The sequence below is a fragment of the Balaenoptera physalus genome (assembly GCF_965194825.1).
Source record: "Balaenoptera physalus genome assembly, chromosome: 12".
Lineage (NCBI taxonomy): Eukaryota > Metazoa > Chordata > Mammalia > Artiodactyla > Balaenopteridae > Balaenoptera > Balaenoptera physalus.
Window position 1 is genome coordinate 18,061,230 of NC_138897.1, and position 576,716 is coordinate 18,637,945.

General features: G+C 38.8%; 2 protein-coding genes and 1 long non-coding RNA gene across 13 annotated transcripts; 2 read left to right on the forward strand and 1 right to left on the reverse strand.

Moving 5' to 3' along the window:
* Positions 1–84,601: 84,601 nt before the first annotated feature.
* On the reverse strand, positions 84,602–451,580 carry WDR7 (WD repeat domain 7). 6 transcript variants are annotated; one of them, XM_082416401.1, is made up of 29 exons: positions 451,318–451,580; positions 435,483–435,562; positions 431,997–432,168; positions 427,225–427,331; positions 425,576–425,654; positions 421,929–422,103; positions 414,660–414,736; positions 413,692–413,811; positions 410,010–410,155; positions 409,552–409,654; positions 406,965–407,106; positions 406,477–406,725; positions 405,337–405,557; positions 386,918–387,113; positions 378,874–379,088; positions 333,852–334,621; positions 332,450–332,538; positions 320,784–320,882; positions 318,486–318,604; positions 316,650–316,773; positions 290,512–290,625; positions 236,219–236,440; positions 196,706–196,892; positions 184,680–184,797; positions 182,200–182,349; positions 181,522–181,604; positions 158,627–158,726; positions 93,265–93,369; positions 84,602–87,537 (listed from the first exon to the last, which is right to left on the reverse strand). In XM_082416401.1, exons 3-29 carry the CDS (start codon positions 432,153–432,155, stop codon positions 87,334–87,336), a joined length of 4,473 nt encoding a protein of 1,490 aa, XP_082272527.1. In that variant the 5' UTR covers positions 432,156–432,168; positions 435,483–435,562; positions 451,318–451,580; the 3' UTR covers positions 84,602–87,333. The 6 variants fall into 6 exon arrangements, with proteins under 6 accessions (XP_082272527.1, XP_082272526.1, XP_082272528.1 ...); XM_082416400.1 differs by lacking the exon at positions 435,483–435,562; XM_082416402.1 differs by lacking the exon at positions 435,483–435,562 and having other exon boundaries at positions 406,974–407,106; positions 451,318–451,579.
* Positions 93,376–123,445, forward strand: LOC309639345. Its single transcript, XR_014251611.1, has 2 exons — positions 93,376–98,085; positions 98,187–123,445. It is a non-coding gene; the product is annotated as an uncharacterized lncRNA (long non-coding RNA).
* A 20,441-nt stretch (positions 451,581–472,021) lies between the features above and the next one.
* TXNL1 (thioredoxin like 1) lies at positions 472,022–511,981 on the forward strand. 6 transcript variants are annotated; one of them, XM_082416410.1, is made up of 9 exons: positions 472,026–472,388; positions 481,959–482,170; positions 482,705–482,801; positions 484,722–484,895; positions 493,779–493,901; positions 495,587–495,656; positions 497,914–498,086; positions 500,176–500,280; positions 511,832–511,963. In XM_082416410.1, exons 3-9 carry the CDS (start codon positions 482,745–482,747, stop codon positions 511,904–511,906), a joined length of 777 nt encoding a protein of 258 aa, XP_082272536.1. In that variant the 5' UTR covers positions 472,026–472,388; positions 481,959–482,170; positions 482,705–482,744; the 3' UTR covers positions 511,907–511,963. The 6 variants fall into 6 exon arrangements, with proteins under 6 accessions (XP_082272537.1, XP_082272534.1, XP_082272536.1 ...); XM_082416407.1 differs by lacking the exons at positions 481,959–482,170; positions 511,832–511,963 and adding exons at positions 504,931–504,973; positions 506,365–506,599 and having other exon boundaries at positions 472,028–472,388; XM_082416408.1 differs by lacking the exons at positions 481,959–482,170; positions 511,832–511,963 and adding an exon at positions 506,365–506,599 and having other exon boundaries at positions 472,023–472,388.
* Positions 511,982–576,716: the final 64,735 nt, after the last annotated feature.

The following is a 576,716-nucleotide window of genomic DNA, read 5'->3' on the forward strand; positions in this document are numbered from 1 at the left end:
AACAAGACTTGGTCTCTGGCTTGGCTTTCCTCCCAAGCTGCATCCCTCTACAAGGACTCCCCCCAGATTCCCAAGCTTACGTTACCCATATAGTTAACAACCTCCACGGACAAAGGAGCTGCTGGTCCTGAGAAAGAGACGGTCCAACAAAAGCCCCAGGATTCTGTCTCTTGCTGTAACCTGAGTCAATCCCCATCCTCGAACCAATCACTTTAACCTGGTGCTTGGAACACAAAAATTCAGAAATGTCCTCCTTTTCTCGAGCTCCTGATCCCTAATACCCGATAGGAGACCCAGCCTATGGCCAGTCACGGTTCCTGATGGCTGTCTAGGGGTGAAAGCCCGAAGGTTGGCCTGGGGACACCAGTGACCGTTTAGAGGAACCGGCGAGCCTGTGGCTTCCGGTCCCTTGGCAAGAAATCAAAACCACCTTAAATGAACAATGCATGTAACACCCTTATCAGAATACCTGGCACCTGGGAGAAGTTCTCAACACTTACAGTTATCACAGGTATACAGGTATCATATCACAGGTATGACCCTACTCCTTATGTTTTTACCCGGTTGCCCCACGCCCAGAAGAGAGAAATGTTGGAATAAACGCTCCCAGTTTCCCTCACGTGCGGCTCCAGCCAGAGGAGCAGTGAGTTCTCTGCCCGGGGACATCATGGAGAACCAAGCAAATCCAGTGGGTCACATCTGCCAGGAGCCGGCTCGCTGAGTGGACGTGGACATGTTTTGCTTGTTCTCACTTAGACCTGCCAGGCTTCATCTGAGCATGGCAGTCGCTGAGCACGTAAGTTCAGACTGGAGAGCCGTTATCCAATTTTACGAGGGAGCCCTAGGTTTCAGGTGACTCTTTGATCCTATTTACCTCTTCAGTAGGTTAGAACCAAGAGGGGGAGAAAGTGTGATTAACACCTCCCCCATGTTAAGCACAAAATAGCAACTATTATTATTATTATTACATAGGCCATCTCCCCAAACCCTGAAACAGTAAGGGAGCCAGACCCAGCCATAGCTGTGGCCTCTGCTTTTCCTCCCAAGAAGAATCATCAGCCCTGAACGTCCCTCTCCTGGGAACTGAGTCTTGTCCTCGGCAGAAAACACAAAAATAATTGGAAAGCCCTGTTTCTGCCCTACAGAAGCCCTCCAGTTCCTTGGCGCTCGGGCACCAAATCATACCACAAGCCCACATATCTGCCCAGGGAAGAAAGAAAGCAATTGAAACCCAGTATTTAAAGGCAGTCTCAGATCTATCCCTGCTCTCGACAGCCTACAAAATGTTGGAGAATAGGCCCTGCCTTTCTCTGGACGATAAAACAGGATCCACTATCCAGGAATTGGCCCTGAGAAAGTTTATCACTCATCCTCATGCGATCTTCCTGAGAACCCAGAACTGCCAGCCAAAACTCTTTGTTTTAACAGTTTTATCCTTCCACTCACTTGTGAAGTGAGTATTGTCTTTCCAGCATCCCAAGATGCTTTATTTTTGTGCATTTTAATGGAGAAGACTCTTACCGCCAGCTTTGTTTACCCAGTGCCCATCCTTCTCTACTGGACCCCCATCCTAATATGCTCCCAGAAAGGAATTTTAAGACCAAATAGTCTGGCTTGTTCCCATTCAGAAATCTTCCCTGTTGTTTGGACATTAATGAACTAAAATCCAAGTCCTCAGCCAATTTCCTCACCCCCTAACCTGACTTTGGAAGTTTGCTGGTTCCATGTTGAGCTGGTTACCGACAACAGGCCAATCAGTCATCACGTCTTGTCTGTGGGCGGGGAGCCCAACCGCCCTGCAAGGCCAGACAGGATTGCATCACACATGGCTATCAGTCCAGAGAACCCTGGGCAGCCCCGGGAGCCGATAACCCCATCCCTGCGCTGGCCATGGAAGCTCATGTTATTGTTGACAATTAACCTAATCCAAGAAACCCACATAAATCAATCACTACAGCCAAAAAAATAAATAAAGTTCTTGCTCTCCCATAGTAAATGTGTGGACAAGGTGACAAGGTCAGTGGCCTGGGTTTACAATGTTGCCAGTAGAATCGGAGACATTTCTGAGAATATATAATTTCCAGAGACCCATGCTGGGCGATCGGTGTTTCATTGGCCCTCAGACCTGTTTCCTTAGCTCGGTATCTGATGCCTCCTTTGGGCTCCTTCTCGATGCCTCCCTTCAACACTGTCAGTCCCAAAGCTTCCCTCTGGCTGCCCATTGGACCCGCGGTCCCTCCACCTCCCTCCCCTCCCCTCCCCACGGGGCACCAGCCCAGACAATCCTTGGTGCAGGCACTTTCTTGGACCCCTCAGTCTGCTCCAGGGGATCCCACCACCCCAAATGTTCCCCAACAGGACCTGTATTTAAGTTTCCTAGGGCTGCATGGCTGGGTGACTTAAACAACAGAAATGTATTGTCTCCCAGTTCTGGGAAGGGTTAATTACTTCTAAGGTGGTTCCCGGCCTCTCCCCTTGGCTTGTAGATGGCCATCTTCTCCCTGTCTTCACATCCTCTTCCCTCTGTGAGTGTCTCTGTGTCCAAATGTCCCCTTCTTATAAGGACACAGTCGTATTGGATTAGATCTTACCTAACGACCTCACTTGACCTTGATTACCTCTGGAAAGACTATTTCCAAATGAGGTCACGTTCTGACTTATAGGAGGTTAGGACTTTGACACATGAATTTGGAGGGGACGTAATTCAACCCATAAGAGGGCCCTTATCCTAAGAAGGTAACTGGCCCCATTCCTCTTCTGCCCACCTCACTGAGGGCAGGGACTGTGTCCAGTGTCTGCCATCGGGTGGGCACTGAATTCACATGCCTCTCCCCACACCTCCTTCATGTTGTACTGGCCCTTGCTAGTGACAGCGCAGCCCGATGGCCACAGGGATTCCTGACCTGCCCAGAACTGGGGTGGGGAGGAGGGGCGCCCGGAGCCAGCCCGCTGTCGGCAGCGCTGCCTGAATGACCTAGACATGTCCTCGCCATCGACTGCAGGCTCAAGGGAGCAGCCGCTGCTGGGGACGCAGGTCCCTCCCTGGAAGAGCCTGCATCAAGCTCGTTCTCTGGCTCCATTTCTTAATCTCACCAGTGGTTCCAGGAATCCAGCCCCACATGCTAATGGGCCCCTGTCATTAGAGGCTTGGCAAACGCTCCCACGCCAGGGCTCCCCAAAGCCGCGGAGAGCTGGCCAAGGGCTGAGAGGCACCAAGGCCATTTTCAAAAGCAAAAGGATCATAGTCTGACATTTTTTAAAAACCTGCATTTATTTAGTAAATAATGTATGTTAATGCAACATATGTTATATTATGCAATAATTATGGAAATGACCCGCGCCTGCCATCCCAGGCCTCGCTTGGTCTTGTGGGGCTGCTGGTCAGGGATCCTGCAGCCCCTCCAGCAGAGCCTTCTCCTTGGGTCCGTGAGAGGCTGCAAACGTGGGAGCTCAGCCCCACCCCATCCCCTCTGCCCCCCCATGCCACCCACGCCCCCATCCCTCCCCCCTGTCACCTGCTGGGCTGCCTGCCTCTCCCTGTACCTCCCTTCTCACACCAGACCACCCACATCCCACCATCTTCCACAGACCCTCCTCGGACCCACAAGACCTCCCTGACCGGATCGGCCTAAAGTCACCTCCAGACTTGTAAAAGTCACCTCATCCCGTTGTCATTCTGGCCCTAATTGACACAGGAGGGGCAGTTGCACCTCAGCTGTTTCCCAGGTCTGTCTCTAAGCAGACCCTGGAGTTACAGAGGCCTGCCCTCTTGAAGCCAGTTTGGACCGGTATAATTATTATCAATGTATCCTTATGTATATTGACATTATATTCCAGGGCTCCAGGGCGGTTCTAGGCACTGAGTCAGATTCTTCCAACTTCAGTTGACTAAAACCTGAACTTCAAGTCAGCTCCATGTTTGTTTGGGGGCGGCTATGTGGGATGGGGGGTAATTAGCTGCAAAGGCACGTGACGGAACTTTCTGGGGTGATAGAAAGGTTCTAATTCTAGACTGAAGTGGTGGTTATGTGGATGGATACATTTTTCTATACCCACAAAACCGCACAATTAAAATCTGCCTTTTGTTGTATGTAACTTATCCTTCAATAAGGCTGACTTAAGAAAAAAACTAATGTCATCATAACAACACAGAGAGCCAGGTTTCCCTCATGCTTTGACAACTTTGATGTTCTAGCCCCTTCCTCTGGAGAGATCTGTCCTAACAATCAATTATTGTGACATCTTGTCATTCAGCAAAATAAAACAACCAAATTTTTCCTTTGGGATGTTTTCCTCAACTAACTGGAAGACTACGGGTGATTGGTACTAATAGATGGCTTCCATAATTTCATTTTCACCTACTGGATGTAGGTACATTTTTTTTCCTTTACCTAATGTAAAAAGTTAGCTTGCATTACATTAATTTAGCTATACAATGAGAAACACATGCTGTTACTGCAACAACTGTCTGTCTGTCTGTCTTGGGCTGTAAGTCCCTGGCTACAAGGATGAGAATACCTGAGCAGAAGCTCTCATTTTACCTGAGGGTGGTTCTAATGGAAAAGGTAACAATCAAGCCCAGAGCAGCATTTAGCCCATCCATCAGCTTCCATCCAGTTCTTCGAGAGTCAATGAAACGTCTGTGATCCTCCCACAAGAAGGAAATATCTTGGCGAATAATCACTTCATATAATAGCTGAATGTTTGCTTGCTATGATAGGCTTTTGCTAGATCACGAGAGAAATTTTGAGCTACTCTCTGGAAGAAGAGGATATATGGTATAAAACAAGATGTTTAAAGACTTACTAAATAACGTTAGTAACACCAATATGATGCTTGGTCTGAATTTTCTTGAAAAAGAAAAAGGCTGAGTCGTGAATAGATAAATATGATCACCAACTGCCAAGCTGAATAAGGGAGACTACATTTCCCTGAGGCTTGAAACAAGGATAATAAAATATGGCTTTTGCAGAGCCCCTTTCTTGGAAGAAGAGCTCATAAAACTTTATCATACATATATTTGCTGTACTAATCATTTAATCTCCCTCCTGCTTTTCTGAAGGCATCTTTACTACCGTGTGGCAGGGACCGCAGACTAATTGTGTTTACAGAGAATGTCAAACCAGTCTCTGGAAAGGCCTGATATTCTGAGGGAACTCAACAGGGAAAAACACCACATGATTCTCCCCTTTATCAAAAAGCATTCTGAGCGTTTAAGAAAATTGTAACCAGTGTCCCTATGAAGCAATGAGCTTGTTGTGTTGATTAACCTTATCTGTAGTCTTCTCATTCATTCTCTTGGTCACACAGGCTGTGTGGGAGAGTAAATACTGCCCCAGACCTTACCTTTTCACCTCTTCCTAATCTTCCTTCAGGGGTTCCTAGCAACTGTCCTGCCCCGAGAACCCAGGTAAAACATGGAAGGGTGGAAACTCAGGCAAAGCAAGTGGTCTTTCGACCGATCTCCACCCAGAAGAGGGAAGCTGAGAGGCTGCATTTTGGGGTCTTCCTCGAGGAAGTTAAGCTCACTCTTAGGAGTGCGTCTGCGCCTCCCACCCACGCCCCTTTGTTCTTCCATTCTGCCCAGAGAAATAAAAAGCCAAGCGCTCTTATCTTCAAGCAGAGTGCTGGGGATGGCCAAAGGGGAAGAGACAGTGTAGGCGAGACGTCTCACAGGTGAGGGGTGAGGGCTGCTGGTCCTCCAAACACAGAGGCCAGCGTTGGGGTGTTCACTCCCAGCCCAGGCTGACTTCCTCCCAAGAGATGCTTCTCCGTTGGTATTGAGCTTTTATCCTTTTCACAGTTAATGAAAAGACAGAAAAGACAAAATTACCAGCGGTTTCGGGGCCAAGAGAGCATTTCCAAAGCCAGTGCTCAAATGTCTCTAGTCATTGCGGTCCTGTTCTCTCTCCTGATAAAACTGGTTTCTAACTCTTGATCTAACTGGAATTCCACATCCACGCCTTAACCCCTCTGCTCTCGATGGAAGCCCAGAGGGCTCCATATATGGTTGTTTGAATGAATGAACGAATACTTTTTTACATGCACTATATTGTTCCATCCTTAGAACCACCTGGTGAGATAGGAAAGTCAGGCATTCCTCCCCTTTCTAACAGATGTGCAAACTGAGGTGCCAAGGGACCCAATGACATCCTAAGGTTACATGGAAAATGAGCTGCAGGGCATTAGAACTCCCATTGCTCTTTCCACCCTGGAAGGAAAGACGAAAAGCAGTCAGTGACTAATCCACAGACTGTGTCTCTGCTGTGTAAGTTTTTAGCTGAGTCATTTATTAATAAGCAATCAGCCTGCTCCCTTCGCTTGGTGTGGCTCCCTTCCCCTCCCCCTTCTGTCCTTTCCACACATTCCCTGCGCCCCCAGGACTTCACAGTCCAACAGAAACACTATTTCTGGTCTTCCTTGGTGGTGCAGTTGTTGAGAATCCGCCTGCCAATGCAGGGGACACGGGTTCGAGCCCTGGTCTGGAAAGATCCCACATGCCGCGGAGCAACTGGGCCCGTGAGCCACAACTACTGAGCCTGCGCGTCTGGAGCCTGTGCTCCGCAACAAGAGAGGCCGCGACAGTGAGAGGCCCGCACACCGCGATGAAGAGTGGCCCCCGCTTGCCACAACTGGAGAAAGCCCTCGCACAGAAACGAAGACCCAACGCAGACAAAAATAAATAAATTAATTAATTAATTAAAAAAAAAAACAAAAACACTCTTTCTTCCATGGCACCTTCCTGAGGCCCAGCCATGGAAGTTGACCTTTCCCCACCCCTCAGGCGTCTCCCTGATGCTGGTCATGCTTTCCTATCCTGCCTTATCTCCTCAACTAGAATGTCAGCTCCATGCCTGGGTCCTCTTAGCAGCATTCATGGCCCCAGGCTTGCCTGTCTGAACACTCCCACCATCCCTGGGAAAAGTCTAGTTAGAGGAGGTTTTTCCATAAATTATTTTGGAGCAAAAGCTATTTTGGAGCAAAAGCTAGCTAGGGTTGCTCCTCTTCCTAGGGATAAATGGGGGCAACCAGGAATCAGGTAAGGTGGAGAAATGCATGGGGTGTGATCCACCTTGGGTCTTATTATTTCTGGACACAATGTTATTACTTCTTTGGTCCTCTCCTTCCTTCGTCCTGTTCCCTCAGGCACAGAGTAACCGTATAGCAATGGGATTGATTTTTTTTTCCCATTCATTTAAATGAAAAGGCTTTCCTTTAAAGTACTTTCTTATTCTAATGACATCCCCATTGTTCAAAATGTATTGCTATCTCTCCTGGCATTTCTTTCATTGCTGTTGAATATTCTTTTGGGTAATTCTCAAGAGTGGCAATTTTTCATCCCTGAGGCTGGGTTTGGCCATGGCTATTTAGCCAGATAATAATAACTACTGTGAATGTATGGAACATTCTACAGGTTCAGAGAACTAAGGCATCCTTCATGTTGACAGAGTCAGAATTAAGACTTACAACTAAGGTGGTAAGTATCGTTTGAGTAGAAACTTTGACATGATAACGAAGAAAAGGGACAGGTTTTCTTGGGTGGTTCAAGGGCAGCCCCCAAAGCAAGGCCAAAGGCCAAGTTCTGGACCAGCTATGAGCGGCGGCAGCCTCACTGGACAGCTATTGCCACTGTTGGAGGGTAGAACGGATTCGGGTGCATTCATTCCCCTGTGCCACTTATTAACAATCACAGCCACTGTGCTAGGGGCTTCCAACAAGCATTCACAGAGTTCCTACAAAGTGCTCAATGCCGGAGTAATAAAAACAGGTACAGGGCTCCAACGTCTGGATTTGCGGTCTCATAGGGGCAAATGTAATAGTGTGACACGTGTAGGAACGGCAGTCTGTAGGAGCAAATGGCACAAAGGAAGGAGTTGTCACATCTCTTGGAGCTAATGGGACAGAGGGGGCTGACGACCAGGCATAGGGTGTCAGAAGAAGACTCCACAGGGTTTGCACCAACCTTCACAACCACCCCTAAGGTGAGTACCAATATTCCCATCGTGTGGGCCAGAGAAGTTGCAAAGCTGGCCAAGGTCACTCAGCTCGGAAGTGTGAGAACCAGGGATATTCTCTCTCTGGTGGGCTCATTGCTGGATCTCCATATAGTGACACTCAAGGAAAATACAAGGATCTGAATCTGGGTCTATCTGAGGCCCAACACAATTCTCTTTCCACTACCAAAATCTGTCTCTGCCTTCTTTTTCTTGAAAGATCAGGTTTAAAAAAAATTTTTTTATAGGAATTTTTCAACTAAAGCAGAGCATCTAGAATAGTCTCTGGCACAGCAACCAGGGAGACCTCGGCAGAGGCTCTGCCTGTTAGTCCCTGGGAAGCCTTGGGAAGTCACTTTACCTTCTAGGCTCCTGTTTCCTCAGACAGAAAAAGAGGAGGTTGGGACTTCCCTGGTGGCACAGTGGTTGAGAATCTGCCTGCCAATGCAGGGGACACGGGTTCGAGGCCTGGTCCGGGAAGATCCCACCGGCCGCGGAGCAACTAAGCCCGTGAGCCACAACTACTGAGCCTGCACTCTAGAGCCCATGAGCCACAACTACTGAGCCCGTGCACCACAACTACTGAAGCCTGCGCGCCCCAGAGCCCACGCACCGCAACGAAGAGTAGCCCCACTCACCACAACTAGAGAAAGCCTGCGCGCAGCAACGAAGACCCAACGCAGCCAAAAATAAATAAGTAAATAAATAAATTAATTAATTTTTATAAAAAAGAAAAGAAAAAGAGGAGGTGGCTAAATTCAGGTGGGGGCACAAACCCAGATGCTGTCAACATCTGGATGCACCGTGAGCTGCGACCTCCAGAAGTGTAAGAAGGTGGCCACCCGTCAGCTGTCCCCATGTAGGATTGGGGCCTGGAGTTGTCAGCCAGAGCTTCCAGTATTTCCAGAAAATGTCACAAACTTTATTTTTATTTGAAATCTCCAGATTTTTAAATATTGACAACAAACTCCACTTCAAACAAAGAAACAAGGAAACAAACCAAAACAACTACTCAGGTCAAAAAAGACGTGTCCATCGTGGAGACCTGCCTGGCCATCAGTTTTCAACGTCAGATTACATGACATGTGAAGTCAGTTCTAGCTCTGGAATTTGGCAATTAAGTGGAGGTTGCCTGTTTCTCCTCCTGTGAAGTGACACATACAATAAGAAGAATAAAACCTAGGTGCCTTCTGTCTTTGAGGCAACACTGCTGAAGGCTGGGCCTGATCGCAGGTGACAGACGTTCTCAAGCTGATGGCGTTTTCTCTAACCTTGGCTGCCAGCCTGGAACTTCACTCCTCCTTTCACGGTTAACATGGCTTCCCTACGCCCCGCTCCCACCCGGCTGGAGGCTACCATGTCAGCTGGTGACCCTCGTCATCCCCCAGTGCCTTCAGGTATGTAAGTGTGGTGCTTTTCTTTCCAAAATGGACAGAGAAGATGTACTGTCACAAAGCAGATATGTGCCTTAAAGTCGCAGCTCTAGAGAAAGGTAAGGTTCAGGAAATATTCTGTTGACAAAAATGTGTAAGTATGAGAAGGGTCATCAGATAGTATCAGCTTTTACAGATTGGGGCTGCTTAGAAGGGAGTCTATAAAACACTCTTCCCCAAGACTCAAAGGAGTATTGATTTTTTAGGAGCAGAGGGGGTCAAAATTACATCCCTTGCACAACAGCTGCCATTGCTCCTCCACTCTGGACCTTTTTAACAAAGAACAAGTCAGGAAAAGGCAGAAAGATAGAGCTGGAGAGAAGGATAAAGAGGAACGCATCGTCTGGTCCCTGAAAAGCTTCCCCGGGGCCGCAGTGCTGAGGAAGGGTGAATCTCTTCAGGGAAACCAGAACCTGGTTTCGTGTTCTGGCTGCTGCAGTTGACGGCCGCCCCTGGGGACACGCGCTTTGTGTCTGCAGGAAGGCAGCGGGAAAGTTCACGCAGGGCGGCCAGTGGCCCGATGACACTGGCAGCCAAAAATTTCTCAGGTTGATTCACCTGTTCCTGCAAGTGCATGAAATGCCCAGAAGACACCAGACACTTTCATACTCCAGCAGGAGCGGGATGAAAGTGGCCTTCAGGATCCTGAGGGTACGCTGCTCATGACCGGAATATGTGTGCTTGCTGATGCTTTTTGGTCTGGAAGGACAGGCACGTTGAAGGGAGAAAAGGGTCACTCTTGTGCTGTTGCAAAAGGTGACCCAGTATTAATGTCCACCGTGTGGGCCTGGGAGAGGTCCCTGGCCTGAAGAGGGAGGAGAAGGCATCTTTAGGAGAGAAGTAGGATTCATAAATCAGAGGAAGACCATTTTCCTTGTTGCTGCAGCCAGGAAGATATCAGAATGAGGAGTTAAACAAAGAAAGCTCAGGGATTAGCAACAGAGCAGACAAGCGATCCACGGCACCTTAATTCCTGCTACTTACTAGAAGTGAGGAGACCTTATTCTCCACACTTCCTCCTCTCCAAGGCCAACCAGTTGATAACCAGTTTCAATTTACCTAGAAAGGATCAAAGTCTTAGCCCATTTACCCAAAGCGGAAGGCTCCGAGAGGCTGGTGTGGAGAGCACTGCAGTGTGTCCTACTTGCCTCCCAAGTTGGAAGCGACAGTCCCAGGCCTGGGCCGAGTCACTGGGAAGTAGAAGAGGAAAAGCTCACTCCACCTGGGGTGGGGCGTCGGGGGCAGGTTTAGGGAGGCCGAGAAAAAATGGGCCATGTTGACTGCATTTCAGTGGCATGAGCCTGTCCTGGAAAGCTGGCCGTGTAGATACAGGCCCCCATCACACAGCCCTGAGGACGGGGAGATGAGACCGAAGAGTTCACTCTAAATGGCTCCACCACATGCAAACGTGAGGGAGCGGGAGATAAATGTTCCCCCATCTCTCACATGCACGTTACAGAGCAGGGCTGGGCCCTCCAACAGGTCCAAGCCAATGTGAGGGAACCAAGCTATAAAGTTAGACACCAGCTAAAATAGAGCGGGGCCAGCAGACCAGTCACCCATGCCACCTACTGATGAGTAAAGTCAACCAACAGGGTGACACGGCCAAGCAAGGGAGCCATGAGAACTGGGGTCTCAGGAGCTAGAAAAGAACCAAGGAGAGGAAAGCTGCAAATGATGGGCAGAAGGGGTAGCTATGGGAGCACAAAGAATCTTCAGCCCCGGCCGACTCTTCTTTTGAAAGCCCATAGCTTGACCCCTTAGAACTGCCTTGGTGGTTCTTTTTCCAAAAGATTCAGTCTCCAAACCAGGCATCTGGACATGGGCCAGATACACATATGGGGAGCCCAGAATGGAAGGCCAGCCTGAGGCGGCCAATGGCCCAGAATCTGTAAGCATAGAAGGACACAGGCAACAAGGAGAGAGGTGGGAAGGTGTATTGGGATCACAGACTCTGTGAAGAATGGGGCAGGATCAGGTGAGAAAGCTCTAGAAGTGAGAAAAGTCGAGCTCCAGTTAGTGCTAAAGGGGAAAAATCTGACCGACTTCTCACACACTGAACTTCCAAGTATGTGCTAAGAGATAGACTAGACACCAAGTAAGGTCTTCAGGGCTTGATTTGGACAAGATCTGACCAAGATGGCGGCCATCCTGCCTGCTGCCTGCAGGTGCTGAGCGCCAGGGGCCTTGAGGCAGAAGGAGACCTCAATTTAAGGTGTCACAGAGTTGCTTCCCCGTTCTAGAATTTTGTGAGTGTGGAGATTCACCTTAGTCTGAAGTTTTAGGAACACTGGGACACGTCCATGATGACAAATGGGCTCAAGCCTGGATAAGATTCCAGTGAAAGGTGGGACCTTTCCTGAGTGAAGTAAAAAGCTTCCACCCAACAGCAAATCCTATTCATTCACGTTTCTCAACTTCATACAATCTCATTCAGTCAAATCTTGCTAAGACCTTGTCTCCTTCTCTGTGTACACACTTCCCACCCCTCCGCTAATAATCCCTTAAGGCTCAAGCCTGAACTTGAACAAAAATATTTATAAAGAAAAGCTATAAGCAAAGGTCATCATTTAAGGTTATGTTGACACTTCCGTTACCAACCAACAATAGTCTTTCATTAACCAAGATCTCCTTGTTTGGTCGCTAGAGATTGATGCCTATCAGTGAAAGACTGAGGGCCTCTGGCCCGTGGACTTGCTCCAGGTTGCTGATTTCGTGACTGGCACCCACGGTCGGGTCAGTGTTTTCTGAGCAACCCGACTCTCGGGAAAGCTCAGGGCTTACTTCAGGTAATAAATGATTATCTGTCACACAAACACCACAAACTGAACCCTAGGAAAAGATTTCGCCAATGGCCCTGCTGGCTTATAGGGATTAGTCTAATCTTTCCCACCAGCAATTGTCTCTCCTCTCTCTACCTGGGGCTCCCTGGTTGGCCCACCCTTCTGAGGAAACACTGGCCACAGGAAGGAAAGACTGTTTGGAAATTGGACATAGTGAAGACATGTTTATCCTACAAAGGGTCCCCTGGGGAAAAAAAAAAATGGGAAATGGGGCTTTACCCTTCTTTGGAGCCCCAAAGCCTCTCCCTGGACTCGTCAACTCAACAACGGAATGAGGCCGTACAAGAGAATAGGACTTCCCACTGTCACCCAGCAGGGACAAGAGTCCAGACTGGACTCCTCAGCTCTTTGGGGCTGTTTTCACTGTACCGCATGTGCCTGCAAAATGGAAGCTGGCAATGGAGTGTGCCAGCCCTTAGAAAGTAATAGAACCTGAAACCAACACCTCACCTAGCTCAGCAAAGAGAAGTCTGGGAGTGGAGGGGAAATCTACACTGACTCTCAGGATGGTAAATACTGTAAAAAGATGCATGGGTTCAAGGACATTTCTCCCTCAGCCTTGAATGACCCAGTGACCCATTCTACTAACGAAGAAACTAAGTTTCAAAGGAGTTAAAAGACTTGCCCAAGGTCACCAGTTGATTATCCGCAATAAAGCACCCCCAGGCCTGTGCTCCCTGCTGCACTGTTTTCCCACATCCCATGAGTTCATTTAATAGCATGAACTTCTGCTTCTTGCCATCTTTAGAAAAGATGTATGTGGATTTTTTCTTTTAATTCCACTTCTAGGAAGTTATCCTGCTGATATATGCTCACATCTGTGAAACGTGTGTATAAGATTATACACTGCAGCATTTTTTAATGATCGGAAACAACCTAAGTCTCCATCAATAGGGGCTTATTCATATAAATTATGGTATATCCATGTGGTGAAATACCATGAAGTTATTAAAAAGAATGAAGCCGCTATACTGAAGCATATGCACTGATGCGAAATGACCTGTAAGATACAACGTTACGTGAAAACGCAAGGTACACAACAGTACATTTTACAAAATGTTTGTGTGTGTGTTTGCCTGTATAGAATAAGTTGAGAGAATGTCTATGAAATTGGAAACAGTGGTTGCCTCCTGGGTGCTGATGTTTGGCACATAGTAGGTATTCAATGAATTTCTGTTATTGGAAGGACAAAGTCCACCCTGGCCAATATTTGCTTTTTACAGAGCATGAAATAGAAGTTTACGTACCCAATATTCTTATTCCCCCCAAAATTGACACCAGGGTCAAAGCCAGGATTCCCTAGCTTTATAGAGTGATTACCCATCTGTAGCAAACATCTCTGCAGCATGTTCCATCCAAGTGTCTTTCAGCAAGGCATAGACTTAAGTCCAGCCTGAGCACTTACTTTATAGTGTCAGAAAGAGAAACTCATCAGACACTTAGTGTCCCACGGGAATACTTAAAAATGTTTCCTAGACGAGTCTACTGGGAAGTGATAATCTCTTCAGTAAAAAATAAATGCAAAAGTGGCCCAGACAAAAACTCCAGTAAAAAGACACACTCCTTCCTCGAAATCATAGGAAAGAGCCAACATCGGAAATGGCTTCTTTTCTTTGTTAATTTCTAAATTTTTATCAAAGAAATATAGGCCCTCATGCTGGCAAGATCACTCCCTTCTGGAGCCACACCTGGACAAACCATCCTCCTGGACCACCCATCCCCTTCAAAGTTTAGCCTCTCACACTCCAGTTCCTAGGGTTCCTCATCTCCCTTCTCCAAAATGACAACTAGGTGAGAACTGAATAAACTAAACATACTAGTGGTAGATACATAGTAGTAACCCTATGGGATATATTTTCCAAGAGTTGAATCCTTTATTAGTAGCAGACTAACAGTAAAGACCCTAAACCTAAATAAATAACAGCTAGTACCTATATGGCGCTTACCAGGTTCCAGACACCCGTCTGAGCACCTTACCAACGCTAACTTATTTAATCTTCCTAACGACCCAAGGAGGTCAGTATTATGAGTGTCCCATTGTACAGATGAGGAAACTGAGGCTAGTTATCTTTCCCCAGGTCCACATTTAATAAGTGATGGAGCCAGAATCCAGAGAGTCCAACTCTAGAATCGTGCTCTTAACCACAATGCAGGAGGCCAGGGGAGGATTTAAGGCACTGAGACAAGCCAATAAAAAGATGGTTTAAAATCCTGGGAGCACAGCAATCAGAGCTGTTGTGGATTCCCTCCTGTTCCAAACACACAGAGGTCCTGGATAAAATAACCAAAATATGTTTTAAATTTTGAGCCAAGTTGCAAAGAAGGAAAGAAAACTCCCCTGGTGCAGGAGGCAAAAAAGGACTATAAAATGGAACCGACGAGGGCTGGAGAGCCCGGCGGATATATGTCCTGGACACGGGTCCCTGTGGCACGCACGTTGGGGGACCCAGTTCGCATCACACAGGGAGCAGCCTTGAGACCCGCCTCTAAGCGGGCCCTTGGAAGAACTGCCTCCTCTATGAGAAAAGACTGGGGGGAAATCTCTCCTAATGGCTCCGAGAAATGACAAAGAGGTGTCATCTGCCTGGGGCTCCAGAGGGAAAAATGTCTCCCTTGTGAAACTGAAATCCCAAGACTGAGGTTCCCACAGAGGGGAGTCTGAATGTAAACTACTTTTGGGGTGCCAGACCCCCAAGCTGTAGAATTCATAGGAAACCATTCACAGATTGCAGAAGCAAACGGCAGGACCCCTTTCTTTGCCCTTCCATGACTCAGGGCAATGGGACTCCTGTAGAAAAAAACTAACCACCACTGAAAAGGAGTCTAAGCTTAAGACAATATGAGGACAGGACCCACCCCAGGAGGTCAGCCGACAGCACCCCAGGATGCACCCCTTCCCTGCTTTATTTTTCTTCAGCATACTCATAGGTGTTGGAGTTTTTTAATCTTCTTTTTTTAAATTGAAGTATAGTTGCTGTACAATACTATATAAGTTACTATATAGGTGTACAATATAGTGATTCACAACTTTTAAAGGTTATACTCTATTTATAGTTACTGTAAAATAGTGGCTATATTCCCCACGTTGTACAATACATCCTTGTAGCTTATTTTATACTTAATAGTTTGTACCTCCTATCTCCCTACCCCTATATTGTCCTTCCCTGCTTCCCTCTCCCCACTGGTAACCACTAGTTTGTTCTCTATATCTGTGAGTCTGCTTCTTTTTTGTTATATTCACTAATTTGTTGTATTTTTTAGATTCCACATGTAAGTGATATCATACAGTATTTGTCTTTCTCTGACTTATTTCACTTAGCATAATGCCCTCCAAGTCCATCCATGTTGCTGCATGTAGCCCCAGCTCTCACATAACTCCAGTCCTTCTCTCCCTCTTTACTTTGCATGATTTCTTCAGAGCACTTACAGGAAACTAAGTTATTTATTTTGCATTTATTTGTCTATTGTAATGGCAACGTTTCATTCTTTTTTATGGCTGAGTAGTGTTCCACTGTCAGGTGTGTTGGTTTTTAATTTGCCTCCCTCACTAGAATTTAAGCTCGAGTGTTGAGATTTTTTTTCATTACTCCATCCTCAGTACCTAGAACAGTGGCTAGTGCATACTAGACATTCAGTAAATATCTATCTATCTATTTATTTATTACATTGTTAAAAGCAGTAATACATTTGCTTATGGCCATGTACATAGATGATACATAAACCTAGGTAGGGAAGAACTCCAGTAATATCAGGAGACAGGTTCCCTCTGGAAAGAGAAAAGGCAGAGGATGGGGACAGGTGATACTGCTGCTGTCCAGCTCCATCTATGACAGGCTATTTCTTTAAAAAATGATCTGAAGCTTTAAGGCAAAATATTAACATCTTTTACATCTGGGCAGTGGACACATGAGAATCTTGCAGTATTCTCTGTGCTTTTCTGTGTGTCTGGAATATTTCCTGATTTAAAATAAAAATAAGTAAAGGAAGGTATTTGGGGAATGAAGGGATGAGTTTGCGTTCTCCAAGCACCCCATGGTGCCTGGAGGCTGCCCTCATCCCACATCTGAATTCGGAACACAGCCCTGATGAAGTCCAAGAGCCCCAAGGGCAGAAGGTGCCCCGTTTGCTTACAGAACTTTTTGGTTGCCGAGTTCGGCAGTAGAGGGAACCAGTCTCCGAAAAATGACTTTCCCAGGTAAATCCGTCTGAGATGAAGCCTGGGTGAGCGTGGGCCTGGGAAGGAAGGAGGTCGTTTCCACTCCCTCTTTGGGATTGATAAAAATGACCACTCACAGACCTCTCTGCCAAAATGCAGGAATTCACTTAAACACCAGCTACCAATGCATTTTGCAAGGTTAAGGATTTCTGTTGGGGTCTGAGAGGGAGCTGGCTCCACGATCCGCTCCACGGAGTGGAGCCGGGACCTGGATCCCTCGTCCAGTTTTAGATCTACAGAAAAACTGAGCAATAATAAAGATTTCCCATATATCTGCACCACCACCTCCTCCGCCCAACTTGTTGCCCCATTAGTGACATACTGCATTAGTGTGGGACATTTGTTACAATTGATGAGCCAATACTGATACATTATTATTATTATTATTATTATTATTATTAACTAAAACCCATAGTTTACATTAGGGATCACTCTTTGTGTTGTACAGAAAACACAACACAAGGGTTTTGACAAATGTCTAAATGACAAGTATCTCCTTTACTATATCATACAGAATAGTTTCACTGCCCTAAAGATCCCCTGTGCTCACCTATTCGCCCCTTTCTCCCTTTCCCCCCATCTAACTCCTGACATCTGCTGATCTTTCAATGTCCTCGGGGTTTTGCTTCTTCCAGAATGTTACATGATTGAAATCATACAGTATGTAGCTTTTTCAGATTCTTTCACTAAGTGGTTTCTTTCACTTAGTGATACACATTTAAGGTTCCTCCATGTCTTTTTTTATGGCTTGATAGCTCATTGCATTTTAGCACTGAATAATATTCCATTGTCTAGATGGACCCGAGTTTCTTTCTAGCCATTCACCCATTGAAGGACATCTTGGCTGTGAAATTAATTTTAATAATATATTTTATTTAACTCAGTATATCCAAAACATTAATTCAGCATGTAATCAATATTTTAAAATTATTAATGAGACATTTTGTATTCTTTTTTCATACCACATCTTCAAAATTCAGTGTACGTTTTATATTTATAGCACAGCTCAATTTGGCCAGCACTACCTTTCAAGTATTCAACAGGCGGCTGAATATTCAAGTAGTCACAGGCGGCTAGTGGCTGCTGTACTGGACTACACAGATCTCAGAAATGAGAAAATACAGCCCCAACCTTGGAAACTTTATAATTTCATCAGAAGAGATCGAACATCCCCTCTTTTCACCCTCAGTGGCTTGAGAATTGTATACATCCCTTTCACACAGACACAAATATGTTCAAAATTTTGCTAATTTATTGCCTGAACTTTATTTCACCTTTTTCCATGGGAAAAAAAAATTATAATTGTTTTATTATAGGCACCAGGTCCCCCTCATCCCCCCAAATTTGAACCATAATATGTCTAAAGTAGCTATTTAAATTATACAGGAACTATCCAACAAGTGCAAATAATACCTCCCCTCCCACTGGAAGCTTCCACATTCCTCTTATAGATTTTTCACATGAAAATTTGTTTTATTCAACAGGTACTAACTGAATACCCAGGGAAGCAGTTTTCTTTCTTTTTCTATTAATTTTTATTGGAGTATAGTTGATTTACAACGTTGTGATAGTTTCTGCTGTACAGCAAATTGAATCAGTTATACACATACATGTATCCACTCTTTTAGATTCTTTTCCCATATAGGTCATTACAGAGTATTGAGTAGACTTCCCTGTGCTGTACAGTAGGTCCTTATTAGTTACCTATTTTATATACAGTAGTGTGTATGCGTCAATCCCAATCTTCCAATTTATCCCTCCCGCCCCCGACCTTTCCCCCCTGGTAACCATAAGCTTTGTTTTCTATCTATGACTCTATTTCTGTTTTGTAAATTGGTTCATTTGTACCATTTTTCTTTGAGTCCACATATACGTGATATCATATGATATTTGTCTTTCTCTGTCTGACTTACTTCGTTCAGTATGACAATCTCTAGGGAGGGAAGCCGTTTTCAAAGTACGATCTGGGGCTCCCGGGAGTCCCTGAGATGCTTTCAGGGGTCCATAGGGGCAAAATTATTTTTTCATGTTAATGCTAGAGTTTATTTGCCTTTCTCCTTCTCATTGTCTTTTGAGTATACAGTGGAGTTTTTCAGAGACTACATGTTGAGGGTTGACACAAGACCAAATATGGAATCTAGCTAGTTACTACTGGGCAACATACTGAAGGGATCTGCAAAAATATAAATCAACGCCAATACAAATTTTAAATCTTTCTTAGTTTTAATTCCTAATGTATTAAATATGTCAGATATAATTTGCATAAACAAAGCCCTTTGGAGTCCTCAGCAACTTTTAAGAATGTAAAATAGTTCTGAGACCCAAAAGTTTGAGAATCACTACTCCAGTGTGTTCCAGGCTCTGTGCTAAGCTCTGAGGAAACCAAGATAAATGAGCTTGTCACGCAGTGAGGCAAGCTACCTGAGACACCCACCTCCTATGTCTCTCTCCCCCTCTTGCCATGACTTCCTATGGAGATCATCACATTTAGGAAATATCAATGAAGGTGTCCTTCCCCCAAGCCCGATAATTGAGAGACCAGGTAATTGAGTATCCACAATGAGATATTTTATTTGAGTCAAAAGGAACACACAATTCATGATTATGATGTCACAATCATACTGTGACGGTCATGGGCAAACCAGGACATGTAATTACCCTAGAGAAAAGTTCTGTCTTCTTGAAAATAATGAGATACACGTTGGGAAAGTCCCCATGGGAGAAAGAAATTTGGCTGCTGTGTGTATGTGGGTGATGATTCTGAGCACATCTGGAGTGGGAGGGAGGCTATAGGGATGGGTAGCTGGGAGGAGGGCCTGAGAGAGGAGTTCCAAACAGAGAACTTGAGTAGATGCCAGAAAGAAGTAGGACATCCCCTTAGCTGGGCTTCGCATCCTGGGCGTCGGTCTCGCCTAAGTCCCGGGAGAGTCACGCTCTTTCCAGGTGATTGTCATTTACTACAAACTGAAATAAGAACAAACAGAAATGCTTCTGGGTTGTGGGAGGATAATGGATAGAGGGGGTTCATTCTAGAAGATTTTTTGTAGGTATCAGGACAACAGAAAAGGACTCCGTTTATGTGGACTTGATGCCCTCATCACCCTCCAAGAGGAAGAGGGTAAGTCTACCCCCATTGAGTATGGCCATCATTCTATTTCATTTATTTGCAAGTTTCTAAGTGAATTTCTAAGATGCCTGATGAGTGGCGTTTTAGAAATGTCATATATTTTTATTATCTTAAAATGAGCAGGAGGAAGTAGGTGTTGAGAGGAGAAGCAAGAAGCACCATTTCCAGATTTGTCCTGAAAAGTTGATGGCTTTTGACAAAGGATACAGATGATATCACATCCCGTAAGCTGAGTCTCATCAGATCAGCATCAGTATCGTGGCAACCAGGCAGCGAAATGAGCTCAAAGCCCGGCTGTGTGCAGCTGACTGAATGCACTGACCCGGCCCCAGAGGTGTAATGCCTCCAGGAACCCAGGGACGGTTACACATCCCATCCTAAATCCTGGCCAGCTCTGAACTGCGGGTCAGGAGACCTGGGATCCAGGACCAGCTTAATCACTGGCTAGCTGGGGGCTTTGCCTTTTATGTCTATGTTTTGCATCAGACAATTGGAGGTAATAAATTCTTCCTAGGATGTTGTGAGGATCACAGGTGAGTTAGTCCAGGGGCTTGGAAGCAATCAGTAATGTAAGGCAGCTTTGTGTGTATGATATGCAAAATCAACCCTACTGCAGAGATATCCTAAAAGCCAGCCAAAGGTCTTCCTTTAATAAAATAATGATTTGGTCACCACTTAGAAAATGACCACCATTCTTTTAACTGCTGAACGGGATAAAAAAAAGAGAGAGAGAGAGAGAGAGCGGAGGAAGGGCAGGCAAGAGGAAGACAGTGAAGATAAAATTAGACAGACAAGATTGGTTCCCTTAACTCGGAATTCAATCCTGTCATCTCCTTGACAACTGGCCCTGCCGAGGGACAGGGTGCAGAGGTCAGGTCCCAGAGGGTCACCTGCCTCAGCAGAAATCCAGGCCTGGGGCCTGCATGGTTGGCAAACTGGAAAACCTGAAGTGGGAAGTTCCTGGCCAGCCCGCCTGCGCCTGCCCGTGATTATGGGAGAAGGGGCAGCAAATGCACTGGGTGCTGCCTCGGGGTTGGGGGTTGGCGTGGAATGCGGGGAACATCCACAGGGGAGCCAGACTGAGTGAAGGTCCCAGCAGTGTAGGGACAGACCCCGGCTAGGAATAACCAGGAAGTCCTGTCCTGGGCTCAGAGTCTAGAGAAGCTTCCAGAGCATCCCGGCGCCCCCCAACCCCTTCCCAACCATCAGAGAAACAATGCCACACCGCCTCTGCAGCACCGGTGTGACCAGCAGCAGCTTTGGTGACCTCCCCACGCTGGGCCTGACTCAAATCCCAAATTCAGACCAGGTCTCAGGTGCGCAGGGCCGGCCGCATGGCCAGTGTCCGGGCCAGGTGCCTTCCACCTCCCTGAGCAGTGTTCATGTTCAGGCCACGGATTCATAAGAAACCACAGGCTTGGGCAGATTTGACATCGGTACTGATCATTCTAAGGCAGAAGGAACAGACGTGGAAACGTCTTTCAAAAGGCCCATCTGACTGTTCTCTCAGCCCCAACTCTTTGTCTACCCTACCTCCTTACCTGCTGGAGCCTTCCTCCGGCCTCTGCTCCCACCAACTCCCCTCCTCCATTTAAAGACACATGTCACCCTGCAGATTGGCGGTATTTACTCTGCAGTGGATCCTAAACCTGGCCTCAAGTCAGAATTGCTTAGGGACACTTCCTAAAACCCAAATCCCCAGGTTCCAGCCCAGAAACATAGGTCAAAGTTTCAAGCATGGGGTCTGGGTAGTTGGATGGTTTTAAGTTTTCCCAGTGATTCTGATGCAGGAGGTTTGGAAAACAGTGTTAGGAACCACTAGATCGACGGGTAATCATCACTCTTCTTTCTGCAGCATCTAATGTTTATTTTTTCTAAACAAGTCATTCAGACGATGCTTATGTTACAGAGTAGGTTTCAAAATTGGTATGCACTTTTAAGGAAAAAAACTCGAAGAAATTTCACACTTGCTAGGCTGTATGACTCAATCTGCACACCCACCCAGAATATACACACTCACTCCCCTCTGCCATTAGAGGGCTTTGTGGGAAAATGGGAAAAGGGTGGATCTGATATGTTACCTCTCCCATGAATACTTGCCTTTTAAGAGGACCTCAGGGAGTAGAGCACATAAGCTGCTCTGGAATGAAATTAGACATAAATAAATAAAAATGATAGTGGGACTATAGACGTGGTAGATCAGGCAACACTTGGGAGCAGCAGGAATTCACCGCCCTTCCACTCATGCCGGGCAGCAAAGAATAATGAAATAGCGGCTCCCATTTATGAAGCACCTGCTAAGTGGATACAGCATCTGTGCAGGCTAAGCACCGCCGTCCCCGTCTTATCAATGATGCTCAGAGCTGTTAAGCCTCCAACCGCCCACCTGGCAGCTTCGCATCCAAGTTGCCAGGGCGCTGTTCTCCCGTCCTGTGATGGGGCCCCTCTGTAGGAAGCGAGCACCGGCTGTAGGCAGAAGACTCACCCTGAAAAAGCAGTGACAAGACAAAGTAGCCTCTGTTCCCAAGAGCCTCCCAGGTGAGAAATGGCCCTTTTGAGCCAGGAACTCCAGGGCAAATCAGGAAGGTCGGGCGTCTGAAAGCCCACAGGAAGCTAATCCCCACCAAGGGTGGGGTCTGGGCTGGCATCCTTAAGTGAATTCTCCTGCTTTTGTGGCTTCCCAGTAACCTGCTTACTGTCATCGGAGCGGCTGCTCCTATTTGTTAAGGCCCGTAGATGGACCATTATTAGGTTTCCGGCCAGTCATAATATTATACCTGGATCATATTTGGGTTAATCGCCTGAAGCTGGGCTAATGTCCTTCCTGTGTGACAGGCCTCACCCCCTCTGAAGGCTGAACCCCTCTTTCTGAGGGACTTGGCCTGGGTGAGTTGTGAGGGGCAGTGGGGTTTTTGTCAGGCATCTGGTTCGTGACACCGGAGGGAACAAAGGGTGATAATTGGAAGAGGAGCCCAGCGATTGCCTCTCTCTAATAAAACCACCTGGACAACTAGCTTTTTGGAAAAATAAATGGCAGGGAGACTAAAGAGAGTGATGTCTTGGCACCCGGCTGCCCAGAGTGAAAGCCCCAGAGACCCACTTGCCTGACTCATCCAGGCTTGATGTACTGTCCCACCCTGCACCTCTGCCAGGAACCAGCTACAAACCTTCCAAATCTCTCCCGAGTCTCATTACTATGCAGACCAATTTTTCATTCATCTGGAATCCACTGTAGCATTTTAATGTGGAAAGCCTGCTACTCCATTTCTCTCCCCGGAAGAAAAATGGCTTAATTTCTCCAGCTGATAGATTTTTTTTTCTGATCCTTCAGACAGTAGAAAAAGACCCTGGAAAATCAGCCATTGGACTGTCCACAGACATTTTATGATGGCCATAAACAGGGCTGTGGAGGGGTGACACACCAGGCAGCATCCTGATTGGTGGCCTCAACATTATTATCAACCTGCAGAAATGATGGCTAGATAGATACACAGATAGATAGGTGATAGATAGATGACAGATAGAGATAGATGATAGATAGATAGATGATAGATAGATAGATAGATAGATAGATAGATAGATAGATGATAGATGAATAGATGTGGGATGGATGAATGGATGGATGGATGGATGGATGGATGGATGGATGGATGGATGGATGGATGAATGGATGGATGGATAAACCATGAAAGAAGCTGTAGTTTCCCACCATGTTTGAAGCATAAAATCCCTCCCCATATTTTTCCTGGCGGATATGTGAGACCTTCTGATACCAAATCAGTCCAGACTCTCCTACCTACCCGCCCACCCCCAAACTGAGACAGATATCATCAGCAGAGGAAAAATCTATTTAGGAAGGAAATTAGAGACAAAATTGGGGTTAATCTTTTTAACTGTGTTTTCGATTGTTCGTTCAGCCTGCAAGGCTCATATGGATGAAATCAGCCCATCCTTTCTGGGGTTCTTCCTAGGAGGCTGAAGATAGCCTGGTCTGGCCTGGGGCAGAAGGGACCAAGGGCAGAGAAATGCCAGACCCACTTCTGGATGAAAAGACTGGAATTTCATTAGAAGAGTGTGATAGTTTAAGGCATAGACCCTGGCACCAAACTTGGGTTCAAACCCCAGACCTGCCATGCGCTAACTTTGTGACTTTGGCACGTTCCTTAACCTTTCCATGCTTCAGTTTCCTCATTGATAAAATGGGCAGAGTGATAGGATAGACCTCAGACAGTTGTGGGGATTTTGTGAGTTAATTTGCCTAAAGTGCTTAAAACAGAGGCTGGCACGTAGTAAGCACTACAGGGGGTGAGTCAAACCTCTCCTCTAGACTGCAGCTCCCCCCCAAATTAAGCAAGTTCACTATACAAAGATGAGACTTTAACCCCAACAAGAAGATAATCAGATTTAATGAACTCAGCCTTAGGTTCAAGGCCAAAGGTTGCACTTAAGTATCATCTTCTTCCCTTACACTGTTTATTGATCCTCCCTAGGAGCCAAAGCAACACTCATTCAAAGCAGTAGCCCAATCTGGGCCTGGACTCAGAACTCAGAGGAAGTGAATTCTCAGACCCAAGGGCTTGAACGTCCAGGGCTGAATTCTCTACTTTCAGCCGCTACAGCCTTGGAGGAACCACTGGGCAGCTCGGTGTCCCTCAGAAACCCTGGAAGAGTCAGCAGACCTTACCCTGCAGCTGCTCGATGTAAAAGGCCTATATTCTTAGGGATGACTTAGAAGTCACCCAAGGCCTACGTTAATGTCAGTTGCCCCTTTGTTAAATGTCCTGACTGACGTGTGGCCTCTCTTGGTGTCTGGGACCTCAGAGGAGCTGAAGTCTTAAAAGTAGAAGACAGGAGAGTGTTAACATTGAACTTCACCGTACAAAAATGTGCACTATTGCAAAACAGAAATAGACCCACAGACATAGAAAACAAACTTATGGCTATCAAAGGGGAAAGGCAGGGGGAGGGATAAACTAGGAGTTTGAGATGAACAGATACACACTACTATATATAAAACAGACAACCAACAAGGACCTACTGTGTAACACAGGGAACTATACTCAGTATTTTGTAATAACTTATAAGGGAAAAGAATCTGGAAAAGAATATATATATATATCTGAATCACTTTGGGGTACACCTGAAACTAACACAACATTGTAAGTCAACTATACTTCAATTAAAAAAAAAATTCAGTGCTGATTGTCTTGCTCAGGTGAGACATGCTATCTCCAAAAACAAAACCAAAATGTATTCCACTGTCTCTCAGTGCCCCTCATCTGCATACATCACAGTGACCGGTTAGAGATTCAGTTCCAAAACTGAAACACCAGTTACTGATAAGCTTTGACCCACTGCCCAATGCTCTCTGCTCCTCCCGCAACGGGAACCAGCCAGAGCCCTCCCTGCTGGCCTGGCGTCACGACAACCACTCTGCATAAAGCCAGGACATTTTCTTGGGAGAACAGGAAGTAAAACTAGAGCATGTCAACATGATGGAGTACTATGTTGCCATAAAAAATGATAGGCATGTGGATGGAGTCAATATATGGAAATGAGTACGTGAAATAATGTTAAATGGAAACAAGAAGAACACCCAATAGTTTGCACGCACTGACTACAACTCCATCAATAAATATGTCTACATACTCATAAGCAAGGACTGAAAGCAAATTTAGAGTAGTGTAAAGAGAGGATTATTTACTGGATTCTTTTTTTCTCCCATAATATCTTATATATTTTTTATTTTTTCATGAGAAAAATAGGAAGTTTGGCCTTAGACCAACAAGAGTAGAATTTAGCTGCTCATACAATTGCTCAGACAGGAAGGGGCATTTGCTGTGGTTGAAAATATGCATTGAGGGAAGTTATCAGCCTGAAAACACAGAGTTTTATGAGCTGTGCCGACCCTGCCCCTGCCAGGCTAGCTGCAGCTCCAGGCTGAGTGGGGACTCCAGGACCACTGGACAGAGAACAATGCCCAGGGATGGAGAATACAGAGGAGGTTTCAAATGGATACAGTCTTGCTCTCTACTAAGTTTACATTTTGCTTTAAAGGAGGGTGACCATATTGTCCTGGTTTGTCAAGGCACAGCCCTAGCTGTGCCCATGGTCCTAGTATAAATATGAATAACATCCCTTTTATCACAAATGTATCCCTATTATGATGATAAAGAACACAGTCACCCTACTAAAAGAGTCCACGAGGGCCCCAGCCTGCTGCCTAAGATGTAAAGAATACCTGTACAAAACACTTGGGTACACAGCTGCTCTCCTTCTCACCTCACAATGACCAGGGTATCGGGATGGTGTCTCTGTCCCCTCTTCATGAGGACGCCCAGCCGTGGCTAAGTGTTGGGATTGCTGGCAGTGCTGAGTTGGAGCCGACTGGCTCATCTTTCCAACACCATGTTCAATGACGTCATGTTAGCAGCCTGAGATCAGCACAGATGGGAGTATTTACACGGTGGAAATCAGGAAATGCCACTGACCTGGGCTTTTCTTTTTACCCCCGCCCCTCCCCGGGAGCTGGTTGTAAAATATTTAGCAGCATACCATGGATTGCTGGAGTCAGTGAAGCCAGAATGGAAACCATCTTATGGGGTTATGTGATCACACAGGTCCACACTTAGCCCCAGCCAAAGTTTACAGCCACATTTTACACGAAGTACCAAAGAGTAACCAGAAAACTGTGGGATGTGGTGGTCCCTTGCAGAGGGAGAAAGGGACAAGCATCTCTTTTTATTTTCCACACATATGGAATAAAACAAAATGAGAACGTAAACACAAATCAATTCAACTGTCTCACAATATGACAGCTTGACTCACGTCTGCTACCTGACAAGGTTATTTGCATCCTATTAAAGCAGGTGACTGGTGTGCCATTGATACAGCACTGAGTCTTCCCACAGTGACAGCTTTTGAATCACGACCCTTTCTTCATCATACAATTCACTGAAAAGTCCTGCCCAAGGTGACACCATGACGTGGGTGTCACTATAAAAAGTGGCTTATTCCTTGGCACCAACAATACCTAGTTAATGTTTCCGTCACTGCATCACCTTCCTCCTGCAGCTCCTCAGTAGAGCCCTTTGTGAAAGTCAACATTTCATGGTATGGGCAATTCATTACTTCCTGTCACACGCTATTTATTATCAGCTCCTTTGGAACCATGGCAAACATACGATGAACTCCTCAAAAGTTTTAAGAGGTTTTTAAAGTAACTTACTGGCACCTGCACTTCAGCACTTGGTTAGTAAGTCAGCTAAATCCAAAAGGGTCAATGAAAGAATTGAAGGTGAAGGAAATCCTGGTCTGATCATGGAACTCAAGGTACTGAAGAATAAAGAGTGGGAGGGATGATCACCAGCACTGATTTCATAATAACCATGCTTGTTCGGTTGTGTAGGCTTTGAGGATGAAAGGAGAGCTATGCTTGCATTGACCAAGCATCTCCTGGGTGCAGAGTACTCAGCTTAGGGGCACAGGATAATTCAGAAAATTTAGGATACATGCTCTTTGCCTTTATAAACTTGCAAAAGAGACCAGATGGAGGCAGAGGATATGTTGAGGTGGTAGTGAATGGGAGAGAGAAGACAAACCAAAATCGCAATCCTTGACTTAGCATAGTGATGGAGGGAGGCTAAATTAATTTTGTGTTTGTGGCTGGATTGGATTAATCAGGGCTATCTTCTGGAGGAGGCTTTTGATCAGGGCCCTTGAATGTATTCCACTGACAGCTATGGGGGGTTGTAATTTCATGAGCTGAAAATGAACCAGAAAGCATGAAATTCTAAAAAATGAGAAAAGACCTTAACACATTTTTCTTTAGTTCAACTCTAGTTATTCCACAATGCTCTCTGGCAACGTTTAAATTTTTTTCTCAATGACAATTCCACTACCCCCAAGTTTCCCCCAAATTTCAATGTGTCTAGGACCTATGAGGAAGAATTAGAGTAGGTGATGGTATAACTCCTAGAGTGACAGCTATGCTCACCGGGCTTTATATACTTGTTTGCATGTCAGTCCCTCCTACCAGCCTGTGAGTTTGCTAAGAGTGGGCATCATGCCAGGCTCTGCAGGTACTGTGTGCCCAGTGCCTAGTACAGAAAGGGAAAAGCAGCCTCAGCCTTGGTTGAAGGCTTGGATGATGGTCATACTTGACCCTGGGATCACTGGGATTAGCAATATGTTATTTTTACAATGTGCAAATCCTTGCACCTCCCTCAAGCAAACTCAGTTCGCCCAAGAGAAATTTATCTACTCATGTCACCACCTTACCATCAACCAGAACACATATTCTCTCTAGGTTCCTTCATTCCCTAAGAATTTAAAGTTTTGTGGTGATTTAAATTTCAAATTATGTAGGGCAAAAACAAAAATCTTTGAAACAGGAACATTTCTTATTAGTGATTATACAGAGTTGGGTCCAATATAATCTCATGATGCTGAGTTGATACAGCCTTTAAAAGAGGGGAGAATGAAGAATGGATGATTCCAGTTATGGGCAATGACAATGATTTCCATGTTACACCTGGATTTCTGCATGCCCAAGGCAGTCAGCTTTAAATTATATAAGCATTTGAAGAAAAATGTTCATATAAGATTGTATTTCTATAAGCCCATAGTTCACAAAAAGGGGACTGGGGTGATATTCTCCAGATGTGTGTCCCTCTCCTTTGGCACAGTTGGGCTCATTTATCAGGGCCTGGAATAGTTCTTTCCATGGATGGCTGTACTGTAAGTGGTGTCTTCAGTGCCTTCACTGAAGCTCCTTAAATATCTGCTTGTGTTTCAGAACAGCGTTTAGATCATATATCAATGCATGACCTTCTCATAACAGATCACCTGCCCCTGTATTCCAGATTTGACAAAATGTGGTATTTGATTCTAGCCTATCACTCATAGGCAGGGTGACAACACTTAAAAGAAGGAGTTGAATCCTATATAGTTCCTTTCTTGTCTAAAAGATTCTTAATGAACATCAATAATATAAACTCAGGTGAAGTTTTCTGAAATTCAGTTTCATTTTTTCAGTAATTCTGATAAATAATTGACCAATTTTCTTGACCCACAGCTCACTAATCTCTATCGTTGGCTCTGAGGATATTTCTCTGTAGACATAGTTTCTGAAATTCTCACTAGGGTGTGTGTGTTGTATTTAAGAATTCCCTTTATTCCATTGTGTATCTGGGTTAGCCTTATACTTTAATATTGGCACTTAAAACTAGAAATGAAAAAGAAGAAGTAACAACTGACACTGCAGAAATACAAAGAATCATGAGAGATTACTACAAGCAACTATATGCCAATAAAATGGACAAATCTGGAAGAAATGGACAAATTCTTAGAAAAGCACAACCTTCTGAGACTGAACAGGAAGAAATAGAAAATATAAAGAGACCGATCACAAGCACTGTAATTGAAACTGTGATGAAAAATCTTCTAACAAAAGCACAGGACCAGATGGCTCCACAGGTGAATTCTATCAAACATTTAGAGAAGAGCTAACACCTATCCTTCTCAAACTCTTCCAAAATATAGCAGAGGGAGGAACACTCCCAAACTCATTCTACGAGGCCACCATCACCCTGATACCAAAACCAGACAAAGATGTCACAAGAAAAGAAAACTACAGGCCAATATCACTGACGAGCATAGATGCAAAAATCCTCAATAAAATACTAGCAAACAGAATCCAACAGCACATTAAACAGATCATACACCATGATCAAGTGGGGTTTAACCCACTTGATTAGAGGATTCTTCAATATACACAAATCAATCAAGTGATAAACCATATTAACAAATTGAAGGAGAAAAGCCATATGATAATCTCAATAGACACAAAAAAAGCTTTCAACAAAATTCAACACCCATTTATGATAAAAACCCTCCAGAAAGTAGGCATAGAGGGAACTTACCTCAACATAATAAAGCCCATATATGACAAACCTACAGCCAACATCATTCTCAATGGTGAAAAACTGAAACCATTTCCTCTAAGATCAGGAACAAGACAAGGTTGCTCACTCTCACCACTATTATTCAACATAGTTTTGGAAGTTTTAGCCCCAGCAATCAGAGCAGAAAAAGAAAGAAAAGGAATCCAAATCGGAAAAGAAGACAGAAAACTGTCACTGTTTGCAGATGACATGATACTATACATAGAGAATCCTAAAGATGCTACCAGGAAACTACTAGAGCTAATCAATGACTTTGGCAGAGTGGCAGGATACAAAATTAATGCACAGAAATCTCTTGCATTCCTATACACTAATGATGAAAAATCTGGAAGAGAAATTAAGGAAACACACCCATTTACCATTGCAACAAGAAGAATAAAACACCTAGGAATAAACCTACCTAGGGAGACAAAAGACCTGTATGCAGAAAACTATAAGACACTGATGAAAGAAATTAAAGATGATACAAACAGATGGAGAGATGTACCATGTTCTTGGATTGGAAGAATCAACACTGTGAAAATGACTATACTACCCAAAGCAATCTACAGATTCAATGTAATCCCTATCAAACTACCAATGGCATTTTTCACAGAAGTAGAAGAAAAAATTTCACAATTTCTATAGAAATATAAAAGGCCCCAAATAGCCAAAGCAATCTTGAGAAAGAAAAACGGAGCTGGAGGAATCAGGCTCCTTGACTTCAGACTACACTACAAAGCTACAGCAATCAAAGCAGTATGGTACTGGCACAGAAACAGAAATATAGATCAATGGAACAGGAGAGAAAGCCCAGAGATAAACCCACACACATATGGTCACCTTATTTTTGATAAAGGAGGCAAGAATATACAATGGAGAAAAGACAGCCTCTTCAGTAAGTGGTGCTGGGAAAACTGGATAGCTACATGTAAAAGAATGAAATTAGAATACTCCCTAACACCATACACAAAAATAAACGCAAAATGGATTAAAGACCTAAGTATAAGGCCAGACACTATAAAACTCTTAGAGGAAAACATAGGCAGAACACTCTATGACGTAAATTACAGCAAGATCCTTTTGGACCCACCTCCTAGAGAAATGGAAATAAAAACAAAAATAAATAAATGGCACCTAATGAAACTTAAAACTTTTGCACAGCAAAGGAAACCATAAACAAGATGAAAAGACAACCCTCAGAATGGGAGAAAATATTTGCAAATGAAGCAACTGACAAAGGATTAATCTCCAAAATATACAAGCACCTCATGCAGTTCAATATCAAAAAAACAAACAACCAATCCAAAAATGGGCAGAAGACCTAAATAGACATTTCTCCAAGAAGATATACAGATTGCCAACAAACACATGAAAGGATGCTCAACATCACTAATCATTAGAGAAATGCAAATCAAAACTACAATGAGGTATCACCTCTCACCAGCCAGAATGGCCATCATCAAAAAATCTACAAACAATAAGTGCTGGAGAGGGTGTGGAGAAAAGGGAACCCTCTTGCACTGTTGGTGGGAATGTAAATTGATACAGCCACTATGGAGAACAGTATGGAGGTTCCTTAAAAACTAAAAATAGAACTACTGTATGACCCAACAATCCCACTACTGGGTATATACCCTGAGAAGACCATAATTCAAAAAGAGTTATGTACCACAATGTTCACTGCAGCCCTATTTACAATAGCCAGGACATGGAAGCAACCTACATGTCCATCGACAGATGAATGGATAAAGAAGATGTGGCACATATATACAATGAAATATTACTCAGCCATAAAAAGAAACGAAATTGAGTTATTTGTAGTGAGGTGGATGGACCTAGAGTCTGTCATACAGAGTGAAGTAAGTCAGAAAGAGAAAATCAAATACCGTATGTTAACACATATATATGGAATCTTTAAAAAAAAAAAAAGGTTCTGAAGAACCTAAGGGCAGGACAGGAATAAAGACGCAGTTGTAGACAATGGACTTGAGGACACAGGGAAGGGGAAGGGGAAGTTGGGACGAAGTGTATATATATACACTACCAAATGTAAAATAGATAGCTAGTGGGAAGCAGCCGCATAGCACAGGGAGATCAGCTCGGTGCTTTGTGACCACCTAGAGTGGTGGGATAAGGAGGGTGGGAGGGAGACGCAAGAGAGAGGGGATATGGGGATATATGTATACGTATAGCTGACTCACTTTGTTATACAGCAGAAAGTAACACACAATTGTAAAGCAATTATACTCCAATAAAGATGTTAAAAATATATATATATATTGGCACTTAAGTGATGCTTGCTCTCAAATAACTGTAAAGGTAGAGCTGATTTCTGGATGGTAACAATGCATTAAGGAGTAGAGAGTAAAATCACAGTGTGTTTCAGCTTTAATTCATTTGATGAATAGTCAGTTGGGGATAGCCATCGGTTAGGTTCTGAGTCTCTGTGGGATGGTGGTATTTTTTTCTTTCTCTCCCCAAAAGCCTACTCCAATTTATTGTCTCAATGAAATGTGAAATCCCGAATCTCAATGGACTTCATTTTAAGTTTTACTCCAGTCGAAGGATTCCACTTAATGGGTTGTACTCCAGTTCCTAAGAGGGCATGTAAGAAATTTCCTGGCTTAGACAAAATCCTCCACAAAGTCATAGAGCTAGTGGAAACTTCAGAGATCATATAGTTCAGTGTCTTCATTTCACAGACGAGAAAACCAGAGTTTAGAGAGGTCAAGAGATCTGACCAAGGTCACTTAGCACATTAGTAGCAGAGCCAGGGCAAGACCCATCCAGTGCTCTGTTCATCACAACATACTCTCTGCCTAGTATATAGACCACCTTGCTGCTACCTTCTCCTTTTTATTATACTTTCTCTTCCTCATCCTCCTACTTCCCATGAGTCAGCTCTTTCCTGGCCATGCATTTTACATTTTGCCCTCCTATTGTACTATGGAACATTAATTTTTACTTGAGTTCTTACTAATTGCTTTCATGAATTATTGTATAAAGTTGGTGCTCTCATTTTTGCTTATATCCATGGTTTCTAGTCTCTGCTTTGACCCTGATGCTTGAATCCTGGGAGCATCACCTAGTAAAGGACCTGGATATTAGTAAATATTCATTTACTTCTTCCTTGATCCTAGATTCCTCACTGTCTTCTACTTTTCAACCCACTGCCAAGTCCAGACCCTTAACTTTGAGGTATTTTTGGTTCTAATCTTCCCCACTTTATGGATTTGCTGTCTCTGTCCGTGGTGCTGATATTAGCAACAGCAGTGACTGTATAGCCTGAGTGGGAAATGCAGTTAAGAAATATTCATAACACATTTGATTATTCTGGTGGACCATTTGGCCAAACAAAATTAAGTAAAATGATAATTAGAAATTATAATTCTTCATGTATACTTAAAATAGACATATCAAAATAAGTTCCCCTTTTCAATGACTCTCCAGAGAAGGGCTGTCAAATCAAGTGAGTGGTAGATAGTGATGTGCTGGTAGATGTGTAACAAATTTTAAACATTTTTCTCCAGGGGAAAAAAAAAACCATGATTTGTAATGTTTTCTAATTTCCATGATGTAAATAGTACTCTCACAATGGCTGACTTCAAGCTACCCAAAGACGTCACTGAATATGAAGGTGGGAGGAGATACATACAATCAGCTCTTGTGAGCTAGTGTAAACTGGCTCCATCACACCACTGGCCATAGCCCAATATTGCATCTTAAGTTATCCAGGATGTGACTTACCTAAGGTGGTCCAGAGCAAAAATATCTGGAAGGAAATATCTCTGAACTAAAGCCCTTTAGTGAGATCCTAGTGTAAAGCTAGAGAACAATATACATCTCAAGTGCAACAAGGCAGACAGAGTTTCCCAAAAAAGAAATATGATAGATATTATCAAGAGTATTTTAAAAGCAGGAATGAATTAGGATAAACATAATCTTGATATTATAAAAAAAAAAAAAAAAAGTTGGAGTCCTGTCCTCATGATCTGTGGATGGGTGGTGTGGGAGCACATCACATTGATTTAATGGTACATGGCCAAGGCAAACTCCCTCAGTGTCTACTGTGACAGGATTTTCTCAGCTGTAGATAGGAAGAGTGATATCCAAGTTCTAGGAGGTGTGTTGAGGTTCATTTTGCAATCACAGATAAAATTTCATTTTTGTAAATACTGTTTTTATTTCTAGTGTTTTTTAATTAAAAAGCTATTTTAATATTTTTGCAATGATAATAAGACAATATTTTGGTTACAAATAACAGAAACCAACTCAACCTAGAAAAATGAGGCATTAATTGGGAGAAAATTGGGGGCACTTCACAGAACAACCAAGGCCCCAGAGGGCAAGGATTCATCTGGGATTCAGAAGCAGTTGGTACCAAGAATATGACAATATCAGGACTGCTGCCTCTTATCTCTGCTGCATGATCAGCTTCATTCTTCCCTCCTCCTACAGAATCCATTTCTCCATACAACCGAGAACAGAGCTTCTTTCAAACTTTGAAACTTATAGTCACAGGGAAAAGAAATACTGACCCTTTTTAGTTCCAAATCCAAGAATCTTAAAGAAGAGATTTATCATCCCAATGAAGTAACATCTTTCTCCTTGGACTAACCAACTGTGGTCAGGGTGGTAGGATAACATGAGAACCATGTAGGGGGTGGGGAAGTTCCTAGGCAAGAGAAGTTGTTGGGCAGGAAATCCCTTAGGCATCTACCCTGCTTCCTATTTCTACATGTCATAGGATTGGTCCACAGTACTAAGGCTCTCCTGATGTGACTCTTAACAAATTATACTCGGTGATGAATAAAGACTATCATAAGACCAAATACTTGTAGTACTCCACCGATTTTTTAAAGTACTGCTACTGAGTACTGAACCAGTTTCTTCGAAACCCGTTTGGGCATAATGCACAAGGCTTTAAAAAATGTTCAAATTCTCAAGCCAACTCCATTTCTATTTAATTAAAATATTTTAATGTGGGCCCAGAAATGTGCTTTAAAACTCCCCAGCTGTTTCTGGTGCGGCCAATCTGATGGTTGTCCATTGACCAACATTTGGAAATCCACACTCTGGGCTCTAAGTGTATGTGAATCAGGATCTCAGGGAAAATGAGAGTAAAAAAAACCATAAAAACAAAAAAACCTGGCCAGACTTGCCTTCTCTTCCCCCAGCCCTTTTCCGGAGGGTATTTGAGAGCAAGACGGAGCCCACCTCCCCCATCTCCCCGTGTGGAACATCTGCCTTCTCTCTTTCTCTCCCTTCCTCTTTCCCTCACTCCCTCTCTCTTTGCCCTCCCTCCCCCTCGCCACCACCCCTCCCTCTTCCATGGCTGATTACACCCTGGAGCAGCTGTGTTTTATTTTGCCCTCTCCAATTTTCTCATTATCAACATTTAGCCGCATCTCCTCCCCATGCAAGTGGTTGTACCCCCTGACCCAGGTATAAAAGGGGCACAAGAAGCCCTTCTTTCCTGGGGACAACCGCTGTGGCACCTCTCTGCAAAAGGCTACTTCAGATGATGCCTGTTAGCAATTCACAGTGTGTGTGTAGTGGGGGAAGAGGGGCTGCTGGTTTGAATATTGTTGCTGGTTTGCTCCAGGGAAGTCTTGGTTTTCCTTTCCCTTCTCCTCCCTGGCCCTGCTCTACATGGGAATATTCCTTTCCTGGGACACCTTTACTCTCCACCCCACTCCCCTGCTCCCCCTGCCCCCCACCCCAGCACTGCGGGATTGTAAAGCATGAAGGAAAGCTTCAAGGTTGAAGGATGAGAGTACTTTCACTGTTTTTGTCCCAGTATCTCTGCTGACATCTGTGTAGTCAACCATTCCGCTCTCCTTGAATTGCCTTTGCAAAATGCAAACTCGTGAGCCAGGAATGTCACTCAAACCTTTCAGTACTTACCTTTATGAAGTTGTTAGCTTCAGCCCCCATCAAGGTCCTGAAGACCTGGGACTTAAGCTTCAAGTACCGGCTGGTACCAGGAGATCCTTAGGAGCACCTGCTTAATACTGAAGGTGAAGCCGGAGAGAAAATGGTAAAGAAACAATAGCACACATTATCACGATGCCTATTACCACCGGCCCAGCCCTGGCATCTCCCCTAAGACATGGACATTTCTGTATCTGCGACCATTCGCTTTCAAAATGAATCATTGCTTCCTTGGCTGGTAATGCCACAGAGCACTTTCCTCCTTCTGCTGTGCACCAGGGGCAACTGTTTATAACTCCATCTCCCAAGAGGTTCAAATCGCTCCACTGCCCAGCGAGAAGAAATATCGTTCTGAAGTAGGATGAGCTTGGGTTTGGGAATGAGACAGACTTGGCATCTAATGTCAACTTTGCCCACTGGAGTAACCAAGACACCATTTTCTCACATGGAAAATGAGAAGCATGACACCTACTCCCCAAGCTGCTGGGAAGAAGACAGATTTTAAAAAAATAAAGAACCCCCATCTGCGTCTTGAGGTTCCTCTTCTCCGTAAGTCTAGCGTGTTATAGGTGCACAAAAGTATCACATCAACTACTAAGAATGTAGTAGGGTTTCAGAAAATAAAAATAGAAATTTTAACATAGGAAACACAATCCATTCATCCCAGTGTTTTTGTTAAACTCTGTACAAATGATGCTGGGAAGCAGCCATGGGGGGTCTGATCCTCGGTGGAGGGTCAGAGCAGAAGATTCTCACCAAGTGCTCTTCCTCCATTGGTTTTGCAATTGCCTCCCAGCATCCAGGCCCAGCCCCATCACGGTGTAGCAACCTTGATGTTCAGCCAGGTGCCCCTCCCCTTACCATGGTGACTGATTTAGCTAATGAAGTTTCATCCACCCAGTGTCTGACATTACCTTGCCCACAGGGGTTGGTTCAGGGTGGTCCATCAACCCAAACCTCATGCTTCCTGTTCCGCAGTTGTGGACAACCAGTTGCTAGATCTGAACAAAGACACAGCTGGCCCCAGCTGCTGCTGGCTACCAGGCGGGAAGCCAGCCTTTAGATGGCATCGATTCCCAGTGGCAGAGAAAGAGAACAAAGAACCTGGGTCCCTGGGAGAACAGGGACCTGGATCCATCTGAGCTGCTGGATCAACCTTTCCTGAAGCCGCCCACCTCTGGAACTCTCAGCTACGGGAGCCTACACAGTCACTTATCGTTTACACCAATTCAATTGAGAGTTTCTTTTATTTGCAACCAAAAACATCCTGTCACATGTGATTCCGATACTGATGTTTCCCCTACACTTTAGGCTCAGATATCAGAGTCTCTTAACTGGGTCAGGCAACCTACCTCCCATCTGTGTGTCTTGCCCCACCGCCTGTTTGCTGAGCTCTTTCACCCAGAACTAGGTCTCAGGTTCTGAATTCCAACTTGATAAATCAACTACACACCTTCCTCATTCATTCACTCAAAGAATCTTTCTGAAATCTTCATTGTGGGCCAGGCCCTATAGTGGGCACTAGGAATAGGAAAGCAAGCAACAACTTCCCCCCTAAATGGCATCTTGACACCGTTTGCAACTTACTCATGTCAGGTGTGTTTCATCTGTGAACTCCTCCATGGGAATGTTTCTTTGTGTTTGCAAAAGAGCGTTGCTGTAGAGTTTTTGCCTGAAGTTCTCAAGAACTCCATGAGAGTCGAGAACTTTAGCTGGTGGCAAACAGACTGGAGCCCACCTCCCCTTCTTGAGGAAGCTCATGTGAGTTGGGAAGGCACTAGTGAGCCAGGGGCATCACAGAGGGCAGGCAAAGCTGTGCGGATCAAGCTGTAAATTCCACCCAGTTACACACCAACCTGTGTGGTGAGCCCTGAGGTCTAGGAAGGGAGTGAAGAAGCCTCCAGTCTTCAGATGGGCTTCTCAGCAAATCTCCCTTTTCACATAAGACTGCCTTCAGCAATTGCTGAAGCCCAAATAGGACTATAAAACACCCACTCTGGACTCATGTCTATTAGGAGTAGGTTTCAAAGATGGGAGGTCTAGGCAAAGTTCCAGAAACCTAATATCCCCGGGTTTGCGGTTTTACAATTTGGTCAGCATTCAATTTTTCTGGCTCCCTCCGCTTTGCTCTCAGAGCTGCCTGCATCTCTGCGTCAGCACGCGTCCCAGCCTGTCAGGCGGGACTGTGGCTTGTAGGCCTGTCTGCCTGGCCAAACTGTACTGTCCTTGAGAGGAGGAAGGGCTGACACAGACGTGACACCAGCAAACACTGAGCTGGTGCTTACTTTGCACCAGGCAATGTTGTAGGCACTCTACCCATATTTAATCCCCACCACGGTCTTATAAGATTATTATATTATCTCCATTTTACAGTTGAGAAAACGGAGGCACCTAAAGTTTAAATACAGGAACTTGGCTGTGACCTTCACATGGCTAAGAAGGGGCAGAGATAGGATTCAAACAGGCAGTTGGATTTGGGGGTTCTTGCTCTTAACCCCGGTGCTACCATACCTATTTGTAGACAATGCAAGGGTGTGGGATTAAATTAAGGTTAACAGAGGAGATGTTTATAACAGATATTGACAGCAAAAGTTCATGATTTTCTGATGTCCCCTGGCCTCTCACCGTTCAGGAGATTTTGAACACCAGAAGGAGAGGCAGCTCAGGAACAAGAAACTGGAAGTAAGGTTCTTAGAAAAGAGCAGTCTCTTTAAACGAACGTTTCTCTTGGACCCTTTCAATGCCGATCATGGAAGCCAGGGCACTCCAAGTACATCAAGTCTAATATTCTTATACTCACTGCAAAACTCTGATCTTGGGCACTTAACCTGACCTCCTTGGACATCTATTTTCTGTAATACAGTGTGGCGGTTTTAAATCATGGTCACAGAGTCTTGGACATCCGTCCGTGGAGGGATGGGATCTAGGTCCTCACTCTTGAATCTGTGGTTGGGGAAGGTGGCTTGTGACTGCTCCGACCAAAGCACTGGGACGGAAATGACACTAGGTGACTTTGAGACTAGATATTAAGTACATACAGCTTCCGCCTTGGTTGCCTGGAGCACTCATTCTTGGGGCCCTCAACCTCTATGCCAGAAGTGTGACGGCCCTGAGACCACCATGCTGGGGGCGCCACATGTCAGCACTCTGGTTGACAGTCCCAACTAAGACTGCCCTTCAGCCAGGCCGGTGGTCAACTTGTAAGTGGATCCTCCAGCCCCGGCTCTCCCAGCCCACCTGTTTGAGTCATTTCCAGCCCTCTGAGTCTACCTAGCTGAGAGCCCAACATCGTGGTGTAGCGAAGAAACAACCTCACAGCTTCCTGTCCCACAGAATCTACGAGCGTCATAAACGGTGGTTGTTTATGACACCAAGTTTGGAGATAGATAACTAGGACACATGGGAACAATATTACGTATGTGTGAAGAGTAGGGGAAACAACATGGGAATGCACCTGATGTAAGGACTAACTGTAATGTAGTTTTTTTAAATACTGTCTTGACCCAGTTTTGAGGTCCTGACTAGAGGCTGGTCAGTTTCCCTTCTTGAGCAGCCAGTTAAATCCACACGCCCAGCCACCTTCCTCATCGGGGCCTTAGACTTCAGGCCACTATACACCTGCTTTAATCACCCCAGGGCCAGCCCCTGTGCCCCAGAGCCTGCTGGAAGGATGCAAACTAGCCAACTCTAAACCTGTTTACCCTGCCTCGCCCATTCCTTCCCCTGGAAACGGAAACGACAATAAAGCTCCTCCCCACAGCTGCCCTCCCTCTGTCTGCCTTGCAACAGACCCCAGGGCTTTCCCTGAGGGTTTCCATGTGGTGGGCTCCACACCCCACCCCCAGGGAGCTGGGAGTAACCAAACCATAAAACTCTTGCCGGTTTCTCTCTCTTTGATCTGCATCTGGCCTCACCATACCTGACCCAAGGTAACACGGCTAAAACAGTGATAGACTAAGCCATTGATCTGGGTTACTTTCTCTTCCTTTGCCCCTTCCTACCATTTTTAAATTTTTATCATTAACAAATGACTACATTTCTGGGAAAGTAAATATAATCAACTTGATGGGAAGACAAAATAGGAGACAAGAAGGTGATGCAGTAGAAGGCTGGGGAACAAAGATTGAACCGACTCCACGGGCAGTGGGCTGGCTGGGGGCTTTGGGAACCTCAGTGATGGGATGGGGGCAGGCGAGGTGGTCACAGGCAGATGATCTGGGGGTCCCTAATGGACTAGGGACTCTGTCGTGTGTGCTGTGTGAGGGATAAACTGTCTGGAAGACTTCGTTTCCTTCACATTGGGAATGTCACCTAGCCCTGGGGTCATCCACCGCCTACGCAAGTGCTTCTTAAACTCTCACGTGCATGTGGATCCCCTGTGGAACCCCCTAAAACGCAGCTTCTCTGCATCAGGTCCAGAGTGGGGTCTGATGAGGTTCCGCATTGCTGTCAAGCTCCCAGGGGAGGACGAGGCTGTGGGTTGAAGACCACACTTTGAGCAGCCAGGACGTGCGAACCTTTGGCATCGGAGCCAAAGGGCCTGGGAGGATCCTTTGGGTCTGTTTTCTCTGAAGCAGGGTGTTTTCAGCTCTGAGGAAACCTTCCATTGCCCCTAGATCACCCCACAGCCATGTGAACATGGAGGAAGGTCTGACTGCCACCTCCTTCCCCTGTCCCCCCCCTCCCCCAGCGGCGGAGGGTAAAGGAGACCTTGGGGGTTTGGCTGTTTCTCTCTGACCCGGCAGTGGGGACACAGGGCCCCAGGTTCTTCCCATGTGCCCGTCTAAGGATGCCCTTCCAGCCCCCACCTCTCTTCCCAGGGCTGGCTTTCCAGGTGAGGATGGAGTGACAAGGACTCCAAATCCTCCCCAAAATCATTCCGAATTTCTTTAATTGCCTGACTGCTAGAAGTCATTTTCCATTTTTTACTGGGCTTAGAGTTAACTAATATTGAGCAAACGTGAGATTCCAGTTCTGCCTCTACCCTCCTGCCCCTGTGGCTTTGTGCATTTGGAGACAGGGATAAAGAAAAGAATGTGTCCAGATGCCTAGGGAAGAAGGAGGTTTGGTTGTCAGGTGACAGTTAGGGCTTACTGGCAGAGGTCCCCAACTATACCCGTAGAATCAAGGGATTAGTTCCAACAAGTATGAAATTTTACTGGCTCAATGAGAAAAGGTGTGGCTAAGGAGGTTTGGAGAAGCCATTTAGAGAAGGAGTCTTCAGAGAAATCTATTGAAAGCATTCTGCCCCCTGTTCAATGAGCACTTCTACAAGCTTTCCTATTCTCCCTCCAGGAGATGGTCGATGCCATGGGTGGCAACTGGATTTGCTCTTGCGTTTCTGTACAGCCCCTGCTGCAGTGGTTCTCAAACTTAGCCATGAGGCAGAGCTCCTGGTGATGCAGGAAAAGCCCAAGAAATAATTTTTTTAGTGTAAATAAAACTAATATTATTCATAATTTTATTTAACTAATTCAGATATCTTACCCACCTCATCTCAAACGGCCACCCTGTCATATTCTCATTGCCCTGTTTTAACTATCCACCAAGAGCTAAACTAGCAGATATTTCTCTTGTTTATGTGTTTGTGCGTTTCTTGTCTGTCTCTCTAGCACACGGGTTTTTAACCTTTATTTGCATAACTCAGTCTTCTCTCCCTTGTCTTTGCTGCACGCGATGCTCACCCCCTCTTCTCCAGCCTGCCCTCCAGGTGGAGCTGGTGGGACCACGTGTTGCTTTGCCTCTAGTTACCCTAGTTACCCTTTACTTCATTTGCATGTGGGTTTCCTCACGGGATCATTATCTTCAGGTTAGAACCTCATTGCCAATTGGCAATGTGGGTGCTACATGGGTAGTTTAGCCTTCACCCAAAGTTACCTCTACTTGATCAAACGCTACTAGTGTCCTCAGTTCCCCTTAATCCTTCACTTGGGATAATGCAAAACATTTCACACGTCAACCTTTCCCACCTCTACCGGCATCAGCTGACATCGACCCCACATTCCTTCCTAAACTGACTGCCTTGACTCATTTCATTTTTACTAAATCAACATGATATTTCCTTCCTCCAATACAATAGATTCCAATTCTGAAGAATACTGCCCATTCAACAACCAGGAAGCTCAACCAGGGTCTGGTACACTGTTGCCATCTGACACACAAGCGTGGGTAGCAAATTAGAAAAGGATAAAAGAGGCCCAAGGAATAATAGAGAAGTTGCAAGAATTAGCACTGGGCAGAGAGGATCTCGGTGAATTGAGCACTGAAGCTGGAGTTGGAGACAGAAGAAAAAAACCCAGGGAGAGAGTGAAATAGAAAACTAGACTAAGGATTAGTTCCCTATTCCCACGCTCAGACTATGATTTCTCTTAGTTAAGGTCTTTTAGTTGTGATAGGAAACAACTCAAATAAGCTTAAGCATGGGGGATGGGTAATTACAAGGATACAGGGTATCTCTCAGAACCCAAGGATGGACAGACATGTCCCTTCCCTGAGGGACCAGAATCAGAATATTCCACTCCTGGGTATATATCTGAAAAGAACAAACACACTAATTCTAAAAGATACATGCACCCCAATGTTCATTGCAGCATTATTTACAATTGCTAAGATATGGAAACCACCTAAGTGTCCATCAACAGATAAATGAATAAAGAAGATGTGAGAGATATATATATCTCCAAAGGAATACTACTCAGCCATAAAAAAGAACAAAACTTTGCCATTTGCAACAACATGGATGGACTTGGAGGGCATTATGCTAAGTGAAATAGGTCAGACAGAGAGAGACAAATACTGTGTGATATCACTTATATGTGGAATCTAAAAAATAAAACAAACTAGTGAATATAATGAAAAGCAGCAGATTCACTGATGTAGAGAACAAACTAGTGGTTATCAGTGGGAGGGAGGGGCTTTATAGGGGTGGAGGAGTGGAAGGTACAAACTATTAGGTGTAAGATAGGTTACAAAGATGTACAACATGGGAATATAAGCAAGATTTTGTAATAACTGTAAATGGAGTGTAACCTTTAAAAATTGTATAAAAATAAAACAATTTTTAAATAAAAATTAAAAAAATAAAGATGATATGCAGAATGAAAAAAAAAAAAAAAAGAGCCCAGGCAGGAATCCTCCAGCACTCACGCTTTCTCCCCTCTGCCTCTTGCCTCACATCTGCCTCATTCCTCTCCCTCCCTCCCTTCCTCCCTCTCTCTCTCTCTTTCCCCCTTTCCCAGTTGTCTCTGCTTTCCTGCCTGGATCGGGCAGATGAGGAACTTCACAGCTCTTGGCATCACATGTGTGCACAGTCCCGGGGCTAACCAACACTTCTGAGCCCCAATTCTACATTTCTCGACTGTCCTAGTTTCTACCAGCCATGACTAGGCAAGACATCTCAGGGAGATAGAGTGAGCCTGGCCAGGTCACCAAAGGGGTATTCACCCCTCCTTCAGAACAAGGGGCTCAGATGGCTGTTCCTCAGTTTTCCTTTTTCTCACATCTCTGTCACAACCACTTCCTTCCCCATCTTTCATTTTCTGTTTATTGTCTTCAGGCTCTTGTTCCTGTCCTTCTTTTCAGAACATAGGGCCCAGGGTTACCTAGAAAATGTCGCTCTCATTCAAGGCAGCCATCACGCTTATGTCAGTCCACATCTGAGTGCATATCCCCTGTATTTACTGTTTCATTTGCAAAAAGAAAAAAAAAAAGCCAGTCTACCAGGAAGCCACACTTTCCCTCTTTCCCTCCTTCCTTGTTCCTGCTCTAGCCTGTGCAACTCATATTAATACCCTTTAATGAAAGCAGCCACTGAAAAGTTCTCCTGGTGTAGTTAAGACAGGTTAATAATTGTCCTGCCACAATGTGAGGGCATCTATGATGAACGTGGGGCGGATGAAAATGTAAAACAATCAATGTTTTCCATTTTCTAGTTCATTCATTCATTCTATATCTCAATCTTCCAGCTGAACAGTCAATTCACCGACTTCTGTGTTTTCATCTTCTTGCTGTCTTGTTCACCTTGTATAATGAAGGAACGAGAGACGGCAAAGGACAATTAGTATAATGAACCACTGGTGTATAAAATGGGAGGGAAGAGCAGGGAAAGGTTATGTGGCAGGAACATGTGAGAAACCAGAATGTTAGGTGAGGTCTGAGAAAATCAGAAACCTGGGGGTGAGAAGCATGAGGCCAGAAGAACGTGGAAATTATGTTTACTAGTAAAAACAGGAGCTAGTCAGTGAATTTAAAAATGATTCTGTGAAGGTCCTGTATCGATTACTGATCACCGTCATATGCCAGTAACAAACCACCCAAGGCTTCAGTCGCATACAGCAGTAACACTTGCTCACGTTCAAGTGTCTGCAGTCAGCTGAGGGCCAACTCTGGGGCTCTGAGTTGCTGATTAGCTGAGTTGCTATTGCCTCACATGTCGGGGTTGGCTGGTCATCAGCTGATCTTAGCCGGGCTCCTCCAGGCAGTTCAGCTGGCTTGCTCCTGTGTTTGTTGACATCCCACTGGCCAAAGCAAGTTACATGGCTGAGCCCAGTGCTAAAGGGTGGGGCAGGTCAGGGAAGGGACTCAAATTCACGCGTGGCAAAGGGTATGAAGAACTGAGGTCATTGTTACAATCAAGCACAATTACCATACTTAGCAAAAGTTCAAGGGCAGCTGCTTCATCAGCAACTCTCACTTCTCTGAGTCTCTAATCTTTGGGTTCTGAGCTGGGCTTGAGAACATGGTCATTAAATGCACCCCTCATGGGCATAGACATCCTGTGCAGCTGGAGGAGCTGGACGTCGGCGAGCCAGCAGTGTGCCAGCAGCGTGCTAATGGCCGGAAGAGCAGCATCTGTGTGGAGACTGTGGACTTGCCTTCACTTTGTAGCTTCAGGTTTATGGCTTCAGAGACCCCAAAGACCTTTCCCTTTTACATGAGGGTATGCTTCTCCTGGGGGCTGGTGGAGTTATATTGTGCTCAACCCCATGGTCCCAAGAACATTAATGACTAGTCTTGAAACAAATGTATATTTCCATTTTCCTCTCCAAATAAATAAACACATGAAACATATTTATAAAACCTGGTATTCAAAAAACTTTGTGGTTCCTTCTTACATAACCTTACCCCTGATTTTTATCAACAACTGACCCAAATGCTTTTAAAAAATTTACCATAGTTCCCTTCTGGAGGGTATAATCCTTTCAGGTCAGCCCACACCTGGAAGACTTCAGGTTAGTATTAAAATATCTGTGTTTCTTTTCTTCACCTATTATGATTCCTTTCCTCCTAAGTCACATATTTAGGTTTTTGAACTAATTTTCAAATTGCCTTTTGTCTATACAATGGAATATTATTTGTGATTTAAAAAAATTAAAATACTGATCCCTACTACACCATGGATGAGCCCCGAGAACAGTGTGCGAAATGAAGGAAATCAGTCACAAAGGACTGCAATTCTGCTTATATGAAATGCCCAGAATAGCTAAACCTATAACAACAGAAAGTAGATTTGTGGCTTCCTAGGGCTGGGGGAGATGGGGAGGTTGGGGAGCGATGGCCAAGAAATATGGGGCTTCTTTTTGGGATAATGAAAATATTCTAAAATTGATTGTTGTGGTGATGGAAGCACAACTCTGTGAATATACTAAAAGCCACTGAACTGTACACTTTAAATGGATGAATTGTTCCGTAAAAAGTCTCAATACAACTGTTTTGGTTTTTTAAAAATTATCCTTTCTAAGATTCCAGATCAACTGACGCATCCACGGCAATTCTGTGTGCCCTGTTGGTACCTCTTCTGTCATGTAGCTGAAGAAAAAAGGAGGGAAAGTGCCACATTGAACATTTATACAATAAGAAAGCAAAATCTGCCATGAATATTTTTGTGTTGGGAAGGAGTAATGTTCCATTTAAAAATTTTAAACCATTTATTGCCTGCTTGACACGGTGACTCTGGCACAAATGTCCAGAAATCTAACATCACCTATGAAGCTTCCTCCTGGCTGCATTTTGAAATGCTAAGTGGGTCAAGGCCACCAGAACTCTTATGAGGAAACCGACTCCATAGAGGTTTTTGTATCGCTGACAACTTAGAAAAAACATTTGCCAAGAAGACACATTTGCCTTGATTCCATTGCACATCCTTTTCTTTCCATCTGCTCTTTTCTCACTTCACTCATTAAAAGGTTGATTTGAAAGAGGGTTGACATATCCAAAGCCTTCTGTGGCCCGCAGCCATTTCTTTTTCTCTCTCTCTCTTTTCTCTTTTTTGTTTCCTTCTCCCCACTCTACACTCTTTTTTTTTTCTGATTCAAAAGAGCAATTCCAATCTTTTTGGTTATAATATTTACAGTTTCCTGATAATGGACCCTGAGCTTTAGATTAAATAAACGTTTATTCAGGAATTACCTGAGACTTGAACATTATTTCAAATAACATGATTACCTCCAGAATAACATGATTGAGAAACACTGCCAAGAGTGAGGGGGGACGCAAGGGTAGAAGAGTTTGAAAGTTTGAAGGGAATGGCAAAGTCCTGAATGAGTAATTTTGAAGAGTGAAAGAGTGAGAGATGGTTGGAGAAACACCATAGGATTGCTGGGTGGGTTTGAGGGCTCATTTGAGATTGGAGTTTGTAAATTTACAGTGATAACAATCTGCCCTATTGGGAGACTTCCCCCAATGGTCCTCAGCTACATGAATGCCAGCAGACAACTGGGTTCACCCAAGATTGGCATGCATTAAAAAGACGGAAGAGCTAAGACATGGAAACAAATAAGTGTCTATCAACGGATGAATGGATAAAGAAGATGTGATGTATATACACAATGGAATATGACTCAGCCATGAGAAAGAAGGAGGTCCTGCCATTTGCATCAACATGGATGGACCTTAAAGTAAAATAAATCAAACAGAGAAAGACAAATACTGTATGATATCACTTATATGTGGAATCTAAAAAAAGCCAAACTCATAGAAACAGAGAACAAATTGGTGGTTGCCAGAGACGGTTGGCGGGGGGCAGTGTTGGGCAAATGGGGTGAAAGGGGTCAAAAGGTACAAATTTCCAGTTATAAGTCCTAGGGTCCTAGGTATGTAATGTTACAGCGTGGTGACTATAGTTAACAATAGTATATTGTATATTTGAAAGTTGCTAAGAGAGTAGATCTTTATATATATATATATTTGCAATTCATTTTATTTATTTTTATTTTTTTATTGGAGTATAATTGCTTTACAATGTTGTGTTAGTTTCTGCTGTATAACAAAGTGAATCAGCTATAAGTATACATGTATCCCCTCCCTCTTGGACCTCTCTCCCACACCCTCCCCCCCATCCCACCCATCTAGGTCATCACAGAGCACTTGAGCTGAGCTCCCTGTGCTATACAGCAGGTTCCCACCAGCTATTTTACACATGGTAGTGTATTTATGTCAAACCTAACCTCCCAATTCATTCCATCCTCCCCTTCCCCCAAACACTGTGGTACATGTGTCTTTTTGAATTATGGTTTTCTCCAGGTATATGCCAAGGAGTGGGATTGCTAGGTCATACAGTAGTCCTATTTTTAGTTTCTTAAGGAACCTCCATACTGTTCTCCATAGTGGCTGTATCAATTTACATTCCCACCAACAGTGCAAGAGAGTTGCCTTTCTCCACACCCTCTCCAGCATTTATTGTTTGTAGATTTTTTTGATGATGGGCATTCTGACCTGTGTGAGGTGATACCTCATTGTAGTTTTGATTTGCATTTCTCTAATAATTAGTGATGCTGAGCATCTTTTCATGTGCCTCTTGGCCATCTGTATGTCTTCTTTGGAGAAATGTCTATTTAGGTCTTCCACCCATTTTTTGATTGAGTTGGTTTTTTTTTTTTTGATATTGAGCTGCATGAGCTGTTTTTATATTTTGGAGATTAATCCTTTGCTCTTTGCTTCATTTGCAAATATTTTCTCCCATTCTGGGGGTTGTCTTTTTGTCTTGTTTACGGTTTCCTTTGCTGTGCAAAAGCTTTTAAGTCTAATTAGGTCCCATTTGTTTGTTTTTGCTTTTATTTTCATTACTCTAGGAGGTGGATCAAAAAAGATCAAAGAGTGTTTTTCCTATGTTTTCCTCTAAAAGTTTTATAGTGTCCAGTCTTACATTTAGGTCTTTAATCCATTTTGAGTTAGGTATGGTATTAAGTAGTGTTCTAATTTCATTCTTTTACATGTAGCTGTCCAGTTTTCCCAGCACCACTTATTGAAGAGACTGTCTTTTCTCCATTGTATGTTCTTGCTTCCTTTGTCATAGATTAGGTGACCATAGGTGCATGGGTTTATCTCTGGGCTTTCTATCTTGTACCACTGATTTATAATTCTGTTTCTGTGCCAATAGCATACTGAAACAATCCCATTTACCATCGCAACAAAAAGAATAAAATACCTAGGAATAAACCTACCTAAGGAGGCAAAAGACCTGTATTCATAAAACTATAAAACACTGAGGAAAGAAATCAAAGATGACACAAACAGATGGAGAGATATACCATGTTCTTAGATGGGAAGAATCAATATTGTGAAAATGACTATACTACCCAAAGCAATCTACAGATTCAATGCAATCCTTATTAAATTACTAAGGGCATTCTTCACAGAATTAGAACAAAAGATTTTACAATTTGTATGGAAACACAAAAGACCCCGAATAGCCAAAGCAATCTTGAGAAAGAAAAACGGAGCTGGAGGAATCAGGCTCTCCAACTTCAGACTATACTGCAAAGAGAGTAGATCTTAAACGTTCTCATCATAAAAAAGAATTGTATCTGTGTGAGGTGATGTATGTTGACTAAACTTATTGTGGGGATCATTTTGCAATATATATCAAATCATGTTGTACACCTTAAACTAATGCAATATTTTATGTCAATTATAGCTCAACAAAACTGGGAAAAAAAGATAGAAGGACCAGAGAGTTTGATGTATCGATACAGGTCTTATTGAAATGTACCATGCCAGCCATCTCTTCTTTAACAAAGAGAAAAAGAGGCAAAGCCCCAAAACCAAGTCTGACACTTGGAAGGCACCCTCTGCCTTCTCTGTGGCCTGAGCTTCGGAAGCCAGATCCCTGACAGTACAATCAGAATCAGCTCTTTGCGGCCCGGGTGCTGCGGAAGTTGGCACGAGGTCTGCAGCCCGGGCCTCCTGCCCTCCCCTTCACTCAACAGGGCAGCAGCACCCTTTAGCTGGGCTCTGGGCTGAAGGTGAGTGGACAGGGGACCAGCGCAGGGGGTGCGTGAAAGGATCTGTGGAGCAAATCCATCCAACATGAAAAATCCAGATGCAGTCCTATGGCCCTGTGGCTGCTCTCTGTGGCTCTCAGGCAGCTGCAAAGAGCCAGGGCTGCATTCAGAGCAGGTGGGTGTCGAGGGGCTCAGGCAGCATCTGAGCCGTTAGCTGGGACCCCCCAGCAGTTCTGGCCTAATGACAGAGACAGGGACGCCCGAGGTCTTCACGCAGGAGCAGTGTTGGCAGCGGTCAGGTGCACCTGCTCTTCCAGAAGGAGGCTTCTCCCCTGTGGGAGTCATTAGTGTTACCACCTAGTATGTCCGCTCCCCGTCCCTGCCCCCGCTCCCAGCACATAGGAGGATGGCTCTTCTTGCTCCACTGAAGTTCAGTGTGGCTGTGAGACTTTTCAGGCCAATGAAGAGTGAGTGGGAGTATAGGTGTCACTTCCAGGCAGGAGATTTAAGAGAATGTCTGTCTGTGCTGTGCTCTCTGTCTACAGCGGGGGATGTTAAAGATGGCGCCTCTTCTACCAGCATCGTAGAGCAAAGAGAAGTGGAACAAAGCCCCCAGCCACGGGCCACGTATAGCATGAAAAAGAAATAAATCTTCATTGCGGCAGCATATTGTAGAAATGACCCTTTTTTGTTACTGCAGCATGACCTAGCTCATCCTGTCTGTTACATCATTTGATTGACAAAAGCCCCAGACTGTGTGGTGAAAAAATGAAAAGAAAGGAAAGGGAGGAAACTAACATTTGTCGATACCTACTTTGTGTTCCTCCATCTTCTCAGAGCTGTTTATCTCTGCCTGATCAACCATGGGTGGATTTCATAGCTTAATCCTGAAAGGTCTGACCTGGTCACCTTGTTTCCATTTTCCTGGCATGAGAGGTGGCTCATGCCGTCGCACAGAAAGCCCATCCTGACGTTTAGGGAACTTTCAGCTCAGCATCAGTTGTGTGCAAGTGTTCTGAGCTGGGCCACTTGCTGAAGGATGGGGCTGTGCAGGGAGTAGGGTCTCTTTACTAAATGTGTGGGCTTGGGCCTAGAAGAAAAGAGAGAAGGCAAAGGTGAGAACAGGCAGGGAATGGTCATGCTCCCAGAGCAGGAGGATGAGGCTGGGCTGAGCGGGGGAAGCATGAACTGCACAGCAGCTAAGCAGGGGGTTCCTGGCAGGCTCAGGTCAGCCAACGGGAAGGGGGACCCCGTCCCTCTCGGAGATGGAGACAGAAGCGCTGGGTTAAACTGAGGAAAAGTCTCACACCTCCGAGATATTCATTTATTCAACAAATACTTATTATTCACCTACTCCATCCCAGGCAACTTTTCAGTTGCTGAGGGGGAAAAAATACTGAACAGGAGAGACCATAATCCCTGTCCTCTTGGAGCTTACGTCCTAGTAGTGAGATAGGTGTTAGAGCAGCAAATAAGTAAAATACACAGCAGGTCCGATTGGGAGCAACGGCCAGCAGCGGGTAGGGGATGCGGGGTGGAGGCAGCAGCAGCATGAAATGGTGTGGACAGAAGAGCTGAGTGACTCATGAAGGTGGCAGAGGTCCCGGCACGCTTGCAGGCCCTGAAGGGTCAGCACACCCACCTGTGGACCAGTCAGGACCCCCAGGGTGGCCTCTGTCCGTCCGTCACCCCCACCAGTAGCAAGGCTATTGAATCTAGTGCATGTGCTTGATTGGGATACGGCCCCCTTTGCATCAGAGGAGGCATATTGAAGCTTGGGCCTGGGTCTAGCTTGGCATCAGAGGCGGGGACAGGGCCCTCTGTTTCTCCCGATGACGATGGCCGCTTGTGGATCACAGTTCTGGCCCAGCCCACGGGGCCCGAATCCCTCCTCCAAGCCTTCCTCATGCCGGCACCTTCCTCCGGCCTCAGCTGGGCACACGGGCTGGGCCTCCGGCAGGTCATCCGCAGGTCCTTTTCTCACGCCTGCATCTGTTTCCCTGCCTCTGACTGGCGGGAAGGGAAGGACGGCTAAGCGAGGGCTGCACGGTCAGGAGCGGCTGTAGTAGGACGGCCTCAGCCCAGCGCCCGGAGGATGGATGGGCTGGGCAGACCAACTGTCCATTAGTAGCTCCAGATCCATTTTCCCGGTTTACATTCTCAATTCATAAAGGTTTAAAAACTATGGATTTTCATTTTGCTTGTTGCACCTGTAACCTCCCCAGGCATCCTCAGGGGTGCGGGCAGTCAATGGCTAGCAGCCAGGCCTGCAAGGTAATGTAGCACCTCTGCCGCCGAGATGGGCGCTCGGGGAGAAGGGACATTAAACAGATCAGCAGCTGCAAATCAATCAGGCCTTGCCCGGGGACACGGGCGGTCTGTTCTGGTCTGCCCTGTCACGTGCTAGAGCGCGGGCGAGTGTGTGTGTGTGTACAGGGGGGTGAGGGGCGGGGGTGGAAAATTCTGGAAAGTGCCAGAGTTTCTAGCCCTCGCGAGGGCCGAGGAACCAGGCTGAAACTCTCACTGTGGAAGAACTGAGTCCACCCAAGGGTCCGTACTTCCGCCCGCCCTGCCCACCTCACAGCCCATAAGCCAGACTCGCCCTCAACACACCAGCGCGCCCTCAGACCCTTGCCTGGGGCTGCCGCAGTGCAGGTGACAGGAGGGGGAGCGGGACATGCGGGGACACCCCTGCCCCCTCCCCCTCCCTCCTCAGGCTACGTGTGCACAGAAACACACACGTCACTAAATATTTCAGGAGATGCATGATTTTGGAGGGGGTGGGGAGAAGGCCAGGATAACGATTTATCGGATCTTAGAAAAACTTGATTCCTTAAGTCTGCTTCACAGCAGGACTGTCACACACACAAAGGCAGAGGCTCAGGATTGATTCTTCAGGAAGAAGAAAGGGAAACCTAAGAGCCCTTCACGCGCCATTTCTAGGGCACTTAGCGGACTGACCGCTCTGGACGCCCCCAAACCCCACCCCGCCTGGGTCCTGGTCCCTCTCTCTGTGCTCCACCCTTGACCACTCTGGCCGGCGACAGCGGGTCTGCTCCCTCCATGGAGAGCTTAATTACCCCCGGGGGCCTCTGTGCCCAATCCCAGCAGCTCAGTTCTGCCCCAGCCGCTCGGGGCTTTCCAATCGGCTTCCTGACTCGATGGGAGCTGGCCCTTGACCCGAGGAGTCCTGCCCAGAATGGCCACTTCCAGGCCTGGCTCCTCAGCCCCCAAGCCCAGCTGGAGCCGTGCAGGGATCAGGCAGGACCAGCCATTGGAAGACCCGGCCCTCTGCCCTGCAAGCCTGCCCTGGTCCCCGCAGTCACCGCCCGCTCACCTGTGCTCCAGGGTGGAGAAGACAGAGAGAGACAGCTGTGCAGCCACGAGCCCCAGACTGAATCTCAGCTCTGCTAGCACGTTCACAAGGAACCTCTGTCTTCTCATCCGCAAAATGGCATCACAGTATCAGGCAGGACCTCCGGGAGCGGCCGGTGAGCATCAGCGCGGATGGCCCTGCTTGATTGCATCTTCGCTGTGCTTATCAAAGGTAGGGTAGGGGTAGCAGAGGAATTTCCAAAGACTCAGGGTACAGATCTCTCCGTACCTTGCTGTGGGGAAGTAGTCACTCGGCTCTCACCAAGCACCCACCGCGAGGCCAGAACACTCATGGGGCTGTTTCTGGGTCTGAAAGTGAGACCAAGTCACCCTCGGATCAGCCCAGAGCATGTAAAGGAAGTGATCCCTTGGCTGCTTCCTCTCTCCCCAAGCTCCAAATAGACCGAAGCCTGCCAGGGAGGCGTCGATCTAGGGTCCCTGCCCTGGGCTGCCCAGTCCCTCCAGGGGGACAGCCCTCCACGTGAGCGGGGATTCAGGAGAGGACTGTGGGCACAGCGGCTGGCAAAGGCCCCCCTCAGGCCAGACCATGCGACCACTTGGCCATCAGGCTGGTCTGACTCAGGCCCGGTGCTGCCCGAAAGGATCTGCCAGGGAGAACGAGGGGCGGAACCTGAACGGCCGCCACCCAGAACAGTCATCGAAGGCTTTCATGTTTGGGGACCAATTAATTATCCAAACCTCCCGATTTGAAAAGGAAGATGTTTAATCTCCTGTTTTCCCCAGGGTCTCAGTCCTTTGACCCTGCTTCTTGACCCCTGCCCTTCCACCTAGCCTGTTCCCCAGAGGCCCTGACACTGCGGCAGCTTTGTTTAGTAAACAAGGCTCCCGAGTGGGGGAGGTTAAGTGCACCTTTTGACGAAGCCACGCTTTTCACAGGGAGTCTTGATGAGGCAGAAGAAAGGAGCTGGGCCTGGGGGTGGGGAGGGTCCGGGCCAGCCAGAAACCCCAGGGAGGCTCTCAGTACAACACTGGAGAGAGTGGGCAGTTCCCTGTCTGGATGCCACTAGGCAGGGCCGTTCCATTTTTTTTTCTTTTTTCTGAGCATTGTCATGCAATGAGGTTGGCCGGCCGCTCCTCTGGCAGCGGGACAGCTGCAGCAGATGCAATAAAAGGATCCCCCAGGGAGCTAGCAGGGTCCACGTGTAGAAACAGAGGTCCGAGAGTCACGGCTTTCTCCAGGGTCTTAAACAATCCAGTGTGGAAACAGAAAGTGCCAAGTCGGCCTGGGTTCAAATCCCAGTTTTGCTCCTAATTAGCTTTTTTGACCTTGAGTAAATTATTTAACTTCCCTTTGCCTCAGTTTCCTCATTCAAAAAAGGAAAAGAATGAGAGTACCAATTGCATAGGTTCATTGTAAAAATTAAATTAGATAATCTAAGGAAAGTGTTGAGTTGCCGTGAGGTTTACAGAACGATTGGCCAGTTTTATTTCTTTCTGGGGAGAGCTTCTTCCTCCCAGCAGGTGACTCTGATCCAGCTTCATCGTCCTCCCCAATCTCCATACACCTTGGAGTCCCTAAGGAGACCTAAATTCTAAGTCCTACACCAGGGCTTGTAGCAAGTCTGGGTCTGTTTGAGTCCCTGTTTACCCTGAGCCAGCGGTTCTCACCCAGAGGTGATTTTGCCCTCTGGGGACATTCGGCACTATCTAGAGACAGTTTTGGGCGGAGGGGTGCTACTGGCATCTAGTGTGCAGGGCCCGGGGATGCTGCTATACACCCTAGGAGGCACAGGGCAGCCCCAGACAAAGAAGTATCTGGTCCCACATGTCAGTACTGCAGAGGTTGAGAAAGCCTGCCCTGAGCATGGGGCCAGGGTGAGAGAGAAGCCTGGGTGGGGCTCCTGCCTGTTCCGCCCCCCGCCAGGGAAATCTGGTTGTCTCCCACAACTAATCAGACTCATCAGGAAAGGGGAGAGTGCCCCTCCTGTGATATTTTCATTCTCCCGTAGTCCCTAAAGAGTTCCATGAAACAAAAGCAATAACACAAATTATGTATGCTGAGAAGCCAGTTACAATATGCATTCATGTAAATCAATGAACAAAAACCAATTTCTGTGGCACCAATTGCTAAACAAAGCCTCGGAACTAATGCCTGTAATTGGAAGTATTCAGGAGAGTGATAAAAATCTATCCACAGTGCCAGGTCCTCTTCTGTCTCCCAGTGACACTGCCAGCCCTTCAGCTGTCACTCAGCCCCAGCAGCTCCGGGAAGGGAGCTTCTGCATCCCTGGTCACCAGGGTCCCCTCTGAGTTAAACCCTTGCTGGGCGTCGGTCTTCTCATTGGAGACAAGAACCAGGAGGGCCCTGGTTACCTTGGTTACGGTCAGGGACAAACCAATCAACCTAATTAAAGGGGGCAGGGATGGGGGTAGATCGGAGGAAGGTGTAGAAGAGGTTGTTCTGGAAATTCTAACACTTCCGTAATCCTGTCCTCAAAATGGAGTCTGGGTAAAACTCCCCAATTTACTGGAGACCAACTAACCTCTCTCTTCTGCTCTCTCTATGGATATTTCTCTTTAGGTAACCAGATGCTATTATTCCTGAAGACATTGCCACCAACAACTCACCCAATATCAAACCAAGGGCTCACATGCTGTAACTGGGGGAAATGCTAAATAAACAAGAGTACAGTGCATGGTACTGTCTGTGTCTTTCCGACTGATCGTCATGATACCTGTAAGTTGACCATCTTTGACCAAGAACAGATTTCATCACCAGAGAAGAAAGGAATTTGATCATCACCTTGAAATTGTGTGCAAGGCATACAATAGGCAATTAAAATCTTAGTTCACTTTTTAAATTTCTAAAATGGCAAAAAAATAATTACTTCAAAAGCCATTTGTCTTTCTTGGGGGTGGAGAGGAAAGATTTCCCCAGATCACATGACTCCAGTCATTGAGCATTCTGTTTTGTGTGTTATGGCACAGACTTAATTACAGCTTCTCTGGTCACATGCCTACAAGCCTTGGCAAGAGGCTGCCAACCCTTCATGAAACAGGGTTATGCACTAGAAATGAATGGGTCCAATCACCCAACCTTGGCTTCTATAAATGGGTGCTGGAACGTACTTTGTCAACATTAACCTTGAAATAGCCAGTGCTCTTCACAATAAATAAATAAATGCTATACAGTCAGCGGAAAGCAAAGAAACAAACACAGCTTGGGTTGCTGAATTTGTTATACCCTGACCAGCAGAATTGACATCCGCGTGTAAATTCTGGCATCGCGCACTGTGTGTCCTGGGGCAAGTCATGCCACTTCTCTGTGCTTTAGTGCCCTCATATGTACTTGCTTCATGATGCTATTCTGAGAATTAAAACAGATGGAGAGTGGGAGTTCCCTGGAGGTCCAGTGGTTAGGACTCCGCGCTTTCACTGCCGTGGCCTGGGTTCAATCCCTGGTCGGGGAACTGAGCTCCCACAAGCTGCACAGTGCAGCCAAAATATTAATCAATCAATCAATTAATAATTAATTAAAATCAAGTTTGCAAACTTCTAAAAAATAAACTCAAATAGATGGAGAGTGAAGAGCCCTCCACAAAGCACCTGGAGTTTAGTTATGGCCAGCAAAGGGAACTGTTGTGTAATCCCTGTAATAAGGTAGGACCCAAGCCTCTCCCATCCCTGTGATGGATTGAAAGAGGTTCCCAAGGCCCTTTTGCTGAGCTTCCCAGCACCTGTGAATGACCCCCTCCCCATCTGATAGAAGTGAAGTCCTAAAGGTAGATAGCTCAAACTTCCGCTGGGCCTGTCAGCAACTTGAGCACAGAGCTCATGCCTTTGAGGAGAAGTGGAGTGGTCTCGCTGCTCAACGTCACAGAGCGGAATCCAGGACACCGGAGACACCTGACATGAGTCAGTTGAACTCCCAGAGCCTCTGTTTCCTCGCCCACAAGGTAAGAAGGCAGGCAAGGGGTCCCAGAACCCCGTCTAACTCTGAAGTTCTGTGACTGCAGGACCTGATAGAAATTGATGACTCGCACACACATTTTGTAACCCTGGGGCAGGGAGGGTATTGTTTGCTTCTGTGACTCCCTCCCAGTGCCCAGCACCGTGCTGTCTGACGCTCAGTGGATATCTGCTGGTCGATCTATCGGTCCCATCCCCGGGCTCATGGCTCACAGCTCCATGCTCTTTTAATTTCAAAAAAGGTCAATCAGTCAATCAATCAATGTACTTTCTACAATGCTGCAGCACAGGATGGAGTCGGCACCAGCCAAACGGCATTCCCACCTCAATGTGGCAGGCAGATAAAGACCTTCACAGGCACACACAGGCATATGTGCGCACACACACTCGGGAGGATAGGGTGACCAGCACCCTCATTCCTAGGCCACCGTGTGAGCACACGCCCTTTGGTGGACTCACAGGGAGTAAGCTGAATGAGGTGCAGATCCCTCCGCAGACTTGACTGTGCCCTGAGTGTGCCAGGATGCGGGGGAGGGGGGCGGGCCCATGGCTGGAAAGAGGTGACCTCTCAGAAAGATAAGCAACAGAGAACACAACCCCTAAATAAGTAATGGCGGTGGTGTGGGTGGGTGAAATCCGGCCTCCTCATCCTCTGCTTCTTCCCCAGAGAGCACATCCATCTGACCCCGAATTTTCCCCATTTTCCAAGTCACTGCCCTCGATGGGGCCCATCAGGTGCCCTGACCCCATCCCCTGTCATTGCTTCAACAGGGAACTGGTGTCAATTTAGAGCGGTTGGAATTCATTTCTTTAGATTCACCTCCGATCTTATCAAAGGGGCTGCCGTTTTGTTCCTTGGGCTTCTGCCCTCCCTCCCCCGTGAGGCTCTCTCCCCTCCCCGGGGCCCCCGAGCCTCAACAGAGATCCCCTCCTCTCTGAAGTTAATGGCTGTAAGAAGATTTCATTTTATTATATCTCCAACAGCCCTGATATTTTAAATTTGCCTTTGACAAACTCGGAGCCCTGGAATCATCATTTAGGAAACAAAGCTTAACCGGGAGCTTTTAAGGAGAGTCTTTTTTTCCTTTCAATTTTAGCAGGCTAGTAAAAATCAATAACATCGTGTTCCCATCTGTAGCCCACCTGACATCTCATGAATGGTCAATGGAGCCTGCTTCTAGCTGCTGAAGCTACTGCAAACGGCAGTGGCCAGGCCGGCTGGGGATGACGTTTCTTTTCTGCCAATTTAAAGTCCTCTCTCTCCCGTCCCTAAGATGCTCCTGGGTGACTTCCTTGGGGAAAAGCTTGGGTCTTTCTGGAAAGAGTTTAGAGTGACCAAATTGAGGACAGGAAAATTGTGGGGTGGGAGGGGAGGTATTATCTGAGCACAGAGATGATCAAACTCTTTGTCCCTCAAAGGATTCGTTAAATAGGACAAGCCTAGGATAAGGATTTGGAGGGTATTATTCCAGTGCAATTAGCCATAAGCTCCAGGATTCAAGAAGCTGTAAATTGGTCCTGGCTGGTGCCAAAAGATTTGGGACCCAAAGCCCTGTTTGGATGCTCAGCAAACCCTCCGTGGGCTGAACTAGAGGCCCCAGCAAAACACAGCCCCGGCCTCGCTGGGTATCCTGAGGATGTGGGTCTGTCCAGCTGCCCCGAGCATCTCAATGTGCCCTCGAAGGATGGCCCAGGACAGCCAGCCTGGCCTTTCCGGGAGAAGAGGAGACTGGGCAGACACGACTCCCAGACAATGGAGTCGAAATTCAGGAGCTGCTATGGCCACAGGACACGTGAAAAACAGGGCTCCGTGAACAAGAGCCAAAGCGAGGCCGGGGGCACATGAAACAGCCTCTGCCCCTCACCCCACCCCGAGGCCTTTTCAAAGCCACAGACTGAACCATATTGTCGCTCCCAAGCCAAGTTTAACTTCTAAAGAAATCTTTTCAAGATGTTCAAAGCACCCGAGAGCAGTTCAGCGCTAAGCGCTACCATCTGCCGCTGCAGGCAGGCCCGTCCCGTCATAATCCCTCACTCGTTCCTTGCTCGCTGGCAGAGGCCCTTGTGGCAGGGTCCCCGCTGTGCCCACTGGAGAATGCACATTGGGTAGCGGATGACAAAGGGCCGCTGGGCACTTGGCTCCTGGGCAGTGGTGCGCGGAGCGCGGAGGGTCTGGGGACAGTTCAGGGTGGACCACATCTGCGCCAACCCCCAGCTCGGCCTGGGCCTGAGCCAGCTCTGGGGAGGGGTCCCCGAACCCGAGGCCCCCCGCAGCTCCATGAGCACGATAGGAGAGCTCAGTGTCCGCCAGCGAAGCCTGGAATTCCTTTGACTCCAGAATTTCAAGTGCAAATAAATGGGGACCTAGCTGATTCCAAATGGAAACTCTCCTGACGTTGGCTTTTGTTTCTCTTCTCTTTTTTTCTGCTTATCTTTTTTCCTATTCTAGAGTATGAACACTCTCGTGAGTTGGCATGAAATTAAATAGCTGCTCATTGTAATAAGAGAACCAATACTGGGTTTTTTTTAGCTATGTCAACCATCTCATCTCTGACCTTGTACCTCCAGTGCCCAGGAAATTCCAGGCCAGGAGGTCTGTTATTCCAGGGCCAGGAGCACAGAGCTGGAGTATCAGGGAAGCTCCAAGCCCAGAAGATGAAGAGGAGCAGGGCCCCCTAGGTAGAGGATGAAGGGCCCAGGGGCGAGATGAGGGATGAGGTAGAGCAGGAGGCTGAAAGGACCAGAGCGGAGCAGGTGAAGGAGTCAGCCTGGGGACCAAGGTGATGTTGAAGAATCAGACCGCTCTGGCCTCCTCCCTGTGACGGAGACTCAGTCTGGCTTGAGCGGGGGAGAGAGAATCAGGGATCTAGCAGCAGTGCCTGCCCGGCCAGGGTGTAGGGAGACGCAGCATGGAAGCCGCCTCCTGAAAGGAGGCTCAACTTGAAGAGGGCTGCGATCGTCGATCCTGGGCTGCCGACGCCCTGTTGGGTGTCCCCTGCTCTGTGTGGCAGGGGAGCTGGTGGCCAGGCAGGAGCGGAGTTCTGGGGCTGTGTGTTGCTCTGAATTGCAGCCGAGGGGCCCAGGGGCAATGGTGAGAAACATATGCCCAGGAGACACTTACTGGATGGCATGAGCCTGGATCAATCACTTAAACTTATCATGCCTTAGATCTCCCATCTGTAAAATGGGGGTAGCTGATAATGAGCGCACACATCTCACAGGGTTGCTGCCAGGGTTAACATACATAAAATGCTGAGAACAGTATCCGGGACATAGGAGGTGCCAGCTGAGGCTTGGCCATTGTCATTATTATTGTTTTATTTATCCCAGGAGTGAGTGAGAGGCTGACAGTCTCAGATGTCATCTCGGCTGGTAGAGAAAACGGAAGGCAGCTTTGGCCCCAGGATACAGCTGGGCTCCGCTCCACCCAAGAAGCGCTCTCGAGTTAGCTGTGGGGATTCCAGCTTCCCCTCCACCCCTTGTCCCCAGTGGCCTGGGCGCCCCATGCCTGGGGGCTTGGCAGATCTGAGACCACCTGCCAGGAGGCTGGGGGCTAGATTTCCCGGTGCAGATGTCTGTCAGAAGCTCTGCGGGGAGAAACCGCCCCCTCAGGATCTGCGCGGCCACAATCACCAGACGTTTCTGGCAGCGGCTGTGTTTCAAAGGCGCCCTGGAAACAGAGATTCAGATGGGGTCCAACTGGCACACCAGGGGCTCCGTGGGGCCGGTGACACCCAGCTGGCTTTTGGCCACAAAGAGCAATGCCTGAGCTGTAAGAAGACAGACACAGAAGTTTGGTTTGCTTTTGGGTTTGGGTTTCTCTCTTTCAAAAAATTTTTTTTCTGGTACCCCGCCAGAATCTGGGCGACAGCAGTTAAAACTCCTGAAAATCTTCAGCAACGACTTCGGCCAATGGGCCAGCCTGCTTTGCTATATAGAAGTGTATTGAAATGGATTTCACGCAGTAGGTCCAAACTCTTCTTCCTTCATCCATCCCTTTACTACACAGCCCCTCCCATCACACCCCACCCCATCCCTGATCCTGCCCGCCCTTAGTAAACCTGGAGCTCAAAGCGGTGACCTATCAGGCTGTGTGTCTGTGAAGAGAACAGGTCCATGGAGAACAGGGCTTACTGCTCCCACGCGGGAGGGAGGTGGCATTTGCGGGAGAGCTTTGATTGGCACGTGAAGAGTGGGAGACACGACTGGCGGTGAGTTGTTGAGGCTGGGGCTGCTGGAGCTAAGAGTATGGCCTCAGTTTCCTCATCAATAATCGTCCCTATTTCCTAAGGTTGCTGTGCACGTTCAGGGAATTAATCTGGACAAAGCCCCTAGCACAATGCCTGGATCTTATAAACATCAGCTGTCATTTCCCTGTAATCTACCTAACCACACATACTTGTCCTGTGTTCTACATAACTTTCAAGTGTTCCACCAAACATTGACATTGTCTGAGCCTGAAACATAACTCTTTAAAAAAAAAAAAAAAAAAAAAAAAGAACACGAACACAGAGCGATTTTTTTTAAGGTTTTAGGATTCACCGACCCTGCCAGGAATGCAATCACGCTACTGTATCAGACGCGGCTTATTTACCTCCTCAGATTCTCTGGGCTGCACCCACCTCCCGGGCCCTCAGCGTTCTGGTCCACCTGACTCTCTGCAGGACATTGTGTGCCACACCTGAGGCCAACCAGCCCTGTGCCCACGTGCCCAGAGTCTCGGGATATTTCTGGTGCTTCTGGAGTCAGACCAAAGGCCACACTCAAGAGGGTACAGTTGCCTTGAGGGCCAGCTGATGTAACCCAGAGGGGCGGGAGGGTTAACTCCTCATGGAGCCAACTTCGGCCAAGAGGCATGAGGATTCTCGCTCCTCTCCTTTTCCTGATGGACTGTTCTGAAGTGTGGTTTCTCCATCTGGTCCATCTGGAAACTTCCTATGGGGCTGAGCATACTCATTCAGCCTGCAGTGTGTCTGAAGAAGTGGCTTACCCAGGAACACATCATCCTGTATGGCTTTCCATCTTTCACTCTTCCTGCCCTGGGATTGCACCTCCTAAAGAAAGCATCTACCCTTTATCCCTGCCTCATACTGTTTTCTAGGGAACTTGGGCTAAAATTCCCCTAAAAAGGGGAGATTCAACTTCACCGAGAGTTGTTTACCATTTCAGAAAATCACATAATCAATAACAACACTAAAAGTATTTGTCACCAGTACAATATATTTCTTTTTTTTTTTAAATTAATTTATTTATTTTAATTTTTTTTGGCTGTGTTGGGTCTTCGTTTCTGTGCGAGGGCTTTCTCTAGTTGCGGCAAGCAGGGGCCACTCATCGCGGTGCGCGGGCCTCTCACTATCGCGGCCTCTCTTGTTGCGGAGCACAGGCTCCAGACGCACAGGCTCAGCAGTTGTGGCTCACTTGCCCAGTTGCTCCGCGGCATGTGGGATCCTCCTAGACCAAGGCTCGAACCCGTGTCCCCTGCACTGGCAGGCAGATTCTCAACCACTGCCCCACCAGGGAAGCCCAGCACAATATATTTCTATCAGTCTACATTTGTAGCCGTGGCATTCATGGTGATGGGCTTCGAGTGTAGTTGTGCCTGTGTATCTATTTATTGAACTACTTCTTTGTGAATTACTTCCCTTTTATTTCTCCCTTATATTACATGTAGGGTGTTATATTGATTTTTTATTATGTATATAGGGAAGTTATATTCTCTATAAACTTAATATCAAGATAGGTAAGAGGTCATTACAAGATATTTGTCATGTAAAGTGGGCACCGGGGTTGGTAGAGCTGAGGAACGGTGATGGAGGAGAAAGAGGCCTGAGGCTACTAGTCAGCTGTGTTGTGATGGATAAGACATTGGTCCCCATGTGCCTTGGTTTCTGACGTTGAGTGAGATGATCCCTAGAGGTCTTTACAGCCGTGCCACCTGAGGTTTAATTTTGGAGATGTCACCTGCTTTAGTTTTTCTGGGTTTCCACTGAGGTGCTTCGTCTGTTGTTAGAAGCTAAATTCAGCCCCGCTCTCAAAGGCACAAGTGGGGCGCCATTCCCATCTGAGATGGGCAGGAAGTGGGTGCATGCCCACCTAAGTCAGCTTTCACTCCAAAGTCATATTCACACCACAGGGCCCAGATGTCTGCCATCCCAGCCCAACTGGGCCACCTGCCCCACCTGGGGACATCGAACTGTGCTTTATAAGTTGGCTCACCTGTAAAAATTCAGTGTCAGTCCCCACCTGGGTCTCTGTGTGCTTCCCAACGCTGGCCCTGCTTGCTGGGTCTCATCTCCAGGGCTGACAGCTGCCTCTGGACCTTGCTCCATCCCTGTCTGTGTCCCTCCAGCTAACACCCCCTGATCCTACTCCCAGGTCCAACCGCAGAGCCAGGGCCAAGTCCATGGCATGGAGTTAGAAGTCTTCACCTGCAGGGCAGGAGGTTTGAGATCCAGACCGCCGCCCTTTCCCTTTTCTAGGTGGACACAGAGCGGGGACTGAGTGTGGCTCAGGAGCAGGAAGAACTTTCTTACTGAAACCCCAGGCACTCCCACCCGGGTCCCCCAGTTTCAGGACCAAACCCACATTGTTAACCCCTTCCGTTTTGCCACGGAGACGACAGGAACCAGAGAGTGACGGGGCAGCTGCCCACCCCAGCCAAGAATCCTCTTTTCTACCCTCTGTATTTTGTGAAGCTTCAGGAACGCGTGGAAATGCTGACGAGCAAAGAACATGATAAAGTAGAAAGGACAAAAAGAAGAGGTTCCTCTCTGTAAAAGGAGCAGTTTCATGCAGAAAAGGGTGTTGGAGGAAAGCCCAGTTAGGGATCCTTGGTGCCTGGAAAACAGTCTGAAGCCTGTACCTCCACCCTCCCATGGCGCATCTCCCCAGAGCCCCGAGGCAGCTTGGAAGTCCCGGGTCAAGGTGCAGAGGGGTTTGCCCCCACGGGGCGCCAGAGCCAGCTGTTCCAAGCCCTGGATAAGTCTTGTGGCAAAACAGTAACCAAGGAAGCTATTAAGAACCCTGATTAGCTTAACTAAGGCTTTTGAATAGCAAAAAAAAAGTAGGGTTCTTAAATTGAGGTTATCATGCTGTGTTTTCATGGAGCTTGTAGGTTTCTGCTTAAGAAGCAGAACTAAGGAGGCTCGGGAGAGCTTCGGGAACTTTCTGAGTCTCGGGAGTGCTTTAGAATCTGTCAGAGGTGGCTTCCAGGCAGGTTTAAAGCTGCAGTGAGGATTTGCATACAACTGGGGCCTTGGGGGAAGCTTAGATATTGCTTACAAATTTCCAGAATTCTGCTTTATTTAAAACAGAATTTATTGAGGACCTACTACACCCAAGGAAAGCCTGCCTTGCGAAGATGAGCAGGGCAGGAACAACAGAGGCTGCGCAGGGCCATGAGGTCCCGGTTTATGTCTGAGGGTCTCAGACTCAAGCCCCTCTCTTTGTGTCCTCCAAAAGCAGAGCCCACACTCCTGAACCCCGGGGCCTCCTCTGGCTTTTCTTCAAAACCAAGACAATAAAATGAAGCAAATCAGAAAGCAAATCCTGGGCACAGAAAAGCCCCCCAGAGGCCATGGATGGCGCTGGGCCCTGGGTGCAGAGTCGGGGTGCCCTGCCTCCTGGGGGAGGGGCTGGGGGTCTCCACACTGGTGCCCATCAGCCCTTGGGAGAGGTGGGGGGCTGAGCCTGCTGGGAGGTCTGCTCAGCCACGGGGGTGCCTGATCCCGGCCCGTGCAGATACCCCGGGGGCATCGTCCAGCAGCCCTGCAGCCACAGACAGAGGGCAGAGCCAGAAAGCTGCTCACCGTCCTAATAGGGGCTCCACGGGCTGAGGACCTCTGCTCTAGGGCTAGGGAAACCACTGCTCCCCGGGACGTGGTGACAAGGCAGGTGGCAACGCGGCCGAGTCTGCTTGTGAAGGGAACCCTGTCCAAACGCAGGTTCCTGGGACCCTTGGCCCACCGCCTGGTGCTCTCCATGCCGACAAGCCCCCAGCAGATTCGTGCACACTCCAGTTTGAGACAAACCTCCCAGTGACAGCCCTGCTGCAGGGGTCAAAGGGTCACGATGAATCAATGTTATCGACTTCCACTGCTGCAAGGAGCCGCGGGGCGCAGCTCAGCTCACGGGACCCCGGCAGCACACGGAATATTCGCTCCCTCAGGCAGGGCCCATTTCCTAAGCTCCTCGTGTGACAGTGAACGAGCCAGACAAAATCCCTGACCTCTGGGGTCCCCATTCCAACGGTGACAATGCCTTACCTTCAAATAACACTTGACTTATAAATACTGTTACATTGAGATCAGCCCGTGATTCTAGGAGACTTGTGGCGGGTATGTTATTTCCCCTTTGTACAGACGAAGGAACAGGAGCACAGAGACCAGAGGGCTTGTCCAAGGCCCCCAGCCTGTAGGAGAGAGTGACTGTTGAGGGCAGTGCCCTCTGCCCCCTGGTCCACCCTGTGGAGAATTGCGGGGCGTCATCTCTGCAGGGCTCTGGTTCTCAACCGGGCAATTATGTCCCCCAGTGGACACCTGGCAGTGTCTGGACACAGTTTGGTCGTCACGACTCGGGAGGGCTACTGGCATCCAGCGAGTAGAGGCCAGGGCTGCTGCTAAACACCCCACACCGCACAAGACAGTCCCGCACAGCAAAGGATTATCCACCCAAGTTGTCAGTAGTGAAAAGCCCTGCAACAGGCAGGGCAAGGCGGGTATTTAGCACGTCAGCGTGGCTGTTTCTCACAAGCATCACGGAGATAATATTATACTGCCCATTGTACAGATAGGAACATTGAGGGCAGCCGCGGTAACTAATGCCCCAGATCACAATGACTAGAAAGGGTAGAGCTGGGATTTGAACGAGGGTCCACATTTGAAGCAGTCCAGCTCCAAGGATCTATGGTTTTGCTCCTAAGCCCCTGGTCACCTCAGAGTCGGAGAACAGGACCGCGGAGAGCCGGGAGGTGGCCTGTGCGGTCAGCAGGGCTGGGCCCTGGGGTGGAGCGGCTCGGAGAAGTGCAGCACGCACCACCCCCAACAGGTTCTGGGGCCTTTGCTTACTGCGCCCTCAGGTCCCTGCCCAGTGCCAGGTGGCCCGGGCTCCCTGCTACCAATTCGCCTTATTTCTCAGTCATGAAATTCCCTCGAAACTCTGTTTTGATTTTATTTCGTTATTTATACTTTTGGTTTCGCTTTTTGTTCTGTTCTGTTTGCAGGAGCGGATCCCCGGTAGCCTGTCTTCAGCCTGGCATTAGATCAAGGGCTTAAACCGAGAGCACTTCTCACCAGTCCGGGGTGCATCCCCGGCATCCCACGGCCACCCCGGTGCTCACCCAGCAGCCGCCACCGTGTCCCCGCCCGCTGGGAGCACCGAGCCCCCCAGGGACCCAGCCTCAACCTCTCCAGCCACAGGGCTCCCCAGGCCCCATCCCCCCACACCCGGGGGAGGGCCCTCCACTCTCTGAGGGGAGTGGCCTGGGGCTGGAGGAAGGGGCAACGGGGCCACCAGGGAATTTGTTTTCCCTCCAATCCAGAAATAATGGCTCCTACAGAAAACTCGTTTCCAGGGACCAAAGGGTAGCGTATGCGACCTACTGGGACCTACTGGGGTGCATTTCTGAGAGCCAGTGCAGCTGATTCCCACGGGGATGCAGATCTAGATAAGGCTGGACCCCCCCCTGCCTCTCCCCCCGCCCCCAATCAGGGGACAGAGAGGAGGGAGGAGAGGAAAGGAGCTTGTTAGCAAAAGCCCTCACAGGAAACTGCAGGCTATCCTGGCTTCACCTCAGAGGTCTGGGGGTCCCCCTCCTCACCCCACTTGGGTCCTTTCCTTTTTCCCCCCCTTGACACCCCCGTGGGTTCTGAGTCAGAAAAGGGTGCGGCTCTCAAGACTCTCACTGTTCTGCTCCCCAGGGAGAGCTTCAGAAGGAGCAGCATTCCAGAACTGAACCATTCCTGCTCGGGGAGTGAGGGAACGGGGTGGCAGGGGAGGTGTTACAATGGTCCAGCCGGCAGGCGGGGTGCTCAGAGCCGGGGCCCATCGGTCCAGGCCTGCACACGCCTGGCGTGGGTGGGACCTCCCCGGACCCCAGACCAGAGGCCCAGGAAGCCGTCAAGGCTGATGCGTCTGAAACGTAAGTGCGACGGCCGCGGTCACTTCCTGGAACAAAGGCCTTGTGACTGTGTCAGTGTCTTCCCTTTATGATATGTTTTTGGGTCAGGGCTCAGTCAAAGAATTGGAACCACTAGGCACGATGGAAAGACTCCTGTGATTTGACCTCACAGCACTGCAGGGGGTGGTCAGGCTCTTCTGTGTTGGGTCCCGTGCCTTTGAAGTCCCAGGACGCGCGGGCTGGACTACACGATGAGAGAGAGGCTGATGACGATGACCCACGAAGAACAGGTGGGAACTGTGTCGTCCTCTCCCTCTGCAGCCTCCGTCCTCGCTGGCCGCCGCGCGGGGGAAGAGGCCATGCACCTGGAGCTGTGCCCCGGGCCCTGGGGAGGCTGCGGTCCTGCCTGCCGGGGCTGTGAGCCTGCATCAACCCGCCAGGGCGCACGCGGCCGCTGCTCCCCTTGCGCCCGCCGACCTCGCCCAGGTTCCACCCTAACCGGGCAGGAAAGGGAGTGATGGGAAATGGTGCTCAGCTAGCCCAGTTGCCACATGGCAAATTCACCAGACGTGTTTTTTATCCCAGATAGGTTTTGTTTGCTTGTTTTTTCACCTTTCAAGCTCCTGATCGAGCATTTTGGTAGATCTCTGTGTGCATTCGTGTGGACTCCCCGTGAACGAAACAACCTCTGCTTTTTCTCAACTGAATTCTTCTGAAGATCCCTTTAACTTTTGACAGGAAATGAGCACCATGCCAGGAACTCTGCTGGGAAAAAAGGCGGCGAGTGTGTATCTGTGTTTGTGGTTGTGCATATGTGTGTGTGTTTGCGGGGTGTGTGCGCGTTTGGCATGTGTGTGTCTCTGTGTGTGCCCTGTTTCCACACACCCTTCGGTGGGGAGGGGAGAAGGGAGGGTCGGAGACAATAACAGAGAACCAAGCTGCACATTTGGGCTGTGAGGCCCTGTCCTTTCTCCATGAACCAGATGCAGATTTCAATCAATTCAATCAATGGGCAATGTTTGCTGACCGTAAAAATAGCCCAGAGGTTGCTGGTCAGCGGCTCTAAGATGGATGACCGGTGGCCTGGGACGTCCCAAAGGTCAAAGATGACTATCACCTTAAAATGTAATCTGTGCTGGCTCCCACCCCAGGCCTGGCCATCTGCAGCCTCCCACCAAACCGGGCTTGCTCTTGGCCCTGCTGCTCGCTCAGCCAGCAGCCTGGCAGGTGGCCTTCGGGCATCACGGGCAGTGCCATCGGGCTGTCCCTACTCCCAAGCCCCAGTGGTGCTACTGTCCTCCCAGGCGGAGCCCACACACTCTCTACCCACGGCTGCCCCCACGACATCCCACAGGAGGCTGCAGAAGAGCAGGGTTTTGCTTTCAACCCCTTTTCACTAAGCAAACCCTCGCCTCCTTCGGCTCTGAGCGCCGCTCCAGCTTCTTAGGTACGAGGAGTAAAAGGTCACTGTCGTTCACTTGCGATCGTGAGAAAGGATGAAGCAGCAGCGAGTGGTGAGTGAGGGATGTTGCTATTTCCCTTCTTCCCCTCCATGCCTAAAGACCCCCGCTTCTTTGGCCCCTTCCCTCCCTCTCCGTCTAGAACTACCTCCCGTTTCTTCACCCAGGCATTCCTCCCTGTGCCTTCCTGCTCCAGGGCGGACACCGCAGCGGCACGTGCTGCATCTAGAGTCTCACGAGCTCCTCTTCAAATAGCTCTTTCTTCCTCCCCCTGCTCATTGCCTGATGGATGCCAGATTTTCTCTCCCCATCTTTGGTGCACCAGTTTCCTTAATTTTTCCCATCTGCTGTGTTGCATTCGGGAAGTGTGTAAGGATGAGAAATGCCTGATGAACATTTTGGCCAGTTGCATTGTCTCCTAAAAAGGGCTGCCCCCTTCCTTTCCATTGTTGCCGGTTGCGCACAGGTGCCGCCGACCCGGGAGCAGGGTCTGTGTGCTGTGTATCAACCTCCTTCCATAAATCAGTGCAGTTCGGCTATTTAATGGTCGACGTGTCACCCGAAGATGCAGTATTTCCCAAAAGTCAGGAAGCAAATAAATTATTACAGTTTAAAAATGAATCTATTTATCGATCTCCTTCTTTTACGCTATTAATGCTAATTGTTTTTCATGGTGCATGCATTTGGGATTCATCAAAATGAATTCTTAACGAATTTCCAAACACAAAAATTATAGGCGGATAACAGATAGAACCAAATCATCCTACCATCTCTCAAAGGCCTTCCGCTTAAAGGGCCCCATCACGTGTGTCTGTCTGTCTCTAAGAGCTGAGATATAGCTGGTAACAGCCCACGGCCATAGAGGAGTGTGTGGATATTGCAATTAACTATGTCATTTGAGCACCTACTGTGTGCCAGGCCTTGGGCTAGGACGTTTCACTGAATCCTCATGGCAGCCCCAAGGTCAGTTTTATTATTCCCACTTGATTTATTAAAAACTGAGACCCAAAGAAGTTTACGCGTCTGTGGAGTAGAAGAGACCAAGTACAAGTCCAGTTTTATTTGTCTCTAAACTGCACATGCTTTCCACTCTCCATGCTGAGCTTGTATCAATATGGCTGCAGCAGGTTCATTCCAGGGAATTTCATCACTGTTTCCAACTGTCTGTCCGACTCAGCGTTAACCTTGAGCCTTTCTGCCAAAGTCACAGCATGCACCTCCCACCCCCTGTCTTGGTCTGTCCTCTCTTGGCCATCAAATCAGCCAAAAGGCATCACTGTGCCCTCTTGTCTCTCTTGGCTACAAGACTACTACTTGTTTCCCCTTATTCCTCAGTAATATCATTTTAGCTAGCCACCTGACTCCAGCTAAAGAGTTTCCCAGAGTTCCTTGCAGCTGGGCACAGCCTGGGGACTGCCAGGATATGAATGAACTTGATGTGTGCCAAATATGAGTTTTGCCTTTAAAGGAAGAAAAAGTGCTTCTTCCCATCTTCTTTCCATTTTCCTGCTGTCTGGAATTCAGACATGATGGTAGGAGTTGAAGCAGCCATCTCTGACCATGAGACAGGAGCTGTGTGGTGAGGACAACAGACCAACAAGATAGAAGGAGCCTGGGTCCCTGATGCTACAGAGGTGCCATCCCAGCCCTGAACTGCATGTCTGGACTTGTCTGTGAGAGAGAATTCAATAGCTCTCTTGTGTTTAAGCCGCTTTTGTTTTCATCCTCTGTTATAGTAGCAAACATTTATCCTAACAAATGTAGCTGCCCAAGATAGTACTGATGGATGTGGTAGGCTGAATAATGAACTCCCAAAGATGTCCAAATCCTAATCTCTGAAACCTATGAATACGTTACCTTACATGGTAGAAGGGATTTTGCAGGTGTGATTAATTTAAGGATCTTGAGATGGCAAGTTTATCTTGGGTTATCCCAGCAGACTGAATGCAATCCCAAGAGTCCTTATAACAGGGAGGCAGGATGGTCATATATATAGCAAGAAAGTGATGTGACAACAGAAGCAGAGGAAAGCAGAGTCAGAGAGAAAAGATGCTACATCACCAGCTTAGAAGATGGAAGAAGGGGCCATGAGCCAAGGAAGGCGGGCAGCCTCTAGAAGCTGGAAAAGGAAAGAAAGAGATCCTCCCCTAGAGCCTCCAGAAGAAACACAGGATGTCTGCATAACCTCAAAGCATCTCCCCACAAGAGCCTTATTAATTAAAAGGAGAAAATACTAGTTCCATAGTTTACAGCATAGAAACCTGGCAGACACCACCTCAACCAGGGGATCAAAGTCGATGTCACCAGGAATGCACATCCTGATGCCATGCCCTGAGAAGGACATAACAGCACTGTCATGGTATTCTTGCAAAAATGTGTAATCAAATCTAATCACGGGGAAACATCAGACAAACCCAAATTTGAGACAGTCTACAAACTAACAAGCCTGTACTCTTCAAAAGTGCCCAGGTCATGAAGTGATTGAAGAGTCTTACTCCTTGCCAATCTCACGTGTCAGCCAATGGTCTCTTTAGACCATAAATCGCACCCTCCTCCTGCTAAACGCCCCCTCCACAGCAACCCTTGCTAGCCCAGGAGGCCCTGTGTGACCTGACCCCTCTTGCAATCTGACTCCCAGCCTCATCTTCCCCTCCTCCCTCCCTCCCACCTCCCACACTCCGTCCTCAGCCACACTGGCTCTGGTGGTGGTTTCTCAAATGAGCCAGGCTCCCTCCTGACACAAAGGCTTGGCACTTGCTTAGAGCCTGGAATGTTCATCCATCTTTTCCCTTTTTGCTTATAACTCTTCCCTTCATATTTGTCTCTCCCACTGGAATGTAAGCCCCATGAGGGCAGGAATTGCATTTGATGTGTTTCAAAGTTGCATCCCTGGTGCCTCATAAATGCCGGGCACCAAGAAGGTGATTAAGATAAGCTGAACTAGTGACTGTGCTATTGTTCCAGCATTCTGATTGGATGGAGTTGGGCAGAAAGCCGTCAAGCCAGCCGGGGCCCCATGAAACAGGGTGCCCTTAAATCCGATTCCTCAGCACTTTCTCCTATTATGCGAAGAAATACCTAACTAGAAAGAATAACAGAATATGGTCTATGTAAAATGAAACATCATGAGTCCAACATCTCAACACACTGGCCTCCCCTTGAAGCTGCTTTAGCTCTTGTCCTATATTTTCCATCACCTACCATGTTTGTGGCACTAATCAGCCTGTCAAACCATCCCGAACAAAAACAAAAGAAACAGACAAACGAAAAACAAGGCGTATGATAAAACCATACTGGATTTCCGATGTCAGCTCTTCAAACCCCTTCATTATGCAGGTGGGAAAACTGAGGCCCCAGAGAGGGTACAAGATCGCATTTTAGGCTCAGGGCCTGGGCTCCAGGCCTCCTGCCTGCCGGGCTTTTGATGCCCAGCGCTGGGGCATTTCCTGGAGGAACAGCACACCCAGTGCGAGAGGCCTGGCCTCCACTCTGGGACCCACAGTGGCTGGCGGTGCCCATTCCCAGCCTCCACCCCTATCCCGAGGCTTTAACCCAATGAAACTCTCCACAGCTCCTGTGAGATTCCTATGTGGACTCCAGCGCAGCGTTTCTCAGATATGATGTGCACACGCATCGAATCGCTCAGGGAACTTGTCAAAATGTGGGTTCTGCCCCCGGAGGTCTGGGTGGGGCCTGAGTCTCTATCTAACATGCCCTGGGGTGTGCGGAGGCTGCGGAGGCTGCTGCTGCCTGGACCCACTCGGAGCGGGATGGATCTAGCTCGGGGATCAGCCACCTTTCCCTGTGAAGGATCAGACTGTAAACAGCTGAGGCTTTGTGGGCCAACAGGCAAAATGGAGGATTTTGTCCTTATATAACAAGAGAAAACAAGTTTTCAGACATGTTTTTAATTGATGAAATTCAAAATATAATGACAATAATTAAATACCCTTTTTTGGTAATACAGGTCTACTAATGAAAAGGCTGGAATCCTTTTTTGCGGAGGGCCACATTTCATTGAACTGGGCTTCAGCATGCCCTGTCATCAAGTCGATTGCAAACGTTGGTCTGTAAAAACCATTCTTAGCTCGAGTGCTGTACAAAAAGCACAGGGCAGCTGGATTTTGCCACAGGCTGTAGTTTGCCCACCTCTGGTGTAGCTCAGTGGTTAACCTAAATTTATCAAAACCATCCAGGGAGATGTTTCCCCCTATTCTCATCCTGGGTGAGGGATGGAAATTCAGGGCCCACTCCTTCTCCTGCCTCAGTTTACCTACGGAGGCTCTGGGCAAGGTCACACACCTGAAACAAACATCCTGCCTTTTGCTTCTGAATGAATTTTTGCTTTGAAGCCTCAGTCCACAGGAACACACATCCCATGCAGCACCCTTGAATGGTGCAGGCTCATAGAAGGGTCTGTGGTCTGCTTTATTCCTTTTACACCCAATCAACTGTGAGTTTTCAGATCGGAGTCCGCATGGGTTAGCCTGGGAGTCTGGTGTTCAGAGTTCACGGCCAGGGCAGTAGGGGTCGCTGGGGGTCAAGGCTCAGGCTCTCCAGAAGCATCTTTTGCCCTCCTGTGCCCCATCAGTGGTAATTTTTCCGGTCATTTCCAGCATCACCAGAGAAGCTAAGTGTCCCTTTAGTCTCTGCTCTCCTCCCTCATGTGGGTCGAGGATGGGTAGAGGGCACCTCCTCTGGTCCAGCTTCTATAAAGCAGTGAGTTAGGGGAGATCCCATCCTCCTGCCTCACAGCCAACCAAGTCATCCAGGTGAAAACACCTGGGCCAGGTGCACTCCCGGTTCTGCCATGAACGAGCTGTCCACTCCTTCTTTTGTTTCTCTTTTCCATCACTCAACGGAGCTCACTGAGAACCTAGCATGACACCGGATACTGGGGACGAGTGACAACCAGCCGGAGCCCCTCTCTCCATCATCAAGCAGGGACGCTTCAGCTTAATTTGAGATGCCCCAAATGAAATAACATTTATGAAAGCTGTTATCAAGCAGGAAAATCATTCTAAGCAGGTTTTCAGTGTGAAGAAAGTAGATGCTCCCCTTTCATACCTGCCCCCCTTTCTTATCAAGTTCTGTAATTTACAAAAAGCAAGAAATATAAGTGCTGGGAAGGGAAACACAACAAGCATTGTTTTAAGTGCATTTCTGAGCCGACAATGAAGCTTAGCCTTTGTCTTCAAGAAACAGATCCAATGTGAAACTGCAGCTTTATATTCTTTGGACAAGTTTTTAATCGATATACGGGAAGCAATTCCACCTAACACTCCCCCCCCCCACCGTGGGTTGCAGTAGGGGTGGCAGGGTTTGGAGGGTCACCTGAACGCAGTTTGTATAGGTGGTTCTCACTCCTGGGGGTTATGTTCCTGATCGAGGTACTGCAAGTCCAAATGGTGTAAACTGAATCTTATTTCCCCATAGCAGCAATGCTACATGTAGGATTATGTGAACAGGAATTTACTCCCATGGGAGAGAGAACGTAGGAATAAAGGCACTGAGGTGTGAACGTGGATGGTATTTTCCAGGAATGGTGAATGGTCTGGGCTGGCAGGCAGTTAGCTCCCCGTCGCTCCCACTGGGGAAACGTGACATTTAAGCTTATTAAATCCCCTAGGCTCAGCCTCGACAAGGTCCCTCCGCTCTTCCTTTTGGTGTCCACTGCACTCTCTGTAGGTGCAGTTCTCACGATCTCTTGACTACAGCTGCAGCCGTCTCCTACCTGGTCTTCCTGCCACAACTCTCTCCATTTTCTAATCTATTCTTCACCCAGGATCAACCAAGAAACAGAATTGTTCTCTCCCTTAAATCATTGAGATCTCACCAAACCGCACAGGAGAAAGCCAAACCTTACAGCACTGGCTACAAACACCTTCCCGCTGGCCTCAGCTCCTGAGCCTGGCACTGTTTCCTGCCAGGTCACTGGACAACATACAGGCTGTTTTTGAGCTTTGGCTGCGAGTGTCTTAACCAATGGGAAGTTGATTATATCATCTAACGAGAAGTTGGAGGTGGGCAACTGCAGGGCTGGCTACTCTAGAAGCCCAGGGGTGTCACCAAAGACACCAATGTTCTCCATCTTTCTGCTCTGCAATTTCCAGTGGGTTGGCTTGGGCCTTAGGTCAGTTCCAGTGTGGGCCCAAGACGGCTTGTGTGGCCCTTGGTGTCACATACTCACCCACCTATGTCCACAGATAGAAATTTCTACTTGAACGTCTCTTTTTATCAGGGAGGGAAACCTTTCCCCAAAGGACTCCCCTTGCAAACTGCCCTCTCATATCTCATTGACCAGAATGCCATTAATGACATTTCCTGAGCACTACCAGGAATTAAATTAGCATTATTGGCTTAAATTAATCAAGCTTCAATCCCCAAGACTGATGAGAGATTCCACCCTGAGCGCATGGCCATGTGGTGTGAAGAATAGGACCAGATCCAGGCTTATAGTCAGGGAAGAAGGGAGAAATGGCTCTTGGATAAGCAGTTGGCTCTATGGAAAAACCACCTGCTTTCATACCTCTATGCCTTCACTCATGGTCTCCCCTTTGCCTGAAATGTTCTTCTACTCTAGACAACTCCTATTCATCCTTCAAGACCCAGCTATAGGGCCACCATCTGTGGGATGTGGTTGTGTTGGGAAACCCCACATGGCAAAGGACTGTGGGAAGCCTGTGGGAGCTGAGGGTGGGCGCCAACAAACAGGCAGCAAGAAAGTGAGGTTCTCAGTCCTACAACCAGCAGGAATTGAGTCCTGCCAACAACTACATGAGCTTAGAAGTGAATTCTTTCCTATACGAGGCTTAGGTGAGAGCACAACCCAGCCAATGTCTTGGTCACAACCTGTGAGAGACCTGAGGTAGGGGCTTCCAACTAGGCTGTGTCTGGACTCCTGGTCCACAGGAACTGTGAGATCATAAATGTGTGTTGTTTATGCCACTAAGTTAATGGTGATATTGTTACACAAAGTAGATAATATTCCCTGTTTTCATTTTGCCCCTCCCCCAACCCACCCCCAGTCCATTCTCCAGGTGGCAGCTGTTTTCCAGTTAAATATCACACCTCAAGGCATCCTTGACTATGGTCTATGTGGTCGTACACGATCCGGACTCCCTGCTCCTGTGACAAAAGCCTGGGTCACCACCTGCAGCCCTGCTCCTTCCTGCCTCGGGGATGTCACATGTGCTGCTGCCTCACCTTGAAGGTCTTCCCCCTCTTGACTGCTCTTCTCTCCCTTCAGAGACCTGCTGTCGACTTTGCCACCCCATCCCCGGGTTGTCAGGTCTTAGCCCTCTCCTTCCGCTCTGCATTGATCATGTTACAAGTCGAGGTTGGTTGATCCTCTCATCGCCACGGCCCCGTCCCACCCACACTAGAACGTAAGCCCTACGAGGGCAGGTATGACGATTGTTTCACTCACCCCTGTAGTCCCAACACCTAGTTCACTGCCTGGCACATGGGAGATGTTCAATAAATATTTCCCAAATGAATGAATGAGTTTACTTTTCAGGTGAATCTACCAGAGTGTGTATATTCAAAGGAATGTTTGTCTGAACGGTCTGTCAGCCTCCTTCCTCTACGCTCAGAGGACCCGTTCTTGGGGCCAGATACTGGTTTCCTTCCTCACTCCTTCCTTCTCTGTGCTGTATCATTGTATCCAGGGAATGAGGCTCTGGAGACAGGACTGGAAGAAGAGAAGAAAAGAATGAAGAATGAAGTCAGGGACCAGTGGGGCTCGGGCAGGTGCGATCCAGGGAAGCATAGCCTGAAGCACTTAAGAAAGCAGAGGCCTGGTCGCCCAGGGGGGCCACCCAGAACCAGTGCCTGTGTCCACCATGGAGGACCCTAGCTGAACACAAGCACTGAGAATTGCTCTAAGAGCGTCAGAAGGAAGGGGCTGTGTGTGCGTGTGTGTGTGTGCGTGCGTGTGTGTGAGCAATATGTATAATGGACTTCACAAAATATACTACATTAGCTAGATAGCTTTTGAAATGCATGAGCAATGTGAGTGCCTGGGCTGTATTAATTTGCCTTCTCTAGAAATGCCTGGAAAATAATAGGCATTCAATGAGTCATTGTGGAATAAATAAATGAAGATTGAATTTTGAGGTCCTTGGTTTTTCACTGAGGTCAATATGAGAACGGAGCATGTCTCTTCAGCTACTATAAAACTGGCCTTGAAGAAACCGTCCACTGATGGAGAGGAGAGAGCCCTTTGGATTTGAATCTTAGCCCCACCTCTAACTAGCAGTGTGACCTTAGGCCGGTTACTTAAACCTGTCAGTATATCAGTTTTCTAACCTATAGAAGAATGTAGACTAACTCACGGGATTTTTGAGAGGCTTAAATGAAATCATATATACCGAACACCTAACACGGTCTCAGTACATGTTACTTTTTCCTTCAGATTTTTTAATGTAAGGATGCAGGCAATACACTCCACTCAGAATGTAGGAAGAATAAGAAGTTGGTCTTTCCTTACGCCCAGTATGGGCCCTCCCTGTATCAGACAGAACTACCTGACTCACCTCTGCTCCAGCTGCTAAGAAATTTAGAGCCAAACTGAACGGTAAATTGCTTTCTGGAAAACTCATCCACCCCCTTCCTCTAAAAGGTTTGGAAGCAACAAGCAGAACGCGGAGCGTGAACGGGTGGGAAGTGGGTGATGCAGGAGATGTTCTGGCAACAAAGGGACAGGCAAAGCACAACAGAACCCTCCCAGAGGGGCCTGGGACTCCTTAGGAAAGAGACGTAAGATTTGTGTCTCATGAGTCAGGGCCTGGCACAGGCTCTAGTGACAAATCTGAGGCTAAAGGATGTGAGCATGGTGGTGTGTTCTGGTTTGCTCTAGAAAATTCTGATATATTCCAGTATTTCCTGGAATGAGGTCATCAGAGACAAGAAAGCCTAGGCTATGAAGACCCAATGTGTGACAGTAGAGACTAGAGGGGCCTCTGTCCCGGCAGGGGCTCCTCTTTGGAGTAAGTTTTGTGCTACTTCTGTCTAGATGGGAGATCAAGTCACCTGCGAGGTGCGCCCTGAACATTTGATTTTTGATTCCATTAAAAAATTTTTAAGTTTCAGAAGTGTATTTTATATATCCTAAGGAAGAAGGGATGCCAGCAAAAGCAACAGGGAGAAGAGGTCAGAGAGATGTGGCCCTGGGAAGGTGAGGAGACAGAGCTAGGGGGACCGGCCAGCAGCACCAAAGGCTACTAAGTCATCAGTGAAAATGAGGGCCCATTTCTGTAAATGAAATTCCATTTTTCCCGAGATATCCATTTCATAAGGGAGCAAAACTGGTTCCTGAGTTACAACAAAATCACTCTGTGGAACGTAGCACATTAAAACTCATGCATTTTAACTCAAACATTTCATGGTAAAATAGTCATATTATTCAACACTGAGAAGGAATCTCTTGTCCTTTTAAAATCTGGCACAATGGCCATAAACCCAAAGGAAAAAAATAATGGCTTTTTTTTTTTTGGCTGTGTTAGGTCTTTGTTGCTGCGTGAGGGCTTTCTCTAGTTGCGGTGCATGGGCTTCTCACTGTGGTGGCTTCTCTTGTTGCGGAACACAGGCTCTAGGGCGCACGGGCTTCAGTAGTTGTGGCACGAAGTCTCATTAGTTGTGGCACGTGAGCTCAGTAGTGTGGCTCATGGGCTCTAGAGCGCAGCCTCAGTAGCTGTGGTCCACGGGCTTAGTTACTCCGTAGCATGTGGACTCTTCCCAGACCAGGGCTCGAACCCATGTCCCCTGCATTGGCAGGTGGATTCTTAACCACTGCGCCACCAGGGAAGTCCCAAAATAATGGCTTAAACGAACGAACATTCTTTTCTGTTCTACCACACTTCCTTCTGCTTCTAAAAGAGGATGGCTGGCCAGGTCCCCTGATGGCTGGCTTCCCCGACTCCTGTCACAAGAGGGAACTTGGAAGAACAGAGAAGGCTGGGTCTTGGCAACAGAGGCTGGGATTCGAATAGTAGATATGGCTTTTATTAGCTGTGTGATCTTGGTCATTTATCTTATGTGACCTGCAATTTTTTCATCTGTGAAAGGGAGATAATAATTCATGGCTTTTTGGATTAAGAATTAAGCAGAATAACGAATGCAGCTAATATAGTGTCTGGCACAAAATAAGTACTCAGAAATGTCAGTACCCCTCCACCTTTCCCCATCACTTTTTAAAAGTCAGTACTCTGATCTGGGTTGAAGAAAGAAATAAAACAGAGGGGAAATAATTGACGGAAAAGTATACTTTTATGTAACACAGAAACAGAAAATGAAGTAGAAAACCTGAAAAATTTCATAATTATAGCTTAAGATAATAACAGTCAGCACAGTTAGCATTTATTGAATATACCATGTGCCTGACACTGTTCTAAGTGCTCTCTATATATTAACTCTTTTTTAAGCCTTATAACAAGACCGTGAGGTAGGGATGATCTTATTCCCGTTTTGCAGATGAGGAAACTGGGGTGCAAGGAAATTCAAGTAACTGAGGCACATGGAGCGTTATTTAGCTAATAAGTGGCAGAACCAGATTTGAACCTGGGCAGGTTCATTTTCTGGGAAGGAGACCCCAAGACTAAGATTTGCTGGAAGGACGTGTATCAAGACATGTTTCCGGGATCAACACCTAAGTGAGGCAAGCAAAAATGGGCAGAGGGAGAAGTTGGGCTGTGATTCAGTTGCAACAGAGGTTTCAGCCAAACCCTCTGAGAGCTTTGAAGCTGGGTTGGCCCCTTGGAGCTGTCCCAAACCGAGGCCAGTAGGGTGGAGTCTTTGCCCTCCCATGACCACTCATTGGATGCAGCTGCACCTTGGGAAGGTGGGTAGGGTCTTCAGGAAAGCGGCTCTCTTCAGCCCAGGCAATTCCTGGAGAACTGTCAACCGAGCGATGTCAACTGCCAATGATTCAGCACCTGGTTCACCAGCCTCCGCTACAGTTACTCTTTGCCCCACTTGCTTTAAATAAATTCTGGGAGCATCTCTTCCAGGATTCTGGAGGGAACTTATAAGAGAAATATGAGTGGGACGAACTACAACCCTTGATGCTGCAGCTGGTCCTGAGGCCACCACTGATACACACTGTCTCTTCCACTATCCCTTCTAAGTCCCCCTCCCCCTTGGCAAGAACCTCTGCTAATCTTGGGTGCTTACTATCTTGCTAACCCAGAACCTCACCCATGAGGGTCTGAACTCCTGATAACCATACCCTTCAGGTCTACAAACCAAGTAAAGAATTTTGATTCCGGGGGTGGGAAGTGGCTGTCTTCAGCCTCCTGTTAACCATTCTTGATTTCTTCGGGGTGGAGAGGTTGAACCCTTGTTGGCTGCCCGAGGGATGACATATTTTATTAATCATTTCCAAAGACCTCTGCAGGGCAGGTCCTTTGGCTACCACTCCAACCTTGCTGCTCATGACGACAGCACCCACTGGGTCTCTATGACTTCAGGAGCCTATCATCTGCATCGTTTTCAGGGCCCAGTTCTGTAGCAGCATCTTCTACCCTCAGCCTGGTGATGCTCGGGCCCTTCTCACCAGCATGTCCCTTATTGGTTGGTAAACAGAATGTCTTCTGGCCTTTCTCGCAGAGCAGTCATCTGGTGAGTTGCTAGCCTTACACACCTTATCTCCTCCAGCAGTCCCACCACTCAGAGCTTTTTGGTTCTTTCCTCCATCATCTGCCATGGCTATTCTGGCATTTCTTCTTGACCTCGTATCAGCCATCATTTTCTCCAAGCTGAGCAGCAGGTCTGTACCTTGTCATTTCTCCTTGGTCTCACTTCTTATTCTCTCTCCCCTTGCCCAGCACACCCAGAATCCAGCCCCATTATTCTCCCAGTTCCTCGAGGGTCCTGTTGGCTCGGTCCTACAGCTCCTTTGAAATCTAGTTCTTTTCCTCTCTTAGCAGGCCCAGAACCTTGACAGCCAGATGCCATTCTAACTGAACCCGCGCTAGCTGGTCTGGTGGCTGGGAGAGGAGGTTGAGGGCATGTACTGTTCTGCAGGGGATAGGCCTCCACACAGCCTCAAGCAAAGGAGCAGGCCACTCAGGCAGGCCAGGGAGGGTTCGCTGGAATCTGGGGTTTCAAGATTGCTCAAGTGCATCAACCTAGAGAGCCCCATCCATCTCATTCAGGGCTCTGACCTTGGGATTGCAGACCTTCGGAGGCTAAGACTTCAGCCCTCTCTGGAGCTCTGCTTCACAAAAACAAGTCCTGAGCCTCATTCTCAGCTTGTCATCGGCTGCAGGAAGTGAGGCTCTCCTGAGATGTTGCCAAGGAGTGTCTCTGCTTTCACATTTAGCCTTTAATTGATGACACCCTCAGCTTTTCATTATCTTTTTCTCAGTGTGCTGAACCATCCAAATCCATCGTCCTTATGTCTTTCCCCTTACTTTTCAAACACCTGCCACGTTGCACCCTCCAGCGCGTCCCCTTCCATCAGTATGCCATCCTGATTAAGTTTTCACAGTCGCATGGCCCCAGCATGCCAGAGGCTACCGATGATCACCTGCGGCCAGGGATGGGATCCGCACTGCCAGTGACCCAGCTCCCAAATCGTGTTTTAGATCCTGTTTTCTTGGGCCACCCCTGGTACCAACTGTCATAAATGGGGTTCTCTGGGATGCAGACTATGAGATAGAGATTTGCACATAGGAAGCTTACGGAGCAGTGTTCTCGAGATCAGCACTGCAGGGGAGTGAAGGAAGCAGGGCTAGGCAGAGGGAACGCTGAACCATGATGCAGTTCAGTGAAAGCTTCAGCCTATCCCAAGGGGAGTCCTGGAGCTGGGACGGCCGTTCAACGTTGTTCTGAAACAGCTAGAGGCTGGGCCTTTCTACCTTCTCCCTGACCCATCACTGGATGTGGTTGTCCCCCGGAGAAGGAGCATGATCTTGGGTCAGACAGCTCTCTGGCTGTGAAGCAATCTCCAGGGAAGGACTCAGCAGAGAGCTATTAGATGCCAACACTCCCAGTAGCTGGGGGAATAAATGCTTCAGTCCTGGAGTGACTGTTGAGGGAGGTGGGAATCTGGGCAGTGTACATGGCAGGCACCCAACACACCATGCTTTCTACATACTAGAAGACAGGATAAGGAGAATGCATAACTTATTTTTAAAGAATAATTTGAAACGATATATGCACCCCAATGTTCTCTGCGGCACTATTTACAATAGTCAGGACACGGAAGCAACCTAAATGTCCACCGACAGAGGAGTGGATAAAGAAGAGGTGGTACATATATACAGAGGAATATTACTCAGCCATAAAAAAGAATGAAATAATGTCATTTGCAGCAACATGGATGGACCTAGAGACTGTCAGACTGAGTGAAGTCAGTCAGACAGAGAAAAACAAACATCGTATGATATTGCTTATATGTGGAATCTAAAAAAATGGTACAAATGAACTTATTTACAAAACAGAAATAGAGTCACAGACGTAGAAAACAAGCTTATGGTTAGCAGGGGGGAAAGCGGGGGGAGGAGCGGATAAATTGGGAGATTGGGATTGACATATACACATTACTATATATAAAATAGATAACTAATAAGGACCTACTGTATAGCACAGGGAACTCTTCTCAATACTCTGTAATGACCTATATGGGAAAAGAGTGGATATATGTATATGTATAACTGATACACTTTGCTGTACAGCAGAAACTAACACAACATTGTAAATCAACTATACTCTAATAAAAATTTAAAAATATATATATATTCTGAATTTTCAAAAAAGCAAAAGAGCTTTTTTTTTTTAAAAAAAGAAATCTGGAAAACTAGTAAAAGTCAGAGAAATCTTTCATTAGGGTTTTTGCTCTAATTATTATCATTATTTTTAGGGTTTTAATCTTTCAGATGTCAGGTGTTCTTTAGCCCAGCAGTCTTGTTTGCTGTAGTTGTATTAACTGCAACGGGAGAGCCGCCCGGATTATCAGTACTGCCCACCAATGCCCCTCAGGTTGTAGGTGTGAAGTAGTTTACATACACTCAAATCACATAATAACTTGGACTCCCATAAATTCCTATCTTATAACATACCCTCCATCTTCCTAATTAATTTCCATTTATTCTTCAAGGCCCAGCCCGAATGCTTCCTCTCTCAGAAGCCTAACTTGACACTACCCTACCAGAATTAGTCACCTCTGTGTTCTCATAGCCCTTTGCCCATCTCTGTTCTTCATACTTATTCCATAGTGTTTATGGTCCTTTGCTAGATTGTGAGCTTACCAGTGAGAGGAAAATAGAACATATGCTTGGCATATATTAAGATTCAGTAAATGCTCGTAGACTGAATAATGTTTCATGTGGTATCTTTATTCATAAATTTTCACTACAACTTCAAGTGTCACTGGGTGGCTCACGTTTTAGATAATACACTTAACATTTGGGTAAATGAAGTGCTAAGTCATTTTGAAGCTGGTCAAAGCAAGAAGATATTGGCAACAGAACTTACACATTGTTTCCTTTGCTTTGGTGATTTTGTGAAACCTAACCTATAATACTCTGTCCAGAGTCTTGCCCAATTTTGATGGATGTATATTTCAAAGCTACTCATATAAGTAACCCAAAGTCACCCCTGATGCTAAGATGGCAAACTACTTCCTTTTTCAGGAATCAGTCATAACTTCAACAGCCATAATCAACCAGCCCCATCCGCTGGTATATATTTTGGCATCTCCTCGGTGTCTACAAGTTTTGGTGAGCAGCAAGATGGCAACACACAGCAACATGACGGAGATCCTGGTGAATACATTTGGAACCACAGAGACTCCTCTTCGGGTAAGAGGTTCAGACCTATTATTGGAGTCTACATAGGGATAAAATACAATACAAAACCCCAACAGTGTTTTCCAAAGAACACGTGTAATTTACAGTCTTATTTATCCATGCTCAGTAAGGACTTCTAAATGTCTACTAAAAATAGTAGCTCACATTTCTTGAGTGCTTACTATGTGCCGCTCTTGTAAGCACTTTACAGGCATACTCTCATGGATGTAACAAATGCAATACATATTTGATACTCACTACAAATCAGGCATGAGCTGGATTCTTGGTCTTCTCTGGGAAATCTCAGAATACTGAGGAGTCGTGGCTGGCTGTGCTCTCCTTTTGAAACAAATAAAACAAAAAATCTCCAACCAGATCTACTCAGAATAGAGATTTTTTTTTTTTTTAATGAGAAAGAATGTATATAAATTAAGGGTATATTTTCACCATTATTTTAATCATGATGTTGGTTGTCCTTGAGGAAACAGAGTGTTACTTTAGATACTTCAAGTATTCAGGATTCCTTTGTCTTTCTGCGTTTGGCTGGAAGGTATGGGCACCATTCGACTTCTTCCTTTTCTTATCTGTAGGAAAGAAACAAATCTATATCCATTTGATGGAGGTATCTGTCCACAGAACAAATGGATCTAATCTTGCTGGTTAAGAGTGGAGTGAATTGCTTACCTACTTCCTAGAGATGCGTAAGCCTCACTTAGAAGAGCACTAATTAGAATACTTGTATAAATCATTTGCTTAAAGGGATTTGGAAAACTAGAAACAATTCATGTTCCAAAGGCACTCTTTTCTCATGTTAATGATTGAACCGAATGTGAAGGAGGAGCTAAGATTTACATGGCATCAGGGCAGCAGCAACAGGAATCAAAAAGCAAGATTCTGAGATGTTACCACAAGACGATGTAACCACTCCAAAAACAATCCACGTCCAAGAAAAAATGTACAAAACCCAGAAATCTTAACAACTTTTTAGGCATTCACTATTTCACACTGCTGCCTCTATAAAATTTAAGGTTTGCTTAACGGAGAACTCTAAGCTTAAAGCACACAATGGTGAGCGCTGTTCATTTAAACGGTTCCAAGCACGAACCTCTCTGTAGTCTTTTTCAGTTTGTAAACAGCAGAAAGAACTGAACATCTAATTTCTGAAATTCTTCTGGCTTTTCTTTTTGACCTTTGGTATTTGTATGTATTGACGATCTCTAAACCATTGTACAAAAACACCTTGAAGTGTCAAGCTTTAAAAATGAGTCTTCTTTTCTCTTTCTCCTGTGCAGCTTGGATTATCTTGGCCTTGTCAAAATACATTCTCTAGTTAGAGGTTGGAAATATTTCCCTCCTGGCTCCAGAGTATTGATTTTCTTCAACACTCAGCTCTGTCAGTCAGCCGAAGGGGTGAAAGGTGAAAGTTCACCCAGCACTGCTTGGCTTTACCTTCCTATTAATGTCATGCCCTTTCCACATTTGATCAGTTTATGTGATCACCAATCATAAAGAACTGTTACTGCCCCTGTTTTCCCTATAAGGATACATTCAAGACATCGGGAGATGTTAAAACACTTCCTGGGATGGACAGTAGGCCTTTGAATAGGGCCAGTGATGTAGTCAACTCCTTTAATGCTTGTCTGTTTCTTAAAGGAAACTGTATTGTTACATGATGATTCACTCAGTTCAATTCTTATCTGAAAATTAAAGAAAACTACATTCACCACTTACATGACTAACCCTCTGTGAGCGATGATGACCTATTTTGTTACTCTTGCTTTTTCTGAAAACCAATTATACCCTTTTCCTCAGGGATTCAAATTCAACTCCAAACAGAGTATTAAATGAAATGAATTTAATGATCTCAGCCCAGCCCCCCACCCCAGGGCAGCCAAGCCGTGTCATCAAATCTGACAAGATAAAATTTGGTACGATTAACAGTCTATTTAGGAGCAATTTAAGGTGGAGCTAAAGCAACAGGCACGCAATTCCCTTGCCCAAACCACAGAGGGTGCTGTTGAGTCTTGGTAGGAGTGTGGTTCTCACTTCCACAGCTGGGAGAGAGACTCCCTTACTGCTCTGCTCTCCTTTGTGGACAAGTTTGCCTTTCCTGAAGCTAGCTCTCCAGGGAAATGAATAATCATCAGACAGAAATAGAAGGCTTAATTTGGTACCAAAATTGGGAGAAAGCATATGGATCTCAACTGAGAACGTTTAAGAGTGAACAACGTTTTTAATGAGAAAAACAATCTTCAGTACAATTCAGTTTTATTTAACACACGTAAGTACACAGGGACATTCAGCACATATAGAATCTGTTAAGTGGAGTCATCAAGAAATGCCTTGAGAGGCAGACATCTTACGTCACGTGCTGTACACAGTGAGTTCAATCATTACATTTTCATACAGGTATCACAGCATCTTTCGCTTGTAAATTACCAATGAAGCCACATATGTCTCTACGTTTACAAGGACAGGTCCAAATACAGTGCCAACAAGATCAATAAGACACCAAAAGCGTACACTTGGGATGACAAGGTAAAGTTTACCTCAGTGCTGAGAAAATCTGAGCTGTGATGAAGTTTGCAACTGTGGTTGTCAAAACAGCCAAGGAGAGTTTGGTGTGAACAAGAATGCAGATGTTGGTTTAGCAGTTAGAGGTGTCTGTCTCGCCGTCAGATACCATCCACCCCAGAGTTTGACAATTGTAATGTTCTAGGGGCCAAAAGTTTTGGCCGTCTGTGCAGCCAGGCTGTGTGGCCAGCTGGCCGAGGCCCACTGCCCAGGTATTTGGCTCCTAGGGCCCTCACAGCTTTGTTCTAACCCTCCATGGGGTGTGCCATCCATGCTTTGGGGTGGCCTGCCCACAGTCTCACACCTTCCTCCTGATGCCCTGAACATTCTGTTTAAAAAAAAAATCTCTAAGGTATACTTTTACACTTCATCATTCCAAAGCAGCTTTGTAGTCTAGAATAAATTAATCCCCATTTCAGTTCGTAAAGTGAACACGTGCTAGGTACTCGCACTGAAGACTCGGGAAACCACTGGAAAAACCGAGAGCACCTCTTGTTTTCCTCAGGTTTCTCTATCTATATCGGGCACAACAGCATGTTCACCAAACAAAGCAAGTCTACGCTGTATAGTTGTGAGTTTCTTCCTGGGAAGCTACATATATAATCTTTATAAATACAATGTACATGCATTATGGCATAAATTCACTTTTTAAGAATACGTAAAGTCTAAAACCAAGGTATAGGATGGGTTTGCCATCACTAGAAATGACAAACTTCATATCGATATGAAAGAGATGTTCTAGTGGTCTTAATTTCCTAACATGTTCTTTAGAAATCTGTTTCAATAAAATAACAGATGTATTTGTTCCTGGGCTGTGACCCTACTTTTTTTGTATATTATATAAACTCTGACAAGCTATGCTTTTTAAATTAGACACTCCCGTTATCATTTTGGTTGCTTTGTAAACTTCACGTATTTTTTCTGAATTTAATAAATCATTTTCTATTTTTGTATTTAATAAACCATTTTGCCCAATTAACCAACCAATCAACAACCAACCAACCAACCAAATCCCCAACTATATACAGAGCAAGGTTTATTAGGAGCAAGTCATCCAAAATATTATTTTACAGAATTTTTTTTTTTCCATTACTATGAGCAAGAACCAGCATAATCTGACATAAGGAGAGGAAAGTGACCTAGTTAAAGCTTACTTGGAAGTGTGATGAACACCCTACTGCAATATTCGGATAGATTCGGAAAGATTGAGAGCCTCCACATTTGTATACACAGTCAGCCCTCCGTGTACTCTGCCATTTTATATCAGGGACTTGAGTATATGTGAATTTTGGTACCCTCAGGGGTCCCGGAACCAATCCTCCGCAGATACCGAGGATGACTGCATGCTCCTGAACGCTTGTGCCATAGTTAATAATTTTCTAGGATACTTGTTTAAGAGAAATGCTGTCTTAGCTTTCCTTTAACTGATCAGTAGTAGTTTGAAGGCTGAATTGTAACTATTACATGATAGCTGACTTACGGGAACTGCAGGTCTGTGAAGTTTCTGGAAGGAAGGGGTAAGCTCTTTCTTAAAAAGATCTGTAGCCAAAGGATCTTCTTTTCAGGTATACGCTATGCTTTCAAACTTGTTTCTTTATTACAAAAGTCCATTTAAGAGATTATAGTGACTGGATAATTATATTAACTAGATCATAAGTAGTGATCATTTTGATTTTGAGCTATTAAACAGTATCACTTAAGCGGGATATGAGCATTTTAGAAGGCTAGGTGTCTGGGAAACTGTAGTCTCCACAAGGAAAATTTGTGTGTGTGTGTGTGTGTGTATTTTCTCATTAATCTCCAATCAGTTAGGTGTTAATAAAGAAGGTAGTGGCTAAACCCTAGGAAATTGGATTGAGTAATTGCCTAGCAGTCTCCCGGAGAAAAAAACCCCACGTAAACACAGAATCTTTCTGGTAAACAATAGCACGTTTTAGGAAATCCAAAGGAAAATAGTGTCAATAATTAGGACTGCCACATGACCTCAAAACCCAATGTCAGAACAACCAGCTTCCAACAGCATTCAGAGGTGGGGTTCAGCATGAGGAAACTGCTGATCTGGGCTGGCAGTGCAATCACAGTGGTTATTGATTTCCGGGCTTCTGGTGCACCGAGCAACGGGACCGCTGGCTGCCCCGCCCGCTGCGGCGGTGAGAAGCGACCTGGGGATGGGACGGCCACTTCCTGCGGAGCGATGTGTGCATGCCTCAGTCAATAGGTGGCACGAGCAGGAGTCTGCCCCCGGGGACCATGCGGAGGGACACAGACCCGGCTGTGCCCCCCATGACCCCGGCGGGGGTGGGCACTGAGGAAGGGCGGGACTCTGGGCTTGGAGACCTGGGGGAACGGGGACGGGACGCAGACACGAGCCCTAGACCATGAAGCGGTGCTCCCTGCCGTCGTGGGCCATGAGGATGACGTTGCGATTGGAGGTCCAGATGAGCCGGGCCAGCCTGAGGGCATTGTGGGAGCCGGGGGACGCCGGCTGCACGGGGGGCACCTGGTAGGTCTTAACACAGCGCAGCTGGGGTGCCGAGTTCAGCATGCCGATGCTCCCCAACAGGGAGGTGTTCATCTGGAGGGACACGGGGACAGGAGGGCACACGCGTCACTGCAGGAACCGCTTCCCTTTCCCCGCCACAGAGAGGGGTTCGAGGGACACACCCTGGCGGTCACTTTCTCCTCCATCATGAGGCTTCACGGTCATCTAAGAGTCTATTGTTAACCTCTAAAGGGCTCCTTTCAGTGTATTTGAAATTGTTCTGATGCTGTTACAGCAAATGCGTAAACCCAGAGAAATTTTACCTGGTGGGTAGAACTGGACAGCAGGAAAGCCCAGCCGTCTTTAAGAAGGCAGCTAAATGATACATTTTAAGAAAATGGTTCAATCAGACAATATTTGGAAACAGTGGGTATTTCAAATGGCAGACTTTTCTGTTCTTCAGTAATAATGCTCACTGCATCCCCTGAAGAGTGAGCCCCCAAAGACAAGTTTGGAGACTTAGAATTCGTTTGAGAAAATGACGCAAAGTTAAGCAGTAGACAGGGTAATAATAGGTGACCAGATCAAAGCTCAAAACTTACCCCGCTTCTCATCGCTACCTACCACACCTTCCCTCCTCACCTGCTTTTTAAAAAATCCAATCTCTGGAAAGCTCTAGTTTCTTTTGAAGGAAAAAACAAGAATCAACCACCTCTCAACACTGCATGTGTGGCCCACTGTTTTGCTGCCACGCTAAAGAAAGCACACTCTAACGCTTTATTGGCAGGATGTTTTTATCAGTTGGTGATTTCTGCTTTTTGGGCAGCTTTTCTGGCTTTGACTTGAGTTTTAAGTTCTCTTAATTCGTTCACGTAAATGGAAAATAACATGGAAATTATGGCTCATGAACAACTATGCGTTCATGTCAAAGTGCTAAATGCTGAATGGCCGTTATCTAAGTGAACTGTCATCTGAGCGACTGAGTCTGAAGAATCCTTTAGATTCTAAATATTACTTAACATTTTTTCAATATTCATCTTTTGTGCTATTACAAATCACGTGGCAAGCACACTGACCATCAGGAAAGAGGGCTTGGGAATAATATTTTTCTTTGCACTAATTTTCATGTCCAGTTCTTCTCTCCAGCAGTACCTCCACCTGAATGTACGTGATTCTAGGGACTTGCGTGAAGCATGCAGATTATGCTCCAATGTGTGCACACGGTTGACACAGGAAACCTTGGCGTGTCCTAGGACATTTAAGGTGTGATATTGCTGATATCATGCTCTGCATTTGGATCAGTGCAAAATATAAGCCATTCCTTTCCCGGCCCTTCTCAGAAGCAGGCTGGTGTCAGGGGGTGTAAATCATGGCATCTCTGGCGGAACGCGTGCAGGTTCCACTGACATTTTCACAATTTAAATCATCTTGAGTAATAACCCTTTTAAGATGACTAATGTTACTGATTTTCCTGCATTAATAATAGTGCCGAACACAACACAGAGGTGAAAAAAAATCACTAGTGTACGAGGTCACATTTTAAAACCAAATGTATGATTATCATTAACTCTTTCTGTTAAAGTGCAGTTAACATTTAAAGCCAGGCAGTACCTTACCGTCATCCTCTAAGAACCTCTTTCCTTGCGTCCTTCCCTCCTTTTTCCAAAAACTCCATAAAAGATAAAAATCAGGGCCTTATTGCTTTGTGGAGGTTCCCAAATAGCTTAAATATAAATAATGACGGTGAGCTTGATTTGCTAGTTCTCACTTGTACAAAGAGTAACAGTACATCATTATTTAGTCCTCTTACAGAGCAGATCCAAATGATCCAGAAAATTGCCAGTTAAAATTAACTGGCACCAACAGGCATACTGTGCTTTTAAAAAATCTAATTTCTCAGTTGATAAATAACTACAAAGTATTTTTCATTCTTTATGGATTTTCTATGAAAACGTGTATGAAGCTTGATTTCTGCTGGTGGCTCAAAAAGCTAGGGGCATCCGATAGGCTCAGACACATCCTTGTTTTTAATTCCTTCCTTCAAATTTAGCCACGTACAAGAAGTGGGTTGAAGGCTAAAGTGGGCAGGGAGAGAACATCTTACTGGAATGTGACAGGTGGAAAGATTTCCCAAAAAAGTCCATTATTATATCTGGGTTCTCCTTACAAGCTGAATCATCCTTCAAATGATTGATAAGTGCTTTGTTAGGGTCAAACAGCCTTCCTGCCTCAGAACAGGGCTATGTGAAATTCTACACAGTACGTAATGATTATGGTAGAAAACAGATGGAAAGACAAAGACTCTCATGTTAACTATAATTTGTTGTTTCTCAGACCATCCTTTTCCTATGATCTCTTCAAATAAGAGATGAATCTGAAGTAGTAAGGGTGGGTATTGATTTTTCCAGTAAGCTCCATCGAAGAACTCTCACCAAAACAACTAGCCATTTTGTTATTCAATATTAATATTTGGTCAGAGACTGGCTACAAATTATGCTAAAGTAAAGGCACTCTGAGCCCTGCATGAATGAAAACTACATGGAATTATAATATTTGGTCACATTAGCTTTTTTCTTCACTACCAAGATAATAAATACTCATCGTGGAAAATTCAAACAATAAAGAGAAGTATAAAAAAGAAAGCAAAAATCCCCTGAAATATCATTTCCCAGAGACAATCACTAACCTTTTGGTCAACCACTTTCCAGATCTCCAAGCCTATATCCACATAAGGAGAAGCAGGTTTAAGGAGTTTTACATAAACAGGCTCATATTAAAAGGCAGTTGCACAATCTGCTTTTTTCATTCAACAAAATATTGAGGGCAATCTTTTTATGTTAATGACTATAGATTTACATCATCCTTTTAAAATGGCTGAATAGTATTCTATTGTATGATGGAATAAAGAAAACTAAATGAAACCAATATCCATCTGATTTATTATTAGCATTCCTGGAAGAGGGTACTTAATTGTCAGAGGATGGTGGTAAAATTCAGGTGAGAGAATGATGGTTGTATTTCATTACTAAACTCTCCTGGCTCAAATACCAATGGATACACTGAAGTGAAATATTCAAATAGTAGGAATACGTTGTTGGAGAATCAAAGGGCTTGAAAGATTGCCAAATGACATCATTTAGCGGCTGAGTATGTAAACGAACTAACGGCAACCATGGCTTTTTCCTTCCCTTTAAAAATGATGCTTCACAAGACCAGTTCTGAGAAGATTATTTTCTGAACACACAGACATACATACAGAAGTAATTCATCAAAACAGGAAGTGTTTTAATGCTATTCTCAGTGTAAGTAATGTTGCACCCAAACCTTCTACTAAGTCTCACTTGAGTAATTATCCAACCAGTAATTCTCATTAACACTCATTTCTCAGCAAAGATTTTAATAGCTGATGGCTTTTGTAAGGCTCTATATTAATAAGGCTTCATTAAGTTTTCAAAATATATTGCAGTACATTTACTGGAATCATATAAAAGTATTATCATACATCATTAGACCTAAACAATATGTATACAAATAAATCAGCCAAGCCCATTGGGGGAGAGCCACGGTAGATCTAACACTGCTTTTTGGACTCTCTTTAATTCAAAAAAAACCCCCACTATACTTCTGGAAGAGGTTTTATTGTATTTTCTTGAGAAAGTTGAAATGATATTTCTGTGTCTTCCACTTAAATTTTAAGACCAAGCTGGGTATAATTTAAGCAGGGAAGAAATGGGCCACATTTTAAATTCTGACATTGGGTTTAGAGGCAAGAAAGACCTGGGTGTTGCCTGAGTTGCTTGGGTACTCTGTCCACTGAACACACACCCCTGCAAGTAACACAAGGTGCCCCTGGAGAAGAGCGTGCAGACAAGGAAAGGAGCTGGGCAGAGCCGCGTGGACAGACGCGCGGGGTTAAGTGCACTTGGTGAAGCCCAGAGGCAACGGCAGGAGCCTGAACTGGAGGACAGAAAGAGGTGTTTCAAAAAGACAGCATCTAAGGAACGATCTTGATCTCCAGGGTGAGGAAGATGCTAACGATAATTCCATCAATGAGCCGGGCAGCAACTCTGATAAACATAGAAAAAGATTCAAGGAAGGGATGAACATATCCAAATACGACTGTGAAGACCTAGATAAGGGGTAAAAGGTTTACCCCTTAGACATTCAGGAAAATACTGGGGAAAGTTTCACATCTGGCCAACTTAGGAGGTATCCCTTTATATAAGGAAGTGTATTTTCTTAGCAGGAAGAAAAATTGAACAACAAAAAAGAAGAGATCTGGTTTTGTTTATTCCCAAGAATAAAGCATGGGGCGAACACAAGCTCCTGGAAAGCAGGGACCCGAGACTGCTTGGTTCCATGTCCCTAAAGCTAGGCTGGCACCCAGCGCTTCCACACCGGATACATGCCAAATGAAGGGAGTTTCACATGGACACTCCTCTGGGATTTCAAGAGAACAGGAAATTCAGGAAAATGTGTATCAAAGTACAGTTGGTGTCACAGACACCACTGCGTTAACAGAAAAGAACAGTTGGTAGAGACACTGTCTACAGGACCAGTGTTGCAAGAGTTGTTTATGGACTTGTTGTGGGATTTCAGTAGAATAAAATACGAGTCCTGGGGTTACCCACTAGGAAAAATGAAGACTCGGTGACATCTCTAAGGAAAAGTTTAATATGAGCCACTTAAGATGCTGGAGATATATTCTGGAAGAAAGGATAATAAGAAAACAGACTGGAAAACTAAATTAGATGAAAAGTAGAAAAAGCTAGGACAGATCTGGAAGTTGTCATGCTTCAATAGCATGTGGTTAATTAAGCAATTTATTGTATCTGTTTTACATTACATTAGCTATTGAGTTTTTAAAAATCATCGTCACGTTGTGAAGTCTTGTTTAAACTTTTATTTGCTTTTTTAGCTTTCAGAGCAATAAACTGAATCTCATAAAACATACTTGCATCCTAGGATAGGTGACAGAATTTTCCATTAACTTGCGGGCGGGGGGGTTGGTAACGTTTAACTTTTTTGTAGTTATCAGGAGTAAGGTAATTAAAAAGAAGATGGGATGGAGATTAATCACTGAGGATGAAACAAGTTCTATTATAAAACTCAGTTGCTCAAATTAATATTCACTGTAATCATAATCAAACAGAGCTGTTCTCATGTACTGCCAGTCAGTGATACTCAGATTTTTGAAAGTGTTTTAATAGCTTGGAAATGAAGAGCATTATGTGGAAATTCAGAAAGCAAACGAAAATGAGATAATACAAATGAGGCATGAAGTTAATAGGCGGCTGCCCTTTCCCCTGTGCCCTGTTGGCGTTGTCTGGATGCCCTGTGTAAATTAACAGCCTGAGCAGTGCTCCTTGCCCCAGCTCCTTCCAGGCCAGGCCCTCACTTACATCTGAATGATGCCTACCTCTCTCCAAACACCCACCCCTCCCTACCCTGAACGCCTGGCCCTTCCTTGACGTCGTCACCGTGTCTCAGCTCAGGTGTTGCTGCCTCTGTGAAGCCGGCCCACAACCTTACTCCCAGGTTCCCCCTGTATCGTAATTACTTGCTTACTTACTTGTGTCTCCCTCAGACTGAAAGCTTGGTGAGAGCAGACCCCCTCTTTCTAGGTTGCTAATTGTATTCTCAGTAGCCCCTGCATGCTGGCAGCTGGCACATAATCAGCAAGCAATAAATACTTGATATCTGTTGAAAGAAGGGAGGGAGGGCCCAAGGGAGGGTTGGGGGGGTAGGTCACCAGGGAGCCTTTCCCAGCAAAAGCGGGTCATGCACCACACATCAAGACCCTGCAGCATGTGCACTTACCTGCCAGAAAGAAATGTGGCTGTCTGTGTTTGAGTAGGTGGCAAGATATCGTCCATCAGGGGCAAAGGCCACGGCAGTGATTGGTCCCTTGTGACCGTGGATTGTCTGAAATAAAATTCAGAGTCATTCATCGCATGCATTGCACAGACCTGCTACGCATACAGAGGCAAATACATTCGATGCTGAAAAAGTTACGTCATGGATATTAGAGACCATTATGTTCTTTACTTAAAAATTTAGGTTAGAAAAAGAGGAAAAGCAACCAAAGTTCTCTCATTGATACAGCCAGGGGCTTTGATCTTGTTCTGAGGAGTCCACCCGTCTCCTACTGGGTAGGACAGCATGAGTCTGAAGGAAAAGCATATATTAATGGGCAAACCAATGTGTTAACTCATTTATGTCCATTAGAGGGAAGAATTTTACAATTAATTAGGAAGGTGAAAAACTGATCACCAAATCTATCCAGGAACTTCATCTGAAATGAAAAACAATCAAAGCTGTATCATAACATCCCCGTTCTGGAAGGAGTCAAAAACTATAATTTCAACCCCTTAATAATTATACATCTTTCACATTTTATGCTTCATTTCCCACCAATAACACTGTGTTTAAATGCATATGGCCACAATTAGTACACATACATACACGCATGAATTGGAGGTTTGAGCACACATATAAATCAAATGTTATTAAAAACAAGCTAACAGGGATAATTCTGAGCCTTTGCCAAATAGCTATCATTATTTAACCATGAATAAAAAAAAAGGATGTTGTATTTTAGACGCGGTCTTTGATGAAAGGTCTTTACTAAGAAAAAATTACACTCACGTTTAATGATATTAATAGTTACCGAAAAGACTGGGATACTTAGCAAATTAGCATAATACTGTATTGTTTCTACACAAACTATTAAAGACCGGATCTCTACCACACGAAGCAATATTCAGTCTGCTTACAACGAGAGGTTGGTCTCCCCTCTTGGTTTAGGAAGGAATGGGGAAATGTGTTCCCTTAAACTAAGGCAATGCTAGGAAGGGTTGTTTCCATCTGCTGTTTCTTGATGACGAGCTGTGAGCCTTGAGTCTTGGTGGGAGCATCAAGCTCACTGCGTGATTCAGGGCTCTTCCACCTCCGCCCTGCCACACCCATACTGTAAATTTCAGTGAGACACTTCTCACAATTCATATCTGAGTGATTACAATGAGGAAGGGAGACAGGGATGGGGGTGTGAGAACGTTCCTCAGTGCTTTTTGCGTTTTGTTCTTTCCTGTCATTAGACAACGCGCTGTGGGATCCAAAATAATGCCTGTTTTTCAACACTCAGAGAAAAAAAATGTTATACTGTTAGTACTGGGCTTTGGGCTGGCAGAGGACACTGCTGAGTCAGACTGCCTGCCTTGTCTTTGGGCTCCACTGCTTACTGCGGAAGCTGGGGCAAGTTATTTACATTCCTTAACCTCAAGGGCACCCGTGTCTAGGAAGCAGAGATGACGATGATGATGTCGATAACGATACTGAGAATGACACTGATAATTCCTGCCTCAAAGAGCTTTGTGAAGATTAAATGAGTTAGTACATATGTAGCCCTCTGCACAATGCATGGCACATAATAAGAATTCAATGAATATTATTAATATTTGTGTTACTCCTCCTTATTTAAAGATGATCAGATGAATATACTTGAAAGTTGCTAAGACAGTAGATCTTAAATGTTCTTACTACGAAAAAGAAATGGTAGTCACATGATGGTATGGAGGTGTTAGATAACGCCAGGGTGGGTGATCATTTTGCAATACATAAGTGTATCAAATCATCACGTTGTACACCTTAAACTTACACGTTATATGTCAATTATATCTCAATAAAGCTGAAAAAAAACATGACCAGACAAATGTAAACAATCACATAAATCAATTACTTGAGTATGCCATTTAATCAACCCCCCCAAAAATGCCCTAATCATATACGAAACCAGATTATACATATTGGGTTTGACCTGCAAAATGATTTTTAAAAACAGTTTCTGAGTCTATATTTGAATTCATTAAACATCATTTAAAATCAAGATTTCTAGCCTCTCCTGGAAAAGCCCCGGATTGCTTCCACTCTGGCAATCCTGGGCCTTTGCACGTGGCAATATGGGCCAGGCTGAGTGGAGGTGCCCTGTGGGCCTGGGCGTTTGCTCTCATGTCCCAGCCCTGACTCAAGCGGGTCTGTGTACCTAACACCCACTGCCCGACTCCCTTATTTCCTGTCTGGTCCTTCATGGCATTTAATGCAACCCTTCCATTAAAAATATTTCATTCAAAATAGTTTCTTCCATGCTCTGGGGTACTGGTATGCATCAAAAGCGTGAGCACACTAAAAGCTCCTCTAAAAGCTTGCCCTTCTTGCAAGCCCCCCTCCACCAAAGCCCAGCTCCACGTAGAGGTGGATTCAACCCTCCTGCTGGAGTTTGGGCCCCTAAATCTCAAAGCAGAATGCTAAGCCTACCTCCTTCAGATTAGTATCCCTCCTTAATCAGCAACCAGAATGTGCTTCAGATAAGAAGAGAGTGCAACAGTGAGTAGGCTGTAAACCAGAAGGTCCAGAAGGATGTACCAACCCAATGGGCTCCTTAACATACCTCTCTGTGAGGTTGGCTAAGATGGCCCTGTAGTAAAGGCAGAAAGCCAGGCACACAGGCTCCTAATATTTCATATTATATCTTCATCCTTTATAGTGTTTGAAACGTCCACTTGAATACTTCCGGGTCAGCTGAAGACACTCTTCATTATGTTATCTCGTGTCTCTAATAGAAGATCCTGTGAATTAAGTTCATCTTGGAATTTTCTGCCAGGAAAATGTTTATCTTTCCAGATAAATTTTGTTGGTTTCTTTTATCATGAAAAGATAATTACACCATCTCACACGAGCTTGCTTTCCTGCCAGGAAACTCAGAACTATATTTATGCTCATTCTAGGTGTCTAGTAATAAATACTTCCTCCTCATTTCACTAATCACGGTCCTGTTTTCCTTCATTGTTTTCATTGTCAAGGTTAGATACTGAGTTTAATGTGTAAGTTTCTTTAAAGTCTGTTTTGAACAAAGGGGAACTATACTTTAGCTCAGAACACATCAACACACACACACACACACACACACACACACACACACACACAGTGTGACACTGCGAGGTGCCCCACAGGCTGTCATTCAAAGCAACACAGAGAAAAACCACAGAGTACTGACTGCTGTGTCAGCTGATAGACCTGTTGTCTTATAAGAAAGCAAGTACCACTCATGGTAGCTCAGGGAAGCTCACTATTTTAAATGGTTTGGTACATCTGGTGAGTTCATTACAATCTCAGCCTGAGAGGTGCTTCAGTCCCCAGTGTAATGGAAATGTTGCCATTGTCTTTTGTTCAGAATCTCTGAATTTCTCTCAGATCTGCGCAGGCACCACCTGAACTGACTTTAACCCTCTATTCTGGCATTAGATGCAGCTGTGCGCAGATCACAGTGAACTTGGAAGTGCTTTGTGATGGGGCAAACCCAATGGTTTAGGATCTTAAATGCTCAACCAGAAAGAACATTTTCCAAAACAACGGGTTTCAAAGTAAAAGGAGGCTTGGTTTACTTTTTATACGTGGATGAGTATCATATGCCTTGTTATATTTTTAGTCAAAGAAATTGCTGTCTTCAAAAGACAGAAATGGAATATAAAGAAATTAATCTAATTCAAGAAGTGCTATGAACAATAAAAGAAATCAAGCAATTATCCCTAGCAGGAGACAGAGTGCTGAATTGTTAAACACTCTCTCCCCCTTTTTCTTATGAAAGAAAAGGAACTGAGAGGCCTCATTAATAAGGAGCAACGCTTGCACTTACCCAACAGTTTTTAACAGGCACATTCAATGTGCTCGGCAAAGAAGTATAATTAACCCTGTTGTACAGAGGAGGAGAGACACGGATTTCCAAAATGATTTGGTCAGCATCAATACAAGTTATGACTGTCTAGAATATTCTCTAAAACTGCTGTCTCTTCCTGGAGTTCTTGCTAATTCGGCTTCCAAACGTCAAATTTGAGAATTGAAACCAAAATGGAGGACTCTACTGCACCCACTCTACAGACTGAACGAGATCAAAGAGAACATCTATTAATTTCCAGGTCTCATCACTTCTTTAAAGGGGAGGAAAAAAACCCAGCCAAACAAAATTTCCTACTTGTAACATAAATTCTGAAGAAAAGATTTCCAAATGTAGGTACAATTTTGCTATCAAAAACACCATCACAAGGGAAAGACTTATAAAGGACTGACCCATGTATTTTGTCTAACAGTTATTAAACTAAAAAATAAAAAGGACTTTGATCGAACTTTCACAGCCCCAGGGCCTGTAGGGCCTGCGAGGGAAGGGGCCACCCTGGTCGCAGGCCTTCTCGGGGAGCAGCGTGGCTGGCTCAGGGGTAAAACAGGCAGTGACAACGTGAGGGGTGATTGAAAGGTCTGCTGAGCTGCAGGTGCGTCCCCAGTTGGCTGCGCATGGTCTCTGAAATTTCTACAAATACAATTATGCTTTCAGTTGAGGCATTTTCCCTAGCGTGTGCTCTGGCAGACAGCAAACAGGACAAACCTGCTTTCATGAGATACAAGCATGGCAGATGCCTTGAGTTTAGGGTGAGACTGAATGAAGTGTCCACCTGTGTACACACGCAGGAAATAGCTGGAGACAGGCCAGATATCCAGGGAAGTGAGTGCTTAGGAAGTGAGCATGAGCCCCGAAAAGGAAAGGAGAGGTAACAGCAAAGACCTACAAATACCTACATTTTCCTAGGGCTGGTCCCTTACTGATAACAAACAACGCTAAGTGAGGTTCAGGACACGCTCTCCTCTGTACCTGAAGCACCAACCAAACATTTGGCATCTCTTCCCAACGGCAGCCAAAGTCAGGAAAAGGCGGAAGAGGAAGGTGGACCAGGGTCTGATTTGCATGCCTTTCTGACATCCCAGTACAGGCTGCTGATTTCCCGGCTGACTGGTAGGGAGGTAACGGCTCAAGGCGGAGGGGAGACAAAGACATTGCTCTGACAGCTTTGTTTGTTAGGCAAGGGGAAGACTCATCAAAAAAGAGCCATTTCAAAAGAGTTGAAAAGTTAAGAATTAATTATGTTCAAGAAAAAATTACCCCTTTCCTTTCTCCGAAGCAACCGATTTGTGAAAATTGTATTATATATTTAAGGTTCACCTGCTCAAGGAAACAAATGATTTAGGCAGATGATGACACATTAAAAAAAAAAGTCTCATCTATGGCCGATTAGAAGGCCAGAGTCAAATTTAATTCCCACTATGAACTAAGCCTTCTGCAGCCTTTTTGTGTGTGGAATCTTAAGGCCATATGACGTGGCCAAGAGCATTGAAAGGCCACCCATTTTCTTCCGTATGTGCACAGGGCTGCCTTAAAGCAGGCCAGATGAAAATCCATTCTGTTTTCGAATCTCTCTAGAGAAGATGCCAAACCCCCCCCTGAGGACCCCCTTTCTGTGTTTAACACTGTGCTGTCAGGAAGTTTTTCCTTTTTCAAATCTAAATCCAAAATGCTACAGTGTAAGTAGCCTGCTTCCTCTGTTCTAGCCTCAGTAGAGATGGAGAACAGCTGGTCACCAATCTTAGTATGATAACCTTTTATAGACTTGAAGGCTGTTACTGCAACTTGCTCCTTTTTTACTTATTTATTTTTTATTTTCAGGATTTAAAAAAAATTTCAGTGACTATCACGTAACCTTTCCTTTCAGGTCTCATTTTCCAACTCTTAAAATAATTTCTGTATCTTTTCCTTAAACTTTCTCCAAGCTTTCAAATCATGACATCTTAGAGTTGGATGGTATCTTAAAGGTCAACCACGTCTCAAAATGTGGCATTTCAAAACGGACTGAGTGCTGGAACAGGCAACTGGCTGTCGTTATAGTTTCTCATAACACCACGCAGGAGGCCAGGACTATGCTTATTTTATCACAAACCTGCAACCGTGGCTGGAAAAGCTGGTAAAGTTGTTGGCCTGCAGATGGCTGACACCCCGCAGTCCTCATACTTGTGGGGAGAGGCAGGGTCCCTGAGCCCACTGCTATCATGGTAGATGAAGGAAAACTCTTTTCCTTGACCTTAAACAGAGGTTTAAAGATTAGAAGCTGCCTCACCCCTCTTCACGGGTGGGGAAGGAGGTGGATGGTGGCCCCATTGCTCTCATCAGCAGTCTCTCTTCCTGGGGCCCTGAAGGTTTTCACATTCCCATGAGCTCGCCTGTGCCCCCATAGAGGCAATACCTACCTACAGGTACCATAAATAGGCACTTCTTGAGGAAAGAATCATAAAACTAGGGACCCAGCTCTTTGTCACTTGGGACACAAAGTATGGAAACTAAAAGTATTGACCAAAATGGAAGTAGATGGAAAATGCATTCCAAACATTCTCTAGCATTGAAAGGAGCCCAGCTTCTCTTACTGGCTGTACTATCCGTGACTGTGTAAGCATATCCGCCTCGATGCTGCCCTTTGGTGGTTCTACAATGATTCTGAACAGAGATCTGAGCGTTGAAAATGGGTTGTTCAACTCAATAATTTCTTTTCTTGATGGAGGGCCAAGCCAATATTTTTTATTCACATTATGCCAACTCTATATTATAGAGTCAACCCATTGTGGCATTTGCCAATCCAAGGGGTATCGGAACGATTCAATGAATTGAGTTATTTTCTATCACTATCTAACTGAAAAGAATATATATTCAGGGCAAAGGACAAGTAGATATGATATCATTTTAACATCTTAATGGAAAACAGATTTAAGGATAAATATAATAAAGTTCCCTATCTTAAGCTTTATTATAAGATATAATGCCTCCAGTAAACAGACTTTATTCCCTAAAAATAGCTGCAGCATTTACTGTACGTTTTCAGTTACTGAAAGTTACTTAAATGTCATTTGGGAATAAACTGACTGACACTGATGAATTAAAGGAGATTTTTTTTTTTTGATATCTACATATTGGTAATCCTTAAGACACAGGCAATAGTTTTTGAAATTTCTTTGTGGAGGATTATAACCAGCATGTGTGTGCACAACACACTTATCCAGGAATAGTAAGAATCAAAAGATGCTCAAGGGGCTTCCCTGGTGGCTCAGTGGTTGAGAATCCGCCTGCCAATGCAGGGGACACGGGTTCGAGCCCTGGTCTGGGAAGATCCCACATGCCGCGGAGCAACTAGGCCCATGCGCCACAACTACTGAGCCTGCGCATCTGGAGCCTGTGCTCCGCAACAAGAGAGGCCGTGATAGTGAGAGGCTCGCGCACCGCGATGAAGAGTGGCTCCCGCTCGCCGCAACTAGAGAAAGCCCTCGCACAGAAATGAAGACCCAACACAGCCAAAAATAAATAAATAAATAAATAAATAAAAATTTAAAAAAACAAAAAACAAAAGAACAAAGCAATGAGCAAGCATCCTTGAGTATATGTATTTATTTATAAATGATATATACCTGTGATCTTTAAAAAAAAAATGCTCAAGATTGCTTCACTATTGTAATTTAGGCATAAGAATTTCAGATTTTTAGGATACTGAGGCTTATATTTTCACTAATATCAATTATACATTATCAAAATTAAATTTTAAAAGGAAGATCTACAAATGAACAAGTAGAGAGTAACCATTTAATAGTTGATTTCCAATCTTAAAATACTGTAGCCATCATAACAGCAACCTCTATGAAAAAAATATGTACTGGTCTTAGGCATTGACTCCCTTCTATTCGATTGAGGAACTTTTTCAGATTCAAATAAATTTTCCATAAGTCTCACCACTTAAAGTCTTTCTTCCTCTTTTTCTTGCTACAGATAATCAGGAGCTGACCACACATGTGTACCTGTACACACACACACCCGTCTTCTGCTTTACTACAGCAAATATTTTCAGGATGAAGTAACTAAAAATTACCCACTTAAATTATAATAACTGATGTAGTATGTTTGTATTGTATGTGAGACTCTTTTAAGCTAAATAATGATAACAGAAGAAAAAAATCTAGTTTGAGACATAATTCCAACCATAACATTTTTCATATACGTTAACATTTTAAAATAGAGTCATATTTAAAGATTATTCATGGAGACTCAAATACTGAATGCCTATATGATTTAGATAAATGTGCTTCAGTTTCCAATAAAAAGGATAGAGAATAAATTAATTGTTATCAACTATTCACATTGCTGGTATGAAATAACTGTAAGACATTTATTAAAGTATAACTTTCTGTAGCTTTTAAGAATATGCAAATGTTTTCTATAAATCTCAGACCCAAAGCTAAGTATTTTTTTTATCATATTTCTGATATAAATCTATTCAAACACATGCTAGAAGTCTTAAAATGAACAAAGTTTTGCTTTTGTATTCTCAGACTATGAAGATCCTGATAAAAAAAATTCTGTTGTTAAATATTCAAAGGATTCCTGAGAAATTGGACCAACATAAAATGGTTATATAATTTTTCAAAGAAGACAGGAGAAAATATTCTTAAAGATAATACTGTGCCGCAAAAGTAAAGCCCAATTGCTTCCACTTGGAGTTCCTTAGGACATGAACTGTCGTATTTCTGCGCCCTCTCAAAAGACTGCAGGCCCTTCCATAGCAGCCTTCAACAGACATGCGTCCACATGAACCAGCAGGGACAGCAATCACATTCCTGCGGAATCGTCCATCCAGATGGACCTCAGCATTTTCGTGGGTTCTGATTTGGGTGAAGGCGAACACAGAAGATGGTTTTGGCTAGAGCCTTAGGACAGGGCCTTCACGCATGTGCTCTCCCACCTCTCTTTGGCCTGGTACAGTGCCTGGTGACACAAAACTGTCTTATCCAGATTGTACTAATATGGAATTTATAGTTTTCAAAAATCACATTTCAAAAGGATCTAATGTTTTCCTCATTCCAAAAAGAGAAGTGACTTGAAAGTGTTAACGAAACCTAAAGCATTACATAAATTTCTAAAATTCATACGTGTATTAACCGATATATTACTATATCTTCTGGCTCATATTTATTTTGGAGGATGACAGAGTACATACACTAATAGACAATACAGATTCAAGAATTTTATACTTTTATGTGTGGTTTATTAGGCTCCTTTAACTTATTAAAACAGAAAATCAGATTAGTCTGGAAAGTAACCTAATTAATACTGACCTATATTACAAGGTCTATTTCTTTTGTTAAGTCAAGACATGCCAAATTAGAAAACTGTAAAATCATCCTCCTATCTTTGAAGTATCATTCCATATTTTTAATATTAAAATAGTAATAAAACAATAAAATACGTAAATTTTTTTCCAAATAGCAACTGAATTTTAAAATATTCCCTGGCAATTACTATGGCAAAATAACACTGATACTACTTGTCAGCCCTGACTTATTCTTAGACTACCCCATCTTTATCTAGGGGATTAAAATTTGACCTTGTTGCTCTTTTGAATGGGCAAAATTTTCCGAGACACAATTTGCTTATTTGTAAAATAAGGATAATATCTTTCTTGCCTACCTCATGGGATTCAATATTTTTTGGAGAAATGTACTTTAAAATGTTTATCAAGAGCTTATTATGTTATAAGCCCCAAGTTAGATATCAGTAGAAAGATGAGACATGGCCCCTTCCAGTGAATCTAGGAGGAGACTGGGACGGGTTGACAGTATGCAACTAGTGTGTGATATATGAAATGGCATAACAGAAATGTGTGTTGGGTGCCATGGAAACACAGATGAATAAGCAGCAATTTCTGTTCAGGGGTAGATGTCAAAACAAGGTACAGAAAGAAGGTGGTAGTGGAGTTGAGCTTTAAAGGAGAAGTTGGCCTGAAGGGCAAGACTTGAAAGGCCCAGATCCCAGCAGATAGGTGAGGCAGACCTGTGAGAGTGAAGATGTGGGAGAGGTCCAGGAATTGTCCCTCTGCCACTGGGAGTGTTAGGGGGCAGAGGACGATGAGGAGGGACAGGTTTGGGGATGAGGGAAAAAGCTAGCTATGGCCAGGCTATAAACTGCCTTTTTCTTTTGCTAAGAAATTTGGACTTAGTTCATAGTCCCAAACTCCATAGGGAGTTTCCCAAAGTTTTTGAATAAGAGAATGGTCAGATCAGACCAGTTTTAGGAAAATTCTGGCAGAGAGAGGAGAGAAATTAGAGAAAAAGGAATGGTTGGTAGGCAAATATAGTAGGTAAATTAAGAGTTGAATGAAGAACTGCATGCAGGCAGGAAAGAGAGGTCCAACTGGGCGGGTGGTGATGTTGTTTCCTGGACAGGGAAGCGTAAGAAAAAGAAAGTGCTTTTAGTGGGGATGCGAGGGGTTGGTGGGACATCATCAGGGGGAAATAACGAGCTTAGTTTGGAACATGTAGATATTAAGGTGGAGGGCTTGAGCAGGTAGTTGGAAATATGTCAGAAAATGAGAAAGAAAAATTTGGAGCTCAGGAAAAGATTTATGGAAGGAGAGACAGATTTGGGAGTTATTAGCACACAGACAGCCGCTGAAGGCGTAGATCCTGCACTCGGCAGTGTTCCTGGCACACAGCAGTCTCTCCATGACTATCTGTTAAATAACTGAGTGTAAGGGGCTGAGATAACCCATGAACAGCAGAAAGAGTGAAAGGAGCAAAAGGATGCGGTTAAAACGACAGAGGACACTACCAGTGTAAGGCGTGGGCAGAAAAGAAAGAGCTGGTCTATTTTACAATTTGTAGACTTGAAATCTCAGTTTTTAACTAATATTTTTAAGTGACAGATTTAAAAGTTGTCCCCAGCGTACAAGTCACTTTTCAGGTAGAGAATTTTGCGATGAATCACTGCAGTTAATACCCAACAAAATTGCTTTGAAGTTTGATAACAATTTTATATTTTAAATAATAATTCTATATCAAGCAATAATTATTTAACTCAGATAAGTAAATAGTTTATTAAAAAGGCAGATTGCTAGGATCGAAAGCATATATTTGAACTTCTAATTCCAAACAGCCAATACTAATCAACTGAGAAAACTGACAGTCCAATTTCTCTAATTTTAACTTTGCTTAAATTTCATCAGTTATCCACAAATTTTGATGTTTCAGAAAGGTCATTATACAATAGGGTTAAGACTTCCCTGAGTATAACTATAAAAAGACAAAAAAGATATACTATTAAAAGGAAAGACAAAAAGGATTTAAAATGGAACTTGTATGTCTGTGTATGTGTGTATGCATGTATACACACACATATGTATTTGGTTGCTCACTTTGATATACAGATCCTTTTCAAAAATGAAAGGAGAAATATTTTAACCAAATTAATGATTTATAAAGACTCATATTAATGATCACAATCACCAACTTTGTTCTGATAGAAATTTCACTGATTTACTAGATTCATAAACTAGAATCAATGCAAGATATACTGGATAATTTACTACTAATTATAGTCATACAATGCATATTTAAGCAAGCACTCCCTATAGTTTGGTCAAAGAGAAGTCATTTACACATAAAGGAAAATGAATTAAATATCCTCTTGCTGAGAATAAGCTCTACAGGAATATCTATTTGATACCCCTAGAGTGGGAGATATACTGGCTGAAACCTTTTTATCTTTAATGCAATCACATTGTCTAATGATAAGCCAAACTAAAAGGCCAATTCATTATAAAATTCAATATCAGGACCATCAAACTCTTTAGCACTTAATAAGCAATTAATATTTGTCAATGAAAAAATGTTTTGGTAACACAAGGTGAAAATCAATAACCCTAGACCACTTGTTGCACTCTGTAGCACTGACAAGCTGTCCAAATAACTACAATTCTTAAGGGAAACAACTGCTTTGATGTTTTAATTTATGTTCTTCCCAAGGAAACATGAATCCTTTGAAGCTTTTTGTTTATAACTCAGAATGCACTTTGTTAGTAATCTGCTTATAATTGCCATCATGTATGTAACCCACAGATGTGTGCCTTAAAATAACACACTATGACTTATGACAAATACTATTAAAAGCATACTTAATAGTATGCACACTAATTTTATTCACTTTTGAGCAAAAGCATGTAAAACTCAAGCAACAGCCCTCCATTTAATATAATATTTTCCTTTTAGCAGTAAGTATATAAAGAAGGCAGCATGGACACATTTCCGAAGGCTTAATAGATTATACATATGAACTCCGCATTAGCAAAAAGGATTTTTAATAGAAGTATGATTTTTATTTTGGAGTTTTTCTTTAAGAGAATAACGCAAAAAAAGGAAACTAAGTATTACCTATAACGCCACCACTTTTTTTTTGAAGTTCCTGTAATAAAACTGGAAACCCTACCCAACTATTCTTACTAATTAGATCCCAGGCCTCAGAAGAACCACCATGAGCCACTTGGCATACATCCTTCTAGACTTTCTATTAGCTTGTCTTTGAAATCATAAAGTTTAGCAGTTTTTTTCTAGTATGAACAATTTGGTATTCCTCTACACTATTTTATTTTTTTTAATAAAAATATTTGTTCAGAGATGAGACTTGTAGTTGTCAAATCATTTTAAATGTTAAAATTAAAATTGTGCACCATGTGGTGAGTGTATGCTCCTCCCCACCCCCCAAATCTGCTTCTGCTTTAAAAAACAACAACAAAAAAAGAGAAACATTATTTAACACATTTAATTGCTTGTATAGCTTGGAAAAGGTAGAGACTCACTAACTATTTTTGTAAAACAATAAAAGGAATAAAAGGCAGGTGTGCTCTTTTAAAGGGGAGGGTTCTTGAGAACCTTCAAGATGGCGGAGGAGTAAGACGTGGAGATCACCTTCCTCCCCAAAAATACGTCAGAGATACATCTACATGTGGAACAACTCCTACAGAACACCACCTGAACGCTGGCAGAAGGCCTCAGACTTCCCAAAAGGCAAGAAACTCCCCACGTACCTGGCCGTGTGGCTGACAGGGTCTTGGTGCTCCGGCCAGGTGTCAGGTCTGAGCCTCTGAGGTGTGAGAGCCGAGTTCAGGACATTGGTCCACCAGAGACTTCCTGGTCCCTCGTAATATCAATTGGCGAGAGCTCTCCCAGATATCTCCGTCTCAACACTAAGACCCAGCTCCACTCAACGACCAGCAAGTTCCAGTGCTAGACACCCCATGCCAAACAACTAGCAAGACAGGAACACAACCCCACCCATTAGCAGAGAGGCTGCCTAAAATCATAATAAGTTAACAGACACCGCAAAACACACCACCGGATGCGGTCTCACCCACTAGAAAGACAAGATCCAGCCTCATCCACCAGAACACAGGCACCAGTATCCTCCACTAGAAGCCTGCACAACCCACTGAACCAACCTTACCCACTGGGGGCAGACATCAAAAACAAAGGGGACTAAAAACCTGCAGCCTGTGAAAAGGAGACCCCAAACACAGTAAGTTAAGCGATATGAGAAGACAGAGAAATATGCAGCAGATGAAGGAGCAAGGTAAAAACCCAAAAGACCAAACAAATGAAGAGGAAATAGGCAGTCTACTTGAAAAAGAATTCAGAGTAATGATGGTAAAGATGACCCAAAATCTTGGAAATAGAATGGACAAAATACAAGAAACGTTTAACAAGGATCTAGAAGAACTAAACAGCAAACAAACAATGATGAACAACACAATAAATGAAATGAAAAATTCTCTAGAAGGAATCAATAACAGAATAACTGAGGCAGAAGAACGGATAAGTGGCCTGGAAGATAAAATAGTGGAAATAACTACTGCAGAACAGAATAAAGAAAAAAGAATGAAAAGAACTGAGGACAGTCTCAGAGACCTCTGGGACAACATTAAACACACCAACATTTGAATTATAGGGGTCCCAGAAGAAGAAGAGAAAAAGAAAGGGACTGAGAAAATATTTGAAGAGATTATAGCTGAAAACTTCCCTAATATGGGAAAGGAAATAGTCAATCAACTCCAGGAAGCACAGAGAGTCCCATACAGGATAAATCCAAGGAGAAACATGCCAAGACACATATTAATCAAACTATCAAAAATTAAATACAAAGAACAAATATTAAAAGCAGCAAGGGAAAAGCAACAAATAACATACAAGGGAATCCCCATAAGGTTAACAGCTGATTTCTCAGCAGAAACTCTGCAAGCCAGAAGGATGTGGCAGGACATATTTAAAGTGATGAAAGGCAAAAACCTACAACCAAGATTACTCTACCCAGCAAGATTCTCATTCAGATTTGACGGAGAAATTAAAACCTTTACAGAGAAGCAAAAGCTAAGAGAATTCAGCACCACCAAACCAGCTTTACAACAAATGCTAAAGGAACTTCTCTAGGCAGGAAACACAAGAGAAGGAAAAGACCTACAATAATAAACACCCAAAATTAAGAAAATGGTAATAGGAACATGCATATCAATAATTACCTTAAATGTAAATGGATTAAATGCTCCAACCAAAAGACGTAGACTGGCTGAATGGATACAAAAACAAGACCTGTATATATGCTGTCTACAAGAGACGCACTTCAGACCTGGGGACACATACAGACTGAAAGTGAGGGGATGGAAAAAGATATTCCATGCAAATGGAAATCAAAAGAAAGCTGGAGTAGCAATTCTCATATCAGACAAAATAGACTTTAAAATAAAGATTATTACAAGAGACAAAGAAGGACACAACATAATGATTAAGAGATCCATCCAAGAAGAATATATAACAATTGTAAATATTTATGCACCCAATATAGGAGCACCTCAATACATAAGGCAAATGCTAACAGCCATAAAAGGGGAAATCGACAGTAACACAATCATAGTAGGGGACTTTAACACCCCACTTTCACCAATGGACAGATCATCCAAAATGAAAATAAATAAGGAAACACAAGTTTTAAATGATACATTAAGCAAGATGGACTTAATTGATATTTATAGGACATTCCATCTAAAAACAACAGAATACACTTTCTTCTCAAGTGCTCAGGGAACATTCTCCAGGATAGATCATATCTTGGGTCACAAATCAAGCCTTGGTAAATTTAAGAAAATTGAAATTGTATCAGGTATCTTTTCTGACCACAACGCTATGAGACTAGATATCAATTACAGGAAAAAAACTGTAAAAAATACAAACACATGGAGGCTAAACAATAAGCTACTAAATAACCAAGAGCTCACTGAAGAAATCAAAGAGGAAATCAAAAAATACCTAGAAACAAATGACAATGAAAACACGATGACCCAAAACCTATGGGATGCAGCAAAAGCAGTTCTAAGAGGAAGTTTATAGCAATACAATCCTACCTCAAGAAACAAGAGATATCTCAAATAAACAACCTAACCTTACACCTAAAGCAATTAGAAAAAGAAGAACAAAAAAACTCCCCAAAGTTAGCAGCAGGAAAGAAATCATAAAGATCAGATCAGAAATAAATGAAAAAGAAATGAAGGAAATGATAGCAAAGATCAGTAAAACTAAAAGCTGGTTCTTTGAGAAGATAAACAAAATTGATAAACCATTAGCCAGACTCATCAAGATAAAAAGGGAGAAGACTCAAATCAATAGAATTAGAAATGAAAAAGGAAAAGTAACAACTGACACTGCAGAAATACAAAGGATCATGAGAGATTACACAAACAAGTCTATGCCAATAAAATGGACAACCTGGAAGAAACGGACAAATTCTTAGAAAAGCACAACATTCCGTGACTGAACCAGGAAGAAATAGAAAATATAAACAGACCAATCACAAGCACTGAAATTGAGACTGCGATTAAAAATCTTCCAACAAACAAAAGCCCAGGACCAGATGGCTTCACAGGCGAATTCTATCAAACATTTAGAGAAGAGCTAACACCTATCCGTCTCAAACTCTTCCAAAATATTGCAGAGGGAGGAACACTCCCAAACTCATTCTACGAGGCCACCATCACCCTGATACCAAAAGCAGACAAAAAAGTCACAAGAAAAGAAAACTACAGGCCAATATCACTGATGAACATAGATGCAAAAATCCTCAACAAAGTACTAGCAAACAGAATTCAACAGCACATTAAAAGGATCATACACCATGATCAAGTGGGGTTTATCCCAGGAATGCAAGGATTCTTCAATATACGCAAATCAATCAATGTGATACACCATATTAACAACTGAAGGAGAAAAACCATATCGTCATCTCAACAGATGCAAAAAAAGCTTTTGACAAAATTCAACACCTATTTATGATAAAAACCCTCCAGAAAGTAGGCACAGAGGGAACTTACCTCAACATAATGAAGGCCATATATGACAAACCCACAGCTAACATCGTTCTCAATGGTGAAAAACTGAAACCATTTCCACTAAGATCAGGAACAAGACAAGGTTGCCAACTCTCACCACTATTATTCAACATAGTTTCGGAAGTTTTAGCCACAGCAGTCAGAGAAGAAAAAGAAAGAAAAGGAATCCATATCGGAAAAGAAGAAGTAAAACTGTCACTGTTTGCAGATGACATGATATTATACATAGAGAATCCTAAAGATGCTACCAGAAAACTACTAGAGCTAATCAATGAATTTGGTAAAGTAGCAGGATACAAAATTAATGCACAGAAATCTCTTGCATTCCTATACATGAATGATGAAAACTCTGAAAGAGAAATTAAGGAAACACTCCTATTTACCATTGCAACAAAAATAATAAAATACCTAGGAATAAACCTACCTAAGGAGACAAAAGACCTGTATGAGGGTAACTATAAGACACAGATGAAAGAAATTAAAGATGATACAAACCAATGGAGAGATATACCATGTTCTTGGATTGGAAGAATCAACACTGTGAAAATGACTATACTACAAAAAGCAATGTACAGATTCAATGCAATCCCTGTCAAACTACCAATGGAATTTTTCACAGAACTAGAACACAAAATTTCACAATTTGTATGGAAACACAAAAGACACCGAACAGCCAAAGCAATCTTGAGAAACAAAAACAGAGCTGGAGGAATCAGGCTCTTGGACTTCAGACTATACTACAAAGCTACAGTAATCAAGACAGTGTGGTACTGGCAGAAAAACAGAAATATAGCTCAATGGAACAGGATAGAAAGCCCAGAGATAAACCCATGCACATATGGTCACCTTATCTTTGATAAAGGAGGCAAGAATATACAATGGAGAAAAGACAGCCTCTTCAATAAGTGGTGCTGGGAAAACTGGACAGGTACATGTCAAAGAATGAAATTAGAACACTCCCAACACCATGCAGAAAAATAAACTCAAAATGGATTAAGGACCTAAATGTAAGGCCAGACACTATAAAACTCTTAGAGGAAACCATAGGCTGAACACTCTATGACATAAATCACAGCAAGATCCTTTTTGACCCACCCCCCCTAGAGAAATGGAAATAAAAACAAAAATAAACAAATGGAACCTAATGAAAATTAAAAGCTTTTGCACAGCAAAGGAAACCGTAAACAAGACAGAAAGATAACCCTCAGAATGGGAGAAAATGTTTGCAAATGAAGCAACTGACAAAGGATTAATCTCCAAAATATACAAGCAGCTCATGCAGCTCAATATCAAAAAAACAAACAACCCAATTCAAAAATGGGCAGAAGACCAAAACAGACATTTCTCCAAAGAAGATATACAGATTGCCAGCAAACACGTGAAAGGATGCTCAACATCACTAATCATTAGAGAAATGCAAATCAAAACTACAATGAGGTATCACCTCACACTGGTCAGAAAGGCCATCATCAACAAGTCTACAAACAATAAATGCTGGAGAGGGTGTGGAGAAAAGGGAACCCTCTTGCACTGTTGGTGGGAATGTAAATCGATACAGCCACTATGGAGAACAGTATGGAGGTTCCTTAAAAAACTAAAAATAGAACTACCATACGACCCAGTAGTCCCACTACTGGGCATATATCTGGAGAAAACCATAATTCAAAAAGAGTCATGTACCACAATGTTCATTGCAGCACTATTTACAATAGTCAGGACATGGAAGCAACCGAAGTGTCCACTGACAGATGAATGGATAAAGAAGATGTGGCACATATATACAATGGAATATTACTCAGCCATAAAAATAAACGAAATTGAGTTATTTGTAGTGAGGTGGATGGACCTAGAGTCTGTCATACAGAGTGAAGTAAGTCAGAAAGAGAAAAAGAAATACCGTATGCTAACGCATATATACGGAATCTAAAAAAAAAAAAAAAAGGTTCTGAAGAACCTAGGGGCAGGACAGGAATAAAGACGCAGACGTAGAGAATGGAGTTGAGGACATGGGGAGGGGGAAGGGGAAGCTAGGACGAAGTGAGAGTGTGGCATGGACATATATACACTACCAAATGTAAAATAGATAGCTAGTGGGAAGCAGCCGCATAGCACAGGGAGATCAGCTCGGTGCTCTGTGACCACCTAGAGGAGTGGGATAGGGAGGATGGGAGGGAGACGCAAGAGGGAGGGCATATGGGGATATATGTATACGTATAGCTGATTCACTTTGTTATACAGCAGAAACTAACACACCATTGTAAAGCAATTATACTCCAATAAAGATGTTAAAAAATAAATAAAAGGAGGGTTCTTTAAAAAGGAAATAATATCGCTGAAGAAACTTTTTTTTATATAATATGATAATAATTTTATGGTGAGTGTGTTCGTTTAACAGTCGATTGAGATTAATATGTAGATATGGCGTTGTAGTTTAAGACTGCACTATAAGCCATAGATTTTAAATTTCTGATTATTCAGGAGTCAGGGTTGATGACTGCCTAAACGCAGTACTTAAACTACAGAGCACACAACCAGTCAACCTAAGAGCACTCCTTAAAACCACTGCACACCTTCACAGTCAAGGCTTGAGTTAATACAGAACAGAAAAGCCCATTTCTGGATCTTTGGAAAGTTTAAAACTTAATAAGAATTCTGATTCATACTTCCTGTTTCACATATTGAAAGGTCAGAGCCCAAAGTTAGAGCTCACAGAAAGGTAAATGGTGCACGGGAGGTGAAAAAAAGATTGATACTATGAGAACTTTTTTGCTTCTTAAATTCCTGATATTAATTTTGTATTAAAATATAAGAAATAATAAATCATTCTGTTTGTAGTTCTGTACATTCGAGACAGGCTGTGTCACTCACTCCATGTTATTCCATATGCAATCTGGTAATTTTTTTAATGATCACACACCAGAGATACTTTCACATGCAGGCTGCTGCAGCATTTCCATTAAGGCAGTCATCAAATAAGAGGTTTGGAATTCGGTTGTTTGCAACTCTGAACACAATTATCTATAGAAACAATGCCATGAATAACAGTTAGATTTCTAGGCCAGCTTCCAAAAGCCTATAGAAATCTTAATGTTTCAGAATTTATAGTGCCAGTTCAATCTCCTAAGCACTATTTATAACAGTTTCTCTGGGTAAAAGCATGTCAAGGTGCAAGTCAGCCATTAGGAACCTAATTACCTATTGTAGACACCAGGCTCTTTTAAGTTCTAACATCTTTAGATATATGGGGGGCATATATATGTGTTACTAAGCCAGCAGGAGTATATGTGGAATGTCAGAGAAAAGTATGAGATTACCTGTCTTGAACCTCTAGACATTGGACTCACCCAAAGTTTACACTCATTTACCTGCCCCTCTACATACACCTTCCAGTAGAACTTAAGTTACGAGATTACAGTAAGAAATCTTGGAGATCTTCTGGGCAATAATCACAGGTGATTATGAGGTGTGGTGGTGACTGATGGTGGTGGTGGTGATGGTGATGGTGTGTGTGTGTGTGTGTGTTTATGCATGTGTATGCTGTGGGGAAATGGGGGATAGCAAGACTAAAAGAGTGTTCCGTGCAGAGGGTGTAATATCATCACAGGCCTAGAAGAAAGGGAGAGTATACCTTGTCAGAAAAACTAAAACACCTTCAAATGATTAGGACTTATGGTACAAGGGATGAAGTGGAGAGAGAGAAAAGTGGATGGAGAATTAGGCTGAAGGCAGACCATGAAGAGCCTTGGGATTTTCAAGGAATATATACTAACTGTGAACACATACTGTGAGAGGGACTTTTAAAACCAGCAATAATATTTTAAAAAATATTTACTGGAAGACGTTGTAAGATCCAAACCATCACTTTTTACATATAATTTAATTTTTAAAATACAGTTATTTAGTATTAGATTCATATCTAAACCTTTAGATATTAGATTCATATCTAAACTTAATTCATATCTAAACTTAGATTCATATGATACTAGATTCCTATCTAAAATGACCATGGTTTTGGTCATTTTATATTTAGATAACTACGGTTCAGTTTGAATAAAAAATGGTGAATAACTCGATCATTTTCTCATGGAATAATAACAGAGTACTTACTGAAGTGTAACTAACATGTTCAAAAAGTTAGTGAAAACATTTTCTTGGGGTTTAGGCAGATCTGAAAGCAAAATGTGCTTTTCAGTATTTTTAACATAAAATCTATTTCAAACAAATAGTAGAAGTCTTAAAATGAAAACAGTTGTGTTTTTGGACTTCTTAGATTATAAATTCTTTAAATTAAAAAAAAAACTGCAGAACCATAAAACAAAGAACATTTAATGACTGAGATTTGTCCACATTCAAGTTTGGCTTCTGTGAACACTATAATAAATCTATACAAATATACCTTTCCGTCTCATGAATTTATATTTTCCTTGATCTCTTTGATTTCAATTTTCAACAAAAGTAAGATAAAACCACTGTAAAAATGTAAAGATGTTTAATTTATCTAAATGCTCTATAAAATTAATGACTGATTTTTTTTTAAGTAAGGTGTCTTTGCATTGATTACTAGAACTGCTTAGAATGTGAACTGCATGATTTTTGATGGCTGCACACTCAAGGACAACAGTGAATGACCTTGAACAGCAGTGTATAAAAATAAATTTATCACTGAAATGGCATGCTGGCTGCCAGTCAATATATGCCTCTCATTTGTTAGGAGGTTCTCCTGCTGTGATTCCCTCATTACAATTTGCTTTTACTTCCTGGGTAAATGACAACTAGAAAATGAGGCAGCTTCTTTCTTGACCAAACTTAATCCAGAAAAAATGAGATGACAGCTGCAGCCACTCAAGTGTTACAGGACATTTTACACATGTTTGTAAAAGGCCCAATTATATATTCTAAATATTACACCACTGAGTGTGACAGCCAGCAAGTTATCTCACTTTCCTAGTCTCTTTCATTTGTGGAAGGAAGGGTTTCAGAAACAGGATACTTTGTGCTTATAAAATAACTTCTTATATCCCCTCCAATCTGTTTTTCTAATCAAATAATTTGAGGTGTAGGATGCAGATAAACACTCAATTTAGAGATGAGCTGGAGAAAAAGAAGAATCCAGCTAAAGTTCTTAGTTAGCTAAAGGGAGTAAGTAACTCCTGTCTTATGTTTTTATAATTAGTCAGTCTCAATGCACAGCCTACATTTTTCTAGGAAGCAGAAAGAGATACAGTCACATAGATAATTTACTTGTACTAGAAAATATACTCATATGTGTAAAGAAAATTATACAACAGTCACATATAGGTTTCAGTTATGTTTAATTTATTTTTTCATATAAGGATTTTCTGACCCACTGATTTCTAGTCATGATTTGAGACACCTCAGGGCACAGTACCTTATTACAAGAGATGTGGAATTATCACAAAATGCTGAAAACAAAAATAATTTTTCCTTTTAATTAAAAAATACAGATACCAGAAAGCACCTTACGAGGGGGAAGACAAAGGAAATAAAAATCTCAACGACTAGTAATAAGGTATAAAAACGAAACTGAAAAAAAAAAGTTTCAATAATTGTTTGGTTTCAGTTTTCCTTTATTTAATGTGGCTAAACAATTTCTCTTCCGGTGTAGATGGGCCCAGTTTTCTAGTTAGAGTTTGTATCTGGGACTTTGTATTGAGAAGTTTAAAATTAGTGATTAGTAAGGAAACAGACTGAAAATACAGGGAGGTGGATGAGTAAGAACATGATGCTAAGTGAAATCAGCTAAATACAAAAACCGCATACTGAATGACTCCACTTGTATGAAATTCTCAATGAGGCAAAACTACAGTGACAGGAAGAATCAGTGATTCCCAGGGGGCAAGAACTAACTGTAAAGGGGTAGAAGGAAACTTTTGAGGGTGACGGATATGTTCTGATCATGGTCGTAGTGGTGGTGACAAGGCTGTACACATTTGCTATCACTCATCAAATTGTGCACTGAGGGCCTTCCCTGGTGGCGCAGTGGTTGACAGTCTGCCGGCCAATGCAGGGGACACGGGTTCGAGCCCTGGGCTGGGAAGATCCCACATGCCACGGAGCAACCAGGCCCGTGAGCCACAATTACTGAGCCTGCGCGTCTGGAGCCTGTGCTCCGCAACAAGAGAGGCCGCGATAGTGAGAGGCCCGCGCACCGCGATGAAGAGTGGCCCCCGCTTGCCGCAACTAGAGAAAGCCCTCGCACAGAAACGAAGACCCAGCACAGCCATAAATAAAATAAATAAAATTAAAAAAAAATTGTGCACTGACAATGGGTGAATTTATTACGTGTAAATTCCACCTTGTTAAATCAGTTACAAATATGGACATAGAGAAAAACAGATGTATTAAGAAAGAGGGGGCTGTGTGATAACTGATGCTTTTGTCACTATTGCCTGGAAGCGTTGAGAAACAGACATGCAGAAGGCTAATTACGTAGCGCGCGAGGCTCTGGCTGCTCCCCGGAACGCATCCCCCAGCTCCTCCACAGCCTCAATGGACAGAGCGCCCACGATTTCCCCTGGGGAAACTCAACTACTACCTACCATTTCTCAGTAAGGACACCTTTCCTGTAAATCTGCTGCGAGTGTTCTGTTCCTTGAACTCTTGTTCATCACCCTCTGGTAGCTTTCTGTATGCCACCAGTGACATTTCTTCCTTTTTAATATAAGCCGTCCATTTTAGCTCAATTTATAATACTGGCTATTGATTCAGGATTGCTGGTCCAAACCATTCTTAACTTCATTGTTTTAAAGTCCTAAACCTAAATTAATATCTGTTACTGTCCATAAATATCATATTCAATTCAAAAGGCATAGGATTTAGAAAAGTATTTTTTCAAATTCTAGAATCTGCAAATACAAAATTCCACATATTAAAGATTCTATACCAGAAATGTATTAAGATTTATATTTAATAGATGGCATTAGTACTGAAACTGACAATCCAGCTTTTACAAGAGGGAGACTTTTGAACGTTTTCCAGAAGAACAATCAAGCTATAAGAAAATAATAAGCCACACACTTCACACGCACGTGTGTCTAAAAGGCCTTTCCATTTCCCTGCAGCCTTGTGAGAGTGATACAGTTAAGGAGCTGCTGTTCGAGCTAATCGATTTTCGACATACTAATTCTCTTCTAAAAAGGAAAAAGGAAGATTATAAAAACACTGAAAACCAAAATGATTAGGGCCTATTAGAAAAACTGAATCTGTCTACAGAATATGGTACTTATAATTAAAATAATACCCAACAAAGGGGCATGGAAAATGAAAATAACATTCAGTGAAGGAAGAAAAACATAAATAATTTAGGATCATCCTTAATACACACCTTCTCTATTAAGAAAAGCAAGAAATTAAATAATACAGGATCAGTGAAATTACAATGGAGTACTATTCATTAAGACTTCTCCTTGGCCACTGAATAAATTCTGGTTTATGACAGGCCTTTAAAAATACGAATGTAATTCTAGTTAATTAAATACAAATACTAATAAATCTCTCTAAAACGACTTTATAAAATAAAAGATTAGACTATCAGGACTTTAGCTTGCTGATATTCTCCCTAAACGTTTCCATACTGTATCTCCTAATAGAGGATTCTATAAATATTTTGATACTCCCAATTCTTCATGTCAAGACTGTTCCCAAGGAACAGTGGTCTGCCAGCCAGCGGACGAGCTATTCCAGGTCCAGAGGGCAGAAATGTGCCACAGCAAATTGTGCCCCAAATGAACTGCAGGAGACGGAATTTTGCCAATGGGAGAGAAGCCCATAGTGGCCAGAGGACAGAGACCCCTCTTCTGTTCAGGGAGATGTCTTGGCAGGGCCGCGGAATGGTTCATGCTCTTGGAAGGGTTTCTGGAGTCCTACTTCTGCCCTACTCAGGTAGTTATTTGCAGTTTTCTATTTTTCTTTCCATCTTCCATTCTATCTCTCTGTATTGTTGACCTTATTATATAAGAAGATCGTGCAAAAGCATTAAATTCTCATTAGTCTTGGTTATTTTTCATTGACTGTTTTCTCTACCATAATGTATCTGTATCTCTTCTTGGCTGTCAACACAAAGAAAACCTTTATTGTTGAGGTTTTTTTTTCCTGGCCTACATTTTTTGGAACACTTTTTCTTTTTCTGAACCCTTTTTCTAGATATTTTTCAAGGACTTAGATGCCCCAGACTAACATAGGGGCTGACCTCATGGAGAAAGGTTGAAAAGAATTCTTACTTTCCTTTCCCATTATTTTAGTCATCTCAGAGCAAGTGGTTTAAAAGAGTTCTTTCGTCAACTCCTTCTACCCAACTGAGGTTTAATGTATAATCCATTATCACCATTTCATATATATTATTTCCTAATATGTATTTATTCCTAAAATATTTATCTCTATTATCTCCACCTAGCCCATGAATTTAACTTTTTTATATTTCTGTATTAAAAACTTTTTTCCAATCCTAAATTCTTTATGAGGTTTTTTCTAACACACTCAATATAAAGACGGGTGTTGTAGAATATGGAGAGATTCTGAACTCTATTATTGGCTGTGAAGTCTCACATCAGACTAAAGGGTTGTACTGTCAGGATTTTATTTCACTGACATTCTCTGTAAAGTTTATCATACTGTATTTTCTAATATAAGACTCCATAAATATTCTCATAACTGTGACTTCTTCATGCAGAAGCTATTCCCAGACATTTTGAAATCATGGGATAAATTATTATACGTTCTATATGACACATTATTCATACTGGTACTAGGTTGGGATATTGCTGCTAAAAGCTTATTTTCCTCAGCTATTAAGTGCTATAATGTACTGTCAAGAACTTGGAACAATCAAGAATAAGACCTGTGGTTTCTCGAATATTCCATACTTCTAAATTTTAAAAAGATATTTTCTCATTTTATAAGTATTTTCTCATTTTATATTTTTATGCTCATTTATCATTTATTTTTTGTATGTAAACAGTCATTTAAATCACATTCAAGTCCACAAATATACTATTCTTTGGATAAAAAGATGATTTTCTATATGTACAACTTAGTAAATTTTATTTTTTAGTGACTTGCTTTTGATGACATTTTACAAAGATTTGTCACAGTTATTGTATCATTTGATGATTAATTCACTGAAATGGACATCCCAGCTTCAACTCATCATTCCTTAATAGAATTCTATACAGGAGGGGTTACAAAAGCAAACTGCATGGTAAAGGATGAAGTTAAATGATTAATCCAAAGCCACTAAAGGTCACATTGGCTTCAAGTATGCTGACAGAATTCAACTCTTTCCCTGTAGACTGTTTTGTCCCACATGAAGTATGTCCCACCTCCATGTTTTAAGAGACTCTACTGAAACCTGATTTTATTAAATAGAACCCATAAAAACCTCGAGCTATGCCTACAATTGCAGTGTCAAATATACATGTCAAGAGATGGCAGCACTTGACCTTTGCCCCCTAAGGCCCAGTGAAAGAGTTCTGGGAACATGCATGGCTCCCGAGAGACCTGCAGTTTAAACCCAATCTCTCGTAGGTCCACAGGGCAGGCAAGCACACAAAATGCCAGGATACTTGGGTCTTTACTGCTTAAATACTGGGGCTTTGGATATCAAACTGTTCTTTTCAGAAGTGCCCTGTGACCTTGGTGCTCTCCTGCCCAGGTTTTAGAAGACTCACCCTGCCCAGTGTATACCTGCTCTGTCTTTAGTCCTTTGTTTTTGTTACTCACAGAGCGTAAGGAAAGCAATACAACAATAAGAAGGGTTAACTTTCTCCTCTGCCCTTCATCCTTCCTATAAAGATTATCGGGAAAAATGGCTTCTTTAAAGGTAGAATCAGGAGGAGAGTAAGTTTTAAAACACAGACCATACACACATTCACTATTTCATTTGAGGGCACCTGACTGAATAAAAGGACAACTGAAAATGAGGAAGGTTGTTTGGCTCTTGCTATAAACACTGCACATCCTGCTGGCGTCAGCAGCCCCGTCCTTGTCTGCTTATGATCTAAGTAATGTATTCATCTTTCTTCTGAAAAAGTTGGAATCTAGAGATCAGCCCAAGTGTCAAAAAATATCCCAAGATGGATTAAGTAAGAAATATTTTTTTCAAGAAGTGGAATGATTTTCAAAGGCTTGATTATGTTTGTTTGTTTGCTTGTTTTTCAGAAGCCACAAATAAGCTCCCCTTGGTTGCCAAGATCTGTGTTAGCTGTCCACATGGAAATGAAACACCCTGTGGACAGTTCAGTACAACTTACTTCATTCTGCCAGGAAACACAGAGCTATTAATAATAAAACTGCATTTTTAGATTAACTTCTGGTTCCAGTCATTAAGACCCAACCTTACAGATCCAATAGTAAATGCCACCCCCCTCAACCCTGCCCCAACCCGTGGGGAAATTCAAGAATGGATGTTGTCTTTTCAACCAATACTTTAGCTTTGCCTCAGATGTTTACAAGTGTGATAAACATTTATTCTTTTCTACATCTGCCACTACTGTGAGGTTATTGATCAAATCATACTTGAAAACATTCCGCTAGAGACCATGGAGAAGGATATATGTTGTTTCTGAAACGTAATTGCAAGAAGTCATAGAAGTGCTTAGATTATGGTTTTGTCTGACTACATAAATAATATATGCTCATTAAAAACATACAAATATTTAATTATGTATAAGCCAAAAGTCCCCCATAATCCTAACTCCCATAATAGTCATAGCTATGTACGTTTGTGTGTTATTTTAATATTCACTTTTAAATATTTAATAAATGGATTTTACCTAAAAAAAAAAAAAAAGACAGAAAAGAAAAGTAATTGCTTCCTTTCCTCTGAACAATTCATTGTTTAATCCAGGTTTGTTTTAAATCTGATCTTTGTTAAGGTCTCATGCAAGTCACGATTTCTTATAAAACACTCAAGCAATTACGGATTTACATACAGTAACTTTCACTAATATTAAACTCATATGACACTGTTTCTGGTTAAGAAATGTGATTCTTTCTATTTCAGGTATAGAAAAGTTCCATTTAAAAAATGGAACTTTTAAGGCTCTTTACAGGTAATTTTTATTGAATATCACATGCTTTTTTCTACCTCTCAAGTGAAATATTAAAGAAGCTTTAAAAAATAAATTTAAATGCTTACTTGACATGGTAGGCTAAAAAGAATAAAGGATATTATATCTACAGAACATCCTGCTGCTTGCTGAAGCCTCAGATTTTAAGCCCCATTTTGTACTGGCTGACAAAACAGAAGGGAGAAATAAGGTAGTTTTCTCTGTCCCCTTCTGAATAGTTCTTGGCATTTCTAACTTCCTTGGAAGTTCTCTTCCCTATTGAACCAACTGCCTGAAAGCTGAAGGGAAAATAAAATTTTTATCAGGCAATATCTAATTCTACATGATTTCCCAACCTACCAAGCAGCCTACATGTATTTATATCCCAGCTTATATTTTCTTGGTGGTCATCTGTTTGTCAAAACAGCTATACATTTCCGAATTAAGGAATTTAATCTCTCTGGTAAATTTGGTCATAATAGCATTTTAATGTTCTTTGAAATTTTAATTTTTAAATATTTTCAGTAACTTGTGAACTATTAAAAAAGTCTCTTTCAAAGCCCAAGAATCCAAGAGGAGAAGCCCAATTTCTTCCCTAAGTTTATACACAAGAGGAATCTAATCCTTCTTTTATTTAGGTTCACCTTAAAAAAATAAATAAAGAGTAGTGACCAGCCCTCATGCAGAGTATAGATGCTTGGCTACCAGCTCTGTAACAGCAGAAACAGAGTCTCAATCAACCTGCATTACAAAAAAAAAAAAAAAAAAGAAGAAGAAGAAGAAGAATGCACAGATGAATGAATGAGGGGGAAGGGAATCACAGTCAGCTTCTTATTAAAGACTTCTAGACTCACTTTAAATAGTGGGGCACACTGATACTCCAATCCCTCTGGCAGTCCTCTCAATTCACTGCTCTATTCTTTGATTTGAAATCATTAAGCCTCAAAAGCAGCAAGCGGCCCAGCTACCAAGTGTGCATTAATTCCAATTGCCTGCCTTGTGGATCCGAGTCTCTCTATGTATGGCTTATTGAACAAAATGTCCTTTAACTGTCGGACTAGGTTCTATCTCCATGATAATGCCCTTGGGAAAAAAGTCCACAGAAATGAATAGATATTACACAGGCTCAGGCAGCTGATGCTGTGACTGAATGTGGGGATTCTGTATAGACAGGAGGTACGGCTGGGGGACATCAGAAATCGGAGGCATCCAAATGGGTTCTAGTAATTCTCATAAACTCCCAAGCGAAAGAACTCTGTAATGCTTTCTGGCATAAAAGACTCCATTTTAGGAGTCTGAAGTGAATTACTGCAGGTGGGGGATGAAAGAAGAGTAAATCTCTGAGTTCAGGACGAACTAGGTGTGGTTCAGAATAGACAATCATGGGCATGATTTAGAAGGAAGCTGTAATTTCATTTAATCCCAGTGGTATCTACTGTAGACAGAACGAGTTATGCTTGGAACATTCTTTGAGTGTATGGTGCATCTAGTTCCAGTAGGTTTCAGTTTTGGTTATCAGTCAGATTTTTTTCCCCAAAGAAATAAACACTACATATTCTGTAATCATTTATTCCATGCTTAAAAGAAAAAGTCACCAATTTTATACCCTTCAACTTGTTTTTGCCAGGGAATAATCATTTTGAAAAGGAACTCAAAACACTTGAACTCTGAGTTCACGTAAAATGTGTGTTTCTGAGGAAACTGGCAGGACTTTACCAAAGGCAGCTTTCTCAAGGTCCTCTTCTATCTTCATTTATCCTATAGCTAGAGCTATAGGCAGATACTAGGCACACGAGTCACTGCCTTCAGAATTTAGTATCCTTAGCATTATACCAGGCTCTGAAAATCCAGAAGTCTGAATTTCAAAAGGAAGTTGCTTTTATCCCTCATACTCTAGCTTAAATTATTACAACAGAATATTTGATGAATAGCTAAAAAAAAAAAACCCAAAAAACCCTAAATCACTTGAGTGATTTAAATTCTAATACTTTGAGAATTTAATTCATCTGAGTAATGTGCCACTGCTTCCTGACACATTTGTTGAGTGAATTAATAAATTACTAGCTATCGCCTAGACATTTAACACTGTCTAGCATACGGTCAGTTTAGTAAAATCCTCTCTTACAATCCTGAAGCCTAGAACTTTGTGGATGGTAGAATGAAGACAGGCTACGCTACTATGAGATATGAAAGATTTAATCTGTGCTAGAATAGCTTGCAATTGGATTTTATTTTTTAATGATGGTCACTATGGGGTAGATCCATGGATAGTCTACCAACACAGGACGCTGAAAACCTTGCTAAACTTTATTTTAAAACCACAGAATCTATTAACTAATGTGCTTGCAAATGTAAACATACTCAGCCAGTGTCATGAGAATTTACAATTAAATTATTCAGGGAAAACCTTAGGAAGGAACACACAAAAACCAAAAAATTCCCGGGACATTATTCCTATTCTTAAGAAAATGAGCAATCATATTTAGTAGTCAAAAATTAACAGAATAGTTGAAAAATAAGGAACTGAGAAATGCTATAAGCATAGCAAAAGTCATGAGTTTCCAAGGATCTCCACTTACTTCAACAGAGCCTACAGACACATGTAGAGTGTAGCAAAAATGCCCTTTAAATAGTAACAGATGAGGGACTTCCCTGGCCGTCCAGTGGTTAAGACTTCGCCTTCCAATGCAGGGGGTGCGGGTTCGATCCCTGGTCTCGATCCCTGGTCAGGGAGTTAAGATCCCACATGCCTCTCGGCCAAAAAAAAAAAAAAAAAAAAAAAAACCAAAAAAACCAAAAACAAAACACAAAACAAAAGCAATATTGTAACAAATTCCATAAAGACTTAAAAAAAGTAGTAATGGATGAGCAGTCATACTGGTTCCATTTTAATCAACAAAAATGTAAAACAAGCGACACACTAGCAAGGAAGACTCTGTCACCCCACGCAACTGCCATGCAACTGACTGACAGCGATTTACTTGCCCGATCACTGCCGATATGTATCCAGTAACCTGAGGATCATTCTGGGAGATGACTGATGACTTTACAGGAAAAGACCATTCCTGCGAAAGGGTTTCTTATAAATCAGGGTGAAAAGGAAAAATACACAGCCCCCTAACCCCACCGTCTTCCCTAGACAGAAGCCCCTTTTGACAGCCTGAACGAAAGTGCTTTGCTAACACACTTAAAATGGAGCATTTACACAGCTAAAAGCTGAAAAGGCCTATCCAGGGAGACAGAGATAATAAAAGCTGAAAAGGCCTATCCAGGGAGACAGAAGTGAATTAGATACATTTCTGCATTTCTTTTGATACAAATTCAATTTTTTAGGAGCCTTTACCCGAGACACGACGTCACACTTGTAGGATAATAAAAATTTAAAATCACAGTATGTGGCTTCACAGAGTGGTCAGCAAGTTTACTCTTTTTCCAGGCAGCCCCATCTCATTATAGCATATGGCATCATTCCAAAAGAAAATAAAAGAAAAAAATTAAATTGATTACTATGTCAACCTGGGCATCCATAAGCCAAATTGTTCTTTGATAAGAGCTAAGTATTGGGTAGAAACTAGAGAAAAACTGTTCTCCTTTCTGAATTCCAAATTCTTGCTCTCAGATATAATTTCTTAAGCTCACAGATATATATCTAAATGATCTGAGTATTACCCAAATGACTGAAGAGGCTTTCCTACTTTCCTTCTTAGGATGTCAATTTATTAGCCTACTAAGTGCCTCCTTTTTCCTCCCAAATGACTCTATTTCATTCAACCTATTTGTCACATACGTAAAAACAGACAGAATACGTGGTTACTACAATACAGATTTGAGTTTGGGAGGCATATAATTTTATGAAATACTAGGATATTACAATGGTGAGTTAGCTTGCAGTGTGGACCAGCTAGAAGAGCACGTGAATCATAGCCATCGTAACACCAGCTTATGTTGTAACCACTTCTCTCATTCAAGATCCAAATGAAAGGCAAATAACTACCCAGAGTTGGGACATGCCTCTTAAGGAAAATTTACATAAATGCATGCTACAGGTTTCCTCAACCATAATTTACATGCTACAGGTTTCCAGCAAATTTACATGCTACAGGTTTCCTCGACCGTTCTATCCCTGAACTCCTGGTTTAGTGGAATATTTGGGGATAGGTTGGATTAGCCTTCAGAAGTCACAGGGCCGGGCTGGGGAAGATGGTGCAAACAGGAAAAGTCTGATCCACTAGGCCTTCATCTGACTATGTTTGCATTAATTACATTGTTTTTCAAAATAATTACTACCTATTACTTGAAATATTTCTCCATTAGCATCTTATGTTCTATATGGGCCTAACCATAAAACTCTTAATTTACACTCCTAATTAACTAAGATCTTTAGAGAGCTAACTATTAATTAGTATGCTCAATATTGTTAGAAATGTATTATTTTCTACTTTTGGACAAAATTCAGGCTTTAATTTAAATTTTAAAGTTAGCATAAGAAAATTCACTCCTTTGGGAATAATCTCTGTGAATAAAGGCCCCACAAAATCCCATATTTGTCTTGACACTGGTTCTATCATTTTTGAGATACCTTAGTTTGTTAAGAAATATTCCACATAGACAACTTCATCTTTATAAAGATATGATACAGTTTCTTCCCATAGACAGACTAACTTACAAAATGCTGAGTTGCTGTGTACTGTTGCTAATTCCACAAAGAAGACAGGCACCCCGTCTTCCCAGCTCTAAAGCATTCACATTAATGCATTTTGCTACTGACACATGTCTAGCTTGGGATGGATTCTTATGCTACAGGAGTGATTCGGAAGACTGGCCACCTTAATCAAGACAGGTAAGGAAAAAGGAAGTTGTTATTTGATTAGCTGAATTATTCTTTTTCATTATGAGTGCTTTATAAAATTAAACATCATGGGCTTGAGGTTACTTTACACTGAGCAGGCCTCATGTCTTCAATTTTAATTGATTAATATGATTAATTAGAAGAAGAAATGGGGAACGTTAAAAATCTGGCAAAATATATTTATACCATAAATAATAATATATTTTGAAAGGCATGAATTGTCTGAACATTTTATTAAATTATACATGAACTCACAATGAGAAACTGAACTGAAAGATGTAGACCTTCTCTTTCCACTAATATTTTGTTCCCTTAGAGCAGTGGTCCCCAACCTTTTTGGCACCAGGGACTGGTTTTGTGGAAGACAATTTTTCCACGGTGGGGGGGGGCAATGGTTCAGGCGGTAATGTGAGTGATGGGGAGCGGCAGATGAAGCTTCACTCGCTCACCCGCCACTCACCTCCTGCTGTGCGGCCCGGTTCCTAACAGGCCACAGACTGGTACCGGTCTGCGGCCGGGCGTTGGGGACCTCTGCCTTAGAGCTCTCTGGGATCACATTTTAAAACAGGGTATTGGTATTCACATTTTCAATAACATCTTGAGCTGCTGCTAATAAACTACATTTAAAATAGAGGTATAAGATACTGAGAGTTCAACAGAAACAGATTCCTTTTTCTTTCTCAGCCTAAAACAACTCATGTCTCTATCCACGTCTATAGACTGTCCACAGGCTCAGTGTGGTCCACAAACTGGTTTTGTTTGGTCCATATGATGTCTAAAGATTTTAGAGTTCTCCTCCCCCTTCCCCCAGTGAGGCAGGCCCTCTCCACTTTACCATGGTCTCTCACTTCCCTGGAGATTAATTCAAATCTCATTTGACAAGTCTCTCTCCCACTATTTATAAAACATGATTTTCATGTGTTGTATCCAAAGCTAAGAAAGGCATGCGCCGTGATTTTAATCTCAGGAGAACAGGAGGTGAGCAACTGGATCTCTGGATGGGTACTGAACTGAATGAGAATCACCTAGTCCCTAACAATACAGTTTGATGTACTGGTGAGGTAGTGAGTGATTGTTGGAATTAGGAACAAGTGAGGATAGTAGTTAATTAATTGAAGGAAGGAGATGGTATATGTGGTGTGGAAAAAAAGAGAAGTCCTAAATGAGGAAATAGCAGGTGCAAAGGTCCTGGGGTATGAGGGGGAAAAGACCTAAGCACAGAGAATGCAGGGGAGCCTGATGAGAGATGAGGCTGGAGCATCAGTAGGAGTTTAAAGTAGAGTAACTATAATATAAGTTAATTTTATGTCATAAGTATTATTAGTAATGATATTAATATTTATATTAACCAAGTAGTTATATTTATTTGCATTTAAAAAGTATGGAAAATTTCAACACGTACGAAAACAGATAGACTAGTACAATGAACCTCTATGTACTCCTCAGCCAGCTTTAACAATTACCAATTCATGGTTACTTTTGCTCCATCCAGACCCATCTTCTTTTCCTCTTTTCATACAGTTTTGAAGAAAACCCTAGAAATCACATGATTTCATCTATAGGATATTTTATTTTAAAATAACTCCTGGCTACTGTTTTTTAAAAAAGGCACTTGTGTAAAATTAAATGTTAAGGTGTTGGAGTATAGTGGTTCTGACCAGGGAGCTAGGAGAGCAAAAGGATTTCTAAATGAGCTTTTGGTCCACAGATCAGCCCCTTTTGCCACAAGGGCCATGAAAGTGATGAAGGCTGGACTCACCAACACAACATTCAAAGTTTAAATAATATTCTAGAACTTTTCAAAATAAGAAACTCTATCTACAAGAATAAAGGCAAGCTCAGGCACTACACTTATTAAGAAAAACTTATTTTCTCTCTATGGGATAAATAAAACTACATGTTACGATCAAGTATTGTAAATCATTTAATAAGCTGGCAAAAAAAAGACCCAGCATTTTTGGTTGATAGAAATTCTTCCTAAAAAGAATGTGTCACTTTATCAGGAAAGCTATTACTTTAATTTTATAAGCAGATTAATAGTTTTGACATACATCAAATACCTAACTACTGGACAGGACCTTCTGAAAAATTGAATACGAATTAAAGAGAGAAGTTCTACTAAGAAAAACTTTAGATCTTTATAAAACTAACAGACTTTTTCAGTTGTTATTTAAACATTAAAATTTTAAAAAGACCATTACAGACTAATTACTTGGAAAATATCATTTTTTAAGCTACAAAGTCATTCATTTCTTAGTAATGTTAGGAGGAGCTTAAGAAAAATTAACTTTGGGGGAACTTCTTTTTTTTTCTTTAGAACTATGCTATCCAATATATTAGCCATTAGCCAAATGAAGCTATTTTAAATTTAATTAATTAAAATAAAATAAAATTAAAACTTCAGTTTCTCAGTCTCATCAGCCATACGTGGTTAGTGGCTACCATATTGGACAACATAATGTTATTACAGAACATTTTTTTCATCACAGAAAGTTCTAGTGAATAGTTTTGTGTTATAAGACATGATTAACTTAAATTCATACTGAAAATATTCAAAAGTTAGCCATGGTATTTTCTTTTTCTTTTTCTCTACATAACCACAGGGTTTAATTGAATTTGTAGAAATATCGATACACGTTTATATACTTGTACATAATGTATGTACATTTGAAAATGTATTTTCATTATTTCCCTTTTTTTTAAAAAAAAATACACACATGTGCACGCACGCACACGCGTGCACATTACACACTACTTTTGAGAAGATTTATCATCTAAAAGGTGGCCCCTTTTTCTCTTTAACAATCAGGTCAAAACTACTGTAGATAATCTCATTTTCCTTTTAAATACCAAATTAAAGCCTATATTAAAAACACTATTCTTCCCTTAAATATTATCTGACAAGAAATCTGAATTAAAATATAGTTATAAAACTAATATTTTCTCCTCCTCCACAATGGTCTATTTTTAACTGTGATAATTATTTGTGATAAGCTAAAAGGAATTTTCTGAACCAAAAATCCAATGAATATTCCCTATATTACTTTCAACTATTTAATAACTTCATTTGCATGAAAGTTCATGCAGGCTTCTTCTGAGTTTACAAGAATGCCTCATCGTTTACCATTCATTGGAGTGGTGTCCACTAACTGCCGCAAAATTATAACAACAAAAGATACATTTGCTTTCCACGAGACCCTTCTTCTGAGGAAACTTTACCTTTAAAAAAAAGTATATCTATATTTTGTTCAAAGATGTACTTGGCAAGTCAACTGATGCTATTGAAACAATAAAATAGAAGCTTATGGGTTCAAACTTCGGTTTATAAGTCTGAGATCTGAAGCAATAATTTTATAAAATCAACAATTTGGAGGGCTGAGAAGGTGGGTGAGGACAAGTCCATCTCCCCCCAACTCCACAGTGTGTGTGTGTGTGTGTGTGTGTGTGTGTGTGCGTGCAACACTGTTATCAATGAGCGGCAACCTGGCATGTTTATCGTGAGATAATCACACCCCTAGAGGTTTAGAAGCACTCAGCTGAACCTTGTGCCGCTCAACACACTTGGGGTGTCATTATCTCATGATAACCATACTCCCTGTCAAGCCTTATTGCTTAATTAGGGGTTATGAAGGTGATAAGACTAAAAGAAATTGGATGAACATTACCTAAGATGAATGATACCTTAATCAACTGAAACCCGGTGGCTGAAGGAAGCATGATGAATGAACAAACACAAACAGTGAGCTACACGTTATTTTTAGAGAAATTTGTTAATAATAAATGAGGAGAAACGCAACCTGCGTCCACAGATTATTTGGACTGCATTTGCCAAGAGACAGGATATTTATGATCAATAATTTAAATTGTGTTTTCATGCAGTATGTAAAATGTTCAAGAAATGAATGATAACATGAAATTTAACTTTGACATAAGATACCCAGTTTATGCACAACAGTGATTCACCATAATCCAAATACAGAATTCAGGTATGAAGTCTGCAAGGGTGCTGATCGATAACACCCGTGCCATGTAAGATTTTAACAAACTAACCTGAAACCAAAGAGGAAAAATAATGTGATATGCCCCTTTCTATTTTTTTTTTCCCACTAGAGCTTAAAATAATCAGACATGAAAAAAAAAAATCATAGCACCAAACGCTCTAAAAAGCCATGTCCAAATATTTAACTTTAGTTCTTTTGTTCTATTTTTGTGAACAACTGCCATATTCGTGGATAGAATATAGCTCCAAATACAGTGCACTTGAAGCTGCTTTCCAATTCACTGAGAAACATCAATTATCTTTATCAAATAACAGTATCTCATCTCAGTCCATTATCAAGATGGAGTCTTATTTTAGCTGGACTGAAGCCCTATCTGTATATCAGGGCTGGCTGCAGTGGCAGAGTGTGAGTGAAAGGCTGTGAAATAATCAATAATAATCATCAAATTGTGGTCGAAAGGTTGTGAGGATGGAAGTTTTTGATGAAACCTCACCTTTTTTTTGGGGGGGGGTGCTGATGATAAGGCTTAACCTTTGCAATACCTGATGACTATGAGTCAGTTAGAGAAAGCCTTACGCACATTTTAAAGTGGTTCTGAATGTCCAAAGACACACTGAAATACTTAAGCTTAATTGGAACACAAACCTTGTGCTATGGAAAACCATCAGGTGGGAGGGCTCAAAACCATGGAGACCGGAGTTTATTGTAAACTGGATACTAGCCTCTTACACAGAGAATTCAAACCCGACAGACTGTGGGGTGTGAAATCCACGTAAGTAAAAGTCGGCTCTGAAAGAACAATGCTTGCATAACAACACGTCAAACGTACCCTGTTATTTACCCTAGAAGTGATTGAAATGTTGCCCAAGCCTGTGTACCTAGATTTGAAACGGTTTTATGGCGTCTGTTAGTATCATGTGCCCTAGAAGTTCATGAGGTGGAGGTGTGGTGTGCAGAATCACGGAAAATTCATTTTTTAATTTGAAAGAAAAATATTAATTTGATGGAAGGAGAAGTGAAATGCCTTTCCTGTGATTTTTCTGTCATTGGGTTCAATTTATACCAACTAGACATAAATCAGAAGTAAATTAGCTGAGAACAACTGGATTCCAACTAGAGACAACTTTGTTGCTTGGGGTTTTGTGCAGATCAGTCATCTAGAGACAGTCCACCAAGGTTACACGATATACCCCCAGCCACCAAAAGCAACACCTACCAAAAATTTTAATTACAAAATTCTTGTTTTATGACTGATATTTTTAAAAGCATACATTTAGCAAACTACGTATTCCTAAAACATAAAACCTACCTACTAAAATTTGATAAAACGAAAAAACCAAGAAAACGAAATCCATCAACCAACACAAATGAATAATTCCAAAATGTTTAAAAAAATTAAATGGCAAAGCTCACTGATACATTTTCCAGTGGTAAACTACTAATAATTTGAACATAGCCTTATTGGTGTTATATCAGACATTTTTGAAACAGATCCTAGAGATCAGGGAATTCATGAAGTTGGACACATACTAACAAAGAGAAATTAGCTTTAATATAATTGCGAAAATCTGAATTTATTGAAATAGGTTTAAGAAATTTGTTTGTTCTGACTAATGATAACACTCTTCAGTTAAACAACTTCAAGAAAAAATAACCATCAATATTAACCTAACCTGCAACTCTTCCTTTGACTCACCTTTTCTAGAAAAATGTCTAGATACTTCTGGCAAGAATAGAGTACCTGCTCTCCTTTGAGCTATATCACCGTTTATACCAGTAATAGTGCTTACAGAGGTTAAAATATTTAAAGTATCTTTAAGAAACATGTGCATTTTATTCTCTCTGTACCAATAGATTCAAAGCATATTTCTCAGGATCTCTGAGCTCTTTTTGAAACACCACACTACCAATCAACAGAGAGTACAAAGGAAATATTAATGTTAATTGTGGACTAAGAAATACATGGGAAATAAAAATGAAAATAACCTGATATTAAAATACATGAAGCCTCCAATATAAAACAATACATGCTCAAACAAAATCAATTACAGCTTAAATAGAAAAAAGTCTTCCAAGATAAATAAGAAGAAAGATTTTACCTGACTTCTTATAACTTGAGACCCTATCAGAAGTTAAAATGTACAATGGGGGACATTTTGACAATAGCAAATTAGAAATATGTAAATTAAATACAATCAGAAACTTCAAAAAACCATCATGCACTGTAGTAATAAATCATAGCATAATCCTTGTGACATATTTCAAAATTTACTTTTGAAACTGAATATTATAGCAACATGTCAAGCCTAGTAATGCAAAATTTCATGCTAACAATATATGAAGAACTAGTATTGGCTTTAAGACAATAAAAATATAATAGTGTAGAATCTTGCTGTAGAGGTAGCTATTAAAGCTACACGAGACAGAATCCTAAAATTGCTACAACACTTTACCCCACATAAATGTTCTTCAGAAACACTGTGGTGTTCTTGGGCTGAATCAGTTGGCTCTCAGAGCTGAGGAGCAATAAGATAGTATGTTTTATTATGAGTGTCATGGAGACGGTGTGAAAAATCAAGAGCCACAGGCAGGCAGCAGCAATGGGTCAATGGCGCTCCCAGAGACACTATGCAGATAATCAACAACAAGGCCCGAGGTTCTCTGGGCACCGCACACAGCTGAAGGGCAAATCAATACAGCCAGGGGAGGACACTGCCCTGCTCCACTTCCCACAATACACTGTGGCTACTCTAGGAAAAACACCCCCAAGTGGAAATAAAGCAAACTTGCTGGGCAACTAACAATCAACTAACCTTTCATGTAATCACAAATTCACCCTTCCAATAGGTTTCCAAAAAATCCAAACCTCAAAGTCTGCCTAAAAATGAAACCAGAGCAAGGAAAGAAAATGCTACCTCAATGGGGGCCAGGATGGAATCACTTAAATATAAAAAGGGCAAACCTCATCTTCAGTTTATAATCCTAAAATGAAAGTTTAACCAGAATTTTAATGAGTAAAGAATTCTATATCAGGAGGCTTTGTTCCTTAACTTTGGGGTCTAATATTGATAATGCTCAAGCAGCGTTATCAATTAGAAGAGTAAACAAGAAATAAAACTATACTAAATTTAGGAAATTGTAAATTATATTTGAATTACTTTGTTTCCAAAACTGGAACATAACATTTTAATTCATCTTACTGGTTATGAGGGCAAGATTCTGTCGACAGTTTTTGTATCTGACACCTTGTTAAATATATGATGCTAATATTTCATGTTTTTCAGTAAAAATTTATGGGTAGGAATATGTTGATTTATTATTTCTCAAGAAAAAGGTGATTCATCACATCCATCATTCTGTTAATCATTAGGTGTTATTTCTAAGTTACTATGTAAAGCCATCTTTCTTGAAACGTGAAGAAAATGTGCTGGAAGAAAAAGAATAGTGGAAAACATTTTAAGGTTTAGTTCTTATTTTTCACAATTAAAGTTTCTTTTTTTTCCCCAAGCAGATAAAATAACATCTTTAAGCATTAAAATGTGTACTAGCTCAAGCGTAAAATACTGTAAACACCCCTTCAACATAATATTATAGGATCGCAATACGTTCCTATCGTTACAATTTCAGAAGAATATTAAAAGAACATTAAAAAGGAAAAAAAAACCTACGATTGTGTAAAATGGCTTGTGAGTAAATTTAGGAAACAAAGCACTGATCCTTACAGAATTTTAAAAGAATGTTCAGTCTACTGATAAGAGACTTCCTTGTTTCTTTTTTCTTTTATTCACTGACAATTATTTGCAGGTATTGAGGAAAACAGTACTATATTGTTTAGCAAGGTGCTACCATAAGAATGTTCCAAAATTAATATTCTGGCAACACAAGTTTTTTAACTAGAAAGAATATGAATTCAAAACCCACAATTCCTTTGTTGGTGCTTACTATGTTGTACAATCAGGAGACTGACAGGGAGTTTGTGTGTGTGTGTGTAATTACTGAAATCTGATGTCTGTAAATTTAGACTTCAGCTATGGGAGAAACTGAGCAGAAACTGCCTACTCTGAACTCTGCATTTATGACTAGTAGGTTGGTACAACATGGTTAAAAGCAGGTTTCCATTTTTGAAAAGTTACATTATCTAGTCACCATGACAACAAAATTGAAGTACCAGAGCAAGCCTCAGAATAATATTTGCCTTTAAAAAAGAAAAGTTGGCTTCTTAAAATAGTTAGAATCTTTATAAATACTTATTTCATTAAAACATTAACCTTACAGAAATAATCTAAAGAGTAATTAGTGAAAAACAGAAACTGTTTCTCATCATCAAATAAGATGGTTCAGACTTAGATGCCACTGATGATGGGAGATCTGAAAAAAAAGGCAATAATATCAGCCGTCTTTAAAAAGCAGTTTTCCTATGGGATCCCTCATTGTCCCTTCACATCTACCTATTATTACAGAACTTGTGTTGACCTATTTAATTTTAGACCTTCCACCTCTTTGTCAAATCTGGTTGAGATCAGTCCTGCTGTTGTCCAGTGACTGCGGAGCGTGTGACATGACAGCTGGCTGATTTGCATATTTCTCTCTTATTGGCTGAGGCAACTGCCGAGGCAGTGAAACACTCAGAGATGGACAAAGATTTTAGATGCTCCCTCATTTTGAAAACTAGGAACATTTCTTATGTGCTTAGAGAGCATCTACACAACCCCAGATGCTATACGTTAGGATAGTGTTTTTTTCACCAAACACGAGCAGAAGTTGAGGATAATTTAAAATGTACTCCTATGGACACAATGCTAGCAGATTAAAAACCCCTCGATTCTAATTGTGTTTAGAGGCTTTGGTGTTTGGTGGGATTTTTTAACGTCCCATAACCACATGATCAATCCAGGTGATTTAAAATCAATGCCAAAGCCAGACAAAAGCTGTTGTAAACAGCTCTCTATTTGCTTTATGGAAAAGGTGAAAAACCAGAGTGAAGTTTTCTTCAGTGAAATGGCTAAACCATAGGAAAACAGCTCAAGCCATGAGGCCACTTGTATTTCCTTGATGGAAATTCAGAAATGTAAACTGAACCGACACCTCTCTTGTCCAGAGAAAATTAAGAGAAAGCCTCTAAAGACTGTGCTCATTAAAACTGATACCTCCTTCTTGGTAATATGAAAAGAATGCTTTGGCCATGATATATTTGTACCAAATATAAATATATTTGATAAATCAAATGTATATGATACACAGATAGCCAAATAATGCTCCATCCTTGGAAAAAAAGATTTGCCCTTTAATCCTAGAAGTAGAGGATTATTGAGTAATTTCATTTAATAATACTCAGAAGCTGAGTGCTTCTGAAATCCAACAAAATTTCAAGTAATACATGTTTTTGAAATCCCTGGACAAAGGACTCTTCTTAAAGTCAGGTATGAAGACATTGTTCTTAGTCTTAGGCTGTGATTTCAAAGGTCTATCTTAATGACCCTTTCATTACTCTAATTAGCATAGACCTAATGCCACTTGAATTCTCTGAGTTGGCATTGAATTGATATTAAAATGGCTCAGAATAATAGTGTTACAATATATCAGTATACAGACAACATGTAGGAGTCTTTTCTTCAGGGCCAATCCAAAACAGTATCTTTCATATCTGTTTTAAACCCTTTCCTACTGCTAAATGTTCTGCTTTGGTAAACTGTGAGTCAGGTGTTCACCTTCTGGGGTCAAATATCCTATAGCTTATTTTAAAATATGTGTCTTAAAAAGCGAGTCTCTTGATGCCACATTTACTCCTAGCCACGTCTCTTCTCTCCCATTTTTCCAGAACTTTCTTGAAGGAGTGGTATACACAAGTCTGCCTGCTCTGCTGCTGCCAGGCTTCCACCCCCACCACTGCTTCTTTAGAGACACCCAGGACCTTCTGTTGCCAAATCTGATGGCCTCCTCTTAATTTTTAACTTACTTGACCTTTCAGCAGCATTTTTTCCATGAGACATTCTCCTCTTTTGTACCACAGTCTTCTGATTTTCTTCATGCCCCCAAACCATACATTCTCGCGTTTCTGCGGATGCGTCTCTTCCATCTCATCCCTAAATGTGGAACTTTCTCAGGGCTTTGCCCCAGCCCGCTTCTCTTCTTACTGTATACTAATCCACTGTTACGGCTCTGAATATATTTACACACCAATGACGTCTAAATGATCATCTCCAGAGCCAAGCTTGTAGCTACATATTTGACAGCACCACATGAATGTTTACAGGCATCTCAAAGCTAACATCAAAAGCTGAGTGATTAATTTTCCACCACACTTATTCCACAAATCTGCTCCTCTTCCAGTATTTCCCATCTATTCAGTTGCTCACACCAAAAACCTGAGAATCATCCTTAGCACCTCATTCTTTCAATAACCACACTGGATTCATCACAAGTTCAATTTTATCTTCAAATTCATCTCAAATTGGTCAATTTGAGACTATATATCCACTGTCCCTACACCCTAGGCTATTGTCATCTCTAGCCTGGAATACTTCTGGAACAGCCTTGTTACTAACTGGTCTTCCCATTTCCACTTTTGTCTTCTTTCAATCCATTCCCCACATAACAGTTCAATCAGATCAAGTCACTTGTTTGGAACCCTTAATAGTTTCCCACTGCATTTAGGATAACACTCATCATGACTCAAGGGCCTCTGTGACCTAGCTCCGGCCCGTCTCTCCAGTCTTGTCTCTTGTTGCTCTGCTATAAAATCTCTTTGGTGTTTAATTTCTTTTAGTATATTATTAAGGACATATTGACAAACTAAATGCTTAGAATTTTCCTTAAATATGGAAGTGTCTCACACCCTGGGAATTTCACTGGATTCACAACTTGGAAAACAAAGGCAGCTAGATGAGTCTGGCTAAGGTTTATCAATTTTGCTTATCTTCTCAGAGAACCAGCTTTTAGTTTTATTGATCTTGGCTATTGTTTTCTTCATTTCTATTTCATTTATTTCTGCTCTGATCTTTATGATTTCTTTCCTTCTACTGACTTTGGGTTTTCGTTGTTCTTCATTCTTTAGCTGCTTTAGGTGTAGGGTTAGATTGTTTATTTGAGATTTTTCTTGTCTCTTGAGGTGAGATTGAATTGCTATAAACTTCCCTCTTAGAACTGCTCTTGTGGCATCCCATAGGTTTTGGGTCATCGTGTTTTCATTGTCATTTGTTTCAGTGTATTTCTTAATTTCTTCTTTGATTTCTTCAGTGATCTCTCGGTTATTTAGTAGCTCACTGTTTAGCCTCCATGTATTTGTGTTTTTTACAGTTTTTTTCCTTTAATTGATTTCCAATCTCATAGCGTTGTGGTCAGAAAAGATGCTTGATACGATTTCAGTTTTCTTAAATTTTCTGAGGCTTGATTTGTGACCCAAGATGTAATCTATCCTGGAGAATGTTCCATGTGCACTTGAGAAGAAAGTGTATTCTGCTTCTTTCGGGTGGAATGTTCTATAAATATCAACTTAGTCTATCTGGTCTATTGTGTCATTTAAAGCTTGTGTTTCCTTATTTATTTTCTGTTTGGATGATCTGTCCATTGGTGTAAGTAGGGTGTTTAAGTCCCCTACTATTATTGTGTTACTGTCAATTTCCCCTTTCATGGTTGTTAGCATTTGCCTTATGTATTAAGGTGCTCCTACATTGTGTGCATAAACATAATTGTTATATCTTCTTCTTGGATTGATCCTTTGATCATTATGTAGTGTCCTTCTTTGTCTCTTGTAATAACCTTTACTTTAAAGTCTATTTTGTCTGATATGAGAATTACTACTCCAGCTTTCCTTTGATTTTCATTAGCATGGAATATCTTCTTCCATCCCTTCACTTTCAGTCTGTATGTGTCCCTAGGTCTGAAGTGGGTCTCTTGTAGACAGCATATATATGGGTCTTGTTTATCACACAAAAAAAGAAAATTATAGACCAATATCACTGATGAACATAGATGCAAAAATCCTCAACAAAATACTAGCAAACAGAATCCAACAACATTTTAAAAAGATCATATACCATGATCAAGTGGGCTTTATCCCAGGGATGCAAGGATTCTTCAATATAAACAAATCAACCAGTGTGATAAACCATATTAATGAATTAAGGAATAAAAAACATATGAACATCTCAATAGATGCAGAAAAAGCTTTTGATAAAATTCAACACCCATTTATGATAAAAACTCTCCAGAAAATGGGCATAGAGGGAACCTACCTCAACATAATAAAGGCCATATATGACAAACCCACAGCAAACATCATACTAAATGGTGAAAAACTGAAAGCATTTCCACTAAGATCAGGAACAAGACAAGGATGTCCACTCTCGCCACTCTTATTCAACATAGTTTTGGAAGTCCTAGCCATGGCAATCACAGAAGAAAAAGAAATAAAAGGAATACAAATTGGAAAAGAAGAAGTAAAACTGTCACTGTTTGCAGATGACATAATACTATATATAGAAAATCCTAAATATGCCACCAGAAAACTACTAGAACTAATCGATGAATTTGGTAAGGTTGCAGGATACAAAATTAATGCACAGAAATCTCTGGCATTCCTATACATTAACAATGAAAGATCAGAAAGAGAAATTAAGGAAACAATCCCATTTACCATCACAACAAAAAGAATAAAATACCTAGGAATAAACCTACCTAAGGAGGCAAAAGACCTGTATTCATAAAACTATAAAACACTGAGGAAAGAAATCAAAGATGACACAAACAGATGGAGAGATATACCATGTTCTTAGATGGGAAGAATCAATATTGTGAAAATGACTATACTACCCAAAGCAATCTACAGATTCAATGCAATCCCTATCAAACTACCAATGGCATTCTTCACAGAATTAGAACAAAAAATTTCACTGTTTGTAGGGAAACACAAAAGACCTCAAAGAGCTGAAGCAATCTTGAGAAAGAAAAATGGAGCTGGAGGAATCAGGCTCCCTGACTTCAAACTATACTACAAAGCTACAGTAATCAAGACAGTATGGCACTGGCACAAAAACAGAAATATAGATCAATGGTACAGGATAGAAAGCCCAGATATAAACCCACACACCTATGGTCACCAATTCTATGACAAAGGAGGCAAGAACATACAATGGAGAAAAGACAGCCTCTACAATAAGTGGTGCTGGAAAAACTGGACAGCTACATGGAAAAGAATGAAATTAGAACACTACCTAACACCATTCACAAAAATAAACTCCAAATGGATTAAAGACCTAAATGTAAGTCCAAACACGATAAAACTCTTAGAGGAAAACATAGGAAGAACACTCTTTGACATAAACCACAGCAAGATCTTTTTTGACCCACCTCCTAGAGTAATGAAAATAAAAACAAAAATAAACAAAACAAATAAGTTTAAACTAATTAAACTTAAAAGCTTTTGCACAGCAAAGGAAACCATAAAGAAGACAAAAAGACAACCCTCAGAATGGGAGAAAATATTTGCAAATGAATCAACAGACAAAGGAATTATCTCCAAAATATACAAGCAGCTCATGCAGCTCAATATCAAAAAAACAAACAACCCAATTAAAAAATGGGCAGAAGACCTAAATAGACATTTCACCAAAGAAGACATACAGATGGCCAAGAGGCACATGAAAAGATGCTCAACATCACCAATTATTAGAGAAATGCAAATCAAAACTACAATGAGGTATCACCTCACACTGGTCAGAATGGCCATTATCAAAAAATCTAGAAACAACACATGCTGGAGAGTGTGTGGAGAAAAGGGAACCCTCTTGCACTGTTGGTGGGAATGTAAATTGATACAGCCACTATGGAGAACAGTATGGAGGTTCCTTAAAAAACTAAAAATAGAACTACCATATGACCCAGCAATCCCACTACTGGGCACATACCCTGAGAAAACCATAATTCAGAAAGAGACATGTACCACAATGTTCATTGCAGCTCTATCTACAATAGCTAGGACATGGAAACAACCTAAGTGTCCATCGACAGATGAATTGATAAAGAAGATGTGGCACATATATACTATGGAATATTACTCGGTCATAAAAAGAAACAAAACTGAGTTATTTGTAGTGAGGTGGATGGACCTAGACTCTGTCATACAGAGTGAAGTAAGTCAGAAAGAGAAAAACAAATACTGTATGCTAACACATATATATGGAATCTAAAAATAAACAGTGGTTCTGATGAACCTAGTGACAGGGCAGGAATAAAGACGTAGACAAAGAGAATGGACTTGAGGACACAGGGTGGGAGTGGGAAGCTGGGGCGAAGTGAGAATAGCATCGACACATATATACACTACCAAATGTAAAATAGATAGCTAGTGGGAAGGAGCAGCATAGCACAGGGAGATCAGCTCCGTGCTTTGCGACGACCTACAGGGGTGGGATAGGGAGGGTGGGAGGGAGGCTCAAGAAGGACGGGATATGGGGACATATGTATGCAAATGGCTGATTCACTTTGTTGTACAATAGAAACTAATACAGCACTGTGAAGCAATTATATTTCAATAAAGATGTATTACAAAAAAAAAAAAGAAAGGCAGCTAAAAATGTTCTTCTATTGATAGTATGTCTCTGTAGGAAGCATTAGTTTCCTCATAATCATTAAATAGAAATACGTTATTTCAGTAGTGAGTAGCACTAACATAGTAGCTGGTACACAGCAAATACTTAATATTTATTAAATTAACAAATGATTTGAACAGATGCTGTAGCAAGAGAAAAGACCCTACCATATTGTGAGAGAGATCCAGAGAGAGAGAAATCTTGCATTGTGTGTTGTAGCTGAGTAGTTGGAGGAAACTCTCCATTAGGGACAAAGCTGTAAGCGGTTAACAAGATACTGGTGACTTCTGTAAGCAAGTTTTCTGTTAGTGACTTTTATCTGGTAGAAACTCCCACGGCTGTAATTTGAAGAACAGAAAAGTCATCAGAAAGGGTTCTGTGGAGAGAAAAGGAGGCTGTATGTGTACCCAACAGTAGTTGCTTAAAGCTCTGTCAGGGTGGGTTGGTATAACATACTAGGGTAATTCTCAAATGCAATATGAAAATCTAGGTATAGAAAGGAGTAACTAAAACCTCATAAACGAAAATTTTTTGGTTTTATGTAATATTTCAAAGCAAATCTAGGGATGTATGGATTATGATTACAAATACAAATAGTTATACATGTGAATAAGTAGTATATAAATGTAAGATCTTTGCAGGGGGGTGCGGATTATGATGGGCTTTCCCCTCTAAACCTTTCCTTCATGTTGCTGCATTGCTTTCTCAATGGTAATACCCCTCCCCTCAATCAAGTTCCACTCATCCTAAGGCTCCATTTCAGTCTATGTGATTCTAGATCTAATGCAAGCTCTTTTTCCTGATATTAAAATTATTTGATTTTCTAAACCGTGGGGACTTAAAATGTTAGTTTACAATAATTCAAACATTGTTTGCTCCTCACATAACCTGTTATTTTGTTTGGTAAACCCAGAGTTTCTCCACCCCAGTCTGCCTTCAAATTACCTAGGAGCACCTAATAAAAATGTAGACATCTGGGTCCCTGCCTCAGAGATTCTATTCTAATTCAGAAGGTGTGAGGTAGGAGGAATCTATTTTGAAATTTCCTACGTGATTCTGATGTGTCACCTGGTTTGGATAGAACAATGCTAAATGACAATGCCCAGTGAATTTATATAAAAGGAACTCCTAGAGAGATGAAAACATCCATGGAGAACTAAACACATATACATCATCCTACAAAGGATACTAGCTTAGCATTACAATTAATAATTACTTCCTCTTGTATGAAGTTTGCAGTTTTCAAAAGCCCTTTCCTATCCTCCGTAAAGCGCGTCATCTTTCTGGACCCACTTTGCTTTTTTGCAAAAATAAGGATGCTGGACTAAATTATTTCTTTCAGCTTAAAAAAATAATGTGTGCCTGATATATAGCAGGCACTCAATAAATGTTTATTGACTAAATGAATGAATGAAAATCACAAAAAACATGTGAAGTGTATTGGGGTAGAATAACAGGTTTTTGAAAAACAGTCTTATACCTAGTAAACTTAGGCTCAGAGGATTTAAGTAACAAATTTAGTAATTGCGTCTAAGACTAAATTTTCTGACTCCTCATTTGGTGATCTTTTGTTCAGCATTTTTGCAGAAATTTGCCAATTAGACTTCGTTGGGTGAAAGATGGTCCACCTGCTGTATTTGGTATTCATACCACCACCGATGAATGACAAACTGCTGTAAATGTATAATGGCATGTAAGTTGTTACCTTCTTCTTTAACCTCTGTCTACAGTAGAGGCTGTAATTCCAGAGGCCTGATATACATGTCTACAGGTAATAAATCTGTGTGAGTTACAGCTGTATCCTTGTAGATTTACAATGATAAGTTTTAATTCATCTCTGGCAACATATTTATATAAATTACAGCAACAGAGTCACAATGCCATATGCTGGGATATTCACCCAGAGAAATTCAACAGGCTTATGGCAGCTGGCTTTCTTATGGCTACAAAGGCCCACTCTCCGTATATATGAGAAAAAGCATTTAAGTTGGTGTGGTGGGCATTATACAGATGTCTTCTCACTCTTGACATCTGCTTGACAGTGCACTATGTTTTCAATGCCTTTCACTGCATTAATAAATAGTCTAGATTAAGAAATAACTTTAGGGAACAGCAGAATTACTTAAATAGTTAAACAGTCAAGGAATAAATGCAAATTATTTCTAAGCATTTACTCTGTCTTCAAGTGTGTCTGCTTAACTGCTCACTCTGAAGCTGGAGCACAAGATCAATTAGGCTGGGAGGGCACAGGGACAGTGTGAAGTAACCGAGGGCAATCCTCTCCCTCTAGTGTGATGAAGGGAAGGGGCCCTTGGCCTTGGACGGAACATGAGAAGGGAATACAGCCAGGTCTCTTGAGCCTTATCATGTACTTTACCATTCTACCTCACTGTTTCTGTTCCAATAAAAGGGAAAGCTGGGCTTCCCTGGTGGCGCAGTGGTTGAGAATCTGCCTGCCAATGCAGGGGACACGGCTTCGAACCCTGGTCTGGGAGGATCCCACATACCGCGGAGCAACTGGGCCCGTGAGCCACAACTACTGAGCCTGCGCGTCTGGAGCCTGTGCTCCGCAACAAGAGAGGCCGCGACAGTGAGAGGCCCGCGCACCGCGATGAAGAGTGGCCCCCGCTTGCCGCAACTAGAGAAAGCCCTCGCACAGAAAAGAAGACCCAACACAGCCAAAAATAAATAAAATAAATTAAAAAAAAACAAAAACAAAAAAAAACAACCTGCTTTGAATCTTGACTGCTATTCTTATTACTGTTAAAAAAAAAAAAAGGGAAAGCTGATTCTTTTAAAGTCATGTTACTATTAGTCTACTTTGTTTTAACATATTTCCCATTAAGAGCTCTATTCTTACACCAAAAGTCTCTTTCAAATTCAGAAACTCAAAACTGGATTTTAAAGATGACTATTAATCAACCCACTACTACCATTTACTGAGCACTGAGACTGTCATAATCATGAAGCTAAATATCTTATATATGTTAGTTCAATTAATCTTTAAGAGGGCCTAAAATTATGCCCATTTTTTTTACAGGAGAGGAAAGAGGGCTAGTAACTTGTTCAAAGTCTCAAAGATAGCAGGTGGAAGGGCAGGTCCGCAAATCCAGATCTGTTCCGAAGCCTCTACCATCAACCTACTTTCCTGTTTATCACATCTTACAACACTCCAAGGGCCATGTTACCAAATTCCCTTGGGGAGGCAATGTTGGTTGCCTTCGTCAGGCCAACCCCCTGTGTTCTGGAAAGGTGACAGCCTTCTATCTCAGGAGTAAACTTCAATTAGTCAGTCATGATAATTCCATTCTCTTTTCTAGCAACAGGTTTAAAAATGAGTATGCGATACAATTTTGGTGGACCGAGACATAAGAACAGGCTTTCTCAGATGGTCTATTTGCTTTAAAAACTTCTTTCTGCCTCCGGATGGTATCCTCTGCATAGGTTGCTGGCTCTGTGGCAGCATCCTGTATCCTGAGGTCGTCCAGCCTAAGAGACCAATGCACTGAATACAGCGAGAAAGGGAGGCAGAAACTGGGGTCCTTCACGATACCATTGAGCTGCTCACTTCAACAGCCGCCTCTGGATGTTCTGTTATATGAAATCATAAATTCTTTAATTGAAAGCCTCTTTTGTGGCTTCTAGTACTTTGTAAATAAAATATCCTAAGTATTACATCTTTCCAACAACTCCGTAGTTCTTTTATTTTTAAAACTCCCCTCTCTATGCCTAAACTACACCTTTCCTTTTACATGACCATCTTCCCTACCAGTTCATACCTAGCCCATCCTTTTCTTTTCTTATTTTTTCTCCAGAAAGTGTTGCTTTTACTGTTTCATTATGGTATCAATTTATCTTTTAATTTAGTGTATGGATATAAAATGCTGCATTTTAAGGCTTATCATAATCTCCTTGCTGTATGTTATGCTTCCTGCTCATTTTCTTCACTCGGCCACTCACCTCGCCATTCAAGCCCGGATCAACTGCTGCCTGGATCGTTACCCAAACCTCAAAGAGCAAACCTTCTACTCACCTTCTGGACTCCTGTTCTTCCCAAATGGAATACGTGAGCCTGTTTCTCCCCTGCTCGAAACTCTTCAAATTGGTTTCTCTGCATACACTACTATGCATTCAGTGTAGTAGTGATTTGTATACTCTAAAAACTTGTAAAACCAGTCACTAGCATTTAAAACTCGGGATGTTTTTAAATAAAAACCCAGATTTTCAGCTTATCTTGAAAAATCAGATCAGGCCCACAATTCCACATGGCACCAACTGAGAGGACCTGAGACACGGCTGATCTCTTCACGTGGAAGCACCTGCTCTCCAGTCTGACACGGTCCCCGCCCTTCCCAATTCTGTCCCTAACACTCAAGTACAGTTATCAGTTGGCATTTTACTAAAGGCTTACACTGTTGTTTTACTGAGAGTAGTGTTATAAAGAAAGACAAATATTCCTTGGATGGTGCTATCAAAATGGGTAAAGAAAAGATTAACCAAGAAAGCTGACCTTTATTTTATTAATTTATGCTACCTGCTTGGTCTCTGTGGGCATGTGAGTTTGTTACTCCTGACCTACAAGACTCCACTCCATGAGGCCATCTATCCAGGCAAGGCTTACCGTGATCTCCCCCCTCCTAACCACTAGACTTTCTCTCTCTCCTCCTCTGTCACACTGCTATACTCCTTTGCAACCTTGGTTCCCAGCATAGCAAACACTTCACAGTCCCCGGAATGCACTCTAAGCTAAATAATGTCCCTGTGCTTCTGTTTATCCTCTTTATCCTCTCTCTGAAAAGGTTTCTTCCTCCTTGTGTGCCTACGGAACACCTACTCAAGACTCAGCTCACAAATGGACTTATTTACAAAACAGAGATAGTCACAGACATCTCTGTGTGTGTGGCGGGGATAAATTAGGAGTTTGGGATTGACATATACACACTACTATATATAAAATAGGTAAACAAGGATCTACGGTAGAGCACAGGGAACTCTACTCAACATCTTGTAATAATGGAATATAATGGAAAAGAATCTGAAAAAGAATGTATACACACACACACACACACACACACACACAAATATGTATAACTGAATCGCTTTGCTGTGCACTTGAAACTAACACAACATTGTAAATTAACTATACTTCAATAGAAAAAAGAAAATTATTCTCCCCCCACGCCACACACAAAGCCTCAGCTCAAACATGACCTTCTTTGTGGATCTTTTCCTGTCCTTGTCTCCTACCTCCCCAGGATTCAGCCTTTCTTTCGTTGTGGCATGCCACATCATTCTACTGTAGCACTGAAACACTTGATTGCACTTATTTGTTTCATCTTTGTCATCCCTGCGCTTTTGTAAATACCTTGCCCACACGAGTACTCATTCCCTTCTGCATTTCATAGTGCCATGGAAATACTTCCAGGCACCACGCATTGAAGGTATTAGGAGCTCTCTAACTGACTTCTAGTTTTGCCGACTCTTGGGGTTAAGCGATACACGGTACTCCCTCTGTGAGACATCCTGACTGACGCCCACCACGTGAGGAATGCCAGCTGTTAACAGGCCCACTTGCTACTGCTCTCACCAGGTGAGCTCTGGGACCCAGAGTCAACGAAAGCTATGCTAATTCTGCTTGTCAGTGTAAACAGGTAGTTGAATTAAACACCATATAAAATTATAAGAAGGGGGAGACTGCTTTAGAAAGACATAGACATACACACACTCATGAAATTAGGTGAAAGTGAGACAACCGTAAAAGAATGGGAAAAGCATAAACATCTAGGATTATACTCTGAGACTGCTTTCTGAGTATCTTTAATTTCTCAATCTACTTAAAGAAACCAAAGCTGGTGTGATTTAGGAAGAAAAATGTTCTAGAACTATAATCAGTGGACCAATTATAGAAAGAAAAGGCCTTGGTCTCATGTTAAAAGAGATGGAAAATAAAATTATCTTTATGGAACTTAAAATGATGTGTTTAAGATATATATCATTTTATATGATTCCACACTTAAGCAAGAGCTTTGACTACCTGAGCAACTTCTGAGGCTGACCTGTGCCAGATACGAGGGCTTTTGTGTTACCTGTGTATCCTCCCCGACTAGACGTAAGCTCCATCACGAGCTCTGTTTGAGATAGGAGCTATCAAATTTTGACAAGCTCCTTTGAATCATTATCAACATTTCTTTAGAACCTATCATGAACTACAGACTCATGTCCCTATTATATATGTTTTAGAGTACTTATGATTCATATTTATTCAATGACTATTATATGCCAGACTTTAAGTACTTTATATATCAAGAGTGGATATAAAGAATACAAGGCACCAAATCCAGAATGAATTCAATGTACTGTGATTCTCCTACCTAGTATTTTTTAATTTTCTGGACTAAATATATGTAGAATCTATCTATCTATCTGTCTGTCTGTCTGTCTGTCTATCTATCTATCTATCTATCAGTAGACACTTGTATTTTCATTTTTTATGTGTTGATAGGAAAAAGAATGGCTAGGAAGGAAATTGAATGGCGTTGAGAAGTGTAGATAAAACGTGAATTTTGAGAACCAAAATTCATTTCAGTCTACTTAATGCTTTTGCAAGGATGTTGAAATGCTTGTAATAACTGCTGGGTTTGGAAACAGTTGAACTCTCTACCTCATGTATTTCCAATTATAGATATTACCAAGAATTAATTTTTTTTCTTGGTGTAAAAATCTTAAATACTGCCATTCAAAGTATAACAGGGATATAAGAAATACTCAGTGAGTGATGGGGCAGACAGACAACAGAAAAATATACCTCTACTCAGTCCATTAAAATAATTCTTTAAAAACTGTTAAACTTTCAGGATAAACGATGATCTAATTTCAAGCATTGTCCCAGATATCTGTTTCTCTTCTGAGAGGTTCTTCTCTAAATTGCATTTTACTTTTAAAACGGGAAGCTTGTTAGGTAATTCTTCAACACAGCGTCAGGAAACCATTGTCTTCTCCAACCATTCATCTTATTATCACCCCTGATGCCATATTTCTGGTTGTTGCTCCCGAATGTCATAGGAAGCACCTGCCATAAAACCAGTTGCTGAAAAGAACAGGAAGAAAATGCCTAAAATGTTGGCCTAAGTACTGCAGTCAATTCTCACTGCAATTTTTGCAATCATCACATAAGTACCCTTGATGTATAAGCGTTATGGACTTCTGCTCAGTGAAAACTGTGCCTGAAGCTTCAAAACTCTGCCTTAAAGAGACATCAATCTTACTGTCCACCAGATCCCTAAGGCCCATTGCTCCTCTTAAGTAGAAGTAAAATCTTTGTTATTTTTAGAGAGAAGACATTTTTCTCCAAACCTCTATTCATATAGGTGTGTTTGCTGACACTGCTGTTGAACCTGAATGTTAGCTTTCTTCCCATATGTCGCAGCCTTAGAGTGCTTGCCAGAATTAAATGTGTTAGAGAAAATTAACCTGGTTTATTTTCATCAGAATGATTTGAATCCCATGCTGAAAACATTTTCATATCTTGCCAAGCCCATTTTTCCTAAAAATATTATTTATGGAAAATGCCAGCATTCAGTTCTTGCTTTACATTTTGCTAACACCATGTAAACTTTATTTACAAAATCTATGTTACTGAGTTAGCATTCAATAAGTCACAGAGGGAATTCCCTGGTGGTGCAGTGGTTAGGACTCCACACGTCCACTGCAGGGGGCACGGGTTCCATCCCTGGTGGGGGAACTAAGATCCCACAAGCTGCGTGGCCCCCCCAAAAAAAAGTCACAGAGAAGAGGTGTCTCTACTTACCTATTGGAATGACTGCTTTTCACCTAAGATTTGTACATTTCTCAGGGTAATGCCAATTTGAAGATTGCTGTAACGTGAATCACTCACATATAATGGGGAAAACACCTCTCAGGTTCAGGTTTTGATAAGCATGCTTCCACTACATCGCTTCTTCTTCTGGGCTTTGCAGGTGTTGCGTCTTCTGCCTGGAACCATGGCCCTGCCCTTGCCCTTCCTGCTTAACTCCTACAGTGAATGGCTCAGTTCTGACGTCCTCTCCTTTAGAAAGCCCTTTCAGACCATCCTCCCTAGACTCCTAAACAAACCCGTGCTCGTGTTCCTCCTGTGTTCTCCCATGGCACTCTAGACAGCCCTGCTGGAAAGGACAATCACAGTATTCAACTCCGGGTTTATGTCTGTCTTCCAGATCAGAGTATAAATTCCTTGAGGGATTCTATAAGAAACAGTTCATATTTATTTATTTTTACCCCTTGCACATAATACAGTGTCTGATACAGAGAAGAGTTATCATAAAATTATTTTTATTTTCCTTTTTTATAAATAAAATAAGTGATAACTCATGAATAAATGAATAAACAGTCCATGGTCCAAGATGAAAAATACAGAAGGCAAAACAGACCAACTGTGGAGTTTCATTTTTTTTTTAATGAGAATAATTGCAGTTCAAGAGTCATTCTGTTATTCATAGGAATATTAGGGAAAGTATGAAAAAATGAATGCGCATGAACCGTGGGAAAGTAGTTTCAAAGAATTCTGATAATCAAATGCACAAATTTTGGGGCCTAGCACTGTGAATCCAGGAATTTACCCTAAGAAAATCAGAGAGGCATAGAAAGTTATATAAATAAGGCTATTCAATGGAGCACTGTTTATAATGGTGAGAAACTGGGGGGAGGGGACTTAAATGTTAATCGATAGAGGATTGGCTAATGAATTCTACACCTGTGTACTAGAATATTATGTAGTCATTCGAATAGATTAAGATAGCCCTTCAAATTTAATATGTCCAGAACCTAAGTCCTGACCTTCATCCCACACCTCGCCTGCTTTTCTCTCAGTCGTTAATGGCACCATAATCCATTTAGGTGCTCAAGACTCTAATCTATGAGTCACCCTTGAACTCTTCCTTTCTCTCACCACTGCCTTTCCCTGAACTTTCCACACCCTGCACCCTACATTTGAACCATCATCAAGACATGTTGGCTCTACTTACAAAACATATCCTTTATGTGTCACATTTCTCCACCACTACTGTAACAACCCTAGTCCCAGCTCAGCAGCTATTAATCTTTTAAAATAAAAACAGATCAAACCAGTTCCTGTTTTTAGGATCTATCCTACAGAGAGAAAAGCACCAGTATATAAAGATGCTCACTGCAGCTTTGTATGTATGAACACAGAGCTGGACTTAATGTGAATAGTTCATCAACAGAATAATAGTTTTATAAAGTATTTTATATTTTGTAAAGAACATGTTAGATCAATGGTGTTTGACCTGGAAGTTTAGCTATGATGTACTATTAAGATTTTTTTTAGGCTGCAGAGTACTATGTCTCTTGTGATTCCAAAGTTGTGAAATAAAGAACAAAAGCCTTTCAAAAGCAAAGCAAGCAAAAAAAAAATTGTTAAAAACATCATATATTTCCAATCATGACGTATGAAACTAGAAATCAACTATGAAACTGCAAAAAAAAAAAAAAATCATATAACATCATATAATTTCCTCACTTGAAATTCTCTAATGGCAACCCATCACACTGAAATAAAATCTGAGATCCCCACCCTAGCCTTCATGATCAGATCCTGCCTTCTTACCACACTCCCTCTCAAATCTATCTTCCACTTGCTCACAAATTGAATGCCCTTTGCGGTTGCCTGTTTTCTGTTCCGCAAACTTTCCAATGTTATTCCCAGCTTAGTCGTTGTACTAACTGCTCCTTGTCCTTATAATGCTCTTCTTCTAGATGGTCACATAGTCTCGGGTGAAATGAAACCCCCTCAATGCACTCACCCCTGAGCCCCTAAAGTAGGTAGCCGTCATCCCTTTGTATTATCATCCCGCTCCCTGATATTTTCTTGTCTCCTCTCACTGAATAGAAGCTCCCTGAGGGCAGGATCCACACCTGCTTTATTTGCAACTAATAGTAGGCACTACTTGCTATCATTGAATGAGCTATATGGACTCACAGGGAGAAATGATACATTGTTAGGTAAAAATAAAACAGGTTGCAGAAAACTATTATATTATTGGGGAGGAGGGAGGGAATAGTATTATTTGTATATCAGAGAAATAAGACTCAAAGTATTTACAATAAATAGCTAAACAAGAATTAACTCTAAGGGACAGGTTTCAGTGGACTTTAACTCTCCACTTTAAATATTTTTTTATTGCTTGAGGCTATTTTTTAATAAGCATGAATTACATTTATAATCTGAAGAAGCAATTAATAAATTTCATTCATTTTCCAGAGAAAAAGAGAGGTTGACTTGCTCCTTCACCAGCCGCTATGTATCTTCCTCTTCCCTTGCTCTCATGTAAATGCTAATCATTCAAGCATTATATCTGGACTTCTCATGAGGGGGCATGGAAATTACAGAAATTACTCAATTTCGACTGACCTGGTATCAGTAGGTCATTACTGCCAATGAAAGCAAAATAATTCCTGTAAGAAATTAATTGTTACAGGAAGCTTCAAAGCTTCATGTTGAGAAAGAAAGAGAAAGAGAAAGAAAGAAAGAAAGAAAGAAAGAAAGAAAGAAAGAAAGAAAGAAAGAAAGAAAGAAAGAAAGAAAGAAGGAAGGAAGGAAGGAAGGAAGGAAGGAAGGAAGGAAGGAAGGAAGGAAGGAAGGAAGGAAGGAAGGAAGAAAGAAAGGAAGAAAGAAAGAAACAATTGGGAATTGGCCACAGCTTGTCAGACCCAGAGATGAAGCAGAATGAAAAAATTTTCAACCAACTCCAAATAAGGTAACAACAATCCTTAAGATCCTAACTACCGTTTTCCTTTGAGTTATAAAGGCAACCATCTAAGCAGCATAAAAAGGCTTGTAATTTATACAAAGAGGTAAATTTATAAATAAACTAGACTGAATTTCAACAGAGATAAGTAATGAAAGGATAAAGAATAAATGATATGCAAATAAGAGAGAATGAGAACATTCACAGCTATGCCTGTTGAAAGCAAGAGAAACTACAAAAAAAATTATGCTGCCTAACAAATGAGAAATTGAAAATAATAAAATGGCTGACTCACTGACCTAATCTTTCCTATCTTAAAAAGGACGCTGAAGAAAACAGATGTGGAAAATTACACAGTAATAAAATCCTTGAAGAAAACCCAGTGGTGGTTATTTAATATAAGACTTTAAATATATACAAACAGATGGGCCAAAAACTGGAATATGCTGGCAGTTGAGAATACCATATTTAAAAATCAGCTTCACTTAGAAAGATTCTAATATAGTAGTAACATGAAAAGTAATATTTGTAATGATTTCAAAAAATTACTAAAAAATATATCAGTAGAACAATAGATTAATGCTATAGAAAAATCAGGATACACAAAAGAATAATTATTAAACTTGGATGGTTGAGGACAGAACAGTAAGTATAATCTTAACTTTGCTAATTACTTGGTTTGATATTCTACTCATTCTACTTTTAAGATTTATCAAATTGTTCTGGAATAAAAAGCGGCAAAAAAAAAAAATCCAAAAAAGGAAATTGTAATGGATCTAGCTGGTATGAAGTCATGTATACCTGAGCAGGAGGAAACAGTTCAAGGCTGACTGATTTTGTCTTATTTAACCAATGACTAAATAATAATTATAATGGCTAACATTTTTTAAGCACTTATTATTGGCTGATGTTTGCTTTATATATAAATATATTCTTTTAACCTTTACAACATGATGCTAAGACGGTTTTATAGATGAAAAAACTAAAGCACAGAGAATTTAAGTACAATGTTCTCAGCCTCAAAGCTAATAAGGGCTGAGCAACGATTTGAACCCAAGGCAGTCTGGCTCCAGGATCTGCTCTAAGACTGCCTTCCCTAGTAAATAAAAGGAAATAAAATAACTTGCTAATAGAATTTAATATTAAATTTGGTATATTACAAATACCAGCAAAGAAACTGCATTTATCTGAGTCAGAAATATGGATACAAGAATTTGAGACGGCCACATAACTTACAAGGGGTATAAGGAATTCAGAGGATGGTCAGAAATAAATTTCAATAGAACCATGAATAAAAAAGGAGCCAATATTCACTATTTTAATGTGACTTATTCTCAGCATTTTTGTTTACCAGGAGTGCTTCACCTATGAGTACACAGTAACTTTATATATTCAGTGAGGTCTGACATTTCAATATAATCTAAAACCCAAGGTAATGGGAAAGGGGCATTTCTTGAAACCTTCATTGTGTTTGCAACAAATCATCCAACAGCCCAGGCTGTAGACCTGATTTGTCTCACCCGCTCAGAGGAAATGGGGTCAATTATAATGTATGAATTCCTAGCCAAAGTCAGGAAAAAGAACAGGTAAGTGAAGAAATCTGTACTCTGGGCAGTGGAGTGGTAAGAATTAACATTAGGGTACCCCAAGAAATTAAGAAATCTAGCTAAGGACATACTAAAAGGAAAATCAAGTCAGGTGGCGGTGCTGTGGAAGTGAAGGTAGAATTTGAGAGAGAGGGAAACCAGTTCTACTAAACTATACTAAGGGGGCAGGGGGTCCGTTGCTAGTGGTGTGGCGAGACAACCCTAGTGTGTTGGAGTGTATGATTTCAGTCGCTCTGTCAAGGTGGAAACTAGAAGGTGTGGGGCAGAGGGGGCGTCACAGACCAGAGAAGTACAAAGATAGGTACAGTAAGGGTTATGAAATGCATTTTTTTAAAGGCGCCAGAAAGGTGGATTTACCATGTAGCTAAGCTAATGAAATATATATATATATCTTTATAGTTTGTTTTTGTTTCATTTTATGCAGGCCTCTGATTTTTTTTTTTTCTCTTAAATATTGGGTTGGCCAAGAAGTTCGTTCGGGTTTTGCTGTAACATCTTATGAAAAACCTGAATAAATTTTTTGGCCAACCCAATAGAAGTCTCCGAAACTATACATGCTGTAGACCCCATGCCCTGGAGCCTTAATGAATGAAATAGATTCTCCTCACAATGTAATAAGCCTAGTTCTCACAGTTACTTTGCAGTTGAGGACGAATGGGAACAAGGGAAGAGGCGGCTGACAGGAAAGCAACGAGGCAGTCGTCCTCTTATTCCATAATCGCTTTAAGGTAACTGTGGTTTTTCTGATTTTCTCACTAGTTTAGTTAGATGCTCGGCAGATGCCTGTATATAACAGCATGACTGGACCAGTCGGTGAGGTCTTGCTGGTTGAAGAGTGAAGGTAAGCCGTGCTGAACAATGATGGGATAAATTAAGGTTTAAAGACCAGTGAAAATGGATCTGAACAGAGCTTAGGGTTGCTTTCAATACCATGGAATTAGCAAAGAGGCAGGGCAGAGGACATTCAGGAGATAAGGGTAAAGTAAGTGGACGAAATAACCTGTAGCCTCCTTCTTTCCACGTGGAGTAAGGAATCTGTAAGGCCAGAGAGCTCAGCCTGCAGGCTCATTGCTTTTTACAGCATTAGGCTGTGTGATGGGGCACATGTTAGCATTCCAGAATCCACCTCCTGCTCTATCTATAACGGGTTATAGTGAGACCTCAGTTACTACCATTCTATAACAATCAATCTTCACTTCTGTGTTTTCCTTCATTATCTGGCCCATAGCAGGCCTGGTCATGGTCCACTACTGAAATATAGGTATATTTTCATGACTCACAAGAAAGAGGTTCTCTATGCTATTTCTGAAAAGACATTCTATTATCCTTTATACAGAAACAACAAGTTGATGAGGGGTTACTGACATACTAAAATGTAACTATATCCAAATTACAAATATATTTTTGATAGAATTGAGGCACACTTTGTTTTCATTTACCATGTCATATTATATTTCTTACTATATTTTTTACTCCAAAGACTCAGGGTGTTTTGTTTGATCAACATGAATGAAATTTTTTTTTTAATTAATTAATTTATTTATTTATTTTTGGCTGTGTTGGGTCTTCGTTTCTGTGCGAGGGCTTTCTCTGGTTGCGACAAGCGGGGGCCACTCTTCATCGCGGTGCGCGGGCCTCTCACTATCGCGGCCTCTCTTGTTGCGGGGCACAGGCTCCAGATGCGCAGGCTCAGTAGTTGTGGCTCACGGGCCTAGTTGCTCCGCGGCATGTGGGATCTTCCCAGACCAGGGCTCGAACCCGTGTCCCCTGCATTGGCAGGCAGATTCTCAACCACTGTGCCACCAGGGAAGCCCAACATGAATGAATTTTATTGTGCAACTACTATGTAGCAGGCAGTAGAAAACGTGGGGTTTCAAAAATGAGTTCTTTATGGAATTTACTTAAAATTTTCAATAATAAAATTCTTTTACTAATTTAAGATTTAGATAAGACTTTGGCCACACTTTCTTCCTCTCATACATCACTGCCTTTTTGGTAGCGTTATGTCAAAGTAAGAAAATAAGTGCCCAGATTTACCAAAGTGGATCAGATACCACCAAGTAACACAACCCAAACTTCATAAGAAAAACTAGCTAACATGAACCTAAGAGAATCTTGCACAGAGCCAGCAGTTATTATTACAAAGAACGCGTCCAAAAAGGATTGGAAAATCAGAGACAGATAATATCAAGTCTGCCAAACCAAAGGCAAATATTGTTAGAGGGAAGATTTGCATTGCTGATTTAACCAAACACATACTTGTAGCTCTAAGGATTCATGGAACCTAATTAACCTGCTTATCAAGAATGCTGCTTTCCCAATGCAATTTAAAGCACTTCATCAGGAGTTACTTTTTTTTTTTTTTACATTAAGCAGAATTCAAGTCAGGTATACTCCTAAATTGCTAGCAGTTGCCAAGTAAAAACACAGTTAGCGGCACAGCAGGATTTTAACTATTGAACTGCCTCAGAGTTTCTGATTTCCATAATCAGTGGAGGTTCAGCCCAACACCACAGGCAAGAGCTGCCTTTAGAGAGGAAATCTACACATGGCCTACGGCAGTGCTGCCCGACGTTTCCACCAAAGCTCTCCTAACTAAGGGGTGGGAAGTCCTAGCCCTGACGGTCTACAAACATTCTGAGGTCTCAAGGTTTATCTTTAAAATCTCCACAATTCATGTAATTTCATTGCGATGTAATGTATTTCCAAGTTTATTTTAATATAACCAACACTTACTGAATACTACTTGCTAAGAATTTTACATAAATTACCTTACTTCTCACAATAATAGGCCCTATTTCTATCACTATTTTGTAGTGAGGAAACTTCACGTCAGAAAAGTGAAGAAATATTCTTAAGCTTATGAAATGGAGATGGGATTTAAGCCACACAAGTTTCTATTTGTTCTTCTCCAGTATATTACACTACACTGTTTTAAATCACTTTTCAGTTAAATGAGTTAACTCTTCCTCCTCTAGTTGCTTAAGTCAGAGGTCAGCAAACCTTTTCTGTAAAGGGCCACGCAATACATTTGTTAGGCTTTGTGGACCATATATGGTCTTTGCTGGCTACTACAGCTCAGTTCTGCCACTGTAGTGTCACAGCAGCCATACATGATCCTTAAACGAACGACGTGGCTCTATTCCAGTAAAATTATATTTACTGAAACGGGGGGGCAGGCAGATTTGGGCGATAGCTTGTAAACTCTTAATATAAGTAAAATTCCTGTTCCAGACTGAATGCATATTTATCTTGTGGTTTTGTATAATTGCCTGTACTAGTTTGAGAACAGGTCATAAGAAAACTGATTTAAAAAAAAAAAAAGAAGCCAATGCCAAAAGGTAAGGGAAAGAGATTTGACTTTTCTATCTATCCTTTACCAACTAATTTAATGACGACGACAGGGAACCTGTATGTTCCTCCCCCTATTCCCTCAGCCATGGGTCCTCTGCTTCCACTGGGCCCAGGGACATTTCCTTAGCCTCTGGCATCCTGGACAGGCCACAGTGGGTCTTCCCATCACTTGTGACTCTCATCATGTAGGTGGTTGCCCCTTATCTTTCCACCTAATTGCAATCTACCCCTGCAGTCCAGTGAATTTACTAATTATCCCTTCCACATCTTTTATGTCACATCTCTATGTCTTTGCTCATGTTAGGAAAATTGTCCCACTCTCTCTGTTCACTGATTCCAATAGCTAATTCAAAAAATACTTTACTACATTCCTAGTTCAAAATTCCTAGTCCTTTGATTCACCTCTAGAATATCATTTTTTGCACATGCCAACTATACTTGTGTATTCTGTTTCAACTGTCGACTCACGTATTTCAAACACTACAACACTAATACCATAAAAGAATTAAGAGAATCCCTTACGAGCTCATTGTCACTGGATAAAACTGGTAACTGGCAAAAGTAGTTAAGATTGATTTTAGAGATTTAGCTTTGTTTTTATGCTCTGAGTGATGAGAGTAAAGGGTAACCTTCTCTTTCACACAGAACTGGAAGGTAAAGGTTATTCCATCGTTCGACACTAATGACAGTTTGGGGTATCAAAATAAAGAAGCTGAGGTAGAAAAATATCATGGGGAGACTGAAATGTCGAAGCGTAGTAAAATAATGTACAGAAAATAAAATGAAATATGAATGACATTACAAATTCCTGTTAAGAAAGACTGTCATTGATTGGTAAGTGTTTCTTAAATAATTTAGTTAAAAAGAATAAGATATTCAAATTTTTCATGTTTCTCGCATGTTACCAAGATCTTCCCTGAGACTAGGCAGGAGGAAAAAACTGTCAGGAAATGTATGCTCAGGACAGTCTGGTGCTTTCTCATTAGTTCTTCATTGCTGTTCTTCTTTCACTCCTCTTTGGGTTTCATCACCGTGCTCACACTGTCTCACTCTTCTCTCTGTTGGTGGCAATAGTGTCCTCTCTATGATTTCCTCACTTCAATTTTAAAGAAAGTTGAAAAGGTCCCCTTATTCAATTTTTTTTTTTTTGTCTTTACCTTGTTGCTGTTTGTGGCTTATTTCTCTCAAGTTGGCTAATAATAATATACAGTTGATCCTTGAACGACACTGGCTTGAACTGCGAGGGTCCACTCATACTCAGATTTCAATAGTAAATACCATAGCTCTACACCATCCAGGGTTGGTTGAATCCCCAGATGCAGAACCAGGGATACGGAGGAACCAGGGATAAGGAGGGTCAACTATAAGTTACACGTGGGTCTGCACCTCTAACCCTGGCAGTGTTCAGGGTCAACTGCATTCCAATTTTTAAAAATTGATTTACCAAAAGAGATTCTGAAATGCTGTTTGAAGAACCTGTCTCTCTTAGGAGAGAATGTTATAGACAACATGTAACTTCATTTCCAAGCAAGCATTCAGAGTGGTTTCATTGCTCAAAGTGAGAGTTCAGAGTAAAGAAATACAGTCACCAATGAGGAGTTAATGTCTTTTAAAGAAAAAAAATCACGCAAAGGATATTCAATAGTTGCATCAGTGTGGCAAATGATGCATATTCCACGCACTTCCAGGAAACTCACAACGCACACTCACACATCAGAGCCTCTGAGAAGGCCTGCATACAGAAACGTGTTAAATTCGAACGGTACCCCCAAACTTGTCTGACCCCTGAAACTTTTACCCCCAATACCTGTTACCATCTCTTAGAACTATTTCATGGAAAGCCGCCAGAGAATCTTTTGGAGAACTAATTAATAGTTTATTAAATTTAAGAGGCAATTTAAAATTTAGCTACATCCTGATGTATTTCTTCATATTCCTTCTGGAAATTCCTAATACAGTTGAATATATCAATCTAATACTACGGTTGAATACAATGCCTAATTCCTGATTGAATATATCAGCATTGATAGATGCTATAGTGAAAAATAAGAAGTTATGACTTGGAACTATTTATCAATGACCACAATAAATTCACAATGATCAGGGTGAAGCCTAGCCCTGCTTTTGCCATTAACTAACAGTGTGACTCTGGGATAGAGATTTAAAGTCTGGGAGCTTCGATTCACTTATATGTAAAGTGTGGCTAGACTTGCTCCATCTACCCAACTGGTACATTTGGAGAACGAAGTGCTCAAGATCAAGACTGAGAAGAATTTCTCATAAACAATGAAATTTTATAAAAGCAGAGAAAGTTATAAACGTATAAAAAAGGAATATATTTCAAATAGAGCCTCAGTTTCCTTACAGATCCACACTAAATGCCATTATGATTTCTGCCTTTCTTGAACTCTGAGTAGAACACTGTCTTATAATCGCTAAAGATCTCATTTTACATAGTCAGAAAACCAATTTTTGTTTAGCCACTAATCATAATAATGTATCACCAATTTTTTTTCAGAAAACACGTGGTAAAAATAAGAAATTCAGAAAACTTTGTTTAAAAGAAGAAAAGATTTATTGCAAAGTGGTTTGTGAGTAGTACGTACCACCTTACTCAAGGCTCTATTACGAACCCATCTGTGGCAACTCTTCATTCCCAGTGAATAAAGACAGTAGGGGTCTATATTCTCTGAGTCCTTCATTAAACTATTGATCCCTTTAGCATTATCCATAATGTTCCAGCAGCTCAGCACATCAACTGGTGAAGTGCTGGTCTCTCACTCCTTTCAATAACTTGCGCACTTTATGGAGAGGAAGTCACAATGATTTATTTACCTGACACTTTCCAGTCCGGATGTCGTACAGGGCCACTGAACCATGGCGAGCTCCAACTGCTATTCTGTGATTCCGCTCATAATAGCTGACCATGTAGAACCTGGATTGAACATTTTAACAACAAAAAAACCGAAAAAACAGGTGAGATGACCTGCACATCAAAGTGGACAGCAGCACATTTCAAAGATTAAAGCCAGCTCTGATATATATTTTTAAATAACTATATGTATATCTGTAATTAATATATTGAGATTTTTCAAAAATGTTTCATTGTAGTAATTCTTAAAATCAACTGAAAGAAAAATGATGCAGAATACCGCTTAGGCCTGTTAATGATTATTTTCAATAGAAAACAACTTCTTAATTACAAACACCCTTGAATTTTGAAACAAGAGATAAGGGTCACATACAAAAAAGATTAAATATGAAAACTCAGTTTTGCTACAGTGACTATTCTGCAAATATTTCTATTTGAACAGAAATAGAAAAGATGAAAAGGCTTACATATTCAATCTAATTATGTTCTCATGGTTTATTACAGTGTTAAGGAATGCAAAATACTTTCCAGCAGAACAATCATAAAAAAGCTACATAAATATTAAGCTTAAACGTTCATATCCATAATTTAGAATGAAATTAGAAAGTTATCCACCAAAAAGTTATCTGGCAAATTCTCTAGAGTTTCTATATTTATGAGTTTATCTAAATGATAACTGTGACTATTGGTAGTATAAATAAGCATATTTGGTGATTTGGCATCGCATGAAAATAGGATTTAGGGAGGAGGCCTTGAAGGTCATAAAAGGTTGATTTATTTTTATTTGTTTACTTTTCTAGATTAATTTTCATGACGATCGAGTATTCAAATTCCTGATCTATGCTTTGTTATGATTTAATGGCCATATGGCTAGAGCCTGGGAAGGTAAGAATAAAAATTATTAGAAGTGTAAATAAGGTATGATTTTATGTCCCCAAAGAGTTTTGAATATGCCTTCCCATTATCTAGTCCTATAGTCTCAGTGAGCGTTACCCAGATAAATAAGTGGCCTACCCTCAATATTTCTGAGGCTATTACATCAATTCTACTACACATTCCTTGCCTTTTTTCTCTTTGATTCCCTGCTACTAATCTAAATTTTCTGCTATTATTTTTTTAAAAGACAGGATGGGGAGGCAAAACAAATGACAGAAAAGAAATATCATTTCTCTAATGCTTTCTTGAGATTGATATAGAGTAAACAAACTAGTAGGGCATAGGACTCCATTTCTGAAATTCTGGTAAGAGAGGCAGAGAGAGAGAGGGCGAGAGGGAGAGAAGGTATTTGTGAGCATTTCGAAACCAGGGACAGTCTGACAAAGCCATTTCGGCATTAACAGACATTATGACATTCATACATATTTTATAAACCTGGAAAACAAGCTATTAAGTGTTTAAACTTTTTGTTTGATACTTATTACCAAGTAATGGATTCAACAATACTTCTGTCCTATCCCTAAGCCTCACCCAATGAGGCAACTTTTTTCCTCTTCAGTGGAAGATGAATGCTTCATTTCTAGTTGCATGAAAGGTACTACTTTAGGATGTCCCGCTGGTTTTTGCTGTGCTCAGGTATGGGACGTTCTGTTTGCACACAGGTTTGAGGGAAGGAAGGGGAGTGGAGGCTCCTGACACATATGAAGCTTCCCCACTATTAAGTCGTTAGTAAAAAGTTTCTTAAAAGCTTCTCTTGTCTAAAGCATCCTATTACTGCCCTTGGTAGAGAAGGCAGGAATCAGCAATCAGCATTCAAAATTTAATGTTTCCATACTCAAAAATAAAAGAGGTTTAGAAGAGTTTAAAAATGTTCACTATTTTGTTATTCAATAATGACAGTGGTCTAAGTATTGGGCATCACTATATATCTATATGTATGCCTATGTCTACATCTACATCTAAACACACATAAGCCCACACAATTTAAATCCTATTAGAGTAACATGGAATATAATAGCTAACAAATGTTTTAACAAATATCTATACTGCGCAGGTTAATAGCCACAGGAAAATAACATTTCCAGAGGTATTTTGTTGTCCACTATTAAACTTTGCACAGACATAACAGTTGTACTGCCCAAATCCTTCTGCAAAACATGAATATAATTACCCCTCAAAATAATCCTCTTCAAAACAAACCGTTGGTAAAATACATTTATGTTGACAAAATTTTACTTAGTTAAACTCGAATCTAAAAGTTTTGTTACACTGACCATTTTCTATGCTCTGGATATCAACCTTCTATATCATCCTTCTATATCATCTACAGACACCATTATTTATGGGAGAAAAAAAGATCAAATCTATTCTTGGTATCAAATCTTTAGTCTGCCTGAAAGGACCATATATTACAGGTCTGCATCTTTCATTCTTTGCAATTTACTACTAGACTAATACTCCTAAAATATCTTAAAGAATTCTGGACAGTGAAGGTCTCATGGCATATTTTTAATCTTTGGATTTCTTGTGAAGCTGTTTATTTCTTTAATAGTCTCTCTTTTAACAGAGGAAATCCAAGGTATGTATGCAGTCACTTCCCAAGTATCCACTCTGGGGACTGGCTGCAGTGAGCCTAACGCTTCTGAAGGTTTCCAGAGCCCACCATGCGCCCAGACTACTCTTCTCCTGAAACCAGTTCTCCACTGGGGGGCTGTCAAGATTTAAGGATGGTGGGATACACATCACTTGACCCTACCCCAAAAAGTATATCAATGGATTGCAGAGCACGATCCATCCTAGTTTTTAAGACTATTCTAGTCTTGACCTGATCCCACATGGGAGTCTTGAATTCCTCCAAAATTTGGGGGGAGGGCTCTCAGAGTAAGGGTTCATCTGTGCTGAGCCTTCTGGAAATGGTATCTCAGTCTCCCGTTCACTGCATTGATAACATGCACTTGGGCAGTATTCCTTGGGCAACAACCTGCCACGAATCTTTGTTATACTCAAGTTACAACAATGGTTCTCCTCTATTCGGCCCACAACAAGGAAACTGTTAAGTCAGAGGAAACATTACCACTCAGGTATATGAAAGACGCATAAAGTGGAATTGAATAACGTTGCAAAATGTATTTCTTGCTGGGGCTGCGGTGGCCATCGTCCAAAAATTTTAAAGTCACTGATCTCCTTGCTTTCATTACTGTCCATGTGCAGCCAGAGTGACCCTTTTCAGCCATAAATCAAATCACCTCTCCTGTGTGTTCACAACCGTCCTTCAAGACCCTACGTGATCTGGCCCTAACACCTCTCGGACTTCCTCTTCCCTTTGCTTGCTCCGCTCTGGTCATACTGATCTCCTTATGCTTTCGTGAATATTCCAAGAGGGTACCCACTTCGGAGCTTAACGCTTGCTATTCCCTCTGCTTGAAAATCTCATCTGCCTGGTATCTCCAGGGCTTGCACCCTTGCTTCATTTAGGTCTCTGTCCCGAGGTTATCTTGATAAGGAAGGCCTTTATGGGCCATCCTATTTAATACAGCAGCCTTTCCTCCACTACTCGAGTCCAATATCCTATTTTTTCTTTATTGTACTTATCATCTCTTTGATATTAAACAATAATTTTTTGTTTATTGCTTGTTTCCCTCCATCAGAGACTTTATTTTTTGTTGAATGTATGAACACATAAACAGGGTCCAATCAAGCAGCATACAGCAGTACAAAGTTTAATGCTGTAAGAAGTCCAAGTCACTATGCTTATCCTTCAGTGACTACTTTATAAACTAGGCTAAACATATCAATTTTTAAGACCACTGAATATTTCATAAGGTCTAAAATAATAATTGGTATAAACAGCAAAGGAAATAAAAACTGTCTAAAAAAGTTAGGCAGAAATCAAGAAACAGAAAGCAGTCCCATGACCCTTCTAAAAAATGTATTTTCAATTGAGGCAAACAATTGCAGATTTACAAAAAGATATCTGTAAAGGTCCTTGAAGTCTGAGTACATTAGCATGAGACTGACAGTTGCATAATGGAAATTATTTAATTATGTCTTAGGGAACTAGAAAAGATTATTTGGTCTGAAACTCAAGAAGGCAAATATAGTCTAAATAATGATACATACAATAAAGTATGTATTTTTGGTATAAATGTTCTGGGAATAAAATTATTCTAAGAATTTGCCAGGTATTTATATAGGCACACATAAATTTCACTGAACATGGTATCACACAAAACATAATTAAAAGAAATAATCACTTATCGATCATTACTAAATACTAGAATAGGTTATTATATTTCTCCAAAGCATATTTGTGACATCAACTCCTCAGAAGTAACACACAACAGGGTGCCCACCCATAACGGGGTGGTTTGGGACGTGAAACACAAATGTGTATTGGGTCCACTCCGGGGCAGGATCCTGGAGCAAATCATGTTGCTTAAGAGTTTGCCAAGCACCCAATACCTAAGTCTAAACAACTTTGGTATTCTCTACTTATAGTGTCCCTTGAATTAATGACCTTTTTTATTTTTATTAAAAATGGCCCTCAAATAAGAGAAATTTGTGTGAAACTTAAAAGTCAATTTGGAAAAATATAGGAAGAGGAAACATGCAACTTTCAGCAGATATATGATTTAGGAGAAAGACAGAAACCTGTAAAATCACTTTCTCAACTATGACTTTGATAAAATGCAATGATTTCAGGATGTTAATACTGTATATAGTGTCCTTGAGCATTAAAATACAACAAGGAACACTCTTCAACTAATCCAAAATTCATCTCCAGCTAAAATGAACCCATCTAAAATCTAAGGATGTAAGGAAAAGAATGTATGGGCTATAAGTACGATTTATAACTAGTTACAAGTCACCAACTACTACTGAGGACAAACTGTGTATCAGGCACTGGCCTGAGAACTGGTATATGCATTTCCAGGAGTAGTTGAGGTATTAGGAGCAACTCTTATCTAGTTGCTTTTACAAATTCTTGATGTTGATGTAAAATGGTTCAAAAACTTTGGACTCTTTGTTTAAAAGGTATTAAGGCAATATGCACTTGTAAAAAACCACCACTAATATGTATGTAGTAAAAAGTAAGTCTTTCCTCCCATACTCCCTCCTTCACCAAGGATTAATTACTGTTAACAATTTGGTGGATCTTCTCAGCTTTTTCTAATGTTTATTACAAAAATAGTATCAGATTACATCTATTATTCTACAACTTCTTTTTCTTCCCTCAATAGTTCGTGGAACATCCTCCCACATCAGTATACATGAATCCACGTCATCCTTTCTCACACCTGCATTGTACCCCTGTGCATTTAAACTCCATTATTTAATTCTTCCCCTTCTGACATTTAAGTTATATTATACATAGATCCTTGTATACGTAGGTGAGTATTTTTGTAGGATAGATTCCCCAAAGCAACATTCTGGATTAAAGCATACACACATTTTATTTTACTTATTTATTTTTAAAATTTTATTTATTTATTTATTTATCTATTGGCTGTGGTGGGTTTTCATTGCTGGGTGTGGGCTTCCTCTAGTTGCGGCAAGCAGGGGCTACTCTTTGTTGTGGTGTGCGGGCTTCTTACTATGGTGGCTTGTCTTGTTGTGGAGCCAGGCTCTAGGCGCGGGGGCTTCAGTAGTTGTGGCACACGGGCTCAGTAGTTGTGGCTCATGGGCTCTAGAGTGCAGGCTCAGTAGTTGTAGCGCATGGGCTTAGTTGCTCCGTGGCATGTGGGATCTTCCTGGACCAGGGCTTGAACCCGTGTCCCCTGCATAGGCAGGCGGATTCTTAACCACTGCGCCACCAGGGAAGTCCAAGCATACACACATTTTAAATTTTGATTACCTTCAATTCCCCGTAAAAGAGTGACCCCACTTGATACTATCAAATTTTCTACTTTTTTCGCCAATACAAGGAAAAATTGCTATCACATTTTTGTTTTAATTTGCATGAAATAACTTTTTAGATTGGTTCATTTGATTGCACTCTGCAGGATATGCATGCAGATTTTTTATATTAATGAAAACAAAATTTATTTAAAATCTAATCAACACACTGCATCCCTTTATTCATCGTGCATACTAGACGAGGAGAGGGACTCCTCAATACCCATGATGTGCTCCCAATAACCCATGGACAAGATTTGAGCCCTAAACACAGGCAAAGCTGTTCTGCAGGAAAGAACGGTAGGCCTTCTGTAGTGGAGCAACGTGCAGTTTGACAACGAGAATGTACCAATGACAACACCCTTGTCCCCTGTTGGCCAGGATGGGATGGGAGAGAGCTCTTCTGAGGGCCCCCATGTGAGGAGCCACGCCTAAAAGGTTCAGGAGTCGGTTCTCAGAGCACCGCTCAACAGCCCTCAGGGATGTCAGAGCTGCAATCAAGGGGGGCGCTTTGTAGAGGAGGAAACACCTTGCAGACATGTTTGTACACCTCCCCCGACAGAACTCCGGGTCTCCATGTTGCTAATATGTTTGAACGATTCAGAGACACGAAAGTGGCTTTGGTGAAGGCATCAGCTCAAGGGGAGCTGTGTTAGTTTTGGGGGGTGTGAGCAGTGGAGGGTGGGGGAATATTTTCTAGAAGTGCTTCATTCCAGTGATGGGCACTAGTTCAAAAGACAAAATGTAAAGAGACCTCATTCTGGGATGGTGATGGACACTGGCAAATTCCACTTAAGAGTCACAACTTCCCACTCAGCATCTTGCACATTGTAAATCATCAATAGATGTCGCCTGAACAACACCACTAAGTATTTAATTGGTGAACTACTTTCCTTCTGAAAAAACTTGCTATAGGCATGCTGTAGCTGGGGTGTTAGAAGGAGAACTGGAAGCAGAGTTTCTGCAAGGAAAAATACCGTGCCTGTTGAGGGTGTATTGTATGATGGTTGAGAGACACGTCTCTTACCACCTGACTCTTCCACCTACTAATTGTGTGACCTTGAGCAAATTAGGTAACTTAGCTATGCCTCGGCTTCCTCATCCATAAAATGGGAACAATAATAGCACCTGATATAATTGTCATGACGACTAAATGAGTTAATACATGTAAAGTTCTTAGAACCATTCCTGGCACATAATAAGTACTTACTATAGTAAGTACACACTTTAGTAGCTACAATAATTATCATCATCGTCACCATTTGCATCTCTGAATATATACCACAGAAAGGATATAAAAGGTGTAGTTGTTTTGCTATCTTCCTAGGGCAAGTAAGTGCTAATAACATGCTAATAAACAAGGGGAATGAGTTCCCCCAAATATTTTAAACTTGCTTATTTCTTAAACACTTGTGATTTGCAGATATAACCTGATAATAACAAATTATCTCATTTTCAGCTTAAAGTTGCTAATACAAATGATATAGACTTTGGTTTGAAACTCTTCTCTGTATCATTTCCAACAGTGTGAAAATTTAATATTCTTTCTGTTATACAGTGAAATGGAATACTTCCAGAAGCTTTAGAGATTTGTTTTTTCATCAAGAACTTTACTATTGAAAGACAGTCGTCTGTTGGGGAGTTTTTAGGAGTAGGGATATGGACTAAAATGGTTTTAGAAGGAGTTCTACTCATGCGAGTATAGGAGTAACATCTATATTTATTATAAAAGGTATCCTATAAAATAGTAACTAATTTAGGAATTTTACTGGAAGTTAGGATAGACGCTGGTTTACATCCCATTATTGTTATCACCATCCAAGATAAGCACAAACCAAAGATTTGGAGGAGTTTTTTTAAAAACATGAGCTCATGCACTGTTCTAAGTAGACAGTGTTCATTTTCTTACTGGATTTTAAGTGCCCATTTAGAATGAACAGAGCTGATTCAGCTTTTCACTTGAAAAGCAGAATCAATCAGTCTGTCTACATAATACCAAAGTTTAAGGAAAGGTAAACTATGTCTGAAAATACAGACTTTCAACTCTTTGTCTGGATTTTTTTCCCCCATTCAGTCCAAAACTTTAAATACTTATTTTACTTGGAATTTTTTGTATCTTATCTATGTTATAGCTTTAATGTTTTCCCAATGATTTTTTAAATTTGAATTATTCTAATATAGTACATCCAATTTTAAAGGAATACACACTGTAAAAAAGAAACAGACACTATAGAAAAATAAACAGTTAAGAAAGGAAAGTTATCCTTTACGACAAACCCCCTCCACCACCCCAGTTAACCATGAGAAACACTTTGGGGTGTGTCTTTCCAGATTTTTTCCCCTCTTCATATGTATACCTGCATGTACATGCCTGAATATCAATCCTTACATACAGTTTTCTGCTTCAAAAATGATTTTATTTTATATACTTTTCTGAAACTTTGCTAGTTTCTCTTTAAATTTATCTTATACTGGCATCTTTCCACATCAGTAGAAATGGATTGCCCTCAATCTTTTTAACGGCTGTATGGTATGCCACTGTGCCAGTATCTTTCAGTGGAAGAACTGTTGGTAAGCAATAATTACATCTAGAGGATGCTGGTGAATAAAAGTGTTTTAACATAAAGTACATTTTCTATGAAAATCATATTAAAAGGCCAATTGAGAGATAATCAGTTAACTCTAGGAAAACCATATAAAATACTTTAAATTTCAATGTCTATACTACAAAGACTTAGGTGATTTATCCATTTACAGTAAATTAGAGAAATTTACATCCTGAGTTCTTTAAAGTTAGTTTCCTCCTTACTCCTACTCCTGTCTTTTTAATACCTGCTAAGAAGCCCAAGTAGCTGAGACATTAAATACATTGCTCGGGTCTATGATTGAGAATTTCTTCATTCTTGGCAGTGAAATATGCAATGGAAAGGAATACACACTATAATTTTTGCAAAGTGATCATTGATTCATTGGTCAGAGATTTATAATCGCATTTAATATGGTATTTCATTCAGTGACAGCCAATTTTGCATATGGAAATAGCTGAGGGTTTGCAGTCAGAGGATTTCTCTGACTGATAAACAACCACTCATCTTTTTTTTTTTCTCTTTTTCTTTTTTATCATTTTTAAAACATTTTTATTGGAGTAGAGTTGATTTACAATGTGGTGTTAGTTTCTGCTGTACAGCAAAGTGAACCAGTTACACGTATACATATATCCCTTCTTTTTTAGATTATTTTCCCATATGGGTCATTACAGCTAAAACATCACCAGTCCTCCTTTTAACTCCTGTGCACACCTGCCAGGTCCCTCCTTTGTGTTCCTCCCATCACAGCACCTGGGAATCTTCTCTGTGTCCTGGATACCCTTCTATCATAGTGTTGTGATGTTTCTCTGATTTACCACTCTGTCTCTGCCAAGCCAACTTTAAGGCCTTTGAGGGCGGGGATAGTCCCCAACTGACCGGATGAAGCTGAGCAGCCCACACTGGCCCAACCTAGCACAGTGCACAGAGGTAGAAATAAGTTTGGCCTTATTCAAGGAATAGAAAAAAGACTGATGTGCCCTGAGCATAGTGAATTGAGATTGGGACTTGAAGAATGCCTGACACATTTAATAGGATATCATCTGTAACGTAAGCCCAATGATACACAGTTTTGCTGCCAGGTATTATGTATCACGGTACTGTGGGTAACACCAAACATCTAGGATTCTTTAAGGAGGCCCCCTTCTGGGGCCAGCAGCATTGCCCTTTGAGGAGAGCCAGGAATCCCCAGAAAAGTGAAGAGTCCTTTAAAGTAAGTAGAATAAATTTCAGGATTTGTATTGAGCCTCAGAAAAACTAATCCCAGATCTTCCTGTCTACCCTACCTTCTCCTCAAGTACTGGATCCTAGGAAAGGTTATGACTTCGGGATATAGAGGATGCAGAAAACAGAAGAGTTTTCAGAAAGAAGTAAGTTTCATATTTCAGTGCAACCAAAGGTTCCACTAAATCAGAGGTTCTCCACCAAGTGTGGTCTGCGGATGCCTTGGGGGTCTTATGCTCCTATTGGGAAGTGTGTGAGATCAAAACTATTTTTGTAAAACTCCTGAGATGTCATATGATCTTTTCATTGTGTTGAACTGGCACTGATGGTATACAGTGATGGGTAAAACTGCTGGTACTTCTGTATGAATCAAGGCAGTGGCACCAAAGTGTACTAGGCGTCATTATATTCTTCACTGCCGTGCACTGGTAGTAAATAAAACAACAAAGTGTTTTCACTTAAGAATATCCTTGATGAAGCAGTAAAAATTATTAATTTTATTTAAATTTTGACCCTTGAGTACATGTTGCTTTATTATTCAGTGTGACAGAATGGGAAGTATACATAAAGCACTTCTAACGTCAACTGAAATATCATTGGTGTCTCAGGGGAAAACGCTTGGAAGACTGAGGTGAAAGCTTAACTAGTTGTTTTTTCACTTTCACTGAAAGTATAACCAAAAGAGAAACTATGATGATTTGGACTTGGGTATTTGGCAGACATTTTCTTGAAAATGAACTGCTTTGTTCCCGTCCAGGAAAGCAACTGACAGAACTTGTTGCCAATGATAAAATTCAAGCTTTCAAGTAGAAATTTTGGAAAATAGAATCTGGCTTCCCAATACTCACTGACATTTTTTTTATGAGATCAGCAGCGATATTAGCAAATAAGAGGTTCTGATATTGTGGATTGCAATGTGACAGTATATGGAGAATTTACATATAATTCAATAAGCAAGATTTTCCAAAGACAAGTGCATAATGTTATAAAATCATGCATGGGTGAAAGACACACTCAAAAAACCACTCAAAGACCCACCCAATGGATGGAATGTAACAGTATGAAAAGTTCATTAAAATTACAGATTCCACATTGCAGCTAACCTTTAAAAAACGACTACATGTTGAGTTTTGGTGAACTACCAAAGAAGATGCAAAATTATTTTAAAAGGCTATTGAAATATGACTCCCTTTTTCAACTATATATCTATGCAAGGCCAGATTTTCACCATAAACTTCAACTAAAACACATATGGCAACAGATTAAAGACATGTGCAGATATAAAAATCCATCTGTCTTCTATTAAGCCAGACATTAAAGAAATCTGCAAAAATGTTAAGCAATGCTACATTTCTCAGTAGTTTTTTTGTTTTGGCAAGTAGTTATTTTTCATAAAAATAAGTTTTTATATCAACATGAATTGAATTTTTTATTATTAAATAAGTCAATAAATAATTTCTAAAAATCTCAGTTTTAATTTCTAATATATTAAAAATCTATAGATACAACTTTTATAAACAAAAATTCTTCAGGGTCTTCAATTTTTAAGGGGTTCTGAGACCAAAAGTTTGAGAACCACTACACTCAAGATTGAAAAACATTTGGTAATCAAAAAGTTGTTTGTAGGGACCTCCCTGGGGGTGCAGTTGTCAAGAATCCACCTGCCAATGCAGGGGACACAGGTTCGATCCCTCATCCAGGAAGATCCCACATGCCGCGGAGCAACAAAGCCCATGTGCCACAACTACTGAACCTGTGCTCTAGAGCCCGCAAGCCACAACTACTGAGCCCACATGCCACAACTACTGAAGCCTGTGCTCCTAGAGACCGTGCTCCGCAACAAGAGAAGCCACCACAATGAGAAGCCTGCACGTCGCAATGAAGAGGAGCCCCTGCTTGCAGCAACGAAGACCCAATGCAGCAAAAAAAAAAAAAGTTGTTTGTAACCAGGGGGAGAGAGAGAGATAAGCAAAACAGTAGGGGCAAAGACCAGAAGACAGTAGATCAAAGGGGCAGGAGAGGTGACAAAACGGACAGAGCGCAGGCTCTTCTTCCTGGGGAAGGAGAGATGAGAGGCTGGACAGTGGAGAGAGGAGACACAGAGTGAAGGAAGGGTTTCAAATGAGAGATAATAGCACATGTTTCCAGACAGAGGAAGAGAAGTTGAGAATAAAAGTGAGAGAAGAGGGGACCTCCCTGGTGGTCCAGTGGTTAAAACTTTGCCTTCCAATGCAGGGGGTGTGGGTTTGATCTATGGTCAGGGAGCTAAGATCTCACATGCCTCACGGCCAAAAAACCAAAACATAAAACAGAAGCAATATTGTAACAAATTCAATGAAGACTTTAAGAGAAAATGGTCCACATCAAAAAAAGTCTTTAAAAAAAAAACTGAGAGAAGGATTATCTAAGGAGCAAGGTCCAAGAGGAGTTGAGAGAGGATGGGAAAGGAAGGATGAAGTAAGGAAGAGGCCTGGGCCTGGAACTCAACAACAGCCATCTCATCCTCTGCTGAGATGGAGCAACTGTGTCACGCGGGTGCCTGTGCAGCAGGTGCACACCCCGCCCTGCAGAATACAGAGCAGGTGTGAGATCCGTTCAGTCAAGCTGGGCTTCACTTTCATCTGATCGCCAGCACAAGAATGCTCGTAAGTTTGTCCGTTTGTCAAATGAAGGCTAGAGGTGGGTAATTTATAACGTGAGGTCCTTTGCAGATTCCAAATTCTACAACTTGTAATTCTATAAAAATAATGCATCAAGGTCACCGCTTAAGTGAAATAACTGGTACCATTTATTATGACGAAATTAAGGACTAAACACATGAAGCAGCATAGCTGGTATCATTATTCAACCACGGTTATTGAGTGCCTATATTGAGTGTTCAGATTTTCTAAGCTAAAAACTGGGACAGAGCTCAACAAAGGATTTCTTCTGAATCTATGAATTTATTTGACAAGTCTTTAATAGGCATAAAATCAAATCACTCAGTTATATATCAAATAAATTGCCTCCACTTAAAGGAATAAAAATGCATGATAAAAGGATCTATGTGAGAATTCTGGGGTATATGGCTTTTGGCCAGATGAAGCCCTCTACCACTTGCTATGGGGAACAATAAAAGAAATGGATGCAAAAACCCCTTTCTTCAAGCTACTCATAATGTGCATAATTGAGGAGGTGTAAGTGACTAAAAATCACATGTAGAGGCGTATCTAATCTTTGCTATGAAAAAATCCTAAAACCTCTTACTCTCCAAATATAATCATATTTTCCCATCAACTTACAATTTTATTAAAAAAATCTCTAATCCTTTATTTGTTATGTATTATCTCACTACTAGCCCTCAAGAACATAATAAAATTGCCTTAAATTTAAAAATTATATTTTAATTTCATTATATTTCCAGAGGTACTTTATCTTCCTTTCTAACTGAGCTTTGATAGTCAGTAGTTTATGAGAGCTTAAATTTTTCTATTCTGAGATTAGTAAAGAATATTTTTTGTACAGCAGAAATTAACACAACATTGTAAATCAACTATACTTCAATTTTAGAAGAACACTTTTGCAAAAGGAATAACAAACCCTTAAAGTATTCATTTCAGAACAAGTATATATCATACTTGTGTGTGTGCTATACTGCTTTTCTCTTAGTTTAGTAACACCTGTGCATTTCTACACTTTTATATTTTGTGCTACTGCATCAAATATAGTAGTGTAAAATGAGACAGTGTTTATATGGTGACCAAAAGAGAAATAATTAATCAAACTGAGTCAAGCATGGCATGCTCCATACTGATTGGTCTGTATATGAGGGTCTTCACAAGAATATTCAAGTTCAGTAACACAGCAACTGATAACTAAATTTTAACAATGAATTCTGAGGAAACTCCAGTGATGTTTACCCTTCCAAACCTCGAAAAAAGTTAGTTCTACTTTCTTAGTGTCTAGGATATTTTTAACTGAGGATGCTGTATTATTTATAGTCTCGGCAATTAAACGTAAATGACTCAGAACCCTCTGTACTTCTGCCTCTAACAATAATCATCTAGAGAGCTGGATGATGCCTTTTGGAAGATCACCTAGGACAGCGGTCCCCAACCTTTTTAGTACCAGGGACCAGTTTCTTGGAAGACAATTTTTCTATGGACCGGGGGCGGGGGTGGGGGGTGGGGAAGGATGGTTTTGGGATGATTCAAGCACATTGATTTATTTTTTTTAACATCTTTATTGGAGTATAATTGCTTTACAATGTTGTGTTAATTTCTGCTGTATAACAAAGTGAATCAGCTATACGTATACATATAACCCCATATCCCCTCCCTCTTGCGTCTCCCTCCCACCCTCCCTATCCCACCGCTCTAGGAGGTCAAAAAGCACGGAGCTGATCTCCTTGTGCTATGAAGCGCATTGATTTATTATGGTCTCTGTGCAGTCAAACCTCTCTGCTAATGATAATCTGTATTTGCAGCCGCTCCCCGGTGCTAGCATCACTGCCTCAGCTCCACCTCAGATCATGAGGCATTAGATTCTCATAAGGAGTGCGCAACCTAGATCCCAGATATGTGCAGTTCACAGTAGGGTTCGCGCTCCTATGAGAATCTAATGGAGCCGCTGATCTAACAGGAGGCAGAGTTCAGGCAGTAATGCGAGCAATAGGGAGATTGCTTCATCTGTATTTACATCTGGCTGTAAATACAGATAAAGCTTCACTTGCTCACCTGCTGCTCACCTCTTGCTGTGCGGCCCAGTTCCTAACAGGTCACAGACCGGTACTGGTCCATGGCCCGGGGGTTGGGGACCCCTGATCTAGGAGACTGACAAAGGCAAAGCAAAGTGCAATGAGATGGGAGGGAATCTAGAGGAATTCATTTCTTAAATGTTACCTTATTGTACTTCTTAGTCTGCTTATTCATAAACATAAAATTAATTCAATGTTGCAACAATCGTGTTGCTAATATATCTGTGTTCTAGAAAGAATGCATTTTAATTCCTATATAATAAAATAGCTTTATTTGTTACAGTGATGCCAAATCTGGTGATAGAACTATTTTGAATAACTATGTTTTGAAGGATATGTATGCTATAGTCTCTCACAAGCAATGAAATCTAAGTAATTTTCTTGTATTTTTAATGGATACCACTGTATTTTTAACAATATCCCTGAAACTAAAATGTAAATATTAGGAAATATTTAAATCTGACTATAAAGTTTACACAGCAGTTAAAATTGTAATTTTTAAAATATGGAACCATAAATGGCTCAAAATTGCCAAAGCAATCCTGAGGAAAAAGAACAAAGCTGGAGGTATAACACTTCCAGACTTCACATTATACTACAGAGCTACAGTAATCAAAACAGCATGGTATTGGCCCAAAAACAGACACATAGATCAATGAAACAGAATAGAGAACCCAGAAATAAATCCACACACCTAGGGTCAATTAATCTATGACAAAGGAGGCAAGAATATACTATGGGAAAAGAAAGTCTCTTCAACAAGTGGTACTGGGAAAGCTGGACTGCTACATGTAAATCAAAGGAATCAAAACACTTCCTCACACCATATACAAAAATAAACTCAAAATGGTTTAAAGACCTAAATATAGACATGACACTATTAAACTCCTAGAAGGAAACATAGGTAAAACATTCTTTGACATAAAATGTAGCGATATTTTCTTAGTCACCCAAGGCAAATGAAATAAAAGCAAAAATAAATAAATGGAACACACTCAAACTTTAAAGCTTTTGCACTGCAAAGGAAGCTATTAACAAAACAAAAAGACAACTTATGGAATGGGACAAAATATTTGCAAATGATGTGACTGAAAAGGAGTCAATATCTGAAATATACAACTCAATATCAAAAAAACAAACAACCCAATTAAAAAATGGACAGAAGACCTACATAGCATTTTTCCAAAGAAGACATACAGATGGCCAACAATACAAATCAAAACCACAATAAGGTATAACCTCACACTGGTCAGAATGGCTATCATCAAAAAGTCTACAAATAATAAATGCTGGAGAGAGTGTGGAGAAAAGGGAACTCTCCTACACTGTTGGTGGGAATGTAATTGGTGCCGCCACTATGGAAAACAGTATGGAGGTTCTTTAAAAAACTAAAAATAGAGCTACCATATGATCCAGCAATTCTACTCCTGGGCATAAATCCAGAAAAAAACAAAAACTTTAATTTGAAAAGATACATGCACCCCAATGTTCACAGCAGCACTATTTACAATAGCCAAGACATGGAAACAACCCAAGTGTCCATCAACAGACAATTGGCTTAAGAAGATGTGATATATATATATATATTACTTAGCCATAAAAAAGAATGAAATATTGCTACTTGCAGCAACATGGATGGACCTAAAGAATATTATACTTAGTGAAGTAAGTCAAACAGAGAAAGACAAATATCACTTACATGTGTAATATTAAAAATAGTACAAATGAATTTGTATATGAAACAGAAACAGACTCACAGACATGAAAACAAATTTATGTTTACCAAAGGGGAGAGGGAGGGAAGGAGGGACAAATTAGGAATATGGGATTAACAGATACAAACTAATATACATAAAGGAGATAAGCAACAAGGATTTACTGTATAGCGCTGGGAACTATGTTCAATATCTTATAATAACCTATAATAGAATATAATCTGAAAAAAAAACTGAGTCACTTTGTTGTACACCTGAAATTAACACAATATTGTAAATCAACTACACTTCAATTTAAAAAATTATGTTATTTTTGTATCTTTTACTAAATAAAATATAGACAAATATCCACAGATACATAAACTACTCCAGGAAGATCTAGGATATTTCAATTAATACAAAGAAGACGTTTTTTAATTTTTAGAAAATAATCATAGTATTATATGTAAAATGATTATCTTTGTTTCCATGCCTCTGAAATAAAATTATAAATGTGTTATATTTCACATACACATACATATGTACATAAATACATATATATACACATATTACAGAAAGGACTTAGGGAAGCTTATAGAACATAATTCAGTAAAAAGATAGAAAAGGAAGATAAGCTTGAGGTGTGATGATGAGATAAAGAGAATAGGAGATGTAAGCCATAACTACTAAAGTCAGGCGGGGAATTTGGTTTTGAGCTGCCCAATGACCAAAGCAAAATGTTTACATTAACTCTGGTTAAGTATAGCTAAAAACAAAAAACATATACTCGTTCTTTAGGACAAAACGAACAAAAAATGCCTGTCATCTGGATTTGAAAGAAATGTTTTTATTGAGTCCTTACAGAAGGGACCCTGAACAATGGACATCAGTATGACCCTTACAGTAACTGCACTGTCAACCTTCTTAAGACACTCACATGGCAGGTTCCTCCGTGCAAGCTGCAGGCAGAACACTGACAAGGAACCTGGGGAAGGAAACGCTGCAGGAGGTCAGACAATGTGGTCCAAACAGGCAGCTCTCTGATGGTTTAGCTTAATCTAGGGATATAAACTAGAATATGGAGAGGGATAAATGGACCCTGTGTTTTTTAAACTATAAACTAACTTCTAATTGTTCTGGGTTTTTTCAATGGAGTTTTAGATAAAAGTCAATTAATGAACAGTTTGAAGTTAAGTCTCTGGCAGGCATTCTGTGCTACTGTCTAAGGACAAGTCTTTAAAAATTAACGGTGCATCACTGGAATGCACGAGCTGAAGGGTTGTCTTTAGATGTTTCCTTGGAAATTCTGAGTTTACTCAATATGTAAACAGAAAGGCATTCTAGGATACAGGCTCTGACATAACAGAACATGGTCACAGAGGACAATGACTCAGGTTTTGTTTTCTTGATTTCGGGTTATTAGAGCACTTGTTTTCGAACTTTAGTGTGCATGAGAATCACCAGGCTTCATGATAGTCTGATGCAGTGGCTCTCAGAGGGAGCCTAGAAATCAGGTAATTCTCTTGAAGATAGTCCAGGAACTACACTTAGAGATCATTATTCCCCAGAGGGCCTAACAGAGAGTGAGCACTTAATACCTGTGTTTAGTGCCCTTAGTTCTCTCAACTAACAGGCACTGAATGTATTTTAATATTGACTTGTGTGAGCTCTTTCCCAAGACATTCTTGAGAGTCGCAAAATCTCTAAAACAACTGAGTCTATAAACTGCATACGGCCGTCCTTCAGTATCTGCGGATGTTCAAACCCTTACATAAAAGGCCTTATGACAGTTGGCTGTCCGTTTCCACAGGTCCCACATCGGCAGATTCAACCACCCGCTCTGCAGATGGAAATTCTTCTGAGGACTCTCAATTCCACGTTGATCTCAGTCCTACAAACAGGTATGTTCCTCTTGAACAACTGCTCTATTTCTATCATCTGAACATTGTGACTTAGGTATTGATGGTCTGCCCCTCTTTGCACACTGGATGCTAAGAAGTTTAGATACAAACATATGGCTCAAGTCTGGCAAATTATGCATTTCTGCGGTGCTATAACCTCATATTTTAATATCAACAAGTGAGTTTCGGGTCAGTAAGAAGACAGAATTATATCAAATTTTACTGCCATGTGTTCTAATCCATTTCTGTTTGCAAGCAGAAGATATTACAAGAAGCTTTATCAACTGATGGAAAAATATATGAACAAACTTAGAAAAATCAAACTTTCTGTATCAATCTTTCTTTCTTTCATTGTATTTACAATTTGTAGCTTAAACTTAAATATGTTTTGAGTAAATATGTCAGAGGACAAAGAGATTTATTTAACAACATACTTCAGTGGATGGATTCACCACTCATTAAATTGTATATTAAGTCATATAATCATTAATAAACCTGAATAAATGAATGAATAAACAAACAAACCTGAATAAACTGACTATTGGTATGTAGCAACATACAATACAGAGGTCAGCCTAAGCTTAAAGCCAAGACTTTCATGACACCAATAAAATGGAAATTTTAAATACAATCTGAAAAATAACTGCCAAGTTACTAACAGTAAAGAAAATCTTAGAGAAATTACCACGTTCAAGTTTTAAAATTCTGAACCCAGATGCGTATCAGAATCACAAGCCTACTTGTCAAGGTTAAAAAACAAAACAAATCTAAAAAACAAGAAAACCAATCTTAGGACCATTCCACATTTGACGATGCTACTTCATCTTGCTACTCAGAAAATAGTGAAATTTATGTATAACCCAAATGAGAGTACTTTTGATTTTTAAATATTCAATGACTTCAGGATACTAGAATAGCTCTTAATTGAATTAATACAACTTTAGATGTGAAGGGCATCTTTATAACATTGACTAAAATTTATTTAATATTTGGGAAGTAAACCAATTTTTTTACTTATATGAAAATGATAATAATGCCATCCTGTAGTTTTTATGCATATAAGATTCTTTAAAATAAATATTAACTAATTTCTTACATACATTTTGGGTTTTCACATTATTGTTCAGATGGAGAGACCCCCCCCCCAAAGTAAACTAATATTCTCTGACTACCTATATCACAAGTATTCTGCTAGGTGCTTTGACAAATATCATCTCATTAAAAAAAAAATACTAAATGAAGTTTTATAGTTTTTTATGACCTACCAACCATAAGAACTGAATACTGGTATGTAGCAACAATATAGAGGTTAGCCTAAGCTAAAACCCATAGCATCTTTAAGAAAGGGTAAAGGAAAGAAGAAAACAAACAAACAAACAAAAAGTATACAACCTTATATAAAGATTTTAAAAACAAATTTCACCTGACTGGACCACAGATATTCACATCACTGACTTTGACTATTTAGTGAAAGGCATTTATTTATAAGTAGAGGGCAAATAAGTGCTGTAAGGCATGTACAATGTTACGAACATGGCAGGTTTTCAATAAAATAATTTTTACTTCTGTTGATATGTTAATATGTTTCTTGTTGTTCATTTATCAATCTAGTACAAATCAGCCTAAATAAGTAGCATGGCATCGACCTGTAAAAGTTTGGAGGGCCCATCTAAGCTTAGTGCTCTCTGAAGTCCTCCATGATTTATTATCTGTTCCAACTAACATTTAGTACAAGCTATTATACAGCCTTATATTGTTATTCATCTTTCTACGTCTATGCACTGACTTTTTATGGCTTATATCTTCACAGCTCTAATAATATTGAATACAATTTAATAAGAAGTAGTTAACTACCTCAATTTATAACTATTTGTTATAAATCCTATGTTTCATGAGATTATATTTTATCAACTATGTTCTGGAAAGAGAATTACACGTGTTTGCTTAAACTCTGCTGACTCGCCATTGCTTGCAGAATAATAACCAAATTCCTGTGTATGGAACTCAAAGCCCTATCCTGTGGCACTATGCTAGACTTCCATCCTACCTACATTCCAGCCACTACCACAGAGCATTTGCCAAACTTACTGTATACTTTTGTACCTCCAAACATTGGTCAGTATGATTCTTTCTGCAATTCCAGATGGCACACACTTACTTATTCTGCAAAGCCCACCACATCAGCTCTTCGGTGAAGTTTTCCCAGAACCCACCACCACTCCTACCACCAACCCCCAAACCCCTGCGGAGGGCAAATCCTTCCCTCCGTTTGGTAGCCACTTTTATTAAAGTACTTTTCTCCTTTAGTAAAAGGAAATTATTATTATTAGTCTGCCTTCTCCTTTGTGAAACTTTCCAAGACTCCATTATTATTATTATTATTATTCCTCTTCTGTGAACTCTCTAAGCCTCCCATATCCAGAGTTAAGCACTGCATTTATTGCCCAACCCTGTCCCTCGTACGTAATTCTCTCCCAGCACATAACACAGCACCCTGGCGTTACTTAGCTTTATAATTACCTGCCCTACACAGATGTAGAGAACAAACGTATGGACACCAAGGGGGGAAAACCGCGGGGGGGTGGGGATGGTGGTGTGCTGAACTGGGCGACTGGGATTGACATGTATACACTGATGTGTATAAAATTGATGACTAATAAGAACCTGCAGTATAAACAAACAAACAAACAAAACAAAACAAAAAATAATTACCTGCCCTATTAGACACTGTGCTCCTTGAGGACATCATCTCATTCATCATTGCATCCCCAGAGCCTAGTCAGCACTTGATACACAGTAGATGTTCAATAAATGTTATTAAATTAATAAACAAAATACAATTGCTTTCTCTCAAATCAGAAAAAAACTGGTACCGAGCATTCCGTTTAGACACCTGCCTCCTTAGCATTCAAGCAGAAACCTTGCTCTCCAGTGATTAAACAAGAGCAAACCAAAGTGGATGTGCAGAAAGTAAGGTGACTGAAGGAACTGGGGAGAAGTCAGGCTTCCAGCAAGGGCAAAGGTAGGCCCTTTACATGTTGAACAATTCCCTCACGTTAGCTCCAGGAGGGTTATTTACACAGCAGTGACTGCTGTAAGCAATGCTTTGCTAACCTTCAGTAAGATAATCCCTAATGAAACTGATTCCTCACCTCCATTAAGTGACAGATAAATGTCCATTTTTGCATAGACATTTCCTTAGAGAATAATCAACTGGGAATATAACAACTACATGTATTTTTAACATCAGTTAATTACACAAAAACATTTAATATATATAATTTTTAATAAAAAGAACACAAACAAGAATTAATGTGGCATGATGTTAAAAAATTACCGTATCCTAACATGCTTACTCTATATCACAAGAAAATATCTGTACACATGTATACTACAGCATAATCTTTTTCTATGTGTTCTTGATTTAACTTCTGGATGGCATAAATCAGAAGCAGCAAAATGAAGAGACTAGGATGTAAAATCTACTGTAAATATGACGAAAGATTTGGGAAGACGCAGAGTACAATTAATTCAGCAAATATTTTTGAAATGCCAGGAAATACAAAAGGCATAAAGATGCATAGTGTAATGCCACTGCTTTCAGGAAACTTAGAGTCTGAAATAAAGCCTTCCACTACAATATACTCACAGAACCGAGCAAACATAAGTAAGGATATCACTGAGCTTGTCTTAAAAAGAAAAATGTTATGTAACTATGACTAACTGGTTGCTCTGTTTTCTACAAAAACAATTATCTTCAACAGACTTTAACACTCTTTCTACCGAACACATGGAGGTAAAAAAAATTTTAGGGACCTCCCTGGTGGCGCAGTGTTAAGAATCCACCTGCCAATGCAGGGGACACGGGTTTGAGCCCTGGTACGGGAAGATCCCAAATGCTGCGGAGCAACTAAGCCCGTGCGCCACAACCACTGAGCCTGTGCTCTAGAGCCGGCGAGCTACAACTACTGAGCCCGCGTGCCACAACTACTGAAGCCTGGGTGCCTAGAACCTGTGCTCCACAGCAAGAGAAGCCACCGCAACGAGATGCCCGCACACTGCAACGAGAAGCCTGCGCACCGCAACGAAGAGCAGCCCCTGCTCGCCGCAACTAGAGAAAGCCCACGTGCCAGCAACGAGGACCCGACACAGCCAAAAATAAATAAATAAATAAATTTATTAAAAAAAAAATTTTTTTTAAACAAAATGTATCTCAAGCTATAAACATTCTGAGAGCCAAAAACTACTTCAGAGATTAAAAATAAACATAAGGTGACTACATTTCGACATTTTAAAAATCTTCACTTCATAACAATTAAATGCTATACATATACAAATTATTAGAGTTATACTTCACATATACAACATTGTTTATAAAAGTTTTAACTGTTCTTGACTTCTTTGAACTGCTCTTGGCCTGTTTTCTCAGAGGGAAAACACCTGTATTTAGGACAATATGCAAATGCTGGCCTTTATATCAAAAATAAAATTTACCAGCAAAAAGTTGGCATAAATGTTTCTATTGGCTGAAAAGTATATCTTCCTCCTCTAAGTTATAGCTTCCTAACTCTCCTTTTTGTAATGTAAAAGCTAATTTGAGTAATGGATATAAGAATACAGACACATTTAATAGATGCTATCTCGTACTCATTTTTTCTAGGTTTTGAGAAAACCTCTTCACAACACAATTTCAAATAGTGGTTCTATTATAGTTGTGTTTTTGACTAAATATAAGGTGCTTAAATTGTTTTAGAAAGTAAGCAGATATTAATTAATAATTGGAATTCTAATTGGGCACAACTACTAACTCATCCTGCTCAAAAAATTGTTTTAAATTATTTGTTACTAAAAATTATTTATTTTGCATGCAGTTGAAGGCTTCTTTACCTGCAGATGGCTGGGAAACATTCCTGAAGACCTTTCTTTTTAACTAAAGATCCTTCAAGGCAGTACATAATGATGTCCATAACCTTTACAGAAAAGACACAAATCTAAAATTAGTTTCAAATACTTCATTTTCCATAATTTAAATTATTAACTTAGGTCTCATTTGCATTAAAATTCTACATAGTTTGATTTTGATATTTACTTTAAAACTGCAGTATATTTACTAAAATTACAGTGTACTTACTTTATACTATAGGCCATCCTTTCTCTTACCTGTGAAAACCATTTTTTAAAGACAGCACACAGTAAAATAAAGAAACCAGATTTGTTTACTTGATAGGCAATTCCTATTTATGTACAGGATAGGTAGCTTATATTCAAGCACACTCTATGTTCTGTTTTACTTATAGTGAAAGATACGGAAGAGACTATAACCTTTAAAAACTACTCTAATACAGCCCATTCCATGTGAATGGTAAATGGACACAGCAATCATTTTGATTTTTGAGGAAATTTAAATAAAGTCTCCAGAAATGATACAAAAAGTTCATTCATTTTAGTCATCTCTTTCTTTCTTTTAGAGGTGCTGGAAATAAAGATGCTAATTTATATTACTACACTAGAATATTTAATTTAGCTGTAGATGTACTGATATAATTGAAAACAGAATATTCTTACCTCCACGAGAAGATCCACGACATCCGTGGGCATCTTTTCAATAAGAATTTCAATGACTCTCAGAATCTCCCCTTTAGCTCGGGCAAGAGTTGTGGTGTGCATATTCTGCTGGGATTGGGTATTTGCTGCAAGAGCAGTATGTCTGTGCACCTAAAAAAATATTTCCATGCTGTAGATATGGTCGATACTTGATAGACTTTTACATTTCTAGCCACTGGTTTTTCACTTACAACAGAAAAAAAAAAATCAACAAAAACAAATGTCTTGGGGTGGGTCAGGAAACACTTTTAATTACAAAGAAAGTACTTAGTACAATAAACACTCAGTATGTATTCCCTAATAGAATTCTAGTTCTTGGGCATTATATGAGACTTTAATACAATATCACCATGACATTTTTAAAAAGGGACAAACGGAAGGTTTGTGAATCTTGCATATTCGGCATTGAGGTGGGTAGCAGTTAGGAAACACCAGCGTGTATAAGACATGATTCTTGTTCTCAAGTAATAATGGTAAATGATGCTTACATAGCACTTACTGTGTCCCAGGCGCCATTCTAGGTACTTTATAATCAAGTTGGGAAATTTTTAAAAAACATACCTCCAAAAATAATGAACACTGTGTAAACACAGTTGATGACCCTTGAACAATGCTGGGAGTTAGGGGCGCCAACCCTCTACGGAGTTGAAAATCCGTGTACAACTTACAGTCGGCCCTCTGTGCCCAAGGATTCAACCATCCACAAGAATGTTCAGTCCTGTAGTATTTACTACTGAAAAAAATTCGCATATAAGTGGACCTGCGCAGTTCAAACCCATGTTGTTCAAGGGTCAACTGTAATGTAAGTTCAGTGTGATTTTTCTTCCTTGTACAAATTGTAAGTCTTAACAGTTCAGAGGAGAAACGCATTAACAGGCCCTGGGCCAGCCATGCAGGAGTGGGCATGGGGATGGGGTTAGGGACAGCTGTCATGGTGAGAAATACTGCAGTATTTTACTCTAAACCTCTAAGTGAAGTGGAAAACTTGTTTTTAAAAGGTAATAAATGTGGACTATTACATTAAAATATTAGTTAGAACACTAAGAATGTGGGAATCATTGGCAATTAGTTAGACCATTAACATTAAAATATTTAAAAATTACCTTTCTAGTCAAATGCTGGAGTAGAACAAACCCCAAGCATGGCTATTCTAAGAGTTCATTTAAAAATACTCATATGTAAATGGTGAAAATTAAGTTCAAAAACACAGTTAATATAAAATACTTGTTTACTCTCTTTAAAGAGGCAATTTAATGCCTGGCCTTTATAAGACCTGTATCTGTATCAGACTGATGTAAGGCTTATTCAGTATATTCAATATTAGTATCTCTGCATATTCCACTGATATGAAAAACTGGTAAAAAAAAAAAAATCCCACGTCTAATAAATCTGTTCATTTATACATACATACACTTTATAAAAATATATACTATCTATAAAATATAGACATATAACATACATGTGTATATTTTAAACACAGTGGACTCTTACAGAACCACTATGCACTATTAGAAAAACAAAGCCCGTTAGTCTGCATATCTATTTTAGGTGTGAATTCAAAGTCCCACTGCCTCATATAAACCCATACAGTCTGCTATTAGGTCCTTCTTTCCTCCCTTCTAGCTACATTCATGTCACAAATATTTGCTGCATGCCTATTAAGGATGGCTCTGGGGGAGACATAGGCCCAGTAGGTTGTAGGTTATCAGGGCAGACTCCGAGGTATTTATTTAGTATTTTAAAAATTCATCTTAGCTACAGGAAAAACAACTCAGGTAGAGCCCATACCCCACGGACACCGAGTCTGCACATTATTCATGCTAAAATGGAACAAACCTTTAAAGAAAATTTAGGACTTTATCTTCCTTGCCTTTTCTCCTACTACTAAGACCTATAGGAAAGACCTTATAATTGGTTCATTGTTCTTTACTAGTTTTTCAGTTAGATGTGGGCAATTAGAGCACTAAGAATGCGGGAATCAATTGGCATTCAAGTCTTTATCTGTGACATGTAATAGGAAAAACAATTAGCAAGTTTATGACTTACATTTTTGTTTACAGTTGGAGAGCCAGTGTTAAATAAGTTTTGTTTTGATTATAGGTAGATACTTACACTTGTAAAATGTGGATACCTTTAATATATTTTAATTTGAACAAGCCTGCTGTATTTCAGATTGAGAAATTACTGTAAATACAAATATTTACAAGTGAATTAACGTTGAGAACAGAAATGACTACAAAAGCACAAGTAATGAATGCACCTCCGTGGAATTCAGTGTGCATGCACACAGGTACATATGTATTCATCCCAGCCCTAAATTATTAACTTGCATTGTTCTAGAACAAACTGTAAGGATTATCGATAGATACGGACCCTCGGCTCACGCTATGAGATAATTCCTCTAAATGAGAAGACGGAGCACACCGAGAAGTTCCTCTCACCTCTTTGGCTATAGTCGTGATGAAGGCGGGTGGTCTGGCCGTGGCAATGAGAGATAGGGCATGCCGCGAGGAGCGGGCAGAGTCAGCTGCAGGGCTCAGAGGCAGCCCCATTGTGATGCTAAACAGGGATCAGAAAAAAGGGAAGAAAGAAAAGAAGCATTAGAAATATAGACTGAAAAGATTAGACACAGCTTATAATGTCAGTTCAAGGTCAATGGGAGCACTCAAACAGTTAGAATATAATGGACTTGCAACAATGAGCAGTGATTAGGAGTCAGGGTGTTCTGGCATCAAATACAAAATCGAATAATTAACCGTGAAGATTGAAAACAGTATGTGCATCTGTCCAAAGTGTTAAAAACGCCTTGTTAACAAATTATCAAGAACTAGTACTGAATACATATCACATAGCTCCGAATAAGGCAAGAAAGAATATTGTGCAGAGCATTTTCAATTTTTTTCCTTAAAACAGTTAAAGGTAAAAATTTGTTTATAAGGCCAAGTTAAAAGGCTGTATTTAAGGCCTATATCTGAGAGGAAGGAAAATTCACTCCTGTCCATAAAATTACCAAAGAACTGAAAATCACAAAATTATTTTTAGTTTATATATTACTTTTAGTTTGAAATACCCTCAGTAGCGCTAGTTTACCCTACACTCAATACTTTCAGAACCAATCTACTAATCAGCATTTTCTGCCAGTAGGTATTCAGTATTGTTGCAAAAAACTCTATTAACTGATACTTACTCTCTCTCTATAAAGAACATACACATGACACGGTCCAGGCTATATACAAGAATATGTACATGATGAAATAAATCTTTCTAGACTGTGAGGATATCCTGATAGGATAGTGCTGCTATATATTCCTTTGCCACTCCTAAAACATAAAAATGATAATATTCTTCTGTTTGTAAGCTTCCTTTATATTTTATATAGACTACTGTGAAAAGTATTAAGGCTTTTTTTTTCATTAAAACGTGGCATGTGACCCACACATCAACTGTGTACAGGGAATAATTTGTTACTCAGTGAGAGATCCATTATAGCTTCTCTCATTAGTTAAATAACCTTGGTATTTAAATATCCACATGAAATTATATTAAGATCTGTCCTGCTCCAATTAAATAATCTTTGTGTTTCATGTGTCAAATGAATTACATTTACTAAAAATTTTCAGGAAGTTTACAAGTATCTCTATAATTGATCTAAGAATCATTATTTTAACTTTTAGTTGAAAATAAGGAGGCATCACATAGGCATTCCCATCAGTCTTAAAAGGTAAATTGATTATAGAAAATTGTGCTTATTTCTTTGTGACTTTTACATTGCTCAGTCTCTGTCTGATAATATAACTGTCTCTACTCTTTTTTTCCAAACTGAGGTAGACACGAAGTGGGAACTCAGAGGAGAAGACGATGGAGAGCTTTCCTTTCGTGTTTACCACAAAAAAGACAGAAGTGAGCTGAGAGAACAAACACGCATATTGAGCAATAAACAGAAGGGATGCATTGGTGGGCGCATCGCCCCCATGGAAGGTCCTGACGCCTTCGGGACCCAGCGGGGGCTGGACGGAGATGCCCATCAGAAGAGCAGTTTCTCTTCTGGATTAAACTTTATTATTGAGAATTCAGGAAAAGAAATGTTTACTATGTGAGTAGTGCTGGGCTAGATCGCTTAAAAAGTTATTGTAAAGTTTTAGATCATTAGTAAGCTAAGTTTTAAAAAAATTCAAAAGCTAAACTTTTCAGATACTCTATGATGTTTCCTGTCATCAGTGTGGATGAATAGATGTTGATAATATTGAAAGCCTGAAACAGACAAAAATGGTATGTTAATTGAATAATTCTGAACAAACCTAAATCAACTTTCCTAAGATCAGTAAAATCACAGGATGTTGAAGTTGGAAAGATCCCCTAGGCAACATCCCTGCCAAGCAGTGAGCCAGGGAGAAAGGGTGGCTATTTCCAGGGCGGCCCACCCCACATGTGGGAGGCACGAGAGGAGGAAAAAGAACTGGACGGGACCCGTAGGTAGAGGGTTGAAGTGGAGTTTCCCTGCGCTACATCATGTCCTCTTGCATCTGCCCAGAACATCCGTATGAGGTGGTGATATCAGCATTTTACGAGGGAGAAATCAGGTCCAGAGAAGGTCAGTGAAGAGCCAAGGTAGCAGCGTAATATCTTTCAGGATAGCCGACCTCTGGAGAAAATAAAGGGGGCGGGGCTGGACGATACTGTGGTTAATTGGATGAATGAATTGCTAACATGACTAAACTCAGCACTTTTGGATGACTGGCTAGACTGCATCTCTGAGAGAGCTTTCTAGTGGTATGTTGTAACACCTGGACCTCCGCTCTGTTTTACTCAGTATCAACAGTGGATTGAATGAAGATACAGGATGCACGGTTATCAACTGATATGGAGATAAAGTTGTAACAGAGAGCAACTGTACTAAATAGCAGAACTGGAAATCAAAAACCCTCAAAAAGATCAAATTCAGCTAAAGAAAGAAGTCTTACATGTGGGTACCGATGACCAACTTTACAGGTAGGTATAGGACAGGCGATGGCCGAGCTTATGAAACAGACCTGACGGTTGTTGTACTTGAAACTTACATCCGTATGTTGGTGACGTGGTTACTTGCAGGGCCAGGCTGAATCAAGGGAAATACAGGGATAGAGAAGATGTTGCCCCTGCTGCCCTTCCTGGCTCTGGGTACCCTCCCCATGGATGTACTGCTCGCTAAGAGATGGGGCCTGGCTTCCACAGGACAGGCGTTACAGCATCCTCCTGGAGTCCGTGTAAGTCCTGCCCATTCCCAGCTGTGCTGTCGTGACCTCTTGCAGTTGGAAAGCAGAGTTTTAGTCACATAAACAGGATCCTTGCAAACTCACAGCCCACCTCTAAGTCCTCTCTTCCACCCTGTCTCTGTTCCTTGATGGAGGAGAAAAGTTTAGTGGGATGCTAAAAAGGGGCCAGGGGAGGCGAGGCAGAGGGGAGAAAGAGAGAGAAAGAAAGAATAAATACACATGGATATGCACATGTGTGTGTGCACCTGAGGGTGGGGGAGGTCAGCTGACAGACTTCCAAGGCTCACGCCACAGTGACAAGTGGATATTGTCCCCCAGCCCTTATGGTGTGCCCTGTGGCCACCCTAGACTGAATAAGCACAATGTCAGTAAAATGGTTATATTAAAATACCAACTTCACCAGGTTGATGAGAAGATTAAATGAGATAACAAATGCAAAAACATCTAGCCCTGCATCTGACAATTACAGGTACAATAGGTGCTTCTCCTCAACCAAAGATGCCTCTTACAAATAGAAACAAAGTGAAAAGAAAATGAGATCAATGAATGGCAGGTCACTAGTTTCGAGTTAAAGGCTTAGTCACACATTACCCTTCCTCCTCAGCAAATGACCTTGTGAATTTGGGGAAATTGGCAAACTTCTTATAGGTAGAAAAGTGATAAAGTGGGGGTAATGGGGAAGGAAGCGAACCAAAGACATAGAAAAGTGCTGCCCGTTGGATTCCAGCTGTTGGGAAGCTGGACCACCCAACAATCTGTAGAGGCACCAACGTGTGCATTTGAGTGATTCCTGTCATCAGTGTCTGGCAGTCTGAGGGTAGGACTTCAGAATGTGGATGCAGCTCTTGCTCTGAGGTCAGGGCTCTGCAGTGACCGCCAGAGCATCCACAGTGCACAAGCGGGTGGGCTGTGAGCGTGATAACAGAAGGGAGTCGCCCAGGCAACGGGGGCAGAAGAGAAACCTTGTCTCTCCTGTCTACAGCCTCTTCAATGCACCCCTGCCAGAGTAATCTTTCCAAAGCACCAACTTTATTTCATGGTTAACCTGCTTAAAAACCGCACTGGGTCCTAGTGCTTAGAAAAATCTTAAACTCCTTGGCTGGAGATTCCAGGCCCTCCATAATCTTGTTTTGCTAATTTGTAACTCGGTCATTTCCACGCCCATGCTCCCGAGGCCAGACTAATTTCAAAGCTGGTCCCTAAAATTCGATTCCTTTTTTAATCGTAGTATTTTGCTAATGGTTCTCCACTACCCCTTTCCCCACTAGCACACTCTCCTCCCTCCCCTCTGTTCAATTCTTGTGGAAGCCCATGTGGTATTCTGCAATTGCTACAGCACTCAGTTACCATATATTGAAACAAAAAAAACCAACAAAACCTGTTCAGTCCGGGCCTTTAGCACTGACTCTCATTCTGAATTAGTTTTATACTGTGAACCAATAGACAGATTAGGACCATGCCTTCTAATCCTGTGTATCACCCCCTACCCCCCACAATGTGCCTAGTACAGCCCTTGGACATAGTGGTAGCTCAATAGTTAAATGAAGGTGAATGAAGTTACCTGGCAAATTCAACAGGAAAAAAAAAATTCACTTAAGCCAGTTATTTGACTGAATTGACCAAGAAATGAAGTCAAAGTAATTGATCTGGTGGTCCCAACAGACAAAGTCTAATTCTGCATGTAGTTATCTTGAAAGTCAAAAGTGCACTGGGTGTGTGATATATTTTAATGTGCGATTCTAACTGAACAAGGAAGGGTCATACTATCAGAGGCTTGAAATTAAAGGGGATGTCTGCCTTATTCTGCAATCTGTATGTAAACACAGAACTCACTCTTTTCACCTGATCCTGCTTATCTGGCTGTTATGCAGATCATTTGTTACATAGGTTTATAGGGTGGGTCTTTGTTTCAGTCTTTATTCTGAAAAATATGATATGACACACTCTCTGTTTTACTCAGCATTTCAGTATACACATCCAATATGAAATACCAGAGATGATAGATATTATAAATAAAAACCATGAATAGAAAAATAGTCCACTCAGGCCAAGCTCAATCCCTACTTGACTGCTCATTTAACCCTGTTCTAACCCTTACTCCATGGCAGTAAAAGCTTTTTAAAACTTACATGTAAGACCACCTCAGTTAAATGTCACTGTCTACAATTGTCAGACTTCACCCATCTGTCAAATTATGGAATGCCATAAGGGAATATTCGGCGGGGGGGGGGGGGGAGGCGGGAAACACAACTTTCATAGAATAACCTGCAAATCATAGTCAACACAATTATGGACTGAATGCTTGTGTCTCCCTAAAATTCATATGTTGAAGCCCTAAGCCTCAATGTGATGGTATATGGAGACAGGCCTCTAGGAGATAATTAGAGTTAGATAAGGCTACGAAGGTGGGGCCCTTGTGATGGGATTAGTGCCCTTATGAGAGACACCAGAGAGCTTGCTCTACCTCTCTCTTCCAATCTTGGTCACAAAGAAGTCAAGTCAGGACACAGCAAGATGGCGGAGCCTACAAGCCAGGAGAACAGACCTCAGAATGAGGTCTTACCAGCACCTTGACCTTGAACTTCCCAGCCTCCAGGACTGTGAAAAATAAATGTCCGTTGTTTAAGTAGCCCAGTCTGTGGTGCTTTGTTATGGCAGCCCAAGCGAACTAAGACAAACAGTAACAGGGCATTGAAAACACTCCCCATCTAAAACAAAGACTAAAATTATTTTGAAAATATATAATTACGTATCATCTGGGAATTCCATTCTACCTCTCCCTGGTAAAATAGGTGTGTTAACAATTGTCTTTAACGTAATAGGGAATCAGCAATTCCTCTTTTTCATGTGGGACCTAAATCTGATAAGTCACAGGTGGCATTAATTTCCTAAACTCAAAGGTGGCAATTCCTCCAAGTGCATATCTTTTAGACCTATTTTCTATATATTGTATACATTTACAATGAATAAAATGTATGCCAACATGATTTAGTTAAATGGTTTCCTCCAATTATAAACTTTCTATTAAAAATAAATGTCATGTGAATAGGAAAAATAATTTAAATATTGAAGCCTAAAGCACCTTAGTGTTTGTATGATGTGATCTTTACTCTCTGGCTCTCAAATCTAAAAAATATGATTGAGATCTGAGTTAAAATGTCAATTCTTTTTTCTCCAACTCTATTTTATATTGTCCAGAAAGACTCTTTCCAACACATAAGGCTTATCTATGTTATCAGAGCATGTGTGGTTTCCCATGACTGTATGTTTCTCCCTTAAAGTTTGGCAACTGTGAATATTCCAGAAAAGCAATGGACTTTGTGTAGTTCAGTCACATCCCTCAGTCACAGCAGTATGAGGTGAGAGTCTGGCACCTTCAGCAGCTGGGCCGGCCCTGCTCTGCTGTTCTCTTTCACAGTAAAGGTCTGCAACATGAACTAGGAAAATGGAATCAGAATCACAGACCACAACACATACAAAGGCACAAGGATTCTTCTGTGCTTTTACATTAAAAAAAAAGTAGGATTTTCTACTGTTTCTAACATTTTATCCATATGTCCATAACCATGCTGATCTAAAAAGCCATGGATTTTTAAAAAAGATAATACTGCATACATTTCTATTATTTTCACAATCAGCCGGGGATGACTTAACCTATGATTTCAACTAAGTGCAACCTTCCATTTTCAATTAAACAGTCCATCATGAATAAACAGCCCATAATCATTAACCTAAAAATTCCTCACGTAAAATTCTACCTGTGGATCTCTCATCATATAAAGGGTGACATAACCATGCGGTATGGAAGCAGCAAAATGGGAGTCGGGAGACCTAAGTGATAGTCTTAGCTCTCACAGGACTAGTGTAACCTCAGACAAGTTGTTTAATCGTTACAACTTATTTTTACTTAATACCATATCAAGGGCACTGGATTGCATGCTGTTGAAGAAGATTTTTGTCTCTAAAATTCTAGGACTTTATTAAATATTTATTGTAAATAACAATGCAAATCATGTAACAGGTGTTTGAATACATAAGAATAAACACATAGTATCGAAACATGGCCCAAGCTGTCAAGGAGTTTACTGATATTTAAATGGGCTTCTAATTTCCAGAAGGCACAAAATTCTTGATGAAAATGATTTCATTAAATAGATTTTAAAAATCTAAAAATTCTGAGTTGACCTCTTTTAGGTCCTTTTAATAGGTCGTTTTGAATTTAGTACTCTGTTGGTCTTTAATTCTCTGGGTATAAGATTTCAAATGCTGAACCGGTTTGCAGGGCAGAAGTGGAGACAGATGTAGAGAACAAATGTATGGACATCAAGGGGGAAAAACCGCGGTGGGGTGGGGATGGTGGTGTGCTGAATTGGGTGATTGGGATTGACATGTATACACTGATGTGTATAAAATTGATGACTGATTAAAAAAAAAAAGATCATAAAGTGTGGCTATAATTATCATTTGCATCACCATCACCAGCTCCTTTGAGAAGGAGCCTAAAAAAAAAAAAGATTTCAAATGCAAGATGGCACAGGGGTGGGAGCATGGCTTTTGGTGTCAGTAAGACCTGGGTTTGAACCTCACCTTTTCCTGGACAAGAGAAAGCACCTGTCTCAGTTTCGTTTTATAATCTTTTATAGTCATTTTTACACTCTTTTAATAAAGAAAAAGGTAAAACCAATCTTCTCTTTGAACCCAATTCTATTCCCCAGAGATAATAAGTAAGGCAATTATGTTCAAGTTTTTGATGGGAGCATCCCAGGGTTTAATTTCTGCAAGACATTCATAAATAAAATTAGCTAAAAACAATGTTTACTTTCATGTCCCTATGTGTGCAGCTGCTCCTCTGCCTCTTTGGGGCGTGCCTGGGCTTTCCCCATCTGTCCCTTCGCACGTCGTAGTTATTCTTCCCCACCTCTCCTCACAATCATTCAAAGGAAAGAGTCAAATGAAATTCTCCCTTGGGTACTGTCTGGGTACCCCCCTGTGATTCATCTGCCATGCTCTGAATCTCCATACCTTTTACTCTCCTTCTTTCCTGTAAGATCTTATCTTTCCTGTAAGACTGCAAGTCACGTGAAGGGTCTTTGTTTCATGAAAGTTTGTCACTACATATAGTACCTAACACTGTCCCTTCCACATATTAGCTACTCAATAGATGCTTGCTTAGTTAATAAACATAGTTTAAAATTGGGCAAGATGTTTGAAAACACTGGAAAACAGCTGGTTTTATTTTGATTCCAAAGATGTAAAATTCTAAGTCATATTTCTAAAATAAGAACATTATTAATTCTGGGAAAATGCTCTATTGGTCTTGAGCCATATATAGTTTTTCAGAAGGCCTCTCAGGAGTCATCTCTGACAGAGGATGTCAACACAGGGGAGAGAGGGAAAGAGAGAAACTCTGCTATCACATGTATTCCTCAGAACTAGAGAGCAACCTGAGCGAGCTGCCCTGCCTTGAACCCCCTCCTTCATAAACTCACAAGAATTGAAATAAAGAAGGAAACACTGCTTATGTTTTTTTCCTTTTAAAAAGCACAAGCCTAACATGAAAGCTTCTTCATAAAGCAAGCTTAAGACCACAGTCAGGAGCAAGGCGGGCAAGCGGTGCTATCGTGTGCACAGGGAATCAGGCACAGAAGGGTGGCCCCGCAGGCACCACGAGGGTAAGATCCACAGTCGCCCTGCTGCTCTATTTCACCCCATCTCAGTCCTTCTGCAGCCTGTACCAAGTGTGTCGTGGATGTAACGGGTCATTTTCAATCTAAATCTTGTTATAGATTAATCAGCAAACATTTTCTTGCTTATTATACAATTTATCATGATGAAAATTACATTGGACTCCTCAAGGCTACACGCTGATACATTCATTTATTCAGAGCTGTGTGTAGAGAGTTATACTAATCTTCATGACAGAAAAGGATGTAATAGCAAGATTTAAATTACCTACTGAAAGCTAAAGTATTGGTGTCTGTGGACATACTCCATGTAGATAAAACACAGCACATCTTTATGTTTGCTGATATAAGCTTCATGTGAACTTATTTAAACACAAAATAAAACAAAATATTAGATGGTTAGTCTAAAATAGAAACCCATTACTTCTCCCAGGCAACAAAACAAGACTGCGTACTATTGAAATTGTGTTTGATCAGATTTGAAAATAGGCTATAAAATTAGGTCAAAGTAAAATTCTGGACAATCAAAAATATTAAAGGCTTCTCAAGGTAACCAGGAGAGCTGAGGTAAAAGAAGCCACTCTGTTGACTCCTTGGAGCGTGTCCATGGCAGTTGCAGCCAAGGGGAGGGTAAAAGGTTGAAAATACGTTCCAGGCTTTGCACAAAGGCCAGCTGCCTCTTACGACTGCTGCCAACTCATGGGCTCACATTCCCTCCTAATCCTTTAAGTCAATCGAGAACCTTCAGGTCACCTGTATCCATCCAGAAACTATCCTGATTGTCACTACGTGGAAGTGTTTATTCTAGAAACGGGCATCTCTTCCATCTGTTGAACACTAGGACAATGACGATGGCATCACCATCCATACCCCACCCCCCCATAGAGGTAACATCCATTCAATCTCTTAACGTGTGCTAAGTGCTCTTCTAAGCACCTGGCAAATATAAACTCACTTAACATCAATCTTATGAAGTAGGTATTCAATTAGCCCCAACTTGTAAATGGAACTGAGGTGAGAGGTGAAGTAATTTACTGAAGGGTGTATAGCTTGGGAGACACCGAAGTGAAGTTTAGGAAGCGTGGCAGTATGAAGCAGGTGAAGGGGGAGGACAGCTGCTTAGGTTTGAAACGAATACCCTTCCCCTACCAGTCAGTCTTGGGACTTTGGGCTGGGGGTGCCCAATCTGTGGACAAAGTCACAGCATTCCAGTCTAGCCTTCAGTTGTTTTTCTGGTCTCCACTTCTGAGCATAGAGCAGCAGCAGAAAGATGACAGGCCCAAAGTACACTAGAATATAAGGCAACTGTGGGATATGAGAGAGGCAACCATGAAGAAAAGGGCAGAGAACTCTAGTTTTTTAAAAGGCTAGCAATGATAAGCATGAAATGCCATTCACTGAAAAAATCAAAGAGGTGATAACACTTACAGGCAGACCTCAAACATACTGTAGGTTCGGTTCCAGAGCAACGCAATAAAGCGAGTATCACAATAAAGCGATGCACACGAATTTTTTAGCTTCCCAGTAAACATATAAAAAGTATGTGTATACTATACTGTAGTCTATTAAGTGTGCAATATCATTAAGTATTTTTACAATGTACATACCTTAATTAAAAAATACTTTCTTGCTAAAAAAGGCACAATAGTTACAAAAATGACATCAAAGATCACTGACTACAGATAACATAACAAATATAGTAATAAAAAAGTTTGAAATATTGCTAGAATTACAAAAATGAGACACAGAGTCATGAATGAGCAAATGCTGTTGGAAAAATGGTGCCAACAGACTTGTTCTATGCAGGGTTACCATAACCTTTGATTTGTAAAAAAAAAAATCACAGCATCTGCGAAACGCAATAAAGTGAAGGACAGTAAAACGAGGTCTGCCTGTACATTGACAGAGGCATCATGGGACAGTTCCAGAATTCCTACCACTAGGAATTCACCCTCGCTAGGATGACTATACGAAAAAAGCAACAACAAAACCAGAAGATAAATGTTGGCGAGGATGCAGACAATTCCTACATTGCCGGTAGGAATATAAAATGGTGCAGCTGCTGTGGAAAACAGTTCGGTGGTTCCTCAATAGGTTAAACACAGAATTACCACATGACCCAGCAATTCCACTTTTAGGTATCTACCTCAGAGAAATGAAAACCAGGTGTTCAAACAAAGTGGAAACAACCCACATGTCCATCAACAGATGAACAGGTAAATAAAATGTGGTATATCCATAGAATGGAATAGTGTTCAACTATAAAGAGAAACAAAGTACTGAAAAATGCTGCAACATGAAGGAACCTTGGAATCATTATGCTAAGTGAAAGAAGTCAGACACAAAAGGCCACATACTGTATAATTCCATTTATATGAAATATTCAGAATAGGCAAATTCACAGAGACAGAAAGCAGATTATTGATTGTCAGGGGACAGTGGGAGGGGAGAATGGAAAGGGACTGCTCAATGGGTATGGAGTTTCCATTTGGTGTGACTGCTGCTGGGAACTAGGTAGTGGTGATGGCTGCATAACTGTGAATGCAGAGAATGCTGCTGAACTGCATCCTTTAACAGGGATACAGTAGTAAATTTCCTGTTAGATGTGTATTATACCATCAATACAAAACAAGACAAAACAAAAAAGACTCCCTCCAGGAATCAGGAGGCTGGGTTCTCAAGTCAATACTAACCTCTATCACCAGCCCCAGTTTCATTTTAGGAACTGCCTTGGGTCCTCTTCCTATTCCTCTACTCTCATCCCTGCCTCCCTGGACCACTGCAACCTCCTTATGGCTGATCCTCTGCTGTGTGCAAATGAAACCTCAGTAAAGCTGGTTTAAAAATTAACATGAGGGCTTCCCTGGTGGCGCAGTGGTTGAGAATCTGCCTGCCAATGCTGGGGACACGGGTTCGAGCCCTGGTCTGGGAAGATCCCACATGCCGCCAAGCAACTGGGCCCATGAGCCACAATTGCTGAGCCTGCGCGTTTGGAGCCTGTGCTCCGCAACAAGAGAGGCCACAGTAGTGAGAGGCCTGCGCACCGCGATGAAGAGTGGCCCCCACTTGCCGCAACTAGAGAAAGCCCTTGCCCAGAAACGACAACCCAACACAGCCATAAATAAATAAATTAATTAAAAAAAAAAAAATTAACATGAGTGCAAAGGAGTAATTCCCCAAACTGGCCAGGTATTGTATCAGTAAAACATTTTTGAGCAACTATATATATCATTTTCCTTATATGTGATATGTTTATATTATTATTAGTTGATAATATCTCAAGGCACAATAAACATATATTTTAAACTATGCCACGGATAAATCATTAATTGGCTCAAAGCTAAATCCCAATTGTGTTAAAATGACAGAAACATATCTCCCTTTCATTGTCTATTTCCAAAATTTCATATATTGAGATATTTGTCTATTTTTTTCTCCATATGCAATTTATAAAGAGTAATCAATGACCTCTACTAAAACAAAACAAAACAAAACCAATAAAAGCCAAATGAACTGAAATGGAGCGTGTACTTGGCAAGTTGTTTCTCGGCATCAGCACAAAGTTCAAGAAGCCCCATCAGGACAGCAGACACATCCATGTAAGGCTCCCAAACTGTGAAACCACGTCCAATCAGATCAATGGCTGTTCTTCGGATCGTACTGTGTGGAGGAAGTTTGGGGCTTGGTGGCTGCAGCAGAAGAAATGTCAGTGCCTTACCTAAAATTACAAAATAAAAGGCAGAGCAATAAAGTAATTTTACTTTTGTGATGTTTTCTTTGAAGCATATTTTCAAAATATAAACCACTTTGGATTTACTTTAACTGACAAGGGGTTTTGAATAGTAAGACTATAAAAAGATCTCAAGTTTACAGCTTGTTTAGCCATGTACTTTAAAGAGATAAATTAGGCTACAATATTTTATACCATATTCTAAAGTGTTGTAATTACATAATAACTATATTTAAATAAGTATATATAATTTCAAAACATAATAGTGATTCTAAACTTCCAAACAATGTTTCTCCCTACTCAGCATTCTGCAAAATGAAGATGCTTTCAAATAATGTAAGATGGTATTTTTTCATCTTTCTTCTGCACCTAACAGAATTCATACGCGAAATGCTTCATCAATAACACTTCTCATCACAGGCAATGATTATCAACAGGGATGAGGGATGGAGAAGGTAGAATGTGTAGTTTTTAAAAGTCACCACTCCACCCTGCCACCACCCCAGACAAGCATATTTGTTCCTCCACATTCTGGTGTACCAATAGCAGACAATGACGTCAAGTACGTGGTAAATTCTTCACATAAGTTTGTTATGCAATTTTAAAAATAGCTCAATATTACTTCTAAATATGATGAAATGATCTAGATTTTAATTAATATGTATTCCTTTATGTTAAAGATCAAGCTAACCATTTGTATACCTAAGCCAATGGTCATTAAGCTACAAAAGCTCATCTACTTCCAAAGGCATTTTGACATTAAAAAAAACCAAAACACCAGGGATTGTGAAGAACAAATTGCAACTTAGAAGAGGGTTTTTTGTTTGTTTGTTTGTTGAGGGGAAGAAACAAAACAGTTTATAAATCATATTACTGTATAGCATACTAGTTAAAGGGAACAGAGGCTTCAGATTCAAGACAGAGTATTAACTGATTTTATAACTTACTAGGGGGCAGGCTTAGGAAGATACTCAGTGAGCCTCAGCTTCCTTGTCTGTAAAATGGGGATAATAATAGCTATCACTCATGAAGGGCCAGAGTGTTAAATGAATTAAACAATGAAGTGTACTGCCAAGTGCCCTCACTGGCATGTGTTCAGTGAAGGGCAGTCAGGGCTCATTCTGAATAACATGTTGAACTTGTCTGTTTTTAAAATTAAGAACATGGCATATAAACTTTAATTTAATTCACTCAACAAATAAAAGCATTTACTCATTGGCTATGCTATAGCCAATTGTTAAATGAGAATGGATTGAAATGGGGGTGAAGAGAAAGATATTGTAAAGCTGAGACAAGTCTGTGAACGCACTCTCTATACAGTGGTTCTGAATTCCTTCTCAGTCACAGAATCCTTAAAGATTCTAACAGAATGTTTTTAGAAAATAAAAAAAATAAAAAGAATCTGTTGAAAGCCATCAGTCCTTTCCTCAGGAAACTATATACACATACATATCCATCAAATTCTGCAGAAAGATTTCAAGGAGGCCACAGACCTTGGGTTAACAACTCCTGCCGTAAACGAAAAAGGTACACAGATATGGAAAGCCTCCTTGAGAAAAACATCTATAAATTCATACTTCATTCATACATGTATTTGAAAATTTTACTCTCATACTTAGCTATGTAAATATAATATGTAAAGCTCGAAGTTTTGTGGATCATAAAAATATAAACCCCTTGAAAAAAAGAGATCCAATGCTCTATTTTCTGCCAGTACCTATGTGTCTCTTATCACAAGTTATCTTTAAATATAAGCATTTTGGTGCCTTTCCCTTCTCCTCAGCAAGTTTGTTAGCTCCTTGAGGGTAGGAAGTATGTTTCATATAACTCTGCATCTCCCAAACCGCCAAGCACAATGCTTTGCACACATTATGGACCTAAAATGGATAACAGACCTGCCTTTACTGCATGTACACTTCTAACGCAGCTCCTGGCCCCAGTTTGCCAGAAAGATATTTCAAAATGTCAAGAATATCTACCACTTTCCTGTTATTCTTGACATCTAGGAAGTCGTGTGACTCCATATAATATAAGTGCTCTGCAATATGGACCAAGGTGATGAAAAAGCTAAAATTAAGACAATGATAGCACTTCTCTATTAACAGAAAAAAATCTCATGACGGAATTGTATGAATTTTAAGTTTTATCTCTCAGAACTTTTCTTAAACCTTAGGTACCCAATAAAGTATTGGGTATTTTAATCTCTTCAAGATGGAATCTAACTTTGTACAAAGGCACATAGTTACTTATTTTATGTAAGTGCCCCACTACTGCACAATCGGGGAATATTGCCTCACTGAGTAACCAAGGTGGAGAAGGATGCTACCACCTGCCATCATGATTGAGTCCTTCGGAAAAGACTCTCCTGGTGGCAGTGTTAAGAAGTTCAACAAATTGGCCTGATATTCACTCAAGACTTTCCACAATTTGGTCCCAAACTTTCCATCCAAAGATTCATTGAGGAACTGTTTATAGAGTACTGTTATATTGATATTATACTAAATGCTGGGGAAACAAAACGGAACAATACTCAGTTCTTTCACTCAAGAAAATTCACTGTAGCTCAGGATATAGGTGAGCAAACAGGTAATTTGAATATATTATGAGGAGTGTTAGAACATTTATAAGCACAAGGTATCAAGACAGAACCTAAAAGGGGCGCTTAACCCAATCTTAGGGATATAAGAAGGCTTACAGGGAAAGGTGACCTCTATACAAAAACCTAAAGACTAAGTAAAACTTTGTCACTCACAGGAGAGGAGTATGGAAAGAAAACATTCTAGGCAGAGAGAATAGCATGTCTAAAGACCAGCAAATGAGAGAGAACACTACCAGACCAAGGGATTACACATAGTTCAATATGGCTGGAAAGTTCGTCGGTGGAAAGAGAAGGGGTTGGGACGATGGACAAGAGGGAAGAGGAGGAGGTGGATGAAATGTAACAGTGAGACACGCGGCAGGACAGGTCATTAGTGCCTGATCACAAAGGGCCTTATATGCCATGCGAAGAGTTTGTTCATTCTGGTGACAATGGGGAATGATTGGAAAGTTTTAAGCAAATGAGGGGTTTGATTAGATTTTCATTTTAGAAAGATCAACATTTAGGCTGTCGTGATTAGAAAGGGGCAAGACCAACGGGACCTTCAAGATGGAGGAGTTAAGACGTGGAGATCACCTTCTTCCCCACAAATACATCAGAAATACATCTACACGTGGAACAACTGCTACAGGACACCTACTGAACGCTGGCAGAAGACCTCAGACCTCCCAAAAGGCAAGAAACTCCCCACGTACCTGGGTAGGGCAAAAGAAAAAAGAAAAAACAGAGACAAAAGAATAGGGACGGGACCTGCACCAGTGGGAGGCAGCTGTGAAGGAGGAAAGGTTTCCACACACTAGGAAGGCCCTTCGCGGGCGGAGACGGCGGGTGGCGGAGGGGGGAGGCTTCGGAGCCACGGAGGAGAGCGCAGCCACAGGGGTGCGGAGGGCAAAGAGGAGAGATTCCCGCACAGAGGGTCGGTGCCGAGCAGCGCTCACCAGCCCGAGAGGCTTGTCTGCTCACCCGCCGGGGCGGGCGGGGGCTGGGAGCTGAGGCTCCGGCTTCGGAGGTTGGATCCCAGTGAGAGGACTGGGTTTGGCTGCGGGAACACAGCCTGAAGGGGTTAGCGCACCACAGCTAGCCGGGAGGGAGTCTGGGAAAAGGTCTGGACCTGCCAAAGAGGCAAGAAACCATTGTCTCAGGGTGCGCGAGAGGGGGGATTCAGAGCACTGCCTAAACGAGCTCGAGACAGGCACGAGCCGCGGCTACCAGCGCGGACCCCAGAGACGGGCTTGAAATGCTAAGGCTGCTGCCGCCGCCACCAAGAAGCCTGTGTGCGAGCACAGGTCACTATCCACACCTCCCCTCCCGGGAGCCTGTGCAGCCTGCCACTGCCAGGGTCCCGTGATCCAGGGACAACTTCCCTGGGAGAACACACGGCACGCCTCAGGCTGTTGCAACTTTATGCTGGCCACTGCCGCCACAGGCTTGCCCCGCATTCCGTACACCTTCCTCCCCCACCCCCCAACCACGGCCTGAGTGAGCCAGAGCCCCCTAATAAGCTGCCAGTCTAACCACATCCTGTCTGGGTGGGGAACAGATGCCAGAGGGTGACCTACATGCAGAGGCAGGGCCAAACCCAAAGCTGAACCCCAGGAGCTGTGCAAACAAGGAAGAGAAAGGGAAATCTCTCCCAGCAGGCTCAGGAGCAGCGGATTAAAACTCCACAATCAACTTGATGTACCCTGCACCTGTGGAATACCTGAATAGACAACAAGTCATCCCAAAATCGTGGCGGTGGACTTTGGGAGCAATTGTAGACTTGGGGTTTGCTGTCTGCAACTGATTTGTTTCTGATTTTTATGTTTATCTTAGTTTAATCTTTAGCACTTGTTATCATTGGTGGATTTGTTTATTGGTTTGGTTGCTCTCTTCTTTTTTTATAATTATTATTATTTTTTATTTTAATAACTTTTATATTAAAAACTTTTTAAAATTTTATTATTATTCTTTTTCTTTCCTTTTTCCTCCCTTTTCTTCTGAGCTGTGCGGCTGACAGGATCTTGGTGCCCAGGCCTGAGACTCTGAGGTGGGAAAGTCGAGTTCAGGGCATTGGACCAACAGAGACCTCCTGGTCCCATGTAATATCAATCGGTGAGAGCTCTCCCAGAGATCTCCGCCTCAAAGTTAAGACCCAGCTCCATCCAACAGCCAGCAAAATCCAGTGCCGGATGCCCCATGCCAAACAACTAGCAAGACAGAAACACAACCGCACCCATTAGCAGAGAGGCTGCCTAAAATCATACTAGGTTCACAGACATCCCAAAACACACCACCAGATGTGGCCCTGCCCATCAGAAAGAAAAGATCCAGCCCCACCGACCAGAACACAGGCACCAGTCCCCTCCACCAGGAAGCCTACACAAGCCACTGAACCAACCTCACCCACTGGGGGCAGACACCAAAAACAATGGGAACTACAAACCTGCAGCCTGAGAAAAGGAGACCCAAAACACAGTAAGTTAAACAAAATGAGAAGACAGAGAAATATGCAGCAGATGAAGGAGCAAGGTAAAAACCCACCACACCTAACAAATGAAGAGGAAATAGGCAGTCTACCTGAAAAAGAATCCAGAGTAATGATAATAAAGATGATCCAAAATCTTGGAAATAGAATGGAGAAAATAAAAGAAACGTTTAACAAGGACCTAGAAGAACTAAAGAGCAAACAAACAATGATGAACAACACAATAAATGAAATGAAAAATTCTCTAGAAAGAATCAATAGCAGAATAACTGACGCAGAAGAACAGATAAGTGACCTGGAAGATAAAATAGTGGAAATAACTGCCACAGAGCAGAATAAAGAAAAAAGAATGAAAACAATTGAGGACAGTCTCAGAGACCTCTGGGACAACATTAAACACACCAACAATCGAATTATAGGGGTCCCAGAAGAAGAAGAGAAAAAGAAAGGGACTGAGAAAATATTTGAAGAGATTATAGTTGAAAACTTCCCTAACATGGGAAAGGAAATAGTCAATCAAGTCCAGGAAGCACAGAGAGTCCCATACAGGATAAATCCAAGGAGAAACATGCCAAGACACATATTAATCAAACTATCAAAAATTAAATACAAAGAACAAATATTAAAAGCAGCAAGGGAAAAGCAACAAATAACATACAAGGACATCCCCATAAGGTTAACAGCTGATCTTTCAGCAGAAACTCTGCAAGCCAGAAGGGAGTGGCAGGACATATTTAAAGTGATGAAAGGGAAAAACCTACAACCAAGATTACTCTACCCAGCAAGGATCTCATTCAGATTCAACAGAGAAATTAAAACATTTACAGACAAGCAAAAGTTAAGAGAATTCAGCACCACAAAACCAGCTCTACAACAAATGCTAAAGGACCTTCTCTAGGCAGGAAAAACAAGAGAAGGAAAAGACTTACAATAACAAACCCAAAACAATTAAGAAAATGGTAATAGAAACATCGATTCATCGATAACTACCTTAAATGTAAAGGGATTAAATGCTCCAACCAAAAGACACAGACCGGCTGAATGGATGCAAAAACAAGACCCATACTTATGCTGTCTACAAGAGACCCAATTCAGACCTAGGGACACATACAGACTGAAAGTGAGGGGATGGAAAAAGATATTCCATGCAAATGGAAATCAAAAGAAAGCTGCAGCAGCAATTCTCATATCAGACAAATAGACTTTAAAATAAAGCCTATTACAAGAGACAAAGAAGGACACTACATAATGATCAAGGGATCCATCCAAGAAGAAGATATAACAATTGTAAATATTTATGCACCCAACATAGGAACACCTCAATACATAAGGCAAATGCTAACAGCCATAAAAGGGGAAATCGACAGTAACACAATCATAGTAGGGGACTTTAACACCCCATTTTCACCAATGGACAGATCATCCAAAATGAAAATAAATAAGGAAACAAAAGCTTTAAATGACACATTAAACAAGACGGACTTAATTGATATTTATAGGACATTCCATCCAAAAACAGCAGATTACACTTTCTTCTAAATTGCTCATGGAACATTATCTAGGATAAATCATACCTTGGGTTACAAATCAAGCCGTGGTAAATTTAAGAAAACTGAAATCGTATCAAGTATCTTTTCCGACCACAACGCTATGAGACTAGATATCAATTACAGGAAAAATACTGTAAAAAATACAAATACATGGAGGCTAAACAATACACTACTAAATAACCAAGAGGTCACTGAAGAAATCAAAGAGGAAATCAAAAAATACCTAGAAACAAATGACAATGAAAACACAACGACCCAAAACCTATGGGATGCAGCAAAAGCAGTTCTAAGAGGGAAGTTTATAGCAATACAATCCTACCTCAAGAAACAAGAAATATCTCAAATAAACAACCTAACCTTACACCTAAAGCAATTAGAGTAATAAGGACAAAAAAAACCCAAGGTTAGCAGAAGGAAAGAATTCATAAAGATCAGATCAGAAATAAATGAAAAAGAAATGAAGGAACTGATACCAAAGATCAACAAAACTGAAAGCTGATTCTTTGAGAAGATAAACTAAATTGATAAACCATTAGCCAGAGTCATCAAGAAAAAAAGGGAGAAGACTCAAATCAATAGAATTAGAAATGAAAAGGAAGTGTAACACCTGACACTGCAAAACTATAAAGGATCACGAGAGATTACTACAAGCAACTATATGCCAATAAAATGGACAGCCTGGAAGAAATGGACAAATTCTTAGAAAAGCACAACCTTCCAAGACTGAACCAGGAAGAAATATAAAATATAAACAGACCAATCACAAGCACTGAAATTGAAACTGTGATTAAAAATCTTCTAACAAACAAAAGCCCAGGACCAGATGGCTCCACAGGCGAATTCTATCAAACATTTAGAGAAGAGCTAACACCTATCCTTCTCAAACTCTTCCAAAATATAGCAGAGGGAGGAACACTCCCAAACACATTCTACGAGGCCACCATCACCCTGATACCGAAACCAGACAAAGATGCCACAAAAAAAGAAAACTACAGGCCAATATCTCTGATGAACATAGATGCAAAAATCCTCAACAAAATACTAGCAAACAGAATCCAACAGCACATTAAAAGGATCATACACCATGATCAAGTGGGGTTTATCCCAGGAATGCAAGGATTCTTCAATATACAGAAATCAATCAATGTGATAAACCACACTAACAAACTGAAGGATAAAAACCATATGATCATCTCAATCGATGCAGAAAAAGCTTTTGACAAAATTCAACACCCATTTATGATAAAAACCCTCCAGAAAGTAGGCACAGAGGGAACTTACCTCAACATAATAAAGGCCCTATACAGCAAACCCACAGTGAACATCATTCTCGATGGTGAAAAACTGAAAGCATTTCCTCTAAGTACAGGAACAAGACAAGGATGCCCACTCTCACCACTATTATTCAACATAGTTTTGGAAGTTTTAGCCACAGCAGTCAGAGAAGAAAAGGAAATAAAAGGAATCCAAATTGGAAAAGAAGAAGTAAAGCTGTCACTGTCTGCAGATGACATGATACTATCCACAGAGAATCCTAAAGATGCAACCAGAAAAATACTACAGCTAATCAATGAATTTGGTAAAGTAGCAGGATACAAAATTAATGCACAGAAATCTCTTGCATTCCTATACACTAATGATGAAAAATCTGAAAGTGAAATTAAGAAAACACTCCCATTTACCATTGCAACAAAAAGAATAAAATATCTAGGAATAAACCTACCTAAGGAGACAAAAGACCTGTATGCAGAAATAGAAGACACTGATGAAAGAAATTAAAGATGATACAAACAGATGGAGAGATATACCATGTTCTTGGATTGGCAGAATCAACATTGTGAAAATGACTATACTACCCAAAGCAATCTACAGATTCAATGCAATCCCTGTCAAAGTAACAACGGCATTTTTCACAGAACTAGAACACAAAATTTCACAATTTGTATGGAAACACAAAAGACCCTGAATAGCCAAAGAAATCTTGAGAAAGAAAAACAGAGCTGGCGGAATCAGGCTCCCTGAATTCAGACTATCCTACAAAGCTACAGTAATCAAGACAGTATGGTACTGGCACAAAAACAGAAATATAGATCAATGGAACAGGATAGAAAGGCCAGGGATAAACCCATGCACCTATGGTCACCTTATCTTTGATATCTTTGATAAAGGAGGCAAGAATATATAATGGAGGAAAGACAGTCTCTTCATTAAGTGGTGCTGGGAAAACTGGACAGCTACATGTAAAAGAATGAAATTAGAATACTTCCTAACACCATACACAAAAATAAACTCAAAATGAATTAAAGACCTAAATTTAAGGCCAGACACTGTAAAACTCTTAGAGGAAAACATAGGAAGAACACTCTTTGACATAAGTCACAGCAAGATCCTTTCTGACCCACCTCCTAGAGAAATGGAAATAAAAACAAAAATAAACAAATGGGACCTAATGAAACTTAAAAGCTCTGCACAGCAAAGGAAACCATAAACAAGACAAAAAGACAGCTGTCAGAATGGGAGAAAATATTTGTAAATGAAGCAACTGACAAAGGATTAATCTCCAAAATTTACAAGCAGCTCATGCAGCTCAATATCAAAAAAACAACCACCCAATCCAAAAATGGGCAGAAGATCTAACTAGACATTTCTCCAAAGAAGATATACAGATTGCCAACAAACACATGAAAGGATGCACAACATCACTAATTATTAGAGAAATGCAAATCAAAACTACAATGAGGTATCACCTCACACTGGTCAGAATAGCCATCATCAAAAAAATCTACAAACAATAAATGCTGGAGAGGGTGTGGAGAAAAGGCAACCCTCTTGCATCGTTGGTGGGAATGTAAATTGATACAGCTACTATGGAGAAGAGTATGGAGGTTCGTCAAAAAACTAAAGATAGACTTGAGGATATGGGGAGGGGGAGGGGTAAGATGTGACAGGGTGAGAGAGTGGCATAGACATATATACACTACCAAATGTAAAATAGATAGCTAGTGGGAAGCAACCGCATAGCACAGGGAGATCAGCTCGGTGCTTTGTGACCACCTAGAGGGGTGGGATAGGGAGGGTGGGAGGGAGACGCAAGAGGGAGGAGATATGGGGATATATGTATACATATAGCTGATTCACTTTGTTATAAAGCAGAAAGTAACACACGATTGTAAAGCAATTATACTCCAATAAAGATGTTATAAAAGGGGGGGAGGCAAGACCTACTGCCTTTTAAATTCTGATCTACTTACCCCCAGCCAAATGGATTAATTAGAATCACAGAATTTTTGAACTGAAAGGACTTTAGAAAACTATGATCTATTACTGTTTTGTATGATGTTACTGAGAATGATGGAAGGCAAGTGGTTAGCTGCAGGCCTCTGTGGCCCAGGCCATGGGTAATGTGACCAGAACACATCTCTGAACACAACTTACATCTTTATAACCATGTTTTATTCATGACACTCTACCAAAACAGAAGATTAAATAAATTATATGTTTTATCTTTTCTCACACAATGAGAAGGTCCCCATTACTGGTTCCATAGCTAAATACAGCCACACAAAGATCCCTGTCTTTGTCTTGGCTCTGTCTTAGTTGCATCCTGTCCACAAAATGGTTAATTGCACATCCAGCACTGCATCCACCTTCCCAACAGGAAGAGGTAGAAGGCTGAAGGGCATAAGGACATGTGGCAGTTAAGTCAAGCCCCCTTGTAAATTCTGATTACATTTCATTGGCCAAAATTATATAATAATTCCCCTAGTTTCACAGAAGGGTGGGAAATGTAGTTTGTGATCTGGCCACAATGCCATCTGCAACAATTCTGAGGTTTTGTTCACGTGTAAAAGGAGAATGGTATGCGGTTGGTAGTTGGCAATTTCTGCGCCTTCCCTGCTTCCTTTAGAATGAAATTATTCTTTTTAATAGAGAAATTATTTTCCATACATTTAACAAACAGCGATATAGCATCTTTGGCATTTATTCTATTGTCCAGAGCTAATTTTATTTATTTTTATTTTATTTTATTACCTTTCCACATCTGCTAAATGAGTAAGTTCCCTGGGCCGTATGAAAGTTTTATAAAAAAACATTTTTTTTTTTTTTTTGCATGAGGCTTAGCACAGTGCTTTATAGTTCAGTAAGTACTTAATACACAATTGTTGCTTTGGCAAATACTGAAAATTACTTTACACTGAATGTGCCCAGCACAGTCAATAAAATTATGCACAGATCAGAAATTTCCAAGGGTCTGCTATAAACCTGTGCTGGTCTATGGCGAAGTTTCCATGGCTCTATGGTGAAATGGTAAAACACAGACAATGTAGCATGTCTTTTTCATGAAGCTAAATTTATTCAGTTTTAAAGGAGTGCTTAGTCTAAGGTTATGTTCTTACTACTTTTTTGGTGAATAAAAGGGTTTTTCTTTAATAAAATGATAAAGATAGTGGTATTTTTTTAGTATTTGCACTCAGCAAAATAAAACACAGCACTGCTAAATACTCCCAAATTTTATTTTTGGAAATTTTACTGGCCCATGATATTGGAAAGTTTGGAAACAGCTGCCATTTATAATAAGTTTACTGTCGTGAGGAACTGCAAGGGTACTTCCCCACTATAAGAATCACAACTGGTAAGTCCTATTACTGGTCACTGGTTCTTTACTGAGAATGCCAAGAGGCTCCTAACTCAACTTGTTAACAGACAGAATTCAGCATTATTCAAGTCAATCTGCGACCATATTCAAGGCCCAGTTATCAGATGATTAGCCTTTCCTACCTGTAAGATGGGTAAGTAGTACAGACACTACGACAGCTTTACAGTGAGAAATTAACGCATAGCACCACCCACCCACCCCCATCACCCTGTATGTCTAGCCAAATGCGCAAATGAACTACCAAAATGCACACAGGCTCAGAAGTCTGGAAACAAATCAAATCAAAACAAAGCTCCTTAAAAAGCAGAAAGCACGAAAATCCAGAACTGGATAAATCACAATTAACTTAGACCCTCTAGCTGTTGAGAAAGTAATTCTGTTGTCATGCAGTCAAGAGTAATAATAATAGCTCATATTTTAGTGCCGTTTTATTTCAAGCTTTTTATCTCAAGCTTTTTTTTAAAAAAGTGTCCCAACTTTAATCTTACCATTTTTAAAAAGTGCTACAAAGGCACAAAGCTGCAAGAAAATATTTACACTTTGCTGTAACAGCAAAATGCTAAAAATGAGAAAAGGATTGACACAGAGATAGCAAAATAAAGCCTATGTAAGCTGTGGTTATAGTATTATACAATGGCTAACTTGTTGCTTTGGCAAGATGACTGTTGTCCCGTCATGAACTGACCAAGGAAAAATGTCAATTAAAAAAATTTTTACCCTATCTAGCTGGTTATGATGACCTGCTCTTTTAAAAGATTAACATACAAGCCGTAACACACACACACACACACACACACACACACACACACACACACACACACACACACAAGCTCTGAGGCTATTACTTAGGAAATAATGAATTTGTTTCCTGGATCATTTTTGTATCCTTATCATAAAGTGTAGACTCACTTTATTAATGTACTCTACATTTAATAAGTGCCTATTATACGAAAGCACTTTATTAGCTACAAAGGACTATAGCTATATATTTCTATAAGCATCAGGTATCACTTTCAGCATCATTCGATAATAAATGATACTTTTATATTGCTATTCCACTTTTTTCCCCTTTTGCATTTCTAACGCAAAGGTAGAGACTGAACCTGGCAGTACCTTGACTTCTCCACAGCACAATGAACAATGTTAGCACACTGTTCAAAGCACAGTGAACAAAAAAACAGAAGCCAGAATCAAACTATGTTTACCAAGAGAGAATGAAATTTTCTTACTGGAATTATTACAAAACCAAAGCATTTCAGAGAATTTTCCAAGCGCCCTTAGAGATCACTGACAATTATTACTGTTGTCCTGCTGGTAGGCAATATATGTAACCATTTTCCTGGGCTTTGGTCCCTCTTAGGCCAGTCAACAGGCCTAGTTAAGAGTTAAGATAAACTGGTTCATCATACTTAAAAGAAAATCATGAATAAAGAAATGGCCACTAACTATCCTTGGCTCTGAAGAGTAGAGAAGGAAAAAAAAAAAAAGGTCATATTAAAAAAATGTACTAATTAATAGCTCAATTACAAGGAACTTCCTGTGGGAGAACATATTATATTTACTTTAAACCAAATGAATTTATGATGATTTATGCCATTACAATGAGTGCAAAATGAATTAATAATGATTGGCCACTTATTTCAAAGTGTAACCAACTGAATGAAGCCTTTTCCCACTTGCTAACGTCCATCAAAGAACAGGGATGGCACAGTGCCATCTAGAATTCTATTCCTTTGCTTTATATAGGTAACTGATTTGATTATAAATAATTCCAATGCAGTGTGTATTCATGGGTATGGAATAATTAATAAACACTTCTATAACGAGATGCTTTGTATTAATACAGTTATGAAAAACTACTTTTAAACTTTTTACATCCTGTATTGCATAAAAACTAAGTCATCATTTCATTTAATAAAAAGCATAAAGTAACTCTGTTAAATTAGGAAGTTAATTTAACAAAGATATTTTAAAACTCATTAATCTAATATCAGCTTAGTCAAAACAGTCCTAATTCAAAGAAAGTAGCTGTTTCTTGTCCTATAATCAGAAGAGTATAAAATCCAGTGCTGCTTGATTGAAAGTACATTTTCTTCTGTTCGACTGAGTTTCAAACTAACTAAGTTGTGTCATACAGTGAAATTTAATCTCATTTTGCTTTTGGAACGTCACGTATTTTGGATGGCAGACTAAAATAAGAGTCTTACCTTCCCATAAACAAAAGGATATTACTTATTGCATATGGCCCTTTTCTGCTTTAAGGAAGGTAAAAAGCGCTGATTGTTTGACAATCTGGGGGTCAGCAATAAAGATGTAAAATAGTAGAAGCAGATGCTTATGATGTCAAAGAAGTAAAAAAACAAAAATCCATTAATCTATGGAATCTTTACTTGAATGATCTAAATACTTCTATGTCTTGTTCCCAAAGACAAAGGGGGTGGTTGTGAAGCAAGAGACCACCAGGTTCAAGTTCTAGCTCTAGCACCTAATAGCTGGGTGATCCTTTCATTTATTCAGTATTTCCTGAGTGCCTGCTGTGGACCAGGCACTGTTCTAAGTGCAGGTCAACCAAGTCTGTACTCTCATGAAGCTCACGCTCTAGTTGGGACAAAACAACCAAATGAACAAATAGATACGCCGAGTAGTACTAAGTCCTGTGAAGAAAAATAAAGCAGAGTAAGAGCCTAGAAAGTGATAGAGAGGGAAGGACTCTGCAAAAGGTGACAAACAATTACACAAATTATTTTTGTTTTCTGGGACAGTGATTTCTCATGACTACTGATAACAATTTGGTGTCCACGGAACACTCTATAGGTACAGAAAGATGGAGGAAATAAATAGGAGTTTCTCTGGTTTATGTGACACATATTTCTCACCATGTTCTATGCATAGCTTCTATCAGCCGTCTCTAGGCCTGATCACCTCCAGGAACCAACCAATCAGAGTGAATCTCTGGCCTTCTAAGCAGAGACTGGCCTTTTTCTAGAGATGAAACTCCCCTAACACTGCAGCCCTGGCTTACGCCTGATCTTAGCCCTTTCTGGTCATCTGTACACCATTAAACATCGTGTGAGAGGGATTTGCCAATTAAATGTATTACACGGTTCTGAAGATGCTGATGTGCCTCTACAAAGTAATCGACCTACTACTTCATCAAAGACTCATGCTCAGTTATTTTACCCATTTGTACTATTCTAGAGCTTCTGGAATTTAATTATTATTTAAAAATACATAAAATCAGAACAATGACATTCTCTGAGAAATACTATTAATGCTAATCAAAAGTATGGCAAAAAAACCTGAAATGTTTCATGATAAGTTCATAACTGCCTCTTCTTTTAAAATAATTCACACAGGCTAATTAAGTAACTTAGTGATTGTTACAAGACAAATCTCAAAGTAATTTTATAGGCAGTCTAGTGGAGATTAAAACCATAGGAAAAATTACTTGATCTCTTTTCTAATAACCACAGTAAAACATTCAACTGGAACAAGAAGCTGCTGTATGTTAACCCTTTATAGATATACAGTCAAAGAGTAGAGACAGTCACCCTTAGTAGACACTAAATATTAGTAAGCTGTGACATGGAGACTAGAGTAACCACAGGTGAAATAAAGTCAGAATTGTTCTACATGCAGGCAAATGAATACCAACATTCTCAATACAAGCACTCTAAATGTTTCCTTTCTACACATTTATCTTATTGAAGTTGAGTAAGGGAGAAAAAAAAAAGATGAGCAAACAAAAGTCACTCTGCTGCCCGTTTCTCAGTCTGGACATCTTTGTTTAAGCTTTGACTTGGCTTAAATGAATGAATTAATATTGACAAAAACATCAACTAAGCTAATGAGTTGTTAGTTAAGGCAATAAACATGTCACATTAGAGTCAGCGCAGCAAAGAGGTAATTAGCCCTGGAAAAGCCCTGCTGATTGGAGCTGTTGAGATCCTCTGCTCTTAACCTTTGAGTCCATTATCTAACCCAGGAGTCGTGGCTGTGTTAATGGGAACTCGCCAGTAAACAGCAGCCTTGCTGGAGCAGCTAAGCCTGAATTCAGAATCCTGGGATGAAAGGGGTGCTGGTGGGTTTACAAGACAGCCATCAACGAAGCTCCATGAAAATCTCAAACAGAGCTCTTTTGGGAACAGATGTTAATGTCAAAGGGGACAAATATATTTCCAAAGAAACTTGTGGGGGGGAGGTGGGAGTGATACATACTTTTTGATATAAAGGATACACAGAAATATATTAAGTAACATACAATCTAATAAAGGAGAAGTCATTCCAATCACAAAATCCCCTCTCTTCTACAAATAAGGATGCTCTGATCCTTTCAAGATAAAGCATAATATACTATAATACAATGAATTCTTGAACTATCTGACCTACAGAAGCAATCATGATCACACCTAAAACTCAGATAATAATTTATATTCATTTAAAACAAAAAAGAAACGTACACATGCTATTACACTCCTGAAATATATGTTTACATGAGTAATTACAGATTATCCTTCAAAACAGCTTCGCCTATAAGATTTTTTTTTTTTTTAACTTCTCACTGATTTTACTGATTTGACTTTAGGACAATCAAAACTAGCATTTTCAAAGTCTGTGTTGAAAAAAAATCAGATGCTTATAGAAAACTCACAAACAGCAGGAGTTACAACATATATGAATAAAACTCCCATTCTCTAGATTAGTGGATCATTCCTGAAATAAAGCAAAAGACCATATTGGAGAGTTTGAATTTGAATTTGAACAATTTGAATTTGTATAATCTTCATATTAACTTCAAAAAAATGATCAAACATAGTCTAAGTTTTGACAATGCTTCTAATATTACAAATGAAAATAGATATATTAATTGATACAAATATCTTATGCATATGAATTAACTGATACTACATCATCAGGAAATATTTCTTTTTCCTTGGGAAACTTGTTTTTCTTTTGAGCTTTAAAGCAAACACACACATCATGCATTCAAGATAATACTACACTGCCATTCATTTTCTGAGTTTTAATGATTTTATGCTATTTCCTTTTACAAAGGAGGAAAATGTTCCATCCTAATTTTGTTATTACAGAAGTTTGATGAAAGAAATGGGTAGGTATGCAGTTCCTTGCTGCTACTGCCGTGTGCTATGTGCATCTGGGTATTAGAGGAGCAGAGGCATGGGACATTTACTATACAGTAAATCAATACGTGCTATCTTTTTTCAGGCTGAGTAATTTCGAAAGGGACAGGAAGCAATTAGCTCCCTCATACCTTATTGGCTACTGTATGGTTTTAATATTTTTAAAATTTTCCCTCAAATGTAGTTTCTTTTTTAATAAATTTGCAAAACAGCTACATATGGCTTAATTTTCATTAGTTAATTCTTTTATAATCAAATATAGATTGAAAAAGCACTATAAACCAGTCTTCATTTTCAATAAAAGATGAAAGAAGTAATGCTGTAAACCACAATAAAAAATACAGTTTTCTGCTATTCTACTGTCATTGGCAGCTAGGTATAACCTGAAAAAATATACCACATTATTTATTTCTGATATTATGCACAGCACATATAAAAACGTCAAATACTTCTAAATTGTCTGGGAGCAATAAAAAATAAATAATATTTTCAAAACATTTTTAAAACTTTACATCCATATATGGATTTAATTTGTTAATAATTACATGTTAATTTCATATTCATATTGTTCATAGAACAATAGTGCTCAATCTGTCTATCCCAACCTACTTGAAGAATATGACATGTTACCAAACCATGTCTTACTATGGCAGGAAAAGGGCATCAAAATGGAGGCGGAGCAGAGTACCATGAGAGTAATTTGAAAAAGTCCTGCCGGTGACGCTGATCTGGTCCCCCACTCCACACCGTGCCCCTGCTTCCTTCCAGTTAGGAGGCAAAAGCTACCCTCCTTTCTCCAGTGACTGAAAACCCATGGATAGCAGTAGACAGTGATGAAGTAAGATCTGGATTTTAATCCCCAAACTACAATTTGATAACAGCTTGATCTTACGTAACTTAAGCTGGGTGTCAGTTTCCTCATCTAATGAGATACAATGAGACGGGGAAGGGGGGGAAGACCTATCTCTGGAGTTATTAGGACTGTTAAATGATACAACATGCACCAGGCCTGACACAGGAGAGGCTCTTGATACATTCTTCTCCCTCCATCTCCCTGTATATAAGTACACAGAAAATTGTTCCTTAATTATTTTCTTCAGTCGCAGATATTTATTTGTATATTATACTAAGACTTCAAAAATAGACTTTTTTAAAAGAGGAAAACTACTTGGACTCCAGTCCTTCTAAAAATATACTTTAAGAAGCATTCTACCAAAAGGTAAGAAAAAATAGTAAAACAAATGAATGAAGGAAAGGGAAAGAAAGAAAGGAAGAAAGGGAAATTCTATTTGCTGACTGTCTGGTAGGCGGCAGGCATTGTGCTGGGTGCCTTATGGGTGGTATTTCATTCTGAAAAGAACCCAGGGAAGAATATGATATTAATTTCAGGGTTGAGATAAGGAAAACTGCTTCTCACAAACCTTAAATAACTTATTCTAGGTCATACTGTTAGTAATGCCAGAATACGGTTTCCCTGACTTGAAATCCTCTGTTCTGTTCACTATATTATGTATAATATTTATTTAAAAGGAATAGGCTATGTCATATTCCAGACGTAAGATGACATCTGCAAAGGGATTTTATGTTTAATATTGCAAATGAAATACATCCTGTTGTTTTTCTCCTGGTAATCCCAGAAACTGTAAATTGGCTCATGACAATTGAGTAAGCGTAGAATCATTTTAACATGTATGAAAAGTGAAGCCAAACTGGCAAGCGCCTCAAGGAGGCCAGAACTATTTACCTGAATGATCTACATATATTAATACTTAAAAGGAAGGCAGAGAAAGGCAAACAAATATTATAACACTGGTTTTCCAACTTTCCCCTGTTAACTCTGGCCTAGTTACACTGAGCTAGCAATGCTATTTTTCTTCCTCTCAAAATCTGTAGAGGGTGAATTGAATGTGAAAGCAAGATCAATTCTGTTCTAAGACAGTAAATGAGCTTAAGACCAGACCTATTTCAGGTTATGGAGAGAATCTAATTATGCCACCTTAAACGTATGCTTATAGAACTGTATTATGGAGGCAGGAAAAAGGGAAGATACTCCCACCCACCTCCAGTGACAAGCAAATTTCATGGCTACTGAAAGGGTAAGAAAAAAAATGTGGTCCCATATACCACACCATCCACAGATATGGCAAAATCTATAGAGCAAAATATCTTCATGCATCATGTTTTTACAAAAGTCAAGAGCTAGGATGGTCTCACCTTCTTGTGACAATAGATCAGAAAACAGAGGCTCAGAAAGGCTGTGTGGTTTACTCTAAATTAGAGAGCAAGTGATATGGCAGGTCCAGAAGCCAAAGCTCCAGTCTCAGAAATCAGCATTCTCTTTATGGTAACACAAAGCTTCCATAATAAATGGAAGTCCAAAATTATCATCATCCTAACTGTTTTGACCACAACCATATCCCAGCTCTTGGCACACTGGCACTGAGAAGCATTAAAAATATTTTTGGAATGAATGAATGGACTTGATTCACGCTCCACTGTCCATAGTTTAACTATCTCTCAAGGTCTCCCATAAGTTTCACTATATTTACCAAGGTTTTGCTGGTCACTCCAACTATTTTGTCCCTGAATTTCTGGAGCACATCTTGTTCATACCATTCAAAGAAATACAGACCTAGAAAGCTCAGAATTAGAAGAAACTTTAGAGGTGATCTGGCCTGGAGGTTTCTAATCCTGGTCGATATCTAGAATCACCTGATGAGCTTAATGAAAACACAGATTCATGGCCCCACTGCAGACCTACAGGTTCAGAACAGAGTCCAGTGGCAAGGAGTTCACTACTCTGTAGGACAGACAGTTCCATTGTTAGACATCTTTTCATTACGTAAAATTTCAAACTTTGACAAAAGTAGAAAGAAAAAGGATAATAAATTCTGTTGTAACCATCATCCAGTTTCAACAGTTTTGAACTCCTGGCCAATCTTGTTTCATTCATCTACATCTTCACTCTCCTCAACACCTTGAATTACTTTGTAGCAAACCTCATCTATAAACATTTCAGTATATATGTCTAAAAGATTGGGACTTTTAAAAGACATAATCACAATGCTATTATCACACCTAAACAAAACTATCAATAGTTCCTTAATATCATCAAACAGCCAGACGGCCTTCACATTTTATTGATTCTCTTTCTGTCCCCCTCTTTCTAACTCTCCTTCTTTTTCCTCTCTCCCTCCTTTTCTTTTTTTTTCCTTCATTTATTTATGTTTGTCTCTTCTAATCATAATCCAAATACGTCTCTTAAATCTCTTAATCTACAGGTTGTCTCCTCCCCTTTTCCTGGAAGAAATCAGTTCTTTAGTACCTAGAGTTTTCTAAAATCTGGAGTCTGCTGATTATATCCCTATGGTGATATTTAAAGCGTTCTGACTTTTGTATTTCTTGTAAACTGGATGAACAGATTCAGGTCTGAACTTTATTTTTATTTTTATTTTTTTTACTATTTCTTAGATGCCGTTATGTATTTCCATCAAGTATATAATGTTTGGCTGTCTCTTTTTTGGTGATATTAGGAGTTACTGCCCAGGTCCGTTAATTAGGGCAGCAAAATGGTGATATTCTATTATCCCTTCTTCATTTATTGGCTACAATACTGTTATAAAGAAGAATTTTCTCTCATCGACCATTTGATTATGCTGAGGTACATTTGTGTAAAAACAAAAGATAAATGTTTATTTCCCTTTACCAGTTTTCAAAATAACAAGTTAATTCTCTAGCATCATTCAACAGTGACACTGAGGTTTGTATGATTTCCCCCCAGCACCATTCTGAACTCCTGGATCAAAATAAATTGATGTGTTTCTGTTTCAATTTGCTACTGTTACTTTTATTGCCTTTTAACCTTGCTTATAGTATCTTACGTAAATATAAATATATCAATCGCTTTTGGATTTTGAGTCGTTATATATAGGCGTGTTTCCACATCAGATTAGTCTTCTTTTAGCACTTATATGACTGCATAATAAATATAAATACAATCTCAAATAATTATAATTACCACTAAATATAAAACAGATTGTATGTGTTGAATTGTAAATTCGTAGTGGACTAACATTTGTATCTCTAAATCCATTAGAATAAAAGTAATTAGAAATGAAACAGCAATCCTTAATAATACCTTCTAAAAATGATCTATAATCAAAAAGGGAATTAATACAATGTAGAAGTTTCTCAATTGCTTTAGATATCTTAGATTTTAGGCTTAATTTTAACTTTCAGTCTTTTTTTCATCAAAGTTCTGCTTTTACATACCCTCTAAGCCATACTTATCCTTCAATATCTGTGAGGTTATCTACATGCTTTCTTATTCTACTTGTAAATAGCTTCATGTCAATTTTCTGCATTCAGAATCTTTGCCCTAATACCTACTTCAACCTGCTCCATCCCTCCCAATCTTCCCACTGTTCTATAAAACAATTTAAAATTTTAAAACATTTTTTAGTTCATCTAGAGACAACAATAACATGAAGATTCTGGCATTTTGAGAGAAGAAGCTAAAGAAAAGGATATTTGAAAGTGAAGTTTCCTCAGTAAGATAACACATTCAAACATGAACTTTTACACAGTCACGTAATAATCATAATTGAGAACAAAAGACTCTGCATACTAGATTGTTCCTTTCTGTCAGGAATGAACTACATTACTTATCTTGGTTTCCACATGTGAGAGGTGGGAATAACTGCCAACCTCTACTTTCCACATGGTATGTTTTGTAAAAATATGATAACGCCCCCATGTAAAGGCATCTGAGTATCTTGGAATCAAAAGGCCATGAAAAACACATCATTGCCCAAAAGTGAGGTTAATGTTACCATGTTTGTAAGTGATTAAGTGCAAAACACTTCTAATTAATAAGTTCATTAATAGCTGAGCTTTTGAAAAATCCCACTGCATTAAAAATTAGTCTTTGCATTTTCATATTCAAGATAAGTATCAACCCATTAACTTATAAACAGTGTATTAGCTGCACTTTAAATGGAAGTTGTGAATCATTACTAAGGAGTTCTATGGATGGCTCACTGTAATTTAAATATATTGTGAACTACAGTAAAGTTGAATCAGACTAGGTCGCAATCAAAATGTTTAAATAAATTCCTATGTGGATAATTGGAAACTGCGACGGCTTCTCACCAGTGAGATGGCACTGAGGTCTTCCCCTGTCCATCGCAATTGTCTTGAGGTTGACTGAACAACCCAAAATCCAACTTTCACTAATAATGGAAAAACAAACAAGTCAACTGGCCACTGTTCTACTAATGGATACTCATTACCCAGCTCAACTTTCAAAAGAACAAATACATCTTACCACAAGATACGAAGATTATTAAAAATAATATCAAACTAATTACCATTTCGTTCACAAAACTGAAAAACCTCAGTGGCTCTCATTTTTAGAAAATATTAGGATATAAAAGTAGACCAATAGAAAATGCACAGTCTCAAAGGTGGATGGATGAGGTACTTTCTAATACCTTTTTAGGCAAGGCTGTCATTAAGTATGAAACAAAAGCGCCACCCTAGGCACTAGTGTACAATGTCACCAAGGGGCAATCACCTTGATATTTAAAAGTCAGAAAGGCAGCAAAGAGTTTAGAAACAAAAATCTGCTGTGCTAGGTATGTCAGGAAGGCAACCACATAAGCAAATGATTTATGTGCAAGGATTTATATAATCCTAGGCATAAAACTCATTGTTCAGAGACTGAAAAATCTGTTGACCAAAATATTTTCTGCCAATACAGTGATGAGGATCACACCTCACTTCAGCTGCTGCCGTACAGACTGAGTCATATATCACTCAGTTTTATTGAATACTTTCCTAGACATCATTTCTGTCTCTGCCTGTCATCAATTTCTAATAACAAGTGGTTGTTAATTTAAGTTCTGGCTTATATAATTTGCTTTAATGACTTGGCGCTCTTCTATATCATAGCAGAGCTGATACTTTGGTATTAGGTTGAACCATATGAAATTGCCAATATTTGACCATCTCTGACTTTCAAGAATGGCAACTCATGAGATACAAGATAATAATTGATACTTCATAGTCCTTACTATCACTATACCAGCAATATATGCCTTTAAAGAGAAGAGTCACACAGGCTTCCATCTTTGTGCACCTGGGTGACTATTTATACAAGTTTTAAGGGAGGCACTAAATACGAAAGACAGCAACTTTTCAGCCTTTTACATCCGTTGAGAAAGTACATTATATAACTATGCATACATGTCTTATATAGATGTCCACAAAGGCAAACTCTGTTTTGCAGTTACCAAAATTAACTTGATTGACAACCTATAGGTTCAGCATAATGCTTTCTGGGCAATGAAAACAGCTTGAATGACATACTGCATATAATCATACAATATTGCTGTACTTTAGCAGTGGGCACATCAATATTTTAGGACTTGTGCTACTGCCCAGAACTCTTCTCTTCCCAGAAGCAGAGTGGCCTGTTCCGCTCTAGCCAATGGCCTTATGAAGCTCTGGGAGGTCACAGAACTGAGAGTGGAGACATCTGGAGCAGACCGCTCTGTAACTTAATGGTCAGTCAGACAAAGTAGAATTTTAAATGAGCTCGGGCTTAATACATTACCTTCTCTTGGCCCAAAATTCTTTTCTAGTGTTTAAAAGTCCTAAGAATCCTCCACCTGCCAGTAGCATTCCCCCTTTAAACCATTCAACACGAAAGCACTAGTAAATCATCGGCTTGCCATTTTTATTCTTTCTGAACTCCCAGAATGCTGTCCCAGTGAAATGACGACTGTGGCTTAAATGGATGGCTGTGCGACATTTTACAACACATGATGGAACTGGACTGCCTTTTCTATTTCGGAGAAAATACATTGTAATGTCCACTGGGACTGAGGATAAGAGATTATAGGAACCATTTCTTCAGTCTGATAAAGTAGCTAGTAGCAGGCCCAGAAATCCATAGCAATTAAAAGGCAAATAAAAGTTAAATATAGAATTTGTACATCTATTGTACATTATAATCAAAGATCTCATCTTGTTAACAAATCATTAATTATTCCTTATCACTAACATCCCTGGGAAGTAGTGGGTAAGTGATGGGACATTACTAGGCCACTGAAATGCAAATTTGGGGGCAACAGTTGCCAAGCATCATTTATTTATCCGTAAGTGCAAAATGGGGTTAGTTGTGCTTACCACACACAGGCAGAGTTCAGTTTTTTGAGGCCAGGTCTAGTTTTGTTTTAAACCTACGCCTGTCAGTAGCTATGTGACTACACTGCCTAGAGATCTATTACAGCTATGATAAGGGTACTTCTCAGAAAGAAGAAACAAAGTAGAGAACAATTTTTTGGTCAGTCTCTGAAAACATAAAATAATACTATAATGAGTCAACTAAAAAATAGTTATGGAAAACATAATTAGCTCATCATAAAGCACCAAGCAGAGAATGAAATTATAGTTATTTGAAAGTTCTGACTTATGATACTGTATCTTAGAATTATAACAATAAATTAATCCTTCTGAGCCAGTTATCAATTTATAGTATCTCAGCTCCAAATCCATGGTTGTCACCCTCCCCCACCCCCCCATACCCCACTCTGTAATCCTGGAGTTAGACTCTGTGAACATCTCCTTTGCCAGTTGGCAGAATGATAAGCTTTGTCAATAGAGGTCAACAGAGTGATCCTGCAAGAGGAAGACCACTACCTCTCAAGCAGCTCTGCCCAACCCCCAGAAAATGGCAGACTGCTCCCAGGAGATAGACCAGCCCGTGCCCTCCAGCAACAGTGGGCTGCTTCAGAGGAGCCCTCAGCCCTCCGGAAACCTCAGGACCACCTCCAAGCTGCCCACACTCTCAAGCAACAGCAGGTCACTTGTGCCCATGCCCTTTGGCAAGTTTCTTCACCATCCACAGGCGGGGTGTTTCCCTTGTAGCCACAGTGAAGGAGGGCCTCTCCTGGTCTTTAATTCCTTTATTACGCATTTTACCTCACCCAGATGAGGTGATAGCTGGCTGATATTTTGCACATGCTCCTGGACTGCTAAGAGTCTCTTATACCTCTTTTAATAGTTAAACACTTCCTACTATAAGCAATCCTTCATCATTTTCCTGTTCAGATAACTGATGTGGTTTCTGTCTCCTGACTGATATACCTCCCTTCTTTCCCATCTCCCTTCAAGAATTATCAGGAATCAACATCACACTGTGCCAAAGTAACTGCTTTTACTTCTGGGATGGAAGCTACTATGCAGCTTTGATAGTTTTCAAGAAGATTCTACTTCCTCCTTTCTTCACATAATTGGAAGTAGCACATTTCAGACACCAGGAGAGCTCTCCAATGTCCAGCCCAGTTTAATCTAGGGATGAAATTTCTGATAACAGTAAAAATATAAACGACTAAAAGAATTACTCAATCAAAATGCCATTCACAAAACTAAGTAATGTCTACTTTTTATATATGTTGAGTTCAATTCAAAGATCATTTATAAATCATGACTTTAATCCCACTTGCTTACAGGAGAAAATCAAGAGGTTTGGGGGCTAAATCAGACAAACATCACTTAGGCACACACACACAATTCAAAACTTAAAGCATATATTGAATTCTCATAGATTATTTCTCAAAATGCTTGTTTATCAACGTGTCAGCACCTTTTCAACGGAAATGAAACACTCATTTATTCTTAAATAGTATATTATGATCAGAAATTGTTAACACAGAAAGCATGTATTTACTACACACTGGATATGGTTCAAGATCAGTTTCTAACTGGCACAATTTAGAATGACATTTTTAACAGTAAAACACAAAACTGAAGTTAATGAATGAGAGGCATGCTGTACTGGGACCTAATCTCCATGGGCAGCTTCCCTAAATGTAGGTTCAAGGAACACAACAATTAATTGTTCAGCCACGAGCAGAAGAAAAACTGTAAACGTAAAAACAGAAGATGCCTTAAAAATTTCAGAAATGTAGCACAATACCTTAGAAACACATTATTGCATCTCTAATATAAGAACTTAAAAAAGATTTTTTTCCTTTTTTCCTATGACTAGCAATAAACAAAATTCAGAGTATGGAAATATTTACTCTGATATTTTCCTTCAACTTAATTTCATGTTGCACCCCAGGGAAAAACACATCTAGTTAAACATTGACTTGTAAGTAAGAAGCATTGGTATTTAATGGACATGGAATAAAACTAGATGTGAAAAAATTTGCTTTGTCTTCCAAAACCTTCCTATTAATACAATGATATATGTTAAGAATGTCTAATCATTATGCTTTTATTTTTAAAGCTATGAATAAAACTGTAGTAAACTTTCTATCCATGGGTTGTATAACACACTTGGAAATTGGGGTGGCGGGGAGAGGGAAATTGGGGATGGAAGCCATAGAAAAGTAAAATTGTAATACCAATTCTGAACACCCTCAGCTACTTTAAAATATAGTAGCACTTATACTACTATAAAATACAAATCTATCTTTATACTACCACCTAGGAAAAACTGCTTTTTAAAAACTTTTTATTTTGAAATAACTTCAGGCTTATAGAAAAGTTACGTAACTAGGAAAGGGAAATCACACATACCCTTCACCCAGCTTTCTCTTACGTCCACAACTTGTATAACCACTGCATGACTACCAGAACTAGGAAATTAACATTGGTGGACCAGGGCTCCCCTGGTGGTGCAGTGATTAAGAATCCGCCTGCCAATGCAGGGGACACGGGTTTGAGCCCTGGTCAGGGAAGATCCCGCATGCCGCGGAGCAACTAAGCCCGTGCACCACAACTACTGAGCCTGCGCTCTAGAGCCCACAAGCCACAACTACTGAGCCCACGCACTACAACTACTGAGCCCACGTGCCACAACCACTGAAGCCCGCACACCTAGAGCCCGGGCTCCATAACAAGAGAAGCCACCGTCACGAGAAGCCTACGCACCACAATGAAGAGTAGCCCCTGCTCGCCACAACTAGAGAAAGCCTGCGTGCAACGACGAAGACCCAACGCAGCCAAAAATAAAATAATTTTTAAAAAAAAGATTAAAAATATATGTATGTATTGGTGGACTATTATTGCCTGAACTACAGACTTTATTTGAATTTTCCAGTGACCTTTTCCTCTTCCAGTATTCACTCCAGGGTCTCACATTGTATTTAGTTGTTGTGTCTCTTTATAAAGTCTCCTCCAATCTGTGACAGACAATTTCACAAACTTAACCTTGCCTTTCATGACTTTTGATGAATACCGGTCATTTCAGAAAATGTCTCTCAACCTGATGTTTTCTCACATTTAGATTAAGGCCATGCATTTTTGGCTGGAATACCACAAAAGTGATATTGTGTCCTTCTCAATGTATCATATCAGGGGGAGAATGCTGTCTATATGTCTTATTACTGACAAGGTTCACCTTGATCACTTGGTCATGGTAACCAATTACAGTAGAGAAAGCCAATTTCCCTTTGTAATTGATAATGTCTTAGGAGGAGATACTTTAAGGCTGTGTTAATATACTGATTTTAGCAACCACCAGTGGATTTTGCCTGTGACAGTTATTACTGCTGTATTTGCCTAATGGAGATTTTGTATTTCCCTCGTTCCTTCTACATTTATTAACTAAAAGTCTTTTGTAAGAGCTGTCCCTTCTCCTCGACTGACTGATTGACTGATTTATATCAGTATGGACTCAAGGGCATTTATTTTGTTCTATGTGTTATAATTCCACAAAATATATCATTTATTTTGTTGCTCAAATCAGCTCAGTTTTGGCTATTGGAAGCACCTGCAGGAGCTCCCATATCCTTATGATAGGCATGCCCCCATTCATTTTAAGCCCTTCCTGATTTTTTGACACTGCAGATGCTATGGGTTCATCTTGTACTTTCCCTGCCCCAGCCCTAGAACCAACCGCTCTTCCAAGGAGTCCTGGTTCCTTTTATTAAGAGAACGATATTTAGAATCCTTTTATTAAGAGAATGATATTTAGAATCAATATCTGAGCTCTGGGTATGCACATTGCTACTGGGATGTCACTGTTCCCAAGCCCTTAAGTGGCCAGAGAAAGGAGACATTGTATACATACTAACCAACACATACACACAGAGCTATATTTATTTCTGTATGTATATTAAAAACCATGAGTTCACACTGTTAGCTCAAGATTCATTCTAGCATTTTCCCTTTCCTCATTTGTAACAGTGAGAGTTACCTCAGTCACTATAATTTTGAACCCTTGAATACATACTGTTTACTACAAAATTCAATGAAAATGTACACATTAATATCCATTTTTTGTTTCAGTAACATAGAGGTAAAGACTGAATATATGACTACATAAAAATTATAAATGTCCTACTACAAAGAATCAGAAAGTATAAATAACAATAAACTAAAAAAAAAAAATAACATGTATCTGTCTTTTTAAAAAGTACCCACAGTATAAAAATAAACAACTTGATACAAAAAATGACAATACAGGGGGCGGGGGATGGGTGAAATGGGTGAAGGAGGTCAAAAGGTACAAACTTCCAGTGATATATAAGTCATGCAGATATAACGTACAGCATGGTCACTATAGCCAAAGCAATTTTATAACAGAAGAACTAAGTTGGAAGCCTTCTACCTAATTTCAGAACTTACTTGAAAGCTGAAGTCATCAAGATAGCACGGTATTAGTCAACAGACATATAGATTAATGAAGGAGAGGAGACGGTCTAAAAATAAACCCAAACATCTAGGATTAATTTATTTTCAAAAAAGGCAACTGAATAGGGGCAAAAAGGAAAAAACCGTTTCAACAAGTGTTGCTAGAATTAAATTTCTGTATATATATGTTTAAAAAATTAACCCTATGTCACATCATACTCAAAAATTAATTGAAACCAGAGCACAAAGCTAAATGCAAAAGCTAAAACTTCCAGAAAAAGACAAAGGGAAAAAAAAAATCTTTGAGACTTTGGAGTAGGCAAATATTTCTTAGAATATAAAAAGCATGAAGTATAAAACAAAATAACTGATAATCTGTACTTCACTGAAATCAGAAAATTGTGTTCTTTGAAACACACTGTTAAGGTAATCAAAAGACAATCCACAGAACGGGAGAAAATATTTACTTCGCACATAGAGAAGTTTTTCTAGACAATGCAAAGATAGAGTACACTCATAGGATAGTACACCCAGTTGCTTTCCAAAGTGCTGAAACCAATTTACCCTCCACAGTAAGTGTAAAAGAGTTCTGCTTGCTCCTAATGCTCACAGAAATTTGATAACGTCAGACTTCAAGCTTTCAGTTTGGTAGATGAGAAATGACAGTTCATTTGGCTTTTAATTTGCATTTCCCTTATAATAAGACTTATCATTTTTTTATAGGTTTATTAGCCATTCTTATTTCCTTTTGTGAAGTGCTTTTTCAACCTTTACCCGTTTTTCTGCTCTGCATTTGTCTTTTTCTTACTCAGTTGTGTGTGTGTGTGTGTGTGTGTGTGTGTGTGCTTAACAATCTCTTGTCAGTGACCTGTGTTATAAATACCTTTTTCCTCTTTGTGGCTTTACTTTTTACTTTCTAAAAGGTACTGTTGATTATAGAAGTTTCTAATTTTAATGTAGTTGAATTTACCCATTGTGTTTATTATTTGGTTGGGCTTTCTGACACCTGTTTACAGAATTGTTCCCCATTCCAAGGCCAGGTTTTCCTATATCATCTTTTTAAAGTATTATTTTTAGCTTTCATATTTAAGTCTTTAAATCTACATAGAATTGATTTTTTTGGCTATGATGGGCAAGAGGGATCCAATTTCATTATTCTTCCTTATGAATAGCCAATGGTAAGTATACCATGTATCAAAAAGTCTATCCCTTATTTCACTGATCTACAATGCTAAATCTATAAAGGGTCAAATTCCTATGTATACATAGAACCATTTCTGTGCTGTCTATTCTGTTCCATAGGTCTATTGGTCTGTTCTTCACGAAGATAGCACTATAATAATTGCTATAAATTTATAATAACTTTTGATATAAGTAAGGGAAATCCCTCCACCTTGTTCTTCGTCTTTAGAAATGTCATGGCTTTTCTTAGCTCATTGTCTTATCATATAAATTTGAGAATCAGCTTGTCAAGTTCAATAACAAAAAACAATAACAAAGACCCTATTGGTATTTTATTTGGAATGGTATTGATATAAAATTGTTTGAACTTACAGAATTAAATATGTTCATTACAGCGACCCTGGAGCACACATATATAGGACATACAAATGTGAAGGAACCATTCTGCAGAGCTGTCAGAAAACTTCAGACCAAGGTTATTTAAATATCAGATATAAGAAAGGCTTATGCAAAATAAAAGGGGGTAGGGGGTTGCCACTAGCAATACAATGCTAAAACCTGTCACTGAATCTGCAACTCAATCAAGGTAACTAGTATATACATTAGATGGTTAGCAGAGACTTATACCAATGCTGCATTACATTCTAGACCAAAAAATTGGTATAATGCCTTTGTACTACATTCTTATAAGGATATAGATCTCAGAGTACCACAGATGTTATATTTAGCTACTGAAATATTTTTAACAAAGTCACCTCAAAGCCCTTTTGTATATTAAATGGACCACTAACAGAAAGGACCACTAACAAATGTTTCAAATAATGTACAGGAAGGTTGGCAAATTTTTTTCTGTAAACAGCCAGATAATAAATATTTTTGGCTTTGTAGGCCATACAATCTCTATAGCAACCACTGCTGTTGTAGTGTGAAATGCCAAACAGTATGTAAACACGTAGGTACTGCTGGGTTCCAATAAAATTTTATTTGAAAAAAATAGGCAGGGGGCGAGGGTTGACCCATAGCTATGGTTTGCTGGCCTGTGGTCTAGAGTACAACTACATCAACATGACACACGTCCACAAAGCTGGACACGCGTGGGGAATGAGTTTTGTGGAAATAACTGTAGCCTGGTATGCTGATATGAGGTACCCATAAGGAGGGATGGCAGAAAAATACTTTAAAGATGCTCAGCTTCAAACATGGCATAGCAGTGGAATATTAGAACCTTTAAAAGCAGAAAAACAACTGGTAAAGAACAATGAAAGTAAGATAGCAAGTTCAAGTGGCAGTAAAAAACACAAGCTCTATAGTTAGAATAATAATAAATCACTTTAATAATTTCACAGAACTGTGTACTTTTAGATGGAAGTGGCCTTAGAAATAACCTTGTCCAACTTACTCGTTTTATGGAAGAGGAACCTAAAACCCATAGTGTAGCAAATTAACAAAAAGAGTTGCAAACTAAAACTATTTTTGGAGAACAAGGATGGGATTACATCACCAAACAGGGTCTGTAATGCAAGTGTCAGACCTCAGTTAAAACGATAAAGCTGTTAAAAAACATAAATTATTTATAAGTAAGAACAAGAGTAGTGAAATTTCCCAATTGATCTGAACTTAGTATGTTGATGTAGTTAAAATGAGAAACAGGTAATAAATATGTAGAAATTCATCTAAGTAAATAATATACAAATACATAAGAATACAAATAAATAATTACAAAAATATTTGGTGTTTTATTTCAACACATGTATAATAATATGGCCAAAGAAAACTGCATTTTTATATAAATCCTCTGGGAACTAATATAGATTACCACAAACAGTAGGAATCAGTATGTATTGTAGAATATAATATCATGGGCTTTGGGGGCAAACTGCATCTGGATTCATATCCTTTATAAGACAGATAACCTTAAGGAAGTTACCTAATTTTTAAGAGTATCAGTTCACTCATATATAAAATGCTGACAGTAATACCTACCTTATAAGATTCTTAGGAAGATTTTAAAAAGTAGTCTATACACATATAAATGCCCCAATACATAGCAGATGTATTTCCTTTCTTTATTCTTCTATACACGATTCTGGTAACGATAGTAATAACTAACGTTCAACTAACACTTATATGTCAGGCACTTTTCAAAGTGCTTTGCATACGCTAATTTACTTATCCTCACAGTACTCACTCTGTGAGGTAAGTGATATTATTATTCCTATTTTTTAGTTAAAGAAACAGGCAAAAGCATTTAAGGCCACACAGCTACTGAGTAGTGATTCAACATTCAAACCCAAGCAATCCAGAATAATGAAATTCCAATAAAAAGGCTGAACTACCTAAAGAATTAGCCCTGAGAGTAATATAAATGTCACTTATTCACTCTGATTAGTTCCCACTACCTCTTCCAATTTAAAATATAAAGAAAAATTACAATTCGTGCATTAAGGTAGTTTAGTGACCAGAACTACCATAGAACACTCAATGTAAAATAACTGTGAAGGACTCTACATTCTACTGGGTTCCTCTATTCTGGCTACAGAAGAAAATCACATATGAAGCTTTAAAAATAACATAGATGCCCAAACCCCACCCCTGACTTTCTGAATAGGAACTCCAGGGTGAGGCTCAGACACATGCATTTTCAAAACACTCTACATATGATTTTAGAGCATAGCCAGAATGAAGAATTACAGTTCTAAACACTGAAGATGTGATGGCAATGCAAGTCAAGTGGCATCTGGACCAGGATGATTTTCAAAGGTAAAATTACAAGCGAGAAGTGGCAGTAAAGAACAGGGAATGCTGAGTTAGGACAATGAGAAGAGAGAATGAGGTGGACAGTGGGGTAAGAAGCCAGGCAGGGAGGCAGGTTCCCTTGCAGGTGCCTGGAAGGCCAGGTTAGACACACAAGGGAAGGCAAATGGAAATGCAAACTCTATGGCCGAAGCGGCAGCTCAGCAACACCATCTGATGGCTTTTGTGTGACCAGTGAAAAGATACATTTTTTTTTGGTCACTGCTTATCCTTGCAAATGCGACAATGCTTTCTTCATCATTGTTGCTGCTTTTTTTCATAACTTGCCACCACTGCTAGTTTTGTTATTAATTGCAATTCAGTGACTTGGTCCCAATCTTGCTGAATAAAACACCTGAGATTTGGCTTAACTTTCTCACCTTAAAATGTAGGAAATAAATTCATTATTACATCAACTTCAACCAATATTAATATAGTCATTAAATAAAACATGAATGGTTAGAAAGTACACAAAGTATATAGGGGATAATTTTCACGACAGTAGACCACAACAAAGTAAAATCAAGCATAGCACCAGAATAATGTAAAACTCTAAATACAGGTTTCACAGAATTTAAACATTCCTGAGACAACATCTAACTGAGGCTTCCATTTGGTGGTATTACAACTGAACTAATCAAGAAGAACATAACTCTATCTTGTTTTAAAAAATCATAATAACAAAGAAGCCATTTATTCCAACAAACTCTTGGGGTTCTTAACTGTTTTTATTTTAGTGACTGTCTCTTGAGAATTGAATGGAATCTGGAACTTTTTTCCAGAACAGAAATGCAAGTGCACATAAACATAGCATTTTCCAGGTAACATCAGTGACACCGTGCACCTTGGCCAGCTGAAGAACCCTGGCGTTGTAGAATTCCTAAAGACCCACTGCAGGGAAAAAATTCATTTTCTTTCTCTATTCTAAATATTTCACAACATAGATGCAAACCATTTCATAAGTATGGGTATGTGGATTTTGTACATGTTTATCCCTCTGTGGCACCAGCAGATCCCTAAACAAATGATTCAACAGTGCTCCTATTTCCAGGTGAGCTGCTGCTTGCTGACATGCCCCTCTTTTGTGCAGCACCACTTCTGAATCTCACTTGTTTATAACACAAGACAACTGTGTGAAATGGTGAACACACACTGATTTAGATTTGGAAGACAAGTGTTCAAGTCCAGGCCTGACACTTTTTAGCAGTATGATGTTAAAATGTTTGACCTATGCCTTCAATTTACTGTCTGCAAGAAGAAAGCTTAATCCAACTTCATCAATGTTCAGTGAGTACTGAGCAAAGCTTCAGTGTCCTCATCTGATAAATGGTAACAGTGTTTAATTGATATGTTTTGAAGATTAAATAAGATAATACATGTAAAGAGCATAGCAAAATGCCTGGCACAGAGTAAACGCTCAGGAATCAGCTATTATTAATGTGCCTCATGTTGGATAAAATATCTGTCTTGCAGGGTAACAAGAGATACATGTGGACTTGGAATAAACAGTGTGCTAAATAAATGGTGGTGCCTCTCTCCACGTCTGTGGACATAAGGGGGAGCTGGGACACACAGGAATGAGTAACATGCTGAGCGGAGGCCTGGAGAGGCCGCCCATCTCCTCCGCTCCACGATGGAAGCAATCACTCCCCAAGCTCCTGCTGCTGCTGTTCCTGGCTGAAAAGACTCAGCTGATTCCTTCTGTGGGATTTGCCCCAGGATGAAAAGAGCTGCCTCACCCAAGGTCACACCCCTTCCTCAGGGCACCACCGATCCAATGACTGAATGACATGGGACTTAAAGGCTGAGGCCTTAGACTCAATTCAGGACAAGTCCAAAGTCTATCCCAGCTCCGGAGTTCCCAAGGTCACTGAAGCTTTCTAGGCAATTGAAATGCAATTCAACTTCTCCCCCTGCCCAACCCTGCCTCTTTCACTCCCTCAAGGTACTGATCCCAAGGATACTCCCACACACAAGTCTGTCTCAGAGTCGGCTGCCTAGGGAAGTTACGGCACTTGCCCAAAGTCAGAAAGCTAATGAGAGATCAAAATGGGATCTACTACAGATGTGCCAGCATCATTCCACAATTATAAAATGAGCAGAAGAGACCAAATGAAAGAATGAACCAAAAGATCTAAAAGGTAACATTATAAATAATTCCCTAAAATATTCTTAACAATGCCTAATTTGTGGATTGGAATAAAAATTAAGGAAGGTCCCTATTGAAGCTGAGTTGACGAGACACAAGAAGGCATCCATCCTTACATGGAGAGGAAACTGGGAAGATGAAGAAGGGAAATTTCCTGGGATGTTTTCCATTTCACTTCAGACGCAGAGACTAATTGGACCGAAAGGGGCTTTAAAGACAGAACAGTTCCTGCTCTTTATTTTATACAAGAGGAAACTGCAACCCAGAGGGTCGCTTTGCTTCCCAACAGTACAAGGTCACAGAGTAGCCTGGTCTAGGCCTCTTAATCTCCAGAGTCCTTCAGCTTTGTCTTCAATATGTGATTTTGACACTTTATGTAAAATGTAACACCCACAAAAGATTCATATATATTCCAACATAAGTATAAAATGTATTATAAAACTATGTATGACTTTTGAATTAGGCATCAGTGTCTCTCCCCGCCCTCCCCATCAATGTGGATAATTGGAATTTGACTACATTATGAGTTTTCACAGAATGGCTTTACGAGGAAGGCTAGAACTCCAGCAATTAAACTTCAAAAAATATTGTATCTTAATGGCCTTATCTCAGAATGAGGATAATAATTATTATCTCATTCAATAGGATGCCATAAAGACTAAATATTTAATGGTAGCAATACATTCTAAATGCCACATAAACAAATATCATAGCAATACCTACAGTAACTTCTGGCAGGTTAACATTATAGCAGGTTAATATTACACAGAACTGACTGAAAAGAGCCCAAGTAACACACAGAACATTTAGACATCTGACTGTTTCCAATCAAGAGAGCAAGATGTGGGACTTCCTTGGTGGTCCAGTGGTTGGGACTTCATGCTCCCAATGCAGGGGGCATGGGTTCAATCCCTGGTCGGGGAACTAAGATCCCACATGCCCCATGGCATGGCCAAAAAATTAAAAAAATAAAATAAACCATCTATAGATTTCAAATAATAAAAAAAATTTTTTAAAAAGAGAGCAAGATTTAAACTGATAAACATAAATTTAATCAAGACATCCCAATTCTTAAAAATCCCTGTGGTACGCAAATCTACCACCAAGGAATCTAAGACCTTTGAGGAAAAGATAGGACAATGGGATGGAAGTTGAAAGAAACTCATGAGTATCTTGAAAATACTTTAAAATTATTAAAATAAAATAGGGCAACCATAATAAGAGGAAAATATCGCGGACATTTTATACATTTTGAACTTGTTCCAATAGGTACTACATTATTCATTTTTATATATGATTTCTGCTTGCTAAGGAACCTCTCAGAATCTGTCTTTTGTCACAACGAAGTAATTATAAATATTATTTGCTAAGAAACATCACCTTCTGCCCTATCTACATCTACATTCTTTATCCAAAGTGCTCAAAGAACAAACTTGGTTCCAAAAGTCTGCACTATTTTGAATGTTTGGGTAAATTTTATTTCCCTTGCTTGGGAAAGCTGAGGTAGCCCCAGGCAAAAGTCCCTCCATAGCACAGTTCAGCCCAGGGTTTCCGGCATGTCAGAAACAGGCTTTGGGACCCCTTTACTGTAGTTCAGCTCCCTGAATTTTAATAAACCGAAGAGCAGTACTAAGACCCTTTGGTTCTTTTATCAATTCCTAGGGCTTCTTTGAAAAATCTCTATTTCTACTGGGCTATAGCTTTTTAAAAATTGCCTCTTTTCACCTAACCCATTTCCTCTTTTTCTAGTTACAGCAGTAACAATTTGCAGGTGAAACTATAAGTCAAAAGAAAAGACATACAGAAGCAAATTCATGAATATCAGAATTTTATATAAAGATAAACTGTGGTTAGAAAACAGACGATAACAATATTAGTCTAGATAACTAAGATAATGTGGTGTAAACTAATCCGCCTAGCAACCAGCCAACGGCTTGGATGAAAATCAGTCAGCGATTCATTATTTATGATGTTCCTACATTTATATACAGATACTAAGATATTAAGCTATATGAAAATTCCAGAGAAACAACATTTATGTTTACTTTCCTTGCAGGAAAATATAAAATACAAATGAATGCTGTTGAAATATTATATAAAACATGTTGGACTAAATCAGTAGCCTTCAAAATAAGTAATCCCTTCAAAAGGGAGCATCTTAAAACTTTTCAAGGAACACATAGTTTTGTAAGCACACGTAGTTTTAAGGCACAGTTAGTTTAAAGGAATTGATTTTGGGATGCTAAATATGCAAATTAACACCTTGGCTAAAACTGGGAGGGTAGAAATTTTCTCTCTTCAAGGAAAATAAACAAGGATGTAAGATGTCTGACATTTAAAGGGAAGTCTGTCATGCAGTTTTTTTAATGGATGATGATGGATATCAAACAGTTATGCCAAATATTCTACTGAATATATTTAAAAGAACAATAGTTTTATTTTTAAATGTCAATATTCACAATATCCTCAAAATTATATCTTTTGCAAATGTTTAAACTTACTATTAAACAGTTTTAGCTGTCACACTATGGAGAACAGTATGGAGGTTCCTTAAAAAACTAAAAATGGAACTATCATATGACCCAGCAATCCCACTACTGGGCATATGCCCTGAGAAAACCATAATTCGAAAAGAGTCATGTACTACAATGTTCATTGCAGCTCTATTTACAATAGCCAGGACATGGAAGCAACCTAAGTGTCCATCGACAGATGAATGGATAAAGAAGATGTGGCACATATATACAATGGAATATTACTCAGCCATAAAAAGAAATGAAATTGAGTTATTTGTAGTGAGGTGGATGGACCTAGAGTCTGTCATACAGAGTGAAGTAAGTCAGAAAGAGAAAAACAAATACCGTATGCTAACACATATATATGGAATCTAAAAAAAAAAAAGAAAATGGTTCTGATGAACCTAGGGGCAGGACAGGAATAAAGACGCAGACATAGAGAATGGATTTGAGGACATGGAGAGGGGGAAGGGGAAGCTGGGACGAAGTGAGAGCGTGGCATGGACATATATACACTACCAAATGTAAAATAGATAGCTAGTGGGAAGCAGCTGCATAGCACAGGGAGATCAGCTCGGTGCTTTGTGACCACCTAGAGGGGTGGGATAGGGAGGGTGGGAGGGAGATGCAAGAGGGAGGCGATATGGGGATATATGTATACATATAGCTGATTGACTTTGTTATAAAGCAGAAACTGACACACCATTGTAAAGCAATTATACTCCAATAAAGATGTTAAAAAAAAAAGTTTTAGCTGTCAATATAAAAATGTGCAAGGGATTAGACATTTCTTGATACTCATTAGAGAGATGGTGAGCAAAAAAGTTTGAAAGCCACCAGACTAAATCATGTCAAGGTTTCACTAACCTCTAGTATTCTAATGTCAAGATTCTAAATAAGGCTCTCTCTATATAAGTCCTAGGCTGTCTGGAGTGACACAGAAAGGTTGGGCCCATTAAAGAGCCCTTGGTAGAGAAGGTGAGATTTGAGCAGGGTTTTATGAATGGAAAACAGGGAACCTGAAGAACCTGGGAAAAGATGAAGAGGCCTCTGCAGGAGAGGGGAAGTGGACGTGCCCGGGTGGAAAATGGGAAGAGCGTGGGTTTTCAGGTCGCAAGAAGCTTGAGTTCAAATTCAGCTTTTACTACATTTTGGCTGAGCTACTTTGAAAAAATCTTCATTTCTATTTTGATGATCATCTGTTTTGATGATCAAACGAAGAGATAGAAAAGAAAGTGTTTTTTAGATTATAAACTAATAGCACATGTTAGTCATTAAACCCTTTTCACCAGAAACCATTGAGCAGTAGCAGTTTACACAATGGTCAAAAGCATGAGCTCTAGAACCAACAGACTGTTAAGACAAAAACTGCCACTTCCCGGAGGAACGATCTCAGCCAGGTTAACGAAACCTCTCTGTGCTCAATTAGCCTTATGTGTAAAATGGAGATAATTGAGGAACAACCCACTTTATAGGGTTATTGTGAGGACTAAGTGAGTTAGTGCATGTAAAGAGCTTAAAATCATGCTCAAAAGAATTACGTGGTTGCTTTATTATTGGTGGTGGTGGTATTCCTATTATTACTCCCTGATTCTCAACGTCAAACGGAGATCAAGAGATTACCAACCACTAATACGTATTTGTTGGATTAAGAATCTAAAAAGGGGTTGGGGTCGGGTGGGGAGGGAGGAGCAGGCAGGCAGCTAAGTCTATAAAAGGGCTTCAATAATAAAGCCACCAATATGGCTCCTTGGTTTCTCAGCAAAAGTATGTGACAATGATCTAGTGAACTTCTCTGCTGTCATAACTAACAAGTAGCCTATATCTTTTCCCCTTGCTTAAAAGCCAAAACCCCAAAAGAACACATTGCAATTTATGCTACAAAGAATATCTTGATATATTCGGTAGGATTATATTTGGTAGTTAAGATGGCACATTTGTTAGAAATGATTCTGCAATATGGTAGTAACATTCTGTCCTTACCTAAGGGAGTTCTGACACTAAAGGACCAAAAGACCTCATTATAAAATACCCTTACCTATTATTAACATACCAACCACAGAACCAAAAGTAGCAATATGACACAAACCCTTTGAGCTCTGAATGTAATTTTTTAGTCATTATTGGAATAATTTTATTGGAATACTTTTTAAATTACAGAAGTAATTCATAGTTCCTCATTCACGTTCTTTAAAATACATACATATATATTTATACACACACACACACACACACATTTTTTTTAAAAATAAAAAATTGGTCTTCCACCCCTGACTTTTCAAATCACATTCAGGACAAGATGCATAGTTTTTCGGAAATTATTTTAGAAGTTAGAAGTTTTGGCTAAAGTCTTGACCCAAATGTGGAAACACAAAGCTCAGAAATGTGTTATTTTAAGAAATGCATTTAAAAGACCATGTTTTAACTTTTAAAAAGAAGTCCCAGAACTATAACTACAGGGTAATGTGCCAAATAGATTGTGCTGCTTTCCAATTTCATTTAAGCATTCTATCCGAGCTAAAACTCAGGATATGTTCAATATTCTGAGATTCTGTTAACAGGTAATATGTACTGAGAAGCAATCGGTCGGCGTTAGGAATTTTTAACTTACAAGTATGTCTGGCCAGTGAGTAGTTGGATCCACCACTAGTCAAACCAAATCCCTCAGGAATTTGACTAGAGCTTCGAGGTCTGGTCAGCAGTTTAGGAGGTTCAATTTCTGCACCAAATTCAGCTCCTATTACTCCTAGTAAAACAATAGCAGTAGCTTGCTTCCGTCTTTCCTCATAAGATGTGGAAATTTTTTTCATTTGTGGGACACTTGATAAGCAACCTGAAAACCAAAACATAAGAATAGAAATTAAAAGACTATCAATACATATGATAAGAAACACATTCCAGATTGGTCTCTCAGGAATGAACAGGCTTTTCAACAAATGGCACTGGAACAACTGGTTTTCCACGTGCAAAAGAATGAATTTGGATTTCTACCTCTCACCATGTAAGAAAATCAGCTCAAAATGGATTACAGTCCTAAATATAAGAGCTAAAATTAAATAACTTACAGAAAAAAAAATGTATATTTTTTTATGATCTTGGGTTAGACAATGATTTCTTAGATATTATAGCAAAAGCATGAGTAATTAAAAAAATTTTTTTAAATTGAACTTCAGTATTAAAAACTTTTGAGCTTCAAATGACATAATCAGGAAAGTAAAAAGAACATACAGACTGAGAGAAAATATTGTCAAATTATATATCTAATAAGGGATTGTATCCAGAATACTTAAGGACCGCTTCTTACAACTCAATATTAAGAAAATCCAACTTTTAAAATGAGCAACCAATTTAAATAGATAATTCTCCAAAGATATATGAATGGCCAATATGCATATTAAAGCTGCTCAACATCATTGGTCATTAGAAAAATGGAAATCAAAACCACAGTGAGATACCACTTCACATCTACTAGAATGGCTGCAATTAAAAGGACAGACCATGACATGTATTGTTGAGTCTGTACAGAAATTGAAACTCTCATGCATTGCTGGTGGCAATGTACAATGATACAACTATTCATACTTTGGAAAATAGTTTGGCAGTTAGAGTTATAACATATGGCCCAGCAATCCCACTCCTAGGTATCTATCCAAGAGGAGTGAAAACAAATGTACACATAAAGACTTGTACATGAATGTCCATAGCAGCACTATTCATAAGATCCAAAAAGTAGAAACAACTCAAAAGTCCATCAGCTGATAAACGGCTAAACAAAATGTGCTACACCCATCCAATAAAATATTATTCAGCAATAAAAAGAAATGAAGCATTAATACATGCTGCAATGTGGATGACCTTGAAAACACTATGCTAAGGGAAAAAAGCCAGTCACAAAGGACCACGTGTTGTTGTATAATTCCATTTTCATGAAATGTCCAGAATAGGCAAATCTATATAGACAGAAAGTAGACTGGGACCGAGGTGAAATGGTTAATGATGGCTAATGAGTACTAGGTTTTTGAGATGAAAAACTTCTAAAATTAGATTATGATATCTGCACAACTCCAAATATACTAAGAATCGCTGGATTCTACATTTTAAAGGATGAATTTTATGGAATATAAATCATATCTAAATAAAGCTCTTTTTAAGAAAAAATTGCTAACTCATTTATTAATTTGCCCACTAACTTTACAAATATTTATTGAGCACCTACTTTGGGCCAGGGAATTGCAAACAGGAAAATAAGTAGTCCAGGTTCTCAAGAAGCTCACTAGTACATACAAAAGCAGAGCCTGTCCACAAAGGAGGAAATGCTGAATTTAAAACTCAAAAGATAAGTGGAAGTTTGCCAGGAAATAAGAGAGATGGACAGTAAGAGGAAGGCAAATGACGAATACTTTGTCCAGATGGACCAGAACGCAGACGCCCAACCAGCCGTTTGAAGAAGCGCTCACAACCTGGGCAAAGCTCAGTATAATTTCACATGCAGAAGAAATACCGGCATGACACCCAAAACATAATGGAGAACAATTTGAAATCTTTATTAAAGTATCAGTAAATAGGTAATGGGGAATTACGTTCTTAACACATAACACTACTTCTTAAAATTTATTTTCCCAACCTTTCTCTAAGGTAACTACACTTCATTCATTCTCCCAAATGCTCCCAAGATTTGGTGTTTTGCTCAGTCCTACCCTTTTCCAGTTCTACTTGTTTCTGTAAGTGGTCTACCTTTTATTTTTTGTTTGATATTTATTATACGATATCACAAGCATCAAAAGAATTACATTGAGAATATATAAAGAATATCATGAAATATACATGTACACAAGCAACTTTGTAAAATCTTAATGTTTTCCATAGGTGCTTCAGATATTTAAAAGTAATTAACTAATGTGGATATGACTAAAGCCTACCATGGATTGTGTCTTGACTTTACTACGTCTCCCTCTTGCCCTAGAGGTCACCATGATCCTGACCTTATCAAATACTTTTTATCTATCTATTATATAATCATATCAATGTTACCTGAAATGTATATTTTCTGGCCTTGAACTATGCTTGCATTCCAGGGGTAAACTCAGAGTACATGGATGAATGGAGATCAATAGATAGATAGGTAGGTAGGTAGGTAGGTAAATAGGCCAATAGGCCAGACTCTGAACTAAATTTGCTAATAGAGTTTTTTGAGTTTATGTCCATAAGCAAGATTGAACAATGATTTTCTTTTCATGTACTATTCTTGTTGGGTCTTGGTAGCAATATAATACAAGCCACCAAAACTGGGTTAACTTTCACTCCCCAATTCTTTGAAAACAGTTAAAGAATTCTTGAAGTTAGATGACAATTCTCCTCTAAAATGATCAGGGCCTGTGTCTCAGGATGCTCCCCTTCTGAAGTCAGGGAGTAGGGGATGCAAGGGTAGGGAAGGTGCAAGGGTGGAAGAAGGAATATTTTTTATTATGAATTCATTTTCTGTAACACATAGTTTTTTGGTTTGATTTTCTGTTTCTTCTTGAATCATTTCGGATAGCTTATAGTTTTAGAATTACCCCTTTCATCTAAGTTTTTAAATGTATTGGTCTGAAGTTATGTAGAGTGTTCTCTATGATTTAAAAATCTCAATTGTATCAGTTGCTAAGAATCTTTTTAAGTATTATTTCCTTGTGCCTTCTCTAATATTATTTTTCATGCCTTTCTTAATCAGTTTTTCTAGAAATATATATTTTATCAGATTTCCAAAAATACTGTGGTTTTGATCTTACTGTTTCAGCTTTCTATTTCACTAATTTCTGCTGTTATTTTTATTATTTCTCCCACTTCCTTTAGGTTTTCTCTCCGTTCTCTCTTTCTCTTTGCTTTATTTCTAGGTTCCCAGATTGAACGCAGCTCACTTCTTTTCATTGTTTTCTATTATGGTTAACAGTACAAGTCACACAGTGAGCATCCGTTTTCCTCTACTCCTTTAATAATACAACCTCAATTTTAACTGAATAGCAATGTATTCATACTCTTTCCATATACTTCCAGGAACCGAGGAAGCCATAAACTAGCTCCTGGCCTTAAGCGCTATTCATTACATATTTTAAGTCCTCTTTGTTCATAGGAGCCAAAGCCTACTTCTGGAAAGCAACTATTGGTTTTAGCCCAGATCATTGCATTTCTATTCCATTACTTGTCCACAACGATATCTATCTTTCTTGAGCCTAGTTATGCCTTGTTGGTTTTCTATTTGTATATTTAATCCATCATAGCTATACATTTGGTACAGAGGGATTTCAAAAGTGAACTTCTGGAGCCATCTTGATTGGAGGTCAGCTTTCTGCCCTTTCTCATATTAACCCATCCAGCTTTTCTGGCCTCTTTCAATCCATTGCTCTATACATTAATTAAATCAATACAGTGAAGGGTCCTCAGAGCAGTATGCCAACCAAGAAATTAGCAGCAGGGACCTCGGAATACTTTTAGATGTTTTATTTTGTCTCTTCGTTTTTTTTTTTTTCCCTTTTGTCATTCTATACTACTGCAAGTAAGGCAGGGAATGACAAAAGGGGAAGCTAAAGGGTTACTAAAACAAGAGGCCTTTGTACAGCAAGCTGAAGACTTTTAACTTTAGGCTGATGGAAAGCCACTGAACAATTCTGTATAAGCTGGTTACATGCGATTTATTGTCAGAAAGATCATGATAGCAGTAGTATGCGAGGTGGACCGTGAGGTAAAACAAGACTGGGGTCAAGTCAAACCAAAAGACGGCTCATGCGATGGTCAAGTGGAAAACAGTGAGCACCAGTGGTGGTAGAATTCACAATTCATTCCATCAGCTACTCAGTCATTCAGCATAAAAGGACCAAAGATCTAGTGTATGCATGGCATTAGGCAAATATGAACTCATGAATTGATATGGGATGAATTAAGATGAATTAATAGGGATAAGAAAAGCAAAGTCCCTGTCCTCACTGAATGTAGAGGCAACTAAACAGGAATTAGACATGTAAAGGTGAAAAATCAATGAGAACTTCATGGTCTAAGAGAACAGTACGTGTAAGAACCTAAAGCATAAAGAATTTGTTGCTTTCTATTGCAAGAGTAGGCCACGGGGCTGGAATGCTATGAGCAAGAAGGGAATGGTAGAACGTGAGGCGAGAGTCAGGAAAGGGGCAAATCACAGATGACTCTACCGGTCATGTTCGCATTGTTCAATCCTTTGAACAATGGAATTTAGGGTTTTAGAAAAACACTCTGAGTGTGTATGAAGAATGCTGGAAATGAGATGAGCAATAAACAGGGTATTGTAGAAATGAAAGTGAGAGATTAAGGTTGGTTTGGTGTTGGGATGTTAAATAGGAGATGCAGAGAAGTGGGTGGCTGCCAGGTCCTGGTGAGGTCTGGGTAGTTGATAGAAACACTACAAAAGATATTTGGTTTCATGCTCTGAATTCTTTTAAAAATCCTAATTAACTAAAACAAAAGTAAAACAAAATTTTTAAAACCCTTGCAAGAGAGGTAGGTCTGGCCTTTCCAGAAGCCAAATTAAAAAAAAAAAAATCTAGAGCACAAGGCTTCTTAGCATACTTAAATTCCATTTATTTAGCTGTGCTGAGAGACAGAATAGGATGTGGGCAAGAAGACCCAGCTGAATCTACGAAATGGAAATGGAAAGATATTACAAAGATGTTAAGAGTTGGAGAGGAATCATTGAGTAAAAAAAGTGGCATGAAAGCACTTAAGGAAAAATGGGAGATTAGTTATCTAGAAAGCTAAGGTGGTAACATCAAAGAGTAGTTACTGTTTATTTGGATTCCAAGAAAAGTTCGGAGCAATTGAGAACAAAAAAGATTTGCTCTTGTTGTTGCTATAGTTTCTTAGCTTCTGCATGTCACATTTTATTGTTTAAAAAAAAAAGTTAGTTTAGGAAATTTGCCATTAGTTTTAAAGCATGTATAGAAAGACAAAATCGGAAATGAGATAACAGAAAATAGAGCCATCTTTTAAAATATTCTAATTCTTTCAGGTAAAATTTTAGTTATTATTTTCCTAATTTGCTTTATTTTGTTTGGTGTATTTCAAATCACATGCAGACTGCTTTATAATAATGTTCCCCCAATGTTATAAAATTATTTTATAACTTCCAAGGTCATGATAAGTCATATTTCATGAATTAACATTTCTTATAAAAAGCCTCAATTAAAATGTTTAAAAATATTTCAGTTACATAAGATATATCTTCCAATCTGATACCACAGTACACATTTCTGTCTCTTCATGGATATTTTTTCTAACTTTTTAAAGACAAAGAGGAAATGTTAGTAAAAGTATTAGCATGTACACGTGAGTATAGATTCAAAGTATGACACTGGTCTGTGATAGTTTACAGTAACCAAAGGGGGAAAACACCCTAAAAGCTTAACCATGCTAAAAAGGAAGAAAAATCAATAATCGCTGCCTCTGTGTTTAGAAGGATGAAAATAGACCCTAATTCTAGACAAAGTGATATTTAACAGTTTGATAATCTATACCTCAGCACATGCATTTAAAACCAACTTTATTTCTGTACAGGAACAGACACAAGGAGTAAGAGCTCTGTGCGACTACATCTAGATTCATGTAGCACATATTTTATTCTTTACATAGTCTTCTTGAAACAGGAAGCCAACCAAGCTCCCCTCCCCCCCTTGTCTCAGCAAGAGCATGCTCCGTAACAATAGTTCAAAGGAAAGCTCTATTCTGCAGTTGCACTGATTGTTCTGTCAGCTGACCTCTGCGGAAGGGAATTGCTAACCGCTGCCTTGCTCCTTAGCTGACAAATGAATGATCGCAGCTCCATCTATTTTCACTATGGCTGCCTCTAGCCCAGGTGCTCAGACAGAGAGCCCGGTGTGACATCTTAGATCAAGATGAATTGGCACAAACTCCTGATCCAAGATTGTTTTATACCATTTAATTTAGTTTCTTCCCCTGCTTGGATGAGCACAGCTCTGGTTATGGATTTCTATTCTAATGTACTGAAGCAGGCCCTGAAAGAAGCCAATGAAGCAGCTGCTGGAGCAAGGGACTGCAGGGATACTGATCAATAGGCAAGGCATTGACCCCGGCCGGCCAGCCTCTGCAACCGCCATGCTCGAAGGGGGAGGGGGCACGGAGCGCACATGGGCTGCTTCCAGTAGGAAATTAAACAACAGGGGCATTTGGAGAGCTCCACCTCCACCCTGGTCCCCCACCTTCTCTATGTTCCTTTTGTTTAATTACCTCAATCTTGTCCTAACTCCCACTTCTTGGGAAGGAATTAAGGCTTTAGGGAAGTTTTAATAATGTTCTTTAAAACTGCCATTTGTAAGTTTTATTCTTAAGCTAATAGAAAGAATCATAACAGGTGCCCTCGGCTAAGTGGCCAAAATATGAAATCTTAATTAGCTGTCAAGTACATCACTTGGTGTAATTTAAAGTTTGGCATGTGCACAGGCTCATAAGAACACTGTCCAACTGGCTATGAACACTACTGATGCTGAAATTCTACGGTATGTAATTTTTATCAGTGCTCAGATCTGAAAAGATGATAGCTCTTTGTTAACATGGAAAGAAGTAAGAACAAGAAAAGGATCCCCTAAAAGAGACACTGACTGATTAGTAAATGTATAAGGTGACAGATGCCCATCCCTGCTACTATTCTAACAACAACACAGCAATTTCTGATTCTTTATTATTTTCAAATTTGGAAACATTTAAAATTATTGGCTTCGCCTGTGTTTTCTCCTAAATAATACAAGATATACACAATTAGCTGCAATGTTTTCCTACAAATAAACTGACAACCAAATAGGAGATTCTGAGATATTAAGAATAAGATAATTTTGCAAAAGTAGATCTTTTTACAGTTTCATTCGTCTCATGAAAATTTGGTGTTTTTTTCACAGAGACATGCCTCCATTTAATCATGCTAAAGGGTGACATGGAGATCCATTTTCTCGACAGGACGGTTGATCACCCTGTCACAGTAAGAAAATTAATACCTTCAACTAGCCCTGTGTGGAAAACAGAAGCTACATGCAATGGTAAAGGACATAAATGTTCTAAATTTGAAGTTGCAAACAGAATACTTGTTCTGTGTGAAAATAATGTTTCCTCATTATTGGGTTACTTTAAACAAAATATGAGCCTTTGATTTTATTAAAACAACCATTTAATTCATACAGTGTTCCTCAAAAGTACATAATTGTCTTTAGATTTAGCATAATTGACTCTAGATTTCCAGGAGCAGGAGTAAACCCTTTACTTACAGCTTAACTAGAACACAGGTAAAATATTTGAGAAGTTTAAGCTATTTAAAGGGCTGTGAGATATTGATTACTTCATTTAAAAAGCAGTCAGAGAGTGCAACCAAGAGGTCAAGATAAATTTAACAGTTTGAAGCACTTTACTAAATAACTCTAAAGATGATGTTAATTGGCTTTGTGCAGTTCCAGGGTAAAATTAATTTTATCCTAGCTTACAATAAAAGGATTAAAAGACATATTAAGTTCTTCAGTTTTAACTGGAATAGGAATCAATGGATTTGAATTAAGGCTAACGGCGGTTTTATGAGAGATGGCCTACCAGCAGATACTTTATATCTGCTATTAGCCATATATTGATGGAGCTCTGTTATTGTATTAGGTATTAAAACCTTAGAGAAGAATATACCACCAATTACTACTCTGAGAATATACTTTAAGAATTGGGTGATTTGACCTGGAAAAATTGTCATCAAAAATTTGATTCTTTGTTTAGGATTCAGTATCATAATGCTTTTTATAGCTGACTTATCTATGTTACAATGTCTATAATTCTAGTAAAAATTAATGAAATGATGTAGTTAAATTCCATCACAATTCACTTCGAGATTATAACTATATTTAAAACTGTATTACAAGCATCTCATTAGTGTTTTTTAAACCAAAACATTACATTCAGATTAATTTTAGCACACCAATTTTATGCCAGAAATTCCTGGCAATAATAGAGTCCAAGAGACACTCATAATGATACAAATATTTTCTGAATTTGATGTAAATTTCAATATACTCTAAAACATCACTCTCAAAATTCAGAAATGTCTATTTATTATAGTAAAATGAAAGTACAATTTTAAATGTTTTTTCTTCATTCTTTCATTATTTAACGATATGTTTTGGAACTATATCATAGAAAAATAAATTGCTTTTACTATGAGCTGCCTAGCAAAGCAAAAAATACAATTCGTAGTTAATAAGGTATATGTGTTATATATTATTAAATAACTGGCTTTGTAAGACTTTATAGGAATGATTGGGAAAAAGTCAGTTGCAAGATCTAAAGACTACTTAAAATAATAATTTGGATTAAGCTAGAAAATAGTTTCCACTGTAGTTCTTTACAACTCTTTTGTGTGCAGTAAAGTGTATTTGCTAATATTAGGTTATGATTAATTATTAAAGAACAAAAGTAAATTTAGCAAAGTGAACTTTGTTAACACAGGCAATCTTAAAGATAAGGGAACTTTCAGAATTAAGACACATGATTTACTATTTACAGTGTGAAGCTCTACAAATATTAGCCAATAAAAGTACAAAAAATTTCTTTTTTCAGACCAGTAAAATATTCTTCCAAATTTTCATTTTTATCTGTTTCTCTTTTCTCAGCCCCATTGACATTTTAAACGTGATGGGGTATTATCAGCAGATATTATGAAAAACATATATAAAATTGTATATTAGGTAAAGATGAGTTTAAATAGTATAGGACAGTGAAATATGTCAAATGAAAATATATTTTAATACATTTCGGAGCTTAAACAACAGAAGTACCTAAAAGAAACTAGATCTTCAAATGTGAGTTGAGTTCTAATTGTTTCTTAGATGTACTTTAATCAAAATAATTTAAACTTACTTCTGACTGACTACTATCTAAATTGATATACCTAGTTGCCTAATGGAATATTAATTTATTTTTAATATATGCCTTTTAAATAATTATACTGTGCTAATCAAAAATGTTAATTTTACAAATACATATACACATTGGTGTACATAATTATGTGCACACACATAAGTATACAACATTCTTAGCTTTAGTGTCTTGATACCCTGAGCTAGAAGCGTATTTTTGAAATTTTAAAATCTATGTTTTAATCTGTTTTAAATCATAATGAGAAAAATGTTGGCCCTCGGTGGCATTTTCACAGTTGTAAATAAATTGTTTCCACACGTTTAGCCAGAGCATTCCCCACACCTACTGGCTGCTACTCTTAGGGTTGCTTAAGACTGGATAAAGTACAACGCTATAAAAATGTCAAATTTTACTCCATATGTAATTGTAATCTTCCAAATAAGCTTTATTAACAATAGTTAAGGACGTCCCTGGTGGCGCAGTGGTTAAGAATCCGTCTGCCAGTGCAGGGGACACGGGTTCGAGCCCTGGCCCGGGAAGATCCCACATGCTGCGGAGCGACTAAGCCCGCACGCCACAACTACTGAGCCTGCGCTCTAGAGCCCACGAGCCACAACTACTGAGCCCTTGTGTCACAACTGCTGAAGCCCACGCACCTAGAGCCCATGCTTCGCAACAAGAGAAGCCACCGCAATGAGAAGCCCGCGCACTGCAGCAAAGAGTAGCTCCCCGCTCACCGCAACTTGAGAAAGCCCACTCGCAGCCACGAAGACCCAACGCAGCCAAAAAAATAAATAAAAATAAATAAATGTATTTAAAAAAACACAATACTTAAAATAAGGAAAAATCTTTTGATATTAATTTATTTTTAAGACAATTTGGTCTTAAAATGGTATAGTATTCCACTAATTACATTTAAGTTTCCAATATACCACAGTTTTCAGTTGAATACTTCAAAGATGAATTTGTTAAATGGGAACATAAAAAGACATAGATTGGTGACAATCAGCATGTGAAAAAGAACTCAAAGATGTCACTCTCTTTGGTGGTGAATGCAAGTTTCATAAGCTCACAAAGAGAATCTGAGTCCATTCCATTGAAAACTTATGTAATTAAGTTCCTTTTCTTAAGCCACGTGCTTTTATATGAATATATTATTTTCACTTTTGTTGACACAACTTAGAACACTGAAAAATCTTCCACTTTTTACAAAATGTGGCAAATAAATTTTGATAATATGGAAAAACAATAAAATGGCAGATGGTTATATGGCCAACATGTAAATTTCTACCTGTGTTTCTGATGTAAATAAAATAAAATAAAACATGGAAGTTTTTGAATCTTCCTCTCTACCTCCTTGGGAAAAATAGATGTACTGATTAAAAATGACAATCATGGGGAACTTCAACATTTATTTCTAAACTCTCATATTATTACCAAAGCTAGTATATGTTGTGTAGAATACTCTTACTCTGCCGTCAGCATAAGCGTTTCCTCCACTGCATTAAAAATATTTTTTAGTTGCTTTGTGACACATCTGCCAGTGCTTTCCCCACACCTACTGACGGGGCACATGGAAGCTGCTCCCCAAACGTATGAGGCTTTTGCTGTTTTTGGTGCTGCTGCTCTATCCGCACGCCCCCCCCCCCCACCGCCCCGCACCCCGACTTGAAAACTGAAGTAAACAAACATGCTATTAATTTGTATGCATGCTCGATGGCCCCCTGCTGGACCGTAATAGGTTCTGCAAATGCATACATCTTTCTACGGCTGCTGATTAAGCCATTTTAAAATAATGCCTCTCGCACATAGATGTATTGTGTGTGTGCGTGCATTTCAGAAAATACCTCACATCTATTTTCTACAAAATCAGATAAAAGCAGAAGAAATGAACATTCCAAAATGATGCTCTTTTGCAAAGGGAATTTAATATTATCACTGTCTTAGGGGTATGTCAATTATTTTGAAAATTAGAAACCTTAAGCTTTGAGAGCAACTTGTATGTTTTTAGAGCAGTTCTTGTAACAATTTCTTATTCTTAACACAGACAAGTTCTACACCCATTTTCCACGATCTGCATTATCTTATTTTTCTCCTTACTCTCTACCTGACCATCAAAAAATCCAATTTTTTCCTTTTCCTTTTCCTTTCAGTGAGAACATTCTCAGTTTGGAAGAAAACTGGATTTTAAAAATTCCAAATATCTATCTAAGGCATCTATGTAATCAGGAATCTTGTAGCTAATAATTATCGAGAATAATGTTCAATTCTTGGTTCACTTTACCTTTCAAGGGTGAATCTGAGATACAGGTCAAGTTTTAAAAATCACGAATTGTAACATTAAGAAGACCATTATTAGCTTTTTCATGAGGAAAGAAATATTTCAGAAATAGTGGTTAGTGGCTTGTAAAATTATATAAATCTGAAAACATAGCAAATAATTCTCAATTTTTTTCATACAATTAATGTTCAGAAAAAGGCAACTTCTGCAATGAGATTTACTTATAATACTGAAATAGGCATGATGATGTGTTTCTTTAAAAGATCAAATGGAACACATGAGACTTAACATTTGGTGGACTCTTAGAATACACTCTATGAAGATTTTATACCTGTGCATTACAGCACATGGAGAAATAAACTGTTACACCTGAGGTCATTTTTATTCATAAAATGACAAATCATTTACTGGACTCACTTGAAAAATATTTTCATCTAGGTAATTTCTATCAACTCAGTGATATAAAACCAGATGAAAAGGGATAACTGCATTGTTCTACCTTTAAGAAGTTAACACATACATCTGTTCATTTATAAGAAGTATTTGTAGTATTCATAGTTTTGAATTAAATATATATTTGGTCACAATAATGAAACAATGACAGGTAACTAAAAGTTACCATTTTTTAAAATGTTTGTTTAAAGTAAATTAGAACTTCTAAGGGATTTCTTGCTTTTATTTTTCTCAGTAGGTTACTTTATAACATTTATCCAATTTTGAGAAATAATCTGCTTATTCACATGTTATTTTTTCTTATGCCTTCTTCACTATTAAGTGTTACGCAGGCGTAATGATGCATAGTCAGGGGTAACATAATATCTTGGGAATTAATGGCCACACCTTTGAAGTAACAGATCTAGGAAAAGTTGTGGTGGTTAAGCCAAAAGTAACGTTTTACAGGAAAGACTTTAATAACCTAGTCCACATTTAGCAGAAATGTAGCAGAAATACAGAAGATTTTATCTTTTCTTAAAGCATCCTGTGAGTTAGTAAAATTTGATATAGATTAACATACAATTCCTAACAACTAAATATCGAAATTAAAAGGAAAAATATTTTTAAATTTAAAGGAGAAATAAAAAGGTCAAAGACATCTTTGACTTTTAATTTACTAATCATATTAATAAATGATCAAAAAAGCAAAGCTTTGAAAAAGAAAAAAGCAAATAAGCACAAGTTAACTAAGCATTTGTGCTAACAGTCTAAAAGCCATTGACAAAATAAGCCACAGCCTCAAACTGTTAAGAATATACTCATTATTAGCCCAAACCTACAGAAAAAGTAGACCATCTATAGCCTAAGGAATACAGATGTGTATAAATGACATATTAGCCCATTTTTTTCAAGGAGATTTCTACGTAGCTTCAGAGAGCCTGAAGAAAAAGAAAACTTGAATTGTTTAGATAGTTACAGAGGACTTTCATTTCTGATCTCTTTACACATTTATGCTTTCATCATTTTTTAAGCTAAATATAGACAGAAGAATTATGTGCCTTTTAAATTATTATAGATAATTTAAAAATTATTTTACATTTCCTCATTTTGTGACGGGGATAACTAGTCTATCAAATTGACTCTAGTTGTTATTTGGCAAATGCTTTGGTCACAGACCTTTTTTCTGTTTACATGATTTCTTTTATTATGTACCTTCTCAAATAAGCATGTAACTGTTTTATGTGATTTCCTATTAATTAGTTAATTCTACTTGTAATTTGGATCTGAGTTGCCTATCTTGCACGTATCAAACTAAAACAGCCTCTGAGCCTTGAATTTTTACAAAATCTGTCCAACGTTTAACTGAAAAGAGCTAAGCATATACATCTAGGCATCCTGGATATGGAAGTCATTGATTAGTTACAACTATGGATTGGGAAAAGCTACCACTCCTTAACTGAACACTGAGAGCAAAATTTAATGTTTACCTATGCATCTATGTGATCAGATACTCAGGTTTTTAAGATGTCATGCTATTTTAAAAGACTGGCTTTTTAAAAAAATCTGCTCCTGTTTCATGACAATACATAATCATTTCCTCAAAATTCTGCCTGACTTGCTCAAATCATTAGGTTACTCAGGAGTTGTGAAGAGATAGCTTTATAATCTTCTCTTATCTTAATTCATCTTTTATTAAGACAGATACTTCCATATGTAAAAACCTAGAAAATACACGTATATTGATGTTTTAGGCTTACAATTTTTCTCAAATAAAACTGTTTCTCTTATCAGCAGAAGAAAAATTGAATAATTTTTCTAATATTTTATACAATGTTTTTGATTTCTACAAAATATTGTTATAATGACATAATTATATGCGATTACAATCACTTTCCAAATTCTTTTACAAAAACAGATAAACCATTAAGAATTTAAGAGGAAAAGAAAACACACCAGAAGTAGCATGTGTAAAACATCTCCTAGGTCCAAGATTAGATGACTGTTAGTGGGAAATTTCAGAATTTTAGAGGAAAAGGGGATCACAGAGCTCTTCAAACCGAGCCTACCCATATTTTATAGATAAGGAAGGTCAAGTAGGTTAATTGTTCAAGTGACAACGTGAAGGGCACAAAGAGAGTGGGCACTCATGGCAACATCATTCCAGATCGAGCTCTAGAATCTTCAATGGCTGTTAAGTTAGTGTTTTGTTGCACAGAAACTAGTTAATATTTGACACCTGCTCCAAGATAAATCTATATTAGGTATCTTCAAATGCTGCATAATTCAAAACATTTCTTAAAAAATTAACAAGAAAACAATACTTATAATTAGAAAAAAGTCAAACTAAGTTTTAGTCTATAGTATCTAATAATGTTATATTTATTTTCTACTGGGGCTGTCTATAACAAATGTAAAAATTTGGGGGAAGCTATACTGTTAAGCATATGAAGCAACTAGATTAAATTGGATTCTATATGGAATATGTATATATGGCATAATGAAGCATACTGAAAAAATACAAAGTACTAAGCAACTGTTACCCTGTTGAATAGCAGATTATTTTAATATTTGGTTTCTGAATAGTAATAATGTTTATGCTCAGTATATGGAGGAAAACACTAATTAAAAATAAAACTTTAAGTTTTAGTTACCTCTACATAAGCCTCCATGTCAGTTAATGTCTACTATAAGCTCATATGCACAAATATTTTCCAAACTCACATACTAAATGCCAAATATTGCAAATAAATTCGTGATCATTTCCAAAGCTCGTGTCGTAATATCAGAGAATAGCTTAGGGTCTCCATAAGGGTTAAGACAATCATTTTCTACTGCATACTAGTGCTATTCTAAGCCGATAGTGTGTTTAAATCCACACCAATGAAATCAATACAGCACTGTTCTATTCAAGGTGAGACCAAATAAACCTGTCTGAAGCTTTGAGAAATAGGCTTTGCAGTATACTTTGAGTGCTAAATGCCTTTCAGTCCAGAGATCTGTCATTAAATAATCATTAGCCATCATTCACTCTTCCTAAAAAGCTTAACATCTAAACTTGTTCAGCATCCGCTAAAGCATTAGTATAGACTACCAAGTAAGTACTCATTAGCACTCAGGGGTGTCTCAACCACTCTGTTTAACCATGCATTGTCTTATCTAAAAATACTCCCAAATATTAATACATATTTACCACTAGATTAGAGGGCAATTTATTCAAATTATTAGTAAAAAGGACATCAATATAGTGACCAGCCTCTTTTGGATAACATGGCATAACCCACAGAGTTACTATCAACGCTTTCCTGTCTGATCTATCCAAATAAAATCTGATGTCTTTCCTAGCATTCAGCATCATATATAATTCACCATCACATATAAGCCAAATAAAATTAAGTTAATCACAACAGAGAATTCATCAGGAAGTAATCTTGGCTTTGATCCTGAATGTATTTTAAAATAATGCTTCTTTTATCAGTGCTATTCATATCTCTTTCAATATATGATCATCTCAATTGCTGAGTATCAACTATAATGGGCCCTGCATTATTTTAGATATCATGAGGTAGAGATAAAATTAGGATATATTTATCTTCTTTCTATTACCTTAAAGATTGAGTAAATAATATAGAATGATCTTATTTAGTAATGTTACTGGACTGTATGCATAAATTTGATGGTCAAGGTAATTTTCTCTGTACTTATACAAGTTATTTCTTGTATGCTATTAAACTAATCCTCTCATTTTCAAGCTAATATTAATGACAATGTAGTTTCTGAAAGACATTAATTCATTCTCCTTTTTAAAAAGCTCAAATAAAAATATATGGCCAGATACTTACGATCTCATCTATAGTTTTACAACTTACCACTTTCAATTTTAATACAGATTTCAACCTGAGAGTCATGATATTATATGAACATTTTTTATTTAACTGGATGACATTTGATATCTTCCAAGTATTTAGATAACTAAACAAAAATATTCTTTTAGCTTAATAGCTACTTTAGGTACTTTAAAATGCCAAATACACATAGTACAAATATAAATTGTAATAGAAACTTTCTAGTCTTTTAATTATCAGCCCATTTGATCTATGACTTTTTCATGTTTCTATCAATACCCCAAAATAAAGTTTCAATTGCTATGATACAAACAAGCGTAATATTGCTTGGAGAGTTTGGTAAATGTAATATCACAATATTATATTTCAATGTATAAAACATTTTAAAGCTCAGAAATTAAAGAAGGTAATATAAAACCAAATCTCATCACAGATGATTTTTAATGGCCAAATTTTCCCTTACATGCAGCATTGAAATATACTTTCAATATATCATAGAATATAAAATAGCCATTCCTTTTCACTTGTTAAGGTACTTTGAGAGTTACACTGAGCAATCAGTTAACTACAAACAAGTAACAGTCCAGTCATTATAAAAAGGAGAAACTTCTTTGGAAAAATGCAAAAAAAAAGTAAAACTAAAACTTATCAACTTATGTAAAAGTATGATGTGTAGATAGCAAGAGAAAGGGAGAATATCCAAAGTTAGCATCAATATTGTGAATATAAATTAGTCACACTTTCCTAGAAGAGCCCTGAATGTCAAAGAAATCTAAAAACAGTTTTGCAATAAATTAATAAAAATATAAAGTTTTGCAATTATAACAATTTGCCAGAAAATGTAGTATTTTTTAAAATGTATAATCTATAAAATTTGTACCACTGGACTTGACTTTGACCTCACCCTCCTTGAAACAGGTAAACTCTTTTAGAAGCTCAGGTAAGTTCTCATTTTTTAATCTACAAAACAGTGCTGGCAAAGTCAGCAAAGCCTGACAAAGTGCTTTCATCCCTTTCAGAATCTGTACCACGAATCTCGCACTGCTAATCTCTTATTGACTGCAGAATCAATATTTATACCATCTATTTATACCAATCAACATTTATGCTACACTAAATTTTAAGTAATAAGTTTTGCTTTTTCATCATTACAATTGTTTAATTACTTTAAAACAAAATTGATTTATTATCTCTACAATTAAATTTAGCCTCCTTTTTTTTTTAAGGTAAAAATAAGAAAAGGGATTTTATTTGCCCTTCGTAACAATACAATTGTTTTGTATATACTAAACAACTGTTATGAAAAAGAAACAAAATGCTGTTTTCAAATAATTCATGCCTTTAAAAATATGTTAGATTAACCGTTAATACAAAAACATGATCAATAAAAGCAATTCATTCTTGACTTTCAAATCTCACTGGGTATAGGTGAAACTTCAATAAAACCGGTACTCTTCTGGATTTTACATTTTGAAGCATGATTACCATTTTATTGAAAAGTACATAGGAGTAACACACTATTTTAAATTATAGTCATTTTGAAACTAAGTTGCAACTTATCCTGATTCTTTACGAATAGACTAGGTTCTTATTGGAAATCAATTGGAAGGCAGGTAAAATTAGATAGCTATGGTTACCAGAATATCAATAAGAGATAGCAATATACAATTTTAAGTCTTCTGTTAAAGTAAAAAGAAAATAAAAGATACAGAAATTAAAAAGACCTTTTTGCAAGCAAATGTTTAAGATGCAGAATATATTTTTAATGCCATGATGTATAATCTGATATACACAATAATGAAAAGACATTTTCATTATTATATGCATTACTTCCATCAAAATCATTATCAAAACTGGATTTTATATTTTTCATTTGAATGTCCTAAACACTAAAACAACTACACTAAAATGTAAGGACATAAAATAGGCAATTTCAGCTTTATCACATTTCAAATATTTAATTAATGTAGACAACATAAGGTAAATTAAAAAAAATTACATAAAAGGTAGGGAATCTGCTTATTGAATCTAAGAGTTGACTGTATAAAATTAAGATAAGAAGTAAAAAGTAGAAGGAAGAGTTCATGACAAACATATTTAAATGTCACTGTACACAGAATTAATCCAAAAAGACAAACTTAAAACTTAATTGCTACTTATGAAATATCTTCAAAACAGATTACATGGTAAACTCACATTTCTAAGTTATTAAATCAATACCAGATCAAAATCTTCAAAATAAAGCATACAGAGTTCCAAGATATATAAACATAATAGCTGACAACAGTAAAGTGCTTCTGAGAACTGTTTTAGCTTTGCTTCTAAATTTTTCATTCTTTGTTAATGCATATTTATATGCAAATTATCTTCTCCTATACAACTGGATCTACTTAGGTTTATTTGGAAAAAGGTATAACTATGAAATTTTATAGAATATACTAGTATATATTAATCCATCTCATTTACTTCTTAAGGATCAATTTAAAAAAAAGAAATGTACATATCTATAAGGCACCTATAATCCCTGAAATATTTTTTGTGTAAAAGTATTGAAAGAATCCGACAGTGTAATTGTTAGTGTAAGGTAACAGTCACGTTATACTCGAGGCTATTAAGCATGCATTCCTTAGCCTAATTTAATGTTCAAAATGGCTAGATTTAATTTTCATAAAAGAGATACATCAATATTATGATACTTGTTTTTCTCAAAATATTTTTCAAAACCCCTAAACCTAAACACCCTGCTCTTTCCCAAAGTGACAAACACAGAAAATCAGTAGGTTCTTGAAATACGCTACCGACAGTCCTGTTCAGAAATGAAAGGCCAATACTATATTAAAGGAAAAAAATGAAACCACAAATAAGTAACAGAATTATCACAGGCCCCACTGTATCGTAGAAGCTCAGTACTGGACTGCTCGGCTGCCGGAGGAGCTCCAGAGTTAACCTGGTGTGATAAAAGACTTGACAAAGCAATTCTGACTGTGCAGCAATGCTAAGTTGTGGACTAATACAAGAACAGGAGGCCCAATCGCCGTCTTTCACCATGCACAATTTACACACGGCTTTATCAATAGCCTTAGTGCTGAATACAGAACACACTCTATTTGGCTTTCAGTCAATTAAGCTTTAAGCTGTCAGCAAACAAGACTTTTAAGTTAATTTTGAATCACCACGAATCAAGTTGAAGGTTGTAAAGGGCGGCTCACACAACGGCATGAAAAAAGGCAGTTTAATTGCCTCTGAATAGCTATTATATGCTGCAATTGGCCTATTGAATCTTAGATGATCTATTTATTTATCAAAGTGCAACCATGAAAGATTAGTAAAAGAGTGAATAATCTGAATTGTACATTCCCTATTTTGCATAAGAAGTTGATGTGTTTGCAAAGGTCTAAAGCAGTCATATTTTAAAGCATATTTTGTTTTTTAATGTAAAAATTTTGTGAAATGGAACATTAGCAATACAACATAGCTTAAAAATAGAACAACTGTATTTCTAGGAAAATAAAGATTTCCTGTTTTAAAAGATACACTTGTTATCATGAAATATTTTCATGTATTATTTGATATCAAACTGACTATTCAGAACATAAACACTCCTTTATAATTGTTCACATTATAAGTGTTCATCAAAAAAGAGAGCCAGAAATAGAATTATAGAATTGAGTTAAGTCAAAGGTTTAAAACAACTTAATTAGAATTCCTTAGATTAAACTGCATCATTAATTGGGTAAGGGAAAAGAACACCAAAACATATCATTTTAATATTGAGGATTTCTCAAGAAAATGGGATAATCAAATTAAAAGGATTATTATATTCCTAATACTGCATAACATCTATTTTTTAAAAAGACTGTGGCTGAGCACAATCCTAATCAGGTTTTTCCTGAAATTATGTTTTTCAATTGCATGGATTCTGTTTATTATTACAGGGTTACTCATGAGTGCTGGGTGCGTATATTGATTTTTTTATTAGAAGAGAGCACTGAAGCATTAGGTCGATGGGGGGTGGGGGGATGCTCAGATGTTATAAACAGATGTAAACACAGATCAACTTTAGGGATGGTAAAACTGAACCATTTTGCTTTGGCTGAAATGTGCTATAGTTCTTTTTACATGTTAGACCTTCAACAGTAAATATATTAAACCGTACACTCGGGGTTAATTTACATAGGGGAATCAGATGGAGATTAATGGTTATAAAGTATTAATGGTTTATAAGAATTTGGATAGAATACGGGTTAATTTTAGTATTCCCTCAAGGACAGTCACAGATTCTTGGAAGCCTGGACCCATCACTCTATATTTCCAGTCAGCAGAGGCGACGGGCTTGGGAATCAGTACTGACTACCATCATTCCAGGAACTACCACACGTTCAGGGGCTGAAATTCAATGAAAGAGTGTTAAAACCCTTTCTCCTTCTCTCTTCTCCCATCCATTATTATAAAATACTATTTTTTGCATTTAGAGTCACAAAATATCTTATAATCATTTACTAGTTATTCCTTACAAAAAATCGATGCTACCAAAACCATAAACATAAAGATCTAAAGGAGAGAATGCCTACGTGATTTCTAAGGGAAACAGGGGAGGAAACAGATTACAACAAAGTAGAAACCATGTGAAAGGGGATATTCTTTTTCTTCATCTTTAAGAAGTATTAACAAAGGACTTGTATTCAATGGTCCTAAATATTCATTGTGCATCTCCTGGTATATTTGTGTATTTTCCCTAACCCTAACCCTAATCCTATATAAATATATAGGACACAAGGTGTTCCAAACACCTTCACATTACTCATACAAACATCTACTCATTTCAAGTGGGAGGGGGACAAACAGGGAACAAAGACAATGCTCTCTACCTTCCTGCAGCTTACATTCAGGGAAGGAAGGCAAACACACAAATAACCACAATTTAGAAAGTGTGATAATGTAAAAGACAAACAGAGAATGACATAGAAAATCAGGCAGAAAACAATCAACCTGAGACAGAGAGATCAGAGATCAGGAAGCTGCGGCACAGAGCTCGAGTAAGTCGCCCAGGTCCCACAGCTAGTAAGTGATGGAGCCAGGATGCAAATCCAGGCAGACCCTAAAGCCAGTGCTGTTAACCACTACCCTGAAGAAACCAAAAAAGTCAGTGTAACAAACCCTTTCTTCAAAGATCTCAGCTCTTAATACGAAAGCAAAGATAAATTAACAAATAATTGAGAAACACAAGGAAGAAACTAATACTTGTCACTAAGCAAGGGCAACAACAATGAGAAAGTCATGGATACTTAGGGAAGTTGACCTCAGCTGGGATAAGGGCAGGCCTCACAGAGGAGGTGCCACTGGAGAGAGATTCCCAAATCCATTTGGATTTGACAAGAAGAAATGGCAGGGTGGGGGGACTAAAGAATAAGAAACTATAGCAGAACTAGAGGCCTATTTTCAAACACCATCACATTCTTGCCCCCAAACCCCTCCCCCTCCAGCCTCCCTCTTTATTCCCCCACTCTCTATCCTGCTCTGTTTTCTCCCCTGGTACCTACCACCTGCTAATGTACTATAAAATATATTAATTTCTTATATTTATTGCCCCCTCCCTAACCTCCTCTCCCTGCTAGAAGGTCAGATGAGTGAGGATAGGGATTGAGATCTCTGTCATTTTGTTCACGGATGTTGATGAAGGGCCTAGAACAATGCCTGGCACACAGATGCTTAATAAATATTTGTTGAATTCATGAGTAAAGCACACAACCAGAACAGCTCTGGTCACACATAGGAAACTGGAACCAGTTTGCTTTGGTCCCAGATAGAGATCATGAAAGCAATAAATGGGAACTGAGCCTAGAATGTGAAGTAGTTTTAGAATACAGAGGTCTTGAATACCAAGCTAAGGAGATTCAATTATATTCTAAAAGCAATGGAAAGGCAGTGAAAAAGTTAGAATCACATGGTGATTATTAGGATGAGCAATCCAGCATCTGGGCATTTAAGAGACCTGAGATATGAGAGACAATAGATACTGAAAGCTACACACTAGGGTAGTGGCAGTGAACTTGGAAGAGATGTGAAACAACAATAAAAAACTCTGTGGTGTGCATCTGTGTTTAATGGAGCTAAGAGGCACAAGGGGGTGAAGAGTCAAACATAATTTTAAGGTTTCAAATCTGGGGGAAGGGTGCCATTAATAAAAATCAGCTCATTTTAAACATAACTGAGTTTAAAGTCTCTTAAGGATATCGAGGTGAAATCTAGCAAGCAGGTGAAAATAAAAGCCTGCAGAGCTCTGCAGAGAGATGAGTTCTGGAGAGAGAAAGCTGGAAGTTATTCCTGGTCAGGTGGTAAGTGATGCTGTGGGACCCACTGAGCTTACCAAGGAAAAGGAGAGAGAAAAGAGGACTGAGCATAGAACCCTGGGAAAAACCTACTCAACTTCAGGAGACAAAAAAGGAGCCTGAGAGACTCTAAGAGGGGAAGTCCCCTTTCCTACCTTTTTCTTCTGACAAATCTTCACCCAGTCTTTCAAGTCCAACCTGCAATGGCAGGTGTTGGCTGGCCTGTCCTCTACGCTCCCACACTTAGGGCAAAGCCTCACAGCAGCATTAAAAGGCTTTGTGTGATTGTCACTTTATACGTCTTTTACCCCTTACACCCTCAGAATGCATTCTAGGGCACCCCAGGGTGCATGCACATGCACACACACACATGTATGTATGTGCATATGATCATAATTATATGTATATATGTGTGTCTGAGTATGTATATAAGATTTAGTGCTTCCAGTCTGTATGTATTTATGTGCGTCTGAAAGTGTGTAATGTTTCATGCTGCCAGTATGTTCCTGGTCCACGAAAATTTCCATGCTCTGAGGGAAAATACTAAATCACAGAGCACTATTTAGTACCTTCCTTTCTCTCTAGTACAGTACAAAAGAACCAAGAAGCATTACATATTGCCTCAAAAGAACGTAATTACTCTGGAATGTTTGGTCATGAACCAACAGAGGATTTTAGTATTATAGGGCCAATACTACCCACAGAATTTGTCTCATTCCTAGGGACGTACTTGACACACACTTACAGGGTCCTCAGTGTTAGCCTAAAGCTAACAAAGAAGTAATCAGAAGGGATAAAGGCAGACATTTCCCTCATATTACATAACTTTCTCCTTCTAGGTTATAAAAAGAATTATATAAGGGGGAAATGTGGCCATAAGCAAAAATACTGGAATGGCTGTGGTCTCTGCTGATAACCTCTACTTTTCAAAAATGTACCAGAGGAACAGTAAGGGATGACAGTAAAATGGCATTTAACTCTTGCTTCAAGGTACTGTTTTTTACTTAAAGAAATCTTACGAGGTGCAGAAGGCTAGTCAGTAGTTTTTTATATGTCATATGTATCAATATAGAAAAGTCTTAGTAATTGTAGGATAATAGCCTAGAAACATAAACAATAAATCTTTTACTTCAGTAAGATGTCTCTTCTTATATAAATCAAAAAAGATTTTAGAAGTTATAGAATCTTCACAAAAATGGAAGCTGATTTCTTTAGTAGGATAAATATACACAAAGGACCATCTGCTATGCGTCAGAGTGCTCAGAGTATGCCTGAGCACACTGATTTATTCCACAGAGTCAGTCTTGGAAATTTTAGAAAATTGTTGGAAGTCGAGGGAGGTCTTAGTCACACTCCTCAGTTTCCTTGAAAAAATTTTCCCTAAGCTCCCCCAGCTTCCTGGCCCATCCTTCACTCAGTGTTTCCCAAGAGTACTACAGTGACTTTTCTGATGGATGAGTTTAGGATACGGAATTGGTCATTAGTAGCTCAGCCCCTTCCCTTCTCGTTGGGATACACTGACTTGCAAAGAGTGGACATTCTGCTCTGCTCTCAAAGTCATGAGTTTTATAGAAGCAGGTGCACAAAGGTGAAAGGCAGAGATTTTCCAGCACAGCTTGTGATGAATAATTAATTTGACAGTAAAATGTATTATGGAAGAATAAAGGGCCAAGAATAACCAAAACACTTCTGAAGAAGTAAAAGAGAGGATATGCCCTACTGGATATAAAGACTAATTATAAAGCTACAGTAATTAAAACAGCATGGCTTTGGTGCAGGGATAGATAAACTTACAAATAGAATAAAATAAGGAGCCAAAAAACAGGGTCTGGATACATACACATATATCATGAAAAAAAGGTTATTTACATGAATAAAATTGAAACTGCAACTCTACCTTACACCATAAACAAAAATCAACTATGGGTGCATTAAGAACTTACATATCAGTAGCAAAAATCTAAAACTTTTAGATGAAAACATAGATGATGATATAGGGAAGTATTTATTAAGTTCCTAAAAGCACTAGGCATAAAGATGGATAAATTCAATTATATAAAATTAAGAACTCCTTTTCATCAAAAGCACCTTATAGAGATGAAAATATAAGATACAAACCAAGAGCAGATATTTATCATAAATACAACTGGCAAACTATTAGCATTCAAAACATATAAAGAACTTCTACAATAAGAAAGACAAATGATCCAATGGGAAAAAATGGGCAAAAGACTTGAACAGGCATTTCATAGAAAAGGAAACACACATGCTCAAACTCACTAGTAAGCAAGAAAATGCAAGCCAAGGGCACAATAAGATAACATTTTCTACTCTTTCGATTGGCAAAATTGTAAATGTCAAGTGTTGGAGAGGATGAAGACTGATAGAATCTGTCATATACTTTGGATAAGAATTTGACTTAACTTTATAAAGTTGATCATTTGTATATTTTAAGACACAGCAATTCCACTCCTAGATATGTATTCAAGAGAAAATCATACACATGTGTATAGAAGACATGGATGACTTCAAAGCAGCACTGTTTTAATAGTAAAAACAAAACAAAAATTCCTAGTAACTCAAATGTCCATTGGCAGAAAAATGAATAAACAAATTAGGATTTTTTTCCTTATTTATTATTAGTAAGTAGTAAAAATGACTGAACTACAGCCACATACAACACGAATCTTTGGAATACAACGATAAGTGAAAAAAGCAAGTACCAAAAGATCATATCTACTGTTACCTTTTAATAAAGTTTAAAACAAGTGAAACTAAGCAATATATTGTTTAGGCACTACTGTGTATGAGACAAAACAAATAAACAGAAAGCAAGGAAACAATAGACACAAAATTCAAAAGAGTGGTTACCTCTAAGAGCAGGCAGGAGGATGTGATAGGGCAAAAACACATGTAGATATAAATTAGATATAAATGATTGGCAATATTCTAGTTCTTGGTTTGGGTGGTATGGTGAGTTCAGGTGTGACACAGTAATTAAAATCAGTTAATTTGTTAAATAAAATATATTTAAGCTTAGGCCTGTAAAATAAAACAGGTCCTCTAATTCAATGGATCAATGATGAATGGTTTTGTTTGTGTGTTTGATTCTTTGTCTATGTTAAAGAGGGGAAACAGCCTGAAAGAAAATGGAAAATGAAAAGGTAAATGATTTGTATATACTACATGCAACCTTTTAAACCACTAAGATCAAGGTTAAGAATAATGTTTATGATATAAGGTTAAGTAGAAGATAAAACATTAGGACACAAAATTGTGTGTTCCCTCTGATAATTTTAAAAATGCATAGAAAAAAATAAAGAAATTTACCACTATGTTAACAGTTACTGTGCTGAGACATTGGTATTCCATATTTCTTTACTTTTTCTGTTTTCTAAAATTTCTGCAAGGTAATTTAAATTACATTTGTAATTTTTAAAAGTATTTAAAACTGTTCATATGTACAAAAAAAAATCTTTTAAGTAATTTACATAATTTGCCTGAGCTCTTCATTTCCCAATAAACCAGTAACTAATGTTTACAAGCCTACTAATAATTCAATGAATTTAAATCTATTTGCATATTTATGTAGGGCAAACAAATTGTGTGACCATGGCAACTTAATATTACAACTTGCAAACACGTCAACTTTCAATATAATTCAAAGCGCTGGAAATTTTTTTAAAAATAAAATCAAGCTAAAGTACTTATTCAGTTGGAGCTTCAAGTTCATCAGCAAAAATGTTTACATTTTCATTTTGAATGAAGGTAAAATGTTTACAGATGTTCAGCAACCTAAATATTCTACTCCATGTATCCATTTATATGTGTATGTATATGTGTGTATATATATTTTTTACATATATGAACTACACTTACACTTCTAATATACTTGTTTAAGCCTTTACATCAATGTGTCCCCAGAATGGCTTAAAAGTTTAAGGATTATTCTGGCAATATGAAAACTAATGCTAGAGGAGCACCTTCAAGATGGCGGAGGAGTAAGACGTGGAGATCACCTTCCTCCCCATAAATACATCAAAACTACATCTACATGTGGAACAACTCCTACAGAACACCTACTGAATGCTGGCAGAAGACCTCAGACTTCCCAAAAGGCAAGAAACTCCCCACGTACCTGGACAGGGCAAAGGAAAAAGGAAAAAGATACAGAAGAATAGAGATGGGACCTGCACCTCGGGGAAGGAGCTGTGAAGGAGGAAAAGTTTCCACACACTAGGAAGCCCCTTCACTGGTGGAGACAGGGGGTGGGTGGGGGGAAGCTTCAGAGCCACAGAGGAGAATGCAGCAACAGGGGTGCAGAGGGCAAAGCAGAGAGATTCCCGCACAGAGGATCGGTGCCGACCAGCACTCACCAGCCCGAGAGGCTTGTCTGCTCACCCGCCGGGACCGGTAGGGGCTGGGAGCTGAGGCTCAGGCTTCGGAGGTCAGATCCCAGGGACAGGACCAGGGTTGGCTGCGTGAACACAGCCTGAAGGGGGCTAGTGAGCCACAGCTAGCCGGGAGGGAGTCCAGGAAAAACTCTGGACCTACCTAAGAGGCAAGAAACCATTGTTTCAGGGTGCGTGAGGAGAGAGGATTCAGAGCACCGCCTAAAAGAGCTCCAGAGATGGGCGCGAGCTGCGGCTACCAGCGCGGACCCCAGAAACAGGCATGAAATGCTAAGGCTGCTGCTGCAGCCACCAAGAAGCCTGTGTACAAGCACAGGTCACTATCCACACTTCCCCTCCTGGGAGCCTGTGCAGCCTGCCATTGACAGGGTCCCGTGATCCAGGGACAACTTCCCCAGGAGAACACACTTGCGCGCCTCAGGCTGTTGCAACGTCATGCTGGCCTCTGCCAGCGCAGGCTGACCCCGCATTCCGTACCCCTCCCTCACCCCGGCCTGAGTGAGCCAGAGGCCCCTAATCAGCCACTCCTTTAACCCTGTCCTCTCTGGGTGGGGAACAGATGCCCTCAGGCGACCTACATGCAGAGGTGGGGCCAAATCCAAAGCTGAACCCCAGGAGCTGTGCGAACAAAGAAGAGAAAGGGAAATTTCTCCCAGCAGCCTCAGGAGCAGCAGATTAAATCTCCACAATCAACTTGATGTACGCTGCATCTCTGGAATACCTGAATAGACAACGAATCATCCCAAAATTGAGGCAGTGGACTTTGGGAGCAACTACAGACTTGGGATTTGCTTTCTGCATCTAATTTGTTTCTGGTTTTATGTTTATCTTAGTTTAGTATTTAGAGCTAATTATCATTGGTAGATTTGTTTATTGATTTGGTTGCTCTCTTCCTTTTTAAATTTTTTTAATATATTGTTTTTCTTTTTTCTCCTTTTGTGAATGTGTAGGTGTATGCTTCTTTGTGTGATTTTGTCGGTATAGCTTTGCTTTTCCCATTTGTCCTAGGGTTCTCTCTGGTTTTTTTTGGTTTTTTTTTTTTTAGTATAGTTTTTAGTGCTTGTTATCATTGGTGGATTTGTTTTTTCCTTTGGTTACTCTCTTCTTTCTTTCTCGCTTTCTTTTTTTTATTACATTTTAATTTTTTTATTTTTAATATATTTTTTTCTATTTTAATACCTTTATTTTATTTTACTTATTTAATTTTTTTCTTTCTTTATTCCTTTTCTTCTGAGCCGTGTGGCTGACAGGGTCTTGGTGCTCTGGCCGGATGTCAGGCCTGAGCCTCTGAGGTGGAAGAGCTGAGTTCAGGACATTGGTCCACCAGAGACCTCCCCAACCCACGTAATATAAAACGACGAAAACTTTCCCAGAGATCTCCATCTCAAACCTAAGACCCAGTTTCACTCAACGACCAGCAAGCTACAGTGCTGGACACCCTATGCCAAACAGCTAGCAAGACCGGAACACAAACCCACCCATTAGAAGAGAGGCTGCCTAAAACCATAATAAGTTCACAGACACCCCAAAACACAACACCAGAGGTGGTCCTGCCTACCAGAAAGAAAAGATGCAGCCTCATCCACCACAACACAGGCACCAGTCCCCTCAACCAGGAAGCCTACACAAGCCACTGAACCAACCTTATCCACTGAAAGCAGACACCAAAAACAACAGGAACTATGAACCTGCAGCCTGCAAAACGAGGACCCCAAACACAGTGGGTTAAGCAAAATGAGAAGACAGAGAAATACACACCAGGTGAAGGAGCAGGGTAAAAACCCACCAGAAAAAACAAATGAAGAGGAAATAGGCAGTCTACCTGAAAAAGAATTCAGAGTAATGATAGTAAAGATGATCCAAAATCTTGGAAACAGAATGGAGAAAATACAGGAAACGTTTAACAAGGACCTAGAAGAACTAAAGAGCAAACAAACAATGATGAACAACACAATAAATGAAATTAAAAATTCTCTAGAAGGAATCAATAGCAGAAAAACTGAGGAAGAAGAATGGATAACTGACCTGGAAGATAAAATAGTGGAAATAACTACTGCAGAGCAGAATAAAGAAAAAAGAATGAAAAGAATTGAGGACAACTTCAGAGACCACTGGGAAAACATTAAATGCACCAACATTCGAATTATAGAAGTCCCAGAAGAAGAAGAGAAAGAAAAAGGGACTGAGAAAATATTTGAACAGATTATAGTCGAAAACTTCCCTAATATGGAAAGGGAAATAGTCAATCAAGTCCAGGAAGTGCACATAGTCCCATACAGGATAAATCCAAGGAGAAACATGCCAAGACACATATTAATCAAACTATCAAAAGTTAAATACAAAGAAAAAATATTAAAAGCAGCAAGGGAAAAGCAACAATTACCATTCAAGGGAATACCCATAAAGTTAACAGCTGATTTCTCAGCAGAATTCTGCAAGGCACAAGCGAGTGGCAGGACATATTTAAAGTGATGAAAGGGAAAAACCTACAACCAAGATTACTCTACCCAGTAAGATCTCATTCAGATTTGACAGAGAAATTAAAACCTTTACAGATAAGCAAACGTTAAGAGAATTCAGCACCACCAAACCACCTCTACAACAAATGCTAAAGGAACTTCTCTAGGCAGGAAACACAAGAGAAGAAAAAGACTTATAATAACAAACCCAAAACAATTAAGAAAATGGTAATAGGAACATACATATCGATAACTATCTTAAATGTAAAGGGATTAAATGTTCCAACCAAAAGACATAGATGGGCTGAATGGATACAAAAACAAGACCCGCACTTATGCTGTCTACAAGAGACCCACTTCAGACCCAGGGACACATACAGACTGAAAGTGAGGGAATGGAAAAAGATATTCCATGCAAATGGAAATCAAAAGAAAGCTGGAGTAGCAATTCTCAAATCAGACAAAATAGACTTTAAAATAAAGACTATTACAAGAGACAAAGAAGGACACTACATAATGATCAAGGGATCCATCCAAGAAGAAGATACAACAATTGTAAATATTTATGCACCCAACATAGGAACACGTCAATACATAAGGCAAATGCTAACAGCCATAAAAGGGGAAATCGACAGTAACACAATCATAGTAGGGGACTTTAACACCCCACTTTCACCAATGGACAGAACATCCAAAATGAAAATAAATAAGGAAACACAAGCTTTAAATGATACATTAAACAAGATGGACTTAATTGATATTTAGAGGACATTCCATCCAAAAACAGCAGATTACACTCTCTTCTCAAGTGCTTATGGAACATTCTCCAGGATAGATCATATCTTTGGTTACAAATCAACCCTTGGTAAATTTAAGAAAATTGAAATTGAATCAAGTATCTTTTCTGACCACAACGCTATGAGAATAGATACCAGTTACAGGAAGAAAATTGTACGAAATACAAACACATGGAAGCTAAACAATACACTACTAAATAACCAACAGATCACTGAAGAAATCAAAGAGGAAGTCAAAAAATACCTAGAAACAAATGGCAATGAAAACACAACAACCCAAAACCTATGGGATGCAGCAAAAACAGTTCTAAGAGGGAAGTTTATAGTAATATAATCCTACCTCAAGAAACAAGAAACATCTCAAATGAACAACCTAACTTTACACCTAAAGCAATCAGAGAAAGAAAGACTAAAAAAACCCCAAAGTTAGCAGAATGAAAAAATTCATAAAGATCAGATCAGAAATAAATGAAAAAGAAATGAAGGAAATGATAGCAAAGATCAATAAAAGTAAAAGCTGGTTCTTTGAGAAGATAAACAAGATTGATAAACCATTAGCCAGACTCATCAAGAAAAAAAGGGAGAAGACTCAAATCAACAGCATTAGAAATGAAAAAGGAAGAGTAACAACTGACACTGAAAAAGTACAAAGGATCATGAGAGATTACCACAAGCAACTCTATGACAATAAAATGGACAACCTGGAAGAAATGGACAAATTCTTAGAAAGGCACAACCTTCCAAGACTGAACCAGGAAGAAATACAAAATATAAACAGACCAATCACAAGCACTGAAATTCAAACTGTGATTAAAAATCTTCCAACAAACAAAAGCCCAGGACCAGATGGCTCCACAGGCAAATTCTAACAAACATTTAGAGAAAAGCAAACATCTATCCGTCTCAAACTCTTCCAAAATATAGCAGAGTGAGGAACATTCCCAAACTCATTCTACAAGGCCACCATCACCCTAATACCAAAACCAGACAAAGATGCCACAAAAAAAAACTATAGGCCAATATCACTGATGAACATAGATGCCAAAATTCTCAAAAAGATACCAGCAAACAGAATCCAACAGCACATTTAAAGGATCACACACCATGATCAAGTGGGGTTTATCCTAGGAATGCAAGGATTCTTCAATATACACAAATCAATCAATGTGATAAACCATATAAACAAATTGAAGCAGAAAAAACATATGATCATCTCAGTAGATGCAGAAAAAGCTTTTGACAAAATTCAACACCCAGTTATGATAAAAACCCACCAGAAAGTAGGCATAGAGGGAACTTACCTCAACATATTAAAGGCCATATATGACAAACCCACAGCCAACATCGTTCTCAATGGTGAAAAACTGAAACCATTTCCTCTAAGATCAGGAAGAAGACAAGGTTGCCCACTCTCACCGCTATTATTATTCAACATAGCTTTGGAAGTTTTTGCCACAGCAATCAGAGAAGAAAAAAAAATAAAAGGAATCGAAATCGGAGAAGAAGAAGTAAAACTGTCACTGTTTGCAGATGACATGATACTCTACATAGAGAATCCTAAAGACGCTACCAGAAAACTACTAGAGCTCATTAATAAATTTGGTAAAGTAGCAGGATACAAAATTAATACACAGAAATCTCTTGCATTCCTATACACTAATGATGGAAAATCTGAAAGAGAAATTAAGGAAACACTCCCATTTACCACTGCAACAAAAAAAATAAAATACCGAGGAATAAACCTACCTAAGGAGACAAAAGACCTGTATGAGGAAAACTGTAAGACACTGATGAAAGAAATTAAAGATGATACAAACAGATGGAGAGATATACCATGTTCTTGGATTGGAAGAAGCAACGTTGTGAAAATGACTGTACTATCCAATGCAATGTACAGATTCAATGCAATCCCTATGAAACTACCAATGGCACTTTTCACAGAACTAGAACAAAAAAATTCACAATTTGTATGGAAACACAAAAGACCCCGAACAGCCAAAGCAATCTTGAGGAAGAAAAATGGAGCTGGAGGAATCAGGCTCCCAGACTTCAGACTATACTACAAAGCTACAGTAATCAAGACAGTATGATACTGGCACAAAAACAGAAATATAGATCAATGTAACAGGATAGAAAGCCCAGAGATAAACCCACGCACCTATGGTCACCTTATCTTTGATAAACGAGTCAAGAATATATAATGGAGAAAAGACAGCCTCTTCAATAAGTGGTGCTGGGAAAACTGGACAGCTACATGTAAAGAATGAAATTACAACACTCCCTAACACTATACACAAAAATAAACTCAAAATGGATTAAAGACCTAAATGTAAGGCCAGACGCTATAAAACTCTTAGAGGAAAACATAGGCAGAACACTCCATGACATAAATCGCAGCAAGATCCGTTTTTGACCCACCTCCTAGAGAAATGGAAATAAAAACAAAAATAAAGAAATGGGACCTAATGAAGCTGATTCACTTTTTTATAAAGTAGAAACTAACACACCATTGTAAAGCAGTTATACTCCAATAAAGATGTTAAAAAAAAAAAAAAAGCTTTTACACAGCAAACGAAACCATAAACAAGACGAAAAGACAACCTTCAGAATGGGAGAAAATATTTGCAAATGAAGCAACTGACAAAGGACTAATCTCCAAAATATACAAGCAGCTCATGCAGCTCAATATCTAAAAAACAAACAACCCAATCCAAAAATGGGCAGAAGACCTCAATAGACATGTCTCCAAAGAAGATATACAGATTGTTAACAAACACATGAAAGGATGCTCAACATCACTAATCACTAGAGAAACGCAAATCTAAACTGCAATGAGGTATCACCTCACACCAGTCAGAATGGTCATTGTCAAAAAATCTACGAGCAATAAATGCTGGAGAGGGTGTGGAGAAAAGGGAACCCTCTTGCACTGTTGGTGGGAATGTAAACTGATACAGCCACTATGGAGAACAGTATGGAGGTTCCTCAAAAACCTAAAAATAGAACTGCCATACGACCCAGCAATCCCACTACTGGGCATATACCCTGAGAAAACCATAATTTAAAAAGAGTCATGTACCACAATGTTCTTGCAGCTCTATTTACAATAGCCAGGACATGGAAGCAACCTAAGTGTCCATCGACAGATGAATGGATAAAGATGTGGCACATATATACAATGGAATATTACTCAGCCATAGAAAGCAACGAAATTGAGTTATTTGTAGCAAGGTGATGGACCTAGAGACTGTCATACAGAGTGAAGTAAGTGAGAAAGAGAAAAACAAATACCGTATGCTAACACATATATATGGAATCTAAAAAAAAAAAAAAAATGGTTCTGAAGAACCTAGGGGCAGGACAGGAATAAAGACGCAGAGGTAGAGAATGCCCTTGAGGACACGAGGATGGGGAAGGGTAAGCTGTGACAAAGTGAGAGAGTGGCATGGACATATATACACTACCAAGTGTAAAACAGATAGCTAGTGGGAAGCAGCCACATGGCACAGGGAGATCAGCTCGGTGCTTTGTGACCACCTAGAGGGGTGGGATAGAGAGGGTGGGAGGGAGACGCAAGAGGGAGGAGATATGGGGATGTATGTATATGTATAGCTGATTCACTTTGTTATACAGCAGAAACTAACACACCATTGTAAAGCAATTATACTCCAATAAAGATGTTAAAAAAATAAAAATAAAAAATAAAAGCAGTAGAGAGGATGTGCAATATTCCCTTTTAACCAACTAGAGACGAAAGTCCTCTGGTTTGTTTAAAAGCCCAATAAAAAGCTACAGTTTTCCTGGATTGAGAAGAAAAAAGAAAAGAAAAGAAAACTAATACTGTCCTCTTGTTACTTGAGTGAATATTAAAATGCAGTACATTTCTAAGATGGACACTAAAACAGATAGTAATTGTTCTTACTAGAAAGGGTGTACCCAAGGTGCTTTCTTATACAACACACTCAGTGAACTGACAGATTATAAGTAACTTCTAATTCAGATTCTCTCGTCAGCTGAAGGACCAGCTGGCTAGAAAGAGCCTAAAAATATTCCTGTGCCATTCCAGGGTTACTTACATGTATGTGACCATATGTTTGTATGAGAACCAATATCAGTTTCCCAACGTTTGTGGTAAGAAAAATAACCGTTTTTGAATAACCACCACAAACTATGTCCCAGGCACTATACTAGGTATGTTACACAAATTAGGTGGTATGACATAATAGAAAGAGTCCAAGCTTTGGCATTACAAGATCAAGTTTGAATCCCAGCCTTTCTGCATACAAGCTGAGTGAACTTTAACACACTTGACCCTCTCTGAGGTTGAGTTTCCTCAACTCTAAAACGTAGACAACATATATATCTGATTAATTTGTTAGGATTAAAGAGAAAAGATAAGGCATCCAGTTTATAATACGAGAGGTATAACAAATAGTAACAATGATTATTTTATCATCAAAACAGAAAACAGTATCCTATATTTGGAGGTGTTAAAAACACTTCATAAATTAACAAAAAGATTATTGGCAAAACCAAGTTCTAGTTAAATCTTTAAAAGTAATAAGCTGGACTTAGTTTAAGTGTAAATAAAGTTTTGTTTCCTTTTCCCCAAACCCAAAAAGCAACATCCTGCTTATAATTCTAAGAGGTTCAAGATGGTGTTGTTTTGCCAACACGAGTATCTAAATAAACACATTATAGAGACATGCTGTGATGTAGTCAGACACGACATATTTTTATTCAGCAACTCAAAATACCAGAATGAAGATAAAAATTCCTTTTCTGCCCTGTTTGAGAATGAACTAGGTTTTCCTTTTACCATTATATGGCCGGACTTCACACTCATAAAAACCTGTGACCTTGGGCACATCGGGAAGTCAAGTCACGAAGTCCAGCTGTTGAGGTACCTGTCTGGTTACTACCTGGAGGCAGAAATTATGACTGCAGCCATAAAACATGTCTTCCCTGTGAAGGAGACTGGCAATAAGAGGAACTAAAGCCGTGGCCTAGGCCCCTCCTAGAACACTGATTTAAACATTTTTACTCTCGTTTTTTTACATCTCTCTTTCTTTGATACCTCGTGATCATTTTGATTCACTCATTATTTTCTATTATTCTCCATTACTCTTCCATTTTAGAATTCATCATTTATCTGGAGAAACCCCCTAACTCACTGTCACAAATGACTCTCTTTTCACAATCTCTCCATTTTGCCCCTTGTCTCTGTCTCAGGATAATCCCCTTCCCGCTCGTCTCCATGCCCTAGCAGACATGGTACACAGCTTCTTTCTCTGCCATTATGAATCCTTTTGGTATCCTTTTCCATAAGCTCACCTCACCATTTAAAACTCCACCTGGACAAAACCAGGTACACCCAATCATATGCCATAAATAGTTTGTCAGCCTCAAAAGGTAAGTGGCTAATTACCATAGCTTTCTGCTTTATACTGTTATTTTCTTCTCTAATGAGACTTTCAGGTACAGAAGAATCTAGATTATTAATTTTTGACTAATGCTGCAGAATTTATGTCAATACAATGACTAAATGTTAGACAATATTAAAGAAATAATATTAATAATTTTAAATGACTACATTACAGTTGAGTCATTGTCAATAAGAGATACATATAAAAGTATTAATGATAAAATTATATCTGGAGTTTGCATGAAAATAATCCAGTGGAGGGGAAAACAGATGAAATAAAGCTGACTATATGTTGACAATTGTTGAAGTAGGAAATCAGTAAAGGAATGTTCATTACATAATTCTCTCTAATTTTGTGTACTCTTGAAAATTTCCATAATAAAAATAATTTATGTTGAATTAAACGGGGTCTCATTGTGTTTAGCTTTGTTAAGTAAGCACAGAATACAAACAAAGTGGGCAATGGTCGATGAGTTGAGGTTTTTATGTGAGTAAATGTATGCCAGTTACAGAGAAAACTTATGACCTTCAAAATAAGCATATATACAGTCTTTGCTTGAAGTAATAGAATTCTTGCTTTAAAATATTTCATATTTTATATATTTTTAGCTTTTACATTTAACCCTGGTATCTCACTATAAAATAACAAAAAATTGAAGCTAATGGCATAAAACCATTCAGTGATGTTTATGGTTAACATATTCTACATATTGAATATGCAAATCATTTGATGTCATATTTGGCTTAAATTCCTTCAAATGGAGACTACATAGACATCACTCAGTTCTAATTTCAATCCATGAGAATCTCTGTGTCTGACTTTTAAAACACAGCCTGTGTCTCACCTTTTTCCAGTTTTGAGTGCATGCACCAAAACTGAAATTACTGCCAAGTAATTTAATCAGTGAAAAAAAATTGGGGGGGGGGATACTTTCTGCTATAGGGACAGTTTTGATGTCCACAATGTTGGGTGTGCCCTGGGGCTGAAATTAAATAAACAGATATAAATTCAGAAGCAGGTAAAAATTTAGTCATTAACATTCACATGACCAAAATTCAGATGCCCAAAAATGTCAAGGGAAAACCATTCTAACTTCCTCTTGCCATTTAATCATCCAAAGGTGGTAGGTCCAGTTTGGCATAACAAGTCTATACTGTTCAATAAACAGCAGAGAATCTAGACATAACATTCTCTGAGCAGTATATCCCTACTTTAGATTACCTGAGAACTTAAATAAGAATCAAAGAATGTGCTTCCAGGTATAAAGAAGTAAAAGGCAAACAAAATAAAGCTATAATGATACAGAAATTTCAGCTTATACTCCCATGCTGAGTGCTTGCTGAGTTCCTTAAAATTAATTCATGCAAACCCAGATTTTCTTTTTGATGATGATCATCATCATCCTTATCACACACCTTTTTGGAATATCCTTATTTTTGTTTATAGTGCTGGTTATTGAGATACAAGTGCTTAAATATCTCTCTCAGAATTTTGCCTGAACAGAAATTTACATTGATACATTCTTCATTTTACATTGATATATAGACATATCAGTCATGCAACAGTTAGTATGTTAGCTCTTTCTATTCTTTTTTTTCAATTCTTTTTTTCATATAATAGTATGTCTTTCAATTCTTAAATCAAATAGTTCACTTTAAAATGGTTAACTTTATGTTATGTGAGTTTCTTCTCAATAAATCTTTCAATATCTAAACCAAATTCCCAAGCTATTTTTTCACTTACTTTTCCCATATGTTTTTTTTCTTAAATCCACTAGCAATGATTTGATAAAAGTGGCATTTTTAATATACTAATCAAAATAAGAGGTTATAAAACTTGTTTAAATTTTTACAATAGCAAATTGTTAAACAGATTCAGTTTGTGACATTTTTACTTAAATTTGTTGGTGATTACAGCTGATGAGAAACATTAATAAATCCAATAACATTTTTCTACACGGCCATTTTGAAATGTCAGCCATTGCTGATCGATAGACTTCTTTTCTGACTGGTCACAGTGACTCACAAAATGGTCACAATGACTAATTTTGAGATCTCTTTACAGGTCTTATCCATAAAAAGCTTGATCCGAAGAGTTACTAGTGCTGTGCTATGCTTCTTCACCAAAGAAGGAGCCAACTATATCAGTGGCAATAGCTACATTTGTTTTTAAAATGCAGACGATAAAAGTGTGGGCCTCTTTTAGATTAGCACCCCCAAATTAAAGTGCGTCTTAACTGCACTGACATCTGTCATTCAAACAGATGTCGACTCATAAACCTGACAAAGGACAAGTAGCTTATGCAAGTTTGTTGTGTGACAGATGTTAATCAGTCACAGCGCTGAGCAGTCACCTTTGACTATAAGACAACTAGTGATTTTCTTGTAAGCTGTAAAAATTCACAAAAGAATTAATACACAAATAGAAATTAAATAATCCTATTAAAATTCTAATAAAAATAGTCTCAGGAAAATAGTATTAATTTATATAATTTGAAGTTATATGTTGGTATAAAAATTCCCATTGACAAATGGGTTAAACCATCTTCTTAGAAGTTCTATTTGAAAGGCTTCTTCCAAAGAGATGAAAATTACTACAAAGTGTAAATCATCTAAAACAAAGTAATCCTTTCTGTTCACACTATCTTCTTTTACTTATAATTTGATGAGAAAAAGATTAAGAGAGATCCAAGAAAGAATTAATATATTCATATTTAACATTTGAAGAGGTTACGTCTACTTCAGATTTCAAAAGAAGTACATACTTACGTGGTTGTTTTTTATACAATCGCCCTTGCTGGATATGGTGGATGGTTTCTCAAGGAGGAATTAAACGCAAATTAAAAGCTTCTTTGATCTCTGTATAACTGGCCGGTGAGGGAATCACATCCTGAAATCTGTGCTGACAGGATGTGCCCTAACCTCTGAAATGAGGCCCAGCAGGATCCTGTCCAGGAGCTGACTCATGTGGCACCAGCATTGTCCCCAAGAGTGGGCTAGAGGCTAGCTGGCTGGGAGTGGCAGATGGTTTCATTTGTTCTATATTTTCACTCTTCACCAAAATTTAGGGGAACCCTGGCCACAGATGAGAGGAAAGTACTGTTACTGCACCTGTTGCTTTTACTTCAAAGAGAACCAACTCCAGTTGGAAGAGAATAAGGAAAACTCTGTTAAGTTCGGCTTTGACTACTTTGTATACGCTGACCACACGACGCTATTAGTCTTCACATTTTCTTTTAAATTAAAATCATGAAGTTTTAAAAAATATCTATTTAGAAATTATTCTCAGAAAGTATATGTTTATAAATATGTAAGGTCCTTTACATATTTCATGAATCATATGCATTCAATTGCAAATATCTAAAGTTCAAACAATCAAAATATTAATACCAGAGGGCCCTGGATTCTTATCTTTCTATCACAATATAGTACATAAATAATCTTATATGTACCTGATTTACTATACCTTTTTGCTAATTTTAAAACCTAGTAACACAAGATCTAAGTTTTAAATCAAACAAATCAAGCATTTACACATTCTTATAAATATTGCATCAATAAGTATTTGTTAAGAAATTCACAGCACATGCAAAGTCAGAAATAGAAATTTTTACATATTATTGAGATGTACATGACTTCCTGATAGCCATGGCCAGAGGGTTATATCTGCTCTGTCACATGACAATCATCCAGTCAATAATGACTAAGGTGACCCCTGAAAATCCTGAGGATGATTACTGCTGTTGGTTGCTAATTAAAAATTACATATCTCCAATAACACTGCAACTCAATGCACTTCAAGGATGATTTAAAACCCCTTTGAATGCTTGTAGGTTAGACTCAATACCACAAATTTAAAACTCATTATCTTAAACCTATACTGTCCATAAATACAATGTATCCTGATTTCATCAAGGCATCTGAAGAAATCTCTTGGAGTATTATTATGAACAAGATAGAGAAATCTGAATTGGGTGACATAGCAAAAGGGTTGGTTTGTACTGAGTTGAAAAACCAAACCTATATAGTCACGTGAGGGCTGGTAACTAGGTTGAGCAGCTCTCTAACCACGTGCTGCAGGAATCTTGTTGAGGCCTGGTCCACAATTAACTAGTTAGCATATGAAAATGTAGAAGGCTTGTTCATCACATTCATGGAGGACACGGAGCTGGAGGAATAACTGATCCACTGAACAGCAGAGAAAGGATTCCTAGTCTGGATGATGGGCTGAAGCCAACAAGAAAGAAATCAAAAAAGATAAATATCAAGTCCTGTTTCTAAATTGGGAAGACTTGAATTAACAGCCCTCTGTGTAAAAATGGAGCTTAGGTGATTTCATATTTAGTAGCAGTCAAAAATGTGGGATGCCACCTAAAGAAAACCAATTTAATTTCAGAATTATAGAATCCAGATAAGGGAAAGCAATAGTCCCATAAAACTTGAACTGGTCTGCTAGTGGTAGCACGGTCAGTTCTGCATGTTAAGTTCTGAGGAATGTCACTGACAAAATGGAGTAGGTACAGAAAACTGGAAGAGGTAAAGGTCTAGAAGTTAGGTCACAGGAGAAATTGTTGAAGAACAAAGAGGACATGGGAGGAGAAATTCCCTCTCCCTCTCTCTCTCTCTCTCTCCCCCCTCTCTGTCTTTCCCTCTCTCTCTCTCTCTCTCTCACACACACACACACACACACACACACACACACACACACAGAGAGCGTGCATGTGTGCACACACACACACACACACACACACACACAAACAAGCAAAATATGGAAGGAATGACAGTGCAAGCAGTGAACCCCGTAACTGGATAAGTGTGTGTGGAGGGAGTACCCTAAAGGTGACCCCCAATGAGTTACGCCCTTGTGTAGGCAGAGATCTGGGACTTTCTTCTAACCGACAGAATACAGCAAAGTAATGGGATGCCACGCCCATAATTAGGTCACAGGGTACAGCACTCTCATAATTAGGTTACAATAAGCATGCACTAGAGAGACTCCCCTGCTGACTTCGAAGAAGCAAGCTGCTCTGATGGGAAATGCCCATGGAGAGGGCCACGTGGCATGGAACCGTGGATGGCAGGGAGCTGAGGACCTCAGTCCTACAACTGTGAGGAACTGAATTCTGCCAACAGGCATGTTAAATTGGAAGACCAGACCTAACTCAGACAAGACCTAACTCTGGCCAAGACCCCGACTGCAGCTTTGTGAGACCACAGCAGAGGACACAACTAAGCTGTGCCTGGACTCCCTGACCCTCGGAAACTGTGAGATTATCTTAAACTGCAATATTTGTGGTAGTTTATTATGCAGCAGTAGAATAGTATTATAGTGTGCCATCAGAGGCTGGATAACCTGTAAGTTCAGTGATGTAGTATGAGGAATTCCTTGTACTAGGCAAAAGATTGGTCTAGAAGCTGGTTACTGGATTACGAATTAGGTCTTTCCAACTCCATGATAATATAGAATGGGGGAGAGGGGACTTTTGTATGGCACATGAATGACACTAATATTCTCTACACTAAATTCATAATAAAGCACTTATACAGCAACATAAATCATTTTGCTTCAATTGACATTTGTAAATGTAAGCATTCATCCTGTTGGGATGCTTTGTTTTATTGGAATATTAGGTAACAATTAGCTTATTTTAATTGTAAACCTAAAGGATTTTAAATAAGCAGGACATTTTAAATAAACTTAAATACCACTCTAAGAAAAGTGACTTAGAGTGTTAAATTTAGTTCTTTGTTACCTTTCAACATTTGGCCTCCCCTGTGGCATCATCTCTTGTCAGTCCTGGTCCCGCCCCATCCCATACACACACACAGTGAACCACTTACACTTCCCCCAAAATGCTGCACCACTTCTGCCTCTCAGCCTCGCAAACCTTGACTCCAGCTTGGAAAGCCCTTCCCTATCCCCTTTCTGCCTGGCTAACTCCTTCAAGTGCAAAGATGTTCAACTAGTATGTCATAAATCCCTCACAGGGACTCTCCCAGGCCTGGCTGGTTACACTGAGGACCATGCTTCTGCAGGGGCAGACATCTGCCAGATACACCACTGTGCTACCAAGAGTGAATGCCACTTTCTGCACATTAAGCAGTAAAAAGTACACTGGGACATCAAGCCAGGTCCTCTAAAAGATTGCTTGTTTGCTACAATGGGCAGCAATTGCCACATAAATATATATGAGTGAGTCAGACACATACCTTAGTATCACAAGTATAACAGGTGCAAGGGGCTGTATCCAGAGATGATTCAGAGGTAGCATGGGAGCATTGACTGCTACTACTGATGTGTTTATTTGCTATCCTGCTGAATCTTGGGCTGCACTGCTGAGATTTGTTTTATAGACTGTTTCTTATTTTTCAGAAGTTCTCTTCCCTAATCCCTAAGTCATTTGATAAATTCGTCATGAGAGAATAATGAGTAAGGCATTAGCAATGATACTTGTGTAAGTAATGACAGTAACAAGTGATGTCAAGCCAAATTCTAACAAATCCAAATTCATCATGAGAAATAGCTTTCCATGAAAAGGAGAATAGCCCATTCCATTGTCCACTATATGCAGTGAAAGCCCACAGAAGAGTATAAAAGTCATTTTACGATGAATAGTATACATCTTACACCAAAGCAGCAAAATTATTTTAGGTGATGGATAGTAACAAAACCAACACAACTGAAACACTGTGAGAAAAGTCAAGTGTGTGGGAAGGCTCAGGACACCTTGTACTGGTTCTCACATCTTCTTCTAAGTGCTCCTAAGTCATATTTTTAACTCCACTGCAAATTTTTGGTATAGTTGAACAGTACACTAACCAATTTAGAGTTTCTTAGATCCAATTTATCCTCATTTTTAAAAATAAAGACTTTTGTTTGTAGATTTTTATTTTCATTCTTCACATTTTCTTTTTCAAAACCAACCAACCATTCTGTCATCACTGCAGCAGTTCTCATGACCCTTGGATGCTGTTCATTAGATCACAAAGAGAAACTGACTTAAAAAAAATTTACGTTCCCTTGACTCTTCTCCTTACATCAACTGAGCTTTCTGAATGTCTCTCCCCGCTCTCTTTCCATCTTATACTAGCTCACACCACAGTGTATCTCTCTCTCTCTCTCTCTCTCTCTCTCTCGTCTTCTCCTTCTTTGGAACACAGCTGGGAAAAAAGGATGGAAAGGGGGGTGGGCAGAAACACACACTGCTTGTTTCCAGCTCATTCTGGCTTAGACTTGATGACATCATTTCATGTCACTTTTCACTATTACCTTTGGTTATGTGCTCCCTTGTCCTAGTTTTTAAATTTTTTATTTTTACTTTTAAATGTAGTCTTTATTTCATGAAACTCTACCTGTTTAAAGAGTCAAACAGTTCCACAAGTTAGTATAAAAAAGCAACAGCCCCTCAATCCCATCCCCATTTTCCGCTCTGCCAAAACAACCACTTCGGGCTCTTTTAGAAAATCCCGTGTTGCTACTTCTAATTTTTCAGTTTTAGGCTTATCTTGTCTTTAGGCTTATGATTCCCCATTACAGTCAATGAAAACTGGGTTCTCCTTCACATATTACTTACATGTGTCTCATTCATTCACACACACACCGCCCCCCCATATTCACTCTCACACGTACACAGATTCACTCATGCACACACCACATTCACACACAATCTGTCTTCTGCCTTCTTCCTCTGCCTCCCAATTTATCATATCATAAGTCCTATTAAAACTATGATATCATCATCAATGTTTACATTTTCATGAAGATGTGCACGCTACTCACAGCTTAACCATGTGGTTGGTCAATCATGATAACTTTTTCAGTACTACTTCTTTTTTTCTTCTGTGCAGTTAATAATTATCTTTTGTTGCTGTTGTTAACTTGGTTTTCTATACCTTTCAATAATTTACCTCCAAAATCTCACCCAGTTGTACAAATCTGTGATATAGGGAAACAGGCTAGGGAGGAGAAATCAAGCCAGCCTGGGAAGTAAAACATGAGCCTGCCAAACATCTAGAACATACCTTTTAAAAACCTCAGCTAAAACATAAGCATCCTTTGCAAGTATGACAGCTGCATTAAATGTTTCTCCTTTTTCTTTCTTGGCAAGACTATTAATGACAGTATGTGAAGACTTCCTTTAATCCTTTACATTTTATCGCCTTTTTTTTTTAAATTTTTATTGGAGTATAGTTGATTTACAATGTTGTGTTAGTTTTATCGTCTTTTAAATATGCTTTCCTAAGTCTAGCAGTGACTCCCAGCTCAATGGCTGCATCAGATTCCTCAGAAAGCTTTTCAGCATCACTGTCTCTCTCCCATCCCTCACTGATCACCACTGGCCAAACATGGGTTTGAATATGCAAATTAACTCTCCCTTAGCTACCTTAAGTATCTTTTCAAGCTGTCATTATTTCTATTTTATAAATGATTCACTCTTCTCAGTCAGATTCAACTCAGACAATAAATGTGGTAAAAGAAGCCATATAAAAGTGTTTAAGAAAATATAATAATTCATCTATATTTCATGAACCAGTTTTTAGGAATTTCTAAAAATATGCACAGAAGTTTGGATGCAGCTTATTTCTCTATCTATAAAGTGTAAATTTATCTAGTAATTTTATATCCCTGGGAGTGATGATCAAACTACCTAGAAAAACATCACCAAGTCATCAGGAAGAACTAATTTATAAGTTAGTTACAAACCATTTATTCTATTTATTAAAGCAAATCACTTAAGGATGATGGTGGTAATGGGGGGGGAAGGAAGGGAGGGGGCATATAATATTTCTCGAGCACTTATTATGTGCCAATTGTTCTACTAAGAAGCTTACATGCATCATCTCATTTAATCCTCTAACAATCTCACTATCCTCAGATTTCAGGTGAGAAAATTGAGGCTTGGCATGGTCAAGTAACTTGCACAAGGCCACACAGTGAATAAGCAGGGAAGCTGAAATGTGAACACAGAGGATGAGCTATCAGGGCCTATGCTGTAACCATATTTATTCTAAAAATATTCTAATTACATATTTACTACTGCAGACCAGCTTTTCATCCAGCTGATTTCACTTTGTTTTTCTGTTTCCATGAACTCTATGGATTCACTCTTAGACATACATATGAAATGTAAGTTTTGCCTCACAGTAACAGGAGTTATTATACCTTCATGAATAACAGTTCTTCAGGTAAAAATTTCCCAACAAACAATAAACACAACCAGTCATCAGTTGCCCTCTGAAGCATAAACTCCACCCTACACTCAACAACTAGTAAGTACTCAATACCTAGAAGGTGATCAAAACTAACTGTTGAATGAAAAGAAAAACCATGGGAGTAGAATTAAGCACATTGGGCATGAAGCCGATACACACCATCAACATCATAAATCCCTTTAATAATAAGCCCTGCTTTAAAGTAACACATAGCACAGGATGTAGAATCTGCCACATTCTACATGAACACACCTGACCTGACAGTAGACCCTCCATCCTGGACGGTACTGCCCGGCCATCAGCTCCAGCCCGGCCACTCTTCTCAGCCCTCCACAGAGCCTTCATTTCAAACCAAGTTCTAAACGAACAGCTTTAGCTCAAAAGTTTTTCTTCCCGTGTCTCTCCACCTCTGTCACAAATGCAGGCTTACCTCAAATGCAATTCCTACCCTTACCTAATCCCCAGTGCTCTGAACTCTCCTACCTAAAGTCTGTCTTAGGTACATGTATTGTATGTCATACGTGTGTGTGTGTGTGTGTGTGTGTAGAGCTATGTGTGAATATATAGCCTCTCTCTAAAATTTCACCTTCAGCTTCTCAACTAGGATGCCTCCTCTGTTAAATCCTCCCCAGAATGTGCTGATAGAAAAATACAAGGTGCATATTAATGTTTTGTTGAATCAAATTGGATATTTCTCACACTTCTTTCAGAGGATACCAACGACACTGAAAAAAATATGTATATACAAAAAAGGCAAAGAGAGAGTAGCTAATTCAGTTTCTCTGAATCCTTTTAAATTAGGTTTACTTCATTTAATTCACGCATTTTTATTTAAGATATACCATAATCCCCCCCTCCCCCCAAAAAAAGAGTAAATATTCTCACTTGATTTTATCCTACCTGTGAGGGAAGACTCCTCTTTCTAGTGTATTACATCATGTGGAGAAAATACATTCAGATTTATGACTGTCTTCACCTCAAATAGTAAATACTAACTTCCACTTATGATTTAAAATTCCAAATTAAGAATAAAGGCCTTTATGCATGACAATTAATTTTAATCCAAGAAATCATGGGAAAATTCAAGCATAGTAGTCAGTTTATCCTTTTGTGTACTAAAAGTGACCAGGAAGTATCAGGGAGAAGAACTCTTCAAAATTCCACATCCGTTTTAAAACCTGTTTTTGCCCTTTAACATGGCTTGCACGTAAAAGTAATCATTCACAGGTATGACATAAAGTCTGTGAATTATGAGACATTGCTGTCATTACTTTTGTGAATTACAACTTTTGGTCATACGGGTTTGATATCAATTATAAGGGCAATTCATGAAATATACAGATATATAATAGTGTGCCACAATCTAATGAAATTCATTCTTATCCGTGAGGTATTATTACACAGCTCACAAAAGGCCAAATTTTAAGTTCATCCTGAAGGTTATTCACTCCCATGGAGGGCTTTTATTTTTTAACAGCTACAACATTCTTATCCAACTAAATATTTCTTTTTTGTTTCTATTGAGTCTAAGTCTATCAAAAAATATATACACTATTAAATCCAAAAACCAAACCTTAAGCTTTTATGTTCTAATATTGTGTATGTGTTAGTGTAAACTATGTATGTGGTTTTATACAAACATAAAATAATCCTAATTTTATCTAGAAAATATGTAGAATTATCCTCCTATACTAATTATCCATGTTTATTTTTTAAGAAAACAGCATGTCTTTTCTACACATTCTGAATATTTCCTTGTACTATGTTAAAAATTAAAATAGAAGTTTCTATATCACACAAAGAGAAAATGACATGCCATAATGAATATATGTTTCTTTTTGTTCTTATATGATTTTTTAAATGATCTGGTTTTGATAATTACTTCCATTTAAGAGCACAAGCTCTAGAGGCAGATGGCCTGGATTCAAATCCTGACTCTGCCATTTCCTATCTGTGGCCTTTATGTGGAAAGTTAGTCTATGCCTCATTTTCCTCTCTTGTAAAACAGGAGCAATAATGAGGACAATTACAGTGAGCTGTGAGGATTAAAAAGAGCCTAGCCTGATACTTATTAGGTACTTAGTAAATACTAATGAGCTGTTGTGATAGCTATTAAGTTCCTGATTTTTACATATGTTATTTTAGAACAGGTTTCTAAGATGGTATCAATTACTGTCTACCTGACCAACCCCTTGCCTAAGTATTATATGCAGTCAATACACACACATTAAAAAAATAAAAGTGCTATTATTAGAAAATATCATTATAAAAGATCTGGTGCCAATGTAACAGCTATCTGAAGTAATGTATGTTATAGCACTTCTGATTCTTTATGATATTTAATTCATTCGAATGAATTAAATAACCAAGACTTTCTTGGTCAGAATACATTGATATTAAGCAGATTTTCCACCTATAAGAATCTAAAAATAGTTTTAAAGTGAAACTGAAGATTCTAACGATATTTATTAGCCATGTTTTTGTCCTTGTTCTTGCCTCTTTTCCTTTTGTGCTTTTCTGTAGGCAAGTCACCCCAGGCTAAGCTTTTAAACATAAGCTTAAACACAATAAATCTGGGTATGTTAACTTGCAATTTTCAATGGACAATAAAAAGCAAGTTTTCGTAGTGCTAAATGACTGACTGCAGGCACCTGGGGGAATGGCACAAAAACACTATGTGCACCATCACATAAAAGGACTCCACACTCTCATTCTTTAGTGGCGTGTGGTTAAGTGTCAGGCCTCCCGGAAAAACTCTATTTCTCTCCCTCCCGTGAGCATCTCCCCACTTCCCCATCTCTCCCCCACTCCCATACAAGCCACTTACTTCTCCAGCGGTGGCGCCCCAAGCCCCAGAGGGATCTCTTGGATAACAGCTACTCTGGTACCTCTATTTCCAGAAAAAACACAAGAGATTTTGGTTTTCATTGACAGAGCTGAGCCTAGAAATGAGGTGGCACAGCTCCCAGGGCAACGGGAGAGACACACCCAGAGGGAAAAGTGTGTCTCAAGAGACAACTCAGACCACTGTTTATAAGCACGTTGCCACTGTCTGGTCAGTGCAGGCCACAAAAAGGGAACTCTCTGAGAGTCCTAAGAGTCTGTTTCTCTGCTTATGCTCCTAAGTCTTCTCCAAATCCCATTTTCACAAAGTCAAGAGATAGGTTATCCAGAAATAAGCCTATATTCCTTCACGGATCTGTTACAAACACTTTTTGAGCCATTGAATACCCACTAAGGAGAAGTGCGGAGGTTAGGGAGATACATATATATGTTACATAAGAATAGTAAATATATATAAATAAATATATAGTATATAAGGAATGCTCTTTGAAATGAGTGATCATATGGCTTCACTAATTCAATCATTCATTCAATAAACATTTACCGAGAGGAGGCTATGGACCAGGGCACTGTTTTAGTGCTAGAAATACACAGAGGTAAAAGCCATATGCACACACGTGACTCACAGAGGACAAGTAAACGGTCACTTAACAGTGTTACAGAGTGCAACAGCCGAAATGCATACAACGAACTGGGAGATCTTACATAAGGGGGTCCAGGAGGGCTTCGGGAAGATGGTGACACTCACGCTGGGTTTGAAGAGAACTCTCAGAACTTCACCTCACATGTGAGAGAATTGAGAGCAGACCAGCCAGACGGAGGGGCACAGGCAAAGTAAGGGTCATGAAACAGCAGGGTACTCTGGGGAAACTAAGTTCAGTATTGCTACAGCAGCCATTGAAGCTAGAGCCAGGGGTCAGGTATTTGAAGAGCCCTAGATATCTCCTAAGGTGTTTGGGTTTTGCGCTATAATTAATGGGAAACCATTAAGCAGCAGTTAATGAGGGTGAAAGGTGATGAACTGGCTTCTGAAACTCTCAGAGGAATGAAAGACACGAACTGGAAGGGGAGGGAACGGAGACAGGAAGATGTTTACCGGAGAATATAATAATAATCCAAAGTAGAAAAAATTAAAGTCTGGACGTAGGTATTCTCTGTGGAAATGGAGAAGGGGAAAATCATTGGGAGGTGTTTAAGAGGTATAGTTTACAAGAACTGGTACCAACTACCAGTGGACACTGTTGGAAAGTAAGAAAGCCAGGATTATTCCTTGGTTTCTGGTTCGGGGTATTAGGCAGTTAATGGTACCCTCAGTGATGCCTTTTATGAGATATAAATATAAAAGGAGATGAGTTTTAGAAATAAATATGAGCTCACTTTGGACTTGGTATTTAGGTATCTATGGGACATTTGGGCAGGAGGACATATTAATCTGACACTCAGAACACAAGCCTAGGCTGGAGATACAGATTTGATAGTCTTTAACATGGATGTGGTACTTAAAACCAAAGAAAAGGGAAAGTCAATCACCCAGAGTGGAAACTATGAAAAGAGAAAATGAATGACAAAAAGCCATACTTTGGGCTGTATTTTAATATTCCTGCCAACTCTCAAATACCATATTTAGAAATAGTCTACTTAACATCCTATCAACGTATAACTAAAACTGAGTATTAAACACTAAACAGCAAAAAATATTTTAATTTACATTTTCTTCTCCCAGATTAAAAAAAATGTATACAAAGGTAAATTACTGGAAGACGTATTTCAGAAAACTATGAAATTCACACTTATTTTTCTTAAAACAGAAAACTGCATGGTAAGTAAACCGCGGTACTAGTCATTTATAATCACCCCAAATCTTCATAACAGTAAACTCATATTTTGTAGTAGCTAACATTCTGAAGTCAATCACAAGAGTAGTGGTAACAGTTTAAAACAAATGATTTAAAATTCACATAGATCTGTACTGTTTTTAGACTGTCAGTTATAAATTAAAGAATGAGAAAGGGAAATGGTGCAATGCAGAAAGTCTTATTCTAGTTTATGAATTATAAGGCCTCTGTCTCTCTGCTAAGAAAGTGCTTCTGATTTCTGAATATATAATGCCCTAAATTTTGTTCCTTAGAGCTTATCTTTACTTTAACGGGATGAATTTTCTATCTTTCAGTCAAAACAAATGTATAAACATTTTATGAACAGAGCCTCAGTAAATGGTAAAATTAATCGATCAATATTTAGTCTCAGACAAGACGTGCTTTTCAGCTCTAACTTAATATACTAGAAATGTTGACTTTGCTGTGTGAATCTATGTTAAGGTGTCGGTTTTATATTGGTGACTTCAAAAAGCTAGACAGAACAATACAAATTTCATTTTACATGTATGTAATAACTGTTTAGTAATGAGCACTAACTGTATTTACGGTCTTAACATCAGAGCAGTCCTAAATAATTTAAAGAACAAATTTTAAAAGAACATTTAACGAACAAATACGTACTGATTTTTCCCCTTAAGGGAGATAATCTCTTGCTCTAAATTTAGAATAACAAGTTTGCCTTCTAGACAATAAGATAGCCGGCAAATATCAGGCTTATGCTCGCTATGGTAAGCAATAAAGGTGGATGGTGACATCATCTCCCATTTCAAAAGAAAGTGAAAAGATGCCAAACTTCAACGAGTTGGAGACTATGAGGCAGTGTGGGGTGGTGCTCAAGCCCACACATCAGCTCTGGAGTCAGGCAGGACTCATTTTCAGTCCCATGAACATGACCTCCCCTGAGCTTGTTTCCTCATCTCTGTATCTGGACAAATACTAGAACACACTTCAAAGAAACGTTATTAGTGTCAAGAATGAAGTGGTTGGTACAAAGTAAGTTAACAATTGATAGTGCTTTCAAGTTATCTTACCTTTCTCTATTTTTTCTTTTTCCATAGCATTTCTCATCTTTTGTTTTTATAAATTAAATTTAAATGCTACAAAAAATACAACAAATAGAGTCAACACACCCATCCAAATCCATGTATCATCGTTGCATTTGTTGTGAGCAGTTGAATCTGTCCACTGTGCTGCTGATCTAGTACCAAGTTGTCTCTTTTTGACAATGTCAGTGGCTCCTGACTCTTTATCACTGTTATATGGTCAGTTTGTGCCCTTGCCATATTGAACAAGGGGTAGGACACTGTAGTATGACCCACAGGAGAATACAGTGACTTTCTTAAAGGGCTCCATACAGGTTTGTGAGTGAAACCCTTCCAATATTCTTTTCAACCTGATATTAAGGGAGGATGTTTTAAAATGCAACATTTAGGGGATGTACAGCTTCATCCTCACACAGGACGCCATCCTGTACCTCCGTGAAAACTGCATAAAGATAATTAACAAACTCACCTAAAAGGTCTACCTTAAAAAAACAGATTATGATTTATCTAAAATTTTTTCTATGTCTATCAGTTTTTAGTGAGATTTACTCCATTAACATAATTATCACTTCTTCATATTATAATGAAAATAACGTTATTTACAAATACTGACTATATATCTACATAAGCATTTAAATTGCAATACCAAAAATAAAAGTACACATACAAAAGCAAATGCACAGGTATAGAATAATATTCTTGTGACTCTAAAATGATAAATAATCTAGAAACAATCTTAACATCGTTCTTTTTACTTTCAAGAAAACACTACTATTGTTGTTAAAATAGATTTTAAATATACAGAGTATTGCAAAACCTGAAACAATTCCCTTGGAGGGGGGAATATATTTCCCATGCATACTATACAATATTTTTAAAAATTAGCAATAGGTTTTATTATTTTTCCTACATAAAACAGTATTAATCTGTGAAAGTGGCTAATATGGCTTTGATATGTAATTTAAGACATTTGGTTAAAGGAAAGAATCTGATAAACCTTAGGCTGGAATGCTAAGTACAACCGAGGGTGTGTGTTGACCAAGGCATACTGGCATTACTTTGTAGAGCCGATCAATAGATACTAGCTTTCAAAAGAGAGATTTAGAAAGAAGCTGCAGCATATTTTTTAAATGACAGGGTGAAGGTTTAAATTGTCTCAATCAAGACTCAATTTTTTTCTTCCCAGTTTTTCCAGCTGTTCTCTTCCAGTTAAGACTCTTCATTTCAAATAAATTTAATTAGTTCCAATTGATCATCGCCAACACTTACACAGCTTTATCCATGCTTCTTTACTTTTATACGGCAAACACTAACAAAGACTGCCAAGCTCAGATCCAAGTGTCGTTAAGACAATATTCATACCTCATTTGCTCTTACTCAAAAGAAAGATTTCAAATATGAAATTCTGCCTATAGCAAAAGCACTAAATTATACTTCATATTTTAATTGCTATCTTGGTCAGCTGTTGAATTCAGTTAATTGAAGAATTAAGCCCCAGATTACTACAAAAATTAAATTAATACAACTATGTATATTAGCCTAGCTATAGCATTCAAATAAGAATTCATTCAAAATACAAGCAAATATCTGTCATGATATAATTTCTATTTGTTTTGAGGTGAGATTATTAGAGGAATTCCTTTTAAACAGCCAGGGGAAAAATCAGATTTTTCAAAGTGAACGGCTAAATTGGCCAGTTTTCCCTTTTGTAGTACCTCTTGTGCTCTACAATGCTGGTTATCCCAAAATAAGATTATTTTGCTTGAAACAGGTTTCTCTCAATGCACCTACCATATTTTTCATAATGCAATTTATATAGGATTCTAGTCAATAAAAAGAAATATGGTTTTCTTCTAAACCGTCACAAAAATCTATACCACATCTTAATCAAGTCACACAATCTAAAGGTAACCTGAACGATCTACAGGCTGCAGCATGCTAGTTGCTCTGACAACATGTTAAGGAAGCCTTTTTCATTATTTAAATTCTTTGGATATTGAGCATTCTCCCTTCTAGTACTCATGGCATGAAATGAGTAAATCAACTGATACAAGCCATACATCACATACATTTAACTGAACTCTTACAGATTTAAAATATAGTTTATGTAGCATTAACTGACTCTCCAAACTAGATTTTTCATTTTTTCTTGATTTTTTTTAACAATAACGTAAGCACACAGTCATGTGCTATAATGCTGTCTCGTGACTTCGGCAGAGCATAATTCAAAATTTCAATGTACTGATTTAATAATACTTACTCGAGAGCTCAAAAATTCAGCTTTAATCTGGAATGCAAATTGAGCTATTCTACTACTGCAAAGGCAACTTCTTTCTATTATTTAAACCACGACTTTTTATAGACAAGAAAACCTTTAAAATTTAGAGGGAATAACAAAACATATCTATAGCATTATTTTTTAAAAAGCAGTGAAAACTGAATAAAGAAATAGTTTCTAAAAATCTGTAAATGAAATAATTTCCTCTAGTAGCTGCTGAAACAAGTTCCATAATTGTGAAGTACAAATGACTTTCAGCAAAGTTGGAAGTTTGCAAAATAATTTACATTTAAGGTGGATGATTTTTTTTTTTAAATCAATGAATTGATACATTAAAAAGTAAGAGCGGGCTTCCTTGGTGGCGCAGTGGTTGAGAATCTGCCTGCCGATGCAGGGGACACGGGTTCGAGCCCTGGTCTGGGAAGATCCCACATGCCGCAGAGCAACTAGGCCTGTGAGCCACAACTACTGAGCCTGCGTGTCTGGAGCCTGTGCTCCGCAACAAGAGGGGCCGCGATAGTGAGAGGCCCGTGCACCGCGATGAAGAGTGGCCCCCGCTTGCCGCAACTGGAGAAAGCCCTCGCACAGAAACGAGGACCCAACACAGCCAAAAATAAATAAATAATAATTATTTAAAAAAAAAAAAAAAAAAAAAGTAAGAGCGACCACCATCATCTCATTTTTGCTGAAAACCAGATGCTCCTCAAAGTAGTCAACCACTTATCTGCAGCAGTGGCACAAGTCTATAGGTTTTTAAATATAGGCTTTGTAAATTTTCAAGGGAGATCATAAGGCTCCCTCAACTTCTTCCCAGTGAAAGAAATTTAAGGGCAGTCAGGTGGTAACAGTAAAGAATCTGCTACACAGAGCTTTAAAAGGAAAAACGGAGAGAAAAAAGAATACAACTTCCCTTTGGTATTTTTTTTTCCCTCCTTTTAATTATTGTTAAAAATTTTACTGATATTTACTGGGCATGCTTCTTTTCAAATTATTGATTACTATTAAGTTAATGCTTCTTGCTTCACAATAGTTGTAGATTTATATGGTCAGATTTTACATTTCAACCATCTGCACCAAAAATAAGAGTTTATCATTCTTAATACCAATAAAAATATTTATACTAGGTTGTTTTAATCCTCTGTGCATTGAAAGAAATTGAGCTGAATGCATTTGGAGATCCAGTAATTGAAACTGCTTTAAGCCTATAAAAAGATAGGCTGAACATATGCAGTGTATGGCTTTCATAAATTTTACCTTATGCCTGATCATGTGATAAATAATACAGATAAGAATGTTCAATACCCAAACAATGTAAGTAATTTGAAACAGCAGCATTCATTTCTATAGTATAGGTACAAAGAGTATCTGTAAGTTTCCTCATGTAGCCTGTGTTGCATAAATTGCTATTACAACTTCGATATTTTCAGTTTACCCTACTACAATTGCAAAACTTTTCATAACACAATAAGTGTATTCCTCTACATGTTCCAAGGCTTTAGTAATGATCCTAGCCTCTGAATTAGAAGGTTCCCAGAAAATGAAATTCACAGCTAGCAGGTTCATTGTTACAGCAACAATGAGCAAACCTGGACCAAATAAACAGTCTGCTTCTTTCTACTTCAATATCAAAAAGGGCACTAAAGGGTATCAAAAACTAAACACTCCATCAGTGCAAGTTTCCATCCTTTCCATCAACATATTTAATCCCACTGTAAACGACCTAAAAGCATTTTCCAATACTGGACGTTAAAGATATCATGCTTACCAGTGGTGATGTCATCATCCACAAGGTCGTGCTCTTCCTCTTGGACTTTGGCTTCTGGCCCCGAGGCGTCAGGAGCAGTGGTAATAGTCTGCATGGCTTCTGCTGAGACCCCAGCTAAAACAAATGGGAAGCACAAGGGTTAGTTTTTAAAAACTAAAAGAAAGGTGGGGCTTCCCTGGTGGTGCAGTGGTTGAGAATCCTCCTGCCAATGCAGGGGACATGGGTTCAAGCCTTGGTCCAGGAAGATCCCACATGCCGCGGAGCAACTAAGCCCGTGCGCCACAACTACTGAGCCTGCGCTCTAGAGCCCGCGAGCCACAACTGCTGAAGTCCGCGCCTGGAGCCTGTGCTCCGCAACAGAAGCCACAGCAATGAGAAGCCCCGTGCACCGCAGTGAAGAGTAGCCCCTGCTCACCGCAACTAGAGAAAGCCCCCTCGCAGCAACGAAGACCCAACGCAGCCAAAAATAAATAAATAAAATAAATACATTTATAAAAAAAAAAAAAAGGTGGACCAAAACGCTTAAACCGTTTAATTTACTTACTGGATGCAAATGCAATATGTTAAAAAAAAATACAATATATTCACCAAAATTAGGAAGAAACAGAAATTAATGAACAAAATATTCATGTGTGCTCTATTGCTTTATACATATATATGTACACGGATGCAAACTATACTGACTTTTAGCTAAGATCTGGGAACAGAAAAATGATGAAGCAAATTACAGTTTTACTTGATTCCTTTCAATGTTTTTGCTACCGTTACTTTAGCAAATTTAGACATAATTATGCTAAAAAGAGGGAGGAAAAAAACCTAGAAAGTGAAGGACTATTTTAAAAGTTTACTTCTCTTTAATATCAGCTTGCTTCTAATTTGGGGGTTGGGAAGAAGGATGATGACAGAAGAGGGATTTGTGTTTGATTCTGTGTAAAAGACCTGAAATGCGTTGCCCCAAGAGCATAATATCTCTCTGTCTCTGAAGGAATTAGATATGAGGTCAGATAATTATGGAACTGAAAGAACCTAACTGAAAGCAGACAGGTGAACTAGATCAGGGCACCAAAAACTTCCATTCTGTAAACCACCTGAGAATTTGAAAGTTCATACAAAGGTCTTTTCCTTACTTACCTATTTTCCCATCCTTGATGATACATAGGTCCCCCACCAACAAACCCCCCCCCCCCCCGGCTATCTGAAAGTAGAGCACTGCTGTGAAACCTTTTGTAAGCCAGAATGACATAAAGCAAAGAAGCAATCACCTTAGGACACATCTTCCTAACAAATGCACAGAATTCAAGACAAAGCACAGATGCTCACAGACACAATTCAAACCAATGGCAGCTTGATGCTGACACGCTGAGCGCAGTTCCCAGGGAAGGAGCTTGGTGGTGCCACTCTAAGCCGCTCTTGGTGTGCCTGACTCTGTAACAGCTCACTGCTAAACAAACGCTGAGTGCTATTATTGCCTTTTGTCTTTTTTCATAAAAGCGAAAATACTCTTTAGCTATCTTTCAATTAGCAAAAACAGGTGCTAACGACCATCTTTCATACAAGTGAAGGGTTGTAAAGCAAACTTTCAAAAAGAGGAGAATGCCTATATTTTGTTGTCAATTTGCTTCTAATTTGGCAATGGATAGGAGGGGGTGTCCAGTATTTTACAGATGGTTACCAAGAGGTATTGCTCAATCATGGTATATAAAAAATCTCACCCATTGGAAGTTACTCCAGTTGAACCTTTTAATCAAATCTTCTTAATAAGTACTTCGATAACTGCACATATAAAATCCAACACAATATTTTTAAAACCAGAAGCTACAAATATTCCAGGACTTCTTTTCTTCCAAGATGCATTAACTGAATTTCTATATGAAATTCAACCTTGCTGCCTCAGGTTTATGAAAGGCACCAAGAGGAAGAATCTTAGTCATTAACCACCATGAATGATCCAGAAGTAGACCTACCACTAGGCAGTTCCAAGGCCTAACAATTTAAATTTGGGGAGGAGAACGTCATTTTAGTGCAACCACTTTATTCAGTATTGCTCCAACAAAAGAATGAACAGTGCTAAATCAATGGACCCCAATAACAAAAAATGACAAAGGCCATCCCTTTACAGCATCATTTTTGTTGTTAGGTTTTCAAGATAAAATTTTAAAATAAAGGAGGGGAATTACTAGAAAAATAATATTATGTTAATTATTTGATAAAAGATGGCTATCAGTAAAATAATCACAAAGAAGGTAAACGCCACATTTCTACACACTTACTGCTTAAGCACAAAATCAAAGATCAAACTCAAAAATCAAAGATGTTTCAGATTATTAAACCAAAATATAAATCTCTGAAATCTTTCAGTCTCATTCCATGCTTAACACTTGATAATTCTGAAAATGATCAGAAAAACAGGGAAATGATATTAAGGAACAGTTTAGATGGCAACAATCATTTATTATTAGTATTTTGCTTTCCTGTAAAACTAAGGGATTCTATGAAAATAAAGCTAGTATTTATGTGTAACAAGTTTATAAATCCATTTAAATTTATCTCATTTAATCAGAGAGGTCAAGTACTTGCTTGGCATAACACAGCTACTAAATTCAAGAACCAGTATTGATGTGTAGATCTTCCAATTTCAACCCCAATATCCTTTTACCACTAAGTCCTTCCAGGGACTGAGTTGCTCAGGGCAGGATAGGAGGCATGACAGTATATCAGAACACAAGCATGAGAAGTCATGGAATCACATGATATTGAATATAATTACTGTGAAGTCCTCCATGGTGTTCTTGGGCTATACTAGACAACTGTTCAACTGAGGGCATTCAGTATTTTGGAACAGCTTAAGAAGCAAACGTGTATATCTCAAAGTAACCAAGGTTGAAAGACCAAGAAGTATCTATGCTGAAACTGGTTCTTTGATCGATGCTTTCCAAAACAAAGTAAGGGTTATAAAATCCTATATCTCTTGGCAGAAAAAAAGAAAATAGAGTTGACCCTTGAACAACGCAGGGGTTAGGGGCACCAAACCTCTGTGTAGTCAAAAATCTGGGTGTAACTTATAGCTGGCCCTCCGTATCCATGGATACAACCAACCACAGATCATGTAGTACTGTAGTATTTACTACTGAAAAAAATCCACATGTAAGTGAACCCACTCAGTTCAAACCCATGTTGTTCAAGGGTCAACTGTACAAACAACAACAAAAAATAAAACTACAGATCAATATCTCTCATGAATATAGTCTCAAAAATCCTTAACAAAATATAAGTATTACATTGATTTTTGAATCAGTGTAATACAATCCTTACATTAATTCAAAAAATCAATCAATGTAATCCAAAATATTAAGAGGCTAAAGAAAAAAAATCATATGAGCATGTCAATAACTTGATAAAATTTGACATCAATTCATGATTAAAAAAAAACTCTCAGAAAAATACAAATAGAAAAGAGAGAGGAACTTGTTCAAGTTAATAAGAGCACCTACTAAAAATCTGCAGCTAACATTATACTTAACAGTGAAAGGCTGAATGCTTTCCTCCTATGATCAAGAATGAAGCAAAGATGTCCACAATGCCACTCTTATTTAACATATATACAATGAAATATTACTCAGCCATAAAAAGAAACAAAATTGAGTTATTTGTAGTGAGGTGGATGGACCTAGAGTCTGTCATACAGAGTGAAGTCAGTCAGAAAGAGAAAAACAAATACCATATGCTAACACATATATATGGAATCTTAAAAAAAAAAATCGTTCTGATGAACCTAGGGGCAGGACAGGAAAAAAGACGCAGATGTAGAGAATGGACTTGAGGACACAGGGAGCGGGGGAGAGTAAGCTGGGACAAAGTGAGAGAGTAGCACTGACATATATACACTACCAAATGTAAAACAGATAGCTAGCGGGAAGCAGCTGCATAGCACAGGGAGATCAGCTCGGTGCTCTGTGACCACCTAGAGGAGTGGGATAGGGAGGGTGGCAGGGAGGTGCAAGAGGGAAGGGATATGGAGATATATGTATACATATAGCACTTCATTATACAGCAGAAACTAACACAACATTGTAAAGCAATTATACTCCAATAAAGATGTAAAAAAAAACAAACAAAAAAACCCACAGCATTGGAAATTTCTAGCCAGTGCAATAAAGCAAGAAAAGAAAACACATACAGTTTGGAATGGATGAGGTAATCCTACTCAATGAAAAAATAACTGTCTATGTGGAAAATCTAAAGGAGTCCACAAAAAATAAGCGAAATAATAAGTGAGTACAGCAAGGCTGCAAAATACAAGAAAAAAATTTTTAATTATATTCCTATATGCTAACAATGAATACGTGGACATCTAAACTTAAAAGAAAAATACTAGTAACACTGGTTCAAAAAAGACTGAAATACTTAGATGTAAATACAAAAAAAAAAAATAGATGAAACCTACAAAACACTGATGAAACATCAAAGATCTAAATAAATGAAATGGAGAGACATACCATGTTCATAGGTTGAAAGATTCTACATTGTAATGATGTCAATTTTCTGTGTACAGGTTTAATGTAATTCCTATCAAAATCCCAGCACGATTTTTTGTACATATAGCCAAATATTTCTAAAATTATATGGAAAGACAAAGGAACTAGAATAGCTAAAAGAATCTTTGAAAAAAAAATAAGGTAGGAAAAATCACTCTGCCCCATTTCAAGACTTATCATTTAAAGTTATTAAAACTATTTGGTTTTAGGTTAAGGGAACAGAATAGAAAACCAGAAAAAGACAAACACAAATATGTCCTATGTTATTTGACAGAGGTGCAAAAAGCAAATCAATGGAGGAAAGATAGCCTTTTCAACAAATGGGCTGCTACAACTGGATATCCACACACAAAAAGTATGAACTTTGAACTAAGGCTCACACCTTATTTAAAAATCAACTCAAAATGAATCATGGACTTAAATGTAGAACATAAAACTATAAAACTTTAAAAAAAAAAAAAAAAGTAGGAGAAAATCTTTGGTACCTGAGGCCAGACTTGACAACAAAAGTACAATCCATAAAAGGAAAAACTGGTAAAGTGGACTTCACTAAAATTAAGAACTTTTGCTCTATAAATGACCCTATTATGAGGTTAAAAAGACAACCCACAGACTTAAGAGAAAAGATGCACAAATCACATACCCAACAAGGGACTAGTACCTAGACTATATAAAGCACTCTCAGCACTCTACAGTAAACAGTCTGGTGGTTCCTCAGAAGGTTAAGCATAGAGCTATCCTGGGACCCAGCAATTCCACTGCCAGGGAATGAAAACATATGTCCACACAAAGACTTGTACAGGAATGTTCACAGCAGCATTACCCATAAAAGCCAGAGTGTATAAACAATCTGAATGTCCACAGACTGATGAATAAATGTATAAATATATCACAATTTACTGATGAATCGATAATCGGGATAAAGTCATACAATGGGATATTAATCAGCAATACAAGGAAATGAAGCACGAAGTAAAAGAAACCAGCCACAAAACAGCACATGTTGTATGACTCCATCTAGTTATACTAATGAGTCTATAGTTTCTTTTTGGTGTGATGAAAATGTTCTGAAATTGATGGTGGTGATAGCTGCACAACTCAGAATATGCTAAAAGCCACTGGATTGTACAGTTGTAAGTATGAATTTAATGGCACATGAATTATATCTCAAAGAAGCTGTTTTTAAAAAGTATGCTTTTCTACCATTCCAGATCGACCAAGAAATCCATACCACTTCTGTGTCCTCTTTTGGTATCGTTTCTGCCGTGTAGCTGAAGAAAACAGGGAGGCAAGGGCCACATAGAACACTTATGCAATAAGAAAACAAATTCACCCTGAATGTTTTTCTTGTGTCAGGAAGGAGTAATGTTCCCTTTTTAATTTAAAAAAGTAAACTATATTCTTGATTTTGACCATACTTGTAACTCATTCTGTTAGTTCTTACAGTCAAATTTTCTGGGTTATTTTGTTACAAATCAATACAAAAAGATTGATTTGGTTACTTCAAAATTCTATATATTTCCATTTTTAAGGATCAGCTAAATATCTTAACTTGAAGTCAAACTGGGCATTGGCATGATAACAAAATATCTAAGATTCCAACCTTTGTTGGAAGATATAAAGGTAAGACATACTGAGAATGGAAAGACCAAATTACTACAATTAAATACAAATGGCACAGATCATTTAAAGCTAATTTTAATAAGTTTGTTTTAAGGAAATGATAGAAGATTTCCTTTTGAACTTTTGGACCATAAAGTTATGGTAAAAGATGAGCAAAACCCATTATTTAACCCTTCTAAGCATGGTAATCATTACCTGCCAAAAAAAAAAGAAACATTTTTAAAAATTCCCAGCCATAACCTCCATATTTCTAATCTCCACAGTATTTAGTTACATGCTACATTACTATCTTATGATAATAGGCAGACATAATAGACAGCAGACATTCTGCATAAGGCAAAACTATAGGATACAAATCAAATCAGTGATTGCCGGAAGACTGACTACAAAATGATCTAAGCAAATATTTTAGAATAATGAAAATAATCTATATTTTAATCATGGGAGTGGAAATATGACTATCTACATTTGTTTAAAATTCACAGAACTGTATACTAAAAAGAGTGAATTTTACTACATATAAATTACACTCAATAAACCTAACTTAAAAAAAAAGATACAATAGAAGGTACTACATCACTGTCACTAAAAAGAATTGAGGTTATGCCAGAATACAATGCTATTTGCAATGAAACACAAAGACCAGAAAAAAAAATGTATTACTTTCTTCCTGGTATTAAACTTTTTGAAACGTAGAAGTCACTTCATCACTCTCCACTATCAGTAAGATGATGAAATATTCCTGAGAAATATTAGGACACCGACATGGTGGCTTCAGTTTCTTGCATATTGATAATCAAGATTATAAGCACTGTCAATTAAATATATGGCAGTACTTTGTTATTTTCTTATGTATTTGATGTAAGTGATCTTATCTGTCAAACTATGCCATAAAATCTAAGACATTTATTTTCTGAATATCCACAAAATACTTGGCAGTAAAGAACATCTCATAAAGATTCAATAAATACATCGTGAATAGAACTCAATACCTTCAATCCCATGACACAAATTATGCTATTTAAATATACTATAAAATAATACTGATTCAATAAATACATTGTGAATAGAACTCAATACCTTCAATCCCGTGACACAAATTATGCTATTTTATACTATAAAATAATAGTAAGTGTGCTTTGGTGAAAGACATACAATAAAAAGGTACAACAAAGAGACACAATAAAAAAAAAGATACAAAGAAGTAATGGGAAAATGTGAGGTAGTTAAAAAACCAAATCCAGATTCACAAAATAAAAAAAATGAGCACACATTGTGCCAGAGAATAGGTATAAATGGGTTCTACACTGTGAATCAGAAGGAGAACAAGGAAAAAATGGAATGGAGGAGAAAACTGTTATCAGTAAGTCTGGACACAGCAGAGAAAGGAAGGAGGCTTGGCTGTGGCAGCAGCAGAAGTAAGAAACAGAGGACAGGGAAGAGAATGATGAGATCTTCATGCCATCTAGATTTCTAAATACTTAGACCACTATTCATTGTGAGAGATGTATATAGACAACTGGCCCATTTGTATGCAATATTTTTAATCACTTTAGAAAAACATTTTTTAATGTAAATATGGAAATACAGTTTTCAAAATCAATGAGATAAAACTGCACTTGCCTCTTCCCACCTGTAAAATCAGGTACATTATTATAAGATTTATCTTTCAAAAGCTTGTAAATTATTGGGTTTCCGTTGTTATGGAAAAATCCCAATGAAATTTTTGGCCAACCCAATACCTTTATAAACATTTTTTTCCTATTGGCTAATAATATCTGAGTAATGATTAATAATGTGAACTCATAAGACTTCAGTGTCATGTGATTAACTTAACAATCAAAGACTAAATACTAAATTTTAATAGAATAACATTTAAAACACAGCACTTTAACCAGTACTTCACTATAAAACCATTTAAATTCATTATTATTTTATTGAAGATTAGAGGGAAGTGTTAAACAATATTCTTAGGACTCAGAAAGAAAAATGTATACCAGAATATTTATAAATATTAACAAACATTATATTTCTCATTCCCATTAAAATATAGATTTCCACTGAGATTGAAAAATGGATCTAAAAAAATAGCAGGTATTTTTATTTCATCAGTTTTTCCCAACTGTGGTTTTCCAGTGGTCCACTTAAAGTACATGAGGCAAGAATCTGATACATACATTTACTTTGAATAAAGTAAAATTTCACAATAAGGAAGGGAGGGGGTGCATATCTAGAATTTATTTTCAGGCAGCAGGCTTGAATTTATTGGAAGCAGATCTCCTCATTGACTGACCACACCGCTCCGCATTCCCCACAATCCTTATGACAGACAGACGGCCTGCCTCGCATTAATTCACTTCACACCACGTCTATCGATCCGCAGCCAGTTCCCTAGTCTCTCTGCACACATTGCCTGTCTGGCTGCCTACATCCACATCAGCACATACACACAAAGGCCAGAGAAAGATAACCTTTTGCTTTCCATTAAAGACACAGTATCCACTTTTCCTTCCCCAATGACATCAAAAATATAAAATATAACATTATAGACATCCCAGAGAAAAGCCTTCGTATAAGAAATGGTGAAGGTATTTATCCCTAAATCTAAATAGAGATCATTTCAATTTATCAAAAACAAGTTAGTTTATTAAAGGCCACAGAGCAATGAGAGAAATGAAAAATATAGTTAAAAATAAACAAAATATCTTCAAGGCTGAATATGAATACAATAGTCATTTGGTAACGTAAGTTTTGATAGTTATTTTTAATGAGATGAAATACATTTTTCCTAGTTAGCATTTTCTTTTTTTTTTTTTAAGAAAACTGCTCTCACATGAAATGCAATTATAAACAATTCTGAAAGCAACAGAGGAAACACACTTACTGAAAAATACACAAGGAACAGAAAACATAATTAGGAAGTATACTATAGCAACAGAATATTAATGTAAGGGGATAAAGCTTTATTATTCCTCTTTCCCAACAAGAACTTGAAAATGATCCAAGGTAAAAATCACACCTAATACTTTTAATTCATTGCATGTACTTTTTCAAAGATTTCTGTTTGATTTGCAGGCTATGAGCTGACTCAACAGCAATTTTGGTTTCAGAAGACACAATAAAACGAAGATTTATTGTTCAGCCTACAACATGTTGAGAAACAAAGGCAAATCTGTCTTGACACACAACTGTACTAAAGCATAAACTTAAAATAATGACCTCTGGCTGATTGAGAAACCCAAAGTATATATCTCAAAACTGGGGAAAGTATATCCTCCTGGATAAGAAAGTACCTTTGAAACCATTTATGGCTTTTGTTGTTGCTGCTAGGATTACCCAGACAGAGGTTATACCACCAAGCGGTAACAAAAAAGGTGTACTAAATAAATCAGCATGTTGTTCTTTATAATCACAGTAACTTGCTTTAGAAATCAAAGAAAAGTAAACTGATAAAAGCTGCTAAAGCTAAGCATAGCTTTGAAATAGGGAATGAAGATTTGGGCTGGGCCTGAAAGATGGGAGAGATCTGAATAAGAAAGAGGTTGGCACTGCCAATCTGAGGAAAGCAAAGCCACAAATATGAAGAAAATGGGTAACCGTGCCAAGTTCCCTCATTATCTTCAACACCCAGGTTACTACATACCAAGCCCGTGCCAGGAACTAGCTGTACCAGGTGCTAGTGACACAAAGTGAAGGAGACACCCTTACCTCCCAAGAAGCTCACATGTGAGGTGAGGTCATGGGGACTCATTAACAAAATATAAGCAAGATAAATAATTTGATTTGTGTTTTAGAAAGATCTCTCCTGAAACAACATGAAGAATGATTTGGAAGGACTCAAAAACAGACATAGCAACAAGGCCAGTGCAAAACTTTCTACTTTCTAAAGTAGCAAACCTTACTATTTGGAGCCCTTACGAGTTCCCTAGAAGTGCCAGGAGGAAAATGGAGTCCTCCAAACTCCCCAACTTTACCTTTTTATCCCTAGGAGTGTGTGCACAAGCACACTGTATGCAAGTTTTCATTTGAAGAAAGGATACCACCTTGTCTCAATGTTTGAAAACCAATTATCTAGATTAAAAAAAAATAAAGACGGTATAAATGGGGAGAAAAATCAAGAGTTTTTTTGGGGGGGGTGGCATTGAACATAGGGAAGGACAAGGAAGGAAGAGTCTTTGACTTTTTTTTGGAATGATGGTTGTGCTAGGTAAAGGGGATAAAAATGAAAAGGGGAAAACTCAAGGACTTTAGAGAAACTTAGAGCTTTGTGGAAAATATAGATTTTTTAAGTGAAAATACAGTGAGCATCTGAAGAAAAATCAATTAAGTCCGCTTGGGATGGGGTGAGGAAGAGAGCACATGTCAAAAAGAACCTCATGGAAAGGAAATATTTGAGTTGCAGCTTAAAGTATGTATGAGAATTTACCATGGAATGACAAAAAGTGAAAATTCCAGGAAGACAGGACAATATGCTAAAGGATCCTGATGTAGCTACAGAAGTGGGTAGCAAAAGCATACGAGGTGTGTGGAGAGGCAAAAATGAGGCTAAAAGGTCAGTTACGGTGAGAGCCCTAAAGGCAATGAGAAACAGGGTGCTAACAGAAAATATGAAGCGGGAAGGGAATATGTTTTTATTCTTTAAGGCTCCAGCATGGTACATGGAGAGAACAGGGCAACAGGTGGTAAATATAACCACAAGACTGCCAGAGTTGGTGGCCGTGCAATGACAGTAAACAAGAACTTTAAGACTTGAGATTTTAGGACAAGCAAGGGTAACCCTATAACTTCTCTTTCTCATCATCAGCGCAGTCCAGAAATTTAGTTTGTATAGAGCCAGAAGTAGCTGTTTGAAGACAATTATGAAGGCAGAGAGTTTGATCTATACTTGCAGACAGTCCCAAAAAGGCAACCAGTGAAAAGCAATAACTTCTGGCAACTCAGCCAAGCTGCCTTGTATCCTCATATGCAACTCAATGAAAACAAGACGTGAGACAGTGGTACATTAGCTACTAAATTCAATAATGGATACAAGTCGTATAGCTTAGTGCAGCACCTAGGATATAATAAGTGCTCAATAAACAGCTTTATTAATATCATTAATACTATTACCATTGCTTTATTATTACTAATTTTGGCTTATTTTATTAAATTATGTTTTTCTCTAGAAGTACTTACTACCTTCAGTATTCAACATTCGACCTTTTCTTCTATTTCATGAACTCATTTAGTTGTCTTTTTTTAAACTTTTATTAAGCACTGCTTCACTCCTTTTAGAACTACATTGGCAGACATCTTAGGACATCTGTTTATATATAAGCCACTTGCAGTCAAAAACAGAATATTTACATTTCAAAGAACAAATTTATCTTATGATTACTTCTGTTACTGCCAATCCTGCACACATGCGCGCGCGCGCACACACACACATAAGTAGGAAAGCTTTTGACCTCTTAATCTCTTAACACACAATGAATAATTGATTTGAAATAAAGACACAGGACTCTTGTTTTAATACTATCCTAGTAGATGACACGTTTAATTGGTAGCAATATTCTGTAAGATCACACAAAAGGCATTTGTGATATTCCAATAATTTCTCACAGTATTAACTTAGATAAATATTGTGATATGCTCTGACTTCATTATTTGAGAATATTAAGTTCTTCTATAGATAACAAGAAAAACATTTGGATGGATGAAACCCATTAAGAAGTGTTAAGTATAGACAGTAAATAAACAAGGGCTTGTGAGACTAAAGGCAAAACTCGTAAGCTGTGTTAAGTATGGATAGTAAGTTAAGATATGCTAGAAGATATGCTATATGTTAAAAAGGATGAAACACGCAAGAATGCTACTTATAAACAAACAAATGGAAAGACCAAGTCATAATATAAATGGAAAGCTGTAACACTTCTGGAAGTAAACATCTGCATGACTTTGGGCTTGCCAATGAGTTTTTAGATGACTAAAAGCATGAGTCATGAAAGATATAACTGATAAACTGGACTTTATCAAAATTTAAAACTTTTGTTCTGTAAATGATGTTGTTAACAAGATAAAGACAAGCCAAAGACTGAAGAAAAATATTTGAAAAGATTACATATCTATTAAAGGACCTGTATATATGAAGAACTCTAAAGACCCAACGATAAGAAAACAAGCAACCTAAAAGAAAAAGAAACTTGGACAAAAGACCTAAACAGACATTTCACCAAAGAGGATATATGGATTGCAAATAATCATGTGAAAACAAGCTCAACATCACTAGTCATTAGGGAAATGCAAATTAAAATCACAATGAGACATCACTACGCATGTCTTCGAATGACCAAAATTTTCAAAAAAATTTTTAATTAAAAAAAAAAAAGCCTGACTATATCATGCTGGTAAGGATACAGACCAACAAGAAATACCATTCACTGCTAGCAGGAATGTAAAATTTTGCAGCTATTTTGGAAAACAGTTTGGCAGGGTTTTTTTTATAACTACACTCACATTTACCAAATGACCGCGCAATTCCACAATGAAGATCCCGTGTGCTGCAACTAAGACCCAACGCAGCCAAAAATAAAAAATAAATAAATTTTTATAAAGTAAAAAATTTTTTTAAATAAATTTTAAAAAATAAATAAATAAAAGGTCTATTCCTCAGTTAAGTGCCTGCCAAGAGCTTGGTGCTGGGTCATTTGGGAACAAAAAATAAGGTCCTGGACCTTAGCCCGAAGGACATCAAAATGCAGTACTTATTACATATATGTATTTTTATGAAGACTGTGTTACTTCATTATCATAATGACACACAAATCATGTCTCAAAATGTAATTATATATTCATTCATGGAATATAAAGAAAGAAGTAAAATGCTAGACCTCAAAGAAAACTAAGTAAGCAGGTGCATGAAGTATGTTTACTTCAGCCTGGAAACATGATAAAATGGCATCAAACTGCTGAAGATATAAACATCCATGCGCTGTAATGAGCATAATGCCTCTATAGATGCACATCATTATTCTACTACATTACACTGATTAAATCTCACAATTCATTTTAAAGACTATTCATATCTAGCCAATGATTTAGAGGAGGATGGAAAGTTGAATTAACTAAGAGCACCAATCATTGCCTCTGGCAGAGCTTTTAAAGAATTAACTTGCAAACAAAGTTATAAAAAGAATGAAAAATGAGTCAGATGAGTACTAAGATAGCAAAGAAACTACAATGTGCGGAGAATGTAAACTTTCGTTATTTAATTAATCCCACCAAAAACAAAATTTTAAATATGTTTTTAAATTAAGCAGCCACTCTTAGATTAGAAGTCACATTTTTTTCCCCTAGTCTGGCAGCAGGCGGGGGGCGGGGGACGAGGGGGCGGGGCACGCGCTGGGGCTGGGAAAGAACCAGGAAAGGAATTACAGAATCACTAAAACAAAAAAAAACTATCATTAAGGAAACTTGAGAAGATTAACAAAGTAGATCAACCACTCTTGCAGAGAATGCCGACAATAAAGAACTGTGCTTTCAAGAGGCTGAATGAATGATTCCAATCCACCTGGTGTCACGAGAATCTAGGCGATCTAATTCTGCAACCACTCCAACCTCACCACTAATTTCGCCTGGAGTGTTCCACAGCACATCATTAAAATGTTTAATTCTTTCAGCATAAATAGGTATATATCCACAGGTTACCAGGCAGGTTCACACATTCTTTTCAAATGCTCCTTACTTACAATAATAACTGTGACGAAAATAAAAGAGAAGCCAATATATAAAAATATAAAATGTTTGGTATGTACCAAGCACTTTTCTAAGAAGTGCTTTATATATTAATGCTTCATTAAATGTTATATGAAACATATGTACAACTATATTATAAATATCTGCATGTTTTCTGCTCTTTTATGACTTCCACAGCACCTAAAATAGTGCCAGCAATACTATAATAATTTTTTGAGTATTTGTAATGAGTATTAAAAAAAAAATCACAGCTCTGATGAATAAAGAAGTAGAACCAAAATATTTGACAGAAAGAACACAAATATGTGACCTCAATTAAATTTAATTAAGATATTGTCACTCTGTTCCCTTTATCCTTCTTATTTACTTATGCTGCATAAAAAGAAATTCTCAATTTATATAAAATTAAAATGAGTTCATAGAGTTCAAACTGCTCCAACCTTTTAAAAAGTTTTAATACTGCGTTCTGAATACATTCTTTGACATTAGCCCCTGTCATTTCCACATACTGTGATTATCTTCCAGCTGTTGACATGTCATTGCCCTTGGCTACACTGGGCATTCCCATAGTTCTAAACTCTCTCTATAATAGCTCTTACCACCCTGTTTTATTGCTCATTTGGTTACCTGCCTTCCTAAAAGAGACAATAAGCTCCATGAAGACAGGGACCATGACTACCTCGGGCATCATTATATTCCCCAGGGCCCACAGCTATGTTTAGCACTAAATAAATAGTTACTGAATGAGGAAGGGAATGAAAGAGGGAGAAAAGATAAAAAATATGCTGTGATATATAGATTGAGGAGGACATTTACTTCAAGTTGTTTTTTAATCTTTTATTATTTAAATATGCAGAGCGTTCATAAAAGAAGTTTTAGCATATGCCCAATGTATCATATCTATTTTATATACTCTTATTAAGAGTCTAAAAGTCTATCATAGACATTATATAATGTATATATTAAGAAAACTGTTTTTCCTGGGAATTCGCTGGAGGTCCAATGGTTAGGACTCTGTTCTGAGCTTTCACTGCCAAAGACCCGGGTTCAATCACTGGTCGGGAAACTAAGATGCCGCAAGTCGCGGAGCAGAAAAAAAAAAAAAAAAAGAAAGAAAGAAAACCGTTTTTCTTAAAAGAAACAGGTGCAAAAGAAAATATACTAGGTAATTTAATTTTATATAAACACCATTGAAAAATATTATCTACTCAACTGCTGTATCAACCCCAATCATGTAAGCATATGCATATAACCTTATAAATGTAACTGAAGAGAAGGAAACAAATTTACTGTTTTTAATTACTATAGCCCAGGGTTTCTTAACTTCATCACTACTGATACCTTGCATTGGATAAGTCACTACTTGGCAGTATCACACCCTCCCCCTTGTTGGGACAAACAAAAATGTCTCCAAGTGTTGCCAAATGTAGGGGTGGGAGTGTGCAAAATGTAGGGGTGGGAGTGTGCAAAATTGTTCTGGGTTAGGAAGCACTGCTCTAGTCTAATGAGTCTCAGAGTTCTTAGTCAAAACCTCCAACTCAGGTGAAGTGAGATATATTTCATCCAAAGAGATCCTATCAACATCAACTCGCCCTGCCCCCGCCGTATAATCACTATTACTGATAGAAATGTGTTGTTCCACCCCAAGGCTGATTGAGACACTTTCTCCATATAGTCATTATTATCTAGTTATTATGATTAAATTTTCTATTATAAAAATAAAATAAAATCATTATATCTTTTTAAAATAAAATGCTTTTAACCAAAGAAATATTTTAGTCTTTAATCCATTAATAAACCATCAATCATCACATAATAGATTATAGGAACACTTCCAAAATTAGTGTATATTTAGCTAGGAGATACATATGTATGTAATAAAACGGGTGGCAAAGTATACTTTAAAAGAAATACAAGACACATATACGAAAAGATGATAAACTCATTCTTAACAATAAAAATACAAAATAAGACAACACTGACATTTCATTTCTCATCTATCAGAGTTACAACATTCCAAAAGCATGACAGTATACTCTTTTGGAAATGATGTAGAGAAACAGGCCTTCAAATACATCATCGTTGAGAATGCAAAATGGTACAACCCCTATGGCAAAGAACTTGGCAATATCTAACAAAAGATTAGACATACATTTATCCTTGGACTCAGCAATCTCACCTCTTGGAATGTAGCCAAGATACACTATCAAAAAATGAAAAGACATATGCACAAATCTATTTACTGCAGCCCTGTCCATAAGATCAAAAATCTGGAAACAACCCAAATACCCATCAATAGGAAACTTGTTGAATAAAACATGGTCCACCCACAAAATGGAACACCACACAACCAATTAAAAAAAATGAGGAGCACACAAAACGGGGAGCATTTCACACAATACGTTTAAAGCCCACACTCTGCGAGCACTCTACTAGGTACAAGCTACTCTGAAGCTCTATTAAGAACACAGTCATCTGCTGGAGAAGTAGAATATATTTCACAGGTAGCCATACAGAATGGTAAGGGTTATATAGAAACTAAAAGTCGTTCCGCATGGTAACAAAACTTAGGAATTCTGTTTATCAAGGTAAAGCTTGTAACTCTGCCCTGTACCATTGTGTGTGTTGGTGGTGGTGACGGGGGACATGGAGGAGGGGAACCACTGGCTAGAGCAAGAGGCTTTTGGGGAACAGACAGTTAACTAGTTTTCGATGACGAATGTCAGAATACAAATGAAGAGCATGAGGGTTTCAATGCACAAGAAACGTTTTTTCAAACACACACACACAGATTTAAACTGCCTAAAGAAATTATTTAATTCTTTTTAATGTTTTATAGTTTGGAACTCTGATTAAGATTTCACATAGAAGTTTACTATCAAAAAAAAAGGTTTAAAAAAACACAATTTGTTCATTCTTCTCCTTTCACATAAACAGAAACTGTGAAATACATAAGGAAGTGTAGAGGCTTAGTGATCTCTCTGGGGTCACAGCTAATGCGTGGTGAAGCAGAAAGAGCTGCCAGACCTTCCAACACCCCTCTTTCCATTGGACTTCCCAACTAATAATCGGGTTCGGTAAATTCGTTGCTTATTCATCATTAGAAAAATCCTTCGAAAAAACAGTATTTTCTACCTAATTAATGTCAACTACAAAGTGAATGATTATAGATTCTTGGTTGAGGAGGGAGTAATGTTTAGGAGAATCACCTTTTGAAACTCATCTCTCCTGCCTCTCACTCTACACCTTTTGAGAATCACTATGCTTAAATCTCTTCTCCATAGAAGTGGACACAGAAGTGATGAAATGGAATGGGAAAGGCCTCTGGTCCCAAGTGCCCATCCAACTTCTATATGGGAGGGCTTGGGATGGTCTCAGGATCCTGATCATACCATAAAATAGATTATACCCAAGATTATGTGGTCACTTTCAACCTTATGTAAGTAATTTATGAAAAGCACCATGACACTTCAGATTAAGACCATAAATGCCCAATCCTCTACCCATCACCCAGGTTCAGAGATTCACTCCTAGTTTAGTTCCTCTGACTCTGATATTATTTATTTTGAAGACTCACCCTTGCTTTAGGAGAAAGAAAACAAGCAAGCAAAAATCAAAACAAAATGAAACAAAACAAAACAAAACCTGATTAAGACCTGCTAGCCACCCCTTAGCAGAAAGTAAAGAAAAAGTCTTCTTTACTTCATGCCTGAGACAGAAAAATTCTCAGAAATAAGCTAAATTTATGTCTTTGTATCCACAAGGTATGCCAGAACTTATTTAATAATGTTTAATTATCAGAGGGATGTAGGTTAATTATATTTCTTAAAAATCAGTGGGAATATTCAAATATTAAGACCCATCCTTCCTCTTCTATTTCCATTCCCCAAAGCTAAGTGTTCTTTAGTTCAGGTACACATTTCAAATGTAAGTCTGTCCCATCATCTTTTCCTAGTAAAATATAAAGTCCTTTCATAAGGATTACAAAAAAGAACTGTGATTAGAGCACAGACATTAACTGTAGAGACAATTTTTAAAAACAAAAAGCAATCAAATAGGTGGTTGTGGTTGTTGTCATCTCTAATTAAAGCACGGAGAATCTTTTCAAGTGATGGGTAAGTTTTATAGAACACACACAGAAAATATGTACAGAAAAATTACAAAAATACTAAGTACTGTTACAGATGACTGGATTGGCATTTAACAGGCTGAAAGAAACCAGATCAATCTCAATCTTGCTGGGGTCAATTCGGGTGCTCAAAGCAATAAAACAATTTTTTTTCTTTATGTTTGTGTACTAGAGGTGCTAAAATACTAACCAAGTCTGCAAATGTCATGCACATGCACAATATTAAAACACATTTAAAATACTTGTTTGTATCAAAACTTGCTTAATAAAAATAGATAGTAGACGTAATAAATCTTTGGGACAATATTACTGAGGAAAAATAAAATATAAAATATCATTCTTCCCCAAAAAAGCAGGGAACAAGAAGGAGAATGAATTAGGCAAAAATATTTTAGCATAATTTGATCATTTTAATCCCAGAATTTATAAACAACACTAGAACAAAATCTACCATTTGCTATTACGATATAAATATTACAGGTAAAATAGGTTCATGTGATTTTTTCTTATAATAACTTTAAATTACTGTTTTCCTTCCACACGGTAAGATCTATTCTGTCACATGCAGATCATAGCAAGGCTTTGAACTAAAATATTAAAACAATGCAATTATACATAATATCCAGTCAATATAAGGCGATAATAAAATTAGAAATGTGGTGCAAAACTATAAACGTTTCACATCCCATCCAAGTTGGATTTGTTCGTGCATATTCAGTATCTGAAGATTTAATACATCACAAGATCATCAATTCAGCTTTTTGCTCTGTAAAAGCAAGTTCAACAGGACTCTAAGTATCTGTACTGAAATAATCTGTACGAGAATAAAGAAAATTTATACTCAAAAGCTTACTAGACACTTGTTCTATTACAAAGACATGTGCCAGTATTCGTGTGCAGTGTTTTGTAAAGTACTTTATTTCCATTAGCATTATACATTTTTGTTCTTCAGCAAATCAGCAAGAGACTAACGGCACAAATCAATATCATACTCTTCATAGCAACTAATATTAAGTCATTTATTATAGCAAAGGCCACTAGAACCTCCGCTAAAGGTATACCAGGCATTTCAATTTGAACACCATTTTTGTAAAACAATGTGTCACCAGTTGAATGAGTTTTTCTTTTATAAGTCGTCTGCATAGGCTTAAGTACCTTCAGCTTCTTAAAGCAGGTAGTAAGTGTACAAACAGCTCAAAGAAAGCCAGCCATGCCTCCTAGGGGCCTTGCCATGGACCACAGCTCTAGCAGAGTTAATTTTTGCATTGAAGGGAGGGAGAGTGGGAGGCCTGTCAAAGAGGAGAAGGCGGGGACATGAGAAAATAACTGAAATGATTTCAAATCCTTTCCACTCCAGAAGCTTTTCCACAGGAGCCAGTTGATAACCAGGGTTCCCTGAATGGAATGAGGAGGAAGGAAGCAGGCAAGGAGCCTCGCACTCGATGGAACCTCCTCAACTCCTCACTGTTCACCAAGGAACGAGTCATTGAATCTCCTCATGCTCCACTCCTTGCTTTGTTCCACAAGGTGGAAAACTGTCACCGGGCTCCTACTGATAACCTGAAACCAGACTGCTGGCTATATCATTGTAGCCTCTTATACAGAGGACTTCAAACTTAATCCAGCGGAGTTCCTAACCCACCGCCTCACTGGGTGACAGAGTTTTCTGTTTATTACTTAGCAGTAAGGTCTAAATAACCAATCAATCCAACGATGCTTTCATTTTTAATTTACCACTTTACTACTCTAATTTCCAAAACTTGTTCAAAGCACAATAGGAAAATTACAAAAATATTAAATATCACCTCAAAGAACTCCAGTCACATGAAACGAAAGGATTTTCCTTTAGATAGCTGTGACCGATTAAGAAGAAATTTCACTTATTCTCTTAGGTTAGTAGCCAAATATAGATAAGTAGAACAGTTTAAGCTGTTAAACACATGATCAGTCTAAAGTACTTAAAAGTAAGCTCAACAGCTCTGGCACTCCGGAAGAAGAAAGAGGAACAAATCCCTTAGGTCTCAACGAAACTACTGCAAACAGATACATTACAACTACAGTGCGCTGCGCATAATACAGTTTGTCTTAAGACAAACCCTTTCTGCCTCACGATACAGGAATTCCCACAGAACATGAAATACTTTCCATGTACATCACTTAGGCATAATTTAATACTTTCCCTTTCTAATCACAATGCACAATCATTTCCAACTGGTTTTGTGAATGCCATAAGACAACGTTTATAGAGATTTCTAAGGAAATCTCATGCTTTAATTTCAGCTGATTCACAAAACAGGCATTAGTTATAAAAGGAGTCTTTTTAGAAATATCAGTTCTTCGTAAACAACCAAATGATTTCCACCTTTCTTTCCCCAATTTTATTCGAATATTTTTCTCCAAAAGATACATACACGCAGAATGCCAGAGAAGACCTGAGAAAGCAGTCAAGTCAGCAGAAGGTGAGGTGCCAACAGGGGCTCCACAAAGTGCTCACACTAAACCTTGGGGGTTTCTTTTCATCAGAGAGACCTTATTCTCAGCCAATTTACTCTTATTCTAAATTTAACTGAAATAAGTTTGTTAACTTGGCTTTTCTGCACGCCTCAGAACACTGGAAACGGTAAATTAGAAATCAGGACAGGAGCTACTCGGGGTGAGACAAAACAGCCTGACAGCAATAAAAATTGGTACCAATTACTAGACAATCAAAAGAGGAGAAAGAAAAATTATTTTTAAAAATAGAATATGAAATGCAAGAGGCATACCAATCTGGGTACTTTTATGTTCAGGTAAGTCTACTCTCTTTAGTAATCAAATGGTGGTAATTTTACAGCCTGGGCCAAAACAACAATTCTGGCTACTGAGAAGATGTTCAATAAGCCAGAGACATTTTGAAATATTTCAACACAAAGAGTTCATTTTTTTTTTAGAATCTGCACCTAGTGATTTTAAACCCTCAGTTATCTAGAAAGTCATTCCTAACAAGACTGTTAGAGAATTCCAAACAACTGAGGCATACAGAAAAAAGGAGGAAGGACTGCTGTGTAGTTTAAGGCCTTTCGGGGCAAGGGGAGGGGTGGAGAGATTCACTTAAATTAAACCCCCTCACTATCCTTTTCCCCACCCTCTCCCCACCAGCAAACCCTGAAAATACCTGCCTACCAAAGAATGCACTAATATTTAAATTATTTTTCTAGCTACAATATAGTTTTCCACTACCTCTGTAATATATAGTTCCATCTTACCTTCTTGTATGTGTTGGTCCATCCACATTTGTGCTCAGAATGACCACTACTTTATAACCATCAGAAAAGTGACTTCAATTCCAGGTTAAAATAGGTACTACAGTGTAGCTTGTTGAAAGTCAAACCCAAAACATTTACTAGGAGTGTCTTTCACTGAACAAAGAAATCCTATTCTGTTTCCAAGGGGGGATAAAAAGACTAGCCTAACCCTGGTAACCTTAACACAAAAGGAAGCTAAAAAGGCAGGGACTCGATAAGAACAAAGGATTGTTCTTTCTGATGACATCAATACATATTAAACACGATGTGTTACACATCCTTTTATCAATAGCTGAGATGATAAATTTACAAATTAATACTACACCAGCCATAACTGCATAAAATTACAATAGCACCCTCTTTGGAAAAGATTTTGATTTATATAATGGTAGTAACTTTTATGTGTTTAATGTTTCTGAAATTAAAGGAGGAGATGAGCCACTGTGAGCAAGCAGAACACAACGTACAAGAAATAATTACCCTTGTGACCTCATGCCCTGTAAGGTCACCCTGAAACACAGGCCAAAGGAAATCAGGAAGCATCAGCATTTACCTCCAAGTAGTCACTGCCCGGAATGAAGGGCAAGTGTGGGTGTATTTCATAAACTAGCAGGTGCTTGACCTCATTAAAAAAAAAAAAAAATCAATTATCAAAACACTACATGTAGAATGTCACAAATAAGAAAACTATAAAATTGGGTTCTGCAAAATATCTTCCCTTCAAAATAAATCTGAGACAACTCGTAACATTTTACCTTCACCTGCATCATAATACAACAGTTTCACAAAATGACAGTAATCCGTCCTTAGTAAGAACAATCAGTAAAATTTTTTAAAAGTGTTTTGGAACATAAAAGTGGTTACGAATACATGCTGAAGAGTGATAACTCAGAAAATATTTACAATATTGATTTAAGTCACTATCACAAGAATGTATGCAGTATTTATAATTCCGGTCCTGTAACCGGAATAAGAATCACAGTGCACTCATCCCCAAATTTTCAATCAGAAATTAGGCATCAAAAGTTTACATCCTGGGACTTCCCTGGTGGCGCAGTGGTTAAGAATCCGCCTTCCAATGCAGGGGACGTGGGTTCGATCCCTGGTCAGGGAACTAGATCCCACACACATGCCGCAACTAAGAGTTCACGTGCCACAACTAAGGAGCCCGCAAGCCACAATTAAGGAGCACACGTGCCGCAACTAAAGGAGCCGGTGAGCCACAACTAAGGAGCCCGCCTGCTGCAACTAGGACCCGGTGCAACCAAAGTAAATAAATTGAAGAGAAAAAAGTGTACATCCTGTCTGCATTTGTAAGGGATAAAATGTTCCCCAACAGGTTCAAGGACAGAGCTTCACTATCGGAAGCAAAATTCTCATATCACTCAATTAGGACTTGGCTTTTACAAAAACTTGTGAACTGGATTTTCAGTTAAGGCAGAATATTGCTCCTTTTTCCTCCCCAGTGATTGTTGGTTTACTGCCAGAATCCCTGGGCAATATAAATTAGAGGGAATTCTGAGGTGGTGACAGTACGGAGAACAAAACTATAGAAACCAATACAGGAAAGAGAAGTGGACTGCCAACCAACATTCACTACATGTATTATGTACTGTGCTGTATGCTTCACAAAAAGCTTCTCCTCCAATGCTCTCAACAGTCCTAAGAAAGGCAACTGGCTTCTGACCCACTGCTTTCCTCAGGCTCTCAGACGAACCTACAAAAGGCTGTTACTGCATCAAATACCCAAATAAAATTCCAGAAGATCACAGTCAGTAACACCCAGTGGATCTGAATTGCCATCTTAGCCCCAGCTCAGTCACCTACTGAGTGTGAAGTCAGAGCAAGTTCCTACCCACTTTAGTTACTACCCCCAGACTCCAGGTCTCTAAGAGGAAGGGCTATCACAGTCCAACAGCCCAGGATGACCTTCCGCTCTTCAGGTAAAAGCAGTTTCTGAGTTTCAGACAAACATCTAACAAAGGGACTCTTAGACCAAGCTCGGTCATAACTTAGGCGCTGCCCATATTGCTTAGGCAATTAATGCATATTTCTTAATGCTCGGATGATTAAATTATAAGAAAATATCTGATGTATGGTGTATTTACCAGATGTATTGCTTAATATTTTACCTACTTCAGTGATTAAAAGGATTTCTATGCTAGAAAGAGGCGTTCAGTCTCTAAAGAAGGCTTTATGCTGCCACTTGCCACAGCAATCGCTTCCTCAAACGTTAATGGCCGTGGTAGAGCGATTTCACTACAAGCACGCTGACGGCAGGCGTGGGCTGTCCACCAGCTGGCTCCATAACCTCTTGATCCCTTTGGACAGCAAATCTGTCCAACAGCCCTATGTGGTCATTCCTCATTTTTTGTATGCTTTCTTCTCCTTTCACACATTCATAATCCCTGCTCCTTTAGCTTGACATCCTTTTATTAAAATAGAAAGCTCTCAGTAAAGCAAACTAAGACTAATTTTACACTCAGTCAATGTAAAAGTTCCAGAATAGATTAACATATTATAGCAGAAGTTGTTAGTATGAGGTGTTTTAGTTACACGCAGAATGCATATTTGTTTATTCTTTCACTAAAAATACAATTTTACAGTAAGTGATAAGATTAAAGTTTTAAGTTAGCCAGCATTCCGTTAATTTATAAAGTACTCCTAGATACTGTTGCTAAATACCAAGAACTTTAATTTACATAAATGGAAAGGTTTAAATTTGACATCAGAACAATCTAGTTTGTGCTTATTTAAACAGTGATGAAAAAACCATTCTCTTCTTTCCAGGAAAAATAAAATAAAATGGCATCCACCACCATTGCTAATGGCACCTCTCTTCCCAAACTGTCAAGAATACAACACTGTACTAATCTCTCATGTTTTCCTTAGACCTTTATATGCAATCTGTAATTAAGGCTTAGAATTGTCTTTTATTTTTCCCCTATCTACATTTTGGTCTGGTCCCATATCCCCTTCTGTAATAGCCTCCCATCTACTTATTCTCCTTTAATCAATCTCCCACTCTACACTAGTCCATTCTAAATAAAGCTGTCTTGAAAATGTTTCTCAATATTTCCTAATTTCCATAGTGTTCTCCTCTTAAAAGCATCTCTAGCAATTTGCTATTTAGTTTCACTTTCAGTCTACTTTACAGTACTATACTCATAGTCTGTCCTTAAATTTGAGCATCTTATATTCAATAAGGTTTACGATAAGCTGATGAGCTAACTCTATTTTCTCGAAAACTATGAAGTTAATAACCACAAGTTACTGAACAAAGAGCACCATGCCAGACTATTCAAATACTCAAAAGGAGAGCTTTTTTCATCCCAATTTTTTTTTTATATTCTACAAAATTTTAAACCTATACATACTTAAATAAGAACTTTAAGCCGAATACCTTACATAGAGTCCGTATGTCTAAAGACCCTGGGATTTTTAACTTAAATTTCTTTTTATGAAAATAGAAAAGTTCCCAGTAAGCAAATAAAAACCAATACTCTCTCAGTAAACAGTCTGTTACTTATTTAGGTTAAAGAATTTGTAACTAGAGTTGCTAATGTGTGATGTTTTGGTTATATGTGAAATATATATTTGCATTTTTATAGATTATAAATGTGTTTATTTAACAAACATATAGAGCTTACGACTGATTAGGTACTGTTCCATGTGCTTAACAAAGATTCACTCACTACATACTCAAAATAATCCTATAAAGTCCTGCTATATCATCTTCATTTCATCTGTGACAAAACTGAGGCTGAAAAAAGGTTAAGTGTCCAAGGTCACATACTTAATTAAACAACCACTATTAGTCACCACTGGCAAACATCTGGTAGACTTATACCAGTTATAACAATTATAGCCCTTTTTGAATCTTATTTCCATTTTCTATCTTATACAATCATGTATTGTTTGTCTTGACATGTATAATGAGTATCTCATAAATGAGAATAACTGGTATTGACAAAAGGTCACTTAAAATGAATGCACCTAAAGCCCAGGACAAATTTCCATAGTAAAAAAGTTTTTTTAAAGATTCATTGAGACTTTATCTTTTTAAAAAAGTGAAACTGATTTATTTTATCTTATACACAATATAACAGGCTAAACTTTTAATTCTGAATTCTTCCTTAGGAGAATAAATAACGAATTAAATGATGAGTTGGGAATGAAGCATACTTTTTCTAAAAAGAAAAAAATTATCACAGCGCACTGTAACTCTTCTTCAATGCACTTTAGACCTAGCAGCATAATTGCAAAGGTTTTACTTTACAAAAGCTATTCCAGAATTTCAACAATTTATCCCATGATCTTTCCCAGTCCAATGAAATTATACTCTTTTGAAAGATTCTTCAGTCAAAATCCTTGCTATTTTTCTCTTTTTCAGTAGTACACTGGTCTAAATCTACCAGATGATTCTTAAGGATTCACAATTCCAACTTCCACTTGGAAAGATCTGCCTTGTATTTGTACTTACATATCAGATCAATATCTAAAAAGGTGGTACCCACAGTCATAACAATGAAATAGGCAGAGACAGATGCTAGTGTTAACAGGGTAGAATTTTCGATTCAGGGTTAACTTTATAAGGGGTCAGTGAATTTGTGAATATTTAGATATTTATTTTACATAACTTTTTAAAAAACCAAACTCCAAACCGTAAGGATTCAGAAAATGAATGAGCAGAATTTGAGGATCCCCTGTTTTTACCTTAAGGTCAATGATTCACTTTTGGTAATAGGTAGGCAGTAGCAAGCATAATTGCAAGTTTTGGTACTTTCCTACACATGCATGGAAAGCTTTGTAGAAAAGCATGAGAGCTCTTACGTGATATGACATGGTCCATGTACTGAGGTAAGTAAGGAGCCCAGGTATCAATGGCCTCCTTCCGTCCCGCCTGCTCAATTCTTCTCAGTTCTGCTAGAAGCAGGGCCTGTGCGGCTTCTCTGACCTAAGACCACAGAACCAAATGCAAAAAACGGAAGCAGGCCAGTGAGTGAGGTGTTTAAACATGAGCAAGTTCATAATGAAAGAAAGCTAGAAAATATACAAACCACATTTACTTACATGAGAAATACTACTAACCAAACAATGAAGTAAGTACTAAAGTTGAATAAACTGGATGCAAGCAAATCAAAGATTTTCAGTTAATGATCTCACTTAAAAATACTTTAACACTAATAGAATAATGTTCGAACGTTTAATCAGTTTGGGGTTTAAAACTTCACTTTCCAAAGCTTGCACAAAAATATTCTTGTACTTTAATTTGGCATTTTCAATTTTTTTAATTTCCATATAAATATTATTGTTAAAAAATCACTGTTAGAATTATTAAATATTTTCTCTTTCAGCCTGAAGAAATTTAACCTTGTCTAGTGGATTTCTTTCTATTATAATGCTAAATAGATATTGCTTACACAAACATATATGTATTAATCCACACAATTCACGTATACCTAAGACTGGCTTAAACAATTTGTTTTCAACAAACAAGCAAATATATTCCGATGAAATCGCATTAATTCTATAAAAGGAAACTATTTTTCAAAATTATATTATCTCAATTTTTCTTTCAACATGGCACACACTTTTATGTTGCAGTTTTAGTTTAGTTTTGTTTTATTTTGGCCAAAGTGCCACACCCATTGGTTCAAAGAAGCTAGACAACTGTCAAGGTATGTACCAATCAATTTATTGAGTATTTATAATTGAAAAGATAACTCAGTAGCGTCTGATAAGAATTCAAATAAAAATTGTTTTTAACTATAACTGACTTTTGAAGTGAATTCAAACATTATTCAAATGCAAAACCATGAAAATTTCAGTATGCTGCAATTCCACTTGGAGTTGAGGGAAGGGAGACCAGGAAAGGGACAGGATGCTATTTAAATTTGGTAAATTGAAACTCTTGAATGACATAAACTGCTATAGCTATATGGGTCAAATGCTATAATAAGCAAAATCTCCATAAAACATTTCCAAATCCCTGGTGATATTATATTCCAAGCAATATCTAATACCACACAAGTCCATTAACACAAAATAATAGCTACCATTTACTGAGCTCCTACCATGTGTCAGGCTCTGTACTTACTGTGCTACTTGCATTATCTTATTTGATCCTGACAGCAATCCTGTGAGGAATATATTATTATCCCCACTTTACAAATGAGGTTCAAATAGGTTAAGTACATCGCCTAGGGTCACAAAGTTAATAACTGGCTGAACTGATTTTTAAACCCAGGTCTCTTCTAATTCCAAAGACCTTCCCCTTCTGTTATAACACAGGACCTTCCACTGGACTATGGTTATTCACTTAGAATTTGATTGATGTGATTATACCTGAACGTGCAATCTGGGGGGAGGTGGGTTGTATGTATGTGTGTGTGCATGTATGTGTATGATCTGTACAGAAATCAATACTTAAGAAACTGTTCCATAAGTATATAAAACTTTTGATCAAATACTCACTAGATTAAAAAAAAAAGTAAACAAATATGCAAGTTGAAACATTACTGTTTAGAATCATTGGATCCATATTTTCTATCACATAATAAACAGGTGATAAGAAGTTAGATAAAAATAACATTTTTGTTTCAAATTTACACTTGTCCAGTGCCTTTTTAATGTTTTTGTTTTCTATCCATATCACCTCGATATTACCTCCAAGCATCGATCTTGCCATCTCCGAGCCAGCATCTCTAGAAGCGGGGGCCTAAATTTGTCCAATCCCAGCAGGTCTGGCAGCATAACACAATGCATAGCAGCCAACTGACTCCATCCTGTTAAAATGTAATATATTATAAACACTTTGGTATTCCCCCTAATTCAAATATTTTTCTGCATGTAAGTATACCAAACCTAAACCAAAAAGGGGAGACCTGCTCAATTATGTTATGATTTCAATTTATTATTAGATATTTTGTACAAAGATATAACAAATGTATTTCATTTCTAAATGTGTTTCCTCTCGAATTTCAGCTCTAAGAACTCTAAAAGTTTTAAAACAAATACAAATAAATTTCCACATTAAGTATATACGAATTCCACAAGAAAAACACATTTCTAAACATTCCCTCTAAAACAAGACATATATTCAGGTTTAGAAAAGCACAGAAATAAACACATACCAGAGCTCTAGATTTGAACGTACTGAGACAGTTAAAAGGGCACTCACACAGATATCCAAAGACAAGTTCATGTCACTTAAGGCCTGGCCATCTGGTATTACCTTCGTATCAGTCAACAGAGATATTTTCTATTCTCTGTCACAGGGCCTTTAATTAACGTACTTATTGATCCCTTTTCTTACAAAATGAATCAGAAGTTTAGTCACAATCATAACTTAAGTAAACTAACACCAAGTTTGAGAGGAAAAAATGAATTCCTACATTCCCCAAAATAAAAACTTAATCTAAAATTTATAAAATTTTAAGTATCATTAACTCTAATCTATGGGAATAAAAGTTGTTTTTTTCCAAAATTCTATTCCACAATATGGAAATTGATTATATAAAGACAACAAACAATGTAAACCACTGCAATACTTAAAAGTACTAGTATCCAGACATTCTCAAATAATCATTTCCACCCTATTTTAAAAGTGTTCATATTACAAGGTGAGTTATCTGTGACCACAAAATTTTAGCAAATCAGTGTTCTGAAATAATCTAAGCTGTAGTATTCTAAAACAACAACAACAAAAACCCTACCATAAAACTCAAAATGATTATTGGGATTGTTAAAGAGGGTGTGAGTGAGAGAGAGCGAGAGAGACAAGCCACCTATGTAAAGATTCACCCTTTCACAGTAAGGAAATTCTCAACAACTGAGAATATATAATTACATTAATTAAGGTGATGAGCACACACATTTTAGATTATAATTTATTTTCAACAGAGGAATATATATACATACATATACATACATACATATATACATACACAAATATATATAAACAAATTACTACCTACTAACTTCTTAAATGTTTTAATGTCTCATAAAAGTATGAAGTGTATTTATGAGCTAAATTTTAATATGAAGATGATTCTCACCACGGTCCAAAGTCAACAGCTTGTTTCTGAATCAACAAATTACTACCTTTCACAATAGCTTTACAAATATGACCCTAATTATTTTTGCTAAAATCCAATATTAACATACAAACCTTAGTACAGGTCTATGACAGGGAAACCAAACAAAAAATGAGTTATACTTTTACGTTCCCATGTTTTCTTTCCAAAGGAATGGTACTTAGAACACGGGCTCTGTACTTTATAGATATTGTATCATTCTTTCTGTTTGAATAGACTGGTATTATTGCTTTTAGTGAAGAGTTAGAATCATTCTGGGTTACATATGAGATTCTGTAAATTTACTCATTTTTATATTATATAAACTGGTGAAGATTGAGCCCACAGTGAAGAGACTGGATATAACTCACAGCTCACAAGTTCCGTTAAGCTTCCAGTCAGTATAAATAATCCTAGATAGCTCTTGGGGAATAAAGGTTTGCAGATTCCATTCACATTTTCAGAGCTCCAAAAATACTTTCCCCTCTAACCAGGGCACATGTTGTGTACAGAGAATAAAGAGTGTCTGTCACAGAGTAATGATACATGTAAAATAAATTAATTAGCTCTAACACCAGAGATCACATGGCAAACATCATCATGAAAACCAACCCCCTTTTTAATGCCTACTTCCTATCATAGATTAGCATCTTTGCACTTCTTTAATAGCATTCTAGATTACAGGGAACATGGTTTATACCAGCCAGGAATAACATTACATTTTTATAATCGACCCTTATCACTGACATTAGCAAATCAAGTTATAAAATGGAAACTTTAGGATCTCACATATAACAAAGCAGATGAATGTATAAATTAGATAAAAAGAACATATACTAGAATAAAGCACAGATTGAAAGAAAGTTGTTAGAAAGTTGAGAGAGAATACCTTCATTTACTAAGAAACAGGTATGTAAAGCAGGAGTAGAAGCAGGGTCAGAGCCAGAGTGATCAGCATCAGACCGAGCAGAAACGACAGGTGCGGCAACTTGCAGCAGAAAATAGAAGAAATAAAAGAGGAGAGAATTGAGATACAGCGGTTTCTGAAAAAAAGCTCAGTGTTAGTGAATACTAAAAAACAAAGTTGGCAAAATATAGTAAATGTAGAACTGAAAAATGATGTTTTAATCAGAAAGGTAGGATTATTAAGGATTATGGCAGTAAAATGATATATTTTATTGAATAGCAATCACAGTGTAGTTCAAACCAAAATCTATTTATAGTTGAATGATGTGTCATCTGATATAAAAAGAAGTTCTAAAATAACTAAGGCTGCAATGAAAAAAATGACAATAAACATATTAAGAATTCGCAAAAATGTAATTCAATTTTTAAAATGTATCACATGATGAAAAGTTTATTTTGGTCTTCGGATTGTCAATTACATTTTTTTTTCTAATAATTTATTTCCTAACATTATGCCTAAATTATTTTGTAATCTCTCAAACCAATACTCACTGAGATCATTTCAATTTATTACTCATTTTATAAAAACTCAATTTAAATTATACCAACTTGTAAAATACAACTTTTAAAATGTAACAATTTAAAGTTAAATTAAATACATTTAACTCAGAAGACTCCTAACATAGCTCCATTCTTCAATTTAAAAAATATTTTTATGATACAAATGCTTTATATTCTAAAATAATTACTGTGAATGCTATAATCCTTATAGAATAGATGGAACAACACCGACCCTCCCCCCGAAAAAGTTATGTTACCAGTAAAATGTTCAGCTTAAATTATCACATGAAAAGGCAAAAGGACCGTATGGCGCACACATTCTACAACTGAAGGTCAACATTAAGATTTAGAGGTCACCATTTGACACTTCCTTCCTATGGAGAAATTACCATATGTCATGCACAAGCATCTTCAAATTAATCCCTCTCCTTTCTTCTGTCATTGAACAGCAATAGGTTTGGGCTCCTGAACAGATTAAGCATTGTCTGCTGAATGATATGTTTGCTTTTCATGCAGTGAAGTTCTTTTGTAACTACAGGACAGTTGCATGAAAACAACTTTTCATAATTTCCTCACGAATGCATCATAATGTCAATCAGACACGTGTGAGGTAAACCGGAGAACTAAAAGAAGTATATGAGCAGTGATAAAAAACAGAAAATCCAACTCCATAAACCCTAAGAAGCACCTCTTGCACACACGAAAATTTTATCTGGGAAATTATCATTCTTTTTATTATAACAGACCTGTTTTTTGTTCCTTATGAAATTACAAGTATTTTATAATGTTATACTTATGAAAGGATTAGAATTACTCTCAGTTGTATATTTCATAAGATCTAAGAATTCCATTGTAATCTTGCAAAGAAATCCCCAATATTTCTACATATTCCATTGAATAATTTCTCACTTTTAAATCATTTTTAAATACAAATTCAGTAATTATGGCCTACAAAATATTCAATTCCCCATGCTAAAAGTTGGTAAGCCTTTGGTGGCAAGGAGTAAATTTACAGGTTTTAGCTTTCATGCCACCAAAATTGTTGAGCGAGTTCCTCTGGTGGTTTCCAACAGTTGGGGTTTTTCTATAATTTTACTTTAAATAAAGGAGAAATTATTATTCCTGAAAAGTCTGGGTTAACTTCATCTGACTTTATCATTAATTCTGAAAGGACACTAGAATGGTAAGGTGAAAAAATTCAATACAAACAAACCAAAGTTTAGGACTGAGTGATCATTCCCCTAGCTAGGTCAAATAAGGAGTGGGATTAAACTATAATGTTTTCCCTAAATCACAAGTCGAAAGGAAACTAGAAATGCTACTGGCAAAACTGCTAGAATAAGAATATGTCTTAATAGAATAACGTTCAATATATATAGCTTTATTTGTAATGAGAGAGATAAACAGATGCTCTGAGTATTATATTTCTGGAGCCCTGTTTAAACGATATTGCATGTAGAAAAAGCCTTTTACACTTTCCTTTAATAAATTCTGTGGGCACTTAAAATAAAAAAAAAAATACTGTAATAGAAATCAAGGAATCAGATTTACTATGCTTTAAAAATCTCAGCATCATCATCAAAAAATACTTTATTCAGACCACCTCATAACTGAAACTGCAGAATCTAGAACTATTTTCATAATTCACTGAGAATACTGAAATTAAACTCTACTACAGCTTTAAAACTGTCCACATATAGAAAAATCAGCAATAGAAATTAGAAGAAAAAAGTACACTACCATAATAAAAAGCTCAAGATCTAATGACACATAATAAATCTGAATAAGTTATGTACGGCACTGAACATCAAAGATTTATACCATAAAACATAAGCAAGCATTTAATTTCTTAAAACAGAAAAGCTGCCGTGTCAACTTTTTGCTCCTCTTACCAATTTGCTCCTCTTATTAAGGACCAGTAAAACACAAGGGAAAATAGTCTCAGCACAGCTTCAAAATGGTGACAGAACTGACACAAGTTCTCTTATTTTACCTGAGAAAGTTCTTTAAGTAATGTTGCAGCTAAGAGCCTCTTCACAACGGCTTACTCTCACATGAAAAGACAGATGAAGATAAACATGTGTGACAACATATATGTGTACACATATGCTCTGGTTTCCCTTTAAATGGCATATATAGAAGTACTCAAAATGACAATAGCCATGGTTTCTGTCTTTGAAGAGGTCTACCTCAGTCTTCATTTGAAATCTAAATCTAAGCTCCATTTTTGCCAATTGCCATTGTGATATGAAAAATCTACATAGGGAAGAAAGCAAACATACTTTTGGTAGCAAGTGCTCTGTACATATTGGTCTAAACCTCATTACCCTCCCAGCAGATATACACAAATAGCCCTCTCAATACATTTTTCAGAAGAAAAAAAAAAGATAACCTAGAACGTACAGAAAATCAAATGCAATGCTGAGAAAGAAAGTTTTTTCAAAGCTAAACACTAAAAAGATAAATAAAATTATTTTACAAAGAATCACTTTATCTAAAGTGTTATATGAGAATCATGAAGCTTTGAGAGGGAGAGGATAGAGGAGGAGAAAACATGAAAATATTAGAAATGAGGAAACAGAGTCAATCACCATGTACTTAATACAAAGGCCTTCCACACTGGGTATGCCATCTAATATAGAGATCTTAGAGCAACATCTGCCTTTCTGTAAACTTCTTTTACGTCTACACTTTTATCTTAGGTAGGCATTCTCATCATCTTTTAAATCAACCTGAAGCATTAGGATAAATCATTAACCAAACATCATAAGGAGAAAAGGATAACCTTAAAACACTGTAAAAGGAGAGCACAAATAGCTAAGGGCACTAAGGGAACACAAAGCTCCAGGAAGTAGAAAGAATGAGGAGCTACCATAAATCAGAATGAGTAAACAGCCCAAGATGGTACTCTGACAAACAGACAGATATGCATCAAGGCAAAATACGAAAGTGTTGATAATGTTTGAAAAATACAGTAACACTACTTAGCCTCTAGATCACCACTGGATTACATTAGAATTGGAGTAAGTTCAGATGGAGTGATAGTTTTATGTTGGCCTATAAGTTCAACCAAAGAGTCAAAAAAAAAAAAAAACCCAAAAAAACACAACCTTTTGTAAAAGGTCTCCATTAACATCCAAAATAAATAAATGAGCAAGATAAAAACCATGTGGAGAGAGTTCATTATAGTGAAAGATAAAATTATAATATAAACACTATCTTGAATTAGACATATGAAGGCTATTAAAATTTTCTTTCATTTGATTAATGTAATCAGTGCTTACTCCATGCCAGGTACTAAGCTAAGCATATAAAAACTTATAAAGATTAGACCAAGATGCTGCTCTCAAAGTACTCAGAGTCTGGTAGGAAAAGCAAATAAGCAGCCAACTAAAATCATAAACTGCACTCCTCTGGATCTCCTCCACTAGATATAAGCTCCTTGAAGGCAGGGATCTCTTGTCAGCCCTTACAGCCTCAGTTCCTAGTTATTGACATATTGACTCTAGAAGCATAAAGAGTAGGTATCTATAGATTCATTCAATCAACAAATATTTACTGAGCTCCTTCTCTGTACCAGCCACTGTTCCAAGCACTTGTGATAAATCAGTGAACAAAAAAGAAAAAACAGCCCTGCCCTCTGAGCTTCCAAATCAGACCAAAGTTAGAGCTTCTGCAATTAAATTATAGCTATAGCATTTTTTTTTAAAGGGCACATAAGTTCAAACACAAAATTTTAAGGGATTCGCAGGCCCCTTCATTAGTCTGACACAGGTACTCCTCGTTTTTTGCTATAGATCCTGGAAAAGGATGGTGAGTAACTATTGGTTATAATTTAGGAACAACTACCTCTTACTTCTAAGTTTAGACAACCTAAATTGGATCGACTTCTTAAAAATAAAATTGCAAATAATGTAACATAACTTTAAATCTTTAAGTTGCCTAGACTTACCTCCACACCTACCCCTGAGTAAAGATGTAACTATTAACATAAAGATATGGTCACAGTGAAGATAAGCACAAGAGGCACAGACCAAAGACTTTTGCCGTGAAATTACTGTATTGATAAAGAGAAGTACAATCTGTCAGAATATAGAAAAGACTAAAGCCATGGGCAGGCTCAGGGATGTATGACCATGAACAAAAATTTACTCGGTTGACATCTCTGATCCCTTCCTCAAGTGAGATATTTTATAACCTGCAAAATCAAGTATTTAATAAATGAATACTGTCTCTATCAAAAAGTACGACTGTCAGTAAATGTTAATTATTGGAAAACACTGAATTAACAAGCCAACTGCTAGACAAACTTCTTGTGAAGAAATTATTTGCCCATGATATACCCTGATATTGTTTATGAGAAATTATGTTAGCAAAACTATTTATATAATGTTTATTCTCAGACCCAAATGCCTGTAAAAGGTCCAATTCCCAGCTAAAGTCTTTATTCCATATAGATTATTTTGGAGCTGAACAAGTATTAACCAACATAAAGTGACAGTTTATCGAAAAGAAGCATATTCATGTTTGCAATCCAACTTGAAAATAGATTCTGAGTCAATGTGGGCTACAGTGGGAGTCAGGAAAAGAAAACATAAGGAAAGATGAAAATGTTTAAAAGAAAACCAACGTAAGAGAAGTCAGAGTAGAGAGATGAGACTAAATAATACTCTGCTGAAGAGCAGTCAAGGAATCAAAGCCCTTTATCTGTACAGCACCACTTCCTACCCTACATTGGTTATGTTCGTGTGTTACCTTCCAGATAGACATAAACTATTCAAGACAGTATACATTAGACTAATCTCTCTGTACCCCAAATAGAGTTGTTTGGAGGGAAAACAAAAGTGCTTAACAAATATATGTTAAAGAAATACTACACTTTAATATTCAAATAGAAAATGAGTTTTATAATGCCATCCTAAAGCATTTTACTATGTAATTCTCACTACAGATTGCTAACCTTCATTTACTTTATAAGATAAGCATATGTGCTGTTCCAAATGGAAATTCCTAAATCTATCACCTTAAGTAAGTAAGTGCTTTAGAAAAAGACAATTTTTAGTTCCTTCTTCACTGCTCTCAAGACTCAAGCCTTTTCTGAGAGGAGCAACATTAAAGCACTCCAACTTTAAAATCCTCAGACCTGGCCAGGTGGGCAAATTCAATACCATCATGGTAGTGAAATATATAATGCATCGTTGATCAATAAGAAATAACAATTCTAAAGGTTTATGCACCCAATAAAGAGAGCTTCAAAATATATTAAGCAAAAACTGATAGAAATGCAGGGAGGAATAAACACATCCACAACTGCTGCAGAATTCAATACCCTTATCTAAACGATAGAACGAAGTGGGCAGAAAAATCAGCTAATATATGCTAAACTTGAATACTCTTAAGCAACGTGACCTGACATTTATGAAACACTCCACCCAACAAGAGGAGAATACACAGTCGTCTGAAGTGCACACAGTATACTGACCAAGAAAGACCATATTTAGGGCCATAAAACAAGTCTCAATATTCAAAGAATTCAAACCATACAAAGTATATTATCTGACCATAAATTAGAAATCAATAGCAGAAAGATCCTTGGAAAGTTCCCAAATGTTTGCAAATTTAACTCAATAATAAATTACTCAGGGATAAAAGAAAAAGTCAAAAGAAAAAGGAAAAGGAAAACATATCGAAATATGTGGGATGCTACTAAAGCTGTACTTAGGGGTACATTTGTAGTGCTGACTGCCTATATTAGGAAAGGAGAAAAGTTTTATATCCATGACCTCAGGTTCTACTCTAAAAAAAAAAAAAAAATTAAAAATATAAGCAAATTTAAAGCAAAAGAAATGAAATAATAACAAGCAAAGCAGAAATAAATTAAATAGAAAACAGAAGAACAACAGATTAAAAACTAATGAAACCAAAAGCTGGTTAAGAACTATAAAACTGCTAAGTTACTAGCTAGACTGATCAGGAAAAAAGAGAAAAAACATAAACTATGAATAATAGAAATGAGATAGGGGATGTCATTTCAAATCCTACAGATATGATATTGAAAGGAAAATAAGAGAATATTAAACAACTTTTTGCCAATAAATTTGACACAAATTACCAAAGTTCACCCAAGATGAATTAAAAAAAAAAAAACCTAAATAGCTCTGTATCTATTAAAGCATTTAAATTTGTAGTTAAAAAATCTTCCCATAAAAAAAACCTTATGCCCACATATTTTCACTGGTGAAACCAATCAAACAAGTAAAAAATAGTATCAATTCTACACATGCCCTTCCAGAAAACACAAGAAAAGGGATAACATCCTAAGTCATTCTGTGAGACTAGCATTATCCTGTTACCAAAATTGAACAAACACATTATTGAAATGAAAAACTCTAGACCAAAATCCCTCATGATCATACACATAAAAACTCTTAACAAAATTTTAGCAAATTATATCCAATAATCTATAAAAAGGATAATTCATCATGACCAAGTGTGATCTACCCCAGGATTGCAAGGTTTTTTTTTAAATTCAAAATTCAGTGTTCTTGGACTTATTGAGAAAATAAAGGAGAAAATTCATTTGATAATTTCAATAGATGCAGAAAAATCATCTGACAAAATCTAACACCTGTTCATAATTTTAAAATCTCAGCAAACTAGGAATAGGAGGGAACTTCCTCAACATCCAGCTCATCTAAGAAAAACTTACAGCTAACATCATACTTAATAGTAAAAGACTGAATGCTTTATCCCTAAGGTTGGGAATGAGGCAAGGATGTCTGCTCTAACTTCAATTCAACATCAGTAAGCAACCATCAAGCGTAAAAACTTTTTAAAAATTAATAATAACTGGAATTCCCTGGTGGTACAGTGGTTAAGAATCCGCCTGCCAATGCAGAGGACACGGGTTTGAGCCCTGGAACAGGAAGATCCCACATGCCGCAGAGCAACTAAGCCCATGTGCCACAACTACTGAGTCCGCGTTCTAGAGCCCACGAGCCACAACTACTGAAGCCCGCGTGCCTAGAGCCCATGCTCTGCAACAAGAGAAGCCACCGCAATGAGAAGCCTGCACACCACAATGAAGAGTAGCCCTCGCTCACTGCAACTAGAGAAAGCCTGCATGCAGCAACGAAGACCCAATGCAGCCAGAAATAAATAAATAAAATAAACTTATAAAAAAAATTAATAATAACAGCATATTGAATCCAAAGGAAGTGGGAGAAGTAAAGAGCGGAATTTAGTGAAACAGGAAAAAATATGCATTAGAAAGGATAAACAAAGGCACTATGGATTAAAAAGATTGATAAAGCCCCAGTAAGACTGATCAAGAAAAAAGAAAGCTACAAATGATTAATATCAGGAATAAAAATGGAGACATCACCACAGATACTACAGAAATTAAAAAGATAAGATGTTATCTTTTCAAATGCAAACACATTTGAAAATTTAGAACTGGAAAAATCCCTAAATATGTACTAAATGAAACTGACACAAAAATAAACAGAAAATCTGAAGTTCTATAACAATGAGAGAAACTGAACCCAGAATTTTACAACTCCCCACAAAGAAAACTCTAGGTCTAACCCCAGCAAATTCCACTGCACATTTATGAAATAATTAATGCCAATCTCACACAAATTCTACCTAAAAATGGAAAAGGAAGATTCCCCAATCCATTTGCCAAAACCTGAATAAAGTAAAACCTTACATAAATATTAGAAGAAAACGTTTTCCTAAATAAAAAATATTAAATTAAATGCAACAACATATAAGATAATAATACATCACAAGATTGGTTTTATTCTGGAATGCAAAATTGGGTTGTAAATTCATCACATTAATAGAGTAAAAAAAATTATATAGTCACCTCAATAGATACAGAAAAAGCATGATAAAATCCAACATACATTGATGATAAACATTTTGCAAAGGAACAGAAGAGTTAATTTCTTAAATTATCTGTAAAAGCATATAGGAAATATCATGATTATGAAATCTTAAAAGTTCTCCCTTTGATACTGGAAATAAAAATGTTGTTCCATATGATTGTCCATATGATCAAAAGAATCTACAGAAAAGTATTACCTTTAATAGGTGAATTTAGCAAGATTCTTTGATACAAGGTCAATATATGAAAGTCAACTGCATTTCTATATCAGGGCACAGAAAATGAAGAAATTTAATATCAATTAGATATTAAATAGAGTATTTTAAAAATCTAATATCTAGGAATAAATCTAACAAAAGAAATATAAGACCTCTACATAGAAAACTATACAGAGTTATGATAGCTAAATAAGATCTAAATAAATGTAGAGATATATCAAGTTGATGGATTAAATGGGTGAACCCCACTAAGATAATAATTCTCCCTAGAATGATCTACAAATTCAATAAAATCGAAGTTAAAATCACAATAGGTCTTTGTGACACTAATAAAACAGTTCTAAAGTTTATACTGAAATTCAAAAGGACAAGAATAGTCAAGACATTCTTTAAGAAGAACAGGTGGGAAGACTTGATCTATTAAATATTAAGTCTTATTACAGAGCTACAGTAATTAAGGCACAATGATACACAAACAAATCAAAGTGCTCAAACAGCTCAGAAATAGACTACCATATATAAGGACATTATATTTATGACAAAAATGGCACTGCAAAGCAGTGGGGAAAGGGTCATCTCTTTAATAAATCATGCTGTACCAATTCTGTATATGGAAGTAAGATCAAAACAGGACCCCTGCTTCACATAATACACAAGATTAAGGTCTAGGCAGATTATAGACCTAAATGAGAAAGGTAAAATAAGAAAGCTTCTAGGGCTTCCCTGGTGGCGCAGTGGTTGAGAGTCTGCCTGCCAATGCAGGGGACGTGGGTTCGAGCCCTGGTCTGGGAGGATCCCACATGCCGCAGAGCGGCTGGGCCCGTGAGCCACAATTACTGAGCCTGCGCGTCTGGAGCCTGTGCTCCGCAACAAGAGAGGCCGCGACAGTGAGAGGCCTGCGCACCGCGATGAAGAGTGGACCCCGCTTGCCACAACTGGAGAAAGCCCTCGCACAGAAATGAAGACCCAACACAGCCAAAAATAAATAAGTAAATAAATAAAAATTAAAAAAAAAAAAAGAAAGCTTCTAAAAGAAAATACAGAAGAATATCCTCATACCAGAGTAGAAATATCAGGGTAATTTCTTAAATAGGACACAAAAATATTAATCAGGAATGAAAATACTGATATGTCAGATATACTAACCATACCAAAATGGCTAAAGTGAAAAACATGGACAATATTAAGTGTTGGCTAGGATATCTTACCAGCTATATATGAGAGGTCTCACTGATCCATAGCCCAGCTAACACAACAATTTCCATCTTTTTCCCCTTAGCCAGTTTGATGGCTGTATATGTCTCTCACTTAGGAAAACATGCTAACATTACCAACAATTAAAGCTGAAGATAAATATATGCAGAAATTCCACTTTTGGTTACATATGCAACGGAAAAGCTTATAATATACACTAAGATTCAAATACAAGAATGTTCATGGCAGAATTATTTATGAAAATGAAACACTGGAAATAATCCAAATGTTTATTGGCCAAAAAATGGATGAAAAAATTGTGGTCTATTCATTCATCAGAATAGTATACAGCAACAAAATGAACAATGAAAATGAACAAACTATAGTCACGTGCAACAACACTGATAAATCTCACAAAAGTAGCCAAACACAAAAGAATACGCACTCCATGACTAACTGAACGCATATAAAATTCAAAACACAGGCAAAACTAAACCACAGTGTTTAGGGATTTAAACTTAGGTGGAACAACCATTAAGGAAAGGAAGGAAATGATTTCCTAAAAGTCAAGATAGTAGTTACCTTTGGAAGAGGAAGGTATACTGATTGGGAGGGAACATGTAGGAGGCTTCAGGAGTACTGGCAATGTTCTATTTCTTGTCCAGGGATATAGTTACATGGGTGTTTAGCTTGTAAAAATCACTGAGCTGCATATTTGTTTTGTGCACTTTCCTGTGTGTATTTCACACATACACAAGTATAAATTTATCTAATTAAAACTTTTACATAACTTCATATAGACTATTATAAAATGAGTATAAAGGCTTGATGAGAGGACAGGGGAATAAGAGGGGTGACCACATGGGGCTGGAAATGAAGGATAGGAGTGGCATAGAGAGTGGGGGGAGCTTATCTTCCATAATGAGAAGCTACGACACAGTACCTAAAACTAAAAACCAAGCATACCATTTAAGGATATTAAAGTAAGTACAAACTATCAGCTAAGAGAGCAGAGGACTTGTTCTAGGAAAGAGAAAAATTGTAGGCATGAAGTTGGAGGCCTATTGTTCACCAAACAAATCTTGCAGAACTGTTCACTGACTCTTTAAAGCCTTAAACAACTTTTTTGAAAAAAGAACATCCTACAATGTCACCATTTACAAGCAGAACCTTCAACTTAGCCTAAAGGAAAGCTCTCTAAGCAGAAGTGATTCCCCCCTGAACTCTGATTAGCTCACTTGTCGCTCTTAAAATGAGTGTAAAAGAAAATAAAGGAAGAAAAACTCAATCTTTCTTCTATCCCCTAACAAAACAAAAGCTACGAACAAAAAGTTAAAGTATATAATGACTAAATAAAAAGAAACTATTTCCACTGTGGATTACAATGCATGAACTACTGGCAAATGATACAAGAACAGCTACAGTATGGAAATATGAATTTAAACATTTCTAAATGTAGTTTAAAAAATAGACATAACTTATAGACTCAAGATACACACATTAAGGCACTAGCGTTGTCAAGTTAAGGTGCCCCTAATGCATAAAAATTAGGCCAAAGACAGTACAATAAAATTATGTGAAATACGCTCATTTATCAATTTCTAAATAAATCTGATTTATTTTTAACTAACATCTTAATTATCCATATTTACATCTGGAATATAACAACTTTTCTCTATTTAACAATCTGAGACAAACAAAATGTTATGATTATACATTAGCTATGCCTCCTCAGTTTCTAGAGCTGAAATGTCATGTCAATTACTTAACAAGATTTAATTTTACCTTGTTTAATCTGTCCTTGCACAATATTACTGGAAGTTGGAGGAGAACCCCTTGCCTTAGAAAGGTCTGGGGTGCCTGGTCTAGGTGGCCTTTAAAAAGAAGAAGAAAATACATGTATATATACACATTCATAGTTTCATAATTCCAGAGCCATTTAAAATATTAAGCTTTCTAGTTCCAAGTGAATTGCAAAAGAAACACATAACAGAACATTTTCAATTTGCTGTTCCAAAAAGATAGGGGTGTTTTGTTTTGTACCTATTAACATTTTCCATTTCAGATTTTAATACAGAAAACTAAATGATTAACAAATAGCAAGTAAAAATTTTACATCTACAGTTTATGCTTTAAACTAGTTTAAGAAATATTTATGAACACTTTAATCTACTACCACTGACAGATAAATATCATCACTAACCCTTCATTCTTCAGTATTAGCATGCTGATAATTCAGCCCACCCCATATCATTGGTCCAAATGAACTTATGGAACAATATACTGAGTTTCAAAAAATTCAGCCCTAAAATCTGAAAAAGGTAATAAGGCATTAAGAAATCTTCCACTCCACAGGCAGACTGTCCCCTTTTGAATTCCGGCCCTACCATTTACTACTTGTGTGACCTTGGGCAAGTTACTTCACCTCTCTGTGTCTCAGCTCTATCATCTGTAACAAAAGGATAATAAAAGTACCTACATTATAGGGGTAAGGGCATTAAGGAGGTAACATCTGTAAAGTGCTTACAACAGAGCCAGACAGTAGGTAAGTGCTACTTTAGTATGTTAGATTTAAAAAATCCTAAATGTGGTCAGCTCTCAATAAAGTATAATAAAACTAGAGTTTAAAAAGTTGTCTTCATGACTTCTGGAAAATGAGAAATAGCAACTCAGGTTAAATATGTAGAAATATTAAAAGAATACTTCCCTGCACTTTAAAAAGTTGTTTCCTCTTTTCCCATTGAGAAATTCTGACTATACTTCTCACAAAATGCTGAAGCCAGCCACTGAACACTTACCATTCATCACGTGGGTCACACATTTTAACCAAATATACAATTTGAATTAAATGTTAGTGCAAACTGTAAATAGATACAATCTAAGATTATATTTACTGAAGAGCTAGTCTATAATTTGTTAAAGCTGAACTCTGACCTACTCCCTCATTCTAAGTTTTTTTTAAATAGCTACTAAGTATGTCTGAGTATAGATAAAACTGTACAATTTGATTATATTTTAAGTCATGCATGTTGTATTTAAAATTTAAAGGGGAAACACTGAGATGACACAAAAATGCCAAGGTGTGTAGAGCCCACCCCCCAAAAAAAGGTGATAAGAAGTGACAAAAATAAAACAGGTTTCTTTTTTTTTGAAACATAAGAATAAAATCAAACTATCATGGTCACACCTGGTAGGGCCCTTCTTCATATGATCACCAATAAAAGTTGCATTGGTCATACTCATTAAGGTATTTGCCAAAGATATGATAGACAGGAGATGTTGTGTGGTGACGGCCCGGGACACTCCGTAAGTTCCCTTTCCTACTCCCTCCGTTGCCAGCAGCTTCCTTCCTACTTCTGCTTTCCCATGTGATAGTTTACAAGCAGCCTGATTATAACCAGGAAGCATCAGTGACATATGACCTCCTCTCGATAAGAGGCCGAACGATACTGTGCAGTGGGGTTTCAGCATTCCAAGGCGATCAAGACAGACTTCATCCAGAACATCATTCAAACCCCAGGCATGAAGGCAGGACATGAACAATTTTGCAGTGTCCATAGTCAGATTATATTCTAACAGGGTCAGTGGCTTAGATTTGCTGGCCCGATATTCGGGATCACTTTCTTCCCGCCTCTGTCTCATTATCTCCTCATCCTCCTCTTCATCATCAAGGAGATGTTCCTTTATGTTCTCTTTGATAGTTTCTTTCACTTGTTGGAAGAGAACTGCTGCTCGTTTTCCAGTTAGAAAAGAGCCCCCTTTGTCTGAACTGCCAGATGCTTTTTGCAGATTCTCTGGGGAAATAAGCGCAGTATTCGGCCTAGAGGCTTCTTCAGTCAGGAGTTGAATAATCAACGCTTCCACATCAAAGAAAAGCACATGTATGTCCGGGTCTGTTAGGTTTGTCTTTATTGCTTGAACCATCAGGGAGTTATGAGAATATTTAGGTAAATTTCCCTGCAACAAATATTTTTAAAAGATGGCTATAATTCAAAGTATTTAATTTCATGCATTCATTAATGAACAATAAATAATCAAAGGGATTTAAATGCTTATTAAGCTGTCTTTTTAGGTATCTATATCATTAAGAGTAACACACTAACTTTGCCAATCAGCAGCACGTAAAAGATATGAACTTAAACAATTAGAAGAACTTTATGCTGAAACAATTATAAAACTGTCAATTAATCTTTTAAAAAAAAGAAAATGAAAGTTAATTATTGAAGCAGGAAGTCTTTTTACTCATAGAACAGATTAAAAATTGTTTCAATAACTTACATGCAAATTCTACCTCTGAGAATGTAATACTACTGTTCCACCTGAAAGAATAATGCATTCATCACAGCTACTCATCCTTTTAAGTTGCTGCACCATCAAATTCCTCCTTTTTCACTTTACCTTCAATCTCTCCCTGTCCGTAAATTCTTTTCCCTCAATAGAGAACATGTTCAAGTCTACTTAGAATCTTTAAAAGTGTTATCCTTTGACCATGTTCCTTCTTCTATTTCTTTCCCAGTCTACTGCCCCTTTTAGCCACATTTAAGGAAAGTAGTAGACTAATCCAGCGGAAACTTTTCAGTCCCTCTCCTCGTTAATCTCTTTGCAGTATCTCTGACCATATCCATAATCTCTGACATTGTTGATTTTGCTAAGAGACACAGAAAGAGAGAGAAAGTATAAAAAGAGCTTCCCGGAGAACACCTTCTTAGTGAGCCTTCTAATTCTGACCACCCTTCTCAGTCAGCTGCGCTGAAAACTCACTCTTTCTCCCGTATTAGAACTATCACCTGTATGCAGGTGGCCTCCTAATCTCCATCACCAGCCAGACCAGCTCCTGAAGGAGCTCCAATCCTGCAGTTCCCACGGCTTGTATCCGGATGTCCCACAGAACCTTGTGCTTAATCTGTCCTAATCTCCACCCTCCCACTAAACCTGCTGCATCTCCCACACCACTGGTTGAGAATCATTCTTCTAATCTATCCCCACCATCACCATCACTATGTTCAGACCCTTATGTCCTCTCCTCTAAACAGGCTTCACTGCCCCTAGTCTCTCCTTACTCCCATCCAGCCTCCACAGGCCACAAGACTGCTTGCTGAAGAACAAATCTAATCCTATCACTCTTCTGCCAAACACTGCCATTACCATGGGTTATTAACAGAAATGGAAAATACAAAATTAAAACTAAATCAAAGTATAGGTGAATAGATCTCAAGATGAGAAAGGACTTGCCAAACACATTTAAATTTAAAATTCACTACTATAAAAAGTTAAGGCAAGTAAGAAATAGGAAGAAAAATGTGCCAGAAGTAGGACTAATGAAGTTATAAACTATATAAAAAATAGTAATACCAAAAGAAAAGGGAAAAATATCATAAAGGTCAAGGGCAATTCACAGTAAAAGAGACAAATAGTCAAGGAATATAAGGGAAAACCTACTCAAATGAATTGTCGAGGAAATAACAATTAAATAACCACAAGATACCACTTATAAAATTAGCAAACAGTAAACACGAAAAAAATACTTAGGCAGGAGTACAATGAAAGTCAGACCCACACACTGCAGGCATGAATTTAAATAGAGCCTTTTGGAAGAGCAATTTGGCAAAACACATCATGAGCCCTTAAGATTGTTTGATCCAGTACATTTATTCCTAGAACCCTATCCTAAATAGTCAGAAATACAAAGACGTTCAGTGAAACAGTATCCATTATTTTAGATTGAAAACAACCTAAATAATCCAACAATAAAGAAATAAATAATTTAAACATAACCATGTAATAAATATTGTAATCACTACAAATCATGCTTCCTGGGCACATTTAACCACATGGCAAAATGCCCATGTTCCAATTTTAAGTGAGATAAGATTACACATGTGCACATATGTACACACACACACAATACAACAGAGTATAATTGTGATTTCATTTATTCAATGCCCAAGTATGCATTTGAGCACAGTGACAAACACTGGAAAGAAATACATGAAAATGTTCATAGCAACCACTTTTTGTGATAGAGTCATATCAGATTTACATTTTCTTCATATTTCCATATATTTCTTAAATTGTATATAATCAATATGTATTATTTTCATAATTAGAAAATAATGCTCTAGGATAAAATGCAAAATCCTTCAGCACAACATTCAAGGCCCATTACAATTTGATACCAAATATTTTCCAGCTATAACAAACAGGCTCTAGCACCATAACCACACTCCCTCACCCATTAATCCCTTTATTTATTTCTTTACACAAAATATTCCTCTTTGCTCTACTCCAATCCCTTCTCTTCCATCAAGACCCTCATCCTCCCGGGAAAGTTAGTCCACAATGAACCCAGTTCCCATAACATTTTCTATACTATATATCACAAACTTGTAAGCCCTGGCTATATTTATATAATTAGTTATTTTATGTATTTACATTTTCCTGTACTCTACAGGAACTATACCTTACTCATCTTGTGTAACCTCATGCGTATCAGAGTACCTGGCAGAATGAACAAAGAACATAAAAATCTTTATAAAATTATTTTAAGTGGCTAATCCACTCTTCACTCGTAAAATTACAATAAGTCCCTTTAAATGGCCTATCTTCTGTCTCAGTCCTCCTCCCATCTGACTATGTTCCTTTCCAGCTTAAGAGGCTTCAACAGCATTTTATAACCCAAGGATAAAATCTTCGTAAAGACTTCTTTGCAAAGCACAAAACAGCCTCCAAAACAGACTGCTGCTGACTCCCCCAATTCCATCTCTAACCACAACCCTGCATCTTCTACTGAAACCAAATTAAACCACTTGTGCCTTCCAGAACCATGCAGTTGCAGACACTTGTGCCTTTGCATTACTTATGCCAGGATCACGCTCCTTTCTCATTCCCACTGCTGCCACTCAAGTCATACTTCTATTCAACCTTCAAGAAGTAACTCAAGTGGCTGCTCTTTCAAAAATTATTTCCAGAATTATCACTCATTCTGCTTCCTTTGTATAAACCTCTCCTCTGAATTGAATAAATGGTATTTAAAGGGAGGTAGAAAATAAATATTATTTCCATACTATAGCTTAAGAACCTAAGGTGCATAAGCAGTAATGATAAATTTAGACTACACAAAATATGAAGTAAAAAAAAAAAATCAAGACTTTCTGAATTTCATTCCTCTGTTTAACTCATTCATTCCACATTTACCTATGTTTGTGCAAGGTGCTAAGGACACAAAGATAAATAAAACGATTTTCTAGTCATGCAACTCAAAACTAACAATAATGACATTACTATGTAGGATGAGTGGTACTACAAATAAAGGGCAGTTGGAAGGTACAATAAGAAACACAACAGAAAGGGACTTCCCTGGTAGCTCAGTGGTTAAGAATCTGTCTGCCAATGCAGGGGACACAGGCTCGAGCCCTGGTCTGGGAAGATCCCACATGCCGTGGAGCAACTAAGCCCGTGTGCCACAACTACTGAGCCTGCATGCCACAACTACTGAAGCCCACACGCCTAGAGCCCGTGCTCTGCAACAAGAGAAGCCACCGCAATGAAAAGCCTGTGCACCACAACGAAGAGTAGCCCCCGCTCACCGCAACAAGAGAAAGCCTGTGCATGGCAACGAAGACCCGATGCAGCCAAAAAAAAAAAAAAAAAACACATCAGAGAAAGAGAAAGTACCAACTCCACCTTGGGTGATCAGGGAGAACCTCACCAAAGGGATAACTTGAGGTATGCAAGGGCAGAAAGATAGCAGGATGTGAAAAAGCATAAAGGCAGGAAACATCACAGGATGGGTGTTGATGGTGATGACTAAGACAAAGAATGCAAGGCATGGTTCATTGAGAGCACAGAAGTCCACACTAAGGCTTTTCAATTTTCTCTTGCAGGCTTAGGAGCCATTAAAACAGTGCTTCTCTCAGAACACCAGGTATGCTTGTTAAAGTACAGGTTCCTGGGCCTGATATCAGACCTGAATCAATGTCTCTTGGAATGGATCAGAATCTGCCTAATGAAACCCTAGATAGCTTTATACAGCAAAGTATGAGAGCTCCTATCTAAAGGCTTTAATAAGGGGAGTAACATGATCAAATTTAATTTTATAACTATTTATCCACCAGCAATGTTGGCTGAAAAGAAGCAAGATCAGGATCATGAATATAAACCTGGAGGAAACAGAAGCCATCCAGATGAGGGAAGATAAAAGTATGCAATAGTACTGAAAATGTAGAAGATGGGATGGGTTGAAGGACGCATACGCTACTGTTTTATTTCTCACACCACCATGCTTCGTATTTCCTTTTTCAAACACTAAATGTGTAATGTCAAACACTATGCTTAGACGATGGCGGTGTGGGAAGACGCGGAGTTAGCGTCTCCCCACAACTAGGGCGCCTGCTGGCCGCTGGTGGGGGACTCTGACACCCAAGGAGATGGGAGGAACCCCCAAGTGAACTGGTAGAACGTGGGGGACTGACTGGGGAGGAGAAGGAGAGACCAGACAGGATTGGCACCCCTGAGGCTGCGGAAATCAGGAGAGGCAGGCGGGAGGGGCCCTCAGGAGGAGTGGGAGAGGAGCAGAGGCTGTTTGCCCCACCCACCTAGGCACAGGGAGCCTGCTGAGCTCCCAGGCTAGTCCCCTGCCCTCCAAGGCCCCACCCAGACCGCGTGGGTCCTTCAGGACACAGGAGGCAGGCAAGGGAGATCAGAAGAGGCAGGGGGAGCGGCCCTCCAGGAGGAGTGGCAGAGGAAAGGAGGGCATTTGCCCTGCCCACTCCAGCCCAGGAAGCCTGCTGGGCTCCCAGGTGAGGTCCCCCCAACCCTTGAGACCAGGTGTGGGGGGCAAGCCTGGGCCCCTTCTGTTCCTTGAGCCTAAGCCACACCCCCCACAGCCCCCAGGGCCTTTTCCAGCCCTGGGGGTCCTGAGCATAGGGCCCACCCACCGCCCAAACCTCACCCTTGCTTACACCCCGCCCTCCAGAGCCAAGGTGTTTCCTCCCTTTTTTTTTTCTTTTCCCTCCTTTTTTACTATTGTGGTACCAATGTACCTTCCAGCTGTTGATTCAGCTATATTTTTATTTTTATTTTCTTTCTAACATATCTGTTAGTTTCGTAGTCTAATTTTACTTTTTACTTTGTTATTGCTCTTTTTTTTTTTTTTTTGCCACCCCACACGGCTTGCGGGATCTTGACCCCCACATGAGCTGGGGGTCAGGAGAAAGCTCCTGCGGTGGGAGCTCCAAGTCCAAACCACTGGACTAACAGAGAACCTTAGACCCCAGGGAATATTCATTAGAGTGAGGTCTCACGGAGGTCGTCATCTCAGCACCAAGACCCAGCTCTACCCAACAGCCTACAAACTCCAGTGCTGGAAGCCTCAGGCCAAAGAACAAGTAAGACAGGAACACAATCCCACTCAGTAAAAAAAATTTAAAAAAAATAAGGTGGCAAAAAATACATCACAGATGAAGGAGCAAGGTAAAAACCTACAAGACCAAATAAATGAAGAGGAAATAGGCAATCTACCTGAAAAAGAATTCAGAGTAATGACAGTAAAGATGATCCAGAATCTCAGAAATGGAGTGGAGGCAGGGACTGAGAAAATACAAGAAATGTTTAACAAATATCTAGAAGAACTAAAGAACAAACAAACAGAGATGAACAACACAATAACTAAAATGAAAACTACACTAGAAGGAATCAATAACAGAATAACTGAGGCAGAAGAACGAACAAGTGAGCTGGAAGACAAAATGGTGGAAATAACTGCCAAGGAGCAGAATAAATAAAAAAGAATGAAAAGAATTGAAGACAATCTCAGAGACTTCTGGGACAACAGTAAACACACCAACATTTGAATTATAGGGATCCCAGAAGAACAAGAGAAAAAGAAAGGGTCTGAGAAAATATTTGAAGAGATTATAGTGGAAAACTTCCCTAACATGAGAAAGGAAATAGTCACCCAAGTCCAGGAAGCACAGAGAGTCCTATACAGGATATACCCTAGGAAAAACACACCAAGACACATATTAATCAAACTAACAAAAATTAAATTCAAAGAAAAAATATTAAAAGCAGCAAGGGAAAAACAAAAAGTAACATACAAAGGAATTCCCATAAGGTTATCAGCTTATTTTTCAGCAGAAACTCTGCAGACCAGAAGGGAGTGGCAGGGTACAGTTAAAGTGATGAAAGAGAAAAACCTACAACCAAGATTACTCTACCCAGTAAGGATCTCATTCAGATTCAATGGAAAAATCAAAACCTTTCCAGACAAGCAAAAGCTAAGAGAATTCAGCACCATCAAACCAGCTTTACAACAAATGCTAAAGAAATTTCTCTAGGCGGGAAACACAAGAGAAGAAAAAGACCCACAAAAACAAATCCAAAACAATTAAGAAAATGGTAATAGGAACATACATATCAATAATAACCTTGAATGTAAATGGATTAAATACTCCAACCAAGAGACAAAGACTGGCTCAATGGATACAAAAACAAGACCCATATATGTGCTGTCTACAAGAGACCCACTTCAGACCTAGGGACACATACAGACTGAAAGTGAAGGGTTGGAACAAGATATTCCATGCAAATGGAAATCAAAAGAAAGCTGGAGTAGCAATATTCATATCAGATAAAATAGACTTTAAAATAAAGACTGTTACAAGAGATAAGGAGGGACACTACATAGTGCTCAAAGGATCAGTCCAAGAAGAAGATATAACAATTATAAATGTTTATGCACCCAACACAGGAGCACCTCAATACATAAGGCAAATGCTAACAACCATGAAAGGAGAAATCGACAGTAACACAATAATAGAAGGGGACTTTAACACCCCACTTACAACAATGGACAGATCATCCAAACAGAAAATATATAAGGAAACACAAGCTTTACATGACACAATAGACCAGATAGATTTAATTGATATTTATAGAACATTCCACCCAAAAGTGGCAGAATACACTTTCTTCTCAAGTGCACATGGAACATTCTCCAGGATAGATCACATCTTGGGTCACAAATCAAGCCTTGGAAAATTTAAGAAAATTGAAATCGTACCAAACATCTTTTCTGACCACAACGCTATCAGATTGGAAATCACTTACAGGAAAAAAACTGTAAAAAACACAAGTACATGGAGTCTAAACAGTGAGCTACTAAATAACAAAGAGATCACTGAAGAAATCAAAGAAGAAATTTAAAAATACATAGAAACAAATGACAACAAAAACACGATGACCCAAAACCTATGGGACGCAGCAAAAGCAATTCTAAGAGGGAAGTTTATAGCAATTCAATCTCACCTCGAGAAACAAGAAAAATCTCAAATAAACAATCTAACCCTACACTTAAAACAACTTGAGAAAGAAGAACAAAGAAAACCCAAAGTCAGTAGAAGGAAAGAAATCATAAAGATCAGAGCAGAAATAAATGAAATAGAAACGAAGAAAACAATAGCAAAGATCAATAAAACTAAAAACCGGTTATTTGAGAATATAAGCAAAATTGATAAACGCTTAGCCAGACTCATCAAGAAAAAAAGGGAGAGGATGCAAATCAATAAAATTAGAAATGAAAAAGGAGAAAATAACCACTGACACTGAAGAAATACAAAGGTTTATAAGAGACTACTACAAACAACTATATGCCAATAAAATGGACAACCACAAAGAAATGGACAAATTCTTGGACAGGTTCAATTTTTCCAAGACTAAACCAGGAGGAATTAGAAAATATAAACAGACCTATCACAAGTAATGAAATTGAAACCATAATTGAAAATCTTCCAACAAACAAAAGTCCAGGACCAGATGGCTTCACAGGGGAATTCTATCAAACATAGAGAAGAGCTAACACCGATCCTTCTCAAACTCTTCCAAAAAAATTGCAGAGGGAGAAACACTCCCAAATTCATTCTACGAAGTCACCATCACCCTGATACCAAAACTAGAAAAAGATATCACAAAAAAAGAAAATTATAGACCAATGTCACTGATGAACATAGATGCAAAAATCCTGAACAAAATACTAGCAAACAGAATCAAACAGCACATTAAAAGGATCATACACCATGATCAAGTGGGATTTATCCCAGGGATGCAAGGATTCTTCAATATACATAAATCAATCAATGTGATATATCACATTAACAAATTAAGGAGTAAAAACCATATGATCATCTCAATAGATGCAGAAAAAGCTTTTGACAAAATTCAACACCCATTTATAAAAACTCTCCAGAAAATGGGCATAGAGGGAACCTACCTCAACATAATAAAGGCCATGTATGACAAACCCACAGCAAACATCATACTAAATGGTGAAAAACTGAAAGCATTTCCACTAAGATCAGGAACAAGACAAGGATGTCCACTCTCACCACTCTTATACAACATAGTTTTGGAAGTCCTAGCCATGGCAATCAGAGAAGAAAAAGAAATAAAAGGAATACAAATTGGAAAAGAAGAAGTAAAACTGTCACTGTTTGCAGATGACATGATACTATACATATAAAGTCCTAAAGATGCTACCAGAAAACTACTAGAACTAATCAATGAATTTGGTAAGGTTGCAGGATACAAAATTAATGCACAGAAATCTCTGGCATTCGTATACACTAACAATGAAAGATCAGAAAGAGAAATTAAGGAAACAATTCCATTTACCATCACAACAAAAAGAATAAAATACCTAGGAATAAACCTACCTAAGGGGGGGCCCTCGGGAAGATGGCGGAAGAGTAAGACGCGGAGATCACCTTCCTTCCCACAGATACAGTAGAAATACATCTACACGTGGAACTGCTCCCACAGAACACCCACTGAACGCTGGCAGAAAACGTCCGATCTCCAAAAAGGCAAGAAACTCCCCCCGTACTTGGGTAGGGCAAAAGAAAAAAGAAATAACAGAGACAAAAGAATAGGGACGGCACCTGCACCAGTGGGAGGGAGCCGTGAAGGAGGAAAGATTTCCACGCACTAGGAAGCCCCTTAGCGGGCGGAGACTGCGGGTGGCAGAGGGGGGAAGCTTCGGAGCCACGGAGGAGAGCACAGCCACAGGGGTGCGGAGGGCAAAGCGGAGAGGTTCCCGCACGGAGGCTCGGCGCCGAGCAGCACTCTCCAGCCCGAGAGGCTTGTCTGCTCACCCGCCGGGGCGGGCGGGGCTGGGAGCTGAGGCTCGGGCTTCGGTCGGATCGCAGGGAGAGGACTGGGGTTGGCGGCGTGAACACAGCCTGAAGGGGTTAGTGCACCACAGCTAGCCGAGAGGGAGTCCGGGAAAAAGTCTGCAGCTGCCGAAGAGGCAAGAGACTTTTTCTTCCCTCTTTGTTTCCTGGTGCGCGAGGAGAGGGGATTCAGAGCGCCGCCTAAGCGAACTTCAGAGACGGGCGCGAGCCGCAGCTACCAGCGCGGATCCCACAGCAACAGGGGCGCAGAGGGAAAAACGGAGAGATTCCCGCACAGAGGCTCGGCGCCGAGCAGCACTCTCCAGCCCGAGAGGCTTGTCTGCTCCCCCGCCGGGGCGGGCGGGGCTGGGAGCTGAGGCTCCGGTTTCGGTTTCGGTTGGATCGCAGGGAGAGGACTGGGGCTGGCAGCGTGAACACAGCCTGAAGGGATTAGCGCACAACAGCTGGCTGGGAGGGAGACCGGGAAAAAGTCTGCAGCTGCCGAAGAGGCAAGGGACTTTTTCTTGCCTCTTTGTTTCGCGGCGCGCAAGGAGAGGGGATTCAGAGCGCCGCCTAAACGAACTCCAGAGAAGGGCGCGAGCCGCGGCGATCACCGCAGACCCCACAGCAACAGGGGCGCAGAGAGAAAAAAAAACGGAGAGACTCCCGCACAGAGGCTCGGCGCGGAGCAGCACTCACCAGCCCGAGAGGCTTGTCTGCTCGGCGGGCGGGGCTGGGAGCTGAGGCTCGGGTTTCGGTTTCGGTTGGATCGCAGGGAGAGGACTGGGGCTGGCGGCGTGAACACAGCCTGAAGGGGTTAGCGCACCACAGCTGGCTGGTAGGGAGTCCGGGAAAAAGTCTGCAGCTGCCGAAGAGGCAAGAGACTTTTTCTTGCCTCTTTGTTTCGCGGCGCGCAAGGAGAGGGGATTCAGAGTGCCGCCTAAACGAACTCCAGAGAAAGGCGTGAGCCGCGGCGATCAGCACGGACCCCAGAGACGGGCGTGAGACGCTGGGGCTGCTGCTGCCGCCTCCAAAAAGCCTGTGTGTGAGCACAAGTCACTCTCCACATCGCCCCTCCCGGGAGCCTGTGCAGCCCGCCACTGCCAGGGTCCCGTGATCCGGGGACAAGTTCCCCGGGAGAACGCACTGCCCGCCTCAGGCTGGTGCAACGTCACGCCGGCCTCGGCCGCCTCAGGCTCACCCCGGCTCCTCTGTACACCTCCCTACCCGCGGCCTGAGTGAGCCAGAGCCCCCGAAGCAGCTGCTCCTTTAACCCCGTCCTGTCTGTGCGGGGAATAGACGCCCTCAGGCGACCTACACGCAGAGGCGGGTCCAAATCCAAAGCTGAACCCCAGGAACTGTGCGAACAGGGAAGATAAGGGGAAATCTCTCCCAGCAACCTTAGAAGCAGCGGATTAAAACTCCACAAACAACTTGATGTGCCTGCATCTGGTGAATACCTGAATAGACAACGAATCATCCCAAATTCAGGAGGTGGACTTTGGGAGCAGGATATATTAATTTTTTCCCTTTTCCTTTATTTGTGAGTGTATATGTATATGCTTCTGGGTGCGATTTTGTCTGTATAGCTTTGCTTTACAATAGCTTTATTTTACTTCACTATATTATAGCCTCTTTCTTTCTTTCTTTCTTTCTTTCTATTTTTTCTCCCTTCTACTCTGAGCCGTGTGGACGAAAGGCTCTTGGTGCTCCAGCCAGGCATCAGGGCCGTGCCTCTGAGGTGGGAGAGCCAACTTCAGGACACTGGTCCACAAGAGACCTCCCAGCTTCACGTAATACCAAAAGGCAAAAATCTCTCAGAGATCTCCATCTCAACATCAAGACCCAGCTTCACTCAACGACCAACAAGCTACAGTGCTGGACACCCTATGCCAAACAACTAGCAAGACAGGAACACAGCCCCATCCATTAGCAGAGAGGCTGCCTAAAATCATAATAAGGCCACAGACACCCCAAAATACACCACCAGACGTGGACGTGCCCACCAGAAAGACAAGAGCCAACCTCATCCACCAGAGCTCAGGCACTAGTTCCCTCCACCAGGAAGCCTACACAACCCACTGAACCAACCTTAGCCACTGGGGACAGATACCAAAAACAACAGGAACTACGAACCTGCAGCCTGTGAAAAGGAGACCCCAAACACAGTAAGATAAGCAAAATGAGACGACAGAAAAACACACAGCAGATGAAGGAGCAGGGTCAGAACATACCAGACTTAACAAATGAAGAGGAAATAGGTAGTCTACCTGAAAAAGAATTCAGAATAATGATAGTAAGGATGATCCAAAATCTTGGAAATAGAATAGACAAAATGCAAGAAACATTTAACAAGGACGTAGAAGAACTAAAGAGGAACCAAGCAATGATGAAAACCACAATAAATGAAATTAAAAATACTCTAGATGGGATCAATAGCAGAATAACTGAGGCAGAAGAAAGGATAAGTGACCTGGAAGATAAAATGGTGGAAATAACTACTGCAGAGCAGGATAAAGAAAAAAGAATGAAAAGAACTGAGGACAGTCTCAGAGACCTCTGGGACAACATTAAACGTGCCAACATTCGAATTATAGGGGTCCCAGAAGAAGAAGAGAAAAAGAAAGGGACTGAGAAGATATTTGAAGAGATTATAGTTGAAAACTTCCCTAATATGGGAAAGGAAATAGTTAATCAAGTCCTGGAAGCACAGAGAGTCCCATACAGGATAAACCCAAGGAGAAACACACCAAGACACATATTAATCAAACTGTCAAAAATTAAATATAAGGAAAACATATTAAAGGCAGCAAGGGAAAAAAAACAAATAACACACAAGGGAATCCCCATAAGGTTAACATCTGATCTTTCAGCAGAAACTCTGCAAGCCAGAAGGGAGTGGCAGGATATACTTAAAGTGATGAAGGAGAAAAACCTGCAACCAAGATTACACTACCCAGCAAGGATCTCATTCAGATTCGATGGAGAAATTAAAACCTTTACAGACAAGCAAAAGCTGAGAGAGTTCAGCACCACCAAACCAGCTTTACAACAAATGCTAAAGGAACTTCTCTAGGCAAGAAACACAAGAGAAGGAAAACACCTACAATAACAAACCCAAAACATTTAAGAAAATGGGAATAGGAACATACATATCGATAATTACCTTGAATGTAAATGGATTAAATGCTCCCACCAAAAGACACAGGCTGGCTGAATGGATACAAAAACAAGACCCATATATATGCTGTCTACAAGAGACCCACTTCAGACCTAGAGACACATATAGACTGAAAGTGAGGGGATGGAAAAAGATATTCCATGCAAATGGAAATCAAAAGAAAGCTGGAGTAGCAATTCTCATATCAGACAAAATAGACTTTAAAATAAAGACTATTACAAGAGACAAAGAAGGACACTATATAATGATCAAGGGATCGATACAAGAGGAAGGTATAACAATTGTAAATATTTATGCACCCAACATAGGAGCACCTCAATACATAAGGCAAATACTAACAGCCATAAAAGGGGACATCGACAGCAACACAATCATAGTAGGGGACTTTAACACCCCACTCTCACCAATGGACAGATCATCCAAAATGAAAATAAATAAGGAAACACAAGCTTTAAATGATACATTAAACAAGATAGACTTAATTGATATTTATAGGACATTCCATCCAAAAACAACAGAATACACATTTTTCTCAAGTGCTCATGGAACATTCTCCAGGATAGATCATATCTTGGGTCACAAATCAAGCCTTGGTAAATTTAAGAAAATTGAAATAGTATCAAGTATCTTTTCCGACCACAACGCTATGAGACTAGATATCAATTACAGGAAAAGACCTGTAAAAAATACAAACACATGGAGGCTACACAATACATTACTTAATAACGAAGTGATCACTGAAGAAATCAAAGGGGAAATCAAAAAATACCTAGAAACAAATGACAATGGAGATACGACGACCCAAAACCTATGGGACGCAGCAAAAGCAGTGCTAAGAGGGAAGTTTATAGCAATACAAGCCTACCTCAAGAAACAGGAAACATCTCGAATAAACAACCTAACCTTGCACCTAAAGCAATTAGAGAAAGAAGAACAAAAAAACCCCAAAGCCAGCAGAAGGAAAGAAATTATAAAGATCAGGTCAGAAATAAATGAAAAAGAAATGAAGGAAACAATAGCAAAAATCAATGAAACTAAAAGCTGGTTCTTTGAGAAGATAAACAAAATTGATAAACCATTAGCCAGACTCATCAAGAGAAAAAGGGAGAAGACTCAGATCAATAGAATTAGAAATGAAAAAGGAGAAGTAACCACTGACACTGCAGAAATACAAAAGATCATGAGAGATTACTACAAGCAACTCTATGCCAATAAAATGGACAACCTGGAAGAAATGGACAGATTCTTAGAAAGGCACAAACTGCCGAGACTGAACCAGGAAGAAATAGAAAATATGAACAGACCAATCACAAGCACTGAAATTGAAACTGTGATTAAAAACCTTCCAACAAACAAAAGCCCAGGACCAGATGGCTTCACAGGTGAATTCTATCAAACATTTAGAGAAGAGCTAACACCTATCCTTCTCAAACTCTTCCAAAATATTGCAGAGGGAGGAACACTCCCAAACTCATTCTACGAGGCCACCATCACCCTGATACCAAAACCAGACAAAGATGTCACAAAGAAAGAAAACTACAGGCCAATATCACTGATGAACATAGATGCAAAAATCCTCAACAAAATACTAGCAAACAGAATCCAACAGCACATTAAAAGGATCATACACCATGATCAAGTGGGGTTTATCCCAGGAATGCAAGGATTCTTCAATATACGCAAATCAATCAATGTGATACATCATATTAACAAACTGAAGGAGAAAAACCATATGATCATCTCAATAGATGCAGAGAAAGCTTTCGACAAAATTCAACACCCATTTATGATAAAAGCCCTGCAGAAAGTAGGCATAGAGGGAACTTTCCTCAACATAATAAAGGCCATATATGACAAACCCACAGCCAACATTGTCCTCAATGGTGAAAAACTGAAACCATTTCCACTAAGATCAGGAACAAGACAAGGTTGCCCACTCTCACCACTATTATTCAACATAGTTTTGGAAGTGTTAGCCACAGCAATCAGAGAAGACAAAGAAATAAAAGGAATCCAAATCGGAAAAGAAGAAGTAAAGCTGTCACTATTTGCAGATGACATGATACTATACATAGAGAATCCTAAAGATGCTACCAGAAAACTCCTAGAGCTAATCAATGAATTTGGTAAAGTAGCAGGATACAAAATTAATGCACAGAAATCTCTTGCATTTCTATACACTAATGACGAAAAATCTGAAAGTGAAATTAAGAAAACACTCCCATTTACCATTGCAACAAAAAGAATAAAATATCTAGGAATAAACCTACCTAAGGAGACAAAAGACCTGTATGCAGAAAATTATAAGACACTGATGAAAGAAATTAAAGATGATACAAATAGATGGAGAGATATACCATGTTCCTGGATTGGAAGAATCAACATTGTGAAAATGACTCTACTACCCAAAGCAATCTACAGATTCAATGCAATCCCTATCAAACTACCACTGGCATTTTTCACAGAACTAGAACAAAAAATTTCACAATTTGTATGGAAACACAAAAGACCCCGAATAGCCAAAGCAATCTTGAGAACGAAAAATGGAGCTGGGGGAATCAGGCTCCCTGACTTCAGACTATATTACAAAGCTTCAGTAATCAAGACAGTTTGGTACTGGCACAAAAACAGAAATATAGATCAATGGAACAGGATAGAAAGCCCAGAGATAAACCCACACACATATGGGCACCCTATTTTTGATAAAGGAGGCAAGCATATACAGTGGAGAAAAGACAGCCTCTTCAATAAGTGGTGCTGGGAAAATTGGACAGGTACATGTAAAAGTATGAAAATAGAACACTCCCTGACACCATGCACAAAAATAAACTCAAAATGGATTAAAGACCTAAGTGTAAGGGCAGACACTATCAAACTCTTAGAGGAAAACATAGGCAGAACACTCTATGACATACATCACAGCAAGATTCTTTTTGACCCAGCTCCCAGAGAAATGGAAATAAGAACACAAATAAACAAATGGGACCTAATGAAACTTAAAAGCTTTTGCACAGCAAAGGAAACCATAAACAAGACCAAAAGACAACCATCAGAATGGGAGAAAATATTTGCAAATGAAGCAACTGACAAAGGATTAATCTCCAAGATTTACAAGCAGCTCATGCAGCTCAATAACAAAAAAACGAACAACCCAATCCAAAAATGGGCCGAAGACCTAAATAGACATTTCTCCAAAGAAGATATACAGATGGCCTACAGACACATGAAAGAATGCTCAACATCATTAATCATTAGAGAAATGCAAATCAAAACTACAATGAGATATCATCTCACACCGGTCAGAATGGCCATCATCAAAAAATCTAGAAACAATAAATGCTGGAGAGGGTGTGGAGGAAAGGGAACACTCTTGCACTGTTGGTGGGAATGTAAATTGATACAGCCACTATGGAGAACAGTATGGAGGTTCCTTAAAAAACTACAAATAGAACTACCATACGACCCAGCAATCCCACTACTGGGCATATACCCTGAGAAAACCATAGGTCAAAAAGAGTCATGTACCAAAATGTTCATTGCAGCTCTATTTACAATAGCCAGGACATGGAAGCAATCTAAATGTCCATCGACAGATGAATGGATAAAGAAGATGTGGCACATATATACAATGGAATATTACTCAGCCATAAAAAGAAATGAAATGGAGGTATTTGTAATGAGGTGGATGGAGTTAGAGTCTGTCATACAGAGTGAAGTAAGTCAGAAAGAGAAAAACAAATACAGTATGCTAACACATATATACGGAATCTAAGGGGAAAAAAAAAAAAAAAAAGGCCATGAAGAACCTAGTGGCAAGACGGGAATAAAGACACAGACCTACTAGAGAATGGACTTGAGGATATGGGGAGGGGGTGGGGTGAGATGTGACAGGGTAAGAGAGTGTCATGGACATATATACACTACCAAATGTAAAATAGATAACTAGTGGGAAGCAGCCGCATAGCACAGGGAGATCAGCTCGGTGCTTTGTGACCATCTAGAGGGATGGGATGGGGAGGGTGGGAGGGAGGGAGATGCAAGAGGGAAGAGAAATGGGAACATATTGTATATGTATAACTGATTCACTTTGTTATAAAGCAGAAGCTAACACACCATTGTAAGGCAATTATACTTCAATAAAGATGTTAAAAAAAAAAAAAAAAAAAAAAAAAAAAAAAAAAAAAAAAAAAAAAAAAAAAAACCTACCTAAGGAGGCGAAAGACTTGTACTCAGAAAACTATAAAACACTGATGAAAGAAATCAAAAATGACATAAACAGATGGAGAAATACATCATGTTTTTGGAGTGGAAGAATCAATATTGTGAAAATGACTATACTACCCAAAGCAATCTACAGATTCAATGCAACCCCCATCAAACTACCAATGGCATTCTTCACAGAACAAAAAATTTTACAATTTGTATGGAAACACAAAAGACCCCGAATAGCCAAAGCAACCTTGAGAAAGAAAAATGGAGCTGGAAGAATCAGGCTCCCTGACTTCAAACTATACTACAAAGCTACAGTAATCAAGACAGTATGATACTGGCACAAAAACAGAAATATAGACCAATGGTAGAGGATAGAATGCCCAGAGATAAACCCACGCACATATGGGTACCTAATTTATGACAAAGGAGGCAAGAACATACAATGGAGAAAAGACAGCCTCTTCAATAAGTGGTGCTGGGAAAACTGGACAGCCACATGTAAAAGAATGAAATTAGAAGATTACTTAACACCATACACAAAAATAAACTCCAAATGGATTAAAGACTTAAATGTAAGACCAGACACTATAAAACTCTTACAGGAAAACATAGGAAAAACACTCTTTGACATAAACCACAGCAAGATCTTTTTTGACCCACCTGCTGGAGTAACGGAAATAAAACCAAATATTAAAAAATGGAACTTAATTAAACTTAAAAGCTTTTGCACAGCAAAAGAAACCATTAACAAGACAAAGAGACAACCCTCCGAATGGGAGAAAATATTTGCAAATGAAACAACAGACAAAGGATTAATCTCCAAAATATACAAACAGCTCCTGGAGCTCAATATCAAAAAAACAAACAATCCAGTTAAAAAAATGGGCAGAAGACCTAAATAGACATTTCACAAGGAAGGCATACAGATGGCCAAGAGGCACATGAAAAGATGCTCAACATCACTAATTATTAGAGAAATGCAAATCAAAACTACAATGAGGTATCACCTCAAACAACTCAGAATGGCCATTATCAAAAAAGCTAGAAACAATAAATGCTGGAAAGGGTGTGATGAAAAGGGAACCCTCCTGCACTGTTGGTGGGAATATAAATTGATACAACCACTATGGAAAACAGTATGGAGGTTCCTTAAAAAACTAAAAATTGAACTACCACGTGACCCAGCAATCCTACTACTGGGCATATACCCTGAGAAAACCATAATTCAAAAAGAGACATGCACCACAATGTTCACTGCAGCACTATTTACAATAGCCAGGACATGGAACCAACCTAAACGTCCATCGACAGATGAATGGATAAAGAAGATGTGGCACATGTATACAATGGAATATTACTCAGCCATAAAAAGAAACAAAATTGAGTTATTTGTAGTGAGGTGGATGGACCTAGAGTCTATCATACAGAGTGAAGTAAGACAGAAAGAGAAAAACAAATACCGTATGCTAACGCATATATATGGAATCTAAAAGAAAAAACAAAAAAAAAAGGTACTGACGAACCTAGTTGCAGGGCAGAAATAAAGATGTAGACATAGAGAATGCACTTGAGGACACAGCGTGGGAGGGGGGAAGCTGGGGCGAAGTGAGAGTAGCATCGACGTATATACACTACCAAATGTAAAATAGATAGCCAGTGGGAAGCAGCCGCATAGCACAGGGAGATCAGGTCGGTGCTTTGTGACCACCTAGAGGGGTGGGATAGGGAGGATGGGAGGGAGGCTCAAGAGGGGGGGGATATGGGGACATGTGTATGCATATGGCTGATTCGCTTTGTTGTACAACAGAAACTAGCATAGTATTGTGAAGCAACTGGACTCCAATAAAGATTTATTAAAAGAAAAACCAAAAAACACTATGCTTAATGCTTTGTACCTGCCGACACTAACTGGACTGAATGATACATTAAATTATATATTTATAATAAATACATTATATCTAATATACTATTAATATAAAAATTATTACTAACAATGATAGCTGCCACATACTAATCTGTTGCTATGACCCAGGTACTATGCTAGGCATTATGTCACAGCAAAGGGTAAAATATTAGGTAGACAGACATGACACTAGGTCTGAGGGAATAATAACAACAACATTAGGTAAACACAGTCCTTTAGTAAATACTGTCTTTCCAGTAAAAATCTACAAAATTTTTTTGGGAGAAAAAGAAACCATTACTACCGAAGAGTAAAAAAATTAGACATGTTTGATAAGGAAATTATTGAAGCAGCAAGAGTAGCTTGAAGAAAAAAAGGCCAGAGTGAGGACACAAGGTCGGCTTTTAAGCTCCCTCCTCTGACGTCAACCACATGTGTGCCCCTTTCAGCACCCGGGATCACCCCAGGCGTCCGCCTCTTTCTGGGAGCTGTGCCAGCAGACAGCCTGTGTGGTCAGACAACTGAAAGGTTATCTAGTGTCTGGTACCATGGTATCTGGGTGTGACTGTGTGCAACTCCTCTTATCAACCTCTTGGTCCTACTGATTGTGGCAAAAACTGTATCTAATAGCAATCCCCAGTCAGAAAAAGAGAGGGGAAAAAGAAAGAAAGAAGGAAAACAACAATGAAAGCAGATGAGAAGAGACCAGAGGGAGACTGAAGGAAAGGAGAGAAAATGTCTCATCCCCATGTCCTGTAGGTCAACTATAATTTCTAACATCACCAACTCCTGCATATGACCTGTAATGCCTGACAATGGGTTTTAATGACTTCACAATAATAAAGTCTCATTACCACAAAATATAGATATCCAGCAAAGTTGTGAAGGTAACATTTTAACTACATGCATGAAGATGACAGAGTTGATCACCGATATGTGTGGTATCTAGTATGTTACACTAAGATTAGCTAATGGAAAATGAACAAAAACATCTACCAAACTCCAAGGGCCTCTTGGCTTAATCATAAGATATACACATCTAGAGCAAACTAACTCATTCGAATCATCTTATGTTCCTAACAACTTCAAGGACAGGCCATCTGATCCTGGAAATTCTTTAACAGGAATGTTAGTATATTTGCTCTGCCACCTTTATTAAAGAACATCTGAAATGTGTGCTCACAAACTCATTTTTGCATTATCATGGAGAAAGATTAAATTCAATTCAACAAATATTTGTGAAGTACCCTTTTTATGCAATATGCTTGGGAGAAAATAAAGCCTCTGTACTTAAGGCAATAACTTAAAAACTTACTTGAAAAAGGCCAGCAGAAAAGCTAAATCATAAGGTATATACAAATGAAATGGTCTCAAATTTGTTAGTAAAACTCAATGGTAAATGTAAAACACATATACACACACTTTAGAAGCTAATAAGACAGATATATTTGACATTTTCATTGCAAGTACTAAGCCTATTCTAACTTTATGTTTTCTGTGTAGAAGAAAAGACAGATTTAGCCATTTCAGATACTAAATAAGGAACCTGACTTAAAATATTACAGAAATGCAAAAAGAAGAAAAAATTATTGGATTGCTTGCTCATCACTGAAAGTGAACCTGTGACAATCACATAAAGAGTAGCAGGTAAAATTGCGTCTCAAGTGAAAACCCAAGCAAAGTGACAGAACTATGATCATGAGACTAATTTTTATTCAAGCACGGATATTTTTCAGCACACGCACACACATGCACAGCATAGGCAGAAGCTTCCAGCAACAATAACAAACAAAACAAAGCGATATCATACAATCTGCAGAGGAGAAAATGCTGACATATCTTTGCTATAGCATTTATTGTTATTACATATTTGAATATATGCTAGGTTAAGTCATGTCTGCTGAAATACCTGATAGCTTTGTCCCCTAAAACCAGGGTTACAATAATATTTTAGCCTTATTTCATCTTATCCAATGACTAAGAGATATTTAAAATATAGGCAATAATTTTACTCTTGTGCCATTTACTTCAATGGTCCCAATTTAAAAGCTTACTTATTTCTGAATTGTTTTTTAATACCATAGTTTTGGGGACAATTTTTAAGATTACCTGGTAAAATAATTTATTATTTTTCCTGAAAGAGCCTTGAGACCAACCTATAATTATATCAAACGGTTCAGATTTCTACCTAAAGTTGATTTATGAAGTGAGCATTAAATATCGGCTGATTTTGATGCTAAAGTATAAAGAAGAAAAGTGGATGATTTTTTAAAAATCTGAATCTGCTTTGAAACCAGAGATCAAGGATACTAATAATAAGACTAGGAAGTATTACATATGTAACACACACACACACACACACACACACACACACACGCTTCTATAAATATCAATACTGAGTTCTAAAATAGAATACAAGAAAAAATATGTATTGAAAAATATTAAATAATATTTTATAAAATAATTAGGTAGATATCATTTATAATGCATGTTCTAAATAATTTTTAATTTCCTAAGTACAGTGTAAAGAACTAGTTTATTACCTACAAATATAGTGGTAAGAAAAATAATTTTACTCTTGATTATGGATAGGATTTTTATTGAATAAGAATCTTTAGAAGAACTTCTGAAATTCTGATGCATAATGTTAAATGCATAAGTTTCAACAAATAAAAACACGCTGATGTCTTAATGTACTTCTAAAACATTCTAAAATTAGCTAAGGGGAAAAATCCCACCATCTGCTATTAAAAAAAAGTATGGTTTTAATGTTAATGATTTTAAGTATTAGGAAAAAGGAAGGAAGGGAGGGAATAAGGAAGAGAAAGAGGCGGGGGAGAGTGGAAAGGGAAACACAAAAAGTGTAACTGTCAAGAAAACGTCTAAGACTGAAATGGATATTTGGTGCCCTCTGCTGCCGTATTGCTGTTACTGCTGCCGTATTGCTGTTACTGCTGCCGTATTGCTGTTACTGAATACTAATGGTTAGGAAAACAGCGAGATGAGCTCTCTCAGAGAAGCCATTTTTAAGTTGGAATTAGACAATATACTTATTCTAAATATTTGATTTTGGATAGAACAGGATTTTAAGATTAGGTATGAATTACAATATACTCATTAGATTTGACGTTATTTCACTTCCTTTCATGTGTTTTCATTAACAAGTACATTAATAAGCATAAACCAAAGAGAGGTAGTTTAGCTATTGAGAGGTTTTAAGGTTTTATACTGTACTGTAATTTATTTCATATGACATAAATGAAATGTAAATTACTCAAAAGTTAATTATAAGTGTTAAATATAAACACTTTTTATATTTCTTTCTGTTTTTTTTTTTTGGCCACACTGTGCAGCTTGTGGGATCTTAGTTCCCTGGGACTAAGAAATATTCACACTCAAGCAGATCCTAGCTTGTTTCTAACCCTCTTCTCCCACCACTGCTGGCCTCGGCACACGTTGCACTATCTCACTATGCCCATACACCATCCCCACCCACATCTGCACGTGGTGTTGTCTTTGCCTGGGATGTTCTTGCCCACTTTTCTTCCTGATGTCAAGCCTCTACACAAATGGCTCTTCAGAAGAGCCTTCCCAACAGCTCTGCAGGTCAGTCAGCTCGTCTTCCTAAGTCTCTGTCGCACTCAGCTCATACAGTCTAGTCGAGCGCTCACCACAACGAACCGCACGCTTGTCCCCCACATCAGAGCAGGAACTCCTCAGTGCCACAGTCTGTTGGGTGTGGGTGTGATTAATGCGCTCTCCAACTGTTCTCACACGTGGCCCGGCTTATCGTACGCACTCAATATGTGCTGAATGAATGCAACCAATCAATCAATCAGGAGTATTAAACAAGTGTGTGCTGAATACCTATTGAGATAAATGTTTTCAAACATGTTGCTCATTTAACTTCATTACAACCTTATTACACCCCTTCCCCACCTTAAAGTTAAAAACAAACGGAAGCTCAGAGGTCAGTCAGTCACACAGGTCTCATAGCTCATCAATGGTTAGGTTATGGGAGGAAGCCCAGGTCCTCCTGTATCTGCCTGACGTTTGAGTCTAGACATCAAGAGGTTCTCAGCGTTCGTTCTGTAGAGACTCTGGAGATGGAGGGGTGGGGGTGAGGGAAAAAGTGAGTCCACCCGACGTTAATCAACCTTCAAATACTGGTTCATTCACAGTAATTCAGTGAACGCTCTGTGCTGGGCACTAGAGGCACAGGGAGGGATATCAGATGGTCCCTGGAGGAGCTCCTAGTCTGATATAAAGCAGTGGATCTCAGCCGGGGGTGATGTTTTCCCCCCAGCCCCGAAGGACATTTGGCCACGTCTGCAGACATCATTGTTAGTCACAATTAGGAGAGGGTGCTAATGGCCAGTGGGTAGAGGCCAGGGATGCCGAGAAACATGTTACAATGCACAGGGCAGCCTCCAGAACAAAGAATTATCCAGCACAAAATGTCAGTAGTGCTCAAGTCAAGAAACCCTGATACAGAGAAATAGCCATGTAAACAAGTATATCTCCTTGCTTCCATATATTGGTACAAGACAATAAGTACCAGGATGGAAACATAAGCCAATTGCCAGAGAATCTGAGAAGATTCAGCTGACTCTGCTAAACTTACCAGCATCACCTGAAAAAATTCAGAACCTTTGCGGAGACAATGGTCATAGAACTGAGGCTCCTGAGATGAGTGGGAGTTAGCTAGGTGACGGGCTCAGAGGGCAGGGGGCATGGAACAAGGCCACTCCAGACACAACAAATAGTTAGTACAGTTGACCCTTGAAAAACTCGGAGGTTACGTGCATCGACCCATCCGTGCAGTCAAAAATCTGCGTGTAATTTACAGTCAGCCCTCCAATATCCGCGGTTCCTCCATGTCCACAAATACAACCAACGCTGGATTGTGTTGTACTTTGGTGCTTACGACTGAAAAGAAATCCACGTATAAGTGGATCTGCACAGTTCAAACCCGTGTTGTTCAAGGGTCAACTGTATATACTACATTTACTGAAACACAGGTGAAAAAGACTGGGAACCAATTTACATTAGACTGTAAAAAACTAAAATCCTGATTTATGATGATGAATCCCCTCCTTTTGTCTCTTTTTTCTACCTCTTCCTTTATACCCATCCACTCCCCTGAGAAAATGTAAGTTTCACCAAGGCTAATTGCTGCTAGGTGATTGTTATTGAGGTGTGACTGTGATTAAGAAAAACAGGTATCTTTACACAAACTAAGAAGAGAGAGATGTGTGGAAGACAACTGAAAGATCTCTGAATATACAGGCACACCTCAGAGATACTGTGGGTTCGGTTCCAGACCACCACAATAAAGCGAATAAGATCACAATAAAGTGAGTCACATGAATTTCTTGGTTTCCCGGTGCATATACAACTTATGTTTACACTATTCTGTAGTCTATTAACTGTGCAATAGCATGTCTAAAAAATGTACCTACCTTAATTAAAAATACTTTATTGCTAAACAATTGTTAACCATCATCTGAGCCCTCAGGAAGTCGAAATCTTTTTGCTGGTGGAGGGTCTCCTCAACATCGGTGGCTGCTGACTTTATCAAGGTGATGGCTGCTGAAGGCTGGGGCAGCTGGGGCAATCTCTTAAAATAAGACAACAGTGCAGTGTGCTGCGTCAATTGACTCTCCCTTCCGTTAACAATCCCTCTGTAGCAGGCTATGCTGTTTAATAGTATTTTACCCACAGAACTTCTTTCAAAATTGGAGTCAATCCTCTCAAACCCTGCTGCTGCTTTATCAACTAAGTGTATGTCCTAGTCGAAATCGTTTGTTGTCATTTCAACAATCTTCAAAGCATCTTCACCAGCAGATTTCCTAGGAAGAAACCACTCTTTCCTCATCTGTTCAAGTTCTATCATGAGGTTGCAGCAATTCAGTCATATCTTCAGGCTACACTTCTAATTCTAGTTCTCTTGCTATTTCCACCACATCTATAGTTACTTCCTCCACTGAAGTCTTGAACCTCTCAAAGTCATCCATGAGAGTTGGAATTAACTTCTTCCAAATTCCTATTAATGCTGATATTCCGACCTCTTCCCATGAATCACAAATGTCCTATGGCATCTAGAATGGTGAATCCTTTTCAATTTACTCTGCCCAGATCCATCAGAGGAATCACCATCCGTGACGGCTATATCCTCACAAAATGTATTTCTTAAATAATAAGACTTAAAAGTCGAAATTACCCCTTGATCTGTGGGCTCCAGAATGGATGCTGTGTTAGCAGGCATGAAAACAACATGAATCTCATTGTACACCTCCATCAGAGCTCTTAGGTAACCACCAGGTGCACTGTCAACGAGCAGTCATATTTTGAAAGGAATCATTTTTTTCTGAGCAACATGTCTTAATGGCAGGCTTAAAATATTCAGGAAACCGTGTTGTAAACAGATGTGCTTTGTTGTTCCATTTACAGAGCACAGGCAGAGTAGATTTAGCCTATTTCTTAAGGGCACTAGGGTTTTCAGAATGGTATATGAGCATTGGCTTCAGCTTCAAGTCACCAGCTGTACTAGCCCCTATCAAGAGAATCAGCCTGTCCTTTGGCACTTTGTTTTTTTTTAAACACATGCCTGTAATCACTTTTATTTATTTACTTATTTGTTTGTTTGTTTATTTATTTTTGGCTGTGTTGGGTTTTCGTTGCTGCACGCAGGCTTTCTCGAGTTGCGGCGAGCGGGGGCTACTCTTCCTTGCCGTGTGCGGGCTTCTCATTGTGGTGGCTTCTCTTGTTGTGGAGCATGGGCTCTAGGCGCATGGGTTTCAGTAGTTGTGGCACGTGGGCTCAGTAGTTGTGGCGCACGGGCTTAGTTGCTCCGCGGCGTGCGGGATCTTCCCAGACCAGGGCTCGAACCCGTGTTCCCTGCATTGGCAGGCAGATTCTTAACCACGGCGCCACCAGGGAAGTCCTCCTTTGGCACTTTGAAGCCAAGGTACTAAGTTCTCCTCTCCAGCTGTGATAGTCCTAGATGACATCTTCTTCCAAAAGAAGGCTGTTTCATCTGTTGGAAATCCACTGTTTAGTGTAGCCGCCTTTGTAAATGATCTGGAGCACCTTCTGCAGCGTCTACATCAGTACTTGCACTTTTATGTTATGGAGATGGCTTCTTTCCTTAAACCTCAGCTTGAGAAAACGAAGTTTTCCTTCTCCACGTCAAAGCCAAGTGCCCTTCCCTCTGCCACCCTCTCATCCCCTGTGGAGCCCAGCTTCATCAGCTGTCTCCTCCCCACCCTGATCGTGAACCTGCCGCTCTCCACTGGCTCTTTACCCTTAATCCACAGACACTCTAACCTGTCTTCAAGACTGGATTTCCCTCTGTCTATTCTCCTTCTACTTCCCTTATCATACCAACTTTTCAAAAGTATTCCACACGGGCTCCTTCTATTTTCACACCTCCCATTCACTCCTTAACCCACCACAATCAAGCTGCTGCCCCCCACATCGTGGGGAGACAGGTCTGAAAAAGGATACTAATGACCTCACCGACACACACGTTTCAATCCTTCTAACACTCAGCTCTTGCGTTTGACACAACTGATCGCTCCACCCTTCTTGAAACACCCGATTCCCTGTTTGCAAGTCAGCACATCCTCCTGGTTCTCCTCACACCACTTCCTCTCCGCATCGTTTCCTCTCCCTCCCCTTCAGGTGGTATCCCCAGAGTCTATCTCAGCCCATTTGCTATCTCTGAAGGATCTCATCTGCTTCCACGGTTTTAAATGCCAGGTGTACGTTGGAGATTCCTCAATTTGTATATCCATCACCACACGCCTCCCTCAAGTCCCCCCTCCATTGTATGCAAAGCAACTCATCGTCACCCACACGAAACCTGTCCCTACATTCAATCTCACACTGGATAGAGCCATTTCTAGTCAGTCATCCAATCAGAAAGCCTGTGAGTCAATGAGTCAACCTCCCTTACTACCGCTACCTAATGAATCATTAGGTCCTGCCAAATATGGCTCACAAACAATTCTTCAATTTAAACTCTCCTCTACATTTCCTCATATCTGTTATACATACTGGCTTTCAGATAAAATTCTTTTTGGGGGAAGAATTCTAATGCTAATTTTTTAAGTTTGAAAGCCACTGAGATAACGCTTTAGCGCCGTCACATGGTACGCATGGACCAGCCTCACCTCCCACCTCCGCCTGCCTCTCCTCAGCTGATCCTCCAGCGCTACAGAGCACACATGGCACTCCCCACCTCCCTCCCTGCATCTGCCATCCGCTACTCCCAGAACACACTGCAAGCCAGCTCCACCCGCCACCTGACTATATTCCACTCATTCTTCAATGTCCCCTCCTCCAAGAAGCCAGTCCTGATCACCTCAAGCTAGGCCAGGTTTCTGCAATACTTTCTGCATTTCCTCAGCCATCTCACTTACTTCACTGCATTGTATTTATCTGTTGATATTTCCTGAAGGTAAATATCATGTCTTATTCATTTGGACTCTCAAGGGCCTAACACAGCACCTAAGAGTCAATAAAAGTTTACTGAACTAGACTGATTCAATTATTTTCTAACAGAGGTTATAAAAGTCAGGAAGTTTGAAAATCTTTTATATGGTCCAATAAAGAGCAGATTTTTCAAGCATATTAGAAGAAATTATTTCTTACCGGAAGTACTAACATATTAATTTTTAGTCACAAATCTTTACACTTCTATCAAATTACTTCAAAATACCTTTAGGTTCCCAAATAAGAGTTAGATATAAAGTACCACACACAAGGGCTAGAAAGATCTGGCTGCCGAGGTCATAGGGTTTGATCTAGCTAGTGTTCCTATTCTCTCAGCAGTCTGCCATTGGATTTATTATGTGAGATAGTGAAATGATGGGGAAACGATGGTGAAGGAAATTTCTCCTTTGCTGTTTCTCACATTCCAAGGAAAAATAAAACTGTTCCGAATTTAAAACCATCACAGAACAAGATGGCTTTTTCTTGGTTCAGAATAATATGATGAATTATATTTAATATGAACTATGAATTCCATTTATAAATCCGTTGAACACCTATTGTGTGCAAGGCACAGGGCTAATAAGGCACTAGAGCCACAGGGCTTATTAAGTTTCAGGAAGGCAAGTTCCCTTGTATGTGTCATTATTTGATGGTGTTATACAATGATCACCATAAATCCATTTGTTTCTAATTCAAGAATCCTTAGGGCTTCCCTGGTGGCGCAGTGGCTGAGAATCTGCCTGCCAATGCAGGGGACACGGGTTCGAGCCCTGGTCTGGGAAGATCCCACATGCCGCGGAGCAGCTGGGCCCATGAGCCACAATTACTGAGCCTGTGCGTCTGGAGCCTGTGCTCCGCAACAAGAGAGGCCGCGATAGTGAGAGGCCCGCGCACAGCGATGAAGAGTGGCCCCCGCTTGCCACAACTAGAGAAAGCCCTCGCACAGAAACGAAGACCCAACACAGCCATAAAAAAAATAAATAAATAAATAAATAATAAATAAATAAAATTAAAAAAAAAAAAGAATCCTTAAAAAGGAAAGAGAGCTAAATAAAAACCCTGTAGTCACCAAAAAATTTAATAAATATGAACTAAATATGTAGTTAGTTTTGAGAGTTTAGTTTCATTCCTTAATGGAATAAGTCGTATTATATTCATAGTAACCTAAAACTCATTTTCCACAAACTGGAGAAAAAGTTGGTAGAAAATCAACCTGAGTTGGAAATCTTCAAAGTATTCATCCCAAACTCTATGAAATATCCGTGCCTGGTGAGTGCACACTCATGCACACACACGCACACACCAAGGAGCACATGCACTTACAACCTACATACACTGTACTTTCCTGTGCGTGTGAGAGTACTATGAAAGTGAGGCAAATATGAAGAAAGAATAACAGAATTAGGACATAAATACATTAGAGGAATGTGAACCATTTTTACAGAGATGAAGATGAATGATGAATTTAATATAATGAATAGCCTGTGGAAGGGAGGAAAAGATGGAGAAAGAGAGGAAAAGAGGGAGGGAGCAGAGAGGAAGGCCAACAGGACTTCATGGACTGCCTTGTGTTCGCTTGTGTCTGTGATAATAGCAACTAATGCAATAATGTACGTCCAGAAATTAACCCCATTACCTGCCCTATATACCTGTGCCTCCTTAATTACTTTAAATCTTTTAATTTTACATTTGTGGCTCCAAAAAATTTTTCTTAAACTCATTCCTTAAGGAATCTCTTTACCAAAGCTTCATGTTAAATTCTAAAATTTTCATTCTAGAACTTTTAAAGTTCCAAATGACAAACAATAGAGAGGGAAGTAATGGCAAAACAAAGTCACTGACTGCTCATTGTAGAGTTTAAAAGTCAGTCTCACTAACCACCATGTGATGAGATTGTGGCAACACAGGAGGAGAAGTTCAATCCAGGCTGATGAACTCAGGGCAACTGTCACCTGCCAGGAGGTTAAGGATCTTCTCACATAAATAAAGTACGTTTCCTTTCAATTCAAAACCACACTGGTATCTTATCAGTGTAATCCAGAAAAACGATAGATATTTACAAACATGCTTCATCTAGGGCAAATAATACACAAGTAAGATTTTTAAACGAATGTTTAATATTTCTCCTTAACTAATTCATTTCACTGAATTCTACACTTAACATCGAGACTATAGAGACCCAAAGGGAAGATCATAGCAGCGACGCCAGCATAGTTACTGGATTTTCCCAAACCCCCTCATAAAAAGAGACAGAGCAACTAAGCAGCATAACCGAAACCCATTGAGAACATTTTCAACAAAATTAAGTGATGAAGTATACCCACAAATCCCAAAATTCAAGTGGATGGGAAAACCCACCAACAGCTACAAAATCCACCTGGTATCAGGCATCCGTGTAGTAAGAAGGAAGGAGAAGCAGGAATGTATTTGACAGCTCTGACAGGAAAACTCTAAAAGAGCCAACAGATACTTAACCAAAAAATAAACCTGAAAACATCAGCTGAACCCGGGAGGAGCCTACCTACCTCAACAGCAAGTGAACACAAGGGCCTGCAGTTGTGAGATCTGAGGGGGCTGGCACATCAGATTCCCAGGGCGCTTACAACACTGATGTATCCAAGCTCCCTTCTAGGAAAAGATCCCGCAATAAGGAAAAACTGCTAAGAATGTAGTCAAAATTGACAGGTAATTTAAAAAACAAAAATAAATAAATAAAAAAGGAAGGAGAGGAACAGTGCCAGGAACTATCAGAAAGCAAGTCACCATATTATTGAACTACATGAAACAACAGAAGGAGTTCTGTGAAGTTAGAAAAGCTATCTGAATTAATCACTCAAAAAATCCAGGAAAAATCATTTCACAAAGTGAGCAACAAAAAGTATTGAGGTCAAAATTATTGCAAGTAAAAAGGGAATAAGAACGGGGATTCCCTAGAGCTCCAGTGGCTACGGCTCTGCACTTCTACTGCATGGGGCACAGGTTCCATCCCTGGTTGGGGAACTAAGACCCTGCATGCCGGATCTTAAATAAAAATCGGCCCTCTATTAAAAAAAGAGAGAGAGAAAATAAGAACCAGAAAAAAAACAGACAAGTTGAAGCAGCAGATCGAAACAAATGTACTATTTCAAAACAAGGTACAGAACATTTTTAAAATGATACTCAACATGAAAGAACAATACAAATGAGAATTAGAAAAATCAGAAATGAAATGACTGAACTCAAGAAAGAATTAAAGGGGAGGAGCTTCAAGATGGCAGAAGAGTAAGACGCGGAGATCACCTTCCTCCCCACAAATACATCAGAAATACATCTACATGTGGAACAGCTCCTACAGAACACCTACTGAACACTGGCAGAAGACCTCAGACCTCCCAAAAGGCAAGAAACTCCCCACGTACCTGGGTAGGGCAAAAGAAAAAAGAAAAAACACAGACGAAAGAATAGAGACGGGACCTGCACCTCAGGGAAGGAGCTGTGAAGGAGGAAAGGTCTCCATACACTAGGAAGCCCCTTCACTGGCAGAGACTGCGGGTGGCGGAGGGGGAAAGCTTTGGAGCCACGGAGGAGAGCGCAGCCACAGGGGTGCGGAGGGCAAAGCGGTGAGATCCCCGCACAGAGGATCGGTGCTGACCAGCACTCACCAGCCTGAGAGGCTTGTCTGCTCACCCGCCGGGGCGGGCAGGGGCTGGGAGCTGAGGCTCGGGCTTCGGAGGTCGGATCCCAGGGAGAGAACCGGGGTTGGCTGCGTACACACAGCCTGAAGGGGGCTAGTGTGCCACAGCTAGCCGGGAGGGAGTCCGGAAAAAGGTCTGGACCTGCCTAAGAGGCAAGAGACCATTGTTTCGGGGTGACGAGGAGAGGGGATTCAGAGCGCAGCTTAAAGGAGCTCCAGAGAGGGGCGCGAGCCGCGGCTATCAGCGCGGACCCCAGAGACGGGCATGAGACGCTAAGACTGCTGCTGCCGCCACCAAGAAGCCTGTGTGCAAGCATAGGTCACTATCCACAACTCCCCTCCCGGGGGCCTGTGCAGCCCGCCACTACCAGGGTCCCGTGATCCAGGAACAACTTCCCCGGGAGAACACACGGCGCGCCTCAGGCTGGTGCAATGTCATGCCGGCCTCTGGTGCCGAGGCTCGCCCCGCACCTACACCCCTCCCTCCCCCCAACCTGAGTGAGCCAGAGCCCCCGAATCAGCTGCTCCTTTAACCCCGTCCTGTCTGAGCGAAGAACAGACGCCCTCAGGCGACCTACACGCAGAGGCGGGGCCAAATCCAAAGCTGAACCCCGGGAGCTGTGCGAACAAAGAAGAGAAAGGGAAATCTCTCCCATCAGCCTCAGGAACAGTGGATTAAATCTCCACAATCAACTTGATGTACCCTGCGTCTGTGGAATACCTGAATAGACAACGAATCATCCCAAATTGAGGAGGTGGACTTTGGGAGCAACGATATATATATTTTTTTCTCTTTTTTTCTTTTTGTGAGTGTGTATGTGTATGCTTCTCTGTGTGATTTTGTCTGTATAGCTTTGCTTTTACCATTTGTCCTAGGGTTCTGTCTGCCCGTTTCTCATTGTTTTTTTTTTTTATTACTTAAAAAAATTTTTTTCTTAATAATTACTTTTTATTTTAATAACTTATTTTATTTTACTATATTTTATTTTATCTTCTTCTTTCCTTCTTTCTTTTTTTCCTCCCTTTTATTCTGAGCCGTGTGGAGGACAAGCTCTTGGTGCTCCAGCCAGGCGTCAGGGCTGTGCCTCTGAGGTGGGAGACCCAAGTTCAGAACACTGGTCCAAAAGAGACCTCCCAGCTCCACATAATACCAAACGATGAAAATCTCCAAGAGATATCCATCTCAACACCAAGACCCAGCTCCACTCAACGAACAGCAAGCTACAGTGCTGGACACCCTATGCCAAACAACTGGCAAAACAGGAACACAACCCCATCCATTAGCACAGAGGCTGCCTAAAATCATAATAAGGCCACAGACACCCCAAAACACACCACCAGACGTGCACCTGCCCACCAGAAAGACAAGATCCAGCCTCATCCATCAGAACACAGGCACTAGTCCTCTCCACCAGGAAGCCTACACAACACACTGAACCAACCTTAACCACTGGGGACAGACACCAAAAACAACGGGAACAACGAACCTGCAGCCTGCGAAAAGGAGACCCCAAACACAGTAAGCTGAGCAAAATGAGAAGACAGAGAAACACACAGCAGATGAAGGAGCAAGGCAAAAACCCATCAGACCTAACAAATGAAGAGGAAATAGGCAGTCTACCCAAAAAAGATTTCAGAATAATGACAGTAAAGATGATCCAAAATCTTGGAAATAGAATGGAGAAAACACAAGAAACGTTTAACAAGGACCTGGAAGAACTAAAGAGCAAACAAACAGTGATGAACAACACAATAAATGAAATTAAAAATTATCTAGAAGGGATCAATAGCAGAATAACTGAGGCAGAAGAACACATAAGTGACCTGGAAGATAAAATAGTGGAAATAACTACTGCAGAGCAGAATAAAGAAAAAAGAATGAAAACAATTGAGGACAGTCTCAGAGACCTCTGGGACAACATTAAACACACCAATATTCAAATTATAGGGGTCCCAGAAGAAGAGGAAAAGAAAGGGACTGAGAAAATATTTGAAGAGATTATAGTTGAATACTTCCCTAATATGAGAAATGATATAGTCAATCAAGTCCAGGAAGCACAGAGAGTCCCATACAGGATAAATCAGAGGAGAAACACACCAAGACACATATTAATCAAACTATCAAAAATTAAATACAAAGAACAAATATTAAAAGCAGCAAGGGAAAAGCAACAAATAACACATAAGGAAATCCCCATAAGGTTAACACCTGATCTTTCAGCAGAAACTCTGCAAGCCAAAAGGGAGTGGCAGGACATATTTAAAGTGATGAAGGAGAAAAACCTACAACCAAGATTACTCTACCCAGCAAAGATCACATTCAGATTTGATGGAGAAATTAAAACCTTTACAGACAAGCAAAAGCTAAGAGAATTCAGCACCACCAAACCACCTCTACAACAAATGCTAAAGGAACTTCTCTCGGCTGGAAACACAAGAGAAGGAAAAGACCTACAATAGTAAACCCAAAACAATTAAGAAAATGGTAATAGGAACATACATATCAATAATTACCTTAAATGTAAATGGATTAAATGCTCCAACCAAAAGACATAGACTGGCTGAATGGATACAAAAACAAGACCCGTATATATGCTGTCTACAAGAGACCCACTTCAGACCCAGGGACACATACAGACTGAAAGTGAGGAGATGGAAAAAGATATTCCATGCAAATGGAAATCAAAAGAAAGCTGGAGTAGCAATTCCCATATCAGACAAAATAGACTTTAAAACAAAGACTATTAAAAGAGACAAAGAAGGACAGTACATAATTATCAAGGGATCAATCCAAGAAGAAGATATAACAATTGTAAATATTTATGCACCCAACATAGAAGCACCTCAATACATAAGGCAAAATGCTAACAGCCATAAAATGGGAAATCAACAGTAACACAATCATAGTAGGGGACTTTAACACCTCACTTTCACCAATGGACAGATCATCCAAAATGAAAATAAATAAGGAAACACAAGCTTTAAATGATACATTAAACAAGATGGACTTAATTGATATTTATAGGACATTCCACCCAAAAACAACAGAATACACATTTTTCTCAAGTGCTCATGGAACATTCTCCAGGATAGATCATATCTTGGGTCACAAATCAAGCGTTGGTAAATTTAAGAAAATTCAAATTGTATAAAGTATCTTTTCCGACCACAACGCTATGAGACTAGATATCAATTACAGGAAAACATCTGTAAGAAATACAAACACATGGAGGCTAAACAACACACTACTTAATAACCAAGAGATTACTGAAGAAATCAAAGAGGAAATCAAAAAATACCTAGAAACAAATGACAATGCAAACACGATGACCCAAAACCTATGGGATGCAGCAAAAGCAGTTCTAAGAGGGAAGTTTATAGCAATACAAACCTACCTTAAGAAACAAGAAACAGCTCAAATAAACAACCTAACCTTACACCTAAAGCCATTAGAGAAAGAAGAACAAAAAACCCCCAAAGTTAGCAGAAGGAAAGAAATCATAAAGATCAGATCAGAAATAAATGAAAAAGAAATGAAGGAAACAATAGCAAAGATCAATAAAACTGAAAGCTGGTTCTTTGAGAAGATAAACAAAATTGATAAACCATTAGCCAGACTCATCAAGAAAAAAAGGGAGAAGACTCAAATCAATAGAATTAGAAATGAAAAAGCAGAAGCAACAACTGACACTACAGAAATACAAAGGATCATGAGAGATTACTACAAGCAACTATATGCCAATAAAATGGACAACTTGGAAGAAATGGACAAATTCTTAGAAATGCACAACCTTCTGAGACTGAAACAGGAGGAAATAGAAAATATGAACAGACCAATCACAAGCACTGAAATTGAAACTGTGATTAAAAATCTTCCAACAAACAAAAGCTCAGGACCAGATGGCTTCACAGGCGAATTCTATCAAACATTTAGAGAAGAGCAAACACCTATCCTTCTCAAACTCTTCCAAAATATAGCAGAGGGAGGAACACTCCCAAACTCATTCTATGAGGCCACCATCACTCTGATACCAAAACCAGACAAAGATATCACAAAGAAAGAAAACTACAGGCCAATATCACTGATGAACATAGATGCAAAAATCCTCAACAAAATACTAGCAAACAGAATCCAACAGCACATTAAAAGGATCATACACTACGATCAAGTGGGGTTTATCCCAGGAATGCAAGGCTTCTTCAATATACGCAAATCAATCAATGTGATACACCATATTAACAAATTGAAGGAGAAAAACCGTATGATCATCTCAATAGATGCAGAGAAAGCTTTCGAACAAATTCAACACCCATTTATGATAAAAACTCTCCAGAAACGAGGCATAGAGGGAACTTTCCTCAACATAATAAAGGCCATATATGACAAACCCACAGCCAACATTGTCCTCAATGGTGAAAAACTGAAACCATTTCCACTAAGATCAGGAACAAGACAAGGTTGCCCACTCTCACCACTATTATTCAACATAGTTTTGGAAGTGTTAGCCACAGCAATCAGAGAAGAAAAGAAATAAAAGGAATCCAAATCGGAAAAGAAGAAGTAAAGCTGCCACTGTTTGCAGATGACATGATACTATACATAGAGAATCCTAAAGATGCTACCAGGAAACTACTAGAGCTAATCAATGAATTTGGTAAAATAGCAGGATACAAAATTAATGCACAGAAATCTCTTGCATTCCTATACACTAATGACGAAAAATCTGAAAGTGAAATTAAGAAAACACTCCCATTTACCATTGCAATGAAAAGAATAAAATATCTAGGAATAAACCTACCTAAGGAGACAAAAGACCTGTATGCAGAAAATTATAAGACAGTGATGAAAGAAATTAAAGATGATAAAATAGATGGAGAGATGTACCATGTTCTTGGATTGGAGGAATCAACATTGTGAAAATGACTCTACTACCCAAAGCAATCTACAGATTCAATGCAATCCCTCTCAAACTACCACTGGCATTTTTCACAGAACTACAAGAAAAAATTTCTCAATTTGTATGGAAACACAAAAGACCCCGAATAGCCAAAGCAATCTTGAGAAAGAAAAATGGAGCTGGAGGAATCAGGCTCCCTGACTTCAGACTATACTACAAAGTTACAGTAATCAAGACAGTATGGTACTGGCACAGAAACAGAAATATAGATCAGTGGAACACTATAGAAAGCCCAGAGATAAACCCACCCACATATGGTCACCTTATCTTTGATAAAGGAGGCAAGGATCTACAGTGGAGAAAAGACAGCCTCTTCAATAAGTGGTGCTGGGAAAACTGGACAGCTACATGTAAAAGTATGAAATTAGAACACTCCCTAACACCATACACAAAAATAAACTCAAAATGGATTAAAGACCCAAATGTAAGGCCAGACACCATGAAACTCTTAGAGGAAAACACTGGCAGAACACTCTATGACATAAATCACAGCAAGATCCTTTTTGACCCACCTCCTAGAGAAATGGAAATAAAAACAAAAATAAACAAATGGGATCTAATGAAACTTAAAAGCTTTTGCACAGCAAAGGAAACCATAAACAAGACGAAAAGACAACCCTCAGAATGGGAGAAAATATTTGCAAATGAAGCAACTGACAAAGGATTAATCTCCAAAATTTACAAGCAGCTCATGCAGCTCAATATCAAAGAAACAAACAACCCAATCCAAAAATGGGCAGAAGACCTCAACAGACATTTCTCCAAAGAAGATAGACAGACTGCCAACAGACACATGAAAGAATGTTCAACATCATTAATCATTAGAGAAATGCAAATCAAAACTACAATGAGATATCATCTCACACCGCTTAGAATGGCCATCATCAAAAAATTTACAAACAATAAATGCTGGAGAGGGTGTGGAGAAAAGGGAACCCTCTTGCACTGTTGGTGGGAATGTAAATTGATACAGCCACTATGGAGAAAAGTATGGACGTTCCTTAAAAAACTAAAAATAGAACTACCATATGACCCAGCAATCCCACTACTGGGCATATACCCTGAGAAAACCATAATTCAAAAAGAGTCATGTACCACAATGTTCATTGCAGCTCTATTTACAACAGCCAGGACATGGAAGCAACCTACATGTCCATCAACAGATGAATGGATAAAGAAGATGTGGCACATATATACAATGGAATTATTACTCAGCCATAAAAAGGAACGAAACTGAGTTATTTGTAGTGAGGTGGATGGACCTAGAGACTGTCATACAGAGTGAAGTAAGTCAGAAAGAGAAAAACAAATACCGTATGCTAACACATATATATGGAATGTAAAAAAAAAAAAAAAAAAAAATTGGTCATGAAGAACCTAGGGGCAAGATGGGAATAAAGATGCAGACCTACTAGAGAATGGACTTGAGGATACTGGGAGGGGGAAGGGTAAGCTGGGACAAAGTGAGAGAGTGGCATGGACATATATACACTACCAAACGTAAAATAGATAGCTAGGGGGAAGCAGCCGCATAGCACAGGGAGATCAGCTCGGTGCTTTGTGACCACTTAGGGGGGTGGGATAGGGAGGGTGGGAGGGAGGGAGATGCAAGAGGGAAGAGGTATGGGGACATATGTATAACTGATTCACTTTGTTATCAAGCAGAAACTAACACACCATTGTAAAGCAATTATACTCCAATAAAGATGTTAAAAAAAAAAAGAATTAAAAATAAAAGAAAACATCACTTTGGCAAAGAAGCCTCAATGGAAAGAAACACAAGAATGAATGAATACAACTGATAATGCCTAAGAGAAGCAGAAGGTGGAAAGAAAGAAAATGTTAAGAATCAAGAAGAAATGAAACTTCTTTTCCTTTGTGGGAGGCAAGCTTTTGGTGGGCACACCTAAAAAGAGATTTGGGGTGAGCAGGAAATTGTTTACACAAAGGGGGAACTGAGCAAATAAATACAATGAAAATACTGGGAGAGGTTCTCACAGGTGAAGAAGAGAGTTACAACGAGCCAGAAGGGGAGGCTACAGCCACCACTGTGGTGTTTGGTTGGAATTGGAGGTAATGGTGTTAACCCAAGGTATGTAATATATTTAGGAAGATAGAGAGATACTTAAAGACGTACACGTTTGTGTAAGTGTGTATTCATGTAAACATACATAATACTACCTAGCTCTGTCTACTGAAAGGGCCCGGATGCAACGTCATCCCAGGAGCAATGAGTGTACACAGCATCCAGATTCAGTTTCTAATTATTATCCTCCATCAAAGGGAATCACTGGTCACAAAGGCATTTAATAAACGTTTATTCTCCTCCTACAGAGACATTCACTCCTTTGTTTTCTTAAGGCCGGGCAGCTTAGCTAAGTCTCGTTAATTGTATTTATTAACAGTTAGACAACAATCAGTGTAATATAAAATTTTTGTCTTAATAACCATTTAGAAGAACCCAAAACTGAACTCATATATACTTCAAAGTATATAATAAATATACAATTAACATATTCATATTTTCTTTTAAAATATTCATTAAACTTTTGGAGCAGAATGTTAAGCAAGTTTAATTGATACTTCAAAGTTCAGGCATATCATAAGAATTTTTCTAAGGCTGAAAACAGTTCACCAGACAAGGCCTGGTACCCTGTACATAACGTCATTTGGCTTGTCTCTGTCTATACCATACAAGTGCCCTTTTCACAGTGAATCATAAAGTCAGTTCAATCAGTACAACTTTTTTTTTAACAGAGTGAATTCTGCAAGCAAAAAACACAGAGTATGTTCTCAGCAGGTTATATTTGACTTGTAAATTCCATTCTCTTGCCTAGTTACACAGAATACAAAGTTACTGACCTTTGCAAATACAGTCCATTCATTTTTTCAGGGTTTTGACTAATTAGACGACAGAGAGAGATATGGAAGGTAAAAGATAAATCATCCTGGTCAATTTTCAATTTCTTCAACCTCATCATTTTTCAATATAAATAGGGTGATTCTGATTGATACAACAATGCCCAAGATGTAACGGGGCCCAATAAAAAATTACACACAGTAGGCCTAAAAAATGAATTCCATGGCTGCAAGGGCTTTCTAGCTTTACTAATAAAATCCCATTGGCCCAAGGCGTCCACCAAGATCTCCTCACCAAGAACCAGTGTCTGGCAAATGCTTTGTGGGAAAACTTGTCAAAAAGATCACCTGATATGCCCAGACATTCTTCTTGACATATTCATTTATGCATTCCTCAAATGCCATGACATGCCAGCTATGATCTCCTAGTTATTTATATCTTACAAGTCCTCTAACTCTTAATCCAGTATACTACTTATTCTGAGTTTAATGAGGGATTAAAAGAAAAGAAGAAGATGACTCTACCTCCAAGGGATTATAACCACTTCCTTTTTTTAAAACAGATATCACAGCCTACTCTTCTCTTCTTCCACTGAAAATAATTTGTTATATTCACCTCCCTCTTTTCATCACTACAGATTATAAGGAAACAATTTCTAACAAGGGTGAACTTTCCAACTCTATTCTCAACACCATGTCCTCTTCCATGGCCCCACCAATCACTCCCTCCACCAACAAAAGTGTTCAGTGAGCTCCCAAAGCATAAACTCTGCTCTTAACCCTGCAGCCACTGAAGCTACTAATCTTTTATTTCTCCAAAAGCAAACTTCTTCCACACACTGTGCCTCCACTTCACCTCATGCTCATTCCTAGCTCGCTGTATCCTGACTTCTGACCCAACTAATTCTACCAAAACAGCTCTTAATGATGACCAATGACTTTACTAATTACTAACTCCATACGCTCTTTTTTATTCCCCAAGTCTTGATGTTATTTCATTGCTCTAATCGACTGTCAACCTTTACTTCCTTTACAAAGATTTGTTTTCAATTATACGTGTAAGCTAGGCCACTGGAGGTTACTTGTCCAAGGTCACCAACAGGCAGGAAGTTACAGAGATGCAATTGGAACACAGATACGCCTGTGACTAGAACTTGGGCTCTAAACCACTCCTTTGAACTGCTTTTCAAAAATGAAGCAAAGGCCATTCCATGGGGGAACTGTACCCACAACCTTGATATTAATAATGCCATCTTCCGATGCAGGGGTCAGCAAACTATGACCCAGGGGCCAAATCCAGCCCATTGCCTGTTTTCGTAAATAAAGTTTTATTGGGAGCCAGTCCATTTACATAGTGTCTATAACTGCTTTAATGCCACTGTAATGGCAGAGTTGAATCATTGTGACAGAAGCAATACGGTCTACAAAGCTTAATTTTTTTACTATCTAACCCTTTACAGAAAAAACTCTGCCAATCTCTGTTCTAACCAAATGTCCTTTAGGTTCATCATTTGCAAATCTGAGGATAACTAAGTCATCTATTTGTAATGAGAATTAAGGAAAACGGCATATCTGGAATAATCTAATGATAGTAGGCACCCCAAAATGTCAGCTGCAGTCTAATTCAGGCACTCCATTACAGTGTTCATTTAGGAAATAAAATCCCATCCCTACTCTACCCCAGCATCGTATCATTCCTTTCTTGGAGGTTGTTTGCTCCCGCCACATGTACCCCATCTCTCAACACTACACAGAAGAGGCAAATGTCTCCTGTTACAATCAACTTCAAAGCCTATGCTACGAGTTGTTTATTTCTGTTAACATCTCCACCATTCTCCCTTTACCCAGGCTTGGATCTTGGAAATCAACCTGTATGTCTCAAATCTTCTCTTGCTCATTTGTGAAGTCCTATTTATTCAACCTACACAACAGCTTACAAGTTATCCCTCGTCTACGTTTCCACTGCCTAATCCTTTCCAGTTTCCACACCTCTCACTATATCATCCCAGGAGCCTCACAATTCATTTCCCAAGTCAACATTTATAAAGTGGTCTGCATATAAGTGTCAGACATGGCAAAATCATTCTTAAACAAACAAATATCTCCTTTTAAGACTACCCAATATCATGTCATTACTCATTGAGTTAAGTCCTCAGCTTTGCACCCGAGTTGATTCCACATGACTCCAATCTACACTTGCAAACTAACTTCACACTACATTTCCTGGGTACTTGCTATGCTCCACATACTATGTTAAGCACTGGAAATAAAAGGGGGAGAAACTCAACTCCTGTCCTCAAGAAGCTCAACAAACAAAAAAATACCACACACAAAGTGAAGTGTTTTAGGAAAGGTCTGAACAGAAAGGTGTGAGCCCAGAGAGAATGCAAGAACTATTTCTGCCACAGTGGGCAGAAGGGATGAGGGTTGAGGCTGGCTTCACCATTCTCAAAGACGAGAGACGTTAAAGAAGAAAACTGGGAAGGGGAAAAGAAAGACACAAAAATAGGATGTAGGATCTTTACCATTCCTCAACTTTTTTTCTCCAAAGCAGTGCTTTTAATCCAGAGGCAATTTTGCCCCCCATGTCTAAAAACCTTTTTGACTGTCATGCTTAGGGGAGAGGGGGTGCTATTTGCATGCAGTGGGTAGAGGAAAAATGCTTCTCTGACATGCTACGATACAAAGGACAGTCCCCCGCAGCAAAAAATTATCCAGCCCAAAAGGTCAATAGTGCTGGGGTTGAGCAACCTTGGCTTAGAGCCACAAGAAACAGGAGTAAAGGAGGGGGTGGAAGTTGAGATAATTTCAGGATGTTTGAAAATACAGAGATGGCAAGGAAGGAGAATGAGTTACACTGGGACCAACTTGTCCACCAAAACCAAACGGGGAGAATGCAAAACTGAACAGAGGGCAAAGTACCTAATAAACATCTAGAGTCTCATGAATAGGGAGAGATTTGACTGTCAAGTCAAAACAATCAACTGTGAGGGGAAAGAAGAAGAGGTGGGCAAAGAGGCTGAAGCAGAGGCTATCAGCACTTTCTGTTACACATGATCCAATTCAACAAATATTTATTGCGCAGCTGCTATGAGATGTCATGGGGAAAACACAGAGATGAGATAAATAAGTCATAATCCCTGTCTGCAAGAAGACTGGATTTCATAGAGTCACAGATGTATAAAACAAACTTACAGTTACCAAGGAGGAAAGGGCGGGGGGGATAAATTGGGAGATTGGGATTGACATATATACACTACTATATATAAAATAGATAACTAATAAGAACCTACTGTATAGCACAGGGAACTCTACTCAATACTCTGTAATGACCTATGTGGGAAAAGAATCTAAAAAGGAGTGTATATATGTATAAATGATTCACTTTGCTGTACACCTGAAACTAACACAACATTGTAAATCAACTATACTCCAATAAAAATTAATTTAAAAAAAAAGAAGACTGGATTTCAGTAGGGAGAATTAGGTAAGTATATATGTTATTATAATACAAGGAGAAATATAAGATACATGTCATAAGTGGAATACACAGGGTTTTGAGTACACACACCTTCCAAAGATTCGATGCAATAATAAAGGATAATTCTACTTAACACCTTCTTGCTCTTCCAGTGAAAGAAAAAAAAAAAAAAAAACACAGGACAGTAAATTATCTTTGCTTGTAAAGCTGTATATGTCTGGCATAATTAACCTAATTAACAATGTAAAATATTTGTTACTTCCAAATAGCCCAGTTGCTAACACTACTCTAACAAGGGAAAACCAGGATACTTTATATAGAGTATTCCCATAGAGGTTTCACTTTCTGTTGAGAGACCCATGAAAAGAAATCAGATCCAATACCCTAGAGTAAGTCCTGTACCACTGAGAGGCTCTTGGTTATGTTTTGGTTACTTTTTTTTTAACTTTGGGAGGGCTTCATTTCTCTTGAGGTTAGAAAGCCATCCAGAGGATGGCTCTTTAAATATTCCCCTCAGAAGAAGACTCTAAGTCAACATGAGAAAATAGTTAGAGAAATCCCTAATGGTCCAGCCAACATACATTTTTCATAAAGTGATTATCCTCCTGCAGCCTCAGCTTCCTAAGCCTTTTCCCCCTTCTATAATTGTTTTCCTTGTAGGCCAGGCAACAATTACCACTGCTACAAGACTGAGGAGGTTCACGAGCAATATATTTTACAATACATAAGTGTACTGTCTCTGATATCTGGTGCTTTTATCACTAATTGCACTATAAAATGTGCTATTAAAACAGGGACAAACAAGATTGTAAAAATCACATAATGGACCATGGCCACTTACAAAAGCCATTCGTAAATGTTACTGTACCACTTATTTTTCTTTAATTTTCTAGTTATATAATTATTTTTCCAAATTTTTACTTCTAGGGGACACCAACAAGAAAAAGAATAAATTTGGGAATTACAAAACATACATGCTTGCCCTTGAATGTATTGTTTTATAAGTTTGTTCAATATTAAAATTATATAGAACATCAGACAATGTGCTATGAACACTGAATTCCTAGGGAACATCCACATGACCTCTTCAAAGAAATTATAGGCATGGCAAATGCATTTAAGCCTGATTTCTATTCAACTTTAGAGCATGGAACAGAAAGCATGAAAAAAATCACAGAAGGATTTCACAATTCTAATCTACGAAACATACAATATAACAAAGCCAATAAAACATTAATATTTTGGGGAAAGACAGAATGATCAAATATTACTGCCAATCACTGGAGGATATGGGTCAGTGGAGCTGCCTGTAGTATTTCCTACATCATTAGCACTTGCTGATTCGTGGGCAAATTTTCAAGTTCGTAGATGACCCTTTCAACTTCTTTGGTATTTATTCCACGTCTCATCATTTAAAAAATAGGAATCAGGAATAAGAGGGAATGAAAATAAAGGTATTTGGTTACCCATTCATAATTCTAATGAATTCTAAGATGGAAGTAGGAATTTTGAGTAGTGATTCAGATAAAATACTGGGATCATCTCTAGGATGCATTTATCCATTACCAGAGACAAACTAGTTCTAATAATACCACAGAACACAAATACCACAAACAAAATAGTGACTAGTCTCTACAAAACTAAACACAAGTAGCCAATTAATGAACTGGGGTTGACTGTTCTTCTTTTAGTAGGAAAATCTTCTGTTAACTGAAGAAGTAACTGATGCATTGATTTTAAGTGTCAGTAAGGAAAGTGTGATTGAGCTTTGGTCTTGCAGAAAAATGCCAGCACTTGTGCAACCTCACCATACTTACTCTCATATATTTTCTTAAATCTTTAAATGGCCTAACCTTAATAAAATCAGAACCTACTTTTAAAATAAAAGATAAGCCACAATTAGAAACATCCGAATTATGCATAAATTGTTACTTTTTTCTCCTGAAGATATTAGCTCATGCTCAACCTTTCTACAGGAAGACCGTCAGAAAGTCCGAAAGACAGATTATACATAAAACGTTTGCTCTAATTTCAGAAACTGAAGTCACTTAAGTCTGTTGGAATCATTTTAAAATAGTTTGAATGGTAAGAACAAGTCACTTTTTCAGACTGCCAAATACGTGAAATACTTAAAAACTGTGTTGGAAAACCTAAATAAAAATCAGAAGCTTATTTTTCACCCGTGTCATCTCCCAAAAATGATTCCCTAAGACGTGCCAAAGTTGCATTATTAAATGAAGTTGAATGGGGACACATGAGCCCACATACAAAACTTACTTTGTCAGATGCCTCAGAAGCCAAGAGGTTAGTTGCAAGAGTTTGTAGCTTATGATGGGCCATGTTTTTAAGAGCAGCAAGACTGCGTCGTGTCATAGCTTGTTTTAAGTTGACTGCTGGGTGACTAAGTGAGTCAACGGCAGCAGGAGCTGCTTCATCACAAGCATTCAGTATCTCTACCGCTGTGATCCCCATCACACACCGGTCCAGTGCGCCTGGAAGACATATATATTCATAATCATTACACAACTCTGGAAGACTCTAAGTCATTTTTTAGGAAAGGAAAATGCATGGACATTTTTTAATGTAGGAATATGTTTTATCAGTGCTTCCCAGAAACATTTTCTTGTATTTCCTTCCTCTAATGATCTGCCATGTAGCATTACCTTAATCATTTCCTTTTCCGTAAGGCCCTACCACAACTTCCCAATAAACTCAAGTTCAGAGCCAAGATTTCAACAATTTCCTCCAGGCTTTTCTACTTTCTTTCCACTTCCAAGATGGTCTCCTTGATCACGCCACACCATTAGTCTATTACAAACAGCAATTTCTATAATTTTACCTTCCTCTAAAACTATATGTCAATCTTATAGAATCAATTCAACACTAGTTGAATTCAACTCTCCACCTACTCTGCACCTTACAATGAAGATGGACATGAATGATGAACATGCTGAAAGATCCACTTGAATTTCCTGACCACTGATCTCAGTGGGCCCTTAATAGTGACCACATTTCCACAGACCTTTCGTTTTCCTACTCTCCTAGTTCATTATTCCATACTTTCTTTCTCTTCCAATCCCACCATTCCATTTCCTGCCCTCATCTGGATGAAAAGTTTTGTTTCCTATTTCATAGAGAAAGAAGCAATTAAAAAAGAAGTTCCACAAACTCCCACTACCACATCTCCAGTCGCATTACTCAATAATTATGAATGAACTATCCAGGCTCCTACCTAACACACCTGTGGCTTACATCCCATCCCTCTCTTGTCTGCCCAAGGACACCATGTCAACAATTCTCCTCTTTCTCTTCATCAGTTTTCCCTACCTACCAGATCATTCCCATCAGCTTATAAACATGCAATTATTTCACCTGTTTAAAACACACACACACACACACACACACACATACACATACACACACACAGTTAACCCAGGTGGGTTAACTAGGTATGTATCCCACTTTTCATAATCATACTCTAAAGAGCTGCCTATTTTTGCCACCTCCAAATTTTTCTCCTCCCATCTTCCTTTGAACTTACTCAAATCAGATTTTACACCAAATGTGCAGAGAACCTACTCTCCACGTTGCTAAATCTAATAGCCAGTTCTCAGTCTTCATTTTACTATCATTTACTGTCGGCAGCTCTCGATCTTCCTCTCCACTCCTTGAAACACATTTTGTCACTTGGCTTCCAGGCAACCATACCCTTTATTTTCTTCTTTTTCCTGGCAGGTCCATTTTAGTCTCCTTTGCTGGTTTTTTACATCACAGAAGCACATCTAAACCCTGGAGTGCCCCAACCATTATCAACCTACATTCCCTTGGTGATATATCCAGTGTCATGACTTTACATATCTTCTATATGCTAAGATTTCCCACATTTGTACCACCCACTCTGACTTCCCTCCCTTGAACTACAGACTCATATATACAGTTGACCCTCATATGTACAGTTGACTCATATATACAGTTGACCCTTGAATAACACAAGGATTAGGGGCACTAACCTTCCATGCTGTTGAAAATACACATGTAACTATATAGTCAGCTTGCCATATCCACAGTTATACCTGCAGATTCAACCAACTGCAGATCATGTAGTATTGTGGTATTTACTATTGAAAAAAATACCCAGGCAGTTCAAACCTGTGTTGCTGAAGCATCAACTGTACAATTTACAAATCAACATCTCTACTTGAATATCTAATATTCAACTCCACTTAATATATCAAAAATCGAATTCCTGATATTCCCAAAATCTACTCCTCCCTCTGGCTTCTCAATATCTTAAAATGAATTGCATCCTTCAAGTTTCTCATGATTGAAACCTTGGAGTCATCTTTGGCCCATCTCATTCTTTTATGCTCCTCATCCAACTATCAGCAAATCCTGTTGGTCCTACATTCAAAATATACTCAGACTTCAACCACTTTTCACTAGCTCCACTGCCATCACTCTAGTCTAATAATCCACCATTGTTTATTGCCTAGGGACAACAGCATACAACCTAATCTCCCTGCTTCCACCCTAGAACCACCTTTAGGCTATTCTGGAGAAAAGCAGGAAAATATAATCTATAATGAGGGGAAAAATAAAATCAATAAAAACCACTGAAACAGATTTTTTTTTTAATTAGCAGACAAAACCATTAAAAGTTATTATAATTGTACTCCAGATGTTCAAAAAGTTTGAATATAGAGACATGGACTATATCCAAAATCAAACCTGTAGTTTTCAAAGATGAAAACTACAATGTCTGAGATGAAAAATACACTCAATGGGAACAAAAGCATATTAGACATTGTAGAAGAAAAGCTCAGTAAACTTGAAAACATAGACTGGAAATTATAAAATGAGACACAGAAAAAATAACATTAAAAATGAAAAAATAATCCTAGAGTTGTGGGCAATTTCAAGTAGCCTAATAGGCATATAACTGGAGTCTCCAAAGAGAGAAAAGAGGGGGGATATCAAACATCAAAAACATATTTGAATAAATAATGGCCAAAAGCTTCCAAATTTGTTGAGAACTATACACCCACAGATCCAAGAAGTACAACAAACCTTAAGCACAAGAAATATGCAGAAAACTATAACTAAACGGCTCAAAACTAATAATAAAGAGAAAAACTTTTAAAAGTCAGAAAAAAACAGACACAGCATATATAGAGGAACAAAGATAAGGATGACAGCAGATTTTTTTACTGGAAATAATACAAGCAAGAAGATAGTGGAATATCGAAAGGAAAAAACAAAAAACTGTCCACCTAGAATTCTATACTCAGAAAAAAAAATCTTCAAAATGATGGTGAAATAAAAACGTTTTTCAGATATACAGAAGCTGAAAGAATCACCCATAGACATGCACTACAAGAAATATTAAATATTAGGCAAAAGGGAAACCATTCCAGATGGAAATCTGGATCTACACAAAGCAATGAAGAGCAACAGAAATGGTAACTAAAGGGGAAAATATGTAAAATTTTGTTTCTATATTCAAATTTCTTTAAAAGATAATATACTGTTTAAACAAATAAGCAAATAGAAAGAAATAATGTTCCAAATGAATGAAAACCATGAGCAACAATATGGGTGGTACAAAAGACAAGAAGTGGTAGACAGTGACCCAATTATTCTTGATTAGAACTATTCTTCACACAGAGTAACATGTCTGTGTAAAAGAACAGTAAGAGATAAGACAAAGGTAGGAGTGTACCACACTGTGGAGGGCCTTTTCTTAAAGGCTACATGAACTAAAATTACTTATGTTTTTTTCATTAAGGCAGTGGCATGAACCAAGTGTGGTTATTATTGTTTTACTTCCTATGATTAATTTGCCAAGAGAGTACAGGATGGATTAGAAGGTAGAAATAGAGGGCAGAGAAACCAATAAAGATAGCCTAGGTGTGAAAAAATATAGCCCGATATAAGAATAGTACACTGGAAAGAAAAAAGGGAGGGGAGGAGTACCTAATGGGAAGGAATTAGTAATTAACTGCACAGAGGACTTATGAGGAGGAAAGTAGAAAAGACAGTCATATTTCCACTCTAACAACCTCTTCCTTCAAAATTTCAAAGTGAATCCAAAGGGAAAAAAGAAACTTTGATTATACTTAGTTTTACTGAGATTTCAGAAAAGTACCAATTTTTTCTTAACCATTTCATCCTTTGTGTCTTTGCCTATCCTATCTTATGGTATTTTTGTAATAGAATGAAAGACAAAAACGTAGAAGATATAGAAAAGTTGATGATGTAATGCCATATGCTGTGAAACAGAAACACAAAATCAAATCTCTACTCTATTAAACCCTGCAGGCAAAAGGTCAAATATGTGAAGAAAATGCTTGCTACTAAACCCTTTACTAATAAAAAAAGACTGGACTGAAGTACCACCTCCTGATTCTCTTTGGTTATTTTAGTAACAAGACAAAACCATCAATATAAATAAATCAAAATTAATTTTTTTTGATATCCATGCTTTATATATGTTGCTTTATACATGTTGTGCCAGTAGACAAATATACATTAGTTCATATTCTCTGTTATATTTTATTGGATAACTAAGTTTTAATAAATGATTCAAACATGTATTTCATGAAGTTATTGCAAAAACAGTAATATTTCAGAAAACTTGGAGGGACAAAAAATAAATGAAAAGAAAAAAGATAACAGAACAAAGTAAATCGGTAAGACTTCATACACTAATTTCTAATAATATTTGGCGATCACTACTGGTGTTTGCATTTGTACAAGAACACCTAATAACTATCCCTCTAGGAATAGGTATATGATGAATCACTTTTATTATGTAGCAAAGATGATAAAAATGTGCAGATAAGAATGGTGTTAAGGCTTGGAAATAGTCATATAAGAAGAACGTCTTGTAGCACCAGTCATTACTTTAAAGCATGCCACTGTTTCCCAAATAGACAGGATTTTGACCTTGTCATAGGCCTGTGAGAACACCACTGCATGCTTACTGGGAACATCAAATGTGAAGAATGGAGAGTTGATCCCTACAGAACGTAACTCCATGGAGAAGCAACTACTATCTAGGTCAGTTGACCCACCTTTAATAAGTTCCTAAATAGGAGTCAAGAGGTCCAGCCAGCCAAATCTTGTTGCTAGTTGTTTGACTAATTTTCTAACTACCCAGAGACGTGAAAGAATAAAAATTTCCACGGCCTCTACAACACTATTTAGCGCTATTGCGTATAATTAAGATGATACAGTAAAAGAATAAAAGACTCTGGACCTTTACCTCTGTAATTAAGTTTTATATTACTAGCTTCAACTTCATGTTAGGAAATAAACACTGAAAATAAAAACTACCCATTTGAAGGGAAAAACAACTAAAAGAAAATGCTGCATAAAAGCATAAAGTCAAGACATTTTTAAGTGTTTTTAAGCTAGAAATATCAGTATAATTCAAAATGGCAAACAGAAAACTGCACAAAATGCATGTGTAATTTTAATGTAATATGGCTTCACTTGTAAAAATACATTCCCAAAACACTAAATAGAGGGGTAAAGTATCTTCTCAGAGCTTAAATACATTTCATACATCAAACCTTGGCCAAATCTGATTTATTTCGCTTCATTTTTTATTTATTTAATAAATAAATAAATTTAATAAATAAATAATGTCAATACCTTCAGGATGTGCCTTACTGGCTCCTCAGGGACCTTTATATCACTAGCTAAAGCCTGAACAGCAAGAAGGAAAAAGAGTGTACACCTCCTATTATGGTTGAAGTCCAAAATTTATTCTGCTTCTCTATCTTTATCTTGATTTAAGAATGCCATTACTGACTGATCATTTTCCAAAATCCTCCTGAAGGTCAGAAGATAATTGTTAAATTGCAATATTATGTATTGGGCTTAATTATACTAAACTGGTTATAAAAATAACATCCTCCAGTACACATACAGTCAGGAGCTATTTGTCATTTCCTACCAGGGAAACTACTGAAAAAGTAACTTTGTCTTCCAGTAAGGTCTCATTTGTAAAGAATTTCATATTCTTTGTAGATGTATTTAAAGTATCTGAAGTAGTCAAGTATCACATATTTAAACATCTAAGAAATTCAGGAAAATGATACTCTTCCTTTATCATATTAATTTAATGTTTAAGTCCTACACATGTTTACCATACTCTTGTATTTATAATATATCAATTGTTAATTTAATATGTATAGTATTTTAAAATAGTGTTTTATAACTATCATCACTATAACTGACTTTCTTTAATACTCAGTCTCATAGAAAATATTTCTTTGTAGGTAAGGTCATATCCCCAAGCTCAATAAAGTAACAAGTTAAGCATATTTGTTAAATAACAATAATAGGAAATATACACATATGCAAGTATACACACAAACTTAAAGTATGCAAACATACATGGATACACATTTACATTACATCTACTATACACAAGGTAAATATTCTCTCATTTTATTCTCCCAGAAACACTATAAAATGGGAACTATTATTATCTTTATTTTACAGATGAGTAAATTGAGAGACTTGCCATAGATCACTGTGCTATCAAATGGTTGATCTTAAAGATTTCTTTCTTTTTTGATGTGGACCATTTTTAAAGTCTTTACTGAATTTGTCACAATACCGCTTCTGCTTTATGTTTTGGTTCCCCAGCCACGAGGCATGTGGGATCCCAGCTCCCCGACCAGGGATGGAACCCACACTCCCTGCATTGGAAGGCGAAGTCTTAACCACTGGACCACCAGGGAAGGCCCTCAAATGGTTGATCTTAAATTCAAACCAAGGAGTCTGACTCCAGAGCCCAAGACAAACTCTGTATATAGGTGACCTTGAACAACACAGGTTTGAACTGCACGGGTCCACATACACACAGATTTTTTTCAACAGTAAATACTACAGTACCACAAAATCCACGGTCATTTGAATCTAAGGATGGGAAATGTCGGATATGGAGGAAACATGGGAATGGAGGGCCGCCTTTAAGTTATACACGGTTTTTCAACTATGCAGAAGGTGAGTGCTCTAACCCTCACATTGTTCAAGGGTCAACTGTATTTAGTTTGTAGGGTGGACCAGACCAGCAGACATGAAACAGTGCTGCTCAGCAGACAGGATAAAACAAAAAGGAACACAAAAGTGAGATACAAAATTATATATGTAATATGACAGCAATTCTGTTTTTAAAAATGCACAGAAATGAGACTAAAGAGAAATATGCCAAAATTCACCACTGAGTAATGGGATTTGAGTTCATCTTTCTTTTCTAACACTTTTGTGCTTTCAAAGTTTGACAAAAAAGTAAGAAACTCTTTTACAATCAGACGAGAAAAAGAAATGTTAAACACAAAAGCAGAGAAGTTTGACACTCTTCAAGAACGCTTCCTCTTGTCAAAATTGCCTATGTAGTACCAGATAAAACCAGGACTATAAATGAAAGATAGCTGAAGATTATGGCTACTTGCTCCGAAAAGACCTAGGAACACTCCCTCCTGCACCACAGCACAAGCAAAAAAATATATATAGTCCGATTTCAAAAAGGACTATTTAAAAACAAAAATGAAAAAAGCTTCATGAAGAAAAAAATAGTAGAAATATTATATAGCACAATTAGGAATGTAAAAAAAGGTTTTACTCACTGATAGATGATGACTCAGGATAGTAAAACTAGAATAAGCTGTGTTTTTAAAAGCCCAAACTAATAAACATTTAGTTACATACTTTAAAATTTCCCAGGGAAAACCATAAGATTCTGCATATAAGTCTTATATATCATGGCCTATACTTTTAAGCTAAACATTACTTGTTCTGTATTATGCCATACATAAAATTTCTGAACCTTGAAATTTTAAATGTTCTCTCTAGAACTTAAAACTTTCATTTCAATTACCTCCTTCTATTAACAGCCCTGTATGGTTTTTCTGCTCTTCAAATAGAAGAGAATTTTATCTTTTTCCACTGTTTCTGAACTTGAGACAAAAATGGTTCCTTGATCTTACAATTTGCCTCATGAATTATATAGAAATCACTTACTTGTCTGGTGTTTCCATGCCTGTCCTAATCTGTATACTGTCATCAACCACATTCCTCTAAGATCAGTGAACTACTCTACAAGTATTCCAGATAGTACAACAAATAAGAGGACATCTAAATATTTCTTTGTTAATAATGATAAGCACACTTATAAAAAGCAGTGGTGAGAAATAAAAGTAGCAAACTTTTGATATCTCAGGGGTTTTTTCCTCATATAAAAGATTTTTCATTTAGGGAGTCAAATATACTCATTTAATTTTCTAGTCTCTCTCAACATTTTTCTTACCGGTATCCATTTGCCAGACATACACGGAGCCGTCTGAACATCCCACTACTAGGTAATCGTCAGAAGGCCTCCACTTGATTACTTGAATGGGGAAAAGATGACGGGATGCCAGCATAATGCATTTTTTCTCTCGCAAACTTAGGAGTCCTACTGAGTGGTCACTGGCTACAGAGCAGATGCAGTGCTGCACTCTTGCCTGAAAAGAAGAATAAATCTTAATTACACTTAGATTAAATTCAGAAGAAAATGGATCTTGTCCTCAATTAAATCAAAATTAATTATACATTCACTGCTGCTGAACACACTAACCACGACATTAGGATGTGTTGACAATTTTCTTCTTTTATATTATACATAAAACGCCTAGTTCAATCATCACAACACTTTGAAAAATACTAAATTAACACTAGATTAAAGAAGAGAAAGACGTCTAGGGAAATCTGCTCTTCAAATTTGAAGATGACCTTACTAAAATAATTGCTATATATGAACAGGCAAAGCTGGAAAAAAATTGACCTGTTATTATGTGTTCCCTTTCCACTGGCTGAACTTCCCTTTGCTAGCAGCTAGAGCTGCTTTCTTCAGTGCTTCTTTCTGTTTGTGACTCTATCATTTAGACCTGTGCTCTTCCCTGCTCCTTTGCTCAAAAACAATACCCTCAAGGTCCCTCTGCCACAATCATTTCTTAAGAGCCACCAATAGTTTGTATTACCTGTAGGTGTGTTTCACAGCTTCTGTCTATAATGCCAGCAGGCACACCACCTCAACTAACATACAAGAGCCCATTAAACATCCTGCTCTGTATTTCCTGCTCATCTCTAGTTTGCGCCCTTCCATTCCTTTTTAGAACAAGATGGAATATAATAGAAATAATCAAAGATGGTAAAGATTTTCACTAGCATCAGAGAACTGAATCCATAACCTAGAAAATTAAAAATTCACGTCTTTATATGTTTGGAAGACAATTTACAAGCAACTTAAAACTTTGTAGTGATTTATTAGATTATGCTTCCAGTTCACACTGAGGTGAAACCATATGAAAACAGCCATCTGAAACTCCTTGTTGTGTATATTGTGGCTATTTACTGAGGATGAGGCCCACGGCACCACATACATATTATCCCTTCTGTGGGATCCAGAGGAGAAACTTCTCAAACGTCACCCAGCTGGGCTTTGCCTAAGCAGACGTTTTTTAGCTAAAGAACGATATCTCTCCCTGATTGGTCCATCTCAATGGGAAATGTTGACAGGTATCAAATCAAAAAGAGTGGGGCGGGGTGGGGGGGGCGTGTGTGTGTGACCACATGTGCATGGGAAACACATTAGTTCTTTTTATCCACAGAACTTCTAAGAAACTTTAACATGCTAACATGAATATAATTTCATTTGACCATCATAATCTCTTTTTTTTGTAACATCTTTATTGGCATATAATTGCTTTACAATGGTGTGTTAGTTGCTGCTGTATAACAAAGTGTATCAGTTACATATACATATACATATATCCCCATATCTCCTCCCTCTTGCAACTCCCTCCCACCCTCCCTATCCCACCCTTCTAGGTGGTCACAAAGCACCGAGCTGATCTCCCTGTGCTATGCGTCTGCTTCCCACTAGCTATCTATTTTACACTTGGTAGTGTATATATGTCGATGCTACTCTCTCACTTCGTCCCAGCTTACCCTTCCCCCTCTCCGTGTCCGCAAGTCCATTCTCTACATCTGCGTCTTTATTCCTGTCTAGGGGCAGGACAGGAATAAAGACCATCATAATCTTATGAGATGTAGTTTTTGAGGAACAGACTTTGGGGAAAGCTGCTACAATGGATTCCTTCAATGTTTTGGATACTAAGAAACTTAGGACTGAATTTTCTATCCATGACAGTGGGGTGTGTGGGCATACATTTCTGAATGTGGACTCTAGGTGGTCTCGTCTACTTTTTCTTTCATTTTCTCTTCACCATGATTTAGCTTTATTTTTATCTAACTGAATAATGTTTATTTTTGTAAACAACCTAAAATCAATTTTTGAATGAAGCGGAGCATTAATTTTAAAAAAGAGAGTCAGATTTAACTATTTACTTTGTTCTTAAATTCAGATGTTTTAATCTTTGGTTCTGTTAGCTTTACTTGTACTTTTTCTTTCATAATGATTTAAAAACTATAATCAGCATAGTAGGTATTTATTAATTTTAAAAGTTAAGAAAACTAAGTTCAGGAAGATCATGTTATAAACTTTTACTAAAACAACATATAGAATTTTCTTAAGCATTTGTTAAGCTTATTTATTTCATGCTCCTTGATAAGCATTCAATGGAAACATAAAACATGATTTCTTTCTTTAAAAAGACATTAAGGACTGAGGCGTAGCTGACTATGGCATGCAAAACTTTGCTTTGTAATTAAGCAATAAGTCAAAATAAAGTGGCAAACTACAAAAATATCATTTAAATATAGGCAATGTTAGAATAAAACATGGCAGAAATATAACATAATGCCTTTATTTTCAGTTATTATACTTCACACCACATAAAATATTTTTGAGTGGGCTTCCCTGGTGGTGCAGTGGTTAAGAATCCGCCTGCCAGGGACTTCCCTGGTAGTGCAGTGGTTAAGAATCTGCCTGCCAATGCAGGGGACACGGGTTCGAGCCCTGGTCTGGGAAGATCCCACATGCCACGGAGCAGCTAAGCCCGTGTGCCACAACTACTGAGCCTGCGTTCTAGAGCCCATGAGCCACAACTACTGAGCCCACGAGCCACAACTACTGAAGCCCGCGCGCCTAGAGCCCGTGCTGCGCAACAAGAGAAGCCACCACAGTGAGAAGCCCGCGCACCGCAACCAAGAGTAGCCCCCGCTCACCACAACCAAGAGTAGCCCCCGCTCGCCACAACTAGAGAAAGCCTGCGTGCAGCAATGAAGACCCAATACAGCCAAAAATAAATTAAAAAAAAAAAAAAGAATCCGCCTGCCAATGCAGGGGAAACAGGTTCAAGCCCTGGTCCAGGAAGATCCCACATGCCACAGAGCAACTAAGCCCATGCCACGTGCTACAACTACTGAGGCTGCACTCTATAGCCTGAGAGCCACAACTACTGAGTCCACGTGCCACAACTACTGAAGCCCACGAGTCACAACTACTGAAGCCCATGCGCCTAGAGCCCATGCTCCACAACAAGAGAAGCCACTGCAATGAGAAGCCTGCACACCTCTACAAAGAGTAGCCCCCACTCGCTGCAACTAGAGAAAGCCCGCGCACAGCAACAAAGACCCAACACAGCCAAAAATAAATAAATAAAATAAATAAATTTTAAAATACATAAATAAATAAAAATATTTTTGAGTTTCACCAGATGTATATTGCTAAGCAAAGATAATGAACAGTTTAATACAATGGAGGCTTTGCGTTTCTACAGATAATCATTAATACTGACTTTGTATTTATCAAATATATCCATCATTCAATTTACAAAAAAGGATGATTGCTACATTAATGGTTAATTATTTTCTATTTTCCAACACCAGTCTGCCAAAAAATGCTCATTTTATTTTTCTCATCAGAGAAAATAAATCTAACAGTAATCTTTTTCTCTGTGTATGAGTCACTAAAAAGAATGAGTCCTAAACGGCATTCCTTTTCATCTATTCACATCCTTTAATCAGGCACTGATTTGCCACAGTACTCACACCTGTCACTACTTTTGATTCTGCTACTATGACTCACAAGCTCTCTGAAATCTCTAAAATGAGCTAATCCTTAATTAATGCCGTAGACCTAACTAGCCGACTTGCCAGTCCCCAAGTTGACAATCATTTCATTAATGTTCACATAATTCTCGTCATTCCTTTTCATAGAGAAAACGAGGCATGAGGCAGGGTGAAGTCTGTTTGTTTGTTTTTAAAAGGTGATTTTTTACCAATCTTCTTTACTATGTTTGGTGTTTTTCAAATTATGTTCTGCTGGTAGATCTCAACATCTGAGGTGACAACAAAACTACCGAGAAGCACTGACCCACGCATTCTCTCTCTGCCAAATATCTTCTACTGCAGTTTATAACCTACCAGAGAGAGGACTGCAGACGTAAGCAAACAAAAAAGGCTTCCCTATTCCCATGAGGCACTTGACCTCCGGCATCAACTCCTCCTAAGTTTCACCGTCAGAACTTTCACCCTTGCCATTTATATGCAGGTGGATAATTTTTTAAAATTCAAGAAAATGCAATCCATCTCACAAAAAGATTTAAAAGCTCTACTTCATGTTATCACTCTTATTAGTAAAAACAAAGAACATACAAAGCTAATATTAAATAATATTATAGGGTGTATTTTAAAAAGTAGATTATGGGATGTAATTTTCTGAAGGAAAAAATGACTGAATTCCAAAAATTCTAGCTTTTCAGTCCCACATGATGCATTCTCTTCTAACACATATATTTACATCAGTATCTTTTAAAGAATAGCTCTGTTCTTCATTCGTATAGTGCAATAATGATGAAAACTGAAAAATGACATGCCTCATCTGCAAAAAAAATGTTTGGCCCCAAACAAAAATGTTATACCTTCCATGTAAATGAAAATAAGCATCTGAAGAGTTAAGTCTAGCTTTACTGTAATGAACAACAGTCTGGAAATAGCCAAAATAATCAAGACTGAAAACAAACAAAAAAAATCAATATTACTAAGTCCAAGAAAGCACAGTTATTAGAGGTACTTAACTCACAAGAAAAGATGGTTCTCTGCTTTTTAAATATGGATTTAAATAAATCTAATTTTTCTTCTTTCAAGAAACTGCTAGGCCAACTCGTGTGGAGAAAACTGGCCTAGAGTGGAAACGGCCCAATACAGTAAAACCTCATTAATTTTGATTCCCCTAATTAATTCTGAGTTGATGGTTACCTTCACAGGCTCTGTGAAAACAAATTAATGGTATAAACAAAGCAAATGTCTAGTCTATTTAAATGTAAAAGGGAAAAAGACCATTCTCAAGCACCACTTTGGTATTAATTTTAATTCAAACAATGAACAGAGTAATGATAAATAATTCTCAGCTACCTGTTAAATGAAAGCACTTAAAAGATTTGCTGAAACACAATTAACTTGGTTTCTCCTTATCTGCGCTCAAAAGTATTGAAGAAGCACTTCTTAAAGAATATTAGATAACACCAATCTCTCTTTGATTTAGATGCAGCTTCCTCACAAATGAGCTGAATTAGCATAATTCTTTTATTATTAAATTATTAAATTCTAGACATCTTGGTTACTGAACACTTACTTCACCTACAATGACTGATTCTATAATTTGATTAATTCCATTCTACTTCGCTTTCTTCCATTTCAACCTGAAAAAGTCACCTAAACATGACTTAACATCGAGGATATTTTTATAAGACATTTAAATTGTGTAATTAGAATAATAATACAAGAACTAAAAAATGTGAACCTCATATCTTTAACTAAATTATCTGAGAAGTATTTATGTTCCAAACTTGTTCAATCACACACTTACTCATTTAAAAAACTCTGTAATGTATTCTCACTATATGTATATTTATACATTGTATATGTACTTTGTGCCAATATATCATGTACATTGTAAAACATGCACAGAATATATACTTTAAAAGGATGACTCAGTTTAAATAAACAAATTTAAGATAAAATGAAATATTTTCTTAAATGTCTTGCTAATGGTAATAACTTTATATTAGCATTAGCCGATACCTCAAAGCACTGTATCTTTAGAAAGTTCATTGTTAACAATAGTAGATGTAAACACATATTTTATATAATCATGAATTTTGTGGCTGCCTTCTTGCCAGATTGATCAAATGATCATTGTTTGAACCTCGTTATGTGGTTAATGAAAAGATATTTCATTTTCATCGCAAAGACTTCCATCACTATTTTCTCTGCCCATTTTGTGATGGTTAGGTTAAGACCTATACAGTACAATCTGCAACTCTCCTAAGCAAACATATTTTCATTGGAAGCACACCTGGTGAGGGCACTGAGGTCGCCCTCCTGGAGGTGGCAGGCCCACTCTTGGCCCAGGTGATATGTGCCCATCTGATGTATGAAGCAAGTGAGGCACCAATGTCCTTCCATCTAGTAAATGTTCATAAGCTCAATTTGTTAAGGTTTAAAAAAAAAGAAGAGCTTTAATATTTTATTCCCATGCCCCAATTAACTGTCTCACAGATTCCACTTTAACACCCACTGCTATCAACTGACTTAAAGAGTGTAACATACATATACCATTAAAAAAATTTTCTTTTTGTTATGGAACAGAACTTGTACAACATGGATTGAGCATCTAATCAACTTGGTCAGTACTTTACAGGTGAAAATTATTCAAAATCATGTTCCAAACACTGTATTAGTTCTTCCCTAGAAGGAAAATGCACCAATGCTATCAAAAGGTAATTAAAAGCAGGAGCTAACAAAAAGCAACAGAATGTTTAACCATATGTAATATTTACTTTGATTTGGTGAAAAAATTAATTGGGGCAGGGAAAGTGAGGAAGATACCAGATCAAAACAAATATATTCCAAGACCAATTATTATTTTTCAAGTAATTCTTATCCTCAACCAAGGAAGCACTCACTGAATTTGCCGGTAAATAATCCTCACGGTACATTAGTGCTGAGCGGGGGAATGCCACAAGCTATCACAAGATCTGACAGAGTCAGAATGTACCACCTAGGTCATCCAGCCTGACCTTACACATTTTACAAGACTTCATTTTAAACCATTCCCAGAAACCTCTTATGTAACCTGTTCCTGAGCATCTGCCATGAATTACAGAAACTAGAGACAGCTAGTTTATCCCACACACTAGCTCTCTGGGGAGATGATTCTGCTTTCCAACAGTTCCCAGTGTACATTATGTATATATATATTTTCTACTTTTGCCAATTTGTTTTCTAAACTAAATTATTCTTTTCTTCGTATCATTCCAGGAGCAATCTCCTGCTCAAGACAATGTTTCTCTTTGAATATTCTCTAAATCTATGAACACTAACTATTGTCTCTCCTTTTAAATATGCCCATCATTAGACAAGCTATAAATGACCAGCTTCTTTCACTCATAAATCAATCCTACTATTCTCTTAATCATTATTTCTTGACTTCCCAGAACTCCTTCTCTGCAACATAAATATGCAGTTAAGATGCATCATTTATCACTTTTAAATATTCTACCTGAAGGGGAAAAAAGAGCCTACAAATGTTAATGCTGTGTCCACACTTTCACAAAACTAGATAATAAAAAATTTTTCAGAAATCCATAGCTCATCCTTCTTTTAAAATGAAGGGGGTGGGGTGGGGTAGACAGCTGTTTCTTTAATAAAATAAGACCATGTGGTCCAACCAAAACACTTACTAACCATCTATTAGGATAGTTATGTTCTACATAAAAATAAGACTTTTAGGGACCAGTTTTAATATATTCGTCCATTCACTACATACAAAAGATAACAGTGAAGAAATAGTGGGCTAGTCAGGACTCCATCTTTCTTCAACTGCTTCCTTATTAATAAAGCAGCAAATAAATATGAAGAACTTAGTGTAAGATTAAGAAGACATTGCCTATCAAAGAAAATTTTATTTAATAAATGATGTTGAGATAATCCATTACTTTAGGGAAGAACAGATGATCTTTATCCTTTCCTCACCCCACATGCATAAATAAATTTCAGATAGATTAAAGTATTTGATGTTTGTTTTAATCCAGCCATTGCTTTTTAATCAAATTTCACCAAATTTCTGGGGGGGAGGGTGGCGGGTAAGATCCCAGGATTCAAAAATATGAAAGAAGCTAAATAAGAAAAAGATAAATTAGATTACATAGGAATGTAAATTATCTGTAGGTTAAAAAATCAAAGTAAATAATAAACCAGAAGAAAATTTCAACAACAATAATAGAAAGCACATAAGCTTCAATTAAGTTAAGCACTCATACAAGCACTAATATCCCCAACAGAAACAAATGAGCAAAGGACAATCTATGTCTCAAATGAAAAAAAAAAAAAAAACTCACTAAAATCCTCATAGAAAAACTTCATTACCTCTAGTAATCAAAGAGACGCAAATTCGAACAATAAAATACTCTTTCCACCTACCAATTTAGCCAAAGACTGTAGAAATTATATAATACGAAACAACCAACATTTATTGAGTTCTTACTCTGTGCTAGGTATTATTCTAAATACTTGGCAGTAATTCATCATAGTCTCACAACAACCCTTTGAAGTAGATACTATTATTATTTTCATCTTACAGATGTGGAAACTGAGGCATGGAAGTAAATAAAAACATCTTGTGTTGGCAAGGGACAATGAAATAGGCACTGAGGGTAGAAAATAATTAGGTAATCGATCTCAATAGACTTAAAAATGTTAATAACCTATTACCCCAAAATTCTGAGGTTCTAGTCCAAAAAATATTCATGGAATCTCTCCAAGGAAATAATCATAAATGAAAACAAGTTTTACAAAGATATTCAATATTATTTACAATAGTTCAAATTGGGAACAATCTACACATCCAAAGGAGGAGAATTGCTAAGTAAATATTGTACGCTCACATAATGTAATGTTACATAATTACTAAAAATTACTTTCACGAATAAGAATAACTTGAGAAAGTATTTGTTAAAATATTAAATGAAGATGCAATGTGCATAGATAACTATACAATATAATCACAAGTGCATAGTAAGTGAATTTTACAAGGCTAGAGGAAAAAATATCAAAATGTTAACTGTGGTTCTCTTTTATGTAGAAGGATAACAGGTGACCTTTTTACCTTCTTAGCTACGTCTGTTTTCAAAAAATTTTAACTGTGTATATGTTAAATTTATAAAATTGAAGTTAAATCTTACATCATATTCTTAAAAGCAAGTAATGTGTGACAAGTAAAAGAAGGTGAAAGGGGGCTAAAACTAAGAAAATCCAAACCTAAATAATCAAGGATGAAAAACTAAAACATAAATTACCAAAGAATTGAGCCATGCACAGTTCTCTAAAGAAAAATTTGAAATTCAGGAATTGAAAAGAATGGCTGTGTTTTATTCTACAAATTGAAAGATACTAAATAAATTAGGCATTTAAAATTAAGTATGCATCAAAATCATATTTACTTACATAAATCAGTAATAAAAAATATATAGGCAAAGTTGGAGAAATGCAACTATTTTTAAATACACAATTACACCTAGTAGGAGGTGGTATGCTTGGTGGTCAAGTTCAGGCCCTCAGGTTGGACTACTTAGGATCAAATTCCAGCTCTGCCACTTGCTGTGTGACTTGAGCAAGTTATTTAACCTCTCTGAGCCTCATCTCTCTGTACAATGAGGTGAACAGCAATAACTAAGCCTCACAGAATCACTGGGTGAATTAAATGAAATACATGTAAAGAAACCAGCACAGTGACTAATACATCATGCATACAAAAGATGACGGTAGTTAGTATTCTCTTTACCATTATTAGTATTATGTCATTATATACCATAAATTCTATTTTTTATAATGGAGTTGTATCGTTTTCTGAGGGAGTTGCCAACGTTTAGGTATTCACCAGGAAATACGGAGACATTCATAATTTTTCTATTAGGTTAGTTTCCCCTTTTCGATGTTTTCTTCTCATATTAATAGCTCTGCTTTAATTTAATCTGAATAGTTCCACCTACATGATCATTACCAACACTCACGTATTACCTTAAAATCACATTAATGAAGTTTTTAGCACTTTTAACAATTTGAGTCAATAAAAGCTCTCAATCCGACAACTCAATGACCACCTTCCACTGTTCCCTGAATATTTCCTCACACATCTTTTTCCACTGAATTTACTTGATAATTTTTGACTTCATGCCTTTAAAACATTAAAGTGCTTTCTTTAATTTCAATTACATATTTATGGGTTTTAGAGACTGAGACAGTCAAATCTGCAGACTCTGAAGATAGTCTAAGGTTTTTTTAAGGAACTCAAAAGTGCTACCCTTCCACCCTCTCCCCACAGCAGTCAGCTGTCCCCGGTTATCATCCCCCCCACACCCAAACCTCGGCTGCACACATTCAGGGACTAACATCTTCCATCACAAAGGGCCTCACTTCTCAGCACGCACTGAATTACGACTCCCAGTGGCTGCTGGTCCCGCACTTCTACTCTTAGCTCCTACTCTGAACTTGAATGGCCCCATCCATCTGAACTAGTAACTCTCAATCTGCCTGCTTGGCTTCAACCTATTTATTCCGCTCATACCAGTATCCTTCCAAGAAATAAACACTGAATTTACAATACCTCCGACATAACTATGGAATATCTTTTTTTCCTTTCTCATGGAAACAAAGGGGTTGATACTGTCCCCATTTTTCTAACCGGAGATTTTCTAACTGAAAGAGTCTGTGTATCTCTTTCCTAGAGATAAATTACTAGACTATATATGCTAAAAATACCTCTTTGTTTACAAAGGATGCTGGCTTGCTTTTTAAGTCTATATCAAAGAACACAAGAGAAACCTAACTCCCACTATTATACACCCGGCTCCTGAAGGCACCTGGAAAATGGTCGGCACTCAGATATATGTTGCATCTAATTGAACAGTCACCTTAAAAAGTCATTCATTTTTCCCTAACAATTTCTGCCATCTTAAAATAAATTTTAACTCATTTTAAAATTGCTTTATGATTAAGTTACTGAAGAAAAATTGTCTTTGCTCTGTGCCATACTAATTCTCTTCAACCACTGAGTCATTTTAATCAACCACTTCATTTACAATGCTTAGCACCAAATCATTTCTGACTATTACTAAAAATAAATTTCATACTCAATGTAATCTTCTTTGCTACCAAGAATATGACTAAATATCTAAAGAAACCTCTCCAAACAGAGGAATATCTAAGTTTCTGCGGAGAGGGCAGGGATAGATTAGGGGTTTGGGATTAACATATACACACTATTATATATAAAATAAACAACAAGGACCTACTCTATAGCACAGGGAGCTCTACTCAATATCTTGTAATAACCTATAATGGAAAAGAATCTGAAAAGAATATATACATACATATATATGTATGTATGTGTGTTGTGTATATATATATACACATATATATTAAAAAAAACTGGGGACTTCCCTGGTGGTGCAGTGGTTAAGAATTCGCCTGCCAAAGCAGGAGACACAGCCTCGAGCCCTAGTCTGGGAAGATCCCCCATGCCACGGAGCAACTTAGCCCGTGCGCCGCAGCTACTGAGCCTGCGCACTAGAGCCCGTGAGCCACAACTACGGAAACCCGCGCACCTAGAGCCCATGCTCCGCAACAAGAGAAACCACCACAGTGAGAAGCCCGCGCACCGCAACGAAGAGTAGCCCCTGCTCACCGCAACTAGAGAAAGCCCGCACGCAGCAACGAAGACCCAATGCAGCCAAACAAATAAATAAATTTATTTAAAAAAACAAAACAAAACTGAGTCACTTTGCTATACACCTGAAACTAATACAACATTGTAAATCAACTATACTTCAATAAACCAACCTCATGAGGCAAAAAAAAAAGTAATAAATAAATGAATTTCTAACATGTTTGACACAATATTAGCACAGGCAGAATAGGGATGCAATCTGTCTCATTACCGGTGAAGGGATCCTCACTGACAGTCTCTTGGTATATTATTGATTCTCTTAGCTTCCTACACGAGAGGCAGGGTGTACTATGATATTTGAATATATAGACACTATCCATAATAGGAAAAATTAATTTTTTATCTTGAATAAAATATGACAGTAGTAAAACTTTGGAAAACATGCAGCAATCAGAATGGATAACCAACACAGCCTTGGTATATTAAAGCATTCATGCTTTCAAAATGAGAATGAGTGCTATATGCTTATACATACTCTTCATACAGCTGCTTATAAGTCTAGAAAATTACCTACACTTGAAAGATTATAAACAGGATGATGAAGAATTATGAAGGTAAATAGGTGGTACAAACCTATTCCTAAGCTTCTGAAGGACAATTTGGTAATATGTATTCAAAAGACTTTAAAAATTAATATGCCCTTTTATAAAACAATTTCACATTTAAGAATTTATCCTAAGAATCATTCCAGATGTGCAAAATTAGTTAGTTATCTTAATTCTCAACCCCCACTGTTGATAAGAGAAAAAAAAATTAGAAAGTAAAATTCTGAAATTTCTAATAAAATTAAATAAATGACAGACTGTCATTAAAAATGTTGGAATACACTTAGTGACACAGAAAGATGATCAGACCATCTTTAGAAAATATCTGTATTTTCCATAACAATGTGTTATGGAATTTTTTTAAATAAAAATTAATTTCAAAAACATGATGCTGAATATATAAAACATATGAAAGTAGTCTCAAAATCTACGAGAATTAAGTGTAATGGGAAAAAAGAATATTACAGAACATTATGTACATTGTGATATATTTTAGAAAAAGGTTAGTTCTGCTTTCTGCTTTTGCTTCCTTTACATCACCAAAGTTTACTCTGGTTTCAGAGACTATGCCATAATTCTAGACATTGCTTTTAAAATGTAACATCCAATTAAACTGGTAACACAAGTCCAAATTCAAAAAGGTAAGATAAGAGCTAATTCAGGCAGAAGCTTTAGGTACTTTTTCAGAAAGAAAGGACAATATATTAAAAAGAAAACCTAATTTGTTAATTGTTCTTACCGGCAGCGAACATCACGCACTAGCAAACATATAGTCACATATACCATACATATTATCATATATGCTGCTAAGAGGTAGGGATTTAACATTGTCAAGTGAAGGAACAAACAGGTTAGGTGCCTGATATTCCCATTTTCACAAACCCATGCTGCCCCCTTCTGGAAAATTTTGGAGGCATATGACAATACAAGTTTAATAAGATATAATGAAAAGTAATCATTTTTAACTAATCTATTAGAGAACTTAGCCTATATGTTCACACTGAGAAACATATATATTTTATATGCTTCAAAATTTATTTTGAAACATTTTCGAAAAATTCTGTTCTGAATAAAGTTCTAGCAGTAGCAAAAAGCTGTGATAACCTAATCATCCATGCCAATGGGAGAAGGAAGTAATATTAGATATATATTTACTAAAAGTAAATAAAACACAACACTTTAAAAAGTCACATTTTTTGTTCCCTTCAATACTCATTCCCGTCACTCTCAAAAGCAAACAGAATCTGAATTTACTATTTATCTTTCCAATTCAATTTTAATAATTTTACTACCAGCAGCCTTAAAAATATCTGCCCTCCCTTTCAGCTGCTCTCTTCCTTAGACTCCGCAGGCATTGGGCACACTCTTTTGGCCTCCCCTAGCCTAGAGTTCAGATTTTGGAAATTCACTCAAGCCTACCTCTGACAGCTATTCAAATCTGGAAATCATTCTGTCTCTAACCTCTCAGTGTTGCTTTAATGTCTCAGTTATTAGAATAAGATTAAGCTAAAATGCTATAGTTCTGAAGTATTAAAACATAGTATAGGGATTTCCCTGGTGACACAGTGGTTAAGACTCCGCACTCCCAATGCAGGGGGCCTGGGTTCAATCCCCGGTCAGGGAACTAGATCCCACACGCATGCTGCAACTAAGAGTTTGCATGCCAACTAAGGAGCCCGCGAGCCACAACTAAGGAGGCCGAGAGCTGCAACTAAGGAGCCCGCCTGCCGCAACTAAGGCCCAGCACAACCAAACAAATAAATAAATATTTTTTTAAATAGTATAAGATATAGAGAACAAACTAGTGGTTACCAGTGGGCAGGGGGAGGGAGGGGCAATATAGTGGGAAGAGACGGGCAATATAGGAGTGAGGGAGTGGAAGGTACAAACTATCGGGTGTAAGATAGGCTTAAGCATATATTATACAACAAGGGGAATATAGCCAATATTTTGTAGTGACTGTAAATGGAAAGTAACCTTTAAAAACTGTATAAAAATTTAAAAATTTTTAAAAAACAGTATACAAAGTCTCTGTAGGATTATAAAATATTGCACTCAGGATGAAGGGAACGACATAGCTGGAGAACAAGAGGGAAAAAGAGACTTGCTTTTTATTGATAACCTTTAACACTTTTTGCATTTTATATACCTATTTATAAAATATTTTAAGACACTACAGTAAATAATATTCCAAGTGCAGATGAAAACTGAAAACAGTAAGGCACTTAAAATTTTAACAAGCCTGTTTTTAAAAAGAATTTTCTAAAAAGTCTTCTATATGAGTATTTGAAGTGACAGTCTTATTTAATAATAATATGAAGGTTCCATTTTAAATTTGAATCCTATTAAAACTGCCTAAGAACCATCACATCTGAATAGCAATATATAAGATCAAAACCACTCATTTAAAAGCAATAAGCACAACTTGGAATGACAAACAAAAATGGCACAGAACTTTCTTTTATATTTATATTTATAGTATTATTTTGTATTATGTTATATAATATTCACATACTATTTTAGTAGATAGTTTCACTTCTGTTTCCTTTCATATATATTTCATATATATATATATACAGTACACATACCTTTCATACCTATATACATTATATGTATATATTTCTTTCATATGTATGGATGGTACATTTTGTTTTCTTAAGAAACCGAACCACAAAAAAAAAAAAAAGCCACCTCAAACTTAATTTTTTCCTTTACATTCCATAATCTTAAGGAGAAAGAAATAGCAACAGCACATAACCTAATAATAGAGATCTCAACACTTCAAGTTCTACCACCCCTCATGAAGTCAATATACAGTTAGTCAAATCTCACAGGATTTTTTGAGAGTTTACCAAAGTTCTTTGTTTCTCTGAGTACCTATGATATGCCCCTGCCCTTATCCACCAAAGCATTTTGTTAGGATCTCTCCTTTACCATTTATAGTCAGCCTTGTAACAGACTTACTTAAATACTTGCCTGACTCTCCTCCTAAAATATGTTTATATTTCTTGGAACACTGAAATGCATCACTTGGCAGATAGTAATACTGCCCAAAAAAACTTGTAGAATTTTTGTCAATAACCCTTTGGCACTATACAATCCTGAATTACTTCAATATTTCCTATCTCAAAGGATATCTTCAGGAAACTTTTAAATTTTCTTACTGTATTTTAATTCTTTAAAATAATCTGTATCATATGAAAGTTAAATCTCAGTTAACTAGACTATTCAGGGAATCAAACTCAATTTCAAAGCACTTTGCCTAAATGGAGTTTTACTATTTGGGAAAAAATAAATAAATAAAATTCCTCTAAAAAATGAAAAACAAAAACCTTCAATGTACAATAAGCATAAAATCTATTCAATATAGGTACTCTACATAACACTATAGGAAATGCTTATCATCTATGAACATGTCAAATTTTTAAATAATTAAAACTCCCATTAATAAAGGAATAGAGAAATAGTGTATTAAAAATAAAGTATATAGAACCACTGAGTCTGGCACTAAAGTAATACTAATCTATAGCAAGAATTTGGAAAGATTTCAGGTAAAAAGATGCTAAAAGAGCACAAAAATGAAGGAGTGGGGAAAGAAAGGATGACAAAGAAACACCTGGACAGTAGACAAGTAAGATGTGCATGTGTGTGGAGTTGTGGAAGGGCGTATAGTCTGTCCTCAAAGCTCATCTCCAGCCACAGCATCTTTTCCACCCAGCAGGCAGGATTTCATTTTTTGTTCACTGTCTACCAAAGCCAGGAGACAATGATTTTGCTCAGTACTTTTTCTTAACAACTTCCTATATTTTGGTAAACATGAAATGACCACAAATTAAGAAAGAAAAAATCATCATAATTGTATATTCTTAATTACAATTTAAGTCATTTTTAAAATGCAGCCAACATTTCTCTGTTTTAGAACATCTTTTCCTGGGGCAAAAAAAAATTGCAAGAAATCAAAACTCAACTTCTTTCCCAATCTACCTAAGATAAAAACCAAAACCCTATTCTAATCAAAAAAGCAGATGACAAACTTTTCAGTATTTATCTTTAATCATTACAGTTGGTAAATATTTATAATCTTCCAACTACCAGATCACTTTAAAATAAAAATTTTCTTTGCTAAAAGAAAATGACATTGGATCAATTTATGAGGACAATTCAAGTATTAAAATCCGCATATGATGTTGTTAACTCTAATCTCAGCAAAATAGTCATCTGCTAAACATTTAGCAAATATCAAATTCTTAGCTTTTTATTAATCAGTTAGGCTATTTGATTTTCAAACATATTAGCTGCTGGACCTAAAACTACCAGCTAAATGAACAGCCTAATAACTAGGCAGGCATTATTTACTTGTCAAATTATCACAAAGCTAAAAGCAAATTTGTCTTAATCAGTACTTTTGAAAGTTAATTAAAAACAAGAAAATTCTACTGTTAAGCCTATAATAAGTAAATTATTTTCCAAGTACCAGACTTCCTTGTCTGTGTCTCTCTTCTTCGTATTTCCCAGGCAACTAGCACCTCTGGCGGGCACCTAGTCTAGTAAGGAGACCATTCTCTATTTAGTTGCATATATGTCTATTAGGTAGCTTTTACTCACTACAGATTATTTCTAAATGCAGTTGATCAAAAAAATTTTATTGTATTAAATACCCACTTGAAAATTTTTAAAAAGAAACCAGAAAATGCTCTCATATAAATATGTAAGCTAAAAAATATATTAATGTAGTTCAAAAAGAAAATATGACCTTATGGAAACCACTCAAAAAAACTTTCCTTTTAATACCTGTAATTAAAAATACACACACACACACACACACACACACACACATACACACTCTAGTATTTTCAGTGTTTTATTCTTATGAAAACAAAAACCAGCCAAATCAGAAATGGTTGCACTAAACTGAAATAAAATACTCTAAATTATCAATTTCAGCATTAAAAAATTAGATATTTCCCCAAATTTGCAGTCAGAGATCAAAAAACTCATGTTTTAGTATGGGGCGTTAAGTACTGTTAAATAAAGTTTAGGGCAGGGGTTCTAACAGTGCTGTAACTTAGTATAATGACAATGATACCTGTTTCACTAAAATAAACATACAATTGGTTATTTAAATAAATACACAATAATTTTTCTCAGTGATGAAGATTAAAAGAAACGAACAACCAACTGGGAAGAAAGAAAAAGGCAAAAAATTTTTAAAAAGAAGGAAGAGGATAATTAAGTATCTGAATTTTCAAATCTGGCAGGGGAAAGAAAGAGAGAGAGAGACACTGGTACTAGAACCTCCTACAACATCACCAGTATCAAGTCAAATGAAATCTAGCACTGGCAGAACATGGCAGATAACATACATTACCAGGAAGATTAAGGAAGTAGAAGGGCCAAGGAAGATTTTCTGAGCTTTGAAATGAGACTCCTTGTGAACACTGGATCAGATACAGAAGTCAAATGCCTTTCATTTCAGTAAGACCATAACTGGTGATGCTGAAGGGATTATGATAAGCATGAAACATGTGTGCAAGAAGACGGTGTGTCTGTGTGTTTGTGTACGTGTGTGCACACACACATGTGAGTGTGTGGGCATAGTGATGATGCCAACAGAAGTGGCTAATCACATGAACAAGTTCATGATTAACAAACAGTAAAAGAAATTATGGGTCTGTTATTCATCCATCCTAAGTTCTCCTAAAATCTCCTATTTCTAAAATTATTAGGCTGTTTATATTTGACATCATGGCCTAACCTACACGCACATCACTAAGAAAGCAATCTGCTTTCACAAAGGTATGTACAAAATTTTCCAAAATCATTTTCAGTGCCTGTTATACTTTCTCTTGTCACAATAATTGTTTATTTAAACGAACTCTAGGGAATTTCCTGGCAGTCCAGTGGTTAGGACTCAGTGCTTTCACTGCCGGGGCCCAGGTTTGACCCTTGGTCAGGGAACTAAGATCCCACAAGCTGCATGGCGCAGCCACAAATAAAAATCAAAATAAACGAACTCTATTTATAAGTAATGAGAAGTATTTTGCTTCAAACTACCAAAGTATACGTTTACTATCTTTCTGCTCAGATGAAGCTGAAAATAATGAGATTAGAGAATGACTTTGGGGATACTTAAACTACTTTAGAACAAAAAATTGAAACTTCAGTAAACATATTCTAAATTACTACTACATTTCGGGGACAAGCCATGCTATTTAGGAGCTAATAACAGGAAAAAAAAAAACTATGTGCATCTTCTACTTCTATGTGCCCAATGGTAATAATTGTAACTTTTGCCTAAACATCACATTACCACTGTTTAGTTTTTAAATTAAAAGGATTTTTTAATTCTCCTGCCACATTTTAAGTTACTCTGGACTTCATTTATAGTAAGCCTAATAGCAACACAACTTGACTCTACCACAGTGAAATAATCTTTCATGATCAACTTACACTGCAGTTTTCAGGCGGAACCAGAAGCTGAGTAATCTCGCCACCATGAACACAGAAGATGTGTTTCATTTCTCCAGAAAAAATGTCCCAAATTATGACCGAAAAATCCACACCTCCAGATATCAGATATCTTTGATCATAACGAGCTGAGACCTGATGCGGATACAACAAACATGTGACTTTGTTCCGATGACCACGGAGTGTCCTGTGAGGTGGCCAACCTGTGAACGAAGTTTTGGATTTAGCTATACATTTTATCATTGAAAAGGCTTCTAGTTTTCTAGAACTGCTCTGTAGTTCTAGAAATAAGGTAGCTACATACCACATGAGACTACTGAACTCTTGCAGTGTGGCTAGAGTGGATTCATATGTGCTATGAATGTAAAATATACATGAGATTTCAAAGACTTAGCACCCAAAAACTGTAAAATATCTCATTAGTAATTTTTATATTGATTACAAGTTGAAATGAAAATAGTTTTGCTGTACTAGGTTAAAGAAAATATATTATTAAAATTAATTTCTCCTGCTTCATTTTTACTTTTCTTAATGTACCTATTAGAAAGTCACCTATATTGTTACATATGTAGTTCTACTGGACAGCATTGTTCTAAAAGATTACCAGTATTACTGATAATATGATAATTACTAGTACACTATATAGGTACCCAATAATAAATGGAATTATTAACACATATCAAAGAGATAAAATTAGATACCTCTCTATTTACAGTCATTACATGGTGTTTATTCCAATAATAGACACTAAGTACAGTTGATCCTTGAACAACAGAGGTTTGAAGTGCACAGGTCCACTTATATGCAGAGTTTTTTCAATAAATATTTACTATAGTACTACACAGGGGCAGCTGATTGAATCCAAGGATACAGAGGGCCAACTGTAAAGTAATATGCAGATTTTCAACTGTGCAGAGGGTCAGCGCCCCTAACCCCCTGAGTTGTTCAAGGGTCAACTGGAGTGTATTTTATTAACTGCACATTAAATTCTACCAACTACATTGCACACTAACAACTACACGGATTCACTGTATTTGTTAAAAACAAAGAGTGTAGACATTGTCAAGTTCATGGTTACAGAGTTCTCAAAACACTTTAGACACTAGTAGATCCTCAGGATACCTCTGCGGAGCATGTGCTCCCCTTGCAGCAGCTGCACTATGGCTGTCTGCGTGGCAGGTACAATAACGATGCTTCCATCTTCACGGCCACAAACGAGTCGTCCGTGGGCTGGTATGTACACACTTGCGGTCACCTTAAGAGGTTCATTACTACTGGGAATGACACTCAGCTGATCTATAATTCCGGCAGGACAAGGATTCAGTTTATCAAATGCCTCTTGCAAACTAACAGAAGTTCTCATTTCCAGCTCTGTGGAGGTTTTGTTTGGTATAAAAGAAAAACATTTAAGCATTTTAGAAAAAACATTAAACATATAAAAATAAATGTGCTTACAGATGATTCAGTAATATACCAAAGAATAACTGTCATCAACTATAATTCTAAGAAGAAAATGACATATGTACATTATGAATTTGCTATACAGTGGCTGGTATTTAGGTTGTTAAATTTAAAAAATTGAGAAATTACTGCTAGTGATTTACTAGCACCTCCTGTACCTTCCTGTTTATCAGGTGTGTCTGATATGTTCCAAATATTCAATCTTCCAGAAGAATCACCCTGAATCAATAGTTTGTGGAAGTATTCCTTACATCCATAGAAGAACCGAGTAACAGGAGGACAAATTAGCAACTGTAAAAAAAAAAATTTGTTCAAATACCGTTAGTTATCTTTTTAAACAAAATATTTCACACATTAACATTTTTTCAGATTAGGATGTTAAGTACTTTGCCTCAGTACCAGAGTTAAAAAAAAAGTTGCATTTATAGAATGAGTATTCAATAATATTTTAATTAATTTTGTAGCACTGAAACACGTATCAACTAATACCCAAATCCAGTACATAGAACACAAATGAAAACTAAATATAGTCTTTCTCTAGAATTAATATTTTTATTCTTTTTCTCCACTTTATAAAAACCACAATGCAATTATCTGTCTGCTATTAAGCAATTAATACAAGGATATACCCCCCTTTACCAAAAAGAAAATTCTCCACTTAAAAGGTCAAAAGGGGAGAACAGGCTAATCTGAGCTTTCTGCCCATCCCTGATTAGTCTCCAAGAGTAGATGCAAAACTAAACTACCAAGCTTGTACAAGTAGAGGACTCTTTTTTTTTATGAGAATATTTTTCAACTAATGGCAGGACACTTGATCACATTTACATAATCCACTTGAACCCAGCCTGATATGTTTGCTATAAACTACTAGGAACAAAAACCATTCATTAGGGTGTTGTGTACACTTTCATTTTTAAAACAAATTATTTTTTCTGCTTAAGATCCTGTGCCTTCAGTGAGATCACTTATTTGAAAATACTAAATAGTGGTGGACTCCTAAACTTAAAGTTTAGATTATTAATATACTAAAACTGTAGTATTAAAGCATAGAAGCTCATCCTAAAAAGCAGTAAAAAATCGACTTCAGTGTTTAAACATATAGTTAACAAATAATCTGTATTCAGTATCAGTTGTTTCCTAAAAAGCATTATCCTATAGAAATTATATGCATTAAGCATAGTTAATTACTTGATTTAACTTAAAGCCTGAAAATTACTAAAAGTTTTAATTGATAAACAACATGCTTAACTAGGAAAAGTTGCTACAACAGCTGTAATAACCAGTATTTCATATTTCAATGTGTATCTAACACCACACAGTACATATATTTTAATTTAAAATGTATTGGGGAGCTGATACATAAAGAAACATGGTATGTATTTGTTTTGTTTCATGGTGTTTTTTTTTTTTGGCCGTGCCAGCAGCTTGCAGGATCTTAGTTCCCTGACCAGGGACTGATCCCAGGCCCCAGCAGTGAAAGCGCTGAGTCCAAACCACTAGACCACCAGGGAAATCTCATCATGTATGTTTTTTATATAAGTCATTATCCCTTGATTTAAATAGAAGTGACTATCTAGTTTGGAGAGCAGTAAGTAGGAGTTTAAGTTAAGAGACTAAAGGACAGGTCATAGAAGATCTTAATTGTACATGGATGTATAAATTCTATATATTCAAAATATTCATGTAAAAATTAATTCCCTTCCCTTCGCAATCCCTCCACATAAAGATGGAACAAAATGTTCAGAATGAAAAAGCTGTGGAAACCTAGAACTTAAGTAAAGGAAACTTTATTTCCAAAACCAAAGCTTCTTTCTTTTTTTTTTAAAAGTCATAGGTCTTTTTTTTTTTTTTCTTTAATTTATTTATTTATTTATTTATTTATGGCTGTGTTGGGTCTTCGTTTCTGTGCGAGGGCTTTCTCTAGTTGTGGCAAGTGGGGGCCGCTCTTCATCGTGGTGCGCGGGCCTCTCACTATCGTGGCCTCTCTTATTGTGGAGCACAGGCTCCAGACGTGCAGGCTCAGTAATTGTGGCTCACGGGCCTAGTTGCTCCGCGGCATGTGGGATCTTCCCAGACCAGGGCTCGAACCCGTGTCCCCTGCATTGGCAGGCAGATTCTCAACCACTGCGCCACCAGGGAAGCCCCAAAGCTTCTTTCTTAATGCTCAAAGAATAGAGAGTTGAAAACCCAGTACTAAGTGCATTTCAACTTTAAATTGATATTAAGTAGGTTTTTAGAAGTCATAATAAATTTGGTTTTTATAGGGAAAAAATGTCTTTTTTCTTTATTTCTAATGCCTAATAATTTAAATCACTACATGATTTTGGGGAGATACTGCAATACCTTGTTCAAATAATAATCAGTCAGCATTATTACATAATTATCTTTGTCCTTCTAAAATTACATCTCTCACTATGTTTATAACTGCATGAGTATAAAATCAATTTATACCATCAATATGAATTTTATCAAAAAGTCATTGCCACTTTGTAATCAGTATAAGACCATTTTTATTCCTGGAGAAAAGTGAATGCTACATTATAGGCATATTATAAGCAAATCTGAAAATTGTGCTTATAATAACTGACGAGGTCAAAATGTTTTACAGCATCTAACACACAGCCTTGAATTGTATTGAATCTTCCAAATGTTTAGCTACCAAAGACACCAATAAATATAGTTGTAAAAATTTTTCAACATAACTACCAATTATATATGATACCTGAAGAATTTTACCTCTTTATCTGTTCGATCCAAGAGGCTATGTTGTACCGGAGGAACTAAATTTTCAACTGCTTTCCCCACATCACTGCGGAATGAATCACTAGCTGGAAGGCAACTGAAAATGAGAAAAATACAACATTCAGTAAAAATACTGACATTAAATATTTTATCATACCATATGATGACCTTTTTTGACAATGGACAAAATATGGATGTTTTAATTATAGTTAATTTAATATAGGCATGAAATTTAATAATTAATGTTACTAACATACCCTACTTCAAATAAAAACTCCACCTAATTTCTGTGCTTAGAAGTTAAACCTCAATTACAAATCTAACTTAAGTTCTCAAGTTTATTGCCTAAATTAAATATTTATACTTCCTACATTTTCATACTTTCAGGTTATACCCCAAATTTGGAATCTTTTGCTTTCAATTAAAGTCCTAACTTATTATTTATTGAATACCTGGCAGGTAGTTTGTAAATATAACTTTGCCCATTTTCAGTCCAAATGATGACTTTATCTGCCGAGACAAAGTCACCTCCAGTCCATGTCTGTCCATTTTCACTTGGACCCGAGCACAGCAGGGAGTAGTCTCCAGCATCAAATACCTACGAGGAGTAAGAGATTCGCAATCGTTTTAAAAACCATAAAACAAAATAAGACAATTTAACCATATAAAAACTTCTTTTTGGCAGTAACTGACTGAGAAAGTCATGCTGGTGGGTTGCAGTACCATCTACATGTTGTTTTCGTATGTGTTTCCCTGATGATTAATGAAACTGAACACCTTTCTACACATTTACTGGCCACCTGGCTTTCCTCTCTTGTGAAATGTTTTTGTTCGTTTTCCTATTGGGTTGTCGGTGTTTTTCTTCTTGACCTGTAGAAGTTGTTTTTTATCAATAATAGATGAGTCCCTCATCATATTGTACACCATAGCTATCGTCTCTCAGTCTGTGGGTTGTCTTTTTTTTTTTTTTAAATACATCTTTACTGGAGTATAATTGCTTCACAATACCGTGTTAGTTTCTGTTGCACAACAAAGCAAACCAGCCATATGCATACACATGTCCCTATATCCCCTCTCTCTTAAGCCTCCCTCCCTGTGCTATGCTGCTGCTTCCCACCAGCCAACTATTTTACAGTCCGTAGTGTATATACGTCGATGCTACTCTCACTTCACCCCAGCTTTGCCCTCCCACCCCATGTCATCAAGTCTATTCTCTATGTCTATCTCTTTATTCCTGCCCTGCAACTAGGTTCATCAGTACCACTTTTTTTTTTTTAGATTCCATATATATGTGTTAGCATATGGTATTTGTTTTTCTCTTTCTGACTTACTTCACTCTGTATGACAGATTATAGGTCCATCCACCTGACTACAAATAACTCAATTTCGTTCCTTTTTATGGCTGAGTAATATTCCATTGTATACATGTGCCACATCTTCTTTATCCATTCACCTGTCAATGGATATTTAGGTTGGCTCCATGTCCTGGCTATTGTAAATAGTGCTGCAATGAACATTGTGGTACATGTCTCTTTTTGAATTATGGTTTTCTCAGGGTATATGCCCAGTAGTGGGATTGCTGGGTCGTATGGTAGTTCTATTTTTAGTTTTCTTAAGGAACCTCCATACTATTTTCCACAGTGGTTGTACCAATTTACATTCCCACCAACAGTGTAGGAGGGTTCCCTTTTCAACACACCCTTTCCAGCATTTATTGTTTCTAGCTTTTTTGATAATGGCCATCCTGACCAGTGTGAGGCGATACCTCATTATAGTTCTGATTTGCATTTCTCTAATAATTAGTGATGTTGAGCATCTTTTCATGTGCCTCTTGGTCATTTGTATGTCTTCCTTGGTGAAATGTCTATTTAGGTCTTCTGCCTATTTTTTAACTGGATCATTTGTTTTTTTGATATTGAGCTTCATGAGCTGTTTGTATATTTTAGAGATTAATCCTTTGTCTGTTGTTTCATTTGCAAATATTTCTCCCATTTGTAGGGTTGTCTTTTTGTCTTGTTTATGGTTTCCTTTGCTGTGCAAAAGCTTTTAAGTTTAATTAAGTCCCATTTGTTTATTTTTGTTTTTATTTCTGTTACTCTAGGATGTGGGTCAAAAAAGATCTTGCTGTTGTTTATGTCAAAGAGTGTTTTTTCTATGTTTCCCTCTAAAAGTTTTATAGTATCTGGTCTTACATTTAATTTAAGTCTTTAATCCATTTGGAGTTTATTTTTGCGTATGGTGTTAGGTAGTGTTCTAATTTCATTCTTTTACATGTAGTTGTCCAGTTTTCCCAGCACCACTTATTGAAGCGACTGTCTTTTCTCCATTCTATGTTCTTGCCTCCTTTGTCGTAAATTAGGTACCCATATGTGCGTGGGTTTATCTCTGGGCATTCTATCCTGTACCATTGATCTAGTCTTTTCACTCTTGTGTGTGCACTTAAGAGAAGGCTGATCTCACATGATTTTAAAATGCTTACAATGGGCACACAAGAAACTGGTATTAGCTACTGCCTCTGGGGAGGGGAAGGGAAGTACCCCAGGGGAAAAGGGTGTATATTTTTCACTGCATCCTCTTGCACTTTGTTTTACTTCTATTTGGATGTGTTTTAAGTTTTAAGACAAAGGAAGGATCCCATATGGCCTACTACAACAAAGCAGCTGCTAGCTTTTCTTCTCTAATCTTATTCCCAAACAGTCTTATGGTAAGGCTGTCCACTCTGAGACAGGATAGCACAGTAGTAATGAGAGCAGCTGCTGCAGTCAGGCTGCCTGAGTTGTATAACCTTAGTCACTTGTACAACCACCACCACTCGTATAATCTTAGCCAAGTTATTTATCCCCCCTACGCCTCAGTTGCCTCATCTGCGAAATGGGCAAAGCCACAATTCCTGCTGTGGCAGGTGGCCTCTAAAATGGCCCCATCGATCACTGACTCCAGGTAGTATTAGGAACCTCACGTAATCCTCTCCCTTGAGTATAGGCGGCATTTTGTGACTGTTATTAGAGAACTGAATGTGGCAGAGGTAATGGGATCTCAGCTCTAAGATTAGGTGGGTCTTGGGTCTTGGCTATACCTTCTCTTGCTCACTTTTTTTTTTTGTTTTGCCACGTTGTGCAGCATGTGTGGCATCTTAGTTCCCCAACCACGGATTGAACCTGTGCCCCTGAATTAGGAGCATGAAGTCTTAACCACTGGACCACCAGGGAAGTCCCTCTTGCTCACTTATTCTGAGGAAGGACAGCTCCTGTGTTGTGAGCTGTCCTAATGGAGAGGCCCACATGGCAAAGAACTAAGGTCTCCAGCCAACAGTCAGTAGGACCTGAGGCCTGTCAACCACCTGGTGAGTAAGTTTGGAAGCAGACCCTCTCCTAGGTGAGCCTTGGCATGAGGTAGTCATCCCAGTCGAAACCTTCATCACAGTCTGTGAGAGACCCTGGGCCAGAGGTACCCAGCCAAGCCATACCCAGATTCCTGACCCACAGAAACCCAAATTCCTGACCAAAAACAGATGATTCATATTTGTTGTTTTAAGTGACTAACTTTTGAAGTAATTTGTTACACAGGATTAGATAACTAACATACCACCCCTCAGAGAGTTATTTCCAAATAATACATGGAAAGCTTTGAAAAATATGCTGGCATATCAGAGCCAGTGATCAAAACTTGATGGCTCTTTTTCTGTTATGGAAATATTAAAGTCTGGCAATGTGGAAGTAATATATACCTTCCATCATTAGCTCTTTAGTGACAGAAGAAGACCTTGCCAACTCCAAAATGTCAGAAAAGAATGGCAGTTGGGATAATCACAACCTACAAAGATACAGCCAACTTGCAGAAAACTCACCACCATTGCCCACGCTGTACTGACAAGACAATGAAAAATATGGTAGCAAAAGGCAGAAATTCAGATCAATAGAACTAACAACCATTAACTGAATCATTCTATGAACCAAAACAAAAAAGACAACTATATACAGCCAAATTCCATACCTCAAAACATGATATCAAAATCAGACCAAATGTTTCAAATATTCTAACACCAAGCTCCGCCTTACAATTATCTTTGGAACTCTGATAAACCAATATCATGAAGGGCAAAAATACAATTTCTTACTTATGTAGTTATCTTACCCTCCAATACTTGGAGCACACAACCAGAAGCGACCTCTGTGTGAATGCACAAAAAGAGATGCTTTGGCAATTCTGACAATAAATTGGTTTGGATTCCTCTTCAAATATTGGCTCAGTATCCTGAAAAGAGAAAGATCTGTAAAACTTTAGGATTGGCTGGGTCGTCAGTTAAAATTATCACACAATGATATAGAAAACAAAATGAAATAAAGGCATCTCTTGATATGTTCATCAATTTAGCCCCTCACGTGAGAACCAAGGTAGTAAAAAGCAGCAAAGATACACTCTAAAATCATCTGGGTACAACATCTTTGCTACAAAGCTACTTAAGATTAAAATACTAATGAGAGTCAGAGTGTCATCACTGGCAATGACAGACGATAAAAATTTGAGTCATTCCTAATTTTTATAGTTACATGTGCTTGTAGGTTAAAAGAAAAACCTCATCAATTCCTGCACTTTCTCCCAGATTCAATGTCTAAAAATTCCCTAACTGAAGAGATTAGTATCTATACTGCCAGAAAATTGATCTGCTTTCTTATTGATAAAAAGTAACAAGGAATTCAAGTCCAAAGAACTCAGAGGACTAAAACTTGCTTCGTATCCTCTTTGTGGCGGTTTGCTTTTTTTTTTCCCCTCAAGCAAACTACCTTTTAACTTCAAATTTAAACAGAAGCAGTTGAGGAAAATCCTCTTCTGTGTTTCTCTACTTCAGATCCTGTACAGTATGTTTCTCTGCTTTGCTCCCTTGATAAGGCAGATATCTACCCTCAAAAGGGGAAAAAAATAATTCACGTACAGAGAGAGCATACTTGGGGACTCTTCTATACTATGTCAATAAGACTATTGAAAAGAATAGCTTTTTCCTTCCTCTTTAAGTAAAAAAGAGAAGGGGCCTATCATGACTAAAATGTAAGACTCCATAATAACAGAAACAGAGAACTCACTTCCAGCCTCATTTGTCTCACCTGCAGGCCACTTATTTCCGAGGTAACAATCCACACCTTCAAGATGCCCGTCACTGAGAGCGCCACCACGGTGTCCTCTACACCGAGAAGGAAGAAGAAGCCAGTTACAAGCACAACATGCTTTCTTTCTAAACAATAATATGGTTACAACAGTGACATGGACCATGGTTTGCTTTTTTTTTCTTTTTTTTGCATCACCCTCCCTCCCACCCTCTGTATCCCACCCCTCTAGGTGGTCACAAACCACCGAGCTGATCTCCCTGTGCTATGCAGCTGCTTCCCACTAGCTATCTATTTTACGTTTGGTAGTGTATATATGTCCATGCCACTCTCTCACTTCGTCCCAGCTTACCCTTCCCCCTCCCTGTGTCCTCAAGTCCATTCTCTTCATCTGCATCTTTATTCCTGTCCTGCCCCTAGTTTCTTCAGGACCATTTTTTTTTTTTTTTTTTTTTTAGATTCCATATATATGTGTTAGCATACGGTATTTGTTTTTCTCTTTCTGACTTAACTTCACTCTGTATGACAGACTCTAGGTCCATCCACCTCACTACAAATAACTCAGTTTCATTTCTTTTTATGGCTGAATAATATTCCATTGTATATATGTGCCAAATCTTCTTTATCCATTCATCCGTTAATGGACACCTAGGTGGCTTCCATGTCCTGGCTATTGTAAATAGAGCTGCAATGAACATTGTGGTACACGACTCTTTTTGAATTATGGTTTTCTCAGGGTATATGCCCAGTAGTGGGATTGCTGGATCATACGGTAATACAGTGATTGTTCAGTGATTGATACAGTGCCTGTATCAATTTACATTCCCACCAACAGTGCAAGAGGGTTCCCTTTTCTCCAACCTCTCCAGCATTTATTGTTTGTACATTTTTCGATGATGGCCATTCTGACCGGTGTGAGATGATATCTCATTGTAGTTTTTTTGTTTACTTATTTATTTATTTATTTATTTATTTATTTATGGCTGTGTTGGGTCTTCATTTCTGTGCGAGGGCTTTCTCTAGTTGCGGCAAGTAGGGGCCACTCTTCATCGCAGTGCGTGGGCCTCTCGCTATTGCAGCCTCTCTTGTTCTGGAGCACAGGCTCCAGACGCGCAGGCTCAGTAATTGTGGCTCACGGGCCTAGTTGCTCCGTGGCATGTGGGATCTTCCCAGCCCAGGGCTCGAACCCGTGTCCAATGCATTGGCAGGCAGATTCTCAACCACTGCGCCACCAGGGAAGCCCGTCATTGTAGTTTTCATTTGCATTTCTCTAATGATTAATGATGTTGAGCATTCTTTCATGTGTTTTTTGGCAATCTGTGTATCTTCTTTGGAGAAATGCCTATTTAGGTCTTCTGCCCATTTTTGGATTGGGTTGTTTGTTTTTTTGATATTGAGCTGCATGAGTTGCTTGTATGTTTTGGAGAGTAATGCTTTGTCCGTTGCTTCATTTGCAAATATATTCTCCCATTCCGAGGGTTGTCTTTTCGTCTTGTTTATGGTTTCCTTTGCTGTGCAAAAGATTTAAAGTTTCTTAGGTCCCATTCGTTTATTTTTGTTTTTATTTCCATTTCTCTAGGAGGTGGGTCAAAAAGGATCTTGCTGTGATTTATGTAACACAGGGTTCTGCCAGTGTTTTCCTCTAAGAGTTTCATGGTGTCTGGCCTTACATTTAGGTCTTTAATCCATTTTGAGTTTATTTTTGTGTATGGTGTTAGGGAGTGTTCTAATTTCATTCTTTTACATGTAGCTGTCCAGTTTTCCCAGCACCACTTATTGAAGAGGCTGTCTTTTCTCCACTGTATATTCTTGCCTCCTTTATCAAAGATAAGGTGACCATATGTGCGTGGGTTTATCTCTGGGCTTTCTATCTTGTTCCATTGATCTATATTTCTGTTTCTGTGCCAGTACCATACTGTCTTGATTACTGTAGCTTTGTAGTATAGTCTGAAGTCAGGGAGCCTGATTCCTCCAGCTCCATTTTTCTTTATCAAGATTGCTTTGGCTATTCGGGGTCTTTTGTGTTTCCATACAAATTGAGAAATTTTTTCTTGCAGTTCTGTGAAAAATGCCAGTGGTAGTTTCATAGGGATTGCATTGAATCTGTAGATTGCTTTGGGTAGTAGAGTCATTTTCACAATGTTGATTCTTCCAATCCAAGAACATGGTATATCTCTCCATCTATTTGTATCATCTTTAATTTCTTTCATCAGTGTCTTATAATTTTCTGCATACAGGTCTTTTGTCTCCTTAGGTAGGTTTATTCCTAGATATTTTATTCTTTTTGTTGCAATGGTAAATGGGAGTGTTTTCTTAATTTCACTTTCAGATTTTTCATCATTAGTGTATAGGAATGCAAGAGATTTCTGTGCATTAATTTTGTATCCTGCTACTTTACCAAATTCATTGATTAGCTCTAGTAGTTTTCTGGTAGCATCTTTAGGATTCTCTATGTATAGTATAATGTCATCTGCAAACAGTGACAGCTTTACTTCTTCTTTTCCAATTTGGATTCCTTTTATTTCTTTTTCTTCTCTGAGTGCTGTGGCTAAAACTTCCAAAACTATGTTGAATAATAGTGGTGAGTGGGCAACCTTGTCTTGTTCCTGATATTAGTGGAAAAGGTTTCAGTTTTTCACCATTAAGGACGATGTTGGCTGTGGGTTTGTCATATATGGCCTTTATTATGTTGAGGAAAGTTCCCTCTACGCCTATTTTCTGGAGGGTTTTTATCATAAATGGGTGTTGAATTTTGTCAAAAGCTTTCTCTGCATCTATTGAGATGATCATATGGTTTTTCTCCTTCAATTTGTTAATATGGTTTATCACGTTGATTGATTTGCATATATTGAAGAAGCCTTGCATTCCTGGGATAAACCCCACTTGATCATAGTGTACGATCCTTTTAATGTGCTGTTGCATTCCGTTTGCTAGTATTTTGTTGAGGATTTTTGCATCTATGTTCATCAGTGATATTGGCCTGTAGTTTTCTTTCTTTGTGATATCTTTGTCTGGTTTTGGTATCAGAGTGATGGTGGCCTCGTAGAATGAGTTTGGGAGTGTTCCTCCCTCTGCTATATTTTGGAAGAGTTTGAGAAGCATAGGTGTTTGCTCTTCTCTAAATGTTTGATAGAATTCACCTGTGCAGCCATCTGGTCCTGGGCTTTTGTTTGTTGGAAGATTTTTAATCACAGTTTCAATTTCAGTGCTTGTGATTGGTCTGTTCATATTTTCTATTTCTTCCTGGTTCAGTCTTGGAAGGTTGTGCATTTCTAAGAATTTGTCCATTTCTTCCAGGTTGTCCATTTTATTGGCATATAGCTGCATATAGTAATCTCTCATGATCCTTTGTATTTCTGCAGTGTCAGTTGTTACCTCTCCTTTTTCATTTCTAATTCTATTGATTTGAGTCTTCTCCCTTTTTTTCTTGATGAGTCTGGCTAATGGTTTATCAATTTTGTTTATCTTCTCAAAGAACCAGCTTTTAGTTTTACTGATCTTTGCTATCGTTTCCTTCATTTATTTTTCATTTATTTCTGATCTGATCTTTATGATTTCTTTCCTTCTGCTAACTTTGGGGTATTTTGTTCTTCTTTCTCTAATTGCTTTCGGTGTAAGGTTAGATTGTTTATTTGAGACGTTTCTTGTTTCTTAAGGTAGGATTGTATTGCTATAAACTTCCCTCTTAGAACTGCTTTTGCTGCAGCCCATAGGTTTTGGGTCATTGTATTTTCATTGTCATTTGTTTGTAGGTATTTTTTTATTTCCTCTTTGATTTCTTCAGTGATCTCTTGGTTATTAAGTAGTGTATTGTTTAGCTTCCATGTGTTTGTATTTCTTACAGATTTTTTTCCTGTAATTGATATCTAGTCTCATAGCGTTGTGGTCAGAAAAGATACTTGATACAATCTCAATTTTCTTAAATTTACCAAGGCTTGATTTGTGACCCAAGATATGATCTATCCTGGAGAATGTTCCATGAGCACTTGAGAAGAATATGTATTCTGTTGTTTTTGGATGGAATGTCCTATAAATATCAATTAAGTCCATGTTGTTTAATGTATCATTTAAAGCTTATGTTTCCTTATTTATTTTCATTTTGGATGATCTGTCCATTGGTGAAAGTGGGGTGTTAAAGTCCCCTACTATGATTGTGTTACTGTCGATTTCCCCTTTTATGGCTGTTAGTATCTGCCTTATGTACTGAGGTGCTCCTATGTTGGGTGCATAAATATTTACAATTGTTGTATCTTCTTCTTGGATGGATCCCTTGATCATTATGCAGTGCCCTTTGTCTCTTGTAATAGTCTTTGTTTTAAAGTCTATTTTGTCTGATATGGGAATTGCTACTCCAGCTTTCTTTTGATTTCCATTTGCATGGAATATCTTTTTTCATCCCCTCACTTTCAGTCTGTATGTGTCCCTAGGTCTGAAGTGGGTCTCTTGTAGACAGCATATATACAGGTCTTGTTTTTGTATCCATTCAGCTAATCAATGTCTTTTGGTTGCAGCACTTAATCCATTTACATTTAAGGTAATTATCGATATGTATGTTCCTATTACCATTTTCTTAATTGTTTTGGGTTTATTATTGTAGGTCTTTTCCTTCTCTTGTGTTTCCTGCCTAGAGAAGTTCCTTTAGCATTTGTTGTAAAGCTGGTTTGGTGGTGCTGAATTCTCTTAGTTTTTGCTTGTCTGTAAAGGTTTTAATTTCTCCATCAAATCTGAATGAGATCCTTGCTGGGTAGAGTAATCCTGGCTGTAGTTTCTTCTCCTTCATCACTTTAAATGTGTCCTGCCACTCCCTTCTGGCTTGCAGAGTTTCTGCTGAAAGATCAGCTGTTAACCTTATGGGGATTCCCTTATGTGGTTTGCTTTAATGAAATTAAATAATAGCATGTTTTACAATTAGCATGAAAACTTAATTCTGTATTTTATGAAATAACAGAAAACAGATTTCTAAATAGGTTAATGAAGATGATCTAAAATTTGGAGTTCAAGGAAAAGGTTTTTTTAGCTGCTTGATTTATTTCTAACTTACAAGTTTTAATAATTTCAAATATTCTTGATTACTATACTATGAAATAACTTTTTTAAAAAAAAAGTTTTTAAGAATTTAAAAAACTAAAAATCAAACACACAACTTTTATTCTTCAAAGTTCACTTTTAGTTATTCGTCATGGGGGAGCACAGTCACTTTCTTTCTTCAGGGCACACATTTCCCCTTTTCCCACCTCCTAGCCCGCCATTTTATTGCACACCACACCCTCCACAGGCCATGATCAAGAGAAAGACATAACATAAAACCTAAATTCATCAGCTTCGGGTGAGGGAGCAGTCACAGCACCACAGTAATATTCGTGAACTCTGAGAGGAGGGGGCGTTAGATAGCAGTCTAATGCAGGCTCCAGAGTGAGGGAGTATGCGTTCAAATCACATTTTCTTCACTAATTAACCAGTGAACTGTGCATAACTTAACTAACCTATCCTAAATTCAATTTGCTTATCTGTAAGCAAATGTAAATGAATAAAGTAACGACAGTACCTACTTTAATGGTCTGTTATGAGAATTAAGACACACCACAGGTATAGCCCTCAACACATCAATAAAAATTAGTTATTACTGTTATTTAAAAAAGTGTTTGCTACATTTCAGTATAAACTTTATTTGTACTGCCTGGCTCCATAGGCAAGGTAAAGCACTGAAATGCACTGATTACAATTCCACAATCTCTGTACGAAGAAGCTAGAACAACTACTCACAAGTTTGTCAATTACTGTAAAAGTGCAACATACCAATATATCTAAAATTCTTAAATATCTACACACTAGTATAGGGTAAAGCAGATTAAAAATTGTGTATGTTAGCAACTTTATAATCTGACAACACTTAGAAATGCATGCACAGCACAAAATTTTCCATTAAAGTTACATTCTATCCTATTCAGACCAGTGTGTACATGTATATTTCACATGTGGATATTTCCCACACACACCTAGATAACGCTTTTTGTACCTATGTACAAACTATTTTTAGAGACTTCATCTAATCTGGGCAGCCTTCCTACTTGCCCTCAAAGTCCCTTCACTGCCTTCACTAATTCTAGCCTCTGTGCTATTTCTCTATCTCGTCACATTTCACACCCTGAACTGCCATTTGTTTATATATCATCCTCCCTTACTAGAATTTGAGTCCCTTCAGTAGTTCAATCCTTCGTACCTATAAGACGGTAGGCACTCAATAAATATCTGCTGAATGGCTGTCGAATAAAAAGCTATGTGCTGATTTCCAACCATAAGAGGTAATAAAGGAAAGCTCCCACGAAACTGAAGGCAGTTCACCAATGGAGGTGGTGTAACACAGTGGTAAAGTAACCGCTCTGGGGTCCATCTGGGCACCAGTAAGCCACAAACTTGCTCTGTGATCTTAAGTAAAGACTCCACCATGCTAAACTTCACCCATCTCCGCATTCACACATCCTAAGACAACTGTACCTATCCCACTGGGTGCTGTGAGAACTGTTACCATATGTAAATGCTCAGCATGCGCCCGATACTGTGAGCACTCGGTAAATGAAGTCTCAGGGCGGTGGCAGTGGTGCTAATTACAGGTCAGCCTTTACAGAAGAGCACACAACTATGAGGCATTTGGGAGGAAAAAAATGCTCCAAAAGAGACATATAGGAATATACATGTTCAGTATTAATTACTGTTCTTTTCCTGAACAATTTTACTTTCGTTCTCACAATTGTTACTGAAAGGTTTCAATGGAAATGAAGAAAACATACTTGTATTTGCTGAGCATCAACTACACACCAAGCACTTACCAGGAACTTTCATTAAATTTAATTGTGTACAATCCCCTCCCTTTTCATCATCTCCACAAAAAAATGGAAACACTTCCTATGCCTCTTCAGCAAGTGACAAAACCGGGCCCAAGAAATACACAGATAAACTACAGTTCCTCCCACCATACCTCCAAGGGGTTAAGATATTCTTCTTCCACTTCAGAAAATCACTGACACACTCTAAGACAGCCAGAAACTAGTGATCTATTCCATGGAATGGAGATAATGTAACACTTTAAATCTTAATTCAATCAAAGACTCCTTTATGAAGGTAGAGACAGACCATAAATCATGAGAGTAGTTATTTCTTAAACCTAAGAATAAAATATAACAAAGTATATTAATATGCGACACATCATACAACTCTACAGTAAACTAACCATTAAGTCATAGTGTAGAAATTCCTAAAGGGCACACTGACCTTGTGTTCGGTGGGATCGAATAATACTCATGGAGCTAATCCAATCTGGAGAGATCTTTGATACTAAGGAGTACAGCACCTCAAGGCTGGTGGCATCCACCACGAGGATTTCGGGATAATGGCCATGGCACAGAAGCCTTCCTTCTCTCTGATTTCCAACAGAGAACTGGTAGAACTAAAAGGAAGAAGATTTTTAAATGTTCTTTACTTGAGATACTTGATTCACATGGACTCATCAAGCTTATTATGATGCTCAATTTCTCCAGTAATATTTCCAGACGTGTACTATATGGTACATATTACATGCATCTATGTATACACATGTCTACACATGTGCAGACATCAAGTTACATTAATATTTCAAAATATCTAACAAAATTATTTTCTTCCTAACATCTTATCTTCCTTTCTGAACTATTTGGGAGGAGAATTCATGATAATTCTTTTTTGTCCTCCTGTAGCATCTAAAACAGGGCTGTTGAATGAATTAATAAAACACCTGAATAAAATCAGCTTCACAAATCAAAGCAAAAGGGTAGCTCACGTGGGTCACAAAAATAATATGAGTTTGAGATGAATGAGAATCAGTGAGTATAGGTTTATAATTACTAGTTATGACCAAATAAAATTTAGAAGCAAGGATGATTCTGTTCAAATATAATCAGAAGTAAATTCTGAGTAATCTAAGTGTGCTATTGTAGATTAGAGTGTGAAACAACCGTTATAAACCATTCTCATAGTGCACATTTATACTTTGTGGAAGAAAAATAGAGGAAGAACCAATACAATGGTGTTACTCATGCCAAGAATAACTCAAAAGGGTAAGATGAGTTTCCATCAAGCAAAGAGCAGAGAAAGAATGACTCTAAGACCAACAACTTATCAAAGGTTCTGTCTTCCCTTAGCCTCAAAAAAAAAAAAAAAAAAAGTGACTCTCTTAGTGGAATGATTCTCCTAGAGGATTTTTAGAAGGTAAAGACATCTAGTAACCAGACTACTACTTTCCAAGGGATTGGACCTTATACAAATCACGTGAGGGCAAGCTAGACACCACACAAGGGGCAATGCTGTAACCACTCCACAACTGGGGAGATAAGTAAGAAACCCAGGTCCAGTCTGCTCCCACACTCATCCATCCACTGCTCAGAGCTCAACGCTGCATGTGAAGGAAGACAATCTTTTCTCAACTATGAAGTCCCCTGCACAAGGAGCACAACTTCTTAAACATAAACACTGAGCACGGAGTACATTAACTAAGTGCGAGGTAGCACCACTAAACCCCAGAGAGGGGCCTAATAAAATGTAGACTATCATGGGGGGACCTCTAGATCTCAGGTTGATCCATAACACACGATCTGGGCTCCCAGGGACTGCCAGGCACTTGCATGCATATAATAATGTGACCATAGGTAGCCTTAACCCACAGAAGGGGAGGATGTGTGAAGGAGAAAGGGATGGGTGCACGTAAGCAAACTTTGTCAGTGCTCACTCAGCACCAGCCAGGAAAGACATGTGCACTGCAGTCACTAGAGAAGAGCTCTGCCCTGAGGGCAGGGATATTTTATTAGATCTGCCTGACTAAATGCCTCTCACTTTTGCGTGAAAGTTATATTCTCAAACCATCTTCCGAACGCTGATTTAGCTTCCAAGACACTTTGATATGGGCAAAAAAGGTGTCTCTAATGGAGAAATAGGTTTTCCAAATATTAAAAAGGGATGCCCCCATGTGATAATTTAATAAGTTGGCACTTCCTTGTGATTTCAGTAAGTGCCAATGCCATCAAGGTTCATCATTTCTACATATATAAAAACAACCTGGGGACTTCCCTGGTGGTGCAGTGGTTAAGAATCTGCCTGCTAGTGCAGGGAACATGGGTTCAAGCCCTGGTCCAGGAAGATCCCACATGCCACGGAGCAACTAAGCCCGTGCGCCACAACTACTGAGCTTGCGCTCTAGAGCCCGTGAGCCACAACTACTGAGCCCACGAGACACAACTACTGAAGCCCACATGCCTAGAGCCCATGTTCTGCAACAAGAGAAGCCACCGTAATGAGAAGCCCGCACACCGCAAGGAAGAGTAGCCCCCACTCGCCGCAACTAGAGAAAGCCCGTGCGCAGCAACGAAGACCCAACGCAGCCAAAAATAAATAAACAAAATTTTTTTTAAAAACCTGCTTCTGAACCTGAGAGGGTGAGGATCACGCAGGAAACAACTGTCACACACACTAGTAAATGCCAAAAAGCATCCTCTACTTAGAGATGGCTGCCAATCTAAATACAGAAGGCCTAATACAGGATCTGATAAATAGTAGGCACTGAAAATATACTGAATAAAGATAATTTTGCCTAAAATATAAACCAAGTTTTTAAATCATAAAATTATACAACAGTTAAAATATTTATATCCAATGAGTTTGATACTTATATATAATTTTCCAATTAAATTATCTATAAAGTCAATGAATCTAAATGATTTTATTATCCCTTTTCTCTTTACAAATCTTGATGATTCTTCATATGATAAAAAATAAATAATACAGGCCCTTTAAATAAAAAGTATATGCCATAACAGCATTGAAGAAGCAATTTTTAAAAGGACTTTGCCAGGGCAATATGTAGTCACTAAAGATTTATATCACACTAACCATCTGTGAAAATTTTCCTTTGCTTTTCTAATTTGTGTTAGCACAGAAGGTTTTCTTTCTCAACAAATGATTTTACTTGTTTGTTTTAAGGGAGGCAGGATGACATAACAGAAAGAACACAGTGCCTAGAGTCAGATAAAGCTGATTTGGGATCCTAGTGCCAGGAATGACTCACTGTGAGACTGGGGCAAGTCATTTAATCACTCCGGCTATCAGCTTCCTTATACATAAAAGGATATACTCCTACCTAATTTGTCAGGATGTGGGGAGGACTAAATGAGAAAACATACAAGAAACACCTATATAATATTTGCTATAAATGTGAGTTCTCTTCTCTTCTCTTCCCTCTTCTTCCCCACTGAGAACATAAATCACATTTTCTATATACATTGTAATTTCCCAACACTCAACACAGCAAATGATGAGTAATCTGAAGCACAAAGAATTTGACAATTATGAAAGAACAAGGAAGAATACCAGGAATGTAAGTGAGAAGCTATAAATTCCTGTGCAAATTCCTGAGTAAGCCAGGCATATGAAATGGTCCTTTCTTAGAGTTGTGAAGTCAAAACACGAACTCAAGAACCAACTGCACAAGCAAGGAAAAGGGCATCATCCCCAAAGTGGATTGTGTCAGTCATGAGTGGGATCACAAAGGCTTTAGCAAGAGAGAATTCCATTATTTAGGATCTAGAACACTTACCCAACCAGTAAAGGGGCTCTCAGCTGGGTAACCGGGATAGTCAGAGAGCAGAAGCGGCGGTGACAACGGCTTACCTTACGTCTTTCCACATTAGTCTCCTCTTCTTTGTTTTCCTCCCCCACTACACTGTCTTATGAAAAACACTTTTACTACTCTAATTCTAGTCTTCCTGTCCTATTACCCATCCCCACCCACTTCTCATATAAAAATATAGACTCAATGTTTAAAAAACATTTTTTCAATTGTACACCTGTAATACACTGTGCTGACTTGGCCAGTTACAGAAATTGATACTGACCTGTATGCCAGTATGTGTGCAAGCTAGTTTTGTAAATTCAATACATCTGCCATCATTCACGTCCCAGAGGCACATCTCTCTGTAAAATAAGATAACAGCTGACTTTAAATCTGAGTTTTGAAAGCACTGTTCAACTTTGTCACAGTGGTTTAAAATTAATCTTCCATTGAAACTGACATATTTCCGAAAAAGTATTGATAGTATATAGTCATTACTGCTGTTCATCAAAAATTCTGCTCCTCCCACCCACCATCCTAAACTCCCCTCCAGCCTAACCACCCCCACCTTGATCCACATTCTTTCTGGGCACCTGGGAGGACGGCACCTCCGGGCTCCCTTTTAGTTGGTGGAGTCTTGTGAGTAGTTCTGGCCAGAACTGATATGAGACCCCCCCAGGACTCTCCTCCTCTGCCTCTATTCCAGATAGCGGCTGCTCCTTCACCCTCAGCCTCAAAGTAAGGAGAATTATGAAGCAGAGCACAGCCCTAAGTGATATATGAAGGGCAAGTGACAAAAACTACAAATAAACTTTTAATTTAAACCACTGCAATTTTCCATCGGTTATCAACCTACTAGAAAACTTGGCACTGCAAAAAGCAAAACTTAAGGTCAACTGAATTCCAAATCTTTGCAAATTAAATATAATATTCCAGTTTTGATTTCATATTTATTACAGAAGTTTTATTGCACGCATACCAAAAGAAAAAAGCTTTATCTCACACTAAAGATACAACATTCGAAATTAGAAATGTCAATATGCCTTGTATTTTAAAGAAATAAACTTAAGATTTATTTAACAGAAGACAACATTAGTAAAATGTAATGATCCTGATATTAGGGTATTCTTTAAGATGTCTTTTCCTATACCTCATATGGTATAAATTTTTCAAAGGAAATTCACCCAATCTATTTAGAATATTCACTCTAATATGAATTATCCTTTAATTGGCCAAAAGGTACTATATTTTCACCTGCTGCTGCCTTTCAGTTACACAAGGTTCTTTTTAAATTCATAAATTATGAGGAGTGGAAGGGACAAGTTCTTAAATAATTCTCTTCCAGTTCCCCAACTCCCTTCAATAACATATTGTGTAAATATACAATTTTCTAAACACTCTAAAAGTTTTTTCTTTTAATTCCCCACACTCTAGACCCTACAAATACTGTTCAATGACCTACCTCTCCAAAAGCAAGCTCTATTCTGAGCCTTAGGAATACATGTAGCCATATTAGTGCATTAATGTACATCAATATAACTGTTTAAACTTTTGCATGGCTTCATCTTCCAAATTTATGCTAGCCTAGCATCACTGAGGTTTTTTAAAACTCTCAGAGTTGTTGGCCAACTCAGTAAAAATGCCTTGGGGATTAATGACCATTCTTTAAATTTTATGGTATTCTGAGTTTCTCAAAAACAAGGCAAAAACATAATCATAAATTACAATAAAATACAAAGTTTTATAAAAATCATTAATAAAGATAAAATTCATTTTGAAAACCATATTTCAAATATCTTTATGTTGAAACAACTGAGGCATTTATTTAAAAGACACGCCAAAAGAAAAAAAAAAAATTCCCTACTTACTAATACAGTGGTACTATTTGCAATACAGACTTATGAGGAGAAAAGTGAATAAGAAAATACTTACCCACTCTCGGATGCGCTCACAATATACTGTTTGTCACTAGAAGCACAAGCTTTAGATAAACAGGTGATTGAAGCTGTGTGACCAAACAACAGTGCTCGAGGATTAACCTAGAAATACACAAATATGTTGATATTAGTACCAAATTTTTTTAAGTAATCGTTTTTAGGAATCCTGTTAAATATTCAGTACAATATACAGATACAGATTTGAGAAGAACTGCTCAGAACACCAAAAACTAAGAGCTGCAAAACACTGACTCCCACCAATTTAATGCGCACAATCATCCCACCACGTAGTTCTAAAGTCAAAAGTGGAAAACCAAGAGGTGACATTACTTGCCCAATATCATGCAGAGAATGATGGAACCAGGATTTAAAGCAGGGCAGTGTTTAGCACTAAGCTCCAATACACTGAGAAATCATGTTAAGAATGTGAATTAGTATATAAAATAATTTAACCTCACCTATTTTTAAAATAATACTTTGCATGATTTGAAAGTACATTTAGAGTCTCTAGACCGACATCCCCAAACACAAAAAATAGAGAACAGGTACCCTACCAAAAGCTGATATCAATGTTAACTATCAGGAACCAGATTGACCTTCACAGGCTAATGATTTAGTGCCATAGTGCCTTATGAAAGGATGGCTTAATACCCACTATTCTAAAACAGTCTAGCAATCAGCCCCCAAATTCATCTACTCTGTACCAAACTGCATGCTATCATTTCAGGTTACTTCAAGGCCTTAAGTAATTTCAGGATATCTTTCTTAAACATTTAATACATACAAATAATATTTGTAACACATGTACAAGACATAAAAAAATACATAACCACACACTCAATACCCAGTTTAAAAAAACAGAATATGATTAATACCTTTAAAGCCCCTTTCATGATATCCATTTTGCAAAGAATCAAAATCGCTTTAGCCATATTTTGCATAGTTATAATTAAAAGAAAAATACAATCATTGTTTATGGTTAGAACAGGCCTAGAATGTTTTCTCATACATCCAAAATTTTCTCATACATCCAACCCCATTTCTATACAGAGACTCTGTGTTCCTCCACTGGAAAAAAAAAAAAAATGCTCTTGGTCAATTCTTTAATTTCTCCCAAGAAAATCAAATTTACCAATTGTTAGTTTTATTTTCAATGTACATGGCTTTGCTAGAAAATCCCATTTTCAGTCATAATAGAGTAACTAGAACTGACTGTACTCCCACCAAAATCTAGAAAAATGAACAAAACTAATTGAATGAAGTATAAAAATCACATAATCATCTCAATAGAAGCAATAAAAGCATTTGACAAAACTCAATATCCCTTCATGATTAAAAACTCTCAACAAATTGGGTATAGAAGGAATGTACCCCAACATAATAAAGGCCATATACAACAAGCCCACAGATAACATCATATTCAACAGTAAAAAGCTAACAGCCTTTTCTCTAAGATCAAGAACAAGACAAAGATAGCTACTCTTGACATTTCTAATCAACATAATACTGGACATCTTAGCCAGAGCAATTGGGCAAAAAAATAAACAAACAAAGCATCCAAATTGAAAAGGAAGAAGTAAAATTGTCTCTGTTTGTAGGTGACATGATCTTATATGTAGAAAATCCTAAAGACTCCACCAAAAGACTGTTAGAACTGATGAACAAATTCAGAAAACTTGCGGGATACAAAATAAACATACAAAAATCAGTTGTTTCTATAACAACAAGATATCTGACAGAGAAATTAAGAAAGCAATCCCACTTACAATAGCATCAAAAAGAATAAATTACTTAGAAATAAATTTAACCAAGGAGGTGAAACACCTGTATTCTGAAAATTGTAAGACACTAATGAAAGAAATGGAAGAAGAAAAAAATAACTGGAAAGATATCACATGTTCTTGGGTTGGAAGAATTAATGTTATTAAAAGGTCCATATTACCCAAAGCAATCTACAGAGTCAATGCAATCCTATCAAAATTCCAATGGTGTTTTTCAGAAATAGAGAAATAGAAAAAACCATGATAAAATTTGTGTGGAACCATGAAAGACACCAAATAGCCAAAGCAATTTTGAGAAAGAACAAAGTTGGAGGCTTCACACAAGAAGTATTAATATAACTGAAGGAAAAATAAAAATATGGCATATTGTTATATTTATACCTTTTATCTATATCTCACCATATCTCATAAAAATTTGTCATAGTTATTAACTAATAAACATTTCACACATAATCAGTACAAAGATATATAAGATAATCTGTTCAACATATTCAAAAAACCATCCATCATCAAAGACCACAGTTCAAAAGTGACGGTTATCAAGTTATCAGTGGCAAGGTGTGATGTTTAGAATAAAATGATGTGATGTGTCAGTTCTTAAGAGTAAACACTAACATCAATGTTCCAATCTGGGACTTTGAGGCTACTAGCTCTATAGTCAGCCAATAAAAGGCACTTCTTTTTTTCCCCCCTTTAGCTTTTTTTTTCCTTTCTACTACCTGAGATGCTACAATTACATTCATTAACTAAATGCTTACTACGTACAAGCACTGTGATAACTGCTTAATACACATTCCTTCATAGAATCCTTACCACAACCTTGTGTAGTTGATCCTATTTGAAACATGGCAAGACTTAGGCACCAAATGGTTAAAAATTGCCAAAAGTCACACAGTTAGACACTACAGTAGCCAAGATTGAAGCCAACTTCGTGCACCTGCAACATCTGAGCTCTTACCATAATGTTTCACTTCTTTCATTAATGCCATGTATTATACTATTCTCTGCAATTATAGTTTTATTCTCTGCAATTACAGCTTTATAGGTAGTCGAAGCATTAAAACACTGTATACTGTAGACAATACCTGCACTAACAGGTTCCCTCCTTTACTCTTATCACCATCTGTCTAGGTACTCACTAAACTACTGCTTCTGCAATATCTCTCAGATATTTTATTGCCACCATGTTAGGCCAGGCTGCCCTTTTCCACAGGTAAAAGGAGACCAAGATATGGATAGCAAAAGTTCTAGCTACAGTTTTGAATCCTTTCCTAACAAAAGAAGGGAAGACACCATGACCTCAAGAGAAGGTATTTTGTGCCCTCCCCACTCTGTATGTTACATGACTTCTTATTGGTCCTTCATAGGCATAAATGACTGCTATAAAGTACATTAAGAAGGCCCTCCATATGAATCAAAAGACAATAACGAAGGCACTTTTTATTCAGCCTTCTTTTCCCCTGGGTAAATAGTCCAATTCTCTTAATATCTTTCAAAGGATGTATTTCTCTCCTAGTCAGTCTCCTCTCCCCGCTTTATCCCTCTTACTTGAATTTAAATAAATATAACATTCTAGTGAAATTCATGCAAAAAATTCAGTAAAAGAATGGTTTCTAAGATCTTACAAGTAAGTCTTATTGCTTGTAATAATTCCAATAAAATGTGATGGGATTTTGTTCTCCTCGTCACTACACTGCTGATTCATATTTAGTTTGCTATCAATCCTGAAGGCATATCACGTTCTACAACACTCATTTCCAGTCACTTTCCAAACTGTATCCCTAGCCTTGACATGTCATCCAAGTGTGTGGATCATTTTTTCAGTTGTAGCAATTCCATGCCTAGGTGAATACCTAAGAGCAACGAAAACATATGTCCACACAAAAACTCACACGCAAATGTTCAAAGCAGCATTATTCACTATCAAAAGTAAAAACAACCCAAATGCCCATCAACTGTTCAGCAGACAAATAAAATGCAGTATACCTATACAATGGAATACCATTTGGCCATTAAAAGAAATGAAATATTGATACATGCTACAACATGGATGAACCTTGAAAATATTATGCTAAGTGAAAAAAGCCAATCACAAAAGATCACATACTAAATGATTCTATTTACATAAAATGTCCAGAATAGGCAGATCTATAGAGACAGGAAATAGATTTGTGGTTGCCCAGGGGACATGGGGGTATATTGGGAGTAACTGCTACAAAGTACAAGGTTTGCTTCCGAGGTGATGAAAATGTTCTAAAATCGACTGTGGTAATGGCTGCACAACTCTGTGAACAGAGTAAAAAATCATTAAATTGTACACTTTAAAGAGTATATTGTATGGCATGTAAATTTTATTTCAATAAGGCTGTTAAAAAAAACGTTTAGTTAAAAAATCAACTTTCTTGCCTCTACATTCCATGCCAGCTACCACCCCATATTCTCTGTTCCCCCTTACAGAAAAATTCCTGGGGAGAGTTGTCAGAGATTGGAGGTTAAAATATGGAAAAAGAGAGTCTCTCCACAGAGAGCCAGCGCCCAGAAGCAGAGCACACTGAGCAAGCCACACCAGTAAAGGATGGCAAAAAGTACATAGCGACTTTTAAAATAAATATGACAAAATTTACAAACAGTTTTACAAAAAGTTTTGCTCTCTTCAAGACATTGACCTTAGAAGGTATAAATGCTCAAAATTGTTTTTTAATATCTTTTTTGGAAACCTCCTTCAATATGGTTAGAAATTTTCTGAAAAATCTTAAATGTGACATATTAAGCCAGGTAGGATAGCTATTATAATTGAATATCAAGCCAAAAGCCAGCAGAAGTCAACTCTGATGAATAATGTAAATAATCATTCTGAACACCAATTTTAGTCAAAATATATCTCACAGAAGATATATTATGAGGTCAAATTATTCTGGAACTGTGTTATTTTTTGTTAAGTAGTTTCTTGTATGTGAAAAGTATAATAGGCACTTCAAACACTCACTTCCAAGTCTACTGAAAGATCCCAGAGACATATTTGCCCATCATGGCATCCAGTCACGATCGTGGACCCGTCATCTGTTAAAAGTACTGCTGAGATGCAGTGGGTTGGTGCTTTGCGACCCCAAAGAACGATGGGTAGAACAAGGCTGTTTCCTGCCATTGTGCTTTCAAACCTGGAAATGTTATAAGAATAATGTCAAATGTTACAATATTTCCTTCTAAAACATATTACACATTTTTCTTATGAAGCCAACTTGAACTTCCTAAGTGTCAAAAGTTCCTCTAAACATTATATATATAAATAAAACAGACACATATATAAAAGTATATAAAATCTAATTAAAATCTCAATTAATCCTCACAACAAATCACACAGTAAGTACTATTAGCACTCCTCTTTCACATGTAAAGACAGTGAGTCATAAAGAGTTGCAAAGCGAAAATGGAAGAAATGGAGCCCCAGTCAAGACCCAGGCAGCCTGACTTAGAACCCGGGGTCTTACTCACTCTGCTATGCTACCAAGGCAAGTGAGGTCTCCAAATCTTGTTAAGTCTCCAAACCAATAATAGTTAGCAATGTCCAAGAAAAACTGAGAGTTTTTGCCAGTGTCCTAAACATTAAAAAGAATACTGCCCACTGAGAAACTCATTCACCATATTTAGTACAAACCTATTATATCTCAAAGTCACGAATGTGTTTTATTCTAAACTCTGAAACCTGAGGGATAAAGAACTTTAAACTCATTTCTGCATAATAAAAATTTAGTTCTGGTAAAGGTGTTTAAATCTGAGATGAATAATCAATTAAGCAGTGTATATTAGAGTACCCTGTTTGTAGCACAAATATAAGGAATTATTCCTTCATATGACAAAATTAAGATCTAGTTAGTGAAACAACTAGATTTAGGTGTTATAAACTGTGTGATTAAAGACTTAAATACTAGTTCAGAGAAGTTCAAGAGACATGAAAACTGGCATAATCAGAGAGGGCTCCATATAAGACAGAGACTCTGCCAGACCTTATGAGACACTAGGAGTCACTGATAGGGTTGGTTTCTACGTGGCAACAAAAGATATGTGTATAATCTAGACTCTTTAGAACGCTAAGATTGTCCTAAGAAATTTTCAGAGACACTTAAAGGAATAACCACTTTCTATGAAAGAAACTAGTTTAATATCCATGGTCCTACTGCTGGTTGCTTTTAGCAGAAGTCTTCTTTAATCCACTACTTACACTCTTTAAACAAATAAATAAAACTAAAACTAAAATCCCTTTCCCTGGAAAGAAAATTAGGCAAGTAAAAAATTATGAATGATGTTTACCAAAAGCAGTCTATGTATATTACATCTTTTATTTTTTGTTAGAATTCATGGCTGTCATCAATTTGTTTCCCCCAAAACTTCATCTGTTTTCTACAAGTAAAAGTTGTTTGCTACAACTTAGGAAAAATTCCAAGTTCCCTTCCTATTTATAAAACAATTTATGTATCATGTTCAGCAGTTCATAGACTACTATGACACTAACAATTCTTTCCATATTCCTATTTAATATTAGAAAATGAAACAAAGCACTGAGCCAACTTTAACAAATTTGGTACAGCATGTTACTGGCTGAATAACATATCCAACAGTGACTTTCTCAAAAAGAGAATCTGGAAGGAGTTCATTTTTCCATGGTGACAACATTCATTTTTAAGTTATATCACCGAAGATTTCTCTCAATTAAATAAGCTCACAGCATCTAACACAATATGGTGAGATCTGGAAAGAACATTTCTCTCGATATTTGAGCACTTGTATTCGATGCATATGCCTCACTTGAAGAGAATGCAAATATACAGATTCAGGACTAAGGAATATGTGTGTGACAGGGACATGTGTCTGTTCTGATGCAACAGGAAAGAACATTCTGGTATTCAAGTGACAAGGAGCTCAAGGAAACCTGCAAGAAGAATACATTTCATAGCTCTTAAAACAAGTGAAAATAATCGCCCATAACATGATAAAGGTATTGGAAAACACAAGAAAACACATCCATCTCTAACTCAGCTTCTCCAGAAACTAAAACAAATCTTCACATTCTAACGAAAATCAGGAACTGACAGCCAATCAGAATCTGAGAAGAATTCTCATTAAGGGCTATTAAGAATCTTCATAAGGGAATACATTGTATTAATTTCCTAAAAACTGCCCTGACCACAAACTGAGTGGCTTAAAAAACAGAATTTGTTATCTCACAGCTCTTGAGCTAGAAGTCTGAAAGCAGGTATTGTCACAGTTAGTTCCTTCTGAGGGTTGTGAAGGGAAAGATCTGATCCACACCTCTCTCCTTGGCTGGTAGAAGGCCAACTTCATGCTCACATGGTGTTCTCCTATGTACACGTCTCTCCCTTTTTTTATAAGGACACAGTCATGTTGGGTTAGGGCCCACCCTGATGACCTCATTTAACTTGATTACCTTTATAAAGACCTCCAAATAAGGGCACATTCTCAGGTACTAGAGGTTAAGACTTCAACATATGAATTTTAGGGGAACACAACTCAACTCATAGCAGGGACATGTCCTTTTAAAAGAACATAGCCTAAAATTAATTATCCAAAAAGCAATTCTCCCTTAGGAAATAATGTTACAGAACTTCACTATATCTTTTCCAGGGGATCATACTACATCAGCTTATCTGCTATTACAACTGCTTATCTGAGGAATTAGGTAAGAAATTCTGTCCAACCAAGGTGGGGGAGAGGGGGGGATCGAATTCAAAACTCACTGCTCTATATCCAAGGACATTAGGGATTCATTGGGATAAGAAAAAAAAAAAAAATCACATTTTTCTGGAAAAGATCCAAATCAAAAGTGACTGAATAAATGATTAACACCATATAGTATTAACTGTAATAGAAACTCTGAAGAAAATTCTTACTAAATCTCCAAAATATTGTGTAAAATATACTCATATTTTGTAACTAATACATTAAGGGGAAATACCACCTTTCAAATTTTAGAGTTATAAATAAATATGCTGTACGACTAGATGCTCCTAAAAACAGAAGAATACTAAGAACATTCAATTTTCATCTATGTTTGTATCAAATCTGACTTAAAATTATATTTAGACATTGGCTATTAAATAAAACTTTTTTGCTGAAAAAGCTTTAGAGTCAAATAACAGCAGTTCTAGATTCTACCCCTCATTTTGCCACCAACCATGCAGGCTTTGAGCATATCATCTCATTTCTGAGGCTTAGTTTTCTCATTAAGAGGTAGTTATAAAATTAATTTTGAATCATTTTGAAGTCAAAGAAATCAAATCATAAAGAGCAGGGGTCTGAGAGATAAAAAATCAAGTCATCTCTTTTGGTTACCTTAATTTCATGCATTTTTCTATTTCACCTAATTGCACCTATTTCTCAGTTCTATACAGAAATAAAACCATACTTCAGTTAAAAACAACAACAAAAATAATAGTTGAAAGAACACTGAACTTACAGTCAGAAGAACTATCTTCAAATCCTGACTCTTCTATGCAATCTTGAAAAAGTTACCCCTCTGGGTCTCAGCTTCCCCATCTGTAAAAGATGGACAATAATACCCTCCTTTCAGAAAGCTGTCATAAAGGTTAAGAGATATCATATATGTAATGTAACTAGTAAAATATCCATCACATGGCAGATGATCAGCAACTATTAATTTTTTAAAAACAAAGATTTTGCTATTCTTCACATTCTGCTTCCACATCTACTGATTTCTTTCAGCACTGTCGCTTAACATTTAATAAAGTTGTACTTTTCAAGAGGTTACTATTTTTCACTGACTTTTTGACACAGTATAAAAGTACTACTACTGTATATGCCTGTCAAACAATTCTATCTGCAAATACGACAATTCAATTCTGCATGACTTTATTAGAAATAATACTACAAACTCCAATCCCAATACTAAGACAGCTTTCAAATTGAATTCTGATCTCATTTCCCAAGTTTCCATTCTGTGTCTATACCATGGAATTACAACAGTAGATAAAATAGACACATTGACCTATACAGTGGGGCTTACACACATGCAAACAACTACCACAGAGTGTGATACAGGAGAAATCTCAAGACCTAATGGAGACACAAAAGATGGATATCCTAACCTATACTTCAGTGGGTCCAGGAAGGGTTCTTGGAAGAAATGATGAGTGAGAATGAGTAGTAATTACCCAAGGAAGAGGCTCAAGGAATCACATATTCTAAGTCCCCAAGGTAAGAGATCTCAATTCTTTCTGGACAGTGAAAATCGCAGGGCTGGCATTCAGAGCACAAAGGCAGAATGAGACAAGAAACAACAAGCCAACGTGCACCAAATCATAAGAACTTGGTAACCCACCTCAAGGAATTTGGAGTTTAGCCTGATAGCAATGGAAAACAGGTCAACTGTTTTAAATCTGATTAGCTTTTCAGAAAGATCCCTCTGGCTACAATACAAAAGGGAGGGAGAAAACTCTGGGTTTGAAGACCAGTGGGGCTACTGCAGTACTGCTGGTAAGAGAGATGGTGCCTAAATGTATCACAACTTCATTACTATTTCTGGATTCCTCTGTCTAATGGCTGTCTCCCCTACTAGTCTTTAACAAGAACCACATCGATGTATTTACCACCATAGGATGTGGAGCACAGTGTCTGCCATATGGGACGTCTTTAATAAATATATGATGAAGGGTAGCAGTGGTGAAAATGGTAATAACAAGATGAATATGAGAGCTATTTTAGATATACAATAGATAGGACTTGGTGTTCAGCACACCAAATTGATAAAAACACAACATAGATTTCGATACAGGTTTTTTACACAAAGGTACTCCAAGAACAAAAGTAAAGAGAAAACAATTTAAAATACTAAACGCCCTCTACATAAAGAATAGGCACTATTATTATGATGCTGATGCCCAGGGAAGTCACCAATAATTTCAGATTCTAATATGTGAGATAAATTATTATACACCTAACCAGAATTTACAAATTTAGGTTTTGAGAAAGAAGAAGACACTACAAGGTTTCACAATGGTCTTGAGCAGGACCAGAGTTTAAAGAGACTTAATGGTCCCATAACTATATATCCACCTAAGCAGAGAAGCAGTATGCTAAGACTATTTGAGATAGTATGGAGTTTGGAGTAACACAGAGAAAACTGCAGACAGGAAAACCAAATGGGATGCTACTGCAATAAGCCTGGGTGCAGTGATAAGAACCTGGCTAAAATGATGAGAGTTTTGAAAGAAAAAGAAAATATAAGGCATTATAGAAGAACAGTAAATCATGGGGTTTGATGAAATATGTAAGGCCAGAGGCAAGAAAAAGACATGAATGACTATTACTGTTGCAACAAAAATAGAAATGAAATTTTTCCTCTCCTGATAACCAGGAAAATAAAGGGAACAGTGAACAGGCTAGAGAAGAAATATAAACTAGCATGAGTTAATCAATCCTAGTTTTATTTTAACTGTTACTAATCTGCAGTGTCTATAGTTAGATTTGTCCTTCACAAAACTAACCTGTCACCCCAATCCTGTGTAATTTAGGTAATTTACACCCTGCACCTGGTATTTACTCTTTACTTTCCCTATAAACTCTTGTAGCAAATAACCCCTTGTAGCTGTTTGCATTTCAGAAAGGAGGTCATATGTAGACCGATAACCCAGAGGCTAACGGACCCAATCACCAGGTTGCCTGACTCCAGCAATGGCTGTTTTGAAATAATGCAAGAAGAAGAAGAATGCAAGACCTTCACCATTTTGATCCTTATCACTCACTTCGGACTTCGAACTCCCCTATAAGAATCTCTGTAATTCCCCAGGAAGCGGGGGGCACAGTTCTTGAGGCACTAGCCTGCTGTGCCTTCCCTTTGCCTGGCAAAGAAAATAAAAAGCCTTTCTATTTCTTATCTTCCATTTCTCTGTCTCCGTATTTTTATTCGGCATCAGTGCACAGGGAGCCAGATTTGGCAACATTACTTTCCAAGCAGAGTGATAAGAGAAAGTAAGCAAGCATGGGGGGGTGGGGGTGGGGGGAGGAGGGGGGAGGGAGAGAGGAAAATAAGAACGTAATGAGGCAACAGAGGAACAGAGGCATAATCTGGTCTCAGAGAAATTAGAGCTCAGGAAATATGTTCACAAAATGGCACCAGAGAACTCAACAAAAAGCGTCTCACGTGAACGGCAAAAATCCAGTCACCCTTTGCCTGTATCAGTGAACCAAGTCATTGCAAAAGTTGATGAAATATGGGTCAACCTCCTGTTGTTTTGCTTTTGTTTTTGATATTTAAGCAGTTGTAAAAGAAAGGCTTTTGTAACTGACCAAGAAAAAAAAATCTGGCTTCCTAATATAGAAATGGAGAGAAGTATACAGCTCGTTACCATCTTATAGAGAGCTATTTGAGTGGATATTTATTTATTTATTCTTTATAAACACAAGTACATAATATTTGAAATTCCAATTTATTACAAGTTTACCCTTCAATGGGCCCCTTCCTCCTTAAAGATAATTTAAAAAACAACAAACAACCCAGGTGTCACTAAAGTGGGAACACGGACTTCTCACTGTTACCAATCAAGATTTTACTAAATCGCATTACTCGAAGGTAAGTAGAACTGTAGTCTGTATGGATAAAATGATGTGATGTCTGGGGTCTGGCATGTGGGAGACGGTGGAGGGGAAGAATGGGTAAGAGGTCTCGGAAGGGATGAAGATGAAACAAGATGGTAAGTGTGATGGGTGGTACGCATCCAGATCCGCCTCGGGAATAAAGGACTTCCTACCCCAGCCGCTGAGAGCACTGGGCTGTCAGCCCCCACTAACGACGCCCCCCAGAGGCAGACACCCTGCCCCCTTCCAGTAGGACAGCCCACATCCAACGACTGATCAATCCAGGGGTAAACAGTAAAGGTCAGGCCCCCTCATATCAATTCAGCATAGTTCTGAAGGGTCATTCCATCTTTGGAACTACCCCCAGGGTCAACCGAGATTCCGCTGAGACTCATTACAGCTCAACTTCTCCCTCTGGCCAAACCTGCTTCCTTTCCCCGGCTGTCGGGACTAAGATCCCTCCCTTAGAAACCTGAGTGCTAATCTCCATCTCAGAATCTGCTCGCCAGGCAACCCAAACTGTAAAAATAAGCGTTGAAGTTCTTTTTAGTACAAGAGTGTTCATTACATTGTTCTTACTGTTTTTATGTGCTTGAAAATTTCTCTAATTGCTAATGGGTACATGTTAAGAACTTTAGTGTCCATAAATCAGGGATTAAATAAATTATTAGAGAGTCTTACGATGAAACACTGCAGCATGAGATATGAAATAATCTCCAAAATATATAGTGGAAGGAAAAGGTGCAGTACAGTGTGTAAGATACATTCCCATTTTAGGTTCTAAAAGGGGTATATATATGTATCTACACACATCTGTAATACACACACACAAACGTTTAGAATAATTCTGTAATGCTACCAAATTAAAAAAAAAAAAAAAAACAGTAATGAAAACTACCTCTGAAAAGGAAGAGTAAGAGAAGAGACTGGATTGAGTGGGAATCCTGATTCTCAAGATAAATCCTTTGGTCTTAAGGGTTTTTTTTCCCTCGGCCTTTGGGTATTTCACTGTATTCCAAAAGACAGTTTAATAAATAAATTAATTAAATGGCCCACGGGACTTCTCTGGCGGTCCAGCGTTTAGGATGCCGCACTTCCACTGCAAGGGGCCCAGGCTCGATCCCTGGTCGGGGAACCAAGATTCCACAAGATGGGCGGGGCCAAAATAAATCAACAAATAAAATAAAATCCATGGCCCTGATTCACCAGGTTCTTTTCTTTTAAAGATGCACATACACACACAACATGGAGTTTTCAAAAAACCGTTTAACTTTAACAAGTATTTGTCTTTAGCCTATAACCTGTTCCAGCACTAGCTCCTCTCTGCCGTGAGTGCCCTGTCCCCAAACCTGTGATTCACTGCTCCTGCAACCACGTTTTCACAAGATTTTCTACACACTGGTGCAGAACACTCGTCACTTTGTGTGTAGTTACTTGTTTATAAATGCATCCATTCCACTAAAATCTGTTTCCCTGGAGAGTAAAACCAAATCATCGACATAAGCCCACCATCTTTGTTATTTAATCATTATCAAGCAAACTGCATTCCACTGGGATTTGAGGTGACTTAGCAGCACCTAGAATAGTTATAGACTTTTACTAGTGACCAATATGTACTTATTGAATGAATAAACAGAGAATAACAATAATTAGCATTTATTAAGCTTTCACTGTGTGCCAAGCAAGATATTTCTGAGGAAGGAATAGCTCATCTTTTTTGCTAAATCTAATTCTTCCTGGACTCTTTGAAGGATGTTACTCCCTTAATTATCCTTTCACTGTCTACCATTTCATCTGTCTTTCAGTTAAATTAGGCTTTGTCCTTCAAACATGTTCACATCTCATTTTTGTCCAAAACACCTTCGCTTGTTAATAGCCCCTGCTTGTAAATCTAGTAATTGCTATCTCTCTCTCTCTCATTCATTCTTTCTCTCACTTTATCTCTCTGTTTCTCTCACTGTAATTACAATCAACATCTTGAAACCCGTGATCTTAAACACAGTGTTTCCATTTCCTTACTACAAAAGGCCTCATGTAATCTAGATTCTATCTTCAAACATACCTAATCTAAGGATGCTCAAGATCGCCCTCTACGTGAAGAGGTCAACATTTCTCTAATATGATACTCCAGGAAAGAACTCTCCAATACCGCAGAGAGAAGCAAGGCCTTAGGAGAGAAGTGAGGAAAGAGAGGATGCTTTGACATTAATGGACTGTTGATACCTACACTTTCTAACCATCTTACTCAGTCCCTACATTATATTCAGTCTTACACAGTCACTAGTTGGACACAGCTGATCATTTGCTAATCCTCAACCCTCTCTCTTTGGCTTCTGGTACAGCACACTCTCCCAATTATCTTCTTCCTATTTTTTCAGCTTTATTCTGCCTAGCTATGTGAAGGCCTAGAAAGCCCTAAGAAAAATTGAAGGAACAAGGGAGGATCTTTCATCCCTGTTTTTTCACTAGATTTGGACTTTTTTTTTTTTTTTTTTTTTTTTTGCACCTTGCAGCGGCCTGTGGAATCTCAGTTCCCCTATCAGGGATTGAACGACACAGCAGTGAAAGCCTAGAATACTAACCACTAGGCAACCATGGAACTCCCAAGGGAATATTTGTGTGTGTGTGTGTGTGTGTGTGTGTGTGTGTGTGTGTGTGTGTGTGTGTGGCCGCACTGCGTGACAGGTGGGATCCTAGTTCCCGGACTAGGGATAGAACCTGTGCCCCCTGCAGTGGAAGTGCAGAGTCTTAACCACTGGACTGCCAGGGAAGCCCCCCAAGGGAATATTTTTTAAATTTGATTGTTCTTTTAATAAAAGGCTTAAGATGAAATTTACTTTTCCCCTTGTGATTCTCCCCAACTTTTTATTACAAAAAATGTTGAATATACAAAAAGTTTGAAAATAGTATAAAGATCACTCAAGATCACTCCATAAATAATATTTTGTCAAATTTCCCTTGTCAATACATGTGTATATAGAGAGACTTTTTTTTGCTGAGTCATTTGAAAATAACCTACACATATCATGACAATTCACCCCTATATACCAAGCTTAAAAATAAGAGCATTTTCCTTCATAAACACAATGCCATTATCACAATCACCATTATCAATACCATAATAATTCTCTAATAGTATCTAAAATCCAGTCCATATTCAAATTACTTCGACTGTCTAAAAAATATCTTTTATAATTGTTTTTAAACCAGTAAGTAAAATATTCAAGTTTTACTCACTGCATTTGGTTGTGATGCCTCTTTATTCTTTAGTTCTAGAACAGTCCTACTTCATTTTTCATATTAACTTTCACTCTTCATATTAACTTTAAATTAACAAAACCAACTGCTTATAGAATGTTCCAGATTTTAGATTTGTCTGATTTTATTTACAATGTCATTTATCACATGTTCATCTATCTCCTGTTCTTCCTATAAACTGGAAGTTGGATCTAAAGGCATCATCAGGCTCAAGTGAAACATGTTTGGCAAGTATCCTTCATAGATGATATACACTTCACACTGCATCACCACAGGAGACGTAACATCACACTGTCCTACTATCGGTGATGCCACCTATGACCATTTGACTAAGGCAGTGACTACCAGATACCTCCACTGTAACTATTTTTCCCCTTTAAAACCGTGAATAACCTATGGAGTGATACTCTGATAAGACCATACTGTTCTGCAAAATCTCATGGGATACTGGTATCCCATGTGATCTCTAAAAGCTATAAAAGTCAAGATTACATATGAAAAATCTAGGATCAGATCAATGTTCATTCCTCTATATTGCCTTTCTAATGCTCAAATGCAAAAGCAAGATGTATTTCTAGCCCAGGAATACAGGCATTTTCACCAGAGAGTCAATACTGTCTTGGTCTGTTTGCTTCCTGTGCCCCAAGGCAGGCCCTCTGAGACCTGCAGACAAAAACAAACTCAAATTCTCTCTCATGAGAACAGGCACACATGAACAAGAGCAGGCAGGCCTCCACTACCCACCTACCCATGGGGATTATGAAAAGCAGGGACTACAGACTAAATAACTAAACATGCTTGCCTCCGTTGCAATGAATGAAGAAAGAAATCTTTAAAGGTTTATTCAAATTCTCAGAACATCCCTACATCATTTGTCATAAAAGTGTGTTCAAGTCAAATTCATGGTTTGATGAAGGAAGTAGTCATTAATATTATGAATTTTCTTTGTGCTTGTGCCTTTGCTATCAACTCATTGAAGACTTAGAAAAAACTGAATCAGGTGATGAAGACTGTTTATTATAATGCAATGAGATAGCTAGATCATAAAATGCATGAAGGAATTACTGAGCTGCTTCCTCAGAACAAAGGGTGTCTGGAATTAAACAGTTGTGAGGGACACCACCTCCTGAACACCAAGCTTGTCGCTAAGTTGACAAGATAATACTCTCTTATTTGAGTGGCAAGAAATCTACTCCCAGTGAACTTGACACTTTAGGACGGCTTTGCTAAAGGAAGTTCCAGTATTCTGTTTCAGAAGAACATGTGGCATGGGCAGATGGCAACAGAAGACTACACTTACTTCTCATCGCTAAGGCAGCCCTGAGCGAGCCAGAGCTGGGTTGTGAAGAACTGTAGAGCTATCTGGTCAAAAATAAATCACAATTTAAAAAATGATTCATCGATTTTGAGGCATATGAATCACGTTTTAAATTTCTGCAGCTACTTATGCTCTATCCATCACCAACCTGCCTCAGTTTCAAGAGTTACTGATTAACCTAAAAGCAAACTATGCCCACCAAGCCCCTACATTCTAGGGTAAACAGATCCCATCTGGTAGAACCAACCTCAACCTCATCTCCCGAACCACCTCTCATCTCACCTCCATCCCCAACCATTCCTACTTCTTTTCCTCACACTGCCATCAAAACTCTAAACTGAGCACTGAAGCTTCTCATTGTTCATAAATTAAAATACCCAGAAGAAGAAACAAACATGCTTTCCCAACTAGAAGATGAACTGTCACAATATGGGGATCAGTAAGCTGTGCTGAGTAAGTGTGAAGATCTGAGAGTCACACTAACTAGGGAAGACCCAGCTCCCCCATTTATTAACTGTAACCTTAAGGAAATATGTACCTCTTTCCAAATCAGAATGTCCTTGTTTGTAACATTATCCCCCTCCTTATATCAATGCATAGATTATAGAAAAGTTTCCACCTGTCACACAAATGCTCTTGACCAGGTCACCAAAACTTCCCCATTGCTAAACCCAGTGTCAAGTCATAATCCGCATCTTTCTTGACCTACCAACAGCATTTGGCATAGTTCATACTTCCTCTCCCTTGAAACACTTTTTCACTTGGCCCCCAAGTCTTCACACTTTCCTGCTTCCTTTAGTCTCCATGGCTTTAGTCTCCATTTTTCCTCATTTTCTGACCTTTAAATATTGGCATACCCAGAGCTTAGTCCTTGGACTTCTCTCCTCTGGCAATACTCCCTCCCTCCCTCCCTCAGTGATCTCACCAAGCCTCGCAGCTTTAAATACCAGCTATACATTAACAATTTCCCAGTTTCTAGCTGGTGGCTCTCTTCTGATTCCACATATGCAGTTTCCTACTCAACATTTCCATCTGGATAGCTTATAAGCTTCTCAAGCTTGACATGTTCAAAAGTGAGTCTCCAGTCTTCTTCCCTAAATCTGCCCCTCCCACAGTCTTCCCCATCTCAAGTAAGGGCAAGTCCATCTTTAGAGCTCCTTCAACCACTTTAGGTCTCTGCTAAAATGTCATCTTCTCAGTGAGGCCTTTCCTGAGCAGCATAAATTGCAAAATCCACCACCCCAATGGTATTTTATTATACTTCTCCAGAGCACTTACAATCATTTAACATACGAAGTGTTATTTATTTCTTGTCTGAATCTGCCACTATAACAGAACCTCCAAGAAGGTGATGATTTATGTTTGTTTTGTTCTATACTGTATTCCCAGAGCCTAGAATTTCTGCCACATATGAGGTACCCAAATATTTACTGAATAAATGAACAAAGTAATGAATGATGTTCGTTTGCTTGGCTTTAAAAATTTTGTACCCTTCAATAAATTAAAATACATCTTGATTTTACATGCTTCAGATTTCAGAGTTTCTTTTCAATGAATTTTTCTATAATGCCAACAATTAATACAAGTCTCCTTAATCAAATCCCTGTTAATGTACTAATTGCTTTTCCCCAGCTGCAGGTTGCACCTATATTCTAGCCTCTTTTACTCTGTGACACATACACAAGACATGTCTTAGGACTTATGCAGCAAATCACCTAACATGGTTTACTTTAACTGATCGCTACCACACTCACCAAGGCCTGTTAGTGAATCACAAAACTGTCTCAAACTAAGTAAACTGATATTGCATTAGAGCGAACTTTTCATTCCCATTAATGGTGGTTTTTTACTGTTTGTTTGTATTCGAAATGTTCAGAAAAAAGAAGAGCCCTTAAGGAAGACAGCCAAATAAAAAACTTGAATGTGAGAACAGAAGATAACTGGCACATTCTATCAATCTGTTATCATTGACATATACTAACTACCAACATTCAGAGAGAAATATGTATGTGCAAAACACTAGTAAAATGTTTTCAGTGAGTTTGAAGGGTCATAAATTACAATTGCTAACTGAATGGGAGGCAGTGGTTAAAAAGCCACGTCTTTCCAGTAGTTTTCTATTCTACAAGAGCCTACAGAATAACTCTCAGTACTTCAGAAATTTTCTCCTCCCTGAACTGACCAGGGCCCTAACATTTTATTGTTCCAACATTTTTTGACGACTACTAACACAAGCAACCATCAGCCCAAAAAACCTACATTTTCATTAAACATCACCAACACATTTTGGAAAAGATGCCTAATTTTATTTAAAATATTTACTATTTTATGAATATCGTGCATATGTTACTTAATAGAAAACAAAAAAATTCCACTTGGACAGGACTTCCTGAATGCAGTCATGGTCTAGGACTTCTTCCAACAATATCTTTTGTGCTCTTATCAGCAAAGTGGCTTTAAGTATCAGATACAGATCAAGGCAAATGAATGTGCACAGAGTTCAAATTCTAAGTTAACATCACAATCATAGTATCTATAAGCAGAAAGGTAAGGTACCCTCTTATTGATGACAGGATCTCACTGAGCCATACATAAGCTCTCAGTTGGTTCTGCCCATGATCACTGGCATGCATATATGTAAGATTATGAACTCTCTGTAAAGGGCAACAATGAATGGACAAAATGGGACTAGAACCTATAAACCCCCATACTCTAATCATTGAGTTTATCCGAGGCAACAAACAAAACAGTGTCACAGAGAAATGTAACAGATAAACCAGGAATAAAAGCACTACCTAATTCCAGGCTTAACTCTACAAGTACCAAAACTATTTCAAGATTTCTACTATGGATTTTGATCTCTGTCTAGTAGAACACACACCCACAAAGGTAGAATATCAATATATGAAAATCAATAGCATTTTCTTCTATCAGCAATAATCTACTTTAAATTAGTATCTATTCATGATATTTTTTAAAACTGCAAAAAATGTCTTCATGCTCAGTCATAAACGGAAAGCCATTCCATGCTCTTGGATAGGGTGATCTAATATTATAAAAATGTCAATTCTCCCCAAAATAAACCTATAAATTCAATGCATACTAAATCAAAATTCTAGTTGTGCTGTCTTTAGAAACTCTAGCTCCAAAATATATAGGAAAGAATAAAAATCCACAAATAGTTAAGCCAACTTTGAAAATGGACAAAGAATGGAAAACTTGCCTTACAAGAAATTTAACATCATTAGCCATTTGGGAAACATAAATTACGACCACAATGAATTATAGTGACAATTACCAAATGCTGGAGAGGATGCAAAGAAACTCAATCTCTCATACATTGCTGGTGGGAATGTAAAATGGTGCAGCCACTCTGGAAAACAATTTGGCAATTTCTTCAAAAACTAAATGTACACTTACCATACCACCTAGCAATCATATTCCTAGGCATTTATCCCAGAAAATGTGAAAAATCATACCCACAAAAAAAACTGTACAAGAACCTCCATAGGCAGCTTTATTTGTAATAGCAAAAAACTGAAAACAGCCCCAATGTCCCAGTGAATGTTTAAACAAACTGTGGTACATATATACCATGGAATACTACCCAAATTACACAACAATTTGGACGACTCTCAAAAATTGTCTCACCCAACAATTCAGATGAATCTCAATCTCAAAAACTCACATGCTGTATAATTCCATTTATACAGCACACTTGTAATGATCAAACTATAGATGGAAATTGACTAGTGAACAGGGGTTAGAGATAACAGAGGAAGGGAGACGGAACTGACTTGAAAGGGGTGGCACAAAGGAGGTCTTAGTGGTGATAGAGTAGTTCTGTATCTTGACTGCAGTGGTGGTTACAGGTATCTACCTACACAGGTGATAAAATGGCATAGAACTATATACAGGCATTGTACCAATGTCAATTTCTTGGTTTTGCTATTTCACCATAGTTGTATAAAATGTAACAACTGAGGGAAATTGAGTGAAGTTATATGAAATGTAACCATTGGGGAAAGCAGACCTCTCTGTACTAGTTTTGCAACTTCTTTAATCTATCATTATTTCAAAATAAAGCTAAAACAAAATAAATAGGAAAACTTTCTCATGTAGGAAAAAATAACCATACAAAGCCACAGTACTAAAACAGCATGATATTAGAGCAAGAGCAAACAAATAAGCCAAAGGAACAGAATACAGTTTTCAGAGCTTATATGAGAGGTTAATATACAGTAAGTGTGGCACCACTTATCTGTGGGGAAAGGAGAGAATGACACTAGGAAAACTGGCACACTATACGGAAAATAAACTGGATCTCTACCTTGTGACATGTAAAAAGACACTCTGGATGTATTCACGACCTATAAATTTAAAGGAAAACTATAAAGTTAGTAGTACATAAAATAGGAGAGTAACTTTGTGACACAGAATTGGGGAAAGACTTCTTAAACAAAACCCCCAAAACAAAACCATAGGCAAAAAAATTTTAATTTGATTATATCAAGTACAAAATTTGTTCAATGAAGGGCATCATAAAAAAAGTTATAGACAAATGACAGAATAGGAACAGATACAATATTTAAAGGACTAGTATGTAGGAAATACAAGGAGCTTCTGAAGATCAACAAGAAAAGGCGTGAAACCTCAAAATAAAAAATGGGTAAAGGAATAAACAATTTTACAAAAGGGAAAACCCGAAAAGATAAAATGCCCATGAAGAAAGGCTCAAACTCATGAGTAATAGTGGAATGTAATTTAAAATGAGATTTCACTTTGTATCCATTAGTCTGGAAAAAGCAGGGGGCTGGATAACCCTAAGCACTGGTGGGGATACAAGGATATAGAAACTCTCCTGAACCGCCTGCAGGTGTACAGAGCACGGCTGCTTGTTCTGGAACACAATCTGGCAATCCTTCAATAAAATATATGAAAACCCTATGATCCAGAAATCACATAGCTGGATATATATCTCAAAGAAAGCATCATAGAGGTCAAAAAGGTATGTTTATCACAGTATTGCCTAAAGTGGTAGGAAAATGAACGTTACATGGGTATCCACAAATAGGACAGTCAGCATGTAAACCGTAGTAGATGGAAATTCTGAAGTACTGTGTAGCAGTTAGAAGCAATGGACAGCAACACAAAGAGATCCTTAAATAGTAGATGGTAGGGAGCGAAAAAACTTTAATGAGATCATGCATGATATCATCTCTATAAATTTAAAATGTGGGCGCCCAGGGGGACTTCCCTGGTGGCGCAGTGGTTGGGAGTCGGCCTGCCAGTGCAGGGGACACAGGTTCAAGCCCTGGTCCGGGAGGATCCCACATGCCGCAGAGCCACTAGGCCCGTGCGACAGAACTGCTGAGTCTGTGCTCTAGAGGCCGCGAGCCACAACTACTGAGGCCCGCGCACCTGGAGCCCACGCTTCACAGCAGGAAAGGCCACCGCAATGCCAAGCCCGCGCACCGCCATGAAGAGTAGCCCCCGCTCGCCGCGGCGGAGAGGGCCCGGGCGCAGCAACAAGGACCCGACGCAGCCAAAAATAAAATAAATAAATAATTAAATAAATTTACATAAAACGCGGGCACCCAAAACAACACACATTTAATAACACACACCAACAGAAGGATACACATCATACATGTCGGAATGGTTGTCTATGGGTTGGTGGGCAAGGGAAGGGAGTGGAAACTGGATATAAAAGACAGTGAATGGAAAAAAACCGGAGACACACGTTGCACAGCCCAATGATGATGACTGAATTGAAAAAACCAACTCGACCCTCTGCACTTGAGGTACAAAACACTCTGAGGACTCACCAAACATAGACACCACTAAGGCTAAACGTCATCCTACCTTCCGATGGCAAAGGCACAAAACCAGCTCACTACTCTTAGAGTTTGCGATGCTAAGCCTGTTACACAGCTAGACCTCCTCACTGCCTCTGCCTCAAGACAGAGCTTATATCCAAATAAAAACCAAAGGAAATTGTAAGATCTCACTCAGTCCTTGAACCAGTCCGCGTTCCTGTTTCTTGCCTTTGGTGAATGTCTGGAGTTAGGGGCTACCTCCGAGGTTCAATAACTCACTGAGTCCCACCCTAACCACTGAGCTGAGACCTGCAGAGCCCCCACTCTCTTAGCTGAGCTGCCTCCGAGGTGGAGTACCCAGGGTGGACACTGGGGCACAGGCAGCCATGATAGCTGCCGGAAGCTGGGGTGATGCTCTCCCCACTTTACTGAAGAGACTGTGGGTAACATTTGCCAGTTGTCACTTAGTTATTATTTTGTGTTGGAATATGAACCTTAGTCCCAGGATCTGTGCTTTCTACAGCTTCGCTATACTAAGATGGCTCTGAACTTGAACCCAAGTGTAAATAAAGGTTGGTATTCCCCCCTATTAAAAAAAGAAAAAAAGGCTAACTATCTCAAAATTTAAGTTCCCACGGTGATATTCAAACAAGGCAAAGCCCAGTCCCTTTGAGTTATACAATTATCAAGATCTTTTAAAATTTAGCTACAGGTGGCAATAAGAAAAAACAAAGTGTACACTCCGGTCTTGCTGCTAAGTAGGGTTTGGAGCATTTTTTAAATAAAGATTGACACTTAAATGAATTTCTCACAATAATCTCTGAAAATTAACAAGGCATGTGTGGAATCTAAAATATGACACAAATGAACTTATCTACAAAGCAGATACAGACTCACAAACATAGAGAACAGACTTGTGATTGCGAAGAGGGAGGGTGGGTGGGGGAGGGATAGACTGGGAATTTGGGATTAGCAAATGCAAACTATTATATATATGTACAACTGAATCACTTTGCTGTACACCAGAAACTAACACAACATTATAAATCAACTGTACTTCAATTAAAAAAAAAATTTTTTTTTTTCTGGTCACACCACGCGGCATGCAGGACCTTAGTTCCCCGACCAGGGATCGAACCCGCGTCCCCTCCAGTGGAAACAGGGAGTCTTAACCATTGGACCACCAGGGAAGTCCCTTAATAAAATACATTTTTTTTAAAAAAGGAAATTAACAAGGCATTTACTACGTATTTATACTGTTCTGTTTGCCCAATTTGAAATAACTAAGATCTGTTATTTTGGAAGAAATCAAGGCAATCTTTGACTCTTTGCAATAATACAGGCATTTCAACACATTATTTTCACTTTTAAGCTGTCCTCCACCTCCATACTGTCACAAGTTACTTATAAAGAAATGTGTGTGTGTGTGTATATTTCAAAAAACTCAATCAAGTTCTCTCAGATAACAGGCAATTCTTGACATCCTGCCCATAAAGCCCTAAACAATAAACGCCGGAAAGAGTCACAGGTTGCCTTTTTTGGCTCCTGGCAAATGCTACTGCAAAAGCAAGCTGTAGCTCTCACTGAACCCTAAAATCAGCGGCATCAACAATTCCAGTGCTGTCTCTGATGCAACTGGAGCTGCCATAGTTTCAAATTCTAGGACCTGAGAAACTGACACAGCAAGTGAATCAAAACATAAAACGCAATTTTTGAATCCAAGGCAGGGTATTGCTAACTCCAAACATATAGCTTCAGAACGCTGGGACCCACTAATAAGGGAGCGGGAGTAGCAGGAATCCTCTTAGACCAAGTCTTAGGGCAAAGGGATGAGAGTGGGCAGGTGTACTAACAGACGTCTCAGTACCTTAGGCAAGGGCAAACTAAAGAGTACCAGGAGAGGCTAAGCGTACCCCAAAAGCAAGCACAGCATTTCCCAAAAGCACTGTTAAGAACCACCCACCCCTCAGCATTAAGCATCTCACCCCGTTTAGACTGCCACTGAGGGCAAGGCGGTCCCATCTCAAGACCAAAGCCAGTGTCACCAGTAGCAAATGTCACTCACTAGGCCAAGGAGTCCCAGAGACCCCTGGCAGGACCCACGCTCCAGGCACAGGCGCCTAGTCGTGGGCCTGAACCTGCACGCGCGGCACAGACCAGAGCTTCCAGCAGCAGTGCTCTGACAGCTGGCACCGCCCCCAGTTGGAGCGGAGCTGTGACCCTTGACCCCCGGCCTCTGACCTCCACGTTGAGGGCACATTCCGCGCTGGGGTTCCCCCCGGGGAAGCTCGAAAGCCCTTTACCTGTCACAGCTTCATCTTATGCCTCGATGTTTTCTGTCCCGCCACCTGCAGGCGTCCTGGCAAAGAGGACAAAGCGAGGACGTATCCAGAGAGGAGGTGGGGTGGGCAAATCCTGGTGGGAAAACTTTGGACTGTAACCGCAGCCCAGCCTCCGTCTCTCTAGAGAGGCTGCAAGATGCCGTTGCCGCCGCCACCGCCACCGCCACCGCCGCTGCAGTAAATCAGCTGACACCAGCCAACTGCCGTGACTTTCCCGGCAACTGTCGCAAAAATGAGGGGGAGGGAAACTCCTCTCATTTCCCTACAAGCCTGGCCTAGGCCGGCACGGAAAGAGCGGCCTGCGTTACCATGGAGACCAAACGGAGGCGACCATGTCAGCTGTGGGCAGGGAGTGCACGGCGGCCATTTTGGTTATGGGAAGGCTGGTCTAGGCTCTGTTTTCGCCTCGGAGTCCCATGTTGGGAGGACCAAGATGGAGGGATGGATGAAATGGCAAGTCTAGGTGTTTGTGTCCTGTGACCAGGATGTTGAAGATTTAGTCTTCTGCTCCCGAGACTCGGTCCAGACTGCTGGAAAGTGTTAGCTCTGGGACTTGGTTACTGTTTTCCTCTGACCCCGATCTTGGCTGTTGGCCCCGATGCACAGGGCCAGAGGAGGAACTCGGCTACTTGACTAGGGGAAGTCTGACCTTGTGCAACATTCCTGTACAGGAGAGAGAATGAATGTACACTCGTGTGGGCGGCAAAGAGTGGTGGACGTAAGTTCTGCATTCAGAGAGGCATGTATTCGGATCCCGGTTCCTCCACTGCACACTGTTAGTGTCATCTGGGGCATCTTGCTTTTTCTCTTTTTTCTCCTCAATATCCCCACATACGAAATAGGCATAATAACCTCGTGGATGTCTAGAAGGTTAAACGAGCTCAATAGATGTTAATTACTTATTATGCTTGCTTATCTGCCTCCCAAATATTTGGTGAATGAGTGAATGAATGAATGATAGCCAAGGAAAAAACTGGTGCCATGCTGGTGACCAACAGTCAGTTGTGTTAAAAAGATAGACAATATATTCATTCCCTGGCTTTGTTTTTCCTTTGTAATCTCACTAATGGGTTTATAGGACAAGTAAGAATTCTACTGCAGTCCTCAGAAGTTACTGTGTGTATGAATCACCTGGGGAGCTTGTTCAAATGAAGTTTCTGATTCCGTAGGTCTGGAGTGGGGTCTGAGATTCTCCCATTCTAACAAGCTCCCAGGTAATGCCCATTCCTGCTGGTCCTTGGATCACACCTTGATTAGCAAAGTCCTCTTGGATGGGCCCTGAAGCAGCCAATTAAGGCATCAGAACAGAGAAACAACTCCTTCAGATTGGATCATTTCTTTGTTAATTTACCAAAAGAGAGCTAAGTGTTGGTTTGGTCAGTAGGCTTCCTATTTTATTATTCCTGCTGTATGCACAACATAGAAATTGTGAGTTAAGTTTCATTCAAGGATCTTACTGAGGACTATAGACCTGGAAATAGACTCTCAGTAGCTCTGAGGGGACTGCTCCTAAGAGGCTGGGGAGTAGCCAGTTTATAAGAATGAAATTTTGGGGACTTCCCGGGCAGTCCAGTGGTTAGGACTCGGTGCTTTCACTGCCAAGGCCCCGAGTTCAATCCCTGGTCAGGGAACTAAGACCACACAAGCCTAAGATCTCGCAAGCCACGCAAGCGAGGGGGCGGGGGGCAAGGGGTGGGAGGGTGGCTGAGTGCACCTTGGCTGGGGAATACATGGGTCAAGCATACATCTTCCTAAAAGATTATTGCTAATCACACACACACACACACACACACACACACACAAAGGTATCTCAAGTTAATGATTTTAGTGCTTTTCTGTGTATGGGAAGATGCAAGAATATTCCTTAGAAATGCATCTTTATTATTTAGGGGCCATACATCCAAAGCACAGAATGCTCCATCCTATTTTTCTCCACTCTGAATTCCCCTCAGGGCAGTGGGTTATATTAACCCTTAATATAACTGGATGATGAGCAAGACTCTTCTTTTTGTTTACATATTCACTCCTTTTGGTCATAAAGTTGACCATGTTTTGGGAGGCATTTTATGACCAATTTGTCCCACAGCACTAGGAATGCTCATTCCTGGGTCAGACAAGGATTTTGTTGAAAGGCTATTCAAATGCTATATCTGGATTAGGCCCTGTTAATAACCTAAAAATTCTCTGGATTATGTTTTTTTTTTTTTTTTTAATTTATTTATTTATTTATTTATTTTTGGCGTGTTAGGTCTTCGTTTCTGTGCGAGGGCTTTCTCTAGTTGTGGCGAGCGGGGACCACTCTTCATCGCAGTGCGCGGACCTTTCACTGTCGTGGCCTCTCTCGTTGCGGAGCACAGGCTCCAGACGCGCAGGCTCAGTAGTTGTGGCTCACGGGCCTAGTTGCTCCGTGGCATGTGGGATCTTCCCATACCAGGGCTCGAACCCGTGTCCCCTGCATTGGCAGGCAGATTCTCAACCACTGCGCCACCAGGGAAGCCCTGGATTATGTTTTTTACTAGTCTGTTATGATCCAGGAATTGTTTCTCCCTTGTTGCTTTTTCCTATATCTGGAGTTGTACTATTATAGGTAATTTTGTATAGAGCTATATATGTGATCAATTGCCTCAAGACAATTAGCCATCATTAGTTTTGTCAGAGATCTGGTTACACATCAAGTAATGGAACAACAAGGAACAACAATCTTATAAAATAGAATATAAGTAATATAGGTAGTAGCATTAATAAGGTCATAATATAGCAGCGAGACACAAAACATCTGAAAACAACAAAGAGAAAAAATTAAAACACTGATTAGTATGACTAGTTGTAATCAGGATAGCAATAAGCCAACTAATCCAGAGGGGAGCCAGATAGAGAAGCCAAATTCTGGAAAGATCAGGTAGAGAGAAAAGGATAAATGTCTTATCTTCATTTCCAAAGGTATAATTTATCAACTTGCTGCTCATCATATTTGGCATAAGAGGAAAGTTTTACTCTTATCTGGAAAAAAAAATAGTAAGAGCCAGTAATATTTAAGAGAAAAAGTCATAAAATTGTAAATTTTACTCATCAGTTCATTCAGTCACATGTAATTAATTCTTGTTGATTTAGATCTTTTGTTAGTAGTTTCATAAGCCATCAGGCTTTCCATTAAGTTTTGTTATTTCTCACCCAGTTCAGTGGTATAATCTAAAAATTATCAGAAACCTGTATGTGTCAAAAAGTCCTTTTTATGAATCTTCCTGAAGATCTTCAGTTTTGTAAATCATCAGAGTAAAACAATAACTGTCTATAAATGACAAAAGACTGAAAATGGCATGGTTAAAGATCTAATTACAATACAATTGACAGGAAATTTGGTTATTTCTGTGACACACAATACATTAAGATAATAACTAGATTTATGATTGATAACATACCAGGACATATCCTAATTTTAGTAACTTCATATAATAACACTTACCCACACAATATAAACTAAGAAGATTTATCATCACTATTTGACAATGTTTCCTATGTAATTTAACATACCAAATATGCCTAATTAGTTTAGTATCTCTCTTTGAGATGTTTCAGGAGCCCTCTGAAGCATCCCAAAGTTAGCTAGAGATCAAAAGAAATTCATTTAGAATTTGATTTGGGGAAGCTTGTCAAAGATATCAAAAGGTTTTTAAACACTTGGTCAAGTAGAATCATAGGTCACTGTGAAACAATACTTATTCAGTTAACCAAAGTGGCAATAAAAGATTTTAAAGGCAAAATACAGAAAGTTAACAGATTACTTAAAAGGCAAAGAAACTTTTTTCAATATGTTATCAAAAAGCAGATCAGTATTTTAAGAAAAATTTTTCTTTTTAACAAAGAGAGAAAATCAAATTCTAGTTTTGCACCACCTTACCTTTATTATTAAAATTTATTTACATACTTAAATTTATTCTACTCTTAGCCAGTCCTGACCACACACAGAATTCCTTTCTAAAGATTCCGTCTTTCTCACAAACCTTTTACAATGTTTTATATCTTTATTTGTCTGTCTCTTTTTCCCCCATTTAGAAATAACCAGACTTAAGACAAAATCACTTTCTTTTCCCTTAACAAAATGCATTTTTATTCTTTATCTCTTTTTTCCTTGCATCTGAAGATGTTTTCCTTATTAATTTAATTAATTAGACATATTAGAATTCTTAACCTTTAAAACCTTTAATTTGTAGCAAAAATTAAGAAATAAGTGATTATGAATTGTCTTATTAGCATTCTATAGATTGGCAAGCTTACAAATACCATTTGTGATTTCTAAAAAAAATTTGTTATAGAAAATTTCTCAGTGTAGCACCAAACATACTTATTAATAGTCCTGGGACTTCCCTAGTGGTCCAGTGGTTAAGACTCCACCCTCCCAATGCAGGGGGCATGGGTTCAATCCTTGGTCAGGGAACTAAGGGCCCGCATGCCGCACAGTGCGGCCAAAAAACAAATAAACAAACAAACAAAAATAGTCCTGAATATCTTTAGTTTCTCTGTAAAAGGAAGCCTATGTTCAGTAATTAATGCTTCAGTATCTTATTTTACTTGGTAATCATCTATATATTTAATAAACTTCTATCATTTAACTGAACTTAGCAAAACTTTAAAGTTTCAAGTTACCAAAAATCTGGAGAAGGTATTTTTAAGCAGATATACTGTTGACTGAAGAAAAAACAACCTAAAAGTTGCAAGTTAAATTTTATTTGGGGACCTTGTTGAGGACTCTAGCCCAGGGGAAAACCTCTCAAATAGCTCTGAGAAACTGCTTCGAAGAAGAAAGGAAAGAGCCAGGATATATGAGTCTTTTGCTGGAGGGAAAAAAAAAACCCACACATAGTCAAACATCAAAAAATTACAGCTAATCACAAAAACAGGCACCTCAAGTTAATGATTTTAGTGCTTTTCTATCTATGGGAAGATGCAAGAATCTGGGCTCATTGAAATTATTCCTTAGATATGCATCTTAACTATCTAGGGCCAGCATCCAAAGCAAATAATGCTTCTTGTCTTTCTCTATCCTGAATTCCCCTCAGGGTGCACCATTTGGGGGGGAGGGGTTCGAGGGGCTACAATGGCTGATGACTTGAACCTTGTTTACTGGAATGGCAAGCCACATTCTTTATTTACTGGAATGTCAGGCAACATTCCCTGTACACAATGCCATAAAACAAAATTACTTTTAAAGAGTTCACCTAAAAGCTCTTACCCCATTTACATCTATTTAATTTACTTGTTCCCAACAATTATGTTTAGCTTATGCATGAAAACTTCATGAGACATTAGACCAAGTCAGCCCTTATCCCAAGCTATTCTCCTTGCAATAAATTTCATAACAGAGGTAATATTTGATAACTTTTAGTAAACCTCAGTGCGTTAAAAGTAAGGCATGTCTGTATTAATTAAACCAATAAGCTTAATCTTTAATACTGAATATTAATTTAATATTGAATATCTCCCAGATCACATAAAGTTGAAATTCATTTGGGTTAGTTGGTATAACATTTAGAAATATTTAATTTATAAACATCTACTTTTAAGTAAATTAAATAGAGCTCTTTAACAAATTGATTTGGTAATACCATCTGGAGGTAGAGACAGATAAACAGCTGTAACCAGAGATCTCGCAGCTTCATTTTAAAACTTAGTCAAGAAACATGTATTACAATATAAAACTTACTAGTTTATAAATAACAGTGGAATAAGTTAAGTTTATCAGCTCAAATGGCTAAGGCTTTTTGCTACTTGCAGAAAAGACTTTTTTAAAATTAATTATTTAATTTATTTTTGGGCGTTCTGCGCAGCTTATGGGATCTTAGTTCCCCGACCAGGGATTGAACCTGCACCCTCAGCAGTGAAAGCGCAGAGTCCTAACCACTGGACCACCAGGGAATTCCCAGAAAAGACTTTTAAGATTTGCATTCATCCTTGGCAAAACCTTAAGGAGGCTGTGAATTAGATTTTGGGTGAGGGAGCCTTTCCAGCAGTTTGAATTTTATTTTTTAATCTTTTTAATTTTTTAATTTTTTTTGGCTGCGTTGGGTCTTCGTTGCTGCGCTCGGGCTTTCTCTAGTTGTGGCAACTCTTTGTTGCGGAGCACGGGCTCTAGGGTGTGCGGGCTTCAGTAGTTGTGGCACGCGGGCTCTAGAATGCAGGCTCAGTAGTTGTGGCTCACGGGCTTAGTTGCTCTGCGGCATGTGGGATCTTCCGGACCAGGGATTGAACCCATGTCCCCTGCATTGGCAGGCAGATTCTTAACCACTGTGCCACCAGGGAAGTCCCATCTATTAACTCTTATACCTTTAACCTTAGTCTCCATTAGGACTCCGTGACTCCTTGGTCTTACAAGGAGTCCCAGAAATTTTCCTTTTTTAACCCCCAGCCATTTTGTCTATTTTTGTATAAAAGGTTTTTGGGGTCCGCAGTGAGGGGTCAAGCTAAGGGAACCAGGCCTTTTGTCTATCTTTAACTTGATTAATTGGCTTAACTGTTGCCCCCAAGCAATTTCTGGTTGGTTATCTCAGTGTAATTTTTTTCTGGGGTGTTAGCTGGAGGTTGGCAATCTGTCACCCCTCTTTCTTCTGTTTTCAAAGCTTTGTTCCCCATGTCAGGTTTGGATAAAATTACTAGTGAAAGCTGTGTAATGGGTCATTGTGCTGCTTGTGAGCTTAATACCTCTAGGTGTGAACCTAGAGTTGTTTCAGCTCTTTTACATGTCTTGGTTTCTCCCTCCTGCACTATAAAACTGCCATGGGCGCTCAGAGCACTGGATGGCCAGACCTATGTGTGCGTCCCCAGACAACCAAGTTTCTTTAAATTAATAAATGGGTTTCACTATGGGACAGCTGCACTACGTGAAGACTCGCTTCTACCACTCCCGCAAGTTTCTCAGTTGCCTGAGAAAGATGTAAACTGGCCAGGAGGAGTTCTGTCCCTTATCTTCAGAACTGAAAGCTCTCATGCGGTATCTTCACTTTTATTCCAACAAATTCTGTTAAAGTAACCAATTCAAGGAAAAGAACAGACCAGTCTCCTACCTAATCACCCGGTCCAAACCTCCCCAGTGTCTTTCAACTGAGCAATCCCTTCAGTGTCTTTCAACTGAGCAAAATCTTCCCAGTGTCTTTCAACTTAGAATTCAAGGTACCTCCTTCCTGAACGACCTTAAGTTCAGGGAAACTCTACTAGCTCATAATGTGAAGTTTATACACCACAGAAGAAAAATCAGGATCATCAACCAAGACAGGAAATCCAAGACCAGGAGAAACTCACCGAATCATGTGGGCTCACCTAGGAGGTGAACAGGCACAAGGGGCCCTTGCTGGTAGCAAGGCTTCAGATCCTTGTAGGGTTTAGGCAAAGGAGACAAGTCGGCTCTAGGACCCTTTGTGGTCACCAAAACTGTCAACTGGAAGAAAAGAGCACAATGTAAAAGTTGTGAGTTAGGTTTTATTCATGGACAGTACTGAGGACTGTAGTTCAGGAAACAACCTCTGTGTAGCTCTGAGGGGACTGCACCAAAGAAGTAGGGAAGAAGAGCATATATGTATGTGTATATATATATATGTATGTGTATATATATATATATATATATATATATATATATATGTATATATATACATATCTATATATAAATTTTTTGGGTGGGAATACATGTAGTTAAACATACATCTTGGTAAAAAGATTACTGCTAAACACACACACACACACACACACACACACACACACGCACACACACGCACACACCCCCCCCCCCACCCCGATAATCTCAAGTTAATGATTTTAGTGCTTTTCTAAGTATGGGAAGATGCAAGAGTCTGGGTGTCAGTGAAATTCTTCCTTAGATATGCATGTTAACTACCTAGGGGCCCGTATATCCAAAACGGAATACTTTATCCTATTTTTCTCCATTCTGAATTCCCCTCAATGTGCACTGTTTGTGGGCAGCTACAGTGGGTTGCAACTTAACCCTTTGTATAACTGGATGATGAGAGAGACTCTTTGTTCTTTTTGTTTACTGCTGCTAATGGCAAACTTCTCCCTCCCCTTCTCCTCATCTTAGACATCCTCCTCCCAGCAACACATTACAGACCCATCAGTGTCCTAGATGGCATACCTCCCTTTCCTTCACTAGGCCATTTAGCATCCTCTAGGTCTCAGGTGTTGTTTCTTATATGCTGTTTCTGTCAATTTGTAGAGACCAGCTCTGCTGTCACCATAATGAGAAAAACTAAATCATAATGTTGACCAAGGAAGTGTTGTCAATAGAACACTTGAAAATCAATAATTCTGAAATTGTCTTACCCTGAAAATTGGAATTCTATGATTTTCTTCTACTTTTGACTAACTGCCTGGCAATCACATCAGGGAAGAGGGAAAAGCAGGGAAATGCTGTTAAATAGAAGAAATTAATTCCTCCGCCAGCTGGGTTCAGTATACTTACTCTATCTGTTGTGATGATGAATACATTTAAGCCGTTTAATTCATAATCCCCTTTACACTTTATAAGGACTTTTTGGAAATATAGGAAGCACAGAGTGGTTATCAAAGGATAATCTTAGGCTACATTAAAGCTTGTTTGGTTTATAAAGGAAATCTATCAGTTCTCTTTCCTAGATAAAGTTGACTCTTTTATTCAACAAATATTAATTGAACACATTATGTTTCAAATACCTTCCTAGGAATACAAAGGTTAATTGGAACATTAATGAGAAACTTTCAGACTATTAACATTCTGGCCCCTCTCCACCGAGTTCACAAAATTTATTGCCAAAGTCTATACATGTGTGTAATCTCCTAAGCCACAGGACTAAAATAAATTTTCAAATATTAATGAGTTCAGAAAAATTCACACATTTTTAATACACACAAATATATGTTTTACACATTTAATCTTCCTGTAAATTAAGATTTTTGCCTTCAGCATGCTAATCATTTCAATATTATACTCTAACCTAACCATAACCCTGGAGGAATTATACAAAATCTTAAAAAATTTAAATAATCATAAAATTTGATTCAACATATATTTATTGAACCCTAACTGAAAAGCAAGATGAGAAAGCAAGAATTTGGCAGGTTTAATTTCTACAGAGGAAGGCAGGCTCTGCTTCCCATAAAATAGGGAATTCTGTAAACATCAGAAAGTGTTTGGCTGCTGGGCAGCTGAAGTGAATGACACATGTCCACCAAGATATCAATATATGGCTGTAATATAGTGCTGCCAATACACAACATAAGAAGTAGTGGAGAGGGACTTCCCTGGTGGTCCAGTGGTTAAGAATCCACCTTCCAATGCAGGGGACATGAGTTCAATCCCTGGTCAGGGAACTAAGATCCCACATGCCACGGGGCAACTAAGCCCACATGCCGCAATGAAGGATCCCATGTGCCACAGCTAAGACCCAATGCAGCCAAAAATAAATAAACTAATTAATTATTTTTTAAAAAAGGGAGACCAGTAGCAAAAGAGTATGTATTTAAAAAAAAGAAGAAGAAGAAGAAGAAGTAGTGGAGAAAGAGATAAATTGCTTCTAGGTTGGGGTGAGGAGGGATAATCACATTTGATTTTATGGAAGTCTAGAAAAATGTGTAGGATTTAGAATAGGAAAACTGGGAAAGGAAAATAACTTTGTTGCTAGTATTGAAATGTAAAACATGAGTATATACAATAAAGAGAAAGTTAAATTCACGGGAAGTACAGAGGACATAAAGTAGATGTACACAACGAGAAACTGTGATATTAGGACTCAGCTATTTCTGCCCCATGAAGGACTCCTTCAACAGGCAGTCTTTGCCCTGGAGCTCTCTCTTAGGTTGATATAGTCTTTATCAGAGTGGGCCTAAACCCAGTAATAAAAAATAACCTGGGAAAAAACAGAATAAGTTCAGATGACAAGAAGCCTTCATTGCCCTTATAAGCTTTTTGGACTTTATTCTAAAGGCAATGAAAAGCCATTGAAAATTTTTGACCAATACACAGAGTGGGGCTTTTCCTAAAAATATTGTATTTGTTTTTATTGTTGTATAAAAAATTACCATAGATTTAGTGGCTTAAAATGACATACATTTATTACCTCACAGTTTCCATGGGAAAGGAGTTCAGGCCCAGCTGAACTGGGTCCTCTGCTCAGGATCTCACAAGGCTACTATTGAGGTGTCAGGCAGACTGCATTCTCATCTGAAGGCTTGACTAGGGAAGAATCTGATTCCAAGCTCATTCAGGCTCATTCATTTCCTTGTGGCTATATGGCTAAGGGTCCTGGCCCTCAGGTCCTCCAGACTACCCACAGTTTCCTGACACCCGGACCTTCTCACAACCTGTCAGCCTACTTCTTCAAAGTCAGCAAAGAGAATCTCTCTACTGAGCACAAGAAAGATGGAGTCATATAGCTATAGATACAGATGATATAGATAAAGCTGTAGATAGTAACCTAATCAAGGGAGTTACAGCCCATCACCTTAGCCATATTGTATGGGTTAGAAGCAAGTCACAGGTTTCACCTGCACTCAAAGAGAGGATTTTACAGAGTGTGACTCATTGGCAGTCACCTTAGGGTGTTTCAGCCACAAATATTAATCTAGCAGCAAGGCATCATGTGAATTAGGTGGGAAAGAGAGACACTGAAACAAGAAGTTGTCATTGTTGTTGATGTTTTAACCAAACATGTATAGTTATCACCAGAACAGAGTCATAAATGGAACCCATGGGATAAGGGTCAGGAATTTCAACATGCTACATTTTAATGCTTACAGGTATTAAAAAAACAAAAAACAAAAAAACCCCAAGTCTCATTCTGTCTTTAGAATTTAGTAGCTATTACCCTACAGCACACCAGTACTTCCTGGACTTTCTAAGTTCCAAGTTAAGTTCTCCATAAAGCAAAAAGATTTGTTCCTCCATTTAAAAATTTTCAAAAAAGGGAGATTATCATGCTGCCCAGTGGTCTAACAGTATCCTCATTATTACTAGCATTTTCAAATTGTTTCATGTGTGCCGGTTTTTTTTCCTCATCTAGATTGTAAATCTGTGGTTTGGTGTTCCCCTCAGTGCCTAGTACTTTGCTAATTCTATCCTTTCTTTAATGCCCCCATCGCCCTAAAAGTCAAGTCATGTTTGGAGGCTTCGTGTTAGCACTGAGAGTTCTCACTCATCATCATGTTCCAGCTGAGTAGTATAAGTGTTCTTTGCATGGGAGGGAGACGCAAGAGGGAGAAGTTATGACGATATATGTATACGTATAGCTGATTCACTTTGTTATAAAGCAGAAACTAACACACCATTGTAAAGCAATTATACTCCAATAAAGATGTTAAAAAAAACCCAACAAAACCCTTTAAGAGTTTCCCTTTGCACTTTCTCACATGACAGGAAAGTCAAGTGGGGAGACTTCTCTTTTTTTCCCATCTCATGACTTCCACTGAATCTAACCACTTCTTTCCAAGTAACAGCATGTCTTTTACCAGAAACATCTCTATGTGCTCCAGGTTCGTACCTTCTAGGCAGGAGTGAAGATGATGAGATTGGGGGTGCTCATGCTCCTCTTAAGCGAGAGTTTGGGGGCCCCTTACCAAGATCTGCAAGGGGAAACTAGGATCTAAGGGAGAAGGTGGTAGTGCCACTTGGAGTCCTGTCACCAGCTGCAGCAACAGGGGCTGTGGTTTGTCCTACTAGCCTCCTTCTTCTGTTTCCTATCAGGATGAGGGGACCATCAGAGCCCAGGAAGGGTTGCTCCCCAAACCTATGTGAGGAAGAGGATCCCTGTGCTACAAATATACTGTGGAAGACACAGAGATGCACTGCCAGATTCCCTTTCCAGAAAAATCCACTTCCTAGCTCCATGGAGAGTGGTTTGCTCACTGCTCCGGCTATTAGATTCTTCTGGGTCGCCTCAGCTTTCCAGCTAAGGTCACCTGTTCCTGGGGCAGCCGCTGGTGAATGCCTGAGCAAGCTGAAGTTAGTCAAGAGTAGCCTCTTCTTGGGGAATCCCCCCAGTCAATGACTAGCAAGAAGGGGTACCTTTCTTCTCACAGTACCACCTTCTTCTCCCTCTTCCTCCTCCTCCCCCCTTCCACCTCCTCCTCCTTCTTCTTCTACAACTTTTCTGTCCCTTTGAATATTTTCAAATAAAAAGTTGGAAAAAAGAAGTACAGATTAAACAAAGTTTTAATAAGAGAGAGACAAGAGACACCCATCAACCAATGCAATGTATATACCTTATTTTGATATTGATTCACATAAGTTATAAAGTAAATTAGGAGAAAAATAGGAAATTTTAACATCAAGTGGGTATTTGATGATAGTAAGGAAGCATCATTAACATTTTAGGTGTGACAATGGTGTTTTGGTTATGACTTTTAAAGGAATCCTTATCTTCTAGACGTGCAAGTTGAAATATTTAGATAAAATTATATGATGCCTGACATTTGGCCCGCCAACTTTCCTTCTGATTCTAATATTCTGAATTTTGGTGGGAAATATTGTTTTTAACACTGTGTAAATAACCACTTCCTTACTGTATGGAAGCCACTGACATACATTTTATTTTTATTGAATATCTTCGGTGTTTGGTTCTCAGATGTACTTGGAGTATGCAGGTATTGCTATTCAAGAATGGACAGACTGATGAGGACGCAGATGCTGGTGTGTGTGTGTGTGTGTCTGTGTGTGTGTGTTTGCTCAAGGACATGCCTGAAAAAGAGCTTTGAATACAGTGAAAGCCTCTATTAAGAGTTTTATCATTTCTTCTCTATCTGAATATTCTAGCCAGACAATATCTACTACACTACCACAGGAAAAAATAACTCTCTTTACAAGTGATTAAGTGAAAACATAGTTATACGTAGTTATGTTTAGTTTTTCAATTCCAAAGATTTAATTCCAACCCCCAACATACTCTTCTAAAAAATTAAAATATGAAACGTCAGAGGCTGAGATGATGAAAATATTTGTCTAAATATCTGGCTTTCTTAATAGAAACTCTAGATAGTTTAATGATTTCTGAACCCCAGATATAAATTTCAGAAGACGAAATTATTTTGCATTTCTGGGAAACACCCAAAAGGGACTCAGAATTGTCAGCAAGTTTCTTCACTATGTTCAAGGAGGAGGAGATTTATGACAATGATAGATCACTTTACGACTTCCCAGGAAACGCTCTCCTCCAAGACACTGCCTAGTTTCCAAAACTAAAGAATACAGTGTTAGTGGGACAAGTGGTCTATCTGGTAAATAGGAGGATTTGATATCTAAGGGAAATCACACCCCTTTGAAAAGATATTGCGCCACCTAGGGACAACTATGGGAAATGGTATTCAATTTTCAAATTCAATAGCATACAGCTAGAAAGTGTTTAGACATTATGAAACAAGATATCCTTTCTATTTAATATTTATATTACATAAATTACACATTTTTGTCCTCAGAACTTTAAGAATAAAGCAAAGCTTCTCACTTGAAATTATTTTTCTGAAAATAAATTACCCAGTTGACAAACCTAGTTAAACTGGAATAATATAAAATTTTGTAAGTTCTCTACTTCAGGTATAAGGTAACAATAAGCTATTAAGCAGCAGTTATTTGTACGTAGAATGTTGAGATAGGTGTAATTTTGATAAGTTAATGAGGATTTTATATGGTTTATGCGATAAATCTGTATCCCTGTACTTCTGCAGATGCAAATTTATTTAAAAGAGGTATATCTCAGAGAAATTTATGGGGACTTTCTTTCTTGTAGAATAAAAGTTCTTTCTTCATTAAATTCTTACTCTTGCTTTTCAAAAACTCGAAAACTGGCTTTTCTTTTTCCTTTTTACATTTTTGGGTTTTTTTTTTTTTTTTTGGCCACACCACGCGGCTTTTTACCTTCCCTGCCCAGGGCGCGAGGCTTATAAGCCACCAGGGAACTCCATTCTTTTTCCTTTTTACAAAAGGACTAAATTTATAAATTCAAAGAAAACTAAGATCAGAGATTGTATAGTTATTGCGTAATGCCTGCCCAACAAACACTCAAATATATATGAAACTGGAAAACTGTACCTATCTTTTCTACCACGAGAATACTTTGAAATGATTAGAATCAAACTGAAGAAGTTTACCTCAGAAACGGTGGATGGTGGATCAAAGAACTAAATGTAAGTGGTAAAACTATAAAATTCTTAACGAGAACATAACGGATCTTTATGACATGGGATTCACAAAAATTTCTTGGATATGCCACCAAAAGCACAGATAACAAAAGAAAAAATAGGCAAATTAAAGTTCATCAAAATTAAAAACTTTTGTGCATCAAAGAACACTATCAGGAAAGTGAAAAGACAACTCATAAAATAGGAGAAGACATTTGCAAATCATATATCTGATAAGGGATTAATAGCCAGTATATATATATCCTACAATTCCCCCCAAAATCAATTTGAAAATGGGTAAAGTACCTGCATAGGCATTTCTCCAAAGAAAATATACAAATGACCACTAAGCACATGAAAAGATGCTCAATGGCTTCAGTCTTTAGGGAAATGCACATCAAAACTACAATGAGTTACCACTTCACAGCCGTTAGGATGGCCATTACACCAACCCCCCCACAAAAAAAGAAACCAAAGGAAAATGACTAGTGCTGGCTAGGATGTGGAGAAATTGGAACCCTCATGCATTGCAGGTGGGAATGTAAAATGGTGCCACTGCTATAGAAGACAGTTTGGCAGTTCCTTAAAAAGTTAAACATAGAATTACCATATGATCCAACAATTCTACTCCCAAGTACATACCCAAAAGAGCAGTATCATAAGAAAGGAAATCAGTGTATTCAGGGACTCTTAGTGCTTACCCAAATGATCAGTGAAGGGAAATCCCAGGATGACAGTCATGTAATTGATATATAAGGCAATCAATCTAGATTAAACTTGAGGATAAAAGGCCCCAGGAAAAAGATATCCAATAAAAAATGAGACAAAATACATTGGATCCTTGAACAACACAGTTCTGAACTGCTAGGGGCCACTTATTTGCAGATTTCTTTAACTAAATATGTACTATGGGGGCTTCCCTGGTGGCTCAGTAGTTAAGAATCCTCCTGCTAATGCAGGGGACATGGGTTCGAGCCCTGGCCTGGGAAGATCCCACATGCCGCGGAGCAACTAAGCCCGTGCGCCACGACTGCTGAGCCTGCGCTCTAGAGCCTGCGAACCACAGCTACTGAGTCCGCGTGCCACAACTACTGAAGCCCACGCGTCTAGAGCCTGTGCTCTGCAACAAGAGAAGCCACCGCAATGAGAAGCCCGTGCACCACAATGAAGAGTAGTTCCCGCTCACTGCAACTAGAGAAAGCCCACGCACAGCAACGAAGACCCAACACAGCCAATAAATAAATAAATAAAAATTAAAAACAAATAAATTTATTTTAAAAAAACATGTACTATTGTTAGCTGAATCCGCAGATTCAGAACTATGCATATGGAGGGCTGACTGTAAAGTTATACTTGGATTTTCCATTGCAGGAACGGTTGGCGCCCCTTACCCCTGTATTGTTCAAAGTTCGACTGTAGAATGTTCAGTATGATGGAAAGTTAGAAAAAAATAAATATTATGATAAAGGTAAATAATGTAAGGAAAGAAGGCAGTTAGAAATACCAGGGGAAACAAAATGTTGTAGTAATATAAAGTTTCACACATCACCGATACACACACACACACGCACACGCACACGCACACACATACTTACTAGCAGGTACAGTCAAACAAAACATAACTGTAGGCTGGATCAGCTCTGTCTGCAGAATTTCTCACAGCTGCCTTGAGGGAAGGGAATTACCGGTGCAAACAAAATACCTTGAATAAACATGAAGTCAGAGAGGTTTCCCCTGCACTAAAAATAGATTCCCTTGTAGAAAGGCTAAAGAAGAAGAAAGAGCCTGAAGCCTTGGTACCTTGTAGTGGAGGGGAGAAGTAAAAACCCAGAGAGAAATGGCAAACTGGTGTATCCAGGCAATTGGGTCCATAGGCAGCCTCAGCCAAAGGGTCCCGCTCCCTGAAGTGGTCACATGATGCAGGGAGGGCTAGACTTGAAGAGAGTAAGCAGACAGAGACAGTGATTCTAGAGAGCTGCACTCCAAAGCCCCACTCCCACCCCAAACCCAGAAATTTGGTACAATTTCTGAGGCAGGCAGAGGAGGAGAGAATGTAAAGTTTTTGTTCTAGTTGGATGTGGTGAGAGGGCGGGAATTGAGAGTCAAAATGAAATTGAGTTATACAACACAAAGTAATATTTTTTGTACACCTGATTTTTGTGGACTGAGATTCATACTCATTATGCTTCCTAATCACTCACTCATTTGACCAATACTTATTTTGTATCTACTATGTGCAAAGGACTATGGGAGAGATAAAGCCACGTACGACATATCTTTAACGTATCTATTTGTAAAATCAGTTAAAGTGAACCCATGGCGGCTACAAGTCATGACAGAAAGACTTTCTCTACTGACTGGCAGAACTTGATAAGAACAAGTGAGTCTGAAGCAAATTATATTATTGATGAGTTAAGAGGAAAGTCAGGAGTCACTTCTGTGAAGTGAAGAAGTTCACGCATTTCCTTCCTGTGTTTATCTAGGTCTGACTATTAGAACACGTTCCTTCATAAAGCATTATATACTCATTCCAGCTGAAAATTTTCTCTACTTTTTCTGAACTACTATGATATGTTATCTATATTTCTGCTATGGCTCTTACTACGTTTTTAGCTTTTGTAGAAATGTCTTGTCTCCCTTGTGATATCCCTGGAGGAGTGGTGTTTCAAAGCATTATCACACACCATTGTAAAGCAATTATACTCCAATAAAGATGTTAAAAAAAAAAGCATTATCACAGTACCTTGTACATATTAAATGAATGGTAAATGTTATATAATAGTAGACAAGTCATCATCAAATAATGTTTCACAAAATATGGACCCCTTGCATCACCTACCCTGGGTGCTTGTTAAAATTTAGATTCCTGGGCCATGCTCCAGTTGTACTGAATCAGAATCTCTGGCTGTGAAACTGGGAACCCACATTTTAATGAATTCACTACAGTTTGAGAACTATGAATTTCAGGGTATGACAGTCATAATAAGGAGTGGGATGGCAAATAGTTTTTATCTTGAGGGCTGACTCTGGTAATGGGGCCCAAACGCAATTCTGAGGCAGAGACTCTGGGAAACCGTAGCCTCTAATAGTGGTATCTTCCGTGGCCAAGTCAGGGAAGGGGTAGGAGGAGTTTATGTGCAGCATATTTGACACTTCTGAATATGTTAATCTCGGGAATGGAGAGAGAAGGATAATCACAAGTCACTCTTGCAGAGGTTTTAGGGTCTGTAACTTGGGTTTTTTGGGTTTTTTTTCATGGTAATTCCAGGAAACAAGGTTTTCAGGGTGGCATATACAAATTTAGACGAAAAATAGTAACATCTTTTGGGAAAATTCCATCCACTAAAGTCTTATTTTACTTAATGAAATTAAGCATTAGTTAAATGACACAGGGAGACCGATTAACTGTCAATATTATTTTTGTTTTAGTCATTACTAATAGGGCAAGGAAGAAACTTGGAACTTCTTTGTAGAATTCTCATGTAGGATTTTTTTTCTAGATGTGCCCTCTTTCTTTTTATTTTATTATTACATATACTATTTATAATTAGCGAAGAAATTTAGAAAATATTGATGAGAAAAAAATCACCCCTAAGAGCATCACCTTGTAATAACATCTGCTAAATGTTTCCATTTACATATAGAAAGTCTGTTTCTGTATAATGTTGAGCATGACCTTGACAGGGCTAAGCAGTGCATAACTGTATAGTGGAATAGTTACATACTTCTCTGAAAGGCAGTCTTGTCATCAGTAGAATAGGGACAACTGTCACCTGGCCTGCATCTCCGGATTGTGTGAGGATCTCTTACAGCAGTGTGTTTCTCCAAGGACAGCCTCAGTAGGCTAAGAGTTCTACTAACAGGCAGGAGTGATTCTTACTCCCAGCCTTGAAGGGACCAGGAAAGACAGTGGTTACTGGAACTACTCAAAAAGGGCAATGGTATGAAGAGCCTCCTGACAGGAGCTATGGCCTTTGGTAAAGACACAATTAACCTGTGGCAACACAGCAGGATGGGAGCTGTGAGAACTAATAACTGGGTCTCACTCTCTTTTATCCTTTAAGCTCTAACAAGAAGCTCCAACAAGGAATCTTACTGAGCCAGTTCTTGTAGGTCAGCTTTCTGGAGCTAAGAGCAGGGTGAAGAATGGTTGAGAGTGGATGTGGAGAAACAGATGGAAAATAAACAGAGAAATGCGTCTATCAGATCTAACTTTTACAGTCCCTATTTTTATCTTGCCTCTCAGGAATCTGTAGATTTCTAAGGTCTTGCTTTCATAAAACCCCTACCCCACTTAATATTTACCATAACTGCCATAGTCGAGAGTCTTTCTCTTTGCGTCTTGGACAAAACTAAAGGGACCCTTGGGAATAATAATAATCCATGTGTTATGTACTGAATTGTGTGCCTCCAAACCCAGGTTGAAGCCCTAATCCCCAATGTGACCATATTTGGAGACAAGACATTTAAGGAGGTAATAAGGTTAAATGAGGTCATGAGGGTGGGCCCCAATCCAATAGACCTGGTGTCCTTATAAGAAGAGGGACACCAGGAGTGTACATGCTTGTGTGTGTGCATGAGGACACAGCGAGAAGGTGCTTATCTACAAGCCAAGAAGAGAGGCCTTAGGAGAAACCAACCCTGCTGACACCTTGATCTTGGATTTCCAGTCTTCAGAGCTGCAAAACAAATTTCTGTTAAGTCACCCCGTCTGTGGCATTTTGTTATGGCAGCCCTAACACACCATTATTTATAAATATCTTTTATTGAGCACCTTATATTCTAGTTCTTTACATACCTCATCTACTATTACTTTTAACCTTCACAATCCTAGAGAGTAGGTATTATTAATCTAATTCTCGTGGACAAGAAAGTGAAGTTCAGAGAGGTTAGTGGCTTGTCCATGGCCACAAAATAATAAGTAGCAGAGATTTATTATTGAACCTTTTGTCTCTTTGAGTCTAAAGCCATTACACTGTTCTGGTATCACATGAGAAAGGAACAGAGTTACTAAGGTTCTGGCTGTGTTCAGTTAGGAATAATTATGTTTCTGCAGCACACTTAAGCTTCTCTTTTCACATTTCTTGGGCTTCAATTACTACCCAAACTGATGACTCTCAACTCTGCAGCTTTAGCCTACTCCTTTTTTTAGTTTCAGACTCATCCTTCCTACTACCTAACGTACACCTCACCTGGATGTCCTTCTGGCATCTCAAATCAGTAAAAAGAGCCAGAAGATTGAAATATTTGCATTATCCTAGACTCCTTCCTTTGTCATCTCATCAAATTGGTCTGACTGCTCACTCAACCCTGTGGTTTTTATCTTCTAATTGTTTCTCAAGTATATCGTTTGACTGCAGCTGCTCCTGTAAGTCAGTTCCTGGATTACCACAGTAAACTCCTAAAGAGGAGTTTCACTGCTTTTTGTCCTCACTGCTACCTCCCGGGCTTTTTCTAAAGACACTTGTAACCACAAAATTGTCCTGCAGTGACCACTCCATTGTCTTCATGTTAAAATACAAATTCCTTTTCTAGTTATCACCTGACCTTCACCTTCCTCTTCAATTTCATCACCCCAGCTAAAAGCAAAGGTAAATCGTTTGATTTGTCTCCTAGCCTAATATTTAAATGAACACATTGGTGTTAGACTGCCTTAACTTGAACACCGGCTTGACTTTGCATTAGGTGTGTGAACTTCGGAAAACTAGGGCTGTTGTGAGGATTAAATGAGCTAATACACATAAAGAGCTTGGATCTTGCCTGGCACATAATTTAACTATTATTATTATTATCATCATCATCCCCATCCCTCTCAACCCATGCATTTGCATTGCTGCTTTCTCCGCCTGGAGTACCCTATCATCTCTTACCATCTGGCTATGCCCTTCTTTCTTCCTTATCAAGATTCGATTCAGGGGTCACATCTCCTAGCAAATTTATCCTGCCCCATCCTATCTCATTTGTCTCCACCGTTTCCTTTGCAAACGTCTTTGTTACTGTAACTACTGTTTGCGTCTATCACCAGACTGTGAGTTCCTAAAGGAGAGACGGTGCTTTCATGTTTTTAGGCACAAGTGAAGGGTGAATAATATTAGCATTTTCCGCATGACTACCCAGAGAGCGCCCAAGTGTAATGAGATACCTAAATAAATGTTCCTAAAGTCTACTTTGTCTAGTGTGGCGACTTGTCCCGAATATGAGACAGGACTATACTCAAAGTTTTTCCAGGAGGGAACTTAAGACCTTAGGCAGCAGCCAAGAACCCCGGAGAAAAAACAGTTTTCTCACTTTCCCACAGGAAAACTCCTCGGTAAACCTCCTGATCTCTGAACCGCGGAGGAATACACGCACTTAAGTACAATCTGCGCCTGCGCCTGGGGCTGTGACAGCTCCTCTTCTGCGCCTGCGCCGCTCCAGCCAATGAAGGGCTCCTCAGTCGAGGGTGGGGCCACGGGTTGCGCTTTAGGATTGGACAGTGGGAGCAAACGGACGGCGCGGAAATGACGTCAAGGTGCGCAAGCGCCGGCGGCCCTGCCGCGCGGTGGCTGCCGGGTGCCGCACGCCTTCCCTTTCCTCGCCTCTCCCTTTTACCCCCGCTCCCATCCCCGCCCCCACGGCCGCTCCGCTCCCTGGCGTGACTCGGCATTGAGAGCCCCGGAGAAGACGCCGCGGTCGCTACCTCCTCTGTCCAGGCCTCCGCCTTCCTGGGCCTCCCTCCTTCCTCTCCCGCGTCTTCTTCAGTTTTGAAGCCGGTGGCTTCGCGGCCGCCCTGCCGGACTTCTGAGAATGGTGGGTGTGAAGCCGGTCGGGAGTGACCCCGATTTCCAGCCGGAGCTGAGCGGCGCGGGCTCCAGACTCGCCGTGGTCAAGTTCACCATGCGAGGGTGAGTCCGGGCCCTAGCCCAGTGAGTCCCTGCTGTCTGTGCTTTTCTTTCTCTGTTTCCCGATCCCGCCTGCCTTGTGGTCGTGTTCTGCTCCGGAATGTCCGGCTCTGGCCGCAGCCCAAGGCCGCTGCCCGGTTAGGCCTCAGTTCCTGGGTGTGAACCCCCGTTTATGCACCGGGGCGTCTCTGGCGGACTCGGAGGCCTGGCCGACCGCATTCCCCAGCCCGCGAGATCCCCGCCCGCTGTTTCTGAGTCCTCGGAAGGGCTCTGCTCTTGGGGGTGACCCGGCTCTTTCCATTCTTGTCTGTGGGAGTCTCCCACAAACGCCCCTGCTTGCGCCTGTCCCCTTCTTTCCCGGGATGCAGCTGTCACTTGCATCTTAGAAACTTGCAAAATTTAATTTACCAAACGGTTTGATTCTCTTCGTCACCTGCATATGTGGAAAACTGTAGGAAGATTCAGCTACCCAACTAATCCGCGGAGTGCTTAGACCTAAAGCTAATGCATTTTAAATTAAGTTAATGTTGGGTCAGGATGCTTTTTAATTTTCTTAACGTTTCTGTTACTTCTTTGATTTGTAAGTTTGTAAGTTAGGCCACCTTGTGTAAGCAGTTGCATCTGATTACGGAAATTATAGTAGGTATATATATACAGTACAGGTAGATAGGTGTCCAGATATCTGGCTTTGACCAAGTAGACTCTATTTTTGACTTGATGATTTAAGAGGACAGGGCACTTGAAAGATGTTATCTGGCTTTGGTAAATCTCAACATAATTCATAGGTCGCAGAGCTGGCGGATCTTCCGTGTTGGGTGTGCAGTGTGTCCCTGTATGAGAGTGACGTGTTGGAAATAGACATTCAGAACCAAGACTTCAGCGAGCTTGTGTATTAGCTGACCTCCCCTTGTGTATGTCAGTGTCCAGTGAGAAGGATTAGAAGTCTCCTCTTGATGTACCTTGACCCCCTGGTGTTATTTACACTTACACTAACTTGGAGAAGGCTACTACAGATATCGCTGTTTATGCAACACATTTTGTTGTCCAGGTAACTGTATAGACATAAGGCAGTGTTTTGAGTCTTAGAGCAAAAAGTGATTCAAACCTATCGAACGTGATTCGATAAATGTTGAATATATAGATGGTGGCATTAGGATTAGATTAGGTTTAGGGGATGGAGGGATGTAGGTAGAGATGAAAACAAGTTAGGACTTACCTTGGGACCAATCTCTCTCATACAGAATTGGAAAGGGGGGGTACATTAGATTTTAAGGTTTGTCTTCCTAGTTTTGTTGATTTTATAATGACTATTCTTAGTATGAGGGAATACCTATATACATTTGGTAAGTTCTAGGTGGAAGTTGGAAAAAGGAAGAGATGATTTTAACAACGAACCTCATTTTTAGTTCACTTTTCTAATTTTAGTTAGTGGGAGCATTTATACTTTTGTGCCTCAATGATATGCTCTCTTTTCCCCTTAACCATAGCACGGGGAGAGATGAAGAGTAATACATGATTTATATGAAGTGAGAAAAGTTACTGTCATCCCACTTTAGGCCAAGAACATAGTTTTCTCAAGCACCTGTTTCTCCATTTCCTTTCCATCTCTACTTGAAGCCTTATTCCTTATTCTCACCTGCCATGCTTTGTCCATCCTATTATTTTTACTAAAACACTATACAGATTGTCATTCTTCTGTTTAAGAATCTTCAGTGGCTCTCCAGTATTTCAGTTGTTTTTTTAATTGTAGTGAAATACATGTAACATAAATTTGCCATTTTAAAATATACAGTTAAGTGGCATTAAGTACAATCACTATACACACACACACACACACACACACACACACACACACATATTTTTTAAAATCTTTTTGGCCGCGCTGCATGGCATGTGGGATCTTAGTTCCCCAACCAGGGATCGAACCCGTGCCCCTTGCATTGGAAGCATGGAGTCTTAACCGCTGGACCGCCGGGGAAGTTCTAGTACATTCACAACGTTGTACTGTCATTACCCCTTCCATATCCTAGAATCTTTTCATTATCTCATACAGAAACTGTGCACCCATTAAACAGTAATTCCCATACCTTCTCTCCACTGCCCCCAGCCCCTGGTAACCTCTCTTCTAGTTTCTGTCTCCATGAATTTGCCTATTCTTGATAACTCATTTAAGTGGAATTATATAATATTTGTCCTTTTGTTTATGGCTTATTTTAGCATAATGTTTTTAAGGTTCATCCGTGTTCTAGCATGTGTCAGATTTTCCTTCCTTTTTAAAACTGAGTAATATCCTGTTGTATATGTACGTACACATATGTATATGTATATATACATACAATATTCTGTTGTGTGTATATACCGCATATTGTTGATGGACATTTGGGTTGTTTCCATCTTTTGACTATTGTAAATAATACTGCTCTGAACATTGGTGTGCAAGGATCTCTGTGAGTCCCTGCTTTCAGTTCTTTTGGGTATATGTCTGTGAGTGGAATTGCTAGATTATATGGTAATTTTGTGTATAACTTTTTGAGAAACCAGCAAACTATTTGCCCACGGTGGCTGCACAAGTTTGCCTTTCCACCAGCAATGCAGGAGAGTTCCCATTTCTCTACATACCAACTTCTTTTATATTTTAGTGGCCATCCTAGATGAGTGTGAAGTGGTATCTGGTGGTTTTGATTTGCATTTCCTTGATGACTAGTAATTTTGAGCATCTTTTCTTGTGCTTGTTGGCCATTTGTCTTTGGAGAAATGTCTGTTCAAGTCCTTTGCCCATGTTGAATTGGATTGTTTGTTTTTTTGTTGTGGAGTTGTAGGAGTTCTTTATATATTTTGGGTCTTAATCCTTTTTCTGATATATCATTTGCAAATATTTTCTCCCATTGGTTGCCTTTTCAGTTTCTTGATGGTGTCCTTTGATGCACAAAAGTTTAAAAATTTTGCTGAAGTCCAATTTATCTATGGTTTTTTCTTTTGTTGTTTCTTGTGCTTTTGGTGTCATATCCAGAAATATTGACAAATCCGATGTCATGGAGATTCCTCCCTATGTTTTCATCAAAGAATTTTATAGTTTTTACTCTTAAGTTAGGTCTTTGATCTATTTTGAGTTAATTTTTATATAGTGTTAAGTAAGGGTCCAACTTCATTTTTTTGCATGTGGATATCCAGTTTTCCCAACACCATTTGTTGAAAAAACTCTTTCACCCATTGAATGGCACCGTTCTCCAGTATTTTTTTAAGCAATTAAAACAGTTGTCACTTACATCAAATTTGGTCTGTGTAAGGGACTTATTGGAGCACTTATTGACTTCTGCAGTCCTCAAAGTAATGTTTAAAATTATCTCCATTTTACAAATGAGGAAGTTGAGTCAGAAGGAGATTAAATGACTTGTTTAAGGTCCCAGTGTTGAATGTACTCTCTGGGTTGTAAAGTGCTGTCCTGTTCTTCCCAGCCTAAGCAGAAGGGACATGCAAGTTCACCTCTGTATTGCATGGAGCCTGACATTTTTCCGTAAATGTTGCCTTGAATAAGCTCTTCCTGCAAAATCCTTTGATGGAAGTCAGTTCAGTTCACACTCTGATATTCATTTCCCTACCTGTAAAGTGAGAATAATAACATGTAGCCTAACCATATCGTTTAGAGAATGAAATTATATATGTGCGTTATATACTGTGGTAACATATTTTTGTAACTGGTATCTCCAAACTGTTACTTCTTAAATATACCTGGATACACTTAAGTGGTCGTAAACAGTGCTAGTTTTGTTATCACTGATGGGTAAACGCCAGATTTAAAAGGATATGCATTTTCTTTCCTGTGAAACTCAGCAATGAGTGATTTTTATCTTGAATTCATGAGTGTACCACTTTTGTAGATATGTTTACCATATATTCAGGTTTTTTTTTAAATTTTAATTGGAGTATAGTTGCTTTACAATGTTGTGTTAGTTTCTACTGTACAGCAAAGTGAATCAGCTATAGGTATACATATATCCCCTCTTTTTTTGGATTTCCTTCCCATTTAGGTCACCACAGAGCACTGAGTAGAGTTCCTTGTGCTATACAGTAGGTTCTCTCAGTTTTCTTAAAGCAGGTCTTTGTAGTTGGTTAGGTGTTATTGTTACCATCCAGTTAGAATGTCAGTGTATGTTAGGATGGTGAGATCTAATGATTATGATAGTTTGTCCCAATAATACATTGTATAATAGTATTAATTATATATTGTAAAATTGCTGTGGACTGAAGGTACTTTACCATAATACAGAGTTAGGAGGCCCAACAGTTCGTAAGGACTGGGCAGATAATATTAGGGAGTGAGGTAGGTGGCTGTAAGATAACTAGGGAATGGTGAGGCCCTAGAGAACATGTAGAGAATTGTAAAAAACATTTTTATTTAAAAAAGTATAGCAGGCATGCAAAAATGTATACAAATCATTTAAGTGTAGAGTCTGATAAATTTTCGCGGTGGTCACACCTGTTTAACCAATACACAGGTCAGGAATAGCAGCGTAGCACAGTCACATCCCCACCCCTGGCAACCTCCTGCAGGCTCCTTCTCATCACTCGCGAATTTTAACACTGTGGACTAATTTCGTCTGTTTGAACTTTATAAAAATGGTATCATATAGTATGTAATCTGTCTGGATTCCTTTCAAGAGCATATAAATAGTTTTAATCTTGGCAGTTAATTTAGAAATAACAACCAAAAAAAAAAAGCACAGTGTAGGCCACTGTTTTGGCGGTTTTGAAATAGCAGTTAAGAGTTGGGTTTTGTGATCAAATTTCAGCACTGTACTTCATTGTTCTTGTCTTTGAAATGAGGAATGGTAAAGCTTAAATGAATTTAAAGGTTTTATAAGTTACCTAACATATAATAAATGCTTAATGAACGTTAGCTGTTTTGTGTTACTAATAGGACCAGTTATGGTTATGCCTGTCCATTAGTAAATGTAATACATCTAGAAATAACCTGTTTTAAAGTTACGCCCCGCAGAAAAATAAACTTTTAAAATACGTCTTCAGAAAGCACATACATTTTCCACACCCACACCAGCTGAATGTGTTTACACGTTACTGCTCAAGGTGGAGCACTGACTACTTTAGCAAATAGGAAAGAATAGCAAGTTCTTGAAATAAAATCTATTTATATTATGACAGTAAACACACATTTTTTTTGTTTTAATTTATTTTATTGAAGTATAGTTGATTTACAATGTTGTGTTAATTTCCACTCTACAGCAAAGTGATTCAGTTATACATAAATATACATTCTTTTTCATATTCTTTTCCATTATGGTTTATCACAGGGTATATTGAATATGGTTCCCTGTGCTATACAGTAGTACCTTGTTGTTTATCCTGCAGAGTTTTTCTTAAAAGTAATTTTTACAGACTATTTCCATGGTAGCTGTGTGGTACCAGCTTGTATCAGAAGACAGGAATGAAGAATTTTCGTAGTGACTTTTCTACAACTTAAAAAGTCAAAAATAGATTTCATAACCGAAAATGACATGCCTATTAACAATTTCCTTCCATTTTCTCTGTCCCAGCTAGGTTTTTTAACATCTTTAGTTTGATATAAAGCCTTTATGTATTTAGGTTTTATCAATAAATAATATCTAATTCAGCAGACTGTGAAAAACTGTAAACACAAATCTTACTAAGAACCTAATGTGGTGTTTTCAAAGAAAGCTGATCTTGGATTGGCTTTAGGATTTAACTGTTCTAGTTGTGGTCCTGCCATTAACTAGAATGTCTGACCTTGATCAAGTCGTTCAACTTTTCTGGTCTTCACTTCTCATTTATTGAATAATTGTGTTAGGTTAGGTCAGTTTTAAAGTTTCAGTTTTGTGGGTTTGGTTCTTTACGTTTTGCAGAAAGCTAGAGGGTTGTCTGCTGAGGTTTTTCTCAAAAAGCATAAGTCAGAATCTTTCTTACATATTGGATCTAACATCAGCTTTACATCAAAAAGAAGTTCAGAGGTGGAAAAAGAACTCTTTTTTTTCTTTCTTTCTTTCTTTCTTTCTTTCTTTCTTTCTTTCTTTCTTTCTTTCTTTCTTTCTTTCTTTCTTATTTAAACCTCTGGACTAGATGGTCTCGTCTCTTTTACAACAAGTTCAAAGGTCCTGAGGTTATGTACTATCTAAAGACTGCAAATCAAGGGCTGTGCAAGAGAAAAAAGTACAATCCTGAAATTTAGGCATACTTGGAGAAAAATATATTAGAGATAGGAAAGGTCCTTAAAGAATCTAGTCTCTTCTCATTTTATACAGAGAAATCAAATGATTTGTTCATGAGCTCAGCTAAAAATGGAAATTTAAGTTTACTTTTAAATGCTAGGGGTAAGCGAGGAAAACATCTTACTTCAAATAACAAATCAGTTCATTTGAGTGATTATAATGTGAAAGTATGCTGCTGTATATATCTATGCTTCTGTGTGCTATGATTTATTTTGATTTTTGACTAAAGTTCCAACCTATGATGGCTAACTAAAATTAAACAAAGGATCTAGATAAGGTTATATTTTGAAAGGGGGCACTTATTTTCAAGGTAGCCATTATTTTAGTACAGTCTCTTTAGCTTCAAAAAGAGTTTCTCTAACTCCAGGTAGCTCATACATGACTGATGAGTAGAGTGATTATGTCAGTACAGTGCGGAGGTGAGGTTGGTTCATATTCTATTTTTCTTAGGTAGTGAAGAGCAGGAATAGAAATAGAACCTATAGCAGGAAGGAGAAAAGCCCTCAGCCACAGAGGCAGGCTCCCTTTCGGGTTCCTTTTAAGAAAGTCAGAATGAATAAAATTAAACCTGAGCTCCTGCAGCCAGCTCCTGGTCCCCAGTGGGGGTCATTCTCATGTTGCGCTGGTTTCCTCCTGTCCCTACCTGGATGGCAGCCCCGTTGGCTCAGAGCTCCCCTTCCATCTGGATACTCACAGCACCTGTAAGCGGGCACTTCCACTCGATTGTTTTTGTACATTTTAAATATCCTCTGAGGTGTAGCCTCTAGGTCTGAGCCACCTGCCTGTCTGTCCAGGTATTTCCTGAATACTAGTTACTATTTTTCTTAGGAATGTTTTCACAAAGTTACATGGGTTTAAATGGCTTATCTCAATCTTATTTTTTCCATAAACCTTCTTATTTTCGAGGGCACGCTTTTGCAGAAAGGTTTTTCAGGAATGAGAAAACCTGATACTGTGTGTATACCAGGTATATTTTGTGGTACAGCATGATACCTGTGCTTCATCCGTGACTACTGTTTAAATGCAGTTAACATTCAGTTCTCTATTTGCAATTTAGTATTTTATGAAAATACCTGTTTATCATATAAAAGCAAAGGATACAGAAGTGTAGGTAGTTTTAAAAGTCTCCCCTAAACTCTCTTCCTTTTCCAGTCCCACTTTACAGAAGTAATTGTTTATTGTGTGACCCACCTAACTTTTCAATATATATTTATGTACATATATAACATACAAATACATGTATAAATACATATTTTTAACGTGGTCATAGAAAATATTTTATTGTGAGACTTAGTTTTCTTTTAAACTGTATAAATTATCCTTATCCCTTGGTGTGAGTGTGTCATAATTTTTTTTAATTGAAGTATAGTTGATGTACAGTATTATATAAGTTACAAGTGTACAGTATAGTGATGCACAATTTTTAAAGGTTACACTTCATTTATAGTTATTATAAAATATTGGCTATATTCCCTGTGTTGTACAATATATCCTTGTAACTTATTTTATATGTTATAACTTTAAAAAATAGTTTTCTATTGATTGCCATTTAGAATTTTATTTATTTATTTATTTTTTTTTTACTATTTCAAACATTGCATTGAACTTCCTTATACATATTATTGTGAAATTGAGTAAGTGTTAAGATAAGATTGACTTTTAGAAGTGAGATTGTTGAATCTTGGGTTGCATTCATTTAAAATTGGTAGATAATGACCAAATGGCCCTTCAAAAAGGATCTACCAATTTGTACTCCCATCCATAGTGTTTAAGACTTATTAATAACTGGAAGTATTTTGCTAAACTAAACATAGGTTTTGTCGACTGTAATTGTTTGTTCCTTTAAAATTTAGTCTCAGGGCCTATTTCAGCATTGTTAGATCCAAAAATTTACTTTCAGAAGCATCAAGTTTAATATGTAAGAAATTAAGAGTTACTTTCTTAACTTTTTGGTATGAATCTTAAGGATGGCAAAAGGTGAAAATGCTGATTAAAATGTTAAGAATGGAGAGAGAATCATAGCTTGAATTTGAACATCTTGTATTTTAGAGTTTGCTTTTCCTTGTATTCCTATCTGCTAAAGCCAAGGTTTTTCTCATTTTTTGGAACTTTTATTGAGATATACACAGTATACAATTATAAATGTATAGTTTAGAGAGTTTGCACAAACTGAATATACATGCACGTTTAATCAGCCTCTGGACAAATAGAACATTTCTAGCCTCTTGAAATCTCTCTCATGCCCTTATCCTGTCACTAACTCTCACAAAAGTAGCCATTGTCCTGATTTATAATACCATTGATTTGTTTTGCCTGTATTTGAACTGTACATAAATGGAATCATATAGTGTACTTCTCTTCTCAGTGTTATTTGTGAGATTCATCCATATTTTGGCATGAGGTTTTACACCAGTCATTTTTACTGTTGTATAGTGTTCCAGTATGTGAATAACTACAGTTAGTTTACTTATTCTGTTGTTGAAAGGAACTTAGGTGGTATCCAGTTTTTGGCCATTAGAAATATTGCTACTACCAATATTTTTTCAAAAACCCTAAGGCAAACATATACAGACATTTCTGATTTATATACCCTAGAAATGGTCATAAGTAGGCATAAATCTTGCATTAGCAGATACTGCCAGTTTCTTTTCTTACCCCCTGAAGTGGTTATACCAATTTGCACTGTCACTAACAGGTCAGTTGCTCCAAGTTCTTGACAGTACTTCCTTCTCTATTGTTTTAGCTGTTTTGGTGGGAGTAGTTTTATTTTTTTTTAATTAAAAAAAATTTTTTTAACATCTTTATTGGAATATAATTGCTTTACAATGCTGTGTTAGTTTCTGCTTTATAACAAAGTGAATCTGTTATACATATACATATATCCCCATATCTCCTCCCTCTTGCGTCTCCAAATTTGCATTTCCCTGGTTTCCATAGTGACTGAGGAAGTCTTTTTCTCTTTATGGACTGTTTGGATAACCTCATTTGTCCAGTTTGAGAGTACCCTTTTTTCTTTTGGATGTCAGTCTTCTTATTGATTTGTAGGGGCTTTTTTACATATTAGAGGTATAAGTCCTACATTTGATATGTTTTACAGATATTTTTTCTAGTCTGTGGTTTGTCTTTTCACCCTCTAAATGGTATCTTGATGAACAAAAGGTCTTAACCTTAATATTTTCCAGCTTATCAAGTATATCCCAACATATCAGTTCTTCCCTTTTTTGTTTAGTGCTTTTTGTGTTTTAAGAAATAAATCTTTGCTTACTCCAAGGTTTTGAAAGTATCCTCTGTGTTTTTTTCCTAAAACTGTTGTTTTACCTTTCCCATTTAGATCTATAATCCATCTGGAATTGGTTTTTGTGTACAGTGTGAGTTAGGGGTAAAGATTCATTTTTTTCCCCCCATGTGGATATCCATATTGACTCAGCACTGTTTATTGAAAAGACCATCCTTTCCCCACTGTACTGCTGTGTCAACTTTTTCAGAAGTTCAGTTACTGTGTATGGGATGGGTCTGTTTTTGGACCCTTTTCTTTTAAAATTGGTGAGTTTGTTTATCCTTTATACTCTTAATTTTATAAAGCTTTTTGGTAGTTATTGATATCTAGTAATGTAATTTCTTCAGCTTTGAACCCCGAAATGCTTGGGCTATCCTTGATATTTATTTCCCTATAAGTTTTAGAATTTGAATTTGTTAATTTTTCCAAGCAAACCTTGGAATTTTACATTGACTTTAAAGATCAAATTGAGGAGACTTGACATTTTGACAGTGTTGACTTTTCCAATTCATAAGTATAGTATATTCCTCCATTTATTTAGATCTTTAATTTCTTTCAGTGAGAAGAAAGCTGGAAGACAACACTGTTAGACTTAAAGACTTAAAATAATTCTGTAGTCATTAAGACAGTGTGGTACTGATGCAAGTGTATCTAAATAGTACAGTGGAAAAGACGAGAAAGTCTAAAGACAGGTTGATCAGAATGTTTTTAATTCTGTGTTTTAATTGACAAGATCTTTAGAGTATAAATAGTACAGTGTTTGGTGTTATTTTACCGAGCATCTCTTACCTTTCTCACAGGTGTGGACCGTGTTTAAGGATTGCCCCAGCATTCAGTTCTATGAGTAATAAGTATCCACAAGCAGTATTCCTGGAAGTAGATGTACATCAGTGTCAGGTAAGGCAAAAGAGTCCTTAAAAAAATGTCTTTTTATTTACACATTGATTTGAAATTCAACATTAATTTCATCCTTTATCTCTTTATGCACTAAGTACTTATCTTTTTGAAGGTAGGATAATATTATGTTAATGTCATTATTACAAATGTTGTTATGGCTGCATTAGTTAAGAAGGGTAGTCCAATATTAATTGCTTCTGGATTTGCTAATAATATTTTTCTGGTACAAAACTAATATTATGTTGTTAAACTTAATAGGTCACCTGGCAGTTCTGTGTTTTACATTTCTTTGTAAATCTAAAATTATATCTTATACTACAGACACATTGGTTGATTAGAAAGCCATGGCAGAGAATTCTTGGGTATCGTTTGTTTTGAATTGATCAGTTTATAACCCTAGCTCCAATGCTGCATACTCAGCAGAAAGTTTAAAATGTTGGTTACTATTGATTGAGCCACAGTGTTGTAGGTAGATTGCCCTGGTTACTTAGTCAGCATGGCTATGTGACACTTCTGCATTTGCATATGTAGAAGTATGGAGGAGTTGTTAGAGAAAAAAAATTTTTGAAGGCTTCTTCCAACACTAAAAATGTAGTCTTTTGACTAACAGCTCTGTAACTTTTTTTTTTTTTCCAGTGAAGCTTTTGTCTTTGATACATTTCTGGGTTGGAAAAAAATCTTAGAATGTTATATAGCTTGCAGATAAGTATTTTGGGGATTTGGTGCAAACTCTGTGTTACACGTTTATTGTTTAGTACTTATATCACATACTGCTGGACAGCAGCCCTGGCCTTATTTTGAGTGTTCACCGTCTCTGATCTGGAAGTGCTGTCTTCTGGAGCTGTGTGGTCCTGTAGAGTAACCACATGTGGTTGGGTACTGAGTACTTGAAGTGTGGCAAGTCCAAATTGAGATGTGCTGTAAAATACACGTAGGATTTTGAAGGCTTAGTATGAAAGAAAATACGTAAAGTGTGTCATTAACTTTTTACATTGACTATATGTTGAGTTGCATATTTGGATTTACTAAAATAAATTATTAAAATGGATTTCAATTGTTTCTCTTTTTTCTTGTGGATACTGGAAAATTTTAAATTACATGTGTAGCTCACATTTGTATCTTGTGTTATATTTCTTTTGGACAGCACTGTTCTAAAAGGTCAATCTTTTTTTTTTTTTAATGAGGCTTAGAGAAGACATTTCTGTAAACTTTATGCTTTTTTTTAAAAAACAATATAGCGGTACCTCTTCCTAGTATTTGAATATGCAAGGTGACATACTTATTTTACTATTTTCTTTACACTTCTCATGAAGAGTTCAATGAGTTTAATGAATCAGTGACTAATTAATTTTCATTCGGTAGCTAGTCTTACGATATCGTGGAGTTGGAGCAGAATTTAAAAAGATACCCGTTGCAGTGTTTTTGATGGAAGACCAGAAGTCATTTCTTTAAGAGTAGAACTAGATGAGGATTGCAGTGCAAAGGGTGTTACCTCCTTTTCACGGACAGATGGGCTACTGTTTTTTCAGATGTGTACTTTTTCCTAGTAGCAGTGGTTTGTGTTGACATATCTCAATACCCTTCTGGGGTTCTGCATTTGAGAAACAGTCTGTACTTATGAGAGAACTGTCTGGTGTTGTAAAGTGCAATTTCTGTGTTAGAAGCCGATTGTTCTATTGGATGAAGCACTTAACAAAAACAAAAATGCAGGGCTAGTCTTCACTGCGGACGTAAGGGTAATATAGTTGTGCCCCTTAAGAATAGGCCTGTTTTTTCTTAAGTAACAATTAGGAGTAAGTTATTTTATATGTTTTTAGTTCATGCTTGTGATATTTAGCTTCCATAGAGATGTAGAGTGAATATTCAGAGTGGTTTAAGATTAGTTTTAATTCATAATGCTATCTAACTTGACAATTCTAGGGAACAGCTGCCACCAACAATATATCAGCAACACCTACATTTCTGTTTTTTCGAAACAAAGTGAGAATTGATCAATATCAAGGAGCAGATGCTGTGGGACTAGAGGAAAAAATCAAGCAGCACTTAGAAAACGACCCTGGAAGCAACGAGGACACAGATATTCCAAAAGGCTATGTATGTAGAATTAAAAGTGAAATCATGATATATCTTGCATTTGTCATTATTTGGTTGAAGTGAAGTTCACTGTTTTCATGTTTTGTCTTTTGCTAGTTAAGAATACTTTCAGTTAAGAACTTTAAAAGTAAATTTAATAGCTGACTACTGGATTTTGTCTATGTTATGTGTATTATAACCTTAAGCCCCCATCATAAACTATTTTTCCAAAGTTTCTCCTCCTAATTTTCTTTGCCACTTGTTTTTTAATCTGCTTTCTTTTTTTTTTTTTTTTTTAATTATTAGCACCTTTAATTATTATTTATTTATTTGTTTGGCTGTGTTGGGTCTTCGTTTCTGTGCGAGGGCTTCCTCTAGTTGTGGCGAGCGGGGGGCCACTCTTCATCGCGGTGCGCGGGCCTCTCACTATCATGGCCTCTCTTGTTGCAGAGCACAGGCTCCAGACGCGCAGGCTCAGTAGTTGTGGCTCACGGGCCCAGTTGCTCCGTGGCATGTGGGATCTTCCCAGACCAGGGCTCGAACCCGTGCCCCCTGCATTAGCAGGCAGATTCTCAACCACTGCGCCACCAGGGAAGCCCTTAATCTGCTTTCTGAACTATTTTAATAGCCATTAAAAAAAAAAAATTTATTTATTTATTTTTATTTTATTTTATTTTTGGCTGCGTTGGGTCTTTGTTGCTGCGCGGGCTTTCTCTAGTTGTAGTGAGCGGGAGCTCCTCTTCGTTGTGGTGCATGGGCTTCTCATTGCAGTGGCTTCTCTTGTTGCGGAGCAGGGACTCTAGGTGTGCAGGCTTCAGTAGTTGTGGCACGTGGGTTCAGTAGTTGTGGCTCACAGGCTCTAGAGCGCAGGATCAGGAGTTGTGGCGCACAGGCTTAGTTGCTCCGTGGCATGTGGGATCTTCCTGGACCAGGGCTCAAACCTGTGTCCCCTGCATTGGCAGGCGGATTCTTAACCACTGCGCCACCAGGGAGGTCCCAATAGCCATTTTTAAACATCTGTTTTTTACTTTTTTTCCTTCCCAAAGTGAAAAAATTTTCATTGGAAAAATTTTCCACTTTTTGACAATTGTGTAAAATGACATGTAAATTTTAGTGTATGACCATTACATACTGAACTCCCTTTTCTGCTGGTTTCTAAAGTTTTCTCTCTCTTTTTAAATGTATCTATTTAAAAACCCTAGTTATTGATTTTGTTTTAGAACCAAATGTGACTTTAGTATTGGATATGTTTTTCAAAGTTTTAAGAGTTATTATTCTAAATAATAACTTGAAGACTTATGCAAATTGGTAAAACCTGCATACCAAAATATTTGTATATATATTTTAAAATTTTGCTTGTTATAAAGTTATTGTGTTGGCAGATTAAAAATGAATTTTTTTTTAAAAAAGTGTTACCTCAAGTTAAAGCTAGTATATGAAAGCATGTGTACCAAGTACATTTAAAAATTTACTGGGGCTTCCCTGGTGGCGCAGTGGTTGGGAGTCTGCCTGCCAATGCAGGGAACACGGGTTCGGGCCCTGGTCTGGGAGGATCCCACATGCCGCGGAGCGACTGGGCCCGTGAGCCACAATTACTGAGCCTGCGCGTCTGGAGCCTGTGCTCCGCAACGGGAGGGGCCGCGATGGTGAGAGGCCCGCGCACTGCGATGAAGAGTGGCCCCCACTTGCCGCAACTAGAGAAAGCCCTTGCACAGAAACGAAGACCCAACACAGCCATAAATAAATAAATAAATAAATAAAAATTTTTAAAAAAAAAGAAAAAAAAAAATTTACTTACTTACTTACTTACTTAGTTACTTATTTATTTATTTGGCTGCATCAGGTCTTAGTTGCGGCATGTGGAATCTTTCGTCGCAGTGCACGGTCTCTTCGTTGTGGTGTGAGGGCTTCTCTCTAGTTGTGGCGCGTGGGCTCTAGAACGTGTGGGCTCAGAAGTTGCAGCATGTGGGCTCTAGCTGTGGTGCGCAGGCTCCAGAGTGCGCAGGCTCAGTAGTTGCAGCACGTGAGTTCTCTAGTTGTGGTGCACGGGCTCTAGAGCTTGCGGGCTCAGTAGTTGTGATGCGTGGGCTTAGTTGCCCCACAGCATGTGGGATCTTAGTTCCCTGACCAGGGATCAAACCTGTGTGCCCTGCATTGGAAGGAGGATTCTTAACTATTGGACCACCAGGGAAGTCCACCAAGTACATTAAAACAGGCCTGCCATGGAGCTACCAGTCCTTAGGTAAGGCCCTTAAATTCATGTTGAATAAGGAGAACCTGTAGTCAGGTATATATGAGAGATTCTTTTTGTGTGTATGGGTGGAGGGGGAGTTGTGTCTTCAAAAAGTGTCTTTAACATGTGGTAGTGGCATTAATTACTTTAAGTTAAGGACTTAATAATTAATATTTACTTAAAATAGAACTGTTATATGATAATTTGAAATGGTAATACTCACTTAGAAAGTATGAACATGTGTAAGTCAGGGTTATGACACCTTTTGGAAAATTTTGGAAATCATTTGACTTGTAAGCAGTTGTGTTTACTTCTTTGTAGTTTTTTCCTTAATTAGTAAGGGTTTTTGCATGAAAAAGTCTTATGGGCACAACAGTCTTGCTGCTTAGCTACAGCGATACTTCTTTACATCAGCTAAGTGTGATATCAGGGTTTTGGCTTTGGATAGGAAATAAGCAGGGGAAAATGAAGTTTCAGGAAATAAGACGTTTAATTTCATCCAGATGTTATGAATACAAAGTGAAAAGCTGTTAAAAACATTTTGATTTTTTTCCATCAGGTGTCAATGAAGACTTCAAAAGTTTTGAACTATAGGTCTCACAGGGTTATTAAATATTTAAAACTGGTAATGTGTTCCCAAGAACGGCATTGTTTTCACAACACAGATGGAAACTGAATGAAAACCTGTATCTTAAAGTAGATTTAAACTAAGTATTACAAAAATGTATTGACAATTTTAAAATAAAATTTTAGGTTTCTTAGAATAAAGACTTTTTCTCATTAGGTTTTAACGCTAAAAGGCTATATAATTATTGATTTCACACATCCTATAGTTTTGAAACTCCTGATTTGACTGGAGCCAGAGTGAAAGAAAGAAATATCTCTCAGGGGGGTTTGAGATATTACAAAAGATGTAGGGTATGATACTCAAAAGGCTAAGAATCAAAAATCGGAAGTAATACAGTATTTTTGTGAACATCATGACTTTGAGTTTTTAATATGTTTATTGAAGTTTGGAAAAAAAATTTTTTTCCAATCCTGATGTCTTTTATTTATTTCTCTTATCTTACTATAGTGACTTATTCCACAGTAGTATTGAAAGCAGACATCCTTGACTCGTTCCTCATCTTAGGGGGAAAGCATTCAGTCTTTCACTATTACGTATGATGTTAGCTGGAAGTTTTTCATAAATGCCTTTTATCAGGTTGAAGAAATTCTCTTCTATTCCTAATTTGTTGAGGATTTTTTAAAATCAGAAATGGATATTAGATTCTTGCAAATATTTTTTTCTGTGTCCATTGAGATGATCATGCTTCAACATTTTGTTTCTTAACATGGTGAATTACATTGAGTGACTTCTGCATGTTAAACCAACCTACCATAACCTAGCGTACTCTAGCCACTCTTGACTATGATGCATTATCCTTTTAATATATTGTTGAATTAGGTTTGCTAAAATATTTGCCTCTATATATATGAGGAACATTGGTCTGTAGTTTCCTTTCTTGTATGTTTTGGTATCAGGGTAATGCTGGTGTCATTAAATTAGTAAATATTCTCTCCTCTTCAATTTTCTCAAAGAGTTTGTGTAGAATGGGTACTATTTCTTCCTATAATATTTGTCAGAATTTAATAGTAAAGCCAGCTGTACCTGGAGTTTTCTATGTGGGAAGATTTTTAACTACAAATTTAATTTTTAAAAATAGGTAAACAATCCAGTTATCTATTTCTTCTTGAGTGAGCTTTGGTGGTTTGTGTCTTTCAAGGGATTTGTCCATTTCATTTGTGTTGTTGAACTTATGTACATAAAATTGTTCATAATATTCTCTCTTTTTTAATATCTAAAGAAACTGTAGTACTGTCACCTCTCCTAATATTGTTAATTGGGATTTTTTTGTCTTGACCACTCTGGCTGGATGTTTCTTAACTCACTGATCTTGTCAGAGAACCAGCTTTTGATTTCATTGAGTTTCTCTATCGTTTTTCTGTTTTTCATTTCATCGCTTTGATGTTTATTATTTTCTTTTCTCTGTTTACTTTGGGTTTAATTTGCTCTTCTCTTTCTGATTTCTTAAGGTTGAATTTGAGACCTTTCTTCTTGCCTAATATAGGCATTTAATGCTATAAATTCCCCGCCCTGGGACTTCCCTGGTGGTCCAGTGGTAAAGAATCCACCTTCCAATGCAGGGGACGCGGGCTCGGTATCTGGTTGGGAACTGAGACCCCACATGCTGCGGGGCAGCTAAGCTCAAGCGCCACAACTACTGAGCCCGTGTGCCTCAACCAGAGAGCCTGCGTGCTCTGGAGCCCGAGCACCACAACTAGAGAGAGAAAACCCTCACACCACAACTAGAGAGAAGCCCACACGCCACAACAAAAAAAAAGATCCCACATGCCACAACAAAGGCCCAACGCAGCCAGAAAGAAAAAAAAATTCCCTGCCCCAAGTATCTCTTTAGAAGTTGGGAAAGTTTTAAACATTCTATTTTTTCTCTCCCCTATTTTCCTTTTTTTTTTTTTAAATTTATTATTTTTAAAATTTTATTTATTTTATTTTATTTTTTAACACCTTTACTAGAGTATAATTGCTTTACAATGGTATGTTAGTTTCTGCTTTATAACAAAGTGAATCAGCTATACATATACATATATCCCCATGTCTCCTCCCTCTTGCGTCTCCCTCCCACCCCTCCTATCCCATAATTTATTTTTTAAAAAATATCTCTATTGGGGTATAATTGCTTTACAATCCCATATTTTGTAAGAGTACCTAGTATGGCTTCAAATCGCATGAGGGGGCTATCAATATCAAGTCTTCCTCTCTAGAAGTTTGCACGCTAGGCACTCTGGAATGGAACTTGTATTTGCATGTGTTCTAAATCTTGAGGCTTATTGGTGTATTTCAGTGTTCCAACCTCTGAACTGTAGGTTTTGGTCTACAAATATGTCACATTCATCAAAATAAACATTAAATGTCCCAAATTTATGTAGTAGGTAGGACAGATCTTTCTTGAAGCATGGAAAGTTTTTTCTAACTTCCTGTGTGTCTCATGTTGGATTTCACTCACCTCCTCCCCCCAAAGGTGAAATCTATTCAAGCAAACAAACAAAAAACCTAGTTGACAGAGTAGTGTTATAAACATGCATGTCATTCACCTGTGTTCATCAGTTGTGAGTATTTCCCTGTTTTTGTTCTATCTTGATATGTATTTATCTACTTTTATATTTTGCAGCATCATTTACAGAGTAAGTTATAGACATCAAGATGGTTCATCTGTAAATATTTCAGCATGGAGCTCCTAAGAACAAGGACATTCTCTTATATAGCCATGATACCATTATCACTTATAAGAAATTTAACATTGATAGGATATCTATCCCTAATGTACAGCCTATATTCAAATTTTCTTAATATATCTCCAAAATATACTTTATAGCTATTTTTCCCCAATCTTGGATCAAATCACGGGTCATGCATTGCATTTAAGTTGTCAATCTCTTTAGTGTTCTTTAGTCTAGAAACTTCTCTCTGCCTTTTTTCTTCCATGACTGCCTTTTAATTTGGCTGTGCCACGCGGCGTGTGGGATCCTAGTTCCCTGACCAGGGATCGAACCTGAGCCCCTGTATTGGAAGCGCCGAGTCCCAGCCACTGGACCGCCAGGGAAGTCCCATGACTGCCTTTTTTGAAAGTTAAAAGCAGCACCAGTCTACTGTAGTAGCCACTAGGCACATGTGACATTTTTTATGTGACTAGGGCAACTGAGGAACTGAATTTTTAGTTTTATCTATTTTTAATTGATTTAGTTTTAAATTTACACATGTGGCTAATGGCTATCTCATTGTACAGTGCAGGTCTGGACCATTTGTCTTACACAGTGTCCCACAGTCTGGATTTGAATGATTGTTTTCTCATGATTCTTTCCTCATTATTGGCAAGTTGATTGCATAAGTAGTGATACTTATTTCCAATTACATATTTTCCAAATATGTCAATTTGCAATTATGTCAAGTATACAATATTATGCCAGTTTGTCCCAGACAGTGTTGTATAACAGAGCACTTTAATGCAACTGTTCGAATATGATACTTGTTTTGTGTGCCCCATGATAAATTAAAAAGCAATTTTAAATTATTTACCTATTTAGTTTATTTTCATTATTAAGGTATTGGAAGTATGACTGCAATGTTGTCTTCAAGCCTGGGGTCTTGATCCTGCATATAGTATGGAAGAGGCATCTCGGTAGGATGGTAGACAAATGTTTGAAAGATTTTGTCACATTTTCAAGGCAAATGTTCAGGAAGTTCAGAATAATTCTGTAGTAGTAGAACTTAGCTATGTAGTGCTCCTTTTCTTCCTGTCTCCTTTTTTTTTTTTTTTTTTTAATTTTTTTTATTTTTGGCTGCGTTGGGCCTCCGTTGCTGCACGCGGGCTTTCTCTAGTTGCGGTGCGCAGGCTTCTCATTGTGGTGGCTTCTCATGTTGCAGAGCACGGGCTCTAGGTGCATGGACTTCAGTAGTTGTGGCATCGGGCTTAGTTGCTCTCTGGCATGTGGGATCTTCCCGGACCAGGGCTCGAACCCGTGTCCCCTGCATTGGCAGGCATATTCTTAACCACTGCACCACCAGGGAAGTCCCTGCCTCCCTTTTTGAATTGGCTACATTATGTTACCCTGAGTAATACATTTAACATCTAATGCAATGTAACATTTGATATAATAGAAAAGAATATTTTGGCTTTGGAAGCATTTAAGCTAGTTTATGAATAATTAAGGGTCTATTCTAATGGATTATTACCATATTGATAATTATTTGAAATGTAAAGTTTTCTTTAGTCTTTCAGAACTATATACACATGTATTAGTATGTGTATTAGTATTCGTAATAAAGACTGATAGAATGGTGAACATGTAACTGATAATTTAGAATACTTGGTAATCTTTATTTTTTTATTTTTTATTTTTTTAAAATTACTTGGTAAACTTTAAAAACAGTTTTTGTTTAGTAGATGAAATGGATACTTTTGTAGAAAAATAGTTTCAAAATCAACTCCACTAGAAGCAGAACTCCTAAATAGACCAATCACCATTGAGGAAGTAGAGAAAATAGTAAAAGAGCTCTTCCATAAATACCAAGATGACTTCACAGGGAAATTCTGCCAAATCTCTAAAGATCAGGTAGTCTGGTGTTAACTGCAACTACTCAAGACCGTATAAAAAGAGAGAAAACTTAAAAATTTCTTTTTGAAGTAAGTTATTACATTGATCCCAGAATCTGACAAAGTTTGCAGCAAAAAAGAAAGCTACCAACCAGTTCCAGTTAGGAATATTGGTGTACAAATCTTAAATAAAATATTAGTAAACAAAATTCTGCAATCTAGAGGAGAAAAATCATAATTTCCTAATATGGGGAAAAAGCATTTGACAGAATGCAATATCTATTTATTCCTAAAGCGTTCAATAACATTTTAATGGGGAAGTACTGGAGGCATTCCCACTGAAGTCAGAAACAAGACAGGGATGACCACTGTCACTGCAACTCCATGGCGTTGTGTTGAAAGTATTAGCCAAACACATACAAGAAAATGTTAAATGACACCACAGGGAAGCACTCAGCAAAATGCAAAATATAAGAAATCTATAGGCTAAATGACTATAGATTAAAAGAGATTTAAGAGACATTAACCAAATATGGTATTTGTACTTTTCTTGGATTCTTATTCTGAGACTAAGTAATTTCAACTGTAAAACATTTATGAGACAGTTGAAGAAATTTGAACATTGATATTGATGATATTAAAATATTACTGTTTTAGTTGTGATAATGATATTGAGGATTTTTTTTTGAGTACTTATCTCTTGTGAACACACTGAAATGTTCATGAATGAAATGAAAAAATTGTCTAAAATTTACTTGAAAAGAATTGGGAGAAAGGTTGGGGAATGGTTACAGGGTAAAGGTGAGAGAAGAGTGGGCATGAGTTGATGATTATTGTAGCTGGGAGGTGGATACCTGAGCTTCACTGTATTAGTCTATTTGTGTATGTTTGGAATTTTCCATGATAAAAATTTTTTAAATAGTTATTTGCTATTCATCTTTAAACTCTTCACGGATATAGGTTTAAAGAGTGCATGATTACTAGAAGAGGGAGGTGGGCTTTGGATATTTTGTAGATATTTTAATTTGCATATTTTCCACTGCAAAACACTGTTATTAAAAAATGTATAAGTCAACATTTAATAATTTTTGTGTTAAAGACTTGGTTTTGGATTCTTATTAAGTGGACTAAGCCTAAATTTGGCTTTAATTATTAGTGGTAGATGTCAGTTAGAAGTTCAAATGAAATGGTTATTATAAAAATTTTAGTAACTGTTTTAAATGAGATAGAAGTTTTCTTTAAAATTGCTTAATCAAGGGAGAGTCACTCCAATATAAAACAAAAAGTTTAAAAAAAAAAGAACCAATACAAGGATGTATTGTACAACACAGGGAACAGTCAGTATCTTATAGTAACTGTAAATGGAATATAACCTTTAAAAATTGTTAATCACTATGTTGTACCCTGGAAACATAATATTGTACAATAAAAAAAAAGAACCATTTACATTTCTTATTAAGATTTTTATACCAAATCCAAATGCTTTGCCTAAAGTCTTGGTTTATTTTTTTTCAGATGGATTTAATGCCTTTTATTAACAAAGCTGGCTGTGAATGTCTTAATGAAAGTGACGAGCATGGATTTGACAACTGTTTACGAAAAGACATGACCTTCTTGGAATCTGATTGTGATGAACAGGTAACCGAATGCTTAAGGCTTGTAGGGATTATCAGTATTTATGCCTGCTCTTGTTTCTTATTCAGGTTTCCATCTCATGATTTCATGTTTCTCTTTTCCAGATGCTCACTTCTTTCTTCCTTTTTATAACTTCACCCCTGTCCTTTGACCCTGCAGACCCCCCTCGTTTCTTTGTTCTTCTATGCCAGCTGCACTACAGAGAATCACCGATCTCTTGGATTGCCCCGAAGGCTGAGTTGAGCCTTCACTCTTCTTAAGTCCTTTTGTTCATTCTTGACTTGCCTTCATACTTCCTGCACGACTTGGTCCCTGAGAAATAGAGACTAATTAGATGAGCACTCCCTGTATGTCTAGTCCTCACTCCCAGTTGTAAACCTGTTGTATTTCCCTGTACTTCCCAGCATTATTGTCCCAGAGGAAGTAGTGTAGTATAGTACTGCCTTTATCAAGCCATCTCTGTCTTCATCTTGACTGTTATTTTTCTTAATTTAATTTCTATTGCATTGCCTCTGCTTTGTCCCCATTTCCTGTTCATCTTTTACATGTTCACAAAAGTTATTTCTCTAAAATATGAATCTGATCATGCTTCTCTTTCTTAAAAGAGTTAAATGGTTCTTCAGTGACTTCAGGAAGAAGGTATCGTATTCTTGCTGACTTTATCTGCTTCTAGCTTTCTACTCTCATAATCCTCTTCACCTGTGGTTCAAGTCTCTAAGCGTGTCATGCTTATTTTCTGACACACAATTACAGGTCAAGTGTAAAAGGTACTTATATAACCAAAGGGAGTAATTTAAGTATTTTCTTAAGCGAATAGACCACCGTGATTTGAAATCATAAATCCAAATCCCATCTCTCTTTGCTCCAGCCAGAGCTACCTTACTGTGTAGCTTTGAGAATATCATTCACATTGTGCTCCTTGTAAATGGTGCCCTGAAAATAATGTGGTGATGCGTATCAGAAGGACTGGCTACAGCTTCCCTGAAATCTTCCTGCCAAGGAAATCTTCCTCCCAGGGTAGAAACATAGGTACCTACATCAGACAGAATTTTAGCTGGAAAGAAGATGGAGTGAATGAATCAGAGATAGGCATTTCGGCATTGTTTTGTGTTCCAGTTCCCTTACCTGGCTTTTCAGATTCAGTTAGTCAAATAAATTTAGGATGGAGGTTTGGAGGTTACTATTAGAGCTGTGAGTCCTGTTCTCTTGAGTTTTGGATCAAATAGAGTCCATTTGAGATCTAGTCTCTCCACGTAGCCTGTGTGCATTGTCTCCAAATTGTCAAGTGACGTGGGGTGGATGCTTCCACAAATAAATTGTTTTGGAAAATAATAAGCTTAATATGCTAAAATACATAGTTTAAATTTTAATTTTGGGATTTTGTTTGATTTTTTTGGAAAGCAGATTGCTTATCAGTTTTAGGTCACAAGACTTTAGGTTCTTACATATAATTTTAGTTAATTCTATTAAATTTTGTTGTTATTTCTTTATACGAATAACACATTAATGTATTTCTCAAATGTCAACCTAATCAAGTTACTTTCAACTTACTGATATTCTGTATTACATTGGTTTTGTTAGATGAATTAAATTTTGTCTGCTTCTTAATTATTTAAATCTCCTTAGCTATTGTGTTATTTAAGGTGTTCAACAACCCTTTAAAAATGAAACTATTATTTTCTTCACAGCTACTTATTACCGTGGCATTCAATCAGCCTGTTAAGCTTTACTCAATGAAATTTCAAGGGCCGGATAATGGTGAGTAATGGACAGCTTTTCTTTAAACTCACTTTCTGCTCTGTAGACCTGCTAGCACATATTTAAAACCTTTCTTTTTATTCTTTTCCTTTTTTTTTAATTGAGGTATAGTTGATGTATACTCCTATGTAAGTTTTAAGTGTACAACATAGTGATTCACAATTTTTAAGGGTTATTCCATTTATAGTAATTCTAAAATATTGGCTGTATTCCCTGTGTTATACAGTATATCCTTGTAGCTTATTCATTTTATACATAGTAGTTTGTACCTCTTAGTCTCCTACCCCTATCTTGCTCCTCCTCCCTCCCCTCTTCCACACTGGTAACCACTAGTTTGTTTTCAGAAAATCTGTGAGTCTGTTTCTTTTTTGTTATATTCCCAAGTTTGTCTTATTTTTCAGATTCCACGTATAAGTGATATCATACAGCATTTGTCTTTCTCTGTCTGACCTATTTCACTTAGCATAATACCCTCCAGGTCCATCCATGTTGTTGCAAATGGCAAAATTTCATTCTTTTTTATGGTTGAGTAGGATTCCATTGTATATATATTTACTACATCTTCTTTATCCATTCTGTTGATGGACACTTAGGTTAAAACTTTTTATTAAATAGAGGTAAAGATTTCTTGTTTTGGGAAGGAGTGAAATTGTTCTTAAAACAAAGCAGTGGGTAAATAATGTGAGATTATTGGACCGAAAGTAATAAAGAAACGTTTACCCTTTTTCCAAAGTTTTTTTTTTTTTTTTTTTAGAGAAAGAGGGTCTTTTTTTTTTTTTTTTTTAAATTTTATTTATTTATGGCTGTGTTGGGTCTTCGTTTCTGTGCGAGGGCTTTCTTCTAGTTGTGGCAAGCGGGGGCCACTCTTCATCGCGGTGCGCGGGCCTCTCACTATCGCGGCCTCTCTTGTTGCAGAGCGCAGGCTCCAGATGCGCAGGCTCAGTAATTGTGGCTCACGGGCCTAGTTGCTCCGCGGCATGTGGGATCTTCCCAGACCAGGGCTCGAACCCGTGTCCCCTGCATTGGCAGGCAGATTCTCAACCACTGTGCCACCTGGGAAGCCCCAAAGTTTTTTATTTTAGAATTTAAGTTCCCTCTTAATCTGAAAACAAGGGAGCCCTTTCTTCCAACTAAAGATTCTAAGTTTGAGGTAGCTATTTTTCAGGATCAGAACTGGGAGAGTTATTTCACATTCCTCCTGTTATAGGTGATAAGACAGGCTCTAGATCTTCCTATTTGTGCTCTAATTGTAGTTTCATCTTCTTTATACATATTATGATGCTGTAAACATGATTATACAGACTTGGCATCTTTCTTTTCATTAAATAAAGAATTGCCCTATCCACCCTCCCACCCCCTTTTTTCTGTTTCTTACTGAAGTGTTTTTTGCTGGGGTGGATGTGGGAGGGGGCATGGGGTGGGGAGTGGGGACTAGGATTTTGGTTTTTTTAGTTGATTGGGAGAAACAGTACGCTTATCAGGTAGCATTCCCTTATCATTTACTATTCTAAATTTTCGTGTATTAATGATTTTTCACTAATAAAATTATTTATTCTGAGAATACAAAGTATTTATAAAAGCAAATGCTATAGAAATGAGTATTTAAGCAGTGTGACTGTCTTAAGATTCCTTAATCCGTCACAAAACACTGGTCTGAAGTTAAAAGGACTAAGACATTCTATCAGTATGATTTTACCACTGAGCACATCCTAATCCCTAAGATGAATTTTGGTAGTTTGTGTAATTAATTTCCATCTGGCTAAATGTTGTCACTGATAGTGCTTTCCTCCTAAATAACAAAATGTACCAACTGATGGCAACTGCAAGACCCAGGTCAATGTTATTTCTTTTATGAAACTTTCTGTCAGCCTGCATGTGCTGTCAGACTCCGCTGCCACCTTCCCTATACCTCCTCACTGAGAGTTGTACATGTATCGTAGTATGTCTTTTATAGTTGAGGGCAAGAACTCTGTGTATATGTTACGCATGTACGTATATATGTATGTGTTTTCATCTAGTATTCCTAGTACTTAGTATAGTTTTAGCAGGCCAAGAATATACCAGTAAATGTCTGTTGGGGCGGGGGGGAAGTATGGTTGTGAAAATACTCAGACTTTCTTAAAATTTCTAAAGATAGAGGTAGTTATGTGCATATGTGTTTATGTCCTTCTGTTTGTATAGTGTGAATGTAATGATAAAGGGAACAAAGTATTGTATGTTTGGTGTTAGCATTTAATTTTATTCTACCACTTTATAGGTCAGGGTCCTAAGTATGTAAAAATTTTTATCAATCTACCCCGGTCTATGGATTTTGAAGAGGCAGAAAGAAGTGAGCCAACTCAAGCTCTGGAACTAACAGAGGATGATATTAAAGAAGACGGTATTGTCCCACTTCGTTATGTAAAGTTTCAGAATGTTAACAGTGTAACTGTAAGTAGTATTTCATTCAGATATATTTAACGGGTTGTGGGTGACAGTTCATGCCATCTTTAGTATCCTAGCTGATTCCAGGTGATCCTTAAAAGTAGTAATTGTCCACTTGGTTTGAAATGCATAAACATGTCTAATGAGCTAATTAAATTTTCTTCTTTCTAATTCATCTGTGTGCCCTAAAGAGGAAAGACGGATTGATTTTTTTTAAATTTGTGGATTTGTCAGTTTACATATATATATATATTATGTATATATCTTTGGCAACTTTTGTTAAAAGTTTATTCTAGAACATTTATACTTAAATAGAAGATATTTGTGCTTCCTTCATACCTGGTGATGAGTGATGATACGTCTGTAAAGTCCAATTTCCTTTTCTAGAATATAGAGTTTTTAATAGTGTAGTGGCCGTGATCTCAGTAAAAATGACTTGTAAAAGATAGTTTTATATTATCTTAATTTACATTAAGAAAGCAGCAGCTTTTTAGCAGTTATTAGTTGCTTTTGTGAATTTTAGTGTTAAAACCCAGCACATGCTTCTAAACCACCCGTCCAGCCTAGCCTGTTCCTTCAGAGGCGGGGGCAGGAGGGTTATAAAAGAGTAGTAGGATACCTAGAAAACGGAGTGGGAACCAGCACAGTGTCACTTGAGAACAAGGTGTGCCAAGCTAATGGGATTTCTTTGTGTTAGTGGATTCTGGTTTTTGTAAATTAGAAGAATGCCATAGCATGTGTTCATTTTAGGAGGTTTTCAGTGGAATTTCACAGAATATACTTCGTGGTAAGATGAAGGATTATATAAAACTGAGTTTTCAGTAGTTGAAATATTTTACCCAGATGAAATTAAAGAAAATGGTTGTAACATACTGGAACACTGGTTATGAAATATTGTTTTGACTTTACTCATATTTGTAACATTCAATTAATAACACCTGTTGCTTTATTTAGTGATGGGAGGAAGGCATTTGTTTATTGGAAAAGCCCTTTAAACCCAGAGATCCTAATATAATCTCCTCTATCTTTGAGAATCATTGAACATAGTTATCTCATGATAGGTTCACAGTCTTCACTGTGTCCTATCAAAATCAAAATTTTAGTCAGTGACTTAAATCCCGACACAGAAAGCATGCCTGTCACTTTTTTTGGTGATAAAATTGAAATTGAAATGACAGTTTTGATCAGGAAGTCTAACCAGAATAAGTAGATGGATTTTAAAAGCAGTAAATATAAACTGTTGTGCTTAGATTAAAAAAGCATTGCAAATAAATAGAGAGCTAGTTTAATAGTCTACTTATTATAGACTTAGAGTTTTTAATTGAATAGCTCAGTTTGAGATGAATCTGTGGTTTCCTGTAAAAACAGCAAAAACTGATTGCTTAGTGCCATCTGAGAATGAAAAAAGTATGTTGCTGAATTCAAGAGAGGTAATAATCTTAAGTAGACAGCAGTTAGAGTATTATTTTTTTTAATAGAGCAAATTTTAAAAATCCAGTATATTGAAAAAGGATCTATGAGTAAAGTGTCTGTCTCCTAACATGCTGAGGGGAGTTTTTAAATAGAAAGTGTAAAGAGCCAAGCTTAAAAATCATGTAAGCCACAGTATAGTTTTAGGACCCTATTTCCAGTACTATTTTTTTCTTTTAAAATTGTAGGAAATAGAATGAATGAAGGATTATCAGAAAGAATATAACTGCAGAGGTTTTCCTCAGTGAAAAATTATAATTTTAGTTAAGTTTCAGTAGCACTCTGACCATTGTAATCATGAATTTCATACTCTTTCAACATTCTCTGTAAATAATTTAACTATGACCCTTCCACACCATCACACTAAATCATCAAGAACTTGTGTATGTGAGTGTCTTGCCATGACATCCCTGGAGAAGGTAAGAATAGCTGGGCAAACAATAGAATTAATAATGCTATAGGAGTACTAGTCTAAATGTAATTTGGATTAATCCTTACAAAGAATGGAAGGTATTTTTATTAATAACCTAAGGAAATTGATTAAAGCATGTTTATAAAAGAAGGAGTGTAATCATTAATGTGAAAATTCTTTCCTTTTTTGGGGTGTGTGTGTGTGTGTGTGTAGATATTTGTTCAGTCCAATCAAGGTGAAGAAGAAACAACAAGAATTTCATATTTTACTTTTATTGGGACTCCAGTCCAGGCAACAAATATGAATGACTTCAAACGAGTAAGTTTGTTTAAATGATAGCTAGGAGAAATAAAAATAACAATTTTAAAGAAATAATTTTAAAGCTATCAAAATCATATCATGTCATGAAATTTTATAAGGTTAAACAGAACAGTAGGTTCTTCTAATCACATTTTTAGATTTCTTACTAAACGAAATCTCTAATAAAAATAAGTCCTACTGATATAGTGTCTGTTATGAATGGCATCCAAATAAGAGGGGCAAAAATTATTGTTTGGTTATAGAAAGTAGTTAGGAATAATGAAAAATAGTAGTAGTAAGTTAAATCATTATTAATGAATTTTTAAGAACTTTGCTTATATTAAGATTTTGATTATCATTGTTTCTGATGAAAACATATTTAAAATGACAATTTTAATCAAAAAGAATGGACTCAGTTTTACTACACTGAGATGCTTTCAAACCATGTCTTCGTGCTGAAAGAACACATTTCAGCAAATAACTATTCAGTGAACAGGCATATACGTATGTATTCAGTGAATTTTTTTGTTTTTTGTTTTTGAGGACATAGTCCTAAAGTTTGTGAAAAAATTTATAAGTTACATGGGACCTTTAGGAAAGAGAACATTTTTTCATTCTTGGAACTACTTCTAATTGGTAACAGTTCATTTAGGATGACTCTTATAATATACAACCACAGATCATAGATGTACTACCAAGAACTTTATCAATACAGAACCCAGTTGCTGTACACAGACTAAATGTGCAGCAGCACCGGAGATGTAGGTTTTACTGTGTTTCAGATGGCTGCATTTGACGGGCAGTCTAGAACTTGGGGTTATTATAAGAGAGGAAGAGTTTCCCTAGCACTGCCAATGCCTGGAGGAAGAGGCACCTGGCTTAAAACTTAGAGCCCTGTTTGGGGAATTGGAGCCGTGGAACACCCTGAAAACTTATTCTTTTTGATGGCACTGCAGATCTAATTTTAATCCAATAACAGAAAAATTCATAAAATTTCATAACGGTGGATGAGCTTATAAAATTGTACGCTGTTTTTGCAAAATTGATAACCTTGACAATAGATATTTTAATGTCATTTTCCAATTGCTATCTTTCTGTCTCACAGCATAGTTAACTTTTGGGAGGTTTAGGAACAGTTATTTACTTAGATCTGTCATGTCAAATGTTTGACATGCACATAATGACAGGTCAGAAGAAGCAGAGATTAAACATCTACGTTTTTATGATATGAAATATGCTGCACTGGGAAACTGTGAGCAACAGAGTCGTTTTGGCCGCCTGCTTTGCTACTTTGCTTGTTTGAATTAAATGCCATTGGATTTGGCTTTAACCGTGCCTTGCATAGTTTCTTTTTAGCTCAGTTCTTTCCTAAGATCTATTATTCTAAATCCTGTTATTTCCTCATATCATTAATTCACCTCTGGTTTCCTGCTTCTCACCTCAGCTTATGCTACTTGATTTCCATTTTTCCTTTAGGTAACCCCTACTCTATCTTGTCCATCTTCTTACCAGCCTGCCATTCAGTTATAGTTTTTCTAATGTGCATTAATAATTGTCTATCTAAGGATGTCTCCACCTCTTTGTTTTTAACATCCCCCCTCACATCCCTTCTAGCCTATTTTCTCTCTTTGTTGACTATCAAACTACCTTTTTTGGACTGTCTTCAGGATAGCAAAGGTATTTTTCTTTTCTTGTTTGAGAGTATTTGTGTTTGTTTTAAAATGCTATATGTTTAGGTCCTTTTTTACCTTATTGAAAATTACTGCAGAACAGTAGTTCTCAAAACTTTTTGGTCCCAGGACCCCTTCACAGTATTAAAGATTTTGAGGACCAATATTTATCTAATATTTACCATTTTAGAAGTTAAAATTGAGAAATTTAAAAAATATTTATTTACAAATAAAATCATTGTTAACACAAGTAATATTTTTAAATATATATATTTCAAAACAAAAACTAATTTTGTGAGAAGAAGAGCATTGTTTTTACACTTAGACAAATTTGTTTATGGTCTAGCTTAATAGAATCCTCTCATTCTCATACCTGCTTCTGCATTCAGTCAGTTCTGCTATCGTAAGTCATGTACCCTCTGGAAAACTTCATTGTACATTTGTGAGACAATGAGAGTTAGTTAAAGAGGGAAATAACAATTTAGCATTATTATGAAAATAGTTTTGACCTTGAAGACTCCCTGAAAGGGTCTCAGGGATGCCCAGCCTGGACCACACTGAGAACTGCTGTGAAAATAGTGTAATGCTATAATGGACTCCCTTCTTGGTGTTCTGGACTTCTTAATCCATTGCTTTTAATGTTTGATAAATTTTAATTGGTTGAATGATTTTCTTATATATATTAATATTACATTTTCTTTCAGTAGTTTCTGAATGAGTTTTGTTCTTGTGTCATTCATTGAACTCTAGGGTTATTCCTCAAGAGTAAGCTAATATTTCAGTTTTCTTTATGTTGTGCTAAGTCAGCAACAACTTCAGTGTAGGAAAACTGCAATTAAAAAGCTAGCTTATGTTTAACTGAAATTGGCCTTGTGTAGAGTTTTATTAGAAACTATCAGTGAGCTTGGTGTTTCTAGTAAAGGAAATAAGCGATACATGGTATGGTACTTGTTGTCCCTGTGGTACTGTGCTAGGTATAGTCATAATCTCTGCCAATAACGAGTTTATATTGTTAAAGGGTAATGCACAAACATTTGGAATGCTAATCAAAATTAATCAAAGCTTAGTTCAAGACTCTCTTCCTCTACAGAGTATTCTCATCCTTTCCCAGCCTGGTGATATTTCCTTCTTCCCAAGAATGGCTGGGAAAATATCAGAATGTTTTGTGAAGGAAAAGGGCCTAGAACTAAACTGTGGGAGTAGAAATGGATAGAGGAAAAGATAGCAGTGGGCACTCTAGGTAGAACGGAAAACAGGAACCTTGGGCATGGAAGTAGGAAGGTGCATGTCCTTCATTCGAGGATAGGTCAAGTATGGCACTTCTTTCCTTTATTTAGTCAGTCTGAATTTTAAAGGAATTGCACATAGTAATTGGAATTTAAAATTTCAATATAGGTTGGGCATGTATTTTATCAGCACAGAGAGGAAAGTTTTGATACCTCTGTGTAGTGAAGAGAACTGTGTAAAATGATTTTAATGAATGATAAAATAGAATTACGTAGCATTTTCAGTTTACATTTTTATGTTGTATGAGTTGTTTCTAGATAATTTTAGTTTTCAGAATGTCATTGATCTTCTCCTTATGTCACTAAGATGACAGAAGCTAAGGTAATGCTGGTGAATCTTGGATGTGGCTAGAAATCTTAGACCACCTTGCATGCTGTTACAGCTTTAGAAGGTTATACTTTTCAGATTTTGGAGACTAGAACATACCTTCCACTGGTCTGTTTTTGGCGCATAAGAAGCATTATGCCCAGATTATAATATATACTTAGGCTTTCTGTTGTAAATGGATTCTTTGTGTTGCAGCATGAAAAAAGCTTGCCATTTTAATTGGAAGTAGATGTTTTCTTTGCTAAAATATACTCTTTACATGGATTGCTTTATTTGAATACAAAAGTAATATAGGTATACAAAACTGAGCAAAAATGAAGGGGCTTCTGCTTCTTAGGGAATGAGGTGCATTTGAAAGGCAGAGCAGATTTTCTATGACTAATAAAAATAGACTTTTCTTAACTGGCCATTCACCGTATCAGCTATTTTTGTAACATTTTTGTCTGTTTATTTTTCAGCTTTTTTAATCCAACTCAAATGAACTAAAACCAGAAGATTTTTAACAATGAAGTAATATAAAGATTGACCTTATCTCACTCTACTCCCCTCCTTGCTTCTCTGCTCATCTAGCACCTGTCTGCTCTCACCCTTCTCATGTTCTCACCATTGTTGGGGCAAGATTTCTACAGCTTCTATCATCTGGATCAGCCTTCTTGTTACCTAAATTTCCTCAACCATCTCTTCTTCAGATCTCATTCTAGTCATGTTTCTCAGTTGGCCTTTTATTTGTTTTGGTTTTTGTTCTGGGCTTGCAACTAGGTGCTTTAATTTCATTACCATACCAGGTTGCTCACCCAACTTCTTGTTACTTTTTTTAATTTACTTTCTCCTGTCTCATATTTAATTTTGTACTACATTTTGAGAAATAATTTTGCAATAAAACTTACATTGTTGTAAATGTTTTTAGATTTAACTAGTTGGATAATGTTTTAATCTGATCTAAAGTTTAAATTTTATTTTTTAGAAACTGTAGAATCATTTTGGAAATAAAATATGAGCAGTTTCATCAAGTTCTTTTATATCAGTACTAGTGTAATATATTGATTAGGCTGAATTTGAGAGACGTGGGTTTTCTTTTCTCATTGGAACTGTAGCCCCAAAATCTTTTTGCTGATTAATTGTGGGTGTGTCCTGTGCTTTGCCAATGCAAGTGAGATCAAGGCCAGTTGAAAGACTTATGGACTGAATGTTAGGCTGGGTTAAAATATTAACATAGAAGATCAGTGGACTCTTTACTGAATAAATATTTTTGACATCTAATTTTGATGTACCAAAATTTTTGTTTGTCTGAGGTGTAATATAAAGACTTAAAAATGAATAAAAGAGCTTTACTTTTGGGGCGAGAAACTCCATATTGGAATGCTGAATTTCTTCTTTTTTACAGAGAATACACATTGGCAAGTTGAGAGTTATCAACCTGTGAAACAGTATGCAGATTCATGTTTTCTACTGTATCACATCTGCTAAAATTTAAATTTTTAATATTAGTTGTTTTTGTTTTCTTTTGCTTAATCTAATAGCTCTGTGTTTTGTGTGTTCCCAAGGGATATAATGATCAATAATGCTTTCAGTGTTTATCTGCTTAAATTCATTTGCGGTACAGATAGTGCCACCTCCCCTTCTTTCTTAGGAAAGCTCCCCCCCAGCTCTTAAAATCTAAATTTCTTAACTCTCATCCACGTACTCTTTTATGAAACTATCTTTTGTATCTTTTTGGCTTCTTGGGCTTTTTAACACATGGTTTCCTTGGATTAGAGAGGAGTTATTTTAAAGTAATAAAAGTGATTTTCCTCAAGATGGGGAAAACAGCATTTCTAGCATCACGTGATTAGGAATTCAGTGGAAAGTGTTTTTATAATCTTTTCCCATGAATGACATTGACCCAGCCATGTTCTATTTTAGACCAGACTTGTACTGAAGACCTTTGTGAGTTTTGCTTGATTCAGATACTACTGTTGGGACCAGAATCAATTTAAAATATGAAAATTATATTTACAGACATACATAGAAATTTTTTTGTATACAAATATATGTTCAATAGCTTGCAAGTAGATTTCCTTAGAGATATTTCTGCCATGAGAATACATTATTATTATAAACTTTAGGTTTAAAGTAAATTGTTTGATTAGAACGTAGTTTTAGAGCCTTCCCACAGAGGATTTGTTTTCTAGAACTATTGGTAGAAACCAAATTTATTCTTTACATTTTTATTCTGCCACATTTATAGCAACTAGAACATTTTTTAAACCCTTCAGTAGAGAATTTTTCTAATCATTGCCTGAAACAAGATTTATTCTTTATCATTTCAGTAGTACATTGTAGCAATCAGGGTTTTTTAAAAATAGAAACTAGGCCAAATTAGTCATTTTTAATCTGTTTTCATTGCATGTCTACATATTGATAGAAAAGTCTGTCATCTTGGGCGTGAAGACATAAGTTTAGCATACTCTTTTAATTGTACATTATTTTGTGATCGGCATTGGATGTCAAATATGTTTCACTCAAGTAGCATCATCTTTTTATTAACTTCTCTAAACTGTCAACCTTGTTTTGAAAAATTGCATTACTTTTCCTTAAAACAGTGTGGGAAACCAAAAATAGCCTGCATGTGTTTTATTTTTAATTTCTAGAGGCTGGGAAGGGAGGGAGGGTCACAGTGTGCTTCAACAGTGAAGATATACTGCATGCCAAAAAATTGCAAAGATAAAAATTAATACCAGCTTTTAAAAATGATTGCAATTTGTAATATTATTTTTAAAATAACTCATATTTCTAAATCAATAAGAAGTACACATAAAGTTATTTTTGTTCTTCCTAGGTAGTTGGCAAAAAAGGAGAAAGCCACTAAGGTACAAAAGACACTGGAAGACCATATTGCAATCAGATCTACAGCTCCTGGATAATTGCTTGATTCTCACCAGAGACTTTCAATATTTCATTCATTGCCATTACCAATAAATCATTGCTTTTGTTCAGATGGTATCACTAGTGTTTCTCTTGTAATCTTAATACATGCAGTTGTAAATAAAAGTAACTACTTTTGCCAAGCTTAATTTTTGTTGTTCTAAATAAGTATTTTCCCTTTCCATTTGTTTGAAAATTGGCCATCTTCTGATTTTAGTAGAGACATAAGTGTCTGGTAGATAGCATGCTGATCAAAAGCCAGTTTCTCTCTCAGAGGAGCGGAACTGTTGTAGGGAATTAAGGAGTGCGTGTGCGCTCACGTGCACACACACAGCAAGTGATTCTCATAAGTGGACTTGGAACAGCTAACCGTGTTCCAGTGAGTAACTCACATGTTGGTTAAACAGCATTTGGGCATCTGGGCTATAGAAATTACTCAAATTATCAACTACCAGAATTAAATAAGTTTAATGAGATTTAACTGTTCTCACCTAAAACTATTAGTTAATGGGACCACAGATTTTAAACCCTGTTGGATAAACTTCTAAAATTTGAGTTATTTTCTTTACTAGTAGAGGTATGTTGAAATCTGACAGTAGGGAAAAATACAGTACTATGAATTCATGAAGCAACAGGAATTGATCTCTTTTAATCAAGTATTTAATATATTAACTACCAAAAGATACAGTGTAAATATACAGAGAACATGGGTTAAGGTTGAAAATGAATTAGCCACATATATATGTTTAAAAGGTCTTTCACAAAAGGCTGGCAAGACAAAGCATCTGTTCCTTATTTTTTAAATCTTAAACTGTAATCTAGAAAGTATTAATAAATTTAATTTTTACATTTTTCTATTTTTAAAATTAACATTTAAATTTTAAATTTCTCAGTATTTTAAAATTTCAGTGTTTAAAAAGAGTACATGAGACTTAAAATTTTGATTCAGTTGATAATAAATTTGAGGACCTATTTGTCTAGGACTTTGGTCAAGATACTGATTTGCCTTTGAGTCACCAGTGTATTTATCCATGTTTCTGAAAAAAAATTATGCACAAGTTTTTGTGGTAAAATAGTCACTTTCTGAAACCCCAATGTCATTAAATAATGTTTAGTTTCTTTGTATGGAAGCACATTAGCTGGTCTGTGGTGATGTCTATTTCATGGTTATGTTGCCGTGGGTCAAGGGGAAGCAGAAGGGCAAGAAATAAAATAAAAGTTTATAACACTCCTTAATATAGACCATCTCAGATTAATCCCGTCTGAAATTAAGAGTAAGGTTAATATCAAAAGTTTTGTTTTACACTTTCGTACACTTAACCACCTTTTTGGGTAATTGTTGAAGTGCCTCATCTTAAGTATTGATGACCTCATCCTGTTTATACTTGACAATTTGAAAACCCAGTGAAAATAACTTCATATCTGTAAAGGACTGGGCATCAGATTTATATTGTTCATGTGACTTTCTATAACTCGGTTGCATTATACAAACATTTCATACTTATTCAAATTGTAAATAGTGAGAAATGAATGTTTATAGGTAACTGTAACATGTTTCACTATGGGAAGTTTTACAAATAAACATGCATAGTTGACATTATTTAAGTTACCAAGCTGAAATGCTGATGTTTTCTCCTAAAGCTGTGTGTGTGTATATACACATACACACATATATACATAGTTATATGTAACACTGAATTTTCCAGATGAATAGGAAGAGCATTTAAAAAATATAACCTTAGTTACTGTAATGGTAGCCATCCATTACATAGTGTTTTCTAGAAAACAGATATTAGGTTTATTATTTGTTTTGTCAGACATAGCAAAAAAAAAACAAAACCACAAATACCCCACAAAACTTTTCTCTTGATTTTACTTATATTTTACATCAGGATGCATGATCTGGTGTGAAACAATAATGAAATAACCTATCCATAATAGAAACAAAAATATTTCAGTACAAAGTCTTTGTCAGCATAAGGCTGAGGGCAAAGAGTAGCACACAGGCTACCACACTCTTATGCCCATGGAAGACATTTACGGTCCATTTTGGTCAGGTTATCCCCCGATCTCGTTTTGTTGTAGGTAGCTACTTAATCTGCTGGAGTTGACATGTGAGTTGAAACCTGTCTGCTATCTTTGTCTCAAGGCCTGAGGATGTATACTACATTTCTTGCAGCATTTACAGGTGTGCTGTTACTGTACATTTGGGCTCAGTATTTTATTTATAGCTGCCATCAATACACTTGACATGGCGAGGGTGCTTTTTAACCTAAAACAGTTCAAATCTTCCTATCTTCCTCTTAATGCCTAAGATAAATCTTATTTTGTTTGTTTGTTTCTTAAATTTGTTCATTTATTTATTGGCTGTGTTTGGTCTTCCTTGCTGCGCGCGAGCTTTCTCTAGTTGCAGCGAGCGGGGGCTACTCTTCGTTGTGGTGCGTGGGCTTCTCATTGCGGTGGCCTCCCATGTTGCAGAGCACGGGCTCTAGGCATGCAGGCTTCAGTAGTTGCGGCACGTGGGCTCAGCAGCTGTGGCTCACGGGCTCTAGAGCGCAGGCTCAGTAGTTGTGGCGCACGGGCCCAGTTGCTCCACGCATGTGGGATCTTCCCGGACCAGAGCTTGAACCTGCGTCCCCTGCACTGGCAGGCGGGTTCTCAACCACTGCGCCACTAGGGAAGCCCTAAGATAAATCTCTACTTCTGTAATGAGAAGGAAGCATTGGAGTTAAGTATATTAGTAAACTTACACCCTCTCCTTTGTGAGTTTTAAAAAATGAAAGAAATTTAGGGGTTACCCATATTGTATTAATATTTATATAGTTTGGTAGATTACGTTTTGTGTAGGTGTATATCTCTTCTGAAATTGGTCATTTTTTTTTTTTTTTAAGAAAAGTAATTTAGAATAAGAAATCTATTCCCTGAACACTAAAGGAAAACTTTGAGGAATATTGTGTTCACTTAGCTTTAACATCTCGTTGGTTAGAGGTGATGTTCTGTATTTTAGAAAGTTTGCCAAACACATTGTTTTGTAATATACATATGGCATGTTTGTTAAGTAAGTGATTTTAAAATATTGAATACTTTATTCCTCAAGCCTATTGCCTAAGGCAGAATATTGATGTCATTTTAAGCATATTTTCACATCAAGTTTTATTTTTATTATTTTTAGATTTTTTCTTCTATTTTTAAAATTTTATTTTTAAAATTTTTATTTGAGTATAGTTGATTTACAATGTTGTGTTTTAGGTGGCCAGCAAGTGAATCAGTTACATATATACACTCTTTTTTAGATTCATTTCACATATAGGCCATTACAGAGTTTTGAGTTCCCTGTGCTATACAGTGGGTGCTTATTATCTATTTCATATATAGTAGTGTGTATATGTCAACCCCAATCTCCCAGTTTATCCCCCCGCACCTTACCCCCGGTAACCATAAGTTTGTTTTCTATATTGTTTTATTTTTAGATTAATACTTTTTTTTTTTTTAATATGCCCTACCTCTATAAGATTAAGTGGGCAGAGTGGAGATTTTACAGGCAAATAAAATTACTTTTCAACTCTGTGGTCCATGCAAAATTATTAATTGGAGAATGTAGCACTAAACTAGGCCCATAAGGTAACTTTAGAATTTGTATATTCTACTAAAATTGTACACAGCTTAGAATAATATTAAAATCTTGCTATGTAACCCTAAATCTGCTCGGGTATTTCTCCTTCCTCTATACTTGCTATGCTTCTCCATGGGAAGAGGAAGTTTACTTAGGAATCTTGGTAAATTGAACAGGCCAGAATTAGTTGTGAAACATGATTTATTGTTTTATACTTGGACATACATTTAAGATATTGACACATGCTACTCAGGAGCAGGATCTTTGAAGTTTGTATCTCTGCTCCTACTAGTAAGCTGTGTCATGTCAAGCGAGTAACATCCTTAGGAGCTTGAGTTTCCTCTTGAGTAAAAAATAGGAACATTACCTCTTAGGCTTCTTATGAAGATGAAATATGCTTTACTTTGGATCAAGGATAGAGAGTTGTCTTCTGTAGCCTGCGCTCCCATCTCGCTGCCACAGCTTTGGGGCATCATTTTTTGCTAAGTGTAGTGCAGTAGCCTCCTGATTGTCTCCTAGCCTCTGACCTGGCCTCTGTAATGTGTCCTCCACATGGCTGCTAGTTTGCCTTTTGAGGTCTTCCTGTGAGCCCTCCCTCTCCATCCTTCTCTATCCCCCAAACCCCACCCATTTCCCCTTGTGTGGTGCACCTTACTAGCAGTTACCAGAATGTACTCTGATATCTAATGCCTTCCTCTGACCTAACTTGTCCACCAGACAAATTCCTACTTATCTACGAGGCTCAGTACAAGAAAAACTGATAGAAGTAACACATAGTGATTGTATAAGCCTCCTCTGCTGCCACGGCACCCTGGCACCCTGGTACATAGCAAACTGCATTGTAATTATTTGTAGTCTTATTTATAGGCTTATCAGCAGTAATGCCAGGACTTGTCCCTAGTACCAAACCAAAGTTACTTTGGTCCCTGTCACCAATAAACAAAATATTGAACCAATTCTCAGGTTCCAAGAGGGGATTTTGAGGTAAATCTGAGAGGTTGTAGGAATTTGCAGTTTAGCAAGGTAAGGAAGAGAGTTCAGCAGAGTAAAGAAAAAGTGCATGCTGTGTACGTAAGAAGACTGAGAAATAAGATTTCTGAGGTGAGGGAGGAGATGAAGCTGGAAGAGCAAGTAGAAACCATAGCATGAAGGTCTCCTTGTGAAAGAGATCAGGCTATCCTTAGTTTATGGGAAGAGAAGGAAGCAGAGGAGTCCACAATGATGCAGAAGTGTTTCACTTTTATATGTAGAAATGTTGGTTCTTAGGAAAAGCAGCAAGTGGGGAGGGGAAGATGAATATAGTTTTGGATACAACATTGCCTTGAGCAATGTATCAGATGATTTTTTTGGCTTTAAGGTGGAGATGTCTATTAGGTACACAGGCAGGAATGTGGTTTTAGATCTTAGGGCTAGAATTAGGGAACTAGGAGTCATTTAGGTCATGAAAGTTGAAATAGGTATATGAATGGGAACATCTAGAGAGAATATAAAGGGGGAGAAGGAAACTAAGAAGCAAATACTAGGGAATACTAAAAAAAATATTATAGAATTAGCTAAAGAGGAGCCTGAGAGCAGACTTAGGTAGGAAGGAAAAACAGGAGTTAGTAAAGTGGTGCTAAACAAATTCAAGAAGGAATAGACATCATTATCAAATGTAGAAATAGTGAAATTAGTAAGGATATCCAGTTGTCAATCCATTAAGTTGTGGAAACAACCTTTGTAGTGCTTATTAGAATCATTAATTATATTAATAATCTTTTGGTTGAAGGTGGCATCAGCAGACAGCTGTATTCTGAAACCCTTCCGGCAAAGGAATTGTGAAGCTTTTATAGTCTGTCATTGAACACAGTTTTACATGACAATTAGCAAGGCATGGAGATTGATGGCAACATTCCATAAAAGAATATGAAACACTGCTTTGAAGATGTTATTAAAGGCTTTAGTCTTTCCTTATAATCAGGTGCTTTTTCTCCTGTATTTTGTTTGTAATTATAAATTTTGTCCCATCAGTCGTTCTGGCACATTCTTTCATGACTACTTTTATTCTCTTAAAAGTTTTTGATTTTACAAAGATGAGTCCTCTGTCAGATTCCTTAGTAATAAGATTTCTAATTTTATAGGGTAATATTGAATGTACAAATGGTTAAAACCTGCTTTTCTGCGTTTTCCAGTCAGTAATAGAGAACTCCTTCACTGGGTCCTTATAATCTCCCCGTGACCAAGGACAGTAAAAATAGTGGGGCAGTTTCATTCCCCTGACCACACAATTCCCTCAAAAGAGTCAACACATTGACAGCATTAGGAATGCTTCTAGGAGGGAGTAGCCTTGACTGCAGGTGACTTTTAAGTTTAAAGATGGGTACGTAACTCAAAAAAGGGCAATTGGCAGGGGGTTTGGGGTAAGCGTACAGGCCAACTCAAACCACTGGGCTAGGCTTGTACAGAAGTAAACAGGTGTCCCTTAAAAGGTGAGGTGAATAGGCGTCACTTCATCTGATTTTTTACTTGAATCTAGCACTGCAAGGAGAAGATATTTGGGTGTTCACATTTTGGTTTGCGTTTTTACTTTTTAAGAAAAAAATTCCTGGAGTTAAAATTTTTTAACCCACAGTTTATATAAGAGGAAGCTTTGTTGCTTCCTTAACTTACTAATCAAAATATAGACTCCATTGAATTTGGGAATGCTAAAAACTTTGGTCCAACATACTCATTTTTCAGAGTGCCCTAATGCAATTGTTATCAGAACTCTCCAATCCATGCATGCCATTTCAGGAATTAGCTGTTTTTATGGATATATAACTTTATCACCTTTGTTGAAAATAATAGACTGTACAAGCCTACTTCTGGACAGTCTATTCTGTCCCATAGATCTATTTGTCTACTGTTACATATAACAGTTTTGATTACTTTAGCTTTGTAGTGTGTTTTGAAGTCATGTAGTATAATTCCTCCAACTTTCTTCATAACCAAGATTTTTTTGTTGTTAGTTTAGGTTCTTTGCATTTTCACTTTAGAATCATCTTATCAATTTCTAAAAAAAGCTTTATGATTGATTGCCTTGAATATAATGTCTTCCAATCTATGAACATGGTATGTAGTATATTTATATAGTACATATTTATATAATATATATATATCTCCATTTATTTAGATCTAATTTCTCAAGGCAATGTTTTATAGTTTTCAATATGGAGGTCCTTCTTTCATTAGATTTACTTCTAGCTATTTGATGTTTGTTGACATTATTGTAAATAGAATTTTAAACATTTCATTTCCCAATTGTTTGCTACTAGCATATAGTAATACAGTTAATTTTTGTATATTGACCTTGTAGTCTGTCACTTTTGTGAACTCCCTTATTAGTTCTAATGACTTAAAAAAAATAGATTCCCTATGATTTTCTATATGAACAATCATCGTATGCAAATAGAGTTTCAATTATTCCTTTCCAAACTTTGTATCTTTTATTTTTTTCTTACCTTATTGCACTGCTTAGGGATTCCAGTACAGTGATAAATAAAAGTAGTGAGGGTAGGGACTTCCCTGGTGGTCCAGTGGTTAAGGATCTGCCTTCCAATGCAGGGGGCACAGGTTCGATCCCTGGTCAGAGAACTAAGATCCCACATGCTGCGGGGCAACTATGCCCGCGTGCTCTAGAGCCCACACACCACAACTAGAGAGCCTGCATGCCACAACTACTGATCCTGCGTGCTCTGGAGCCCGCACGCTGCAACTACTGAGACTGCACACCACAACTAGAGAAGCCTGTGCGCTGCAATGAAAGATCCCGCATGCCACAACTAAGATCCCATGTGCCGCAGCTAAGACCTGACACAGCCAAATAAATAAAAAATATTTTTTTAAAAAAGTAGTGAGAATAAACATGCTTGTTCTTGAATTAGAGGGATAGCACTTAGTGTTTCACTATTAAGTGATGTTAGTTTGAGAAATGTCCTTTATCAAACTGACAAAGTTCCTTTCTATTTCTATTGCTTGAGTTAAAAAAAAAATCATGAATAGGTGATAAATTTTGCCAAGTATTTTTTTGCATCTATTGAGATGATTTGTGTGTTTCCTTCTTTATTCTGTTAATATGGTGAATAATATAGATTTTCAAATGTTAAACCAACCTTTTCCTTGGATTAACTGTACTTGATGTATTATTATTTTCATATATTGCTGGATTAAATTAGCTAAATTAGTTTGCTAAGGATTTTTTGTGTCTTATAAAAAGGGAGAAAGACGTGATCATCTGGAAAGGAGAGACATGAAAAATCACACAGTATGACCTCTTTTTTCTGACTTATTTTTTTCAACCTGATTATTTTTAGATTTACTCATATTTTTGTGTATATTTACAGGTTATTCTATTTCAATGCTGAGAAGTATTCTATTGTGTATATCAAAATTTATTTATTCATTCACCTGTTGATCAGAATTTGAGTTGTTCTTAATCAGTCTCACTGAAGATTTATCAATTTTATTGGCTGTTTTAATGAAACAACTTTGGTTTTATTGAGTCTGTATTTTGTGTGTTTTTTCTGATCCATTAATTTATGTTTTTATATTTCCTTTTCTATAGATTTCTTTATTTTACTTTTTTTTCTACTTGTGGAGGAGACATCTCACTTTTCAGCTTTATTTTTAAAATAAATACTTTAAAGCTATATTTCTAAGAACTGGTTTAACTGTATCCCACAAGATCTGTTGCTCTCTTGACCAAATGTTTTCTGATTTTTTTTTTGACCCGTGAGCTATTTAGAAGTATATCTATTAATTTCCAAACAAATGGGGATTTTCAGATATGTTTGTTTTTGACTTCTAGCTTAATTACATTGAGGTCAGAAAACATATTCTACATGACTTAGCTGTTGAAATCTGTTGAAATTTGACTATGGCCCTATGTATGTATAATAATACATACATTTACATAAAATTTTTTAATATAATTAATTTTTATTAATATAATTAATTACAGTAATACATTTTTTGGTAAATGTTTTATAAATGTGGTTTTTGAAAATATGCCTGAAAAGAATATTCTGTAGTTGTTGGATACAGTTTATGCCTATTAGGTCAAGTTCATGTGTGTGTTTGTTTCTCGTTGAAGTTTGGTCAATTTTTAATTTCTAGTTTTGATATCAGGTTATTAAATACATATAAATTTAGAACTGCTATATCTTCCTAGTAAGTTGAACCCTTATATTTAGGGAGTGAATTTAATTTCTAATCATGCTTTTTGCCTTAAAGTCGAGTTTGTCTCTTTTTAATGTAGTATATTAGCTTTCTTTTGACTAGAGTAAGTTTACTTCTATTTCACGTCCTCTTCCAAGAACCATGTCTTTGCGGTTCCTGCTCAAGTCTGGGGATGGTTTCTCATTGTTCTTACCTTTGATATGCTCCAAGCTTCATAGCTACTTCCTCAGGAGGGTACAAAAATGCAATTCAGTTATACAGCTTCTCCCCCAGGATTGGCAAATGCCCTGGGGGCAAATTGGCCTTGTTGATTTGGGCTAACCTTTTGATACTTTCAAGAATATGTTAAAAATTTTGTCTAGCATTTTTAGTTGTCATCAGTGGGTCGCTAATCTGAATTACCTAGGGTGTCATTACACGAAGTAAAAGTTTTGAATAAAGGCACTTTTTTTTTTTAATAGACTGTGCCTGAGATTGCTTAGTCCATGGTAAAAAATAGTTTTGAGTCTGAAGTCAGGTCCCTCTGTGCTAGCTATATTTTAACCAGCATTTATGTTGATAAAAATGTATGTTCATGAAAAATAGGGTTTTAAAATCTTCAAGAAAATATAAATATTAAAATAGGGAAGATACATATTACTTAGTGATAGAATGGATTCGGATAGGAGAAACTTTTAAAGATACTTAAAAAAACACCCCACACAACAGCTTTATTGAGATATAATTCACATATCATACTCTTTTTTTAAAAAAAATTTATTTTGTTTATTTATTTTTGTCTGCATTGGGTCTTTGTTGCTGTGCACGGGCTTTCTCTAGTTGTGGTGAGCAGGGGCTACTCTTCATTGCGGTGCGCGGGCTTCTCATTGCAGTGGCTTCTCTTGTTGCGGAGCACAGGCTCTAGGCATGCAGGCTTCAGTAGTTGTGGCTTGCGGGCTCTAGAGTGCAGGCTCAGTAGTTGTGGCGCACGGGCTTAGTTGCTCCACGGCATTTGGGATCTTCCTGGACCAGGGCTCGAGCCCATGTCCCCTGCATTGGCAGGAGGATTCCTAACCACTGCACCACCAGGGAAGCCCCACCATACTCACTTAAAGTGTACACTTCCATGGATTTTGGTATAGTCACAAAGTAATGCAGCCATCATTATAGTCAATTTTAGAACATTTTCATCACCTCAAAAAAGAAACCTCACTCCCTTTAGCTGTTAACATCCCATCACTTCATTACTCTCATTCCTACATAACTACTGATTTACTCTGTCTTTATAGATTTCTCTATTCTGGATATTTAATGTAAATGGAAACACATGATATTTGATCTTTGTGACAGGCTTCTTTAACTTAGCATCTTTTCCAGGTGCACCCATATGTGTCAGTACTTATTTTTTGTTATGGCTGAATAATACTCTCCTGTATGGTTATACCACATTCATTTATACATTCATTACTGGTGGACATTTGACTATTATAAATAATGCTGCTATAAACATCTATATACAAGTTTTTGTGTAGACATATTTTCATCTCTCTTGGGTATATACCTTGGAGTGGAATTGCTGGTTCATATGGTAATTCTATGCTTAACCATTTGAGGACCTCCAGATTCTTTTCCTAAGTGGCTGCCTCATTTTACATCCCCAGCAGCAGTGTATGAGGGTTCTTGGTTCTCCATATCCTCACCAAAACTTGTTATTATATGACTTTTTGATTTTAGTTATCCTAGTAGGTATGAAGTGATACCTCATTGTGGTTTTGATTTGCATTTCTCTGATGACTAATAATGTCCAGCAACTTTTCATGTGCTTATTAGCCAGTTCGTTGGAGAAATGTATTTAGTATAGGATACTTTATTTAAAAATTGGATTATACTGAATCCACACGTCACAACTACTGAAGCCTGTGCGCTCTAGAGCCCGTGCTCCGCAGCAAGAGAAGCCACCACAGTGAGAAGCCCGCGCACCGCAACAAAGAGTAGCCCCTGCTCACCGCAACTAGAGAAAGCCCGTGTGCAGCAACGAAGACCCAATGCAGCCAAAAAATAAAATTTGGAGTATTTGTATTTTTATTATTAAGTTGTGTGTTCTTAATAGAAGCTAGAGTGAAGTCAGCAAAATGGCTCATAGGAATTTCTAGCGCTCACCTCCACCCCCCCACCCGCCCAAACTATCCACACTTGAAAATATCTTCACAGGAGCTAAGGTTGCCAAGTGAGGATTACAGCACCTGGGTAAAGCACAGACCTAAGAAAAGATGCATTGAGGCGGGTGGGAAAGAGATTCATGCTATCCGCTCCCCTCTCCCTCTCCCTCTCCCCCTCCCCCTAAGCCTGGGCAGCCCAGTGTGGAGAGAGACACTCTCCCTGTGGGAGGAGGAGAATTGCGGTGAGTGCGTCGGCCCCAGAGCCAGCCTGCCCCAGGTCCAGGCCGACACCGGTGGCGCCAGGTGGCTCCCTGCGGGCTTCCATGGACCCAGGCCGCTGGTTCACCCTGGTGCCCACTGGCTCCAGCAGCCGCCGGCAGTTCCCGTGGCTCCTGCACGCCTGGGCCCCCATCTGCCCCAGCTCCTGTGACACCAGGCTCCAGGCGGGCGCCTGCGGACCCAGGTGTCCAGCCAGGTCCAGCACCAGGCTAAGTACACGGACCCGGGTTTTTCACCCACCCCGGCACCCAGCCAGCCCCCATAGCCCCAACCTCAAGGCCAGCTCCCATGCACCCAGGCTCCCGGGCCACCCCCGTGGCAGACCCAAATTCAGGCACAACTTTCCTGGGCCCAGGCTCTAGGCTCTCCTTAGCTCTGATCTGGTCTCTGTGACCTCAAGCACTAGGCCTAACCCGCCTGCTGACCCGGGGACCAGACCTGTCCGCCCAAGGACTCGAGCAACAGGTCCTCTACCTCCCCCTCCCCCCTTCCCCACCCCCCCACCCCACCGCATGTGGACAACACCGGATGGTCCACCCAGAGTCTCTGGACCAGCCAACTGGTGAAGGGCTTTGACACTGAATTAAATATATATTACATTTAATTAAAAATATATTATATTAAATATATATATTTAAGCCCAACAAAACCCAGAACAGATCAATAAAGCCTCTTTGATTTTGAGATAGTGATTGGATATACCTTCTCACAATTACTTTCCTGTTTACCGGAACTAAGAAGGGAGCAAACTTGGTTGGAATGTTGCCTTTATTAGCGGGGCGGGGCTATCGTTCCATCTTACAAGGGGCCCCGTAGGAAGCGAGCCCCAGTCCTGACTGTGCTCACGTCCAAGCCGCAGTCTGCCAGCGGGTCGAGCTGGCCCAGCGTGTCCCCCAGGCCAGTGCTGAGCAGGGATTAGGATGCCAGCATCTGATGCTCTGGGTTGCTTCCTGCTCCCCCTTGGAGTCCTGACAAGAAATGACCTTGTTCAATCCTGCTGAGCTTCCTAGATTTACTGGGCTTATAGCAACACATGGGAAGGAGATTATGTTTATTTTTAAAACGTAAAAAAATGCAACCTTCCCAAGGCTTTTGTGGTGCGTGTGCACAACACAAATGCACACACACAGGCAATGTATGTATAATCACTTCTAATTAACTTCAGTTCTTCCTGCAAAACTAAGTGTGAAGGCTTAAAGACTTGTCAGTTTCTCTGCCTGTGAAATGTATCTACTTCTAATTGTGAATAACAATACATTCAAGGTTAGCTATAAATGACTCTGATTTCACAGGAATCCGAAGTCTAAAAACCACATTTGAAGTTGAATACATTTATGCAAAACATCTTTGTAGTATGCTTCCAGACCAAAATTGATTTATTTATGCTTATCCAAAATGCCTCTTTTGAACAGATACATGTATATGTATAACTGAATCACTTTGCTGTACACCTGAAACTAACACAACATTGTTAATCAACTATGCCTTTATAAAATATATAAAATAAAAATTACACACACACGCAAAATACTTTTTTCTAAAAAGGAGGATTTTTCTTCTGTATCTGTGAAAAAATAGATTTCATAGATTTCAAAGTAAGCCCAGATAGAAAAGGTATAAAGCAGTAAAGATGCCTAAAATAAAGATGAATATATCATTATAGTGGATGGAAAAGTGAATTTCGTTTACAATTTTACAAAATAAAATATTCAAAGAATAAATGTTAAATAAGATTAAGAATATTCCCCACCTTATGAGTAGCTGTAGGCTCTTCCAGACTTCACCACTAGATGTCATGAAGAGCCCAGTGAAATATAGTAAGCAGTCTTCCTGAGTACAGTGGGTTACAGAACCATTTAAAGTTTTTCCTGATTTTGTAGTTACTTTGGATAGGAAGTAATTTCCTTGCGGGGGTTTGTGTCAAAATATTCATTGTGGATTAATTTTAAGTAAGATATTAGAAACTATTAGAAAATGTGCTCAGTTATCAAATCTGGAAAACGATCCTCTTAAAGCATTGGGAATATCTCCAGGGAGAATGTCATATGCCACAAGGAGTATCAGAGCCGTACTAAAATCTGCTCTGTACTAAGCTTAGCTTTGGATCCTCCAGCCTTCCCTTCCTTTTGAAATAGGCATGGCTTGTCAGATCTGCTGTCACCAAGACTTCATAGGAGTTTTCCTAAAACTAGGCCAGTGAAAGAAACAATAAAGGGGAGGGCCTTGCTGATCAGGGGAGAATGTTTGAATTTAGACTTTGAGATCCACTAATCAAAGTAATTGTGGAGGACTAGATGGAATGGGTGAAGTTTAAAGAGAGAGAGAATTTGATTCAATATAAGGAAGAACTTCCTAAAAGTAAAATAGCACATTATTTAAACACAGCACCTTGTGGAGTAGTGGGGTCCTCATCACCAGAAAGATTTAAGGATTGACAGAGGCCCTCAGTGGGCCAGAGAGAATCTCTATTTGGGGTGGAAAGTTGGACTAAGTGACAACTTACCCAAGAGTGTCAGAGCCACAGTTCTACACTCAGTGATGTCAGTCATTCAACAACCAAGAAGGCAGCAGGAAAAGAGTTGGGAATGTGTGCTTGGGTAAATCCAAATAAATGTTTAAGTTTACTTAACCAAGGAAAATAGGGTTCTTGAAGCCCCATATGGGAATTATGATGGTTGTGCTGGTTTGCAGGACTCTGCCTGGGAAACACTGGTAAGAAAGGACCCTTGGACTTTTGTGCTTCCAGCCTCTAGTTCCTCAGTCCTTGCCATCCGAGATGCTCATTGTCTATTTGCTTCTCCTCTCCTAACCAAGAGTTGATCTTGACTCAGTCTTCGAATAGTAAATCTGGGGGTAACTCAAGTGACAATGTTCCCAATGTGCTGCATTTTATTAGGGAACAATGCCTTCAGGCTGCACGAAAGGAATGAAAGTCAATCTGGGAAGGGAAGGTCTCCACTGGCCTGTAGGGGAGGAAATGAGCCCTTGCTTGACCTCCTAACAGTTGCCTTTTCTGCCAAGAGGATAAGCCCCAGAGTGCGGCTGGCCGTTGAAGTATATCACGTGAGCTCCAGAGATTGATAAAAACAAAACAAAGTATTTCCACATATTCTTGGCTCTTAAAAAAAAAAAAAGAAATACAGTTGCAATATAACTTAAGCCCACCCAAGACCTTGATGTATAGTGTATGACCCTAATATAAATCAGGAGCATGACTTCATTGTTGATCCAAATACATTCAATAAAAAGAAGGTTTTATAACATCTTTCTAAATTCAGAATTTGGTAAGACATCACATGATTAGATTGTCAGATGGGTTTAAAATTTCCTTGTTAGGCCAAGAGTGAAAAAGATTTACACATGCTGACATTTTCTAGGTGTGCAAAAGAGTTAAATGCTAGACTGTTTACCTGGACCAGGTGTTAAATGAAATCCTTTCTCCTTCGTTCCCCAAGGACAAGGACCACTCACAGTATCATAGATGCTTAGAGCTGGGGTGGACCACTAGGATCATCTAACCCAATCTCTTAATTCCACAGATGAGGAAACTGAGGCCCGGGTGACTTGTTCTGACTGACGGCTCCCTGTCCCCCATCCCCCCACTGTCTCCTTTCCAGAGAGTGTACTCTGGAAGTGCAGAGAAACACCCGCCCTGACTCAGGCACACACCTTCGTCTCCTCTCTAGGGAATCAAGAACAGAGATGCCACACTCAGAATAGGAGTTGAAATAGGATCGCTTTGCCACCCTCTATCTCAGTGGTTTTCCTATTTTACCCACCAAGGAATGAATGTATTAACTGCCCCCCATTGTGGGCCCCATGCTTTGAAAAATTAGGTCCATAAAACAAACCCCATTTGTCTTCATTTATTTTCCTACTTAACCTTCAAGACAGGCATTGAGATCAACCCAACCTTCTGATCAGCATAGAAAGCCAGGGTGCCGCAAGCCCAGCACACCACAAAGAAACTTGGTGTTTAGCCTAAGCAACCTTCCAAATGATTTCCTTTAGGAGTATTGATGTGTAGGAACCAGTAGAGGACTTCCAAAGATCTGGAAGCTCAGGTTGGTAATACTGGCCCAAAGGATACTCACAAGATTCCTTGGCCTTGACTTCATTAATACCACTCTCTGAGTTAGCCTTGGTTCATCGTGGAACTGGTGTGAGGTGAGGGCACGACCCAAGTGCCATCATCCTGCACCTGGATTATGGCAACAGCTCCGCCCTGCATCCCTGCTCCCACCCTGCCCCATCCCCCTTGAGTCTACGCTCAGCGGAGCAGCTGGTAACGTCCTTAACGCTCCACTGCTCCAAACTCCGCAGCGGCTCCGCATGTCACTCGGGCAAAAGCAACGTCCTCACAGTGATTCACAAGCCCTTCCACCCTCCAACCCCCACTGTGGCTTTTGCTCCTGCCCACCCTCCCCCCATTCCTCTGACTGTCTCACACTCCTGTCTTCAACTCGCTGGGTTGAATCACACTGGCCGAACTGCTCTTTCTCAGTTATTCCAGGGGCAGTCCCAACTCTGGGCGTTTGCACTTGCTCTGGCTACTTGCTAGAACTCTCTTCTCCTGGATGTCTCACAGCCCAGCTCCCTCACTCCTCAGCCTTTACTCAAATGCCACCTTCTCACGGCCCTCTTCCTGGCCACCCCTCGCCCCGCCACAAACTCACCAACACCAATTCCTAACTTTCCATCCCTCTTCCCTGCTTTATTTTTCTCCTTATCAATATCTAAGAACACAAATATTTTACTTGTTTATTCTCTGTCTCCCCCAGCAGAATGTAAACTTCATGAGGTTAGAAATCATTGTCTCTTTTATTTACTGCAGTGTTTAGTGCCTAGAAGAAGGCTTGGCACGTGACTAGTGCTCAAAAAATATTTGTTGAGGGAAAACATGAACGAACATAAGACATTCTGTACTACATTCTGTACAACATCAGGCTATGGTCTTAAGGGTTTCCAGGTAAAGTAATGAAATATTGCAATAAGCTCTAGATGCAACATTTTCAGGTAAATCGCACAGAACTGTGGATGAGAACCGGGCTGTCATCCAGGCTTGGCTAGCGTCTCACTGTGTGACTTTTGGCAAGTTGTGTGACTCCTCTGTGCCTTCCTGTTCCCACTTTATAAATGAAAAAGCTAGTGCTGGTCTTACCTCTCTCACAAGGTTTTATGAGAGTTAAATGAGATGAGGCCTACAAGCTCTTTGGAAAGTTAGACATCCCATTCCAATGTAAGATGTTTCTTTCGTCTTTCAAAGATTAAATGTATAGTCCAAAGAGTGAAGGGAGGTTCTGAATCTAGTGTTGAGGAAGAACTATGCAAAGCAGTGAAGGATGGAATGCTCGGTATATAAAATACCAAACTGGAAAAACTTAACAGAAGAGGATGGTAAAGGCCTGTGTCTTTTGACCTATGTGGGGTATCCACAGCAGTGCCTGGGGAGGTATAATATTCTTTGCCCTAAGCAAATTGGGTCAAATGATGAGAAGGATTGGATCACAATATTATAATGACAATAGCTACCACTTACTTTCTATCGTGAGCTCCATACTGTGGGTTTTAATTGAGTTATTAAATCCTCACTACACTATGTGATAGGAAGATAGGTATTACAATCTCTTTTGTGTGGGTCAAAATTTTGAGGCTTGCAGAAGTTCAGGAATTCGATCAAGTTCACACATCTAGAGCCGGGAGTGTCAAACCTGTCCGCTCTCCACTCTGCAAGCTTGCTTTTCATTCATTCTTAGCCAAGTAAGAAAGAAGAGTGTGAAGGAAGATTCTAGATACAAACCCCAGAATTTTTATCAGGTTAAACTTTTGTTTTCTCCCTTATAATCAGCATCTCACAATGCAATGTATAGTCAGATGCCATCTTTCATTATTCTCCAGTATTTGCATTTGGGTTAATTTTGTCTCTTTAAATGACTTTGAATTTCCCACCTGTACCTAGCATAGTTTTGGGCGTGCAATGGGTCCTCAACTAACTGTTTGGTTAAATGGGTTCAGTTTCCTGAATGCTGTTAAACTGCTATACCAGGGGTCTCCAGGCCGCGGACCGGTGGTGGTCCACAGGCTGTTAGGAACTGGGATGCACAGCAGGAGGTGAGCAACGGGTGAGCAAGCGAAGCTTCATCTGCCGCTCCCCATCGCTCCCCATCGCTCCCCATCGCCCGCCTTGCTGCCTGCACCATCCCCTCCCCACATCCACCCCCCTGCTGGTCCACGGAAAAACTGTCTTCCACGAAGACATCAAAGACTCCCTGGTGCCAAAAAGGTTGGGGACCGCTATACTATATGATAATTTCCAGGAAACTCGAATTTTAAATCTTCTCAATCCCCTGCCCCTGTCCCTACAAAAGGAAATGAATGTTAGCTTAGAGAAGTCAGCAAGGAAGAGAAGGTTCCATTTAAGGATTTTTACAAGAGTGAATTGATGGTGGTGATCTTGACTCTAACTTGTACGTCTAAATAGACTCAGGAAACTTAAACATTTTAACCCAAAACACACTGATGTATCAATTCATTTTTGCACACTTCCCAGCTTAGACAAGGGAAGTTATTTATTTTCCAAAATATGAACAATATATAAAAGAAAGGAATTGATTGAACTTTTCACTCAGTTGTATAATTCTGGTAAAATCATGGTTTAAGGCACCTAAAATGCACTTGGGCTCTGGAAAAAGAAGCCAACTTTCAGAGGACGGATGTGTTTTCTTTTCTTCTATAGGACTGTATTGGGAAACCACCACAGACAATTATAGACTAGATTACTGCTTCACCTAAAGGCCTTTTAACTGACTTAGAAAATGATTGCTCACAACTTGGCACTGAGAAGCCTGAAACCACAGCAGCTGTAGCAAGAATAAAAGAGGAAAACAAATGTAATGAAGATGTTTATATTCATTCAAAACTCTAGATGTGTATTTAAACAGAAGTCAAAGCCAAGCCTACCTTTCAAGTTCCTTAGGAAGTTTTTGTTGAAGGGAGAGGAGCAGGAAGAAGCTATGTTCTTCCAAATCCAAAACACCTATGGTGTGCTCTCCACCTCCATGGGAGACAAAAAAATTAATTTTGACGTATTTTATACCAAAGGATCTACTACAAACATTGAAAATGAACCTCACATTTCTTCTTCAATTTTTTCACTGTACACAATGGAAATAACATGTTGTTTATTTTTCTACAGGTGGCGAGGTAAGGAGGAAGCCTGTATATTTATTCTCTCTCAGTATAACCTCCTTGTAAAAAGGACATTGAGAGACATCACTGATACCCATGTTGAAGACCAGTTGGATTTTAGTAACTGTTTTCTCTACTTAGGTGTTGTACTACATAAGTTGACTCACATATTTTCCATGTGGTAATAGGTTCCAATTTGTATAAATTTATAAAAGCTCAGCTTTTTGATCTTCAGTGTTGTACCATGCCTCTAAAGAACATCTGTGATGTCTTAAAGAGCAATAAAATCACTAGCAAGCTAGGTGGAATAGAAGAAAAAAAAAGCAAGAGACATTTCCTACTGACTCTAATTAAAGAATTTTTGCAAATCATTGCTTACACCTTGGGTTGTACACTGTGCAGTCGGCACTGGCTTTTAATTTGCTTTCAAGTGCAGTTCAAGGTGTGGATATTGATCTATAAACCCCTGATGGTTGATCCCTGGGTACCAAGCTACATCTCTTCGTGTACCATTGTGACAGCTGAGGTCAATTAGAATGCCGGCTAACAATCCTCATATCTAAACATCCTGCAAAGCTGTCCTTGATAAAATGCCCCCAGCTCACAAGTCTCAATTCCTGGATGGCCTGGGTCAGAAAGAATTACAAAGCAAGGCCATTCAGCCAACATCTCCATCTATCTACCTGCCTTCTCTTGGGTCACTTTGCCTTCTCGGGTTGGGGTACTAACCCTTTCTTTAAAAGGTTAATTTATTTGATTCTGAGCATCATGAACAGTTCTTGATGGGACTGTATTCCAGGGTCCATGCAACATGCAATGTCGATGTCTGTGCTACTCCAAGCATCGACCACCAACCACCAGCCTCACCTGGGAATTTGTTAAATATGCAACTTCTTGGGTGCCATCCCACACCTACTGAATCAGCAACTGTGGGAATGGGGCCAGCACTCTGTGGTTTAACAAGCTGTAGGGGTGATGCTGATAGACACTCAAGTTTAAGAACCACTGATATACATGATAATTTCAGGCTCTACGAGAACTCTCCCACCTTCGTCTCACTCCACACCATTCAAATCTCCCTCCACCTGTTACACACCTGAACTTTCATCGGACTAACATCTTCGCTATGGTTTAGAGCTTTGGATCTTCCAAGACGCGAATGCCTACAAGCACTTTAAGCTGTCATCAGTTATTTATATCTTAGTATGAACAGTTTCATGTTTTTCTGGTTTTACTAGAAAAACGGACTCAAGACTCTGACCTTCAGGTCGGGAGGGATCTCTCCAGCTTTTGAGAGGAAGATAGTGCCACCAGGAGGGAGCAGGGCACCAAGTACAAACCTCCTTCGAGTTACAATTTTACTCTGGGTGAGTTTTATGTCTTGTTCATCTGAGACAATTTGCAGAGGAGTGTTGAGAGGCTACAAACTCCTGGGCAAAGAGCAAAAATATTGAAGGATTCAACATATTAAACAAGGAGGAGTCTTTGCTTAGAGTTGAAAAAGTGAAGATGAGTCAGTGTGTTCCAAAATGTTAATAACAAGGAAGAGACCCTAACCTGGGAAACAGAATGGGACAAAAATAACAGGGAATTATTGTGTGTCCAGAAGTTTACTAAGGATCCTTCGAAGGCTTTATCTCCATTGTAGAAAGAAAAAAGAAAAAGGTTATATTCAAATTCCAACCAGTATCGCTATGGCTTGCATCTGCTCTAGAGACACAGGGGAATTTATGCTTTTCTCATTGGATCTCGTTGTGGGGCTGAGCAATTGTCTTAGAAGGAGATGGCTTGCCTTGTGGGCTGAGCATGGACGTCAGAGACAGGCAACTTGGCTTTCTTAATCCTAAATCCGCCATCCGTTCAGCCAAGCCCTGGGGCGACTCTCTTAACTACTCTGTTGGCTGTTTCTTCCCTGTAAACCAGGAATAAAAACATTCACCTGCCCCTCAGGGGGACTCTGGGGGACTGACTGGCAGACGACAGGACTGCCCTTTATGTTTTCAATGAGCCACATAAAAGCTGTAATGCAGGTCAGGGCACTCTTTTGTCTGGTTTCTTGCAAAGCAACCTTTAATAACGCTTTAGAAAATCAATTCCGTTTGTAAACTCTATCAAGTAATCACATGGAACTCGAAGCTTTAACTTCTGAAACTGAAGTTGCACAATAGGAAATTGCCAAATGTGGATATTAGAGGAATTTGAGCATGCTGAATGCAGCCTTGCATTGGATAATAATGGTACTGAGGACTGTGCAGCTGTTTGCCTGGGAGTGAGTAGTCCCGGTCCTTGGAGAGCGGGGAATAGCAGGACCAGCCTGTAACTATTGTAATCTACAAGATTGTCCCATTAATCATATTTGTCTCCAGGAGTACCTTCGGTCTAACCCGAAGTGTTGTTTTTCCCTTGATGCAGCACATGTGAGAGAGCCTCTAATTGAAAACATTCTAGGGACAAATTTCAAAATGTTCTTAAATACAAGATGAGTTTTAGCTGCCCATAAAAGACAAGTTAACTGCATGCATCAAAACCTGGTCCAATGACATTTTTTGGTTTTTCTCTTTTTCAGTTTTTTTTTTTTTAACCTATAAAGTATTATCAGTTGTTACGATATGGAACACTCCAGTCTTTTTGTCTTTTTCTTAGGTAGCTCTGTTGCCTGCATTCTTAACTAGACAAAATGGCTAAGTGTTGGAGGACTTTGGGCCAGTGGGGGAGTGAACCGTCTCTTCTCTTTTTTCCACCCAGAATTCAACAAGACCTGGGAGATGCCGATTAGTCTGGGGACAAAAATTAAAAGCACATTTTGAAAATGAGATTCAGATGCACAAGGATGGGATGATAGATTTTTATTAATGACATAATATCAGAGACATTAGCCCAGTTGTAGCAATGTTTCAAGGCCCAGGAAGCTTCCTCTTCAGCAGCTGGTGTGACTTTTCATGCTGCTTCTGGAGCTTTCCCCTACTGAGAAGCTGTACAAATTTTAGGGTATGTGTGTTTCATCTCAATAGCTATGTAAGAATATGGTACAGTACTGATCCCAGGAATCAAAAATATGCTGTATGTGTTTGCATTTGTCTCTGTAGTGAATATAAGAGCTACATGTCCTCTCTCTCTCTCTCTCTTTCACACACACACACACACACACACCATTCACACAGTAGATTTTAATATAGATCAGAGCTAAAGACCAAATGCTGACAGCAATGGAGAACAAATAATAAATTGATTTGTTAGCCTACACTTAAACTTCAAGCAAAGGAGATAACTTTTTGTTTATCTGACAAGTTCTGCATTGATTACAGACCCAAAGTGACCTCTAATGTATAAAAACACATTAGCAGTTAGGAAAGATATTTGATTTCTTGGGTCATATATAAGTGGGCAGCCTAGCGCAGCTGTGATTTTCAAACTTGAACTATATTAGGAGAAGGGATAGAGAGGAATATAAGTATACTGTTTTTGAAACTGAACTATAAAAACAGAAGTAGAGAGTTACTTCATGAGTTTGTTGACTGTCTTTCTTATTGTCAACATTACCTAATAGTCAAGCCTCAGCCAAAATAACTGTATACTAATTCTACTATTATATGTGGCATATGTTTAATGGAGTTATTCATTCAATAAATATTTACTGAGTGTCAGTGGTGTGTCAAGCATGAGGGGTATAGCTTTCACTGAGGATCAAACAAATGTTAAATTTTCTCTTTTTCTACCATTCCCTACTATTTTCTCTATCTCTATCCCCCAAACTCCTAAGGATTTTAAAAAATATAATTGCTCTCATAATTAAATGTGTATACATAACAATGCCTCTTTTGTTTTAGAAATCATGGCCTTCTAGAGTTTCTTCCTTTAAAATAGATCACTAGGGACTTCCCTGGTGGCGCAGTGGTTGAGAATCCGCCTGCCAATGCAGGGGACACGGGTTCGAGCCCTGGTCTGGGAAGATCCCACATGCCGCAGAGCAACTAAGCCCGTGTGCCACAACTACTGAGCCCCTGCACCACAACTACTGAAGCCCGTGTGCCTAGAGCCTGTGCTCCGCAACAAGAGAAGCCACCGCAGTGAGAAGCCTGCGCACCACAACAGAAGAATAGCCCTTGCTTGCCGCAACTAGAGAAAGCCCGCGCACAGCAACGAAGACCCAAAAAATAAAAATAAAAAAATACTGGCACGCAGCCAAAAATAAAAAAATTAATTAATTGAAAAAAAATAGATCACTAGAGCATGCGTCCTCTAGTTCTGCTGACAGCTGTGCATTCTGCGTGGACTAAAGCAAAAGCTGGGTTCCAGGCCAGATTGCCACCTACCCACTGTGTGATCTTTTTCACTTCAGGCTCTCAAAATCCCCAGCTTTTCAGCCTGCAAGAGAGCAAGAGGCTTGTAAACTGTAAAGTGCTGTAAGGAGTTGTGAGGGCTCAGAGCCAAAGCTGAGGCGAGGAACAGAGGCAGCCCAGGTCCCGGTGTTGCCCCAGGAGATGGGAGGCCTCTTCATCCCAATCGGCTTCCTCGAGCCAAGGTCTAAAAAGGAACAGCGACATCTGCCCTCCACGGGAGACATGGGACTGTCTGGTGAGGGGCCACATGCGGCCCGATTGGCTGCAAGAGGCACAGGTCGCCACATGGTGGCCGTAAGGGGGCCAAATCAGCCTGTGTTCAAACAAGGGAAAATCTGTCAAGTTGCCCTGCTTCTCTAAGGCATGTGGAGTGGACGGTCACGGGTTGGACAGAAGCCCTGGGCCCACTCTCTGGTCTCAGCTGTGAGATTCAGCTGCTTTGCTTTCAGGAGGGGAAGGAAAAGAATGATGGAACCATGAACGGACAGGTGAGGGTGTCCCCTGGGCCCTCCTTCCCCCGGTGAAATGGCCTCTCAGTGGCACTGTCCCCAGCCACCTCTTTTCTGCCCAAATATGAAAGGGGCCAGGGGTGTGCAAAAAGCCAGAAAGAGATGGGCAGAAATCGATGGGCTGCCTAATTCCAGTCACTGCGTTCAATCTCAGCCTAGCAATCACCTTGCTCTGGAAGCCTTCCCCCGAGTCCCTAGGTCTCCCCCAGACCATGGTGGCGCTTAGGACGTGTCACTGTAATTGCCTGCTTACGCATCTCATCTCTACCCCAGACTAGACTGTAGGCTCCAGGAGGGCAAGGACTGCACCTGTCTTAGGGGTCCCAGGATCTTGCCCCTAACTTGTATGAATGACCCCAGGCATTTGGGAGTCCGAGGTGGCTAGAGGGCAGGAGAAACACGCAGGGAAAGGCCTTCCCTTTTCCTCTAGGGTTCTGTTCCTTGGAATGGGATCCTCTTTCAGGGGAATTGAGATGCTTAGAAATGATTCCTTTCTTCTGACATAGCTGTTGGAGTAGCTGCAGCGGCAGCAGACTGAGGGAGGGTGTGGTACAGTAGGAAGCAGAGGGCGTGAGCGTCCAAGCATTTACAAGAGAGGCAATCCGTCTGGGTGGCTGGGGATTGAGAGTTTTTTGTACAAGTTCCTCTGAGAGCGCAGGGATTAAGATATCCTCCTCGGCAGCCCATCCAGTGACCCCAAGATGAGGCCCAGGCATGCACACTGGGAGAAATGGTGTGAGATGATGCGTCTTTGCTGCGAGGAACTGGGTCTCACAATCCTACCCGTAAACATATGGTTTTATGTAGAGAATCCTGCAATTCCTTGTTCAATTTCACTGCCAAGTACAATCTATCAATAGTTACGGTTGTATCCTTATTGTGTAATTCAATTAAAGTCCAAGTTAAGAATTGTAACTGGTTATAGAACTGCAACTGGTTATTGTTTGGAGCAGAAATGCTCGGGACTGGGCAGGAGCTAATAATTGCAGCTACAACTGACTGAATGTTTTCCATACTCCAAGCCCTGTTCTAAGTGCTTTACACACATTAATGGAAAAACATCTTCATCGCAACTACATGAGGTAGGCAGTTATTATCTTCATTCCGTCGTTGAGGAAACTGAGGCCATTTGCCCCAAGTCCCACAGCTTAAGTGGCAGAGCTGGGATCTGGACGTGGGATCCTGTGCTTGAGCCACTTCTCACAGGAGGACCCTGTAGATTCTACTCCTGGGATGTTCAAGGACGAAGGGGAGGGGTCTGCTTTCTTCCCACTAGTTAGGCCAGCAGGCAGAGGGTCATTGCCAAGGCCAGAGAGTGTGCTGTCACTCTGGTCCCCTCTCTCCTCATTTTCACTGCTGGCACTAGATTTATTTTCCAGGTTACCTTTGAGCGTTTGACCAGCTTCCTTCTTTCTACAGTTTCCATTGTTGGGACCACGATTTCCCCAAGGTGCACCATAAATGACTGGTAGCAGAGTAGAAAATCTGAATTCCAGCCTTCTAGCATTCCAACTGGTTGTCTGTTGTCATTGTTGTTGTTTTTTAAATGGCAGCAGTGATATTTGTAGGAGAAAGAATACCCATTTTTCTTCCTTCCTGCCAAAAGCTTTCTGTAACCTCCTGTTTTTCCATCTAAGTGATTTTTTTAGAAGCTTCCATGACTTAAAACTTTACTGCTGTGGTCATTTACTATAACATTTGTATGGCTCTACTCGTAGTTTTTAGAATTTGTTCTTGCTGTTTAAAAAAAAACATGAAAATCACTGCCTTCTTGGGTTGGGCAATAACGCTAGCTCAGCAATGTATAATAAAATGATAAACATCTCTCTGAAAGTATTAAGATTTTATTGCAGTTTATTGCAGGTTGGGAAAATGATGCCTGACAGTCAGTACATGTGAGTGAATTCAAGGCCTCTTTCTGCTGCCACTTCTGGGCAAGTCACTTCATTTCTCTGGTCCCCAGTTTCCTCATCTATTAAGTAAAAGAGTTGGACTATTGGAAAATTTATAGTTACTTACAGCTCTGAAAAGCTTCAATGACGTTGCAGGGCAGTGTTGAAACTGCCGCAAGCTCTTCTGTGGACATTTCTCGTTTTCTCTCCTCTGCCAGCCTCTAAACTTGAATCCTCTTCATTTTTCCCCCCTGATCTGTGTATCCAACTGTGACACCTCAAAGTCTCCTCTGTTCTCATCCCCAGGAAAATTCCCCTTGGTTCTCACTGATTCTCAGCTTTGCTTCTCCCCGGCCACTTGGAGTGTGTCCTTTATGCCTTCGGATTGCATAGAATGTTCTGGAAACATTAACTGTCAAACTATTTAACAATATGAGCACCTTTGAAGATTTTTATGAGTGCTTTCATGTACGTTTACTAGAATCTTTGCCACCAACTAACACAGAACTTTGTTCTTAGTAAGGGGGGGGGGTGTAAATAATCGGTAAAAATGAACTATGTAAAATGAACCCTCTGATTTTACAAATAAAGAAGCTAAGGCAGAAGAGCAACTTAACCTACTCAAAGCTCCAGCGGACGGGTGGTGGAATAGGACTGCTCCCAAGTCAGTACTCATTTCATGAATCCAGATCACCCTTTGTGTCCCAGCTGCCGGCATGCGCTTTATTTTCTCATTTTCTACTTTTGGTGTGGAGAGTTTCCTGCCCAAACGTGTATCCACAGAAGACCCCATGGTTTCTGAGCTCTTCTTTAGCTGGTGGGGTATTTCTCCGACTAGGTGGGTATGGAAGCTGCTTTGTGATGCTAGCGCACCGACAGGCACAAGATGCTTGCTCGGTAAATAATGATGCAGCTGAATGAATGAATGATTAACAAACCCAAAGATGCAGAGTTGAGTTTACTTACTACTCAGGAGCACATCTGTAGAATTACTAGTTGAAATCAGTTCACTCAGATGCACTTCTTTTTTTTAAAATTTTTAATCTTTTAATTGAAGTATAGTTGATTTATAATGTTATGTTAGATTCAGGTGTACAGCAAAGTGATTCAGTTATACACATATATATCTATTCTTTTAAAGATTCTTTTCCCTTATAGATTATTACAAGATATTGAGTATAGTTCCCTGTGCTATACAGTAGGTCCTTGTTGTTTATCTATTTTGTGTATAGTAGTGTGTATCTGTTAATCCTAAACTCCTAATTTATCCCTCCCCCCCTTTCCCTTTGGTAACCACAAATTTGCTTTCTATGTCTGTGAGCCTGTTTCCGCTTTGTAAATAGTTCATTAGTATCATATTTTTAGATTCCACATATAAGCCATATCACATGATATTTGTCTTTCTCTGTCCACTCGGATGCACTTCTTTTTTTTTTTTTGGCTGTGCCATATGGCATGTAGGATCTTAGTTCCCTGGCCAGGGATCGAACCCGTGCCCCCTGCAGTGGAAGTGCGGAGTCTTAACCACCAGACCACCAGGGGAGTCCCTCAGATGCACTTCTGATTCACAAACATTCTTAACCTTCTTAACCGTCAATATGTTTTCAAATAACCGCCATTTAAGGGAACTGTTGGACAGGCTGCCTTTAAGAAGTGGCATTAAACCAATACACATCCAGAGAACTCCACTGACAGAGGAGGCCATGGATAGATCCTGATGTCTCAGTGACCTTTTTGCAAAACGGGGTCTAGGCTGAGAGTATCAAGCCCAGCTTAGGTACCTAAATTCTCCAACCATCTGCAAACCCTTATATATTTAGAACTTTCAACTTCTTTTTTTTCCCCCCTCTTAAATATTTTCTCACAACTGCTAACGAGAAGCAACACTGGTCAATGTGGTTTTCAATTCCTTTCTTTTCCTTTCCCTGCCATGCTGAGAAGGAGTCCGCTAGTTAAAGCAGAGGCGGCAGGTGGGAAAGAGACAGAGGCAAAGAGACACCCTCAGACTGGAGTCTCAGCCTTGGCGTGACCCCGGAACCTAGGAGTTCCTTCCGGCTCCTGGCTGTCCCTGAACATGGCCTCCTTTGCCGGTTTCTGTATGCTAGTCACTGCCCCAGGCAAGTACAGACCTCTAGTGCCTTTCAAGTGGATCCAGAAGATATTTTTGAACATTTTCTATGTTTAGCCAATTCACCCAAGCACAAAGTATGCAACACAAGAAGGTGTGAATTTTGCTTACACCAGAGCACTGCGGGGTGTATAGCACACATATTTAATATCATCTATATTTAATAAATGGGCACGTGTAGTATATGAACTCTTGTTTTAGTGAGTCCTTGCTTTTGCTTGCTCACACGCGCTCCATGCTTTGCACGTGAGTCATCTTAGCAAGCACACCAGCCGCCTCGCCAGTGTCCTATTCCAAGGAAACTCAATTACCCCTGCATACATTTCACGCAGGTGAGCTGTGGCCGGAGGAGCTGGGCTGCCTTCCACCGTGCTCTGTCGTGGACCGGGGTTCCTGTGATAGGACCTCTGGAGATGCACATGAGAAAAGAAGCATATGGCTGTTGACAAACAACCCTGCATCTTCTAATTTATCCCAAGTTCACAGATGGGTAACCCGAACTTCAGGGATTGCCCAAGGTCATGGAGTTAACTGTTAGAGGCAGAAGGGGCCCTACACTTCTGACTTCTAATTCCTGGTTGGCTCCTTCCTTGTCTGAAAATCAAACACATTAGTAACATACCTTGATGCTTTCTTTTCTGTTCTTTTCTTTTTGATTGATGCCACCTACCATTTTCCTGTCACAGTGGGACATAAACAGAATATACCTACACCACTCAGTCATTTCTAATACACCTTAAATCTATATCACCCCCCCTTGAACTTGTGCTTTTTCATACAGTAGCTGTAGCTCATATATATACAGCTCTCTGCTTCAACTAGTGGATGTGTTACCAAAGGATTGTGGGCAATCAGGTTTTGGACTATCTTCTTCCTGAATCCTGAGTTATATTTTCTGATGTTATTCTTACTTTTGATTAGACTTCAATAATGTCTTCTTACTCTACTCTAATTGATCACCTTTGTTGTTAATTTTCTTAGCCATGTCCCCGAGCCTCTCTGTTAAGTAATTAGGAATTAGTAAATGCTCACTAAATCACATTCTTTATAATGGAAAAGACAATGGTCAGGAGAATAGGATTTGGAGGCAGATAAGACCTGTATTTGAATCTTGGCTTTTCCCAGACTACTTGGGTCACTTCATGCAAATTAACTAAATCATTCCATAAGATTAGGATAATAATCTTTTGAGGGCTATTGAAGTATAATATGAGATAATGTACAAACACCTAGTACAGTGCCTGACACATATTAATAAGCTTTAGGTATCATTACTGACGTGGGGTAGGTACCATGCTAAGCTCTTGAGGACAAATAGAAAAATATGGTCCTTTCATTAAGTCACATGAGGTGACAGACGTGTAGATGATCAGTTATAAAACAGTGTGATACCTGCCGGAATAGAAGGCTCCAGGTGCTACCGGGGCACGGGGATTCATACAGTGGAATCATATTTAATTTTCACAAGTCAAACCATGCATGGTCTGCTTCCTCTTTCTTAAATATGCTGGACAACTATATTTTCATATGTATTCTTTGTGTTATTACATATATTATAAATTTATACCCTTGTATTATGAAATGGGTTTTATTCACAAAACCATGTATACTAAATTCATGGGAGATTTGGGGGATTTTGAAGCGTGATTTTAACTATTTGTGATTCTAGCCTTACGAATCTAACCCTTCCCTCCTGCCAGATGCTATTCACCTGTAACTAGGTTTACTCTGAGGAGCTGAGAAAGTTCTGCTGGATTGGTTCATTAATCTAGAACATTCACTGAGCCCACAGGGACTGAGCTAGTGCCGTGGCCACACACTGTGCTGGGAGAGAGGGCGTAAAGCAGCTCAACCCAAGCGCCCAGGCCTTGTCCTCAAGGGGCTTCTATGTAAATGGGGGAGGCAGACGGGCAAGCCATGCTCAATATATCACTAGAGGTTTGAAGCAAGGGCAGAAGAGGTGATTGATTCCGCTGGGTCAGAGAGCAGCCACAGACGGTCGGGGAGGCGGAAACTTGCAGGGTTAGTGAGTAATCACGGCCAGTTAGAGTCAGAAAATCTTTTTCTTCTTCAGAGAGAAGAGTTGCAGGTAACAGCCTACAGGCAGAGGCGTGAGTGATTAAAGCAGACAAATACATTACCACGTTTCATTTTGAGGGACTGGAAAAGAAGAATCTGTTCTCAGGGGCAGGGTTTTATCCCAGATGACATCAGCGGGCTGCCAGAGGTCTTCTGCGCAGTGGGCAAGACTCAACCTTCCAAACGGAAAGGAAATTAACAGGAAATTAACGAGAGAGAAGTGGTATGAAACATGCTTTGGGAACATTCTTTTTGTGCTTATTTAAAATATAAAGGTATTCAATTATATAAGTAACTGAACAACATGCATAAATTTATTAGAAATAAGGGGGAAGAAAACCCTGTAATCTTACCTTCCTAGAGATAACTACTGTGGGTATTCTAATGACCAATCTTCCAGATTTTATAATGTGCAAAAAGGAATGAATAGGAAATCAAACGATATCTTTCATTATTTTTATTTATTTATCTATTTATTTTTGGCTGCCTTGGGTCTTCGTTGCTGTGCATGGGCTTTCTCTAGTTGCGGCGAGTGGGGGCTACTTTTCAATGCAGTGCACGGGTTTCTCATTGCGGTGGCGTCTCTTGTTGCGGAGCACGGGCTCTAGGCGCGTGGGCTTCAGTAGTTGTGGCACGCAGGCTCTAGAGCGCAGGCTCAGCAGTTGTGGCGCATGGGCTTAGTTGCTCTGCGGCAGGTGGGATCTTCCCAGACCAGGGCTCCAGCCCGTGTCCCTTGCATTGGCAGGCGGAATCTTAACCACTGTGCCACCAGGGAAGCCCGATATCTATTATTTTGTACACTCTTCTCACTCAACATTATAGTATGAATATCTTCCTATATCAAAAATATATGCAGCTTATTTCAAAAATGTTTTAATATATATGTTTACCAGGCAAAATAATTGTTATAACTTTAAGAATGAAAAAGTAGCGGTAAAAGACAAATGCTACACACTGGTAAGTATAACTTACTGATTATACTTGGAGTATCTACTAGACCCTGTAAGTCTATTTAAAAAGCAAAACAAAACAAAACAATAACAATAACAATAAAAAACACCCAAAATAGAAGAGAGGAATAAAAGATAGAGACAGACCCTTATTATGTAATTAGTACTCGATAAAAGTAATGAGAATTTTTATACAAGACAGTCACTTCTTGGGCATCGACTCACATGCATGTCTGCGTGTGAGAGAAAATCAAGATGGACTTTCCTGGGAGGGGCCTAACCACCGTGACCTCAAGAGAATCATGACCTTATTGTGGCCGGAATCTCCTCATTTCCAAAAGAAGGAGGGCCATGAGAGATCTTCTCTAGCACGTATTGTGGCTCTTTCCACCTTTTCAAAAGACCTTGTCTTTGGGGAAAATGGCTTATTTTAGGAGCCTTGAATATCAATTAGAACAAACTGTGCTCCAGAAGGGGCCGTAATAGACACTGGGTTTCAAGTTCTGATTCGAGAGCCTCCTATTCTAATTCAATTCGAAGATGATTATTTACAGGCTCTTCTCTAAGAAGAAGTCAAGGGACTTCCCTGGCGGTCCAGTGGTTAAGACTCCGTGCTTCCACTGCAGGGGGCGAGGGTTCAATCCCCGTCAAGGAACTAAGATCCTGCATGCTGCGTGGCCTGGCCAAAATATTAAAAAAAAAAAAAAAAAAGAAGTCAATAATGTGGTGTGACAGGCTGGGCTGAATGTTAGGACGCCAGATTAGAGGCACACGAGACAGGGCTGGGGGAGGACAGGGCAGAGGTGGGCTGGGGTGAAGGCAGGGGCTCAGCTGCCCTTGCTACTCAGCTCTGCCCTGGCAGCTATTGCCCAGTATCCTCTGCCAGCTCGAGGTCCTCTGTGATTCATTGCCTGTGTCTCCCGGGAGATGAGATGGCTCAAAGACAGTCCTTGTGGGACCTCTCTTGTTCCTGCTGACATCTGCTCAATGGGCCAAGAAACATGGATTTTGTAAGGGAGACGGTCTGGCAAAAATGCCCCATGGGGACTGAAGGGGGCAGAGGCTGCAGAGACGAATGCCAGGGAGGAGTCTAAGCATGAACCATCTCTACCACCACCACAATACTTAGAATTTACTGGATCTTTTCTCTGTATCAAGGACTGAGCTCCACACTTTACATTTGTTTACCGTGACCCTATTAGTGGATACTGTTATTATTTGTACCTGATAGATTAGGCAGTGGAGACTTGGAAAGGTTACATAACTTGACCAAGGTCACACAGTGCAAGGCAGAGTTGGATTCCGAATTCATGCAGTTTGACTCCAGAATCCATACTATTAGGCAATGCCGCACGCCCGTCTGGACGTGAAGAAGAGAGGGCGACAGAAATCGGGGTGGTGGTGGGATTTGGGGCGGGGTGGGCAGGGGGCAGAGTCAGGAACAGATTTAAATAAAAAACTGGCAGAAATGGGGAAGTCTAGAAGGGAATCGGTTTTGATATATTATATATATTCTGTGCATTTATTTTTAGCCTGTTTCTTTCTCAAATGGGTTTGAAGTAGTTTAGATTCAATATCTTAATTTCTTAACATTTTTCTTACGGCCAAAGACTGAACGTCATTAATGTTTATAACCTGACCCATTCACAAATTGCATCCCTATACATTTGACTTTTTAAAAAAATATGTGACAATTTTTAAGGCTAATTGTTTGAAGATCTGTTTCATTACTTGGCTATAGGAACACTGAAGAATGGTTGTAACTCCTGACTATATTTCAATTTCACAAATCTTGCATTTATGCTGAAACTGCTGAGATAGGAGTCTTAGTGGAGCAAATGAGTAGCAATGAGAAAGGAAAGAAACAGAAAAAACAGAATAAATAAAAGAAATAAATAGAAAATAAATCATCTGCTTGGACATTGGTTGGTTTTAGCATTAAAATATATGAACCAAAAATACGGCTCTGTCTTAAGAGTTGAGGGAACTACATTTGTATTACTTTCATAAGTAGTTATACTATGAGCCTATATTTGAATTTTATTTTTATATTCTTGCATATAAAGACTGCCCTTTGCTTTGTATCTCCAGCTGTTAAATTTAATAACAAAGTTCAAAATAGTCGAAGAAGAGCACTGGGAATGTTTTGTAAGTTTGTGTTCTTTGCCCATAGGCCATTCTCATGAGCTAGAGAAAGTAGAATCCTAATTTTATTCATTTATTTTTAAATTAATTTTTGTTGGAGTATAGTTGCTTTACAATGTTGTGTTAGTTTCTACAGTACAGCAAAGTGAATCAGCTATACATATACATATATCCCCTCTTTTTTGGATTTCCTTCCCATTTAGGTCACCAAAGAACAGTGAGTAGAGTTCCCTGAGCTATCCAGTAGCTTCTCATTAGTTATCTATTTTATATATAGTAGTGTATATATGTCAATCCCAATCTCCCAATTCATCCCACCTCCCCTTTTCCCCCTTTGGTGTCCATACATTTGTTCTCTACATCTGTGTCTCTATTTCTGTTCTGCAAATAAGATCATCTATACCATTTTTCTAGATTCCACATATATGCATTAATATATGACATTTGTTTGTCTCTTTCTGACTTACTTCATTCTGTATGACAGTCTCTAGGTCCATCCATGTATCTACAAATGACTCAATTTCGTTCCTTTTTATGGCTGAGTAATATTCCATTGTATATATGTACCACATCTTCTTTATCCATTCGTCTGTTGATGGGCATTTAGGTTGCTTCCATGACCTGGCTATTGTAAACAGTGCTGCAATGAACATTGGGGTGCATGTGTCTTTTTGAATTATGGTTTTCTCTGGGTATATGCCCAGTAGTGGGATTGCTGGATCATATGGTAATTCTATTTTTAGTTTTTTAAGGAACCTCCATACTGTTCTCCATAGTGGCTGTATCAATTTACATTCCCACCAACAGTGCAAGAGGGTTCCCTTTTCTCCACACCCTCTCCAGCATTTTTTTTTTTTTTTAATTTTTATTTATTTATTTATTTTTAATTTATGGCTATGTTGGGTCTTCGTTTCTGTGCGAGGGCTTTCACTAGTTGTGGCAAGTGGGGGTCACTCTTCATCGCTGTGCGCGGGCCTCTCACTATCGCGGCCTCTCCTGTTGCGGAGCACAGGCTCCAGATGCACAGGCTCAGCAACCGTGGCTCACGGGCCCAGTCGCTCCGCGGCATGTGGGATCCTCCCAGACCAGGGCTCGAACCCGTGTTCCCTGCATTGGCAGGCAGATTCTCAACCACTGCGCCACCAGGGAAGCCCCAGAATTTATTGTTTGTAGATTTTTTTTAATGATGGCAGAATCCTAATTTTAAAGCTGAGCAAAGCAGAGAAAGAGAAGGTGATTTTCAGCCAGCCTTGTAGAACCACCACTGAACTGGGTCCCATGACTCCTGAGCCAGTGCTCTCTGTGGGAGATTCATTCTCCTCCATTTTTTCATTCTAATCCACTGTGAGGACTCCTGTGAAAGAGAAATATTTGAATGGTCAGAGCACACCACTCAAGACAATCTCTGGAAACACTGCGAAAGTTTTACAGGAAGAGCAGATCATGGGGGACCATCCACCCATGAGGTCAGGAGGCCAACTCTTGCCTCAGTGTGGTCACTAAGTAGCTGAGTGACTCCAGGCAGTTCGTATTTCGTGACTATAGGAATAACTAGCTTTCAGGTAGTGAAACACGCACTCTGTGATTATGAGACAGAGTAAATGCTTTTTTTTTAAAAGGGAGAATTTCTCACCTTGATGGTGAATTTTCCCCCTATTGTCACAGAAGCTGTTTGGCTTGCTTGCAGCCAAGGTCTGTGTGCATGTTCTTCTTTGGGCTAATCAGCTACTCAGTTCAGCCAGGTCACCTGTCCCGGAACCAATTTTTCAGTTTGGAAACTGAGTAGATTATCCAGGCCTGTGGCCACAGCTCTCACTTTCTCTTTCTGTCTTTGCTTCTCTGATGCCATTTCTTCCTGAGAGAAGAGGAAAAAACCAATGCTGGTCAATTTGGCTATTCCTAGGAGTTATGATTTTTGTTTTTGTTCTTTGCATGAGAGGAGGTTAATTTGGACAGATAAGGTGAGGTGGATGTGGAATCTTATTTGTTCAGCCTCCTTCTGTTCCTAATTACCAGGGATCACAGCAAGGTTGGCTGGATTTTCCAAAGGATTTATGATATTTTTAAGGAAAATAAGGAGAAAATAAATTTGGTAAAAATCTTCTCAGTTCTTGAGGACTCATTTTGCTTTATGTTTGGTCATTTTGGTTTTAGTTCAGGGTTTTAGGGGAAAAGTAAACCCAAACCACAATTTTATTACATTGTAACAAATTACAGGGCACACCTGTATATTTTGTGGCTCCTTTCCATGGAAAGAGAATTGCTATCAGTCTTCAAACGATGAGGATTCTGATTAAAGTTATGGAGTGCATGATTTAAAACTAACATCTGAGATGAATAACAGGGAATGAAGGCATTTTGTCATAATTTAATTTTTATTCATTTCTAGAAAAAAAATTGCTCAACATAACATAAGCTGGGCCCACTCAAATGGGGGGCATGCATATGTTACCCGTTCTGCCAGGCTCACAACCAATTGGAGTGTTAGCTATTTATAAATTCAAGGTTGACTGAAACCATCTCGCCACCACACAGGGCTCCCTCCTTAATAAAAGAAGATCCACTGGTAGGTGTTGGGAGCAAATGTTTAACAAGCGTTTTCCGGCCCTGAAATATGGAGGAGGAGAGGAAACGTATGGCAGTAGCTACTGAGGCCATAGACAGCGGGATAAAAAGACTGGGAAAGATGGATGGGGAAAGAATCAGCGTGTCCATATGGGGACCTTCATTGACTGGGAAACCGGAGCGGGGGCGGAGGGGGTGGGTGTAGTAGAGAAACTTGATGAGAAAAGAATGATGAAGAGAAAAGCAGGTGGTTGCTTTTGACGCTAGGTGGATTTGCTTCCAATGGGACCTAGAGGTGCTTGTTTGGGAAGGGAAGTCCGAGCCACTTGGCAAGCTGTTTCTGGTGTGTTGCTCTATTGCTGGGAAGAGGGAAGACAAAGAGAAAAACTCCTTTTCCTTTGCACGGAAGTACTTAAATTTGGGAACGTGTATAGTTACTGAGAGGCGGGAGATGGAAAGAATATTTAACAGGGCACATTGAGTTACAAGTGCCAGGAAAACCAACCCAAAATGGCTGAAGAAAAGAAATGTGTAGGCTCCCCTCTAGGAAAGTCAGGGACAGCCTGACTACAGGAATAGTGTATCCAGGGCCTCAATAATAAATACGGATCTTTCCATCTCTCCATTCTGTTCTCCTTCATGATTACTTCATTCCTGAACTCCACATGTTGGCACAATAGTCGCCTCTACCTCCAGGCCAGTATCAATCTAGATTGTTGTCTGTGGGTAAATAGCCTACTTTCCTCCAACAGCTGAACAATGAAAAAATCCTGGGCCTAAATTCTCCTTGAACTGAATTGGGTCACATGCTCACCCTTGAGCCAATCGCAGGCAGCCAAGGAGAATGGAATGTGCTGATTGGCTAAGGCCTGGGTCACATGGCTACCCTAGAGTTAGGGGTGGAGTCAGATCCAGTGAAACGTTAGAACTGAGAGCAGACCTGGGAGTGGTTGCTAGGCACCAGAGAAAGGAACCTCCAGTGTGTGGAGTGCAGGTAGGAGGGGCTTTGTTCACATTTTCTCATGCGAACCTCCCTTCCTATGAGAAAGTCATTATTGCCACCATCTTGTAAATGAGTAAACTGTAACTTAGGGAGATTAAGTAATACTTGTGATACTAGTAAGTGGAGGAGCTGGGGTTTGAACCTGTGCCCACTGACTCTACTAGTATTCTTTATGTATCACCAACATCAAAACCCAGGCCCTACTGATCATCTAACCAAATCCTCCTCAGCTATTTGCCTTTTTTTTTTTTTTTTTTTAAAGGATAGGTCTGTCGAGGATGACACTGAGGCATCTGTCTGTGGGAAGGGTGGGGAATATCACCTTTGCCGGCATCAGAACCCTTTACATTTATCTCTATAAAAGTACAAAATCCTGAGCTGCCATCTGGGGTCTGCAGACTGTCCGAGTCATGGGGTAAAGGGGAGGACTCTGTTTCCCTCCCTCCTCCCTTAGAGCAGATCATCATCACCTCACACCTACTTCTACCTGGCGCCCTGGGCTCTCTTCTCCAAATGGTAATATCATCTCCACACTGTTAGACCAACCTCACTTTTCCCACTCTCCACTTGCCTCAGTGACTCATGGTGTATCCTACTCCACCAAACCTCAAGTCCTCCCTGCCTATCCCACCAAGTCCTCCCTGCCTACCCCACCAAGTCCTCCCTGCCTATTCACCAAGTCCTCCCTGCCTATCCCACCAAGTCCTCCCTGCCTATCCCACCAAGTCCAGAGCCTTCAGGGCCCAGCAGTCCAGTGAGGTCTCCCTTGACTACTCCCCAACTCTGGGTCTCCTCTGCCCCTAAACAATGTTCCATTTCAGTTCTTATGTATGATCACACACACATGTGTATATATATGTACATGTATACACATGTGTGTGTGTTCACATGTATTCAAATACTGTTGTCCCTGTGAGAACATGAGCTCCTTGAGGATAGAGTCCATGTCTCAAATTTAAAATTTTTTAATTAATTTTATTTATTTATCTGTTTCGGGGGTATCCTTATGCTTGACCTAGTTGTAGGCTTATAATAGACTTTTTTCAGTAAAAAATTGTTTCAAAAATTTATTAAAAAATATGCATATAATACATCAAATAATAAAGAAGAGCTTATAATAGAAAGCAACAGTTTCTCGATTCACTTCTTAGCACCAATTTCAGCCTTTAGTTCCATTAGTAGTTGTCTCCATAACTGCAGTGTAGATAATCTGCCTGCACAGCTCTTTCTTGATTTGTTATCTTAGACTATTCAATGTTATTGAATTTATTATTATACTAGACTAGTCAATAGTATTGACTCTCCTCTGTGAAAATTGAGAATTTACCTCATTTTTACTAATTCCTTCCTCCAAGTGTTTGATTTTTTTTTTTTTTTTTTAAATTTTTTGGCTGCGCCACGAGGCATGCGGGATCTTAGTTCCCTGACCAGGGATCGAACCCGCACCCCCTGGGTTGGAAGCGCAGAGTCTTAACCACTGGACTACCAGGGAAGTCCAAGTGTTTGATATTTATATTATTATTTTCATTCTTTTGGTTATCTTTATAATTTTGAACATTATAATTAATCCTCTATATCTTGTCTCATTATTTTAAAAATTTAAATTAGTATATTAACTGATTATTTAACAGGAAAGAATTTGAGTTGATGACAACTTGGCTGGCTATTACCAATCCCCTTTCCTAATGTTATGAGTGTGTCAGAGAAGGTAATATTTATGTACGTAGAACCCATATAAAGCCTCACTCCTTCATGGTCCCTTCCGGTATTGTGTTGCATTCAAAGAAATACTGATCCTGCATCCAAAGTAATAGGAAAGCAATTAAAATATTTACTACAGCTTCTTGTGAAACTGTTAAAAATGGAATATTTAAGGGTTTACCCTTTTTCTGTGGAAGAACCAAATGGATGGGCAAACTGCTGGGACTTGGTGAGACAAGGTTGTGTCTGTGAGGGGTGAGGCTCAAAGACAGGTAGGGAGTTGGGAGGGAAGGAAGCAGGTAAAGGCAATGAATTTCGACAGCAAAATTTTTCTTAGGACTCGGATATTTGAGGCCCAATGTCTTATGATACAAATTCAAAACACATGATACAAAATTAAAGTACACAAAAATACATCCTGCAAAATATATTTTCCTCTCAGTCTGTACTCCAGGCACTAAGTTATCAGTTTCTTGTGTATCTTGATGGAGATGTGCATACACAGATATATAACTGTATCTTCATTTTCCTCCACATATGTAGCATTCCGTAAACACATACTTGTACCTTGCTTTTTTTTCCTTTTAACAATGTAATTGGGATCATTCCATAAAACTTCATAGAGAGCTACCCCCCTTTTTTCCCTTTTAACATTCTATGGATGTACCAGTTTATATAAATTATTATGGAATGTTTTCAAAGATAAGTTATTTAAAGACATTCTTTGAATGTATTATTTAATGGTCTCACAGATGACTTAAGTGTTCCAGTCTCTTTGCTGTGTTAAAGTTGCAGTGAATATCCTCTTAGGTACCTAATTTTACACATGTGCGGGTGTATTTGTAGTTTCAATTTCTATAAGTGGAATTATTAAGTCAAAGTGTATGTGAATATAAAATTTTGTAGGTATTATATATTTATAAAGAGATATTTGCTAAATTTTCATAACAGAAGTTGTGTCAATTTACACTCCTACTCTTTTTAAAAATCTTTACAACATTTTTACTGTGGTAAAAAAAACCTTAATTATCTTAACCATTTCTAAGTGTACAGATCAGTAGTGTTAAGTATATTCACATTGTTGTGCAACCAATCTCCAGAACTTCTTCATCTTGCAAAATGGAAACTCTGTGCCCATTAGGAGTTTGGGATTAACATATACACACTACTATATATAAAATAGATAATCAACAAGGACCTACTGTATAGCACAGGGAACTCTACTCAATATTCTCAAATAACCTGAATGGGAACAGAATCTGAAAAAGAATAGATACGTGTATCTATATATGTATAAGTGAATCACTTTGCTGTACACCTGAAACTAACATAACATTGTAAATCAACTATACTCTAATATGAAATAAAATATTTTTAAATAAAGGAAAAAAAAACCCTGAAACTCTGTGCCCATTAATCGGAAACTCTCCATTCCTCCCCCCCACCTCTTAACAGCTGCTGTTCTACCTTCCGTTTCTATGAATTTGACTATTCTAGATGCCTCATCTATGTGGAATTATGCAGTATTTGCCTTTTTTGTGACTGGCTTATTTCACTTAGGGTAATGTCCTCAGGCTTCACCCACGTTGTAACATGGGTCAGAATTTACTTCCTTTTTAAGGCCGAATAATATACCATTTTGTGTAGAGAGCATATTTTGTTTACCCAATTATCTACCAATGCACACGAGAGTTGCCTCCACCTCTTGGCTATTGTGAACAATGCTGCTATAAATATGGGTGTACAAGTATCTCTTTGAGAACCTACTTTCTGTTCTTTTAGATATATACCCAGAAGTGCGATTGCTGGACCATATGGAAATACTATGCTTAATTTTTTGAGGAACCAGCATACTGTTTCTATTGTGGCTACACCATTTTACATTCCCACCAGCAGTGTACACTCCTACCATTATGAGTGAGCGTGCCTGCTCTCTGACACTCACATATTCCTTTTACTGCAAACTGTGATAATATCCTTTGTCCACTTTTCTCTTGAACTGTTAGCCTTCTTTGTAAAGACTTTTTGTATTAAATAAGGGTTTTTTTTGTAATATGAAATCCAAATATTGTTTTCCAGTTTGTTATTGTCTTGATTTTTGATTATGGAGAGCTTGTTTTCCCTTAGACATGTTCCATTTTGTTGTAGTCAAATTTATCTACCTACACTCTATGACTTCTAGGTTGTTTTATACTTTCTTTAGATAGTCCTTTTCCTGCTTCAAGATTGTAACAAATTTTCCCATGTTTTCTTCAAGTATTTTGTGGTTTCTTTTTTAATGCTTGAATTTTTGATATACGTGGGATTCATTTTGTTCTAAAGTATGAGGTATAAGGATCCTACTTAATTTTCTTCCAGATTCCATTCTTCGTCTCAGCAAGCTTCCAGTATTTTTTTTTTTTTTCTGATATGTGGGAATTATTAGGATCAGAAAACTGTACTTTGGAAATTTGTTTATATATATATGTATTTAAATTTTTGTCTGCATTGGGTCTTGGCTGCTGCGTGTGGGCTTTCCTTAGTTGGGGCGAGCAGGGGCTACTCTTTGTTGCAGTGCATGGGCTTCTCATTGTGGTGGCTTCTCTTGTTGCAGAGCACGGGCTCTAGGCGTGCGGGCTTCAGTAGTGTGCGGGCTTCAGTAGTTGTGGCGTGTGGGCTCAGTAGTTGTGACGCACGGGCTTAGTTGCTCCGCAGCATGTGGAATATTCCTGGACCAGGGCTTGAACCCGTGTCCCCTGCATTGGCAGGTGGATTCTTAACCACTGCACCACCAGGGAAGTCCCTGGAAATTTGTTTTTAAATCCTATTTGCAAATCCATTTTGGTAATTTTTCTTCCTCTCCCACTTTAGTTCACAGTAAACCTTTGAAAATAACCTGTTCTGCCAAGAAGGAAGAAGAGTAGAGATTGTTATCCATGCTTGGACTGGGATTTTAAGGGGAGATGAGTTTACACATGGAGGTTGTAGCGACAGCAGGAATCGAAGTGAAGAAATCCACAGAGAATGATGAGAGTTTTGGAAAGAATTGTTGGTCCATTTGCATAGCCTCTCCTTATGCAAGCATCTGGGAACATTATGCTTTTCCCCATCATATTACTAATCACAGATTGCTTTGTTAATTGTGTGATTAGTACTTTGATACCTGTCTCTTTTGATAGATTCCAGCCTCCAGAAGGGCAGGGAGCATACCTATGTCATTTGTTAATGTACCTTTAGGAACCAGCAGAATACCTGTCTCAAGAAGTGTATAGTGAATGACTAAATTTCTGAAGTCTCCAAACATATTCCCCCTCCACTCTGCCCCCTACCCCCCCAGCAATCTGTGCGCTATTTAGGGAGAGAAACTACATCTTGATTTTCTTTCTTCCAAGCCTTGCAATGGTAAGTGTTCATTCTATGCTTTCAGAATAAATGAATTCACATTGTTAATAATGACAACAGTACACCAATAACAACTGATTTAGTCCATGGACTTGAGAGGTAAATACTTCATTCATCCAAGGTTACTAAGCTCTTGGGAACTAAAGAAATTGAGGAAAATCTCAAAGTCTCACACAAGAGTAACTGGAAATCCTTTCATTAATCTTGCAGTGGACATCAGAATGTTGACTGTATTTTTTCCTTGGCAAAGGAAAGGATGAGGAAAACTTGGGCATTACTGTTGCTGTCTGACATCTTTGAAGAGGTCTCATGTTAAGAAGATCAACTTGGAAACATTGATGTTTTCCACTCGAATTAAAATGAATTATAGCTTAAGTTAAAGATAAAAATAAATAAATATAACATTTATTCGTGTTAATTAAGGGCAGTAATTTTATTTAGAAAAAACGTATTCCCTTACCAATGACATAATTTTAGGGTTCGGTTTTAATATGCAAGCAGATTGATGCCTGCTTTTCAAAAAACACATGTTCTGTGAGGTAAAGAATGTAGGTTGTGACCTCATTTCCTCAGAAGACAAAAGGGAAATAAAATTTTTTCAAGGTTAAAGGACTTATTTTTAAGGCAAAGTGCGTGTTATTTCACCATGGTGAGTTGACAAAAGTGCTCAGTTTGCAAGGAATTAAAAGATCAGCAAAACTGTAGTTCCAGAGTTGTCCAAGTATGTGATGTCACTAAAGGGAGAAGGGGTGCTTTCAAGGGAAAGATTAAAAAACAATCACCTAACTAAAGCCCTCTAAAGACCCCAAGTCAGGAGACCACCAAAATAGAGCCACTGAGAAAGAAACTCATTTGAGACAGAATCGCAGGGTACCTTTTGCTTGGAAAACGTCAAAAATGCTGATGAATGCATGCCCCAATTAGTGTTAAATTGACCTTCTAGAAAACGTCTGAGTTCTAGAACACTTCTAAAATAATTTGGAATCTTCATCGTATGTTGTACCTGATGAATGAAAAAATTCCATTAAAGTACCCAATAGTTGCATTACTTTGCATACAGTTGCATCTAGTACTATTTTATATTCCACTCTTTTCACTGGACGTGATTTTGTGTCCATATTTGCTTAAAGCTACATGGTCCAGCCCTCATATTCTTTTAGGAGATACATAGTTTATAGAACTTTAAAAAAATTTATTTAAGGAAAGGAGTTTTATGACTTTCAAATTCAGGCAGTAACTGCTGACAGGACAAGGAGAAGTGGAAGTTGCCTATGCATTTAAGAGAATCCTGCAAGTGCTTTAACAAATAGATAAGATGTGCTTCAAATGAGCTCATCCATCGTTTGAATAAAAACTGCTGGGAAGGTGGTGCTTAAGCAGTTTGTGGTCTTTGATGCAAATAGGGTTGACATTCCTTTTGCCTATTACATTGTTCAAGCTTCCTTTCAAAGCTGGTGCCCCCAAACCTCAGCCCCGCTCTACAGAGCACTGGTCCTCAGCCCCGTCTGCACATTAGAATTCCAGGGGGGTGGGGGTGGGGTGGTGCGGAAGGGGAGGGGACTTGGATTCCAGATATCCAGGCCTTATCCCAGATTAACTGCTTCAAAGAGGTCTGGATATTGGTATTTTTTCAAAGTTCCCCAAGTGGTTATAAATGCAGCCAGGGTCCAGAACTACTGGTCAAGAGACTATGTTAACAATTCCATCATCTCTGTCGTTTGATTTCTATAATGAGGTCTATTTAGGTCACCAGAAAGCAAAAGGTTTATCTTGACTCCCCCTACATAGCAAATTTGTCAACATATCCCAACTGCTAAAATGAAAATGAAATAGCCTGAAATACAGATGTGTTAAGATTGAAATATTTATTCATTTAAAAAATATGTATTAAACATGTAGTATATGCTCTGTTTTAGGTAATATGAATGATTGCAAAATGAATAAGACACCACCTCCCTGTTTTTTTTAGTATGACCGGAAAGATAAAAAACGTAAAATGAATCCCAATAATACATGGCAAAATCTGTTTTGATTCACGAGAGATGTAGAGGCAGAAAGCAAGCAGAGTTTAGTATTACTTCTAGTGGGGAAGGTTTTGAAAAGAAAGGGAGATTTGAGTTGCTCCTGCTTGCACAACCTGAGGTGTAGGAGGCAGCTGGACAGAGAGGGGCAGGAAGGAATCTAAACCGGAAGGAGCGACGTGAGAAAGGGCCGCAGGAGGGAGAGCATAGGGTGTATACGGGAAACAAGTGTTGAGTGTGGCTCCAGTCTTTTGGAGCAAAAGGATTAAAGGGTGCGATAACTCAGGTCTTGAATTTCAGTCCAAGAGTCCTACATTTTGTGTTAGTCATGTGAAAAGGGCTCCTCATGAGAGACACTTTCCCTTTGGTAATGTAGTGATGTAAAAATGCAAGATTGAAAAATGTTCTATCCTGATAGAAGCCCGGAGAAGTAAAGATGTCTAAATCCATCCCTGTGGGCCTAAGGTTTCCTAGAATTGTTCATTCTCCCAGCGTGGCCTCTGTGAAGGCTGGGTAAGTGCTCTGTGTTTTTTTCCCCCCTGCCACATCCAATAATGGTTAAAGACTTAATTATCTTTTTATGAGCCCAACAGTCCCAGTTTTCTGTTGCTCAAACACAAAGACATCATCTGTCTTCGGCAGACATTCAGTTGTTGAATAGGAGAGAAGGAACAGCGGCAGGAGGGGTGGACGCATGCAGCATCAGGGGAAAGTCTACCCTGGAAACACAGAGCCGGGAGGAGCCGACCTGTGGATGAAAGGAGATAAGGCCTACTGCGCATGCGCTCAACACCTGGCATGGTCCCTGGTCAGAACAGAATAACCGCCGAAAAACATTTAAGAGACTCAGTTAGGAACTAGTGAACTCAAGGGAATAGGACTCTTGTGGTTTGTTTGTTTTTTGTAATTTTAAGAAACACTTTCTTTTATCTCTTACAGTATTATCATGAAATATTACAAAGACAAGTGTAGAATATTAACCTTATGATTTGTCAAAATCTCAGCATTAGGCCAATTTGCGCCACTTGTTTTTTGGAGGAATAAGACAAATACAAGCTGTACCTACAAAAATATATGCCGTTTACGGTTTTAAATTTTGACACCGTGTTTATAGGACAACTTCCTTTTTAAAATTTTTTAGAAAATTAAAAAAATGTATTTTTACTTTTTATTTTTTTTAATTGAAGTGTAGTTGATTTACAGTGTTTCAGGTATACAGCAAAGTGATTCAGTTAGATATATATATATATATATATATATATATATATATATATATATATATACATATCTGAATATATATGTTCTTTTTCAGGTTCTTTTCCATTATAGGGTATTACAAGATATTGAATATAGTTCCCCGTGCTATACAGTAGGTCCTTGTTGTTTATCTGTTTTATATATAGTCCTGTGTATCTGTTAATCCCAAATTCCTAATTTATTCCTCCCTCCCCTTTCCCCTTTGATAACCATAAGTTTGTTTTCTATGTCTGTGAGTCTGTTTCTGTTTTGTAAGTAAGTTCATTTGTACCTTTTTTAAGATTCCACTTATAAGTGATATCACATGATATTTGTCTTTGTCTGAGCAACTCCCTTTTTTACTCAACATTCTCATATGAGATTTACTCGTCTTGGTTCACTTTGATGGCTGTTAAGTGTATCCTGTTCTATGAAGACACCACAACCTGTTTATCCATTTGCATTCATAGATATTTGGGTGGTTTCCAAATGTCCACTTTACAACTGATGCTGTAGTGAATACCTCTGTACGTGATTCCTGGTGCAGATATGAGAGAGTCTCTTGGTCAATATGTCTAGAAGAGGAATTCTTGGGTCATTGGGTGTGAGCATTTCCAGCATCATGTGGCCAAATTGCTCTAAAGAACAAAACAAATGAACAAACATAAAACAGAAACAGGGTCATAGATACAGAGAGCAAACAGGTGGTTGCCAGGGGGGTGGGAGATGGGGAGATGAGAGAAATAGGTGAGGGGGATTAAGAGGTACAAACTTCCAGGTACAAAATAAATGAGTCAACGAGTATGAAGTGTACGGTGTGGGGAATATAGTCGATAATAATGGAATGGCGTATGGTGACACATGATATGTAGACTTATCATGGGGGTCATTTTGTAATGTACAGAAATGTCAAATCACTGTGTTGTGTACCAGGAACTAACATAGTGTTGTAGGTCGATTACATTTCAAAACCAAACAAACTCACAGGAAAAGAGATCAGATTTGTGGTTACCAGAGATGGGAGTGGGGGTTGGAATTGGATGAAAGCAGTCAAAAGGTACAAACTTCCAGTTATAAGATAAATAAGTACTAAGAATGTAGTGTTCAACATGATGAATACAATTAATGCTGCTGGATGTTACAGATGAAGGTTGTTAAGAGAGTAAATTCTGAGTTCTCATCAAAAGGAAATAAATATATTTTTCTTTTTCTTTAATTTCGTGTCTCTATGAGATGATGGATGGTCTCTAACTTATTGTGATCATCATTTCATGACGTATGTAGGTCACATCATTATGCTGTACCCCTTACACTTATACAGTGCTGTGTTGAGACATTTGGAAACCATCCAAATAAAACTGGAACGAAAAAGAAGAGCATCAGATGTCTTTTTTTTTTACATAAGTAAACATTACATAAGTTCTCAATCTATAACATATACAAAATATGATTTTATTGGTATACATTTTTCTCAGAAGTTTGAAATATTGCAGGCACTCAGTGGGAATAGTAAAGTGGCTTTGGGACACAGGTTCTCAGAAACCTGTGGCATTTGGGCCAAACGTGGCTGCCAGCCCAACCTGTTTGCCTGAAAGACCCTGTCCCTTACTACCGCCCACCCCACTCCCCTTGCTCACAAAATTTAGCATGATGTTATTAGAACAGCATTTCCACCCCCTCTCCCCCTGGTCAGAAAAATGGAGGGGGACACTTAGCCTGCAGCTGTTCAAAGGCTGCTGATCTCTTTTACCAAACTAATCCAAAGACCCAGAAGAAGCCCCATCAGGAGGCAGCAAGACTGTGCGGCAGCAACGGCAAAGAGATAGCTGCGGATGCACGTGGACCAGAAAGGGGGGCGTGGGCTTTCCAGCCTGGTGATCTCATTGTGCATCCTGACTTGGCCACTAATAGCCATGGGACATGTCAGACGGGTCACCTCACTGAGTCTCGGTTTCCTCATCTGTAATAAAGGGAATTTAAACACCTGCTTTTTTGTGTTCTTGTGAAGATTAAATGAACGAAAAAGTGTTTTTACCCAGCACTGTGCTTTGCATGTGGCTCAAATATTTATTTTCCTTCCCCTTGGGAGAGCAACTGCAGGGCTCAAATGAGATAATATAGATGGAAGTACTTTGTAGTCTGGGAAGAGTCATCTCTGTGCCGGTTGGAATCCTGATGTGGTGTGACATTGACTCATTCCTGACCTGATGAGTCTGATCTGAATAGATGGATACTTATTTTCTCTTGCGTGAGAGAAAGGGGGTAAGAACATCCGGAGAGGAACACCGGTGTGCAGGACCCTGGGAAAAGCCAGTGGGCAGAATGAGCTTTGAAAATGTTTCTGCAAGGCTGTCCAGACTCCTTTTCAGTCGCCAAATGACCAGTTTTATGAAGGATATTGAAATAAAATGGGATGCTCAAGATTTCATGCCCTATCCCAAACACCAGAGTGATTACATCAGAATCTGACCGAATCATTTCCCAGGTCATCACATATACCATTAGGCCAATGACATATACAATATTATCAAATTAATTTAGAGTATAGCTAAGAGTCTGTTTTAGGGATTTGCACATTAAAAAAGTCTTTGTATTGGAAATTGTGTTTAAATCTGCAAAGAATATAGTCATTGGGATATAAAGAGCAGATGGGTCCGAATGTGGTGGTTTTCCTTGAGCAATCCTGAATTAGCATCATAGATATTGAAGATGGCATTAGCTAATGCTGCCCTTCTGAGCTTTTCACACCCACCTGGGGCCCCCCTCTGCTGTGGGTTGGGCTCCCATAGTTCATCTTTGCCTCTCCCTTTGCTGATTCTCCCAATAACCTACCTTCTGGGGTTTGGTTAGGCTTCAATATAGATCTTCATACTCCCAAACTGTGAAATCATTCTTTTCTTTAGAGCTCTTTCAAAATAGAAATTGTTTTGTTTTGTTTTGTTTTTGACAGCTTGTAGGATCTTAGTTCCCCAACCAGGATCGAACCCAGGCCATGGCAGTGAGAATGCCGAGTCCTAATCACTGGACCACCATGGAATTCCCGTCAAAATAGAAGTTTTAATGTAATAAGCCTTCTCGAAGTTTTCTTCCCAATTTTGCAGGTTCTTCTGGGCTGCCTTCTGAAAAATTCTTCCCCTTCTCTTGCTGTTAATTAGTTGGTCCTCAACTAGCTCCCACCTCTGGCGTATAGTGTGTGGACAGAAATGAGCTAGTTGAATAAATAGTTGCCTTAAGTAGTTACCTGCTCCGTTGTCTGACGTGCCCCATTTACGGGCCTTTGTAGATTTTCCATTTTTTAGTTTTCTCTTATCATAAAACTTTCCTGGGAGCTGATCACCTTACAACTAGTATCTTTTTATTTATTTATTTATTTATTTATTTACTTATTTATTTATGGCTGTGTTGGGTCTTCATTTCTGTGCGAGGGCTTTCTCTAGTTGCAGCAAGTGGGGGCCACTCTTCATCGCGGTGCGTGGGCCTCTCACTATCGCAGCCTCTCTTGTTGCGGAGCACAGGCTCCAGACGCGCAGGCTCAGTAGTTGTGGCTCACGGGCCCAGTTGCTCCACAGCATGTGGGATCTTCCCAGACCAGGGCTCGAATCCGTGTGCCCTGCATTGGCAGGCAGATTCTCAACCACTGCGCCACCAGGGAAGCCCTACAACTAGTATCTTAACCAGCTGCTAACGGTAGTGGACCAGCTTGTTCTTGGGAGAACAAGCTTCTGGAGGGAACTGGATTGGAATGGGTCTTCTTTAAGAAAAAGAGTGATGATACAGGTGGCAGAAAGATTCCAAAACCTCTGCTTCATAGTTTTTACTAGGGTTTCAGACTGAATCAGAAGGAAGGATTCATGAAATGCTTTGCTTTGTTTTCTAAGTAAAGGAAAAATCAAAATGGATCAAATTGACTCAGTGTGAGAATGAAGTGGGAAGAAGGGCGCATCCGTTGATTTCCATTTTGGCTTAAGAGTATGTGTGTGTGTGTATGTGGGAGGGGGAGGTCCCACCATAAGTGATGACAATTGATGTTAGTGATCTGAGGGAAGGATGTTGAAAAAGAATGAGAAACTTTTTGAATCAGTCGGTTCTTAGTAGCCAGTGGTTGTTAAGATTGGGTGTTATAAAGAGGTGTGAGAAATAATGCCTGCTTTGTAAAAAACTTTCATCTCATAGAGGAGTCAAGATGTATAGAGAAAGGTAACATTGCAGTAGGGGGCCAGCTGAGTGTAGAGCCAAGTGAGACACAATTTGGAAGTCAGAGGAGAGCTGGGCAGGATAAGAGAGGCTGCCGGAGGAGGTGGCCCTTGAAATGGGCCTTGAAGGATGGGGAAGGTTCAAAGGGGCAGAGCATTCCAGAGAAGGAGGACTCCAAGGTCTGTCTGGAATGCAGGCAGGGAGCAGTGAGCTGATACCCAGCATTTGTTAAGGAGATTAATGGAGGAGAAGCCAGGAGAGAGAAAAATTCTTTGGGATAGTATATGGGGAATCTTGGATCCATAAAAGGTGGAGGCCCAGGGATGTGCAGGAATGGAAACGTTCATGAAGAAAGAAGCAAGATGCACACAGGGGTTGCTGGGAGAAGGCAGCTTGGCTTGCATGAGGGCCAAGCCTCTGATGAAGACCCCTGGTTGAGCTGTAATCCTGAGAGGTAGGGGCCAAGTGGGGAGGGGAGAGGGATGTACAGGCTATGTGGGAGGGACTTTGTGACAGTTCAGAGAGCTGTGTGGACCACCCGCTTTGCTCTGACACCCTAGGGAGATCAACACCAATAGGAATAGAAGGGCTGGTGGGATGGGCACACTCAGGGAATCTCAAGGGTTAACTTCTTTTTATTAATATAATTACTTTAATGTTTTTCTGTTTTCTTTTAAAATAATTTCAAACTGAAAAAAAGGTTGCATAAAAATAGTACAAAGAACATTTTTGGTTCTAGAGCATCTGAAAGTACGTTGCGGACTCAGTGTGCTGTGACTTCCAATTACAATACTTTAGTGTGTAATTCCGACAAAGCAGGACATTCTCCAACATGATAGGATACACCCATCAAAATCAGGAAGGTAACACTGAGCCGTTACTAATATCTGATCTTCTGACCTTTTTCAGGTTTTTCCAATTGTCCCAACAGCATCCTTTATAGCAAAAACATCCAGTGCAGAATCACACATTGCCTTTGGTTCCCATGTCTCTTTAGTAAGGAAAAAAGGAAGGGAGTCAGGAAGGATAGAAGAAGGAAGGAAATGCCTTGTACATTTCACAAACCATCAGCCCTGCCTGGAAGCAGCAACAGACAGCACTCGATACTCTATTTTCCTTTTACAACCCAGTCAGCTTTCAATTATCTGCCCAAATGAGTGGAATGGACAAATCTGGAATAATTTTGGATTTTCGAATGTATTTTGCAACAGTCTTGTAGCTATTTTTTTCCTGGCTTTATTTAACTCCTATCAGCATATATGCAGGTCAGAGACATGCTGGCTAGAAGTAGAAGCTGATTCTTGTGATCTGTTCATACTCCACACAGTAGAAAATGGAGATTTTTTGATACTGCAGTTATTCTGCTTTAGGGGATCAGCGCAGCTCCATGACATAGATCCTGCTCCCACTCTGGACCTGAGCACACTCATTTGCTTTAGTTTCATCTTAGAGTCCAGAGACTCAGGCTTGCCTTGATTGTTGATAGGTGATCAGGTGACCTTCCCTCTCCAACTCCTAAGTATACTTCAATGTGTGATCAAAGCCCCAGCTTCTCCAGCAACTTCTCCTCTGACTATTCCAACCCATACAGAGAGTTCTAGTTCAGAATTCCCACTACTGATCTCCTATACTGCCTTAATCATACACGGTACTTAATCATACACCGTGTATATTGTTAGTTACTTTTTCTGCCGTTGAATTCCGAATGCTGCCTTGTAACTAGGCTTTCCACTCTGCCAGTACTGCTGGGAGTAATTTCCAGCTGTCTTTGTACCTCCGTGTCTTACACTCACGGGGTGAGTCTTGGGTTGGAACTTTGGATGGACCTGCCATTTTCCTGTGCTCTGTATGACAGTGGGGAGAAGAGAGAGTGTGTGGCTCCTTTGGTGTGGCTGCATTCGTAGGAGCATCAGAAATCACCCAGGGAAGGATCTCTTAAATAGTGAGGCTGTCGGGTTGTGAGGGAGCCAAAAAAGAACGAATGCTCACCAAATGTTCACCATACTTATACATGATATATTACATATTACGTTAAAAATTTGAGCCCCAATTTTCCTATCTATGAGCTGGGAATAATACTATTTACCAAAGAAGGCTTTTTAAAGACCAGATAAGGTGATATGCGTAGTCACATACTGCCTGACATGAGTTAGCACTTAAATGTCAGCTGCCCTCTCCTGCTATGAGTTTCTGAATCATTAACTGGGAAAATTATTCCCCAAAATCCTCTAGACCTACTCTCTGTTCATAGCAACTTTAAAGGAAATCTCTCAAAACGATTCCCCACTACTTCTTTTTGTGTCTATTTGAATGACTCCAAGCCTTGTTTGCAACAGAAGATAGTGACAGCCTGCTTTTGTCTTATTTTATGATATGTCTTCCTTAACAAACAAATCACCACTTAGGAGCTTTTCTGATTCTTATTTTATTTCATTTCTTCTCGATGATTTTGAAATTCTGAACGGATCAGGATTAATCTGGCTTTGAGGTTTGGGGCTGCTTCTGTCTCACTGCCTCTCATAATTGACAGCGCCAAGGAGACCCGGAGAACCAGAGCCCGGCCCACTATCAACTTGACAGAAGATGTGGGCGTCATTACGATTGGCAAAGTCATGAGTAAATACGAGTCTGTGGTCTCAACTGAGTAACTAGCAGTAAACCAAGAATTGATTCTGTTGTAAGGGTCAAGTTTCTCCAAAGGTCAGATGGAAGTGCTCAGTTGAATATCACCTCCGGTCACAAAAACTGCTTTCCCTCCTACCCAACTGTAGCTGTTCCTTCAGTGTTCCTTATTATCTTGACTCATTTTTGACACGTACCAACAGTGGAGTTGGGACCCTGCTGCTGCTGCTGTTGTGAGTGACCTTCACAAACAAGTCATGCGGAGGAGATGAGTCATTTAATCAATCTGTGTGGATCCTACCACCCAGCCTCCAGGCTGTGGGGTGAGGCAAGGGGGCTGCCCCAGTGCATGGCCAGGAAGGAACTGGGGGTGACTTCTTCCCTCACCAAGAGTCACTTCCGGGCTGCCATTTGGCAGCAGAGATTACTTCTGCAAAATTGCTAGTGTAAGTTAATGGGGCCCAGAGTACAAATAACTGGCATGTCAGCCACAACCTGGACTGATTTGTTCCTTCCCATCCTGCGCTGAGGCATGGCTGTGCTGGATATGGTGTGAGAATTCCTCCTCTCTTTCTCTTTTTTTTTAATATTCCCATTGCACAAGTCCATAAAAGGTTCATGCATTCTATAACATGACACCTCTTTGATGCTTAACTCTTTACATATGATCCCATTAAGCGGGGGTGGGTAGCACTGCCAAATTCAAAGAGGACCCGCACAGCGATGGAGAAGTTAGAAAATAGCCTGGCTTTCTGGGTGTTCCCGTGAAAGCCCATCTCCCTTTGGATTTATGGCTCTCATTTTCTTCATTTGTTTCCTTCCTTCTCTCCCTTCGCAGATAATTAGTCTACATGCCTCAGCTGTTGGTGCATCAATAAATATTTGCTTAATAAATGAACAGGAAGTTCGATTGTCAACGTGTATCAAGCCTCAGGATGGGCCGGGAGGACCAAAAAGTGGCTGTAGTTGACCTGTGCTGAGGTGGTGCCCTGAGATGGGAGACCTCGCTCACTCCCTGGGTGAGGCAAATAGGAGCATTGGGAAAGAAAAGAAAAGAAAATGATGAAGACACTTAGTTTTCTCCTATCATCTGGGCTTCCTTTTTAAAGACAGTTATTGGGTTGGCCAAAAAGTTCGTTCGGGTTCTTCCATAACATCTTACAGAAAAACCCGAACAAACTTTTGGGCCAATCCAATATTTAGGAAATGGAAAGATAGGCTAGTAGGTATGAGAACACAAAAATGTATTTTAGAGCCAAATGTAGTCCCCTGGCTTAGCACGGTGTTAACTAAAGGGGGGATGTAGATGAATGAGTCACAGCGAGGTACTAGATGATTCAGTGTTGGGAGCCAGCCACCTGAAATCCCAGGGGGTTCTTGAGGTAGCTCGCTGTTCTAGAGGCTTAATTACCGCTGTAACTCATGACAGATACATAATGGCGTGTCAGCGAGGCTAGTTTTCATGCTGAACTGCAAGCTGGTGGAAGTAAATGATGCTTCTCCCTCCTTCCCCTGCAAACTGACCCACCAACTTTCTGATACACATCTTGTTATTCCTTTCTCATCATTCTTAAACAGAAATAGCAGCAGTGACATGATTTCATGTAGAGCGCACATAAAACTTGTAGAATCAGAGAGTCTTAAATTTTTAGACTGTATTTAGCTGATTAAAAGAAAGTCCGTCAAATTCCAGAGAATTTTGTTTTCAAAAAACATTAAATCAAATTTTAACTTAGGAACTTTGAAATCTCTTTTTTTCCATAAATACATACTCTTCCCTCCCTGTTTCATCATGTCAGATCCAAATCTCACTACAGTGCAAGGAATTGTGAATAGAAAATGGACAGTTTCTTTGGAAAGTCGAAGATAGAATCCAAAACTGTGAGGAAAAATCTGGAGGAATTTTATTACCTGATCACGTAATTGTTTTACTGAACAGAGCATGGGTAGTCCTTAAATTTTTACATCCGTTTTGCCAAAGAGTCAGCCTTCATTACCCTGTAGTCATTAATTTAAATTTAAAACCAGAAAAAGCACACGATTATCAAACTCCTGAATATGAGGCCAGATGTTTAGAAAATTATTTTCAATGTAGGAGCTTCTCACCTTTTCTTGAAGATATTTATTTTGGTCTCCCATGAACCTACAAGCATCTAAGAGTACCCAAGCAAAGGAGAGGTCTGTAGTGGAAGATTTATATTTATAGCCCTTGATGAACTGAATACATTTACAAGCTGCATTTTGAAATCATAATGATCTAATGTGAAGCAATCAAAATTCCAAAATCATCTAATCAAGAATGACATCAGAGGCAAACAATCTCTAGATGGAGTAGGTATAATTCCCTCTGTAAATCTTCAGTTTAGAGCAGATGTTCTAATTCCATGGATTAACTCAAGAAGTGTTGAGCTAAGTTGTCCAGAAGACAGTTATTTAGGAAAGGTGAACTAACTTGGTTTTCTTAAAGAGGTACCTCAGTGCTCCATCATCTAGCTCATAACTAGGAAAGAATTGGGCTGTCAAGCAAAGCAGAGAGGCCATTGCCAAAGGAAAAGTGTGCTTTGAAAGGACAGCCTTGGGGTGATCCGTGTCCTGCAGAAGTGAGAATATTCTTCTGTGGGAGATTCTTTTCCTATTCTTGTCTCTCAGCCCTTTCCTGTAGGACTGAGAACAAAAAAGAACAGCAAGTTCCTGCAGCTTTTCAATTCCAAAGAGTAACTATTTTGGTTCATTGATCAAGCAAGACATATGGATTCAGAAATACAAGATCTGTATGTTTTCACATCTCATCATCTGGCACCTTGATTAGGTGGACCTCCTACAGCAGGAGGGTGGCTATGGAATGTATTGATACGGTCTCAGTTACTGCAACATTTGGGCCCTGGCCCCTGATCTAGAAACAGAATTGTCGGTTCCAAAGTTCTGTTGGTAACAGTTTATGCAGTGTTGTCAGAAGCTGCATTCATTCTTTACTGTTTTCTTATTGCTTTTATAATAAATATTTACAGATTTATTGCATACTTATTTTCCAAATGGATAGACATTTTTAGAAATGACATTTCTGAAAGTGCAGAAGCTATCTGGCACATATACAGTGTATCATACCATGTGTTTTCTGACAAGAGCATCATCGGGACTGTCTCCGTAGTTTATCTGATGAAACTCTCTTGCAATACGTTATATCAAGTTTATGGCCCCATTCTTCTCCTCTATGCTTTTTATTTTTACATCTGACATAGGGAAAATGGCAAGATTTTCTTTATTCCCTAGCAAAATAATCTGTGAAAGCTGCAGGAACTTCTCTCTTCTCACAAATGGAGTGGGAGATCCTGCATTCCACAGCCTGTCTCCTCCATTATGTCAACATATTGAGTCTTTGCTCTTAAGGAGTGGGATGGAGGAAAGGAGAAAGTCATGTAGGAAACTGTAAGATGTCTTATTGTTTCAACCATAAATTATTTTCAGTATGCCTTGACATGAGACGAAGGGTGCTACACTGAGAAAATCCTCTTGACCATTTTGGTGTCCCAAGTGTAATGTGAAGCGGTAGATTGGCTATTTTTCGGACAAACTATAAAAATGTTCCAATACCCACAGAAAAAGAAGCTCTATGACATTCTTAGAAGTATAGGAAAATAGAGTGGAATGGGGCAACAGCTTATTGTTAGTTGTCTTGGTTTTGAAAGAATCGGGTGTTCTGGAGGTGAGGTGTTTTGAAATTTTCCATCAAAGTTTCAGGGTTTAAAGAAGTATCTATTGAAATAGCCACAAAAAGCAAGGAATAACATTGTAGCCTCTTTGTTAACTCTCGACTTTATTTGACGCCATATAGGCGATCTTGCTTATGATAATTCTTCTTGTCCTGTTTTGTCCCCCAAATAATCCCCAATGACAGGTAAGCTACACCATTAGAGGAAAAAGAAAATAAAAGACAGGTTATGTGTCTACTTAAATTGAAACTGCCACCAAGAACAATGTGTGGATGATTCAAGGAGGGAGATTTTGATTAATTACAAGAAAAACTTTCAAACCATGGAAGCTTTTAACAATGAAATAGCCTTCTTGTTAATAGATGTGTTCAGGCAGAGGCTGGCTGGTTACCCAGCACGATCAATTTAAAGGGATCCCTGCCTTGTATTATCTGATGTCTTAGGTCTCAATTGCAACAGTTGCAAGCATTCTAAGAATCAGTGTTTTATCAATTTACATATGTAAAATTTCATTAAAGTGATATTTCACTAATTTGTAATTTGGAATAATTGGGCTGAAGTCTTTCATTACATAGCATATATTTTTTTCTTTTTAAAGAGAGTATAAGATTAGAGGAAGATTATAAAAACACTTAAAATAAGTTGCTGTGTTTAAATGCTCTTAGAAACATCAATCTATTTAGAAAAATGATATACTCATTATAAACTATTAAATATTGATCTCTATTAGATAATATATTTTATTATTAGCTTGAAAGTAATAAACTGTATTTCTTTGGATGTACTTTACTCAAACAGATTTTTTTCCCTTCTAAAATAAGTCTGAGTTAATGAGACTTTACATATATTTATCTACATATGTTAAAGGATATTTTTTAAAAGGTAAAACCATGACTCTTATACAAATATAACATGAACACATGTCAAAGATTTTATTTAACTCTTTAATTAATGAGAGAACCAGAAAAGTGTTATAGCTAGTTCAAAGTAGAGTCCAAAGACCAGGCATATTTATAGGCCGTTAGTAGTACCCAACTTAATTTGTTTAAACAGATGCAAAACTGAGATCTTCCACCGTGGGAGATGGATGTCATCTGAACCTCCAATGGACAGATTTTTGCATTTCTACAGATAGGGATTAGTTGCATTTCTACTAGGTGTCTACAAATTAACTTCGGTCTCTTCAAAGTTGTTAAGTAGCCTGATCAAAGACAAAGAAAGGCAGAGAAAACCTGCATAGATGAACTAGTCAGGGAAATCACTAAATTTCAAACTCTTTCTCATTTTTCCTTACACACACACACATTCTATCAAGCTCTTTCACTGGGAAATTAGAGAGATGCTGTGTTAGACGTAGTATCCTTATATATTGATATTGAACCAATTGCTTCTACATTCAAGACTCAAGTGAATTTCAGAAATTGTTTATCTCACTTCCTACTCCCAGTCCTAATAATATTGGGGATTATTATGTCAAGGAGTCCAAGATTTATTGACAAGATGAGAAAGATGGCCACATGGAGGATAGGGAGTTTAGTCCATGTTCTCAGGTGGATGTGTCCAGGTAGAGCTGAAGTCCTTCAGCAGTGATGTGGCATACTTTTTTGGTTTTTAAAGTTTTTTAAGATCAAAAATGCAGGAACGGTGTCATCAGGAAAAATGATGTCATTGTCAGATAAAAGATAATAAAGTATTTGGAAAAAAACCCATCTAGGTCATACAATGTCCAAACGGCAGCTGTCAGGTCAAAGGGATCACTTTAGGGGACTGAGCAGTTAGTTGTCTCAAGAACTTGGGTACATTTTTTGGATTATCCTCAAAGATGTGACAATGTTGTACTTTCCCTGAGTCCTGTGCTTCCAAAGAACAGTGTGATGGTTAAAAAGTCCCCCTATCCTGTGAATTCCAGGGAATGGCAAACCTCAAAGGATGACCTTGCTCAGTTATTCTGAGATAAGACCCGTTTCCATCCTTTCTTAAGAACCTCTTACAGCAGAAATTAACACAACATTGTAAATCAACTCTCCTTCAATAAATTTTTTTAAAAAAAGAACTTCTTTAAGACTCCTTGACAACTCCATTGTTTATCTGCCTCTACAAACTCTAGACCTCTTTCTTTTCTTTGAGATATTCACTGCTAATGAACATTCTCCTTATTATAACAGCCTGAATAAAATCATCTCCTTAATTTGTCTGGTGCATTTTGCAAAAGTTGGAATTACATTTTTGGTCATGTGAGGGTAAATTTGGCTTCTGGAAATGATAAAAATCACAGAGATACAAATACCTTCAAGAGGTGAGTGGTCAAGCTGGACAATGCCATTTTGGGTCAAAAACCCAGTATTAAAGTGTAAATGATTTTCTTGTGTGACATATAGGTAAACCATATGTTGTCAAACACAATCCAAGTAGTGGCAGCAATACTAGAATAAGTTATAGCCTCTTGGGCAAACATATTGAAAGGACACCACTAATTCTTTTTTGAAACCACTGGATATTAAGTATAATTTCTGGTACATTAAAGGAAGCAGACATTTACCTCCCTGTGCCTTAGTTTCCTCATCTGTAAAACTAAGGGGTTGGGCTAGATGACTGCTAATATTATTTACCTTTTTAATACTATGAGCTCTTTTTAAAAAATAATTAATTAATTAATTAATTTGGCTGTGTCGGATCTTTGTTGCTGGGCGCGGGTTTTCTCTAGTTGCAGCGAGCGGGGGCTACTCTTCGTTGCGGTGCGCGGGCTTCTCATTGTGGTGGCTTCTCTTGTCGCGGAGCACGGGCTCTAGGCACGTGGGCTTCAGTAGTTGTGGCACACGGGCTCAGTAGCTGTGGCTCGTGGGCTCTAGAGCGCAGGCTCAGTAGTTGTGGCGCACGGGCTTAGTTGCTCCACGGCATGTGCGATCTTCCTGGACCAGGGCTCACACCCGTGTCCCCTGCATTGGCAGGCGGATTCTTAACCACTGCGCCACCAGGGAAGACCCACTGTGAGCTCTTTGGTCATTCCTGGGTTCAGCTTTTTCAATACAATAGGGTCACTCAGGTTCAGTTTCCAGGTAGCTAAGCAGTGAAGAAATCAAAGGCTTGATCTTTCTTCTCTGTAATTCATCTCTGATCTGAATTCTTGAATGAAAATTATTCTATCTTGCAATGTAGTTGCCAGCGGTTTCTAAGGGGAAATAGGTTTCTATTCATTTAAAAAATTTAATTCCCTCAATGAGGATCATTAAATACTAGAACATAGGTAGGCTGAAGGAGGCTGTTTAAAAACAGAAGAGAAATATTTTGATGAGTTTGACTTAAGCTGTAAGGTCCTAAGGCTAAAGCCTATTTTACAGCACTTTGTATATGCTAGACACTGTTCCAAGTGGTTTAAATCATTAAGGCATTTAATCCTTCTACCCTATGCAATAGCACTGCTGCCACTGTTACCATTTTCCTGTTGGAGACACTGAGGCACAGGAGTTAGAAGAGCTTGTCCAAGGTCATAGAGTTATAAGGAAGAAAGCCAGGGTGTGGAGCCCTGTCGTCTTGGGCTGAGTTTATGCTCTTAACCACCATGCTCTGTTGCTTCAGCAGCGTAGAGGTAGCCCTTCATGGCCACTGACGGCCCTGTAATTCTACAAAAGGAAAAGAATCTTCCATGCAACTATGCAAACTCCACACTCACAAAGGGAATAAACAGGAAGTCTCAGGGTAGAGATGTTTTGAAGAATGAAATGCCTTACCCAAGGTCGTAAAATGAGTTGGCCATGAAGCCATCGTCTTTTCATCTCCAGCTCTCAACCTCTTGTTCATTGCTTGTTTATTCTTGCAGCTGACATCGTGGAGAAAAATGAATCTCTTTTAAGAGTTTCCTTCTTAGAGCTTGTCATGCTACAGAATTCTTTAATGTTTGGAGCTCATGATAATATGTGGTCTTTGCTAGAACTCCTGTGGTTTGACACCAGCCTCTACTCGAGATTATGGCAGCTTTTGTTTCCTTAAAAAGCTGGCCGCTCTCAGAATTAAGGCTTGAGAGAACAGAAATGAGGTTGGTTTGGCTCCAACAAAGCAGTCAAGTGTAACTAATACTGTGTTATTAGCACGGGGTGAAATTTCCAACTTTCAGTATCTTGACGAAACATAGACAATAAAAATTGCACAGTGATGTTTTCTAACCTTTCTAACCTGTATTTTACTCCCCAAGACCATGATCCACTTTGCATTCTCAGACAATAAGCCAGGGAGCTTGAAAGTGTGCCACTCATGGAGAAGGATGGCTCCCCCCTAAACAGCTACATTTGGCAAATTGAAGTCTCCAGAAGTCTTAAAAATTTCCAGGTACTGAAATGTTCTTCTTAATGACAGATTGAAATAGTTGTCAAGACTCCGATGGAGTGAGAATCCTTCATTAAGAGGTTCTGAAGAAAATCTAAGGAGCTGAGTTGGTCAAGTCCCCAAGTGCGATAAGAAAACATTTCCTGCATCCCCGTGGATATTTAATTTACCAATTGTCTTGAGATGTTCTATTTAAAAATACAGTAGGAATAAAACAATACAATGATTAAAATCACAGTGGTCTTAGTCAAGGCCCATTAACATTCCAAGTACAGAAATCTATACACATATCTTTATCGGGGTTTGTCTAGCATTTCTTTCCTGTAGGCATTTTTTTTTTTTTTTTTTAAATTTATGGCTGTGTTGGGTCTTCGTTTCTGTGCGAGGGCTTTCTCTAGTTGCGGCAAGTGGGGGCCACTCTTCATCGGGGTGCGCGGGCCTCTCATTATCGCGGCCTCTCTTGTTGCGGAGCACAGGCTCCAGACACGCAGGCTCAGTAGTTGTGGCTCACGGGCCCAGTTGCTCCGCGGCATGTGGGATCTTACCAGACCAAGGCTCGAACCCGTGTCCCCTGAATTAGCAGGCAGATTCTCAACCACTGCGCCACCAGGGAAGCCCTCCTGTAGGCATTTTGGAAGGCTTAGAATATGGTGTATGACTTTGAAATGCACTTTATAGCTGTTGGGAATTAAGTGATCAGGGCTAGTGTGATGTTTTTGCATTACATAAGAAAAAAGAATGCAGTTTGTTGCTACTTCAAATTCATTCTTTGGTGTAAAAAGGAAGTTGTGGGAAGAGTCAGAGCCAGTTCACAGCCTAATAATGAGGTTGGCTTGGAGATGATCTCTTCCTTGGGTTCTTCAGGACTTTCCTTTCTTCCCTCCCATGTCCCAGTCTGGTGCTCAGTCCAGGCTGCTTTCTTCCCCTGGAATGCTGATAAGTTTCTGACTTATCAGCTGGCTTCTTCCTGATTGCAGACTCTTTTTGCTGGAGAGGAAAACATATATTGAAGTTTGAGCAGGGCACACTCTGGCCTCTGAGAAAGTGGTAAGGCTGTTCTTTGGCGGAGAGGTAGTGTGTAGACTAGAAAACTTAAAGAATTAAGAGCCAGGAAACACAAATCACTAGTCAGCTCTGACACCAGACTTTGAGAAAAAGATTTAAACCCACTGAATGCCATTTTTTTTTTTTTATCACCTGGAAATTAGGGCATTGGCTTGTTATTAATTCTCAAACTTCCTTTAGCCTCAGGACTCATCCTTCAAAGGAAAACATTTACGTGTGTTTAACAAGAGCAAATTGAAGGTAGATTTGCTCATTTTGAATGGGGTAAGCCTGAGCTCCACTCATCCCCTGGGCTCTCCCTGCAAGGATGCCCTTCCTTGGCCTCTTTTAGCCCCAGAAGGGTTCCAAGGAACACGATTTGAGAACTAGACCAGATGCACATTGAGGACACTAAAGAATTCTTCCCAGCGGAGGATACAAATGTAAAGTGAAGACCCTTCCTTCCACATGTAGAGATGTAGTTTGTGTGGAGGAGACCAAGGTAAAGAATATTAAATAATTAGAGGACAATTAAGTGCTACACTGTGAAGTACTCACCACAGAGAACTCTCCTAGCTTTGCCTTTTCCCTAGTGAGACTTATTTGTGACCGTGCATTTAGAATAGTGGGTCTTAAACCTTTTTGGTATCTGACCCATTTGAGAAACTGGTGAAAAATCCACATAACAACAACAACATTTTGAAAGTGATTTCAAGGTCTTCCAGATGCCCAAAGCCCAACCACCAGTTGTGGAGCAAGAACTCCACCTCAAAGACCTCCCACGGATGTAGTTGCTAAGCTCAGATTCACCCAAAGGCATTCATGGTTGACCCTACCTGGATTGATGCCAGAGGTATTTGCATTTTTAGGCAGGACTTCTGAAGATGATATAACTCAAAGGAATGGCTCTAACACTGGGAATGTGGAGACCCACTGGCAGGCCAGTAAGGGGTTCTTATTAACAGTCTTAGGAAAAATCGATGATATTTTTTTGCAAGGACACAAGCATTATTATTTTTATTTTTTTTTATTGGAGTATACTTGCTTTACAATGTTGTGTTAGTTTCTGCTGTACAGCAAAGTGAATCAGCTATACATATACATATATCCCCTCTTCCTTGGATTTCCTTCCCATTTAGGTCACCACAGAGCATTGAGTAGAGTTCCCTGTGCTACACAGTAGGTTCTCATTAGTTATCTATTTTATACATAGTAGTGTATATATGTCAATCCCAATCTCCCAATCCATCCCACCCCCTTATTATTTTTATTGACTTCCGAATGCTATCAGGATCACTTTCAATCACCCCTGTTTTAAATGTGGCGTACTAATTTCAGGAGAAGGAGTCTGCATTACCTCCTGCTCATCTGCGGTAGAATTGTTTCCAGAAGCTCCTATCTATGAATATGCATGCTGCTCCTCCCTCAAGAGGTGGAATCTATTTCCTCTCCCTTCTGATCCTGTCTGGCTTTGACTTGCTTTGACTGACAGACTCCGGCAAAAGTGACACTGGGCCCAGTATGGGCCTCACTTTTAAGAAGCCTGTCAACTTCTCCCTTGGCCCCAGCCTCTCTCTCATGCTCTTGCGGCTCGTTAAATAAGCTTGGGCTCAACTAGTAAATGATGACAGGTCACAAGAGAGAGGTTCTGGAAGATGAGAGGCCATCTTGGGTGATCCAGCTCCGGCCGAGCTCTCAGCTGAATGGTACCACATAGGTCATCTTGTGCTACACATCCTGGAGAAGAAGAACAGCCCAGCTGAGCTCAGCCCACCCACAGAATCATGAGAAAAAATGAATTGTCGTTTTAAGCCATTAGGCTTGTTATGCAACAGTAAATTACTGAAATATTATTCCTCGGGCATTTATAGGCAAAATAAATTTCTTAGTTTCCCACATGCAACTCAAAATCCTGAAGTTATTTCTTAATTGTTGAGCTATTTCATCACTACCTCTTGTTTACTATAATTCATTGCTTCCACACTGAGTTCTCAGAATCCAACAGAAAACACGTATATCACCAGTTGACCAGTAAGAACCATCTGTGTCCAAGCACTCACTTTGAGGACTGACCTTTTGGAGGAGAGTCTGGGACTGGAAAGATCTCGTCTGTGTGATTTTCAACTTTATGGTGATCATGTAAATTGTTAATTCATTGCCTTTGTCTTACTTCAGATAAATGATGCAAGTTTCTTTTCCAGGGAAAGCGATCCAGAGTGAAAAACACAAATGGCTTCATTGTAAGGGGTGGTCTAGTTTGTACATTTAAATTTTTTCAATGATTTATTGATTATTTTGTTTTCTAAACGATCCTGTTTGGAATGTGTCACCACAGTGTCTATAAAATGGTTGAGTGAATAACAAAACAAAGTAAAACAATGAAAGCAGTGACTTGGTGGGCATTGCATGCCTAAGACAGTGTGCTAAAAGTCAGAGATTGTTCTTTTTTGTTTTTTCCTTTTTTCCTTTGGCCTGATTCTGTTCACCAATGACTAGGCTAAAGACCTCATGCTGATGGCCAGGGGCAGCAATAAAATCACCCATGAGTAGCTTTTCCTGGTGGATATGGTGTGATTTACGTGACTGTAGCTCCTACATAACCCCCTTAACCTCAACCCCACCCCACCAAGTTATATAAGTTTTTCAGAACCCAGAACACAGAACAATGTGTGTTAGGGCAGAGAGAGAGAATTTAGAGCAATTGTAGCACAAGATGATCATCATTTTTTGATTTTACCTGAAAATAAAGTTGCTGCTGCTGCTGCTAGAGTGTGTGTGTGTGTATGTGTGTGTGTGTGTGTGCCTGTGGTATCATACTTGTGTAAGAAACATAAAACCATAAAGTTTTACACAGGGAGGTTTGGGTTAGACAGAAAGAGGAAGGGGGGATTATAGAAAGGAGAAGGGGGACAGATGTAGGGTAGTCAGTTGGAAAGCTGTGTCCTCATCAACCCGCTGGGCCAAAGTCCCAGTGTAGAAAGGTGTTCTAGAAAGTTGGGGGAATGTCATGTGTAATTAACAACAACCACAAACAGACAAACGAAAACCCAGAACAGTTTTACTTAAGGAATTTTGTAGAGTCAAAAGCATCTATTTAAGAACAAAATAATTTCCTTTTTAGCTAGGCCTATGTGTGGCTGACTTTTGAATTATACAACTGTGGAGGAAGGAGGTTCAAATGCAAGAAAGAGAAAACATTAGCTGAGCGGGGTGGATTGAACTGGAGTGGAGCAAAGCCAGTATGGGGAGAGAGGAAGAGAAAGGAGACACAGGAGGCCTTTGGGCTGAGGGAGAAGCAGAGGAAAAGAACACATCAGAAGGAAGAGAAATGAACAGACCAGGAAGAGCCAGAGTCGGAGAAAAGGCAAATGGCAAATGAGGTACAGGCATGAGAATCTGGGTGAGCATTTCAAGAACCAAAGGGACCTGCAAGAACGTGGGTTCTCTTCCTTCTATAATCTGACCTTTCAATCTCTCAGAATGAAATATGGGTGTGAGACTGATAAGCAGGAAAAGCAAGGAGGCCAAGGTCGTGGATTTTCTATCTGTGTGTGTCACATGCCAGCTCTAAACGAGATTCTGTACCTTAATGTTGGTTAGCCATTTAATAATTCATGTCATTGGGCCCCAGGCACAAGGATGAGAGAGTACGTATGGCCTCTAGACAAGCCACATTTATGACCAGGGAGTGGTGCTTCAGTAATTTTATCTTTGCACACCCAGAGAGCATATTGTTGCTTTAATGTTATTTGTATCGTCCATCCATTATATCCTTGGTAGAATACCCATAATTTTCTTTCTCTGATCTAGAGCTTTTGAGTACGTTGATGAAGACATGGACAGACCAGTGGCTCCTTTCTTCATTAAAACTAAGTAATCTGTTGTTTTATATATGTATATACATATATACATATATATATACACATATATATTTCTTAATCTATTATATATGGAGGCTTAAAAGAAATCTGTTTGGATCACTGGAATCTTCAAATTGATTGACTCACAAGATCTGTATTTTCCTTTGTGTCTTTACATAGATTAAATTTTTGTTGTAACAGGAGCTTATATATATATGTGTATATGTATATATATCTATTTACTTATTTAATTTTATTTAAATTTTTTATTGAAATATAGTTGATTTACAATGATTCAGGTATACAGCAAAGAGATTCAGTTATATGTATATTATATATATGTATTTTATATATATATATATTCTTAAGATTCTTTTCCATCATAGGTTATTACGAGATATTGAATATGGTTCCCTGTCCTACACAGTAGGTCCTTGTTTATCTATTTTACATATAATTATGTTTATTTGTTAATGCCAAATTCCCAATTTATCCCTTCCCCCTCTCTCTCCTTTGGTAATCATGAGTTTGTTTTCTATGTCTGTAAGAGTTACATTTCACTTGGAGAGCCTTATATATTCACGTGCAGTTGTAAGAAATAACACAGAGAGACTCCACGCACCCCTTACCCAGTTCCCCCCAACGGTAACATCTTGTGATACTAGAGTTGATATGACCACCAGGATACCGACACTGATCCAGTCAAGACACAGAACATTTCCACCATGCAAGGCTCCCTCCTGGTGCCCTTTTATAGCCAAGCCCACCTCTCTTCCACTGTGTGGATGTCCCACCGTTCGGTTAACCAACAGCAGTTTGCACAGTTTGGACATCTGGTTGTTTCCAGGTTTGGGTTATTATTAATAAAGCTGCTATAAACATTCGTGTACAGGTTTTTTGTGTGAACATAAGTTTTCATTTCTCCGGGAGAAATGCCTAGGAGTATAATTGCTGGGTTGTATAGTAGTTGCTAGTCTAGTACTTAGAGAGACTGCCAAACCGTTTTCCAAAGTTCCAAACTGTTTCCATTTTACATTCCCACTAGCAATGTATGAGTGATCCAGTTTCTCTGTAGCCTCGCCAGAATTTGGTGTTGTCACTATTTTTTATTTTAGACATTCTGATAGGTGTATAATAGTATCTCTCACTGTGGATTTAATTAGCCTAATGGCTAATGATGTTAAATATCTTCTCGTGTGCTTATATGTTTATTTGTGTATGTATGTATTTAAACATCTGGGGGGAAAAGCATTTAATTGTTCTTTAACGTTTATTTCATAGACTTTGTTCTCATGTCACTAGCTTTCAGAGAGAGCTCACTAGAGATTTCCAGCACACTGGACAAGGAAGAGAAGTAGAGATGTTATTTTGAGCTGGATGTCATTCCTTGCTCAAAGGAAAAAAAATTCTGTTTCATGTAAGCGTCAGTGTAACACAGTATAACAATAATACAGATTATTGTTTTATACCGCCTCATAGGCCTGGTCCTTTTACCGCATATGATGTCAGGAATTTTGTAGCCATCTTAAAGACGTGGTTATCTTTGGCAGAAGCGTGGTGGCTTGGCTTAGGAAGCAGGCAGTAACAATGATACCATTTCCTTTTTATTTTTTTTTTCTTCCCCTGGAACACGATGTTACCTAGAATACATGAGAATCTGGCAGAGGCCTGTAGTTTCTTCCCCTGTATTCCTTTCACACCATCTGTTTGGGTGTGCTAGAATCCACTGGAATGTCTTTACAAGGTGTCAAAACTCTGGGAACTCCACTCTCTTTGGCAGCAGAGAGAGAAAGGATAAAGTGATCATGAGAGTGGAGTGGAAGGGAGAATGTAGGGGAGTGTCTGTCACAATTACAGGAGAGACAAGTGACAGCGTGATAGAGTCCAAGGTTAGCGTTACTTCTCTCAGGATCTTTTTCTGATCCACGATTCAGGAATGGGTGCCACGCAGGCGCCCTTGATCTTCAATGAAAGGAGCATCATGTGATCCTGCAAACAGTTTCAGAACCCTTCATGTTCCCATCTAGAATGTTCCTGCAGAGGAATAAACCAAGGCAAGTTGAGGATTCGATGGCCTGAGATATCCTCAGCTTAGCACAAGTTCATTTTTGTGATGGGTTTAGAAATCCAGTTCGTCCTTAAGTCATTTCAAAGGGAGAATTTTAATTTTGTTTATTAAAAATATAGGAAAAAAAAAAAAACAAGACAAAACAAATCTCTCTACCCCCAAAAACTTGTTTATAAACGGCATCATGTGAAAATCCAACTTGGAAAGAATTCGAGTTTGACTTTAAACTGCTTGTTCACAAGCTCATGGAATAACATGGTTCCTGGATTCATTAACTCTTATTTATAAACTTAAGGTTGTTTTGGAACAGGAAGCATAACATTTACTAAAAAGAACATTGAAATGTATTTGTCTTTTGAATTAAAAAAATACTAAGATACGAAGTCTGCAAAACACAAAATCTTAATATTGCAGTAGGATTTTCCCTCATTAAAAATATATATCAAACCATTGTCTGATTGAAACTAAACACAGTTAAACATATATAGATATAAATTATATAATTTACATTTATTATACTTAATCCAGGTACACATGCAAACACATTTGTATATATAAATTATGTATGAAATACTCATAGCTAAAATTTATGTGGCTATATTTGAAACTGTGACATCAGAGATAGGCTTAAAACACGTTTAATTACATTACCAGCGTGTATAATCAGAGTTAGAGCTACTGATAGATTTTGCTGACAAGAATTATGGAAAGTAGCAGCTAATTCAGGATTGTTCTATTACAGATATTACAGGGGAAGCAAGTCTGGGAAGTGCATTTAGATTCCCATATCACTCATTTTTTGTGGGAATTTTGTTATTTAAAAAAAAAACATATTTCTTAAACAATTTAGGCAAGTAAATTCTAGAATAAAGCAGTCATCGTTTTGGATAATGTCCTGTGACTTTCTTCTTATATTCACTTAGCTCAAATCCATTGTAGACCTTTAAACATGAAAGAAATGTACAATGTGAAGTGTGTAATATATAAATACACAATACATGCAGTTTGCTGTCTTTCAAAGGAAGCTTATAAAAATATGGTACTATTCGACTGATACAGGAAAATGATAAAAGATATTTAGCACAGAGTGAAAGATGAGCCTTTTCTCCTAGAATGCCACAGGGCTCTGTGGCCAATGCTTTTAAGACCCTAAAATAACCATGTTCCCATTTCCTCTGAGGAATGCATTGAAAGGATAGTTTACTTCTCTAAAACATAGGTGCCTTAAGTGTCCTTTTTTTTTTTTTGGTCTTTTTTTTTTTTTATTGGAGTATAATTGCTTTACAATGGTGTGTTAGTTTCTGCTTCATAACAAAGTGAATCAGCCATACATACACATACGTTCCCATATCTCCTCCCTCCTGCATCTCCCTCCCTCCCACCCTCCCTATCCCACCCCTCTAGGTGGTCACAAAGCACCGAGCTGATCTCCCTGTGCTATGCACCTGCTTCCCACTAGCTCTCTATTTTACATTTGGTAGTGTATATATGTCCATGACACTCTCTCACCCTGTCACATCTCACCCCTCCCCCTCCCCATATCCTCAAGTCCATTCTCTAGTAGGTCTGTGTCTTTATTCCCGTCTTGCCACTAGGTTCTTCATGACCTTTTTTTTTTTTTTCCCTTAGATTCCATATATATGTGTTAGCATACTGTATTTGTTTTTCTCTTTCTGACTTACTTCACTCTGTATGACAGACTCTAACTCCATCCACCTCATTACAAATACCTCCATTTCATTTCTTTTTATGGCTGAGTAATATTCCATTGTATATATGTGCCACATCTTCTTTATCCATTCATCAGATGATGGACACTTAGGTTGCTTCCATGTCCTGGCTATTGTAAATAGAGCTGCAATGAACATTGTGGTACATGACTCTTTTTGAACTATGGTTTTCTCAGGGTATATGCCCAGTAGTGGGATGGCTGGGTCGTATGGTAGTTCTATTTTTAGTTTTTTAAGGAACCTCCATACTGTTCTCCATAGTGGCTGTATCAATTTACATTCCCACCAACAGTGCAAGAGTGTTCCCTTTTCTCCACACCCTCTCCAGCATTTATTGTTTCTAGATTTTTTGATGATGGTCATTCTGACTGGTGTGAGATGATACCTCATTGTAGTTTTGATTTGCATTTCTCTCATGATTAAGGATGTTGAGCATTCTTTCATGTGTCTGTTGACCATCTGTATATCTTCTTTGGAGAAATGTCTATTTAGGTCTTCTGCCCATTTTTGGATTGGGTTGTTTGTTTTTTTGTTATTGAGCTGCATGTGCTGCTTGTAAATCTTGGAGATTAATCCTTTGTCAGCTGCTTCATTTGCAAATATTTTCTCCCATTCTGAGGGTTGTCTTTTCGTCTTGTTTATGGTTTCCTTTGCTGTGCAAAAGCTTTTTGTTTATTTGTGTTTTCATTTCCATTTCTCTAGGGGCTGGGTCAAAAAGGATCTTGCTGTGATTTATGTCATAGAGTGTTCTGCCTATGTTTTCCTCTAAGAGTTTGATAGTGTCTGGCCTTACACTTAGGTCTTTAGTCCATTTTGAGTTTATTTTTGTGTATGGTGTTAGGGAGTGTTCTAATTTCATACTTTTACATGTACCTGTCCAATTTTCCCAGCACCACTTATTGAAGAGGCTGTCTTTTCTCCACTGTATATGCTTGCCTCCTTTATCGAAGATAAGGTGACCATATGTGCGTGGGTTTATCTCTGGGCTTTCTATCCTGTTCCATTGATCTATATTTCTGTTTTTGTGCCAGTACCAAACTGTCTTGATTACTGTAGCTTTGTAATATAGTCTGAAGTCAGGGAGCCTGATTCCTCCAGCTCCATTTTTCTTTCTCAAGATTGCTTTGGCTATTCGGGGTCTTTTGTGTTTCCATACAAATTGTGAAATTTTTTGTTCTAGTTCTGTGAAAAATGCCAGTGGTAGTTTGATAGGGATTGCATTGAATCTGTAGATTGCTTTGGGTAGTATAGTCATTTACACAATGTTGATTCTTCCAATCCAAGAACATGGTATATCTCTCCATCTGTTTGTATCATCTTTAATTTCTTTCATCAGTGTCTTATAGTTTTCTGCATACAGGTCTTTTGTCTCCTTAGGTAGGTTTATTCCTAGATATTTTATTCTTTTTGTTGCAATGGTAAACGGGAGTGTTTTCTTAATTTCACTTTCAGATTTTTCATCATTAGTATATAGGAATGCAAGAGATTTCTGTGCATTAATTTTGTATCCTGCTACTTTACCAAATTCATTGATTAGCTCTAGTAGTTTTCTGGTAGCATCTTTAGGATTCTCTATGTATAGTATCATGTCATCTGCAAACAGTGACAGCTTTACTTCTTCTTTTCCAATTTGGATTCCTTTTATTTCTTTTTCTTCTCTGAGTGCTGTGGCTAACACTTCCAAAACTATGTTGAATAATAGTGGTGAGAGTGGGCAACCTTGTCTTGTTCCTGATCTTAGTGGAAATGGTTACAGTTTTTCACCATTGAGGACAATGTTGGCTGTGGGTTTGTCATATATGGCCTTTATTATGTTGAGGAAAGTTCCCTCTATGGCTACTTTCTGCAGGGCTTTTATCATAAATGGGTGTTGAATTTTGTCGAAAGCTTTCTCTGCATCTATTGAGATGATCATATGGTTTTTCTCCTTCAGTTTGTTAATATGATGTATCACGTTGATTGATTTGCGTATACTGAAGAATCCTTGCATTCCTGGAATAAACCCCACTTGATCATGGTGTATAATCCTTTTAATGTGCTGTTGGATTCTGTTTGCTAGTATTTTGTTGAGGATTTTTGCATCTATGTTCATCAGTGATATTGGCCTGTAGTTTTCTTTCTTTGTGACATCTTTGTCTGGTTTTGGTATCAGGGTGATGGTGGCCTCGTAGAATGAGTTGGGGAGTGTTCCTCCCTCTGTAATATTTTGGAAGAGTTTGAGAAGGATAGGTGTTTGCTCTTCTCTAAATGTATGATAGAATTCGCCTGTGCAGCCATCTGTTCCTGGGCTTTTGTTTATTGGAAGATTTTAAATCACAGTTTCAATTTCAGTGCTTGTGATTGGTCTGTTCATA

What these genes read in the sequence shown, in the direction of transcription:
- WDR7 (XM_082416400.1), bottom strand. Translation starts at nt 432,155, where the DNA reads ATGGCAGGAAACAGCCTTGTTCTACCCATCGTTCTTTGGGGTCGCAAA. An exon ending in GGAGCACATGCTCCGCAGAG is followed by an intron (nt 405,558 to 406,476) that starts GTATCCTGAGGA and finishes CTTCGTTCACAG; the next exon opens with GTTGGCCACCTCACAGGACA. An exon ending in TCGTGGATCTTCTCGTGGAG is followed by an intron (nt 181,605 to 182,199) that starts GTAAGAATATTC and finishes TTTTCTGTAAAG; the next exon opens with GTTATGGACATCATTATGTA.
- TXNL1 (XM_082416406.1), top strand. Translation starts at nt 472,291, where the DNA reads ATGGTGGGTGTGAAGCCGGTCGGGAGTGACCCCGATTTCCAGCCGGAG. An exon ending in TAGATGTACATCAGTGTCAG is followed by an intron (nt 482,802 to 484,721) that starts GTAAGGCAAAAG and finishes TGACAATTCTAG; the next exon opens with GGAACAGCTGCCACCAACAA. An exon ending in ATATGAATGACTTCAAACGA is followed by an intron (nt 500,281 to 511,831) that starts GTAAGTTTGTTT and finishes TTTTGGTTGAAG; the next exon opens with GTGGCATCAGCAGACAGCTG.